Source organism: Sorex araneus, chromosome 11 (assembly GCF_027595985.1).
Source record: "Sorex araneus isolate mSorAra2 chromosome 11, mSorAra2.pri, whole genome shotgun sequence".
Classification (NCBI taxonomy): Eukaryota; Metazoa; Chordata; class Mammalia; order Eulipotyphla; family Soricidae; genus Sorex; species Sorex araneus.
This window is the reverse complement of record NC_073312.1, coordinates 37,562,000-38,085,647: the sequence shown is the minus strand read 5'-3', so window position 1 is coordinate 38,085,647 and position 523,648 is coordinate 37,562,000. Positions and strand designations below refer to the sequence as shown.

Here is a 523,648-nt window from a genome sequence, read left to right as displayed (position 1 = left end):
GTGGAATTAGGGGACAGAGAAAAAATAAAGCTTTTTACCTATTGCCCTCAGGTTGTACAACAGAGGACGTTTGCTTGCTGTGATCTGTCACGTAAGCACACACATCTGACCCTAAGCCCTGGGAGAGCAGGAACCTGGTGTCTAAGTTCATTTCCATGCTCCATGCTCTAGTGAGAGCTCGGGCACTCTTAAAGACCTGCTGTGTGAGCAAATGTTTATTTTCTAACACAGATGCAGCAAAAGATGATCTGTGTAGTCACTATTTTCAAACTCTAAATTTTGGCATAATTTGTCTGTCACATCAGAAAACTGGAGAACAAAACACAAGCCTCTACTCAACCACAAGGTAGAGTTTATAACCTTTTAGTACCCCTATGGGGCTGCTGGTGAGCATACAGGTACCTTTTCCAGAGGCAGATATGGTATGTGGGGAGCCACAGAGCAGGGGAGTTAGGCTAAAGAGAAAGTGACACTGACCTCCTTTGTGGCTCCCCCACAACAGTGCTAGTGACATGGTCATATCTATGAAGACTCAGAAATCTGATTGAACTCCTGCATGGCTCCTGCCCTGCATAGACAGTGAAGGTCCAACCTCCACTCATGTTCCTCCCTTTGTTTTCTATTCTCACAGAAAGAAGGTCAGGAAAAGACAGTGAAACAAAAATATTATTCAAAATTACAATTAAAAAGGGCTTGTGCGATAGCACAGAGGGTAAAGTGTTTGCCTTGCATGTGGCTGACCCAGTTCGATTTTTCATCCCTCTCGGAGAATTTAGCAAGCTACCGAGAGTATTCCGCCTGCACGGCAGAGCCTGGCAAGCTACTGTGGCATATACAATATGCCCAAAACAGTAACAACAAGTCTCACAATGGAGACATTTCTGGTGCCTGCTTGAGCAAATCAATAAACAACAGGACAACAGTGCTACAGTGCTACTATTAAAAACACTGAACTGGAGTGATTACACAGTGCTTAGGGCGTTTGCCTTGCACGCAGCCAACCTGGGTTTAATTCCTCCCTCCCTCTTGGAGAGCCCTGCAAGCTATGAGAGTATCCCGCCTGCATGGCAGAACCTGGCAAGCTATCCATGGTGTATTCAATATACCAAAAACAGTAACAACAAGTCTCACAATGGAGACATTACTGATGCACGCTTGAGTAAATCAATGAACAATGGGTCGACAGTGCAGTGCTACTATTAAAAACACTATGTATACTATTAAAATATACAAATATACTATCAAAATATTATTTAGGAAACATAATAGGGAGAGAGATAAAGAGAGAGAGCCCTGTAAAACAGAAATTACATATCCCAGGTTGAAATGTGGGTGACCCTCCACTCCAAAACTGAATGCAGCATAAAGTAGAGGGAAGAAATTAACACCAGAGTTGAGGGGTCTGGGCACTTCCAGGACTAACTGCATCCATTTATTTTGCAAAACTAGTTTTTATAAGCCATCCTCTCTTCGGACAGAGGAATGGATACAGAGATTTGTTAACAAATTTATTGTGTATATTATAGATTACAAAATGCTAATTAATGATACAAAATGCTCCTGAGAATTGTAAAAGAATCTTTACCAGGGGAAGTCTTTCTCCTTTGCTGTTGTTAAACTTTCTAGAATATGAGCACAACCCTGAGAGACCTTCTTCATTGATTTAAGCCAGATAGAGTTTGAATACTCAGGCACGGAAGGTCTCTTATCTCTCAGATGCCTTCATGGCCGGGAAGTTCAATCTGGTTATTGTCTTCCAATTTATGAGATTTTGGTGCCCTTTATGGGAAATTTCCTTATTCCTCTGTCTCTGACCTTTTAGGAGGTACCTATTTATCTTCAGACCTTGCTGTTAAAGACTCTTTGTTTTAATCTAATTTCTATTTCATTTTCCAAACTGTCCCAGATTAGGGCTTTCTGTGCAAATAAGTGTCTGTTGCTATGCAAGTAAGTGTTTGTTGCTAGAACAGTGTCAAGAAAGAACACTGAGTTTTGGTGGTCTCCATCCATAGCATGGCCTCTTGTTACCATAGAAGCACTTCCTCTCATAAAAGGATTCAGCCTTCAATGCTCCAACTGGTAGCATTCGGAGTCTAATCAGGCATGTGTTCCTGGGAATCTTCTCCAAGGAAGAACCAGCCTTTGCACTTTTTGACTGTGAAAAAGCTGGTGGGAGGCCAGAGCGATAATACAGAATATAGGGTGCTTGCCTGGGTTGAAACCCTCACATCCTATATGGTTTCCGAGCCCGCCAGGAGTGATTCCTGAGGACAGAGCCAGGCATAGCCCCTGAGAATGACCAGTGTGACCCCAAAACAAATGAAAAAGAAATAAACAAACAAAAAGACTGGTGACTGAATAACTCCTTTTCAGTTCATGTCTTGGTTTTATCACTTCAGAAATTCATCTCCAAGAGTTTCCCTACCTTACTATTTCAATCACAGCTGCCTTGCTCTAATTGTTCTAACTTTGAGCAAATGAAGTATATGGGACCCAGCATGAGGGCCACATGCCAAGTAGAGGAAGGACTGATAAACATGAAGACCTCAAAGAAAATGGAGAGTGATTTTTATCTTAAAGACACATTTAAAAAAATTTTTTCCAGCAGATCATGCGACACTGGGATAGCAAAGTGCAGACATGTGAGAAATGACAGTCAGTACTGGTTCCCTAATTGGTTCTACTATATGTTGGAGCAGATCCAAGCTTTTTTAACTTTCATTCATTTAAATCTCTTCCTTTCAATGTTGGCTTGGTTTATAGTATACATATGATCGCATGCATAAGAGTATACACATACATAGCTCAGTTGATTAGAGTGTGGTGTTAATAAAAGTGTATTCTTTGTGAAAAACAAAAAGTATACACATACAGAAAAACAATAGCGGATAGTTTCAGTCATGGATATAAATAACCATGTGAGACCCAAAAGCAGGCTCCTCAGCAGCCATGATATGCTGTAACTAGCATTAAGTTTCAACTAGGCTCAGTTTCTGTTTCCCAGGAGCTGGACTTGCAGTTTCTGGTAAACCCCTAGTTGAGCAATTTGCTAAGATAAGGAATTGGGCGGTGGGGTTTGGCTGGTCATGAAGGGTCACTGTACCCTCCTTAAAAACTATTGCTAGCTGTTAGAAAAGATGAAGTCATGGGGCCGGAGCGATAGCACAGCGGGTAGGGCGTTTGCCTTGCACGCGGCCGACCCGGGTTCGATCCTCGGCATCCCATATGGTCCCCCAAGCACCGCCAGGAGTAATTCCTGAGTGCAAAGCCAGGAGTAACCCCTGAGCATTGCCAGGTGTGACCCAAAAAGCAAAAAAAAAAAAAAAGAAAAGATGAAGTCATGAAATTTGCATGTAAGTGGATCAACATGGAAAGTATCATGTTGAGTGAAATGAGTCAGAAAGAAAGAGATAGACATAGAAAGATCGCACTCATCTGTGGAATATAAAGTAGGAGAGTGGGAAACTAACACCCGAGTAGTAGAGATAAGAACCAGGAGGTCTGCCCCATAGCTTGGAATCTGGCTTCACATGCTGGGCGAAAAGGCAGCTGAGATAGAGAAGGGAACACCTAGTAGAGAATGTTGGGAGGACCCACTCGGGTTGAAAGCTGCGTGCCAAAAGTAGACTATAAACTGAACAAGATGGCCACTCAATACCTCTATTGCCAACTACAACATCCAACAGGAGAGAGAACAAAAGGGAATGCCCTGCTGCAGAGGCAGGGTGGGATGGTGGGGTTTGGGTTGGTGGTGGTGGGAGGGATACTTGGAACATTGGTGGAGGAGAATGGGCACTGGTAGAGGGATGTAAACAAAATGAAAACATGAAAGTTCATAAGTTTGTAACTGTACTTCATGGTGATTCACTAATAAAAATTAAAAAAAAATAACTGTTGCTAACCATTGCCTAATTGCTGACACCATTGTAATAGGGCCAATGCTAAAAATAGACCAGTATATAAATTGTTTCTCAACTCTGAACCCTATATAAACCACTTGTGATTTGGAGTCGGGGTCCTTGTCAAGACTCCACTGCGTTGGATGAGACTTGGACCCTAGCTCGGGCTAGCGCTGGCTTGGGCTATAATAAAGTTTCTTTGCTTTTGCATTATCGTGTGTATACCTGGTCTCTCCGCAATTGGGGATCTGAAACTCAGGCACAACCAGAGAAAATGAACTGGCAAAACACAAGAAATTAATACTAGGTTCTGTGAAAAATATGGTGTTTGAAAATATGATCAGGACTGAGAGGAGCATAGGAAGAATGGAAAGAGGAGGATCACTTTCATGGTGTGATAGCACAAGAACTTAGTAATGGGTATGGTGAGGCTTACACACATGTAGAGGTGTGATGCTGTACTCAGAAATCTTTTAATATTGTAAACCAATGCCTATGCAGTAAAATTTCATTTTAAAAATTATACACATATTGGGGCTGGAGAAATAGCACAGCTGGTAGGGAGTTTGCCTTGTATGTGGCTGAGTTGGGTTTGATTCCCAGCATCCCATATGGTCCCCTGGGCACTGCCAGGAGTAATTCCTGAGTGCAGAGCCAGGAGTAACCCCCGAGCATTGCCAGGTGTGACCCAAAGAGCAAATAAATAAATAAATTAAATAAGAATCATACACATATTCAAGTGTCTACTCAAGAATTTATTTTCATTAATTGGCTAGGGTTACAGAATCTTAGACCATAATTAGAAAAAAGGATTTCTTTAGTAGGAGCCAGGACCCCTAGGTTGGGAGCATTGAGTCCATTAGAAATATATTACATTGTCCGTTTAGTGACAAGACATTTCTCTTTTCAGGTTGATTGGCTCATTGCTGAAATTTTGCAGTCTTGTTATAGATTTCCCCATACTTCAATTTGTCATAACACATAGCGATAGCGTCATTGAGGGAAGAGCAAGGCATAAGAAGGATGGATGCCAGACACATTAGGAGAGCTTCCCTCGGTTGTAATAGTTTTCATTAAAAATATTTTTGTTTGTTTGTTTTAGGACTATACCCAGTGGTGCTCAGGGCTCCTCCTGCCTTTTCACTCAGGAATTACTGCTGTCAGTGTCCAGGGACTATATCAGTGCCAGGGATCAAACCAGGGTCAGTGCATTTGTTACCCCTTGAACTATCCCTCTGGCCCTTATTTTCCATTTGAATTAATTGAGATTTTATTCTTTTCTTATAAGTTTTATTTCCAGGAAATTTTGTTAGTTATTAAAAGATATAAAACATTAGCAATAGTACAGTGGATAGGGCATTTGCCTTGCACACGCCCAACCCGGGTTCGATTCTTCCGTCCCTCTCAGAGAGCCCAGCAAGCTACCAAGAGTATCCTGCCTGCACTGCAGAGCCTGGCAAGCTACCCGTGGCATATTCGTGGCCAAAAACAGTAAAAAGAAGTCTCACAATGGAGATGTTACCGGTGCCTGCTGGAGCAATAAACAATGGGAAGACAATGCTACAGACAGTGCTACTATGAAACATTACTTAAATACCCTTTTATTTTTATTTTTTTTAATTTTTATTTTTTAAAAAATTTTATCACCATGTGGAAAGTTACAGAGTTCTCAGGTTTATGTCTCAGTTATACCGTATTCAAACACCATCCCTTCACCAGTGCCCATATTCCACCACCAAAATCCCCGGTATACCCCCCGCCCCCCACCCCAACTGTATAACTGATGAATTTCACTTTATTTTCTCTTCACCTTGATTACGTTCCATATTTCAACACAAAACTCACTATTGTTGTGGGAGTTATATCCCCAAACAAGATAGCCCTAATAAAGAGGCATTTGATAATTAGTTTTCCATTAAAAGATTGCATGTTTTCAGGTTTTAGAAAAGGTCGCGCGGCACCTCCTCCTTCTGGCCCCCTGGTGTTGCTGGCCCCGATTCGGGTGCGGAGCATTGTCCGGGCCGCGTTGCTCACCAGAATGCCTGCCGCTTCTCTGTGGATTGTGGCAGCAAGATGGCGCCGAGGGTGGGTCGAGGGCGTGACTTCCGGCGGCCGGGACCACTTGGAGTTTTGGGCTGACACCGCCCCACTACAGTGCCCCCCCTGCGGCTTGGATGTGTCCCAGTTTAAATACCCTTTTAACTGAAGTAAAAAGGTTTAAAATTTAATATGAAAATCTCCACAGTTGCAGTTGTTTAAAAATCAAGATTAGAAGCAAGTGAGATGGTACAGCAGGTAAATCACTTGCCTTTCATGCAACCTACCTGGTCCCCTAAGGCTGCCTGGAATGATCCCTGAGCACAGAGCCAGAAGTAAGCCCTAAGCACCACCAGGTATGACACCCCCCCCAAAAAAAAAAAACACAAAAAATCAAGACTAATCAATAAAGTTCTGATGATTAAATTGGCATAAAGTATATGTAGTTATTTTAAAACATATTAAATAATTTACAATCAGTTATTAAAACTGATCACAGGCTTAGAAATTCTTTTTGACTTTTCAGCAAAGGAAAGTTAAGGTCTGATTTTACCCAAATATATTACAGATGTCAAAATTTAATGTATAGCATCTATAACGCTCTATTGGGTTCCAATCAGCTTGAACAGACAAAAAAATTTCTTTCCCTATATTTCATTTCTCACACATTTTTGTATATATGCACCTCCTTATATTAACTGCATTTTCCCAGCTTTAAACTTTCTCAGAGAAAATTGCTTTATTTTTCCTTTCTTTTGTGTCTTTCTGGGACTGGGGACCAGAAGGCCATCAAAGTAGGGTCAGTCACATGTAAGGCAAGTACTTTAACCCCTGTACTATCTCTCTGGTCCTATTTTCTTTTGAAAATTGATGCTCTTTATCCTTCCTTATTCAGGAAAAAATATTTTTCATGTATACAATTTTCTTTCATTAGAAAAATTCTTAAGTCTTAACAAACACTAGAAATCAAGGGAGTTTTTTTTAGCTTTTTGTTAATTTTAAATGACTCTGGAACAATAGTACACCGGGTAATATGCTGCCTTGCACATGGCTGACTGAGGTTCAATATCCAACACTATGCCACATGATGCCCAGTGCACTGCCAGAATTAATTTCTGAGTACAGAGCCAAATAGCAACCCCTGAGCTTCACCAGGTATGGCCCATAAGCTAAAAAATCAATTAATTAAATGGTTCTGTTCTTATTATTTTCTTTCTTTTTAGGTGTTGGGCATTAAACTTAGGATCTCAAATTGCAGGGGAAATGCTCTACCAATGAGCCACATCCTGGGCCCTAGTCTTATTTTTTTCTACATATCTAATTGAACTTTTCATGGTCAAATTACCACAGTCAAAATCTGTGATGTTTATTGTGTACATCTGCAAGATAATTAGTAAGAATATTATTTTCCACAAAATGTTAAAATATTTTAGAGGTTATGCTTTAGTCATATTGCAGCCCAGATAGACAAAAACAAAGTGTTAAAAGGAAATTTTGAGAACACACAATTTAAAGGAAAGTAGTAAAGTCTTACATTGTTACAATTTAGTTTGAAGATTAAGATTAAATTTTTCTTCCTCTTTCATAACACTGATCTCTTTTTCTTCACATTTACAAACAACTAGCATTATTTTGAGACCAAATTCTCTCAACATATTATTTTTCTTTCTGTGCCACTTCTCACCAAATATATTTTTATGTATTTAGTTATTTTTTATTGCTTTTATTTACTTTGTATAGAACATTTAGAATTTTTAACATCCCAAAATCTTAACTTCCTAATTTTAAAATTATAACCAATGTGAAAGAGTGGAACATCAGTATCTTTTATATTAGAACCCTCCCCCTTCTTATTTTCCATGCCAGGGATCAAGCCTAGGCCTCATACTTACAAGGCCAGCACTGTCTATACCCCCCAGCCCCAAGTTAGAAGATTTATATATTAAAAAATTATTTCCATAACATTATGTGGAACATAATGCATTAACGCAAGCAAAACAGAGATTACCCACATTAAACTTGACCCCAATTCAATTCCTGGCATATGGTCCCTTAGGTATTGCAAGGTGCAGCCCTGCCAGGGTGGCATGGGTATCCCTGGCACTGCAGGGCCCAACCAGCACTGCATTCTCTGGACTGCAGAGCCACTGACCCAGTTGACATTTTCCTTTTACTTGGACTTCTGAGAACCTCCCCCAACACAAAAACATCAGAGAACATCAAACACACATACATACAATCAAAACAGAAACATGATACAAGTATTAAAAACCATTTCTCCAAATATAAATGCTCCAAAGAAAATGCAGGTAGAGGGGCTGGAGCAATAGCACAGCAGGTAGGGCATTTGTCTTGCACGAGGCCAACCCGGGTTCGATTCCCAGAATCCCATATGGTCCCCTGAGCACCGCCAGGGGTAATTCCTGAGTGCAGAACCAGGAGTAACCCCTTGCATCGCCAGGTGTTACCCAAAAAGAAAAAAAATATAGGTAGAGATCACAAAATTTTGTTAATTTATCTATCTGGTACCTCAAGTGACTAATGGGTCACAAATGACAAAGAGCCCAAATAGCAAGAACAGAGCTTACTCATGCTCTCTGGCCTCTCAAATGGCTCAGGAGTCTCAATGGTGAAAACAGAGGACTTTTGTTATGCACACCAAGGACTTACCTACCTGTAAACTGGTCAATTATTTCCAAACCCAGACTCTTTTTGTTCCCTCCACACAGCACTTAAGGAAGTTGCACCATGATGAGTAGGAAAAGGAGAAGCTCCAAGACAAATGGGTCTCAGCAGATGCTGATAATCCCTCAAATTTCTCCCATGGTGTTACCTAACCTTGAGGAAGAAAGACAAACCATAGAGAAGACTGCCACCAGTTGTAGTAACATGACTATATAAGACCTGGTGCATCACCCCAGTCAACAGCTCTGACTACCGGGGACCAAGAGAGTTAAACTATCTAAATGAACACAGCTTCTTGTGACTATTACTGAACCCAAGTTTAGGTATTCACGGCCTGAAGGCCAACATTCAAGAGACAAGAATTAGTGTGAGGAAAAACATTGATTAAGATGCCAACAACTTAAGATGATGGCAGACATCATTTTATTCTCAGGTTGTATATTTAGATCTGGTTGGAAAAACAAGTTAGAGAGAAACTATGGACAATGTGTTAGGGCAAGAAAGTAACTTAATAGGCTTCAGAGGATGAATAGGAATCCTATCTTGAGACAATTCAGCAAGCATGTAAGGCTCCATAAATGTCACAGTACAATGCTTTATTTCAGATGCCCTATTCTTCTCTGTACTTTCCTTCCATCAGTTACTTAACTGGTTCTACATCAAACATAAAATGCAAATGGAATTTAGGATTGAGAATTGGGTCAAGAACCAACAAAGTGAGAGCAATAAGAAATACATTGATGAGGAATATGATAGAGTCTCTAATGCTTGCTCACTTACACTTCGAGTCCTGACTAGATGCCAGTTACAGACTCAACCTCAGAGAACACAAAGCTGTCATAGAGAAAGCATCAAGTACTTGTTGATCAATAAATTTAAATATGGACTCATATTCAGTTCTCATCTCAATTTGATTACCCATATTTGGGAATGGGAGGTGAGGAAAGGAAAGAGAGATTAAGAAGTTTATGAGACATACAGTAGAGAAGGGAATAGAGGTATTCTATAATTCTGACTTCGGCAACAAGGTTTTACCCATTTCACTTTTTTCTCTACGAGGCCCAGGGATTCCCAAAAAAGATTCATACTCATATGGCAGCGATGCTGCAGCAATGACCAGGATGGTTGTACCATGCCCAGGATACATGGATGCTTTGGCATCACTGGAGGAACACTGCATGTCTGCATGACTCCAGAGTCATACTGACCCTTATTTCAAAGACAATGTCAATTTTGTTGAATCACAAATCACAAATCAAAGTTCAGATGTAATATACAGCAGCTCAGGAATGCTTGGGAAGTCAACAGACTCTGGAATTTATGTTCCTTTTCTTACACTAAGTCCTCAGCACGGGTCATTCTTAATAAATGTGTTTAGAACATTCCTTAAACTTTAGTAACACTCAGATGTTCCAATTTAAGTCAAACTCACTCCACTTCTCATTATGCAATAAGGATTTCTGAGACTTGTTAAAAGTCAAATTCCTTAACCTCTTGATGCTGGGTTTTTGTTGTTGTTATATTTTTTTGGTTTGGTTTTGATGGTGACACTCTGCAGTCCTCAGGGACTATTCTTGGCTCTGCTCAGAGACCTGGAATAATGTGAAGATATCAGATACTTTGGGGGTGTCAGGAAACAACTAAAGATGATCATTTTCTACTATATATTATATACCAAAAATGAGTCAAACATTCTATATTTGTCCCTCTCCTTCTGACTCATTTAATTCAGCATGATACTCGCCATGTCCATCAACTTATAGGCAAATTTCATTATTTAATTTTTCCTAACAGCTTCATAATATTCCATTGTGCAGATATGCCACAGTGTCTTTATACAGTCGTCTGTTCTTGGGCACTCAGGTTAGTAGAAGCCTAATATCCTTAGCCAGGGAAAACAGGGGTTAGGAGGACTAGACAATGGTTGGAACTAACCACAAGTGTGTTAGGTAGGTAAGATAGAGAAGAGACCAATATGACAATAATAGCTGGGAATGAACACACTGGACAAGATCTGCAGGTTAAAGTAGGTAAAGGGATATTCTTGATGACCTCTCAGTATCAATATTGCAAACTACAATGTCCAAAGAGAGAGAGAGAGAGAGAGAGAGAGAGAGAGTGTAGGAGAGAAGAAAAATGCATGCCATAGAGGCAGGCAGGGGTTGAGGGGGTAAGGGTCTAGCTCACAGTTATTCAATAAAAATGTTAAAAATAAAAAGTAAAACAAAAGATGAGGAAGCTGAGAAAACAGAAATTTCAGACCATACTGCAGGTACTCTGTGTTCTACTGGCCTTGATTTTAAGCCTCTGGTATCCATAGTAAATCGCAAAAAAAAACACCTGCCTGACCTTTGGTCTGCTTTAAGTTTCAGTAGTGAAGCAACACAGGGTTTAGAGTAGAAGGTACACCTCAGATCATCTTTTACAAACCATCTTTGCTCAAAATCTTGTTTGGCAAATCATCAGTATCTATCTGAGGGTGAATTAAAGACGAAGCAATTTTTAGAACAACTGTAGGCCACTGGCTACCTTTTCTGTCTTCAGCAAGCCATTTAGGTTTTATAATAAAGAGACTTACTAAGTTGGAAAAACAATTTAAAAGGAATAAAACTGAGGTGGAAGCACCCAAATGCCCATCAACAAATAAATGAAAAGACAATGAATGTGGTTCAGTGGTAGAGCACTTGCCTTGCATCTGTGAGCGCCTGGGTTCAAATTCCCGATACCACCATACCAAAATCAAGGATAAACAGTATCTTGCATGCGCGCGCACGCACACACACACACACACACACACACACACATAAACACACATAGATACAGGAACATTTTTCAGTCTTAAAAAAGGAAGAAAATTATTTGCTAGTGTTATCGCAAATGGTTAGAACTTTTTGTCCATAGGGTTGTTTTGGGGCCACACCCAATGGTATTCAGGGGTTATTCCTGGGTCTTGCACTCAGAAATTAACTCCTGGCTGTGCTTAGGGGACCATATGGGATGCCAGAGATTGTAGCTGGGCAAATAAATGCACTAACTGCTGTACTATTGTTCTGACCCCTGGAGTACATATTTTATATGCAGGAGTTATTGATTTAATTCTTGCATTTCAGGTTTCCTCAGCACCACTGGGAAAGTGGTGCTAAGTGCCAAGCTAGAAGTTGTTGTAAGTCTGCCAGATGTGGGAAAAACTTAAATTGGTGGCGGGGGTTGGGGGGGAGAAAATTCCAAAATTTGCTACAAAAGTCAGTCACAAGGGACAGAATATTGTTCAATTCTACTGACATGAGGCAACCAACGCACAGAGGCCAAAGGCAGAATGTTGGTTGGTGGTTACCAGGGAAGGAGGCAATGAAGGATTGCTTAATGGGTTAGAATGTCAGTTTGGGAACATAAAAATTTCTAGAGGTGGATGGTGGAGATGATTGCACAAAGTGTGAATATATTTAATGCCACTGAATTTTACACCTTAAAAGGCTATGTGGTTAAATCGTTGTTATGACTACATTAGCACAATGAAAAAGGTGAATAAAATCAGATAAAAACTAAACTCGATGCAGTTACAAGGTTTTTAAAGACAGAGAAGTTGCTCTTCCTAGAACAGCCCAACCACAACTGCATCCCCCTCTTCATTCTTCTAGCTTAAAACTTACATGCTGCAACAGATGATCTTATCTGGATAATAACAGACTTCACATTTTGTTATTTTACCGCTAAGTGTCCACTGCATGTGACTCCATGGGCATCTTTGCAATCTAGAATATTAGAGGAAGCATCATCAATGGAGTTCCCAAATTATGAAAGTGGAGCAAGGTTTGTACAACACTGGGGTGAGCCTCTGCCATTTGACTTTCCCAGAAATCAGAATCTCATCTATTGTTAAAGATGTCTTTTTTTTCTTTTTTAAATTTATTTATTTTATTGAATCACCATGTGGAAAGTTACAAAGTTTTTAGGCTTATGTCTCAGTTATACAATGCTCGAACACCGGTCCCTTCACCAGTGCCCATATTCCACCACCAAAAACCACAGTATACCTCCTACCCCCCACCCCCGCCTGCGTAGCTGATAAATTTCACTTCACTTTCTCTTTACCTTGATTACATTCCATATTTCAACACAAAACTCACTATTGTTATTGGAGTTTCCCCCAAAAAACAGCCCTGCTGACAAGGAAGCATTTGATAATTAGTTTTCCATTGCTGAGAATGAAGAGATATGAAGTCCGCGCTGTTTAGGATTTCTGTATTTTAGTATTTTAGTAATTGAGTCCAGGGAGATTTATGTTAGAAATTGCATCATTTCCCTTTCTGGGGCAGCATGGGGCAATGGCTTAGTTCACAGTAAAGAGACATTGCTGCAAGCAGTTGCTGGTACCAAAAGTAGTCTAGCTGGCCTCCAGATTGTGGTTGATCAGCAGCAGAGCGGCCGCACAAATGTGTGGCCACGCAGGTCGCATCTCGGTGGAGCACGCGCTGGTATCGCCCCCCTAAAGATGTCTTCTATTAAAGGAAAGTACTTCTGTGTTCATACACAGTTGAGTTTCTTTACACTACAGTTGATGTCATCAATAATATTTTCTTGTGGCAACCTTAAATCCTTACAAATTTTTATTTTATAAGAGACATTAAAAAATGTGGCCCACCTCTCTAATAAAATACCTACTGGGAAACAAGGGTTATGGAGGTAACGTTTTCTCCTGGATTATCTGTGTACAAAGTCCTATTCATTCTTCTTTCCATCAGATAGTGTTTCATCATCACCATCACCACCCCCTGCAATGGGTACATGAATTGTTTTGTGCTCTTAAAAAAATGTATGCCTACTCTCTACCCCAGACAATAAAATCAGAATCTCTGGCCATGAATCCAGGCAGCTATATTTGTAGAAAGCTCCATGGGTGAGCCAGAAATTCCACCAAGGGTGAAAACTACTTTTTATCTCTGGATCCCAAGTGTGATGGGAGGGCTTTGAGTATTATCACCACCTCGGGTTCTGGTAGACAGGCAGGCCCCCACTCCAGACCCAGGGGATCAGAACCTTTATTTTAAAAGATTCTCATAGGATTGCAGATACATTTAAGACTCAGAAGTACTGTTTTGAAATAATGGATAGTTCTCAACCCTGGCTGCATATAAGAATCAATCTTACTAATAATTTGTAAACCATGGTGTTTAAAATAAATCTTTTTGGGGCTAGAGCAACAGCACAGTGGGTAGGGCATTTGCCTTGCACGCGGCCAACATGGGTTCAATCCCAGCATCCCATATGGTCCCCCGAGCACTGCCAGGAGTGATTCGTTAGTGAGAGCCAGGAGCATCGCCAGGTGTGACCCCCGCAAAAAAAATTAACTTTTTATAAAGAATTAACCAAGAGATATTTAAATGTATGTTTCCTACCCTAGATATTCTGACTTATATGGTTTTGGGTGGTACCCAAGCATTGTAAATTTCAAAATCTCAAGCATTGAAATTTTAAAAGCTTTCTAGCCAACTTTCAAATAGCTAGCATGAAAATCAGCTAGCTGCAGAGATGCCTCCAGACCCAGAACCAGGCTGAGTCTCATGTCTTGGGCACCCCAGACCAGGGAGGGTGAACCCTCCATCCACCCAAACAGAGCCCTGACAGCCGAAAACCTCCAGAATCCAATTTCTGCCATATTCACGGCCAGACTTCACAGGCTCAAAGGAGCCTCATTCAGGAATGAACCTGTTGAAATCTCAGGTATTCATGTTTCGTGACTGAAATATCTAGGTTCTCACAAAGTTCAGGATAAGCAACCTCTTCCCACCCTTCTCAGGAAGCCTGGTAGTCATGCTCATGAACTGCCTCTAGCGCCATATAAGCTCATTACTCAGCCATGATCCAGAGACTTAAACAAATCTCAGGGGCTGGAGAGATAGCACAGCGGGTAGGGCGTTTGCCTTGCACGCGGCCGACCCGACCCGGGTTCAAATCCCAGCATCCCATATGGTCCCCTGAGCATGGCCAGGGGTAATTCCTGAGTGCAGAGCCAGGAGTAACCCCTGTGCATTGCTGGGTGTGACCCAAAAAAAGCAAAAAAAAAAAAAACAACAAATCTCGAACGAGATTAGCAAGTTTCAGAGAAGCCTCCAGATGCCAAAGTCACCATCCTGTTAAAAATTTAACTCCAGCTGTATCACCCCCAACAAAATTTTAGAATTCTTGGGGTGATATCTCATACTCATACATTGGATGGGATATAATGTAGAAGGTAACCAATCTTGATTAAGAAAATATTAACACATAAGATTTAAATTAACCTGGGAAAACATGTTAGTAATCTCTTATATAAGGGCTAATGGATCCAGGGTGAGATACAACAATCTTTACATATTTTTTCTAAAGAAATCCTTTTTGATGACTTTTAGTGAATTAATCATAACAAGCAATACAAAATAAATCATTTAGGGCCTGCTATTGGAGCAAATTTGGGTGGTGGTTGAGAAATTTTGAAATAATAGTGGTGGGAAGGTGTAATGGTGGTTGAATTGGTGTTGGAATATTGAATGTAACAAATCACTGTGAACAGCTTTATAACAATAAAATAAAATAACTATAATGAAGAAACACTGACATATAAAAGGCACATTGAAATCTCTCATTTTACTCTATTCCTGTATCTCTCTTAACTGCCCTTTTCATATGCATTAAATAACCTTAATTTATCAACACTTTACTACCAGTTACATAAGAAACATTAAACATCCAGTACTTAATCTTAGATAAATCATTCCTGTCTTTAATTATGGTATAGCACTAAGCACTGTATAAAGTCATGAAGGTGGCCAAAATCAAGAGACTGTGCATGAGAGAATTCTGTAATGTAAAGAGGGGTTGTGAAGGAGAACAAGCAAATTCAGATGGTAACCAATGAATATCTTGTTTTAGGTCATCCAGGACTCTAGCTGGTGGTCTAAAGGTGGAGGTTCTGACTTCAGCAATATAGTGAAGAAATAAGATTTATAGAAGTTACAAAAATAAATTTTAGAGAAAGAGTTGTTAAAATGTAAATTGAGGCTTATTTAAAGTATTGAGTTTACTTGAGAAAAAAATAATTCACATTATGGTAACACCAAACCAAGGAGTAGTAAGGAGTGTACTGTAAGTTCAGGAAAGATTTTTATAGAGAAAAGGCAGAAGCAAACGGAAGAAAATGTTAGCTGGTTATAGCTCAAAGTCTACTTGACTAGAGTTAATTGTCTCAGTGTTTGATGTCATCATCTTGAAGTAATTATAGACTTAGATTTGGTTTTACTTTCGTATGTAAAGGAATCACTAAGGTATGTCACATCAGTCTGATGGCTTCCTGGCTTAGTTAGTTTAACAGAGTTAAATGTGAGTGAAAAGTCAAGAGCAGAGGGCTGGAGCAATAGTACAGAGAGTAGAGCATTTGCCTTGTAGGCAGCTGACCTGGGTTCAATCCCCAGCATCCCATATGGTCCCCTGTGCCCCCTACAGTGATTCTTTAGTGCAGAGCCAGAAATCATCCCTAATAACTATGGGGTATAACCCCAAAACAAAAAACAAAAGTCAAGAACAGTAAAGGTCTTAGGCTATATCTTACTACACAGGAGATTCAGTGAACACTGTGGACTGGTCATTTTTAGCTGCATTGCACAAATGTGTAATTAGGACAGAAATGAATGTGTGAAAGAGTTTCAGGAAGATAATAAAACACTAATAAAGATACAGAAACAAAGTGCAATATAAAACTTGTCAGTACTATATGGGTTGGAATTCTTAGACTATGAGGTTAAGAACTTTATTTTCCAGTTGATAAAGGCATCATTAAAGGTCATATAGACATAATTAGCCTGCCGAGCTGATAACTGGTTACTAATTTATTTTATCTGTTTACTTTGGGATGCCTTCTCAGCAGTTCCTGGCATTTTCAAGAAGCCATAGAATGTGCCTGGGATCATTCTGAGGCCCAGAGCATGTCAGATATGCATTCAAGCCATTTGAGGTATCTCCCTGGCTTCTGATACTGGATATTTAGATCAAGAAGTACATTTCTAGGGGCTGGAGCGATAGCACAGTGGGTAGGGCGTTTGCTTTGGGTAGGGCATTTGCCTTGCATGCAGCCAATCCAGGTTTGATTCCCAGCATCCTATATGGTCCCCCAAGCACCGGCAGGAGTAATTCCTGAGTGCATGAGCCAGGAGTAACCCCTGTACATTGCCGGGTGTGACCCAAAAAGCAAAAGAAAAAAAGAAGCGTATTGCTGCTAATGTTGTCATTTGAAGATCAATATGCTAAATAAAAAAATGGATTTGGCATGAGAATTTGCAGAAATATTTACTAACAAAGATGAGATGAGCATATTTATTCTATAACATACATAAAATTAATTGTGAGACAAGGAGGTAATATCGGGGTTAAGACACTGGACATGCATGTGACTGACTCTGTCTCAAATACAAATGGTACCCAAGCAGCACCATGTGTGGCCACGAACCCCAAATTAAATTTAAAAAAATTCCCCTTAAAATTACTTATGAACTGATGCTATTGGAAGTACTGCATTACTAATACAAAAATAGAAAGACAACAAGGACAAATAGATCATAAAGAATATGTATTTATAAATATACATATATTTTTAGATTCTGTGAAATCTGTGTGGAAAGTTTATTCAATTAATGGTATTTGGACATGTTGTAGGCATGTTGTAGGCTTCAACTTTGTTGAAGAAACAAAGTTAAATTCCTATGTTGGTTCCCACAAATGAAATAAATTATAAAAGAATCCAAAAGTCAAAATTTTGTAATAAATAATAAACTAACCACAGAAAATATAGGCACATATCTTATTCTAAATATAAAAGAAATAGATATGAGAGTGGATGGGACCAAGATGACCAGAAATATATCTTAGGGGAGGGCTGGAGTGAGTGCAGTGGGGAGAGCACTTATCTTGCACATGGTTGGAATCCCCAGCACCCTACAATGTTAGAAGTGACCCCTGAGTATAGAGCTAGGAGTAAGCCCTTAGCACTGGGGGTGTGCCCCCAAACAAAAACAAACAAACAAACAAAAATCTTTGGTGGAGGGAAGTTGACAAAGGCTGTAAGACTTGTATTGTAACATCTGAAGACTGAAAACTATTCCGAATAACTTTGTAAATAATGGAGACTTAATTAAAAAAAAAACCTGTACTACCAAAAAACTGGAGTTGAAATCTTCTGTACTTTCATAATGAGCACTGATTCTCTCATATTTAAAATGTTACAGTACATGTTTAAAGAATGTTTAAAGAATCTCCTGCCCCCAAACCAGGCTGTCTTCACTGGGGCCCCTTGGAGGGGGGCAGGTTGAGTCTCCCTCCTCACCCCAAGCAGAACCCTGGCAGCCGAAAACCTCCAGAATCCAGCCACAGCCATACTCAAGGCCACTCTCCACATGCTCGATGTGCCTCACGCATGAAGGAACAGGCAGAGAAACCCAGGTTTGTGGGACCCGCGGCTGAGATCTCCAAGCCTGCTAGAATCAGGACTGGGCCTCCTCCATCCAGATCCCCAGTTTTCCTGTACTTTGGCAGTCACACCCACAAACTTCTCGCCCCTCCCCTCCCCTCCCCGCAAGTGCTGTATAATCTCATCAATGCCCAAGATCCAAAGACTGTAAACTAAAGCTCCTGGAAGAGAGTGATGCAGTATTTCCTGGACCTCTTATACTCTAGCCCACTGATGTACCTAAAGCAGCACACAAGTATGGTTTTGTTTGTTTGTTTGTTTGTTTGTTTTTTTGCTTTTTGGGTCACACCTGGCAATGCATAGGGGTTACTCCTGGCTCTGCACTCAGGAATTACTCCTGGCGATGCTCAGGGGACCATATGGGATGCTGGGAATAGAACCTGGGTCGGCCACGTGCAAGGCAAACACCCTACCTGCTGTGCTATTGCTCCAGCCCCAACAACTATGGTTTTAACATACTTACTTGTATTGTCTTATATACGGGCTTAAATGGTCCCAGAATTAAATACAACAACCTTCACACACTTCCCTCTTATTGTGGTAGGAAGATGCTCATTGGTTGGGTGGGTGTTTGAATATTATCTGTAATAAACTATTGTGAACTACTTTATGAAAATAAAATGTATAAAAATAGCAAAAAATGTAAAAAAATAAACAACAGAGAAATATGATTATTAAAAAATAAAATAAAATGTTTAAAGTACATCCATATAGCTGTACCATATGACAGCCGTACCATAAGCTATCATTTAGTGACCTTGTGTTTTGAATTTGATTAAAATTAAATACTGTCACTGTCACTGTCATCCCGTTGCTCATCAATTTGTTTGAGCGGGCACCAGTAACGTCTCTCATTATGAGACTTATTGTTACTGTTTTTGGCATATACTACTAAAAAAAAAAAAAGAAGAGCTGACAGTGCTCCAACAGTATCATTTCAAAGAATACATAAAACCTGAATTAAATTCAGAAGTTCACATGGGTCCTCCCTGAGAAAATACCCTGGAGGTCCCAGCCACTACCTGTAAGAGGATCCTCCTTGTGGAACACAAGATGTAGCCAATTTCAGAGCTCATTCAGGACCCCAGGGAAAGTAAAGAGGAAGGCCAGCACTGACTGTTCAGATCATGGCACTGAGGAAAGGGAGAGATGAGCCAAAAAACTACACCTGACATAAATCTCCACTCCCACAAAATCTGAGCTGAAGGTAATATATAAATCCAGGGAAATATTTTTTAGCTCTCAGCTGCCCTCTGCAAATGGGGTCTGAATGCTTTTAGAGCAGGAAATAGTTGATAAATAAATTCCACTCTATTTTTAAATACAGGGCAGAAAACCAGTGGGTAGAATAACATGTGTTTCCATCAGACTCGGTAAAAAAAACCCAAACCAAAAAAAAACAATTACAAGTAAAGTCCCCTCTCACCAATACCACAGACCCAAGGCCTTAGACTGAAAGGAGATATTTTGCAGAGAACAAGGAAAACTGGCAGCAGATCTTTCTCACCTACTCTGTTGACAATACAGTTTAATCTGTATAAATTTAGGGTGGGACCACAGGACAGTACCCAGACCAACTAGAGCTCAGTGATGCAGATTGTCAGTGTCAGTAAATGCAAACATATTAACTGAGAATAATGCTGCTTGCAGTTACAGGACTGTCACACTGGCCTGGCCTATTTTAGGGACACAGCTGAGTAAGTAAGCTTGTGTCAACAAGTTCTCAGGAACGTGTAGCTAGTTCCTGACAAGTCACACTGTATAAGTCAAAAATCCCTAGAGGGTTCCACTGCCCACACAATCTCAAAACCACGGGCCCAGACTCACTTTGGTGGACATGAGTGTTTGATAATTGCTCAGAACAGCTTGTGCTAGGCTCTCTACCCTAGTCCAGACATAGCCTATTGAAGAAACAGAAAAATTCACCCTCACCAACGGAAGTGGGGAAAAGCTTCAAAAGGCTTAAAAACCTGCCAGAACTTTTAAAATTGTATGAGGAAAACTTTTTTAGCAATAAGCTTAGTGATGTCCAATAAAATCAAGAAGTCAGTGGAAAAGAAAGTTTGAAAGAAGGCATGAAAAAAACTCCTCTAGGGGGCTGGAGTGATATAGCACAGTGAGTAGGGCATTTGCCTTGCACGCAGCTGACCTGGGTTCGACTCTCAGCATCCCATATGGTCCCCTGAACACTGCCAGGAGTAATTCCTGAATGCAAAGCCAGGAATAACCTCTGGGCATCGCTGGGTGTGGCCCAAAAGAGCAAAAAACAAAACGAAACAAAACAAAAGAACTCCTCTAGGGGCCTGGAGTGTGGCTCAGTGATAGAGTACTTGCCTGGCATGTGTGAGGACCTGGGTTAAATTTCAGGCACCATATGGTTCACCAAGCACTGCTCCAAGCACAAAGCCAGGAGTACCTCCTGAGCACCACTGGATGTTCCTCCAAACCAAGAAAAGCCAAGTAATAAAACAAAAATAAAACTCCTTCCATTCAGAAATGAATGAACTAACTAGTACAGTCTCTGACCTAAAACACACATTAGTGGGACACAACTATCAGAATAGAAGTTGAAACTCAAACCAGTCACCTTGAAAATAAGGTATAAAAATAAAGAAAAAGAGAAAAGAATTTTTTAGAAATCAAAGAAACATGAGAAACAGGCAGAACATTAAGAGGAACATGGTATAACGTAAGGAGAGTGTTAACATTCACACCACAGGAATTCCTAAGTAAAAGAAGAAGGAAGAAAGGGGAATTCCGCTGATGGTAGACAGTAGCTGAGGTTTCCCCCAAGCTAGGGAGAGTCACATGTTCTCCAGTCCAGGAAGACCAACAAACATAGACAAAATAAATCAAGACACAGTATAATTAAAATGACAAGAAGAAAAAAGAGACTCCTTAGAGCAGCAAAAGGAAAGCATAGCTACATGTAAATGAATTCTCACATGATTTTTATCAAATTTCTTAAATGAAACTCTATGAGCGAGAAGAGACTGCACTTGGCTATATCCAAAGGATTATATAACAAAGAATCTCCAACCAGAATCCTTTATCCCTGGCTGGAGAGATAGTACTAGTCTTGCATGGGGCTTACCCTAGTTCTATTTTTTGGCACTATGCAGTTCTTCAAGCAGCACTAGGGGAGACTCTCCAGAATAGGGCTAGGAGTGGGCTCTAAGCACTGTAGGGTGTGGTTCCCAAATGCCCCTCATACATACAGACACACAACACACACACACACACACACACACACACACACACTAACCTTTTATCCTGCCATTTAAGGGAGTGATAAAAAACACTGCAGACAAAAGGACAGTTAAAGGTACTTATGGCAAAAGCTCTGCAAGAACTACAAAATGGTCTGTAAAAGCTAAGAAAACTCCACTCTGGAGCAGAAGGATATAAAAAAAAAAGGATATATATAAAAAACATGAAGTGGAGGAAAGAATGAGAGCAATAAAGGAATGTTCTGAATAACTTGATAATTGCCTGCTTTAAATTTAAGGAGAATAAATTTAGAGATTTAGATGTACACTACGTGGCATCCTCAAAACAGAAACACTTAAAAGAAACTCCCAAGAAGAGGCAATGGGTGGATCACTACAAAAAAAGGTCATTTTGGGGCTGGAGCAATAGAACAGTGGGTAGGGCATTTGCCTTGCACTCAGCTGACCCGGTTTCGATTTCCAGCATCCCATATGGTCCCCCAAGCACCGCCAGGAGTAATTCCTGAGCATATGAAACTGGAGTAACCCCTGTGCATTGCCTGATGTGACCCAAAAAGTCAAAAAATAAAAAGTTCAAGTGGAAAAATAAGGGAAGCAAAAGAATAAAGGTCATATTTGCTGCAGAAACATCCCAGCGTGTACACTTTCAACACTATTACTTAATATAGTATTGGAAATTCTAGCTAGGCAATTAGGGAAGAAGAATTAGTTAAAGTGATTCAAATTAGAAAAGAAGAAGTCAATCTATCACTATTTGCAGATGACATGATAATATACACATGACAATCCTAAATATAGTAAAGTAACAGGCTAGAAAAACAGCACACAAAAATATGTTGTATTTCTATATATAAGCAACAAAATAGAAGAGAAAGAAAGTTTTAAAAAACATGCTTAAAATTGTGCCCAAGATAATATTAAGTATCTAGGAATCAAATTGTCAAAACATGTGAAACACATGTTGAAAAATTTGTCACTATTAAAAGACATATAAAGGACACAAGGAAGTGGAAAAATATTGCATATTTACTGCTTGGAAAAATCAACATTGTTAAAATGACCACCCTACTCAAAACATTGTATAGATTTTATGCAAGCTATATCAAAATTTCTTTCTTTAAGGATATAGAACAAAAGCTACAAAAATTTGTATGAAGCCATAAAACTCCCTGAATAGCAAAGCAATTCTCAGGAAAAATATAAGAAACATAGCAATCCCTGACCTTCAACTATACAATTAGGTGTGATATTAAAATTAAAAGATTAAAAGAGACTCTCAGAACAATGCCATAGAATTGAGAGCCCAGACATAAACTGTCTTTATATATAAGGACAGTTAATTATATATGCTAGGGCATATGTGTTATATATATTATATATTAGGACAGTTAACAACTAGTTGTATTACGTGGAGCAAGAGAAGTATTTTCAGTAAATGGTGCTAGGAAAATTGTTTAGTAACACGAAAAAAGTGAAATTGGGTCCCAATCTCACACCACATACAAAAGTTAATTCAAAACATAAAAGTCTTAGAAAAATATTATTTCCTTGACATTAGTAGAACTGAATCCATAAAATGGATCAAGGAAACATTGAAATTCTCCATGAGATTGAGAAGCAGGGCAGGGATATTGCCAAATCTGCAACTTATAATGTTCATTCAGAGCATGGAGGAGGGGCTGAGTGGAGCAGGGAGGATCCACCTCATGGTTTTTCTACCATCCTAGATCTGTCTCAAGACAATTGAGGTACTCCAGGAGTGGACCCTCAGTGATCTTTCTGTCCCTTGGCCACTTTCTTCCTGTGTATTCCTGAGAGAAGCCCAGGCTATTCCCTTTTGCTGCTTCTACCAAAGGATATATATTTTTTTAATTTAAATTTTATTGAATCACCATGTGGAGGGTTACAAAGTTCTCAGGATTATGTCAGTTATACAGTACTCAAACACCCTTCCCTTCACCCGTGCCCATATTCCATCACCAACCACCCCATTATACCTCCCGCCCCCTCCCGCCCCCCCAGTCCCCGCCCTTGTAAGTGATAAGTTTCACTTCGTTTACGCTTTATCTTGGTTACAGTCCATGTTTCAACACATAACTCACTATTGTTGCTAGGGTTTCCCCCCAAAAAAGAGAAGACAGTCCCACTGTCAAGGAAGCATTTGATGGCTCTCCATTGCTGAGAATGTAGAGATATTAAGTCCCGCTGTTTGTTACATAACTTTTCTATTTTTTTCCCCCCTCGTCCCGCGCCACCGAGATCACGCCTGTTTAGTAATCACCACGCTGCCTGACAAAGGGAAAACAAACCAAAAGAGATGGTTATTTCTCGTCATCAGCCGGCGTGGGGCTCTGGCTTAGTTGATAGTCTGGTAGAATGTCTGCAAGCAGTTTCTGGAACCAAAAGTAATACGCTGGTACCGGCCCCGGCTCAAGATTCCACCAGCGTCCCGCTGTTCCAAGTACATAATAATTTATTCCCTTGTATCCCATTCCCACGCCACCAGGTCCGTGTCAGCTTAATGGACATCATACTATGGTTAACGCCACGCCGAGTTTCTTCCCGAGAAAGAAGGATATTTCTTCTCAGCCGGCGTGGGGATATGGCTTAGTTCAGTCTATAGAGATGGCTACCACTTTGGTGGCCTTCAATATTTCAGCAAAAGACTTACTATTCTTGTTAGGATTTCCCACCAAAGTCCGACCCGTTAAAAGGGAACCATTTCATATTGTTGATGATTAAATGACAATAGGTTGCGCGGCCATGGCAGCGGCCTCGCGGCTTTGAATTTCTGTATAAAGTCCAGGGAAAGTACAGCCAGAAATTACACGTCGCTACAAACTTTAACCCTATTATGGTCCCCCCAAAGTCCAACCCATTACAAAGGAACCATTTCATATTGCTGATGATTAGATGACATTAGGCTGCCTCGGCCGCGCGGTTACCAAAGGATATTTTTAAAATAGAGGATTCTGATCCCTTTGGGACCTCAGACCTAGCAAGGCCTCAGATAACTCTGTCTTTCTAGAGTTGGATGCCAGGTAGATCCTGAAGTGCAGTGATAGCTGAGCTGCCTGGTTTGGAAGGTGCCTTCTGCAAGACCTCCTGGGAGTCTTTGTATTTCCTTTCCTGTAAGCTACCTAGAGTATCTCGCCCGCATGGCAGAGACTGGCAAGCTACCTGTGGCGTATCCGATATGCTAAACACAGTAACAACCCAAGTCTCACAATGGAGATGTTACTGGTGCCTGCTCGAGCAAATCAGTGAGCAATGGGATGACAGTGACAGTGACAGTGACTAATCAGTCCATTCCTCAGGGTCCTTCTGACTGCCAGCTTCTCCCCGCACCTACCCTCGTTCAATGAGCCCAAAGCCCAGTGCCAGGGTGACTCTCTGTACTCATCAGCAATGCCTCCTGTGTGTGTCGAGTTCTTAATAAATGCTCTTATATATTTCTATGCCCATCTTTCCCTTTGGCTGGTCTAACAAACAAGAATTCTAAATACATGCATCCCCTCCTTCCCCCCACCTTCCCAGTGAAGTATGTATGCCAAGCACTCAGTTGGAAAGTCACAGGTTCAAGAAGGGAGGCTTGATACAAACCAGCTGTGTTGCTGGAGTCCATCTCTGAAAACCTAAAGCCCACGCCCTGAACCACGGGATCTCCTGGAGGCTGACACGTCCCACGCAGACTCCTACCCAGTCTCCGGGGACTGAGTGCCACCACCACTCCGCCCCCACTGTCCCCTGCTGTGTTGGCATTCCCCAGCTGTGTTGTGTTTCTGAATTAATACTGTGTGCTTTAAAGTTCATACCTAGGAAACTTTGGTTTAATATATACTTACCACTTTTGTTGTGGCCTTTCTAACAGCAAAGCAAAAACATGCTTACCAAAAGTAATTTATTCCCTGCATATGTAAAATGTTTGAGAATGTTTAGCCTTCCATTTGGATTTTATTTGGAAAACATCTTTCCAGAATATTTATACTTATATTCTCTGACTAAGCCCCAAATCATTTCTTAACTCTTTTCAAGACTTAGGAAAATATTCAATTATATTTTATATAAAAACAAGATACAACATTTTCGTCTAAAAATTTTATTCTCTCCTGTGTGATACTTCTTTATTTGCTTTTGTTTTGGTTTTGTTTTTTGCTCTCTGTTATTTCTGTAATTACTCATACTGAATATGAAAAATGAGAACTTCTGCCTACACTATATTTCATTTGTTCTAAACTCAAATGATTGCATAATTTGTCAGATGAATAACCTTTTAAAAAGTATAACCAATTGAACATACAATATTTACAGATGATAAATTCTTGAAAAGAATACATGTGCTGGGGGGAGCAACATCAATGTCCAGTATTTTCTCTTTCCTAATTTAAATTCCAAGTAATTGTCGTCATGTGCCTATGTATACTGGCTTTAGTAATTCTTTTGCTTTCCTTCTTTTTGCTGTTGTTGTGGAGGGTCATATGCTGAAGGGGGTGGGCATGCTGTGCCTCTGACCTAACCATAGCCTCACATGGGCAAAACATGTGCTCTCACCCCTCTTCCTCTTTTCTTTAAAGAAAGAAGTCACCAAGTAAAAAGCTTCTCTAGTTCCTTAAGTCAAAATACCAAACCTTTGAGCAGGAACCAAATGTAAAGGAAAAATGTTACCTTTAGACCGCAGGCCTCAAATTTGTCAGTATAACATGCATCCACTTGCTAAGACTGAGTTGTTTTGTCAGATTCTTCGCTACAGTATACTTTATCTTGTTTGTGGTATTTTGGGTATTTTTTGTTTTTATTTTTATTTAGTTAGTTTTGGGGCCACACCTGGTGATGTTCAGGGCTTATTACTGTCTCTGCACTCAGGAATTATTCCTGGCAGTGCTCAGGGAACCATATGTAATGCTGGGGATCAAACCCACATCAGCTCTGTGTAAGGCAAGTGCCCTACCTGTTGTACTATCTCTCCAGCCCTGTATGCTTTATATTTAAAACATATTAATTTTCATATTGTTTAGTGTCATCTTAATGGAGATTTATAGTTTTTCAACTATTGCAAATTTCTCTTCATAATCTAATTGAATCATATAATATGTGTAAAGATATTCAAAATGGAATCAGAACATACGGGTAGTGATAAAGAATGTCACAACTGCTGTGGTTAAAGAATACCCTGAGGGGCTGGAGCGATAGCACAGCGGGTAGGGCGTTTGCCTTGCATGCGGCCGACCCGGGTTCAATTCCCAGCATCCCTTATGGTCCCCTGAGCACCACCAGGGGTGATTCCTGAGTGCAGAGTCAGAAGTAATCACTGTGAGTTGCCAGGTGTGACCCAAAAAGCAAAAAAAAAAAAAAAAAAAAAAAAAAACAAAGGAATACCCTGAATTTCATCTGTTACTTTCTTTGATGCATATGATAATCCTGGTGTGTTGTAAGAAAATATAATATGTAAAATTTTGATTTTCTATAGATAAACTGATGAGTGTGATTTTAGTGACAAAATAAGATTTTTCTATTCAAGAGAAAAAAAACCTGTCCAACATTAAAGAATACTAAGGAGATGAGACAAGTGTACTATTTATTCTTGGATGAAATTTGGATCTAAAAGAATACTCGGGGGCTGGAGCGATAGTACAGCGGGTAGGGCATTTGCCTTGCACACGGCCGACCCAGGTTCGAATCCCAGCATCCAATACAGTGCCCCAAGCACTGCCAGGGGTAATTCCTGAGTGCAGAGCCAGGAGTAACCCCTGTGCATCACCGGTGTGACCCAAAAAAAAGCAAAAACAAAAAAGAACACGAGACAAGTGATGAAATCTGAGTGAAGTACATAGGTTTTATAATATTGATTCACCAATATTGAGTTCCTGATTTTGCTTGTACTGCATTTATGTAAAATATAAATATTTGAGTAAATAGGATGAAGGACATAGGGGAGACTGATACTATTTTTGAAACTCTTCTGTAAACCTGAGTAACCATTCAAACTGAAGTGTAATCACTGAAAAATGAAAATGGTTTTAAATATCATAAATGTTTATTAAATAAATCAGTGATATATGATCAACATATTTGCCAAATGAAGTCATATATATTGATTTGGCAAGAATAAAGCAAATGAATAAGACAATACTGGTGTGGAAGCATTTCCTATGGTTGTTCATCTTTGATTAAATTCTCAGTGCAAAATTTGGACTCCTAGGAAGAATTCTGAGAGGAATTCCAATTGAATTTGCCAACAACTTCCAGGCAATGGTGTTGGCTTTTTTAGAAGCTGCAGGAAGAACACCTGCCTTCTGATGTATTGGGGTCAATGCTGAGTCAAAAGAAGTTGAATGCTTAATAAAATAAAATAAAACAAAACAAAAACAAGTGGACCAGAGAGATAGTGCAGAGGTTAAAGTCCTTGGCTTGCATGTAGCTGACCCTGGCTAAATCCCTGCCACTACATATGGTTCCCCGAGCTCAGCCAGGAGTAAGTGGTCTGAGTGCCACTAAAAGTGTAAGCCCTGAGCACTGCTAAATGTGGCAGCAAAGAAATCAAAGCAAGAAATAATGAAAGAAAAGAAGAGATATTTGATGAAATTGAAGATTTTATTTGAGAACCAAAAACCTGAATAATCTCTTAAATGCATTTAACTTCTTCTGAAGAACATGTATCTTTTCTAGCAAAATTCTGTTAGGGACTGTTTAAGTATAAACTGAGATAAACACATGAAAATGCTATATATTTTTTTGCTTTTTGGGTCACATCCGGCTATGAACAGGGGTTACTCCTGGCTCTGCACTCAGGAATTATCCCTGGTGGTGCTCAGGGGACCATATGGGATGCTGGAATTCAAACCCGGGTTGGCCGTGTGCAAGGCAAACACCCTACCCACTGTGCTATCGCTCCAGCCCCTGAAAATGCTATTTAATATCACACAATATCCTCCAGAATCTAAAGAACTGCATCATAATTAAAATTCCAATGCTTGTCACAACTATTTAAAAATTTGTAATATTGTAAGTGGGTATCAGTCAAGTTTTAATATGCTGTATGAGTAGATTTATCTATATTGTCAAGCCGATTATTAAAAGTACTAAAGCTCTCTAATAAGAACACATCCTTTAAAAAATGAATGAAAATGTAAACAACCTATGGGCGAAGTGACAGTAAAGAGAATAAAAGTGAATTCCCAGGAAAAACAGTCAAGATACCATTATTTTAGGGATGGCTGGAAGAACATGAGCTTTTGACAAGAGCAGAGAGATCTTTTCTGGCTCCTTTTCATAAGAAAGGGCCTGACAGCATTAGCAGGGTTGGGCTATGATGCACAGGGACAACCCAGTCAGTGTCTTGTGCCTTAGTAAATTTGCTCACTTTGTTGCTGCAGAAGTCATGTGTGGTGTGTGTGTGTGTGTGTGTGTGTGTGTGTGTCTTTGAATTATTTGATGATTGATGACTGTGCACAAGAATCAAGGCCTACATCACATGCTCCAACCACCCCTTAATAAGGAGGTGATGTCACCTACCACAACCATCCTGTAATAAGGTGGAAGAACCAGGGAGACAGGGCACCAGCGGTTCCTCACCAGCCCTTCCTAGGCCCACCTGCTCCAGTCTTAGCCTGGGTCCACCCTCCCCACACCACAGCCTCAAAGTGTCTATGATTTTAGGCTCCTGCTGATAAACAGAGCAAAGAAATAACTAAGAAAGCTTACAGACTTACTACTGGAATGTTTCCTGCTCCTGCCGAGATTAGGGCTGCAACACAGCTGCTCAAGCCCTTGGCTTGGTTCAGGCCCTCACATAGCCATTTCCATTCCCATCTGTGACCCACAAACAGCAGACACCACCTCTATGTCTGTTTCTGGCTCCCCTGTTTCTCACTTAAACTTGTTCTCAGTTCAGTGCTCCCTTGAATGCTCAGGAATGCTTTGAAGCAGCAAGTTGTTTCAGCACCTCCTCCTCCTCCTCCTCCTCCTCCTCCTCCTCCTACTACTACTACTACTACTACTACTACTACTACTATATGTAGGTGGTATGTTAAGACTTTTCTAGGTGCTGGAAATATCACAATGAACAGAGCAGGGGCAGTAATAATATACAGCAGCTAAGAGGCTACAATGGGGCTAGACCCATATGTACTAATAATACTAGTAATGATAATAATAATGTTAATAATACATAATAGCAAAAAGGTACTTGTGGGGCTAGACCATTAGGATACAAAACTCTAGCTCTGCCACTTAAATGCTGTGCAACTTTAGTTAACCATTTGTGTTTTTTCCCCCTCCAAAAGAAAGGGGAAATAATGATGGGCATAATTCAAGAAGACTTATATGAATTAATATAGATACAATGTGCAGTGCAATTCTAGGCACAAAGTTGTATCACTTGTATCACTTGTCATCTTGTTGATCTTCGATTTGCTCCAGCAGATGCCAGTAACATCTCCATAAGTCCCTGTTGTGTGCTAGTGTAGCCCAATGTCATCTGCTCGCTCCAGGAACACAAAGAGCCTCAAACAGTTTGTTTAGGGTTTTGACGAAGAAGTCTGACCATCTCATAGGTAGGCAGCCACGTTGTCTTTTGACATTCTGGGGAATCCACTCAGTAACAGCTCTAGTCCAGCAGTCGTCTCTAAATTGCATTACGTGTCCGGACCATCTGATTTTTGACGCCTTGGCAAATGAGACAGTGTACCTGATTCTTGATCATCGACAGAGGTCGGAACTCCAGATTCCTTCTCTCACTTGAGTGAAACGTGATACTCCAAGCATAGCTCTTTTGATTCCTCTTTGGAATACCCGAACATCCGGTTTTCATAGGGCCCAGGTCTCTGAGGCGTATGTTAGTGCAGGAAGAACGGTGGAGTCAAAAAGATGTGCCCGGAGCCGGAGGTTTGTCCTCTTAAGCACTTCTTCGACGCTCTTGAAGGCGTTCCATGGTGCTCTCTTCCTCCTGTGCAGTTCAAGTGCCAGGTCGTTTGTCATGTTGAGTTCTCGACCTAGGTACACATAACGACTGCATTCAGAGATGTTCGTTCTATTAAGGGCAAATGGAACATCAGAAACTAGTCCGTTTCTCATGAACATTGTCTTGGTGAGATTCAGCTGTAGTCAGACCTTTTCACACTCACAGTCAAAGTCAGCTAGCATTAGTGTTGCTTCGCTGATATTTGGTGTTATGAGAATGATGTCATCAGCGAAGCAGAGATGGTGTAGTTGCCGACTGTCTATCTTCACTCCCATTCCTTGCCTAGGGCTTCTATGACTGCTTCAGTCTCAGTAGCTTTAAATCAATGAACGTTAGATAGAGCGGCATCTTGAATTCTTTCAAAACCTCAATGAGATTGGTCACTGTGAGGATATGGTCGATTGTACTGGTTTTGGCATATCTAATATGCCACGGGTAGCTTATTAGGCTCTGCCGTGCAGGTGGGATACTCTCAGTAGCTTGCCGGGCTCTCCAAGAGGGATGGAGGCTTTTACGGCAGCCTGCAATCACCATTATAGGTGTTCTGATGGGTCACACCACATTTGAACCCCATCAAATATGGTGCAGTAATGATGGGAAAAGGGTAGGAAGTGTTTATGATGTGTCGTGCATCTGCACCTGGAACATGGCGGCAGTTGTGTAGTGGAGGTTGGCCCCTGAGGAATTTGTATGGTGCTGGCAGGGTGGATCTTATGTCTGTGACCCCTGGGTCATTGGAGATTGGTGGAAGCAGGCAGAGGTTAGGCACAAAGTTAGTACTGCTTATTTACTAGTTATAATTGTCATGGTATGTCTTTTTTAGTTCCCTATTCTCTAAAAATAATCCTTATAGCCTACATATTCCATCATCCAGAAGACAAAATTCACACATCACTATCATTTCCTTCCAATTTGTTTTTAAGTATTTGTACAATTCTAGTGGAGTTGGGGGCTACTCCCTGCACAATGCTCAGAGGTTTCTCCTAGCATTGCTGAAGACCCACGTGGTGCTACAGATTGAACCCAAAGCTTCTGGATGTAAAGCATGTGCTCCAGAACCTTGTACCATCATCCCAAGTCTTCAATAAATTACCTTTTCATGTATTTTTCCTTCCCTTGGGTTAAGCACTGGCAGAGCTCAGGGATCAATCCTGGCAGTGCTCAGGGGCCATATGCGATACGGGGGATTGAGCCAGGGTCAATTGTGTGCAAGGCAAGTGCCATAATCCCTGTACTATCTCTCCACCTTACGATTACTTTAAAGTAAAATAATTTCTCTGAACTATTCATATGAAGCTATTTTACAAATACTAAGAAAGAAAAATTATATGACAATAAAACTCACCTTGGGGCTGGAGCGATAGCACAGCGGGTAGGGCGTTTGCCTTGCACTCGGCCGACCCGGGTTCGAATCCCAGCATCCCATATGGTCCCCTGAGCACGGCCAGGGGTGATTCCTGAGTGCAGAGCCAGGAGTAACCCCTGTGCATCGCCAGGTGTGACCCAAAAAGCAAAAAAAAAAAAAAAAAAAAAACTCACCTCAATTAAGCATTCACTGGATATCACTAAAACCAGTATCCCAGAGAGGGTGCTGAGATAATATGATGGGGGTGACATATTACCCATCAAACCTCAGCTTCACAGATTCACAACCAAGAATCAAAGGGAAAACATTCGCCATATTTACAGGCAATGCTGTTTTTATGACCCATCTGATTTTGCAGTACCACATAAATTCCAGTTGGTAGCACAGAGCTTTGGTATAATTTCAGAAATAGGGCTGTGGTCTAACTCCAGCTTCCTGCCATATCATGGTCAAGGATAAGAAAAACATGTTATTATTATACCTATTATCATGGTGATATCATATTATCCCTGATTTTCTATGGTAAACTTGTTTTCTTGTGGTTTTTCCCACAGAAGCAAACAAGTGATAAAATATTTTCCTCTTCAAGTCTGGGGGACTAGCAATAATGCCAAAATAAAGTTTAGAATTTTACCAATATTATGTTCTTACTAAATTTGTGGTCAAGCATAAAAATACTGAACCAGGTAATTAAGTTCATATTAACAAGGATAATATCTTTTTATTTGTCTTATATTTTACCCCTTCACTGACCTGCACTACCATGTTTGTTGTGATTTCGAACCAAAGCTGGATCAAAGGAATATTATGTCTCAAAAGTGCTCCCTTCGTTATTCCTAGTCACAAAAATGATTCCACTGCATCATAAAGTCAAGACAAAATAGGAATGGGAGAGATACGAATGGCTAAAGGAGGGCAGAAACAAAAAATTCACATCAGGAGTTAAGTTTGTTCAAACAGAAGATACCTGGCAATCTTAGAATTAGTTACTTTCCAACCTAATTAAATGTGAACTATTACTAACAACCAAAATAAGGTAAACACTCTCACAATTACTACTTTGTTCACTTGCCAATGAATTTATTTCAATACATATAACATGCCAGAATTTGAAGTATACTAAGCTAGATGGGAAGTTTATACATTCTGGCTGTAATATTATGACTTAATAAGTGCAGGCACACTATTAAAGCAGCTACTGGCCATAAGGGCTGAAGAGATGGCTCACTCAAACTCTGCAAGCTGAAGTCCTGTGCTGGATCCTTGACCAAATTCAGGTAGCTACCCCTAAAGTACCACGGTAGGGGTAATCCCAGAGCACCACTGGTTGTGGCTCCAAAATGCAGAAACTGGCCAGAATAAAAATGGTCAACATAGCCCTCACATAAACTTAGTGAATCTGAATGCACCATCACTGTCATCCTGTTGCTTTTTGGGCTGTCCGGAGAGGGGTGGAGGAATCAAACTTGGGTTGGCTGCGTGCAAGGCAAACACCCTATATGCTGTGCTATCGCTCCAGCCCCTGAATGCACTAATAATGAATTATTCATGAACTATATTTTGAAACGATATATTCTGATGTATTATTATGAAAAAGAATCAAAATGAAAATAGTGAGCAAAAAAGTTGAGTGCTAAAAAATAACTAGGGGCTGGAGCAATAGCACAGCGGATAGGGCGTTTGCCTTGCACATGGCCGACCTTGGTTCGATTCCCAGCATCCCATATGGTCCCTGAGCAGCGCCGGGGGTGGTTCCTGAGTGCAGAGCCAGGAGTAACCCCTGTGCATTGCCGGGTGTGACCTAAAAAGCAAAAAAAAAAAAAACCTAAAGTGCTGCGAACTTCCCATGGTTCCCTCTGAAGCAGAATTTAAATCTCATGCATAAATATCAATTTGCCTGTAGGGAGCCGCTTTACAAGTCTGGCTCTTATTTCCTAGTAAGATAGCCTGGCTCTTCTGATTCAAACAGAGGCTTGTAGCAAGGTTGCCACTATAGTCGCCATTTGTTTCTCAATAGCCTATGCCTGTAACAAAAGGACATGTCAATCTGTATTTGTATGTGGGTCCAGACACCATTTCCTCCCAGCAGAGAGGTATAAGTATTGTAACTGCCAGTAGAATAAACTCTCTCTTCCTTCTTGCTGCTTTCTGGCTCTGCATCTGTTCATTCGGCTGCGTCCCCTCCTCAGCCCCACAAAGGGTCCTCCCTGCTGGACAGGACGGGACCCCACACCTAATAACAAGGATGTGTCAGGCTTTGCCTTAAGGCACCTTCCTCCTGAAACTCACTCCTTCACTTACAAGTTCACCTCCTGTTTTTTCTTGATAAGAAAAAACAATACAAAATGGTATGGTGCAAAAAAAAAAAATGCTTTGTATTGTGAGATTAGCACCCTGCTCTGGGGAAGGAGAGATGGCCCAATGGACTGAGTGCAGGCTTTACATGAAGACAGGACCTGATCCCTAGCACCACATGGTTCCCTGAGAACTGTCTGGAGCAACCCCAGGCAGAGGCAGAGTACTCCCCAAGCACCACTTGGGTGTGGCCCAAAATCCAACCAACCAACCAAGCAATCAAAAGCCCACTACTCTTATATCATTCTTTTTAAAAAAATTTTTATTTTATTGAATCATTGTGATATATAGTTACAAGGTTTCATGTTTGAGTTACAATTACACAATGCTCAAACACCCATACGTCGACCAGTGCACATTCCCTACCACCAATATCCCCAATATACGCCCACTTTTCCCACCCTCCCACTGCCTCCATGGCAGACAATATTCCCTATACTCTCTCTCTACTTTTGGGCATTATGGTTTGTAATATAGATACTGAGAAGTTATCATGGTTGGTCCTTTATCTACTTTCAGCACACATCTCTCATCCTGAACAATCCCTCCAACCATCATTGACTTAGTGATTCCTTCTTTATCCCAGCTGCCTGATATCATTCTTAATCCCATATAGCACGTAGATGCTTGTTATCTCTGCCACAAAATTTATTTCAATTAAAACAAGGACCAGGCCAGAGAGGTAGTACAATGGGTAAGGATCTTGCCTTACAGCAGCCAATGTGGGTTCAATCCACTCCCCAGCACTATATATGGTCCCATGAGCCTCCACACTCAGAGATCTTTGCACACAGAGCCAGGTTTGACTCCAAGTCCCTACTATGCACATTCTCCCTGCAAAAGAAAGAGTTATGTCTTCATTTTTTTTCTTACTTTTGTTTTTGAGTCGCATCATCTGTCGAACAGGGATCACGTGTAGAGTTCCATGCCTCCTGTGCTGAGCCGCTCGCTGTCTAAAGCGAGATGGTGAGTCGGGTTGAGGAGAGCCGGATTCCTGCTGGGCATCACCAGTTGTTTTGCAAGATTCGGACAGAATGCCTAAGTCTGGGAGCGACGAAGGCTGCACAGATTGGAGGCAAGATGGATCTGATGTTGCCCGAACCCCTCGTGCTCTCCCGAACCCGGCTCACCATCTTGCCTTAGACAACGCGTGGCTCAGCACACGAGGCATGGAACTCTATGCGCATGATCCCTGCTGGAACTCTATGCGTGATTCCTGATGGACATTGCCCGCTGTTTTGCAAGATTCGGAGCAAATGGCATCAGTGGGTCACAGAGAAACTGTGGCGGCGGCTGCAGTGTTGCCGCTTGTCCCAGCTGGGCCGAGTCGCAGCACCATCAGACATAGAGTCATAGCAGCAGTGCATGCAGTGGCTCATCCACTGTGGGATGCTGCCAGCCAACCATCGGGTGACCTGGGACTCAGTGCAGGTGTTCAACCTGGCACAGACCCTCCATGATAAAATCCTGCTCTGCCAGCTACTCAACAACCTCTGGGCTCACTCCATCAACCTCGGGGAGATCAACCTGAGGCCGCAGATGTTCCAGCTGCTGCCCAGAGACACAGGCAGGTGCGTGTTTGTCAGTGTGCAGATTGTTACAAGATGCCGGTCGACCAAAGGTTTATATTCGGTAGACTGGGAACACCTGTAAAGGCGATTAGAGGCAGTCCCCAAAGCCTCCGTCCCTCTCAGATAGCCTGGCAAGCTACCGAAAGTATCCCACCCACACAGCAGAGCCTGGCAAGCTACCTGTGGTGTAGGCAATATGCCAAAAACAGTAACAACGGCGGTCCTCATCCCCCTGACCCTGAAAGAGCCCCCAATACGCCATCGGGTTACACTAGCAAGCGACAGAGATGAATGAAGATGTTACTGGCGGCCCGCTTGAGCAAATAGATGAACAGTGATACAGTGACAGTGATTGTCTGTCCAGAGAAGTTTGGGGAACTTCTATCTGGTTTGGGAAAATTATATCTGGTCAACAGATATAATTCTGGAGCTGGGACCAGTTGGAGAATGGGTGACCAATTCTTTTGCCACCACAATCCTCACCAACTCTAGGCATATCTTGGCAGCTGAAAGTTGATCCAGAGATGTACCTAAGGGCCTAAGGGCAGAGTTTTTGCCTTCGCCCAATCTTCCTCTTTGTTTCATGCACCAATCAAGTCAGAAAGTCTAGCGCATCTTTGTCTGATGTCTCATTCCACCAATAGAGGGCGCACTGTGCAGGCACATAATCTTGCCTAGGTCAGCGTCCCTCCCTGAAGTACTTTCTAAAATAAATCACATTGAATGAAAACAATTTTTCGTTGAAGGTAACCTCTGTGCTGAAAACTGTTCTTAGTGATTCCCTAATATCACATGTCCTCACAGGTAGGTAATTTTTTAGCTTTAAGATACATCTACACAAATAAATGTCAGAAGACACAAAGGACAAATACTGTATACAATTCTGATTACTTGAGTACCTAAGTAGTCACATGGAGAAAACATAATAGTAATTGTTGGAGGTTTGGGGAAGGGGTATTATTATTCATCTTGTAAATAGTTTCAGTTTAGAATGGAAAAATCTGGATATGGATGGGGGTGATGGCTGCATAGCAATGGAAAGACTATGCATATTTAGAACCACTCAATTGTACACTTAATGATGGCTTATATGATGACTAGTAATTTATTACTTAAAAATCAATAAACAAAATAAATATTAGAACCCAGCTCCTAAGCCATATCTTCTGATTCCAAAGTATACGATTGTTTAGGACATATCATAAGACACAATGTCTAAACTCCTCACCCACTACTTGATGCTTCCCTCAGTGTGATTTTGGTCACATTTGGATTTTTTTCCTGTAAATGAAAAATTATTGGTATACTCCATTTTGACATTTTTCATCTTTATGGGGCTGGATGGATAGTACAGTGGGCATGCCTTGCATGTGCCTGACCTAGGTTTGATCTCTAGCATCCCATACGGTCCATATTACTACCAACAGCCAGGAGTTAATTCTTGAGAGCAGAGCCAGGAGTGACTCCAGAACCACACTGGGTGTGACCCAAAAACTAAGAAAAATAAAGAAATTTTCCACCTTCCCACTTGGACTGTGCAATTCCTTTCTTTTACTTTATGGGGTTGCATTCTCTCTCTCTCTCTCTCTCTCTCTCTCTCTCTCTCTCATATGCACACATATATCTCCTGTTCCTCTCTCTTTGTTTTCTCTGTCTCTCTTCTCTCTCATATTTCCTAAATTAAATATTTTATTTTATTAAAAAGAAGCAGAAAAATAAAAATATTTTTATTGGATAAAAGTGATTCCTCCAGGGCCAGAGTGGTAGTACAATGGGTAGGGTTTTTGCCTGGTATGCAGCCGATCTGGCTTCAATCCCCAGCATTCCATATGGTCCCCCAAGCACTGTCAGGAGTAACTCTGAGTGCACAGACAGAAATAACCCCTTAGCATTGCGGGGTGTGACCCCCCCCAGAAAGTCCCACAAAATGAAAAATAAATGAATTAAAAACCTACTTTAAAAGATAAATGTGATTCCTCCAATGAATTTCCCCCTTACAAAAGGAGAGAACTCTTTCCTTGAGCATAGAAGAACTGAAATCCCACTCAATTAAAAATGCCAGCCCCTAATGTAAAAGCTCTTTCAATAACAGAGCACTTGAGAGGCTGGAATGATAGATAGTAGGTGGGCAAGACACTTACCTTGCAGTGGCTGACCCAGGTTCGATCCCTGGCATCCCATATGGTCCCCTGAGGCCGACAGAAGTGATTCCTGAGTGCAGAGCCAGGAGTAATCTCTGAGTACTGCTGAATGTGCCCCCACACTCAAAAATAACTAGACATTTGAGCCTAACATTCTTTTAGTGTACTCTTTTAATTTTAATTTATTTGCAGGAAATATCAGGAGTTCTGACTTGGTACTTTCGGATTGCTCCCAAACTAGGGCCTTGTGCATGCAAAGCATGGGCTTAGCCTATTGAGGTCTCTGTCTCTCTGTCTCTCTTAACATATTCTATCGGTGTTTTATTTTTTAGGAGGGAGGGCTCTCAAGCAGTGCTTAGGAGGCCCAGAGTCCATACTGGCAATTCTCAGCCAATCTGGAAAGATGTTCAATACAAAGGTTGGAGGACGAGGTGCAGTGGATATCCAGCTCATATCTGGTGGTTCGCAGAGAACTAGGAAAAGCTGGCAATCAGAACCAAATTGGGTGCATGCAACACATGCGCACTCTAACCCTTGTACAGTCCCCAGCCTCCTGTATATTTTATTCTACCTGAGATCAATTTATTCAAGCCTAGAATATCTCCTACCTCAGACCTTCAAGACCCTTCAGGTTACATTCTCAAGAAAGAAATTCAGTCTTTAATCAGTCAAGTTGTTGGAATTACAAGGACCTCAGAAAAGACATTTACACTCCTATGTTCACCGCAGAACTATTCACAATAGTCAAAATCTGGAAACAATCCAAGGGTTCAAGCACAGATGACTATATAAAGAAACTGTGGTACAAATACACTGTAGCACTGTCACTGCACTGCCATCCCGTTGTTCATCGATTTGCTCGAGAGGGCACCAGTAACGATTCTATTGTGAGACATTATTACTGTTTTGGGCATATTGAATACGCCACGGGTAGCTTGCCAGGCTCTGCCATGCTGGCAAGATACTCTCAGTAGTTTGACAGGTTCTCCGAGAGGGAGAGGAATCGAACTCTGTTGGCAGAGTGAAAGGCAAATGCCCTACCCGCAGTGTTATCGCTCCAGGCACAAATACACAATGGAATACTATTCAGCTGTAAGATGACACCATGTAATTTGATGATATGTGGGTGGATCTGGAGAGTATCATGCAGAGTAAAGTTAGTCAGAAAAAGAGGAACAAACACAGGTAGAGATTATATTCTCATTCACAGTTTTTTGGTTTTCCTTTTGGTGGGGGCCCACACCTAGCAGATTTTAGGGGATACTGTTGGCTCAATAACTGCTCCTGGTGGTATTCAGGGGACCATATGTAATGTGGAGTGTTTAAACCAGTGTTTTTGCTGCAAACATGTACCCAGTCTATTAAAGTATCTCTTTGGCTTTCTCTTCACAAGTTTTATGGTACCTAAGTCAGAATTTTAAGCAAATTAAAAACAAAACCTGGAAGAGAAAGTCAAGTTTATTAATATTTTGGCTACCTTAAAGAGGCAAAGAGAGTTCAATTTTTACAGTTCTCTATAACTTCCTTTATACTGCCTTATTTTTTTCTGTTTTGGAGACCATTATTCTCATTTTAAACAAGTATTCCAAATGACTTGTAAAGGTGTATTGCTTCTTAAGAACTTACATTTAGGTCTGATTATTTTTTAAAAATTACCTCTAAAGCCTCATGCTATTCATGTACCTTCCAAGTGTGTGGAATTCCCTATCTGTCACATAGTTTGAAGAAATGCCAAGCAAGCAGAGTCACAATACAGAGGGTGGGGCACTGAGCTTACACAAATTCAAACTGGGTTGGATCACCAGCATCACATATGGTCCTCTGAGCACAGAACCAGCAGTAAGCTCTGAGAACTATCCAGTATGATCCCAAACCTACAGATAAATAAAAATTAGAAAATGAACAAGAGGGGCTGGAGCGATAGCACAGCGGGTAGGGTGTTTGCCTTGCACGCAGCCGACCCGGTTTCGATTCCAAGCATCCCATATGGTCCTCTGAGCACCACCAAAAGTTACTGAGTTCATGAGCCAGGACTAACCCCTGAGCGTTGCCGGGTGAGACCTAAAAAGCCAAAAAAAAAAAAGAAAGAAAAGAAAAAGCAAAAGAAAATGAACAAAAAAGTGAGCCCAAAGTCAGTAGCAGAGAAATAATAAAATTTTAGCAGAATCCAATGATATGAATCCAAAAACACAATACAGAAGATCAGTGAAATCAAGATTTTTTTTTGAGAGAATTAATAAGATTGACAAACCTTTGACTAGACACAAACAGATAAAGTGTGATGAATCATATAAAATTGGAAAAGAATTTGCACCAGATAAGTCATAAAAACAAAAGATTATACAATATTACTGTGAACAACTTTATCCCATTAAATTAAGATAATCTAGAAGAAATAGATAATGTCTTAAAGTTTTAAAACCTCCTAAGAATGAATCAGGAGGAAGTAGGCAATCTATTAATAGACCTATTAATATCATGAAAGTTGAGATATTAGTGAAAGACAATTTCCCACCAAAACAAACCCCAGAATTGTACAGTTTTCCTGGGGTGTTCTTTCAAAACTTCAAAGAGGACCCATCTTTCTTAAGCTCTCCCAGAAAGTTAAAGAAGTAAGGATTCTACCAGTTTCTACAAGACCAATATTACCTTGATACCAAATGCAGACAGAAACATCACTAAAAAAAGAAAACTACAGGTCAATGTCACTAATGAATATAGATGCAATTATTCTCAATAAAATCCCAGCTGAGTATATTAAATAGATCATACATCAAAATCAAGTGGGATTTATCTTAGGGATGCAGATGGTTCATTATATTCAAATTAAAGTGATATGTTGCCTTTTTGTTGTTGTTGTTGTTTGAGGGACTCACACCTGGCGGTGCTCAGAGCTTACTCTTAGTGATGCTCAAGGACCATATATGGTGCCAGGGATCAAATATTTGATCACATTTAATAAAGAAACTTTCCATTCAAAAAGCATGCCTTTCAGTTTACAGAAAAATGCAGCTCCTTTACTGATAGTATATTACCACCTTGTGGTCTTTTTGTGTAAGTGCTCAAGATTTATAGTCACATCAGTGAGGATAGGTCTTAGTTAAATCCAGACCTCAGAGCAGAGGGGCCCCCATTCATGCTGTGCAGATTGTAGTGAGAGACACAGGAAGATAATTTGCACTTGGCTATGCTCAGGGGTCACTCCTGTAGGGGTCTGGGAACCATATGGGATGCTGGAGATCCAAGCGTTGTTTGGGCAGTATGCAAGGCAAACACCCTACCTGCTGTTCTATTTGTCCAGCTCCAGTATTGAATTCTTCTAGTACTGCTAGGAATACAGCACTCCTGCACTTTTTAAAAAATCTTCCCCCCCCCATCTTTTAAATTTTTACTTTTTTCTTTTGATCTTTTAAACAATGCACTCCCTGTATTGTTCAGATGCTCTTTCTGGTTCTGCGCTCAGGAATGACCCCAGTAGCTGCTCAGAGAATCAAATAAAGTGTCAGGCATGGGACTGGGGTTGGCTGCTATATACAAAGCAATTTCTTATCTACACATCCTCTCTCCGGCCCACCTTTGGAATTTTTTATTTTTAGTTTTTGGGTCACACCTGGAGATGCACAGGGGTCACTCCTGGCTCGCACTCAGGAATTACCCTTGGTGGTACTCAGAGAACCATATGGGATGCTGGGAATTGAACCCAGGTTGGCCGCGTGCAAGGCAAACGCCCTACCACTATGCTATTACTATAGCCTCTACCTTTGGAATTTTTTAAAATTTTATTTTATTGAATCACCGTGAGATAGTTACAAGCTTTCATGTTTGGTTTACAATCTCATAATGATCAAACACCCACCCCTCCACCAGTGCATATTCCCCACCACCAATATGCCGGGTATACCCCCCCTTTCCCACCCTCCCCTGGCCTCCGTGGCAGACAATATTCCCCATAATCTCTCTCTACTTTTGGGCATTATGGCTTGCAACATAGACACTGAGAGTTCATCATGATTGGTCCATTATCTACTTTCGGCATGCATCTCCCATCCCAATTGGTTCTTCCAGCCATCATTTTTTTAGTGATCCCTTCTCTATTCCATCTGCCTTCTCCCCTCCACTCATGAAGCAGTCTTCCAGCTATGGGGCAATCCCCCTGCCCCTTGTATCTACTGTCCTTGGGTGTCATCCTCATGTGATGCTATTCTATATGCCATAAATGAGTACAGTCCTTCTATGTCTGTCCCTCTTTTTCTGATTCATACCTTTGGAATTTTTAATGCAGCGGTTAACTTGCTGGCGTCTAAAAGTGGTTGTCTAATCCTCCTTAATCTTTCTTTTCCTTTCCTTCACCATTGGCATGGTGCTGGGACTAGTCTCTGGGCTGATAAGGACCCCTGTGATCACTTAGCCTAGAATGTAGCACTGTAGCACTGTTATTGATTTACTCAAGCGGGCACCAGTAATGTCTCCATTGTGAGACTTGTTGTTACTGTTTCTGACATATTGAATATGCCACGGGTAGCTTGCCAGGCTCTGCCATGCGGGAGGGATACTCTTAGTAGCTTGCTGGGCTCTCCAAGAGGGGTGGAGGAATTGAACCCGGGTCGGCCGTGTGCAAGGCAAATGTCCTACCTGCTGTGCTATCGCTCCAGCCAGCCTAGAATACTGTAAGGAAAAGAGCAGTAACACTCAGTATGAAACTCCCTAAAGCCAGCACTTGGAAGGAGGGCAACTTCTAATTACAAATACTGTCAAATTTAATATGACTTCCCCACAAGATATGTATCTAAGGAAGAAAACTGGCAAATTTTAATAATTTGTCCCTGGGAAGCAGGAAGATGAGAAATTTTGGTCTTAACTGAAAAAAAAAAAAACCAATTGTCCCAGCTCAAAAGACTTAGCAGAAGGTGATGTTGGTGGCCCCACTGGTGACTTATATGAAGTGGGGAGGAAAAAAGACAGTCACTTTCTCCCCATCTGCCTCTGCCACCAGGACCCAGGGTTACTGAGTTCTTGTCTCACCTCACAGAAAAGAATTTCAGGAGTAGACAAGCAGTGAAGTAAAACAGATTTTTATTTAGAGGTTTTGAATGGAAGGAGGAAGAGAAAGTGGTAGAGTGGAGTTACATGCTCAAGAGAGAACCCAGGCTTCTCCAAGGGCAGAGAGATTCCCTACACATCCCAGCATTAGGCACGAAGGCATGAAAGTACACATCTCAAGAGGGGTGATGCGGGCGACACATGTGCTCAGGTGCCACATGTGCTCGGCCACATGGGTACAAGCAGCACTTGTGCAGCATATGGATGCACTTGCTTTGTTCAAGGTGGCCTTTATAGAGTTTCTCCAACCTGTTTCCAGGGCGGGGCTTCTACCTAAGTAAAAGTTCATTGCTAAGGAGGTTGCCTGGGGTAGGGGTGGGGGTGGGTGTGAGGTTTGGAGTGGTGATGGTCTTTGTTTTTTTTTTTCCTTTTTGGGTCACACCCAGCAATGCACAGGGGTCACTCCTGGCTCATGCACTCAGGAATCACCCCTGGTGGTGCTCAGGGGACCATATGGGATGCTGGGATTCGAACCCGGGTTGGCTGCATGCAAGGCAAACGCCCTACCCACTGTGCTATCACTCCAGCCCCCAGGTGATGGTCTTTGAAATTCCTTTCCTGGCTTTTGCTTCTACAGGAGTTTCTCTGGGTCTGTTGCTGTAAGGTCTTATCAGGCCTTAGATCCTGTTTTCTACAAGGTGGGCTTTCGCCATCACTGTGCCTTCCCTACATCAAAGGCACTTGAACAAAATATGAAGCAGAGTCCCCAGATAAACTGAGCGCTAGTGGAGAGTACTAATGGGGGGCAAGGTGAACGGAGTTTCACGTATCCGGCTGGGATCAGGTTATTTATAGACTTTGGCCTGTTCCATGAAAACCACGGGCTCAAATCTGAAGGCAATGCCAGGGGTGAAAAGGATTTTCCGCAGGTCCTCCCTCATAGAATTTAACACAAGCATGTCAGAAGCTTGAAGACGGCCGGATGGGTTGAGTCCCCATGCGATTCCCAGCACGCAGATCGGAGGCACAGGGGCTGCGGGCTTCTCCTCGGCCTGCAGCTCCGGGAGCAGCTGCCCCAGGTGGGGTTCCTCTGGGGCATCCCTCCAGGTGTTGCCTCGCCGATGAGGGGCAGATGAGGCACCGAACTCGTAATCCTGGTGCTGTCTTAGAAATCAGACTGACCCTGCTTCTTCAGCAACCCCGTACCAGGGGCTCTCCGGCTTCCCTGACTATCAGCTCCACTCAGGCCTGTGACCACGTCCGGTCACGTGCTCACTCGGTCACGTGAGACCGAGTCACGTGGGCCTCATCCCTCACTCGGGGCGGCGCGGTACAGGGGATCCCAGAGGCCGTGACGGTAAGAGCTGCCGGCCGGGGCCGGGCTCGGGCGGGGTCGCCGCCGCCGCCGCCGCTCGCCGCTCAGCCTCCCTGTCGCCCTTGTCGCTGCAGATGAGCCAGCGCGCTGCGGAGCCGGAGCGGCCGCCCGCGTCGGAGCCCGTGTGGGAGCGGCCCTGGTCGGTGGAGGAGATCCGCAGGAGCAGTCAGAGCTGGTCGCTGGCGGCCGACGCGGGCGTGAGAGGCGGGCCCGGGAGGGGAGGGGAGGGAAGGGAACCGGGCCTCCAGCCCCCCTGCCCCGGGATGCCCCGTAGCCTCCTGTCCGCTGAAGAAGAACGCGCGTCTGCTCTTCCCGGAAACGCCCCCCTGGGCGGCCCGCTGGCCCTGGTCACCTGAATGCCCGCACACGCCGGGTCCGGGCCCGGTTCGGGTTTCCTAGCGCGCTTTCAATCCCCACTTTCTAGCCTGTGAGGCCAGGTGGGCTCCCAGCGTTGCGCGGTCGTAGTGGCACCGTTTGGAAACCCGGTGCTGCACCTGCACGCACCCGGAGGAGGGTGATGATAGAGTTTGAGGGGGCACGGCCTGGAGTTGGGGCTCCTGAGGCCGCGGCCCCAGCCTTCAGAACTGGGTGTCGAAGTCCCAAAAGACTATGATTGTAGGGATCACTTCTGGCAGGGCCCCAGGGTGCCAAGGATCGAACCCTCGTCGCACGCGTGCAATGCAAGCCGTATTACCGTTGCCTGCCCTATTTCTGGCCGCTGGGATTGTTTTTGTTTTTGTTTTGGGGCTCCGCCCTGCGGTGCTCAGAGGCTACTCCGGGCTCAGTGCGCAGGAATTATTCCTGAGCTTGGGGGATCCTATGGGATGCCAGTGATCGAACCTGGATTGTTCGCATGAAAGGATGTACTATTGCTCCGGGTCCCCTGGGATTGTTTAGTTCCAAGATATTTCGTTTTGACTGAAATTACCTTAAACTTGAAAATGAGGAGGAACTGGCGTGTTTACAGTTGAGATTTGGACATACATACAAAAGCATACAAATACAGGTGAGCTTTGTCACCGTTTATATGGGATCCTTAGAGATGGCAAAGAGGATTTTAGACTTCCATCGGGAACAAAAGTTCTGTAGTTACTCAGTGCCTCTGATTACTGTACTGCCAAAAGCAGCTTTTCTTTTATATTCTTTTCTTTTTACATTCCAGTTCACAAGCGTAGTCTCACAAAGGTGAAAGGAGTGTTTTTTATTTTGACACGTAAAGTAGATGCATGTTTTATTTATGCTTTTTTTTTTGTTTTTTAAATAGCTTTTACAGTTTCTACAGGAATTCTCACAGCAGACTATCTCTAGGACCCATGAAATCAAGAAACAAGTGGATGGACTAATTCGGGAAACTAAAGCCACAGATTGTCGCCTGCATAATGTCTTCAATGACTTCCTTATGCTATCTAATACCCAGTTCATTGAGAACGTGAGTTACTTTGTTAAACTTTCAGTCATACAATGTTTCAACACCCATTCCCCCACCTGTATACATTTCCCATCACCAATCTCCCCAATATCCTCTCTACCCCCTCTCCCCCCCTTTCCCCACCACCTGCCTCTATAGCAGGCACTTTTCTTCTTAATCTCTTTCTTTTTTTTTTTTTTTGATTTTTGGGTCACACCTGGCGATGCACAGGGGTTACTCCTGGCTCTTCACTCAGGAATTACTCCTGGCGGTGCTCAGGGGACCATATGGGATGCTGGGATTGGAACCCGGGTCGGCCACGTGCAAGGCAAATGCCCTACCCGCTGTGCTATCGCTCCAGCTCCTCTTCTTAATCTCTTTCAACTTTTGTGCATTATGGTTTGCTTTGTAATACAGATACTGAGAGGCTATCATGTTTGGTCAATCTCCAGCACTCCATATAGTCCCCCAATCCTGCCCTGAGTGATTCCCGAGCGCAGAGCCAGGAGTAGCTTCTGTGCACTGCCAGGAGTGACCCACAAATCTAAAAATAAAAAGAATAAAATCTGCTTGTTGGTCTCATTCTGTATCTTTCTTGTTGGATCCCAGCGCTCAGCTTTTCTCTGAAGTCAGTGCTGCGGCTCTAAACTGGTCAAAGAATTAGAGAATTGGGAGACTTCTTTTGAAGCCTCTGATGAATCTGTACCACAGTGGTATCAATTAGTGTCTCTGTTGACAGGGACATTTTAAACTTGGTTTTCTGAATTCCAGTCTTCTGCTCTTCTCTTTTTTACCTAATTTTTAAAATTTATGTTTTATTAGATTTTGATTTTGTAACAATCTCATTTTGTTTTTGTTTTTGTTTTTATTGGCTGTTTCTGGGCTACACTCAGAGGTGCTGTGGCGAATGGGGGTGACTCTTTCTTGGCCAGTGCTCAGGGTAGCTCTGAGACATGCTTGGTAAGCTGTGCAGTGCTGGGTATCAGATCTGGGCTGCTGACCTTTGAACCATCTCCCTGACCCCCAGGATCTTTTAATTTTGTGTTTTATTTATTAAATAATTTTTACTTTCATTTTATTTCCTGGGTTTTCTCTCTCTGCATCCCTTTTATTTATCCCTTTTATCTCTGCCCATCTAATCTGTAGCCAGCATTCCTCTCTGTGTATGCTTGTTAGTACTGCTAAATTACTACTACGTCAACCTCCACTAAGGCCACATGTTCATTTGCGTGTTAAATGTTCTTTCTATCTGTAGCAGAGCATGATGGTGTTAATAGTATGGGTAATGATTCATTAATAACACTGGAGAAAATATGTATGCTTATAATGCACTTGAGAGTGATTTGGCTTTGTATGTATTTTCTTTAAACCCTGAGGTTTGGAGGTTATATACTACTATTCTGGCTTGAGTGATAGTACTGTGTTTTGTTTGTTTTTTTTTTTTTTTGGTTGTCGTTTGTTTGTTTTTAAATCATTTGGGAAAATGTTCAAAGTCAGGTAGGTTTCTTGGTTTCGGTAATTGGCCCTGAAAGCAGCTGTCAGGTCACATACTGCATTACAGAATTACTGAAGCCAAAGAACAATCAGTACTTTCTAGGGCAAAAGAAATTAGTATGTTTGGTAACAGACCAAAAGGGAACTCTGGGGGGTTCAATTTTTAGTGCTTCATTAATCTGCTAATTTAGGGATTTTGTCCTGCAACCGTAGTGATCTAGTTCATGACTTCTTTATAGCACTTCCTACAATTGCAATTTTATGTTTGTTGATATGTAACTTTCCCACTAGAAGTCAAGTCCTGTTCTTTTGTGAATTTTTATTTATTTATTTATTTTAGCACAAACTTGCTATTTAGAGTCTTGGGGAATATTTGAGTGAACAAATGGTAGAACACATACATTCAAAGGTCTTTCTATAAAAGATTTTTTATAGTCTGTTGGGAAATCCCCAGTCCCTGGTTCCTTTTTCTCCATTCACCTTTGCCTCTTACCTTGTCGTCTTTCCAAATATTCTCCCCCTCCTTTATTTAATCATCATGGTTTATAAAGTTGTTCACAATACAATTGTTATGGACATTCAGTATTCCAGCACCAATCCTAACACCAGTGTAACCTTCTCTCTACTATTGTCCCCGTTTTGCCACCCATCACCCATGCCTGCCCTGCCCCCTTCGCAGGCACAAAATAATTTATATTTACTTTATATGTACAACTTAATGACTCTAGACATACTTCAGTAAAAGAAAATTTGTGAATATTGTTATATCTCATGGGGTCATTAAGTCCTGTCCAAGAATTTACTATGCTGTTTATTGCTAGTTAAGCCTTCTGTGTTATTGTTCACTGAGTTTAGTTGGCTTCTATGTTACTTTCCTATCTGATTTGGTGTGTTTCCTCTAAGATGTCAGTATTGTGGAATTTAAAGATGTCTCATGGCTGTATTTGCTGCAACATGCTCCAGGAACTCCAAGATCTGTAGAACTGGGCCCTGAGTTTACTTGGTGGTGCTGTGGGCTGTGGGTATGGCTTCTGGGGCTTTAGAAATATGGAGAAGGGGGAAGTGAATTGGGGGAAGGCTGCTTGTCCCCACTCTGAGAAGACCCAGGATTTTCAGCCTGAAACCAGTGTGCCTGGAATTTTTGTGTGTTTTGTGTATCTGCAGAGATTAGTTGTGAAGCAGTGGAGTTGGGCTGTTGGCATGACAGCAGCTGTTGGGAATGGGTGCAGTTGCCAGTGCTTCAGCAGGACAGAGACTTGGCTACGCCACACCTGGAGGCACCAGAGTTTTCAGCTGGGAGACCAGAGACCAAATTCAGCTGTGAATTTTTTGCAGCTTGGCTTGCATCTCTTTTGAGATTTAGTCCTGAGTCTGGAAAAAGTTCTTTGAGGGGAAATACCAAAGATATTTACCAGCTCTGGATGTGGCACCCTTATTTTATCATTGTCACTGTCATCCCCTCGATCATCGATTTGCTCGAGCGGGCATCAGTAACGTCTCCATTGTGAGACTTGCTCTTACTGTTTTTGGCATATTGAATATACCACGGGTAGCTTGCAAGGCTCTGCCATGCGGGTGAGATACTCTTGGTAGCTTTTTGGGCTCTCCGAGAGGGGCAGAGGAATCGAACCCAGGTCGGCCGAGCTCAAGGCAAACACCCTACCCGCTGTGCTATCGCTCCAGGCCCCTGATCTTATAATGGTCAAAAAACATGAAGTTGGGGCTGAAGCTATAGTATAGAGGGTAAGCTCTTGCCTTGCATGTGGCCAACTTGGGTTTCATCTCTGGTATCCCATATTGTTCTCTGAGCCCTGCCAAAAGTCATCCTTGACTACAGAGCCAGGAGTAAGCCCTGAGCACTGCCAGATGTGGCCAAGAAACCAAATGATACTGCTTGTTTGCTCTGGTAAAAGTGAAGGGGTTGAGATTATGTTCTGTGTACTGAGTCCTTGTGATACACAGTCCTAATCACTGTAAAGGTCCTGTGCATTTCATCTACTTCCCAGATAGTTTCTTAATGTTACATTTGGTTTTCAGCTACAGACTGCTTCTATCTGATGATGTCCTTTTTATTGACAGGCAGATGAAAAAGTAGGGTTTCATGCTATTTGGGTTTCCATGTGAAGCTTAAATTTTGGGTTAAAAGATCTCTATGTAAATATCCAGGTAGTCCTGGTAGTTGCCATATCTTGAGTCTCAGTTTTAAGGTTTGTTTTTTTTTATAGAAAAGTTAGAAAGAGAAACAAAAAGGGAAGAGAAGCAGCATTATAATTCTAAAACTTTTTGGGATTCATATTTCAGCAGTGTCCTCATTTTGAAATAACTACCAGTTTGATCAGTGTTGCATCTAAATGTTCATATCTGCTATTCATATTCACTGATCCAAGAATTCTATTTTCTTTGGGAGAAGGGAGTTGGCTGCCAAGCAATGCTCTGGGAATCAGAGTTCATTCTTATGATACTCGGCCAGTGAGGTTGCACAGTTTCATTCTGGGTATGGCAGTATGATACTATTTGAGTCAGTCAAATGCCTGACTTCTTTGGTAAGTCATGGGTGAGGTTGGCTTATCTGCTATATATTAAAGGGATAGAGCATATTTATTAAGTATTTTAAGTGGTGAAATGAAAGTAAGTTGCACCATTTCTATTGCTAAAATTCTTAAAATGGGGGCTGGAGAGATAGCACAGCGGGTAGGGCGTTTGCCTTGCACACGGCCAACCTGGGTTCAAATCCCAGCATCCCATATGGTCCCCTGAGCACCGCCAGGGGAAATTCCTGAGTGCAGAGCCAGGAGTAACCCCTGTGTATCGCCAGGTGTGACCCAAAAAAGCAAAAAAAAAAAAAAAAAAAAAAAAACAAATAAAATTCTTAAAACGGTAGATCCTAGTGAATAGGCCCTACCAGTTGACGTTTTCATTAGCCTCACATGCAATGTTGTATTTTGATATTAGGCAAAGTGATAGCTTAAATAAATGGATATGAAAAATGGCATCTGCTGCTTTTATGATCCTTTGGTTGTAGTGGGTTGAACTTTTTTTTTTCATGTTTCCAAGTCATTTTTACTTTTTTTATAATTTAATTTTGGTCAGTTGGTTTCTGAGCCTTTTGTCCCTGATAGAATTCTTTCCCAATTCCTTCTAAAATTGAACAGTTCTTGAGTTGTGATTTATTCCAAGTGATGTTTTGACCATTTAAAAGTAATGTGTTTCCTTTTTCAGCGCGTTTATGATGAAGAAGTGGAAGAGCCAGTACCCAAGGCTGAGACGGAAAAAGCAGAACAGGTATTTGTGTAAAGTCACTTTTCTGTTGCATGTCTGACTTACAGAGCAGAGAAGAGTGTTGAGGATTTGTGATCTGCAGGCAGGGGGTTAGATATTGGGGGAAATGAGACTGAGAGGCAACATTTGAACTTTAATTTATTCTTGAAATTTAGTGTATTAAAAAAAATACACTGGAGTAAGAGTGCATTGGGCAGGGCGCTTGCTTTCCATGTGGTCTGGGTTCAATCTCTGGCACCCTATATGGTCCCTTGAGCCCCGTCAGAAGTGATCCCTGAGTACTGAGCCAGTAGTAAGCCTTGAGCACTGCTGGGTGTGGCCCAAACCTGTCCAAAAAAAAAAAAAACCCAACCCCAAAACATAGATTAGTAGATAAAGTCCCTGAATTCTGTCTTTAGGAGTAGAGCAGGAGTTGGCAGTAGTATTCTTTTATGTTTCAATTTTTTTATGTGTGTGTATAGCTTTAATTTTATTATTTTTTTTGGGTCTCACCCAGTTGTGCTCCTGGCTGTATGCTCAGGATCACTGGTGGTGCTCAGGGGACCATACAGGATGCCGGGGATCAAACCTGGGTTGGCCGCTTGACTTGACTACCCGCTGTACTATTGCCCTGCCCCCAAATGTTGGCAAAGATTTTCTGAAACAAACCAGATAATATTTCAGATTTTGCTGTCACATATATCTACCTCTCTTCTTTTCCCCCTTCCTTTTCCTTTATCTCTACCTTCCTTAACATTGTGAAACCCATTCTTACCATAATCAGGCCCTAGACTCAGCTGCAGCCAGGGAGCTCTGTTTAGTTGTCAAGCCTGTATTTCTCTATCCTTTTCATGACTGCTTTGATTTGAATTCCTACCATCTGAAGAGGACTTATGAGATGAATCCTAAGTATCTTCATTACAGTGTCCAAGCCCCTGTATTTAAGACCTTTCTGGGTGCTGATAACTGTTAGTACATAAGTTATGGACTACAGATCCTAGTAAGATTGGCCCTAGTGGGGCTGGAGTGATAGCACAGTGGGTAGGGCATTTGCCTTGCACGCGACCGACCCGGGTTCAATTCCCAGCATCCCATATGGTCCCCTGAGCACCGCCAGGAGTAATTTCTGAGTGCAGAGCCAGGAGTAACCCCTGTGCATCGCCAGGTGTGACCCAAAAAGGCAAAAAAAAAAAAAAATATTGGCCCTAGTAAGAGTGTTGTTTTGGTAGCCTGGGAGAAACCTTTGTCCTTGAGAGAGTACATTTATGGAAAGGATGACAGGACATACTGCAAGCAACATGGCTGCTTACTAACTTTTGGATGTTTAGATGAGGATGAATTCTTAAAAAATAGCTGGGAGGATGATTAGTTGGCTGGATGAGGAAAGGAGGGCTGGCTGTTAAGGTCACTTTTAACAGAGAATGCCACTGTGCTCAGGTTCAGGGTTGGGGCTTAGCCTGATAGTTTATGAACAATACTTGTGGAAGGTACAGGAAATCAGGCCAAAGGAAGGAAAATAGTGGGGGGTGGGAAAGGCAGAGCGTTCATAAACTGAACTGAGTCATAGAGGGCCAGTGGTTCCTGTCTTTTCTTGCCCTCTGTGGCTTTATGTGTTACAGATGCAAATAGTTTCTTTCAGAGTCTTCTCACATCATAGGGAAAAGCATATATAAGAGGTTCCTAACTTGCTAGCATTCTGGCAGAATTACACTCTTCTTTCTACTCAGGCATAATGAAATATCAATTTATTAGGAGAGAATCTTGAATCAGGTGTGATTTATTTTGAAAATACAAATTGCCTGAGGAATTTAGTACTTTCCCAGTAAATGTTATTTGTAAATTCATTTAGAAGAGGATATTAGAAAGTTTTAAAAAAATAAACAAAATGACCTCTTATTTTTGGCTTTTTCAGCAGTGCTGAGGGAGCCCAGGAACCATACTCAGTGATATTTGGATACTCACGCAAGACAGTTTAAAGTTCAGAGCCTGAGGATACTGTGCTGTGTGGGCACCGGGAGTTCATCTGGTGGAGCTTGGGGCCTCCAGGGCTGCTGTACTTAGCAGTGCTCAGGAGGGCCATATGGGTCTAACAGGGGTCCCTGCAAAAGGGGTCCCTGCCAAGCATACACGTGCAAAGCATACAACTCTGCCCCTCAGCGCTATCTCTCTGGCTCCACAAAAATGTTACTTCATTATTTTATTTTTCATGGTGCTAAGACATTGCTTTTTGAATGCAATAGTATCAAGTTAGGACTTGGCTCAGGTGTAAGGTGGAGTGTTTCCTGGACTTACAAAAAAGCCAGTATAGATTGCACATCGTATTTCCAGAGATTTGTTACAGTGTTATCTGTTTAACTTAAAATCAGGCATACCAGAGTTTTGAAAAAGCAGGCAGCCAAAACAAAGAATAAACTAGAAAGACTTCTGTATTTGAGACAAGAGTATAAAATGCAGGGGTTTTTCCTTTGACCCTCAAAATAGCACCATGGTTCTTTGTATGTAAACTTCTAGAATATTTGTGAGAAGGGGAAATGACAGGACTTATTTTTCATAAGTGAGTTTAGGAGGAAGCTGTCATTGCAAGCTGCTATTGTAGGAATTGGAAATCTGTGTAGTATTTTCATACATTTTGTATTTTATATTTTATATGTTAGGTAGCTGAACCATTACACAGTAGTTGTGCTTTTGTCTTCATAAATGATGAAGCTGGACTTCATATAGTTGGTTGCATGTCCAGAAAGTGACAAACTTGGGATTTAATGTTTTTTCCAATGTCTGTTAAGACATTCAGCAGAATCTCAGTTTGATAGCATTTTTAAATTAAGATGAGCTTGAAATATATCTAGAAAATATTCTTAGTATCTTTTGTTTTGTGGATGGTAGGGGGCTCCATGTGGTGATATCACCACATTGGAGATCGATACTGAACATACTTACTTCTAGGAAAAGACCCGGGAGCAGAAAGAAGTAGATCTAATTCCAAAAGTCCAGGAGGCTGTGAACTATGGTTTACAAGTATTGGACAGTGCATTTGAGCAACTTGATATAAAAGCGGGAAACTCAGATTCTGAAGAAGATGATGCCAATGAGCGGGTGGAACTGATCCTGGAACCAAAGGTAAAGACATTCAGCTAAAATGTTTATTGTTACGCCTGTTACGTTTTGGGTACTTTACTTGGGCATAGAATTATTAAGATTAAATAGGATAAATAAGCCTAAGAGTGGTTGATTTTTGTAGTACTAAAATGTACTTCTTAGGGGAGAAAAATAGGATTAAGTATGCATCAAAACTCAGCAGAATTTTTGTTCACTTGATTAGTTCTTTTGAACTTATTCCTATGAAGTTGGGCCCCTGTCCTTGTTTGGTTACTGCCGGTAAATTATTTGAATTATTTGGTTTTTTGGGGTTTTTTTTGCCATTCCCATTAATGTTAAGTACTTCACAAGAGTGATTTGCTGTGATTCAGCTTATTTTCCTCTGCCTAGGATTTTATTCCTTATGTCAGTCCTTTTTTTTCTTTTTTTGCACTTCTGATTCTAATGTTTCTTTTCGAGTGTTATTTTGTTGTTGTTGTTGTTTTGCTTTTTGGGTCATAACCAGCAGTGCACAGGGGTTACTCCTGGCGCTGTACTCAGGAATTAGTCCTGGCGGTGCTCGGGACACCATATGGGATCCTGGGAATTAAACCCAGGTAGGCCTTGTTCAAGGCAAATGCCCTACCTGCTGTGCTATTGCTCCAGCCCCTTCCAGTGTTTTTTATTTTCCTTTTTTATTATGGTACTTGGTTTTGGATAATCAGATGGAATAATACATTAAATGTAACACTTTATTTCTCAACCTAATTATTTAGTGGTTTATTCCCTTTCTTTATTCTTAGGATCTTTATATCGATCGTCCTTTACCTTATTTGATTGGATCCAAGCTATTCATGGAGCAGGAAGATGTAGGTCTTGGAGAATTGTCTAGTGAAGGTATTATTTTGTACTGAGTATTTTTTTCTAATGAATTTTACATTTTTCCTTAAAACATCTTATTTTTAAATAATTTAAAATATCATATTATGGTTATAGAAAAGAACTCCCTTATATTTTTTCCCAAGTTGATCAAGTGAGTTGACCAAGTGAAAGCTTACTTAGATGTTAGAGGAGAAGGAAAGGAATATGTTCAAGGGAGAAGACAAGCCTGAAAAGAGACATCGGAAGAGACATGTATAAGAGAGAACATGGATTTGAAGAAACAGGCCTTTTAATTCAAGTTTACCAGTTAATATTTTACCACATTTATTTATTAATTTTAATTGAATTACCATGAGATAGTTACAAAACTTTCATATTTGAGTTTCAGTCATACAGTGATTAAACACCCATCCCTCTACCAGTGCACATTTTCTACCACCAATGTCCCCAGTATCTCCTCTCCCTCCCCCCACCCCGCCCCCATCCCACCCCTTTCCCTGCTTCTATGGCAGATAATCTCCCCCATACTCTCTTTCTACTTTGGGGCATTACAGTTTGCAATACACATACCAAGAAGCTATCACATTTGGTCCTTTAACTACTTTTAGCACACATCTCCCACCTAAAATGATCCCTCCAACCATCATTGACTTAGTGATCCCTTCTCTATTCCAGCTACCTTCTCCCCCAACTCATGTGGCAGGCTGCCAACCATGGAGCAATAGTCCTCACCCTGTCTCTACTGTCGTTGGGTGTCAGTCTCATATTATTTTATTTTATATTCCACAAATGAGTGTAGTCATTCTGTGTCTGTCTCTCTGTTTCTGTCTCATTTCACTTAGCATGATACTCTCCATGACCATCCATCCACTTATAAGCAAATTTCATGACTTTATCTTCCCTAACAGCTGTGTAGTATTCCATTGTGTAGATGTATCAAAGTTTCTTTAACCAGTCATCTGTTCTCGGGCACTCAGGTTGTTTCCAGATTCTGGCTACCACCACATTTATTTTATTTTACCTATACACATGTTTTTTTCTCTACAAGTATTTGAGAGACATCATGTGGATACTATGCCTTTTCACTCCTGAATGTTTCTGTTTATGTTTTGTACCAAGGACAGTTCTCTTATATAACAGCATTATAGTTTTAAAAGTTAGGAAACTGGACACTATTACTAATAGTATTAATACTATTAACTAATTTTTAATTATATTCACATTCTGCCAGTTCTAATAATGTCCTTTACAGTTTCTTTTATCCTCTTGTTCAAGATTGAATTGAGGGTTACTCATCACATTTAGTTGTCAGATCTCTCTAGTTTTCTATTAGTCTGATACAAGTTCTCAGTTTCTGCATGCCTCCATCCCCCTTTTTTTTTGAAAAACAAAGCAAAACAAAACAAAACCTTGATATATTTGAGAGTTCAGGGCAATTTGAAGCTATGTAAAATTCCATTTCTCACTATAATAAAGACACTTAATTCTGGTTGAGATAACCATGGTTTTATAATTATCTCTCTCATGCTATTGTATGTTGGTTTTTGATTTTGAGAAGGAACTAAGAATATTTTTAAAAAGGGAAATTGATGGTAACTTTTACCTCTCTTTTAACAGAAGGTTCTGTGGGTAGTGACCGTGGTAGTATTGCAGACAGCGAAGAGGAGAATGAAGAGGAGGTAAGGATTGTTTGGTGTGTCCAGGCCAATGGCTGGCAGGAAAGACAGGCTGTGGTAGCAAACCAAGTAGATAATGTATTCATATATGAGCAATCTATTTTCCTAAGTCTTTTCTTCTAGAAATCATATTCTGAAGTTTTTTCCTCAGACTTGGATTTCTTTTTTGTCTTGAGTACAAAAGTAAAACCCTTTGAATTTCCTTTGCTGTTGCCCTCTCTTCCATCTCACCACCTGAACCTCTTCTTATAAATATATTTTAAGGAGGGAAATTTAGATATTTTGTTGGACTCCTTGCCTGAGATCTTTGAATAATTCTAGGGAAAAGAATACACATTTCAAATGATTTTACCATAAGACCGTCTAAGTTTGAAGGATTCTTTAAAAAAATTTTTTAAATTTTATTTTCATAAAATTGTTCATGATAATTGATTGCATTCAATATTTCAACGCCAATCTCACCACCATTACACCTTCCCATTACCATTATTATTTTTTATTGCTCGTTATGAATAGTATGAGATGTCTATAAGGGTCTATCTCACAGTGATTCAATTAAAAAAAAGTAAAAAGAAAAAGTGTCCCTGAAATTCTAAAATTTTAAATAATTGGGATCTGGAGACGTCTCTGCAGCAAGCTGTTCTGTTCTGAGGTTCTTTTGTGAATCTCTGGATCATGGCCGTTAATATGCTTAAATAGCACCCGGAGGCAGTTCGTGGGTGTGACAACCAGGACCCCAGGAGGGTGGGGAGATGAGAAGGGGCAGCCCGTTCCTGGCTTCTTAAGGTCTGGAGTTTTCAGTCACTGGTCCTGAGTACCTGGGTTTTTCAGCAGATTCATTCTCTTGTGTGGGGGGCTGTGGACGAGCCTGTGAAGATCGGCTTTTTGAAGGATACTTTTTGTTTGTTTGTTTGCTTTGTTTTGGGGTCACACCTGGCGATGCACAGGGTTTACTCCTGGCTCTACACTCAGGAATCACTCCTGGCGGTGCTCGGGGGACCATATGGGATGCTGGGAATCAAACCTGGGTCCGCTGCGTGCAAGGCAAACGCCCTACCTGCTGTGCTATTGCTCCAGCCCCTGTTTTAAGGATTCTTAAGGCATCTGAGGACATTTTATCTTTGCTGCTATCTCTGCCATCTTCATTTTCTAGAACGTAGTCTTGCTCCCTGCTATGAGGTCTCTAAAGTTTATAGGCCCTGACCATGAATAGGTCTGGACTTACTCCTTTAAACGGATGGGATATTGTTATTGCCAAGGGCAGAGACATTTTAAAGTATAATCTTTGTGTCTAAGCTTCTAAAAGCAGATAACATTTTATGCATGCTCATTTCTTCTCTTCCCTCCTGTTTCATAGTCTGTCTTTCCTGTCCTCCTCTTCCTAGTTTTCCAAATACTTCCTAGCCTTCCAAATACTTCTAAGTTTTGGTAGGATATAAGATGTTCTTAAGACAAAAACCACGAAGAACTGTTTTCTTAACTCAAAAAAACTAATAATTGTTAGCTATATTTTTTTGCTTTTAGCTTTCAATGGGATCTGTACCTAGTGGCTGAGAGCAAATAGTAATGTCTCCTTCGTGGGCCGGTGGAATGGTTATCCTACTTAGAGGCACAATAGAGAATGGACTCCAAATGCATCTGCATTAAATTAAAGCCTTAATTAAATATGTAACTTTTACTTTGTATGTATATTTGTTCTTCTTTATGACCAGGCAAAGCATATCCTCTACCAATGAGCAGCTACATCCTTGGTCTCAATTTTTAACTTCATTCCTCCTTTTTTTAATTGAATCACCCTGAGGCACACAATTACAAAGTATTTCGTGATTGAGTTTTAGTCATACAATGTTCCAACACCCAACCAGTGTACATTTCCCATCACCTGTGTCCCCAGTTTCACTCCTGCCGCTCCCCCTGCCCTACAGCCTGCCTGCCTCTCTGACAGACCTCTCTCTCTCTCTCTCTCTCTCTCTCTCTCTCTCTCTCTCTCTCTCTCTCTTCCTCCTTCCTTCCTCTCTCCCTCTTTCCCCCCTCCCTCCTTTCAAGCCTGTGGTTTGCAATACAGGTATTGCAAAAGTTATCATGTATGTCACTTTACCTCCTTTCAGCACTCAAGTTTTTACTTTAAATCTGAAGGTTTGTGAAGATAGTGAAGGAAGATACTAGCAATTGATTTAGATGTTTAAATGAACCACAAGAATTACATTTTAACTGGAACAACTTTTTGGGTATATTGCCAGCTATCTACCTGACGATGTTGCAGATGATTGATAATCAGTATAATGAGGCCAAGTATTGACCTGCCTCAGAGACAAAGATATTAGATCATTTCTGTACATTTGAGTAAAGTCTGTGTTAACAACAAAGCCTTTTTTCCCTCCCTCCTAAAGGAGTCAGATGAAGATTTTGCCAATCATAGCGACAATGATCAAAATCGGGTAAGGTTCACAATTAAACTTTTAATTGTAGCATAGTAGATATATTAAATATAAATACATAAGTAGGTACTAAAATTACTTTTGACTGACTTATGAGAAAGAATTTATGTATATAGTTTTCTTTCATAATTTTAGACTACCTACCCTTAGTGCATATATTTTTGATTTCTGCTTTGGAATTCACTGTGCTTTCTTAGACTGCACTGTCGTAGTACTGTTGTCTGTTGTTCATCAATTTGCTTGAACGGGCACCAGTAATGTCTCCATTGTGAGACTTGTTACTGTTTTTGGCATATCGAATATGCCATGGGTAGCTTGCAGGCTCTGCTGTTTGGGTGGGATACTCTCGGTAGCTTGCCGGGCTCTCCGAGAAGGGCAGAGGAATCAAACCTTAGTTGGTCGTGTGCAAGGCAAACTCCCTACCTGCTGTGCTAATAATTTTTTAAAAACCTCAGTTAGCCCCTCTACAAAAAATAGGTCTGAACCCTCAAGTCCCACAGCCCCTTTCTCCACCAAAATAAATGCCCCCCCAAAGAAAAACAAACCTGAAATAGATACTAAAATAGTAATGATCTGAACCATGATTTTACCTGTCAGCGTCTCTGTATACTTTAAAATATCTATAATTTTATTCCCAAGAGTAAAAAAGTAAATGGGGTGAAGCAGAAATGCAGTTCAGTGCTAGAACTCCTCTCTCCTGTGCTTTCTTAGAAAAAAAAAAATTGGAAAACAAAATTTCCCCAAATTGAGAAAATGTTGGAAAGAAGACTTATTTAAACTGAACTATTGTATATGAATTCTCGACTACTCTTTTAAAATTTAAGATAATGCAGCAATAACATTAATGAACATTTAGTGAATGGAAGTTTCTAGACTTCATTTAGTGAATGGAAGTTTCTAGACTGTTACCACAATTGTAGCACGGTCTTAAGCTTCAAAAGATCTGCTCTTTCCACATTACGTGTATTTGGGTGGCCCTTATCTTTAGTCCTCTGTTTACTGCTTTACTTCTTTCAGTAGAACATGGCCTGGAAATTGTACATATAATGAAATAATTTGAGAAACACCACATTCATTTAACTTCTACTATTAATTGCTGTTAATGTCTTATTGTACCTAACACAGTCAAACTACTTATAGATATGAATATGTAGGAAAAAAATATAGTATTCTTAAGGGTCAGAAGGCTTCAGGAATCCATTGAATGATGCAAGAATGTAGCCACTGGTGTGTGTGTGTTGGGTAGGGGAGGAGGGCAGTTGTAGTTTGTTTACTATTTTCTAGTAACATAAGAATTTATTCATTTATTCATTATATATGTATAATGTATTTAATATACATTATATATACATATCTAATATATACAAATTATATATACATATATATACTATATATATGTTTCCAGGTTTTAAATTTTGAGATACTGCTGCAATCATAAAGGTTTTTTGATTCCGTGACTACTTATTCAGGAATAAGATGAGATAGAATTACTTTAAAGGCTCTTGAAATTGCTGGCTAATGAATCTTCCAAATTATAGAGACTATAAATGATATGTCTATAGTCTTATCATACTAGAATTGATTTTTATAACCATATTGTATGTGCTGTGATACACTGAAATTTCTTTAGTTTGCATTTTAGTTCTCCAGTTGAGAAATACTTTATTCACAAGATTTTCAACTATATCAACTGAAGGACTTAACCTGTTTTTGTTTTGTACTTGTATTTTCCCAGTTGCATTCACAATGATGGCTAGATTTTTATAATTTCAACACATCATTTCTTCTTTAGAGGTTATAAATTTCTATGAAACTTAACAGATTTGTATATTTAGTTTTTCCAGTAATCCAGTATTATGATTGAAAACATTGGTTTAGGGGCCAGAGCCATATTATAATGGGTAGGGCTTTTGCCTTGCACTCGGTCAATTCAGGTTAAATCCCCAGCACTCCATATAGTTCCCTGAGCTTTCTGGGAGTGATCCCTGAGCACCCCTGGGTGTGGCTTAAAAAACAGAAAATAATAAGATAAAAGCATTAATTTAACATTTGCTTGTTTAAAGATAGACCCCAGCTAGCCTCGGAATTCTTAGAATCTAGATAATAAAATGCTGTTAGCATTGTATTTGGTATAGTTAATGATCTAAACAGTTTTTAAAAATTATGCATGCCAGTGGCTTCCTTTGTAAAAGTTAGAATTAACATATAAGGCTAAGTTTGAGCCCTTCAGTTGTAATCTCACAGTCGCCAGGGCAGCTCCTCTTATGATATAGGATTGTATATTTCCAAGTATGGTTTTATTTTTCAGCTTCCTTTCATTTTATCTGTGTTGGATGACTCTCTGGTGGTTAACAGCTTACTCCTCTTACCTAGTAATGCTTTGATTTAAAGTATGACTATTACTTGGTTTACTCATTTCTCAAATATTGAACATTTTCAGTATTTTAGTATTTGAATTGCAGTCTTGCATGGAAAATCATCATGTATATTGTTTTTTTCTAGCAGTATTACTGCTTCCTCAGATTTGCTTCATCATCATTGCTTTTAAAAGCTTACTGTTTTGAAGGAGAAGGCTAAAGTCTAAAGTATCTCTTTTTCAACTTAATAACTAAGAGTTCTAATCTGGTCATTTGTACTCTTAGCACGCTGCACAAATGAGTGATGATGAAGATGATGATGGTTGTGACATTTTTGCTGATTCTGAGAAGGAGGAAGATATCGAAGACATTGAAGAAAACACGAGACTTGTAAGGAACACTGTAGATGTTATTGACAAAGCATTAGAAATTACACTTATGACTCATTTTTAAAATTGTCATTTGTATCTATCTCAAATTTTTGCTTTGAATTTTTATTTGTACTTTTGCACATAATGGTTTAGTATCCCAATTTGCCACAGAAGTAATACTTCTCCAAATGTTACAATTTTATAAATTAGATCATTCAAAATATGTCTAGATCCTAAGTTTTAAGATCCCATAGTCTGCAGCTTTCTGTCTCACCCTCAAAGCCTCTCAGGATAATTCTCTTATCCTGGTCATAGAGAATTAAAGTCAAGTTCAGGAGAAAAAGAAATCAAGAGGATAAATACTTTGAAGGAATACTGTATCCTCTTTCTCAGGTCATCTCTGTTGATCCATATGTTTCAATTTAGGTAAGCCCTGATTTATTAAAGATCAGTGTCTATGCCATTCTTAACTTCACATTTAGGTGACCAACAAGGTAAACTTGACTATGTTACAAAAAATTGTTCTTTTACTGTTTTCTGCCTGTAGAAAAAAAATAGACCTACATCATTTGCTGATGAACTGGCAGCTCGTATCAAAGGGGATACTGCAAGCCATATAGAAGAAGAGCAAATAGGTAAATCCCCAAATGAGTTAACAGGGTTGCAGGGAGGTTGAGGACATCATGCTGGGCTTCACAAAGTGTGGATTTCTCTAATTAATTGCTAAGGTATGGAACAGCATTGTAGAGCTTGTTACCATTTGGTTTATACGGTGATAACAACACTGCAGACTAAAAAGCACATGTCCCCATCAGTAAAGCATTTTTTGTGGAATTTTCAGGAATTGATGCATATTCCAGGATTCCTTGAACATCAAATTCAGAATCCATCACTTAGCATTTGTCTTGTATTTTGACTAAATAATTCTGCATGTGTAACATTCCAGTGATTTAGTAATGGAAAGAAGTCAGAATGATTCTTTGAACAGGAGCAGTCATGGTATTCTGTTTGCCTTAGAAAGAGGTACATGGAGGGTACTACATGCAGTACTGGGTGGAGCTTAGACACAAAGTCCAACGTCTTGCTCTTATCTAAGGAGTTGTGGAGCTGGTGGAGGTACATGTAAAAGAATCAATAGATAAAAACTAAGGTGGGTAGACTGAGTTTGTTAAATCAGAAATAGGGGTCAGAGCAATAGTATAGTGGGTAGGATGTTTGCCTTGCATGCAGCCAACCCAGGTTTGATTCCCATCACCTTGTACAGTTCCCTTCGTACACCCGGAGTAATTCCTGATTGCAGAGCCAGAATTATTACCCATGAGTATTGCTGAGTACGGCCCCCAAACAAACAAAAAAAACCTGAAACATTTCAACTCTCATCCTCAGGAGATGCAAAACCTTGGAAGATGGTGAAAGAGAAAGAGAGGAGAACACCCTCTGATGGTAGGCCCTTTTTCTCAATCAGTTCTTCTGGGATATCATGTAATTCATAAAGTGATGCTGCAAGTGCTGAAAATGAATTCTGCCTTGAGGGTTTCAGACCAAGGGTTTCAGTTCTCAAGTACTTTGTTGCATATTATTAGCAAAACCTTCCAAGTTTGGATCTACTGTAAAAAGAAACCACTTGAATTTGAATTCCAGCCTCAAGATCCTTAAGACTATGAGATGGCTCAACAGGCTAAGTGCATGTGCCGAATGCAGGAGGTCTGGGTTCAACACCTAGTACTCACCCCCAGTTCCACCTTGTACTTCCACTGCTGTCCACCAGCACAGCAGGGAGTATCCTGTGAGCATTTTTCGCTGTGGCTCCAAAACCAATCCTGTTTTTAACTTTTCCTGCACAGCCCTTTTTTTTCTCTTTACTAGATGAAGAAGATAACTTGTTTGCACCTCCCAAGCTGACTGATGAAGATTTCTCACCATTTGGCTCCAAAGGTGGCCTGTTCAGTGGTGGAAAGGGGCTTTTTGATGATGAGGATGATGAGGTGAGTCTGCATGGTTGTCAGAGGTCATAAAGAAGAAAGGAGGAAAAATGGCTCCTAAGTTAGAATTTGCATATACTTTGATATTTTGGAGAGATTTTGAATTAAAAGTCAAGAAGAGAGCATTATCTTGCTGTCATTATTTTAGGTGGGGAGAGGGTATGATAGTAGTAACAATAAATTTCTTACTTTAATCAAGAAAATTGGCTCAACAAAAGTAAACTGTTATCTTCCATTTTTGTGTTTTAATTCCTGGGCACACTTGTATTAAGTTATTTAAGAGTCTGATTTTAACTAGTTATTAAAAGTTATTAAAATAATAATAATATTTCAATAATAAAATAATAATAAAACTTTATTATTGAAAAAATATTTCAATAATAAAATAATAATAAAACTTCAATAATAAAACTAGTTATTGAAGACTAGTTATTTAACTAGTCTTCACTTTGAAGCTAAATTTCTAGCAAAGCAACAAATATGAAGTTTTTCACTTTACAAGCTTCTTCCCTTTACAGTGCCTCAAATGCAGCTACATTTTCCTCTGCTTTTAAATTTTTTTTTTTTGTCTTATTCTGTATTACTACCAGAGTGACCTCTTCAAGGATGCCCCTCCGGACCCGGAAGTTCGAGCACCTGTTAATGAAGGTAAGTGTTTGTTGGGGGCTAACTCAGATTCTGCACAGATTTCTAAAACTGTTTCATTCAAGATTACCCCCTCCCCCAAAGGTTTTCCCAAGCCTTTAACAGGCAGGAAACTCTGATGTTTCCTGCCTTTATCTATTTGGAAGCAATTCATTTTCACTAATTTGTGTCTTGGGAAAACACAAAAGTACCATCTGCAACTCCACATCACAGTTTTATCCGTATTACAAGAGCATAAAAATGTCAAACAGGAAAGTACTCTGGAGTTATGCTGAAAAAAATTTATAATTCCTAGAAAATGTTAAAATTTTGCTCATAAATTGAAGATCAGTAATATCCCAACCTGGTGTATTTCAAAATCCTGAGTTTTATATTTTATTTTATTTAGTTTCAGTTTTTTTTGTTTTTGAACCCCACCCAGCAGTGCTCAGGGCTTAGTCCTGGCTCAGCCTCAGAAGTCACTCCAAACAGTTTAAGGGTCCATATGGACTTCTGGGGACTGAGCCCGCATGCACCTTACCTGCTGTACTATCCCTCCAGTCCTGTTTAGAGTTTTTAAAAACAGAGACAGACGTACAAATGTAATCCCATTACATCTGTGGCTTGAGAATTAGGGTGTCATCATTCTGAGTGACTCAGTTTCCCCAGTCATATGGATTGGGACTTGCTATGCTGCTGGCTGACTTGACTGCCCTGCAGTTCCTGTTTTCCACCTTGGAGATGGGTGTCCTGCCTCGTTTTCCTCACTGATATATCAGATATTTTATTAGGTTTTGTTGTTGTTGTTTTACCCATATCCAGTGGGTATTTTGGGGCTTACTCCTGGCTCTGTGCTCGGGACTCATTCCTTGAGGGACATGAGGTGCTGGGGATTGAACCCAGGTCTACCGCATGTAAGGCAAATGTCCTACCCACTGTATTTTTGCGTTGGCTCCCTCTTTTTTTTTTTTTTTTACTAGTTCATTCTCCCTTTCCCTTCTCAGCCAATACCTTCATTGCCCATTTGTCCAGTCAGTGGGCTTTTCCACGGAATTGCAATGGACTATCTTTGTACAGACACCAATAGAGCAGACTGTGCTCTACAATTTTTAAATGACCCATTTAGGGAAAAAATTAGTTATATAAAGTTTTTCTCTACACTGTTATACCTCTTTGTGCTAATTATGGTGTTTTACTTTCAGGAAGGTGCTTTGATAAGGAGAGTCATTTTCTTTGTTGACATTCTTCTTTTTTTTATTTTTTTATTAGTGAATCACTGTGAGGGTACAGTTACAGATTTATACATTTTTGTGCTCATGTTTCCCCCATACAAAGTTCGAGAATCTATCCCTTCACCAGTGCCCATTCTCCACCACCAGTAAACCCAGCATCCCTCCCACCCTCCCCAGTCCTGTCTCCCCCCCACCCCACATTGCCACTATGACAGGGTATTCCCTTTTGTTCTCTCTCTCTGATTAGGTGTTGTGGTTTGCAATAAAGGTGTTGAGTGGCCATTGTGTTCAGTGTTGACATTCTTCTTTCTTATTTTAGCATCTTCATCCTCCAAACCTGGAAAGAAAATCCCAGCAGGAGCTGTTTCTGTATTTTTAGGTATCATAACTTTTTAAAAAAATTACATATATTTTTTGAATTTCATAACTTTTTGTTCAGAGTAGGGGTAGGGTATTCTTTCAAACAGTGTTGAAGGGTCTCAGGCTACTTCTGGCAATACTTGATTATTCAGGTCTGACAGTGCAGTGCTTAGCTTCAAAGCTTCATTGCTTGGACCTAGCAGTACTGGGGTCATTAGAGCTGCATCTGGCAGAGCTTGGGGGATGATCTGGTGCTGGAATAAAATCCAGAGCCTAATTCACACATAGCCTATATTCTTATCCTTGAACTGTCTCCCTGGCACCCCCAGAGTAGTTATTTTATTTTTATTTTATTTTTTAAAAAATCTTACTTAATTTTAATAAAGTTGTTCACAATAATTTATTACATTTAATATTCCAACACCAATTCTGCCACCATTACTCCTTCTCACCACTATTATTTCAAATTTTCCCAACCACCATCAAGCCTGCCCCAATAGCATGCCCTAAATAATTTATTTTGTATTGCTTATTATGAGTACTGTCATCCCGTTGTTCATCGATTTGTTCAAGCAGGCACTAGTAACATCTCTCATTGAGAGACTTATTGTTACTGTTTTTGTCATATCTGATACACATGGGTAGCTTGCCAGGCTCTGTCGTGCGTGCTCACTACTCTCGATAGCTTGCCAGGCTCTCTGAGAGGGGCGGAGGAATCGAACTTGGGTTGGCCACATGAAAGGCGAATGCCCAACCACTGTGCTATCGCTCCAGCTTATTATGAATAATTTGCTAAAAATGATCAAAAAGTTTTCCTTAAAAGAATGTTTGCAAAGATTGTTGTATCTCACCCTGGAGCAATTAAACCCATATACAAGAGATTATTAACATGTTATTTTAGGTTAAGCCTTGTGTGCTAGTATTTTTTAAATTAAGATTGGTTGCCTTCTACTTTATATCCTATCCAATGTGGTGTGATACTCCTGGTACATCAGTGGTACAGAGTATGAGATATTGCATGGTTGTGTACTCTAGAAATTCTGGAATTTTTTTATTTTTTTTATTTTTTTGCTTTTTGGGTCACACCTGGTGATACACAGGGGTTACTCCTGGCTTTGCACCCAGAAATTACCCCTGGCTGTGCTCAGGGGATCATATGGGATGCTGGGAATCGAAACTGGGTCGGCCATACAGCTAGAGTTAAATTTTTTATTTGATGGTGACTTTGGGGTCTGGAGGCATTTCTGTAGCTTATTTATCTCTTCTGAGATTTATTTATGAGTCTCTTGATCATGGCCAGTTAATGAGCTGATGTGGCAGCAGAAGCAGTTCATGGGCATGACTTCCAGGCTCTCAGATGAACAGGTGGATAGGTGGAGGTTGTCCATCCCAGATTCTTTGAGAGCCTGGAGATTTCAGTCACAAGTCCCACGTACCTAAGTTTTTCAGCAGATTCATTTATGAATTAGGCTCATCTGAACCTGAGCATGATGGTGAGTGGATTCTGGATTTTTCACTGCCAGGGCTCTTTTTGGGTGGGTAGAGGACTCAACTGCACCACTCTGGGGTGCCCCAAGCCTGAGCAGGGTCTGGGGACATCTCTGCAACTTGTTGATCTCTTCTGAGATTTGTTTGTGAGTCTCTCAGAGTAGTTATTTTAAAGACTATAAGCAATGCTTTATAGTCTTGAAGAGCAGGAGTTTCAGACACATCAGGCAGCATATAGGGAGCACTCATTTACTGATGTTTGCTTATGTTCTTTTAGAACCTGTAGCCTTGGAAGTTTGTGTGTGACTAGGTGATTCTACAGCATGGAACATTCCTTAGTAGCAAAGGATGGAGGTTAATTGAGTCCTGTTAATGTGATTTGTGTGGAATGAAACCACAGTTCTTGATGGATGGCTCTGTTTTCTGGAAAGTCAGGAGGCCTGCCCATCCTTGCTCACAGCTTACCATTCACAGGGGATACTGATGTGTTTGGTGGCGTCTCGGCTCCAGCAGCAAAGGAGACCCAGAAGCCCAAGCTGACCACATCAGGGAAAGGCTCTTTCCCCCCAGCACCTGGTGGCCTTTTTGATGATGATGATGACGACGATGACTTCTTTGCAGCTTCCTGCAGCAAGCCTCCGAAGACAGGTACCTGTTAGACTTCTTTTATTTGCGAACTTAGCCAGAAAAAAGAAAATGTTGGCCTAGAAAGAACATATAGCTTCACCCGTTCTGTACCTGGCACCTTTCTGGCAACGTTGTCTCATCTGTAGCCAAACTGTTTTGGTTCTTTGGAAGGCTCTATTTTATGAACCAATCTTTTCTTTCTTTGAAAACTAATTTTTGAGATTATTATCACTTCTGGATAATTGAAATATGTTCTGTAATAAACTGTTAGGGATTTTTAGTGTAGACCTTTGAATTGTAGAGAAAGTTTTAATTACACTTTTTTTCGGAGGAGGGATAGAGGGATGGGTCACACCCAGTAATGCTCAGGACTTATTCCTGGCTCTTTGCTCGGGGACACTCCTGGTGGGCTTTATGTGAGCCAGGGATTGAATCAAGTTGATCTTATTCAAGGCAAGTTCTCTACACTATTTCTCCACCCCCCAGTGACACTTGATGTTTTTAAAAATACAAGATTCTGAGTTCCCAGCTTCTTGCCTCTGGACTTGCCAAAAAGTCCAGGTAACCTTGACTTTCCCTTGTATGGAAGACCCTTCGGTCATTTTGGCACTCTGCTAACTCCTTTCAGTTTAACACCTACATGAATTTCATTTTAATTGACATATTTTACAGTTCCAGAGTCAATGCATTAAGCAGAATTGTTGATGAAATCACTCCTTTTGATCTGTTGTTCTTTATTATTATGGAGGTGGCTATTCTCAGGCTCTTTTGTCAGCCTGAGATTTTATACTGGGAACAAATTCCCTGGTTCGAAGAGATTGCTTTTTGGGTTAGCAAGGCTTGGGTTCAGTGCGTGCTTTTCCCAGATTACACATGGGCTAGCAAAGTTTGGATTCAGTGGGTGCTTTTCCAGAAAAGAAGGGTACATCACTAGGGTGCGCAGTTTCCAGCTGCTGGGATAAAGAGCTTTTTCTCATAAGAACTAGATGATCAGGCTGCATTCAGAAGCAAGCTCTCTGGATGTAGCTCTTTTTTTCATTGGTAGATGTGCAGAGTAGAAAAGAAAAATAATAACCTAGTTCTTTGAGGTCATGCAAATCATCCCCATAATATACTCAGATACGGACTGATTGAAAAGACAGTGAAAAGGAATAGTGTTTCTCATGGCTTGGAAGGGCTATTAGTAAGAGTGCAAACCATTCCTGTAATATACTCAGATGCAGGCCGGTTGAAATGAAGTGAAAAAGAATAGTGCTTTTCAAGGCTTGGAAGGGCTCTTAGTGCATATCACTGAGAACTGGTTTGGAATTACAAGTAAGTTGTGCTGCTTTCTGTCACAGCGGCTGCTCTCCTGGGACATTAATGAACCAGTGTCCTCATTTCAGTGACACATGCCTCGTTCAGTGCAGCAGGGCCCTGTGGTAGTGAAGGTTTGGAAACCACCCAAATATTCATCACTAGAGTAAAATGATGTCCTTTCATTCAAAGAAATTTTGTAACACTGTTAAAAAGAATGAGGTCTATTTGTGTTGTCATGTTGTACTACAGACATTTTATTTTATTTTATTTTAACACAGACATTTTAAATGAAAGAGACAAACTGTAAGACACATTGTTCAAGTTATGTTGTCAATGGTAGTCTTATTTGTTAATAGCTAGAGTTAGTATGTTAATATATCCTTTGGCGAATTATGTGTATCCCAAACTGTTACCAGTAGACATAGTGTTGGGTAGCACTGTAGCACTGTCACTGTCGTTCCGTTGCTCATCGATTTGCTCGAGCGGGCACCAATAATGTCTCCATTGTGAGATTTGTTACTATTTTTGGCATATCAAATATGCCAAGTGTAGCTTGCCAGGCTCTACCGTGCGGGTGGGATACTCTTGGTAGCTTGCCGGGCTCTCTGAGAGCGATGGAATTGCACCGGGGTCGGCCACATGCAAGGTAAATGCCCTACCCGCTGTGCTATTGCTCCAGCCCAATATTTGGGTAGGCGGGTAAAATTATGGGGCAGATTTTAGTATTTTCTTCTATATGTTTCTGTAGAATTTACATTTGGTGGTGGTGGTGGTGGGGTAATGTTGCGTCTGGTGGTTCTGGGGCCCATGAGCTCTATTCCCAGTGGAGCTCAGGATGCTATCTGCTGCCTTGTGGAATAGGTTCATGGCTCTACATATTGGGCTATCTCTATGTAGAATTTATTTGGGATATCTTTGGAGTCAGTCTAAGTGTTTCTAAATGTCAGGTGGTGCTGCTTTTGAAAACATTTTTAATTTTTAAATTAAAAATTTTTTTTTGTTGAATCAACCTGAATTACACAGTTACAAAGCTGTTCATGGTTTGGTTTCAGTCATACAATGTACCAATACCCATCCTTCCAAAAGAGTACATTTCCCACTACCTATGTCCCCAGTTTCCTTCCTCCTCCCCACACCGCCCTCTATGGCAGGTACTTTCCATCATCTCCCTCTCTCTCTCTCTCTCCTTTCTTTTTCCTCTTCTTAATTCATCCCCCATCTTCTTTCTTTCAGTCCTCTTTCCCCTCTTTCCCTGTCTCCTCTCTTTCCCTCTCCCTCTCTCCTGTTTGAATAAATATGTAAACCAGATGGTCAGACCATCTGTCCTGTATTTCATTTGAGCTGCTGTTGTGTTTTGAAAAATTGCCATCTAGTCTACTTAGTACTTCATAATTCTGCAAGAAGTAACAGCACCTTTTCTGTGCTTTTTACAGAAGAATGTGTCTTTTGGGTCAGGGGTTGCACACTCAGCAGTGCTTAGGTCTTATTCTTGGCTCTGTGCTCAGAATCGCTCCTGGCAGGGCTCAGGAGACCGTAAGCGATGTTGGCAGTCGAACTAGAGTTGACTGTGTGCAGAACAAAGTGCCTTGACCCTGTACTCTCTCTCCAGTTCCGAGGAAGGTTTCTTAACATCTGCATTTTGTGGTCTGATTTTTTGACCTTCGGGTAATTTTGTGCTGTGATATCTTTCTAAAGACAAAGTCAAATCCTCTGCCAACATCTTTGATGATGAAGAAAGTGATCTGTTCAACGAAAAAGTAGCAGCTTTGCCAGAACCTACTGTGAATCAGATGGGTGAAAATAAAGCAAGCACAGAGAAAAAGGTGAGCAAGAGAAAAGCTGAAACAGAGGAGGAGTGTGTTGATTTGGGGTATCAGTGATAGCTAATGTGGCACCCAGAGGGAAGTATTTTTTTTTTTTCCGTTGTATAAGTGAAGCACTTTAAACATACAGAAAGTCAAAAGATCACAATGAATTTCTAAGTAAATAACACTTATACTCAGAAATGGTTAGGTTTGCCTTACTCTCAGTAGTTTCATCATCCATTGATGATCTGCTAATCTAGTAGTGGAGTGCAAAAGAATTTCTTCTTTAATGTTTTCATTTCTTCTACTTTGTTGACATTCTCCTAAACATAAGTTTTTCCTGTTTTCTATAGGGAACATGGGTTTTCTGTTCTGTCTATTGTAACCCCTGGGCATTGCTTTGTTTTGTTTTGGTTTTTGATAGTCAAATTAATTTCTGTTTGACGAGTAGGGTGTATCCCCATCGTTCTTCGACTTTTTGTTGGCTGCTGTTACGCCTTTACAGGTGATGTTGCACATTTGATCAGTCCTTCTTGTAAAATGTATACTATACATGCCATAAACTCCTGCTGCTGGCCATGTTGGTTGCAGCTCTCAGAATAAGCCATGCTCCTGTGCTGGCTCCAGCACTCTGTGAGGTAGGCAGGCAGTCCCATCTATCCACCGAACCTACCTTCTGCTATGTAAGTACCACACCCTAGCTGATTGTGCCACTGGAGCCCCTATGCCCTCTGCTTTATCTGGCTTTTCTCTTCTCATAGGGCCCCTCTGGCTGAAATGTCCTTGCTATACTGTCTACCACATTCAGAATTTTATCCTGAGAAACTTACTTTATCAAGGATCTGTTTCTTCTCTCATTCTTTACACCAGTTTTAAAATTCTTCCTCATGGTACTTCTCTTGCTTTAATTCTTTGTATAAACTTGGTACTTGATCCAGGTCCATGGTATCCTTATTCCCCAGGCATGTGGCACCATATCCTAGCTGACAATACATTTTCAGAATAAATGAATGACTGGGCCGGGAAAAAATGGGATACCATTTCTAAATACCTTATTTATTCACTCTCACCTTTTTTTTTTTTTTTTTTTGGTCTCCAACAAAGGTTGCCCTTCCTCCTAGCAAAAATGTCAAACTCTCGGCAGAAACAAAGACCCAAAAAGGTTTATTTTCAGATGAGGAGGATTCTGAGGTAAGAATTTCATTTTAAAAAATTTTTAAGTTGTTTTTCTTAAACTTGTCTGTGGATATGACAGTAGAAACTGGTTTTGAACTAGGACTATAAAGTACCTTAAATTTTTTCTTTGCAAATGATATTTTGTGTGCTTTTAGAGAACAGTGTATATTATAGTTTTTCTGTTGGACTTGAACCTGATGCATTTTCTGGAAGAAATATGCTCTCTTTGGGGTGTTGATCTATAGCGTGGTAAGGTATTGTACTACCATGGAAATCACTACACTGCTTTCTTTTTAGTAGACTCAACTCTTCAATGAAGTATTGCCAATATTTAAAATATGGTTAGGGCATGGAAGACCTTGGATGCCCTGTCTAGTCCTTTCTGTTTAAATCACCCTGTGGGACTCCAAGCAAAGCTGCTGTGTTAGAAACAGCACTTCTCAGCTAATAAACTCATTAAATCTATAATTTGAGCAGTCGACACTGATTCCTTAAAAAAAAGAAAAAAATTAGTCCTGCAGTCTTAGAAACTTTGTGCTTGTCTTATTTAATTGGCTCTTCTGTATGGAGGTTTCTTCCCAAGTGAATAATTGTTCTACTTGATGTTTCTGATTCAGGTGGCTTAGTTTGTAGGACTTTTCTTTCTGTAGTGTACAACATCCCCTAAACATAGGTCAAGTAGAGTATTAAATTCTTAAAATAAATATCACACTAGTATTTGTTCCCAGGAGCTAGGGCTGCAGTTAGGATGCATTCTGATCTGGCATTGAGCCCTGGCACTATATGGTTCCCCCAGCATCACTGGGTGTAGCCCTGGGAGCCCCCAAGCAATGCCAGGGTGGCAAGGCAATTCCCAACACTGCAAGGCTCAGACAGCATGTCATCCCCAGGCCTTGCCATTGAACCACTGACCAGTTGGCTGAAAATTTCCAGTGGGGACCACAGGTCTCCCAAGCACCACTTGAGAGCCGCCCACCAACATATACACAATGTACATATATATATAAATTGCAACTGAATTTTTTAATTATAAAATTAAAATATATATATATAGGGACCAGAGGTATAGTATAGTGGGTAGGGCACTTGCTGTTTATGAGGCCATCCTAGGTTTGATCCCTGGCACCCTATATTGGTGAACCCTGAACATTGCCAGAACTGATCCCTGATTGCAAAGCAAGGAGTAAGCACTAAGCACTGCAGGTGTAGCCCCAATCCAAAAATAGCAACAAGAATTCATATATTTAAAACTATAAATCATATGATTTTTTTATAACTTTAAAATACATTAGTATAAGTTTTATAATAAAATTATATTTGTGTTTATAAAAATATTATCTTTTAAGGGAAGAAAGGAATTGTACTAAAATAGACTCACTGATCCCATAATTTGGGAATCTGGTATCTATTTCCATATCAGTTCATTTAATCTATGGTTATTGGACAGAAAATGGAAATTAATTTTTTAACATGTTAGAGTCAGCCAAGTGGGAGTATAAAAACCTCTCTGGGTTGCAGTGAGACCATTTATCACTACATATTTGTCTATTCCTTTTCATACATAAATGTTTGTTCTTCACACAACTAGGACAGATTCCATTGTGATTCCTCAAGGTTGGCCCAGCTTTCTTCTCTAATAAAGGTGCATGATAACCATCATGCCATAGTTTTGAATGTTCTAGATGGAACTGATACTTTAGAAACCAATATAGTATGTTAACCAGGAACTCTGATCTCGATCCAACAGGATTTGTTTTCCTCTCAAAATGTGAGTAAGCCAAAAGATGTTCCTGTCCTGCCCAGCAAGCTTCCCACGTCCATTTCGCTTTTTGATGATGAAGATGAAGAGGTAAGTATTGTCACTGCAATACACAAGAGTCATCTCTATGGTTAGTAGTGAACTCTTCCTGATTTATTTTATAGCCAGAGGCTCTTTCTTTTTTAATTAATTTTTTTTGGGGGGGCCACACCTTGCAGTGCTCAGTACTTCTAACACTACACTCAGGGATCACTCCTGGTGGGCTTGGGGGACCATATGGGATGCTGAGGATTGAGCCTGGGTCAGTCATGTGTAAGGAAAGTTCTCTACCTGCTAGTTTATCTGAGAGCCAGCCCCTGAGGCTCCTATAAAATAGGACAGGGAAATTGGGCAGGGGTGAATGAAACTATCTCAACATGGCACAGATATTTCAGTCTTCCTTTCAGTGTACTTTTTTTTTTTTTTTTTTTTTTTGCATTCTTAGCTTTACATTAGGCAAGGCTTGGAATTATTGTCCTAGCTCTTTGGGTGAGTTATATAGTGGAAGGCTTCCTTCTGGTGTTGATTTTTTTTGTTTTGTTTTGTTTTGTTTTTAATTTTTATTGAGTCACCATGTGAAAAATTACAAAGCTTTTAGGCATAAGTCTCAGTTTTACAATGCTCAAACAACCATCTCTTCACCAGTGCACATATTCCACCACCAAAAAACCCCACTATGCCTCTCACTCCCCCAGCCCCTCCAGTCCCTCCCACCCCACCTGTGTAACTGATAAATTTCACTTTACTTTCTCTTTACTTTGGTTACATTCAATACTTCAACAAAAAACTCACTATTATTGTTTGAAGTTTCCTCCCTAGAGTCAGACCTGAAGATATATGAGGTTTTGGATTTCTGTATTTTACTAAGTCCAGGGAAATTTGTGGCAGAAATTGGATCATTGCAAGCTTGTACCTCTCATTAGTGGTCCTCATAAGCTGGCGGTCTCTACGCCCTTCCGCCCCCGGCAAGGAAAAGGCGAGAGAGAAAAATCTTTCCCCTCCTGGGCAGACATGGGTCCACAGCTTAGTTCATAGTCTGGAGACATTTCTGCAAGAAGCTGCCAGTACCAAAAGTAGTTTAGCTGGCCTCTGGGATCATTCTCGTGCATCTGTGGAGTGGCTGCACATGTGCGGCACTGGGGTCACATCTTGGCGGAGAGCCTTTTTTTTTTCTTTTTGGGTCACACCCGGCAATGCTTAGGGGTTACTCCTGGCTCTGCACTTAGGAATTACTCCAGTGGTGCCCGGGGGACCATATGGGATGCTGGGAATCGAACCCGGGTTGGCCGCGTGCAAAGCAAACGCCTTACCTGTTGTGCTATCGCTCCAGCTCCTGTTTTGTTTTTGTTTTGTTTTTTGGTTTGGTTTTTCACTGAATTATGTGATACAGACAATTACAAAGCTATTCATGATTGAGTTTCAGTCATACAATGCTCCAGCACCCATCTCTTCACAAGTACATTTCCCACCACCAGTGTCCCCAGTTTCCCTCCCACCACCCCACTATGCCCCACAACCAGCCTCTATGGCAGGCACCTTTATTCCTTCTTGCTCATTCTCTCTCCTTTTGTGCATTATGCTGTGTAATTCAGATACTAAGAGGTCATCATGTTTGTTCAGGATGTTAAGTATTTTCATTGGGAAGGTACAGCTTGAATAGCTTTTCTTTAACTGGGTAGCAGCTTTGGGGTGTGTATGTGACTGCTGGGACTTCTGGAAGTACAGGAAGGTGGGGGAGGAGACCCATCCCAACCCTGAGAAAGCCTGGAAATGTGCCCCAGGTTGTTCAGTCTTGCATGGGTCTGAGATTAACTGCGGCTTTTGATTTCTTCCGAGATTTATTAATTGGTCTCTGAAGCAAGACCGGTAGAAGAACTTACATGATAGTGTTGGAGTTGGTTCCTGTGGGGGGTGACTGCTGAGGCTCCCGGGAATACAGAGAAGTTGGGGGAGGTAGCCCATCCTGAATCCAAGAAATCCTGGAGATATCAGACACAAAACCCACATACCCAAATTTTCAGCAGGTTAATATCTTGGCAAGGTCCATCCTGAGTTGGTGGAGGCCAGTGGGGATATGGTGGTGATTTTGGATTGTGGGAGCAAGTGACTGCCAAGGGTTCTGTTTGGGTGGACACTGGGCTAACCTGACCCCTCTCCATTGTGCCCTGGGTTGTTCAGCATTCCACAGGTCCAGGATAAACTTCAGCTTTTGATCTCTTTGAGATTTATTTATGGGTCTCAGGACCAAGGTGGCTGGTAGAAGAACTTACATGATGGCACTGGAGTTGGTTCATAGGGGTGACTGCGTCAATGGTTTGTTAGTGGAAGATTTTGTAGAGTTTATAGATCATTGTTATATCCAGTGGTCTACAAGAACTTCTTCCAGGAATTAAGAATGATGAGGAAAAATACAAATGCACAAGTTTTTCTTGCTTTCCCCTGGGTAGCGAGAGCAAAATGAGGGAGAGCAATAAGAGGGAAGACCAACTAAACCTTAAACTTAAGCAGTAATGTGAATTAGGGTTTGCATGAGATCCTTGTGTTTATTTTCCTGCTCCACTACTTGCAAACCATGCTCTGGGGCAAATATCTTAAGCTTCGTAAATCTCATGTGGCGTAACAGTGTTATAGGGTTGTTGTGACAGATAAAATAGCCATTGTGTAAACCTTTGCCCTTTGTACGGTGGATGGCAAATAGTGCGTCATAAATGTTAGCTCTTGTTACTAATATTTCTGTTGGAAGTCTATTTGTTGTTCTTATGACCTTTACTACCTTCCCACATTCTTCTTAAAGTCTCTTTTTATCAAATCTTTATATTTCAAGGCTGTTTACCTGCTATAGTGTATCATTAACAGTGTTCTTTTTGGGGTGAACTTTGCACTCCAGGTATCTGATGTTTACTCCTATATCTTTCTAAAAATACATTAGTAGACACTTTTATAGTGTTGCCAAAAATTTATAAATGCATTGAACCTATAAGAATGCATTCTTAATGAGCTATTAGAAGTCGTTCATTTCCTAAATTTGCATTGCCTCTTTAAAGTGAACTGGAAATACAGTGACTCCTGCCTCTGTCACACGTGTTTTTCAGGCTGTAAGAGAGTGAGGAGAACTTCTTGTTTCCTTTTGTCCACTGTTGTTATATCTAATTCATAGGGGTAGGTGAAAGTTGCTGGTGTGGCGGTTGCTGTAATACTTCTGTAGCTCTGGACCCTCCCTTGATAAGCATAGCATGCCTGCCCCTAGGCACACTGGCAGGGGCCAGTCTTGCACTGCTTCTGCACCTTGTACTCACGTTACTGCTTTTCCCAGCTTCTGGTATGTGGATGGAAAATACAGTTAGAAATTCTGGACTGTTGTTGTGGATTATACATAAGAAAGAAGTGAAATTTTCTATCTTTTTGTGTTTTTCTTTTTTCCCTCCCCACAGACAGTAAATATAGTCTGTACTTTATTAAAGACTAACTCTCTTAAGAATTTGACTTGGAAGAATGTCTTGCACGTTTTGTTTCCTATATGTGAAAAATGTCATGCTTTTTTATTACTTTTTTAGGATAACCTTTTTATGGCTACAGCTGCTAAGAAGTCCACATCATCTCTCCCAGCTCAGAGCAAAGAGAAAACAAAACCCTCTGAGGTCCTCCAAAAGAAACCATCTGCTTTATTGTTCAGTAGTGATGAGGAGGTGAGTGGAAAATTCCTTCTAGACAAGGGTAAAAGATTGTCTACTGGGTTTTAAGAGTCATGGATATCCTAAATATTTTCTTTCTGTCTACTTTATATCTGTTAAAATTTAGTCACTAAAAACAATGTTTGAGTAGAATTTTTCCTTGAAAAAAGATGGGGCTGGAGCAATAGCACAGCTAGTAGGGTGTTTGTCTTGCACAAGGCCCACCCAGGTTCGATTCCCAGCATCCCATATGGTCCCCTGAGCACCGCCAGGAGTAATTCCTGAGTGCAGAGCCAAGAGTAACCCCTGTGCATCGCTGGATGTGACCCAAAAAAAAAAAAAAGATATATAACATAGTATATGCTGTATACTACATTACGTTTGCCACATGCTATATAAAATTTGAAAGCATTTTGAAATTTGAAACATCTTTTTAGTGATTGTTCTTCCTATAGTAATTCAACCATTAGTAGATCTTTTTCCTGCCATAGTATTATGGAAAATAAAAATAGAGATGGGGCAACAATACCAGGGTTAAAACCAGGGTTCTGGAGTAATAGTTCTCTTTCTTGGTTAAATTGAATCACTTGGGGAATTTTAAAGAATACTAATATGCTGGTGATTCTGAATTAATTAATTTAAGATATGGCTTAGCCCTGTAATTTTCTGTAACTTTTTTCCCTTGGGATTCTTGTCTGTCATGACTGTGTAGTGTTGTTTTCCTGGAGAAACTTTCCTAGACTAATGTGTGAGATAGTCATGAGGGTGCCCTGTCAAAAAGTGTAGACTTTGATTCATGAAGTCTTGAGGGGGACCTACATAACAAACCATTTGCTTGTGGATCCCACTTTACTATAAATGGCTCTGAATATTAGAAACTAGGGGATCACACTTAGGCAAATACTCAAGAACTCTTTGATGTGAAAGGGTGGACAAACCCACTTGGAGTTCTCTTGAATGCGTTTTAAAGAAGGGTAGATTCAGGCTTGAATCTTACTTATATGCACAGTGCATGAGCTTTATATACTTTTTCCTCAAAGCATACTTTGAGATTTTTAAACTACAGAATACTGTTTTTCTTTAGTATTAGGAATTCTTAAAGTTTTGTATTTATTTAAAAATTTTTTGGTTTATTTTTTGGTAATTTATTTAAAAATGTGATTCCAGGGAAGGCAGGCACTCTACCACTAAGCCACATTCCTTGTACTAGAAGTTTTAAATTGTATTCAAAAATTTTAAATTATTTTGTAGGGGTGGGTGCTATTCTACATACCTAGCAGTACTCGGCCTACTCCTGGCATTACTGGGGAAATTATGGAGTGCTGTACCTGGGCCTCTTGCATGCAAAGCCTGACCTCCAGCCCACTGATATTTTTATAATCATTTTTTAACACCCCTCTCATCCCACAGTAATTGTTTATAAACATCTAAAGAAGACAAGTTTCCTCGTTCTAACATAATATAGAATCTTCGAGGGGAGAATATTGCCAGACCAGACAATGTGGGGTGTGAAGCATGAAAAGTTCCATCAAGTCAAAGAACCCAGATGTCTAGATTTTAGTTCTAAGCAAAGCCTTGGGGAGAAACTTAATTCAATAATGAGCCATGTAGTTTAATATAATAAATGTAAATATGACTTGTCTAGCAAACTTAAGTTTTATTTTAGTCTCTGATTTCTTCATCTTAATTGCCTTTGGATTTTAATTTGCATTTTCTATTTTTAGGACCAATGGAGTATTACTGATTCACAGACCAAGTCAGCACCTGACAACAAATCAAAAGGAGAACTTAGAGACCCTGGGGCCACCAAGGTCCAGGAAGCAAAAACAGTGAAAAAAACCAGCCTCTTTGAGGATAATGATGAAGATGATCTGTTTGCTATTGCTAAAGACAGGTGAGATTGTCCTTGTAAAAAATGAATTCAGTGTTTTTGGTAGTGAAATAAGGTGTTTGATGTCTAACTGTCAGTTCTTGGAGGTGGCTTGCTTTCTGTCTGTTAACTAATAGTATTCAGAAGATAAGTCTGTTAGAGACTGGTTCTCTGCAGAGTTTTTCTTTATCACACCAGTTGCTGGTGACCTTCAGCAGGTCTAGATGATTCTGAACATTAATAGTTGGACCAAAGGCAGCAGGATATGTGGAAGGAGCATGGTATAGCATGTTGCCAAATTAACTATGAATTTAGAATAATTTTCCTCTTAGCATATTTTTTTTTCTCTTGAGAGTTTTAGAAATTCATCTAAATTGTGGATTGTGTCATAAAAACACAATTGAGTCAATATAAGTTCTATACAATGGTGTGATGCTCGGGTTACTCCTGGCTCTGCGCTCAGGAATTTGTCCTAGTGGTGCTTGGGAGACGATATGGTGTTCCAGGGATTGAATCCCAGTGGTCTACTTGCAAGACAAGCGCCCTACCCACTGTACTATCATTCTGTTCCCCAAATTTGCTATTTCTGAGTATTGTCATCACTTCACATGTTACCTTTTCTACATTTAGCCCCTGTTATTTTACCTGTGGATCCATCTTTGGCTTCTGGTTAAGAACATGGTACTGGAACCCATGTCTGGATGTATCTGCGCCTAGCACCTGATACTGGGTTTTTAACCTTGCCTGTTTGTTTTTTAATAACCTTGTGCAAATTACCTAATCTGTGTCTAGGTTTCTTCACCTAGGTTTAATAAAAATCATATGATACTTCTCTTATAGGATTGTTGATAGGATTAAATAAAATCCAAATGTGAAATGTGTACCCCCAAAAAAGGGCCAGAGTGATAGTGTAGCACATAGGGCATTTGCCTTGCATACACCAAACCTGGCAATTCCCAGCACCCCATATAGTTTTTCCCTGCCACCCCCACCCCCTTCCCCAGAGTGATCCCTGGATACAGAGCCAGGAGTAAGCCCAACACTCTATCTATTCCTGACTCCCTATTTCCAGTGCTACACTTGGCTGGGTTTCAAATGCATTTGTACATTTCTGTTCCGTAAAAGGGCCTGATTGGTGTTTGCTCTGGCAGACTTTTATTGACCATCAGTAGTAAATGAGGAAGCAGGTGGAATGTAGTGAGGAGAGTTATGTTTAGTGAGATTTTGACTGTGCTTGCCCACTAAGAGAGTGAATACTAAGAGTGAGCAATGATAAGGGGCTCTATTTTCTGCTGCTTTTGAGTGGCTCTGTGTGGAGGGGATAGGATAGGGTAGGTTTAGCGTCTGAAAATAAGAACAGAAGGACATAGGGGCCTATAAAAAGGTGGGGTTAAGTGTTGAAGGAGGCGCCCTGTTAGCACCTGAAAGCAACCTCCAGAACTAAGCACCCTTGCTTCCTGGTTCTATCTTTGCCACAGGAAGTGATGACAGGGCATACTACCTTTGAGAATGCTCAAGTATTGTGTGCCTTGGTCAGGGTAACAGTGGGGCACCTCTGCAAAGTCAAAGGTATTTATGAGGAGGGCTCTGGGTTCTTCAGCATAAGGCTGAGGCTCAGAGACTCATGAGTGGCTAAGTAGAAATTGCACCCACTTCAAAGGTTTTCCTTGTGTGCTTTTAGCTGTGTAAGATTCATAGATTTTGGCATTTTGGTGTTAGGTATGACCTCGAAGGAATCTCGTATTTTTAAAAATCACTTTTGCCTTTACTTGTTTATTTGTGTAGCCAAAAGAAGTCCCAGAGAGCATCTCTCCTCTTTGAAGATGACGCTGACAGTGGAAGCTCTCTGTTTGGCTCTCCTCCCGCACCAGTTCCTCCTGTAGCAACGGTACTTAAAAAAATTAATTTGGTTTGGGGGCTACACCAAGCAGTGCTTAGGACATATTCCTGGCTCTGTATTCGGGGATCAATTCTAGCAGTGCTTGGGGGACCACATGAAGTGGTGAGGATGGAACCAGGGTCCGGCAGATCAGACAGTGCAAATGCAGTGTCCACTGCATTCTCTCTCAGGTTCCACTTGCATCTCTTTGAAGATTAAGAATATATTCATTATTAAAAGAGTTGGGAAAAGTTAAGTTGTGATTTTTGTTTGGGGGCCATATCCGGCAGTGCTCAGGGTTTATTCCTGGCTGTGTGCTCAGGGATCACTTCTGGAGGCTTGGGGGACCATGTGGGGTGCCGGGAATTGGACTTGGACTTGGTTGCATACAAGGCAAGTGCTCTCCCTGTTGTACTGCTGCTCCAGCCAGATTTTTTGTTTTTGTTTTTTAGGTATGAATAGAAACTTCTACTTTCAAGTAATATACCATAATCCCATGAATTGTGAAGGTCTGGGGAATTTAAGAATTCTTTCCATCTATAGTTATTATGATAGTTAGATAAAACAAAGGCCAAAGATAGATAATCTAACATTGCTGAACACCCCTCACATCTGAATTCTACAGTTTGTAAAAGATAATTGCTGCTAGACAACAGTATGTGATATATATATATATATATATATATATATATATACATATATATATATACACACACTTTTTAAATTTTATTAAATCACTGTGAGATAGTTACAAGCTTTCATGTTTGGGTTATAATCACACAACGAACAAACATCCATCCCACCACCAGTGCACATTCCCCACCGTCAATATCCCAGGTATACCCCCTTTTTCCCACCCTCCCCCTGCCTCCATGGCAGACAATATTCCCCATATTCTCTCTCTACTTTTGGGCATTATGGCTTGCAACACAGACACTGAGAGGTCATCATGTTTGGTCCATTATCTACTTTCGGCACACGTCTCCCATCCCAACTTATTCAGAGGACATATCAGATATTAAACTGATAAGAACAGATACTACACTTGATCTTAGCCAAAAGGCCGAGAAGCGATGAGAGGTATTTTTTTTGTGTAGATAACCCACACCCATTTTTTAAAAATTTATTTTTTAATGAATCACTATGAGATATAGTTACAAAACTTAATTGTGATTGGGTTTAGTCATACAATGTTCCAATACCCATCTCTCCACCAGTGTACATCCCACCACCAGTACCCAGACATTTCCCACATCTCCTATCCAGAGCAATTCTTTGTGACTATCTTTGTCATAGTGGTCCCTTCTCTACCCCAACTGCCCTATACCCCAGCCCTTGAGACAGGCTTCCAACCATGGACCGATCATCCTGGTCCTTGTTTCTACTGCCCTTCGGTGTTAGCCTAGATCATTTAAAAATTTTTTCTTTTTCGACCCATATCATCATACCTGGCAGTGTTTGGGGGATCCTCCCAGCTTGATATTTGGGAGGCTATGTGGTGCCAGGGATTGAGCCCCAGACTTCTACCCCTTTACACTATTGCCACCCACCGCATCCACTCAACCTTCCAACATTTTAAAGTTAAAATACTGTAACTTCTCCAGAAATTAATTTCATTTTGAAAGTAAATTATGTTTAAGAAGTTTTAAAATCATTAGTTTCAGTGACATTTTTCTAGGTTAAAGGAGAATATGGTATATGTTATATGAAGGGAGAGTATGGTGCATTATAAAGTCATGTATTCCATACCCTGATGAACTTGCGTTGAAATCATAGGTAGTTTTCAGTGAGTCTAGCACATTCCACATTTTTTTGTTTGAATCCTTCCAATTTTTCCTTCTTTTGAAACACTTGCATATAAGCATCGTCACTAGCTGATAATGATCTTTTCAAATCGACAGACAGCTGTACGATGGATTTTAGTGTATAGCTGAAAGAAGTAAGTACTGGATAAAGAGATAAGTTAGATTCATATCAGTGAAGCAGTTTATTAAGGAGAACAGAAATATACACACATCACATATGTATATATACATGTATATATATATGTATATATATATATCTGGATGGAGGATGGTTTGGGCCACACCCTGTTGTTCTCAGGACCTACTCCTGTCTCTCTACTCAGTGATCACTTCTGTAGGGCTCGGGGCACCCTATGGGGTACTGGGAATTGAACCCAGATCAACCACGTGGAAGGCAAGTGCTCTAGCCACTGTACTATCACTCCAGCCCCAAAGAGCAAATATATCTTTATTGGTGACTACTAGCTAAGCCTGGCTTGAAAATAAGGATTTGCTTATATAGACAGGAGTAGGATGTAGAAGTATGAAAGCTTACACTGAGTTTAAGGAATAGTGAGGGGCCAAAGCAATAATATGGCTGACAGGGTGTTTGCCTTACACATGGCTAACCCAGGTTTAACCCTGATATTCTATATGGTTCTCCAAGCCTTGCCAGGAGTGATTCTTTGGGCGCCCCCAGTGGCCCCTGCAGGTGGGCCTTGGTAGATGGATCAAGGGTTACAATGAGGCAGCAGTTGATGGCCGCAGTCAGCATTTTCTTAATGCAGACTGTAGGTTTGAGGTGGGAGATGATGTAATGTGGGGGTTATATTTTAGCAAGACACATGGAGCTATATTCTATGACTGAACTCTAAAAGGAGAGATGCCAGTGAGACTCACAGTTGTGTGGGTGGCAGAGGGAAGAATTACTCAAAGGCGGTGTCTGTGGAGTTAACAGACACAAGTTTGAAACATAGATAGACGCATAGAGACATGGTGGCCAAAACTCCAGTGCTAAGCTTGCAAGTCTGAGGAAGTTGTGTTTATTGCTTTTTTTTTCTACTTATGTCACATCCTTAACCTGTGCTGCCACTCAATAGAGGAGACTGTGGTTTTGACTTGTTCTGTACATTATTCTACGCTTTGTGAGTCAGGCACACATTTGTTCTTATTTTAATTTGAGGATGTCATTCATTCTCATGGTAGAAAAAAGAGACTGTCCCTGAAGGACCGCCTTTGCTGTTCAGTGATGAAGAGGAGAAGGAGGCACTGACGGGAGAGCCACCTGTGGCTAAGAAAGATATAAGTACTAAAGACTCACCAGAATTGGGGCGAACTCCTATGGCCGAAGAGTCAGAAAAGGTGAGCTTTTTATCCTCTGTGTGCTTTCTTGTGTTTGTGCCACACCCAGCAGTGCTCAGGCCTTACTTCTGGTTCTGTGCTCAAGGATCACTCCTGGCAGGGCTGTGGGGACGGTATGTGGTACCAGGGATTGAGCACAGGTCAGCTACATACAAGGCAAGCGCCCTACATACTGTACAATTGCTCTAGCCTTTTTGTGTCCTGATGCTTTTTGTCTCTTGAATATTCTTATGAAATACACACCTATGCAACGTTTACATTTGTCTGCCACCAAACATCTGTGTTTTATTTATTTATTTATTTAAAAATTTATTTATTTTTGGGGCTGGAGTGATATCACAGCGGGTAGGGCATTTGCCTTGCACGCGGCTGACCCGGGCTCGAATCCCAGCATCCCATATGGTCCCCTGAGCACCGCCAGGGGTGATTCCTGAGTGCATGAGCCGGGTGTGACCCAAAAAGCAAAAAAAAAAAAAAAAATTTTATTTATTTTATTGAATCACCATGTGGAAAGTTACAAAGTTCTCAGGCTTATGTCTCAGTTATACAATACTCAAACACCCATCCCTTCACCAGTGCCCATATTTCATCCCCCAAAATCCCAGTATACCTCCCAACCCCTGTCCCCCCACCCCCCTGCCTGCGTACTTGGTAAATTTCACTTCATTTTCTCTTTACCTTGGTTACATTCCATATTTCAACACAAAACTCACTATTGTTGGAGTTTCCCCCCAGGAAAGACAGCCCTACTGCCAAGGAAGCATTTGATAATTAGTTTTCCATTGCTGAGAATGGGGAGATACAAAGTCCCGCTGTTTCAAGTACATAAATTTTTTTTTCCTCCTTCCCGTGCCACCAAGTTCGTGCCTGCTTAATAAATAGTCCTCATAATATGGTTGACGCCACGCCACCCGGCAAGAAAAAATGATATTTTCCTTCCTCGGCCGGTGTGGGGCTATGGCTTAGTTCACAGTCTAGGGACATGGCTGTAAGCAGTTTCTAGAACCAAAAGTAGTCTAGATGGCCTCCGGATTCTGGTTGATCAGCAGCAAAGCAGCCACACAAAAGTGTGGCCACCCGGGTCAAATCTCAGTGGAGCGTGTACTGGTATTGGCCCAAGACTGCCCAAGCATCCTGCTGTTCCAAGTACATAGTTTTTGTTTTGTCTTTTTTTCCTTCCCCTTCCTGTGCCACTAAGTTCGTGCCTATTTAATAGACCTCATAATATAGTGGACACCACGCTGCGTTTCTCCCTGAAAAGGGAAAAGAACCGAGAAAGGAGGATATTTCCTCACCTCGTCCAGCGTGGGGCTTTGGCTTAGTTCACAGTCTACAGAAATGGCTGCTACTTTGATTACCTTCAATATTTCAACAAAAAACTCAGTATTATTGTTTGGAGTTTCCCCTCACAGTCAGACCTCCTAAAAAGGAACCGTTTGACATTGCTGACAATTAAAAGATAATTAGGTTTTGGATTTTTGTATGAAGTCCAGGGACAATTCTGCCAGATATTGCATCACTGCAAGCTTTTCCTTCCCTTTTGTGGTGCTCATATGATGGAGAAGCCTGGAGAGAGAAATCTTGCCGCACTGGCACAGCATGGGGCCGTGGCTCAGCTCACAGTCTGGAGGCATTTCTGCGAGCTGCTCGTGTCCAAAGTAGTTCAGTTGCCTCCAGGCTCCTGCTCGAGCAGCAGCAGAGAGACCCGTACCCGCGTGGCGCTGCGTTTAAATATTGGCAGAGGGTGGGTCCGGCAACCCCGCCCCCTGGGATCTCTCGTGCTTCCCTCTGGTACCTCCATTTTGTGTTCTAAAAATGGGCAATCGCCACGTTGTGCCCAAGAAGGAAGAGTTGAGAGAGAGAAATCTTGCCCTGCTGGCGCCGCATGGGGCCGTGGCTCAGCTCACTGTCTGGAGGCATTTCTGCGAGCTGCTCGTTTCCAAAGTAGTTCAGTTGCCTCCGGGCTCGTGCTCGAGCAGCAGCAGAGAGACCTGTGTTTTATTTTTTGAAAAATTTGAGCACACTGTAAAGTTTGAAGAAAAAAAATCTCTGAATCCACCATCAGGGAACCCTTCGATGGGCTCTTGTCGAGGCTCTCTTGGCGTGTGTGCACACACTATATGTGTGCTTGCTGTTGAGCGTTGTCATTGTGTGTCAACTTAGCCTTTTCTCTTTCTGATTTTGCCTTTTCTCTATTTTGCCTTCCTTTCTCCAGTGTGTTCTTTCAAAGTTAACTTCTTCATTTTGGTTTTCTTTCTGCATATCTGCTCTTTTGGAATTGTCCTCCTTTCCGTACTTTCCTGCCACCCTTAATTCCTTCCTAGTACCTACCAGTTCTTGGATTAAAATGGAAATTTTTTAAGAGCTGTATTTTCTGTTTTACATTTACTTAATGTTGGCTATAAATTTGAGCCAAGTGAACTGTATCTGCTAAAACCCCAGCTTCCTCCTAGATGGTCTGTCATCTCCTGAAAGAAGTCTGCTGACTTTTGGTACTGACTACAAAGTTGTACTACTGACTGAATTGGGAATCAAAGATTGCCTTTCACCTCCAAATTACCTCTTTCTTTTTCATCTTTCTTGTATTCTGTGCTTTTTTTTTTTAATTTATTTTATTGAATCACCATGTGGAAAGTTACAAAGTTCTCAGGCTTATGTCTCAGTTATACAATGCTCAAACACCCATCCATTCACCAGTGCCCATATTCCACCACCAAAAACCCCAGTATACTTCCCACCCCCACCCCCCACCCCCATCTGTGTAACTGATAAATTTCACTTATCTCTTTACCTTGATTACATTCCATATTTCAACACAAAACTCACTATTGTTGTTGGAGTTTCAACACAGACTCACTATGTATTCTGTGCTTTAATTACTTAGATTGAAACCTCTCTTAGGACTTTCGTGAACCTACGACATACACTTTTCTCATCGAGGCTCCTTGGATATCTGTGATACAGTGATGCATTTCATATGTACCAGAAGTTGTGTGATGGTCTCTTATTTGCATTGGGGACCTTTTCTGTGTTCCTGTAGTTCTGCAGTTCCTAGTAACCCCAGTCATTGCTCATTCCACACTTGAATTCAAACTACTTGTTGTACTGCTCAGAATAAGCTGGTGCCACTGAGCTTGCTTGAGTATGAGCTACTTGAGAATTGGGGCCAGGTTTGTTTTGCTCACTACTGTCGTAGTTAGCCTATTACTGGCACAGAGCAGGCCTTTTCAAATTACAGTTGTCTTTGAAGCACCATGTATTTTCAGTTTAGCCACTTTGAAATCAGGATACATCTCACAGTCAATGGCACGTTTAATGGGGAACCAATTTCTCTTTCTTGTCAGCCCATAATAGTAGTAGTGATTTTATGAAGAATGAGATCTGACTTGAAATATGGTAATTGCTGAATAAAAAAGTGTTCTACTTTAGAATCGTTTGAGAGACCCTCCTAATTGGATGATTAAATATAAGCCTTTTATAATTTGTTCTGATTTTTGTCAGTTGGGTTTCTTTTTGGTATTTATATATTAAATATTAGGAAGTAGAAGATTCACCCCCAATGATTGGCATATATGTTGTCTCTGTGACTTAGATTGTAGTTTATAGTTAGAATATATAAAACATATCTTAGTAAGAAGGAAAAACCTATGACTTTAAACTGATTAGGAAAGTTATCTTTGACTATGGATTATTTGTACAGGATTCCATTTGGATATCTTTTAAAGAATTCACCTTAGAGTAGTAGAGAGAGCTCAGTGGGGTGGTATGCATGATTCATATATGGAAGACCCAGGTTCTAGGTCTGGTACCACTGCAAGACTGACCCCTGAACATCACTGAAGTAAACCTGGACATTCATAAAATAAACCAGACAATAGAAAGATAATAGTCCTTTAAGAGATACTTTTAAAAGCCTGGTTCTTTATTCCTTGGAAGTAGAAGTGATTTATTAGCTGCTGTGCTCTGAAACATGCAAATGTGGAGCTTGGGAAGTTCTATGATAAAATTTTTATTTCCTTAAGTTTATTTCTTATATATTTTCCTCATTTTCATTTTCAGGAAAGACTTTTTAATGTACCTACTCAAGAGGCAACCAAGCATTCCGATTTATTTTCTTCATCGTCTCCTTTGGAAAAAGGAACCAAAACTAGAACCAAAACTGTTCTTAGCCTATTCGATGAGGAAGAAGATAAAACAGATGATCTAAATAGCATCCAACCTCCAAAGAAAGAAGCAGGAAAGGTGAGCAGAAAGAAATGAAGTTTCAAGTCTTTAGAAGTGTCAAAGAATTTCATTTCATGGTCAGTTTTTGAGTCACAAAGAAATAAGGATTTTAAATAACAGCCGAGAATTGGTAAGGATATAGAGAAACTGGAACCTCCATTCATTTCTGTTGTGAATATAAAATACTGCAGCCAGTTGGTAAAACATTTTGGTATTTCTTCAGATCATTGTTATAGGTAGATACCACAGGACTTAGTAGCTTTACTTAGAGGTAAATCCAAGAGAAATGAAAACATGTTCACATAAAAACTTTAGAGTAATGTACCAACAACATTTTTCACTTAGCCAAAAATATGGAAACAACTCAAATGTTAATTGATATAAAGTAAAATAATGCGTATGTCCATATAATGGAATATTATTTTATTAAAAAAAAGAATCAGTAATACAAGCTATAACGCAGATGAACTTTGAAAACATGCCTGAGTGAAAGAAACCAATGACAAAGACAAAATATATGATTCCATGTATTTGAAATATGCTGAATAGAAAAATAGAATAGAAAAATCCATAGATACAGAGAGTAGATGGTAGTGGGTAATGGGGAGAGACTGCTAATAGACTTTCTTTGTGGGGACTGAGTAATCTAAACCTAGATTGTGGGTGTGTTTGCACAACTGTGGATGTGATAAACATTACTTAGCTATGCATTTTGAGTAGTTGGGCTTATAAAATCCTAATAGAGTTTTTTTTTTTTGATTTTTGGGTCACACCCGGCGATGCACAAGGGTTACTCCTGGCTTTGCACTCAGGAATCACTCCTGGGAGTGTCAGGGGACCAAATGGGATGCTGGGAATCAAACCCAGGTTGGCTGCATGCAAGGCAAATGCCCTACCTGCTGTGCTATTACTCCAGCCCTTAATAGAGATGTTAAAAGGAAAGTTCAGTTTGTGGCCAAAGATTGCCAGCGCTTTTTTGGTAAACCAAATTGTAGGCATATTGATTTCTTCATATTGATTTCTGCAGAAAAGGAAGTTTCATGACTTTTTGGTAACATTATTAGCACAACTATGTTTATGAGAGCTACACCCAGTGTATAGGAATAATTTGCAATCCATTTCTTTCAGTCTTTTAGTGTATATTCAAGCTTCATGCTATGTTGACTTTGTAGTATGATTTTCAGGATTATGAAAATTCTCCCTGTTTTTGTGAAGTGTAACCATCTATTCAGTAATAATAATTACTAGTTCACTTTTGATGTGACATGCTTTGAAGTGGGTTTTAATCTGGGGTTGTGATGCTGGAAGAAATTGAACTTGATATTTTTATGTTAATTAATTGGCAAGTGTGAAGCATTATAGTCTCAAACCAAGTGATGTCAATATTTTCAGTGTGAGATTTGATTCAAATTTGATGAAATTATGTGGAGTCTGAAGGTAGCAGGGATAGCAAGTAGATGGACATCTTAGAAATTTAGCTGGCCTTCCCAGTGCCAGGTCTGAGGGTCCTACTAAGTTAGTGATACATTCATGACAGCTTTATGTAGTCCCTTAGTGTTAACTCTGCTATTTCTTCTTTGTCAAGGAGGTAGAGAGAACTTGTTTTATTTGGTATCTTTATTTTCAAAATATTTCTCCGTACAGAACTGCTGGATTGTTTTGTATATGTTTTGTATAGCTATACACATGTTCTCTATAATTTTGGGTAAATCCATACTATTCTGATGTGTGAAAGTGTCCTTCTCTTTCTGAGTGGCACTTTGACTGTGTCCAGCCTTGAGCCATTGTAAGGAGATGCTTCAGAGGATGTCGGTGTTTTCATCTGTGCACCTGCAGTATGATTTCTTTGAGATAAGTCTGAGACGTCTAAGCCCATACGGATTTTCCATTTTTTCCCTCAGAATCCTGATCCTGATATCCGCCCTAAGAGCACAGGTGTCTTTCAGGATGAAGAGTTGCTTTTCAGTCACAAGCTCCAGAAGGACAATGACCCAGATGTTGACCTTTTTGCCAGTACCAAGAAAACCAGGGTCAGTCTGAAATGGTGACTTTATTAATTGTGTTAGATATTATCTTAGCAGCTCATCTTACTCTAGAAATGTTTTTGTTTTGGATATTGACCTTGAGTGTTTTGTCTGTTGCAGTTGTTGGCGCCAAGTGTCGGGAGCCTGTTTGGGGATGATGACGATGATGATCTTTTTAGTTCTGCCAAGTCCCCATCTTTGGTACCTGTCTTTTGTTCTCAATTCTAGGGTGTGTGGCAAAATCTCTAGGAAAGGAAAATTAATGTTCAGTAATACCAGAGGTTCCCAAACTTATTTGGCTTGGTTTCCAAACTTACTGGCTTACTGCCCTCTTTTCAAAAAAAAAGAAAAAAAGAAAAATCCCATGACTAGTTGCTCCCCTGGAAATTACCTTCCTTATGTGAACAAACGGAAAGCACTCCCCAGTTGCTCCAGAGGCCTCTTTCAGTCCTTGGTCCTGCAATATTGTTTTAACACCTGCTTCCCCCTCTTCCTGGGGGCAGTATTGTCCACAATGGGAAACTGAACTATAAGATTAAGGAAACTACATAGAGAACCGTGATGCTTACTAGTAATTGAGCAGCTAATCGAACGCTGTTGAGATTATTGAATTATACCTATATTATGACCTCAACATAAAAACATCAACAAATGTAGACTTTCTTACTTTGTTATAAATTGTTTGATTTTTTTAAGCTATTTAAAGGGCAGTGCATACAATGCAGTGAATGATAAAATATTGTACTTTTCATTTACAAAAACTTTAAATCTGAGTATTACCCTGTAGTACTCAGGTCACTTTTTTCTTGCTGCTCCAGTAGATTTTATTTGAACCATCTTCTTCTTATAAAATAAAAAGATGCAGTCTTTAGGAAGCTATTTCTGAAATGACACTTTAGATTTAGTTCGATTCTTCTTTGAGAAATGACTTTTAAGACGTAAAATCTAGGGGCTGGAGCAATAGTACAGCATGTAACATTCCTGCCTTGCATGCAGCTGACCTGGGTTCAATCCCCAGCATCCTATATAGTCCCTCAAGCACCACCAGGAGTGCTTCCTGAGTGTCGAGTCAGGAGTGACCCCTAAGCATCACTGAGTGTGACCCGACCCCAAAACAAAACAAAAAATACTTGAAAGTCAGATTTATTTACTATTGTTCTTTAAGATACCAGAGAAGAAGAAAGTGGTGAAAAAAGATCACTCAGTTTCATCTTTAAAGAATCAGAAACATCCTGAGAGCAAAGAAAAAAGCATGTGGAAACCGGAAACACCTCAGGTTAGAATTGATCTGTTTAAGAGTTTTCAAGTCTTTTGTGTTTCAGTACAGATTAACTCGACCATTCAGACCCAAGGTTATTTTTGAGTTCTCTTAATTTGAGGAGCAAATAGTATCCAGGAATCCAGAATCTTTACTTTCTTTACTGAATTTAATTAAAGCTTTATATATGTATCTCTTCTCTCTGCACACCACTAGGAATCTATTTTATTTTTGAACTGTTGATTTGACCAAATTTGATCCCAAGATAGAATTAAATATGGTAGGATGAAGAATTATTTTCCCTCTTGAACTTCCATTTCTTCTTTTGGACTTCCTCAAAATGGCACAATGACATTAAAGTTAAATGTGTAAGTTTCACATGATTTCTTGATTCTCCTCGTTAACTTTTATGCAGTCACTCAGGTCTCCATCCTCAGAGTCTTCTCTATAAAGCTCCTGAGAACACAGGGTTGGAGAGCAAGTTCTGATTCTGGCTCATGGTAGACCCCGGGTGTCTCACTGAATGAGGCCTCTTGATTCTCAACTATGAAGACCAGGCACCAGGCCTAGTGTGTCTCAATGACTTATCCCAGGGGTCAGTTTCTTTCTCCTCAGCCACTCAGCTTTAGGTGGATTCCTGTATGGTCCATCATATTTGCTGTATGAAAGCGGCCTGGTAATACTGCAAACTGCTCAGGTTTTTGGTGCTGTAATACACTATAACTTCTAAGAATCTTATTCATGATGTGTTTCCTTTTATTCCATGTATCTGTAGTCTGACAGCTTTTCTGCTTCTGTAACTGTTAAAGGGGTATATGTCCTGTATTACTAAGGAAATGTTTTGAGGACCCAGGAGAGATTTGAATGCCTTTTGCCATTATAGGTTTTAAGACTATGACAACTTTACTCCACCACAGTTTTATTTATAGGCGTAAGTTATAATTGGAAGATACTTTTCTTTCTATTTCTCTAGTGAAGTTTTAACTGAATGTAATTTCACACAGGACTCGCCAGATCCCGCTCCATTTAAAACCAAAGAGCCATCCTCCCGGATCTGGAAAATACAAGTAATTATTATACCTCTGGAATCTTCATTGCCTGCCTTGTGGCATCTATAAACTTTTTTGGATTTTTACTTGTCAGCTTCTGCCAGGCATTTTCTCATTTCTTCCCCATCCTCTGATTGCTGCTTCTTGTATGCAGTGCCTAACATCTGTTCTGGGAGCCCAGTGGTGGAAACTCTGTTTTTAATTCTAATCTGAGTTTGGGAGAATTCCCTGCATTCCTCTTTCACCTCTCATATCATACGTTGCACATACTGAATCGCTTGTGTGTCACAGTAATAACGATAGGCTGTAGAGTTTGAGAAAACATAGGGGGTAAGTGTGATCTTTCTTCTCTAGGCAAATTTAGCAATTAACCCGGCAGCCTTGCTGCCTGCTGCAGCTCCCCCCCAGATGCCTGGAGTGAAGCCTGTTTTGCCGGAACTGGGTTTTCCTTCGTCTGAACCTGGGAAGATTCACAGTCTGGAAAGTATGCCCACTGTTCCTGAGAGTGGGGAGGTCGGCGTGAGTTTTGATCTTCCAGCTCAGGCAGATACTTTGCACAGTGCAAACAAGGTAATGAAACCATCTTTGCTTGCTGGCTTGCTAATTCAACCAGAGCACCTTGTGTGTTTATCCCTAGAGCATCAGTTACACACAGTAGATTGACCCTCAATTCCCCATTTGAAGGAGGTACTTCATCTTTCTTCAGTTTCCCTGTTACGTTCTGCTTCTTTGACACTTTGCCCTTTTCCCCACGGCCTGCTTTTTTTACTTTTACTTCTGCTCATTAGGTGCAATGCAATTCCACTAACTCCAGGCTTTCCTCATTACAAATGGGTGGTGGTGGAGGTGGGGTCTTTTGAACACAAAGTAGACAGTGGCTTTCCTGTGCTGGCTCCTCACTGTTTGGAGAACATTTGAGCTCTTTGATTTGCTGTTGATGCCTCTTTATATCAATGCTAACCGAAGTCTTCAGCTCCCCCATCAGTTATCCCTCACTGTCCACTAAATTCCAGTTACGCTGGATCCCATTTCCTGATCACACTCTCTGTCTGACCTGCTGCTGCAGGTACTTCACTCTGCTTCCTCTCTCAGGAATGCTCATCAGCAGCCCTGTTCATGCTCCTTGTGTCTGTGCTGTTTTCCCTCTTGCTTTCCTGTCTAGGGCTCAGCTTAGATCCCCTGGAATAATTCCCGGACCATGGTCCCCTCACAGGGTTGCATGAGACTACATGATTGTAAACTTTGGAAGGTTATGCTTTTATTTCAGGAGATTCAATTTCCCTACCCCCTCCTATCCAGTCTCCCTACTCTCGAGAGTACTTGATCTCCACAATTTAGTAAGCCCAGGCACTTATATTTAAGTATTTTCAACCCTATTTTCCTTGTGAAGAATGAAACCTCCTCTCCCACTTGTAAAAATTTATTTGGCTTTGGGACCACACCTGATGGTGCTCAGTGACCACTTCTGACTCTGCTTAGGGAACCATATGTGGTGCCAGAATGGAACCTGGATTGACTGTGTGTGGGCAAGTGCTGTACCACTGTATTATCTTTCCATGCCTTTCCCACTTTTTTATTTGATGTAACATTGATTTACATTATTGTATTTGTTTCAGGAATCCTATCTCATAACTAAAGTGCTAAAATCTCCCTGCATATATTGGGTCTTCTGCCCTTCCCATTCTCCCTTCCTCTCTGGCAGTTTAGGTTCTCTGGTCAAACTCACGGTGGTTTTTTGTTATCTGTTCTCTTGTTTTGTTTTATCCCACATACGACTAAAACCATCCGGTATTTGTCTTTCTCCATCTTAATTCATCCTGCTCTATATCTTACAGTTCCATCCATGTTGATGCACATGTCAGGTATTCCCTGTTTTGTATTGTTGAATAGTATGAGCGGCATTCCATTGTGTATGTATAGCACAGCTTCTTTATCTATTCATCCTTTGTTGGTCACATGGCTTATTTCTTTACCTTGCTAAATAACAGTGTGAAGAAAATTTACATATTTCCTTTCAGATTAGTATTTTTTACATTCTTTGGATAGATACTTAGGAGTGAAATTTCTGGATCATAAAAAAGTCTGTTTTTAACATTGTGAGTGCTCCCAAGATATTGCGTATTTACAAAGAGGCTAAATCAATGTATCTCCCCACCAATAGTGAGCAAAGGTTATTTTTGTTCACAACCTTTGCCTTTTTGACTTTTGGGCCACACTTGGCATGCTAAGGGGTTGCTCTTGGTTCTGATCTTAGGAATTCCTCCTGGTGGGCTCAGAATCGAACTTGGGTTGGTTGTGTGCATTCAAGGCAAACCCTTGCCTAATGTATTATTGCCCCAGCTCCTGTCAACACTTTCTCATCTTTGTGATATAGGCAATTATCACAAAACTTTTTTTCTTTTTGTAGAGAGGGATCCTTTTATTTATGAAATTATTTATGAAATTTCTTTTCATTAGGCAAACACAGTCAAGTAGTTTGCTCATGTAGCTTGTACTGTCTCAAAACGATTTGATTATACATTTTGGAAAATCTTATAGATGTTGCTTTTTTCTAATTACTAATTTTAAGGTTACAATAAGGGTTCTGCCTCTGTTTGCTGTGTAGAACTTTAGAACTTATTTCAGTCCTCAGATTACATATATGCTTGTTCTTCATTTGGATGTGTTTTTTCCTGTAGTGGTAGCACAGAACCCATTGTCTTATACCTGCAAGCATTTTCTGTACCTCTGAGCTTCTTCCCTTCCTACTGTGTGTTTTTTCACCATTCCAGAGCCGCGTCAAGGTGAGAGGGAAGCGCAGACCACAGACCCGTGCGGCACGGCGGTTGGCTGCCCAGGAATCCAGTGAAGCAGAGGATATGAGTGTCTCTAGAGGATCCAGGGCACATTTGTCAGATGATTCCCTATTACCAAATGCCTATCAGCCACAACTTAGGATAGCAGATGGAGAAGACAGCTCTGAAGATGCCGTGGCAGCTGTAACCCCAGCTTGGGCAGGTGGTCAGATGTTTGGAGTAGACAGAAGCTCCTTTGTGAAATCTCAGGGGCAGCCTCTTGAGGATGACCTATTTGATTCTGGTGATATCTTTTCCAAGAGCACTGGATCGCAGTCTACTGGGAGAACAAAAGCAAAGACGAATGTTGCAGATAGTTTAGTCAACCCTCCTGGGGGAAGTAAAGAAAAGAGCCCCATGTTTTCTGCTCTAAGTGAGACAAGCAGTGATGAAGATCTCTTTCAGTCTGTTAAACCAAAGCCAGCAAAGAAAACAGCTCCCTTCCCTCTGCTGGAAGATGAGGATGATCTCTTTAAAGAGCAGAAAAGCAGGAAGACTGAGTCAAAATCCAGCAGTCAACACGATATCTCCAAATCTCAAGATATTTTTGAGGTAAATAGTATTACCGCAGTAAAACCATTGAGTGCATTAAATTTGTTTTGCTTGGTACTTATAATTAGGTCCTCTTACTAATAATTCAAACTTAACTCGGTGGTAGCTTCAAACTTTGTTTCATTAAAGCAATATGTGGCCATAAGTTCTGGTTTTTATTAGAATATTAATAGCCTCCTTGGCATGTCAAGCTCACATACAGAAAGCTGAGTCCATACAACTTGTATGTTTAACTTTTGATTCTTAGGGAAACCAGGCGCTGATTGGAGCTCATGTTGGTTTAGCACAGGTAGTACAGCCTTTGTGGCACTTATTTTGTGTATACTTCTTCATTATCTAGGTAATTGGAGACACAAAGCAATTTAGCATCAGTGCTTTGCATCCTAGAATTCTTGGGCTAGAAAATGAGAAAGACAGGGAATCAAGATTCGTATTTTGAGATTATTTTGCTAAAGGGTTGCACATGCAGCTGCGTTCAGTACTTACTCCTGGTGGGCTCCGGGGCACAGATGGGGTTCAAACTTCAGTTGAACACATGAAAGGCAAACACCCTACCCACTGAACCATATTTTGAATTATTTTTAAGTGTGCTAAAGAAAGCAGCTTCAGGTAATTGGGAGGAGTGGAAAGTGCTCCTTTGGCAGGGAATACCAGGGAAGTCCTGTCTATTACAGTAGCATCTGAGCTGACTTAGAAGAATGTGAAGGATCTGGCTTAGCAGTGTCTGGGAGGAGTGCATTCCAGGCTCATGACTGTTTCAAAACACCTTGGTGATGAGCATGTCTATAACTTTTTTGAAGTGATTAAACTTTTCAAATTTAAAATTGATTTTGCTTACCTTTGGCTTTTCAAGGATGACATATTTGCCACTGAAGCAATTAAACCCTCACAGAGAACAAAAGAGAAGGAAAGAACACTTGAATCCAACTTATTTGATGATAACATTGATATCTTTGCTGACTTAACTGTAAAGCCAAAAGAAAAATCCAAAAAGAAAGTGGAGGCCAAGTCTATATTTGATGATGATATGGGTAAGTTTGATTTTCTACACATGACACAGTCATTACTGTTTCTCCTGCAACAATTGGTTGGCCCTTTCCTGGGTGGTTTTTCCTAGTGGGTTTCTTTTGGCTTGCAATGTAAGTGAACTGGTCTTTCTGGTGAAGCTACCTTTTGGTATGAGGGGTAGTAAGGAATATGAAGAAGTCCAAAAACTGACCTTGAAGTGTAGCTTTTATATTAGTATGCTTCTGATGTTGGGAAAGGAGAATCCGAAGCTCCCTGACAGTCTAAGGAGGGGCTAAGGTTTCTTCCCTGACAGGTTGGGTTGTGGTAGTGACATGACTGGGTCTAACTCAGAGTGGTTTTCAGTCATTCAGACAATGTAGGAGCAGTGGAGGAGAAAAGCGAGGCTGCATAACTCAAACTCTGCTTCTGCTGAGAGCTCTTCAGTGTTTGTAAACATGCCCATTTCCCCTCTGTGGTAGAACATTTGCTTTCCTAATGTGCATGCCCAAAGCCATAAATGTGGGTTTGTGATGCATATCCTGTGCCAGTGGAGAGGACAAGGGCTAAAGCCAAAGATAGGCTTCCTTCTTGCTCCCTGATCTTCCTCATCTACCTTATTCTTAGGATTAACTGGGAAAAACAGGTGCTATAGAGCCACACTCTGTATTCACTGAGCAAGCCAAATGCTGTCTCCACTCCTTCCTGCCACAAAAGGTGCAAGAGACTTTTCTTTCATTAAACTGCCAGCCCCTTACATGCCTATTATAAAAGATTGATACTGTTTGGAAAATGTGAAAAGTAAAAAAAGAACCCCTAGTTGTAACCATTATTGAGATTCAGTGTATATCCTCCTAGACATGATGATCTGTGTTGGTTTATGTAATAATATTCATTTCTAAAATTCAAGTATTTTGTTTCACTATTCTTTTAGTGACTTCATTTCTTCCTATCTTACTGCATTATTTTTAATGGTTGCATGCTATTACTTTGTACTTAATCAGTTAACCTGAGTGATCTAAATTATATATAAACTTTTTCTTTCGTCAATCACAGCTGTCATGTTTAATGTCTGTGTATGCATATCATTGCATGCACATGCTGAAATCCTTACAGGATAATATTACTGAGTGCTGTGAATCCTGAAACAGTCAGTACGATGCAGATGTTGGCACCAAGACTTCAAGTTGTTTCTTCTAAACAAGGACAACTATTTTGCCCTTTCTTTTGAAAAGCCAGTGGGAAAAGATATAGAAATGAATGATATCACAGTAAAGTTAGGGGCTTCAGTGAAGACCATGTATCCTGCCTTTTTTTCCTCTCACAGGTGAACATGCACACCTTCTTTTTCTTTTCATTGAATCACTTTGAGGTAGTTATAGACTTACAAACTTTCATGTTTACACTTCAGTGATACAAAGGTCAAGAACCTATCCCTCTACCAGTGCCTATCTCACCACCATTTTTCCCAGTATTCCTTCCCCCTACTCCCCCTCCCACCTCTGTGGCAGGTACATTCCCTCTTACTCTCTCTGACTCCTTTGGGGTGTTATGGTTTGCAATACAGGTACTAAGCGGCCATCATGTTTGGTTCATAGTCTACTTACAGCATGCATCTACATCCCAAGGGAGCCCTCCAACCATCATTTACTTAATGGTCCCTTCTCTACACCCTTCTCCATCCCAGTTACCTTTTCCCCTAGTATGAGTCTGCCTTCCAAGCTCTGGAGCGATCCTCCTGGCCCTTATCACTGCTGTCCTTAGGTGTTAGTCTCCTAATATGTTACTTTACATTCCACAAATGAGTGCAGTCATCCTATGTCTGTTCTTCTCTTTCTGACTCATTTCACTTAGCACGGTACTGTCCATGTCCATCCACTTATATGCAAATTTCATGATTTCATCTTTTATAACAGCTGCATGGTATTGCATTATGTAGATGTACCAAACTTTCTCTAACCAGTCATCTGTTCTCGGGCACTCGGGTTTTTTCCAGATTCTGGCTATTGTGAATAGTGCTGCAACATGCACACCTTTATTGCTGAGAGAATTGTGCTCAAAAACAACCTATAACTTGTTTGATCATAAAACTTAAGATCAGTTTGTTTTTTTTCTGATACTCATACTGTTTACAGACTTGAGCCTTTGGTGTTTGTGTAAAGGTTTCTTAATAAATACCCATTCCTTGTCTGTTTAGTAACTCTGTCTCTCTTTTTTAAAAGATGATATCTTCTCGCCTGGTGTCCAGTCTAAAACAACCAAAACAAAAAGTCAGTCTTCACAGGCAGCACCCGAAGCAAGCTCTGAACAGAAGGTGTCCAACATATTCGATGATCCCTTAAATGCTTTTGGAGGCCAGTAGAGCATGCAGTGCTATCCCACCTCAACTTACACTGCGTCCTTCAGTTAATGATGCTGTTATGCTCATTGTCTTAACTGAATTATAAAAAGCAAATAATCTGCTAGCTTTTCTCTTATTCAATGTACTCAGTATTTTTCTGCACTGATTTTAGTCATGCTTAATACTGCAAAGCAAAAATAAATGTTTTTCAGTGGTGTTTGTTTTTTAAAGTATATTTTCATTTAATTATTTGCCTTTGGCCATAGTATGAGTCAGAACATGTTAGAGAAGAAACCTGTCTGTGGCTGTATGGGTGGGTAGGGTATTCCAAAGGTAGCAAATGTACAATAGTTGGCTAGAAATTTTTCTTTTTATGGTGGGGAAGACATCTCATCTTCAGTGGCCATGGAGATTCCACCTAGCAGTTATCCAAAGCAGTTGTTGAATCCCACCATTCAGTATAGATTGTACCTAGGGCAATACACATTCAAGACATATAACTGTATATTTGAACCACTCTTTGCCTTCATAAATTTACGTGGATGGGTAAATTTCACCTAGAGAAAAAGATGAGTGATTACAGATTACAAGAGCCTTAGCATTAGGAGAGATTCTACCTCTATTAAGTATAAAGGCAAAGTTTGGCAAACTATGGCCTTTTACTGGGATTTTTAAAAAAATATTTTGATACACATACTCCTTGCTGTGATGTATCCATTTTAAAAACTTATATTTTTAATTGAAGCACCATGAGATATAGTTACAAAGTGATTTATGATTAATTTTCAGTCATACAGTGTTTCACCACCTGTCCCTTCACCATGCACATTTCCTGCCAACAGTGTGTCTCATAGCCTCCCTTGCCTTTTAGGCACTGTAATTTGTAATACTGTTATTGAAAGAGTATCATGCATATCCCTTTACCTTCTTTCAGCACTCAGTTCTTGTCAAGAGTGATCATTTCCAAATACCATTGTCATGGTTGTCCCTTCTCTGTCCTAAGTGCACTCTTCCCCACGACTTATGATAAGCTTCCTACCAGAGACCAGTCCTCCTGACACTCATTACTATTATCTTTGGGTGTTATTCTCATACTATATGTTTTTTATACACTGTAAATGAGTGCAATCATTCTGTCTCTTTGTCTTGGTTCTTATTTTACTCATGCATGATATTCTCCATGTCCATCCATATTTAAGTAAATTTGAGCTGTCATACGTCTGTTAGTTTGCTCTGAGCCCAGTGTGCAGTTTACTCAGCATTTGCTAACACATTTTTCCCCCTTTTGGAGCAATGTAATATACTGATCAGTCTTTATGATTGATTCTAGGGAACTGAGAAAAATAAGAGTAAAAAATAGGTGAATTGCTATTTTGAACGGGGGAGGGAGATTGTGGTTACTAATCCTATGGTAAATGTCCTATTGCTAAGCCCCACCCCAGATACAAGCCTCCTTATTTTATAGATTAGATTAAAATCTGGTTTTGGGGGTTGGAGAGTAGGTGGGTAGGGTGCTCATTGGGGTTAGAAGGCTGTGTTGTTTTGAAACCAGTTGTGCAGTGGAGATCAGCAGGTCGGAACTAGATTTAAAAACCAGGTTTTACTGGGGCTTGAGCGATAGCACAGCGGGTAGGGTGTTTGCCTTGCACGTTCCCAGCATCCCATGAGGGTCCCCTGAACAGCGCCAGGAGTAACTCCTGAGTGCAGAGCCAGGAGTAACCCCTGTGCATCGCCAAGTGTGACCCCCCCCCCCCAAAAAAAAAAACCCAGGTTTTACTTATTTATTTACGGAGGGGGGTGGGCACCTATGTGTGCTCAGGGTTTTCTCCAGGCTGTTTTCAAGGATCACTGCTAGGGGTGCGGAGAGACAGGGAGCCAGCCATATGCGGCCGTGGCACGGATGAAATGGGAATGAGCGCAAGCTTCTTACCCTGGTACTGCCTCCCCTGTCAATTCGACAGCCAAGATGTCCACTCCAATGCATAAGCTGGCTAAATTGTATGAGGAATAAATGCAGAAAACCTAAATTTGATTTCACCTTTGTCTTCCACCCCATATTTCAGATGGAGCGACTGAGACCAGAAACATTAGAAAGCAGTGAGGCACAGAATTGGGATTCTGTTCTGGGCTGGCTGACCCACAAGCCATAGGGGTGCTCCGGCTCTGCAAAGTCCATCAGGTGGTCAGGGCCAGCGACTTTCCACAGCTACCCAGGGCAACATTAAAAAGTGGGCCAGAGCGATAGTACAGCGGGTAGGGCGTTTGCTTTGCACGCGGATGACCTGGGTTCAGTCCCCGGCTTCCCATATGGTCTCCCAATCACCGCCAGGAGTAATTCCTGAGCATCAGTAGGTGTGACCCAAAAAAAGGAAAAAAATAAAGGCTTTTAGAAGGGTCTCTGTGAAAGCGCTCTCCGCACCTTCCTTCAAAAGCCAGCCCCGCCGTTTCCCGCAGGCTGTGCATTGGGTCTTCACGTTGCACGCCTCTGCCCTGGTCAGGCAGCCAGGGTCAGTAATAAAGGGTCAGCATCCGGGCATCTCCTAACCGACACCCACCACCGAACGCTCAGGGAGTCCCGGCTCCCGAGCAACCGCCGGCGTCCTGAGACCAGGCCCCGCCCCACCCCCCGCTGATTGGAGAAGGACGTGAACGCCGGCGAGCGATTGGGTAGCGGTGTCACAAAGGGGCGGGGCGCGGCGCGTCCCCGAAGCGTTGCCGGTCAGTGCCGGCCGCTGCGTCGCTCGCGGGGCCGCCCCTCCCTGTAGGCCTGCGGGCAGGCGAGCGAGTAGAGGCGAAGCCGGTGAGGGCGAGCGGGCGAGCCGGATGGGGAGGGCGCCCGGGGCCGCAGGCCGGTGAGCTGGGCCGCGCTGCTGCCGCTGGACTCCGCGAGCCGGAGAGGAAGCGCCGGCCCCTGGGCGCGGGGGCTCCAGGCCGCGCCCCCATCTGCGCCGCTCGCCGTGCGGGCCCGCCCCCGGCCGCCGCCGCCCAGAGATCGCGCGGCCGTCGCCTTCGCCGAGGAAACAGCCTCCTTGGACTGTCTCTCAGCGAGCGCGACGTTGCGGGTCCCGCCCCGGCCGACGGGTGCTGGTCTCTGAGGCGCGGTGGGAGACGCAGAGCGGCCGACGCGTCTGGGTAGCTGGAGCTTATCCCGACGGAGCATGGGCTGCGCAGGTGACTCAGTCTCTCCCAGCGCCCCGAGCCTTCACGCCCAGGGACTCCGCAGCCCCCCCGGAAAAGGGACCCCAGGCTGCTTAGGGGACTGGTGCATGAGGTAGTGGGGGCCGTAACCCCTCAAGCTTGCATCGAAAACTTAGGGACACTTTCCACGTACTCCTAAGAACAGCTCAGTCAAAGCCAACATTTTCTTCTACTGTTGGGGACCAAGCTTGCAAGATAACGGCTCTCGGGGCGCCGCTTGGGCGAAGCTTTTTTCAAATTGCTGAAATTTGAAAATGGTGCACAGGGTTTTATTATTTTTTTGTTATAGATGTTTGTATACAAAATTGGGCACAATATACTTGTGTAGTTCTACGACTGCCTTGTCTATCTTTAACTTCCCTTTTAGCTTTGGACTTTTTTTAAAAAAACTTTTCAGAAGAGATGTGAGCAATACTTGAGGCATGATTGAGAAATGTGTTTTGATGCTCTTTATAGCCATGGCTTTAATTTCCTGTGTTTTATTAAGGACACTTAGAATATCTTCCTTGTGTCGTGTCTCTTTTGAGTCAATTGTTAACCATCAGTTAACTGATTCATTATTGGCATCATGTCAATTATTTTTTGTATGGATTTCAAAGCATTTTTCTTATGTTTTCTTTTAATATTCTAGACACAAAAATGCTTTTGTATTAAAATTTTCAGAAGCTGTCCATCCTACTTCAAAATATAGCTTCATCTACTCTCATGTATTCTCATGTATTCTCACGTGTTCACCTTTCATGCAAAAAGGAAAGGAGCAAGCCTAGGGCCCACCAGATGAGCAGTTCAAACACCTGTTTGGAGAGTATAGCTGGCACAAAAATTGGCCACTGAGGTGGCATCTCTCCTTTTTAAATTTTTTTTGCCTTTTAAGGAGATCCTATATATAAAAATTTACATCTTAAGTTCCAAATGTAAGTTTTAGTAGGAGCTGTCCAAAGTTCAATTTTGTCATTTATCTGTGCATGAAAATCGCCTTTGTTTTTCTGTTCTATTCCTATTTGTTTGAAATACAGAAAATAAAGATTTTTTTATTGATAAGAATAAAAGCCACACTAAAAAGATACACAAATGATACACAACACACTAAAAAGAACTTCAAAAGATGTGATTTTTTTTAACTTTCAGTTAAAATTCTTGATCACAGTCAGTATAGATAGAAGAGCTTTTTATAAAGAACTAAAACTATTCACATTATTTTGCTAGTTATTTGTGTCAAGGATGTGTAAAAAGATATTTCCATTAAGGTAATAAAAGATTAATACCTCCCTAGGAATTTGTAGCATCTATCCTTCAAGTTTAAGATTCACCTTTACAGTTGATTAATGGAAATTTATCAATTTGATATTCATAGGTTTTATAATTATACACATATACTTTAGTATTTATTTTCTCTTAGTTTAATCTTGGTTGTATATCTATAGTTCTTTTTTAGCTATTGTATGTGTGTAAATATTAATGTCTAACATCCGTTATCAATACTGAGTTCAGTGCAATACTATTATCCTTTGAAAACTCAATAGCTCATTAAAAAGTCCTATTAAAAGAGCCTTTTAAGATGGTCACTAATTCTTTGATTCAGTATGATAAATGTACAATGTCAGATTGGAGAGATAACGCAAGAGTTACCTTGCCAACAGCAGATCATGGTTTGATCCCTGACACACTTAGATTCCTGAGCACTTTTCAGAGTGACCCCTGAGCACTGCTGGGAGTGACCCTAAACTCCCCTTCTGTAAAAGTATGCTTTGTGTAGTTTATATGTTTTATTTTTATTTTTTGTTTTTTGAGTCACAGGGCTTACTCTTGGCTCTGTGTTGAGGGATCACTCCTGGCAGGGTTGGGGGACTGTGATGCTGGGAATTGAACGCGGGTCACCCACATGCAAGGCAAGCACCCTACCTGCTGCACTATCTCTCTAGCCCTATTCTGTGTAGTTTAGAAAGTATAATTTACATATTTCAGAAAAGAATATGTGTACCTTTGTAAAAGAATATGTGTGGCTTCTGGGGGTGGGGAATTTGAACCATACCTGGCAGTGATTAGGGGCTACTCCAGGCTCTATGCTCTGTGGACTATATTGGCTACAGGGAAAGAACCAAGCTGGCCATATTCAAGACTAAAAGCCTTAACCATTGTACTATCTCTTTGGACTTTTTCCTTAAAGTCTTGGAGGCATATACATATGTATTGAGTTTTTAGCTCAAATATCATTAATAATAAAGATTATGTAAGTAACTGCTGAGCTCTGATAATATGCAGAAAAATATTAAAAATATCCTCATTAATAATCTTAGTTTAGTTAGGGCATTGAGTTCAGAGATAAATTAGAAAAGAATTAGACATGATTAAGCACTAAGGTGAATTATGGGACTGCCTAGAGGTAGTTATAGACCAGAGGTTGTTTGGAAAATCTTTATGGGGGAGTGAGACTTTCAGATATATTTGCTTAAAAAGTTATTCTTGTCTTCTAGGTACAAAACTCAAAACATGAACAACAATATATGTTACCAATGTTCAAAGCTGATTTGGCTAGAACTGGAATACAGTTGTCTACAACATATCCCAGAGGATTTAGAAAAGTCAAAGTGATGGATAACAGGAAAGAGCCTCCATTTTTCAATGAAGATAATGTAGGACCATTTTACTACAAACTTCCTTTCTATGATACCATGGAGCTCTTCATTGAAACGTTGACTGGAACATGCTTTGAGCTGAGAGTTTCACCATTTGAAGCTGTTATTTCTGTGAAAGCAAAAATTCAGAGATTAGAAGGTACTATTTTTATTTTTCAGGATATGGCATTAAATTTGTTCGAGTATATCACATAACATTTCTTATGGAGAAAATTTGAAATGTGCAATTAGAAAGAATAGAATATTTAGTCCCCTTACTCAGATTTAGCAGTTACCTACTCATGAACTATCTTGTTTCATTTATTTTCTCAGTACTACTCGATCCACCATTTATTTTTTTTCAGGGCCACATCCAGTGGTGCTTGAGGCTACCTCTGTTTCTGTGTTCAGGGGTGGGTTCTAGCAGTGCTTTGGTGGAGCCGTGCTCTCCTATTGCAGAGCATATGTTCAGCCTGTTGAGTCACCTCCAGACCCTAATATATTATTTTGAAGCAAATCCTTGGAATATTAATGATGTGAAATAACATTTAATTTCATTGAGGTAATTAGTTTTTAAGAGTGTAAATGTTTATATGTTTTACCAGTGATAGGGTTTGAACCCAAAGCCTCACGAGAAATGCTCTCACATTGAGCTACATTCAGCTGTATTTGTTTTAAGGGGTATAATAGCACAGCATAACCACTACCAAAGTGCCAATATCCATCTTTCACTGATGATAGGACTCTTGCCTTCCACTTCTAACTCCTTGCCCTTGGTAACTTCAGTTCTGTCTTAAGTATAAAGGTTTGTTTTTCAGACATTGTCTATTACTCACTTTATTCCTTTATTTTGTGATGGGACATATCTGGGTGTGTGCATTCATGGGTCAAGCCTGACAGTGCTTGGGGATTCAAACCAGGATATAGCCACATACGAGGCAAGTGTCTTAGCCTTTGGCCCGCATGATGCTTGTTTGGTTTTGGTGTTAGGGCCTCACTGATGATCAGGGGCTATTTCTGGACTAAGTGCTCAGGAATGACCTTAAGTAGTACTCAGAGGATCATATGCAGTGCAGGGGATTGAGCCCCAGTGGATTGAATGTAGGGTCAGCTACATGCAGGATGTGACTTTTCTCCTCTTTTTTTTTTTTTTTTGTAAATTGAATCACTGTACCATCCTTAGTTACAAAGTTGTTCATGATTGGATTTCAGTCATACAACATTCCAACACCCAAATTTGCTCCTGTTATCCCCATCTTGGTACTCAGTCATTGTCCAGAGTGATCCTGTCCAAATGTCATTGTCATAGTGGTCTCTTTTCTGTCCTGATGCCTCCCCCCATTCTATTCAGATTATAGGAAAAAAATTTCATCTTATATCTTATTTCTTATTTCTTGTATTCCATTTTGTATACATACTACAACTTTTTGATCCACTCCTCTGTCATAGGGTACTTGAATTATTTCCAGTTACTGGCTATTGTAAATAGTGCTGCACTAAACATAGGTGGAACATATGTTTTCAAATTAGTGCTTTTATGTTGGGATATATACCTAAGTAAAATTGTTGGCTGTATGGTGGTTACATCTCATTTAGATATATTTTTATTAGTAAGTTTAGATATTTAATAAAATAGCTTTGTATCATGTTCTTTTGAAAATTCTATTACATTTTAAACTTTATTTTATAACTTTCCCCTAAGGTATTCCCATCTGTCAGCAGCACTTAATTTGGAATAATATGGAACTTGAAGATGATTATTGCTTGAATGATTACAAGTGAGTGTAATTGCAATTTTGTAGATGCTGTATTTTACAATTCTATACTATAGTGTTTTTGGATCATGAAAAGTTCTGTACCTATATTTTAGCATTGACTCTCAACTTTGAGATGTGTTGGTTTTGTAACCTATGTTGATTAACCTGTGTCTTCTGATTTATTTACCTTTCCTTTATCAAACTCTTTATCCCTGGCCCTTTCATATCTCTCTCGTTTTCTTGCTCCTCTCTTTGAATATTTACCCACTTCTACCAGGCTACATTCTTTTTTTTTTTACATTCTTTTTTTAATACATTTCCACAAGAGTATTGAAATGGAGTATTGCTGTTCACCAAGACTCTCATTTTTCATTATGTTCTCCTGTTACTAAGTGACACTGTGTACACAAGTGTGATCTTTTGTCTTTATGTCTTCCTTTTCTTACATACGTCTTCACTCTTCCAAGTGAAAGCATACTTCTTTACTCTTACAAATGAGATAGATGCAGTGTGGAAAAATGGATACATCACTATAGATTTTAAATTTACCTATTATTATTAAGTAGATATCTTTTTTTCTTAGAACATTGTGTCTTGAGCAATCTTCTTTTCTTCTTAGGGTTTCTTTTTCCTTTAGTACAGAAAGGAGAATAAATTACATAACAGATGTTATTTTTCAGTACTTTTATGTCACATTTAGGATTTACTAAACCTTAAAATTTTTCATTGAAGCATTGTCAATTACAAAGTTAAAAAATTACTCATAATTGAGTCTCAGGTGTGCAGTGTTCCATACTAATTCCTTTTCCAGTGTCACAAAATCTCCTTTATCTTCGTGTTATTTGTATAAGTAATTATGCTAATACTTTACAGTTACAAACAATACTGTCTTTTTTAATATTTAGGGTAAACTGTGTCTGATAAAGCAGTCCATAATTGTGTGTATATATACCACTGACTCCATTGATTGATTTTTGTTTTAACTATCCACAGCATTTCAGAAGGTTGTACCTTGAAGTTGGTATTGGCTATGCGTGGTGGACCTATAAATACTAGAAGAGGTAAGCACATACTATTTGGTAGCATAAATCTCCAAGTCAGCTATAATAGCTTCAAGTTTTAGTTGGATTCTCTTTCTGCTGTTAAGTCTTAGAAGGACCATATTTGTTTCTCTAGGTATTGTTCTGCAAAACGTAGATACACAGAAGCAGGAACAAATATTCTACAAAATCTCAGGATTCCTGTTTTAATCAGGAAGATTTAAAAGTAAATCTCTCCAGTATAGGGAAGAGGAATGAGATGGTATGTTGTTTAGGTTCATACTGGATTTATTACCTTTAAAAGTATTTAAATTTTTAAATTATTTAATTTTTGTTTTTGGGCCTCCCAAGAACTGCTTGGGAGGTCCAGGGACCCCACCAATAATTTTCAGCCAGTAGTACCAATAGTTCAATACAAGGGCCTCAGGATGCAGTGCTGTTCATCCTTGTGGTGCCAAGGATTACCAATTGTGGTGCCAATTCAGTAGTGTTTGGGGAATCATGTGGTGCTTGGAATCCAACCCAGGTCAGGCACATGCCTAACTGCTGAACTGTATCCCGGATCCTATTCCTTTAAAAAATCACATTCCTATTGTAAACAAACTTGTAAATCACTGTGTCAAAATTTAAAAAATTATATCATTTAAAAATAGTCATAAGTGCTGTGGAATAAATAGGGTTATGTTATAGTGATTATGGAAGTCCACAGTATGTTATGAAGATGATTGTGCAAAGACCTAAAAAAGATGTAGAACCGTTTGATTAACAGAAGTATTCTAAATACAGGAAGTGCTGGGAGTATTCACATCCATCCCTTCTCAGTTATATCAAATGAACCTGCAATAACTAGAGGCATCTTTTGACTGTTCAGAATCCTGATTTATGGGCCTCATTATTTGGAAGGGCTTTATATTTGTTCCTAACTGACCCCAAAACTGAAGGTCAAAGATTATTTTGTTCCTGCCTTACTACTTTCACTGTCAAATTGTATCTATCTGTTTATAAATTTGCTTACAAAGTTGGGTTATTAAAATCTTTAATCTGCTACTTTAGGTGAATTTTGTGAGGTGTGTAACTGACTGTTGATAGGTTAGGAAAAACAAATCTAGTGTTAGAGATGGTAAACTAGCATTACTACGGATATTAGGAGCTTTATACTAATTGGACTTAAGACGTTTTCCGATGTGAAATGATTTTTATTTCACTGATTTTGAAGGTAATACAGGAATCCTAAGTGTTTAATGAACAATTTTTTAGTTAGATAAAGTCTTACATTTTATAATGTGAATTTTATTGTATTTTTTTAAGTAAAGGTATATTTGCACATACATATGCACCAAAGATTAAACACAGGACCCTGAAAAACAGCTAAGGGCAATGGTTAGAAGCTTGCCACAAGTATATATGTTTGTGGTGGGGGTGGGGGTAGGGCGAAGGGCTGTTAGAATAAAAAAGGGACCAGTATGACAATAATAGAAATTCTCAGTCTAGACAAGAAGTGAGCATTGAAAGCAGGTAAAGGGATATATATGAGATAGCTTTCAGTATCTGTATTGCAAACCATAATGCTCAAAAGGGAGGAGGAGGAAGGGAGGGAGAGAAAAAGAGAAGAGGTCGAGAGAAATAGAGGCAGGAGAAGAGGGAGAGAGAGAGGGAGAGAGAGGGGGAGAGAGAGGAAGAGAGAGAGGAAGAGAGGGGGGAAGAGAAAGGGGGAGGAAGAGGGGAGAGGAGAGAGGGAAAGAAGTGACTGCCATGGATGCATGCTGGGATGGGGGAGAAAAACTGGGGACTTTGGGGTGGGAAATGTATACCAGTAAAGGGAAAAGTGTTGGAACATTATATGACTGACCCCCTCCTTCATCCAAGAAAAAGGGTCCTTACTGTGTTGACTATAAATCCCAAGCCAATATGATATTTTTGGAAGTTGGCTGCTGTGGTGTATAGTATTGTCTTTAAACCTGAGCATTAGAGCACCTGCTTATTATTCTAAAATTATGTTATAATTATGAGGTAGAGTTTAAGTGCCCGCCCATATATATATGTACAAACATACACACATTACTGTATGTATTTGATATGTGAATATTAATAATTTTTAATGAAAATGAAAGACATCACTACTCTTTAGTGATTAAAACATTATATAATACCTTTTTCCATAATTTACTGACCTTGACTACATTTTAAAACTTTATAACTATAATATATTTTTATATATTAAATTAATAGTTTAATAATTTGAGTCTGGGGAAGAGCACTTGCCTGGCATATAGAAGACTCAAGGTCAATTCCTGGTAGAGCCCAAGATAATAACTTTGACATTATTGAATCATTTTTTAAAATTAAAAACTTAGCTTTATATTTATATCACTGAAAACTAAAAACTATGCATATTGTATTTGAGAATTCATTTTTAAGATGTTTAGTTTTAAACTTATGGCTTAGACAATCCTAAAATTCATATGGAACAACAAACGTCCATGGATAGCTAAAACAATTTTTGGGAAAAAGACGATGGGAGGCATCACCCTCCCCAACCTTAAACTCTACTACAAAGCAGTAACAATTAAAACAGCATGGTACTGGAACAAAGGCAGACCTTCAGACCAATGGAACAAGGTGGAATATCCCTACACCCAACCCCAAATGTATGATCATCTAATCTTTGATAAGGGAGCAAGAGATGTGATGTGGAGCAAGGAAAGCCTCTTTAACAAATGGTGCTGGCACAACTGGACAACCACATGCAAAACAATAAGCTTAGACTTCGACCTGACACCATGCACAAAAGTCAGATCAAAATGGATTAAAGACCTCAACATCAGACCACAAACCATAAGGTACATTGAAGACAAGGTCGGCAAAACCCTCCACGATATTGAAGATAAAGGTATCTTCAAAGATGACATGGAACTAAGCAATCTAGTAGAAACGGAGATCAACAAATGGGACTACATTAAACTAAAAAGCTTCTGCACCGCAAAAGATACAGTGACCAGAATAGAAAGACAATCTACAGAATGGGAAAGGATATTTACACAATACCCATCAGATAAGGGGTTGATATCAAGAGTACATAAAGCACTGGTTGAACTCTACAAGAAGAAAACATAAAACCCCATCAGAAAATTGGGCAAAGAAATGAACAGAAACTTTCCCAAGGAAGAGATACAAATGGCCAAAAGGTACATGAAAAAGTGTTCTACATCACTAATCATCAGGGAGATGCAGATCAAAACAACCATGAGATACCACCTCACACCACAGAGACAAGCGCACATTCAAAAGAACAAAAGCAACCACTGTTGGAGAGGATGTGGGGAGAAAGGGACCCTTCTACACTGCTGGTGGGAATGCCAACTGGTTCAGCCCTTTTGGAAAACAATATGGATTATTTTCAGAAAATTAGAAATTGAGCTCCCATTTGACCCAGCAATACTACTGCTGGGAATATATCCCAGAGAAGCAAAAAAGTATAGTCGAAATGACATCTGCACCTATATGTTCATCGCAGCACTGTTTACAATAGCCAGAATCTGGAAAAAACCCGAATGCCCTAGAACAGACGACTGGCTGAAGAAACTTTGGTACATCTATACAATGGAATACGATGCAGCTGTTAGAAAAAATGAGGCCATGAACTTTGCATATAAGTGGATCAGCATGGAAAGTATCATGCCAAGTGAAATGAGTCAGAAAGAGAGAGACAGACATAGAAAGATTGCACTCATCTGTGGAATATAGAATAACAGAGTAGGAGACTAACACCCAAGACTAGTAGAAATAAGTACCAGGAGGTTGACTCCATGGCTTGAAAGCTGGCCCCACATTCTGGGGAGAAGGCAACTCAGAGAAGGGAACACCAAGTAAAATGTGGTTGGAAGCCATGCGGGGGGAAGGGTGATGCGTGCTGAATGTAGACTAGAGACTGAACACAATGGCCACTCAACATCTTTATTGCAAACCACAACACCTAATTAGAGAGAGAGAACAAAAGGGAATCCCCTGCCACAGTGACAGGGTGGGGTGGGGGGGAGATGGGACTGGGGAGGGTTGGAGGGATGCTGGGTTTATTTGTGGTGGTGATTGGGCACTGGTGAAAGGATGGGTTCTCGAACTTTGTATGAGGGAAACATGAGCACAAAAATGTATAAATCTGTAACTGCACCCTCACGGTGATTCACTTATTAAAAAATAAATTAAAAAAATAAAGTTATGGCTTAGAAAGTACCTTTATCATGCAAATTCTACTGAAATTATTATTGTGCAAGTTACTTTTTTTAGACACAAGGGGGAGGTCACAAAGGTCACAATCAACAGTGTTGGGAGAAGGTGCTATGTGATACTATTGATTGAACCTGGGACCTCTCTAATGTAAGACATGTTCTTTCATTTGAAGCAGATTCCCAGTCCCAATATTTAGCTTTCACTTTATTAATAGATTATTTTGTTTGTTTGGGGGATACATCAGGCAGTGCTCAGGATCTATTCCTGGCTCTGTTCTCAGGAGTGATCCCAGTAATACTCTTGGGGCCATGTACTAGGAATTCAGACTCGTTTGGATAAATGCATTCTAAGTGCCTTCACCCCTCTGTATTATCTCTTCCAGGTGTCAAATATTTAGCTTTTATTTATTTATTTATTTATTTATTTATTTATTTATTTATTCATTTATTTATTTTTGGTTTTTGGGCCATACCTGAAGGTTCTCAGGACTTACTCCTGGCTCTGTACTTAGGGATCACTTATGGTAGGTGTGGGGAATCAAACTTGGGTCAATTGTATGCAAGGCAAACACCCTATCTGCTGTACTATCACTTCAGCCCTTCAATACTTAGCTTTTGAATTTGATATTTCTATTTAGTGCCAGGGATTGACTCTTCACATACCTGTGAAGCATGTGCTCTACTACTGAATTGTATTTCTCACCTCTAAAGTTGGTTTTGAAGTAACTTATCAAAACAGCATGGAAAAAATGATTCAAAGCTACATATAGTAATGATAAAATCGAGTTTTCTGGTTTTTTTTTCAGTTGTTTTTCTTTAGGGGTTACACCTGGTGATGCTCAGGGGCTATGCCTGGCTCTATGCTCAGGTGCCACTCCTGGGAATGCTCGTAACCCTGTGGTACAGGGAATAGATCTGGGCCTCCTGCATGCAAAGCATATGCTCAGTACACTGAATCACTCTGTAGCTTGAATTTTCTGTTTCAAAAAGGTTTGAATATATTCATCCATATATAATCTCTGTCATATTAATAATGCACATTATGCTGGTTTAAGCAAGACTTTAATGTGACTCTGGCAATGATGGTAGCATTTATATTTTTATTTCTTATAAATATAAAATGGAAAGTATGCCATTAACTTAAAATAGGAGCAAGTTTTGTAATAAAAATATCTTAACATTCACATTTTGTGCCCATGAATCAATCAAAACATTAAGATAAGATAAATATTTCTAAAACCTTAATATTTTTATTAGTATTGAATTTAGAAAATGGGGATATCTTTAACATTTTTCTTGTTTCTTTTTTTTGATGATTTTTAGTTGTTTGTTTTTATATTGTCAAATTCAGTTTTTTAATTGATTCACCTTGAGTTACAGTAAACTTTCATGTTTGAGCTTCGGTCATACAGTCATTAAACACCCATCCCTTCACAAGTGCACGTCTTGTTGTCTTGTTTCTTTTAGACTTTAATATTTTGCTATAGCTTCAGACTTTTTAAAGGCATTGTGATTCCTTTAGTACTTGGATACAGTATAATTCTGTTAATAAATAATTTCTACTTAACTCGAAAAACTATCGCCTTTTTGGGGCAACAACACCTTTCCGTACCTTGACATGAGAATGTTTTTGGAAATGACCTACATCCCACATAATCATTTCTTTGGATTCAGAGCTTTTTGAAAATGCATTCTATGTGCCAGCAATCTTTTGAAGCCAGTTCTCACCATAAGAGTATAGTATGTGTCTACAAGTTGAAATATTGCCTGCAGTTTGATTTTGCTTGCATATAATGTTGCCTGAGGACAATTCTGAACCATTGGAATCTACAAGTGTTGGGGAATTTGGAGTGGCTTCAGTCTATGTGCTTTGACTAGATGCTTGAATACACTATTAGATGGATGGGGTCCTAGAAGTAGTATTTTCAGAAACATTTTCAAAGTCCATTATATGTATTGTAGTCTTTGTACACTTAGTGACCATCTTATGTTCTGAGGAATTGTATGCTTCAAATTACTTAATATCATGTCGAGAAGAAGCTTTGGGAATAATCAGCCTTTATGTTAAAACCAGAAAGAGAGGGGTTTACTTCCAATTTCTTACATATGCCTTTCGATTGTGTGTTTATTTTTAAATCTAAAGTATATATGTTGCTTTTTAATTATTTGTTAGAATCAATATTAGCAAATAGAGGAAGCAGAAAGTTTAAAGTGAGAATAGTCATAAATGATTATGTCATAAAATCAATAAAATATTTTAAATCCAATGGTACAGAAAAAAACTTGGTATTTAGTTAAACCCCTGTCTTTGTACATGTGCATTGCATAATAATGTAAATAAAACACCTGTATTTGTATGTAATAATTCATTTCATTTTTATATTAATATGGCATAGGGAATGCTCTATTAACTAAAAAAAGCTTAAAGAATATCAATATGTGTAATTTTACAGAGATATTAAAATTTAGCACACTATGTCCTGTCACTATATTCATAAAATAGAAATTGAAAGCTTGTTTTTCCAACTTTTCCTTTTGTAGTTCCAATGGAAGACCCCCTTAGGGAGATGGCTGAATACATGGATTCCAGTCGAGATGAGGTCTGGGAGAAGACCTCCTGCAACAAACAAGTTACATTTTTGGTATACCGAGAAGGAGATCAATTAAATTTCTTTCGTGTAATAGATAGGGGAGATGGCACGTTAACACCATTATCTGAATCTTTAAGGTAAGTAGGTTTATATTTGTATGTCTCAGAAAAGAAAACCACTGTATGATTTACATGTTCTTCCTCAGATATATAATTTGAAATTGTTCTTCATATAATTGGTACTTACAGAATAATATATAAAATTTATTTATGGAGTAGGATTTTTCATAAAAATATTAGTCACTTTGTGAAAACTCTAAAATAATCTCTGATTACGGTTAGAAAATTCAGTGTTGGGGCTGGAGCAGTAGCGCAGCAGGTAGGGCATTTGCCTTGCACGCAGTGCAGCTGGGTTTAATTCTAAGCATCCCATATAGTCCTCTGAGCACTGCCAGGGATAATTCCTGAGTTCAGAGCCAGGAGTAACCTCTGTGCATTGCCAGGTGTTGCCCAAAAAGCAAAAAGATTACTACTGCTAAAGGATTGAATTGATGGCTTATATGACAAAGTATTACTCATTAAATAATGTACGATAGCACTGTCCTCCTGTTGTTCATTGCTTTGCTTGAGCGGGCACCTGTTTTTTTGTTTTCCATTTTATTGAATCACCGTGAGATAGTTACAAGCTTTCATTTTTGGGTTACAATCTCACAATGATCAAACACCCATGCCTCCACCAGTGCACATTCCCCACCACCGATATCCCGGTATACCCCCGCCTTCCCCACTCTCCCCTTGCCTCTATGGCAGACAACATTCCCCATACTCTCTCTCTACTTTTGGGCATTATGGCTTGCAATACAGACACTGAGAAGTCATCATGTTTGTTCCATTATCTACTTTCGGCATGCATTTCCCATCCCAACTGGTTCCTCTAGCCATTTTATTGCTTGTTATAATACACACTAAAAAAATTACTCTTATATTAATAATTCCCTTTGTCATGGGGGTTGTTGCTTAGATATATGGAATAGCACATGCATTTTTTCTGACCACATTTTTTCACTGCTGTGATCAAACATGATTTAATAAATTCACTGTCAATAAATAATTTCATCCCTTGGTAATAGTAAATAAGCTATTTAGTAACTAATTTGAGTTGCTGTCACATTTTCACTTGTCATTTTTATAAAGAATGTGATGTGATAAGATACTTCATTTTAAATTTTCAAAGTGTTTCTGACTATTGCTACTCTACAAATTTGGAGTATTATGATGTGTCCTTAGTTGTGTGATGTGTAAGTATGCTTTAAATATATCATAGCTATATTTATAGTATTATTTCACAATAAATATTGCCATATTATTGATAAAATAATTTAAAACTATAATACTCAAAGTATGTTCCCTTTATTTTGACATGCTAGGTGTATATAATTAATAAGGACACCATGATTTAGTGATAACTCATGTAACACAAAGAAAACACAATAATGTGATTCTTTGTAAAAGATAAGCTGACTTTAAAGGTTTTCATACTTTTGGGGCTGGAGCGATAGTACAGCAAGTTGGGTGTTTGCTTTGCACGTGGCCGACCCAGGTTTAATCCCCGGCATCCCATATGGTTCTCCAGTCACCGCCAGAAGTAATTCCTGAGTGCAGAGCCAAGGGTAACACCTGAGTATTGCTGGGTATGGCCCCAAAACAAAAATAAATTACTAATAAAATCATTAAAAGTAGTTTTTATACTTTAAAATATGTTCAATGAAAATATTAATTGAGTGTACTTTTTGCATATATATGTATATGTATATTTCTTATAATTGTTCTTCATGGAAGGAAATTAAGGAAAAATTTTTAATGATAGGGAAAAAAGTCAATAATCTCTTTGACTATTCAGTATGATTACAATTAAAATGCCATTTGATATAGCAGATAAATAGTTAAAAATATTGAAAGGAAGGGAACTGAAAATAGAGATCAGTCATTTTTTACATCTTTGTGTGTGGAAAGGTAAACATCTTCATTTAACCATTTTCAGGTATAGTTCATCTTGAGACTTAGGCTTCATGTCTTGTCACTTATCTGAGTACACAAATATAATGCAGCTAAGTCTTGATTTCAGGTGCCTTAGGAAGCAAAGGAAGTAATATAAGAAATAAACTTAGGGAAGGGGCAGAGAGATAGTTCTGGGACCTACATGTAGCCAAGCCTGGTTTCATCCCAGGCACCACATGGTCTCCTGAGCCTTGTTGAGGATAACAATGTTATATGTGCCCAATACAGTAGTCCTTCACAAAAGGATAGCAATGTCACTAAGCACTGTTGTGACTGTTGTGTTAATTTTCTACTTACAGTAATTGTATGCAGTGGCTAGATGTGATCTCACAAGTTGACCACTTGAGACTGAATTGGTGTTGGAAACCAATATCTAGAATCTTTCTCCTGATATGTCTGATTGCTGTGCATGTAGTTAATACATGATTTCATTATCATTTTCACCATGTAAAAGTTAGCAATGATGCTAAACACTCTACTCTGTAATTGAGTGGTGGTTGTATGTGCTAGAGAATTATTATGAATTATGCCCTATTGAGACTATCTTAAATTATTTCCACTTTTTTAGAACCACACAGAAGAGGAAAATTAATTAAACCACATACTTCCTTGCATAGAAACATCTTTAGGTTTCTTATAAGCTAATAAGGAAGAATGACTAATACATTTTACACTAAAATTGTCATTCTTTAAAGATGTTAATCTTATATTTCTCAACTTCTTTATTCACTCATTTAGTCATTGGGTATTATAAAAGCTGAATGAAATTCTAAAGTTTGTGTTTAGCTCAACAGCTATTTGTTGGACATACGCTAAACCTTTTTAAAGGTACTAAGAGTAGAAAAATAAAACCTAGTATCTACTTTCAACTTGAGTTGAGGGGGGAGTAGAATGAACAAGTCAACTCTTGGGTACTTGTATATACATATATATGAGGATAATGTGATAAATTCCATTATATTCAGTCATAAGAATAATTACCTGGGCCGGAGTGATAGTACAGTGGGTTGGGCGTTTGCCCTGGGCCAACCCAGGTTCGATCCCCAGAATTCCATATGGTCCCCCAGCACTGCCAGGAGTAATTTCTGAGTGCAGAGCCAGGATTAACTCCCCTGACCATAGCTGGGTGTGATCCAAAATGCAAAAAAAAAAATAATTACCTTAAAGTATGAATGAATGTCATGGTGATTGAATAGCAATTGAAATATTTTGTATATTTAATACTATGTATCATGACTTGAGTTGGGATTTCTTTTTTCATATTAGAATCTTTTATTCTTGGTGGTTATATTTCCAACATAAAAAAAATATTGCACCATTCTCTGTTGTTTTAGTAACAAAAAATGTTCTAATGGCACTATCTGAATTCCTCCTTTACTGAGAATCCTGTCAGGAATTTAAAAAAAAACTGTATGTCCAAATCAACTTCTTTTTCATTTTGATTAATGGGTATCTCATCAGCTTGTGACTTAAATTGCAAATTATCAGGCATGACTGATAAAATCTAATCAGGAACTTTGTATGAGGCTGGTTCTGTGGGAATGATCAAGCACGTGCCCAAAGACCTGCGTTGATGATATGCTGACTTCAGGAAAGCTCAGCAGTACTAGAATTTCAATAATGCTAGATTATTTATTTGTTTATTTTTATATATTGGGAAATGAAATTTTGAAATACATCTCTCATCCAACTACACTGATAGATTTATTATATTAATTTTAATTGCATCTGTATTTCAATTGCATATAGAACACTTTTAGTCATTGGGTAATATCAAGCACATTTCAATAGTAATTATTTTCTTTGCAGTGGTGGCTCTGTGTATAATTTGTATACTGATGAGGATGAAGAAACCGAGCCTTCTCCCTCTGGGCATCAAATAATTGAAAATTCAATAACTATGAATAAGATGAAGCTGCTGAAGGCAAAGATGGAGAACATGAATCTCAGTAAAAAGGTGAAGCTGTCAGCAGTTGGTCAAGCCTTTTTCTAGGTTATCCTTACAGGGCACACGGCATTGAGGTCTGTTGGTAATTGTGTGGAAAATTCCTATTTATAAAATATTCAAGTTTCTGGCCTCAGTTTTTTATTCATATATTAAAAATAATGAATTGATTGTTAAAGCCAGCAATACATATAATGTGATTATTCTTGAAATAATTTTTAATCCAAAAAAACATCTTAGTTCTTGAGCTAAGAATAATAATATAACCTGATATTAATCTTATAGTCATTATTTTAAAATTCTTTTAATATTTACTTATTAAGGAATTTTTTTGAGTGTTGATAAATAACATGCCTATGCTAAATTGTACTCCTTTTTTTTTTCTTTTTGGGTCACATCCGGCAATGCACAGGGGTCACTCCTGGCTCTGCTTTGCACTCAGGAATTACCCCTGGCAGTACTCAGGGGACCATATAGGATGCTAGGAATCGAACCTGGGTTGGGCACGTGCCAGGCAGACACCTTACCCGCTATGCTCTCTCTCCAGTTCCTAAATTGTACTCCTTGACAGTTTTTTAATGTGATTCCAAATAATTGAATTAATATGCATCCTGTCCAATAGTAAGTGAAACTTATAGTTTTATGCATTTTTATCAGATTTGAATTAGTTAATTTCTTCCCATTTTGTTTGATGTATAATAGCATAATCTTGGGATTTTAATTCACATTTCTCTAATGAAATTGAGCAGCTTTCATATGTTTGTTGGACATTTGGACTTTTTTTTTGGTAACTGCCCTTTGAAATATTTTGTCTGTTTTTCTACTGGATTATATTTTTTTGCAACTTGATTTTCTTGAAATATTTTTAATTTCTAGATTTTTTCTAGATTTGTCTTGCATATATATAGTACCACTTTATTTGCTTTTAACTATATTAATATATCAGTTTATGTAACATACAAATATAATGAAATCTATAGTAATAAGCATCTTGGTGAATTTTTAAATTGATATATATTTAGTGTGGTTACAACTGAAAGTTCTTTCCTAGATTTCCTTAGAAACTTGTATTTCTAAAATCTATTACCATGGGGCCGGAGTAATAGCACGGCAGGTAGGGCATTTGCCTTGCACACGGCCGACCTGGGTTCAATCCCTGGCATCCCATATGGTCCCCCAAGCACTGCCAGGAGTAATTCCTGAGTGCAGAGCCAGGAGCAATCCCTGAGCAATGCTGGGTGTGACCCAGAAAGCAAAAAAAATCTATTACCATGAATTAATTTTTCATGTTCTTAAACTTTTATTAGATGAAATCACATAGAATATAATTTTATGGTCCTAGTTTACTTTATACAACATAATGTTCTTCTGATCAGTCCTTGTTATTGTATGTATCAGGTCTTTTTAACTGCTATATACTGTGATTATTTCCAACTATTGTATGATTGACTACCTCCATTTTTCTCTTTTTTGTATATATTTAAATGTTTCTAGTTTTGGGGTAATGTTAATAAAGCTACTTTGAAGATTATCATGCATCTTATTAGTTAGGTAAAGGTATTCTTTTCTGTGGACCTAGGAATGGACTTACAGATAGGAACTGTATGTATCACTTTAGTTCTGCTAAATAGCTTTGCAAAGTGAATCAGTTTACAATAGGAGTGTAACTCCTGCCCCATCCCAAGCAACCCTTGATATTCTTTATCTTCTTCATTTTAATAATCCTGGAGAATGTTTAGTGTTTTTAATTTTTATTTCTTTCATGAGGAATAATGTTAAGCATTTATACGCAAATCTAATATTATGATTTTTACTTTTGTGTTAGCAGTCTATTTTGGGGGTCTTTCCAGTGGTGTTTGGGGAACCATTTGGTGTCTGGAATCAAACCCTGGCTACAAAAAAAGCAAGCAAGCAATACAGCCCTTTTTGGGTTATCTTCTGGCCCCTTTCCTTCCTATAAAAATACCATTGTTATGACTAAAGGCTACATATACTTTGTTGTGGTTCTTCCCAAGGATCACACACTTTGGATATGATGCCTGCACACATTTGGTACTCTTGGTTGTTGGGGTGTAGGTAGATTGCACACTTTTATTTTTAATTATTAAATCACCATGAGATATGTAGATATATAGTTACAAAGTTGTTCGTGATCAGGTTTCAGTCATACACTGTTCCAACACCTGTCTCTTCACCAGTGTACATTTCCCACCCCAAAGTGAAGTCTCCAGTTACCCTCCTTCCACCCCCCACCCCACCCAGTCTGCCCCTACAGCAGTAACTTTTCTTTTCTTGTGCTTTCTCTCTTGCTCTTTCTCCCTCTTTTCTTTGGGGCATTATGATTTGCAATACAGGTACTGAAAGGTTATCATGTGTATCTGTTTACCTATTCTCAACATTCAACTTTTGTTCAGTGTGATTATTTCCAACTATCATTTCCAACTTCTCTATCCTAACTGCCTTTTCTCCCCTGCCCCACATACATACATTTGTAGTAAGCTTCCAACGGTGGGCTAGTCCTCCAGGCCTTCTTTTCTACTGTTCTTGGGTAGTCTCATACTATGTCTTTTAATATCCCACAAATGAGTGCTATCATTCTGTGACTTTCCCTCTTCTGACTCAATTCACTCAACATGATACTTCCCGTGTCCATTCATTTATAAATAAATTTCATGACTTCATGGTGCTGTGTAATGTTCCAGTGTGTACCATAGTCTGTGTGGTGTTCCAGATGTACCATAGTTTCTTTACCCAGTCGTCTGTTTTCAGGTACTCAGGTTGTTTCCAGATTTCTTGCTGTTGTGAATAGTGAACATTGTGAATATTGTTTGCATACTTTTTATTGTCACCAGAAATCATAAATGATAGTGCTTCTTGGATCATGTTTGGCACTTGTGAGATATGGTCCAGACACTGATGCTTAATGCTTGTAAGAGAGGCACTTTGCTACTTAGTTATTCCTGAGGTACCCATTTCCTTCCTTTTCCTCTTCCCTTCCTTCTAGCATTCCTTCCATTTCCTTCTTTCATTCCTTCCTCTTTCCTTTCTGCCTTCCTGTCTTCCCCTTTTCACTTCCCCATCTCTATCCCTACTCCCTACTTTCCCTCTCTTCCTCTCATACTCTTTACTTCTGCTTGCATCTTTTTTTCCACCATTGCAAAGGCATAGGCTTTGCAATGAGTCTCCCAAGTTGGATTATTTATATTCTTATGTAATTTCAGATCAATTTTATCTGTACTTAGTTTTGGTGATAATATTGGTTATGAATGTTTTTGTTTATTGTTGACCTGCATGATTATTTGCCATATAGCTCATTTAATATTTATGCATTAATCTTTGTAACCTGGAATTCATCACCTTCATTTTTTTTGTTTGCTTTTGGGCCACACATGGTGACGTTCAGGGGTAACTGCTGGATATACACTCAGGAATTACTCCTGGTGATTCTCAGGGGGCCATATGGGATGCTGGGGATAGAACCCAGATGGGCCAAATGGAAGGCAAACATTCTGCCCTCTGTACTCTCTCTCCAGACCGACCTTCATTTTCAAAAGGAATTGGGGCTGCTCCCAATGGTGCTTGGGCATGGATCAAACACGGATCCTACTGGGGAAACCATGTGGTACCAGGGATTGAACTCAAGGCCTCATATATTCTAGACATGTGCTCTATCACTTGAACCGCATCTTTAGCTTCACCTTCATTTTAAAAGAATATCTGAATTCTCTTCAAGAAGAGGATAAAAGGATCTCCAGGAGACAGCATCTATTTTGGCAGGTCATCATTGGCTGTTCTCAGGACTTAACTCCTGGCTCTGTGTTCAGGAATCACTCCTGCTGGTGCTTGGGGACCATATGTGGTGCTGGGGATCAAACCTGTGTTGGCAATATGCAAGACAAGTGTCTTACCCCCTGTTCACTTTCCTTGTTCCCAGCCAGCTTATCTTTCTACGGTCCTTTTGAATCCTTAGCTCTTATAGTTATTGCTTCAGTTAGTTACCACTGAACTATCTAGCTTTTCTTACATTTCTAGGTTCAGAGTGTTGCTAGGTCATCAAGTATTTCATCCCATTTTGACGGTGAATATCATCAGTTCATATCTACAAAAGCTAAGACTTACTATCAAGATTTTAATTATACCCTCCAAATAATGAATTGTTTTATTAATACAAAAGTATAATGTTTTTTATTAATGATACAATTCAGATAATATACTCTTAAGTATTAAACCTTATTAATATTGGTAAACTCTGAGTCATTCCTAGTTTTTTGATAATTTGCTTGAATACTTCAGAGTTAGCATGCAGTGTATTTGTGGCTAAGACCTATTATGACAGAAAAGTAAAAAAGCAAAATCAGCAAAAGGCAGAGGCATTTGGAGTGAAGTTAAGAGTAAATGAGTCACAAGCTTCCTTGAGTTCTCCCCAGTGTAGTCTCATAGAATGTAATTAATTCTTCTCTCAGTAAATTGTGCCAGCATATGTGTAATGTTCTCTTCTAAGGAAACTTAGAGACTGCCAACAGTTTCATTAGAACATGTTCTTATAAGCCTGTTCTGCCTGCTGTGTATACTAAAATTTTAGACTCCCATTAGAAAGCCAGCATGCAGCAGCACAAGCTGTATCATCTGTACCATTTGCAGAAACAGTTGCTGTTATTGAATGTCTCCTCTCAGAGTGCTAAGAACTCTCTAAAATACATGTTTCCAGAGGCTGTCCAAGGGTCAGCCTTGCAAGCAGCCCTTTCAAGGATAATGGCTTAGTACTATTAACTCTTTTCAGCAATATCTCCCTAATCATACATACCTATTAATTTTACTAGGAAAGGTTTTTTGAGACCTAAAGTAAACCAGCAATGCTCTGTATAATATAACCACTAATTTTACCTTCTAGCAAAACTGTCAGTCAGGAAAATAAAATGATTTTTTAAAAATCTCAGAATATTAACTTGAGGAAGACAGCAAACTTTGTTAATAATGAATTTAGGAGCTTAATTTTTGGAAACATTTTAATTTGAAGTAATCAAAATGCCAGTATTACAGTAAATTACATTTTATTAATTGGTTTTTGTTAATGGGTAGAGAAAAAGTGACTGTGCAAAGGAATTATATAGCTATTTATTTATTTTTAGCCTAAGAAAACTGTCAAGGTAAAACCTCGTCCACCAATAACTTCTCGACCTTCTAGTAGTTCCACGTCTGCTGCTCGCCACAGATTGTTAAGGGTTCTCCCTCACATTGGGCAGTCTTGTTTACCTTCTGGAAGTACATATCTACCTGAAACATCTAGGAATACAGTTCCAAGTTTGGTAACCCTTCCCGCTGCTGATAGACCTGTATCATCTATTACTAGTGATTTTCTTAAGGAAGATAACTGGGAGAGTAACACGCTGTCTCACTCCAATAGTAGCATCAAACTACCACCCCAGTTACCCCACATGGAGTTTGAAAATGACAAAAAGCTTGCTGATTCTATTCTCCAGTTTGGATCATCCCTGACTAGGCAGATAAAACACTTTCCAGGAAATTTGTCATCTAACACTGAGAATGAGGCTGTTTTATTTCCAACTTCAGATGAATGTATAGCTCAAGACTCACTTTTACCGGAAGTGGGATCGTTTACTTCATTTACAGAAGGAATAAAAAATGAACAGATCAGTGACTTAGAAGGTACACAGAAGGTAAAACCAGAGTTCTTACTCAATAATGGTGATAAAGGGTTGAAAACTACGGAGCAACAACTTAAACATGTTGCAAGAGTTGTGAGTGGTGAATCGGTAGAGACTACAGTTCTTCACCACCGTGAATTAAGTCCTCACAAAAATAGACTCTTGTCACCGCTTCGCTGTTCTGCATCAATTCATAATTCTCTGGTGAAATCACAGAGACAGCCTAAATGTTTTGAGTCTGGAAACATCCAATCTTCTGCTTCACAAAATGTGCTTCGGTCATTGGACATTAGAAATGTAACTGATTCTTCTCTCTATAGGACTACTCGATTTCGAGCTGTTAAAGTTGACTCACCTGGGAAAAGATCTGATATTATTTCTAAAGTTGAGGCTCGGGATATCACAGAGATGGTTAACAAAGCTTCCAAAGAACCTGTTGGTTGTGTAAATAATATAGGTTTTCTTGCTTCGCTGGCCCGGAGTACAAGCAGAGACGGTTTACAGAGCTCACGTGGTGCAGGAAGGCTTCGGACCTCTGGAATTGGGTTGTCCACCAACCTCCCACATTTTCAAGAAGAAAGTCTTAGGAAAAGTTCCCCCCCAATAGAATCTACAGATTTTTTTTTAGTAAGTATTTGCCTTTCAATATGGTCTGTTAAATTAGCCAGGGATATAGTTCAATGGTAGAACATTTGCCTCACATATATGAGATCCCGTGTTTGATCGTCTGTGAAAATAGAAAAAAATAACTTATGCTCCTACACTAGTCCTTATAGTGATTCAGTGTATTTAAAGTTTTTTGGGGTATTTTAAAATAAATTAGAAGTAGTAACATTGAATTCGTTTCTTGTTTCTCAAGATACATGTATGTAGAAAATCTTTTTGACAGATACATCAAATAATGTCCGGGTTCTAAGCTGAGAACTAATTTGATGTCAATTACCATGCATTTTTAAATGCTTAATATTATTAATATAGTTTCTAGGTAGGAGATTTGAGTAAGCAAATTTTACTCCCTTAAATATTAAGTATAATATTTCTAGACAAAAGAATCAGATTTCAAGTTAATTAAAATTAAATTAATTAAAATAAAATTCCAGTAGCATATTTTTAATAAATACAAATATTTTATAATTTGGTGATCTTTTCTTCTATTCTTCATTAACTTACCTCTTAGATGTTTTGTGCTTTAATTGTAGTCTGCCCGTGGTATTGGAATGAATGGAAATAATGCAGCAACAGGGAAAAGAGTAGGTAAGCTACAGCTGATTTTTAAAAACAATATAAGACTAAGAATTAAATTAGAATGGATAATGTTGAATAAGAGATAAATAGGAAGAACTTTGTGTTATGAGTAGAATAAACATTCCTTAAACTTGTTAAGAGATGATTATGAGAACTGACCTCAAGATAAATCTGGAGAATAAAATTATTAAAATTGAGGTCTCTGTTGTCCAGGAAGACAAGATGGAATGGAGAAATAACATATATTTCCCAAGCACTACTGCTCTCTTTCTCGCCCTAGTACTGTCCACTCTGGAGCAATGTTTATCTTCTGAGTGGGATTTAAGGAAGTAACCAAGAAAGGTGTTAACATCTTGATTCAACATTAATGATGGTAGTAAAAGCTCCTTCTAGTGAAATGGTTATTCCTGAATAAATGAGACAATTTTTAAGACCTTTTTCAAGGCATTGTGTAGAAGAGACTGTGAGACTGTAATTTTATCTTACCAATAACACCTGAAAGTGCACTGGCCATTCATCATTTCCAAGGAAGCCATTACTGTCATCTTTTGTGTTTTAATAACCTTAAACCAGCGATGGGAAATTCATTACCATGCACCATATTTGTAACTCCAGGGTCTTAATGGATAGATTATTTTTTATGATTTTAACATAAGGTTTGTAATTTCTTTTTGGTGCAAAGGATCAAACTCAGGGTCTCATATATGTAATCATGTGCTCTGCTGGTGAGCTAAAGACCATCTCCACCCCAAGTTTTATGTCTTTAAGTCTTTACATTTTGTGTCTTTCAATTCCACCATTTTATAAGACAATGTTTCATCCATCTCTTTGAATCCTTTTTATTGTGGTAAAAATGCAACATAAAAGGTACCATCGTAATCATTTTCAAGTACACAGTTTAGTAACATTAAATGTATTCATACTGTTGGACAACCATCACCACTGTTTATCACACATCTTTTCATCTTTATATATGAAATTCCCATTAAACACTAGCTCCTCATTCTTCCCTCCCTCTAAACCTCCATTTTACCTTCTACCTTTATAATTTTAGTACCCTAAATATATTATGTGTAATCATATGGTATTTCTTTTTAATTGGCTACTTGTCATTATGTACTGATTCACCTATGATGTAGCATATGCAAAAATTTCCATAATTTCAAGCTTGAAAAATATTGGATTGTGTATATATACAACATTTTCTTATGTACCCACTTGTGAATAAAACCTTGTGTTACTTCCACATTTTCTCTCTTCTGAATAATGCTGCTATGGACATAGGTATGCCAATATTTCCTTAAATTCTTGCTTTTAGTTCTTTTGAGTATATACTCAGAAGTGGAATAATACAACTATTATTAAAAAATTTTGAAGACTTTATATGTATAATGTATATAACATGATATATCATATTATGTTACCCTCAGTAGTATACAAGGTTTCTGATTTCTTCATATTTTTAATCAACACTTATTGTTTTCTTGTGTAAATTTAAGACATACACACTAACAGGCTTAAAGTGTTTATGTCATTGTGGTTTTATGTGCACTTTCATGATAATCAGTGATGTTATATTGAGTATTTTTAATATTATTATTTTAAGTATGATGATACGTGCATTTCTTTCTGTTTTTTTTCCAGTCCTACCAAGCAATACTTGGGGCCTGTGTGTCACTCCAGGCAATACATGGCCAATTGGGCCAGATGGTTCACTGCTTGGCCCAGCAAATGATGCTGCTCAGGCCCAGTGGTGGGGGCTACCAGAGCCATACATGGTGGTACTGAGGAGTGTTATGTAGTTCCAGGCATTGAATCTGGGTCCTTGCACATGCATGGCATGTGTCCCTGAGCCCTGAGCTATCCCCCCAGTGCCTATTTGTATATTTTCTTTGAAAAAATAGCTATGCCCAGTTTTTCATATTTTTGAATTTAGTTTTGTTGTTGAGTTTTTTCGGTGTTAAATAAATGTTATTAATATTAATGTTTTATTAAAATATGATTTTATGATTTATAAATATTTTCTGCTATTCTTTAATTACCTTTTTAAATTATTTTTGGGTCACACCTGGTGATGCATAGGGGTTACTACTCCTGGCGGTGCTCAGGGGACCATATGGGGTGCTGGGAATTGAACCTGGGTTGGCCGTGTGCAAGGCAAACGCCCTACCTGCTGTGCTATCGCTCCAGCCCCTAATTACCTTTTTTGTTTGATTTTGGACCACACCTGGCAATGCTCAGGGTTTAGTCCTGGCTCTACATTCTGGGATAATTCTTGGCATGCTGGGGATAGAACCTGGGTCAACTGCTGCAAAGCAAGCAACTTTCCCACTGTACTATTGATCCAGCACCTGTAAATTACCACTTCAACTGCTAAAAGCTTTGTGATGTGCAATAGATTTTAATTTTCATGAAGTTCGTTTGCTATTCTCTCCTTTGTAGTTTCTTCCTTTGTTGTCATATTTAAGAAATTGTTGCCAAATCCAAAGTATACAACCACCTCCCCCACAATTTTTCCCAGATGATTTAGAGTTTGCATATAGGCATTGTTTTTTGGGAGGAAAGGGGCAGGGTAAGAGGCTCACCAGCTATGGATGAAGCTCCCAGTAATCTTTAGCCAGCTGCTCAGTTTCGGTATCTGGGCCTAGCAAAGCAGTGATACTCAGGCTGCACCATCATGGGGCCACCAGAGTCATCTTTGTGTTAGGGGTATGGTTATGTGGTGCTGAGTCTCAAACTCATTGCCTCAAGCATGAAAAGTTTGCACTACAGTCCTTGTCGTCTCTCTGGCTCCTCATTTTGGGCTTTGATAAATTTTATTCTTGGTGTATTGAATAATGTAAGGATCTGATCTTATTTTTTTGTATGTAAATATTCAGTCTTCATGATATTTGTTAAAAAACTGTTCTCTATCTCTCTGTCTCTGTCTCTCTCCCTCCTCCCCTTCCCTCTCTCCTCCCCTCCTTCCCTTCTTCTCTTTTTCCTTCCCTCCCTCCTGCTCTGGGCCACACCAAGCAGGGCTCAGGGCTCAGAGGAGCGAACCTCAGGGTTCAGGGATAGAAACTGGGTCAGCCATGTGCAAGGCAAGCACCCTTCACACTGTACTAACTCTTGTTCTCATGGTACCCTTGTCAAATCATTTGACTATATATGAGGAATTATTTTTGAGTTTTTCTGTTGTGTTCTTTTGTTTATATGTATATCATGTCAGTACCATTATCATCCTAATTACTTTAATAATTATTTTGTGAAGCACACCCAGTAGTGCCTGGGGGATACACCTAGCTTGATACTTGGGGAATTATGCCGTGCCAGGGATCAATACCATACCTACCATGTATAAAATACTGTAACCCTTTGAACAATCTCCTGGGCCCAATATATATACTTTTTAAATTTCTTTTTCTTTGACACATTCAAGTCTGTCTTGTCTTGACTCCATCTCAGTATCTTAGACATTTGTATTGAACTTACCTCTATTCTTTCAGTTCTAATTTAGGTTTTCATGCTTTTTTCTTTTTCATTTATTTATTTGGTTTTGGGGCCATACTTGGTGGTGTTCAGGGCTGAGTCCTGCCTCTGTGCTTAAGGATCTTTTCTGGAAGGGTTTGGGGGACTGTATGGAATGTTGGGAATCAAACCTAGGTTGACTGCAAGCAAGGCAGGTACCCTATCCACTGTACTATCTCTCTAGCCTCAGTACTTTTCTTACTCCTCTTCATTCTTCATTTGTCTAAAATTGCTCCATTCACCAAAGATTACTGTAATGTCAAATCCAGTTGATGCTTTAGGTCTTTTGCCTTGATTATTGGTAGCCCCACATTTCTCTTTTATTGAATATATCTGACATATATCATGTTTATCATACAAACTGTTAGTACATTTATATATTTAATAGTATTAGCATTATAATGATATTTAGTGCCTCTACCACATAATTAATATTTTAGTAATTGAGATAATTTAGATTTAGTCTCATCAAGTTTGGCTATTTCATCATAGTATTATCATTTCACTACCCTTCACCCACCCCCCCAAATTCTGTTGTGTCACATTGGCTTTATATATATGTATATACATATTTTAAACTAACAGCCCTCCATTTATGTTTTTTGGATCACACCCAGTTCTACGGGTTGATTCCTAGCTCTGTGCTCAGGGATCACCTCTTTATTTTTGTTTTTTGCTTTTTGGGTCACACCTGGTGATGCACAGGGGTTACTCCTGGCTCTGCACTCAGGACCCCTGGCAGTGCTCAGGGGACCATATGGGATGCTGGGAATCAAACCCGGGTCTGCCACATGCAAGGCAAATGCCCTACCCTCTGTGCTATTGCTCCAGCCCCAGGGATCACCTCATCTTGTGCAGTTATTTTTAAGGTAAAAATTAAGTTGTTACAATAATATAATTCACCTGCTTCTCTGTCTCTACATATAAAATCTTTCAATTGATTTCATTCAGTTTATGTCATCCACATCTAATGATAACCCCAAATGAAAGTAATGTAACAACTATGGACACTGACTGAATTTCTCTTTATATGTATGTGTGGGGTTTGAGATATAAACTGAGTTGATCTTGAAACACTCGGTATCTTTGGGAAAAAAGTACATATCAGTACCATTATTGTTATGATTATTGTAATTTACTACTTACAAAACTTGGTATTGACCAAAAACTTGAAATTTTGGAAGAATAACTTGTTTGTGGTTTTATTAATTTCTGTTAAAGACATGTTTCACAAAGAATCTAAGGTTGCTCACCACTTTTTTTCGTGGGGAGAGTTGCTGGATCAAATTCAGGACCACCTACATGCAAGGCATGTGGTCTACCCCAGCTCCTTGGTGTGAGAGAACAGTATGTGATTACATTATATATTCTGGGCCTTCTCAGAGGCCTTATGAGTATATTTAATATTAAACAAGCTAGCTTTTGTTTCTCCACTTATCTTTTCATTTTTTGTACTATACATATTTTTGTGTATCTTAAAATATTCATAAAAAAGTATCTCAGAGGAAGAGTATGGCTTTGAATGCATGAAGATCCACCAAATTCAAACCCTAGTACTGAAAAATAAATAACTTTAAAAAATCAAAGGCCATGTACAAAAATAATTCTCAAAATAGAAGTCCCATCAGAAATTTTCTGTGCCAGGAATATGTTTTTATTTTGCTAAATATTTCACATTTACATTTTTGGTGGTTTCTTTGTACAGAAGCTTTAGCATTTTATGTAGTCTTATTGTTATTTAAATACCATACGGTATTGATCATAGTGGTTTTGTAGTATAACTTATGACCAACAAGATACCTTTCCTTCCTTCTCAGGGTTTCTTTGACTATTAAGGGTCTATAATGATTTCATACACATTTTATAAATGTTTGTTCTGTTTCCTTGAAAAATGTCATTGGATCTTGATAGGAATTGCATTGAATTAATGTATCACTTTAAATAACTTGGCCATTTTAATAGTTCCTATTTTTGAAACACTGTTGTTGTTGGGACCACTCTCAGGGGAGAGCACTGGACCTCACCCAGCAATAATTCTTGGGAAATCAAGTGTATGTAGTGAGTGATGGGAATCAAATCCAGGCTTCTCACTGCAAGACATGTGCTATGCCACTAGAGCCACACCCTCCACCCAGTAATATTTATTCTTTCAGTCCATAGCCATAGGGTATATTTTCTTTGTGTTTTATTTTTTTAAAGTGTCATGATTTTTGGTATATAGGCCCTTTCACATCCTTTTAAAGTTTTACTGCAGAGTATTTTATTATGAAATTGGTTTTGCTATTTCTCTTTCCTCTAACTTATTCTTTATGTATATAAATGCAACAGATTTTTTTTTGTGTGCTGATTTTATATCTTACCACTTTACTATATCCATTTATTATTTATATTAGTTTTTTGTAGTCTTTAGGATTTCCTATGTATATTGTGTCATATGAAATAGTGATTGATTTACCCTTTCAATTTTTATTTCTTTAATGTATTTTTATGCCTTGTAATTTAAATTAAAACCATAGTGAAATGCCACTTCATACTTATGAGTGTGGTCTAATCAAACATGTTGGTGAAGGTGTTAGAAAAGGAACTTTCACATTTGCCATTGAGGAATAATTCAGCCTCTCTGAAAGATGATGTAGAGATTTAAAAAAAAAACTAAAAATAGGAGTATGCGATGCAACAGTACAACTTTTAAAACACTTATTAAAAAGACATTTGCACCCCTATATTCATAGCAGCATTATTTAACCTATAACAGTGGTCAAGCCAGGTAAAAAACACTTGTTGACAAATGACTGGATAAATAAATTATGGAATATATGCTCAAAGGAATATAGCTCAGTTATTGAACATGAAATGTTACCTTTTGTGACAACATGAATGCAGCCTGAGGTGACTCTGATAAGTGAAATAAGTCAGAATGCAAAAGACAAATACCGGATGGATTCACTCACACATGGAATACAAAGAACTATAGTGAATCAACTATTACAACACAAGAAAAAAAAATCAGACTGTGAAAATATGGTTCCCAATACAGAGAGGTATGGGAGAGGGAGTTAAGGAAAGGGTAGATAGGGTTGATCAATCTGGTAGTATTGATGAAGATATTTTGTAGTGAACCATAGATTATCAGATATGAAATAGTAACTCTGAAAAAATATAGTATTATAAGACTGATAAATTAATACTACTAATCAAGGCATTCTTTCTCTAAACAGGAGAATGCGCCCATCATCTACCACCTGTGAAAGCCCCTATTCAGGCAAAGAAGAAAACAGCAAAGCATTGTTTTCTTTGTGGAAAGAAAACTGGACTAGCTACTAGCTACGAATGCAGGCAGGTTGGCCAGCTGGAAAAGCTGAGATGCTTTCTTTGTGATGTTCCAGCTTGAATACATATTATAAAATGTCCTTTAAATTAGCTTTTCTGTAATATTATTAAGATGATGGCCAATTAGCCCTCAGTTGAATTTCTAACTGGATGAAGTAAAGAGCAAATAGATTGAGAGTTTCCAAAGTCAAGAGATCCTCTTCTGCTTTTAAAATTAAGACATTTAAACCAATGGGAGAGGGTATTTTCTTTTTCTTTATTATGATAGATACACTTGTTTTATGTTTCAATGTAAGTTGGAAGAATCTTATTCAAGACAGCTTGAAAGAACCCCTCATTCAAGATTCAATTTTAAATCAAAAAAGGGATGAAATTTATAGTTATTGTAATTATATATCTTTATAGTTATATATTATACTTCTTCAAAAAAGATTATTATATATTGCACTTCTGCTTCAATGAGTTTATATTTAAAATACACTAACAAAACATTTTCCATCCATAATTCTTTCATATCATCAACTAATAATCCTTCAGGTATGGTATTTGCCTTTAGGTTGAGACCAAATGTTGAAAATAATTTTGTGTGTGTGTGTTTGTGTAGGAAGGGCCTCCCAAGCTATGCTCAGGGAGACTGGAGGCCTCTCTCAGTGATATTCAGCCAACCAGACTGGGCAGTTCAGTGCTAGAGCCCCTGAAATGCTGGAGGCCACCAAGGTCACTCCAGATGGTGCTTCAAGGGGCAAGATGCTCCAGGACAGGCGTGCGATCTAGCCTTTCCAGCTGTCTCCCCAGCGCCTAGCTACTGCTTTTTAGGTATATTCTTTTCCTATTGAAACAGCCTTTGAATATATGTATTTCACTGCTAGGGATCAAATCCAGAGACTCACACATGCAAGGCATGTGCTTTGCTGCTGAGCTACATCTCCAACCAATTGATAAAAATTCTTTAAAATCCTTTCATAGCATAGTTAGGTTTTATATTATTTAATTTTCTTATGAGATTGAATTTACCAGAAACACAGAATTTTCCTGTTTTATTTGGTATAAGGCAAATAATAGAAATATTTTGAGCTTTTTAAATTTTACTCTTTTATAAAGGTGGTCTGTCACTGTCATCCCGTTGCTCATTGATTTGCTCGAGCGGGCACCAATAACGTCTCCATTGTGAGACTTGCTACTGTTTTTGGCATATTGAATATGCCAGAGGTAGCTTGTCAGGCTCTGCCATGCAGACGAGATACTCTCGGAAGCTTGCCAGGCTCTCCGAGAGGGACAGAGGAATTGAACCCGGGTCAGCTGCGTGCAAGGCAAACGCCCTACTGCTATGCTATCACTCCAGCCCAAAGGTGGTCTGTTCTATTACATAATAGACTATTAGAAACTAATGTTCATGGACAATTTATTCCCTTCAGTGAAAGGGAAATGTCAGCATGGAAATTGTTAGAGAATCAATGAGTTCCTGTAAAGTCAAGCTCTGATCTCTCAAAGAGATAAGCTTCTCACGGAAATGTCACTATTCACATAAACTTCTTGTTGTGCTTTAGATGTGGAAACAACTTCTGTGCATCTCATCGCTATGCAGAAACTCACGGCTGCACCTATGATTACAAGAGTGCAGGGAGGAGATACTTACAGGAGGCAAATCCTGTGGTTAACGCACCCAAACTTCCGAAAATCTAACTCTTGCTCTACATCTAACTGTTCTGCCTGAGGAACTGTATTACAAAAAGAGAAATATTTAGACCGCATTATTTTTGTTCGACTCCTAAAGAGTTCCAAATAACAAAAGCATCGTGTTGTAAAAATGAAAATGTTACTGTATTTGACATCTTTATTATTTGGTGAATCAAACAATTTAAAAATGGTTTTAAAACCTTTATAATGATTTAGCTTTGTTATTGCATGTCTAATGTTAAGTATTTTATATTTGATAGTGCAGTTTTCATAGACAAGCCTTCAGAAGATGCACTTTAATAAGTTAACAATAACTGTGTAGCTAGTTCCACATTTTTAGAAATGAATCGTCATATAATGCCTCTATTCAGACCCACATTTTTGTTTGTCTGGGTGGGCTGGGTGGGGATTTTTCCCCCATATGTGAAAGGTTATTGAGTTTACTACCAAGTTTCTTTTCATCTCAAGCTACTTTTTATAAAAAAAAGAACATTTGGTTCTCCAGTGTAGTTTGAACACAAATATTTTTCAATATTCAGATTTGCATTGAGCTATGTGTCCATTCTATAAAACATCATGTTAATTATAGTTTATATTTCTTAAATGCTACTTCTTGAATGGTAGTTATAAAATAGATGTCCCACTTGTTGCCATTGCATACAGATTCCAACTTTGCACTTTTTGAAAAATGGCTACATTTAAAACAACCTCACAGTTGGTTTATTTTACTTATATGTAGAGTGCTATAACCAGGATAAATTATAATAAATTCAATTTTATTATGTGTTTGATTATTTGGTTATTATTAGTTTTGTAATTCTTAAAAATCTAGTTAATAAATCTGCAATTATGCCTACAAAAATCACTTCCAGAATAAAGGCTTTTAAAGTATAAGGGTCCTCCTGGGACTGGAGAGAGAGTACAGAGGTTATCATGCTTGCCTTGCACATAGCTGACCTGGGTTTGATTCCCAGCATCCCATATGGTCCCCTGAGCACCACCAGGGTAATGTGAATGCAGAACCAGGAGAGTAACCCCTAAGCATTGCTAGGTGTGGTCCCAAAGCAAACCAAAAAAGTGTAAGGGTCCTTCTTTGTCGATGTAATCATATATCATCCAGGCTTCGGGAAAGCTGCTTGTTTCATAGAAGCTTAGTTGATGATGATGCTAACCCCTGATAAATACATATTTGAGAGACAACACAATTAGTCTGTTGAACTCCAACTTGAACAAGTGGGATCTACAAGGGAATCATAAGACTAATTTTGGAGATCGAGGGGGCTCTTTTCTCCATTCGAGGTGGGGAATTGTTCTACTTACTCTACTTTATAAAATATTAAATGTTGAATAGAAAAAGATGCATTCAAACCAGGAGGAAAATACACTTGAGAGAGAAAATAAGAAATTAGTGGGAAAGTAATACAATTAGGGCTTGAAGGCATACTTTTTAAGGGGAGATCCATAGCCAAATGATAAAGTTTTCCATTTGGTCGAGCAGTTCAGTTTTTCCTATGTTAGCAAGATAACATGTACATTTGACATTTAAAATAAATGAATTCTGTTACATGGATAGGCTGCTGAAAAAATGACCATGAACCAGAATGTGACTACTTAGAGCATGCTCGGTGTTGGCTTAATTGACTATGCTTTCTAAATTACCAAGACTATGTTTCAGTCTTAAGTTTCACCAGAGATTTTGGGCATATATGAGTCTTTTACATAATTTTTAAGTCATGTAGAGAACAATTTTATTTAAAAAATAATTATTGGGAGATAGTTACAATCTATATTCTTTTACAAATAAATAATTTTGAGGCCTTGAATTTTCCTTTGCATTATAAGCAATCGGCATGTCATGCATATACTCACTGGTTGAACATCAAACTAATTTCATTGGGCAACTTTAACTATGATAAAGAAGTTTATATTTTGTATAACTAAACGTTTTATGATAACATTAGGATTTTGAATTTATTTTAAACAATCCAGGTTTTTGGGGTTTTTAAAATTTTTTTTTTTTTTATCTCTCCCCATTTTTGTGAACAGGAGAATGCTCCTGGGAATTCTCGGTGCTGGGATTGCCCAGGCTACCCGTGTGGTACCCAGAGGCATCCACACCTGGCAGTCATTGGATTTGCAGGGCTGTAGGCTTCAGTGTTCTTAGAACCACTTGATGCTGGGGATCAAACCAGGGTCAGCTGCATGCAAGGAATGTGCCTTAATTCGCATACTTTCTCTCTGAGCCCCAAATAACATTTTATTTTAGTACAGAAAGTATTGAAATTCTTTAACTTAGAGCTATGTAAAATATTTTAAAGTTTATTTTAGTCAACTTATGGGAAGTTCAAATATTTTATTTTATTTTATTTTGCTTTTTGGGTCACACCCAGTGATGCTCAGGGGTTACTCCTGGCTTTGCCCTCAGGAATTACTCCTGGCGGTGCTTGGGGGACTATATGGGATGCCGGGGATTGAACCTGGGTCGGCTGTATGCAAGGCAAACGCCCTACCCGCTGTGCTATCGCTCCGGCCACGTGTTCAAATATTCTTATTTTAAATTCTTACCAGTGTTGTGACTTGTGCAGGAATATAGTTAGAACAAATATAGGACTTAGCTTTCTGGTTTTGTTTAATATGGCTTTAAGGTCATCATGAGAGAGAACCTAATTTTGTTCCTAGCAGTATTTTTTAAGGTCTAACACCTATTCCACTTCAGGACATAAGATTATTTTAGATGGTATATAGATGAATGTTTTATAATTATTTTAAATGAGTTTTTTCATGTACATGAAATATCATAAAAATATATTTCTAAGTAACTTAAATTGAAATAAAAATAAACTGTAATAACAATAAAATTAGAAAAGACTAAAATTGACAAGCAATGAAACCAAGAATATGTATAAAACTTTTATAGTCCTAAAATAAAGAATGCTAAAAATAAGAAAAACCCCACACCCAAACCCTACAACAATGAGTAGGATATGTAACAGGTACATAAAAAACAATAGAGCTACCAAGAACTGTCACTGTCATCCCGTTGCTCATCGATTTGTTTGAGCGGGCACCAGTAACATCTCTCATTGAGAGACTTACTGTTTTTGGCATATCCAATACGCACAGGTAGCTTGCCAGGCTCTGCCGCGCGGGCTTGGTACTCTCGGTAGCTTGCTGGGCTCTCCGAGAGGGGCGAAGGAATCGAACTTGGGTCGGCCGCGTGAAAGGCGAAGTCTGGAATAATTTTTAAGTACTGGGTTACAACTTAAATTACAAAATGAATATTCATAAATGTATACCTATATAAAGAACTGATTACATTTTAAAATGTAGAAGAGAGAGAGAGAGACAGTGAGTGCATGTAAAAAATCCTTCACCCACTCGAGAGGAGCTGTGAAAATCCCCAACTGCAGGGCTGTGTAAGACCCTACTCAGGCTGTGTAAGCCCCTCACGTGCTCTCGGGGATTACATGTGAAAGGATGTACCTGGGCTCTTTGGGCGGCTCTCTCTCACCACCCGCATTCGGTGCTTTCGAGCCACTTCTCCACTGAACGGCTGTTACCTTGGATGGACGAAGGAAGAACGAGGGCCAAGTTGGTTGCTGATTAGTTGCCGTTTATTCAATGTCTCGTCTCTCCCAGCTCTTTCCAATCTTCTCTCTCTCTCTCTCTAACCACACAATTCTTCCCGCTGTATCCGTCTCCTCTCTATGTCTTTCTCTCTCTCTCTCTGCTGTCTCCATAACTGTCTCCCCTCCTCTCTTTCAGTCAGTCTCTCCATCAATCCAACCATCCAACCATTAATCCATTTCTCCAACAATCCAACAATCCTTTCTTCCTGCAGCCGCTTTTTTATCCTCTCACCATGCCTTCCCAACCACGCCTCCCCATGGGAATCATGATCAAAAATGTTTTTCCAATCTCCCCAATCACCTGCAGCCCACAAGAGCAAAACAGCCTTTAGGTGTGTTTCTCCTCTCCCTAGACCGGCAACTTAATTAGCATCTTCAATTCTCCTAATATTTATCATTCTGTATGGACACAGTAATAGACATTTTTAGGCTTGTAGGGTGACTCTCCTGGGGACATCTCACCACGGACTCAGACTACAGTGCTCAGGCTGGATCAATCATTCTTAACCCCAGCAGGGTCCAAATCTAGGTATTACTTTTGGTTCATGACAGAATTTGTCCAAGCTCTTAACTTACAGGTAAGCATTAGGGCATTTTGGCCAGTCCCATTTCGATGCCAGGGTAGCTCATAGGTCACCGCTTGCCCTGGGTCCATCCAGTCCTTCGTCAGGACCCTGCTTTTGGGGATCTAGGAAGTAAGGGCAACTGAGGCTAAAGTCCAGAGAGCAGATGTCTAGGAGGTAATATCTGGAGTCTATCAACTCCCAAGCCACAGGTTTGTCTTTTTAACTGTCTTCCTGTATCCATACAAAAAGCAGTTGCTCTGAAATAACTAACCATGCAAAGGACATTGAGAAGAGAGAGACAATATTTACCAGTCAGAGTCTGATCAGGAGACAAAGGTAATTGACAGATTGGGGGGCAATCAACAAACAAGTTTCAGCGGCCAGGGAGGAAGGGCAAACCAATGTTATCCTACAAGCGAGCACAAGCATTCAACAGGCTGATACATCCTTGTGCTTGGCATACAGGAGGCCTCAATTTCAATTCTTGGCACTGCCTGGTACCTTGGAGCACTACAAGCACAGAGCTGGATGCAGCCTCTGAGTACTCACGAGTGCATCCCCCACTAAAAACATGGAAGGCAGGGCTGGAGTGATAGCACAGCGGGTAGGGCGTTTGCCTTGCATGAGGCCAACCCAGGTTCAATTTACAACATCCCATATGGTCCCCCGAGCACTGCCGGGGGTAATTCCTGAGTGCATGAGCCAGGAGTAACCCCTGTGCATTGCCAGGTATGACCCAAAAAGCAAAAAATAAAACAAAAACATGGAAGGCATATCATTTATGTAGAGGAATTCTATACTTAGGGATAAGTCCTCAGACCTCACCTAACTATGGCTTCCAACAAGTACAATATGGAATGCGGGGTGGGAAGTAACTTTTCAGTGGAGAAGCATGACAAACACTACTTCAGGTTATCAAGGTCAGTATCTAAAATAGTCTTAACTGAATGTAGTCATATAATTCTTTCTTTTCCACTGAAAAGATAAAGGATACAGTTTTTTTTAGTGCAGTTAGGGAGATGCCCTTAGAGAGGTTTTAGTCCTTTATTCTGCCTTCAAGACCCCTCCCATAAGTAACCTTTGTCACTTTGGGGATCACATGTATTTGATTTGCTGTAATATAAGATGACTTTGGAGGGGGGGTGAATAACATCCAGCCCTGCTCATCAGAGACTACACATGGCATGGTGTTCAGGGGTAATTCCTGGGACCATTTGGTACCAAGGATCTAAACTGGGTCCACACATGAAAAATAAGCACTCCAGACTGGTCCCCAAAGTAGAAATTTTACTATACATGTATTTTTGGTTTTGGGCCACAACAGTCAGTGCTCAAGGCTTACTCTTGGCTCTGTGTTCAGGGATCACTCAGGGTAAACTATCAGGGGCCAGGAATTGAACCCAGGTCAACCGCAAGCATGGCAAACTCTACCTGCTCTAATATTGCTCTGGCCCTATTAAGTGCTATATTTTTATTTTTATTTATTTTCTTTTTGGGTCACACCTGGTGATGCACTCAGGAATTACTCCTGGTGGTGCGCAGGGGATGCTGGGAATCGAACCTGGGTCGGCCACATGCAAGGCAAATGCCCTACCCGCTGTGCTATTGCTCCAGCCCCAAGTGCTATATTTTTAGAATTACTACATTATAAAAGTTGTGTCTTAAAATGAGTACTAATTGAAGACAAAAAATTCACACTCTAAAAATCTTAGAATATGACATTTTAGGCACTAATACTTATAAACTGTTATTAATATTTTGTTAAACAGTCAAATCTGTAATTACCAGAAAATAGTGTGGTATTCTTTATTATAGAGATAGCTGAAGGCAGAAGTATTTGTTACCAAGAAAAAGAAAAACAAATTATATGAAACTTGGGGAAAGAAATCAGGAAATCAAACAAAATAAAATTCAGCAAAATTGCACTTATGAAATATTTCAGCCAATTCATGACATTATTAAAACAAAAATGAAAAGATAACTAATGCATACAAATCTAAAGTATATAAAAATATTAAAATGGTGGTGCCCTAGATATTTTTTGAAACAAGTTTCCATTTAAATAGTTAAAAAAAATTATTAGAGCACTGTGGTTTATAAAGTTATTCAGAGTTGAGTTTTACACAAATAATATTGCAGCGCAGATTTCCCCCACCAGTGTTAACTCCCTCACTAGGTATGACCTGTGGGCCTCCTGAGCACTGCTCAATTAAAAAAATAAGATGTGAGCACCATGGTCAGGAATTATTATCCCTGGTAAGCACTGTTCAAGAACCATACAATCTCTGGTGTGTATTCTGACCAGTAAATGCCCAAGCAACACATCTAAAGGTGTTCAACTTTTTTTTTTTTGCTTTTTGGGTCACACCTGGCGATGCACAGGGGTCACTCCTGGCTCTGCACTCAGGAATCACCCCTGGTGGTGCTCAGGGGACCATATGGGATGCTGGGAATTGAACCCGGGTCTGCTGTCTGCAAGGCAAACGCCCTACCCGATGTGCTATCACTCCAGCCTCCTAAAGGTGTTCAACTTTTAACAAGCACTGTGAGTATGTGTGTTAGTATCTCAACCTGGTGTACAGTTACTGGCAAACAGCACAGCTGAAATGTGTGCAAACCATAACCCACTGTGTGCAATCTCTGGTCACTGTAACAATATCAAGAGGAAAGTGGAAGGAGAATCAAATCTATCTGAATCTGTCTTCCCCATTGGTCATTCAATTAAGGGTGACCTCTCCAGCCAACATTTCCTTCCTATGAGAAGGGATTTGTTAAGGTCTTCTACATTTATAGTTCTTCATCACAACCATTTAAATTAGCATATAAATATTTAAACAAATCTTAACCTCCCCATCTCTTGCCTGCTTTCATTACAGCATAAAAAATAGATCTGGATCCAGAGAGTACAGTGAGCAGGGAGTTTGCCTTGAATGTGACCAACCCAGATTAAAACATTGGGATTCCATATAGTTCCCTGAGGTGTAACCCTGAGAGCAGATCCAGGAGTAATCCCTGATTGCCGGATGTGAAAGTAAAACCACCTGTGGGCAACATTTATAATCTCTATACATTTATCTCTACCACTTTATCTTAATTGCTCAGTTCTCAAGGTTTTAGAGTGCTTTCAACTATCAAATCCAAAGGTCAATTCTTGTCTTATTCAACCTCAATAGCAAATGACACTTTTTTAAAGTTTATTTTATTTTATTTTTAAATTTTATTGATTCACTGTGAGAAATAGTTACAAGATTTCATGTCTGAGTTACAACCATACAATGATCAAACACCCATCCCCATTCCTCCACCAGTGCACATTCCCTATCACCAATATCCCCATTATACCCCCACCTTTCCCACCCTCCCACTGCCTCTATGGTAGACAATATTCCCTGTACTCTCTACTTTTGGGCATTATGGTTTGCAATGCAGATACTGAGAGGTTATAATGTTTGGTCCTTTATCTACTTTCAGCACACATCTCCCATCCCGACTGATTCCTCCAACCATCAGCAAATGACACTCTTTTTTTTTTTTTTTTTTTTCTTTTTGGGTCACACCTGGCGATGCACAGGGGTTACTCCTGGCTCTGCACTCAGGAATTACCCCTGGCGGTGCTCAGGGGACCATATGGGATGCTGGGATTCGAACCCGGGTTGGCCGCGTGCAAGGCAAACGCCCTACCCGCTGTGCTATCACTCCAGCCCAGCAAATGACACTCTTAAGCATTGATTTCTCCCTGAAATATTAACTTAGCTTTTAGAAATTCTCCATTGTGTGTCTCCTACCTCTGGACACGATTAAATTTCCTTTGCTTGTCTTTTGCTTGCCACACCCAGCAATGCTCAAATTTATTTCTGTCTCTGTGGCTCAGGGGAATCATGTGTTGCCAGAGTTTGAGTCAGACACATACTAGTCAAGCTCCTTACGCATCCTACTGTCTCTCCAGCCCTAGTTGTCTTATCTCAAAAAAGGTCAAAATGACTGACTTTTAAATCTACTCATCAACTCTGCTTCAATTAATGTCTTGGGCCAGGGTTTCCAGTTATTTTCAAACTGTAGGCAAGTCTTTGCTCAATTTGAAAAAAATCTATTTGGCACATAGAGATGATACATGGATCTATGCCTTTAATGTAGAAGGTCCCAAGTTTGATCCCTGGCACCAAATGGCCACCTAAGCACAGATAGACGTATTCTGATGGCTTTAAGCTCTGCTGGGTCCTAGAAGTACTGCAATTCTGGGTCCTAATTCCTGGTTGGCCAAGTATTGATGGATGTGATCCTCCCCCAAATGTGTTGAATTGGAAGCTGAAGTTTTACAAAATGGAACTGTATACGAAAGAAGAGAAAAATTATATGGAGAGGGAGGGTGTGAATTTGCTTCTTGAAATACATATATATTTGGTCAGTTTGTGCAATGTATTTTTTTAAATTTTGGGGTCACACCTAGATGGGCTTATTCAGAGCTTTGAGCTCAGGAATCTCTCCTGGTGAAGCATGGGAGATCATATGGGATGCTGGGGATTAAATCCAGGTCAGCCCCATGTAAGGCGAGTGCCTTACCCACTCCACTATCTCTTTGGCTCCTGTGTAGTGTATTTTATATTGCTGTATTTGACTGGTTTAAGGTCAAAAGGTGTGAAATTTACTTCTCTATGATCTCATTCAATCCTGTGACTTTAAATGCAACAGGTCAATTTAGGTCTCTTTTTAAAGATAAATAACAAAAATTACTTCTGAAAAATGATGCTCCTAAAGACTCCCTTGGTAGTCTTCCTTGGGAGAAGAAAGGCACAGAAAGTGCCACAACATCCTTGGGCACAGAAAGGTTCACATCAAGGAAAAACAAAGGGAGTGAAGCTACTTCTTCATTTTTACCATCAAGAAAAAAAAAGAGAGAAAAAGGTACTTGGAATTTGGAAACAAATTCAAAACTGGCTGTACCATACTGTAGTCATGCATCTTAGTAGCTTAGTAGTTCAGGGCTTCTTATGATCCATTTTCAACTGAGAATGTTTTCTTTTTTTTTACAAAGCTGTTCATGATTGGGTTTCAGTCATACAATGAAACAACACCTATCCCTTCACTAGTGTCCATTTCCCACCACCAATCACCCCAGTTTCCCTCTTGCCACTTCCCTCCTCACAGCCTGCCTCTTATGGCAGGTACTTTCCTTCTCACAATATGTTTTTGTTGCTTGCAGTTAAATTCTGGTAAAACTAGAAAGGTTAGAGTCTAGATCTTCAGTGGAGAATCACTTTGACTCTGGCTGGTCACATGACTCAGGCCTAAATTCTTTTTTCCCCTCCACAAACCCTGGTACAGAGCAGATACTTTCACTATGTACACTATGGCAATAGGAAGGCTAATTTGGGGTCGTTATCACCACCAAGGGGAATTGAAATCAATATGCTGCTACAATATCAGCACTCCTGTTGGAGTTGGCACTTGGTCACCCATGAATGATCACCTTACTGGTTGTCTTCATTCAAATGCAGACTTTTTCTCAACGAGGCTTAGTTTCCTTGCTGGCAGTGTTAGCCTCAACTCCAGTCCAAGTGGCAAGGACTTACTTGGGCACAATTGATTTGTCAGCTCCCTTTCCCTGAGGACTCTGACCTCCTCTTCTAGGTGTATGGTTAACATTTATTGAATACGTATTTGTTAGACACTTCAAAGTGCTATATCAACATGCTCATTACTAATTCCATGCTCATTACTAACCTGTCAATAAAATTTTTTCTTTAGAGAAATTAATAGGCTAACAACCGAGGTAGTTACAGTTGAGCCAGGATTCATGCTTGAATTGTCTCCATAAAAACTGGCTAACTCACAATACCCTCTAGATCTGGAAGGCTCTTTCCTACTTCCTACATAAGGCAACTAGGAATCCATATCCTAGCCAGGCTATGTCTAGGTTTTAGCTACTGTACTCTTTAGAGGACAAGTATAAATGTGGAATTGCAAACAAGTAGGAAGCAGTGTGAGGTTTTTAAAAGAATCACCACCAAAAATTTATTCAAAATCAACCACACACGGCCCCCAGCCCCACCCACCCAGCAAAATGGAGCGCTCCAGCCGGCCCCACCCCCCGCCCCTCTGGAGCTCCTGAAGCCCCCCTAATCCCACGTTTTGGCGGTCTGCCACCTCTACACGCTGCCCTAACTCCTGTCTCCCCTCCAGGTATCTCTACGTTTCTGCTCTGCTTCTCCACTAGGTCGGTGGGGGCGTGTCCTCAAAGGGGCGTGGCCTATTTCCCAGCAGGCGGCTGCTAACCTGGCCGCAATTTTTCCCCTTCCCTCCACTGCACACTTAAATCACAACCTGTATAACCTATTTTTTTGAAGAACACCCTGGCCATCTCAATCACTATATGCCAATAGTCCATTAGCCTATCCTAATTTCACAAAAACTGTCAGTGAACACAAGAAGCTACACAAAGCCCTTTAAGAGATCATAGCCTCAAGTCTTCACTAGAGGCCGTACATAAGCTAGGAAGAGCGCCTGAGACTAAGGTACTATTCTAGAAGGGGGGAAAGGCTACCATCATTGACTTAGCTCATCCAGAATCCCCTCTTGCAGCAAGAGGGAATAGTGATAAAGAACCGGAAGATTCCACCTCCATAGGCCCATAACAACATGAAGAAACAGCGAAAATCCACACCACCAAGAGAGAATGAAGAAAAGATCTCAGAAGCCTCAACAGGGGCTACCCACAAATATGATCTCCTCTCAGATAAAGAATTCAGAGACGAAATCGTGAAGATAGTTGACGAACTCAAAGCAACCATGGAACAGACATCCAATAAATTAAGGGAGGATATGAATGCAGCATTGGAATGAACCACCAAGAAAATACAGGAAGAAGTGAGAGCAGAAATTTCAAGGCTATGAACAGAAGTCACACAAATAAAGGAATCAGTAGATGAAATTAAAAAACTCAGCAGGATTTTGTAATAGAAGTATTGAGTGGCCTTCATGTTCGGTCTATAGTCTATTTTTAGTTCACATCTTCCAACCTGAATGGGTCCTCCCAACATCCTCTACTTGGTGTTCCCTTCTCTATCTGAGCTGCCTTTTCCCCCAGCAAAATACCTCTATTGCAAAGTACAATGCCCAAAAGGAAAGAGAACAAAAAGGAATGCCCTGCCGCAGAGGCAGGGTGGGATGGTGGAAGATGGGGTGGGGGTGGTGAGAGGGATACTGGGATCATTGGTGGAGGTGAATGGGCACTGGTGGAGGTATGGGTAAACAATAACTGAGTGAAATATAAACACAAAAATTCATAAGTTGTAACTATACATCACAGTGATTCTCTAATAAAAATTTTTTAAAAAACTCCGTAGGGGTCCTCAAAAGTAGAAGAATGGCTACAGCCGAAGACAGAATCAGTGAGCTTAAAGATGAGCTGCAGAAAGCTTACAGGCAACAACAAATAATGGCAAAAGACCTCAAAATGGCTCTAGGGCGAATCAACATCCTAGGGGATGACCTCAAGGGGAACAACATAAGAATCATTGGAGTACCAGAAACACATGGATCTAATCCCAATGAAAAAAACACAGTTAAAGACATCATTGCTAAGAAATCCCCAAAGCTGGAGAATTCAGGCATCCAGATCCAAGGAGCCAAAAGGGTGCCAGCTAAAAGGAACCCCAACAAAAAATCTCCAAGGCATATCATAGTCAGAATTATGGATACTGTGGATAGAGACACAATACTGCAAGCAGCAAGGTCAAAGAAGGAAATCACATATAAAGGAGCACCCCTTAGATTTACAGCGAACCTATGAGAGGAAACCCTCCAAACCCGAAGACAATGGTGGGATATAGTGAAAAAACTCAATGAAATGAATGCCTCACCAAGAATACTTTATCCAGCTAAACTCTCACTTAAATTCGAAGGAACCATACACTATTTCATGGACAAACAACAGTTCAGGAACTTCATAGACTCAAAAACAAACTTAATAGAAGGACTTAAGGGGCTACTGTAAGATAAGGAAAAACCCTACAAGAACAACAAACCCTACAGAAAGATGGCACAAAATCCCATGACAATAATCTCTCTTAATATCAACAGTCTAAATGCACCAATCAAGCCACCGCTGCCGAGATGTGACCCCGGGGGCCGCACGTGTGTGCGGCTCCTCCGCAGCTGCACCTGCGTGAATCCAAACCCAGCTGAACCAACTACAACATGGACTGCTCTTGCAGATTGTTTCCAGCCAGAGAACTAAGCTGCGACCCCATGCCCGCCCGGGAGGGGAAAGGTATTTCTCTCTCTCGCCTGTCCCTTCCCGAGGATGAAGGGCGTGGGGGCCGCCATATTATGACGACCACAGATGGGGTTTACAAGCTTGCAATGATCGAATATCCAGAAGAAATCTCCCTGGACTTAGTTGTTAAAGTACAGAAATACAAAACCTCATTTCTCTTCACAACAGGTCTGACTCTAGTGGGGTGCTCCTAATAATAATGGTGAGGTTTGTGTTGAAATATTGAATGTAACCAAAGTAAATAGAAAGTAAAGTGAAATTTATCAGTTACAAGGCGGGGGGGTGCGGGGGTGGGCGGGATGAGAGGTATACTGCGGTTTTTTTTTTTCTTGTCTTCGGTGGTGGGATATGGGCACTGGTGAAGGGATGGTTTTTTCAGCATTGTATGACTAAGACTTAAGCCTGAAAGCATTGTAATTTTCCACATGGTGATTCAATAAAATAAAATTAAAAAAAATAAATGCACCAATCAAGAGACACAGAGTGGCAAAGTGGATTCGGAAACTAAACCCAACTTTCTGCTGCCTACAAGAAACACACCTGAACAGTCAGAGCAAACACAGGCTCAAAGTAAAAGGATGGAAAACAATCCTGCAAGCAAACAATTCCCTCAAAAAAGCTGGGGTGGCCATAATAGTGTGCAACAACATAGACTTCAGGCTGAAAAAGATTAGAAGGGACAGCGAAGGTCATTTTCTATTCATCAAGGGATATGTACAGGAAGAAATCACACTCTTAAATGTATATGCAAATAATGAGAGACCAGCTAAATGCTTAAAACAACTCCTAACAGGCTTTAAGGGGGACATCATTAGCACCACAATTGTAGGTGGAGACAAACACTGCCTTATCACCTCTGGATAGATCAACAAGAACAAAATTCAGCAAGGAAACAATGACTCTGAAGGAAGAAATAGAGCGAGAGGGCTAATAGTCCTGTACAGGGCTTTACACCCCCAAAAGAAAGAATACACATTCTTTTCCAGTGCACACGGAACATTCTCCAAAATAGACCACGTGCTGGGTCACAAAACATACCTCAATAGAATTGGGAAGATAGAAATTGTATCAACTATTTTTTCAGACCACAATATGCTGAAGATAGAAGCTAAGCACACACAGACGCGGAACACCAACTCGAACACCTGGAAATTAAAGAACTCATTGTTGAACAAGTCTATTGTTTGTATGTATGTATGTAAAGATGTGTGATCTTTTTGATGAGTTGTTAGATTCTATTTGCTAATATTTTGTTGAGGATCTTTGCATCCATGTAGCTGGTAATTGGTCAACCACATGCAAAAAAATGGGCTTAGACCTCGACCTAACACCTTGCACAAAAGTCAGATCAAAATGCATTAAAGACCTCAACATCAGACCACAATCCATAAGGTACATTGAAAATAAGGTCGTAAAAACCCTCCAAGATATCGAAGCTAAAGGTATCTTCAAAGATGACATGCAACTAAGCAATCAAGTTGAAACAAAGATAAACAAATGGGACTATATTAAACTAAGAAGCTTCTGCACCGCAAAAGACACAGTGACCAGAATACAAAGGCAATCTACAAAATGGGAAAGGATATTCACCCAGTACCCATCTGATAAGGGGTTGATATCAAGGGTAAATAAGGCAATGGTTGGACTCTACAAGAAGAAATCATCCAACTCCATCAAAAAATGGGGTGAAGATATGAACAGAAACTTTCTCAAGAAAGAAATCTGAATGCCCAAAAGGCACATGAAAAAATGCTCTTCATCACTAAGGATCAGGGAGATGCAGATCAAAACAACTATGAGATATCACCTAACACCACAGAGACTGACAAACATCCAAAAGAACAAAAGCAACTGGTATTGGCATGGATGTGGGAAGAAAGGGACACTCCTACACTGCTGGTGAGAATGCCAACTGGTTCAGCCCTTTTGGGAAACAATTGTTTTGGAAAACAATTAGCTCCTCAAAAAATTAGACATTGAGCTCCCATTTGACCCAGCAATACCACTTCTGGGAATATATCCCAGAGAGGCAAAAAGGTATAGTTGAAATGCCATATGCACTTGTATGTTCATTGCAGCACTGTTTACAATAGCCAGAGTCTGAAAAAAAAATCCAAGTGCTCGAGAACAGATGACTGGTTAAAGAAACTTTGGTATATCTACACAATGGAATATTATGCAGCTATCAGAAAACATGAAGTCATGAACTTTGGATATAAGTGGATCAACATGGAAAGTATCATGCTAAGTGAAATGTGTCAGAAAGAGACAGACATAGAAGAATTGCACTCATATGCAGAATATAAAACAACATAATGGGAGACTAACACCCAAGAATAGTAATAAGCACCAGATTTGCTCCATGACTTGGAAGCAGGCCTCACATGCTGGGGGAAGAGGAAGTTCAGATAGAGAAGAGAAACCAAGTAAAGTGTGGTGGGATGACCCTGTCGGGATGGGAGAGTTGTGCTGAAAGCAGACTATATGTTGAACACAATGGCCACCCAATACCTTCATTGCAAACCACAACATGCAAAAGGAGAGAGAGAACAAAAGGGATACCCTCCCACAGAGGTGAGGTGGGGTGGGGGTGGGGGGAAGGAGGGATGCTGGGGTCATCAGTGGAAAATGGGCACTGGTGGAGGGATGGGTACTCAAGCAGTGTATCGCTGAAACACAAGCACGAAAATATGTAAATCTGTATCTGTAACCTCACGGTGATTCATTAATAAAAAAATAAAATATCAACCACACACAATGAATCTAAAGAGTTTCTATCAGAGCTTCTTCTGACTGCATTTATTAGGTAACAAACGGTGGAAAAAGTTTAAGAAGCTCTGATGTAGGCATGGGTTATACCAGTGTAAGATAATAGTCATATCTTTGTTCATTATGGAATAGCTCTTGCCTAAAGCAAATGAAGAAGTCAACCAGGTTGTGGTAGCTAACCTTGCAAACTGTTTTCTAAGGTAAGAGATGGGGAGACCCGGAGCGGCGCACACGAACGGCTCCTCTGCTCCTAAAAGACCATGATCCCAGAGGCCTACTAACTACTTTCGGCACCCAGAAGCTTATTACAGAAATGCTTCTAGACTGTGAACTGAGCTGTGACCCCATGCCACCCGGGAGGGGAAAGGTTTTTCTCTCTTGGTCTTTCCTTTCTGTGGCAGCGGTGGTGGCGGCGGCCGCATGGCAACCGCCATCTTAAAGAGCTCACTAGCCAGAGGTACGAGCTTGCAGTGATGTAACTTCTGGCAGAAATTTCTCTGGACTTAATTACTAAAATACCATAAATCAAAAATCTCAAGACCTCATATACTCTTCATTCTCAGCAATGAAAAACAAATTATCAAATGATGCCTTTTCAGCAGATTTGATGTTGGGGGAAAATTCCAAATAATAATAGTGAGTTTTCTGTTGAAATATTGAATGTAGTCAAAGTATATAGAGAGTAAAGTGAAGATCATTAGCCACACAGTGGGGGTGGGGTGGGGTGGGATGGGACGTATACTGGGGTTCTTGGTGGTGGAACATGTGAACTGGTGAAGGGATGGGGGTTTTATCATTGTATCACAGAGACTTAAACCTGAAAGCTTTGTAACTTTTTTCATGGTGATTCAAAAAAAAAGTAAAAGATGGTACACAAAATTTATCACTATATGTTGTACTTTCAAAAAATGATGCATTCAAGTTTGTTACAAAAAATAGGATATTTTATTGCTTGTGTGTGTGTTGTGTGTATGTGTGTGTGTGTGTGTGTGTGTGTGTGTGTTACTGTGGTGCTGTAAAGCATATACTACCCTAGAGCTACATTCTTGGCCCTGGCCTTGTACTGAGCTAAAGATATTTTGAATTCATTCATTTGACCTTGTCAGTTTGCTTTTAAGTGTACAAAGTGATCAGAATTGCATTGAATAATCAAAATAGCCTGGAAGAATCAATTGTCCAATAGATCAACAAAATCTAAACAACAAAACAATTCTGGAATATTTGCAGGTCATTATCATAATTTATTCATGATTTACTATGAAATAATGTAGACTATTGTTTTTATGACATTTATGACGAACATTTATTTATTTATTTTTGTTTGGACCACACTTGGCAGTGCTCAGGGCCTACTCCTGGCTCTGTGCTCACGGATCACTCCTGGTGGGCTTGGAGGACCATGACGGGGTGCCCTACACCCTGTACTATTGCTCTGACACCTATAATGAACAATTTTGGAGAAACTGGTAATGCCGTAAGCTCCACTTCTGCAAAGTATGATCTAGAAAAACTGAATTTGGAAGAAATAGTCACTGAAAACAACGTAGTAGCTGTTCACGTGACCAAACCTTGAATGCCATTCAAAACCCTATTTAGGTATGTTTGTATTTGCACATACAAAGAATAATTCCTAATGGAACATAATGTAACACGTAATGTAAATTATATCAGAATAGAATATACTTTAAAATAAAAACTGGAAGTACGAATAACATTTCTCTTACACTTTCTATCATGGAGGCTGGAGTGCAGGGTGCTGTGGGCATAACCATTTCAGAAAAGCAACATAAGGGAGTGTTCCTAAGGCAATCACCGCCACACCTTATTCCCCAGCTCTCTCCATTATTTTAGTTTTGGGCCTGGATGCCGTTTCTTTCTGCAACATAATCCCAACAAAATAATTTCCTTCTCCTTCCCAAACGCTAACATGCGGTCAGGCGTGGGGGTCCCTAAAGGACAAAGGTAGGGTGGGTGGGAGTCTCCCGATCTTGTCAGGGTGGGGCCTGAAGCCTCGAACCTTCGCTGTGGCCGAAGCACGAAGGTGCGATGGCAGCGCTGCAGACCCACAGCCGCCTCGCCACCTCCTCCGCCAGCTGCGGCTGCCGCGTCGCTAGGCAACGGCTCCGCCCACCCTCGGGGCGAGCACGTGACGCGCGCATCACGTGACAGCCCAGTTGGCGTTCTCCGGCAGAGCACAGTGGGCAGGCCCGGCGGTGGCCGAGCTGTGGACCGGCTGCGTCCGCGTCTTAGGCATGCTCGGGGCAGGCCGGGGCGGCCCAGCCGCTAGCTCCGCGCCCACCTGAGGTAACTCGCGCTGCCCGGGGACGGGCGGACCCCCACGCAGCGCTCAGCCGCTGCCTTTGGCCGCGGGACCCGGCGGCCCAGCCGGGGCCACGGCGGGGGTGTGGCTGCTGGCGGTGCGCTCCGCGACAGGTGGGCCGGTGCGTCATCCGGGGTCTGGGGGCCGGCGCGGAGCCGGCTGGAAGGCGACAGCAAGGTCGGGCTGTGGGCTCGAGGCTGCCTCTCGGACCGAGCCGGACACCACAGACCGCGCGCGGAGGCCCCGGCTCGCCCCGTGGGAGTCAGTCAGTGCCAGGCCGGGCTGTGAGACGCGGCGAAAGTCCGCCCGCGTCCTCGCCCCCGCCCCCGCCCCCGCCCCGAGAACTCGCCGTGTGGATGAAAAGTCTGAGCCGGGGGCTGCGCGAGCACCGGCCCTGCTGGCGTGTGTGATCTCGAGGGAGACCGCGTGTATTGGACGCTGCCACAGGGAAAGCGGAGGTATATATTCCCCCTCCCCCGCCCCTCTTTTAATTGTTACTTTCCCCCTCCGAAGTCTGTCATCGAGTCCACACGATTTGGATTCTTGTTCATCTGGGTCGAGTTTCCAGTAAAAAGGAATTGGAAGAAGTCATCACGGGTGTAGATTCTGCTTCCTGCAGTCAGTCCACCCCAACCTCACACCCCACTTTACTATAGCGGGACCTTTCTTATTTGGAAGACCAGCGTGTAAGAGAAACTTGGATCTGTGTCACATTCTTCCCACCACCCTCATCCGTCAACCCCTTTTCTCCCCTTCGGCCCCCTCTCTCCATCTTCCCTACTCCCCCACCCACCAGGGGTCTCTGCTTTAGAAGCTCTGTTTCAGAATTGAGGACTCTTAATGGGATCTGGAAGTTGAGCCCTTTGTGTGTCCTCTTGTTTTTTCTTTGATAGTTGTTCAGACGTATGTCGTGCAGCTGGAGAGACAGTATGTGCTTCATAATACAAGGGAAAGGCCAGGAATAAAGAACTTTCTTCTGTCATCTTGCATTCTGTTCCCGGGAGAAGTTGGAGCATAGTTTTTTGTTTTGGGCTTTTTGTTGTTGTTGTTCTTTTTGCTGTTCACATGGTTTGGTTGCTTAGGCACAAAATGGGAGTGGCAGATTCTTTTTTAAAACTAGACTTTTATGAGAGCTACTGAAAAGGATTAGGATGATTTCTTTGAAAATAGGAAAAGTGGAACTAAGCTCTTCAGAGTTATGGAATACAGTGGACATTCTAAATTTTGAGACCCTGAAGCAAGGCAGTTTTGTATTTTCAGAGAACTGAGTTTAGAAGAAAATGTGGCCCTCTTTTCATATAGTGAGTGAACATCAATGTTAGGGAATGTGTATAGATCCTCCAAAAATTTTTGCAGGGGATTTTTTTTTTGCCGGGGGGGGGAAGTTAATAAAAATAGTTTCCTAATTTATTTTTGGAAACTAAGTTGAAACTGACTGTAGTCAGTTTCTGAAACTATAAAGCAAGATTGATAGTAAAAGAGGAAGCCCATAGACTCTAACTGCATCTGCGTTGCTGTTTCTGGGTGATGAGCCAGAGTGGGCATCAACTGGGCTGTGAATGGAACCCAAGGTATCTGATAAAGTACCTTTTTCATTGTGGAGTAGACTCTCTTGTTGGGTCTTTTAATTTAGCAAGTCACTTGCCTTTTTGGTGCCAGCTTCTGTTACCTAGTGAGGAAACTGATTACTGCACCTTTTAAATTTTTTTCTTGGTTGAGGACAGGCATTTTTATTTCTTTTCTATTTTTTGGCCACACCCAACAGTGATCAGGTCTTACTCCTGGCTTTACACTCAGGGATCACCCTTAGTGGGCTCAGGGGACTGTATGGAGGGGCTGGAAATTTAACCCGGGTTGATCTTGTGCAAAGCAAATGCCCACCAATTCCCTGTACTATCCTCTCTGGCTTATTTATCATTTTTCATTCTACATTTTATTCAGATACTGCACCACCATGTAGCTCGTTTTAGGGTTGCCAGAAAAAATACAGACTACCGGTTTTGAATTTCATTGAAATACTGAATAAATTTTTAATATAAATATTGCAGAGGCCATGCCTATATTTAGAGCTTTTGCTTTTCTAATAGCCCTTTGAAAAATTTATGAAATGCTACACATAAAAAACTACGAGATCTACATCTATAAAATTCAAAAATAGAATACCTATGCCATTGAAACCTGAGTGCTCCATCCTGACTGCTGTCTGACTCCCTTGGAACGTGTACTATTTCTTTGTATTTCTTGATAGTCTTGTTCTCTATACATAAATTCGTGTAAAACACTGTTTAATCTAGAATATTTTTGAATTTCATGTAAATGCCACATTATGTGTTTTTTCCCCACTTAGTTTACTGTTTTATTTTTATTTCGCCCCCCGCCACTGTTCTATCCTTGTAGGTGTTTTTCAAGTATAAGGATTTCCAGAGGCAAAAAACCAGGATTCTGCTGTACACAAGTGTACACATTTGTCATTGTACTAGATCTTGTCAAATTTTTTCTATGTGGTTGTACTGTTTTATTTCCCTACCAATAGCATATTAGAGGTTCTGTTGTTTTCCGTCAGTAGAATGCTTCTGCAAAAGAAAATCATAAAACTAATAATAAGATATTACCCAGAGTACTTAGTTACTAAAATACTAAATTATAGAAACCCAAAACTGAGAGGCTGCTAAGTGTGGTCACTCGACCTCATACCTCTTCATCCTCAGCAATGGAAAACAAATTATCTAATGCTTCCTTTTCAGCAGGTCTGACTTTAGGGGAGAGACTGACTCTCCAAACAATAATAGTGAGTTTTGTTGAAATATTGTATGCAATCAAAGTGAAAGTAAAGTGAAATTTATTAGTTACACAGGCGGGGGGGGGCTAAGGGTGGGGGGGCTAGGGGTGTCAGGGGGTTAGGGGTGTGGGGGGGCGGGGTGGAGCTATACTGGGATTCTTGGTGGTGGAATATGAGCACTGGTGAAGGGATGGGTATTCGAGCATTGTATAACTGAGATTTAAACCTGAAAACTTTGTAACTTTCCACATGGTGACTCAATAAAAAATTAAAAAAAAATAAGTTATTACCCAGAGTATCTAGAGAACTCAGATACCTCTATAAAAGGAACTCAATTTGAAAACAAAAAAATTGGTGGTCAGAGACATAGTGCAGTGGGTAGAGGACTTGCCTTGCAGCCAACCTGTATTTGATTCCTGGCATCTTGGATGACTCCCTAAGCACCTCCAGCAATAATTCCTGAGTGCAGAACCAGCAGTAACCCCTTTGCACCCCTGGTGTGACCCACACAACCACACACAAAAAGAAAACAAAAAAGTTTGCTGACTGTATGAATAAGGAACTCAACAATGAATTTTAAAGTTAAAAACTGGGGCCGGAGCGATAGCACAGCGGGTAGGGCGTTTGCCTTGCATGCGGCCGACCAGGGTTCGATCCCCGGCATCCCATATGGTCCCCCAAGCACCGCCAGGAGTAATTCCTGAGTGCAAAGCCAGGAGTAACCCCTGAGCATCGCTGGGTGTGACCCAAAAAGCAAAAAAAAAAAAAAAAAAAAAAAAAAAAAGTTAAAAACTAAAGACTTTGGAAAGTTTTTAGAGATCCTCCTTTTATTTTCTTTTTAAGAATACCAAAGTATATATTTATTAATATACAAGGATACCTGAAATATTATTGAATGAAAAAGTAGACCACAGGGATTTTAGCCTGTATTATCTTAAAGTTTTACCTTTGATTTAGCTCTATGATCTGTTTTATTTTTATTATTTTTAAAACTTTTGCAAAGTTTTTCACAATAATATATTACATTCAATATTCCAACACCAGTCCCATCACCATTACACCTTCCCACCACCATTATTTCGAATTTTCCTAATCACCACCCAACCCTGCACCAAAGGCGGTGTGTGATCTCTTTGAAAAGAACTCCTAGGGTATATGATGTGAGGTATGAGTTTCTAGGTTCATTATTTTCTTTGATGGGCTGGCTGTAGGCACCATTGTATATGACTCCTACAACAATTAAGATATATAATAATTGGGCTGAAGCGATAGTACAGCAGATAGGGCGTTTGCCTTGCACGCGGCTGACCCAGGTTCGAGTCTCACCGACCCATATGGTCCCCTAAGCACCACCAGGAGTAATTCCTGAGTGCAGAGCCAGGAGTAAACCCTGTGCATCGCTGAGTGTGACCCAAAAAGCCAATATATTTATATATAATAATTAGAAAATATGTTTAGAACTTAAATGCTGTTAGTCTGTAATCACTGCCAGCCATACAACCTTATATTATTAGTACTTTGTAGAAGTCGGGGAGCTCCCAAGGGACAAATGGGTCACTCCCAGCAGTACTTGTCCAGTTGCATTGGACAGTTCAATGCAAGAACCAGTTGATATAGGACTGCGTATGTGATATGGTTTTGGGTAGCATTATTAGCTTTAAAGCCCCTTGATTGTTCTCTCTCACTGTATCCTTTTGCCTTCTCACAGACATAACTATTACCTTATGATTTTCTTTTATTATTTTCTTTTTTTTAAAGAGCTTACACATCTGAATGTCCATATTTTTATCTGTGTGCTACTGAACTTAATGCTAGAGTTATTTTATATACACTTTTACTTCTTTATTTAGATAATATTGATGCAGCCAACCTGGGTTCGATTCCTTTGACTCTCTCGGAGAGCCCAGCAAGCTACTGAGAGTATCCCTCCCGCACGGCAGAGCCTGGCAAGCTACCCATGGTATATTCGATATGCCAGAAACAGCAACAATAAGTCTCACAATGGAGACGTTACTGGTGCCCACTCGAGCAAATAGATGAACAACAGGACAACAGTGCTACAGTGACAGTAGCGTTAATATTAACGTTTTAAGCTACAATGTTATTGTATGATACCTACCAGCAAAGTGCCAATATAGGATCCTATACTTCTGTCTCTAAGTTTCTCCTTGTCTTTCTTCTTCCCAGACTGCAGCTCATCCCTTTGGTAAACTCAGTTCTGTTGATGGAGTCTAAGGATTTGTTTTCATCAGCCATTGTTCTCTTGCTTTATTTCTTTATATTTTACATATCAGTGAGCTCATGGATATTTGTCTTTCTCTTGACTTACCACCCCCATCCCATCTCCCCTGCCCCACCTTGCCTCTGCAGCAGGGCATTCCCTTTTGTTCTCTCTCCTCTTGGATGTTGTAGTTTGCAGAAGAGGTATTGAGTGGCCATTATGTTCGGTCTATAGTCTACTTTTGGTAGGCAGCTTTCAACCCAAGTGAGTCTTCCCAACATTCTCTACTAGGTGTTTCCTTCTCTGTCTCTGCTGCCTTTTCCCCCAGCATGTGAGGCCAGTTTCCAAGCTGTGGGGCAGACCTCTTGGTTCTTATCTCTACTACTCTTGGGTGTTAGTGTCCCATTCTGCTACTTTATAATCGACATATGAGTGCGATCTTTCTATGTCTGTATCTTTCTTGCTGACTCATTTCACTCAACATGATACTTTCCATGTTGATCCACTTATATGCAAATTTCATGACTTCATCTTTTCTAAGAGCTGCATAGTATTCCATTGTGTAGATGTAGCAAACTTTCTCTGCTGCCATGCAGTCTGGAGATTCAGTCCTGGAACCTGCATACCTGGGCCTTGGTTGTGGAAGCTCTTGGTCACCAGGACTCCATCTGGCAGGGATCCTCCCATTTTTAATGGGTTTGTTTGCTATTTTCTTGTTGAGTTTTATGAATGCTTTAAATATTTTAGATAGTGTTTCTTTGTCAGATGTATGGTCTTTTATCCTATGTAGTATCAGACTAGAGAATCCCTATTTTTATGTGATTAATCTATTGATGTTTCATTGCTACATTATATATTTGTAATATATATTCCATTACTTGACTTTTGTGGTCTTGAGGAATGATTGAATTATTAGTCTTTTTCCCTCTTAATTGGGTGATAATATGAACATTCTTTGCATGTCTTCTAGTGATGGCATGATATTTTTGAGTACACAATGCATAGTATGCTATGGGCCTTATGATTTGATGTTCAAGCCTCCTGGTGGTGCTTGGGGAATCATATAGTGGTAGGAATTGAAGTCAGGGTCTTGCGTGTGCTAGACATATACTCTATCACATAAACTATCTCCCAGCATCCATATTTCCTTTCTTACCTATCTTTACAAATAACTTAATTGTAGCACTGTAGCACTGTTGTCCCATTGTTCATATATTTGCTCGAGTGGGCACCAGTAACATCTCCATTCGGAGGCCCGTACACCTGGGTTCCTCTGCCAGTTCCTTCATGCGTGAGACACATCCGAGTCTCCTGCCCCCGCACCTGGCTGTCTTCACCAGAGCCCCTCAGAGGGGGATGGGTTGAGTTTCCCTCCCCACCCCAAGCAGAACCCTAGCTGCTGAAAACCTCCAGAACCCATCAACAGCCATGCTAAAGGCCACTCTCCACACACTAGGATGAGCCTCATTCATGAAGGAACCGACAGAGGAACCCAGGTATGTGGGACCCGTGGCTAAGATATCCAAGCCTGCTTGGATTGGGACTGGGCCCCTTCCACCCAGTTTTCCAGTAGCTAGGCAGTCACACCCACAAACTCCCCCCGCAACCGGTGCCGTGTAATCCCATTAATGGCCAAGATCCAGAGACTAAAACGAAGCTGCCAGAAGCATGCAGCTGAATTTACGGCAGTGAGACCTCTTATTGTATAGTTTTCCCTCTTGGAGAACCCTGCAAGCTGCAAAGAGTATCCTGCCCGCATGGCAGAGCCTGGTAAGCTCTCCGTGGCGTATTTGATATGTCAAAAACAGTAACAATGATGGGTCTCATTCTATGACCCTGAAAGAGCCTCCAGTGCGGCACCATTGGGAAGGACGAGTAAAGAGAGGCTGCTAAAATCTCAGGGCTAGGACGAATGGAGACATTACTGGCCCCGCTCGAGCAAATCGATCATCAACTGGATGACAGTGATGCAGTGATACAGTGTTCTATCATATCATCTTTCTCATCAATCTCTGTGTTTTTCTGGAAGCATTTGTTTTAGAGTGTTCCATAATCCTGCCTTTGGATTAGTGTAAACCCGAATTCAGTTGGAAGTGATATGTTTGTGTAGAGTTTTTTTTTTGTGTGTGTGTAGAGTTTTTAACCTGGAAATTTTTATTTTAAAGAAATTAAGAATGGATATTGATGCGATGTTACTACCAACTTCCTGTGTCAGTTGTGTTTCTTTTCCTCTGCATTTTTCGGTCTCCAGAGAAACATCTGTTCTCCCCCTATACTTAGGTTTGGTAATTTTGGCTCTTATTCCTCAAAGTGTATTCCTTGACCAGCCACAATGACATCATCTTGGTGCTTGTTAGAAGTATAGAATCTCAGGCTGTATCACAAACCTACTATGTCAGAATAAAATTATTTGTATGAACTTGAACAGTTTGAAAACATTATGCTGTGTTAATAATTGTGTCAGTAGCAACCATGAAATATTTATATCTGTCATGCCAAATCCATCACAATTTGGATATAACTCTTCCAGCTGTAGCTGTCAACTGGCTTCCAAAGTGTCAGTAGAAAGTAGAGCTGGAGAGTGTCAGTGGATGTTTTAAAGGCCAGACATAGAAGTGGCTGACATTACTTGCCTCATCATATTGACCAGAAATCAATCACTTGACTTCTAATATATTTGCAAGGGAGACTAGAAAATGTAATCTCCTGATTTGTTCAGGAACTGGCCATTCTGGTTGCAAAGTGTTTCGTTCTTCCATGTGTAGACAGACACAATAGTCTCCCTAAGTAGACATCGCCTCCTATTCTGAGTGATGCTCAGGTGTCTCAGTCTGGATCGCACTTCTTTTTCAAGTGAACCAAGGCACACTATGCATGATAAGAGCACAAAGTTGCTAGTAAATGATCCCATTTGAAAGGTGAAGCATAGCATCACTCTTTCAGGGATTCTATAATCTTTGTGGACATACATAGAGGAAAGGTCCCCTTCTTAGAAGTGAGTTTCCTTGAGGAGAAATCCACATCCCTTTTCCTTCATGTACGCAAGTGTACCCAAGGCACATCCCCTAGGAAATTTCATTTTCTATTATGTATTTGGTCATCTCATACATACAGAGTTGATATTGGGAGAATGATCTCCTTGGATTCTGTGAAGTTGGCCTATATGTAGAAGGTTGAACTTCCAGAGATTGTCTTTTAGTTCTGGAAGAGACATTCTAAACCTGGAGTTGTTTTTCTGCTAGTACAGTCTTGAGCAGCTTTGTGTCTATTTGTGTCCAGTCACATTAAGTGCCAATAACCAAATTTAGTCATCAACAGATTTTCTGAGTTATTTCCATTGCTTTAGTGGGAGCATCTCCCCCCCCCACCGACTTTAAAAATCATGGTTTATAAAGTTGTTCATGATGATTTGTTACAGGAATTCTGTACTTCAATAACAGTTTCATCACCACTATCACCTTCCAGAGGGTCTCCACTGTCTCCACTTTCCTAGCCACACCTCAAGCCTCACCCGTTGTAGGCCCACAATAATTTGTTTTGGATTGCTTGTTGCCATTAAATGGCTAATGAAATAATCAAAACATTATTTTTGTAGAAAAAACCTTGTGAAAATTGTGTATCTCATCATGGGAACATTAAGTTCTTATCTGAGGTCGCTCTCGTTGAAAGTTAAACCTTCTGTGTTAATGTTTTTGTTAGTCTACTTTGGTTGGCTTCTGCATTGTATCCCACCCAATCTGGTGTGCACTTCTGGAATTTCAGTGTTGTAGAATTTGCATGCACTCCAGAAAATCCAGAATATTTAACTGGGAAGTTAACTGGGCAGTTAATGTAACTGAGCATGGCTGGCAGGGTCTTCTGGAAGTTTGGGAAGATGGGGGAGGTGTTGCCTACCCTGACTCTGAGAAGACCTGGGATTTTCAGCCACGAAGACCCATGTACTTGGAGTTTTCTGCAGATTAGGTTCTCTGTGCTGCTCAGTTCAGAGGTGTAGAGGTTCAGCCAGAGGCATGATGGCAGCTCTGGGATGTGGGAGCTGCTGCTGGGACTTTGTCTGGGCTGGCCTGCCTCCCTCCAAGATTACCCCAGAGGTCTTAGTCAGGACTGGGTTTTAGAGAGATTCTGGGGCATCATCGTTTAATTCTCTCTCTTATATGAAGTTTCTAAATGCCTACAGAAAGATGACTAAGCAAATTCTACTTGTTTTAGTTTCTTTCATGACCGTTCTCCACTTCTCGTAGCACTCACTGGTTGGCTAGGTGCCTAAGTGACCAGTTATTTAATTTGTAGACTTTTATCTCTGTTTTAGGCAGAAGGTTTCCACTCTGATAACCTGAGGCTCAAGTCCATTGGTATCCTATTTGCATACCAGCTCACTTTATGTCCATATCCATATGCCTTGTGTTTTATGATGTGGCTTTCTGCCTTGCTGAATTAATAACTTTTCATATGTTATGTCTTCCGAATCTTTTTTGCTTGTTTGGATGCTACTCCTCTTTGCTCATTTGAGGTATTATCATTTATAACTTTAAAAAATTAAATGTTCTATTTTGAAATAAACTCTAGGTTCATCTGCAGTTGTAAAATAATTTAGAAGGATGTATTTTACTTTTTCCAAATTTTCTCCTGTGTCATCATTTTTCTAACGTAGGACATCTGGACCATAATATTTTAAGTATTAGATTGTCTAGGGGGAGTACCATCCCACAAGAAACCCCTCTTTGTTTTATATTGCCATTTATAGATATTCTCCCTTTTCCCTCCCCCTCAACGACTGCCTTCTTAACCCTTGGAAACCACTAGTCTGTTCTCACATTTCTAAATTTTGTTCAGCAATGTTATATCATTGGAATCATATACTTTTGGCTAGCTTTTTTTTTTTTAAAGACAGTACAGTTTTAAAAAATTGTCCTGGTTGTTGCATGTCCAGGTAGTTCATTTTTAATTCTTTTTACATTGCTATGTATTATTCTGTTTTCTGGAGGATGTACTATAATTTATTTAACTGATGGACTAGTTAACTAAAATTGTTACAAAAATTTTTGTGCAGACACCATCTTATTTTTATTTTTAATTAAAAATTTTTTAACTTTTTTTTGGTTTTGGGACTACAGCTGGTGGTGCTCAGGGATTACTCCTGTCTCTGCGGTCAGGGATCACTTTTTGTAGGCTTGGGGGAACCATATGGGATGCTGGAGATTGAACCCGGGTCAGCTTCTTGCAAGGCAAATGCCCTACCTCCTGTACTATCGCTCAGTCACCTCAATTTACTTTTAATTGTGGTGTTCATTGGCAGTCATGGACTTTATTTTGGTGCTTACCATAACAGACTGCAGTTCTGCTGCATATGAGGTGCAGCATATTCCATATGAGGTGGTGCTGGAGATTAAACTTTGGGTCTCATACTTGCAAGGTAGACATTCTACTACTAAGCTGTTCCTGGGCGCCCTGTGTAAGGTTTTATATGACTTTATTACCTTAGGATAAATATTATCAAGTGCAGTTGTTAGGTTGTGCGATATATATTTAGTTTTATTTTTTGAAATTGCCAAAATTATTTCCTATAGTGAATATACAGTTTATATTCTTACTGATAATATCAAGGTGATGAAATTTCTTTTGCAGCTTATGGGTGTTGGTGCCATATTTGATTTTTAAATTCAAGTATCTTTGAGTTACATTAATGTGTATATGTATTTATTTAGGAGTACTTTATCGTACCTCTTCAAAAGTAAATTGTTACACCATTCCCAACACCTGTTAAAATCCTTCAACGACCATAGTTGGATCCCTGACACCACCCCCCTGCCCTACTCCCCACCCCAACACCTTGTCTTTTGTGAGTCATGTATTCTTTCCTTCTGGTAACTTCAGTTCTGTTATCCAAATATTAGGGTGAATTTGTTCCCTTACCTTGTTCTTTTTTTGTTTTATTTTGAATGTCCATCATATGAATGAAATCATTCAATATTTGTCTTTCTCTTTCTGATGTATATCATTCCACATTACACCCTCCCACTCACCTTCTTTAGTCACAAATGGCAGCTCTTCTAATTTTTTACAGAGTACTGTTCTGTCATGTATATATGCCACTTCATCTTTATCCATTCATCTGTCCTTGAGCACTTGGGTTTTCCATGTCTTGGGGATTGCAGATAGTGCTGCAATGGACATAGGAAGGCATGTATTCTTTTAGAGTTTGTGCATTCTTCTATAAATACCTGGAGTGGAATTGCTGAATTGTATATGCTGAGTACTCTTAGCATCTTACAAAACCTACATACTGATTTCAAAGAGACTAGACTAGTTCACATTTTCATCAACAATTACAAGTGTTCATTTTTCTCCACAGTCTTTCCAACACTTGTTGTTTGTGGTCTTTGTCATATGGGTCATTATTAGAAATGTGAGGTGATAGTTCACTTTAGTTGTTTTGTATTTCCCTTATGATGGAGTGAGCATTTCTCTCCTAGCCTTTTAATTGTTTCAGTGACTTGATGGGAGGATCACATAGGCTTGGGTATGGCTACACCCACTTGGCTACACTTCTTACTGGGGATTGCACACTTCTATCAAGAGGTTTGCATGTATTTGGTTGTGGCATACTGGAGGTTGTGCTGCCAGAAACCATAGTAGTGGTGCCAGGCATCACACTCAGCAATGTGGGGTTATGCCAGGAATGGAACTGGTGATCTCATGCATGAAAATTAGATATTCTACCACTGAGTCACATATCTTTTTCTTCACAGGAAATGGCACTATTATATGCTAGCAAAGCATTAACATTTTAAAGAGTTATCAAAAGATTTAAGTTTGTTAATTTAGTTGTGATGATGTTATAAATGTTCTTTTTATGTGCCCAGGTAGCATTGGGCATATACTAATGTGGTTAAGGATATTGACTCAATGCTTTCACTATCACCTTGGACCTGGGTTATTCTGACCTTTAGTGGAGGTGGTAAGACATACTTTTTCATCTGGTAGTTGTGATAATTATGACAAGTAAAAACCTGTTGAAGTGAAAAATGTTACTCTCTTGTCATCAAAGTTAAAAAAAAATAGCCATTCTCAAGCTGGAAAGATAACACAGGTGATAAGCACACAGCTGACCCAGTTTGATCCCTGGCATTGCATATTGTTCTCCAAGCACTACCAGGAGTGATCCCTGAACACAGAGCCAGAAGTAAGACCTGTGTACAACTGGGTGTGCCCTCTACCTTACATTTGTACTGTCTTTCCAGCTCTCCTGAATATTAATCAAGCCAGTTATAGTCTCCAGTTTTACAAACTGGAGAAGAAAAAAGTTTGGGCTAGGGAGGGCAAGATAATTTTTTTTAAACTTTTTTATTGAATCACTGTGAGATAGACCCTTACAAAGCTGTTCATGATTGGATTTTAGTCATACAGTATTCCAACACCCATACCGCCACCAGTGTACATATCCCAGCACCAGTGTCCCCAGGTCCCCTCCCATCATCCCACACCCCCCCACACCCCTGCCTGCCTTTTTGGCAGGTGCTTTTCTTCTCTGTCTCTCTCTCTCTTTCTCTCCCTCTCTCTCTCTTTTTCCCTCTCTCCCTCTCTCCCTTTGGGCATTGTGGTTTGCAACATTAAGGTCTCCTCCCATCATCCCACACCCCCCACACCCCTGCCTGCCTTTTTGGCAGGTGCTTTTCTTCTCTCTCTCTCTCTCTCTCTCTCTCTCTCCCTCTCTCTCCCTCTCTCTCTTTCTCTCTCTCTTCCTCTCCCTCTCTCTCTCCCTCTCTCCCTTTGGGCATTGTGGTTTGCAACATTAATACTGAAAGGTTATCAAGAATATCCCTTTGTCTACTTTTAACCCTCAGATTTTGTCCAGCACAATCATTTCCAGCTATTATTGTTATAGCAGTCTCTTCTCTATCTTACCTACCCTTATTCCCCCACACACTGGTGGTTAGTTCCAAACATTGATCAGTCCTTCTAACCCCTGGATATTAGTCTTCTCATATACATATATATATATATATATTACAAATGAATGCAGTCATTCTATATCTATATATGTTAAGTGCTTCTTAACACTAAAAGAATACAAGTCAGGATCAGACTGGCAAATAATGCTTTATAATCAGGTCAAAGTTCTTTAAGCCTCAGCCAGAAATGGTGTTGGATGAATACTCTGATTTTCTCATCTCCTGTGGGTGGAAATCATGGCCTGATAAAATTGTTCAAGTAACCAAGAAATATTGTACTGTAGTATGGTGTTATGGTCACTGACTTTTACTTTTTTATTTTTATAAAGTAGTTCACAATATTTGACTATATTTAATATTTGAACACCAATCCCACCACCACCACACCTTCCCATCACCATATTTGGGATGTTCCCATCCTGAACCCCAACCCCTGCCCCAAAGCAGAACCGAAATAATTCAGTTTGTATTGTTTGTTATGAATAAACTGCTGAAAGTGATCCAAGACAGTTTTCTTAGAGGAAAGTGTGTGAAGATTGTTGTATTTCACCCAAGGGCCATTAAGCCCTTCTATAATATTCTAAGAGCAGTGCACCCTATTTGGTGGGGTTTAAAGTAGAAGGCAATCAATCTTAGTGGAAAAAATATTTTTACACACACACATAAATGTGTATATATAATATATGTACACACACTAGTACACACACTAGGCTCAACCTTCAACAACAGGTCCTGAATTTTAAACACTATTTTATTTAAAAAAATTGTTAAAAATAAGCTTCTTTTTAAAAAAAAATTAGTCACTGTGAATTGCAAACTTATTCACAATAGGTTTTCAGGTGTACAATGTTCCAGCACCAATCCCTTCACAGTGTTCACTTTCCTCCACCATTGCCCCATTTTTCTCTCACTGACCAGTCTGCTTCTATGATTTGCACTTTTTTATAAATGGAATTTCAATTGTGATAGCTTACATGCTCAATTATTTTTATATGTAATATTTTAAACCAAAGTTCAGAATTTCTTAGTTTTGAGAATGTTCCTCTTGTCTCTTAAGTTTGTAATGATTCATCTGGAAAGGCAGCACCATTATTTTCTTCCTTTTGAGTAATCTTTGAGTGCTTTCCACTTCAAGGCTTAAACTGCGAACTGTGAGTCTGGCTTTGTAGGTTCTGTTGCGATACACAGCTGGATTGGTCACTGACCCTATGGGTGCATTGCCAACTTCCCTGGAGATGTTTACCAGTCTGGGCAATTTTGATAATATTATCTCCTCACAGTTTCTGCTACGAAGCAGTCTTTGAAGAACATTATGATGGGGTGGAATGGAGGAACAAGCCCTTGAGGAAAAGGTGTTCTTATTTTTATTGCATTTTAATGCTCTTGGGCCAAGGATATAATTCAACAGTAGAGCCTTGCTTTGCATGCATAAAGCCCTGGGTTCTACCCCAATTATTTCAAACAAATAAACAAAAAACAAAAAGGAAACACAGTAAGGTTATATTATTCTTGTTCCTAATTCCCCAAGGAGAACTTTGGTTGCACAAAAAAACAAACAAACCAGTTTTGCTTTGACAAGGTGGGGGAGGTTTAGGTTGCCTTTCTAAACTGCTTTAGGTCCCCTTTACCCACTGTCTATTCTATACAAGATAAATTTGGATTAGATTCAACTCTATGAATAGATAGTTTATGGCTGGGTTCTCAACCTTAATATAACTGACACGCATTTGGATAATTTTCTGTTGTTGTTTGGACTGTCTGTTCATTGTAAGATATTTAATAGTATTACTCATCTTCTCTTACTAGCACCCCTATGGTTATAGTAACTGAGACTGTTTCCAAGATAATGACATAAGTCCTCTGGATGACAAAATAGCCATTAACTGAGGGATCCTCTTAGCTGGCCTGCTGCTTCCATTGTCATCATCCTATTCCTGTATGGTTTCTCCATACAGCTTTGCCAGCTTTGCTCACCTCCTCCTCCTCCCCTTCATTTGTGTTCTGCTCAGCTAATTGGGTGGAAACTTGCCAAGTGGAAGGTGGAATCAGTGGGGAATAGGGCAGAGCTAGAGTCAGGTGTGGCCTTGGGTGTAGTGGCTGAGGACTGCAACACGCAGATGGGAGTATTTTTGGTGGCAGCTAATGATTAGACTTTAAAAGCAAGTGGTCTTTGTGAGCAAGTGAGCTGACAGTGACACCACTGGTCCTAGCACAACGATAGAGAACAGTCAGGTATGTACCATCTTTATGTCTGCCTCTGGAGCCCAGGCTTTCTAAAGAAAGCCCCAGGGATGTTTTCATTTCAGTGCTTTTTAATTGACAGAAGAGGAATTGTTGATAAACTTGTATATCCAGTTTATATTTCATTTTGGGGTGACTTTTAGTAGCTATAGTCAATAGTTTCTTTTTATGTATGAAACAATGTAGAGAAATTTAAATAGGGAGCAGAAAATGGTTAATGAATGCTACTGGGGGTGGTTCCATGCTCTCAAGAAGTGCTCAGAGTGGTGAAAGGGCCAGGCAGGTTATTGAGTGTTAACACCTGGGCAGGTGGTGCCCTGATGGTGAGAGGTGGGCAAGGAAAAATCGCTCAAATAAGCTTGAGCCAGGGCAGGTACTTATGTATTCCATATGCCAAAAACAGTAACAAGTCTCACAATGGAGATGTTACTGGTGCCCGCTCGAGCAAATTGATGAGAAATGGGATGACAGTGACAGTGACTGTGAGGACTTTGGAAAATCTTCATGAAAATGATGCCTTAGTTTTAGTTTCTGATGGGGGACTAAGGAGTGAGGGGGACCCAAGCCCAGGATGTTCCATGTTTGCTGTCTTAGAAGAGGAGCAGGAAGTTTTCTCTCCTTTGAAGACACCTTGGAAAACTAGACTAGCTCTTGGGATAGAGCTGGGGAACCACAGAGCCTCATCCTCTGACTCAAGCTGTTAGCTGTTATACTTGTCGCTGACAGGGAAGGGACCAGGCAGTGGTGGCTAAAGATTCCTGTAGTGCAGCTCGGCTTTGGCAACTATACTAAATGCTCAGTTTTACATACTTCACTCTCTTAACGCTTATCACATAGCATTTCTCTTTTAAATTACTTGTAATTATGATTATATAATGCATTTTATGGTCACATCCTAATTAACAGCCATTTTCCCTAATATTTACCATGAAACTTATTAAAAAATTACCACTGTAAGTACCCCTTTTTGAATTATCATGGGCACATATTTTAAGTATAGTTTGGGTTCTTCTAGGATGGTGTCATAAACTAACTAGAACCATAGGGTGAGTTGGTGGGGATATTTTTAAGGCTTGATTCATATTATTGAACTATGTTACTAAGTAACTGTTACTAAGGGTTTCAATGTACACTCTCAATAGATTATTGTTGAGTGTCCATCCTTGTTGAGGAATCTTTGCTAATATTGATTACTCTTTAATTTTTATCATTTATTAATTTATTTTATTGAATCACTGTAAGACACATAGTTACAAAGCTGTTCATGATCAGGTTTCAGTCATACACTGATCCAATACCCATCCATCCACCAGTGTACATTTCCAACCACTAATGTCCCCAGTATCCTTCCCACCACCCACTTCCTCATCCTCCTTTTATAGCAGGCACCTCTCTCTCTCTCTCTCTCTCTCTCTCTCTTTCTCTCTCTCTCTCTCTTTTACACACACACACACACACTTTATGGTTTGCAGTACAGATACTGAGAGGCCATCATATTTGGTCCTTTACCCACTTTCAGCATGCTTCTCCCATCTAGAGTGATCACTTCCAACCATCATTATCATAGTAGCCCCTTCTCTATCCCAATTGCCCTCTGCTCCAGTACTTCAGGAAAAAAGCATCTTATTGTTTTCTTACTGGTTTAAATTTGTTGTTTGTTTCTTTAAAGGTTAGCTGTTATTGTGAGTGTTCTTTCATCTTTTAGAGTCTTCCTGCTTCCCCCCATACTTTTCTGTAATGTATTTTCATACAAAAGAAGTAAACTTTTGGTTTAAAACATTTGTCAAAAATGTTTTTCCAGTTTTTGTTATATTTATGTATCAAATGTAACTTTTACTTTTTATATGATTTCAAGTTTAGAGAAAAATATGTAAGATTACAAAAAATTGCCATCTAGTCTTTACTAAAATTTATCAGCTTTTTTTTAAAAATCCATTTTTTCAGTGCATATATAAATATAGTTTGTCTTTGAGTTTAGGTTGTGTTATTCCCTAACAAAGTATTTTCTTATATAACCACGGTAAAATTAATATAGTATTATTTTCTAATTCACAGTCTATTTTGTACTTTCAACAATTATTCCTACAATTTAATTATATTTATATTATAGTTTAATATGACTACAGGAGTGCTAAAGTTTGTGGCATTGATGAACAAAGTTATTGCATCCCATGACCACTGAAGTACCCCTGCCTCTTCTCTGTCTTTATGTCACCTCTGTCTGTTATTGATTTTTCTTACCTCTATTCTATATCTCATACAGAATCTCACTACATTTAATTGTCATTTTTCTTTAGTTTCCTTTGATCTGAGTTGTTTCTTAATAGATCTGTGCTATTCTTGATATAGAAGTTTTATATCTTATTTTTTGACATTAACATTAAAAAGTACTACGGACTAATTATTTTCTAGAATGTCTAAAAGTTATACTTTTTAGACAGGGCCAACACAAAAGCGCATTTTGTATTTCTCAATGTGGTTTACTTGGAGTCACCTGATACTAGTTTGTTCCAGTATTGGTGATAACATCAGACTCTTGGGTAAGTTACTATTTGCCAGATTTTTCCACTGCCAAGATTCTATTATTCCCTCTGAAGTATTGACACTATAACTATTTTGTTCCTCATCAAATTTTCAAACACAGATTTAGCACCCAAAACTGGCTTTCAATGATATATTTTGTTTAGTATTTATGAATTGTCATTCTGCTATGAAGAATTTTTCTTTTTCTTTTTCTTTTTTTTTTTTTGGCTTTTTGGGTCACACCCGGCAATGCACAGGGGTTACTCCTGGGTTTGCACTCAGGAATTACTCCTGGTGGTGCTCAGAGGACCATATGGGATGCTGGGAATCCAACCTGGGTCGACTGCGTGCAAGGCAAATGCCCTGCCCACTGTACTATCATTCCAGCCCCAACAAGAAAAGAAATTTTCTCTTCCCATCTCTTTCTGCCAATTTAAATGCATTAAAACTACATTATGATTCTGTCGCCTATGATTAATGATTCCAGTTGCTTTGATACTAAAATTGCCCATATTTGGTCTGTGAAGAAATTTTAAACCTGGATAACATGTTATTTTTATGTTTCTGCAATTCATTGAGTACTTACATGCTTTCTGGTACAAAAAGGTGCTCTGGGCTCATTTCTAGTACTCTAGCCCCTGAATCTATTTTCCTCCAGGGAATCATATTTCTTTCAGTGTGTAGCAAGATGAAGCATGGTGTCCCTATTGCCACGATTGTATCATTACTTTTCAGTCTTCAGTGTACCAAGCTAGGATGTGTGTGTGTGGGGTATACACACATTATCTCTTTTTAAAATTTGTACGTCCGTGTGTACATATGTATATCATAAATTGTGATTTCACACTGATATTGTCAAAGTCAGTTCAGTTCTATGAGTGTGCTTTATAGTGACCTTATGTTGAATTTTGTCAAATGTTTATGCATCTTATTTATATTCAGAGTACAAAATAATCTATACTTATTTCTAGGTGTTTTATAGTTTTGACCTGAGAACATATTTATGGTCTACATCATATTTTGATTATGTTCTGGGTTAAGATTAATATTTTATATGAATATCCAGTCATATCAGCACCATTTTTCAATAATTCTGCACCCCCACATTGAATTGATTTAGTGCCTCTTTTGATGCTCTTTCACTGTGGGTGGGATTGCTGACTGGTCCAGCCTTTCTGAAAAACAATATGGGCAGTCCTTCAAAAACTAGAATTGAGCTTCCATTATTTGTATATTTTGGATAATACCACTTCTGGTAATATATCCCGAGGATGCAAAAAACCACAGTCGAAATGACATCTGTACCTATATGTTCATTGCAGCACTGTTCACAATAGCCAAAATCTGGAAACAACCCAAGTGCCCTAGAAAAGATAACTGGTTAAAGAACCTTTGGTACATCTACACAATGGAATACTATGCAGCTGTTAGAAGAGATGAAGTCATGAAATTTGCTTATAAATGGACAGACATGGAGAGTATCATGCTAAGTGAAATGAGTCAGAAAGAGAGGGACAGACATAGAAGGACTGCACTCATTTTGGGGTATAGAATAACATCACATGAGGCTGACACCCAAGGACAGTAGATACAAGGGCCAGGAGGATTGCCCCATAGCTGGAAGCCTGCTTCATGAGTGAAGGGGAGAAGACAGAAGGAATAGAGAAGGGATCACAAAGAAAATGATGGCTGGAGGAATCAGTCGGGATGGGAATGGGTGCCAAAAGTAGATAATGGACCAAACATGATGACCTCTCAGTGTCTGTGTTGCAAGCCATAATGCCCAAAAGTAGAGAGAGAGCATGGGGAATATTGTCTGTCATGGAGGCAGGAGGAGGGTGTATACCTGGGATATTGGTGGTGGGGAATGTGCACTGGTGGAGGGATGGGTGTTTGATCATTGTGTGATTGTAACCAAAACATGAAAGCTTGTAACTATCTCACGGTGATTCAATAAAATTACAAAAAAAAAAAAAGAAAATTGATTGTTTAAGTGTGAGGCTCTTTCTGGGCTTTTTATTCTGATCTATTTGTCTGTCCTTAGGCCTGAAACCTACTTTGATCACTGTAGCTTTATAATAAGACTTGAAATTAGGAGGTGTAAGTTCTTTAACTTTGGCTCTTTGAGATCTTTTGCATTTTCATATAAATTTTAGAACTAAATGGAAAACTTCCATTAAAATGCCTGATAATGTGAATGAAATTTTCATATGGGCAGAGCCATTATCATTATAACATTGAGTCTTCCAAATTACAAATACGGTGTATGTCTCCACTTATTTAGATCACTGTATTACTGTTATCCTGTTGTTCATCGATTTGCTCAAGCGGGCACCAGTAACATCTCCATTCATCCCTATTGGATGCTAGTGTACACTAGCAATAGTACTTATTTAGATATTTTAGCATAATTTTATACTTTTCAGCATATGAAGTATGCAGTTCCCAGATGCCATATGATGTGAAGTATCTTTTCAGATGCCCATTTGGCATTGATATATAATTTGAGAGATATCTGTTAATGATTTTTGACTTCAGTTTTGAAATCATGTACCTTTGGTTAAATTTTAAGATGTTAATTGTATATTTTGGATAATAGTGCTTTATCTCATGTCTTTTGTAAAAGTTTTCTCCCAGTTTTTTTCTTTCCTTCTCATTATCTTGATGTATTGATTTTTAAATTTAGAACTAACCTCTAGTTTATATGTCATAAATAAGGACTATCACTTCATATTCTTTGTATAATTTCTGTGAAATTAGTACATTTAAGTAAATATCTAGGTAATGTAGTTTCAGTCTTCCTGAAAGAAATTATGATTTGTGGTAATATTAAGCATTGTGGAATTTAACCAGGAAGTATCTTACCATCTCTTGGCAAAATGCTCGTATTAAGCCTGCTGTGTTATACTTTGATAAGAGTGAATGTTGTATCTAATAAAGAGCAAAGCTTCTCTATGGGGCCAGAGCCATAGTACAGCAGGTCCGGGGTGCTTTCCTGGCATGCCGCCGACCTAGGCTGGATCCCCAGCAGACCGTATCATCCCCTGAGCCCACCAGTACTGAATCTTGAGCATAGAGCAAGGAGTAAGCCCTGAATACAACTGGGTGCCCCCCCCAAAAAAAGATAAACATTTCATTTAATCAAAGAGTAATCATATGTGAAATATTTAAATAAAAGATGAAAATTCAACTTTCTTTTATCCATTTGTTTGTGGGCTGAACCGAGTGTTACTCCATCTACTCCCACCTTCAATTTTTCACGGGGGCAGACCCTACAGTGCTCAGGGCTTACACCTGGCTTTATACTCAGGAATCACTCCTGGCAGTACTCGGGGGACTATAGTGGATGCTGGGGGTCAAACCCAGATTGACTGTGTGCAAGGCAAGTGCCTTCCCTGCTAACTATTGCTTCAGTCCCTGCCTTCATTCTTGTGGGTCACTCTTGACGGTACTTGGTAGGGGGGAACCACATGGTGTTAGGAATTGAACCCGGGCCTCCAGCATGACAAGCTTGTATCGTTTGAGTTTTCTTCTCAGCTCTCAACTACCATTGATGTTTCTTTACCTATTTGCTACCATTTTTGAATGATCTTGACAAGCTCTGTCTTCATAAAAAACAAATTGCTCTGTGTGCAGAAGGAAGAATTGGGAAAGGACTAGCTACTTTTTCTTTCTCCCTTTTCCCTCTTTGCTTCATTTCCATGCCTATTTGAATATATCTAAACATTGTATATTTTATATATGATGCTTTTTTTTTTGCTTTGAAGAAGTACAAATTTAAGTGTTCTTAAAATTTCTTTTGAGTGTTGGGAGACCAGAGAGATGGTACAAGCAAGTGAGACACTTGGGCTGACTGAGGTTCAATCCCTGGCCATTGTATATGGTCCCTCAACCCCTTCAAGAGTAATTTCCAAGCACAGAGCTAGAAGTAATCTTTGAGCACTGCTGGGTGTGGCCACAAAACAAAACACATAACTAAAAACGAAGAGGATGTTGGGCTGGATAAATTGTACTGGGTTTATCCCCAGTACTACATCTGGTCATCCAAACTTTACCAGGAGTGATCCTTGAGCACTGCTGGTGTGCCTTCCCCTTGCCAAAAATATTAATAATAAAAGAAACATCCAAATTAAATGAACTCCCCACCTTCAAAAAATTATTTAGTTTAAGACCACAAGGAATTTGGAACTGAAAGACTATAAGTGTGTGATATAATTCTAGGGAACAGATGCCTTACTGGCTTATTGCATCTCACTGTCTTCATGTTTCTTTTTTTTTTTTTGTCTTCATGTTTCATTTCCCACTTGAAGTCAGAAGTCTTCCTTAACCATCGCCCCTCTCCCCCTTGAATAACTTCGGTGTTAAGGCTTTTTTGGTTAGGCAAGTCTCTCCTCTCCTCTCCTCTCCTCTCCTCCCCTCTCCTCTCCTCTCCTCTCCTCTCCTCTCCTCTCCTCTCCTCTCCTCTCCTCTCCTCCCCTCCCCTCCCCTCCCCTCCCCTCCCCTCCCCTCCCCTCCCCTCCCCTCGGATGGAGTTTGAGCTACACCCAGCAGTGCTCACTTGGGTGTTAAGATTTTTTTTTTGGTTAGGCTACTGTATTTCTTTTTTTTTTGTCAGTGGGATGGAGTGCACCCAACAGTGCTCAGAGCTTAATCCTGCCTCTGTGCTCAGGGATCACTCCTAGTTGTTCTCAGGACAGAAGCAGTGTTGTTTGCATGCAAGTTAGGTCTACAACCATTGTGTTATCTCTCTGGTCCCACCTCATTATCCCCATTTTAAAAAAGAGCTTAGTTTCAAGGATTCTGACCTATTATATCTGTATTCACACACAGGCTCACCGAGTTAACCTTTTCCAGCCTCTGTATCATCTGTCCTTAAATCTGTACCTCTTTTTGTGTGAAGGGGTATGGGAGGGAGAATACTCACGTGATCAGACTTGAGTACCTAACATTTATCTTATGACTGTCATGATGACATATATCACATGTACTCTTCAAAACAGTTTAAAATTATTTTCTTTTGGACTACAGATATAAAATAATGATCCTGTTATGGAAATAATTTTGGTAAATTTCTGTTCCAATTATTGTGACATGAAAACCATAATGAGTTTAATGCACACTTGAAATTTTTTTGTTTCTGGGATTCTAGCCAAGAAGAAAGTGCATATTTCTGGACATGTTCATGGAGGTTTAACTCTCAGGTATTTAATGTTCATGTTTACTGAGATATTTATATTCAAAAAACCCACAATTATCCTAAAATAAATAATTCTTACATGTATAAATTGGTAATATAAAATGATTTTAAAGACCCTTTTATTTATTAAATATTCATTATATTTTGGGCCGGAGAGATAGTATAGTGGGTAGGGTATTGCTTTATGTATACAGCCATCCTGGTTCAATTCCTGACACCTCATAAAGTTCCTTGAGCCCTGCCAAGAGGCCGAGTGATCTCTGAGTGCAGAGCAAGGCATAAGCCCTGAATACTGCCTGGTGTGGCCAAAATTTTATTATTTTGGGTTAGAGATATACCTCACTGGGCTAAGCACATGCTCTGGGAGACCTGGGTTTAGTTATCAGCACCACACGGTCTCTTGAGCACTACTTGGGGTGACCCTTAAACACAGAGCTGGATGTGTGTTTAAATTAAAGTCCATTAATATTGTGTTCTTTAATGCAAAATAAAGTGAAAAATCTAGCATGTTTGTTTATGGAGACACTGTACTGTTTGCAGAACACTTCCCGAATTTGTTACTTGTTCCTTCCCGCCCCCCTTTCCCTTTCTGTTGTGGCGATGACTGGGGGTTGTACACACTTGGTTATAATGCTTACTGGGGTTTGTACAACTGGTTAAATAGCTCATACACTTGTTGTTTGGGTGTTTTCCAGAGGTCATATGATTTTAGTTCTGTTGCTTACACATGTGCTTACCAGAAGTTGTGCTCATCTAGTAGGGCTCATGCACATTCTGGTTGTCATGCTCATTAGTGGTTGCGCTGCTGGCTGTGGTGTTTGTCCATCTTTAATTGCAGTGCTTGCTAGGGAATGTACATTTTAGTTGTGGTGCTGGTACACACCTAACTGTGGGCTGGGCTGGAGATGTCATACTCTTTTGGTTCCAGATAATATAGGTATCAGGATAAGCACCTGGTTTACATGGGTGACCCTTGGGATGGACACACATTTTCATTCTTGCAAGACTGGCACATTTAGCTAATGAGGCATCCCCTGAACCATTGTCATACTTTTCCGTAGCCCTTTATGTAAAAACACAAAGCAAAGGGGCTAAAGAAGCTCTAGTAAATACAGAAACTAAGGAAGGCCTGGGACCAATCTTTATAGCTTCTTGATTTGGAGAGCAAGCTCTGCAGTACAGGGAGGCTTGCTACTGGCCATTTGGATCAGCTCTCAGTAACTGAGGAACTTGAACATGATCGCTGTTTTCTTTGTGTCTCATTTTCCCTATGGATAAATGGAGATAATAGTAGCATCTGATTCATTGGGTTGTGAGGTTTGATCTAGTTTGATCTAATTTGTATGTGTAAAATATGTGAAACTGGCTATAGAGCACTAAAATTTCTGTTACTGCTTGTTCTGGTTCAGAATCACTATCTGTGGAAGTGGATCTTAGACAAGGTTCCCTGACGCTGAATCTTATAATTTTTGTTTTGTTTTGTTTTTGGGTCACACCCGGCGATGCACAGGGGTTACTCCTGGCTCTTCACTCAGGAATTACCCCTGGCAGTGCTCAAGGGACCATATGGGATGCTGGGATTAGAACCCGGGTCGGCCGTGTGCAAGGCAAACGCCCTACCCACTGTGCTATCGCTCCAGCCCCTGAATCTTATAATTTTACAGTGCTCTGTTTCAGATGGTTCATTGAGCTTATGATATGTTTACTGATTTCAAATTTCCAGATGACTGGAACAATGATAAATTTATTAATTATTTTCCTAAAATTTTTGTCCTTAATAATAATAAGGTAATAATGATTACTTTCAAACCCCACTTTTTTCTCTTTAAAGAGTTTACTTCTTGGGATATTTACTTGATTCAAAAAGATAGGGATAGAGACTAGAGAGTTATTGCAGGGGTACAGTACTTGCCATATGTATATGCTGTCCTCTTTGCTGTGATCAGGTTTGATTCCCTGATACCACCAGGAATCATTCCTGAGCACAGGGCCAGGAGTAGCCCTTGAGCACCGCTAGGTGTAGTCCTCCCCCCACTCTCACCAAACTAGAAACAGAATAAAGGGCAGGCATTATAGAAGCATGAATGGGACTTATTAATACTTTGTATCAGATTTTACTATTCTACATATTTTATTTTCTTTAGGTTTCTAAATGTTGTACTTCATGTAGCTTTTGTTTCTTCAAAATGTGTTTAATGTGTTTTATTTGTAATATTGCATAATTGATAAAAAAAAAGAGGCAGTGTTGCAAAAGTGAGTTTCCTTGGAATTCTGCTCCTATTTTTTTTCCTTGGATACTCTTCAACTGCAGTATTACTAGTTTAATGTTACAAACACATTGCTCTGTCTTTTTAAACAAACTTTGACCTCCTCCAACAGCCTGCTGGTCCTAGTGAATAACTGAGAATTTCACACCTGTAGGGAGAGCTGAAAGTGCAACCATTTGTTTCCAATGCACACAGTTCTCTGGTGTTAACATAACAAACCTAATGGCTAGGCTAGCATAGTGGTTGTTATAGGCCATTCTGCTATCAGTTTGTGGCCAACAGCTCCTGTTTCCTGTACTGTAGATTCTCAGAAAATTTATTTGTCCTTCAGAGTCTTTTTGAAAAGTATCTTTAGTTTAGTTTTTGTTCGTGTTCGTGTGTGTGTGTGTGTGTGTGTGTGTGTGTGTGTGTGTATTTCGTATTGGACTCTTGTCAGGCTCTATTGCTTCTATTGCTTTCTGTGGATTTAACCTGAACTTTTGTTTAAGAATGAGTCATCCCCACATCTACCACTGGTGATTCTTGATCTTTATTATAAAAGAATCTTGGGGATATTTGACCCTGATAGTATTCTCTGTCATCTAAAAAAATTCTCTGCTTTTTCTGGAGTTCCTTTGCAGGCTAAGTTGGTAGTTATGCTTTGGAAAAAAGAATGCATAAAGGTTATTTCCAAAAGTAGCTATTGATTTGGTTTTTCTTTCCCAAGATAGAAATATCAGTTAACTTAAGCTAACATATTAAACTAAAAATCTTCTTAATGAAACTTGAAATAATAATTTCCTTACTTCTTGATTTAAAGTGTCGATTAAATTGGCATTGTACTCACAAGCAGCTGGCCTTCATTGTTATGGGGTAGCCAGAGGAGTGGTAAACTACCCTGAATGTCACTATAAAGGACTTTTGTAGACAGTGTTACTTCATTTGAGTTCTCTTATCTGTGAATGTGCCTCTTCTAGCTCCTCTCTTCCATTCAGAGTGATACTGATGTCATATTCCAACCTTTTACTCTTTGTTCGGGGATCCGTATAAATCTTAGACTTCTGTTCTTAGACTTCTGACAACTCTGATTTCCTTTATGAACTAGTGTTATTTTTGTGTGGCATGGTGAGGGGTTGTCACTACCTGTGATGCTCAGGCTTTATTCCTGTTTCTGTGTTCAGGGATCACTCATCACCATGCTTAGAGAACTGCTTGTGGTTCCAGGGATCAAATTTGGTACAGCTTAGCTGTACTTTTTTTTTTTGGGTGGTGGTCACACATGGCAGTATTCTGGGCTTACTCCAGGTTCTATACTCAAGGATCACTACTGATAGGCTCTGGGGACCATATGGGGTACTGGGAAATTGGACCTGCTGTGATTCTTTTGGAAAGTTTTGTGATTTTATTTTTTTTAACTTTTCTGTTAAATTTAAATTATGTTAAATATAATTTTTCCACGTGTGATTTTTGCCTTTTACAGGATTATATTTTGACTTTATGGGTGCAATATCATTTTATATCTAAGAGGACATTAATTTAACTAATTTAAGAAGATACTGAACTTTACTTTTCTAATTTTATTTTCAATATCTATGTTTTTCAGTGCTTTTATTTGGAACTCTTAAGTTGGAGCTCTAAATAAGAAAGACCAAGAGCAGTCTTATGAGATGGGAAAGCACACAAGGATGGTTTACCTGTAGAAGCAAAAAGATGGATAACACTGTACACAACACAAAAATTTTGTAGGCTGACAGTAGGAGCACTGAAACTTTATTTTTAAAAGTGGGAAAACTACTTAAGCACTAAAATTTCTATATTAACGTCGAATATCATACTTTTTAAAGTATCTAGCTACATAAGTTATGTGTCTCTGCATTTTTCTTGGAAAAGAGGGATTTTTGCTTTGTAACTATAAAGGAATATTTATGAATTATACTTGGTCCAGAGAGACAGCACAGGAAGTAGGATGTTTGGCTTTTATGAGTAACCCCAGTTCTATCCCTGGCACGACATATGGTCCCCTGAACATTGCCAAAGGTCACTACTGAGCACAGTGCCAGGAATAGTTCCCAGCACTGCTGGGTGTAGCCCAAGAAACCCCCTCCCACATAAAGAGAGGATGATAATGAAAATATAGGATGGGAAGATGGATGATAGAAGGATGTTCCTCTGATATTCCAAGAGGAAGTCAAAGTGTCTAAGTATAATTCCCAGAGCTGAGATTACTACTCCCTTTTATTGCCAAATATGACTTACTTAATTTTGAGAGGGCTAAAGGGGCAATATTATGAATCAATGGCAGAAAATTGAGGAACTTTCACACAAAAAAATGTTGTTAAAAACAGCCAAAGTGACTGATTTCATCGTCAGGCTCAGGACATGTTTATTTCCTTCATATAAGGAAATCTGTTGTAAAGAAAGAACAACCGATTATCCTCTGGTGTAAAGAAGTCTTTCACTATTTTTGGAATAAGAGGTTTGTTTTATAATCATGGTTAAAAAATACAGTTAGCTTGTGTTTATTATTCTTTTCTGTGTTGTATTGAAGATAATTCTTCCTGCTGTAGATATGCCTCTTCCATAGTTACAAGGACAAAAATGTATTGAAATCTAGCAGTATAAGCCTCCTGAACACTTGGCAGATGCTTCACATTTATGGACAATGTACAGTGCTATCTCCCTTTTGTTAGCCATGTCAGAGTGCTATATTTGTTTACTACCCTCCATTTCTATTGGTGTACAAAGGCCTTTCCAAGGGAAAGTCACATTTTGTTGGAAGTTTGGAAACTAAAAATAGTATGGCATGAATAGCATACTATGACTGGAAGTAGTATTCTCCATTTATTTAGATAAAGTATAAAATAACACAGACTTTCAAAGTCAGTAATTTTGGAATGATAGGCAGACATATTAAAACACAGTGATGAAATAAAGATTATTTATAGGATGCATTATGGTATATTTTTCCCAAAGAGAGAATACTCTGCAAAAAATATTAAAAATAATAAAGAGCATAATAAAAAAGTAGGAAAACCAGAGTTAAATATTCTGTGAGACCTTCAAGAATGTTCTCTTCATGGAAAACACTTGTATATGTTTACCAATAACAAAAACTTGTGACTAAAGTTAAAAATATTTGTGGAATCACTTGAGCTTTTCTCCCTTCCCTTCCCTTCCCTTCCCTTCCCTTCCCTTCCCTTCCCTTCCCTTCCCTTCCCTTCCCTTCCCTTCCCTTCCCTTCCCTTCCCTTCCCTTCCCTCCCCTCCCCTCCCCTCCCCTCCCCTCCCACAATCTTATTGACTTGACATACACTTTAGCATTTTAGCTTGTTAAAAATAATGTCAACAGAACACTGAACTGAGTGTCTTTATTTTTTAGAGTTAGAGATTTTCTGTTCTTTTTCTTTCTCTTTTATTTTTCCCTTCATGTTTATGACTTTTTTGTTTTGTTTTTGGGCCACATCCAGCTTTGCTCAGGACTTACTCCTGCCTTTGCGCTCAGGGATCATTCCTGGCGAGGCTCCGGAGGCCATACAGTTGCTGGGCTCTGAACTTGTGTTGTCTTAAGTGCAAGGCAAGTGCCCTACCCGCTGTACTGTCTTTCTAGCCTCATGTTCATGCATGACTTTAAGTCTAGCCTTGAACCTTTCGTTCTGTTTCTGGTCTCCTTACTTCTATTGCCTTTTTAATTTCCCCTTTATTTACCCCCACACTTTATTTAAACCCCATAGTTTACAAAATGTTAAGGACGATTTGTTACAGGCATTCAAATTTTCAACACCAGTCCCACCACCATTGACTCCTTCCCTCCACCATTGTCTCCATTTTCCCAACCACTTCTCAAGCCTGCCTCCATAGCAGGTCCACAATAATAATTTATTTTATACTGCTTGTTAACCACTAAGTGGATAACAGAATGATAAAAAAAATTTCCTTACCCATAAAATGGCTAAGAGAATGATCAAAAAAGAAAATTTGTGAAATTGTTGTGCCTCACCTACGAATACTAAGTCCTTGTTTGAGGGGTTACTAAGATATTGTTACAAGATAAGCTTCAGTGTTCGACTTTTTTTGCTAGTTGATATTGATAGGCTTCCACATTATACCTCGTCCAGTAGTAGTGGTGGTGTTCTACTACTGGATTGTCAGTGTAGAGTTTCGAGATGTGCATCTGAAACGTTGGCTGCGTGCTCCTGAAAATTCAGTTTGTTTGTTTTTGTTTTTGGGTCACACCTGGTGATGCACAGGGGTTACTCCTGGCTCATGCACTCAGGAATCACTCCTGGCAGTGCTCGGGGGACCATATGGGATGCTGGGAATTGAGCAAAGGCCGCATGCAAAGCAAACGCCCTACCCACTGTACTATTGCTCCAGTCCCCCCCAAAATTCAGTTTTTATCTGGTCAGTTCAGCTGCATTTAAATATTTTACTGCTGAGTTTACATGACAGTAGAGGTGGTTTGTGGATATGACTGCTGGGACTTCTGGAGGTACAGTGAAGTAGGAAGAGGTAGCCCATTCTGATTCTGACACATCACAGAGCTTTCACCACAGGAACCCATGTACCTGAGGTTTCAGCAGGGTTAAGTTCACTATGATGCTCAGTAGTCCTGAGGTGATGTAGTCCACCTGGAGCTCCTGCCTTTTTCTATCTCTCTCTGCTAGTTGTTGCATACAGGCTTCTCATTTTTTTAATTTAACTTTTTGCACTGTGGTTTACTGTAGGGTTTTATTAGTAACACTGTCCCTCCTTTTTAGTACCACCTCCTCTTTCTGGTAGAACACTTCCCTTAGCATAGATGTTGGCTCCCACCCCACCATTCCTATTCCCCAGCCCCCTCAAGTGATATGTTTCTGACTGATACTAGTTCTCATGTTCTTTGTTTCCATTGCCTTTCGGTATTCATTACTTCACCATTATGTATTGTTATATCCTGTATATGAGAGAGATCATTCGGTGTAGGTTTCTCTTTCTAACTTTACTCAGCATGATCCTCTCCATGTACCTTCATTAAACAACAGATTTCATGCAGAACATCTTTTTTTAATGGTTGATTAATATTCCATTGTATATATGTACCATAGTTTCTTTATCTAGTCATCTATTCTTGGACACTTCGGTTGTTTCCCAGTTTGGGCTATTGTGGATAGTGTTGCGAGGAACACCGGGGCTCAAATATCTTCTCTTCATTTTGGGGGGCCCTTGAGGTATTTTCCAAAAAGTGGAATTTCTGGGTCATTTTAATAGAAATTGAATTCCTAGATTTTTTAGGACTGTCCATATTATTTTCCAGTTCCATTTGTTTATCTTTGCTTCTACTTACTTGGTTAAGTGGTGTTATATCTTTGAAGATGCTTTTTGATTCAGTGTCTTGGAGATTTCTGCCTATGTTTTCCTCTTTGTACTTTATGGATTCAGGTCTGATATCAAGGTCTTTAATACATCTTGATTTGTCTTATGTGTATCACATTAGAAAGAGATCTGTGCTATATATTTTATTTTTTTTGTATGTAGCGGAATAGTTTTCTCAGCATGAATTGTTGAAGGGGCTCTCTTGTTCCACATCACATATTTTTCTGCTTTATCAAAGATTAACTGACCATATGTTTCTCATTTTTTATATGAATTGTGCTCCTGATTGGGATTCAACAATTCACAGTAGGCAGGAGCAGGGTGCTGCCTGGTACCCTGTGCTCAGTGCAGCAGGAGACATGCAAACCTGGATCACCATTCTTCAGGAAGAATGTGACTGGGATCTTTATCTTCTAGCTGCTTCTTTGTCCTCTGTATTTGTCCTCAGCATATTGTTGAAATGGGCAAAATATTTCATTTCTCTTGACCATCTGGAAAGCACATAGAAGAACTTGATTGTTAAGCCATGCTGGTTGTCTTTCTAGACCAGACCTTCCTGCCTCTTCCCTTATGAAAAGATTACATTGTCAACTTTGCTTCCCTCACAGTCATGCTGCTAGAGGCCCTAAAGAAATGCCAGAAAGGATTTGAGGTTCCAGTTGTATAAATCTAGTGTGAGACTGAGGCGTAGGAGGATAGAATATAATACAGAGCATACAAACAGGTCTTTGTGAGACAGAGAGAGAAAGAGGGGAATCACTGCTGGTGCCTGAAAAAGCAGGATAGAAAATGTGCCGATGAGAAGAACCCTTACAGTAGTGTACATGGTTTCAGTCTTACTGGATCTCTACCCCATAGTAACCCTGTACACTCAGGCATTATCATAATATATTTTATGGATGAAGAAGCAGCCATTGAAATTTATCAGTTTGTCAAGAGAATATCTGTTTTATTGCTTGTTTGGCTGTTTGTGAGAGTAGCTATACAATTTGACATTCTCTCTCTCTCTCTCTCTCTCTCTCTCTCTCTCCTTTCTTTCTTTCTTTCTTTCTTTCTTTTTTTTTGTTTTTTGTTTTTTTGGGTCACACCTGGCAATGCACAGGGGTTATTCCTGGCTCTGCACTCAGGAATTACCCCCTGGCAGTGCACAGGGTACCATATGGGATGCTGGGAATCGAACCCGGTTTGGCCGCATGCAAGACAAATGCCCTACCCACTGTGCTATTTCTCCAACCCCAGAATGTCGGGGTTTAAAGCTTTCTTTTAATTAAGGATGAATTGAATTGACATAAAGCAGCTATACAGGCCAGGGATATAACCCAGTGGTAGAGCATTTACCTTGCACGTGTGAGGTCCTGGGTTTATCCTTGGCACCAAATAAAATAACTCTAGATATTTGGAAACATTCAGATATATAATTTGCAGATAAATTTTCTTCTATGGAAACATTTTTTGATTATTTTGTTATCATTTAGGGGCAATTAGCAGATCACTACTTCTACCAGGATGAATGCTTGTTTAAGAAAAAACGTTTAAGTTCAAATATACTGTAGGATTACAATGCTATGTTTAAAAACTAAGTAGTTAATCGAAAATTAATACCTGATTTTCCATGTACCTGGTACACTTGCCTCTTTCAGGTGCTCTCATCTTATTATGTGAAAAAAGTTAGATTTTCCCAGAGATACTACTATTTTCCCACTTTTGAAGACCAAGAGTATTTATGTCAAACATTGTAACTTAATCTGAATACAAATCTGAATATAAATACGAAGTGCTGACTTTGTTTTTTTAAATTTAAAAAGTGTTCTAGCTCAGTTTTGTATGACCTTGTCTTCTGATCTTAGCTTGAAGTCAATGGCCCAAAATGACTCTACCACTGGAGACTCTCTGCCATAAAGACGACGACCAGACAGGAGGCTGGGATGAGCATGCCACTGCATCAGATCTCTGCCATTCCGTCCCAGGATGCCACCTCCGTTAGAGTGTACAGAAGTAAGACCAAAGAAAAGGAGAGAGAAGGACAGGTAATGAGAGCATATTCTTAGTTTTATGATTTTTGTTTTAATTAAAAAATGGTTTAGAATTATAAGCTATGGAGCTCAAGATTTTTTCTGATAAGATATTTTTTTAAAAAGTGCTTAGATGAGCACAAAAGAATGCATCTTATAGTAGGTATCTAGGTACTCAGATTTTGGTTTCTGTCTTATATTACCATGACTGTGCATAACTTATCATCATAGGTTAATGCTTCTTTGTTATTTCTGTGAAAAGCACTGAAGAAAAAACAATTTTCTTTTGGATCCTCAGAACATGTTACAAAGGGTAAACTTTTTCTTTTTTTCATTAAATCACCATGAGATACAGTTACAAAGCTTTCATGTTTTGGTTTCAATCATACAATGATCAAACACCGACCCCTCCATCAGTGCACATTCTTCACCACCAGTGTCCCCAGTATCCCCCTTTCCAACCCTCCCCCTGCTCTCTGGCAGACAATTTCCCCTCTACTTTGGGGCATTATGGTTTGTACTACAAGTACTTAAAGGGTTATCACATTTGGTCCTTTATCTACTTTCAGCACACATCTCCCATCCCGAAAGATTCCTCCAACTATCATTGTCTTAGTGATCCCTTCTCTATTCCAGCTGCCTTCTCACCCAGCTCATGAGGTAGGCTTCCAACTATGGGGCAATATTCCTGCCCCTTTTGTCTACTGTTCACAAAGGGTAAACTTACACGAACAAAGCTCTGTAAATGCCTTATAGGTATAGTCTTTGCTGCCTATAAAGATACAGTTAGTGTTATAAGGCCTGTCTCTGCTTATTTATGGTTTATGATCTAGCCTGACAGTTAAATATGTATTAAAGTTAGAGGAATGGAGGACATTGAGGACCACATAATTCCAGTTCAGGGGGGTTAAGGAGAACTTTTTATCCTTAACTCCTGGAATGAACTCCTCATTCCAGCTTAGGGCATCAAGAATAGCTTCTTGTAGAAAGTATTCACATAGAGAACTAGAATAGTTCTTGAATGACCTAGCTCTTCCTAGGAGAAAGAGCCCTTGTTGGAGTAGAGTGTCCCAGTGGAAATATTTCATGCTGAATTTCCAAAGGTTAGTAGTGTAGGATGAGTTTGAAGAGATAAAAGTAGGATAGCTTGAGGCCAAGGAGATAGCCCTGTGATAAATTACAAACCTCATATGTAAAAAACCTTTGGCTTGATCCATTGCACTGCATGGATCCCCGTTGCCAGGCTCCAAGCACTGAGCTTTTAGGTGACATTGCTAAGAGTGACTCCTTTAGAAAAAGAAGGTAAAACAGAAAAGCTTGAACATTAAGGTAGAATTGGATGATTGTGGGACAGTTTAGAAAATTGTGGCACCAAAGTGAGGATGCAAGTAGGAGGAGATGCTGAGACAGGGACTGGAGGTCTCCCTAAGAGTCTTTTTTCCCCCTTTTTATTGATTCACCATGAGGTACAGTAACAGAGCTTTCATGTTTGAGTTTCGATCATACAATCATCAAACACCCATCCCTTCACCAGTGCATGTTTCCCACCACCAAAATCCCCAGTATTATCCCCTCCCCCCCCACCAGTTCCACACTACCCCTGCCTGTGTGGCAGACAATTTGCACAATACTCTTTTTCTCTACTTTGGCAACCTTTGATATTTCAAGCCCAGTCCCACTACCAGTCATACCTGCCGAAAAGGCAATGCTAGACAATGTGTTTTGTATTGCTTGTTATGGATAAAATATAATGTCTATAGGAATTCTAAAATTTTAATAATTAGGGTCTGGAGAGATTGCTGCAGCAAGTTGCTCGGGTAGAGATTCATTTGTGTGTCTCTGGATCATAACCATGTGGGAGTTTATGTACACGGTGATCTTACGTGAATGTCATCTCAGAGTCCCATAGGGCTGGGGAAAGGAGAAGGGCTGACTCCTCCCCATCCCGTGAGGCCTGGCGTTTGCCACCACTGCCACCCATACCTGGAACTTTTCACTGAGTTTTATTTATTTATTTATTTATTTATTTATTTATTTTTTATTGAATCACCATGTTGAAAGTTACAAAGCTTTCAGGCTTAAGTCTCAGTTACATAATGCTCGAACACCCATCCCTTCACCAGTGCATATATTCATATATTCCACCACTGAGAACCACAGTAAACCTCCCCACCCCCCCCGCCCCCCAGCTCCCCACCCCGCCTGTGTAGTTGATAAATTTTACTTTACTTTCTCTTTACTTTGATTACATACAAACGAAAAAACTCACTATTATTGTTTGGAGTTTCCCCCCCAGAGTTGGACCTGCTGGAAAGAAAGCATTTGATAATTTGTTTTACATTGCTGAGAATGAGGAGATATGAGGTCATGTGGCCACAGTAGCGGCTGTGAGGTACTAGATTTCTGTATTTTAGTATTTTAGTGACTAAGTCCAGAGGGCTTTCTGCCAGAGGTTGCATCATTGCTAGCTCATACCTCTCTGCTACTTTATATTCCACATATGAGTGCAATCTTTCTGTGTCTGTCTCTTTCTTTCTGACTCATTTCACTCAACATGATACTTTCCATGTTGATCCACTTATATGCAAATTTCATGACTTCATGCTTTCTAACAGCTGCATAGTATTCCATTGTGTAAATGTACCAAAGTTTTTTTTAGCCAATCATCTGTTCTCGGGCATTTGTTTTTTTCCAGATTCTGGCTATTGTAAACTGTGCTGCGATGAACATACAGGTGCAGATGTCATTTTGACTATACTTTTTTGCTTCTCCGGGGTATATTCCCAGGAGTGGTATTGCTGGGTCAGATGGGAGCTCAATTTCTAATTTTTTGAGAATCGACTATATTGTTTTCCAAAAGGGCTGAACCAGTCAACATTCCCACCAGCAGTGTAGGAGGGTTCCTTTCTCCCCACATCCACGCCAACAGCGGTTGTTTTTGTTCTTTTGGATGCAAGCCATTCTCTGTGGTGTGAGGTGGTATCTCATAGTTGTTTTGATCTGCATCTCCCTGATGATTAGTGATGCAGAGCATTTTTTCATGTGCCTTTTCATATTTCTTCCTTGAGAAAGTTTCTGTTCATTTCTTCGCCCCATTTTTTGATGGGGTTGGATGTTTTCTTTTTGTAGAGGTTAACCAGTACTTTATATACCCTTGATATCAACCCTTTATTGGATGGGTATTGGGTGAATATCCTTTCCCATTCTGTAGATTGCCTTTGAATTCTGGCCACTGTGTCTTTTTCGGTAAGAAGCTTTTTAGTTTAATGTAGTCCCATTTGTTTATCTCTGTTTCTACTTGATTACTTAGTTCCGTGTCATCTTTGAAGATACCTTTAGCTTCAATATCGTGAAAGGTTTTGCTGACCTTGTCTTCAATGTACCTTATGGATTGTGGTCTGATGTTGAGGTCTTTAATCCATTTTGATCTGACTTTTTGCATGGTGTTAGGTCGGTGTCTAAGCCCATTTTTTTTGCATGTGACTGTCCAGTTATGCCAGCACCATTTGTTGAAGAGGCTTTCCTTGTTCCATTTCACATTTCTTGCCCCCTTATCAAGGATCAGGTGATCATATATTTTGGGTTGGATGTAGGGATATTCCACCCTGTTCCATTGATCAGCGGCTCTGCCTTTGTTCCAGTACCATGCTGTTTTAATTGTTACTGCTTTGTAGTAAAGTTTGAAGTTGGGAAGGGTGATGCTTCCCATCGTCTTTTTCCCAAGAATTGCTTTAGCTATTTGTGGGCGTTTATTGTTCCATATGAATTTCAGGAGTGTTTGATCAATTTCTTTGAAGAATTTCATGGGTATCCTTATAGGGATCGCATTTAATCTGTATAGTGCTTTGGGGAGTATTGCCATTTTGACAATGTTAAGTCTTCCTATCCATGAGCAGGGAATATGTTTCCATTTCCTCGTGTCCTCTTTTATTTCATTGAGTAGTGTTTTGTAGTTTTCCTTGTAGAGATCCTTTACTTCCTTAGTTAGGCTGATTCCTAGGTACTTGATCTTCTGGGGCAGAATTGTGAATGATTCTATACCTAGAGAACCCTAAAACCTCCACTAAGAAACTCTAGAAACAATAGACTTGTACATCAAAGTTGCAGGCTATAAAATCGATACCCAAAAATCCATGGCCTTCCTATATGCAAATAGCGAGTCAGAGGAAAGTGACATTAAAAAAAAAAATCCCGTTCACTGAGTTTTAGAACATGGTGGTCGCTGTGTGGCACCTGCCCCCATCTGGAATGGTGTGGTGAAAGTGGCCTATTGCAAAGTCCAGAGCCATCTCTGCAGAAAGTTGCTTGAGTTTGAGATTTGTTTGTGTGTCTTCCCTAAGAGTTTTAGCAACAGCCTGCATAGCTTTGAAAAAAGCTTATGGATTTTTAGGGCCCGAAATGTGGTATCAGGATTGGTACAGAAAGTAAATTTTTTTCCAGTGGATCTGTGTCCTTTTATGCTAGTTTCCTTGGCAAAATGAGTTCAAAACAGAATTTTTGGGTATAATTCTGCTGTGCTTCGGAGAGGAGGAAAGGAAAGAGAGAAGCTCTGCACGGCCATGCCTTCCTTTGGCTTCCTTGCTGCTTTTCTTCCTCCTCTTTCCCCCACTGAAATGTGGTAGCAGGATTGGCATAGAAGGTAATTTTTTTCCAGTGGAGCTTGTGTCCTCTTATCTAGTTTACGTGACACAGTGAGTTCAAAACAGATTTTTTTAAATGTATATTTTAGTTTTTTCTGAACTGCAAGGTAAGATTTACCTTACAGTCACAAATGTTCTTTACATCAGTAACAATTTTTTTTTTAATTTTTAGTTAGTGAATCACCGTGAGGGCACAGTTACAGATTTATACATTTTTGTGCTCATGTTTCCCCCATACAAAGTTTGAGAACCCATCCCTTCACCAGTGCCCATTCTCCACCACCAGTAAACCCAGCGTCCCTCCCACCGTCCCCAGTCCCGGCTCCCCCCACCCCAAACTGCCACTATGGCAGGGTATTCCCTTTCACTCTCTCTCTCTGATTAGGTGTTGTGGTTTGCAATAAAGGTGTTGAGTGGCCATTGTGTTCAGTCTCTAGTCTACATTCGGTACGCGTCACCCCTCCCCTGCATGACCTCCGACCACATTTTACTTGGTGTTCCCTTCTCTGAGTTGCCCAGAATGAGAGACCAGCCTCCAAGCCATGGAGTCAACCTCCTGGTACTTATTTCTACTATTCTTGGGTGTTAGACTCCTAGTCTATTATTCTGTATTCCACAGATGAGTGCAATCTTTCTATGTCTGTCTCTCTCTTTCTGACTCATTTCACTTAGCATGATACTTTCCATGCTGATCCACTTATATGCACTTACATTTTTTTTTAACATTTAATTAAAGGACTGAGATTCTTTAAGTCAAAAGTTTGAAATATGTTATTTAGTGTAGGGTTTTATGCATAAAAAATTTCAACATCAATAACTTAAAAAAATTTAGTCATTGCTTTTGGACCCGGCTGTGGAAGGAGCATGATGGAGGGGCCCGAGGGAGCGCCCTCGGACCCCAAGCAGCCCACTGAACTAATTCCGGCATGGGACCAGAGACCCCACGGCGTGCTGAAGCTGTGGGACCCGGGCATCCCCCAATTCTTTTAACCTGTCTCTCTCTCAACTCCTCCCTCCTGAACACAGCGCAGGGGCCGCGGTTTTCCTGAGCGCAAAACGGAGTCGCCGATTCAGCCAAAACAGGACGTGAGCGCGCTTGCGGGAGTCCCCAGGGGGCGGGGGCGGCGACCCCCGCCCACCGCAGTTAGATACTTAAACCCACCTCCCCCACGTGTGCTTCCTTTTGGACCCGGCTGTGGAAGGAGCATGATGGAGGGGCCCGAGGGAGCGCCCTCGGACCCCAAGCAGCCCACTGAACTAATTCCGGCATGGGACCAGAGACCCCACGGCGTGCTGAAGCTGTGGGACCCGGGCATCCCCCAATTCTTTTAACCTGTCTCTCTCTCAACTCCTCCCTCTTGAGCACAGCGCAGGGGCCGCGGTTTTCCTGAGCGCAAAACGGAGACGCCGAGCCTCTCTCTAGGTTTCTCCATCTTATGAGCACCATAAAAGGGTAAAAGTTTATAGTGATGTTATTTCTGGTTGTACTTTCCCTGGACTTTATACAGAAACCCAAAACCGCGCGGCCGCTGCCGTGGCCGCGCGACTTAATGTCATCTTAGTATGAGCAATATGTAATGGTTCCTTTCTAATGGGGCGGACTTTTGTGGGAGATCCTAATAGTAAGTCTGTTGCTGAAATATTGAAGGCAATCAAAGTGGTAGCCATCTCACTAGACTGAACTAAGCTATATCCCCACGCCGGCTGAGAAGAAATTTTCTTCTTTCTCGGGAAGAAACGCGGTGTGTCATCAACTACAGTGTGATGTCCATTAAGCAAACAGACCTGGTGGCGTGGGAATGGGATATAAGGGGAAAAATTATGTACAAGGAACAGCGGGACGCTGGTGGAATCTCGAGCCGGAGCCGACACCAGCGCAAGACCGTCGGTTCCAGAGACTGCTTGCAGATACTCTACAAGTCTATCAACTAAGCCAGAGCCCCACGCCTGCTGATGACGGGAAATAACCATCCTTTTCGGTTTTTTTTTTCCCTTGTCAGGCAGCGTGGCGATTACTAAAACAGGCGTGAACTCGGTGGCGCGGGGCAAGGGGGAAAAAGAAAAACTATGTAACAAACAGCGGGACTTAATATCTCTATATTCTTAGCAATGGAGAACTATCAAATGCCTCCTTGGCAATAGGACTGCTTTTCTTTTTTGGGGGAAACCCCAACAACGGTAGTGAGTTGTATGTTGAAACATGGAATGTAATCGAAATAAGGCGTAAACGAAGTGAAACATATCATGTGCAAGGGTTGGGACTGGGGAGGTGGGAGGGGGCGGCAGGTATACTGGGGGGGTTGGTGATGGAAGATGGGCACTGGTGAAGTGAAGGGTGTTTGAGAACTGTATAACCGACATAATCCTGAGAACTATGTAACCCTCCACATGGTGATTCAATAAAATTTAAAAAAAAAAAATAAAAAAAAAAATTTAGTCATTGTGGTTTGCAAATTGTTACAGTTTTAGGCATACCGTGTTCCAACTCCAAACCCACCACCTTTCATCAGTGTCCTTCCATCAATGTTCCAAGATTCCCTCTCACCTACTCCAACTCCTTACTAAACTCATTAAAATTTATTTTCTTGTTATAGTTTAGAATATATTTCCAAAGGTTCTTACAGTTTTAATGTATATAGTTACCTTACCTCTAGCAGCACCAAAGTGTCCAAGGCCCCTGGCCAATGCCCCTATATTACCACCATTCTGCCTCCTCTTTCTACCAAGCACCCATTCTTCCTTCCTTGACAATCATTTCTGTAGTACAGGACCAAGATTGTTACCTTCTATTCTCTTGCTTTGCTACTCTGTATATCATATATAAGTGAGAACATCTAGTATTTATACATCAATAACAGTTTTATTTGTTTGACTCTCATGACAGAGAGGGAGCCTTTGCAGTTTTCCAGATTCATATAATCCCAGTGTTAACATGGGGACAATTTTATCTATGCTTATTAAATGCATGATTCTCTTAGTACTCACTCTAAGAGCCTATATGTAGAATTTTAAAAAGAGTTAATGAGTTTCACACAGTAAGCACTATAGCTGATGAAAAAGAAACCAAATATATTCAATTTGGGAGACATTGGGACTACTAGGGAGGTAAAAGGAGTGACGTACAATCTATAAAGGAATTTCAGCTGCTGTTCTTAATGAACTAAATAAATTCTTCTTGATTATTTTTTCCCTTAGTGTTTTTATAAGTATTGATCCCTCGTCTTCTAGATCTTGTTCTGTATTTAGAAACGTAACATGATGGTTATTTCCATTTTTTTAAAAAAAAATCTATTCTTTATAGCTTTTTTGATTTGTTTTGTTTTAAAGAATATCCTGCTTTCTAGTCTAAACAGTTATTGTGCTGTTCTTGATGACTGTCTTTTTCTTGGTGGGGAATTTTAGAATCTTTACATTGTTATCTTTTTTTTAAAAAAATACTTTTAATGTTAGACTCTGTGCTTCAGTTCTCTCAGGGCTTTCTGGTAAAGGTTAAATTATCATGTTCTTTTGGCTATTGTATTTTTCCAGGCTTGTTCCCTTACTACTCTTGTTCTTTGGGATTGACCTTTCCCAAATTATCCTGTTTTTCTGATTCAGCACTGCTGATTTTGCTTATTCTTTTGTCCAGGGAGGATCTTGCTTGACTGTTGCCATCTATATTACTTTGTTTTTGCTTTCCCCGGTTGCTTTTTGGCCCATTTATTACTCCTTATATTTATTGACTCATTTATTACTCACTTATTGACTCATTTATTACTCCTTATATTGTGATTTGTAGTTTATTTTTTCCTCACTTTTTATCTCCGGGAAAACATTAATTCTTTAAACATTAAGTGTGTGTGTGTGTGTGTGTGTGTGTGTGTGTGTGCGCGTAAGTTCCCTTCTATTTCTATTTCCCTTCTATTTCTAGTTTTCTGAAAGTTTTGATCAAAAATGGATCATGGATTTTATAAGTGCTTTACTGTGTCTTGTCAAAAAAATGTTGTACAATATAACTAAAACAATATTCAGTAATAGTGTTAGAGAATAGTTAGAGAATCCACTGTGAGTTGGACTCAATTTTTTTTTTTGGCCAGAAGTGAGCAGATGTTTTAAAAGGAGAATGAGGTGGAGAAGGGGCAAGGAGCAAATGGGGAAGTGAGTGAGTGGAGTGTTAAGCAGAATCAGGGAAGTTAAAATTTACAGAAATAGCAAGGGAGTATGGTTGATGTGGTTAAGCCATGCTGTTAGGATTTGATAACTGTCATTTACTGAAATTAAGCTTCTATCTGTTTCCTACAGAAATTAGGATATATGGGCTTTTGGGGGACTTTATTTATTTATTTATTTATTTTTTGGTGTTGGTCGAAAGAACCAGTTAGTTCTTTTGGGAACTTGGAATTTTATCATATAGATCTTAAGAGATTTGTAGTCCTCATTTTCAGGGCATAACTTTGAAAAATTTGAAACTATAAAAGTAATTGTTCATTCATATCACTTTGTGCAAAGATTTGAATAGTTATGTACCAAGTGTTCTTGCAGTTCTCAGTTTATTGAGATGATAATATTCTTAATTTTATATTTAGTCATAGATCTTCAGAGGAAGAGAATGCAGAGTGTGTGTGAATTGTGTGTGTGTGTATGTGTATGTGTATGTGTGTGATGCATGTCTGTGTCATCTGTAGTAGATGTGTGAAACTGACTATAAATCAGAGATTTTCAGGACCTCCTCCGATTTACTTTAGTAGAAATATATACACAATTAGGAAATCAGTTTATTTACTAGTGCACAAATTTATTACAGATAACAGCCGGATGGAAAAGATAAATGGGGAAACACTCTCTGAAGCTCCTTCCTCTTGAGTATTTAGGGAGGCTTTATTACATGGACATGATTTATTTAGTATTTTCACTCAGTCTCTAATCCTCTTACCACATTCCCACTATCCATGTTGTTTTCCCTAATATAAAGCCCCCATTTTAAGGAGTTTTTCAATTTATTTCCATTAATAGAATATTCGTTACTGTTTTTGGCATATCCAATATGCACGGGTAGCTTGCCAGGCTCTGCCGAGAGGGCTCGATACTCTCTGTAGCTTGACGGGCTCTCCGAGAGGGGTGGAGGAATCGAACCCGGGTTGGCCGCGTGAAAGGCGAAAGCCCAACCGCTGTGCTATCACTCCAAAATAGTAACAATAAGTCTCTCAATGAGAGACGTTACTGGTGCCCGCTAGAACAAATCGATGAGCAACGGGATGACAGTGACAGTGACAATAGAATATTAGATATCTTTATCACCGCCAACACTGAAAGAAATGCCAAGGCTTTGGGGGGAGCTCTGAGCTAGAACTGTGGATGCAGTCAGGTGTCATTTGTTTGTTTGGTATTTGGGCCACACCCAGCTGTGCTCAAGTTTTATTTTGGCTTCCTGCCTGGGGTGACTATTTAGGGTACCAGGTATTCACCTGGGTTTGGCTTACCCTTGTGCTATCTCTCTGGTTACAAGGCCAAGTATGTATGAAAATATGTTTTGGTCACCTGAACATGTTTTATAGGCAATATCTGATTTACGTTCCTATAAATTATAGTAACACACTTTTTATGAGATTTGTTATTGGAGTTGGATCAGAGTGTGATTCTGCACGTTGAGAAATATTACCACATACTATCTGCTCCTTCTTCCTTTCTGAAGAATCAGGAAATTTGGGGGTATAATTCAAATGTGCAAGCCTGAGAGCCAGGGGAGCTAATTGATTATATGTGTCCAAATTTATTCTGAAGCCCAAGAAATCAGGAGCACTGATATCTCAGGGTAGTAGAAGATTGTTGTCCCATCTCAAGCCCAACAAACAGTTCACTGTACCACCACTTCTTTGTGCTAGTCGGGCACTCAGTGAATTGATGGTGCTCATCTGCACTGGTGAATGCTGTCTTCTTTTGACTAAAATACCAATATCTTCTTGAAATACTTTTATAGAGCTTTCTAGCTATTTCTTACATCAGCCAAATTGCTCCTTAACATTAACCACATGGTTGATTATTTTGAAAAGTAATGAACTATACATTTCATATCTAACACTTGATTATGATTATGATGTATTACTTGTTTTATATGTCATAGATTTTGAGTTTTTAGACTTTTTGCCTAGAATTTCTTCATTCTCAAAAGGAGTATTTCTGTACAGTTTACAGTTTACTTTGATTTTAATGCTTTTCTTTCACAAAGAGTATTAAAATAGTAATGGACCTTTTGATTAGAGAGTTCCTTTCTCCTCTTTAGTACTTTATGAGTGTAATAAAATTGGTATTTGTTCCTACCTTAAAGTTTGATAGAATGAAGTGGCAAAGTCATACGGACCTGGAAACATTTTCCCTCTTCTATTCATTGCTACTGTTGTTATCAGGGTCATGACATACTAGGTTGTCATGGTGCTTGCTTATCTACTTGCAGGGGGTTTCACTCATTCTAATAGTAGTGCTCACAGATGTCACTGTGGTACTCAGTGAAGCATCTGAATGCAGTTCTCACACATCTTTTAGTTGCACTCCTCCCCAGGTTGCAAACTTAGTTGTGGTGCTTGCACACTCTGGCTGCAGTACACTGGAGTTGGAACACAGAACTTCAGGGACCATCCTTACTGTATGTAGGTGGCACTTGGCATTGAACTCATGACTTCATGCATGCAGTGCAGTACTCATTCACTCATTCTCCAGACGCTGTAGACATCTTTTGTGAAAAAATTTTAGTTACATTCCCAGTGTTTTTTATTTATTTAATTATTATTATTATTATTGCTTTTTGGGTCACACTCGGCGATGCACAGGGGTTACTCCTGTCTCATGCACTTAGGAGTTACTCCTGGCAGTGCTCAGGGGACCATATGGGATGCTGGGAATTGAATCTGTGCAAGGCAAACGCCCTGCCCGCTGTGCTGTCACTTCAGCCCTATTTTTTAATTGATACAAATTGTCCAGGCTATCTGCTTCTTCTTGAATTAAATTTGATAGGTCATCTTTCATAGAATTGTTAGATTTCAATGTTGAATTTATTAGTGTAAAATGATTTATAATGTTTCTTTATTGTCCACCTGTCTGGAGTGCTATAGCCAATACTTTGGATGGGGTAGCACACACTATAAACAACACAAACTTATTTCATCCAGTTCTGGAGGCAGGAGGTTCCAGGTCAGGGTGATAGCATGGTGGAAGAGTGCCCTCTTATAGATCATAGGCATCTCATTATATCCTCACATGGTCAAAACATTGAGGAATATCTCTCAGGTTCATTTTTTGTAGGGAAAGTGATTAGGCCATACCCAGTGGTGCTCAGGGTATACTGCTGGCCCTGTTCTCAGGGCTCACTCCTCTCAGTGCTTGGGGGACCATATGTGGTCCCAGGGATGAAACCACAGTTGGCCTTATGCAAACAAGTGCTTCACCCCTTGTACTATCTCTTGGGCCCCTTCCTGTGTTATTTTTAAGTGGGCTATTTAATTTCCAAAATTCCGGGACTTTCCAGAGATATTTTTCTTATTATTCTGTAATTTAATTCCATTTATGTATGAACATGATATAAAAACTAGATTATTGAAGGACTTAATGATTAAATAAAGGATTAACTTAAGCTCCTATTTATTTGACTTGTTTCATGGTATAGAATTTAGTTTATTTTTGAAAATGTGCTCTGTGCACTACAGAAGAATGTATTCTGTTATTGTTGAATGAAGTGTTCAGTAAATATAGATCATGTTGAGTTGTTAGTGTCTTTCTAGTTCTATATCCTTGTAGTCTAATTGTATTAGTCTAAACAGTTATATTAAAATTGCTGACTATAGTGGATTTGTCTGTTTTTCTTTAAATTATATAGGTTTTGCTAAATGTATTTAATTCTGTACATAAACTTTTAAGATTGTTCAGTCTCCTTGATAAATTTACTTTATTGTTTTGTGAAAGATTTTCTTTATAGCTGATAATGAGATTCTATACTCTGAAGTCTATTGAAAATAGACATTTCAACTTTTGTTTTTGATTAGTGTTTAATATGGTATCATATTTTAAGTCTTTGTAAAGTATTTGTACCTTTCTATTTATTTATCTATTTATTTATTTGTTTTTGGGTTTGGGGCCATACCTCAGGGATTATTCCTGCCTCTGCAGTAAGGGATCATTCCTGGGAGGGCTGAGGGAACTGTATGTGGTATTCAGGAACGAAACTGGGTTAGCAGCATGCAAGGCAAGTACCCTACCACTGTACTATTGCTCTGGCTCTTATTTGTGTCTTTATATTTAAAGTATTATTTATATAATTAGTGTAAGACTGGGTGTCCCCCCCCTTCTACACTGCTGGTTGGAATGACGACTGGTTTAGCTCTTCTGGAAAACAATATGGATGCTTCTCAAAAAATTAGAAATTGAGCTCCCATTTGACCCAGCAATACCACTACTGGGAATATATCCCAGAGAAGCAAAAAAGTTTAGTCAAAATGACATCTACACTTATATGTTCATCGCAGCACTGTTTACAGTAGCCAGAATCTGGAAAAAAACGAGTGCCCAAGAACAGATGACTTGTTAAAGAAACTCTGGTACATCTATACAATGGAATACTGTGCAGCTGTTAGAAAAAATGAAGTCATGAACTTTGCATATAAGTGGATCAACATGGAAAGTATCATGCTAAGTGAAATGAGTCAGAAAGAGAGAGACAGACATAGAAAGATTGCACTCATCTGTGGAGTATAAAATAACAGAGTAGGAGACTAATATCCAAGAATAGTAGAAATAAGTACCAGTAGGTTAGCTCCACGGCTTGGAAGCTGGTCTCACAGGCTGGGGAAAAAGGCAGCCCAGATAGAGACGGGAAGACCAAGTAAAATGTGGTTGGAGATCCCTCTCGGGAAGGGAGATGCTTGCTGAAAGTAGATAGAGACTGAACACAATGGCCACTCAATACCCCTATTGCAAGCCACAACACCCAATTGAAGAGAGATCAAAAGGGAATACCCTGCCACAGAGGCTGGGTGGGGTGGGGGGGAGATGGGATTGGGGAGTGGGAGGGATACTGGGTTTATTGGTGGTGGAGAATGGGCACTGGTGGAGGGATGTGTTTGCGAACATTGTATGAGGGAAAAACAAGCTCGAAAATGTGTGAATCTGTATCTGTACCCTCATGGTGATTCACTAATTAAAGAATAAAATAAATTAAAAAAAAACTGGCTGTCCCCCCCTAAAGCCCCACCCTCTATCATTGATCTTTATTTAGGCACTTAAACCATTTGTAGTTAATGAGATTGTTGATATGATTAACTTAATTTTTTTTTCTATTTTATTTTCTGTTTTTTCCATATTTTTCTTTTTCAAATATAGAAGTACTGCTACTTATTCAACTATTGATTAAGCTGATTGAATTGGGCATGGACTCCACTATTCCATCTTTTTCTTATTCCCCTTATCACCCCACACATTTTTAAATTTAGCTTATATACATAAAGAACTTAACTGTATCACTGTATCACTGTCATCTCGTTGCTTATCAACTTGCTTAAGTGGGCACCAGTAACATCTCCATTGTGAGACTAATTGTTACTGGTTTTGGCATATCGTGGCACTACAGGTTGCTTGTCACGCTCTGCTATGTGGATGGGATACTCTCGGTAGCTTGCCAGGCTCTTCGAGAGGGACAGAACAATCGAACCCGGGTTGGCCACATGCAAGGCAAAAGCCCTACCTGCTGTATGAACTTAAAATATGTTTACTTCATTTTTCTTCAATTAAAATGTTTACTTCATTTTTCAATCACCTGACTTCATTGACTTTGGCTACTATTAAAGGAGGGCCTTTGTTGGGTAATTTAAAAAAGCATAATTTGTCAATGATCAAGTCTCATTTTTAATTTATTGTTAGTAGAACTTTTGCCTGCATCCCATTTTACCATTTTTGGTTGAAACCTATCTGTAATAGTCACCACTGAAGGAAGAAGTTGTACTTAGAAAACTTCTTTGACTTAAGAGTTCATATTCTTCATGGAATGCAAAACACAGCATGTGTTTCTTTTTATCTTTCTTTTTTCTTTCCGTATTATTCAATATCTTCATTTATTTGTCCTCAAATAGGATTACTAATGTGTATTTTTAAATGTTGGGCAGAGCCTGACAAGCTACCCGTGGCATATTCCATATGCCCAAAACTGTAACGATAGGTCTCATTTCCCTAACCCTGAAAGAGCCTCCAATTGTTGGGAAAGACGAGTTAGGAGAGGCTGCTAAAATCTCAGGGCTGGGAGGAATAGAGACATTACTGGTGCCCGCGCGAGTAAATCGACAAACAACGGGATGACAGTGATACAGTGATTTTTAAATCTTAAATATGTAATTTTTTATTTGGCTGTCAGATTAATGTTTAGAAATATGTACTTCATTTGACAGAATTTATAAATTACTTTCTGTCTCAGAAAGTTGTTTAATCTCATTATTAATAGAGTTCAAGAATCCACCTTGAGCCATAAAATTATTCTTAGTTTGAGCAAAAGGATTTAATACAGGGAATTGACTGCTTACAGAGACATTGAAAGGGCTAGAGAAATGGATCAGGACTAGGTTTCCAAGATCAAATCATTCCCATCATCTGACTCCTCTGAGCTGCTCTACAGAGGTTAGGAGTTGACATGTCAGAATGTTGCTCTACCCAGCTTTGGTGACAAAATTGTTACCTTTACCATGGTTGAAAAGTTACCACTGCTACTACATACTTTGCTTAGAAAGGCAGCTTCTGCATCTGGAACTAAATCACTTATGTCATCATCCAAATGAACAAGGGTAGGTACGCAAGTTGTCTACACGCAAGACAAGCACCTTTCTTGCTTTATTATCTCACCAACCCCTGAACTTGCAATTTTTAAACATACTTATCCCAATTTACTGCCTTTGGTGTAGGTACCATCTTCTGTGAGATCATTTGTACAGCTTCTTGAATTATTCATCTACATTATTGGCAAGGTCCTGTGAGATTACTTTTCTCATACCTAGAAACTAGGATTTCTTTTATGTGTTTACTTTTTCTTTATCCCTGGAATAATTTTTTTTTCAAAACAACTTCCAAGTCATGTTTTTCCTCTCTGGTAATAAAGTCTATCACTCTGTGAAATTTCTGGAAACTAATCTTAGTTTGCTCTAGCACATGCAGAGTATGAAGCATACTTGCTGTTTTAGAATTAAATATGATTAAATGGTTATTATTTTCTGCTTTGTAAGGCTTATTTTCTTTAGAATGAAAAAACAAGTTTATTAAATTTTAATTTTTTAAATTTTTTAAAGGCTAAACATTAAATCAAATTAGTCAGTTTGAACTGCTAAGTTTTCTTTTGCATGTATAGATTATTAATCTTGAATGCAGATAAAATTATGATTTCAAGGTTAATTCTTTCTAGAATGAATATGGTGTGTGTGTGTGTATGTGTGTGTGTGTGTGTGTGTGTGTGTGTGTCTACTGGTGATGGTTGGTGGTGGCCACTGAGGCGTATAATTTCAAGATTATCCATTTGAGAGAGAGTAAGAGAGATCTTTCTGTTTAAAGTATTCTTAGTTAAGAGCCAGCAGTACAGAATCAGTTTTATATGTTAGCAGCTTACCTTTTCACAAGTTGTCCTTTAAGTCTTAGACCGGAATTAGTTTAATGTTTGCTTTTCTAGGGTATAGAGAAGTAAGAATGCTAAGAATGACGTTAGTTGACCTCTGAAATGTTGGTCTAGTGGGATTTTTCTAGATAAGAGTCCATGTGATGTTAATAAATTCAAGAGTCTAGTTTGATTATATAAGTGAAGCATTTGCAGTTTATTTTACTACTCATTTTACTTATTTTACTTAACTACTATTTTACTACTACTCTGCGGGAATTGAGTGAAGTCATGAATTTGTTTGTCTTCATACCACTGCAGTATTTAGTGTTTATGATTTGTCCGTTGTTACTATTTTCTTAGAATTGTACTATGTGAATTAAGCAACAAGGTGATAATTTTTCAAATTCTCTATGAATGAATGTGGAAAACAGAAAACCACCTAAAATTGTGTATTTTGATTTTTTTTTTTTGCTTTGTTTGTTTGGGGGCTACACTCAGTGATTCTCAGGCTACTCTGGGCTTGATGCTTGTGAGCTGCTTCCGGCAATACTTTGTTAACCGTGTGATGCTGAGGATCCAACACTAGCTTCTGGCATGAAAATAATAAATACTGTCCTTTGAATGTATCCCCATCTCCCAGTTTTGTTTTATAATGCAGATATTAAAAGACATGTTATAGTTGGGGGAGTGCTGGAGAGATAGTACAGTGGGTGGGGCACTCGCCTTGCACACAGCCACCCCAGGTTTAATCCCCCAGCACACCATTTGGTCTTTTTGAGCCCCACCAGGAGTAATTTCTGAGTACAATGTAGTAACCCCAGAGTGTTGCAGGTGTGGCCAAAAAAACCCCAAAAGTTATAGTCAGAAGTTTCATGTAATCATTGTTAGTCACTTTCATTTTTGGCGTCATAGAGATGAATCCTTTATTTTATATAAATTAATAAATGTTCCAAAGGAAAATGCTTTAAATCATGGTTATTTTGCATGATATATTTCTGTTTAGTTTTGTCTTAAAAATTCTTTCATCTGGATATAAATGTACTAGTACACATATTTATTCTACTTTTTTGTGCATCAAGTAGATATTAACAAAGTAGATTATTTCCTGGAAAGAATCCTACCCACAACAAGCCTGTAATCTAACTGGGACATGGAAAAGCCATATCCCCAACCACTATGAGTGCTTTGATAGGTATCTCTCTTCCAAGCATTGCAGCCAGAACTTTTTGATCTGTGACTAGTCATGCTTTAGTTTTGTTGATCTCATTTCTGCTTGAGATATATGTGTGCGCTTTTCATTTGAGGACCATACCTTCTTTTTGTTTTTCACTTCTGGAAAATTCACCATCATTATTCCTTAAATATTATTTCTCCACTTTACTTTCTATTTTGGGAATAAGGTTCATTCTGTCTTCTGTCATAATTTTTCTCTGAATACTGAACTGGGTAATCTCTTCAGTGTTCTTTCTCTTCGCTTTACAGTTTCCTCAGATTTAATCTAACCATTGAAATTTTAATTTTGATGCCTATATGTTTTTGTTACATCTCTTTTTATTCCATAATTTCCAACTTGTGTTATATTTTTCCTTCATTTCTCAGAACATGTAACTCATCCTTTTATTTTGGCTTAGGTCTTGTTTAATATTCTGCCTTTAAATTTTGTTCCTACTTATTTTTTTTCTGGCTTTTAAGTTTGACTATATTAAAAATTATCTTTTTTCTGTATTTTCTGTGATATTTTTGTATATGTGGATATGAGTGTTGGTGTTATTTTGAGTGCAGTTCAGAAATTTGTTTCCTCAGTGTACTCTTGAATTGAATGTATATGAATAAAAACAATTCTATTGTAAATGTTACTTAAAACTCTTTACATGGTAATTCATCACATTTTGCAGTAAATATGCTTGATACATCTCCTTGTAGTAAATAGTGATAGACATTGATCTTTATCACTTTGGCTATGGACATTTTTACAACATCTGAATAGATGTAGTTACCACCAAGGATTTATTTAATTAATAAATATACTTAAATTTGCTTTGTATAAGGCTCCATTCTTAATTGTATTCTAAGGGTTTTACAGATATTAATTTCATGAATTCATTTGATCCTCACATGAACAACATGAGGTAGGTATTTTTATTGTGATTCTTCATAGATGAGACATAATAAATGGATGAGTTGTCCAGGGTCCCTGATTAGTGCTGGAATTTGTGGTTGTTAATGGTAGAGTTGGTTTTCACACACAACCTCCACACCCATGCTCTTCACTTGTACTTTGCAGCTTGCTCAGACAGATAATGACTTCTTTTTTTTTTCCCCTTCAAATAGTGCCACTGTAAGAGGTATCTATGGTGGGGTGGGGGACACGAAGTGCCAGGGGTTGGACTCAGTCTTGCACTTGCTATGCATGTGGTCTACCAGTTGAGCTATCTCCCTGACCCAGGTCTCTTATCTCACTCTGCATGTTTCTCCTGATAAGCCTCGCCCAGCTCCACTCCCTTTATGTCTCCATTTCTGCAGCACTTAGTAAGTGTAGCTCAACTAAAATGTTGTTATGTTTGTTCCTTTATGTCTTTATTTTGTGTCATTTGTTTATTCATACTTTAAACAAAGATATATTAATTATCCTTCATATGGTGGATTCTATGTTGAGCTATATTGTGCTGAGGCATTGAGCATAAATGTGTATCCTTTGTGTTATCTAAAGCTCTTGCAGGCTCTATGTTTCTTTGAGTCACCATACTGCAATTGTATTACAGACCCTCATCATCTCTACTGCTGTTAGGATAAATAAATAGTTTAGTGTACAAAGTTCCACGGTCTAGAGAAAGTGGCTCTGATTGAGTCGTGTGTTATTAGGGAAGTTTTTCTGAAAGAAGAGGCCTCCAAAATGAGTCTCAAAAAGTCTGAGTAAGATGAGGATAGAGAAAAGTGTTTAGAAAGTAAGAATAATACAAAGCAAAAATTTCTAGGGAAGAAAAGAAAATATGTTGTCTTCCTTGGGCAGAGAAGGGTACTGGGGAAAAAAAACAACAGCTCAGTGTGCTGAAACTTGAAGTGTGCTGGTCCAAAGCAGAGACAGGTGCAAGTTATCAAGTTGATGCTTATATTGTCACACTGGGCACTGGGAAATCACTGAAGGTTGTAGAACTGGGCATTTCACACTGTTTTAGTTAAGCCACTAGGTGGTTTGGTGAAGGACGTTGTGGAGGAGTGCTTTTGTAAGACTGTTGCTTCAATCTGTGTGACAACCTTCTGTACCAAAGGAGCTGATGTTGGGGGTCAGGGAGGTAAGCAGACACTGTGGTAGTAAACATGAGGCAAGATTAGCCATAGGGCTAGTCACTTACGGCTTGTGGTGATCAGGGTAGATGAAGTTTGGCCTGGAAAGCAGGATGATAACATTGACTTTCATAGACGAAGGGATGATAGGTTATAGGGAAAGATGCCTAGTTTGGTGGTGAACATGCAAGTGTAAGTGCTTGTGAATGATCCCACTGGAGATGCCTGCAATTAGGTTGTGTTCAAATCTCTAGAGAGAAATCTCTCTAAGATAGACATAGATAGCTTAATAGAAGTTGGTAGCATATAGGCAGTAAAGGAGGCAATAGGAGAAGATAAACTTGTCAGTTGCAGTGAATAGCCAGAGAAGAAAAAAGGTTGTAGTACGGAACACTGAGGAAAAGGAGTCATTGTCTTGAATCACCTTCCCAACAGCCCCCCCTCCTTTCCCCCTTTCCAGATGTCTGAGGTGAACATAGCAGCCTGTGCAAACGGGTTCTTTGTTTTTTGCTGCATTTTGGAATACTCTGTATCTTTTCCATTTCATTTTTGCATAGATGATAAAATATTGCCCCTTTTATTGTTTACGCTAGTGCTAACGAAGTGCATTTTATATTTACTTATGAAGAACTTGGTTTAGCACATTCCAGAAGGTTGTCTTTTTTAAACAACTGGGGACTGCTATTGGAGTCAGTAGTATTAAGGCACTGCATGAATCACTAATCATAGTTGCAGTTATTAAAAAAATCTTAATATATTTTGCTTCTTAACTAATACATTTTTTAAAAAGTCCAGTATTTATCTTTCTTTAAAAGAGAATTGTGGTCCAGGAGATGGTGTAGCTGTTAGAGTATGTGAAGGGGGTTTGATCTATGCATAAAATTACCCATCCACCCCCTCCCAGCATCACTTGGTGTAGTTCTGTAGCCATCCTCTAGAATGCTGGGGTGACTCTACAGACCCCAAGTAGCACCACATCCGCAGGCCCTAGTTTTGAACTGCTGGCCCAATTGGCTTGGTATAAGGTAGTTTTGTTGTTGTTGTTTTGCTTGTTTGTTTTGTTTTGGGCCACACGGAGCAGTGCTTAAATGTAACTCCTGGCTCTGCTCTCAGGAATCACTCCTGGTGGTGCTCAGGGGACCATATGAGATGCCAGGGATCGAACCTGGGTGGGCTGTGTGCAAGGTAAGCACTTTACCTGCTGTACTATCTCTCTGGTCCTCGAGCATCACTTAGCTGCCTCCCTAAAAAAATTTCATAAAATCAACAACAGCAGCGAAATTAATTAACAAGGTTAAGCAACTATTGGCTGTTCATAAATTGAATACTGATTCCTTTTTTTTTTCATTTTGGGTCACACCCGGTAATGCATTGGGGTTACTTCTGGCTCTGCACTCAGGAATTACTCCTGGCAGTGCTCAGGGGACCATATGGGATGCTGGGAATTGAACCCGGCTGAGCCGCATGAAAGGCAAATGCATTAGTTCTGGTCCAGTTTTTTTTTTTTTTGCTTGATTGTTTCTGAAAACTATTGCTTTTGTTCTAGTGTAAGGTCCTTTGCTCAGTTCAAAGTATGACTAAGTTCAAAGGAGATGCATATGCATATACTTTTTCTGTATGGACCCCAAACTCAACATTTTATACAGACCAGCAGCATCCACTGTAGGCATTATGTTATAATGTTACTCTTTAGATATTTGATATGCTTTTTGTCTTTTGTTTCAGAACTACTTTTGATTTGGTTCTATCAGTTTTTTTCCCTTAAAGTAGTGTGATTTCTGTTTTAAGATGGTAGAATGAAGTTAAATTTTAAAGTGTCATCCAGTTAGATCTCATTATATTAATAACAAAAAACTGGTAGAAATATGTCAAAGCAGATTAAGAGAAAACAACTAATGGAGAAATGAAAGAGAATTTTGAGGTAGATTATTTGAGTCATAATCCTACAGGGTGCCAAGGTTGTAGGAGAGAAAAGGATAGTGAACAAAATACTGAGAGATCCCTAAAGGCCATGGCAGGAGGGTGAATGGGGAATGACAGGAAAGTTCACATACCCTGAATATATGACAGTTCCATGTTAGTCTTTGGACATCACTGGTATGTCTTGACTGGGAAAGGGAGATGAAAGGTAGAATAGCTAAATCTCAGAACTGGTTATCTCATCAGTAAAATGAGTGTTAGCAGAACATCTGACTGACTGGCACATCAGTAAGTCTCTTTGGAGAACAGTAAGTGGAGGGAGGAGCACATTATGAGCCTTAAGTGATAGGGTTCTTTTTCCCTTATTGTTGGGCTCCATTGGGATGAGTAGTAGGTACTAAGTATTTGGGGGAAAGGAGTCATAAGGAGGAGGTTTTCAAATTTATATGGCTTACTGCCCTACATTAAAAAAATAAATTCACTCAATATACTCAGTTAAATAAGGAAACTTAAGTGAATAAATACAGTGCACCCTCAATTGCATCTGAGGCTATTGCTGCATCTCTGAATTGTTCCAGCACCTCCCCAGGGGCAGGATCACCCACTCTGGGAAACATGACAGGAAGAGAACACCTTTATTAGGAAATAACACCTTGCAGAGATTGAGGAAATAAAGTAATGTTGAGAAGGAAAAGAAAAGCATATGCTTAGAAGAGAGCAGACTTTGACTGCTTGTAGGTAGTCCTAGCCCTGACCAAACTGGTTCCCTTCCTCTTTTTCACAGTTCACCTGCCTTACCCCCGCTCACTTTGTTCACTGAGTGTAGCACTCAGCTTATAATGTAATGAACATAATTTTCCCAAAATTGGACGGAAACACACACAAAGGCTAAAGCATGAGCCAGAGAAGACATGGCCAGGCCCCTGCACACCAAATAAAGTGTAGGTAAAGATGCAATACAAGCATGCAGAAGAAGCATACAATCTTCAAGAAGGAGTAATAATTTCCCATCAAAAGAAGTAGTTAGTTCTCGGCACTCTCTGCCCAGATGAGACCCTGAGTGGCTGCATACAAATAACTCCTCCACTCCTGAAAGACCATGATCCCAAAGGCCCACTAACTACTTTCGGCACCCAGTGACTTCTTGCAGAAATGCCTCTAGACTGTGAACTAAGCTACGGCCCCATGCCATCCCAGGAGGGGAAAGGTTTTTCTCTCTGAGCCTTTACTTTTCTCAGTGGCGTGGCAACCGCCATCTTATGGAGCCCACTAACCGGAGGTATGAGCTTGCAGTGACGTGACTTCTGGCATGAATGTCTCTGGACTTAATTACTAAAATACCAGAAATCCAAAACCGCACAGCTGCTGTCGTAGCTATGCGACCTCATATGCTCTTCATTCTCAGCAATGGACAACAAACTATCAAAATATGCCTTTTCGGCAGGTCTGATTTTTTGGGGGAAAATTCCAAATAATAATAGTGAGTTTTCTGTTGAAATATTGAATGTAATCAAAGTAAAGAGAGAGTAAAGTGAAAATCATAAGCCACACAGGCTGGGGGGGTGGGGAGTGGAATGGGAAGTATACTGGGGTCCTTGGTGGTGGAACATGTGCACTGGTGAAGGGATGGGTGTTTGATCATTGCATGACTGAGACTTAAACCTGAAAGCTTTGTAACTTTTCTCATGGTGATTCAATTAAAAAAAAAAAGTAGTTCTCAAGCTATAAGAACCTGGGTTTCATAAAGCACAGATTCAAAATGATTAAATAAAATAACAGGATGAGATACAAAGTCTGGAAGACACATGAAGAACCAGTCTGCAGGATAGATACATTAGAAGCAGATAAAAACCATTCATAGCAGAAGATTTAGCATAATATCAGAACAAAGGTTAAGATTTTCATATGGGAGTACAGAAGAAAAATAACTTTGAAGATGTTAAGTAAAAGTGATAGGTATGGGATTGGACTTCAGAAGGTGGAGTTGATAGTATGAGTTAGGGCATTTTATTTTTTGAGTTCAATTTCCTCTTGGAATTTGTGATTTGGGTTGCAGAGAATTGACTGGTTTCGCTATCACTCATTTGGAAATGTGTAAGCATTGACAAATTGGTGAAAATGAATGTTCTTATTCTTCCTAGAAGAATACCAATGAAACAAAAGATTTATTTATAGCTTCAGAGACCAAGAAAATCCCCCCTTGAAGCAATTTATTTCCTGGCATTGATGCTGAAAGTGCCCTTCCCCCACCACATGATTTTTGTGTGCTTTGCAAAAAATGCTCAGTTGCTAAATGTAAATAATGACCTGCTGATCTCAGGGTTAGGGTTTTGCTGCCTTTTCTACAACCAAATATACTATGTAGAACAGGCCTTATGGATAAAGAAAAAAAAACACCTTTTTTTTTTTTGCATTGTCAGACATTTGTGGTCAATCATTTACCTTTCCTAATGTAAAAAAAAAAATCAGCAAGTCTGGGAGATAGGTTAAATTGAAAGAAGAGCAAATAGTAACATTTTCTGCCACTGATTAGAAAATGGAACTTTCATTTTTTTCACTTGCTAGAGAGGTTTTAAATCTTTATGTTGCAAATTGCTGTGGAGAGTAGACCATAGAGCAGAAATTGGTTGCTGGAATGGACTTGTCATGAATTATTCATTCACAACCTAGTTCCTTGGAAATCAGCTGGAGGAAGTAGTTAGTCCAGTTTGATCACAGGAGTGAATGCTAAAGGCTCCAACAAGCCCACACAAGCCCAGCTGCAACAATGTGCTTCTGCTGGCTGCTGTAAGCTGCAGCTGCTGTGCAGGCTCAACCCAGGAACATGCTGCTGGGGAGAGCTGCACCCACGACTCACTGATGCATCTTGCTGGAAAATGAAGCTTCAGGTAGGAGAAATGCCCTGTCAGCAGTGGCCGGATTTCTCATTAATTTTAGGCATGCCATTAGACATTGTGGAACAAATAAGAGAACTGGCGTTGTGTAAGGTTGTTGCCTCACTATCGAGATTGCCAGATAGAAAAGCTTAACAGTTTTAATTTCATTTTCAAGGGTGTACTTATTTCTAACAAAACAATTCTTTGAATTTTGGGGATGTATTTATAAGCCAAGCATTTACTTACATTACAGCCAATTCTCCCCTCCATGATATCCTTCTGCTGTTTATGTAAAAATGACTTTTGTTGATATAATATATCCATTTAATTTTAAGTAACGGAAATATGGCTATGGAAAATCCCAAGAAAGAAACTTAGTTTATCTTTTGAATGAACAGAGCTACAGGATTCATTTTCCGTTGTATTTTCTGAAAAAATACCGTTTTAAGAAAACATCTTGGTTCTTACTGCTGGAGCATTTGTTCAGGGAATATGCTTTAACTGCTCATAGGAAAGAAAATGCATAGAAAATGTAACAATACTAGAGGGTCTTTGTTCTGTTTGTTGGCACTGTTTACTATGTGTGAGTCATACCACACGTGTATGTGTGTGTTATGTTGTGCTTTCCCTCATCCAGACATGTAATTTCATTTGGTAGGATGTTTCTGATGTTTCTGATTTCTTTCTCTGATTTCTGATGATTCTGATTTCTTTGTCTGACTGACTTTGTATGTATGTTTCTGTAAACTTTGCTAAAGCTTTGTAATGTTTTTGAGCTACATGTACATAAAATAGAAAAGATGAAGAAATAGAGCATCAGGGGATCTGGCCAAGTTGTATATACTTATTTTATTATGGAATATCAGTCATAGGACCAAGTGATAATTCAGTGGATAGGGTACTTGCCTTGCTTCTGGTCAACCTGGGCTCAATCCCTGGTACCCTATATTGTTCCCTGAGCACTAGCAGAAGTGATCCCTGATAGTAGAGCCAAAAGTAAGTCCTGAGCACTCCTGAGTGCGAATCCAAAATAAAACAACAAAAACTGAATATATTATAGTTTATGTGACTGTAAAAAAATTATAGTATATGTGGCTTGTAGGTGAACAGATATGTCTTGAACGCATGCATTCTGAGCTCTGACACAACCAGAGTAGACCGAGTCTCCTATAAAGTCTTGAGCTTTTTATGGAAGGGATCTTTGTTTTGCTCACTCATTCCCAAGGGCCTAGAACTGTACCTGGCACATAGTGGACGGTCAATAAATCTGTTCCCTGAATGAGTACATTCTGAAGACATTGAATAGTATTTCTTGTAGATTGCTCGCTTATATATACTTGGGGAGGCAGTATTTATTGTATTATAATTTCTGTTATAGCTTTTTATATAAATAACATTCTGATTTGTATTGATAAGAAATTTTCTGCTAACTTCAATGATTTTGTTTATTGGGTGTAAGAAAAGTTTTTAAATGGCAAAATTAAAATATTTTCATGTTATAGTTTGCATAGTTATTTTTTAAAAAATCAATAATACCTTTAATTTTTACTTTTTTGGGGGTTGGGCTACACCTTGGGGCGTTCGGGGACTATATGTGGTGCAGGGAATTGAACTGGGTTCAGCCATCTGCAAGATAAGCTTACAGATGTAATGCCAAACACAACTAGTATCTATACAGTTCTGTTTTTTTCAAAGACTATGTGTGATGTACATATTGGCATTTTTAATTTCTTTAGTCTTCTGATGTAAAATGTATTTTTTAAAAGATGTTCTTGGGAAACATCTCAAGACTTGGAAAGATTCAATATTGGAGGAACAATAAAAATTCTGTCACTTAAAACATTTCTGTGATAGTGCATTTTAATAGAAGTTTATTGAATAGTACACTCTTGGTACAAGTCATAATCTTTCCTTTGTGAAAAAATTTAATTCTAGTTTTCATTTTTTCATGTTAAAATTAAAAAATTTTAGAGATTGTTCTGTTCTTTCTTCTTTTGCATCTTCTTCCTTTATGACTGCTTAGAGCAGGATTAAAACTGTCTTCATTACAGACAGAGTTCAGTTATAGTTGTGCCAAGGAATAGTGTAGATCTAAAGTCTAACATTAGGTTTGTTGGAATTCCATCTTTGTATTTACTAGGCTGGGGAATCTTTGGAAATAATTAAATTATGATTCCTCTGACTCTGGGTTTCTTCATTTTATAAGGAATGAAATGTAATGGAAATGATGCCTTAGACATTCAGCATTCATATGTTAAATGTTAGCTTCATAGCCAATAAACATGAAAAGATGTTCAGTATCATTAGTTACTAGGGAAATACAAATCCAAAACATAATGAAATAACCATTTTGATCTAGCAGAATAGTTATCATCAAACAAGTGTTCGGACATGGAGAAATTGAGGCCCTTTACGTACTGCTGGCTCAAATGTAAAATAATGCATCTGCTGTGGAAAATACTTCACAACTCCTCAATAAATTAAAGATAGAATTATTATATGATCAAGCAATTCGGCATCTAAGTAGATGATGTTCAGAGTTCTAAAAACAGATGTTTGGGAAAACCTTGTACGTGAACTATTCACAATATGTATGTACTTTTTATAATAGCAGAAAGACACAACTCTGGTTAAATAATGAAGATGACTCAGCCTTAAAAGAAAGGAAGATACTGAAACATGTTACAATATCAGTGAAACATGAAAACATACTTAGTGAAAGGAACCCAGATACCAAAGGTCACATTAATTTTTTTTTATTATAAACTTGTGGAATTACAGGGTGTTGGGGACAGTCGCTGGGTGTGACCTCCTGGCTACTGGAAAATGGGAATCTGGGCGGAAGAGGCCCAGTCACGATCCAAGCAGGCTTAGAGGTCTCAGCCCTGGGTCCCCCACACCTGCGTTCCTCTGCCATACCTTCATGTGTGAGACTCATTTGAAAGTGTGGAGAGGGGCCTTGAGCATGGCTGTGGCTAAGGCTCCAGAGGTCTTCAGCCGTGGGAGCTCTGCTCGGGGCTGGGAGGGAAGCTGGAGCCCATCCCCTCCAAGGGTCCCTGGGGAAGATAGCCAGGCACACGGGCCCAAGACTCTCTGTGTCACTCTCTTCCAGGAGCTTGCTTTTATGCCATGCATAAGTAGACATCTTATAAGTACATATCTTTTTTTTAAAATTTTTATTTTATTAAATCACCATGTGGAAGATTACAATGCTTTCAGGCTTAGGTCTCAGTTATACAATGCTGAAACAACCATCCCTTCACCAGTGCCCATATACCACCACCAAAATCAAAAAACAAAAAACAAAAAAAAACACACAGTACACCTCCCATCCCACACCCACACCCCCACCCCCCGCCTTGTAATTGATAAGTTGCATTTTACTTTCTGTTTACTTTGGTTACATTCAATATTTCAACACAAACCTCACTATTGTTGTTAGGAGTACCCCACTAGAAACAGACCTACTGTGAAGACAAATGAGGTCGCGTGGCTGCTACTGCGGCCGCGCGGTATTGAATTTCTGCAATAAGTACATATCTTATAGCCTACTTCTCCCTCTGGGAGAACCAGCAAGCTACCGAGAGTTTCCTGACCACATGGGAGAGCCTGGCAAACTCCCCGTGGCGTATTCATATGCCAAAACCAGTAACAATGCTGGGTCTCATTCCCCTGACCCTGAAAGAGCCTCCAATGCGGCATCGTTGGAAAGGACAAGTAAGTAGAGGCTTCTAAAATCTCAGGGCTAGGATGAATGGAGACGTTACTGAGACTGCTTGAGAAATTCGATGATCAACGGGATGATGATGATGATGATGAAGATGATGATGATGATGATGATGATAAACTTGTGATTTACCAGGTTGTTTATAATACAGTTATTTCAGGCAGTAAATGTTTCGACACAAGTCTACCACCAGTATGCCCTTCCCTCCATCAATGTCCTCTGTTTCCCACCCACTATCCCAGTCTCTCCCTCCTTGCAGGCACAATCATACTTACTTCATATTGTTTGTTACAACACAAAGGCAAATGAAATGATCAAATCTTAGGCCAATAAGAGTCAAGTCATGATAATTGTTATATCTCAGATATGTTACTAAAGTAATTGTCTGAGGGTCTGCTATGCTATTTAGTTCTACTTGAACCTTCTGTGTTTCTTTATAGGCTCATTGAGCTTGGTGGTCTCTTATACAGCTTTCCAATCAGATTTGTTGTGATCCTACTGAGCTGATAGTACTATGCAATTTCGAGGTGTGGCCACATGGATCAGGAGCTATAGATCTGAAACAATTTTCTGGCTTGTCAGTTTGATGAAGTTCAGTTGTGGAGCTGGGTCATTTCTATGTCAGAGGGTATTTATTGGATAGCTGTGGGCAGCTGTGCCTTCAGGCAGAAAGGGGAATTTGCCTGCTTCTACTCCAAGAAGGCCCCAGGGTTCTCAACCTAGACCAGTATATCTGGGGGTGTGATGCTGGGCTCAAAAGGTTGTGCTTTGTATGACTTTATTTATATGAAATACAAAGACAAAAAAAATTAGTGGTTGGATTTTGGGGGTTGGTGATGGCTTGGGAGAGTGGATTATAGGGAGGCTGCTAATAGATATGGATGATGATTCTGTATGATGAAATGCCTTGGAACTAAATAGTGATAATGGTTGCCCAACATGTAAAAGTATACTAAATGTTGGCAGGAGAGATAGCACAGAGGTTAAAATGCTCACTTTGTATGCTACTGACTCTGGTTCAGTCTCTGGCACCACATGTGATCATCCCCTGAGCAAAAGCACCGGCGATTCCTGAGCACAGAGCTAGGATTAGGTCTTGAACATTGTTGGGTGCAGGTCACTCCCTTTCTCCCCTGAGAATGATTAAAATGATGTTTCATATTATGTGTTCTTTTTTTTTTTTTTTGCTTTCTGGGTCACACCTGGCAATTCTTAGGAGTTACTCTTTGCTCTGCCCTCAAGAATTACTCCTGGTGGTGCTTGGGGGACCATATGCGATGCCAGGGATCATACCCAGGTTGGCAGGCTTGCATGCCAAGTGCCCTACCTGCTGTACTATTCCTCTGGTCCCTACTATGTGTGTTTTACCACAAGAAAAAACAAAACAAAAAAAGGTGAATTTACAACAACCAGTCAAGAAGGAGATGATTTTTCAGGAAAGGGCAAAACCATGAGCTTTATGAAAATGCATTGGGAAATTTATTTAGCTCGTGAGGTGTGAGAGAAGTGCAAAGGAAAAGTAAAAGCAGCATCAATTTAAGTAAAGGACTGTGCAGATGAGTTGCAGATGAAAGTTAAACTGGTTTATCTTTAGTTGGGAAGAGTGGAATACAATTACTATCATTCTCATTCAGGACATTGTTTACATATTTATTTGGTATCTACAACTACAAACTTGCAAATACTGATAGTTTTCATTGAAGTTTAACTCTACTTTCCTATAATCTTTCCCTTTCTTGGTTAAAAATACCATCCTTTTGGATTTGGTTTGATTATATATACCCAACATTAGAATTAATTTCTCTTATGGACCTTTTAAAAGTTTGCCGTGCTGAAAGTTCTTACAGAGAACATCAGATTGGGTTTTTAAAAACATTTTTATTTGTGGTTCTTAAATTAGAAAGCCAAGCCAGGAATTTGCTTTTAGATTTCACATGAAGAACCTTTATGAGTTTATCTTTTCTGGGGATCCTCCTAATACTTTTAAGTTCCTTAGTCCACCAGGAAGTGACTCTCCTTATTTGTCTGTAAGGTAGGTAACTTTATAAATCAGCTTTTGAAAATGACTTTAAAGCATAATTCTAACTAGTCAGCTGTAGTTACTAATCGTATCTAATTAGGCTTCATTCTCTTGTGTGACTTTGGTTGTGAAACTGATGTTTTCAGTTTTGGCCTTGTTTTAAAAAGAGATCCTTATTGATCCAATGCAAATGACTATTGTTATAAACATAAAATTATTCATTGAGTCTGCCTATTCTGGGGCCAGAGAGATAGTACAGTGGGAAAGGCTCTTGCCTTGCACATGGCTGACCCAGGTTTAATTCTCAGCACCTTAAATGGTCCCTTGAGCACCACTAGGAGTAATTCCAAACACAGAGCCAGGAGTATGCTCTGCGTATTGCTGGGTGTGCACCAACTTCCCTCCCTACAGAGTTTTCAAATTATGTAGGGCTTAGGCAGGGAGAGAAAGATATTACATACAAGGTTCTCATTTCAGTTTTATAAAAGCAGAGTTTTATAAATTGTGTGTTGTTGGTAGCTTTATAGTAAAGAGTAAAGATTTCTTTATATTTCTAGAAAACAAAACAATTGAATGCCCTCAAAGATATTCCAAATAAGATTCAAAATAAAACTTCAGTTATCCTTCATCAGTTCATTTATCCCTTTAAGATTTATTTGATTCTACTAGAGCTAGAATAGCAGGTGGGTTTTATACCTACTCTTTGATGTGACTTCTGAGAATTCTGATTTAGTCTGTTGGTATGGTCTTAAAGTTATTAAATTATACCATTAAAATGATTACCTAGAAGTACCTAACATAGTTCTTTCCCATGAGGATTCTGACCCACCCCTCTCACCTATAGATAATTGAGAGAGCTTTTAGGGAAGTCTCAGATGAAAACAAACAAACAAATAAATGAAAATATCTATAGATGACAAGAACTTGTAATTTCTGTGATTCATTTGTCATAATTTTTAAGAATGAAAGAGTTGGTGAGATGATTTCAAGAACAATATTTAGCTGATAGACATCTACTTGTTTCTGTCACATAAAGAACAAATAAGATTAATACAAAAAAGTTTTAGAGAAGTAAAACCTAGTAATTAAATCTGTATTTAATAATCAAATGATTATTGTATATAATTTATAAAAGATGAACATAAACTTTATAGAGAAATTACTGAGATAAAACCAATTGGGATATAACTCACTTCATATGGAGAAGATATAAAAATAGACTATAAAACCAAATTCCCGATGGAAAGAAATTTTCTGGCAGTAAAGTAACCAAACAAATTTAGTAAGAGACCAAAGGTTCTTTTCCTTTCAAACAGATGACAAATATTTCAGTCAGGAGATAAGGTAAATAGGATAGCTTTAAGAGAGTATTCTGGTTGGCTTAAAGTAGTTAACATTATTCTGTCATTCAGCCAGTCACTGTTGCAATGAGTAGGGGCAGAGTTCCTGGGGAACAGCAGTTCCCTGCCCAGATCTTTGAGTGATCTCTGGTCCATTCTGTGAACTTTCTAAGGATTACTAAGTGTCAGACTTCAGAGTGTGCCATTCCAGTGTTAAGTGAGAAAAATGAGATCACTAATTCTTCATTTATCTATCTTTTTTTGGTTGTTCTAGTCACTGCTTAGGGAACCAAGAAACCAAGAGTATTCTGTTAATTGGGGCTGGACAGTTTAATGCCAAGACTCAGTGGTCCTGGGGGACACAGGAATCACCCTACTGTTGCTTGGTGGCCACCAGGGCCAAACCAGAAGTACTCAGGACACTAGTTTTACACCTGCTGGTGCTGGGGAATGAGCATGTGTTATACGAAGTATCAATTAAAAATAGGATATTAAAATATTTTGATATATATTCAAAGCAGTGTTATTTAAAGTACATAAAGTGGAAGCAATACAGTTGACGATTGATGGATGAATGAATAAACAAATTGTTACAGTCATGCATTGCTTAACAGTGGGCATATGTTCTGAAATGTGTCATAGATGATTTTGTCACTGTGTAAAAACTGTAGAGTATATTTATATAACCTAGATGGTATAGCCTACTACGTATCTTTGCCGTATAGCCTATTGGATCACTGTTGTATTTGTGGCTCATCAGTGGCCTAAATGTTATCGAGTGATACATGACTATTACATATAATGGGAATATTATTTTTTTATCATTTAGAAAGCAAAGAAATTCTTACATCATGCCATATGGATGAATTTAAGGACATTATGCTAAATTAAAGAAACCAACCACAAAAGACACATAAGTATATATGTATATACATAAAATATATACATAAAATACATAAAATATATATGTACTATATATATATATATATATATATAGAGAGAGAGAGAGAGAGAGAGAGAGAGAGAGAGAGAGAGTGCACATTTGGGCCACTACCAGAGGTCACTTCTAATAGCAAAAGCAGGCAGTTATAACCCTTGAGTACCACTCGGTGTGGTACAAGTTCTCTTCCCCCATCATTTTTTTGTCTTGTTTTGTTTTTGAGCCATAACTGGCAGTGGTTAGGGCTTACTTTTGACTCTGTGCTTAGGGTGCTTGGGGCATCATATGTGGTGCCAAGGATTAAACCAGAGTAAGCTGTGTGCAAAGAAAGTGCCTTAAGCAAGTTCTGTACTATTTCTCCATCCTGAGATTATCATTTTCTTATTTATCTAAGCCTTAAATTCTATGTATTTAGTCTTTCATCATTAGATATGTCACCTGTAATTGTTTTTATTTAATATTTTTGGTTTATGGGCTATACCAGCAGTGCTCGGGGATCACTCCTGGCATGTTCCGGGTACCATATGGGGTGCCAGGAATCAAACCCAGATTGGCTGCCTATAAGGTATGAGCCCTACCCGCTATAGATTATCACTCTGGCCTCACCTGTAGTTGTTCTTAGATGCTGTTTATCAAGTTGAGGAATTTCTGTTCAGATCCTTTTCTCGTTTCATAATAATTACTTTTTGATGGCGTTCTTTGAAGTACAAGCTTTTTATTTTGGTGAAGTTCAGCTAATTTACTAATAGTTAATTTTTTTCCTAATGGTTTTGTTATCATGTCTAAACAGTTTTAAAGCCAAAGTCATGAAGCCATATGCCTGTATTTTATTATAAGAATTATTATATGGTTCTTGTATTTGGTCTGTGATCTCTTTAGAGTTAAATTTTATGCTTGATATGATGAAGGGAATTAGTTTCATGTTTTGAATGTAGATGTCTGGTTTTCCCAACCTCATTTGTTGAAAACATATTATTTCGAATCTGGAGACATAGCTCAGGTGATGGAACACATGCCTGGCATGCACAAGATTTTGAGTTAGATTCCCAGCACTGTATATTTTTTTTACCTCCAGCACCGTGCTGTAAGTCCCTGGTTGCTCCTAGGCCAGAGCATCACACTGTCAGATTCATATTGCTGAGCGTGGCTTTTGTGTCTCTCTCTCTCTTTTTTAAATGTAGGAGTACTGTTATTAAGTCAGCCATTGATTAAGCTGATTGAATTGAGCATGAACTCCACATTACTTTAAAAAATTATTTTAATTGGATATCCATGAGATAGACCATTACAAAGCTGTTCATAATTGGGTTTCAGTCATACAGTGATCCAACACCCATCCCTCCACCAGTGTATACATTTCCCACCACCAGTGTCCCCCATTTTCCTACCTCCATCTCACACCCCTCAACCCCTACCCCCAGCCTCCCTCTATGGGAAGCACTTTCCTTTGTGCTCGCTGTAGGATAACATTGGTTTGCCCTTTCTCCCTGACTGCTGGGAGCTTGTGTGTGTGGATTGCTCCTGAACCTGTCAATTACCTTTGTCTCCTGATCTGACTCTGACTTATAAGTGTCTTTCTCTTTTCCTTAATGTCCTTTGCATGGTTTGTTATTTCAGAGCAATTGCTTTTTGTATGGATACAGGAATACAGTTAAAAAGACAAGCCTGTGGCTTGGGAGTTGATTGACTCCAGGTAATATTAACTGTTACCTCCTGGACATCTGCTCTCTCCACTTAAGCCTCAGTTGCCCTAGATTTCCCAAGGCAGGATCCCGATGAGGGTCTGGGCAAGCGGTGACCTATGAGCTACTCTAGCATCGAAATGGGTCTGGCTAAAGTGTCCCTAATGCTTAAATATAAGTTAAGAGCTTGGTCATGGACAAATTCTGTCATGATCCAAAAGTAGTGACTAGATTTGGACCCTGCTGGGGTTAGGAATGATTGATCCAGCCTGAGGACTATAATCTGAGTCTGTTGTGAGATGTTCCTAGGAGAGTCACCCTACAAGCCTTATTTTTATTACGTTTTATTACTGTGTCCATACAGAATGGTAAATACGATGAAGGAGAATTAAAGATATTAATCAAGTTGCAGGTCTAAGGAGAGGAGGAACACACCTTAAGGACTGTTTTGCCCTTATGGGCTGTAGATGGTTGGGAAAATTGTTAAAACATTTTTGATCATGCTTCCTGTGGGGGGCCATGGCTGGGGAGGCATGGTGAGAGGATATAAAAAGAGCAGCTTTGGGGAGAAAGGGTTATATTGATTAATATTGATTAATTTATTGAAGGTTGCTGAGGGGTGAAAGGAGATTGAAGGAGACAGCAGAGATATGAGAGAGAGAGAGAGAGAGGAGACATATAGAGGGAAGAAAGAATTGCATGGTTAGAGAGAGATAGACATACACACAGAGGGGGTTGGAGAGAGCTGGGAGAGACGAGACATTGAATAAATGGCAACTAATCAGTAACCAGCATGGCCCTTGTTTTTCCTTCATCCGTCCAAGGCAGCAGCTGTCCCTGGTGGAGAAGCGGCTCTGAATGTGGGCAGCGAGAGCCCAAGAACATCCTTTCATGTGTAATTCCCGAACACGTGAGGGGCTTACACAGCCCGAGAGGGGGACTTATACAGCTCCAAGTACAGGTGATTTACACACTCACTCTCTCCTTTTCCTTTTATGCATTATAGTTTGCAATACAGGTGCTAAGAGGCCATGGTGTTTGTTTAGGGTATTCAGTATTTTTATCAGGATGGTAAGACTGGAGTAGATTTTTAATTGTGTGGAAGCTTTGGGGTGTGTATGTGACTGCCAAGGCTTCCAGAAGTACAAGGAGGTGTGTGGGGGAGGTATCCCACCTAACTCCATGAAAGCCTGGAGATTTCAGTCACAAAACCTGCATACTTGAATTTTCAGCAGATTATATCTTGGTGAGGTCCATCCTGAGACAGTGGAGTCAGGCTGGGGTTATGGCGGCGATTTTGGATTGTGGAAGCAAGCGGCTGTGGGGGTCTCTGTTTGGGCAGGGATGCCCCCCTCTGATTTATCCTGGTCTGTTCAGTCATGCGCGGGTCTGAGCTTAACTGTGGCTTTTGATCTCTTTTTAGATTTATTTTTGGGTCTTTGAAGCAAGGCCAGTAGTAGTAGAGCTTACAGGGTGGCACTGGAGTTGGTTCATGCGGGTCACTGCCAGTGCTGCCATGAGTATTGGGAAGTGGGGGGAGGTGGTCCATCCCAACTCTGAGAAAGCCTGGGGATTTCAGTCACAAAACTTGCATACCAGAATTTTCAGCAGATTTTATCTTGGTGAGGTCCATCTGAGATGGTGGAATCAGGCGGGGAGGTATGGCAGCAATTTTGGATTGTAGAAGCAAGTGACTGCTGGGAGCTCTGCTTGAGTGCGCCACCAAGCCAACCTGCCCCCCTCCAATTTACTCCAGTCTGTTTAGTCATGCGCAGGTCAGAGATTAACTGTGGCTTTTGATCTCTCTGGAAATTTATCTATGGGTCTCTGATATCTCAATAAATGAACTTGTATAGCTGAGCGGGAGGTGGTTTGTGGGCATGGCTCCCACATACCTAACTTTTGGCCATTTAATTTCTTGGTAAACTTGGTCCCAATTGTTGGGGTCCAGCAAAGGCAAAGCCACAATGGGCTGTCAGGAGCTGAAGACACCATTAGGCTGCAGATGCACTTGCCCCGCAGGTAGAGGTTGACCTGTTGGTGGCATTGTTCCTCCTTCTGTGCCTCTTGAACATTGCTGGAAGTGACCCCTATAAAAAGTCCAAAATATTATTTATATAATTGTCTTTTAAAAATTGTTTAACCATTAATATGTGGACTGATTTCTGAAATTTTTGCTTTTATTCCATTGATTGGTTTACTCATATACTAATATTAGCACTGTAACACTGTTGTCCCGTTGTTCATCGATTTGCTCCAGCAGGCACCAGTAATGTCTCCATTGTGAGACTTCTTGTTACTGTAATTAAACGTAATTAAACCAGCATATTTAATACCTTTTAAAAAAATTTTGTTGTAAATTTTAAACAAAATTTAAAAAAAAATTTTTTTAAAAAGTTGTACTTTTAAAAAAAATTTTATTAGTGAATCACCGTGGGGTACAGTTGCAAACTTATGAACTTTCATGTTTGTATTTAGTTTACATCCCTCCACCAGTGCCCATTCTCCTCCACCAATGATCCCAGTATCCCTCCCACCACCCCCATCCCAACCCCCACCATCCCATCCTGCCTCTGTGGCAGGGGATTCCCTTTTGTTCTCTCTCCTGTTTGGACGTTGTAGTTTGCAATAGAGGTATTGAGTGGCCATTATGTTCGGTCTATAGTCTACTTTTGGTATGCAGCTTTCAACCTGAGTGGATCCTCCCAGCATTCTCTACTAGCTGTTCCCTTCTCTGTCTTTACTGCCTTTTCCCCCAGCATGTGAGGCCAGTTTCCAAGCTGTGGGGCAGACCTCCTGGTTCTTATCTCTACTACTCTTGGGTGTTAGTGTCCATTCTACTACTTTATAATCCACAGATGAGTGAGATCTTTCTTTGTCTGTCTCTCTTTCTGACTCATTTCACTCAACATGATACTTTTCATGTTGATCCACTTATATGTAAATTTCATGACTTAATGTTTTCTAGCAGCTGCATAGTATTCCATTGTGTAGATGTACCAAAGTTTCTTTAACCAGTCATCTGTTTTTGGGCACTCCGTTTTTTTCCAGATTTTGGCTATTGCAAACAGTGCTGCAATGAACATACAAATGCAGATGTCTCTACTATACCTTTTTGCCTCTCCAGGGTATATTCCCAGGAGTGGTATTGCTGGGTCAAATGGGAGCTCAGTTTCTAATTTTTTGAGAATCGTCCATATTGTTTTCCAAAAGAGCTAAACCAGTCGGCATTCCTACCAGCAGTGAAGGTGAGTCCCTTTCTCCCCACAACCATGCCAACACCAGTTGCTTTTTGTTCTTTTGGATGTGGGCCAGTCTCTGTGGTGTGAGGCGATATCTCATTGTTGTTTTGATCTGCATCTCCCTGATGATTAGTGATAAAGAGCATTTTCTCATGTGCCTCTTAGCCATTCAGATTTCTTCTTTGGGAAAGTTTCTGTTCATTTCATCACCCCATTTTTTGATTGGGTTGGCAGTTTTCTTCTTGTGGAGTTCAACTAGTACCTTGTATATCCTTCATATCAACCCTTTATTGGATGGGTATTGGGTAAATATCCTTTCCCATTCTGTAGACTGTCTTTGTACTTTGGTCACTATTTCTTTTCTTTTCTTTTCTTTTCTTTTCTTTTCTTTTCTTTTCTTTTCTTTTCTTTTCTTTTCTTTTCTTTTCTTTTCTTCTCTTTTCTTTTTTATTGAATCACCATTTGGAAAATAACAATGCTTTCAGGCTTAAGTCTCAGTTATACAATGCTGAAACAACCATCCCTTCACCAGTGCACATATTCCACCACCAAAAAAACCCCCAGTAATACCTCCCATCCCCTCCAGTCCCCTCCCCCTCCCCCCACCCCGCCTGTGTAACTGATAAATTTCACTTTACTTTCTCTTTACTTTGGTTACATTCAGTATTTCAACGAAAAACTCACTATTATTGTTAGGAGTTCCCCACTAGAGTCAGACCTGCTGTGAAGAGAAATGAGGTCAGCCTGCCTAGGCAGGCCCCATGCCTGCCCAGGAGGGGAAAGGTTTTTCTCTCGCGTGTTTTTTTTCCTTGAGGGGGGAAGGGGGACAGGCGTGGCGACTGCCATACTATGAGGACCACAGATGAGAGGTATGAGCCTGTAACAATGGGACGTGAGCGTGCTCTCAGGATCTCCGCTGAGATGTGATCCCGGGGGCTGCACTTGTGCGGCCTCACCGCAGCTGCATGAGCATGATTCCAGAGGTCAGCTAAACTACTTTTGATACTGGCAGCTCCTTGCAAAATGTCTCCAGACTGGTCACTATTTCTTTTCAGGTGCAGAAGCTTCTTATTTTAAGATAGTCCCATTATTTTAAATCTCTGTTTTCACTTGCTTGGCCAGTGGTATGTCATCTTTAAAGATACCGTTCGTTCAATGTCGTGGAGGGTTTTGCTGACCTTGTCTTCAATGTACCCTAGGAATTCTGGTCTGATGTTGAGGTCTTTAATCTATTTTGATCTGACTTTTGTACATGGTGATAGGTGGAGATCTGAGACCATTTTTTTTTTGCATGTAGCTGTCCAGTTTTGGCAGCACAATTTGTTAAAAATGCTTTCCTTGCTCCACTTCACATTTCTTGCTCCCTTATCAAAGATTAGATGTTCATATATTTGGGGTGGTGTGTCAGAATATTCAACCCTGTTCCATTGGTCTGTGGCTCTGCCTTTGTTCCAGTACCATGCTGTTTTAATTACTACCGCTTTGTAGTAGAGTTTGAAGTTGGGGAGATTGATTGCTCCCATTTCCTTTTTCCCAAGAATTGCTTTAGGTATTCATGGGGGGTTATTGTTCCATATGAATTTCACGAGTGCTTGCTCCATTTCTTTGAAGAATGTTAAGAGTATCCTCGGAATCAGCTTAACTAAGTCCTTAACTAAGGACTTGCATAAAGAAAACTACAAAACACTACTTCAGGAAATAAAAGAGGACATGAGGAAATGGAAAGATATCCCCTGCTTATGAATTGGAAGAATTAATATTGTCAAAATGGCAATACTCCCCAAAGCATTGTACAAATTCAATGCATTTCCTACGTTGTACTTTTTTGGGGGGTGGAGCACACCCAGTGATGCTCAGGGCTTATCCTGGCTCTGCACTTAGGAGGCGGTCGAATCCTGGTCAGTTTTGTGCAAGGCAAGCACCTTCCCCATTGTACTATCTCTTTTTTTGCACCACATTATACTATTTTTGAGACCAGTGCAGTTCTGTTCTTTCCAAGGTTATTCTAGTTTTCGCAGGTACTATGTAATTAATGTTAATATTAGCTTGTTAATTGCTTCCCAAAGAGTCAACTTGGGTGTGAATAGGGATTTCCTTAAGACTGTATGTTGATTATAGATTAATTGAGAAGTATTGCCATCCTAACTATACTCTTAACTTTTGTAATTTATCAACATAGGGTGCTCAGTGCTCCTCCACTTGGTTAGGTTTATTTCTTTCAACCTTGTTTTTCAGAGTAAAAATTTTATATCTATTTTGTTAAAGTTGTGTTTTAGGTTTTTTTTCCTTCTAAATTGTATTTCTGAATTGTTTATATAATGTATGTAATAGCAGGGCTGTTGACTTTCACATATTATTCTTAGAATTTTCTATATACAAAATATGTCATCTGTAAGTATAGTCTTTTGTTTTTCCAAAGTTCGTATCTTCCTCCCTACATAAATATTTTGCCTACATTCCTTATCTTAAAGTATGTTCTTCTCCAGTCTTTGACTTTCATTGTTTCTGATGAGAAGTGGACTCTTAATTTTCTTGGAGTTTTCATGTATATGATTAATTATTTTTCTATTGCTTACAAGATTTTCTTTGTCTTTCAGCAGGCTAATTTGATTTCATCATGCTATGATTTTTGTATAGCATTTTGTGTGTGTAGATTAATATTTCCATCCAATTTGGGGAATTCTTAGCCATTATTTCTTGGGTAACTGTCTTTCTCTTTGGCATACTCATTACACATGTGTTTCATTATGTCCCATATTTATCTAGAGGGAAGATAGTGAGAAAGTGTGAATCTGTGCTTGGGTCTACTGTAGCTCAGAACAAAGTTGCAGTATTGTTTGTAGAGATGAATATTTGGTAAGCATTTAGCAGTTTCTGCTAAAGTGTTTGATAATTTTTAACATTTTACTGGTCATAATTTCAGTGTAATTCCCATATGTGGTCTCTTGTTTGAAAACATTGTTTTATAACACTGTGGTTTACCAAGTTGTTCCATAATACTGTTGTTTCAACACCAGTTCCACCACCAATCCTATTACCAGTGTATCCTTCCCTCCACCAATATCCCCAGTTGCCCATCCACCACCCCAGCCTGTCCCCCCTAACCCTTGTAGGCACAATCAAATTTATTTCATATTGGTTCTTACAACACAAAGGCAGATATGATCAAATCTTAGGCCAAGATGAGTCAAATTATGATAATTTTTATGTCTCACAATGTTACTAATGTATTGTCTAAGGGTCTACTGTGCTAATTAGTTCTAGATGAGCCTTCTGTATTACTTTATATTTATTGGTGGACTTTTTTTTAACTTTTATATTGAATCACAGTGAGATAGACCCTTATAAAGCTATTTATGATTAGGTTTCAGTCATACAGTATTCCAATACCCATCCCTCCACCAGTATACTTTTTCCAGCACCAGTGTCCCCAGTTCCCTCCCATGACCCCCATCCTCACCCCCTGCCTGCTTCTATGGCAGGTGTTCGTCTCTGTCTCTGTCTCTGTCTGTCTGTCTGTCTGTCTGTCTGTCTGTCTCTCCCCCCTCTTGGGCATTGGTGGTCTGTTACACAATTTTCCAGTCAGATTTGCTGTGATCCTACTGGGCTGATAGTACTATGAAATTTCGAGGTGTGGCCACGTGGACCAGGAACTGAACAATTTTGTGGTTTTGCCATTTGATGAGGTTCAATTATGGAGCTAGGCCATTTCTATGTCAGCCGAACCATTTGCCTGGGAAGATTTGGTATTATCAAGTTCTTTTGGAGATGTGACATTGGGTTGTCTCTCTGCTGGCAAGATGGCCAAGGTCTCTTGTTTGACTCTTTTATATAGAGTCCTAAAAATTCACTTTGGCAGCTCACATTATTCTCTAGTTAATTCTTTGCCTCTCCTCTTTAGGGTGATTGATTTTATGGTCTCTGTAGTTTTGTTTTCTTGGTTCTTTTCCCAAGGTATGTTCTGTTGAACCTACATGTGAACTTGGCAAAACATCATTGACAGGACTGATTAAATTATGAAATCTCTCTCTCTCTCAACAGAGCTTTTCTTTATCTTATGATTTGGTAACTTCTTACATTAACAGAACATTATTACATTATTTCTCACCCCTTCACATTCATTGTTTCCCAACTTGTATCAGTTTATTTTCTAATTGATTTATTTGTAGCAAGGTAATTGAACACACTTTCTTATCTAATATTATTTACTTTCAAAAATAGTTATAGCTTTTATGAATATCCTGATCCAGGATTTAGAATGAAACTGATGTATTAAAGTGTGATCTGAGTATTAAAACATGGAAGTCATCTGTAAGCTTACTGGAAAAGCAAACTCTCAGCATACCTCTGACCAAACAAATCACAATGTGTGCATGTATTTAGCAAGGTCTGAGTATGATTGAGTGCACAAAAGTTCCAGAAGCACTGGTCAAAGGAAGATAACAAATGAGAAGAGCTGTGTTCTGAAGAACTCTCATGTTTAATGTAGACATCCCTACATACCCTCCCTTATCCCCCAAATGCTCATATAAGATATATGGAAGGCCAGAGAGAAGGTATAGCAAGTAAGGTGCTTGCCTTTCAAGTGGCCAATTTGGGTCCAATCCACAGCACTGCCTATGGTCCCTTGAGCCTGCCAGGAGTGATCTCTGAGCTCAGAGTCAGAAAGAAAACCCTGGGTCAGGAAGAAGTACAACTGGGTATGGCCCCAAAACTGGGGGGGGGGTGCAGAGATAATATGGAGACCAGAGCAAGCCAGGGAAGTATAGATGGCAGCTCCTTTGTGGAAGGCGGGTTCATAGAGTCTTTGTGATTCAAGGATTACAAGATGGCAGAATTCACTAAGTGGAACTGAGTGTATTAAGGATTATATTAAGGTTTTGTGAATGTATCTATTAGGCATTGAAACATAGTTTTGACTTGAAAAAGAATAGACCAGTTTCAGGTATGCCTTATTCCTATACTATACACTGATATATTTGCTAAGCTTTTGTTCTTTTCACTTAGAATGTACCGTTCACTATTTTTTTTTAATCTTGCTTTTTTGTACTCTGCAGACGTGTCTTGTTTTGACTGTAGAAGTACATTTATTATCTCCCTCTTATGTTTTCAGTTTAATTGAAAGTTCCTTTAATTCTCTTGTTAATTTACATTTTTTTAGGGTAAGGACTATTGTTTTGCTCATCTTCGTCAAATTCTCTAATACTTAATAGCTGTCCTAGTACATAGAGGTCTATACTCAGCAGATTCTAACTGCGGAAATGATGATTTGCCAGGGTTGTTATGATCAATACTTGTTCTTTGTACATTTTCATCAAAGAAGGTTTGTACATAATATCTTTTTGGTTTTCTTGCAGAATGAGAAGACTTTGGGACATTCCACAAGTCACTCAAGTAACATTTCTAAGGTAGAGTTTCACTGGAATACATTATTGTTGTTTTTCAGTCCTAAGCCTTGTATTTTGTTCTTTCAATATACAATTGTTTTTGGCATTTAATTATTTTATTTTATTTTTATTTTTTCCCACTTTAAACACTGTGGTTTACAACATTGTTCATGATGATTTATTATAGGCATTCAGTATTCCAACATTAGTCCCACCAAACACTGTCACCTTCCTTCCACCATTGTCTCCAATTTCCCAACCACCCCTCAAACCTGCCCCCCATAGCAGACCTACAATAATTAATTTTATATTGCTTGTTACCACTAATTGGCTAGTGGAATGATAAAAAATATTTCAGTAGAGAAATTTGTGAAAATTGTTGTGTCTCACCATGGAGATAATAAATCTTGTCTAAGGATTTACTAAACTGTTGTTGCAGGTTAAAGCCTTTTTGGTTAATGTTTTTGTTAGTCAGGATTACTTGGCTTCCATGTTATATTTTCATCCAATCTGGTACATTACTACTGGGATGTTAGTATTGTAGAGGTTAGAGATGTCACTACAGAATATTTAATTGGGCAGTCCAACTTGGAGGCATAGCAGCAGCTGTTGGGGTGTGAGTGCGGCTAACTAGCTTTGATAGGGTGGAAACTTGGCCTGATACTTTCCCAAGATTGCCCCTGCGCTCTCAGCCAGGATTGGATATCCGAGAAATTTTTGCAGTTAGTTGATCTCTTTTGAAATATATTTATGAGTCTCTGGAACAAGGCCAGTAGATGATCTTACATGGCAGTGGCAATGGGACATGGGTGTGGCTGCTGGGGTTCCCCGAAGTAGAGAGGTAGGGGAAGTCTCCCATCCCAACTCTGAGAAGGTGTGGAGTTTTCAGCCCCAAACCGCCAGCTACTTGAAATTTTTGTCAGGTTAGCATCTATGTGGAGCTAATAATACAATCGTTGAATGTTTCTTTAATCTGTCCTGGAACCAGTACAATGAGGTATGAGGCTATTGTGCTAGGTTATGTGTTTGTCAAGGGAGAAGTGGCTAATGGGAGAAAAACCCATTTCTTCTGGTAGAAATCATTTACTTTCATATTAAAGAAATCTGAGTCTCCTGAAAGCCTGTCACCTTAATTAGGAATTCACTTTCAGTGGTAGTGACAAACAGTGTAGCTGTCTGATAGCATAATTACGGATATCTATGTCTCCAGTGATATCTTGGAGATAGGTGTCCCAAAGCTGATGTAGTTGCTCAGATGTTTCTAGAGACCAAGGCATTTTGTTTCTTCTATGACATACCTTCTTTAGCATGTTGTCATTTTCTTACTTAGCCCCTTATAGTCTCAGATAGGAACTGGATTTCCAGGTAGGAAAGTCCTGTGGGCTTGACAGGAGAAGAGTGGCAGAGAATAAGGGAAGGCAAGAACTTTCACAGAAGCTGCCTGACTTCTTTTTGCCTCATACTGGTGTACATTAAATCTGAAGACCACCTCCAACTGGATGGGTCTGAGAGAAAAAGAAAACTGAAAAAGCAAACTCTGAGAAAGTGATGAGTGTTGGCCATCCAATAGCCTGGAATAGGCACTGGAGAAACCTGCCAGAAAGCATATCATATACTAGAACTGCGCAGGAATCTTTTAGTGTCTTACTGTAGCTAGCTCACTCAACAGTACTGCTTACTTCAATCCTGGGCCATTCAGATGTGCCCACACTGGCTCCTTAAAGAGATAGAGCTCCCAGTCTATTAGCCAGTGTCATACATATTCTGATAGAGAGATTCAACTAATATAACAGAACCTGCCCTGCTGCTTTGGAATTCCTAAATAATCAGAAATATTAGTCATATTATATGCCATTTTAACTTACGAAGTACTGGGAGACACCCAGTAGGGTTCAGCATTGTGGTTCTGAGCTTTACGTTCAAGACCTACCACCATTTGAGCTATCTCCTTGTCACCCACAGGTACTTTCAAAGACTAATGAAGGTTTGCTACCTGTTGGATCAGAAAGCCAAACATTGGCACACACCTTTTACTAGAAGGGAAAGGCTTTTATTGCATTCCACAGCTCAATAGAGATAATAACAATGCTAGAATCTACCTCCCTGTCCCTTTGTTTACAAAGAGGGGCTTGAAACAAATGGGAAGTGGGTTTCAGGACTAATTGCCTCCTAAAATAAAAAGAACCAGTAACAGTTCTTATATTATTCTGAGAAACTGGGGTGGGGATGGTGGGAAGAGAATTTCTGCTTCTTGTTTCTTCCTGGTAGTTACATTATAAATTTTTAGCCTTACCATTTTACCAGTGTCAGGTAGCCCTGTTTCTGTAGAACTACAGTTTCACCGTCAGCCTACTTACTTATGACAGGGATTGTGTAGTAGGATGTGAGGAATTTATAGTACTGGAGAAATTTTTTTAGGACATTGAACAGAATTGAGGTGTCCCATTTGATAAGTGGGAAAATAAGTCCTAGAATACTAGGAATTAATACTATTATAGTTTTTACAAGAAACAGTATTTGGCTTCTCAAAGAAACATGATTTGGCTTCTCAAAAAGTACAAAAAAGTAGGAAATTATTATAAAACTACAAGGCAAAAGACTACTAAAACTAGAAGTAGGGATTTTTTTATTATTTGTCTTGAAAGAGCAATTTTAAATCTGTTAGTAGCTCACAAAAATATTTGGTAAAGTTTAACTTAGGCTATAGTTAATATTTTTTTTCAATTTATTTTTTCAATTTATTTTTTAGTGAGTCACAGTGAGGGTACAGTTACAGATTCACATCTTTTCGTGCTTGTTTTTCCCTCATGCAATGTTTGAGAGCCTATCCCTCCACCAGTGTCCATTCTTCACCACCAATGAAGCCAGTATTCCTCCCACCCCCCCATCCGATCCCCCCCACCTCACCCTATCTCTGTGGCAGGGCATTCCAGTTTGTTCTCTCTCCTTTTGGGTGTTGTGGTTTGCAACAGGGGCATTGAGTGACCATCGTGTTCAGTCTCTAGTCTATTTTCAGCACGCATCTCCCTCCCTGCACAGCATCTCCAATCACATTTTACTTGGTATTCCCTTCTCTATCTGGGATGACTTTCCACCAACATGTGAGGCCTGCTTCCAAGTTATGGAGCCAACCTCCTGGCATTATATACTACTATTCTTGGGTATTAGTCTCCTACTCTGTTGTTCTATATTCCACAGATGAGTGCAATCTTTTGGTGTCTGTCACTTTCTTTCTAGCTCATTTCACTTAGCATGATACTTTCCATGTTGATCCACTTATATGCAAAGTTCATGACTTCATCCTTTCTAACAGCTGCATAGTATTCCATTGTATAGATGTATCAAAGTTTCTTTAACCAGTCATCTGTTCTCGGGCACTCGGGTTTTTTCCCAGATTCTGGCTATTGTAAACAGTGCCGTGATGAACATATAAGTACAGATGTCATTTCGACTATACTTTTTTGTTTCTCCAGGATGTATTCCCAGAAGTGGTAATCCTGGATCAAATGGGAGCTCAATTTCTAATTGAGAAGCGTCCATATTGTTTTCCAAAGGGGCTGGACCAGTCAGCATTCCCACCAGCAGTGTAGAAGGGTCCCTTTCTCTCCACATCCTCTCCAACAGCGGTTGCTTTTGCTCTTTTGGATGTGTGCCATTCTCTGTGGTGTGAGGTGCTATCTCATGGTAGTTTTGATCTGCATCTCCCTGATGATTAGTGATGCAGAGCATTTGTTCACGTACCTTTTAGGCTGTAGTTAATATTGGAATGTTCAGGAATATTTGATAGTAAGGTCAGTAAGGTCTCAGAGAATCCTGTGGTAGAAGACCAGTTTGACTGGAGTATGATGGATCCATGGCTAGATTTCCTTTATGTTTTACTTATGAATAGTGGGTAGCCAAGAGTACCTGGTAGGACCCAATCCAATTTGGGTGAAGTTGATTTTCTGAGTAGCATTCTCTTTATCCAAATTTGAGTTCCAAATTTGAGTTCAGGGTGGCATTCTCTTTTTCCAAATTTCCCACATATCAAGGAAGGGTACATCCATGGGAAAAAGTAAATTGCTAGAAACAAATAGCTTTTCAAATAGCTGTTAAGATTTCCCCTTAAGGATGGTATAGACTTAATAGAATAAAGATCTTAACACATTGCTTATTTAGTAAACTGTACATAAATTCAGAATTAGGTAGTGTAACATTTTATTTTTATTTTTTTATTTTTTTTAATTTAAATAAAAATTTTTATTTTATTAAATCACCCTGTGGAAGATTACAATGCTTTCAGGCTTAGGTCTCAGTTATACAATGCTGAAACAACCATCCCTTCACCAGTGCCCATATACCACCACCAAAAAAAAAAAAAACCCACACAGTACACCTCCCATCCCGCCCCCCCACCCCCTACCTTGTAACTGATAAGTTTCACTTCACACTCTGTTTACTTTGGTTACATTCAATATTTCAACACAAACCTCATCACTATTGTTGTTAGGAGTACCCCACTAGACTCAGACCTACTGTGAAGACATAAGCTACTGCGGCCGCGCGGTTTTGAATTTCTGTACTTTAACACGAAGTCCAGGGAGATTTTTTCCAGATATTGGATCATTGCAGGCTTGAAAACCCAATCTGTGGTCATCTTAATATGGCGGACACCGCGCCCTTCATCCCCGGAGAGAAAGAGGCAAGAGAGAGAAATACCTTTCCCCTCCTGGGCGGGCACGGGGCCGAGGCTTAGTTCTCAGGCTGGAGACATTCTGTGAGGAGTTGCCCATACCGAAAGAGGTTTTGCTGGGTCTGGATTCATGCTTGTGCAGCTGCGGAGAGGCCGCACACGCGTGTGGCCCCCGGGATCACATCTTGGCGGTGGGAGGTAGTGTAACATTTTAAAAGGTCTGAATTAAAGCCACTTCTAGAAGCCACACTTACCCTAAGCAAGGCAGTTGCAAATTTTTTTCCTAAGCCAGAGTAGTATCATTGTATCATTCCGTTGCTCATCTATTTGCTCGAGCAGGCACCAGTAACGTCTCCATTGTGAGACGCTACAGGTAGCTTGCCAGGCTCTGCCGTGTGGGTGAGATACTCTCGGTAGTTTGCCAGGCTCTCTGAGAGGGGCGGAAGAATCGAACCTGGGTCGGCCGCATGCAAGGCAAACGCCCTACCTGCTGCGCTATTGCTCCATCCCAAACCAGGGTAGTATCTTTAATATTTTAGCTAGGATATGATTTATTTTTTACTATTTTATTGGAGATATGCAATTTCCATTGAATTTGTAAGGATTCTGATGTTTCCTGATTATTTTAGTAACAAAGAAACCTCTGAATCACTGTAGAGAATAGGTCAGTCTGCACCTAGACATGTTATTCTTTAATCTCCTTTATTTTTTATTTTTAAAATTTTTTTATTTCTTGGTTTTGGATTTCTGTATTTTAGTAACTAAGTCCAGGGAAATTTCTTCCAGATATTGGATCATTGCAAGCTTGTAACTCTCATCTGTGGTCCTCATAATATGGCGGTCGCCCCGCCCTTCACCCCCGGCAAGGAAAAAGGCGAGAGAGAAATACCTTTCCCCTCCTGGGCAGGCATGAGGCTTCGGCTTAGTTCTCAGTCTGGAGACATTCTGCAAGGAGCTGCCCATACCAAAAGTAGTTTAGCTGGCCTTTGGAGTCATGCTTGTGCAGCTGCGGAGAGGCTGCACACCTGTGACCCCCAGGATCACATCTCAGTGGCGAGCCTTTAATCTCCTTTAATAACATTTCACTTCAAGCTGTTTTTATGGATTGCCACCTGGCTAGATAGTGGAAAACACCAAGAAATACCTATAGTCTTTTATATCCAGAGGCATGACAATTAACTTCATTTGTTCATTGTATTCAGGGTTGTAGCTGCGAGCTTGTATTTCTTTGATGGTGAGTGGGAATCCTGCCTTAGGGTTATTTATAAGACCTGTCAGTCGCTATATGATGGGACTAAGGAAGTAGTTCTGATTTCATCGAAGGGTGACATCTCTGCTTTGATTTATATGAGTGCTTTGATATATATAGTTAAATATTTATTCATCGGTCACAAACAAAAGGACTAGACTTTTTCTATCCTTATTGCTTATCCGTCTCATTTTGGAAGTCATATATTGGGAGTTCAGTGAGTAAGTTGGATCAATATAAAATACTCATTCATGTGCTCTTAATGTGCATTAGGTTTAAAATAGGAGATGTTGGCACCAAAGTGAAAAGCTGAGTTTTGTGGCTGAGTTTAGTTTATGGATAAGCTTTTTTGACTGCCTTTTCAGCCAGTTTTTTACTTTCAGTGTGACTTGATCTTCTATCCAGGTCAGTGAGTCATAGCTACTTCTGTTATATCCAAATGACATCCAGCAAGGTGAAATTTCCTTGATACGGAATTAGCAAGTCTCTCTTTCCATGCAGCTTCATGAGTATGTATAATCATGAAAGTATGAAAGTTTATATAGATAATAACTTTACTGTTTTCCAAATGTGAGGCTTTTGTGAGAGCTATGAGCTCAGTGTTTTGATCTGATATATCTATGGGAGAGCTTTAGCTTCTAGGGTTTCTGGAGAGTTATTTTGGTATATTTGACTTTTGGGGGGTTTTGGTCCATAAAGCTTCCTCCTGTGAACATAGTCAGCAAGGCTGGTAAACTAGTTAAGTCTTTGTTAGTCATTTGGATAAGTTCATGAATAGGCTCTTCTACTGAGTTGAAGGTTAAAGTAGTGGAATTTAAAGTAGACACTGCATTTAATTTTACATTTGAATTGTCCAGTGAGTTAGACTGATGATTGCTCTATTCCAAAGGGAATTAATGCTTTCCCCTTTTATTCAAAGGATACACAATGTGGTCTGTCTGTCTATCTATCTATCTATCTATCTATCTATCTATCTATCTATCTATCTATCTATCTATCTATCTATATCTATCTATCTATTGATCGATCGATCTATCTATCTTATCTATCTATCTACAATATATAATTCTCTTGTTCTGCTAGGCACCTGTCTGAAAAAAAAATTATTTGGTTTAAAGTGTCTCCCCACTCAAACTAGATGCCCTATTAAGTATGAGAGGGAGTCACCATTGCTTCCTGCTCTTAAAGTGAGAGACCCAGTGCTTCACAAAGAGGAGTAACAGCAGGAGCTGTGAAAGGATTCAAGTATAAAGTGATCATTCAGGCTGACTTCATTAAGCATGATGCCATCTAGTTCTATCCATGTTGCTGCAAATTGTGCATGATTTTGTTATTTCTTAGAGCCACATAATATTTCACTGTGTACATATACTACAACTTCTTGATCCATTCATCTATAGGTGGACATTTGGGTCATTTCCATATCTTGGCTATTTTACTAAGTGCAGCAATGAACAAGAATGTGCATATATCCTTTCAGATTACAGAATGATCTCTCGCATAAGATAAACAGTGAGGCAGCAACAGTATTCCAAAGGGGACATAATGGAGGGACTGACACAATTGAGTTGGAGGGTGGGTGAGAGGGAAGATGGTTGAGAGACAGTAAAGGGAGACGGGTACACTGGTGAAGGGTGTGGCGTCAGAATTACATCCACAAGAAACCATTATGTATAAGATTATTAACAAAAAATATGCTTAAGGGCACTTGCTTTGCATACAGTCAAGCCAGGTTGATCCCTGTCACCCCATAAGGTTCCCCAAAACTCTGCCAGGAGTTATCCCTGAGTGTAGAGCCAAAAGTAAGCACTGAGCACTGCCAGTGTGGCCCCAAAACAAAATGTGATAATTCACAACTTAAAAAGTTTGATACTCTAGTAAAACCAGTTTCTGGAGAGGCTTCTCTTGCTAAATAGAAATCTTATTAGAGGTAGCCACACCATATGTACAATATGTAAAAAATAGTTTAGTTTACAGTGACTGGAGTAAATAAAATTCTATTTTGTTCTTTTGTTTTTGTTATAGTCATCAGGGATATTCAACACCAGTACTACCTATTACAGTCAAATAGACACAAAACATAGACAAAAAACAGTAAAAATAAGCAAGCTCATTAATATATAATTAAAAAAATTTATTGATTCACCATGAGATAGTTATAAACTTTCATGTCTGGGTTACAATCACACAATGATCAAACACCCATCCCTCCACCACCAATATCCCGGGTATACCGCCCCCCCCCCCACTTTTTCACCCTTTTCCTGCCTCCATGGCAGACAATATTCCCCATACTCTCTTTCTACTTTTGGGCATTATGGCTTGCAACACAGACACTGAGAGGTCATCATGTTTTGAAACACTGGTTAAGAACCAGCATGTGACCTAGTTTCTCAAGTGTCAGGACAAAGAAGAGACAAAAAAAGAAAAATTTCAGAGTTCTTCTATCAGACTGGAAACCAGAGACAAAGTTTGTCTAGTTTGTCTATAACCTTTGTAGTTACAACTCTTTGTAATACCTTTATTTCACTAGGACTCTAAGGATATACTAACTTGGACTCTAGGATTCCAATCCAGGACTTAGTCTAGTGTTTCAGACTGGGGGATACCATCCCACCCCATTCAGCAGACGGGCCAGTGAAATGATTTGGAGTGCAGTAGTGGTCTTAGGCACCTTTGTAGATTTCCAGGAGAATTCTGAGCAATTTTTTTTTCTTTTTGGGTCACACCCAGTGATGCACAAGGATTACTCCTGGCTCATGCACTCAGGAATTACCCCTGGTGGTTTTCGGGTGACCATATGGGATGCTGGGAATTGAACCCGGGTCGGCCGCGTGCAAGGCAGACACCCTACCCTCTGTGCTATCACTCCAGCCCCGCATTTTTTTTTTTATGAAAAGGGTGGCAGGCCAAAAAGTTTGGGAACCTCTGATATAGAGCTTCACTTCTTAAACAAGGGGTTACAACCCCAACACTTAAGAAACTAAAGTCTAGGGCAGAGTTTCCTAAATTTTTACACTCCTTATTCCCTTTTGCCAGAAGAATTTAAAGTGATCCCAGGTATATAATAAACATGTTTAATTTGTTAAATAAGTATAAAAATAAAATCATATGACTTGTAATAACATAAAAAATTACTTTAAAGCAAAATTTTAAGGTATGCAACCTCAAGTGGGACTTAAAAAGTGGGGGCCTATAAGAACATTTTGTGTATGTCCTCCCTTTAGGCCTGGGGAGTAGGCATTCTGAGTTGCTCTTTGAAAGCTTTGAGGTTAAATGGAGTAGGGTTACTAGCTATGTGGCTTTGAGGAAGCCACATAACTAGTAAACACATAGCTAGGAAATACTTTGTTTAGATATAACGTCCCATTGAGTAAAATTCAGGTAAGAGTGCAGTTTCAGGGTCGTGGGACTTAAGAATAATATTTATGAGGAACTGTGGGATACTTGAGTAGATAGTAAAGACTGTCAAACCTTATTGAATATAGGGGCTGGAGCAATAGCACAGTGGGTAGGGCGTTTGCCTTGTACCCGGCCAACCCAGTTTCGATTCCCAGCATCCCATATGGTCCCCTGAGCACCACCAGGGGTAATTCCTAAGTGCAGAGTCAGGAGAAACCCCTGTGCATCGCCGGGTGTGGCCCAACAACCAAAAAAAAAAAAAAAAGGAAAAATACCTTATTGAATATAGTAATTTAGGTTTATATAGACTTTTATGGTAGTTATTATTATTATCAAAGACAGACTGTATGATTGGATTGAACTCTGAACTCTTGACTGTTCATGGGGTGACTGTTCCTTTCTTGGTGTTCAGAATTTATTTCCAGTGTTGCACAGGGGACCATGCAGTGCCAGGGATAAAACCTTGTATTTATGCATACAAAATCTGCACTCTACCTCTTTGAGTTATCTCCACAATCCCTGAACTCTGACTTAAATAGGACAATAACTAAGGCATTCCCTCCCTTACTTTTCTCTTTCTTCCTTCATGCTCACATTTTTGAGTGTTCCTTGTGCCAGGTGGTAAACTAGATACTAGCATAAAAAGATAAGAAAGAAACATGATCACAATAACAATCCTGTAGGCATGATAGGCATTTTCCTAAAAAGTGTTTGTAGCTCTGTACTAAAACTCACAGAATCAGGGAAATGTGAAAACCTTATGTCATTCTACCAAGAACAGAACCAAGATTTTGAACTCTCAATTTTAAAACAGGAAATCTTTCATGCTGTACTGGGCCCAGGTAAAAATCTCAGGAGTAATCTGTGCTCTTACAACTTCCCAGTGAACCCATTAATATGAAATTTTGTTGTAGTATGTGTCTGTTTCTAAGAGAACCAGTATAATATAGTTATTCGGGCTTTTGCCAAATAAATGGGGAAGAAAGAAGGCAAATCTGTGAAAGATAACTTGAGAATGAAGTTCCTTATTGCACTAATTATAAAACGAATATATTAAGCTACTTTTAGACCCTGACAGGTAAACTTATCTTTAGTGTAAGACATACTTAAGCAGATACTTCATTGAAGACACATGGAAAGGTCAGATCACTGGTATGTTTTATGCTGTTTGAAATCCTTGTTGTCTTTGTCAAATGTTTTCTGCCAACTCAGCCTTCAGCTGGGTTCAGCATTAGCTTATACTCAAGTTAATCAGTTACCTATAGTCTGCTTGCTTCTACAGTTTACTCTTTACCCCTTACATATGAGGTAAAGGATGAGAACAGGTGAAATGATCTCATAGTGTTCTATCTAGATTTTGTTCGAAAGTGATCCATTGTTTTAGTATTTTTGTTTCCTCTGGGGTTTCATTTTGTTTTACTTTAAAAAGATTTATTGAACCACCATGAGTTACAAAGTTACCAAGTCATTCATAATTAAGTTTCCAGTCAATGTTCCAAAACCAATTCCTTCACCAGTGTCCACTTCCCTCACCACTGTCCTCAGTTACTCTCCTACCCTCCAGCCTGCCTTTATAGTAGGTAGTTGATACCTCCATTCAGCATTCTATTCTCCAGAGTGACTGCTTCCCTTCACCAATGTCATATTGTATCTTTCCCTGACTACTGCCTTTAGTGATTTATTTAAAGAAATATATTTAGAGTGCTAGAGCGATATTTTAGCAGATAGGGCATTTGCCTTGCATATGGCTGACCCTGAATCGATCCCTGGCATCCTTTATGGTTCCCTGAGCACCACCAGGAGTAATTCCTGAATACAGAGCGAGGAGTAACCCCTGAGCATAAGAAATATACTTAGATAAATGTGAGGGGAGACAAAGACCAACACACACACACACACACACACACACACACACACACTGATACACAGAGATACATGCTTAAGAGAGAACATGTGGGGCTGGAGTGACAGTACAGCAGCAGATAGGGCATTTGCCTTGCAGATGCCTGACCTGGTTTTGGTCCCCAACATTCCATATGGTCTCCCGAGCACTGTCACAAGTAATTACTGAGTAAAGAGCCAGGAGTCACCCCTTGCATTGCCAGGTGTGACCTTCCCCCCAACAAAAAAGTGAGAGAGAGATGAAAGAGAGGGAGAGAGAAAGAGAGAAAGAAAGAGAGAAAGAATGAGAAAATGGGCTTCTCCAAAACAGGAAAAGCCTAGCTTTTCATTCGTAAATGGTGGATTGTAACTCCTTTTGGGGTTGACATAAAACTGAACGTGGAAATCATGCAAATTTGACAATAATAAATGTTTCTGAATGCACAAAAGCAGCAGATTATTTTTAAATCAACCATGTAATGAGTCTGAAGTGTTTTCAGTGCTGTTCACCCCTTTTGTATGTATTAGGCAATGAGAAGCCCTGCTTTAAAAAAGATTGGAATTGGGGGCCGGAGCGATAGCACAGCAGGTAGGGCGTTTGCCTTGCACGCGGCCGACCCGGGTTCGATTCCTGGCATCCCATATGGTCCCCCAAGCACCGCCAGGAGTAATTCCTGAGTGCAAAGCCAGGAGTAACCCCTGAGCATCGCTGGATGTGACCCAAAAAGCAAAAAAAAAAAAAAAAAAAAGAAATGTAAGACAAAGGAAAACCCAGTCTGAAGCCTGACTTTAAAAAAAAAAACAAAAAAAAACAAAAAAAAAAGATTGGAATTGTCTAGATAGCTTGAACTGATCTCACTGTCCTAATAAGTTGGCTTTTTTTCCATCTAGCCACTACAGATTGGCCTAAATTTGGGGGTTAGACTTTGTGAAATATTTCGTTTAGATCTTGATAAGCAGGAAGGGCACACAGAAATGAAATTCATATACTCTGCAGGAACCATTTTACTCACCATGGGCGTGAAACCTGGCCCAAGCATGGAGTTGCCTATTATGGTATGGTGGATACCCATAAGGCTTGAAGCACAAATGCCCTCATTCCCTGCAGCCAAGCAGGCTCTAGATGCTGATGGTGGTTTCCTTGTAGAATATTTAAGAGGTCTTCTTGGTTTTATTCAGATACAATGATAATTATATACCTCAGGTTAATTAGATCTTCCTAGATAAAAGTCAAATTGATCATGTTTAATGGGCTGATAAAGTGACAAGTTCTTTCATGTGGCAAGCAAACCTCATTGAATTTGGATATTAACTCCTAGATCTTTTGACTGTTTAGTAAATGATCTTACCATTAGATTGGAATGAGATACAGCAGAATGTCTCAGGTCAGTAAATACAGTCTAATAAGGCCACATACATTTTTGCGGTGGTCTTGACAAAGATATCTTCTCTGTGTCTCTGCTACATAGTTGACGAGTGAGTTACTAAAAGCTTGTAGAGTAAGGCAAAATGTGCTTTTCTTAATTTATGTGAAGTGTAGAAAACAACTATCTTAAAGCAAGACCCCCATTTTTCTGTGGCAGGAACTAGTGAATTGAAGGGGCATGGAGTGATGACAGCCTGCTTCATTGAAGACACTACATAGCCTCACTTTGAGTTTTGAGGATGCACTATGGACAGTGTTTTGGGATTTTACTCCCCATTTACAAAGTTTGACCATACTATTTATATGTATTTTTCTTTCTGGCTGGTTATTGTTTTTGGCCCAACTTTTAGTTTTTATATTTTGGTTGTGAGTCTCCTGAAATGTGGGGAGCAATAGTAAAAATGTTACATAATCATATGAAGACATTATTATTTGACTTTTCCAGTTATCCTCTTACAGGTGCATATTGGTATTTCTAGAAGCTAGGTGGCATGCAAGATATTATCTCCTCTCTGACACTAATGGCACAGGTGTGGGTAGTCTTGTGTCTAAACATTTCCAATATATAAATCATTGATGTAACTCACATGACTATGAACTATTTGGGATCCTCAGTAAAAAGTGTAAAGGAATCCTGAGACCAGTGAGTTTGAGAATTTTTGTTTTCATTTATGATTAATGGAGCAATAGTGCTATGGGTAGAGCATTGGCCTTGCATGCAGCTGACCCGGGTTCAATTCCTCCGTCCCTCTTGGAGAGCCCAGCAAGCTGCCGAGAATATCTCGCCCGCATGGCAGAGCCTGGCAAGCTACCCGTGACGTATTTGATATGCCAAAAACAGTAACAACAAGTCTCACAATGGATACGTTACTGGTGCCCGCTCGAGCAAATCAATGAGCAACAGGATGACAGTGACAGTGACAATTATGATTAATAGACATAATTGCTCCTTTAATATTATTAATAAACAAGTGTACTTGTCTGTTCAGTAAGCATTTGTGTGTACCAGGTTCTTGCTAGATAAACAGGAACCACTTCTAAGGTAACTTTCTATTCCAGAGATATTATTTTACATACCTTTGTCAGTACTATGAAAGAAATGAAGAGGGTAGAAGGACAATAAATAATAGGTATAACCCCCCAAGCTCCATTATTTTTAGTTTCGGGCCACATCTAGCAGTACTCAAGATTTACTTCTGTTTCTGAGCTCAGGACTCACTCCTAGTGGGGCTCAAAGGCTATACTCAGTTTCTGGGGGTCGAACCTAGGTCGGCTGTTTGTAAGGCAGGTGCTATTATTATCTATCCCCTAAAAAAATGTTTGAGGACAAAACTGAGAGCTAACCACTCACTCCTTCTGGAGTGAGTCATAGGAGCAGGAAAGTGTGGAGTATTGGATGATTACCAACATATGAAATAACAGAAATGGGGGCCAGGCTTGGGCCTTCAGGTTTAGGGGGAGGATTCTTGCATGCTTTAGGTGACTCACTTTATGTATTACCATCTAACTCACTTGACATTAAAGGAGAAACCTTCATACTAGTTAACTTCCTGGTCATCTTTCCTGCCTCATATTCCCATTGGTCACATTCTTCCAAGTTTGTAGGTTGACTGCCCAGATGACTACCCTAGTAAATAGATTTTTTGTCCCAAGTGTGGACGCTGGTAACCTCTGTTGGAATGAGGGCATTTCCTAGGAGAGACCTACAGTTTATATTGCAGGTTGATAGTTGGTAGACCATAGAGAAGCTTTACCTTTTGGTGGTAGAGCTATTCTTTAAATAGTTCTATGACACCTCTGTAATTTCTTTTTGATCCTTGTACAACTGTGGATTGTTGACTCAATTTTTAAATGATTAAACTCTTGCTCAGGGAAGTGGTATGATCAGAGGAGTGGCCTCAGAATACAAAACAAGGACTTTGGAGTCCAAAGTCATTGCTTTTTGCCTCTACTCTAGAATTTTCTCCAGAGAGAATACTTTCTTGGTTGTTAGAAAAGGTAAATATAAACAGTTGAATATAATAACTAAGGGTCCCTTTGAGTGGTAAATAATTGTGAAGCAGTCTTTTCACTATTACTTTAGGTGATTTTTGATCTCTACATAGTCACTCTTTAGTTCTGGGAGATATGAAATCATATTTGCTTAAGACTCATAATCTTTTATTTTTCTTTTTGGGTCATACCCAGCAATGCTCAGGGGTTACTTCTGGCTCATGCACTCAGGAATTACTCCTGGTGGTGCTCAGGGGACCATATGGGATGCTGGGAATCGAACCTGGGTCGGCCGCATGCAAGGCAAATGCCCTACTCACTGTGCTATTGCTCCAGCCTCAAGACTCATTATCTTCTATGTAAATTTTCATAAAAACAAATTGTATTTGCAATCTCCTTACCTTATAATATGAAGACATGCTTTGGAAGGTTGAGAACTACTGCCTTGTCTCTATAATATATGCTTTACATTGTGCTGGGGACATAGTACGATTCACATTATTCTCACTTTCTCTTGGAAGCCCAAGAAAAGAATTTGTTAACATTTCCTGCCAGGCTATGCTGAGAGTCATTTATACTGGAAATCATCTTAGAATAGAATAGGCTGTATTATACATATACTGCTATGAATATATTGCATATATTATCTACTTTCATGATCATTTAATCAATTGCCATTGTGAAAGCTTATTCTTGATACAGCTCTTATCAAGTGAGAGTCAATACATACTTATCAGTATGGCCAAAAAACTGGCCTCTCTTCTTTAATTTTAGCTCATTTTGGAGTTGAATACAACTAGATGTTTATTTATAGAAACCAGAAACACTCATCCAAAGTTATTTTCACAGAGAAGCTTATGTGCTAAGCAGAAAGTTTGCTGAAATGCAATCTCAGTCTGTACATTGTCTAAACACCAAGTGAGATTTTATTTGGCTTTATTATATGAAGTCAGATCTGCTGTGCTGGCAGTCAGGAACAGATTGCTGTCTCTTGGTTCTGGATTGGGAAGGCTGTATATTTAGTAACCTCCTGAGCAGGAAGGGAATATATATGGTGGTCCAGTAAGCAGAATTTCTAAATGACCCTCCAAGGATGTTCCACCGTAAGGCCCAGAACCTGTGGCTGTACTGAGTTAGTGCAGGTAAGCTGTTGTTGCTGACAACCAAAGATTGAGAAGCAGGAGGTGACAGACAAAATGTTCCAGCTCAATAAAATATCAGAAATCCAACTTCAAAAGAGCTCATAGAGTCTTCATTCTCAGCAATGAAAAGAAATTATTAAATGATGCCTTTTCAGCAGGCCTGATTGTTGGGGGAAAATTCCAAACAATAATAGTGAGTTCTCTATTGAAATATTGAATGTATTCAAAGTATAGAGAGAATAAAGTGAAGATCATTAGCTACTTAGGTGGAGGGTGGGTGGGAGGGGCGTATATTGGGGTTCTTGGTGGTGGAACATGTGCACTGGTGAAGGGATGGGGGCTTAATCATTATATGACTGAGACTTAAACCTGAAAGCTTTGTATTTTTTTCACGGTGATTCAATAAAATAAAAATTTAAAAAAATGTTCCAGCTCAAGCAAGGTGTTATTGGAAGTGAAGTGAAGTTGAGTTGCAAGCTCCCAGGCAGCAATGAAGAGGTCCTGAGCGGGATACTTGCAGGGCAGAGAGTGCCCTCCCTTCTTCATACTTCTCTTTCTTTTTTTTAAGGTAATAAGGTTTTTTAAAAAAAATTATTGAATTACTGTGAGATAGTTACAAGCTTTTATGTTTAGGTTACAATCACACAATGACCAAACACCCATCCCTCCACCAGTGCACATTCCCCACCACCAATATCCCCGGTATACTCCCCTTTTCCCACCCTCCCCCTGCCTCCATGGCAGACAATATTCCCCATACTCTCTCTCTACTTTTGGGCATTATGGGTTGTAGCACAGACACTGAGAGGTCATCATGTTTGGTTCATTATCTACTTTTGGCACACATCTCCCAACCTGACTGATTCCTCCAGCCATCATTTTCTTTGTGATGAAAGAAAATGATGTCTTTCTTTCCTACTCTATTCCATCTGCCTTCTCCCCTCCGCTCATGAAGCAGGCTTCCAGCTATGGGGCAATCCTCCTGGCCCTTGTATCTACTGTCCTTGGGTGTCAGCCTCATGTGATGTTATTATGTACTCCACAAATGAGTGCAGTCCTTCTATGTCTGTCTCTCTCTTTATGACTCATTTCATTTAGCATGATACTCTCCATGTTTTTTCCATTTATAAGCAAATTTCATAACTTTATCTCTTCCCAACAGCTGCATAGTATTCCATTGTGTAGATGTGCCAAAGTTTCTTTAACCAGTCATCTGTTCTAAGGCACTTGGGTTGTTTCCATATTTTGGTTATTGTGAACAGTGCTGCAAAGAACATATAGGTACAGATGTCATTTTGACCGTGCTTTTTTGCATCCTTGGGATATATTACCAGAAGTGATTTTGTAGGGTCATATGGAAGCTCAATTTCTAGTTTTTTGAAGGATTGTCCATATTGTTTTCCAGAAAGGCTGGACCAGTCAGCATTCCCACCAACAGTGAAAGAGCGTCCCTTTTTCCCCACATCCACACCAGCACTGGTTCCTTTTGTTCTTTTGAATGTGTGCCATTCTCTGGTGTGGATGATTGTTCTTTTGTTATTAACAATTATCTCGTTGTTCTTTTGATTTGTATCTCCCTGATAACTAGTGATGTGGAGCATTTTTTCCATGTGCCTTTTTACCATTTGTATTTCTTTTTTGAGGAAACTTCTGTTCATTTCTTCACCCCATTTTTTGATGGGGTTGGAGGTCTTTTTCTTGTACAATTCTGCTGGTGTCTTGTATATCCTGGATATTAATCCTTTATCAGATGGGTATTGGGTAAATATTCTTTCCCATTCTGTGGGCTCTTTCTGTATTTTGGTCACTGTTTCTTTTGAAGTTCAGAAGCTTCTTAGTTTGATGTAGTCCCATTTGTTTATGTTTGCTTCCACTTGCAGGGTCAGTGCTGTTTCATCCTTAAAGATGCTTTTAGCTTCAATGCCATGGAGAGTTCTGCCTACATTTTCCACTATGTACTTTATAGATTCATGTCTGATATTGAGGTCTTTAATCCACTTTGATCTGACTTTTGTGCCTGGCATTAGACAGAGGTCCTTCATACTTTTCTAACTAAGGAGGGGAACCAGCTCCCTACCCACTAAGTCTTTTCATTAAGCTTAGGTGGGACCAGTCTCTTTGATCATTAAGGAGAAGCTTTCTTATATTTCGGGGTTATTGCCATGTTCAGGCAGACAGATTGTTAAGACGGCAGTCACCTGGCTATTAGGCCCAGCCTATTCCCTTCTCCGGGCACCCCCGTGAAACGCCACCTACTTCTCTTTTTTCTCTGTTTCCTATTTCAGTGTCACTTCCATCTTGTGTCAGCTGTGAATGGAATAACAACAGATACCTTTCTCTGGGTGGCAGCTAAGACTTCAGAGATTGGAAGCAAGAGAAGGGTTGAAGATGGGGAGAAGGATACGGGACTGCAAGCAGTTTCACTGACAGTCAGCTAGGAGATTGGGTTTTCCATCTAAGGCTGCCGACAACCTGAATGAGGGGATTTGTATTCTTTCCCAGACCTTCCAGAAAAGAGGACACTGAATAGTCATCTATCATGCTATGTATCAGATGACAGATTTGTATAGTACTAAGCAGTAGGTCTGTGTTGTTACATAGTAGTGGGAATCTAACACAGGGAGCAAGTGCTGCACTTGGGGTACAGCTGAGAGAAACCATTCTTTCTTGGGAGTGTGGGAGCCGTCTACTTCTGGATGCTCTGCTTAAATGCAACATGTGCTCTTCATTTAACCATCTTTACCCCTTTCTTTTTCTTGTTTTGGTACTTTGTATTTTTATAGAAATAATTTTGTAGAGTGTGATGTCTTCCAAATTATTTTGATTATGACTTATTTCACTTTACTATAGTTTGTAGTACTGAGGACCTCTCAAAGGTGGGGTCTACATCACACAGATCTTCATGATCTGCTTGCTGGATATCCAGGCTGATTCCACATCTTAGCTATTATACTGAGTGCTGGGGCTGGAGTGATAGTTCAGTAGGTAGGGCATTTGCCTTGCACGGGGCTGACCCAGGTTCAATCCCTAGCATCCCAGCATTCCATATGGTCCTCCAAGCACCACCAGGAGTAATTCCTGAGTGCAGAGCTAGGAGTGAACCCTGAGTATCGCTGGGTGTGACCCAAAAAGCGATAGATAGATAGATAGATAGATAGATAGATAGATAGATAGATAGATAGATAGATAGACAGACAGAGTGCTCTATGGTGAATAATGGTATGGGTATAATGGTATGGGGGTTTCGTGTGTCCTACCACTGAATTATATACTAGCCCCTTAATTATGAGCTTTTATAATAGCGTTTACATTGAAACTCAGTTCACTCACAAAGACTTAATTCTTATATCTGATACTACCCTGCCCCTCCTCCCCGTACCCCTCCTCCCCCACTGGCCTACCCTCTTGATAGGCACCTTTCTAAGTTTGGTTGTTAAAGTTTGGGTCTTTTGATTTTATTGTTGTTGACTCTGTGGTTTGGATATTTGGCTCTATATTTCCTTAACACCATGGATGTACTTGACTCCCCTGACCTGGCCCCTGTTGCTTCTCATTTGTCTCTTCTCCCTCTCCCCTCCACTCATTCTTTCCTTCTCAGTTCTATATTCTGGGGCAAAGGTTGATCAGGGCATCCCCCATTTAAAATATTTCATTACCTCATCAAGTTATTGTAAATGCCACATGTAAGTAATACCATCCTATGTTTATTTTTCTTCTTCTGGCTTACTTCACTTAACATGATGTCTTCCAGTTCCATCCATGTTTCTGTGAGTTGCATGATTTCACCATTCCTTACAGCTTTGTAATATTCCATTGTGTGTGTGTATACACACAGACATACTACGTCTTCATTATCTACTTATCTGTCATTGGACATCCAGGTTGATTCCAAATATTAGCTATTGTATTGAGTGTTGTGGTGAATAATGGTATTGTTATACATATGTTCTTTTGAATAAATGTTTTTCTGTCTTGGGGATAGATACCCAAAAGGCAGAATTGTTGGGCCATATGGCAGTTCTGGTTTACGGAGTGTCCTCCATACTATTTTCCATAGGTGTTGAACCACACAACATTCCCACTGGCAGTGCATGAGGGTTTCTTTTTCACCACATCCCCATCAACAAAGACTGTTCCCAGTATTTTTGATATGTGTCATTCTCATTGGTGTGAGGTGATATCTCATTGTTGTCTTGATTTGGATTTCCCAAATAAGTGATGATGAGCATTTTCTCATGTTTAAAAATGTATGTCATGAGCCACTGATCAGTTTATTGATTTTCCCAGTGTTGGGAAATCCTGTGTTGTGCTGCCAGAGTTGACCTTACTCCTTATAATGACATGTTATCTAAGAAAAAGAATTCATTTTGCGCCAGAGAGACACCTGGATTTGCTCTCTGGCACTGCATATTTTTCCCTGAGCCCAGGCAGGAATGACCCTTAAGTGCAGAATCAGAAGTAAGTCTTGAGCCCTGCTGGATGTTTTTACCCCTCATAGTTCCCCCAAAACAAGAGAATTCATTTTGTAAATTGCCTATTAATGATAAATATGGTGTCATGGTTGGACATGGTCTCCATGAAAATTTTTCTCTTGCCCAGCTTCCCTTCCGTGTTTCATAAGGAAATACTCTGAGGAATCAAAAGTACTTATTGCTCTACTGGTAACATGTGTAGAGCACATAGCATGATTCCCTTCTGTTTGCTTCCTCCATTTACTGATTACTGGACATGATGAGATTTCCCTTCTTCAGTGACTTTAATGGTCTTATTTTCTATTGAAACTACTGGCTTAATCAATCCAGTATTGAGTCAACCAGTCAGATGCTTCCATAAGCATGTAATTCAAAACTCTTTGTGTGAGGGTGGATTCCCACAAGATGAATTACTGGGACAAAGTCATGTGCATTTCTTATTCTGTGGAATTTTTGAAATTGCCATCTTATAGAGGTTTGATGTAGCAAGAACAGTTTGCTTGCTACATCAGTAAGCTTATTTTCTCCTAATTTTTGCCAGCTCAAGATTTTTGTGGTCAGTGATAATATATTTTCTGTAACTTTAATTTGTAGTTTTGTGACCTACTTTTTCTGCATTATTGTGAGAAAAGTTATGCATCAATTTGATTTAATTGGAGATCAGTTGTCAATATGCTTCTTTACCTGACTTTTCTACAAATTTTCCTCAAATTTCTCAAGGCTTAAAAACAAATAAACCAAACCAGACCATTTCTTGTGGCCCTGCACCTGTTGATGTAGATAAGATGGGCAAATTTACTTTTGTTTGGAGTCTAAGACCCCAGCTATTTAAAACAATTTTGCTGGTAAATGAAAAGAAGTCCTTATGGAAATTTGTAACAGAGAAGGAAAGAGATGGAGGAGAGGGAGGTTGGGAAGAAACCTAGTGGGAAGAAGTTATAGAACAAAGTGAAGCAAAGAGAAAGTAGGAAGGTAATGACTGGTGGCCTGGAGTGAAAGTAAAATTGCCAAGTTCCTGTCACTAGACATCCACTTGAATCTATTATGATAGCCCTTCTAGAACAGTGAGTTCTCTCAAAAAGAAACAGAGAATGGGGAAATGTCAGCTTCCACCAAGGATATTTGGAAACTTTTCTTTTCCTTACATGTTTTGGCAGCCTTAATAAAATTATTTAAAACAGAGAGTCTGATAAGAAAGACAGTTACTGAGTGTCTTGAGTACAGCAAGACAAATTATTTAAAAATATTTGTAATTCCTAACATAAAATCAATGAGAATTTAAGACTTGATAGCATCCAGAGGTTTCTTTTGGCGTAATAGATCACAACATAGTAATAAGAAGGCTTTTAATACATTTTTTTTAATATAGTGAGATTGCTTTACATTCCTGGTAGGGCTCAGGGAACCATATTCTGTGCTGAGGATTCAAATCTGAATTGATCTAGTGCAAGGCAAGTGCCTTTCTTACTGTGCTCTCTCTCCAGCCCCTAAAGGCTTGAGTTTGTTTTCTTGATCCATTTGAATTCCCCCATTGTGTACATTTACTACTTTTATCAGTAAAATTTCGAGTTCTTTGTGGTCTGATCCTTGTGGGAGGGGAGAGAGTGTTCTCTTTAGTGCTGTGTGGCATGGCTTCTTCTTTTCCCTCAAGTCTCCTACTGCCCATGACCTCCCATATGCCACCCTGCACGCTGCTCTTTGGAAGAGCTGAAGAGTCTAGTGCTTGAGGACACTCAAGATCACTCTAGAAGAAGGGATTGTGAGGCCCTTGACTTTTCCAAATGGAAGTCAGAACTGTATTCACTGCCGCTATAAGGCTTCAGTTTATCATTGCTGTTGTTAGAACTGCCTAAGTGTGTTTACTTTACTCAGATTGATATAAAAGCAATTTAAGATTTTTAAATTTATTGATAAGGTGCTTTGGTGATTATTCTACCTGGGAATGGTGATTGGCCCATGCATTTAGGGTTTTTGCTGTTACTGAAGTCAGCCAGAAAATACATTGTTTGGCATGTATTTATATCAAACACCTCTAAGTAAAGTTTCAAAATTTTCTTGAAAACTCTTGATCTAGTAAGAAGAGATATTTTCAGTTACTGGGAAGCATGTTGAGGTTTGGGCATCACCTACTGAGACTTTCTTATATATTTTTTGGAGATTGGGGTAGGAAAATATAAGATGGTGAGACTGTGCCTGTTGCTCAAGAAACAGAGAGAAGAAGCTTGGAACTATCCTGTTGTCTTTTAGGCTTGATGCTCTACTACAAGTTCATACAGACTGGATGTGAGTTCTCTGTAATAGACCCCAAATAGGAAATACATGGTGAAATGATCACGCTGTATATATAAACAGACTGATTTCTCTCTCAGGCTTTATTCTGCTCTCTCTTCTCTCTGTTCTCTTTTCCAGGAGCCCAACCTAAGCATACAATAATGTGGCTACCCCAGGTATCTTTCTTTTTATGACCTGGATCACTTGAAGTTTAGAAGAAGAGGAAGAGGCCACATTCTCATGATTTTAGTGTCCTGACACTTGTCTCAGAACACTGGCCCTGGGAGGTCCTCATTCTTCAGATAAGATCTCACTGTTCCTCCTTCTCTCTCTCTCTCTCTCTCTCTCTCTCTCTCTCTCTCTCTCTCTTTTGGTGTCAAGAGGGTTGTACCCTTAAGACTGCAGAGAGAGCGATGGCTCAGAAGTTCCCTCTCTTAACCAGGAGAGCAGTATGTCCTTCCATCTCTGCTGTGGGGAGGGACTTTGTGCATCTTTATTTGGAGCAACTAAGCTCAAGCCAGCAATGTGGAGAAAGGAGAACCGACCTCATAGTCCAGAGGGGGACAGAGCTTGTAAGGTCTCCTTGAGGAGTGTGATGGCTCTACCCAATGGCCAGCTTATGTGATACAATTTTGGCCTTGCCTAGAGTGGAACATAGGCTGTTCTCTGGCTGGGCCAAGACAGAGGAGGTCATGGGATGGGGCCTGAAATGGCTGCCTGGGAGTTGGGCACAGGAGATAGGAGAGAAGGGTGGCTTGTGCAATAGAAATGGAACATAATCTCTATGTGATTCCTGAGAAATTTCCTTCCTCCCATTTTGTTTTAAGAAAAATTGTAACAAAGTATACCATATTTTGAGGATACCATTTTTGTGACTTCAAATAAATTTAAACTTTAGATTCTTAAGAACTTCCACATGAGTTGCTTTTTTCTTTTTGGTTTTGCGCTTGTTTCTTGTTTTTACTTCAGGCATGGTGATTCACAAGGACTACTCTTCACTTTGAGATCTGAGATCAGTGTTCAGTCCCAACAGCAATGGGGAACCATGCAGTGTTAGGGACCAGGCCTGGGCCCCCATGTGTACAGCACACTATCTATTTCAGCTATTTGCCATCTTTGACCAAGATTGCTTTTAAAGAAAGTATTCCCTGCATTTGTTTGCTCATTCAGTTAGAAAATAAAAGCAGACTCTGGTGACTGAGAAGTTGTGCTGATTGAATAAAAGCTGCATAGTTTTAGCCATACAGTTGTGGATAATAACATGTAACTTCTTAGACCAAGTTTCTTTAGAATGAGTTGGATTAAAATGATATTTAAGCCCTGTACTTGAAAGGAAAGTAAGAACTGTATAATGAACACCACAATTAGAGTTATGGGTGGTGCATTTGCTGAAGAAGGTCCAGGGAGCATTTCTGGGCAGTGATACTGCCTGTCCTGGTGGCCCCATAGCTGTAGTGCTAGGATGAGTCTACACCCTTGGAGTGGCACCTAGCAAGAGATTGTGCTCGGCCTCAATGATGTAGTTGGGGACCTTCGTGTGGCTCTTCCAGTCAAGGAGATTGGGTTAAGGGGCACAGGAGGACTAGGAGGTTAGGAAGTGATGGGGGCTTACTTTTCACAGCAGACTGATAGCATTGTTTGCATGTAGCTGTTTAGATTGTGTGAAACAGGTTTACTCAGGCTTACTATCCAAAGGAAGGACAGTAACATGTATTTGAACATGCCTGTGGCTTTGAGAATCATGGGAATAAAGAAACAGGAGTCTGCAGAAGGCCTAACAAGGACCCAGTGGAGGGTGGGTCTGGATGCTAGGGGTGGATTTGCATCCTTAACCCTGCTGGACTGCCAGTGTTTATTCTTTTTTTTTCCATTCATTTTTCTTTCATTGTGGTTCTTCCTAACACCCCTTACATCTTTTACCTCATTTTGGCTTGTTCAAGAGTCCCTGCTCTATCTCATGACCTCTCAACCACATGTTAAGTTGTTTCTCATATGCATGAAGTTAAATAGTTTCTCATATGTATGAAGAGCTCTGCCAGGGCCACAAGGTTCTGAGGTTAGAAAGAGCTCCACCAGTCTTGATTAGGATTATCCCCAGGAACCAAGTTAAAGAGTCCTAGCTGGGGAAAAATGGCTGAAGTGATGTTACCTCACACTGCTTTTGTCTTTGAATACACCCCACACCCTAGCTTCACTGTGGATTGTGACCTCAATGTAGGGGTGCTGAAAAATTGTTAACAGTGAAAGATTCCTGAAAGTGCAATAACCAAATAATGAATCCTAGGTGTTTCTGGCAGCACTCACTCATTGCATTTCTCTGGAAAGAAAGGGTAATAAATAGAAAAAGGTTTTACTTTTGTTAGTTTGGGGGCCACATCTGGTGGTGCTCAGGGGTTACTCCCAGTTCTGTGCTTGGGGGCCACTCCTGATAGTGCTCCTGGGCATTGACCTGGGCCTCCTGCATGCAAAGCATATGCTCAGTCAGTTGAACTATCTCTGTGGTCTGAGTGGAAAAGCTCAAGATGCCCTATCTGTAGCACTTGTCTGTGTGTCTGATGTATAAGTTATTTAATATAGAAATAAACCACTTCTGGATCTGCAGGAGATTATTGGTGCTATTCCAGTCTCAGGCTACACTTGACTACATATACGAAAGAGTAGTGTTTGATTAGTTTGTTTTAGGTTCATAGGGAGCTAATATATGTGGCTCACTGAGCAGTATGAAATGATAGGCATTCTTAGGTGCTCCACTCCTTGCTTGCCATTCAGAGGGTTCATGGGTCCCTTAACTCTATCTTGAAAACTGACTGGGATGTGTTGTTGCAGGTTGGGGGTCCTTCATTGGCATCTGCTCCAGTGTCTGCCTTCTCTCGTACTTCTGTCACGCCATCCAATCAGGACATCTGCAGGTAACAATCTGCTTCAGATGCTATGATGGTTCATGTGCTTCCTAGAAATGAGCAGTCATGTCTCTGGGATCTCAATTTTCCATTTGCTTGGTCAGTATGCCTTTGCTGTAAGCGGTTACCCAGTTTTATGTGCTGTTTTCTCACCAAGTTACCATGCAAGTTTCATTTCTTCACTTAAATGTCTATTCTCTTAACATTGTTTTTACTTTCTGTGCTTTTATTCCACTGTCCTCTGCATGCAGTTCCAGTGGAGTGTTTTCTGAGTGTTGTCAACACAGTCCTGTGCAGTCTGCTGTTGTCTTGAAAGCTCCTCAATGCCAGAGTTCTCTGACACCAGGGCTCACTGTGACAGTTATCTGTAAAGACACGTTACAGGCATCAAAGAGCAATTCCTGTGGTTCAGAATGGGTTCAGGCCTTGAAGCCTGCTAAGAATTCCAAAGACAGAAGAGCCCTAAAGATCTCAAGGTCTCTAAACGACGTGGGTGAGAAGGTCCAGGACACTTTAGGGAGTTTTGACTATGTGGAAAGAACTTGCTCTGAGGGCAAGCTGATCCTCCCTCAGGACCCATGTCTCAGAATTAGCAGGTTCCATCACAAAGACAGAAGAACCTTGAATCGCAAACCTCTGAGCAGTTCCAAATATTCTTGTGTTTCATCCCTTTCTGCCAACCGTTCAGCTGCCTCAGCGGTGGAAGCTGGCAAAGGGGACATGCATGTCCCACTCTTGGAAGAGAAGGCAGACGGCGAGGTGGCATCCAGAAGCCGGCGGCTGCTTCGGTACCTGTTGTCACTCTCACACAGCTCCAGTACCAGCAGCCTACACAGGTTCCATGAGCTAGAAAGCTGCGCGGCTCACCTGCATGCTGCCAAGTCCTCCAGTGGTCTAGCGGGCAGCATGGGGTTCTGCTCTGATGAAATGGGAGATGACGACGTCTTTGAAGACAGCACATCTACAAAATTGAAGATTCAGGCTATGCGTGCACCCCTGTGCTCAGTGGAGAAGGACAGTGACCTGGATTGTCCTTCTCCCCTCTCAGAAAAGCACCCCCCCATCTCTCCAGGGTCCACATCAGGGGATGCCTGCAGGTTGGTTTGCCAAGAACCACTGTACTGGCCATATCTGCTCCCCACACCTAAATTGCCTCACCTTGCTTTATTTACTAAGCGGAATTTCAGGAAAGTGAAGTAAGAGGCAGCTGTAGACAATCATTGGTTAATAGTTTTCTCCAGAAGAATGGAGTCTTTTATTTACAAAAATCAAATTTTATGACATTTGGGCCTAAGGTAGTTACATTGATTCTAAAGAGAAGGAGCTGCACATAATAAAGGCCACTGTGATTCTTCTCATTAAAAAATTAGGTATTTTATATAAAGAAGGCAAAGATAAAAATAGTATGTCCATTTTTTCATCCTAATGTTACAGATTTTAAGCACTGGCTGCTTCTGCTCCTCCAGCCATATTTTTGCCCCTTGCTCCACCTGGAATACACTGTGTGTGGAAGAGGCCATTCTTCAGCAGCTTGTTCCTGCCCTCTTTCACTTGGATGCAGCCACTTCTACCTTAGGCCCCAATTCCATTTCCTACCTTTTTTAACCTTTGTGCAACATCCTTGTCTGGCCTTCAACTCTTTCAGGATTCATATTTTTTGTCATTGGCTTAAGCCTTCCCCATTTTAACTTCTCCATAGTTGCCCCTTAGGTCCAGCTGTTATTGCTTCAAATAATTGGATCAGAACTCCCTCTCACAAATGCAAATAGCTGAGAGCCTGGCCAAGGCCAGAGCCCCGTCCCTTTCAGGACACCAAAGCACACAGGTGTCCCTGTGTGCTTTCCAGCTGCTGGGAAAGACCTTTCTGTTTCTCAAAAACCTATCAAGTTTCTTGAGGTTAGTAATGACAACCTGACACACTTAGGAATAATGAATGATTAAAATTTTCACTTATTGCTATTAGTTGTCCTTGTAAAACAAAGAAATTATAACATGTTGTAGTGGTTTGTTTTATTTTTAGGTCCAGGGAAGGTATTGTGACTTTTTTTCTGTTTACTCCTTGAAATGGAATGGAAATGTGTAGTTGTGCATAAAGACAAGGGCAGTGGTTATAGCTAAAATGCAAATTTCCTCATCTTTTAAAGCCACTGGTCCTTTTTGGAAGGTAGAATTTTAGTTTTTATATATATATATATATATTTACAGTGATTTTCCCTTCATTAGAATCTTATAATCTGAAAAGTGCCTTGCGATTAAGTTCTTAACTCTTACCATGAATGACTGCCTTGTCATTTCTTGTATCATTTTTCCCTCTCTGATGCCAAATGCCATCCAGAATTTCCATGTTGGTGCGGTAAGCTAGAAAGTTTTAGTTTTTAGTCATTGTTCTCATTTGTGTTTGTTTGTTTTTCTGCTGGTAGACATTTCTGTGGTGTTTCTGAAAGATTTTCTTTTGTGGGAGAGGGGTCGACCTTCCATGAAGAACCTTCCCTGTCTTGTGACCCTCCTCACAATGACTCACGTTCCTTTCGATATAGGATCTGTCACTGTGAAGGGGATGAAGAGAGCCCTCTGATCACCCCCTGCCACTGCACAGGGAGTCTCCACTTTGTGCATCAGTCCTGCCTGCAGCAATGGATCAAGAGCTCTGACACGCGTTGCTGTGAGCTCTGCAAGTACGAGTTCATCATGGAGACCAAGCTGAAACCTTTGAGAAAAGTATGTGGAATGATGCCCCATGAAGGGCTTTAGCCTCATTGAAATGAGTGCCCCTGGAAGAGCAAGCACCTTGGATCCATTGAAGCTCCAGCTTGCTTATGTTTGTTTCTTTAAGAAGTGAGGGCTGGTGTGTATGTTCACTTTGTGGAGAAGCCTGTTTCTGGTACTGATTTCCATGCCCCTCTCCTCAGGGACTCTTTGTTCCTGACCATGTAGTCATGTTTTTGTCCTTTTTTTTTTCCCCATTCAGACTAAATCTGCTTGCTTATCTCTGTTAGTCATTTGGCCCTTGACCACAGGCAGCTTTATAATATCTAGATCAGCATTAAACTTTGCATATGTACTAACTTTTCATGCTTAATCTTTAATATTAGGGGCTTATGTTAGAGATTAGTTGTATACCCCTAGCACAAAACACAAGGTAATGTAGCAAATTTATTAGTAGGTATTTACAATAAGTATTTGCTGGATTCAGGTTGGGGGTACAAGGAAAAGGAAAGGAATGACGGGCACACAAAAGTCAGCTCTTGTCAGGTACCATATTGCAGCTTCCTCTGAGGAGAGCTTTGTTCGGTCCTCACTTCCCATATAAACATTGACAGGGTAGCATGATGTAAACAATGACTATGAAACATGTGTCTGTATGCCCAGAACACAATCTTTTGTTTGCACTAGTAGCACTGTAGCACTGTCGTCCCTTTGTTCCATCGATTTGCTTGAGCAGGCACCAGTAACGTCTCCATTGTGAGACTTGTTGTTACTGTTTTTGGCATATCGAATATGCCAGGGGTAGCTTGCCAGGCTCTGCCGTACCGGTGAGATACTCTCGGTAGCTTGCCGGGCTCTCCGAGAGGGAGTTTGCACTAGTAAGCAGCTATTTTCTTTATCTCAAAACTTTAAAGTTAGATGCAAGAAGAATCACAAAATTAGCTTATAGTATAGCACATGACAAGGCATCTTAAATACATCAAGTTAGGTGATGGTAGAGCATCCCTGATCTTCAGAGAAGGAAGGGGTCATTGGGCTTGGGCAGAGTGTGTTGTAGGAAATAATGGGACATCAGTGAGTCTCAAGCATGAGATCAAATGATGATATGGTATAAAAACCATTGGCATCAGACATTAAAAAAGAGAGACAGGTACAAACTACTTCAGAAGTTTCTCCTCATTGATGCCTTATAATTTATTGGGTGCCCACTCCATGCTGATCTCTCAAGTAAGCCTTCTGGCACTTTACCTGTGTAAATAATCCATAGGACTCTTATTTCAGCTTCTCCTCCTATAGAGCCATCTGGAAAGAGTCTGTGATGAGAGCTGGCAGAGGATGTTCAGAGTGTTTACACTTTATTCTTTTTCTCTACCTTTATGTGTTTTCTTCTGTTTCGGAAACCAGTAAATGAAAAAGAAATCTGGCTATTTGGAATAAATTAATGAGTTCCTAAAGGAGATGGGCCTGGCAGAGACTGCTTATACCAGGAACTCTTAGCATCGATTTCAAGCTGTTGCTGCCAATGTAGCAGAGGATCAAAGAGTGAGCGCCTCCTGCCATCACCTTCACGATGTAGTGTGACCCATCTGCTAGTGTGTTGTGGCATCATCAACCCTTTTTTTTGCCTTGCTCATGCCAGTCAGCAAGTCAGGGGCACTTAAAATGTATCACCTGAATCTTGGGCCAATATGCTGTTTCCATTAATACTAGAATAATAGAATTCTTTATCAATCCATTTGATGTTTGCTTACAAGAATAAGCAGATAAGGGTATTACTGGTGGTGGTTCATAGCTCATCTTGGTTCCAGCTGCGTTTCATTGCATTGAAAGTTGACTGTCAGCTGAATACCGGTGCCTGGTACCTAGTTGAAGCCAAATGGTTTCAAGAGATTGATTGTGGATGTTTGAGGGAAATCATCTAGTTGGAAAAGGGGAAGGGTGGGGAGAGCCACTTATATCCATTTATAACACTTTCACTTCCATTGTAGCCCTTATGTCTGAGAGCCTGGGCTGATTCATGTTTTGCATGTTGTCTTTCCAGTGGGAGAAGTTGCAGATGACAGCCAGTGAGCGAAGGAAGATCATGTGCTCAGTGACATTCCATATTATTGCCATCACCTGTGTGGTCTGGTCCTTATATGTGCTCATCGACCGCACAGCTGAGGAAATCAAGCAGGGGCAGGCAACAGGTACGTGCTCAGAATGAAAGGATGAGTTCAGCACAGAGGTCCTGGATGACACATTAGGGTCTCATGATGGGAGCCTTATTCCCCATTGAAGGTGCGAGCCAAACCTCAAATGTCTGGGTTTCTAGAGCAAGGCACCAATTATGAGGTACCAACCACTCTTTTTGGATGTTTCTGTTAGCATAGTACTTGTTGGGGGTTGGGGAGACCCAAAGCAGTCAAAGCTTCAACAGTGAGAATATTCACAAACTCCCTCCTGGAAAAGCCGGTTCAACGATAGTGTACTCCTTTTGAAGGAAGAGTTGATGAGTTAAGAATCTGTTGGTTATGGGAAGTTCAGCCACTGCTTTATTTACTTCAGATCTTAAATACCATCTACTGACAAGCTAACTAGGATGTTTCTCTTTCAGGAATCCTGGAGTGGCCCTTTTGGACTAAATTGGTGGTTGTGGCCATTGGCTTTACTGGAGGACTTCTTTTTATGTACGTTCAGTGCAAAGTATACGTGCAATTATGGAAGAGACTTAAGGCTTATAATAGAGTAATCTATGTTCAAAACTGCCCAGAAACAAGCAAAAAGAATATTTTTGAAAAATCTGCACTAACAGAGCCCAACATTGAAAATAAAGATGGACGTGGAATCTGTCATTCAGACACAAACTCTTCTTGTTGCACAGAACCTGAAGACACTGGAGCAGAAATTGTTCACGTCTGATTGTGTGGAGGATATAGTTTTCACGGACATCTGTGAACAGCTGAAGGAAATTGTTTACTGCCAATTGTGTACTTTTTCTTATGTTCTTGAATAGCATAGACTGGGCAGGCAACTAGTTTCAATGGCTTCTCTTTTTCTAAATCCTCCTTAGTGAATCCTCTGGAAAGCCTTCACATTGGCTGTGCCCAGTTGGTTGGGTTCCACCCCTGCAAGTGTCTGGGAAGAGAAGGTGGAATATCCACTGCCAGGACACCATGATGGGATGCTGCCTGACTGGGTATTTGCTTTTGGTTTTGAACAGAATGAAAACATTAACGTGCCAGGGGATGGCAGGAGCAGGGTGGTACCAGGCCCTGATGTGCTGCCTCTTCCAGTTGGCAGCCATCCCTCCCTACTGTAGAGATGAGTGTTTGGGAGTCTAGCCATTATGAGAGATTTCCCTCCGTACTCAGGAGAGCCTGGGGAAATGCGCTCCTCCTGCCAATGCTGCCACTGCCATTTCTCATGAGAAGATGGGCTGTGGTGCTCTCTATATGGTGGCAATTATTCACTAAGCAAACAGCACTTTATAAAAAGAGAGTCTTTATTTTGTAATATGTGTGTCCAGTGGGATTGACATGGAAAAGAACGTCTCATTTAGAAACCTTCCCGTCATTACCCCAATTATTAACTTTATGTTATAATGGATCTAAAGCCCTTTTTGCCTTATATATTCTAAGAAATGTGATATAGGCTCTGTTAATAAAAGGGACTTATGACTATAAAGCAGGATAAACAGGTCTGATACTTTTTCATAAATATTTTATGGGAATTAGTGGATGCCAAATGGCAAATTGAACATAATTCCTATGGATTTGAGCCTGTTTTATGACGTATCTTTATGTCATAGGCTTGCCCCAAATGTTTTTTTTTCAGCACTGAAAAGTTCAGGGTTTATGAGATCTACACAAAAGGAAGTGAGTAAATATAATAAAACTCAATATTTAAGAGCTATTTCTTTTCAAGTAAAACCTCTCTGCTTTGGCTTCACATTGAATAATAAGCCCTGGTGCAGAAGATTATACAGCAAGAGCTGTGAGCACCTGCCACCTTAGCCAGCTTCTCTCCCTGGGAGACTCCTGGAAAACTTCCTGGAACACAGAAGCAGCTTGGCTGGATCTGGGACAGTGGCCAGGGGTGAGCAGTAATTGCCTTGGTGCACTGTCGCTGCCTCCTGCCACACCCTCGCCCTATGATCGCCTTAACTAGATGGAACAGACAATCCTGTAGAGGCCCCTGCCCCTTGTGATCAGTCTGTTCTGTCATCAGGGACTATGACAGGATGGTCATCTCCAAGACCATTTTCATAAAACAAGACCAAAATCATTGCTATCAAATGGCGTTTGTCCCTCGAAAAGTTTGATTAAAATTCTGTTTTATTTGCCTGGCTTCATGAAAGTTTTTTAGAGTCAACTCCAGGAAAACAAGCTAGGAGGGTCTGAACTGTGATAAGAGTATGCACAGATACTCATCTCTCTAGGCAACTCCATCTGCAGAACCTCCTCTGGAGGGTGAAATGTTTAGGGATTGTGGGGAGCAGGGGTCTGACCTCAGTCCTCTGACCCTTAGGTGCCTCATACTGAGAGAATACAGCAAACAAAGGATGATTCCTCTACCTTTCAAAGTGGATGCCTGTGGTTTGGTTTGAATGCCAGGCAGAGACTAGGCTGAAGGGCTTCTTGACTCCAGGGTGGCTTTGCCCTGCCATCTCCTCCCACACAAAAGTCTGGCATACAGGAGTAGTGGATCTGGACTAAAGAACTGCTCTGCCATGACCTTCCTCTGGCTGGGCACGTACAGTCTTGTCACAGCCAACCTCTGAAACTAGGTCAGCCTACTGTCTATGTCTCCCAGGCCACTTCCATTTGGTGCCTGTGTTCACTGTGCCCCAAAGTGCAATTACCTACACCCCTTCTCAGCCTGATGAAACCAGGCAGCTACAGACTGTCCACTCAGGGGAGCTGAACCTTGGGGTATTCTACCTGTACACCCTAGCAGCTTCTCAGGCAAGGCTTCTTATCCCTTCCACTCTGACACTGGTGAGTGGTCAAGTGAATGAAGCCTGGGATAGATTTTAGGAGGGGACTGTTCCACTATCCCCCTCAGTAGGACCCCTTGTGCTGAATACTGAGACTTCTATAGAGAGAAAAGTAACCTTAGGTAGGAACTGCCCATGGGTACCTGCCCGTTGTGGCTGGTGCCCCCTGTGGCATAGGTACTTTGATAATCCTAATACTTGTGTTACTCCCATGCCTAGCCAGATTCTCATGTGAAGTCCTTGCCTTTCATCTCAGCCTGTACCCCCACCACCCACCACCACCCTATGCCCAGCTCCTAAATACTTGCTTGCTCCTGTGTAGTCTGTCTCCACATCCTTCCTTCCTTCCCTCCCCTAGAATGGCAGACAGCTACCCTCTTCTCTTTCTCTTTTCTTGAAGTTTCTAGCTGAGCGCCTGGGACTCCTGTCTTAGTCTAGCTGCAATCTCTTCCCACAGATGGTAACCATGGCTCACTAAACCCCTGGCAAGATTGTGTTGCACTGCCATCTAGTGGGACTGCCGATCTGTCGGGTGCTTCTTTAGTCTGCCACCTTGCTCTCTAGATTCTTTAGGTCTTTCTCCCAGTTTCCCCTCATTTTGTATCTGATTTTAGTGGGAGGGTGACACTTGGATAAGCCTGTAGAAATTTTGGCTTAACTTTCAGGTCTCAGGACCAGGAGGTGGTACTTGTAGGCCAGGCCTGGGCGAGAGGTGTTACTCGCAAGCCCTCTCTGATTTTGTCTCTAACCCCAATACTAAATACAACTCCAGGGATCCTGCCTTTGATTGCCGGCAGTCATTTGCCTTCTGTGCACAAGCTTAAGGATTTTCTGGAAGCTTTGTCAAAGGTCTCTTCTTACTTCAAGCCTCTAATGTCTCTTCCTCTTTCGCTTCAGTCTCATTTCCAGTCTTACAGTTTCCAAGTGTGCAGGTGCGCCTTACCTGACTGCAGACCTCCATGCCCCTCCAGTCGGGCCAGTTTGAGATCTTCAGGGAAGGCCTGTGCCGGTTGGGGCAACTGCTGCTGCTGCTGCCTGGTGGTAGGATGCAGGGCTGGGGGAAGCCTGAGAACAGGCACCGGGGACTGGCGTGGTGCAAATACACTTTGGAAATTCTTTCCCTTTGGGTCTGATCTGAAATATGCAGCTTCCATCGCTAGTCCAAGAGATTACCAAAACAGGGAAAGAAAAAAGGATTTATCTTGAGAAGTAATTAACTTGTGCAGCTCATCACCCTATTTAGATGCAATGTTTATTGAAAGGTGATTGTTAATAAAAAACCAAATTTACACTGGCACGTGTGGTGTAGTTTCTAAAAGGCACTTCACATTTGAAGATTTTCTTAGACAGTTTCTAGTTATCTAAATGTCTAGTTTTTTATCCTTTTGTGTATGTTCACTGTTTCTCAGTATTACCACTTGAAATAATTCTCTGTATAGTGGGGGTTGTTTGTGATCTACCTGGGGGTGTCTAATTGCAGCAATAAAGCCTTTCTTTAAAAAGGAGATTTTCCATGAAAGCGTTTTCCTGCAGGGGCTGGGAAACATTGGTCCGAACTCCTTTTCAACTCTCTCACACTGGCCCTGCAGACCAGATGGCTCCATAAACTCTAGCTTACTTAAACTGAGAGTAGCGACTCCTTATGGGGGCCACTTAGCTGAACATAGGTTTCTTGAAAAGTTTGGCAATAGAATATGATTTCTGAATGTGCAGTAAATTTTTTAAAAAATAATTTAAAAATGAGCCACATAACAAATTAGCGGTGTTACTGACCGTGATTGCCCCTGTTGCATTTCTCAGGGCAAAAGGGGTTCAAGAATGGAACATGTGTTTTAAGAAGCCGTGGTCTAGATAGAGGAAGACATGACTACAGACAGCAGAAGCTACTAAGGCCTGTGGTGGAAGGAGGGAGGAGTGCCAGAGCACCCCTGAACACAAGTTCTCAGCCATTGTCTAGAGGCAGTGGTGAGATGGATCAAGCTGAGAGAGGAGTTCGCTCCTGTCACTGTTCGAGGGGAAGATGCCTGCTCGGTAGCCTGGTGAGTTTCATGAGTTTAAAGAGACACTCGATGATGTACTGCTGTCGATAGGCTCAAGGCTTTGCTTCCCTCAGGCCTTTCTTTCCTAGACACCCACCGCAAACTGATGAGCTGTATGGCACCACATGACATACTGCTAGGATACTTCATTCCCCTCTTAGTGGGGTGGTCAGCTCCTGTTGGAAGTAAGGTGTCATTGCTGTATGACCTTGCCTATTCATTTACACAGTCAGCTGATTTCCTGCTGCCATGGCAAGGATGATTAGTTTGGGTAGATCATGGCGCTGCAAGGCCTTAAGTAGTGCTTATATACTTTATAGAAAACGGCTTCCCAGCCCTTGGAATATGTGAATGGCATCCCTGGAAGAGTGTGCAGAGCTTATGTGCTGTCAAGGTTGTGACCAAGCTCTTCCCCAGGGCTTGTCCTTTGTCTCAGCCTCTGCAGGGCTTGTGACTGGATACCTGCCACATCTTGTGTGGCTGGGCTGAAAGACCCAAGAGGAATGGCTCAAATTAGACCGAAATGTGAAAACTCCAAGACACATTATGCTCAGAATGAGAAAAACCAAAGTCAGAGAAAGAATATTGAAAGGAGCAAGAAAAATTCCCAAAAAAGGAATTTATATACAAAGAAAAGGTTTTTGCTTTCTTTGTATATGAATTCCTTTTTTGGAATTTATATGAAGGCAGAACCCACCTAATTCACGTAGTCTCAAATGAGACTTTACAAGCCAGAAGAGAATGGTGGGATATAGTATAAAAACCCATGAAATGAACACTTCACCAAGAATACTAGGATCCAAGAATCCAGCTAGATTTTCATTCATTTTGAAGGAACAGTACAGAGCTTCAGGGACAGACCACACTTAGAGAATTTGTAAGTGAAACTAGTTTTGCAAGAATTGTTAAAGGAGCTTCTTTAAGGGACTGGACACTTCACAGCATGTGGCATTGAGTATGACACCCAAGGCGTTTAAGAAAGGTATGTTTACCCTAGCTTGCTAAGGGCTTTTATACATTTTCATTGCCCGATTTCCCACTCCAACGCAGTTATGTGGATCAGTTCTCCCATTATATTGCCTTTGGCCTTTTGTTGCTGTCTCGATGTGTATAAGCCCCACATGTGATAGAGATCATTCTGTATTTGATTTTTCCTTCTGACCAACTTCACTTAGCGTGATATCCTCTTGTTCCATCCATATGACTACAAATTGCATGATTTTCTTCTTTCTTATAATTCTTGGAGCTGCATAGTATTCCTCTGTGTGTGTTGTGTGTGTGTGTGTTTGTGTGTGTATGTGTGTATCAACTTCTTTATCTATAGTTGGGCATTTGGGTTGTTTCCAGATCATGGCTACTGATTTCTTTTTTCTCTTAATCCATAGAGATTTTTGTTTTGTTTTTGTGCCACACCTGGTGATGCTCAGGGCTTACTTGTGGCTCTGCATTTAGGAATTACTCTTGATAGACTCGGGGAACTGTAAGAAATGCCAGGGATTGAACCTAGGTTGACTACGTGCAAGGCAAGCACCCTGCCCACTGCACTGTCACTCCAGCCTCTCTACAGAGATTTTTTTCTTTTCTTTTTATTTCTTTTTCATTTTTTGTAATGGATCCCCGTGAGGTGCAGTTACAGACTTATAAACTTTTGTGGTTATGTTTTAGTCATACAATGCTCAGTAACGATCCCTCCACCAGTGCCCATTCTCCACTCTACAGAGATTTTCTTTTTTTAACAGAAGTATTTTTTTAAATAATTCCATTAGTCACTTTGTTATAACAGCAATATTTTGTGCCTTCTAAGAGGGCAGGCTTGGGGGGTGGATGAAAAGCAAAACAGTGGTGGAGGGAAGGTCACACTGGTGGTGGGAGATTTTTATTTTGATCTTTTACTTATTAATGCAGACAGTTATGCAATATCTATATTTTCTAATATAAAGCCAAGATACCCTTTATTTGGATAAAATACTTATAATTTTATAAGGCTATTCAGATTTTCCCCTTAAAATTTTCTTAATTTTTTTAACTTTTACTAGATTTTACATTTGTAGGATTTACCTACTTCATGTAAGTTTTTATGTGTTAGCACAAAATTACTAAAAAATTTGTATACCACTAAAAAGGAAATTTCTCTTTATCAGCTTAATCATTGATTTACAATTGGGTGTAATTTCAGATTAGCTCTATTCATCTATGTGTGTGTAGGTGTCACCACTTCCCCAACAGCAACCACAAAATAACATCTTTCCTATATTTGAGATAAAAAAAATTTAAGGGAAAAAGAAGCAATAAGGGAACAACATTAAGGGAAAAAGAAACAATAAGGCAACAGTAAATTGTCACTCATCAGAAATGAAGATTTACTTAGCATACATGGGGGCTTGGGAGAAGTCCTGGGACGCTGGTGGAGGGAATAGTGATGAGGGAATACTGATGAGAGGGAATACTGATGAATCTGATGTTGAAATGATGTTTTCATGAGAAGTGTGATTAACAATATTGTAAATCTTGGTGCCACAATAAAAATGAATAAAAATTGCATGTTAAATATAAAGAAAGGGAAGGATCTTTCTAGGCAGAGGAGGGGAAAGCAGTGCCATGCCACCTGGGGACAAGGAGCTGTTGGATAGATGTAATAAAATTTTTTTTTGGCTTGGGGGATGGTCTATAAGCTAATTAAGGTTATTGGAAAGTTTGAGATGGGAGATACGTTTAAAATAAGCTTTATTTTTTTGACACTCCTTTTTTATTCAATGGGAATTTACAGGGCATCTATATGCAAAAAATAGGACCAAGCATAAATAGAGTAGAAAATAACTGTTCTGTGTCCCCAACAAGAATAGGCCTCTTATCAGTTATCCTGGTTTGCTGTTGCCCCCAGTTATGGAAAAGCTGAGCCAGGCAGAGGGCAGGAAGTACATAGTCCTCACCAGAGAGCCAGGGGCCCATGCACTGTTCACACATGTTGATCCAAGTGTATGGTTCATTCACCACTGGAGATAAACAAGAAAACACACCAAAGTTTAGCTGTAAGGTAGCTGGTTAGCCAGGGACCTGCGGCAGTAGTCCAGGAATCTCGGGGGACATCTAGAGGAGTCGCTGCCAGGCGGCCTGACCAGGAACATGCCCACCAGCACAGGTGGGAGTTTGGATGCTGAGCCAGCCTTGAGCAGTCAGCCATACAAGAGACTTACTCAGATGGCCACACTGTTGGGAATCCGGTCTGGAGACAAGTAATAATAGGGTAGCTTCTTGTTCTTGTTGCGCTCGGCAATCACACTGACTATGGCATCAAGATTCTTGCGGAATCGGGCCATGGCCTCCTTCACAGGCTTCTCGATGAAATGCTCCTCTGGGTACATGCCTAGAAACAGCTGAGGGTCCAGACATGGATGGACAGGTTAAGCCACGATGGGGTCATGGAAATGGACAGATGTTTCCATGTGTCCCCAGTTTCCCTTCCCCCGAGACTGCCCTTTGGGAGGCGCAGAAAGGAGCTGGTGCTCATCTGCCCATCTCCACCCTCTGCCACTAGCTGATGATATCCAGAAAGTACTCCTAGGCCATGACCTTGCACTTAGGTGAGAAAAATAACTGTCCCACTGAATGGCAGCTACAGTACATGTGATGAAGATAATTAGTGTGATGAGTGTGGAGGCTGCTGGGTGGTCCTGACAGTTTGGTGGGCATGTAGAATCCTGCTCAGGGCCATGACTCATGTCTTCCTCTCTGGGCTTCAGGTAGCAAGAGCATAGCACCGGCTGTCTCTCTAGCCCAGCATAGCCACAGATTCTATGTAAACACACGTCTGCAAATCAAAACAAGGCTTTTTTTTCTTACATATTTTTTGTCATATCTGGCAGTGCTCAGGGCTTACTCCTGGCTCTGTGCTCAGGGATCATTCCTGACAGGGCTCAGAGGACCATATGAGGTACTGTGGATTGAACTTGGTTTAACCACATGCAAGTCAAAAGATCTGGGGCTGGTTGAGCTGACCCAGTGATTCCATGCAACACTGAGCTCACAGTGGTGTGTCTCTGACACACCCATTGTAGATATTGGATTAGACCAGGTGTATGCACGGGAATCACTGGAAGAATACTCAGGAAACAGTTACCTTTGAGGTGCAGGGAGAATCCCACCTGGAAGAGGCTGGTCAATAGCTGGGCCAAGGCATGCACCCTTGCTGGGAATGTTACCAGCCGCAGAGTCTCCTGCACTTTTCTGTACCATCCATCCTGAGCTCCATCCGAGCTCAGGCCTACGGACCTTGTGGGGCCTCCCAGCCTTGGAAATCAGGATGTCTGGCTGGCAGCCTGAGCCCTGAATCCCAAAACCCTGAGTTTGGGGAATGGGCCTAATCTGGGATGATCTTCCCTTCAGAAAGGGTAGGAAGGCCACCCCCTCACCTCGTTTTCCTGGAACTGGCTCAGTGCCCACACCGCACCCAGATGCCAACAGGAGCGGCCTCGGTCTGGTAGAGTGTCCACGATCTGCTCGATGGTCACCACACCCTTCGCTGTTGGTGGTGGGGCCCTCATGGTCGGCGGAGCATTGGGGATCCAGGAGCACCAGTCATACTGTGGGGACAGTCACGATGCAGTGGGTCACTGTTCCACCAGTGACCAGCTGTGCTGCCACCTGTCAGGCCAGGCTAGACTGGCCACAGTTCCCCTTCTCCTCTGCTTGGCGCAAAGTATCCAAGCTGCAAACCCCAACCCCTCCAGGAAGACCAGGAAGGGGGATGACTCACCTCTACTCCTCTGCAGGGGTCAGGGTGACCTTTGGTCCCCACCCGTCCCACTGCAGGATTCACCTGCCCTTGCTCACCTGACCAAAGTTCACTGCGGCGTGCTGGGCTGAGGCCGTGAAGATCACCACAGTCAGGTACTCAGATAGCTTCTCCCTGGTCTTGATGGACTTGGGGAAGCCTGAGGCAGAGTTGTGGACTAGCTGAGACCCAGCGCTGCACAAGATCCCAAACAGGCAGACCCCTATCCTGGGGCTCCACCATACAAGTACCGCACTGCAGTGTAGCACTGTCGTCCTGATGTTCATTGATTTGCTCGAGCGGGCACCAGTAACGTCTCTATTGTGAGACTTGTTGTTACTGTTTTTGGCATATCGAATATGCCACGGGTAGCTTGCCAGGCTCTGCCATGTGGGCGGGATACTCTCGGTAGCTTGCTGGGCTCTCCGAGAGGGACGGAGGAATCGAACCTGGGTTGGCCGCATGTAAGGCAAATGCCCTAGCTGCTGATACAAGTACTAGAGGCTTCAAATATGAGCAAGACATACCAGGGCCAGCAGCTTGGCCAGTGGGCTGAACTTTTGAATCATGGGCTGTAGGAAGTCCCCTGAGGGATTCTGGTGGGTCTCTGGCACCATCCCTGCATGCTCAGGCAGATGCCACGAGACAAGGGAAGTTGCCCAAGGGAAGTCAGCGGTGCAGAGCAGAGCAGGAGCAGAGGGGCAGTCCCTACCTGAGGCCTTCCTGCCCCGCATGCCGTATACGTAAACATCCTTCAGGAAATCCTGCAGCTCCTGGTCCTCCACCACCACCTGGTCACTCTCGTAGTAGATATTTATCACCTCGGTCGTGAACCTGGCTCAGGGTGATGCAGCCAGGGATGCAGAACAGGACTTTGTGTAGTGCCCCATCAGTGACCCTGTCAGTCCTTAATATCCAGACTCAGTCTGCACCCCCGTCCCTACATGGTATAACCCCCCACAATCCCTGACATCCTGGTCTTTCATCACTGCCCTAAGGAGGCAATGGACCAAGTTTAGCCCAGCTAACGACTGCTGAGGCCCCTGATGTCCATCAAGGGCTCCATGTCCACCCCAGAGCAGCCCTGGCAGCCCCTGTGTGTACTCACTTCCGGATGGCCTCCCACACCAGAAGCCCGTCATCCCGGTAGAAGTAGTAGGGAATGTCCTCTGTGCTGTCCATGCCCCGGGCCTTGATGGCCTCAGGGAAGCACAGTGAGGTGTAGGTCAGGTCCTGCACGGCCCTCTGTACCATCTGCACGTGTCCTCCGCCCCCTGTGGCATTGGCCTGGAGACGGGGGAGTCACAGGGACCTGTGAGCCGAAGTGTATCCCCCACACCAACCTTTTCGTCTGGAGCTCCCCGGGAGAAAGTGAAAGGGTGCAACCTGTGTTCTGTGAGGTGGGATTAGAGGGAGGGTTCACTCAGACCACCAAGGACCCCCGGTGAGGAGGTTCTAGGGAGCAGTGGCTCAGGGCAATGAGGGTGCAAGGGTGAAGGCAGGGACCACTGGCTAGTCACCCTCTGCTGGGGTCTGGGGAGGCTTGAGAGGTACCTGAGGAGCAGGCCAGCCTGGCCCATGGCTGAGCTATGCCCCCATGCAAGGGCGCAGAATCTGCAGAAGGGAACCTGGGAGCTGGGGTGCTAGACAGGGGGGTCCAGGATGGTTGTTTCACCCAGGCCGGACCTAGCTCTGTTGTTCCTTCTACTTTCTAATTGGACAGTTGGGAAATGATGGTCCCTGTGAAGGACAAGAGTCCGGATCTTGCTGTGACAAGGTCCTGTCTCCCCTTTCAACCTGGCAAAGCCTATTTACAATGCCAGTCTAGGAGCCTGAGGCCGTACCCTGGCTTGATACCTGATATCATGGTCATACCAGGGTCATAACCTCCCCTAATACCTAATACTATAGTCATTAATACTCAAATCATTTGAATTTCTGGATCTACTTTGGTCTGAGACTCCCGCCCCTGTTTGGTCAAGTAGATGAGATAATGCATTTCCTTTTCAGTTTCAGCTGGGTTGACATGGTCATTTGCAATACAAACAAGTGGCCAACCATGGCAGCCTAGCCAGCTCTCACAGGAGGAAGGACAGGAGCAAGGGCCTGGGCGGGCTGCCATGAGGATCTGTTTACAATGGGGATGACATGCTGGGATGTGGGGTGTGGGGTTCTAGGGTTCTGCTGTTGGGGAGAGTGATGGAGGGTGAGAGGCTCCGAGGGAAGGGGAACAGGGTGGGTGGACGGACACAGGACCCTAGTTCATGAAAGGCGAGAGGGGATGGGTGAGGAGGAGGAAGTGGTGGTGAGCAGCCGTGAGGAGAGGCTGGTGGAAGGGGCTGGCCTCCAGCCCTTCCCAGACCTCCAGCCCTCAGAGCCAGGTCTCTAACAGGAAACCCTGACCAGCTGGGGGCAGAGGCTGCTAAGGTTCCAAGGCCTGGGCTTCCCCCAGAGCCCCACTCACTTTATCGAAGAGGCCGTACTCGCAGATGAGTTGCTCGCGGGCCTTGGTGTTGATGGCGATGGTGAAGCGCACGTGCGCAACCAGGAGCTTGGGAGGGAGGAGGGGACGGGCTCAGAGAAGGCCTGGCCAGCCCAGGTGCCCCCAGGCCTCTCATCACCAGCCCTGTTGGGGCATTGTGGAGGGTGCCGTGTTGCCAGAACTCAGTGGGGCATAGTGACATGCTGATCTTGGCTTCGGGGTAGGGACCGGCGGCCTTTGGGACGTGACCTTCGGGATCCCCAAGAGATCTCCATGCTGGGTCAGCAGCACTGATAGTGATCAGAGTGGCAATAGTGCTGGCATGGAGCGGAAGGATGCAAGAGGCAGCTTGAAGCTTCTGAATGTATGACTTTGATCCTGACTCTGCTCCCCCAACCTATGCTGCCTGTTGGAGTCAAGGAGGAGACGAGGGCACCGGGCATTGAGCCTACAGTGATGCCAGCAGTCAGTGCAGATAGGGCTGAGGAAGAGATAGGCAAAGACACTGAGGACTGCCACTAGAGCCAAGACAAGGATCACACTGAGCTCATATGCCTTCTCAAGCTCTGCCATCCAGGAAAACAGTGCTGCTGCATCTCCCCAGAGGTGGGGGGTAGGAAGCTTCTTCCCCCAATCCAGATGCTCTCCCCCACTCCAATGAGGTTTGCTCTACCTTGAAAATGGGGTGCACGGCAGGCAGCTGGCGGTACATGGCAATGCCGAAAACTTCGGATACCAGATGTGTGCGCAGGAGGTGGGTGATGGTTTGATGGACGTGGAAGTCACTGGAACGCACCCAGATTTTGGCCAGAAGCCAGTCATATTTTGCATCCGATGGGAGAAAGATTGGGTTCTCTTCTCCTGGCTCTTGGTTGAGCTGATGCAAGGAAGAAAGAAAAGACATTGCTATCTTTCGCGCCAGCCTTGGCTGTGGGAGAACCTGGCTTTTCAGAAAATTTCAGAAGCATCCACATTTCTTAAATAGTGACTTTAAGTCATGAGAGGATAATGGAGTAGGGCAGAGAGGCCATCCCAGGATGTCTACTTCCTGTGCCAACTACTTCACGTTCAACCTGGACGGCTTCTGGAACCTTTCCGAGTGTGTCCATGTCACCATTTGTAAGAGGCGACAGTACTAACTTACAGAGTTATTTGGGGAAATGGTGGATGTGGCATGAAAAAAATTGTAGGGAACAGGGATACTAAATGTTCTTTCTGTCCCTTGCTGACAGTCCTCCCCGGGGTGAGCTCTAAAAAAATTTAGTGGACTTTTTTTTTCCTGTCTCACTGGCAGCTCTTCAGCTTTCTGCACCCTCCTGGGTGATTTGGGGCAGAGCTGCATGTCCTCAGCATCCAAGAAATAGGCAGGCCCAGGAAGCCTACCTGGATGGCAATGGGAACAATCTTGTTGGCCAGATTCTTGTACAGCAGGCAGATGGGTGCGGCCAGGAACTGCATTGTGCAGGGGTCTGTTTTATTAGCATCGATACCGTCCAGCAGCTGAAAATCCACGATGAAAATGTTCCCTTGCTGCAGGAGACAGGAGGACATGTGTGTTCAGATTAGTTCCAGTTAGAGACAGAGCCAGCGAAAATGAAGTGGCTGGAAAGGCCCCTGGTATCTCAGCAGAATCTAGCATAATAGTTCTTTGGTCTTGTCATTCAAAGGCTGAGTTATGTAAGAGTTTTCATAGGATGTGGGAGCTTGGGGAGGGGCTTTTTCCTTAAAAAGGGGCAAGGGCAGTGGCCTATTCTGCATTTGTTCCATCTGAGACCTGGTCTAACACTCTTGAGAGGTGTTGAAAGACCACACAGAGTGTCTAATTAAAAAGCAGACAGCTTAGGGCTGGAGCCATAATTCAGTGAATAGGGCATTTGCCTTGCACGTGGCCGACCCAGGTTTGATCCCTGGTATTCCATCTGGTCCCCTGAGCACCACCAGGAGTAATTCCTGTGTGCAGAGCTGAGGGGTAACCCCTGAGCATAGCTGGATGTTACCCCAAAAGAAAAACCAAAAAAAATAAAAAAAGTAGACAGCTTAGATGAAGTAGACGAGAGAAGTCAAGTGCCAAGAAGTGACACTGTGGGACTCTCTCAGAAAGTTGTGGGTCTGGGTATCAGAGTGTCAGCATCATGACAGGGGCCACCCTTGGGAGGAGAGATGGAAGGATTTTAGGAGTGGGAGGGCCTGCAAGAGGAAGGGGCTGCGGGGCTGGAGTCCTGAGGGTTGAGGGGGGCTCTTATGGACAGAGGGGTCATAAGACTGGCATGTTCTCTGTTCTGGTCTGAAGCTGGTGGTACACAGGAGCCACTGGTAAAAAAGTCACTGAATTTGTGAATGCTCCCAATTCATCCTCTTTCCTGTAGTCATTACACTTCACCCCCAAAATGCATGTGCTAGGGATTGGGGAACTAGAAACCTGCTCCTACCAGACTACACTCGAGTCCTCCAGAGGGACCTGGAGCTGCAAGGGACCAAACACTGAAGAATTAGGGCAGAGGCAGCAGAGATAGAGAAGGGAACACCTAGTAGAGAATGTTGGGAGGACCTACTCGGGTTGAAAGCTGCGTACCAAAAGTAGACTATAGACCGAACATGATGGCCACTCAATACCTCTATTGCAAACTACAACATCCAACAGGAGAGAACAAAAGGGAATGTCCTGCCGCAGAGGCAGGGTGGGGCGGTGGGAGTTGGGGTGGGGATGGTGGAAGGATATTGGGAACATTGGTGGAAGAGAATGGGCACTGGTGGAGGGATGTAAACCAAAAGGAAACATGAAAGTTCATAAGTTTGTAACTGTACCTCACGGTGATTCACTGATAAAAATTTAAAAAAATATATACAAAAATAAACAAAATATAGTATTGTGAAAAAAAAGCATTGGGGCAGAAGATGAGAAGTGCTTCTTCCATAGCTGCTTGCCTATCCTTCCTTCCTTCCTTCCTTCCTTCCTTCCTTCCTTCCTTCCTTCCTTCCTTCCTTCCTCCCTCCCTCCCTCCCTCCCTCCCTCCCTCCCTCCCTCCCTCCCTCCCTCCCTCCCTCCCTCCCTTCCTTCCTTCCTTCCTTCCTTCCTTCCTTCCTTCCTTCCTTCCTTCCTTCCTTCCTTCCTTCCTTCCTTCCTTCCTTCCTTCCTTCCTTCCTTCCTTCCTTCATTCCTTCCTTCCCGCCCTTCCACCCTCCCTCCCTCCTTCCCTCTTCACTAACATTGCATTCACCACCAGTGTCCTTTCTTCCATCAATGCTCCAAGGACTCCTCCCATCCCCTACCCCAGGTAAGCTCAGTTCTGTAAACCTTTAACCATTTGTTATACCCTTACTATGCTTCTTTACATCCCACAAATAAGAGATCATTCTGTATCCGCCCCTCTTCTCTGACTGACTTCACTCAGTATAATACCCTCCACTTCTATTCACATACTGGTAAGTTACATGATTTCATCTTTTCTTGTAGTTGAGTAGAAAGCAGTTCATTTTAAAACAAGTAATGGAGGACCCCTCTGTCCATAAGAGCATAAAATATATGCTGGGAGGATATTGTGTGGTTCCTATGTCAGAGAAGGATGAAGAGGAGCTCAGTAGATTTGTACTTCAACACCATAAAGGATTGTAACTTTGTTACCTAAGCTATGATAAAAATTTGAAAAACAAAACAAAACAAAACAAAAACTCAAGGAAGATGCATTTTCACAACTCTGCCAACAGAGGGCGCACTGTAACCAATTTACAGACGCTTTATGAGCCCAGCTGGTTTTTAAAGCTCTGATTTGATCCGGTTTGAAGTTTAAACCCCGAGGTCACTGAATGAATGATAAAGTATCCAGAGATTAAATCTACAGAGAAACACTGCTGTGTACAAGTGGTCTCCTAAATCAGGAATATTTGGTGTGAGGGCTGGGAGGAACACCCGTAAATGGGAACTGATCAGCCCTCTGTGGGTGAGGCTGTAGGCAAGGTGGGAAAACAAGATGGAAAGAGTAGAAAACACCAGACCCCTGGGCAGGTGGTGGGCCTGGCTCTATGGGGATGGGGACACTGATGAGTTTTCCTTTGTCTCTAGCAAGGAAGTTCCTGGCGCCAAGTGCATCAGATCACAGAGGAGGTGGTTTGTACCCCTGGTGGCCCAAGATTAGGTTAGTCATGTCATTCTGAGAACTGACCTTGCAATGGAGGGACAAAAGGACTGGAGAGAGGAGATTGGGTGGAAGCAGATGTTACCGACATTACTTATTTATTTTTTCATGTTCATTTATGTTCAGGGCTTACTTCTGACTCTATACTCAGGGGATCATATGGGTGCTGAGGATAGAACCAGGGTCGGCTACATGTAAGGTGAACATCCTATCTGCTGTGCTATCCAACATTTCTAATTAGAAAGTCAAACATTCAGTCCAGTCCCCTGCCATGCTCCAGCCCCCCTTCGCCTTTATTTTGTCTGATACAAGGTTTGCTTGTTTTTCCAGGGTCCTTACCTTTTATAAGGCAAAGTGGCCCTCATATAATTGGTCCCTTTCTGGTCAGACTCTTTGTAATGTTAATACTGACCTTGAAAATATTTATAGTTTGCTCCTAAACACCATGGAGAAATGCCACCCTCAATTCCTCCTCCTCTGTTGGAAATAACATTTTCATAAGGGTAGAGTATACTTTATTTATTATATTTTATTCAATTTCAGATGGAAATCCAGATAAGCCTGGAAATAGTGGCCTGGGAACCACTGAACACTGACTAGCAAGAAGTGGTTTCTGCCCAGTTTGATGCTGCCGTCTGAGCCCAGCCTTTGCCTTGGCTTCCATTCCTGGCCAACCAGGTCTTACCTCAACCTCCTGTTCTAGGGTGAGCTGCCGCTCCAGACTGCACTCCACCATTTCTGTGGTCACAGGAAGCTTCTTGGGCAGCTCTGTGCAGCGCTGGATCAGCACGGGGTTGCAGCCATTCAGGAACTGGTAGCCAAACATGAGGTCTTCCTGCCAGTGATTCATGACCCGTTCTATAGCGAGAGAATTGCAGCTCAGCCAGAGCTGGAGTAGAGGCAGCCCAGATCATGGTCTTCCTGATCCTAGCCAAGGCTATTTGTGCTGGCTTCCCTCTCACAGGCTGACCATTAGCTGACCTGCCATGTCCAAGGGCTTGTCTCCTTGCCCATCACTGGATCAGGCCATGGTTCTGCCCTTTCCTTTCTGGACAGACCCTTAGAGTTCAGAAATTCCCTGGGCTTCTCCTCTCCCAAGAACAAAGAAACAAAGGAGATTGCTTTAAGTTGGGAAAAAAAATCTTCTGCATAGCAGAGAAAAAGGCAACTGATGAGTTAGATAAAATATTTGCAATCTATATATATGCTAAAGGATTGATCTATAAAATAGATCAAAGGGAAAAACCAAAAGTACTTCAATAACTCAATTACAAACTGAGAAAAGATCTTGAACTGATGTTTCTCCAAAGAAGAGAAATAAGTGGATCGGTAGGTATATGAAAAAATACTCAATGTCACTAATCAACAGGCGAAAGCAAACCCAAACCACAGTGAGATATAATCTCACACCTGTTAGAATGACTGTTATTAAAAAAAGAAAGCCCAAACAAAAGAGAAGTGTTGGCAAGGATGTGGGGAAACATAAGGGGACCCTTATGCCTTGGTGGCAATGCAAAATATGCAGTCGCTATGGAAAACAACATGGAAGTTCCTTAAAAGATTTAAATATAACAACCACTACGATTCAGCAGTTCCACTTGTGGGTACACATTCATTTAAAAGAACTAACAACAAAAAACAGAAGATGGGATTCTATCCAGCCTTCAAAAGAGAACTTTGGGGTCGAAGATATGACTTAGGGGGTAGAAACACTTGCCTAGCATGTGCGAGGCTTGAGTTAAATCAGTGGCACAACCTCAAAGCATGTCCAGAGTACTACTACCCTGCCAGGTCAGAGAATCAGTGGGTGTGGGCTCTGAACTCTTAAAGCACCACTAGATGTGGCCCCTATTTATTTTATTTGGGGAGCTGGACTCCCAAGCAGTGCTCACAGGCCCTGTGACTGTTTGCAGAACTAGCTGGAACTTCCACATGAGCCCTTGAGTATGCAGCCTTGCCACATGGTACTACCAGAAGCATCCTGGCAGTGCTTGGGGGCCTTTAGGCCGGTACCTGACAGTTTCAGGGGAACTGTTCGGTGCCAGTGATGGAACTGGGATCAGTTTCCTGCCAAGCATGTGCATTAAACCGTGTGCTATCTTCCTGGCCCCTGTGACCCCATTTAAGCAAAAAGGAAATGCTTTGATGCAAGCATAAGTTCAGTTCTTCCTTTGCTCTGTGTGACTGCCCCAAACAGCCTGGAGCTGTTGTGCATAGAGAAATAGGAGGACACTTTCTTCTTGATTCCACTGAATGTGAAGTGTCTGAAGTAGATACAGTCACAGCAGATTGGTAATTACTAGGGGCTGGGGAGGGGCAGAGGGAAGTTTCTTATCAGGGAGCATAAAGTTTCAGTTAGGCAAGATGAAAAAGTTCTGTTTAGGATATGGCTCAATGGTACAGTATATGGTCACATGTGTAGGGCCTGAGATGAACCCTGGTACCAGAAAAAAATAAACCCCTATAGATCTACTGCTTAATATTACACCTATAGAAGAAGAATGGAAAGAAAAGAACTCTTGATCTTGGCCCCAGGACGAGGGAGGAGCAAGCAGGGGTGATGGTGGAGGTGGAGGGTGGGGAGTTGGGTGGGGTGGTTGGAGTGCAGGGCAGATACATTGATTTCATTCCTCATCTTGTTCTTTCACCTTTTCTCTGCCCTTCCTGGAAATTGTGATGCTATTGCTCTTGCAAACACATCCTAGTCTAAAGGACCCCAATGTTGCTTTGATGAAGATGCTTAAAAAATAAGTTAACTTCTGCCTTTGCTCTGTGTGGAAGTATTGCAAATGATTGCGGTAGCCACAAAAGATTCTGATGACTTTGAGACTTTTGATAATGAGATGAGGTGGAGGGGACTCAACCACGACCATATCAAGACAAGGAACTGTGGTTTTGAGAGTGATCACAGCAAAGCAAAATTCATGAGATGAGGGGGTCCTAGTGTGGGTGAAGAGGGCTGGGTAGTTGGGCTGAGGGGGGTGGGGCAGAGCTTTCCAGCCCCAAGGCAAACTCTGGCAGAAAAATCATTGCCCTTTTCCCCAGCACCATCACTTACCAGAAATAGTATTGCTGATCTTGACGAAGATCTTCTCAAAGTCAGCAAAATCATTCCAGGAAGATTGGAACATATGCATGAAGCGGTTGATGAACAGGTTCTCCATCCTGCAAGCCAGGGCACAGTGTCACCCCTCACTCAGGCCTCCTCCTCTGCTCAGTCCCATCAAACTGGCCTCGGACCTTGAGACACCCTATGGCAGCTCCATAGAGCAGCTGGTTGGCTGGTGGCACCAGGAGAGAAGCCAGCACCCATGGCTGCTGATCTCCACCTGCACCTTGTCTGGGAGAGGCTGACCACTCCTGCCAAGAGCCGCCTCGGGGGTCAAATCCCTTTCACGCATGTTATTCTCCATGAGTTCATTCAACCATCAAATACTTAATAAGAAAAGAATGGCTAGGTGGTTTTTGGCCACAACTGTTGGTGCTCTGAGTTTTCTCAACTTTGGGATGGGTGGTATGAGCAGATTCATTGAGATTAATCCTCATTTACTTTCTGTCTAAACCTGACTCTGTGCCAAAATGCTTATTCCCCAGGAGAGCAGAGTAACACAGAACCAGAGCTTGATAAAAAAAAAAAACAAAGAAACAAATAATAAGAGAAAAACTACAGGGGCTGGAGCAATAGCACAGCGGGTAGGGTGTTTGCCTTGCACACGGCGACCCAGGTTCAATTCCCAGCATCCCATATAGTTCCCCGAGCACTGCCATGAGTAATTCCTGAGTGCAGAGCCAGGAGTAACCCCTGAGCATCTCCTGGTGTGACCCTAAAAGCAAAAAAAAAAAAATGCAGCCTGCAGACAACAGGCCTGAGAGCTCAGCAGCCTGGGTAAAACCCAGGCTTCCTAAAGGAGGCAGGTGTAGGAGGGGTAGAGGAACTGGGAAGAGGACATTAGGCTGCACAGCCCAGCCAGGCCCAGGCCAGAGGTCTGGGAATCTGGGCTGGGCCCAGACAGCATTTGTTTGAGTGTCCCTGAGTGTATGAGGCTGAATCCTGTTGTCCGCTCAGGCCCACACTCTGAAGGCACACGGCGTCTTTGGTCAGCCCTGTGCATGTGGGGTTCCCTTGTTCTGCAGTGCCCTATGCCCACTTTCTTCTCCTCCTAATCAAGAGGACTGAGTGGATCTGGGGCTGTCCCGGAGTGGCCCACTCTTCCTGCGACCTCCGCTCCCACCCTGCTCCCCCAGACCTGGGGGCCCTAGTTAGCTCCGTAGTGCTGACATGAAGGATAAGGTTGTTTGTCTGCGTGGATCCCGGGCTGTGCCTTCAGCCCCAGGAGGGCGGCAGCATCACTCCACTCTGAGCATCGCGAGCATCGCACGTTGCAGGGATACAGGGATACAGGCCCCATGGAAGGCTGCCGGTGCCCGGGGTGTGGACCCTGTGAGATGCTTCTTTGGGTGCTGCGCTTCCTGCCCATCAACTTCCTCCCCTGGAGGCAGCCATACCCCGAGAGGGTGGTGCCCACCCCGCACCCACTCCAGGACACTGTCCTCAAGAAGGTGGGAAGGTGTGAGCCAGCGTCAAGGAGAGAGGCTCAGAGAGAGACTCTTCAGTCACCCTGGCCCCAGCGGAACCACAGCCCTGAGCTTCCGGTGTGTTGTCAGGTTGACTCTGTCTGGGGATACTCAGCGCACCCTCCTCCTGGGGAGCACTCTGGAAGGCCTGAAGCCCTGTTCGGCGGGAGAGCTTGGCAGAGACGTGGGAGAGCTGAGTTCCTCCAGCACTTGCAGACTGCGCCTCAGTTCAGCCTCTCTTCTCCTGGGTGCTGAGTTTCTGGGACCCTGAGAAGCCCCCTGAGATCTTTAAGCTGATAATCTCCATGAGTTGGCCTCACTCTCTGCCTGCAGGTTATTAAGAGGCTGGAAGCCCTGGAAGCTTCTGGAATGCAGACTGGATGTTGCTGATGCACACAGTGGGCTCCACTTCCCTTGGAGCTGGGATGCATCCAGTCCCTAGAGGTATCTTCCCTGTCGCTCCAGCCCCTTTCAGGGCGTGGAGAGTGTTCACAATGCTGGCCATGCTGGGACTGTCATTGCCAGGCAGGTCACTGGCTTGGAAATGCACCAGATAAGCTCCTCCTCCCTCCCCATTTTTTTAAGCTTCATAAAATTTATTTTTATTTTTTTTTCCTCCCTCTCCATTTAAAAATAAAATTTAAGTGGCCATCATGTTCTGTCTATAGTCTACCTTCAGCATACATCTCCCATCCTGAGTGGGCTCTCCAAGCTCCCTTTACTTGGTGGTTCCTTCTCTATCTGAGCTGCCTTTTCCCCCTGCACATGAGGCAGGCTTCCAAGCCATGGAGCAATCCTCCTGGTCCTTATCTCAACCGTCCTTGGGTGTTAGTCTCCCATTCTGCACAAATGAGTGCAGTCCTTCTATGCCTATCCCTCTCTTTCTGACTCATTTCATTTAAGCACGAAAGTTTGTAAGTCTGGAACTGTACCTCATGGTGATTCATTAAAAAATTTTTTTAAAAATAATAAAATAAAATTTAAACTTTTTATTATTCATCCTTTTTTGGTCTTTTCTCCCCAGTGGTGCTCAAGGAGTCCAGGCACCAATCCTGGTAACACTCCGCCAACAGGGTGTGGGTCAGTGTTAGGGCCAGAGGGTGCAGTGCTGCTCGGGCCTTGTAGTGGGGATGATCACCAGGGCCACCCCAGCAGTGCTTGGAGAGCCTCCAGAGTCACACCCGGCAATGCCCGGGAGGCCCTGTGGTGCTGGCACACTCAAGGCTCTTGCCGTTCAGCGAGCTCCTTGGTGGCTTTGTGATAGTTCTAAATTATAATTTAACTGTAATTCCTTTTCTACTCTTCCTTTTATCTGTTGTTGCAAAGACTAGGATTCACACATTCTGGCTATGGTGTGCCAGAGTTGGACACTTTGTGGCACAGGGGTCCCAAACTACTGGCTTCCGTCAGATTGGCATAGGTGGGCAATGCCAGGGATCAATCTCAAGCTCTCGTGATTGCAGTCAGGCAAGATAGGCACCTTTGCTATGAGGCCATCTTGAGTTCTGAGGACCTTATTTTCAGACAGGTTTTGTTACTGTTTTGGAAATTGAGGTAATATTGGTTTACATCATTATGAAGTGTCAGAGGTGTTTTTTGATACCTCATCAAGATAAGTTGTCATGCTATAGCCCCATCAAAGTGCCAGAATCTATCCAACCACAGTTTTCTGGGCTCTGCTCTCAACTTCTCCCCCACACCCCACCACAAAAGGCAGCCTCCTTTCATTGCCCAAATCCAATGATAAATTGTGGACTGGTTTTATTTCCTCTCTTGAGATGCTTCTTTACATCACACATGTGATGAGAGGCCCCCCTCCTTCCCTCCCTCTCTTCTCTCTCCCCACCTCTCTCTCAACTTGCTGAGCTTCTTCCAGCTGTGATATTCCTTCCTCAGCAGCGGCTCCACTATTGCCCTGTCAGCTGAGCATTCTGAGACAGCAACCTTAAGCTAGAGTGCTCTTCCCTGCCACCTCTGGTCTCTAGGGTGGGAGAAGGACTTATTTCTGGGAGAGCCAAGGCCTGGGACCTTGGAGCCCCAAGGAGGCCCAGCAGTGAATGATGCCAGAAAGAGGTCCTGGGCCTGGGGTGACCCAGGGTCCCATTTGGCCTCCCACTGAGGAATCCTGTGGCGAAGTGGGCGTGAGTCACGGCCCCGCATGGGTCATACCCTCCCATCTGAATCCGTAGACTTCAGAGCTGGAGGTTGGCTCTGAAATCAGGTAGGTGTGGCCGACTTCAGAGGAAGCCACAGATCCAGGAAGTGCCCTTGTAGGAAAATATTTGCATGACTGTGCTGGCAAAATATTGCCATAAATTTACAGGTGGGACATAGGGATTTCAAAGGTCTGTGGAGGGTCCTGGCTCACTCGGGGTCACACAACACAGCCAGGTAACATGGGCAGAGCCAGGTAAAAGGCAGGATTTAGCCAAGCAGGACCTTGCCCTGAGCAGCTTGCCCTGCACCCAGGAGAAGTGGGCGCTCTGCTTTGCTCTGTTTCCCCTGCCTCTTGCTTCCAATAACTTCTTCATTTCCATTTCTGTTGGGCACTTTGGGGTGGGTGACCAAAGTTCACAGGGAGGGCTGGCCTGGTTCCAGGCAGAGCAGGTGGCTTGGAGAAAAGGAATGATCAGCCAGAGCTTCCCAGAAGGGACACTGAAGCCAGGCAGCCTGCAGCGGGGGTCCCATGAGAAGGGTGTTCTCTGTGCCTGGCTCTTAGCTTCCTCCCACAGAGTTGAGTCTGCTCACGGGCACTATAGCCTGGTTCCCATGTGAGAGGTCAGACTGGGAGCTGCAAGGTCACTCATCATAGACCCGGAAGCACTGAGTGGGCTGTCAGGCCCAGGTGGGCTTCAGATCTTCATCACCTCCAGGAGGGCCCAGGTCACTGGGTCTCTCCATCTCAGTCTATAAACTGGGATCTGATCTCAAGAATTTTGAGTGTGGGAAGCCCACCACAAGAGGAGAGAGGGCAACTGAGGGGGCTGCCAGTTGGCATCAAGCATAAGGGTCTTGATCTAAAGTCAGCCTCGTTGTTCCCTAGTTGTGTGGTCTTGGGTGTCTCTCTAGCCTTGTTGGATGTTTCTTCCATTTGAGAAATGGGCACAATGATTTCCCTGCCTCACAGGGTGGCCTGGTGTACAGAATGAGCCCTACCAACATCAGGCACTAGCACTAGGCTTACCACATGCGGCTTATATTTATCTGTCTATAGCCTGAGCTGCTCTGGGGTAGGGCCAGGGGCAAATCCAGTCTGTAACACTTAAGTTTGTCCTCTTCTCTCTTCCCTAAGGAATTTCTGTCAAACCATCCAACCCTTTCTCCCTTTACCTCCATTCACTGGAGAATCTTCACCAAGGCCTCTTCTTTCTTCTTTGTCCTCTGCCCCAGGTAAGTGCTCTTGTCCAGTGACTTCAGAGTTTTCGCAGTTGAAGGGCCTGGTTTGACCCCAACTTCCTGATCTCTCTGTAACATCTGACAGCCAGGTCATCTTCTGTTTTCTTGGCATTAAAATGCCAGCGTTCTTGGACCTCATCTCTGCTTCAAGCCTTTGTGGTGCTGCCTGCCCCTTGCCCACTCCCTGCCTTGCAACCTTTGCTCCACCTCCCTTTAGTCACCTCTCCCTCGTTCTCCCAGGCCGCCAGAGTCCAGGGCCTTGACTGCCATCTCCTCCCCTTCTTCAATCAGCGGGGTGAACTCAACTGCATTCAAGGACCAGGGTGGAGATCTTCTCTTAGACTGCTTGTTCTTCCCTGAAGTCGCCCCGACAGTTATTTCTCCTCTGCTTTCAGTTTACCCATGTCCTTTCCTAAGGAATAGTAACCACATGCTGTGGTGAGGGGCTAGCCACAGCTCATTGTCCAATAGATGGCGACCTTGGAGCTAGGATCACTTTCCATTAATCTTCAGGCCCTGCTCCTTGGGAGCACAGGGAGCACTAAAGGAGGAGCTGCTGATATTCTTCTTGGGGTCTGGCCTGTGAGGGTGGAGGGAGCTGAGAAGAGGTGACTGTGTGATGGGTCTGTACCTGAGAAGGCAGCTCTGGGACAATCTTTCCTGATCTCAGGAATGAGGGGAAAAAAACAATCCTCCGAAGCACCAGCGTACAAATACTGAAGGGAAGTCACCCCCTATGTGGCCAGTGTCATTGTAGGGACATGTCATAAATGGCAGTTAAATTCCAGAACAATTCCAGCCACAAAATCATCAGCCTCTAAGGGTTGATAATTAACTGTCCCAAGGACCCTGATTTGATCCCTGGCACTGCTGGCCCTCTAGGGCTTCTAGAAGCAACACGTAAGCACAGAGGAAGCTATGGTCCTGAGCACCACCAGGGGTGGCCTAATCTTCCCCCTAAACTCAGGCATTACCCAGATCTCCTGAATCCCAAACCCTGGAGGTTGGTTCAGGGATGCAGATCCTAACCAGAACTCTGGGCATTCAGAAACCATATACCGCCTTCTCATCATAACATACTAAAACACATCCTAAAGGATATTTCTATTTTCTGTATATGTGATATTTATCTATTGTATGTTTCTTTAATATACACTAGTCCACTGCTGAAGAAGATGCAGTTTTCCAAATTAGACTACAAAGCAAACCATTTTTCAGGGAAACATGACTATGCCTTCATCTTAACCTCTTGGTTCCTCCAGGATTCTGAGGGCCCATCCTCAGCCTCACCAGGCAGCTTCTGTCCCTTCCTCCACTACGATGCTGCCCACTTCTTGACTCCCCAGGTCTTCTCTCGGTGCCTCTCTCAGGAGCCCACATTTCCCCCACTATGGTGTCCTTTGAAGAAGCTGCTTTCCATCTAATTTTGTCCAACTTCAAACATGCAGTAAGGGAGTCTGTCTGTGGAGAAGGGCATAGCGGTGGGGGTGATTGCAACTACACACCCTTGTCTGACTCTCTGACTTTCCCAGGTCTCTTTTCTGCTGTCCATCTTTTTTTTTTTTTTTTGCTTTTTGGGTCACACCCGGCGATGCACAGGAGTTACTCCTGGCTCTGCACTCAGGAATCACCCCTGGCAGTGCTCAGGGGACCATATGGGACGCTGGGATTCGAACCCGGGTCAGCCGCGTGCAAGGCAAACGCCCTACCCGCTGTGCTATTCCTCCAGCCCCTCTGCTGTCCATCTAAGGGTTGGTCTCACGGCCCATTGAATGCTCCCTACAACGCCCCCCCCCCCCCACCTCTTCCCGGACCTGGTCCTCAGAAGCTGTTCTCAAACTCAACAGGCCTGCAGACTGAACTTACTTGCTCCTGGGCAGATCTTTTTGCAGCTTTGTCCCTTCTCACCTCTGGCCTGCTGAAAACTTAGGACTCTTTGGAGTTAGAAAAAGCTAAAACAGGGCCTCCAGAGATAGTGCAGGGTGCTGGCCATGGTTTAAGCCCACGCACTGCAAATGTTCCCCAGATCACACCCCAGGCCAAGTGTGATCCCTAAGCACAGAGCCAGGATTAAGCCTGAGCATTGCCAGGTGTGGCCCAAGAGCCACCCCTCTACCCACCCAACATGGGGAAAGCTAAAACAGATAGTACTGAGGACTATAGTTTGGAGGTAGTGACAATCTCTCCCTGGAAGAAGACATGTTCTTACATTTTTTAGTTTTTCCAGCTCTGTTTGGGCCTGACAGAGCCTTAGGACCACTTCTGAACTGACAAGGACCTCAGACCCCTGACAGGACACTCTCAGTGAACAGAGACTGCAGTGGAGTCCTCCTTCACCTCAATTATCCTTCTCATCATTACATTCTAAAACATACCCTAAAGGATATTTCTCTTTTCTGTACATGCGATATTTATCTATTGTATGTTCCTTAAATATACATTCATCTTCTCCCCACCCCACAGGCAAAAATGCATGAACTACCTGAGAAATTACCAAAATCCATATAAACTGTTATATCACCTTAGTTCTGTTGGGCATCGAACCAGACCCCTGTATCTCTCTTTGAAACTTGCTCTCTAACCTGCGTTGGTAAACAGCACACCCAAATTTAAGTAGTTTCCTTGCCAAGAAATCCTTTCTTTTCTTTTCTTCCCCCACCTTTTTGGTGGGGGGTAGGGCAGGGGGTGGGCTTGCTGTGAACACCTCTTGCTGTGTTCAGGGCTTACTCCTGGTTCTGAGCTCAGGGATCACTAAGTATGCTTGAGGGACCATCTATGTTGCTGGGCACCAACCCTGGGTCAGCCATGTGTAAAGCTGGTGCCTTATCCACTGTACTGTTGCTCCAGCCACAAGCCTTTCTTTCCTGTGCTTTCATTTTAATTATTAATTAATTAATTAATTAACTCTGATCAAGTCAAGACAGAGCCTTAGCAACACTTTTGTTCTAGTAACGATTCAAACCACTGACCCCAGACAGTATCAGTCAAGAGGGACTGCAGCGGAGCCCTTCCTGCCCTCAGTTACCCTCCTCCCCATTACAATCCTCACCCCGTTTTCCTTAGCTTCCCCTTTCAATGGCCACGCCAACAAGCCAGAGGCACAATGTCATGATCGTCTTGGGTTCTCCCCATTAGCCTCTCCTTAGAGTGACCTGACCTCCCACAGGATCTCCTCTGCCCAGACCATGTGCTACTGTATTTCCTACTCTTCAGTGTCCTGTCCGCATTCAGCAACTTCCACACCTCGGGGGTCTTTCATCTCATTCCTAGAAGCTTCCAGTGCAAACCTGGACAGTGTGGTCTGATTCCTCTCACAGACCCTCAGCTATCATTGAACACTGCAAATCCAGACTCTGAGTGGTGCCTGGTGGCTTGTGGCAGCAATTTCGATGCTGCCTTCCCAGGAAGACATGTATGGGAGGGTGGAAAGACATCTATGGGAAGGTGGGGTGACCCTATGGGCCTGGGCAGAACAGTGCCCCTTCAAGGATCTGCCTGTACCAAATATCCTTTGATGAGAAACTCACAGTGGTCAGGCAGGAATACCTGGTCCGGTGTGAAGTGTCACCTTGGTCACTTCTGCCAGAACACAGTCATGTTTCTCCACTGACCCACTAACCCACTATGCCGAGAAGGAAGCTCTTTCTCAATGTCCTTTTTTTTTTCTTGGGTCACACCCGGCGATGCACAGGGGTTATTATTGGCTCTGCACTCAGGAATTACCCCTGGCAGTGCTCAGGGGACCATATGAAATGCTGGGAATCGAACCTGGGTCTGCCGCGCGCAAGGCAAACGTCCTACCCGCTGTGCTATCACTCCAGCCCCCTCTCAATGTCCTTTGAAAAGGACTTTCTCTTCTCAGACCCACTCACCTCCCTCGATCAAGTTTCAGGCCGCTAATGAGTGAGAGGTGAGCCAATACCAAAGCTTCTCCTTTGAGGCCACCTGGAAATTTCACAGCTCACTGGGTTTTGTGAGCAGGCTCAGCCATGTCAGACCTTTGTCTGTGTTACTTCACACTTGTATTTGCCTGGCCAGCAGCAAGACCAGCGTGGGTGTCCACCTCTGTGAAGGTTTTCCCAGAAGGAAGACACTCAGAGTGCCATCTCAGGACACAGAAGGGTGGGAACTGGCACTCAACAGGTGTGACGTGCTGGAGAAGTGAGATCTGGCCGCCCTGAGTTCATTGCCAAAAATGGTTGAAGATTAATATTGACTTTAGAGAGAATGTTTTCTGCACAGGGATGACATATGTGGTCCCATTTATTTTTTACCACAACTCTTAAGAGGTGATGGGGAGCAGCTGTGCTTTCAGTTTTGTATATGAAGACACTGAAGCTCAGAGAAGTTAGTTTGTATTCTTAAGAACATCTCTCCTCAGCTTAGAGCCTTTCTACCTTATGTCCCTCATCAGTCTGGGTTAAGTCCCTCTAAGATGATGAAACCCAGCTCCCTTTGTTCAGGCTGTCCCATCTACTATCTTTTCTTTGGGATCTAACACACTTCAGTTCCCTGTGCTAATGGCAAGGGTGTCAGCTGTCTACCCTAGCACTGGTGTTCTAGGAGTTGCTGAGGGCTTCTCTCAGGATGTTTTTGCCCAATGCCTGTCCAATAGTGTGCTCCTTATGGGGCCAAGAGCTATAGGAAATATGGTGAAAGGGAGTACGTGGTTGCTGGACGGGTGATGGTCTGTATGGCAGGTACTGGGGAGCACAGAGGAATAGATCTCACTCAGGCTCAAGGGTTTTGAGGAGCTTCTGGGAGAAGGATCATCTTATCCAACTTCTAAAAATGATAAGTTGGACTCCTCAGGTAAAGAAAGGGCCTCTGAGACAGAGGGAATAGTGCTGACTATGGCAAGGGGGCATGGAGATGCCCTGAGAACCAGCTCTGATGACACGTGGCTGATGTGTCTCTGCTGGTGGAGGCAAGAGGAAGGTTGGAGCATGGCACCTGGACAAAGGCTCTTGCATACAGCTTGAACAATCACGGAAAGACTGTGGATATGGGAAATTATGGAATTATTTTTGCATCTGAAGAAGATACCCACAGCCAACTATAGAAAGCACGCCCACCCAGTGAAAGCATAAGTGTTAATCCCTTATTCATGGGGACAAGTTCGTGTCTGACACGAGAGCATTCCTTATGGATCTCGACTGTGAGGCTGTGTGTGTTCTTCTAAGTTGGCCACAGAAGAGAGGTTTTGGCCTAGGCATGGGTGTGTGACCACCACAACCACACTGATTCAGACTCCAGAAATATGACCAACTGAAGCACCTTCTTAAGGGGAAAAGGTATGCAACTACAGATGCTGTCCCTCCAAAAATAACTGGGACAGTGGTTGTCCATGCTGTGTGTCTATCTCCTGGATAGTCTACCTGAGTAAGGACTTCACTTTGGAGACTTTCCTGGTTATGGAAACTTCCCAGCACCGGGAGATACTAAAATTACTCAAAGCATTCTGAGTCTGATCAGATTTCAGAACTATAGATTAAGATTTTCCAGATTTGCATGAGACTTACATGTCCAGGTACAGAATCAAAGGTCCTACATTCGAAGTATGCACTCTACAACTGAGTTAAATGTGATCTACTTTTTAATATTTATTTAGGCACCTTGATTTATAATAGTGTTAATATCAATGTTTTTGACAAACACCTAATGTTCAATAGGTTCTAAAATCACCATCATCATCATCATCATCAGCAGCAGCAGCAGCAGCAGCATCCTGTTGATCATCTATTTTCTCGAGTGGTCTCAGTAATGTCTCTAGCACTGAGATTTTAGAAGCCTCTCTTTACTTGTCCTTCCCAGTGGTGTCGCTTTGGAGGCTCTTTCAGGGTCAGGGGAATGAGACCCATCACTGTTACTGACTTTGGCATATGAATACGCCATGGGGAGCTTGCCAGGCTCTCCCAAGCGGGCAGAAAACTCTTGGTAGCTTGCCAGGTTCTCTGAGAGAGAGAACTGAGTTCTGTGCTCTTTTGTGATTGTATTTCACATATTTTAGAGTCTAACCTGGCCTAGCCTATTTTCTAAAATATGTAGAATAATTCAGTCACAAAAGAGCACAGAACTCAGTTCTCTACCATTTATTAACAGAGGCCCTGGGACAAGGTACTTGTTCAGATTCCTTAACTACAAATGGGGCTAATAACTGTACCTACTTCGTGGGGCTGCTCTGATAGACAGATGGTGCATGCTAGGGACCTGTATGGGTCATTCTTATCACTACAAAGATTTACCATTTAGGTAAGTTGTCTGCATCTTGATAGCCTGGATACTGTGTACACTTGAACTGGCCTCAGAGAGAATGAGAAATTTAAGTAATGACTTCCACTAGAGCTGGAAATATAGCCCATATTTGCAATTGGTGTCTTTCAAGTTTTGACTTAGTTTGGATACAGGTTACTTGTGATAATGCATCTATTTTAAGATCAAGATGATCATAAGCATCGTAGAAGAGTTGCTTGAGTAGCACCCCCCTCCAACCAGCCCTAATCCCCAAACAAGGAAAGGAGTGAGGGTCCTTTCCTGGGCTCTGGTCACTAAAGGGACTGCCCATCAGTCATTAATGCTTTTAAACTTACGCTTTAGAGTAGTTAAGAACAAAGTCCACTCCCTTTTCACTATCAAACTGGATATCACGGGGTAACTCCTTGTGACATTTGGCATCAATGCTCAAGGGGAAGCCTGGGTTCCACTCCATCCATCTGAGAATGAAAGGGGAGAAGAAAATTGGGTTAAAAGCTTGGTCTTTCGGTCAATGCCCTCAATCTGATGACAGTGTGTAAATCTGAGGCTGTCCCCATCATCAAGTCAACACACTGTAACTAAGGATGTATACAGTAGGATCCTGGACTCTTCCAAGGTTTAGACGCAACAAGCTTTGCTGTGCCTTGAGCATCATGGTGAGAAGCCCGAGGTCTCCTAATTTGGGATTGGGCTTATATCAAAGGCAGAGCTAAGCAACAGTGTGTAAAGGGGAGTGGAAAAGGAAGCTTCAAAAGATCTGATTTATCTGGGTCAATATTCAGTGGGCAATATCTCTCTCAGCACAGGTTTGCCATGCTGATCACTTGAGGAAGTAGCTGGAACTGTCTAACTTAGACATGCAAAAATCCCACAGCCTGGTCACTGGTCCCAGTATGGATGTGGTGGTTGGGGGGAAGGCCACCTTCCCAGTAGAGTACACAGGAAAGTAGGTACTGGAAAGGACCTCCTGCCAACAGCAGATTTAGAAGTTGTTATAATTAAAAGAGCATCTCCCTCCCCTACAAGGTCATGCATTCTTTTGAGCCAGAATGTTCAGGTCTCGTAGTATCACAGAACCTCTCAGTTTTTCATGGTTGTAATTTTACAAAAACTCTCAGTTTCCTATTGACCAATAAGACCCTCGTAAGAAACTTAAGGGTTCAACAGGAAAGTGGCTCTGAACACTTTTCCAGCAAACACTTTTTGAAGGGTCTATTGGTCTTAGCTGTCGATTAGATAGCTATCATTGTTCCTGTCAACTGAAATATTACTAGACCTGATTCCCTCTGCCACTGAAGTTCGAGGACTTTCATTAATTTTAAGAGCTCAGTTGAACTGATTTTTTTCTATATGTGATCACTTGGACACAAGTAGGATGCATGTGCCTACCAATGACTTCCTTTGTTTTGAAGTGTAGATTTTACTTGGAGAGGTGTGCTGTATATTTTCTCAGCCCAGAAAAAGTTGATCCACACCACAAGAGGGTGTTTTAGGTAGAAATGTCCCACCTTGGCCTCCTAGTGCACAGGGACAGAGTATTTGTTAGCTGCTGTCTTGCTACTGAGATCTAAAACCAAAAACCAATTTCTTCCCTGGTGGGTGCTATTGCCTGAGACTGCTGACTCACTGATAAACAGGCAAAGAAAAAAAAAAATCACACTCTATTGAGGAAGACTTAGTTGAAAGATAAGAAGGAAGCAGGAGGAAGAAGAAAGTAGAAGAAAAAGATCTTTAGGAGTTTCAGAATAAAAGAAAACTAAAAACAGAAGGACTCTCTGCAACCACGAAACATGATGCTGAATTGAAAATTGAATAGAGAAATGAAAGAAGAGAACATCTAGCTGGTTTCTTGGGAGGGAAAAAAAGTTCATCCAGTAAGTCATTAAGTAACTATAGTATGCCAGGCACTGCTTAGTGCTCAAAGGAAGGCAATGTAGCACAAAAGTGCAAGAAATCCCACAAGGAAATGCAAGTCATCGATGAAAAAAATGTTACTCATAAAAACTGGAGACAGAGGTTTAATTTTCAGAGTATAGAGCTTCACTGGGGAGGAGAGAAACATAAAAAAGTGAAAAAGTAAATCAAATAAATAAGAGAAAAACTTCTGTAAACAGAAATGTTTTCTAAGAAAATATGAGGTATAAAAGATACATGAAAAGGCATGCCTAGATATATACTGATTCATTACAAAGTATCAACGAGGTATAGTATAGTATAGTATAGTATAGTATAGTATAGTATAGTATAGTATAGTATAGTATAGTAGGTAGGCACTTGGCCTTCTTTGCAATCTACCCATATGGTCCCTTGAGCCCTGCCAGGAGTGATCCCTGAGTGCAGAGCCAGGAGCAATTCCTGAACACACTAGGTATGGCCCAAAAAATGAAAAGAAAAAAAAACGCCAAATATTGATGAAAGAGGAAATAAGTGAAGTGTGCTTTCATGTGTGGTTGTGTGTGTGTGTGTGTGTGTGTGTGCCTGCATGCATGCGGGCACACACACACACTACTGTATAAGTGTGATGAGGGAGGTGAGGAAGGTAGGAGTGAAAGATAAGAGATAGCGAGAGAGAGCAAGAGAGAGACTTAGAAGCTTCTGGAAAAAGAAAACAATCTTTAGATTTATCATTTGCCACACAGACAATGAAGAGATAGTGTAATTTACACACTTGAAAAGAAAAAGATGAACATCTAAGTCTTATTGGTAAATTGGCAAAGAGCAGGAAATTTTTTTTTTCTCTTAGGGTCACATCGGCGATACACAGGGGTTATTTCTGGCTCTGCACTCAGGAATTACCCCTGGCGGTGCTCAGGGGACCATATGGAAGGCTGGGAATTGAACCTGGGTCGGCCGCGTGCAAGGCAAACGCCCTACTCACTGTGCTATTGCTCTAGCCCGAAGAGCAGGAAAATTTTAAGGGACGGAGTAGGACAGAAGCAGAGAGTCAGTTATCCTGTCATCTACAGTCTCTCTCCCAGGAAATTAATTGAACAAGTTTAGCCAGCAAAGATGTAGGTAGAATGAACCAAAAGGTTTCTAAATATAGTAAAGTGTGTTCATTAGAAAATAATTTTTTTAAAAAATCAATAATTTTCTGAAATATCAAACTCCAGAAACAATGTTAATCTTTACTATAATTACTTGCTTTGGGAATTCTAGCCATATAATCAGAAAAAAATTATCAGTGATGCAAGTAGTAGAAAATAAGAGGCAAAACTAACATCATTTAGACAATCTGATAGAATAATGAAGTAACTAAAATGATTCACACAGACACACAACAATGATTAGAGATAACAAGAGTTTAGTAAGGAGTTAATACAGGTAAGCATTTTTTTTTCTCATCTACTTGTTTATATTTGAGAAGATTCCATGTCATGGAATCTGTGAAAGATTCCATGACAGTTAAACATTTTTAAAATAAGTAAGTAATTTAAATTTATTTCAGAAACATTTATTTACCAAAAAATCCTAGTTTGAACTTTAAACACCCTGATTGCAGTGTATGAATTTATTAGAAAGATGAAAGACCTACACTAAGAAGATGAGGAGCTGGAGTGCTAGCACAGTGGGTAGGGCATTTGCCTTGTATGCAGCCGACCCGGGTTTGATTCCCAGCATCCCATATGTCTCCTGAGCACCCCTGGGGTAGATCTTGAGTGCAGAACCAGGAGTAACCCCTGTGCATTGCCTGTGCATAACCCCTGTGCAAAAGCAAAAAAAAAAAAACCACCAAAAAACTAAGAAGATGAGAAATTGCATTGAAGGACCTTATGCAAGATAGAGATGGGTGTAATACAGTGTTCTTGTCTGGAAATATTGAATAGCAGTAAGTTGCTGCCATATAACATATCGTATATGTAATTCAAAACAATTCTCATCATGCAATTTCAAAAGAGATACCATAATGAGAAATGGCTAAGGATGAAAAAAAATAAGATATTATTCATACACATTAGATTGACAAGAATGAAAATGTCTCAAGTTATGAAAATACATAGGAAATAGCTGCTAGGGTGAAAAGTTGCAATCAATCTAGAATATGATCTAGAAAATGTAACAGGTGGTCTGCATCTGCAGAAGCTGACTTTCAGGACTCTTTCCTAGAATAACAAATAACCAACTTTTTTTTTCCCTTTTGGGTAACATCTGGTGGTGCTCAGGGGTTACTCCTGGCTCTGCACTCAGGAATTACTCCTGGCGGTGCTCAGGGGACCATACGGGATGCTGGGAATCGAACCCAGGTCAGCTGCGTGCAAGGCAAACGTCCTACCCGCTGTGCTATCACTCCAGCCCTGAATAATCTTCTTAAGAGAGCAAAGACAAAGATAATAAGATAGTACCAGAGTTAGGCACTTGCGTGCATTTGGCTCATCCAAGTTTGAATCCCCAGCATCACATATGGTCTAGTCCCTGAGCATTGCTGGGTGTTGCCTAACTTCTCTCCCTCTCACCCCCTTAACCCCACCCCAACACACAAGAGGGAGTATATGAGGAAGCTCATTATGACATGTTCGTAACAGCTATAAATTAAAAACAGCCAAAAAAATAAATACCACTTTCACAACCAAAGCAGGAGAGTGGGTGTTAATGGTGCTTTAGTCATGCAGGAGCCAGAAAGATACGACAGCTTCAATACAGCTTCAATGTGGAGCATATAGCAGGTGCAAGGCCTCAAGTTTAATCCCCTGCTCCACATGACCTTCTTAGCATTCTAGATGTGGCCCAGGAAGTGCTCAGCACCTCCAGCCAAGGCCCTGGTGGCCCCTGAACATACCATAGGAGTGACTTATAAAAATTTAAGAACAAAAATGTGCTGTATAGAAGCTGAAATAATGGAGACCACCAAATCATGTCAACTTGTTGCTTTTCAATACTGAATATGGTGGGAAAGAACAAGATTAAGAAATCTTGTTAAGAATCAGAATTAAGAAAGATTAAACCAAACACATTAAAAGCCACTAGACTAGATATAGCTTTGTGGTAACTGTAGTCATCACAGTGAGAGGACCTATGTTGACTGACTTAGTGAAAAGGAACAGCTGGACTCATAGGACTTTTGATATATTGGTCTATTCTTAGTCATTGCTTTATTTCTAAATGCTGATGAAATCTGAGAGTTTCATGTGAAAGAGGAACTCCAAGAATATGCAGATGGCACAAAGACCAGAGCTCTGTGCTGGAAAGGAAGTAGAGGAAGCGGTCGAAAAAAGATGAATAAGTGGAAGAAGAAAAAAAAAAGAAAAAAGGCCATTACATCTAAATAGAGGAAACACTTGATGGAAAATCTCTCTCCTATTCCTTAACTCTGGCCTGACCCCAGCCCTCTAACAGACACACCATGAACCCAGTCTCCTGGCAAAAGGAGTGTTTCCCAATGGTGCTCCTGAGAGCACTGTCTCTGCTAGAGTCACAAATAACATTCTCTATAGAAACATGAAGTTAAAAAAACCATCTTCCACTGCTGGTGGGACTTTCCATGGTCCAACTCCTATGGAAAATAGTAAGGAGAATTCTCAGTAAACTCAGAATTGAGCTGCCATATGACCGAGCAATTTCACTTTGGGTATCTATCCCCAGGACAGAAAAAATATTCATTGAAAAGGATGTATGCACACCAGTATTCACTGTGACACTTATATAATAGCTGAGATTTGGAATCAACCTAGATGTGCAATGACAGAGAAATGGATCATGAAGATGTGGTATGTCTACACAATGGACTATCACAAAGCTGCGAGGAACAATAAAATCAAACTCGTGGCTCCCAAGTACAGGGAGAAGGAAAGAAATAGAGTGAAGGGGAGGGGTAGAAGAGACAGATGAGAAGCAGTAGGGGCAGGGGTCAAGGGAATTCAGATATATTGGTGGTGTTAAGAAATAATAGGGGGCTGGAGCGATAAAACAGCAGGTAGGCGTTTGCCTTGCACTTGGCCAACCCAGGTTAGATTCCCAGCATCCCATATGGTCCCCTGAGCACTGCCAGAAGTAATTCCTGAGTGCAGAGCCAGGAGTAACCCCTGAGCAATGCTGGGTGTGACCCAAAAAGAAAAAAAAAACAGAAACAATAGAGCTAAATATCCAGACCACAGAGTCAACAACCCTGAAATCATGACACCCAAACCTTAACAATTGAACTTAAAAAAGGCGCTTGTCAAGATGGCAGGCTGGGGGTGAGGGTGGGATGTAGGAGTGGGGACGTGGGAACACTAGTGGAGGGAAGTTAACACTGGTGGTAAGATCGGTGCTGGAATGTTGTATGTCTAACACTCAACTATGAAAACCTGTGAATTACACTGCTTTAAGAAAAAGCCCAGCTTCCATTACCTCAGACTTCTCGGAATCTTCAGTGCTTATACACATGTGAAGGGAACAAATTAGCAGTTTCCCAAACTTGCTTCTACCTACGGGGCTATTCCTGGGGAGAAAGTTTGGTGACTGAGGCTCGAGGGCAGGACTTCTTAAACTTTATCCATGTGTGACCCCTTTTTGCCTGAGAAATTTTTACATTACCCTGAACATATAGATGTAAAAATAGTTATACAAATAAAACATTACTGATAAAAAATGATAATATATATTCATTTATTTGGGGGAGGTGGTAATCCTGGTGATTCTCAGGGTATTATCCTGGCTCTGTGTTTAGGAATTATCTTTGGAGCTCAGCAGATCACATTCAATGCCAGAAATCAAAGTGGGATTGGCTGTATCACATTTATTATTATTATTATTTTGCTTTTTGGGTTACACCCAGCAATGCTCAGGGGTTACTCCTGGCTCTGCACTCAGGAATTACTCCTGGCGGTGCTCAGGGGACCATATAGGATGCTGGGAATCGAACCCGGGTCAGCCGTGTGCGAGGCAAATGCCCTACCCTCTGTGCTATCGCTCCAGCCCTCACATATTTATTTTAAAGCACATTTCATCTCAATGGTTGATTGTTAGCATAGGGAAAGATAATTGAATGGCTTATTGATTTTCTATTCAGAGACCTTGCTGATTTATTAGTTTTAATGTGTGTGTGTGTGTGTGTGTGTGTGTGTGAGAGAGAGAGAGAGAGAGAGAGAGAGAGAGAGAGAGAGAGAGAGAGAATCCTTAGACTTTAATTTCCAACTTCCTTTCTTCTGGTCTAATTTCCCTGGCTAGAATCTCAGTACAAGTATTGAATAGAAATGGAAAAAGTTGATCTCTTTTCAATTCCTAGATTTTAGGAGAAAAACATGAAGTTTCCCTCACTAAGTATGATAAGAGCCTCCTCCTACCCACCCCCAGATAGTTAGGATACACCAGACTTTCCATAAAACTGATGACAGATCCCTCCCCCAGCCCCAGAAAGCAGCATCCAAGAAAAGCGGAGTCATTCTAGGGAGGGGGTACTGCCTACCTTAAAGTAGGGAGTTTAATAGCTCACCCTGCCAATCTGGTCAGTTTTAGGGACCCTCTTGTAGTCCTTATCTGACCATGAATGTCTGATATGATGGCTGTGAGATCAGTCATTTTCCCTTCATAGCCCTGTAACTGGTATCTCATTAGTTTATTTATTTGATGTTTGGAATCAAATACAGGACCTTATACATACTGAGCTACATCCCTGGCTCCTCTGCTGGCCTTGATTAGGATAGCCAACACGGCCAGCTTAGTATTTTTGAGAACATCAGCTAACTGGACCTAGAACTACCTACATGTTGCTTCTATCTCTGAGCATCTTGTCTTTAAGGATTTTGTTATCTTACCCTAGTGTTCTACCTGGGCATCCACTTAATTCTGTTTTGTTTGGTTTTTGTTTGAGGGTGCATATTCAGTGGTGCTCAGGACTTACTTCTGACTCTGCTCTCAGGGATCACTCTTAGTGGGCTCAGGGGACCATGTGGGGTGCCAGGGATTGAACCCGGTTGGATGCATATAAGGTAAATGCTCTACCCACTGTACTATTGCTCAGGTTCCTCTATTTCTTCATCCCCCAATCTGATCTTCACTATCTGAGTCATTTTACCTAATCATCCTCTAAGTTTCTTCTCTAGTAGGATTTTGAGATGTCTGAATTTTTTCTTTCAAGTGAAAGAAGAGATCCTTCAGTTTTCCTTTGTTCTAGCTTACTTCCTTGTTCAGCAATCTAATGGTGTATGTAGTTCCTCTGATAGACTCTCTTAATCTTTGTCTTTAGCTCCAGCATTTGCTTCTTTATAAGATCTTCTGCTGTTTCAGTATAATCATTTCTAGCTCAAGGTCTCTCCCTTGGCTGTAACAGCTCCTCCATGACTCCAGGGGATGCAGCTTTAACAACTTAAACATCCCTGTTAAGAAGTTTGCACATGCAGCTGCCCAGATGCTCCTTACTCTTTTCTTCAAATTCTTTCCGGCACAAAAGGCTTTGTTCAAGGTCTCAAATCTTGGTCCTTCTGGTCTCCCTTTGGCTTCATTTCCTTCACAGCTCCTCAATGGCCTCCATTTCTGCATTATGTTGGTTTCTGTTATAGTCTGGATTCTTGATTTGCATGCACATACCACTGTTCTTAGCCACCTGGCACTGAAGCTGTCAATGAAAATTCCCACACGTGGGTTTCATGGACTGACATTGTCTTCCCATGAGTGTTCTCCCATTAAATTTCATGGAGGTGCTCTCCCTCCTTGTCCTTATGCTGCAGTAGTACCAGCAGGAACACTTTCTCTGAGGTGGACTCCATGAGCATTTTAGCACTCCTTTTCCCTCCAGAAACCTTTGGGAGTCCACTCTGCAGGGACTGTTCCTTCAGCAGATTTGGTAGGGTGTGGCTGGTAACTCCAGCTTCTGAGGAAGAGCTCAGCTTCTGAAGAAGTTCTTTTGGTCTCCTCAGGATGTTGATGTCCTTCTCAGTCATTATTTCTTGGCCTTCAACTTGATGATCTTCAAAGTCATGGTCTGTTTGACAGCAGCAGCTCCACCCATCTGCACTTTCCTAGAGGGAACTCCTGCAAGGGTCATAAACTTCTCTTTTCTGACTTGCTCAATGTTGTGCTTCACTCTGTGTTCTCATACTCAGACTCAGGCAGCTGGTGGATCATCTCTTCGAGCTTCTCTAGAAACCTTTGGTCCATCCGTTCTCGCCCTTCTTCGTCTTGAGCTAAGATTGATCTAATCTCAGACTTGAGCTCATCAACCACATCCATTGGATTCTATGAATCTTCTTATTGTAATTGGTCATTTTATAGTAACCCGAGTTATCATTTGTGATAGAACAGTCGCTTTTGAGATCAGCTTTTCTGAAGATGGTGGCATGACCTCCATGTCAATGACAGATTTTCCCACTTGCTTCCCACATATAGGGCAGAAGATTCTATAATGGCATTTAAGGTATCTTGTTTACATCCAGACATGCCACTGCCCAGTCACAGTTTTCTTTCATATCATGTTTATGTTTCACCACAGTCACACTGGATGTGTCCTCAAGACCATTTTATGCATGAGACTTTTTTTTTTCTCTTTTTGTCACACTTGATTGTGCTCAGAGATTAGTCTTGGCACTTGCTCAGGGATCATTTTGGTAGTACTTATGGAAAGCTAAGCAATTCCAGGGATCAAACTGGCGTTGGCTATATGTATACAAGTGTTTTAATTCCTGTACTATCTCTCTAGCCCCAGAATTTGTCAGTTTCATCTTAGTTATTTGAATTTGCTGACATACAATCATTTCTAGTTATTCCTTTTTATTCATTTTAATTTCTCTGAGGTTCCTTTTATTCATTTTCATTTCTTGATGCCCTCTTTTACTTCTAATTTAATAAACTGAACCCTCCCCTTTCTATTTGTATGTTAACTAACAATTTGTCAGTTTTATTGTAGGTTATATATCCCCTTCTTATTCAAATTATATGTGTTTTGACTTTTTAGGCCATCCCCAGCAATGCTTGGGTGCTACTCCTGGAGGTACTCAGGAGGCTAGCTGGGGACTGGACTGGAGTTGGCTGTATATAAAGAAATTCCTTTAATTTCTATACTCTCTGGCACTCTATCAAAATTATTATAAAAAGACTGAATTATAATAAACAGTAAGGGATAATCCCTATAAAAGGAGGTGGGAGAATGTTAAAGTAGATTCAAAATTTGCTGCTCTTTTCCTCCTAAATGATAGTACATTTATTCTCAAGTTTTTCCACACTCTCTCTTGACTCTCTCTGTTGGAGTGTGCACAGGGGAGTTTGAAGATTGAGGAGTATCACAGAGCTTGGTCATGTGATATTGGCTTGGTCATCACTCATCAGCAATGGTGGGACATAGCTGTGGGAAGGGATGTTTTAGATTATAGTAGAATAGAAGAAACCTTGGCCTTCTTAGTCTGATGTAAAAACTCACCGATATTGTTTTTGCCTTGTTTCCAGTTCTTTACGTCTGTGCTGCTTCAGAGTGTGAATTTGGTCATCACGGGCCAATTTTGCTGTAAAAAAGGACAAGTATGAGAAGAGCATAAAAACGGATAATGGCTATGTCAAAAAGTCAGATACCCCTCAGACAGCCTGACTATGCCAAGCACAGTTATATAAATTCTTTCATTTAGCCAACGATGATCTTTCATGGGTTTTTCTATAGAGGTCATTCTCACTAGTGTGAGGTAATATCTCAATTTCATTTTGATGTGCATTTTTCTAATAATAAGTAACACTGACAATTTTCTCATATACGTGTTGGCCATCTGTATATTTTCTTTGGCGAATGTCCATTTGGCTCTTTCCCCCAGTATTTGATGGGGTTGTCTGCTTCTTGTTGAGTTTTGTGAGCACTTGTTTATCTTGAAAATTTGCCCTTGTCAAATGTATGATGTGTGAATATTTTCTACCATTTGTTAGGACTTCTTTCTTGTTCTGGTTATAATTTATTTTGCAGTGCAGAAGCTTTTTATTTTTTTTGATACAATCCTACTTGTTTAATTTTGCTTTTGTTTTTGTTTTTCTAGAGTCAAAACACTCATGATAACATAAGTAATAAAATGGGGGTGTTTTTCTTATGTTTTATTTGATATGTTTTATGGCTTTGTATTAATTCATCCACTTAAAACATTTGTCTTTGGGGTTGAGAGATAGTGCAGTGGATAAGGCACTTGCTTTGCATGCTGCCAACAAGGATTCAATTGCCTGTACCACATATGATCCTTCAAGCCCACAAAAAAATGATCCTTGGGAATAGAGCCAGAAGTAAGCTCTGAGAACATCTGGGTATGATCCCAAATAAATAAAAACATCTGTTTTTCACTGTTGTTTTTTCTTTTCTTTTTGGGTCACACCTGGTGATGCACAGGGGTTACTCCTGGCTCTGCACTCAGGAATTACTCTGGTGGTGCTTAGAGGACTATATGGGATGCTGAGAATCAAACCCGGGTTGGCCACGTGCAAGGCAAATACCTGCTGTGTTATCGCTCTAACCCCCACTTTACTGTTTGTGAGAACATTTCTGCAAATTACACATCAGGCAAAGGCTAATATCCAAGATTTATAAAGCATTTTCAAAGTGCAACATAAAAACCCAACCCCATGAAAAAATGGGAGAGGAGATGACAGTCATTTACCCAAAGACGACATCAAGATGGCCAACAGTCACATGAAAACCTTTTCATCATCACTGATTATCAGGGAAATGCAAACTAAATGGCAATGAGAAATCACCTTATGGTGAAATGTGAAACAGGCTGGAAACAATTAAGTGTTGGTGGGAATGTGGTAAAAAAAAAAAACTACAAATAATTATTGGTGGCTATAATAACCTCTCAGAAAATGTTTTTGAGATTCCTGAGTGCATTATCAATAGGTCAAACTTCCATTTGACCTTATGATTCTACCCCATTGAAACCTAGGAATGTATCCAAATAATACAAAATTAATTATTAATGAAAAAGACATATATATGGACTAGTGAGATAGTATAGTGGGTAGGGCGCTTGCCTTACATGTAGTTGACCTGGGTTTGATCCGTGGTACCCCATATGGTCCCCTGAGCACTGCTGGGAGTAATTTATGAGTGCAGAGCCAGGAGTAACCATAAAGCATTGCCAGGTGTGCCCTTCCCCACTCCAAAAAAAGAAAAAAGACATACTGGGTCAGAGTGATAGTACAGCAGGTAAGGTGTTTGCCTTATATGTGGTCAACTTAGGTTTGACCCCCTGAATTCCATATGGTCATCTGAACCCACCAGGACTCATCCCTGAGTGCAGAGCCAGGAGTAGGCCCTGAGCACTGCCTGGTAAGCACTCCCCCTAAAAAACACTCAAACAAAAGACATACATACACCAGTACTTATTGCAGCACTATTTATAATAACTAAGATCTAGATTGTGGTATATAGACACAATGGAATGCTATTTACTTATGGAGAGAGATGAAATTTTGCAGTATGCTGAAACTTAGGTGGAACTGGAGGGCATCATGTTGAATAAAGTCGAAGATAAAAGAGAAATGTCAGATGATCTTGCTAATGTTTAGAGGATAAACAAAGAAATAGATTATATAGTGCTCAATAGAAAAAAATACCACGTGATCTTGTCTGCTCCTCTCGGACAGCCAAGCTACCGAGAGTATCTCGTATGGCAGAGCCTGGCAAGCTTACCCATGTTGTATTCAATATGCCAACAGCAGTAACCGCCAGTCTCACAATGGAGACGTTACTAGTGCCCACTTGAGCAAATCAATGAGCAATGGGATGACAGTGACAATGATCTTGTTCATATATGGAGAATAAACAAAGAAAGGGATTAGACAATACCCAATGAAAACAAAATGTCAGACATGATCAATAGAACTGAGAATGAGGTACCGGCCCTGCTCTCCACCGAGATGTAACCCTGGAGGCTGCACGTGTGCGGCCTCTCCACAGCTGCACGAGCATGATTCCAGAGGCCACCTAAACTACTTTTGGTACCGGCAGCTTCTTGCAGAAATGTCTCTAGACTGTGAACTAAGCCATGGCCTCATGCCTGCCCAGAAGGGAAGAGGGTTTTTCTCTCTTGCCTTTTTCTTGCGGGGCGGGCGGGGGGAGGGGGAAGGGCGTGGCAACTGCCATCTTACGAGCACCACTAATGAGAGGTACAAGCTTGCAATGATCTAATTTCTGGCAGAAATTTCCCTGGACTTAGTTACTAAAATACAGAAATCCAAAACCGCGTGGTCACAATTGCGGCTGCACGACCTCATATCTCTTCATTCTCAGCAGTGGAAAATAAATTATCAAATGCTTCCTTTTCAGCAGGTCTGATTTTAGGGGGGGAAACTCCAAACAATAATAGTGAGTTTTTTGTTGAAATATTGAATGTAACCAAAGTAAAGAGAAAGTTAAGTGAAATTTATCAGTTACATAGGCGGGGGTGGGGGGTGGGGGGATGGGAGGTATACTGGGTTTTTTTTGGTGGTGGAATATGTGCACTGGTGAAGGGATGGTTATTTGAGCATTGCATAACTGAGACTTAAGCTTGAAAGCTTTGTAATTTTCCACATAATGATTCAATAAAAAATATAAATTAAAAAAAAAGAATTGAGAATGAGAAGAGAAAGGAGGAGGAAACTAAAAAAAATGTTGGGGGAGATTATGAAACAATGACAGTGGTGGGGGCATTGGTATAGTACTCTGAGACTTGGATAATTTCAATATTCTTGGAAGCTATGTTACTTCAATACTTATATTTTATTTTAAAATATGAAAATAAAAATGAAATGATTAAGGTGATAGTGCATGATTATTGCAAACAAAAACAAGTTTTTAATCAATTTCGAGTTTAACTTTTGTGCACTGTATGATAGTGGTTCAATTTCATTCTTTTGCATGTGGCTAGTTTTTCATTGACTGAAGAGGTTTTCCTTCCTCCAACTATCTTCTTGACTTCTTTGTTGGAAATTAACTGTATATGTGAGTTTATTTCTGAGTTCTCAAGTCATTTCATTTGTTAGTGTATGATATTATTCCAATGCCAAACTGTTTCTGCTTATAATATAATTAAAACATTATAGTTTAAAGTCAGAAATATGGTGTCTCCCATCTTTTTTCCCTCATAATTGATTTAGTTATTTGGGGGTATTTTTGGGTTTCATAAACTCTTTAGTAGTATTTATAGGATTTCCATGAAATGTTAATGGGACTTTCATTGGTATTGAATTGACTCTTTAGGTAGAATGATTATTTTAGAAATATTATTTTTTAAATTTTTTCCAATCCAGGATCACGTAATATTTCTCTATATCTTTGTGTCTTCTGTTTCTTGTAATTGTGACTTACAATTTTTGATGTATAAGTCTTTCACTTCCTTTGTTGACTACTAGGTACATGGGTTTGGGGATGGTGGAGATACAACTGTAAATTAGGATTTAATTTCTTTTATTTTTCTAGTTCATTGTTTGTATATAGAAATATAACAGAATATTTTAGCTTACTATTTTACTATAATGATTTATGATTTCTAATAGTGTACATAGCCTTTAGAGTTTTCTGGTTATATAATCCATGCTATCTTCAAATAGTGATAATTTAATTTCTTTTCCAATTTAAATTTCTTTAATTTCTTTGAGCAACATACTTTTGCTCAATGTAGCCTTATGATTTTTTGTATGATGTCTGTTGTACCTTCTTTTCTTTCATTTCTGATCCCATTTACCCAAGTTTCCTTTCTTTTTGTAGGTCTAGTTAACATTTTGTTAATATTGTCTATTTTTCCAAGAACCAACTCAGTTTCATTGATATTTTATATTCTTTTAATTTAATCTCATTTATTTCTGCTCTAATTTTATTACATCCTTCCATCTACTGACTTTGGATTTCACTTCTTGTCACTTTCTGTTCATTTATTTCAGTTTCTTAAATGTGAGTTTAGAGTATTTGAGATTTTGTTTATTTGTTTCTTAATGTAAGCCTCTATATACCAACTTCCCCTCAGTATTGCTTCTACTGTGTCACATATTTTCTGATAGTTTGTCTTCATTCTTGTTTTTCTTTTATTATCTCATTGACCCATGTAGTTTTCAATTTTTAGATATCTGAATTTTTCCTAGCTTGCATGCTTGGAAAATTTTTCCTTTCAAGCTAGGAAAAATACAAATATCTGAATATTAAGCAACATGTTATTGAAAACTGTCAGGTCAATGAGATAATTAAAAAGTATACATGCAGCCTCAGATCCTGAGATTTGAGAGAAATGAAACTTTTTTTCCTGTCTCTTTTTCCCCTACCCTTCTTTATTGCTGTGCTCTGACACTATGATTCTTTATCTCTGTAGTACAACATCCCTGCATTTATTTCAAAGGCTATTGAAACAGTTAAAAACCTGAGTAACAAGAGAATAATCTCATTTATATTAAGTTTTCAAGTGCAGGGCAAAAACTAGACCACAGATCCAGTGTGTTTGAGGTACTCTGTAGATTCCTATCGCCTGGGAACCAGTTGTGTAAAACAATTACCAGATAAATTACTTTCCAGCATTTTCCATTGGCAAATAAACTTCGTATTCTGAGTCTTTTCCTTTACTCATATATAGAATTCTTCCCTCTTTTCCTATTTTCTAGCAATAATTTATGAATGACAGTATTAAGTTTTCTTTATTCAGTGGAGCAGCAGAGCCTGGCAAGCTACCTGTGGTGTATTCGATATGCCCAAAACAGTAACAAGTCTCACAATGGAGACGTTACTGGTGCCCGCTTGAGCAAATCAATGAACAACGGGATGACAGTGTCAGTGACAGTGCTACATATATATGGAATACATATACATATACATGGGATATATATATAATACATACTGTGTATATTATATATAAACATGCTATTTGCGCACACTATACACACATATGCCATTCTGGCCGAGATCAGCCTAGCACAGCTTGGCAGTGCATGGGGGATGGGTGGTAGTGCTTAAGGTGCTTGGGGGTTACCAAAGCTATGTCTTCCTTTCCTTCTTTTCTTCCATTCCTACCTCTCTACTCTTCCACTCTATTCTTTTCCTTTGGTTGGAAGAGAAGGAATGAGAAGTTAAGTGTGTTTGCTTTCTTAATACAGTGTTAAGGATCAAAATCAGGGTTTTGCACATGGAAATTATGTGCTCTATCATCAAGTGATAGCTCATCCTGCAATTTGGTTTAAGTCAAATTTCATGTCAGAAACAACAGGGTGTTGTCTTTTATTATTATTATTATTATTTTTGCTTTTTTGGGTCACACCTGGCGATGCACAGGGGTTACTCCTGGCTCTGCATTCAGGAATTACTCCTGGCAGTACTGGGGGGATCATATGGGATGCTGGAAATTGAACCCAGGTCAGCTGCATGCAAGGCAAACGCCCTACCCATGTGCTATCGCTCCAGCCCCAAGGTGTTGTCTTTAAGAATACCAGGTAAAGAAGGTTTTTTTTCTCTTTTGTTTTCAGTTTTCTTTCTAACAAGAGCAAATCATCATTTTCCTTTGACCTCCCCTGCTAATCTTTTGTGAGGAACAAAGAACTAGTATCAAAGACAGCCTGTCAAAAGGAAGTACTATATGTTATCGCTGTGCAGCTGTCTTCTCATTAGTCTGGAGGGTAAATGACATCTGAAGATTTATCATTCCAGATTTTGAATTTGGCTGGAGATCCATGCTTTGAAATAAGATAGAATTTATTTCAGCATGACTTTGACTGTTATACACTAAGAAGCTTGAGTGCAAGGAGGAGTTGAGGTGTGGGGGGGGCGGGGTGGGGAGGGCTAGGGGAAATAAGGAGGAGGGAAGAGAGAGCAGGAGAGAGGAAGAGAGAGAGATCTTAGCTGATCTCTGTCATCTGCTTCTCTTTCCTCCTTCACATCAGATAAGCTTCATGTCTCTTACTGTGTATGACCTCATGGGAAAGCAACAGAACGGGCTCTGCATTTTGGAGGGTTTGACTTCAGGGGAAAATATATGTTCTCTTTTAGCAAAAAGTTCATTTACCAAAACAGATTCACTCAATGACTACCTGGATTGCTCATGGTTGTCATTGGGGAATGTTCCTGTTCAATTCCTTCCTTCCTAGTTCCTTCCTTGTATAAGCCCCCCTGGGCCCCAAACCATGCATAGTTTGGGTCTGGTGTCTGTGAATATGTAAATAAATACTATGGCTTTGATACCTGAAAGCTGTTCAGTTATCTGGGGATATGGCCCCTGCTATTGGTCACTAGGGACCCTATGCCCTCTGAAAGAAATGGACCATAAACTTCCTCAGTGGACTATATTGCAGAAAGGACATAGCTGGGTATGTTCCCTGGAGCTTCTTATTTCACCTTCTAGCCTGGTGTTTATTAGTCCCTGAAAGAGATCGCCATTCCAGAGGTGCAGGGTGCTCAATCATGATGGCATTGTATCATCCCTACAAATATAGTTCTTTGAAGAAGGAAGGCTTATGGGTCCCTTAGTTTCTAAGAAGCCAGGGAGGAGAAAAGGCTAGAGCCACTCACCTTTTCCATCTCTCAAGATGATCTCACCATCACCAGTGATCCAGCGATAGCAAGGAAACTCAATGTAATCTCCATAGGGTGTCTTCAGCGTGATGTACTTCAGGTACCAGTCATCATGGATCCAGTACTTGCGCTTTTCAACCTTGATCAGCTGGATGTCACCCAATTCTTCATCCACTGTCACATCATAAGAATCAACCTGTGAAGGAGAAAAGCAAGTAGATCAAGTAAGACTCTAGATTTTTCTTGGGCTGTTTTTATCACCCCTTAGTTTATTTAGTCAAGATGTCTGCTGAATGCCTGCCCTCAAAAAGACTGGGCTCCGAGCTGGGTGACAGTGACGAAAGGTCCTGAGCCCTGCCGTGATGGAGATGAAAATACAGCGAGTAAAAAATAGAACTGCAGGGAGAGGAAACTTCGGTGTCTGCATATGGTTTGTGCTGAAGGAGAGGAGACTGAGGAGTCCCCCTGCCCTGATTTCTACAACGTTCTAACTATAGGTCCTCTTCATCTGTCCCCCACTCACACTAGGGAAGCACGGGGGCTGGCAATCTTCCCCTACATGACAAGAGGGGACAAAATGAACCTCATGATAAGGGCAACTCTTCCCAGTTACAAAGGCCTTGCTTACCAGTGCCATAGGTGCCCACAGCAACTTTGGGAGAAGGGGAAGTTCTGGCCTGTGCCATGGATGAAGACAGGGAGGCTCAATGCACCCTACATCAGTTATTTGGTAGATCATTTGGTAGAAATGGATTCCAATCCAGACCTTGCCATCACAGCTGTTTTATCTCCTTCTTTGGGGCAAGTAACCAAGTGAAAATAGGCAGGCTCAGATGCAAGCAAAATCACAGATTTGTCCTTTACACCCTTGCAGATCACTGAGCCATGATGCTGTAACACAGACAAGGATTTGTTATGTCTGTGGCATAGAGGTGGGCGAGGCTGAAATTGCTGCTCAAAGATGCTACCTCAGGCATGTGGCACTGCCTCCTCACCCTCCCATCATGGTTCCAGGACCCAGCTGCATGGTTGGGGAGGCTCCTGATTGCAGGAGATGGGCAGGCAGGCAAGCAATGTGCCTGGGTGATCTGTGTGTTTCAGCTCTCCAGGGAAGAACAGGAAGGAAGGATTCAGGCTCAGATATGGCATTGGTATTCCAAAGATCAGAACATTTGGGAAGCAAGCCTTGAACTTGATGCTCCTGCCCCTATCTTGTAGGCATTTTATAGGGGATTTCACTAATATATGACATTTGGTGGGTAGGGTGCAAGAAGAACCTGCAGTTCTCTGTGACAGTCAAGTACATGATGGAGAAAGATACTCAGCCTGCACATAACCACAAGGGTATGTCTCTATTAAAATATGTTTCCTGAAAGTTGCCAGAATAAACCTTTGAGTGGACTCTATAAGAAGAATGGGAAGTTAGATATATCTTCAGTAAAACTCTTGGCTTTGAGCACAGCTTGCAGCTTGCATGCAGTGGTTGTTGATGTGGTCACAGCAGAAACCTTCCTCTATGCCTGTGGTTTGGGGGCCTTGGAATGATGCTGTTGTAAGATCACAGAGCCAGGCCCATACAGGCATGCAAGTACACGGGAACTGCCAGAATGCTGTCTTGCAGGGCAGAAGAACCCACTGACTTTTCCAGAAGAGCAGAACCTGCAGGTGGACCCATGATTAGTGAGTCCTCATGCAGAGACCTCTCTGTACCACAGAGCCCTCAGTCCTGGGAGGAACAAATGGGCTCCAGGTTGAGAGTTGGCCAGGGATCCCAGTGAGAGATGGGGTAACCTGAGGATCTGGGAGAGGAAAGGGAGAGGAAAGGAAGGAAGTAGCTCTTGTTGAGTAGTTTCTGAAATGAAGAAAGAAAGTAGGACCCTGCGTCGAAGCATGATTGGGCCAGGGCAGGAAGGTTCTCTTGGGGTAAGAGGTCCAAAGTCCATTTGGAGAAACAAAGCAAGGATTGGATGGCCCAAGAAGAATACTTGCAGGGCCCAGTTCCAGTCTGGGTTCCATCTCCCCCGGGGATCTGCAGAGACCTCAGTTCTCTCCTAGAGTCAAAGACTCCCACCGAGATTCGGGGAGAAGCGTGAAGGTCAAAGGAGCCTGGCCTCAGGTAGCATGGCAACCTAGAGGGCCCTACACTCACATTCTAGGGCCAAAGTGAAGACTATATTTTATCTTGTCAGATTATTTCTTACACCGAGACCTTCTTCATCTATCAAGAGAAGGTAATTCCTAGCTTACAGGACCTTTGTTAAATCCAAATGGCATGCTCTGGAAAGATACTCCTTTCTCCGAAGGCCAGAGCCAGATCTGTCCACCAGAACCACTGGTCAACTGTCTTTGTCTCCTAGAGTTGGGGGGAGAGTGACAGGGCAGCAGGCCCTGCACTGTGTGTGAGCAGCTCTGAGCCAGTGTGGGCTATCCCATAGTGGTCGGTCTCTGACTACACATACCAAATTGAGCAGCTCTAAGTACAAACTTATATATATATATACTTTTTGGGTCACACCTGGCAATGCACAGGGGTTACTCCTGGCTCTGCACTCAGGAATTACTTTTGGCGGTGCTCAGGGGACCATATGGGATGCTGGGAATCGAACCCGGGTTGGTTGCGTGCAAGGCAAACGCCCTATCCACTGTGCTATTGCTTCAGCCCCTCTAAGTACAAACTTCTTGATTCAAACATTTTGGCTCAAAAATTGGAGGGAATTTGTGGGATGGTAAAACGGGGGCCATGAGTTGCAAAGACTACAAAAGCTATTTCAGTGATAGGTGGTACAGGCTGAGCCACAGGAAGCCAGTCAGCATGCGGTGAGCCTCAGTCTGGGCCAGTGCCAGCTGTTCCAGGGGAAGTGGCTTTCCTATGGCTCTGAGTTGGCTGGGGGTAAAGAGGTGTGTGTATGTGTGTGTGTGTGTGTGTGTGTGTGTGTGTGTGTGTGTGGTGCCATGAAGACTGGGGTGTGTGAGATGAGGATGACCATTCTTTTTTTTTGGGGGGGGGCGGCACTCATGGTACTGTGCAGGGACTATGCAGAGCTCAGGATCAAACTTGGGACTTCCACATGCAAAACCTGTGCTCTGGTCCTATGTGCAATCTTCTTGGCCTAAGCTGTGCCATTATAAACGTAAGAGGTATCCTGAATGCCTACCATGGACACTCTCAAAGAGAAGGGAGTCTGACATCTTGGATCCAAAGAAGAGGGAAGGAATACTAAGGAAGCCTCTCTGAGACTGTAAATTTCCAGAGGGACAGTTGCTCTGAGAGTGACTCTTTAGCCTACATGTAGAGTAGGCAATCACAGAAGAATGGATCCGTCCCCTTCCCTATGCTCCTCCCGCAGTGTCTGGTGGAGGGCCCGGGGTTCTCCCTCGGTAAAATGCCTGGCTGGCATCATCTGATGAGGTGTCTGGCAAGTGAAGCAGGGCAGATCTGGTGCTGTGGGGTGCAAAACAAGGCCTGAGGGGCTTAGTTTCACCCAACACAGGAGATCTTAAGGATAAAATTTGATGACCATGGTTTTGGCACCCAGAGACTATCAGAGAGTCGTATGAGGATAGGGAAAGGCCTGAAGGAAGATCTCAGGGTCCCACATGTCAAACGGGAAAGCCAGGTTTTAGGAATGCACATAATGCTACAAGGTAAGAGAGCTGTGGAAAGATATGGAAAAGCTTCCTAAAAGTAGGTTATATACTACCAAGTAGGCAGGTCTTGGTGTTGGGGGATTTCAAATGAGGTGAGTGGGAGAGGCTGGAGAGATAGCACAGTGGGTAGGGTGTTTACCTTGCATGCGGCTGACCTGGGTTCAATTCCTCCGCCCCTGTCGGAGAGCCCGGTAAGTTACCGAGAGTATCTCTCCCACACGGCAGAGTCTGGCAAGCTACCCATGGCATATCCGATATGCCAAAAACAGTAACAAGTCTCACATGGAGATGTTACTAGTGCCTGCTCGAGCAAATCGTTGAGCAACGGGATGACAAAATGGGAGGAGGGGGAATTGAGAAACTGAGATTTGTCAGGTGGGGGGGGCTCTGGGATCATGAACTTTAGTTCCATGGGGAGAGACATGTGACTAGTCAAACATGCGATTCACTGGCTTCATTTCACAGAAGTGCCAGTCTGCTGATTGCTCTTGTTGCTCTCAACTCTTTATTGGATCTACGGGTTTAAAGCTTTGAGTGATTCAGGAAATGGTAAGTAGACCAGTTTTCATTTGATCTTTTAATCTGCATTTTAAGAAAATGGTCTGATTTTCTTTTAAGAAAATCTCTTCACAGATTCCTGACATTGCTGAGACAGAGACTGCTCTATATGCAAAGAGAGAGGAAAGTTGCACCAGGGTACTGCCTGGGCTGCCCATTTTGGAAGGAAAAGAGATAAGAATGGGGAGAGGGAGGAGAGAACAGACTGAGGAGCAGAGAGAGAGAACAAGGGAGGTAAAGGATGAACAAGAGAAGGACTAGGGCAGTGAGAGGAATCAAAGAGGAAGTGGTGGGGAGATTGAAGGAGCCAGGAATGGGGGCTACAGGGGTCAAAGCCAAAGGGAGAGACTGGAGCAGAATAAAGAAATGGGAACACTGGGCCACTGTAGGTAAAATGGAGTAGAAGGAGAAGGAAGTCAGGGACAACTGGGGGATAGAATGTGAGGGTCACAGTAGAAGTATCTTAATATATCAGAGGCATTCTAGAAAAAATATTTCATAAGTGCATCATAATTGATATGGATATGCTTAATAAGTATATATGGTAGTAAGATTTGTTTACATTTATTAAATATATTTAGGGACAATTTTTTTAACTCTCATCAATATATATGCACCAGAGGACGGGGAAGCAAAGTTTGTAAAGTATTTACAAATAGACTTGAGGAAATCCATCAATGACAGCACAGTAGGGGCAGGGGAGAGTTCAATACTTCACTCTCATCATTGGACATACCAACCAAGCAAAACATTAATAAAGAAACAATAGCCCTAAATGAGGAACCGGAAGAACTGGGTCTAATAAACATTTTCAGGACCCCTGCAACTTAGGGACAATATATTAAGTACCACTCCATGATATTTAAAAGCTGTCATGAAATGAAAATGGGTCAAGAAAGACTTCTCAGGAAATTTCAGATTTGTTAAGGTCATCCAATCCAACTTGAATTTCTTTAAATTGACAAATCAACTTGCTAAACTAACTAGTTCTGGGCTAGACTCCGGGCCATTCTGGTTTTCCCAAGATGATAGTGAGAAACAAATTAAGCTGTGATGATTTACAGGAGAATCTTATCTGCACAGGGCTCTGAATTTCAGTCCTGCCCCCAAATTTCTATGCAGAACTCTGGCTAGAATAACCAGTACTTTGCAGCTCAGTTTATTGAGAAAAGAAAGAAATAGACTTGTCTATTATTTGGTTAAAGTGTGCAAGGGGGTATGCCCTCCCAATAGCATAATTGACTGAATGGAAAAAACATCTGGCTGCTAGAAGTAGTCCTATTGTTTTTAACCTCAGTTGTGACACTGTCTCAAGTAAAATGAGATGTACTTTTCTTCACAGAAATGATTTCCTCCCAGGTTGCTTTTACCTTGAAGACATAACTGACTGGAGAATGAGGAAATGAATCTGGGCTGTGCAAGACCATCAACAGGAACTTTCTCAAAAGCTAATTTTTTTTTGAGAGCCCTTTGGAGCCAGTATGCCCTCTGCCCCCAACCCCAATGGAAATATGACATGCAAAATCCTACTGAAATTTGCTTTCAGATTTGTTACTGAGGTATTAAATCACAAGGTTATTTGAATGAGTTCTCGGGACAGGGAAGACAGGACAAAAGGTGGGAAATAATGAGCAGAACAGCACTATCACCCTTCCAATACCCCACTATAGCCATACCACCATGTTACTTCTGGGGCACGGAAGGCGGGAGGATTAGGCTCACCTGGGAAGGTTGGGGGGAAGTTCACCAGGGGTGTCATGTGATGTACAGATGTGTATCGTTTCTAGAGGTAAACAAGCTCACTGCTCTCCTACTTAGTGGAAGTGGAAGTGATTTGTGCCCTGTCTTCCTCCCCAAGGTGTTGTGGGAATCCACAGAAGAATGAAAATAAATGAATATGTTTCAGAAGTGGTAAAGGGTGTCATGAATATGCTTTAGAAGTGGTGAAGGGTGTCACCAGCCCAATGAATGACTCATTATTCCTGCTGCACCACCACCATCCACCAGTTCCTCATGGAGAAAACAAACAATTAGAGCTATTCTGACACTTTATACCTGTAGCACTGTTGTAGCACTGTCATCCCATTGTTCATCGATTTGCTCAAAACCGGCACCAGTAACATCTCCATTGTGAGACTTGTTGCCTTGTTGCTATTGTTTTTGGCATATCGAATACACCACGGGTAGCTTGCCAGGCTCTGCTGTTAGCTTACCAGGCTCTGCCGTACTTTATACTTAAGTCTTCTTAAAAGGCGTTCAAGCCTATTTAACATATTGAATTTATAGATTCTAAACAAAACAGGCTTATAGCAAGATTCTGAGATTCCTGGGTAGTAATGAAGCTAATTATGAGGTTGAAATCTGGAGTGGACTATAATTTGTTTTCTCTAGATTCTATTGTCCTATAGAAATACCACTGCATGAATTTTATCTAAGAGATATCCTACTGAGCATACAAAATTGACATTTTCTGGCCATTCTCCTATGTACAATTATTTTATTTCAAGTAAATAGTTGCTTAAGTGGTGAGGAGACTGGTTTTAGAAGTCTAAATCCACTTTTTCAAAAATGGTATACCATGTCCAAGAGGTATATGAAAAAATGCAGTGCTCTGCATCACTTATTGCTAGGAAAATGCAAATCAAAATAACAGTATCCTCTCATGCCAGAGAGACTGGCACATGCTGCAAGAACAATAATGATCAGACAATGCAGGGATATCAAGAAAAAGAAGCCCCCATTCACTCCTGTTGGGACTTTTGACTATTCAACCTCTTTGGAAAACAATACAGACACTTCTTTAAAAAACTAAGGATTGAGTTTCCATACAACTCAACAATTCCACTTCTTGGCATCCAGAATATGAGAACTGGTCTACAGAATTGAACTTACCATGGCGGAATAATGGGGAGGGGGAATGGATGGGGGGCACACAGATAATGGAGGGAAATGTGCGCTCTGGGGAATGGTGTGGTCTTAGAATGTTGCATATATGAAACCCCATTATTGAAATCATGTTGCCTCAAATACAATATTTTTAAAAAGAATTTCTTGGGTCTAGTGAAGAAACTGCTGATGGGAAAAGGGAACAAAGAATTCTTAGACACCTGCAGTACATCCAGACATTGGAACTGTTACTCTCCAAGAACTTCCTATATGCTCACCATTGGGCTGGGCATGTCACTCAGTGCTCTGTGAGATGAGAATTGAGTCCTGCCATGCTCCCAGAGAAGCCCTGCGGCTGGAATTCATGTGCTGGTCAGCATTAAAAGACATTAATAATGTGACCTGTGCGCAGCCTCATAACCCAGCTGGAGTAAACATCGGCTTGCTCTAGTCCCCGAATTTCCGTAGCTCCAGCATCTCTAGGGAATGAAGGAAACTTCTTCTTCTTCCTCCACTGTGGCACACACTGCAGTGGAAGTTTTCGTTGGTGTACACTCTGTCAGAGCCAGTCTCTACCCTCCAGGTTTGCAACAATCTTTTGGGTTCTCTTGTTCTTTCCCATTAAGTTCCTGTGGTGGCCTGGTTTATGAATGAGCTGCCCAGGGCAGAGATGATTTTAGTGCCACACTGCACCATCTGGGCCAGGGCGTACCTAGGACTATGGGACGAATCCTTCCATTTCACGTTTGAGGAAACTGAGGCTCCTTGTGGAGACAGAGAGAGCTATGGAACTCATGCTCTGCATCCCCCTAGACCTACACTTCCCTCCCACAGCTTGCAGCTGCTCCCAGGTGCCAACTGTGGTTCTCTGGAGGGCAAGGACCCAGAAATTCCATCTAGTGGGACCCCCTCCCCAGAGACCTATGGAAAGATTCTTGCGAAGTCGGGTGCAAGAAACCGAGCCACAGACCCTGACCAGTTAAGGGGTCTCTCTAGATGCCTATCTGTCAAATGGGAAGCAAACCGCGCAGAGAGGAAGAGCTCTGCCATGCATAGCGCCAAGCTGAATCCCCAAGCCCCTAGTCCATCAGAGGGGGTCCAGGACGAAAACTCTGTCTGGGCTCTAATGACTCAGTGTCCCCAGCCCATCCCGGCCGCAAGCCCTCACCGCTCCACGCTCGAAATCATTGTAGAAGGGCTTGTCCAGCAGGTGCTTCTCGCTGCAGCCCGCAGAGCCCACGAGGCTAAGGTAGATGTAGTCGTCGGTGCCGGCGAACCACTGGCTGCCGGTGGCTACGGTCACGGTGTAGGAGGGCATGGTGGCTGGCGGCGTGGGCCACTCGTGCTGGGAGACTCTCGGAGACTGCTTCCCTCCCACTTTCTTGGCTGGCACAAGAAAAGCCGCTTCCTCCCTCGGCTCGGCCCTGCCCCGCCCCCGCCCCGCCCCCCAGCCGCGGGGCGAGCTGACCTTCACCCCTTATGCAGGGTAGGGATCACCCTCTCCCGCATCTCTCACCTGGGTGTCTCATTTAAGCTGGAGGGGAGCCTCAGGGCGGTTTTTCTCTCCACCTATTCTCTCAGCAGTGCATTCTTGGTTTCCGCTTTCTAGCCACATCTTCCTTAGGTGCCAGGCTCAGACTAGGCTCTAGGAGAGGACACTCCTCCTCCCCCGCACCATCCCTCCGAAACAAAGAGGGCATCTTTGTTTCAAGCTTTCCGAGAGTTTCCAGTGTAAGGAGGAGCCTGTGAATTGTCTGTGTGCTGCGGTGAATCCCTCTGGCCTGGCAAGCAAGGCAAGAGCAGTCCATCTGGGAAGTCAGGAAGGCTTCCTGAAAGAGGCGGTGGAGGGGCTCACCTAGCGATGCTCAGGATTTATTCCTGGCTCTGCACACAGGAATTGCTCTTGGCGGTGCTCTAGGGACCATATAGTATACTGAGGACCGAACAACAGTTGGAGGGCAAGGCAACTGCCTTGCTGGTTGTATCATCTCCCAAGTCCCAGTGTGTTCCTGAGAAGACAAGGACTGAATGAAAGTGTTACTAGGGAGCTGGGTGTTTGGGGGCGAGGAGTTAGCTGGTCTGCAGAAAGCTCATGGACTAGAACAAGGCAGGAAGTCCTAGGGAGAAGAAAGGAACCCGGCAACAAGAGTCTCCAGGGGTTAGAGCGCCTACCTTAGGACAAGTGGAGTAAAGAGCTTTTGAATTGTGTCCCCAGGCCCCTGAAACTAAGACAGCTTAACGCTTCCTACACTGGACAGTAGCACAGCGGTAGAGTGTCAGCCTTTCATATGGACGACCCGTGTTCGATTCCTCCGCCCCTCTCGGAGAGCCAGGCAAGCTACAGAGAGTATCGTGCCGCACGGCAGAGCCTGGCAAGCTACCTGTGGCATATTTGATATGCCAAAAACAGTAACAGTAAGTCTCTCAATGAGAGACGTTACTGGTGCCCGCTCGAACAACTCCATGAGCAACAGGATGACGGTGATACAGTGATACACTCGACAGAAGCTTCCCAGCTGCTGAAACTTAAGTCTCTGTTGGCCAACGCCTCCCCAACACCTCAGTTCCACCATTGCCCTCCCTTCCAATTGGGTCTGGCTTTGGTAGTGTTTCAAAGCTGTGCTGTACACTCCTGAGCACAGACAAAGAGGCGAGTTTCCCAGTTTGGGCAACTGGCTCTACTGTTCTTGGAGACACATCCTGTTACCCTCTGTGCCTGGCAGGACCACTGCTGTGGGCAGAGATGCTACCTGCTGTAACACCTCATAGGTGGAGATTAGATCAGATTTCAGTGGTTACTGTCACTGTCATCCTGTTGCTCATTGATTTGCTTGAGTGGGCACCAGTAAAGTCTCCATTGTGAGACTTGTTACTGTTTTTGGCATATCGAATACACCACAGATAGATTGCTAGGCTTTGCCATGGTGGAGGGATACTCTTGGTAGCTTGCTGGGCTCTCTGAGAGGGGGAGATTTCAGTGGTACTGGTAGGTATTTAAGGGATTTTCTGGGAATCAGATTGTATGATAAGAAGGCTCTGGGCACAGTTGAGAAGGAATGAATGAAGATAGCACAAAGTGGGACCCATCCCTGCCAGGCAACATACGAACATATGTGCTCCGGGAAATCCTAGAGAAGCATGAAGGATCTCTATGGAATTGTTCTTAGAATTAAAGATGAAGTGGCTATTCTTTTTCTTAAAAAATGAAATAAAAATATTTCTCATGGAAAGACTGAATTATGATTGTAAGGAACTTAGAAAATATAAAAATGACGAGGGGCCTAAGAGATCCTTGACCTATTTCAAAAACTATCATATTAACTTACATCATTGAGGTGTAAGTGTCCAGAAATTTTGGTTAGATACCCTTTAACTACATTATTTGCAAATACCTTATTTTGTAGGTTGTTTTTCCACTTCAAAGACTTTATTTCTTGAATCACTGTGAATTACAAAGATACAAAATTATTGACACTTGAATTTTAGACATGTCATATTCCAAAACCAATCTCTTTACCAGGATCCACTTCCACCTCTGTCCCTAATTTCCCTCCCGCTCCCCAGTCTGATTCCATGACAGGCACTTTTTTCTTTTTGTGGATATCATTTTACCTCTTTTCAGCACCCAGTCTTGGTCCAGAATGACCACTTCCCTCTATCTTCATTCTAACTAGCTGCCGATTCTCTGATCAGCTTATGTCCCCCATTAGTGACAAGCTTCTCACTAAAAACCAGTTCTCCTGCTCTTCTTTCCAATTGCCTTTGGATTATGATAAGCATATTTTAAATTCGTATATCTTCTTTTGGGGTGTGTCTGTTATTTTCTTCGTTCATTAAAACTGTCAGATTATATTTTACTTATTTTTTTGTTTTGAGTTGTATAAGCTCCTTACAACCTTTGCTAGAAAAATCTTATGAAATATGTAGTTTTCAAATGCTCCTGTTGTGTGTTTGCCTTCTCATTTTGTTTATTATTGTTGTTGTTGTTGTTGTGCTTGTTTTTAGTTTGATATAGTTCCACTTGCTTATTTTTGGTTTTGGTATTATGTCTCCAAGTGATTGGCAATTCTCAATTTTTTCTAATAGAGTTTTATAGTTTTGGGTCTTACATTTAAGTCTTTAATATATTTTGAATTGATGATTTTTGGTATATGATAAGGGATCTAATTTAATTCTTTTGCTGGTAAATAATTTTCCAATTATTAATTGAAGAGACTGGTATTTTTCCATAGAGTGTTTGGTGTGGCACTCTTGTCATAATAAGTTGAGTGTGTATTTACATAAATGTATATGAGTTTATTTCTGAACTCTTTCTTCTTTTTCTTTGTTTTTTTTTGTTTCTTACTATACTGTTTTTGTCACTATACTTTTTTGTAATATATTTGAACTTAACAAAATTTTTTTTAATGTAGTGCCTCCATTTTTGTTATCTTCTATTTAAATATCTTTTATTTGATTGAAGAACTGTGATTTGCAAAGTTATTGATAGCTGAGTTTTAGGCAAATATTTCAACACCAATCCCCCACCAGTGTCAGCTTCCTTCTACCAGTATTCCTATACTCCATCCACCCCCCCCCCCTCCTGCCTCTGTGACAGGCACATTACAAACTTTGGTGGTTGCAGCTTAGATCTCATGTTTTCAGTGTTGCTGTGTCTGTGCTTTGGATATGTAGCTATCCCACTCTCCCACATCACCATTACAAGCAGAGACCTGACTCCTGTTCTCCATTATTTCTCTTTCCCATCTTCTTCCTTCTCCCCTTGATTTCTTTCCTTCTCTCTCTCTCCTTCCTAAACTCAGGGACCAAGGGTAATCTATATAACTCCCAATCTCCTTTACAACATCAAATTTCCTCATCTAGTATTCTATATACCACAGATAAGTGAGGTCATCCTGTGTTTATGTTTCTTCTTCTGGCTTACTTCACTCAACTTGATATCATCCAGCTCCAACCAGGTTACATGATTTCATTTTCCCTTGTAGCTGCATAGTATTCCATTTTGTATATATGCCATATCTTTATAATCCATTCACCTGTCACTGGACACCTAGATTGATTCTATATCTCAGCAATTGTACTAAGTGCAGCAACGAATAATGGCATACATACCCTTTATGAATGAATGTTTTTCTGTCATTTTAAATGACTAAAAGTGGAATTGCTGAGTCTTATGGCAACTCCATTCTAAGTTTGCTGAGGGCTCTCCATACTGTTTTCCACATAGGTTGAACTAGACAATATTCCCACCATCAGTAGTAGTCCTTTTCACCTATCCCTGCCAGCAGATTGTTACTACTATTTTTGCTTTGTGTATTCTCACTGGTGTCAGATATCTCATTGTTGTTGTTTTGTCCATATTTGTTATTTTTTGAGGATTGTTTGGAAATTCAGGGTCAGTTGTGGTTCCAGATAAGTATTGGTATTGCTTTTCCTATATCTTTGAAAATGTCAATTAGAATTTCAATAGCAACTTCATTGAATCTATAGGTGGCTTTGTATATTATGAACATTTTCAGAATATTAATTTTTCTAGTCCTAAGCACAGGATATTTATCATTTATTTGTTTATTTAATTTTGGGGGGAGGGACACACACCAGGTGGTGCTCTTGGTTTACTCTTGGCTGTGTGCACAGGTATCACTCCTGACGGGTTCAGGGAACCATATGGGCTGCTTAGATCGAATCTGGGTCATCTGTGTGCAAGACAAATGTCTTTCCTCATGTATTATCATTCCAACTCAAGGATGTATATTTATTTTTATCTTCAATTTTGTTCATCAATAGCCTGTAGTTTACAGAGTATTGGTCTTTAATCTTTTTAGATTAAAGAATCTAAATATTTTACCCATTTTATTTACTGTAAATGAAATTGTATGACTATTTTCATTTTTAGATTGTTTATTTTTGATGAAATAAAATATTTGAAGTATATATATTAATTTTTATCCTATATATTTGTCAAACTGCTTCACTAGCAATAATTTTACTAACAGTATTATAATTTCTGTGTATTTTATGCAAGATTATATCATGTGAGAATGGAGTTTTACTTCGTATTCTGCTATCTGTATTTGTTTTCCTATTTATTTATTTATTTATTTATTTATTTTCTATCCTAATTATCTTGACTAGAACCTTTAGTACAGATTGAATAAAAGCAGGTCTCTTTTTCTTATTTCTAATTTAAAGGGTAAATATTCAGCGTTTCATCACTGGATGTAATATTAGTTATGGATTATATGCATAGGTGCCCTTTACCAAATTAAGTTTCTTTTATTTCTCTTAATATTTAGTGTTTTTGTTATGAAAGGATTGGAGTTTATTAGGGGCTCTTTCTCAGCACTAATTGAGATATGGTATTCTCTCATGTTTTGTTAGTATGAAATATTACTTTAGTTTTATATGTCAAGCTAGACTTGAAATTTTAGATAAATTTTGTTTATGGTACAGTTCATATTGCTTATTTTGCACGTGACTGACCCGGGTTCGATTCCTCTGCCCCTTTCAGAGAGCCCGGTAAAACTACCGAGAGTATCTTGCCGGCATGGCAGAGCCTGGCAAGCTACCCGTGGCATATCCGATATGCCAAAAACAGTAACAAGAAGTCTCACAATGGAAACATTACTGGTGCCCGCTCAAGCAAATCAATTAGCAATGGGATGACAGTGACAGCGACATACTGCTTTTTTATGTTACCAGATTCAGTGCTACTGTTTTGCTGAGAACATTTGTGCTGCATTTATGAGAGATAACTTATCATTCTTTTCTTTTTTGTTATTGTGAAGGTCACAATGTAGTGATGCTGGGTGGGGATCCAGGTGCTTGGGTGGGGTGATGATGTCCAGAGCCACATCTCTTGTACCACAGGGTTTGGGGATTGAACCCAGGGCCTCACAAATAAAGGCATGTGTTATACCTTTTGAACAATATACCCAATTCCTTTAGTCTTTTTTCATGTCTTTTTTCTGGTTTGTGTCTTTTAGTTTTTTGATTTTTTTAAGTCTTTTTATTTTAAGGATCTTGTATCAGTGTAACTCTGTAGCACTGTGGGACTGTAATCCCATTGTTCATCGATTTTCTCTAGCGGGCACCAGTAACGTCTCCATTGTGAGACTTGTTGTTACTGTTTTTGGCATATTGAATATGCCACGGGTAGCTTGCCAGGCTCTGCTGTGTGTGTGTGGGATACTCTCAGTAGCTTGCTGGAGGAATTGAACCCGGGCAGGCCAAGTGCAAGGCTAATGCCCTGCCCTCTGTGCTGTATTTTATGAAGGTGAAAGGCAAACCTGGTAGGGTTCCTGAGGAAGCAGAGGATGGCATCTTTGCCTCATTTCCTCCTTTGACATTTCCCATGAGGGGGATCGGGCCTCAGTGTTTATACCTCTTAGTAAGGCGAGAACACAGGATCATAAAATCAGGGTAACACAAGATCCATAAAATTAAGAAGTTTTTCTTCACATCTCTATATTTTTTGAATTGTAAATTGTTAACAAAGATTTTCGTTTGTCTTTTTTTTTAATTTTATTCTTTTATTGAATCACCATGTGGAAAGTTACAAAGCTTTCAGGTTTAAGTCTCAGTTATACAATGCTCAAACACCCTTGTTTATTTTGCATTTTTTTTTGATATTTAATCTCTTTTGAGTTAATTTTGGTACATGGTGTAATATTTGTCAGAATTTGTTATTTTACATTAGAGTTACAGTTTTCCCATGACTATTTGTTGAAAGGGTTTTTACTTTTCCATTGTAAGGTCTTAGAACACTTGTTGAAAATTATGCATGCATGAATGTAAACTTACTGTGCATGCCTTGTATTCTTTTTGTTTTTATTACAAAAGTATTACATTGTTTTGGTTTCTATAGCTTTATAATGAGTTTTAAGTTGAAAAACTGTGATAACTATAGTTTTTTATCTTTTTACAGTCACTTTACAATTTAAGATTGTCATTCTAAATATAATTCAGTATAAATTCCTTATTTTAGAAAAACTATCGATATTTATTCATTTTTATTTTTTAACTGTATCACTGTGAGATACACAGTCACAAAGTTGTTCTTGATTGGGTTTCAGCCATACAAAACATTATAATATCTTAAAGCAGTAATTATATTGGACCTTACATTGTTTTGAACTGTACTGAATGTTAATAGAGACACCGGTTAATCTTCAACTCCAAAACATAATATTAATTTATTAATTTATTCGTTTGACCTTCCATATATCCTGAGGATGCTCCTGAGGCCACTTCTGGTGATACTTAATTCAATCAGGTCAACAGTTTAATGTTTAACTGCTACTAAAGTAGTCCATTAAGCTACTCAGGCTACTCTGCTAGTTCCAGAGACCAATTCCAGCAGTTCCTGGTGATAATCAGGGTCCATACGATGTCAGTGAATGAACTAGGGTCATGCAGATGCATACACCCTAACCACTGTAGCATCTTCTAAGCCCAATATGAGATAAATTCATTATTTGTATTTCTAAAACCTCATCATACTTATGTAGTTTTCACATATAAGTCTTTTGTCACTTAGGTTAAATTTTTACAAAGTATTTTATTCTTTTTTGATACTATTATAGGTAGAATAATTTTCTTCATTTTTCCATTTGAGTTTGTTCATTGTTAGTGTATAAGTATGCATCAGAACTTCTGTGTTGATTTTGTATTTTACAGTGCTGAATCAAGTTGTTCAAAAATGTGGGGACTGAAATATTTAGGGTTTTCTACATGCAAATTTATGCTATGAACAGATATAATTTATTTTACTTCTACCCTTCCATTTGTTTATTTTTTCCAAATTATTTTGCTTTCATTTTTAGTTTTTGTTCTTTTGAGTTTTGATGCCACATCAGCTGTGCTCAGGGTTTATTGCAATTTCCTGGTGTGTGACAAATTATTTTCTTTCTTGCTGTTTTCAACATTTTGTCTTTGTCTTTCAACATTTTAAAACATGATGCAATTAGGTATGGGTTTATCTGCTTCTTCAATAAGCACTTTTTAAAGCTTTGTGGAAGCATAGATTAATGTTTTTGTCAATTTAGGCATCTTCAGTTATTATTCCTTGAATATATTTCTTGTACATTCTTCTCTCCTAGTACTCCCATTAGATGTATACTATAGGTATGCGTAAGGTTTTTGTGTTGCTCTGAAACTTTTTCTTTTATTTATTTTTAATTATTTTATGTTTTCTATTTCTCAGATTTTACAATCTTGGGCCATACCTACTGCACTCAGGGCTTAGTCCCAACTCTGTGCTTAAGGATTTCTCCTGGTAGGGCTCAGGAGACCATATTGGGTACCAGGGATCGAACCTGGATTGGTTGCAGGTCTTGAGGTTCTTTGATGATTTTTTCTATTACCTGAAGTCTTCTCTTGATTCTCTTTAGTGAAAATTTTATTTTGGTGATTAAACTTTTTCAAAAATATTTATTGAGATTCTTTGATCTGGATATTGTACTTAAAGATTTCAGAATTTTGGGGCTGGAACGATAACACAACAGGTAGGGCATTTGCCTTGCACTCGGACGAACCGGGTTTGATTCCCAGCATCCAATATGGTCCCCCAAGCACCGTCAGGAGTAATTCCTGAGTGCATGAGCCAGGAGTAACCCCTGTGCATCGCTGGGTGTGACCCCCCCAAAAATTCAGAATTTTTATTTCTTGATTGTTGACATATCTTCTATGTTTTTTTCTAGTCCTTTAATTAAACTAACATGTAGGAAATATAGTTCTTTAATTCTTTAGTTCTAATTATTGTGGATTACTCTCAATTTAGGGGCTACCATGATTGTGTTTTTTTCCCCTAAGGTTCATGCAGTTCTGAGGATCAAATGCAGAGCTTTTCATATTGCACAGCTACACCCTATGTCTTAACCCATATCCCCAGACATTTAATTGACTTGTAGCACTGTAACACTGTCGTCCTGCTGTTCATCAATTTGCTCGAGCAGGCACTAGTAACGTCTCCATTGTGAGACTTGTTACTGTTTTTGGCATATCCAATACGCCACCGGGAGGTTGCCAGGCTCTGCTGAGCTGGTGGGATACTCTGATACTCTCGGTAGCTTGCCAGGCTCTCCGAGAGGGACAAAGGAATCGAACCCCGGTCGGCCGCCTGCAAGGCGAACGCCCTACCCGCTGTGCTATCACTCCTTCCAATTATCATAATACCTTCTTTTTTTCCCTCTACTACTATTCTTAGAACAAAACCCTCGATAGGTGTTATAAAAAAAATAACTTGTACAGGGCCAAAGAGATGGTACAGTGGGTAAGATGCTTGCCTTACATTCAGCCAATTCAGTTTTGATTCCTAGGGTCTCATATGGTCCCCTGAGCACTTTCAGGAGTGATTCCCGAATGCAGAGACAGGAATAACCCCTGAGCATCGCTGGGTGTGTCCTCCCTGCAATAAAATAATTTGGACTATAGCCTAGACAAGTTGATAGTAGTCATATTAAGTTCTTTACAGAAAGGTCTATATTTTTTGATATCTATGAAATTTTAGCATACTTTCTTCTCTTGATCTAGACTTCCAACCTTATTCTCTGTTTCCCTGCTATTCTTCTTCTTCAAGAATCTGCCCAAACATAGCTGTCTTTCAAGTGAAGTAAAAGAAAGGGTATCTTTCATTTATTTGTGTTTTAAATTCCTTTGTCAGTATTCTACTTTCAGTACAGATATTTCATGTCCTTTGCTAAATTTTTCCTAAGTAGTTTATTATTTTTAAGTATAGTAAATTAAATTGTTTTCCCACTTTCATTATCAGATTGCTTTTGAACAACTTCACTTCTTCAGGCAGTTAGTTACATCTTTCTGAGTAACTTCTACCTTTGATTGTGCCCAAATTTCAACATTTCTCATTTTGTCCTATTAGTATTTGCTTCTGTTTCTGTTCCTCACCATAGTTTAAAATACTTGAGGGTACAGCTATATCCTTGAAAATAGATACCTGATACTTTTATTTATTCTTTTTTTACAAAAAAATTTGTTAGAGAATCACTGTGATGTACAGTTACAAACTTATGAACTTTTGTTTTTTATTTTTCACTCATACAGTGATTGTTTACCCATCCCTCCACCATTGCCCATTCACCTCCACCAATGATACCAGTATCCCTCTCACCACCCCCGCTCAATCCCCAAGCACCCCAACCTGCCTCTGTGGCAAGGCATTCCCTTTTGTTCTCTCTCCTTTTGGGTGTTGTAGTTTGCAAGAGAGGTGTTGAGTGATACCTGATACTTTTAATTACTAAGGAACCTATAACTCTAGGAAAGCAGATTCTGAGAAAGATTTTTGTGATTGATAATGCAGATAGGTGATGTGATCTAACTCAAGAGAGCAGCTCTAACTTCCTTCTAGTGAATCTCATGATTCCTTGACTCACCAAAATGAGCTTGTTATATTATGTACTTAAAGAAAGTTCCTTAGCCACTTTGCCCATTCATGACAAGTATGACCCTCTATTAGGGTAGCATGGTCCTGGTGCCTTGAAGACCAGAGAAGTGACTATAAACAAGTCTTAGTAGTAGTTATTTTCCTCTGGTGGATGTTTTGTAAGGTTACATCTTCTATTAGCCACCTTGAAAAATTTATATCCCTTTCATTTTTCTTCTCCCCTTTTGCATTAAATTTTTTTTCTTTTGGTTTTTGGGCCACACCTGGCAGTGCTCTGAGCTCACTACTTGCTGGCTTGGGGGCCCTTACAGGGTATAAGGTAAAGTTTTACCTGCTGTATTATCTCTCGGTCCCTTTTTGGTATTTTAATCAAAATTAAACTTAAAAACATTACTAAGCACTAAAAACAAACACCCCAATCTACTTGGAATTTATCAAGTGAGGAGAGAGAGAGAGAGAGAGAGAGAGAGAGAGAGAGAGAGAGAGAGAGAGAGAGAGAGAGAGAGAAGAGTGAGCTATCACCATTATGTCTTCTCCCGAACCTTGGATAGATGACTACATAATTCTAGTCGGCTTTCCTTTGAAACAGACATTATTGCTCTTGCCAGTACCACTGCAGTTTAATATTCATTCATCCCACCCTAAGAACAATAAGAGAGAAAAAAGAATACATTTTAAGAAATCTTGTATCTTTGTAAGGATCCTATTGAAAGGATAATAATGGAATTTCCATTGCAGGTGTGTTTATGCTTAGAGCTCTTAAATGAACACCCTACCTTCTTTCCCCTATCCTGCTTTCAGAAGACCAGACTTGCCAGTTAACCCACCTCTGCCCCTTCAACACTGTGACATTTTAAGAGGGACAGGGTGCCTTACACTACCTTGTATTCTAATACCCATGTAGGTTTATCCTCCGTGACTCAATTCAACCACTCTTTTTCAGTTTAGAAGATAAAAATAAAGAGTACTTCTCCCATTGTGTCTTCTTGACTAAATAATTTAAAGTCCAGGTAGGACAAGATTACACTACACTTGTTATATTTTATATTTGTGTTTTTGTTTTCAAAAGGGAGAGACATTCTCACATACAACTAAAACTCATCTAACATTTTTCATTCCAAGATTAAATCATGACAGAGATTTTTCTGAGAACCAATTAAGTGGGTATAAGAAAAATAAATCACAGAAAGGTGTTTGAGCACTGTCATCTCTCCTCAGAGGCTTGTCCTCACCCATGACTAAACAGGGCACTGTTTTCTCTCTTCATACTGCATGAGCTGGTCATTGAACTCATCACTTCCTGCCACTCTCGTGTGTTTTCTTGGTTATTGTTGGTGTCTCCCTATGAAGACTAAGAACAGTGAGATCTTGGTTTTGTTCGCTTTCACATGTGATCCCCTCAATGAGACTTTGTGGTGGCACCGAGGCGTAGAAAAAAGGGGAACTTATAATTTTCTAGACATTCCGTGCAAAGAAATTTTACATTACTTTCATTTCTTTTCACAACATCCTCAGGAAGCAAGTCATTACTCAATTTTACAGAGAAGGAAACCCACATCAAACATCTTCTGAATGGCCCCATGCTTCTAATATGTTAGGAATACAATATATAATGCATAGAAAAAGAGAAAAACACAGGCTTAGAAATTTCGAAAGTCATTTAGAAAAAAATTTAGAAAGTTACTTAGAAAGAAAAGGACAAGTAAAATGCTCCAGTATTAGTAATAAACCAATATCCGAAAGTCAAATATGTCAAATATGTCAAATATGTCTGTTCTGTTAACTTTTCATCTTTTTGTTATTGTTTATAAAAGTTTGGGAAGTTATGAGTTATTTCAAATACCATAATCCTAATTCAGGCTAGTGGTAACTTCTTTTTGCAATAAAATTCTTTCCGAAATGTTATCAGTCTTTATTTGCTAGATCAGACTCATACCAATAGCCACATGCACATTTCATTGAGACACGGCTATAGCCTAGACTTAATTCTGAATATCTTGAATGAATCAAGTTTTCTATCCTAAAAAACTTGACCAAATGTAATACTTCATGGGTCTATAGTCAAGCTGCCCTGAATGTACTCAATCTCATCTGAAATTATTTTTGCGGTGACTCCTCATTTTAGAGTTTAATAAAGTGTCATATCTTCTCCTTACCAAGGCACTTTTCATAGACTTTATTGCTAAATTTCATATTTTCACTTTATGCAAATGAGAAGTTGTTTCAACTCTCAACACTACAAAATCTGGAATTTCTGTGTTCCCTTATTCCTTTTCATACTACAAAAAACCCAGTCAATTATTTTCTATGCCAATTTCTTTCTCCAATGGTTTGCATGATGTCCCAACAAAAACAAACAAACAAAAAGAAGTCCCGCTTTTAAGTCTTTTTCCCTAATTCTACACTGAAAGCACAAAAATACTTAGTGCATTATTTGCCTTCCAAATTATCATTAGCAGCATTGTCAAGGAGATTTTTCCATTACACAATGGGGGTTGTCATTCTAATCCAATAGTTTTCTCACTAATTACCACTAGGATAGATTCCTCATATTTCAATGTATGTTGTTCTTGCTAAGTTAGCATTCTATTTTTAGTTATGATACTGATATTAGTTTTAATATATAGCATAACTGTCTTCTTGTATCCATACAAAAGGGACATTGCTCTGAATTAATTATGAAAAGGACTTAAGGAGAAGAGTAAAACAATATTTACAAGTCAACAGAGCACAACGAAAGAGGTTACAAGTAAACACAGAGGAATTGGAGCACTGTGATGCGACTAACTCAATAAACCTAAGCTCCCTGCAGCAAGGCAGAAAGGACAAACCAGTGTTATCCTACAATGATTTCTGCTTAATTAAAATTGTCTTTTAATTAGGATCTTCGTGGCTTTGTTTTTATATAATTACCCCCTATTTTCATTATCTCCTTTCTCTCTTGAACATCATTTCAACATTCCTTCTTTCACTTTTTAGTTAAAAATCACACACCTTTTTCTTTGATGAGTGGTTTCACAGAGTTTATGTTTCCTTTAAAACTTTCTTGGATCAATACCTTTCTTTTTCTCAGTAGGGCGTTTGCCTTGCATGAGGCTGACCTGGGTTCGATTCCTTTGTCCCTCTCAGAGAGCCTGGTAAGCTACCAAGAGTATCCCGCCAGCACGGCAGAGCCTGGCAAGCTACCCATGGCGTATTCAATATGCCAAAATAGCAACAACAAGTCTCACAATGGAGATGTTACTGGTGCCCACTCGAGTAAATTGAACAAGAGGATGACAGTGCTATAATTTTATATTTTGTAATGCCTCTGTCTTCTTTCAGTATTAAGGCAATGGAAGTCTTATAAGAGCCATTGGAAATACTCCCAGTTTCTTCAATTTTCTGGAAGAGTTTGAGAAGTATACGTACTAGGTTCTCTTGAAGGTGACAGACTCTTTACTGAATCCATCTAAATCAGAGTTTTTGTTTGGGGATATTTTTAAAATCAATTTTTCATTTTTTTTGTTAATAATTAGTCTATTCAGTTTTTATCTTTCCTCCCGCTTCAGTCTTGATAGGTGGAATCCTTGAGGAAAGGAGGTGCCTAGACTGGAGATGGTTGTGACATTGGAATTTTGTGTATGGAAAACCACCAATAATAGAACTTTCATCAATTAAAATAAATTAAAAATAAAATAAAGCTGGAGCTGTTTGAAGTATCTTTTAAAAAGAAGCCTTATTAATTCTCCACTCAATCTAGGCTGTCTTAATCAGTCAACAATTTTGCACTTAATGACAGTTAAGGATGTTTTCTTATTGACAGATATGTAGCTTGTACTTTGAATGCCAACCATTGTAGAACAACAAGTGTGTGCAAATAGGTGCAAATTGGGGGAAGAAGAAATAAAATATTGCTAAGCCTCTTTTGTGTATGCGCTAGGAAGTGTGACAGTGAGAATTCTTATTATAAATAGGTCTTAAAGAAGTGAAGAGACATGCCAAAGTCAAACCACCACTAGCTTTCAGGGCTGGAATTTGGATCTGTATAATGGGCTTTGGAGTCTTGAATTTAGAAAGAGTTCAGAAGGAATGATAATTTCTATGCATGAAGTCGGAGAAGCTTAACTGAAGGTAGATCTTAGTGAAAGATTAGAGTGAGAAATATGGAAAAGAGAAGGGAAGAGGTTTGGTAAAGGAGCCAAGGTGTGGGAGGGCCAGGGGCCCAGCTCCATTGGTAGGATTGGTAGGAGTGTTTTATACAGGGCAGCTTCAGGACATTTGTTACATCCCTCAAATTGTTGAAAGAAGGCATTCTCTAAAAATGCAAGCTTCTTGTTTAACCCACGCAAGCTGTCTATGTATGTGAGCATATTATTCTGAGCACTGAATCTGTGTCTGTCACTGTCATTATATTCTGTGAGCTGAAAGTGACATTTTGGCCTTGTTCTCTGCTCAGTCTAATTTTCTAATTTCACTTTTACATCCATTTGGGTCAGAATTCTGAACAGTTCTTTGTATGAACACCACTGACGGCCAAGAACCCAGAAAAGAGGCACTTAATTTAATTGCTCCTTCAGGGTCCACTTAGGGTAATAGCTGTGAATATCTCTTCCAAGTGTGTCCCACAGGCAGTGACAAACTTTGCCTCAGATGAGTCACAAATACTTGGCAAAATCAGTTATAATAGGGGAAGAAAGCCTTCATCCAGTCTAGATTGATCTCTTTCTAGATTGCATGCTGCTTCCGTGTTGCCAAGTTTGCAACCTAAGTTTTGGTTACAAAGACAGGACAACTATAAAGTTCATTTGATTCATAATGGCGAAATAAGTTTTTGAAGGTAATTTGAAATATTATGAAGATGGCTCATTATATTATGATATAAAGGGATGAGAAAAATTATGCTTTCAATTCTTTGTCTTCTCAATTTGATGATTAAATTTGTATATATATCTATATATCTTATTTTTGCTTAACTGGCTTAGAGACAGTAATGTTTGTGGATTTCTCACTATGTATTCAAGCTGTTTGATAGCAAATAAAATATAAAACAAAAAATATCCAAAAATTTGGTTAACGATTTAAGAATTACATTACATATCTCACTCACAATAAATGACAAACTATAAATATAAGTGTTCTTGGTTCATTTTTATTCTTGAATTTTTTTTGGTATTTGATGATACTGGATTTAGGGGTGAGGATGTGGCACTAACAAATAACAGAAAAAAATTTCAGTGAAGAAATAACAAAGGCACCCCTTTAAAAAATTTGAATCACAGGGAGATACACAGTTACAAAGTTGTTTATAAGAGTCATACAATGTTCCAACACCTGTCACCAGTGTACATTTCTCACCACCAGTGTTTCCAGTTTCCCTCTACTCCCCACCAGCTCTTCCCCACCCTCCTCTATGGCAGGCACTGTCCTTCTGTCTGTCTGTCTCTTTCTATCTCTTTCCTTTGGGCATTATGATTAAAATACCAAAGCCCTTTGACTAGAAGCTAATTTATCACAAGTGCTTTGTATGGCTAAGTAAGTTGCTTTTAAAAATAAACTTATTTTTTTTATAAGGGCTAAGTTATCTCCAAAGTGTCTTTCAGATTTAAACCTGTACATATGAACTTTATGATTTCTAGTTTTCTGTATTTGAAATATGTTTATAGTAGGATTATTTACTTCCATCTCTAGTAGGACATCAGATTAATTATATAATGTCTATAAAAATTGAATGCCTTTAGAGATAAAAATAATACAATCTTCCACTGTTGCTTAAATACTGTAAGTCATTAATTGCAATTCATTTGTGAAATTTTCAACATTATGAACAAGAATATGTGAATAATAACTAAATAGTAACTTTACTGAAGGTAAATTGTCTTTCAGAAAAATTCAAACTCTTGATATGAGAAACTCAACGAAATCAACTTTGAAATTTCAAGGATTCTGTGATATTTCTATACAAGATTAAATAATTCAAGATTCTATTTCATTTTTCTCTGAAATTTGAGTGTCAAAGAATCTGGTACGTATGGAAAATTACTGCTGCTTAAATGTCCTAGCCTCTTGCATATGGGTGAATATATTGTCTAAATTATTTAAATTTGGCAATTGGTACTTGAAGTGTTTTTCTTTTTCATGTATATTTTTAAAATAACCTGTTGGTATTTGTTGAGAATTAAAGGCAGTGCCTTATGAACCTCGGGAGAGAAAATTTTTGGTTGTTTTCAAAAGAAGAAATGACTGGCTGAGGTCCAACAAAGAGTTTATGGACTTTTGGAAGAAAATGTCTTGTGCTCTGATTCAATCTTCACATTACCTGAGGAGACTTTCCATCTGCTCTGGAATTACACGGAGGGTATTATATGGAGGCTAATTTGTTCCCCAAATGTTAATTGGTGTATTGGCCATTTCTTGGTGCTAGTTAAAACTTCCTAGTTAAGGGGCTGGAGCGATGGCACAGCAGATAGGGTGTTTGCCATGCACATGGCTGACCCGGGTTCGGTTCCCAGCATCCCATATGGTCCCCTGAGCACCGAAAGGAGTAATTCCTGAGTGCAGAGCCAGGAGTAACCCCTGTGCATTGCTGGGTGTGACCTGCAAAATAAAAACAAAAACAAAACAAAAAAACTTCCTAGTTAAAACTTCCATTTTGTTGTAGTTTATTTTTCTGTCCTCATCCTGGAGCCAAGTTTAGAGAATGGTTAGATTAAAGGTTTCCTTCATAGTAATTCTTCAGTAATGTAATGTGCTATGATAGATTTGTGTACTACTGTTCCAGCGCTTGGTAAAGTTTTCTCTCCGTCTGGGTATGACCACAGCACTGTGAATCTCTGGTTTGTGGATTGGAAGTAATGTATCAGCACTGAACAGATTCTACACTAATAGGGCCTCTTACTCTGAATAAGAATTTCATGCTTATCTTGTTAAAGAACAGCTTTTGCCAAATGGTCTTATGATACTATTTTAGGTGATTCATGTTCATTTTGTGTAAAAACTTGGATTCTCCAGTCATAAATGCTCATTCATGTTTGACAAAAGAGGGTTCTGAAGGTGAGTATATTCCTTTAATGAAGTGTTTTACTGATATTTACTAAAAATTCAAAAAAAGGATAAAGCAAAAATGCACCATGCTTATTTTATCTTCAGTAGTACATAATGTATACTCTCTTGACAATATCATGTACTCCATTTCAGATTAAACTTTTGCTTATTCTAGTATGCTTATTCATACCAATTTTAGCATTACTATTAACTTGTACAGTTAAGTGTATATCTATTTCATGCCAGGCATGGGACGGTGCCAACAGGGAGGTCTAGAGAAGAATGTGGCAATATGACAGCTTAGATGTGATAGTTTGCTACTGTGAATGTGAAGTATTATGTAAAATTTTCTAATATGAAGTCAGCACTGATTCTGGAAGGGCAACACAAGTGAGAGTAATTTTTTTTACTTTACAAAATAATCTTTGCACAGGGATTTTTAACACTTACTGGAACCTTAGTCAGCATCAGGTTTTTCTAACTTTTTCAAGTTAGAATTATAAAGGGTGAATCATTGATTTAGTTTGCAAGTATTCGAGGTTTAATGATGGTTTGATCAGTTAAATTGGACACTTGTACTGATTTTGTTGATTGTTTATGCCCTTTACCTACTGTCATTTTGCTGTGTTTATTTTAATAAATGCTAGAGTCACTATATATTATTTTTCTTCCCATAGCAGGTATGAATGAAACATAGTCTCAGTCTTCTTTAGCACCATCTTTTCTTTATCTCTATAGCACTGAAATCACATGAAGCTGAGGGTGCAGATTCACCTGATAGTGTCATCTCATCCTGAGGACCATGAGTAATCAAACTCTGGTAACAGAATTTATTCTGCAGGGCTTTTCAGAACATCCAGAATACCGTGTACTCTTATTCAGCTGTTTCCTATCCCTCTACTCTGTGGCTATGACAGGTAATATCCTCATTATTTTGGCCATTAGCTTCAACCCTGGGCTCCACACCCCCATGTACTTTTTCCTCTTCAACTTGGCTACTATGGATGTTATCTGCACGACCTCTATCATGCCCAAAGCCCTGGAAGGTCTGGTGTCAGAGGAGAGCTCTATATCCTATGGGGGCTGCATGGCTCAGCTCTATTTTCTCACTTGGTCTGCATCTTCTGAGCTGCTCCTCCTCACTGTCATGGCCTATGATCGGTACGCAGCTATCTGCCACCCCCTGCATTATAGCACCATGATGAGTAAGTCATTCTGTAGTGTGTTAGCCACAGGTGTATGGGTGCTCTGTGCCTTCAACACAGCCATTCACACTGGGTTGATGTTACGCTTGAATTTCTGTGGCCCCAATGTCATTACCCATTTCTTTTGTGAGGTTCCTCCCTTGTTACTTCTATCTTGTAGTTCCACGTATGTGAACAGTGTCATGATTGTCCTAGCTGATGCCTTCTATGGCATACTGAACTTCCTGATGACTATTGTGTCCTATGGTTTCATCATCTCCAGCATCCTAAAGATGCGAACTGCAGAGGGGAAGAAGAAAGCCTTCTCTACCTGCTCTTCCCACCTCATTGTGGTGTGCATGTATTATACAGCTGTCTTTTATGCGTACATAAGCCCTGTCTCCAGCTATAATGCAGAGAAGAGCAAGTTGGCTGGTGTGTTGTATACCATGTTGAGTCCTACTCTCAACCCCCTCATCTATACTTTGAGAAACAAGGAGGTCAAAGCAGCACTCAGGAAGCTTTTCCCCTCCTTCAGGAGCTAGCTCATGTCTTAAGACGCTCTTCAGGAAACTGCAGTTTTAGTTGGAATTGATCTCTCTGTATATATCTGATAAGTTAAATTTTGATGGGGAAGGCAAACTGAGTTTCTTCTTCCATTCCAGTAGAACAAGTAAATGAGTTTGGAATTGAGATGCCCTGAAGCTTATTGGTGAAAGGCTTGTGATTGATGCCAGCATTTGACTTCTGGAGTATTCTGGTCTTTCCCCCTAGGCAAAAAATGCTAAACTGGCAAAGAAAACCCTTTTGAAGGAAGTGTTCTGATGCTTTATTTACAGTTGCATGATAACATTGTAAATCTGTTCTTTTGTATGTACATTTCTCAAACTATATATCTTGAAATTACATCTAGAATTTTAGTAGTAGACCTGTAAGGAGTTCCGTGGGATGTATGGATCTTACAGAACTTGGGGGACTTCCAAACTGAAGAATTGCTTCAGGTGATAAGTGACCTGAAGAAACCTCTACTTTTGTTATCTTACCTCAAGTATTTGCTTTTGTGCCAGTTACACTCAGAATTGTTTCTGAGTTGAAAGTAAACTTTGATTCTATTTTATGCTTTTCTTCTTGCTAATGCTCAAGATAAAATGTATTATTAGGGATAATAATTCATTTTAATCATTTTATAGACAATGAACTGTACATATTTAATGCATTAATTTGATGAGTCTGTCAAAATGTAATTACCACTTTGTATTGAATATAGAATTTTCAACTTAAAAAGCTGACACTTGGACTATGCATTTCAAAAATTTTAAGGTTTCTCATCCCTTTTTACTTTGTTCTCAGTTCATGAGGATCTGACCTACCTCATTGACCTGGTATGGGGAAAACGGCTGTTATTTAGCTTTAAAAGTTTCTATGTTATTATAAGAAACAACACTATATTCAATTGTTTCAGAATAAAACTGAATGAACAAATCTTCCATGTCTAATGAAAACAGGTCTTGAGCTTGTGTTCTGTGCCGTTAGAGATTGCACTGAAAAACAATTCCTTTTTGTCATAATCCATTAAAGATGACAAAGCAAGATGAGAATGTTAGGACTGAATTAAAACACACAATGTTACTATTATATACGAAAGCTGAGAGCCGAGTTTGATATTGACTTATAAGAGAAGAATTGCCCACTGCTTTCCATTCAGTATTGTCATATAATTTATCAGAAGCACCTTGATTTGAGGATTGAAATTCAGGAATTTTATAAACCATATAGACTTTCTGTGACAGTGGCACATGAGGTGATATGTATTTAATTTTATCTTCTAGAATTTTATCTAATAAAATTCTTGTGCCCAAGTAGAAAGTCGAAGTCCTCCTTAGTAACTAAGACATTTCAATGAAGAAGACTTTGAAAACTACCTTTCAATATGATGACATATATTTTCTAACATGTCATAAAGAAAATTTTTAAGTTTTCCATTTTTGTTCTTTGTAGTTTTTATACTTTATATATTTTATTGGATGAGATCAAAGTCAGTTTTTCAGAGTACCCAACCTATTTGAGTCCAAGGTTTGTATAAACAAAACAGGGCAATAAATTTTAGAGATGCAGATTAGATTGAGTGAGAGAACTGAAAACAAGGTCATGTGTTACGTAAATTTAAGATATTACTATTGATGAATGGTTACCAAGGACAGGATCAGCAAGGGAAGCCTGGGTGTCACAACCTAACTGATGTTGCTTCTGAGGCTATCTAGAAAGGATAAGGCAGGTAAGTGTGATTGGAGTCATACAGAAAGGAGTAATTGGAGAAACTGTAGGTTCTGCTTTCTTAAAATCTAGTAGAAACAACTGAAGCAAAAAATCTGGAAACCATTCCAGTGGTACCTGACATAAAGCAGACCATGTTTATTTCAGGAAGTCTTTAGTTCATGAGTGACAACATTCTTGATTAGGGAAGACTAAATAAAGGAGTTACCTGATGGAGATACTGATGGAGATGGATCATTTTTTCCTTATTCCTAAATTCTTTCCTAGATCCACAAAGTCCTTCATTCAGGCCCAACACTCCATCCTCTACCCCCTTCAAATTCAAACAGGCCAGCATTAGGTTTTGTTGTTGTTGGTTTTTTTTTCTTTTTGGGTCACACCTGATGATTCACAGGGCTTACTCCTGCCGTGCTATCGCTGCAGCCCCCGGTGTTAGGTTTTAGACAACTTTTCTTTCCTCCTTTTTTATTTATATACCATAGACAAATGAGATGATCTGGTATTTGTTCTTGTTCCTATGGCATATTTTAATTAACATGATTCTCTTCGGTTCCATCACAGGTTCAGCAAATTGCAAAGTTTCATCTTTTTTTATATCTACACAATATTTCATTGTTTCTATATACCACAACTCTCTTATCTGAAAACTTTTTAGGGTTTAATCCTGCATAATTCTTTAGGGACTAATAGTAGTTATGTGTATATCAAACATTGCATCTTTCCACCATGTGGAGTTTACCATAGTCAGATTAATTATTTACTATGAAGATCATCACCATGGGCTAATGGAGTTGTTTTAAGTGTTTAGTTATTACAATTAAAGCTTGAAAACATTTACATACAACTTTCTGTTGGGATATAGGTTTTCATTTCTCCGGGATAAATACTCAGAGAATAATTACTGGTTTGATGATAGCTCCAAAATGAACATTTTTTTGTTCCCTCCCCCATGTTAAAATTTTTAAGAAATTGTCAAATACTTTTTAGGAGTGGCTTCAATGTGTAAGAGATCCAGTATATTCAGCCCTCTAATGGCATTGTCCTATATTTTTTTAGTCATGTTGATAGGTGTACATTGTATATCACTGTATTATTTATTTTTAAATTGAAGTTATGTAGATTATACTCTTGTGTGTTATTTTGGAGTTCATACCTCATCCAGCGTATGTTACTATACTATAACACACCCACCATCAACATACCAATAACCCTTCACCACAGGACATTGGGCCTCTTGCACTTTCTTTTTTAACTTCATACATTATATATAGATAGCAACATTAAATATGTTCAGGCTGTTATGGTGGTAGATTATGTAACATTTAAAGTAAGTTTTTAAAGACATCATAATGAGTTTTGTTTTTCGTTTGATTTATTAACATATCCTTTAATTTTTTTCTAGCCAGAAGTTCCTAAACTTATTTGGTTTACCACTCAGTTTTAAGAGAAAAGGTTACTTAGCACAGCACCTATAGATCTGCCTTCTTTAAACAAACTAATAGACCCTACAGTTGCTGCCAATACTAAAACTTTTTCTGCATCATATTCCTCCCCCGGAAAGCAATATTGCAACTTCAGAGAACACTAAATTCTAGATTATGCATACTTACTTTGATAATCTGATTTTTTAGTTTTAGGACTAAAGGCTAATAATTTGTTTTGTTTTCTGCTTATTTTTTATTTTTCTGTCTTCACATAGGCTACTATACCATTATATTTTCATTTTGACTTATCTATATTCTGTACAGTGTATCTCTTTGTATAACTGTTTTAGTAGTTTTTTCTAGATAATCACTCAGGCCCCCTAAAAAATATTTATTATCACAACACTATAATTTACCAAGTTGTTCACAATACAGTTGTTTTAGGCATTAAATGTTCCAACATCAACCTCATCACCTGTACAACCTTCCCTCCACCAATGTCCTTGTTTCCCCATTCACCACTCTAGCTGGCCCTTGCAGGCATAAACAAATTTACCTCATATTGTTTATTATAAAACAAAGGCAAATGGAATTCTCAAAAATTAGGTCAATAAGAGTCAGTGTTATTATTGTTACATCTAACAAGGTGCATTAAAATCATTATCTGACATTCAAAAGAACAAAAGCGACCAGTGCTGGCGTGGATGTGGGGAAAAAGGGACACTCTTTCACTGTTGGTTGGAATGCCAACTGGTCCAGCTTTCCTGGAAAACAATTTGGACAGTCCTTCAAAAACTAGAAATTGAGCTTTCATATGACCCTGAAATACCACTTCTGGGAATATACCCTGAGGATGCAAAAAACACAATAGAAATGACATTTGTACCTATATATTCATTGCAGCACTGTTCACAATAACCCAAATCTGAAAGTGCCCTAGAACAGATGACTGGTTAAAGAAACGTTGGTACATCTACACAATGGAATACTATGCAGCTTTTAGGAGAGATGAAGTCATGAAATTTTCCTAGAAAATGGATAGACATGGAAAGTATCATGCTAAGTGAAATGATCCAGAAAGAGAGAGACAGACATAGAAGGACTGCACTGATTTTTGGATTATAGAATAACATCACATGAGGCTGACACCCAAGGACAGTAGATACAAGGGCAGGAGGAATGCCCCATAGCTGGAAGCCTGCTTCATGAGTGGAAGGGAGAAGGCAGATGGAATAGAGAAGGGATCACTAAGAAAATGATGGCTGGAGGAATCAGTCAGGATGGGAGATGTGTGCTGAAAATAAATAATGGACCAAACATGATGGCCTCTCAGTGCCTGTGCTGCAAGCCATAATGCCCAAGAGTAGAGAGAGAGTATGGGAAATATTGTCTGCCATGGAGGCAGGGGGAGGGTGGAAAAGGGGGGTATACCGGGGATATTGGTGGTGGGGAATGTGCACTGATGGAGGGATGGGTGTTTGATCATTATGTGATTGTAACCCAAACATAAAAGCTTGTAACTATATCATGGTGATTCAATAAAATTAAAAAAAATAATAAAGTCATTGTCTGAAAATATACAGTGCTGCTTAGTGCTAATTGAGCCTTCTGAGTTACTGTACAGGCTTGTTGAACTTGACTGCATTCTATAGAACTTTCTGTTGAAATTTGCTGTGACCCCACTGGGCTGACAGTACTATGAAATTTGAAGGTATCATATGCAGCAGTCCAGTCCAGAACTATACTTCTGGTACAATTTGGTGGCTTGGCAGTTTGATGAGGTTCAGTTGTAGAGCTGGGCCCTTTCTATGGGTATGAATGCAGGTTGTATGCCTTCAGGTAAGAGGGGAATTTGCTTGCCCTCACTCTGAGGAGGTCCCAGAGTTCTCAGCCAGGACCAGTCTACTCAAAATATGAGCACTTTGGATATTGTATTTTGACTTTTTTAGACCAGTGTATTACAAAGTAAGTGATGTCATCCTCTAGGGAATACTGGAATGATGGTGAGGAGTGGGTGGTTTGCAGTGATAACATTGAGTATAGATGGATGGTGCTAAGTAACTTATTTTCTGAGAAGGAATGGTAAGCCAAATAAGCTTGAGAAGCTCTGCAGCATTTAACCTTTTTAAAATTTCACCTAGCATTTTTGACACTTCTCTGGCTTTTTACTTCTGACTTCTTACTGCCAGGTGGGTTCAGTTTGACTTTTCAGTTTCACATTATGCAGTTTGGACTTTAGCAACTCTGGGAGGATTAATTCTACTCACCTCTGATTATTTTCATGGGAATCAACTAAAAAATTAGGAACTCCATATTATATTTGCATATATAATGAAAGAGTGACTACAATATTTGTGCTATAATTTTATATTTTTAGCAATGCCAATTAGCAGCCACTGGGGATTCTAGAGGGACATTGATCTCTAGATGGTTTTATTATATCTTCTAATGAGTTCTGGTGTATCTAGGGTCTGCCACTGGTCCTGGTGGATTCTGATTAGTATCAGGAGACAGGCCAATGCTACCTATATGATGGAGAAAATTATTTCATTTCATCTTTGCTAAGGACATATGTGTTCTCTAAAATATGATGAATCAGGGGAGTAATAATATATTTATTTGTTCTGGAATGCATTTTATAGGATATTGTGTACAAGAGATCCATTTGAGTGAAGAGGCTATTGTCTTCCATCAGGAAGTATTGCTCGAACCAAATATTCAGGATCTTCTATTGGGGTTGACTTTGGCAGAAGTAGGTGGGGAGTTTGGGGAACTTGGGGTCTTCAATGAGGCTGTGAAAAATTTTTGGAATTATAAGTGAACTCATGAACTTGCTTTCATATTCCAGTAGAACACTGGGGATTCCATGTTGCTGTTTTGAATTTCCCAGGATTTTACTGAGCACAGTTGCAATGAAGCTATGTTTATACCCGTTTTAGGAAGCTTTGGAGTCATATGAAGAAGGATATTTAGTAGATGTGATGCACATGTTTAACTTTGCGCTAGGGCAAATTACGGTCTTCTAAAATGCAAGGGTTTCTTTTTTTCTGTTTTCTGTCAGTAACTACCTAGTCCAACATCTTGACTTTTTAGAAGAGTGAAAGAGCAGGGGACTATTCTTTGATTCCTGTAAGCTTCACAAGGGTGAGTAAATAATCTTTGTGTGATTGGATTATCTTGCCTTCATTTATTGTGAACTGAGGCAGTTTGTTACTTTTCAAGCTATTCTCATATACTGGAAGGACTGGAAGTTGGCCAAATAGAAATTAATTCAGAGATCTAAAATTAACAGTAATTGACCAGAATTTCAAAGGTTCACATAAGAAGAGTTTATGGATCTAAAGGGTATATTATATTATTTTATTTAGCTACATAATAGGAGAGAAAATGAGTCAAAAAATTCCTTAAAGTAAAGGCTTGAAATTTCCTGTACTCAGGCTTCCATTCTCTAAGGATACGGAATGAAAGAACTAGAAGATAAGGCCACTTAGCATGGAACAAAGTGAAAATTTACCTCTTTAATGAGCTACTTTCAAGTTCCTGGGAATTGCTTGCGCTTGTCTCTGACAGTATGATTATAGCCCAACTGCTACTCTTTTTTATTGTAATTCACTTTTGAGGGTTGCTTCTATGGCCACAAAATTTTTCTACAAATGATCCTATGACTTCACATACAGATGATAAGATGACAAATGACCTCATGGGGAGACAGAAAGAGAGAGAGAGAGAGAGAGAGAGAGAGACAGAGAGAAAGAGAGAGAGGAGAGAGAGAGAGGAGCGAGCGAGCACTTGTTTGCATGGACATGCTTATATGTGATTCTACCTGCATGCATATGCTTGGGATGACAGATTTTATGTCATTATTTAAAAGTCAATTATTACAGTTTAGATCACATATTTACAATAGTGTTATATTTATGATTCTGATGTTAGGTAAAGTTACCTAACTTTATCACCATCAAAATGCCTAAGACCTTTCACCAAATGTCTGTTACTTCAGCATAATTGTTTTCAGTCTTACTGTTTTTGTTTTGCAGTATTTATTTTATGTATGAATGATATAGGTGATATACCTTATCAATAGTTTATTGTATGATAATATATAATTAAAATATGCTTTTTTCTTGACAATAGATAATAAAAATGACTAAAATTTTATAATGCATTATTTTAGAAACTCATAACCACATGGAAAATTCTTAATTTTAGGGATTTTGAGCTGCTTTTACTATTTGTATCTAAAGATACAAATCACTTACTCATACTTAATAAAAGAGCAAATAGATGGAATATTTAGTTCACAAATCTAGTCACCAAGGTGTGCTTTATATATTTAACAAAACCATTTTTTCATTCCTCAGTCATGACACTCCACAAAAAAGCACAAAGTTGATTGAAGAAATAGAAAACTCAGTGATGGAAGATATAAGAAATAGGACAGCAGTCCAGGAATTCATCCTGGAGGGATTTCCTGCTGTCCAACATCTGGGGAAGATTCTCTTCCTGGTGCATCTGCTGGCATATATGGCCTCTATCATGGGAAACACGCTCATAATTACTGTGACTTGTGTTGACCATCGCCTACAGACACCCATGTATTTTTTCCTTAGCAGTTTCTCCTTTTTAGAGTGTTGTTTCATAACCACTGTCATCCCTAAATTGTTGGTCATATTTGTATCAGGGAGTCAAACAATTTCTTTTGCTGCCTGCTTCACACAGGCTTTTGTCTTTCTTTTCCTGGGGGTAACTATTTTCTTCCTTATGGCTGTATTATCCCTAGATCGGTATCTTGCCATTTGTAAACCTCTGTACTATCCAACCATCATGAGCCCAAGAAAGTGCGTTCTTTTGGTCATTTCCTGCGTGGTTTTGGGATTCTTTCTCATGATAATTCCAATTTTAATTCTTAATTCCGCATCCTTCTGTGGCCCCCATGTTATCCCTCATTTTTTTTGTGACTTTGGCCCCCTAATCCATCTGTCCTGCTCTGACACCCGATATATTGAAATGCTGTCATTTGGCCTTGCTGTGTTTATCCTTTTGACATCCCTCAGTACAACTATACTTTCATATAGCAACATCGTAGTCACAATCATTCGTCTCCCATCAGCCAAGGAGAGACAGAAAGCCTTCTCTACTTGCTCATCTCACCTCATTGTTCTCTCACTGATGTATGGCAGCTGTGTCTTTATTTATGTAAAACCAAAGCAAACAAACAGGGTGTACTACAACAGGGAGGCTGCCCTTGTGAATACCGTGGTGACTCCACTATTGAACCCTGTCATCTATACTCTGAGGAATAAGCAGGTCCACCAGGCCTTGAGGGACATTTTGTCAAGGGTAAGGTTGCAAAAATAGAACCACAGACCCAAGGGGAGTGCACCTTCCCTATCAAAAGCAATCTCCCTCCTATTTGTTTGTGAAACACACATAGATTGAAAGCATTAGTTATGCATATTTATTTTTAGAATGGGGCTAATTTATTTTACAATCGAGTATATTCATTATTTGAAGACATTAATATTCTTTTTATATAGAAATGGCAGTATCTCCTTGAATCTTCTTTTTTACTACTGTTAGATAATGGAATTCAACAAACTTTAATGAAGAACTTCATATACTTGATTTTGTTTGATACATGTAGAATTTTAAAGCTGGGAAGTTGTTTCAACAATCCACTTGTGGTAAGTGCAATGAATGGAGAATGAAATTTACAAGTATTATTGGTTCAAGGATTGATGCAATGTGGTGATTATAGTGAATTATGAAGTCTATATAATTTAAAATATTAAAACTACTGAAGATGACAATACAATTATTTTTAATGTTGGGTACTCAACTATTAAAAGAACACAAATCTTTATAATTCTAATTCTTACTATGATGTAAACAAAAACATAGTTGAATGAAAGTTCCCCTTTCCTTTATTGGTTTGCCAGATTGATTTCAGTATCAAAGGCCTGAGGATGAAGAACCCTAGGAAGAGCAGAGACTCTAAGTTTTAGAATCAGAATTGAGTAGTTACCTACTACAGAAAATTTAAGGAATTGGGGATTTCTTTGGAATGATTTACAAAACAATAACCCCTGGGTGTTCATTGTTAGTATTAATGTGAAATAACAATAGGTAGAAATTACTGTTTCATCTAATATGACATCTGGCCATATTGAAACAGAAATATAAATTGAGATGGCATAGATGGATGCTTTTGCAACTTTGATTTTCAAGATTTTGGTAGGAAACCATGGATTTGGAGAAAAATTCTGTGAAAAATATCCTGGAAGCTGAAGATTCTTGTCATGGCTACTTAATGACTATTCCCATGCTTCCATATTACTGCATTAGTCTGTCATTGCAAGTATGATTAATTACTGTATTGTGGAAACTTAGTCACATAATTATGTAATAATTGAAGAATAGGTTACTCAACTCACATATTTTTATCCAAACTATGCATACATGGCTATTTCTATATATTTTGGGGAGGTATTTGGGTCACCTCAGGGGGCTCAGGGGGCTTACTCTTAGTTCTGTTCTCAGGGATCACTCTTGGTGGTGCTGAGGTAAGCAGTGTTGGGGATCAAACTGGGATTGGCCTGTGGTGAGGCAAGAACCCATCAGTGAACTTTTATGTATTTAATTTTTAAAATAATTTAAATAAAGATCTATTATTTACAAGGTTATTGATGAGGTTACAATATTACAACACCAGGGCCAACTTACCTCTATCAGTGTTCCTAGGCTCCCTCCACCCCATCCCCTGCCTGTCACCTTGACAAGCACATTTCAAAGTTTGATGTTTGTAATTTAGGTCTGTTGTTTCCAATATTGTTGAGTCTGTGTTTTGGATATTTGGTTATACTACTCTCCCACAACAATGGTATACCTGACCCATGGTCCCCAAATATTTTCCTTTATTATATATCATTCTTCCTCCCCCTATCCCCTTGATTTCTTTCCATCTCTATTCTTCTCCTACCTATACTCTGGAGTCAAAGGTGATTTAGGCATCTGCTTTTTACTGCATTACATTTTCTTATCTTCCATATATTTATCGATTAGACTTGTCTCTTTACTGATTTTTGGAACATTCCCTTTGCTCAAGGTTTTACATTGTTGATATTTTTTCCCACAGTGATTATTGAATTGTGTGGTATTGAAAGCAGACCTCTTCATAGCAGTGGATGTGGTTGTAAGAAACTGATAACAGCAGCTGGACTGCAGCTGGACTGAGGGAATATAGAAGGGAGGGGAAATATTTGAGGGAGGGAAGGTTTTTGGTGATCCTCAGTGTACAGGATATTGAAAGGATTCAGTGCTGAATCTGAGCACATATGCCACTTTTAATACCCAACATGCACTAAAAATAATACAAATCAATGATGAAAAGACAAAACAAATGAAATAACAGGCATAGGTTCTGAATAGATATTTTGCAAAGAATATGTAGATAAGAAGAAAGATGACCAAGAGAAACAAGAAAAATGCTCAACATCATTATCAGGAAAATACAAAACAAATCCCACAATGCAATGTCATCTCAATTTTTGTTAGGATAGCCATTATAAAGAAAAACCTGAAAGGTTAGGAGTTTTGGTGAGGGTGATGAGAATGTAAAGTGATTTATTCACTCTGTGAAATAATGTTGAGGTTCCTTAAAAAGCTAAAATAAAACTGCCATATGATTTTAAAAAGCCACTTGCATATGTGTGTATGTGTGTGTATATACACATATATTTTCAAAAGAATTGGAGATAAGACCTCAGAGATATCTGTACTTCCATATTTATTGCATTAATCACAAATAAAGAAGATATAGAGCAACCTATATCCACTGATAAATAAATTTTTAAGATGTGGTATGAGTGGTGGGGGTGATGGGAGGGAAACTGGAGACACTGTTGCTGCAAAATGTACACTGGTGGAGGAATGGGTGTTGAAACACTGTATGATTGAAACAATCATAAACAGCTTTGTGAGGACCTATCTCACAGTGATTCAATTAAATCACTGTATCACTGTCAGCTTGTTGCTCATCAATTTACTCAAGTGGGCACCAGTAACGTCTCCATTGTAAGACTTGTCACTGTTTTTGGCATATCGAATACGCCACTGGTAGCTTGCCAGGCTCTGCCATGTGGGTGGGATACACTCGGTAGCTTTCTGGGCTCTTCGAGAGGCACAAAGAAATTGAACCCGGGTTGGCCCCGTGCAAGGCAAAAGCCCTACCCGCTGTGCTATCGCTCCAGCCCAATTAAAAATCATTAAAAAATAAATAAAATTTAAAAAATTTATACAGCAAAAAAGGTATTGAGTTAGCTATAAAAATTGTAGTATGGACTAGGATGTCACTCAGCATCAAAGCACATGCCTTACATGTATGAGATTCTGGATTTGTTCCTTAGCAAAAAAAAGTGTTATAATAAAATATTAAGCTTTATAAAATGGAAATCCTGCTGTTTGCACAACACGAATAGCCCCAGAGAACATTATACTAGGCAAAACAAGCAGATGCAGGAAGATAATACTACATGGTTTCACTTTGATAAGAATTTAAAGTAGTCAAACTCTCAAGGATCAGAGAGTAAAATACAGTTGGAAACCAAATAATATTGGTTAAAGCATACAAATTGTCAAAGTATCACACCATAGTCACAGTAAAGTAAAAACACTTTGAAGAGTATATAGTTGTACCCCTATAAAATGCACAATATTCTGATACCTCTATTTAAAAAATTAATCCCCAAAGTTTCATAACTGCAGAATGAATAAATTGTGGAGGCTCACTGAACTGTAAAATGCCTATTGCTACAATTCTACCTATTACAGTTAAAATTTCATTGAGGGAAGATATTATGTTAAGTGATCTTTCCACGAAACAAAACAAAGTGGTTGGAGGTAATCATTTCTAAGACCTTAAACTTATTGTGGTGATAGATTCATGACTGTATAATTATCTATAATCTCATCAAATTGCATAAATTAAAATGTATATCTACTTGCCCATCAGCCGTACTCCAATGAAGTGGATTTACAAAAACATTTTTTGAGTCAAAATAATACTCATTGGATAAAAATTTTATTGTAGGATATCAGTAAATATTAGAAATTAAGGATGAAAATAACAAATTTAGAGGCACAATTATAGAAACTTTACAAAATAAACAAAAAGAAAAATAGAATTTACCTCAAATTGAAAAGAGCACCAATAAAATGCAGAGCATCATTAAATAATGTTATATTTACATATGACAGTATTATATTTCTGAAAGTGAAATATATGTGGATGATTATGACAAAGATTAAGAAAATAATAATAATAATATCCCTCCAAGTTTCTTGAAAGTATAATCAAAATAACTTAGTAAAACCTAAGTACTAGAAATATGTAAAAACTTACCTGAGGTTTATATTAATACAATTGGTGAAAAAAGTGATAAATGGAAAATATTTCAGGCAGCTACAACTGGGCTTGCTCTTTACATCAGTGCACATGTATCCTGTATATGTATCTTGCTTGCTTATTTATGTTTCTTTGTTCGTTTGCATGCTCTTTCAAGCTCATGTTTCTTCTTTAAAATATATTCCTTTCCTTAACTCCCCTGGAATATTTCTAAGTGAGTTCTGTTCAATTAAAAAATATCATGCTAAACACACACACACACACACACACACACACACACAGAGCAGCCAGAACTTAAAAACAAACAAACAAAAAGACACAAAAGAACAAAGATAAAGCTAACAGTTTCTCTTTGGAAATAAGCGAATAGCACAATATATTTAAAGAACCCTTAAAAACAATATGTCAGTTTAGAATCATGTAACAGAAATATTCTTCCAAAAATTAAGGGAGATGGGCTGGAGAAATAGTACAGGGGTTATACAGCTTTCCTTGCATGAGACTGACCCTGGCTTGATACCTGGCACAATATATGGCCCCCTGAGTATCAACAGGAGTGATCCTGGAGCCAGAAGTAAGGCCTGAACACCCTGAACACTGCTGTGTGTGAACCACACCAACCTCACAAAATATTAAAATATACCAAAGACAAAGGAATTTATCACCAGTAAACTTAAAGTATACTAATTAGTATATCAGCAATATGCCAGATGGTAATATGGGTCTATAAAAAGAGTGATAAACTCTAGATTTAGTAAACACATGGATAGCTTTCTTTTTAAAATGATTTAAATTTATTGAAATTTAATTGACTCAACCAAAATAGTAACAATACGCTGTAGAATATATAACATTATAGGGAAAATTATGAAAATATTATAAAGTTTGGAGGAGAGTAGAATGAAAATATAATTTTTAAAAAAATTATGTAACATGGCAAAATATAACTTGAATAAGACAACATGTATAAAATGTATAATATAATCCATAAATCAAAATAATAACCCCTAAAAGAGATGAAAGATTTTATTGCCTCCCCCTGCTGGTTCTAGGGAGAAAAACATAAAATGAATCATCGCAATGTGATAGCAGGAAATTGTAGGGCTGTTGTATATTTTTATCAGGGTGTAATATCACATGTTTAAATATGACAAAATCTATGGTTAATAGAATACCAATGTTACCTCAATAAAACTGATTATAGTGAAATATTAAAAATGGTTAATTCAAAAGAAGACAGGAAAAGAGAAAATAAGAAATGAGCAGAGTGGAGAAATACAGGAAACATTAAGATGGAAGCGTGAACCCGAGCTATAATAATCACGTTAAATGTAAATGGACTAAAAATACCAGTAAAAAGAGTTCGTTTTTGTCTCATAAAGACCAACTGTGTGCTGGTAAGAATAATGCTTATATTAGAATAACATTTCAATTTATAAGATCATCTAAACTCCAAGAAGACCCCAAACACAAGAAAATTTGTGTATCTACAATAAGGATAAATAATAGTTATCTCACAGGATTTTTATGCAGGGACTATTGCAAGTGGAGTGCAACCGAGCTATTCTTCGAGCCAGAGGAGAGTCCACTCCTAGTGACACTTGGACTGATGGTTCGGTTAGGTGGATGATATCTCCAGAGACTTCGGAGAGGATATGGAGGTGTTTGTCGCTGGTAGACCCTTCTGGAACATTCTCTGCACTGAGCCTGGTGGGGTTTCTGTGCTTCACTATTATGATTGTTATGTTCTGAGCATTACGCATGAGTTTCTGGCTCTGTAGTTCCTAAGGTCTCACCTGGCATCCCCCCCTTTGGCTTCAGACCCAGTGTTTGGAATTTTAGTTTATCAGAGTCCAGACAACCTTGGCTCTCAGCTTTTGTCCTGAGTTTAAGGCTTTGCAGAGTACAGGTGGGGAGTGTACAACTTTCATAATTGTCTCGTGTCATTGAGTCTAAGAAGCCTTGGCCTGGTAAGTAGTAATACAGAATGTATTCATCCCAGAATGTCAGAGATGGCAATAGTTATTATATGCTTCTGAGTCTTTTCCTGTTTTTTACCTTTCTGCCCCTCACCCAGGTTTCTGCTGAGCACTTTACTGGCTTTCTGACTAGGCTTTGTCCTCTTGGAGAGCTGAAAGCCTCTGCTTTTATTGCTATTTTTCAGCCCAGGCTATGGGCTTTTGCAATCAGCCCTGTGTGGGGGCTACCACCTCTTTTCAATTTCTTTGCCTCCTTCAGTCCAGTGACTTCACGTTTGGTAACTCACTTAGTTGCTGCTGTTCCTCTGCAGACTCTGTTATTTTTCTTTCTCCTATTTTGTATCTTGTATATTTTATGCTTTCCCTTATTACTGTCATTCCATTTCTGTCCCTGTGTTACTATTTATCACCTTGCTACAAGCTAATGTTCCTTTTCCCTCTTACTTTCTTATAGAATAACTCCTTTGAACATTGATGTGTAGCAAGTCTAGTGTGGTAAACTAATTAGCATTTGTTTTCTTGAAAAAGTTTTATTTCCCCACCACATTTGAATGACAATTTTTGTCTTGCCTGACAAAATGATCTTTATGATAGTGAAGAATTATCTCAGGCAATAGTGATATTTTTACAGTGAGTAGGCGTTGCACACAGCCAACCCAGGTTCGATTCCTGGCTTCCCATATGGTCCCTGGAGACCACCAGGAGTGATCCCTGAGTGCAGAATCAAGGTGCTTAGTACTGTCAGGTGTGGATCCAAAACAAAACAGACAAGATAAAAAGACTTATTTGGCAATTTTTAATAGTATGAAAGAAAATGTTACTCTTTTTTCTAGTCCATAGGGTCTTTCCTATGAAGTCAGAAAAAAACCTGATAGAGGTATCTTTGTTACGTTTTTTTCCTAAGCATTATTCACAGTACTTTATTTCTTAGTATTATTCAATATCTTCATTATCTTTTACTTTTGATAACAGTGACATAGTTCATTCAAATAGTTACTCTGTATTAAAATTGGGATGTTGCTCAGTCTTCTAGACATCTTTCGTTCTTTCATTAGGTTTGGGAAGTTCTAAACGGTTTTGTCATTGAATGTTATTTCTGCTCTCTTCTCTATTTATGGCACAACAATTACTGATTATTGCACTTCCCTTGCATCCTTGCATTGATTCCTCCGTCCCTCTGGAAGAGCCCAGCAAGCTACTGAGAGTATCCCGCCTGCATGGCAGAGCCTGGCAAGCTGCCAGTGGTGTATTCAATATGCCAAAAACAGTAACAACAAGTCTCACAATGGAGACGTTACTGGTGCCTGCTTGAGCAAATCTATGAGCAATGGAATGACAGTGATACAGTGAATGTAGTCAGATATTGCTAATATATTGGTTTTATTTTTTCTAATGCTTGTTTCTTTATCCTCTTCCATTTGAATCATTGATATAATTTTATATTTAATTTTAATATTCTTCTCTCCATTATACTGAGCTTACCTGTTATGCTTTATAACATAGCCAAAAATATATGTTTGAAATTTTTTAAAATATTATTCTTTTGTGCAGCACTTCTTGTGTCTTATGTTTTTCTTATATCTGGAACTTCTATATGTTTGGTTGACATTTTGTAATTTTGTTAAGTTTTGTCATGGTGTCTCTCCTCCATTCTTTGTAGTACCTTCTCCAATTATGTTTTTGAGTTTATCCTCTGGATATTGCCATTTTCATTTTCGTTGTCATACTGAGAAATTTCATCTTAACCCTTACAGAGTTTGCCTGCAAAGTTGCATTCTTATCTATGTTAGCTTCTCTCTTTTCCTGCAGGTGGTGCTGTGACGTTGGTGTTGGACTTGTCCTTTGTTTCTAAGGTTCTGAAATTAGCAAAATGCAAGGGTTGCACTTTAAGGAGATAGAAAAACTAAGTAGGTAAGTCACTGTGTTGTCTGACACTGTGGTGGCGGTGGTTGTGGCACAGTCCAGGAGGGTCTAAGCTGCACATTGCCTTCTCTGATCACTCTAATACCAGGTTCTCCCAACCATTTGTTACATTGTCTCTACCTTTGGGCCTCAGTCACATAACTGCCCTTTTCCCTGATGGAGCAGGAAGGAAACTTAGTAGGTACAACTGCCATTAAATTAAACCAAAAAATTCAGTTTTGTTTCATTTTTGTCCCAGAACTAAAATTGCTAGAAGCACAGTTACCCGTAAGGACTACTACAGTTCCTTCTCCTGCTGGATCAGGTCTGATTATAATGAGAGCTGGCATGCACTATGCTTCTTAGGGATATCTTCCTAAATTGATCCAGTTCCTACAATTCTGTGCCTCATTAAAATCACACACCTTCATATAAATAGATGCAGGTGTCTCAGCCAAACCAATGTGAAGAGGAGGTTTCTCTGTGAGATATAGCTGAGTTCTGATTGTGTTTTGTTTGTTTGTTTGTTATTTTGCTCTTTGGGTCACACCCAGCGATGCACAGGGGTTACTCCTGGCTCATGCACTCAGAAATTACTCCTGGCGGTGCTCTCGGATATGGGATGCTGGGAATTGAACCCAGGTCGGCCACATGCAAGGCAAACGACCTACCCACTGTGCTATCACTCCAGCTCCCTGGTTGATTTTTAACAGTGAGATTGGCTTGGCAGTATCTATTTTGCTTTTTTTTTTCTTATCATATTTTTTGTACTTCTAATTTTGTTTATGTATTGTTTTCCTAATTTAATTTAGTTGCCTGTGTATTATGGTAGTTCATTAAACTTCTTTAGGAGAATTGATCTAAATTCTTTGTCAGCTTATCAATAACTTTTTAAAGGATTTCTTTGATTAAGTATATAATTTGTAAGTGAATTACTGATAGCTCTAAACAATAATAGATAGCAATATAATAATAGTAGGGTACATAGCAGCATAGATAGCAATATAATAATAGGGTACTTCAACATCCAACTTTTGTCAGTGGCTATATAAACTATACAGAAAGTCAACATAAGTAAAAAATCATACATGACACCAAATGTACATTTAACAGATTTAAAAATACTCTACCCATAAGCAACAGAAAATGTATTATTCTAAAGTGTTCATGGAGCATTATACAGAAAAGATCTGTGGTAGGTCATAAGAGAAGTCTTAATGAGCTTAATTAGATCAATATTATGCCAAGAATCTTTTCTCATCACCATTATCTAATACTGGATATTAAAACTAAAAGAACTGTAAAGGATATAAATAAATAGAAATAAAACACTCTCCTCAACTGAGAACATCATGGAAAATAAAAAGCCTTGAAACAAATGCAATGAAACTACGACAAATCAAAATATACAAATTATACTGAGGTCAGAAAAGAAGTTTTGAAAGGCAAAGGCAAAGGTCATAGCAATAATTGCATTTATTAAATAAATATCTCAAATTATCTAAGTTCACTCTTCAAGAAACTACAAAATAAGAAAAATATAAGTTCAAAATTAGCATAGGAATGGAATCAACCTTTTCCAGAAAGATAATACAGGGATAAGGTGCTTTGTGGCTACCTGTATTGGAACAAATGGTCCCCTGAGCACAACCAGGAGTAATCCCTAACCTAAGCACAGACTCAAGAGTAAGCCCTGAGCACCACCAGATATAGCCCCTAAATAAACAGAAATTAAAAAACAACAAAAAAGGAAACAATGAAGATAAGAGCTGAAATAAAAGAAACAGACTGGAAATTTATAAATCATTAACTAAATGAAGAACAAACTTTTATGAAGAAAAGCACAATTGACATTTAGCCAATGTAAGAGGAAAGGAAAAATAAAATCCCTAAAAGAAAAAAATACAAAGTATGAAACAAATAAATGGGGCTTTATCAAACTAAAAATATACATTGCAAAAGAAACATTAGTCAAAGGAAAGGCAACTGATTAATGAAAGAAAATATTTAGAAATAATATATCAGCTATATATTTGTTTATCTGATATAGCACTTCAAAAATGGTTAATACATATAAATATATATAAATTTATATATGAATATACAAAGAACATACAATTTAAAGACTGAAAATATATTTAAAATAAAAAAGCTAAATAGAGATTTTTTTTTCAAAGAAGACATACAAATGGACAGCTGGTACATGAAAATATACTCAATGAAAAAAAACAAAAACAACAACAACAACAAAATGCTTTTACTTTCTCTGAAAAGAAAAAAAAGAAAACATACTCAATATCACTAATCATGAAGGAAATACAAATTAAAGCCTCAATTAGATAGCACCATGCATTTAATTGAGTGTTTTATGCAAGACAAAAAAATAGAAATGTTGATATCACACAGAGAAAAAAATCTGTGTTGTTAGTGAATTCTTTTTTTTTTTTTTTTTTTTTTTGCTTTTTGGGTCACACCCAGCAATGCTCAGGGGTTACTCCTGGCTTTGCACTCGGGAATTACTTCTGGCAGTGCTTGGGGGACCATATGGGATGCTGGGGATTGAACCCAGGTCGGCCGCATGCAAGGCAAAGCCCTACCCGCTATGCTATCGCTCCGGCCCCCTGTTAGTGAATTCTTAACATGATAAATGTATGCAACTATTTATAAATACAATAAATTTGACCAGGATCTCAGGCTGGCTGCTGAGACCCCAACAAACCTAGGTCGGCCGTGGGCAAGCAAACGCCCTACCCGCTGGGCTATCGCTCCAGCCCCTACACGTTCAACCTTATAAAGAAAAGAACAATAAAAAGGAATAGGAAAAAATGTTGGGATAAGCTATCAAATTGATAGTGATGAGGATTTCAAACATATCCCCAAAACTAAATAATTAAATATACTAACTATCTACCGAGTTTGTACATCAAAACAACATCAATAAAGTTACAATTAATAAGTTACTATTGGAAGTATTTTTATGTAGAATTGACTGAAGGGATTTTTTTTCTCATTAAAATGTTCTACTATATTAGAATTAGATGCATCAATCTCCACATCATAGATTGCCCCACATTGTGTGCTATGTCTGGATGGTAAAGACTGTTTTGAAGCATAAATTCAATTTTAGATTTGTTTCTCTATTTATCAAGTCTTTTTTTAAAGTATGGCCTATCTCAAAGTAATAGAAAATATATTTGATTAGTGTACATATTTAAAATTTATTGCCAAGTTCTAACTAAACTGTTAGGGAGCTTATACTCCTTAGAAGTTTGACCATCTTCATTTTATTTCCACGAATGCTGAATATCAGCGACTTTAATATGCATTTTGTAAAATGCACTTTAGATTATCTAACCTGACTTTAGATTAAAATGCAAATAAAAATTGTGTTGAGGGGCTGGAGCGATAGTGCAGTGGGTAGGCCGTTGGCCTTGCAAGCGGCCAACCTGAGTTTGATTCCCGGCATCCCATATGGTCCCTCAAGAACTGCCAGGAGTAATTCCTGAGTGCAAAGCCAGGAGTAACCCCTGAGCATCGCTGGATATGACCCAAAAAGAAAAAAAATGTATTGATATTTTAGAGATATTCTAAAGAGAAAATAAACATATTTCTCTTCTAGGAACAGAAACTAAAAGTACACAAAGACTAGGAATTAAGATAATGAAAATGTGGTTTACAAATAGATTATCAGTCAGAAGATAATCTTGTACTTGATAAGACAAGTCTACTTGAAAAAAAAAGTTTGCTCTCTTAAAAATATTTTCATTTGTAATGTAAAGTTTCTGAAGAAATAATCAAAGTCTATCACTTTGAACCCTTGGAACATAAGATGCAAATGTGAAACAAATAGTTTCAGCAGTGGAGATGGCATAAAGTGACTGCCAATTTAGGCAAGTTAGGAGAGGCCAATTTTATAGTGTCAAAATAAAAACAAGACTTGGAGATGAATATATGTAGTATATACAGATGAGTTTTTTTGTTTTCTTGCTTTGTGTCACACTCAAAGATGCTGAAGGCTCACTTCTGGTGGACTTGGGGGACCCTAAGTGGTACTGGGGATCAAACCCAGATAGACTGTATGTTAGGAAGACACCTTATCTGATGTACTATCTCTCTGGGCCTGAGATTATTTTTTTAATACATTATAACTGAAACCTATATTAGATGTTATCATTCCTCTGAAATAACAGCGTTTCCATAATAACAACTTTAATACAAGAAACATGATAATGCATATGGATTTGAGGAATAGCTTGTAGAATAGATCATTTAGAAAAATAGACCATTGGCTAGTTTTTGGAATGTGTGGTTTGAGAATCATTCAAGACTGCAAACAGAAGAGAGACACAAGCCACAGAGATGCCTTGAACCCCAAAGTCACTATTCAGTTAAAAATTTAACTCCAACTCAATCATCGTTTTGAAAACTTTAATATGCCACTGATGTACCAAGAGTAGCACACTGCATTTGATAGTGTATAAAGTAGAAGACAACCAATCTTGATAAAAAATTAATAATAAGTACTAGCACACACCTGCAACAACATGTTAGTAATCTCTTATACAAGGGCTTAATGGTTCCAAGGTAAGATACAACAATTTTCACACTTTCCTCTAAGGAAACCTATTTGGATCATTTTTAGCAGGTTATTCATAATAAGCAACACAAAATAAATTATTTAGGATCTACCTGTGGGGCAGGCTTGGGTCGTGGTGGGAAATTTCAAAATAATGGTGGGGGAAGGTGTAATGGTGGTGGGACTGGTGTTGGAATATTGAATGTAATAAATTATTGTGAACAACTTTATAAACATAAAATAAAAATAAAGTTATAGTGATCAAAACTGCATGGTACTGAAATATAGAAAAAAATCTCCCCCTGGGGGACCCCATATGATTCCTCCAAAAGAAAAAATAAAGACTGCAAACAATTCTGTTTCTTTTTGAACATAGAAATGGTGTACATATATATTACTAAAAAAAGTTTCAAGAACAGCAATTTAAAGCACATTTGATAAAAACACAAGCATTTCAAGGTTAAAAATATTATGATCCATTATTTCCTTGGCTAGTAAGCAATGGAAAGCAAATTTAGAGATTAGTATTATTTTCCTAATTTATTTCCTAACCATAACACAATATATAATTCTTTATCATTTAAATTATTCAAATTCTTTTCAAATAGTGTTGGTGCTATTAAATCATGTTTATTACAATAGAGGAATGACACAAGGTATAAACTATTGGATAGTTAAAGCACGTAGTTGATATCAGGAGGAATAAAATTATACTAAATGGATTTACAGTTCAAATTGTTTATCATTAATATGTGTATATTTTTGAGAAGATATATGCATACCAAGGCCAAATACTGCCCTACGGAGACTCTATGCATCGAGATTTCTATTTTTCTGGGAAGATGTAACAGAGTTCAAGTGAAGTCTGATGCGACTCTTCAGTAGAAATTCCGTAAACTGTTACCTTAACTGCACTGAAGACGAATTGTTCTTTGAAGGCTTTGCTCCAATGTTGTGCAAAATTTTATTATGATATTTTTATTCTGCACATTTTCTCCCGTAGAGCTTGGTGTACCTGCTTGTTCCTTAGTGTGTAGATGACAGGGTTCAGCAGTGGAGTCACCACTGTGTTCACGAGGGCAGCCTCCCTGTTGGATTCCAGCCTATTTGTTTGCTTTGGTTTCACATGGATAAAAGCACAACTGCCATACATCAGGGAAAGAACAATGAGGTGAGATGAACAGGTGGAGAAAGCTTTTTGTCTCTCCTTGGCTGATGGGAGACGAATGATTGTGACCACTATGTTGCTGTAAGCGATGATGGTTATAATGAGGGATGTCGAAAAGAGAATCAAACCAAGAACAAAAGTCATGGTTTCAACAGATCTGGTGTCAGAACAAGAGAGATGAATCAGGGGGGCCATGTCACAGAAGAAATGAGGAATGACATGGGGACCACAGAAAGATAATTGGGAGACCTTCACTACCACAACAGTAATGACACTAAAGCCTAAAGTAAAGCAGGTAGTAATGAGGAAGAGACAAGTCTTCATGTTCATGATAGTTGGGTAGTGCAGAGGCTTGCAGATGGCCACATACCTATCCAGAGACATCAATGACAAAAGAATGAAACCAGATGCTCCCATAGACACAAATACAAAGAACTGTATAAAACAGGCAACAAAGGAAATTGTTTGTCTTCCTAAAAGATAGATGACCAGCAATTTTGGAATTACAGTAGTTGTACAACAACACTCAATGAAGGAGAAAACGCTGATTAAAAAGTACATTGGTGTGTGGAGCCTGGAGTCAATACAGGTGATGGTGATTATGACCGCATTGCCTGCCATGGATGCCAGGTATGCCAACAGGTGCACCAGGAAGAGAACCTTTCCCAGATGCTGGACAGCAGGAAACCCCTCCAAGATGAATTCTTGGACAGTCGTCTCATTCCCCATTTCCATGGGCATCTCTTTCCACAGTAGTCTTTCCTGCTTACACTATAATAATATCACAGTGTTTACAAATATTTTAGAGACACATAAAATTAGGTAATTTAATGACTCAAGAAAGTATTAAAGTAGATTTCAAATTAGGACAATGAGATGTTTCTCATTAAAGAGGATATGAGCTCAATATTAGGTGAATACTCTGTTCTAACTTCTGAGAGATGGATCATATTTGGAAAGTTTATCTTTTCGAACTTCAGTTTCACACTTTACAAAATGAAGATGGTATCTTCCCACTAACATCCTTATGAAAATTAAAGCATAAAATTCACTAAACCTGTGACTTCAATGTCCTATGCATTACTCAAATTTTAGTTTTGATATTATAGTGATAAGAATATTCTTGAATACATCTGATCAGTAGATAAAATTATTGATATTTGTATATATATGATTTTTTGGCTTTTTAATGGTCTAAATATATAAATAGCAACAATGATATATTTTGTATACCTCCTTCAAAGTATAAAATACAGTTTATACTTAATCATTTGGTGATAAATTTATCAATGTTTGCCTCTATGCTAATATTCATTATGAGTATGTATCTAAATCAAAAACAATCCTTTGACCCAATAAGTGAAACTTAGAGATTTCTAGAAATGTAAAATCACATACTTTGTACTTTAGTGGAATCTATGAATCCAAAGACCTTTGATTCTAAGCACTGTAACAAAATAATTAAAGATTAGAATAATTCAGGGGAACTGAATACTAGGGGTGTGACTCAGTAGTGGGACTTACATCTCATATGTGAGGATTGAGGTTGAGTTCTAGCGTGGAAAAATATAAATATAGTAAAAGTGGATTGTTACTCTTTCAACCAAAGTGAAACTTTAAACATACATTTTTCTCTCATATTTTCTATATTAATAAATTTTTGATCTATGAAATGACATCACTTAGTAGAGGATCAAATTTAGCAAGTTTTACAGAAGATAGATAAATACCAGAGGTATTGGGGATGCTCAAGACAAGGAGCAATTAATAAATCAAGGATTTACCTCACTCTTGCAAGCTTCCATGCTGATTAGTAGGAGAGATGGAAAGATATTGTCACCAGACATTCACTCATACATCAAAGCTCAATGTATATTCTTATCATTGTTCTATCAGTAATGACTTCTTTAATCCTAGCATCTCAATAATAATTGAATGTCTACAGGATGGGTGTGTCTCTATTACTAAAATCCCTTTGGCCATGTTTTCTCATGTGATGCTCATGCAATCAAAGTGCTCACCTCTAAGTGGCACTGACCAAGGGCAGCCTAAAGGAAGTTCAACTTCTGTTCAACTTGATAGTAGTAGGTTATCCAAGTTACTGCAACCCCTGACCCAGGGACAAAAGGAGCCTCCTAATTAGAGCAGGGATTCCATTCCGTGAAGCAATTCTATTCCAGGAAATGACAAGTTGCTCTGGGGTCAGGGGAGAGAAAAGTAGAAGGTTCATTGTCTCGTTCTGTTGTCCCACGTCCATATTACCAGTGTTCCTGGTTGAGAAAGCTCCGATGCATAGAATTCTTTATATATCACAAGGTTTTACAAAAGCTTTGATTATTGCAGTACCAAAAAAAAAAAAGCATAGAAAACAGAATAACTACACCTCTCTCTTCTCTGAATTTTTTTACAGTTTTCATAAATGGGCTGATATTTGTCTTCTTTAGTGGGTAAAAGCCTAACTTAAAATGCAATATTGAGGGCCACTTATTACCAGTTAATGGGGTCAGATAGTTTCTTCTGAGTCCAGTACAGAGAACTGTTCAAATGAGAATCCCTCTGTTTTCTAAGTCATTTATATTTTGTGCTTTTTTTAAACAGAGAAAACATTGGTTTCCAAGATGTTTTAGGGGTATGTTATGATGCCACACCCTCCACCAAAGTGCCCATGTCCCTTCACTACAGTCCCTACACTCTTTCGTGACTTACTTTCTCCTGAAGTACTCCATTGTTTTGAGTGTATATATTTCAAAGTATCCTTTTCTGCAATAGCATCCTCATTCACATTCTCACATTTTCTAAGGATAAAAACATATCTTTGTTCTACTGAATCAAATGAAATATTTCAGATATTCAGATCTAATACCTGTGATAAATTTCCAGCAAATAATTTTTGATCACCATGCAGCAGTTACCCAGATTAATAAGCAGAAAGCTTAGAGCTCCTAAGTACCACAAAATCATATAGGAACTGAGACGGAGAACAGATAATTAAAGCTTGATTGGTGCCCCTGGGGATAGCTAATTGGTCACTTTGAGATACCAGCACAATCTTTACAGTTTCTTTCCATAGTGTGTTACAACATTGTTTCCCAGATGTCCATGCTGTTCTCTGCCAAGAATTTTGGGGATTATAAAACTTAAAATTCTCAAGGGTTTCTAAAGTTCCACTTTGAATGTTGCTACTGATATAGGTAAAGGTTTTAAACTAAGAATTTCTATTTGAGATGTGCTCATGAAAGTCAGAGATAGAGGATAAAAGTGTAGATTTTATTATGAAAAAAGATGATACCTCCTGACTTTGTCACACTTTTGAAAGAGATACTGTTTTATGAGGAAAGAGAACATGGCTTTCTCTCATCTGTTCTTCCTGCTTCTGGTAACATTTGGAATATATTTCTAGAATATTTAATTCTAGAGAATATTTCTGTTCCTTTATCAATCTCCTTGAAAAATCTGAAAATGAATATTTTTTTCCTCTTTAGGGAGGAAAGGGGAATGTAACAGAATTTGTAAGTCACCTTCAAGAAGGTCAGATACTCTTTTTAAAAGAATATGAGAAGTGGACCTTTCAGGTTCATCTTGAATGGTATTATATTGTATGTGGAGACACTTCCCACAGTAACCACTGTTCCCGAAGTCTATTTCTGGGCTGTTGAGGAAGATTTGGCCACGGTAGCCTTTGATTTTCCATAATTGCGATTCAGAAGTGTAAGTCCCAAAGTGTGTTCATAGGCAATTCTGAGGGCCTATGCTATCTTTATGGAAATCTGTTTCCTCACCAATGTGATCTTTTCTGTGTGTGTGTATGTGGTGGGGCAGGGAGGTGGTGTGGGGAATGGACCATCTATATGGGATTTGTCCTTGGATATCCTATTCTGACTCATTGATCTGAGAGTCTGTCCTTATTCCAGTACCACACTATTTGATCACCATGGCTTTATAGTATAGTATAGTACAATTTTTTTTTTTACAGTTACAGATCCATACATCTTTGTGCTCATGCTTCCCCCATACAAAGTTCAATAACCCATCCCTTCACCAGTGCCCATTCTCCACCACCCGTAAACCCAACATCCCTCCCCCCCTCCCCAGACCCGTCTCCCCCCACCCCACCCTGCCACTGTGGCAGGGAATTCCCTCTTGTTCTCTCTCTCTGATTAGGTGTTGTGGTTTGCAATAGAGGTGTTGAGTGGCCATTGTGTTCAGTCTCTAGTCTGTATTCCACCCGCCTCACCCTTCCCCCACATGTCCTCCAACCACATTTTACTTGGTGGTCCCTTCCCTGAGTTACCCAGAATGAGAGACCAGCCTCCAAGCCATGGAAATATTCTCCTGGTACTTATTTCTACTATTCTTGGGCGTTAGTATTATAGTCTATTATTCTATATTCCACAGATGAGTGCAATCTTTCTATGTCTGTCTCTCTCTGACTCATTTCACTTAGCATGATACTTTCCATGTTGATCCACTTATATGCAAACGTCATGACCTCATTTTTTCTAACAGCTGCATAGTATTCCATTGTATAGATGTACCAGAGTTTCTTCAACCAGTCATCTGTTCTAGGGCACTCGGGTTTTTTCCAGATTCTGGCTATTGTAAACAGTGCTGCAGTGAACATATAAGTGCATATGTCACTTCGACTAGTATAGTACAATTTTAAGTTAGGTAATGAGATGACTCCCACTTCCTTATTGTTTAATAAAGTTTTGGCTATTAAGGGTCTTTTATGAATCCACACAAATTTTATAATTTTTTAATTATATCATGTTTCAGTACAGAGTTACAAAGCTGCTCATGGTCGGGCTTCAGTCTTAACAGTGTTCCAACACCCAACCCTCCACCAGTGTGCATTTCCCACCAACAATGTTCCCAGTTTCCTTCCTGCCACCATCCCCCCAATCTGTCTCTATGGCAGACACTTTCTATCTCTCTGTCTGTCTGTCTCTCTCTCTCTCTCTCTCTCTCTCTCTCTCTCTCTATCTCCCTCTCTCCCCTCTCTTACCTTTTGGGCATTATGGTTTACAATAAAAATACTGAGAGATTATCATATTTGTTCCTTTACCTATTTTCAGTATGCTGTTCTTATTCAGAGCAATCATTTCCAACTACCTTTGTCATAGTGGTCCCTTCTGTTTCCCAACTTCCTTCTCCCCCAACACTTGAAGCAAGTTTCCAATCATGGAACAATCCTCCTGGCCCATGTTTCTACTGTCCTTCAGTATTACTCTCATATTATGTTTTTTTTTAATCCCACAAGAGAGTCCAATCATTCTATGTCTATCCCTCTCCTTCTGACTCATTTCACTCATCATGATACTCTTCATGTACATTCATTTATAAGCAAATTTTCTAACTAGATGCTTACTGTTCCATTGTGTAGATGTATCATAGTTTCTTTAACCAGTATTCTGTTCTCAGGCACTTAGGTTGTTTCCAGATTCTGGCTATTGTGAATAGTGTGCAATGAATATAGAAGTGCAGAGAGCATTTCTGTTGTGTGTACGAAATTTATAATTTTCTGTTCTATATCCTTAAAAAATGTTGTCTGAGTTTGGATAGGTATTGCATTGAATCTATATAGTAGTTTAGAGAGGATGGTCATTTGACAGTGTTGATTCTTCTAATCTATGAGCACAAAAGGCTTTTTCATTCCCTAAGGTCTTCAATTTCTTTTTTTCTTATTTAATTTTATTTTATTTTATTAAATCACCGTGTGGAAGATTACAATGCTTTCGGGCTTAGGTCTCAGTTATACAATGCTGAAGAAACCATCCCTTCACCAGTGCCCATATACCACCAAAAAAAAAAAAACCCACACAGTACACCTCCCATCCCGCCCCCCCACCCCCTACCTTGTAACTGATAAGTTTCATTTTACATTCTGTTTACTTTGGTTACATTCAATATTTCAACACAAACCTCACTATTGTTGTTAGGAGTACCCCACTAGATTCAGACCTACTGTGAAGACAAATAAGGTCGCGCGGCCACGGTAGCAGCCGCGCGGTTTTGAATTTCTGTACTTTAACAAGAAGTCCAAGGAGATTTCTTCCAGATATTAGATAATTGCAGGCTTGAAAACCCAATCTGTGGTCGTCTTAATATGGCGGACACCGCGCCCTTCATCCCTGGAGAGAAAGAGGCGAGAGAGAGAAATACCTTTCCCCTCCCGGGCGGGCACAGGGCCAAGGCTTAGTTCTCAGGCTGGAGACATTCTGCGAGGAGTTGCTCACACCAAAAGAGGTTTTGCTGGGTCTGGATTCATGCTTGTACAGCTGCGGAGGGGCCGCACATGCGTGCGGCCCCCGGGATCACATCTCGGTGGTGGTCTAAGGTCTTCAATTTCTTTTCTGTTTTGAAGTATAGGTCATGGTATAGGTCTCTCGTGTCTTTTGTTTAGTTGATTCTTAGGTATTTGATATTTTTGAACACTATTTTAAAAGGGATAGACTCTGGTCTTTCTCCTCTAATTCATTGTTTGCACATAGGAATGCAACTGATTTCTGTGTATTGACTTTGTAGTCGGCCCTTTTACTGTATTGCTTTATTGTTTCTAGAAGCTTTTATTGGACTCTTTAGTCTATTCAATGTGCATCATTATGTAATCTACAAATATATTTTATTTGCTCTTCTAATTTTGACCCTTTGATTTCTATTTCTTGCCTGATTGCTGTTGAACTTCTAATAGTATGTTGAATAAGAGTGAAGACAGTGGAACCTTTGCTTTGTGACTGATATCAGCTGGAATGCTTTCAGTTTTTCACCATTAAGAATAATATTGACTATGACTTTTTTTATTGATCACTGTTACTATCTTTAGCAAGGCTTCTTCCATCCCAGTTTTCTTGAGATTTTAAAAAATTTTATCATGAAAGTGTGTTGGATCTTGTCAAAAGCTTTCTCTGCAAAAATTGATATGATAATTAGATTTTTTATCTTTTAAAAAATGATACGGTGTATTATGTTAATTGATTTGCATATTCATATATGGAACAATATCCATATATTTGACATGCAAATCAATTAACATAATACACCATATCATTTTTTTCTTTATTTATTTTTAATTAGTGAATCACCGTGAGGGTACAGTTACAGATTTACTTATCTTTGTGCTCTTGTTTCCCTCATACAAAGTTCGAGAACCCATCCTTTCACCAGTGCCCATTCTCCACCACCAGTAAACCCAGCATCCCTCCTACCCTCCCCAATCCCATCTCTCCCCACCCCACCCTGCCACTGTGGCAGGGTATTCCCTTTTGTTCTCTCTCTCTAATTAGGTGTTGTGGTTCACAATAAAGGTGTTGAGTGGCCACTGTGTTCAGTCTCTAGTCTACATTCAGCCCCCATCACCCTTCCCCCCATGGCCTCCGACCGCATTATACTTGGTGATCCCTTCTCTGAGTTGCCCTCTCCCCAGAATGTGAGGCCAGCCTCCAAGCCATGGAGTCAGCCTCCTGGTACTTATTTCTACTAGTCTTGGGTGTTAGTCTCCTACTCTGTTCTTCTATATTCCACAGATGAGTGCAATCATTCTATGTCTGTCTCTCTCTTTCTGACTCATTTCACTTAGCATGATACTTTCCATGCTGATCCATTTATATGCAAAATTCATGACCTCCTTTTTTCTAACAGCTGCATAGTATTCCATTGTATAGATGTACCAAAGTTTCTTCAACCAGTCATCTGTTCTAGGGCACTCGGGTTTTTTCCAGATTCTGGCTATTGTAAACAGTGTTCCGATGAACATATAAGTGCAGATGTCATTTCGACTATACCTTTTTGCTTCTCTGGGATATATTCCCAGCAGTGGTATTGCTGGGTCAAATGGGAGCTTAATTTCTAATTTTTTGAGAGTCGTCCATATTGTTTTCCAGAAGGGCTGAACCAGCAGTGTAGAAGGGTCCCTTTCTCCCCACATCCTCTCCAACAGAGGTTGCTTTTGTTCTTTTGGATGTGTGCTAGTCTCTGTGGTGTGAGGGGGTATCTCATGGTTGTTTTGATCTGCATCTCCCTGATGATTAGTGACGTAGAGCACTTTTTCATGTACCTTTTGGCCATTCGTATCTCTTCCTTGGGAAAGTTTCTGTTCATTTCTTTGCCCCATTTTCTGATGGGGTTGGATGTTTTCTTCTTGTAGAGTTCAACTAGTGCTTTATATACCATTGATATTAACCTCTTATCTGATGGGTATTGTGTAAATATCCTTTCCCATTCTGTAGATAGTCTTTGTATTCTGGTCACTGTATCTTTTGTGGTGCAGAAGCTTTTTAGTTTAATGTAGTCCCATTTGTTGATCTCTGTTTCCACTTGGTTGGCCAGTTGCGTGTCATCTTTGAAGATACCTTTATCTTCAATATCATGGAGGGTTTTGCCGACCTTGTCTTCAATGTACCTTATGGTTTGTGGTCTGATGTTGAGGTCTTTAATACATTTTGATCTGACTTTTGTGTATGGTGTCAGGTTGAGGTCTAAGCCCATTCTTTTCATGTGGTTGTCCAGTTGTGCCAGCACCATTTGTTAAAGAGACTTTCCTTGCTCCACTTCACAAAGTGCTCCCTTATCAAAGATTAGATGATCATACATTTGGGGTTGTGTGTAGGGATATTCCACCCTGTTCCATTGGTCTGCGGGTCTGCCTTTTTTCCAGTACCATGCTGTTTTAATTGTTACCGCTTTGTAGTAAAGTTTAAGGTTGGGGAGGGTGATGCCTCCCATCTTCTTTTTCCCAAGAATTGTTTTAGCTATCCGTGGACGTGGACGTTTGTTGCTTCATATGAATTTTAGGATTGCTTGATCCGTTTCTTTGACGAATGTCATGGGTATCCTTATAGGGATCGCGTTGAATCTGTATAATGCTTTGGGAAGTATTGCCATTTTGACAATATTGATTCTCCCTATGCATGAGCAAGGTATATGTTTCCATTTCCTCATATCCTCTTTTATTTCATGGAGTAGTGTTTTATAGTTTTCTTTGTAGAGGTCCTTTACTTCCTTGGTTAAGCTGATTCCGAGGTATTTGATTTTCTGGGGTACGATTGTGAATGGGATTGCTTTTTTCATGTCCCTTTCCTCTGCCTCATTGTTTGTATATAGGAAGCCATGGATTTTTGGGTATTGATTTTGTAACCTGCAACTTTACTGTATAAGTCTATTGTTTCTAAGAGTTTCTTAGTAGAGGCTTTGGGCTTCTCTAGATATAGTATCATATCATCTGCAATAGTGAGAGTTTGATTTTTTCCTTCCCTATCTGGATGCCCTTAATCTCTTTTTCTTGTCTAACAGCTATCAGAAGTACTTCCAGTACTATATTGAAGAGAAGTGAAATACACCATATCATTTTTTAAAAGATAAAAAATCTAATTATCGGGGCTGGAGAGATAGCACAGCGGGTAGGGCGTTTGCCTTGCACGCGGCCGACCCGGGTTCAAATCCCAGCATCCCATATGGTCCCCTGAGCACCGCCAGGGGTAATTCCTGAGTGCAGAGCCAGGAGTAACCCCTGTGCACCGCCAGGTGTGACCCAAAAAGCAAAAAAAAAATAAAAAATTTAAAAAAAATCTAATTATCATATCAAAAACAGTAACAATAAGTCTCTCAATGAGAGACGTTACTGGTGCCCGCTGCAACAAATAGATGAGCAATAGGATGACAGTGACAGTGACAGACAGTGATTTTCATATATTGAACTATCATTGCAGCCCTGATGAATCCCATTTGATCATGTATGATTTTTTTGTGTGTGTTGTTGGATTTGGTTTGCTAAGATTTTATAGAGGATTTTGTTTTTTGCTTTTTGTTTGTTTGGTTTTGGACACTGTAGGATAACATTTGTTTGTCCTTTCTCCCTGATTGCAGGGAGTTTATGTCTATTGGGTTACACCCATCACAGTGCTCCTGAGACACACCCATTCTTCTGTGTTTATTGGAAAATAGTTCTAAACATTTTAGGTTTAACATTGGTGTGGCCTTTCTCCCTTGCCACAGGCAGCTTAGGTTTGTTGGGTTACACCCATCACAGTGCTCCCGAGGTACTCCCATTCATCTATGTTTATTTGTAATTTCTTCTCTGTGCTCTGCTTCCCAAACCGGTCAATCACCTTTATTCCCAAACCAGACTATATTGTCTTGTAAGGTCAGATCCTTTCAAGGACTCTGGAATTGTATTTGTATGTGAAGTATTGTTTTTCTCTTGTTCTTATGTCCTGTGCATAGTTACTTTAGAGCAACGTCCTTTTTGTATAGATACGGGAAGACAGTTAAGGCTATGCTTTTGTAACTTGGGAGTTAATTGATTCCAAATAGTATTCACTCCTGAGCATATGTTTTCTTGACTTAAGCCTCAGTTGCCCTTAGTTCCTAGTACCCCCAAAGCAGGGTACCGACGAGGGACTGGATGGACTCAGGGCAAGCTGTGAGCTACTCTGGCATTGAAATGGGCCAGGTCAAGTGCCATAATACTAAACTATAAGTTAAGAGCATGGTCATGGACAAAGTCTGTCATGATCCAAGAGTAACAACTGGACTAGGACCCTACTAGGGTAAGGAAAGCCTAATCTAGCATGAGCACTTTAGTCTGAGATCTATAGTGAGATGTCCCCAGGAGAGCCATCCTATAAGCTTAATGTATTTCTTACTGTGTCCATACAAAATGACTTATATTAAGAAGTAGAATTGGAGCCGGAGTGATAGCACAGCGGGTAGGGCGTTTGCCTTGCACGCGGCCGACCCGGGTTCGATCCCCGGCATCCCATATGGTCCCCCAAGCACCGCCAGGAGTAATTCCTGAGTGCAAAGCCAGGAATAACCCCTGAGCATCGCTGGGTGTGACCCAAAAAGCAAAAAAAAAAAAAAGAAGTAGAATTAAGATGAATATTTAAATGATTGTTGGACTAAGGGAAGGCGAAATGCACCCCTAGATGGTATTTTGCTCTTAGGCGGGTCATCTTGCTGGGTGAGAATTTGTCTTAGAAGAAATTCTAAGACAGAAATTGAGAAATCTAAGAAATTGAGGGAAGGACTTTATATCTGTTGATTGTATGACCACACCTATGCGTAACTGCTACCTCAACCCCTCATGATTTGGGATATAATTAATACTGTAAGAGTGGGCAGGGGGAGAAGGATCAAGGAGAATTGAGGAAGATGGAGGAGAATGGGGGAGAATCCAACAGGAGGAATTGAGGAAGATTGGAGGGAGAATCTGGGAGAATCAAGGAGAATTGGTGGAGGAGAATCAGAAGAGAATGGAGATGAGATTGGAATAAACTGCAACTGACACCAACCAGCCTGGCTCTTGTTTCCACCTTCATCTGCCCATTGCCATCAGCCATCCAGGGTGGAGAAGACCACTGAATGCAGGCAGTGAGAGAGAGTCATGAGTTTCTTTTACTTTCTTTTTTTTTTTTTTTGCTTTTTGGGTCACACCCAGGGTTGTACAGGGGTTATTCTTGGCTCATGCTCTCAAGAATTACTCCTGGCGGTGCTCTGAGGACCATATGGGATTCTGGGAATCAAACCCGGGTTAGCCGAGTGCAAGGCAAATGACAGAGAGACAGAGAGAGAGAAGAAAAGTGCTTGCCACAGACAGAGGCAGGTAGAGGGGGAGGAGAGTAACTGGGGACATTGATGGATTGGTGGTGGAAAATGTACAAATTGCAAACTCATTTATTGTAGCTTTTTCTTAAACCAGTGTTTAACTTTTCCAATAGTTGATAATTTATTTTAATCCTCTTTATCTCTATACATGATTCAACAGTATTAGCATTATTTACCAAAAATTTGAATAATTTAAATGACATAATATTACGTACTGTTTTGTAGTTAGGGAAAAATTATGAAAATAGCACTAATTTCTTCATGCCTAACCCATTTAAATAATGATTATAATATTCTTAACCTTATTGGACTATACCCAGACCAACTGAAAGTATTATTATTTTATTTAGTTATGGGCCATACCTGGAGGTTCTCAGAGCTTACTCCTGACTTTGAGCTCAGGGGTCATTCTTGGCAAGGCTGAGGTGACCATTTGGGTTGCAGAAGATTTAACCCAGGTAACTGCATGCAAGGCAAGTGCCCTTCCGCTGTACTATATTGCTCCATCCTCAAAATGGAGAACTTTATTTATTTTTTTCCTATTTAACTGTCTTTTTTATTTATTGATTTTTTAAAAAATTTTTTATTGAGTCACCATATGGAAAGTTACAAAGTTTTCAGGTTTAAATCTCAGTTATACAATGCTCGAATACCCATCCCTTCACCAGTGCTCATATTTCACCACCAAGAGTCCCAGTATAGCTCCTCCCCGCCCCCCCACACGCCTAACCCCCCCACGCCCCTAGCCCCCCCACCCTTAGCCTCCCCCCGCCTGTGTAACTAATAAATTTCACTTTACTTTCACTTTGATTGCATACAATATTTCAACAAAACTCACTATTATTGTTTGGAGAGTCTCTCCCCTAAAGTCAGACCTGCTGAAAAGGAAGCATTAGATAATTTGTTTTCCATTGCTGAGGATGAAGAAGTATGAGGTCCAGTGACCACACTTAGCGGCCTCTCAGTTTTGGGTTTCTGTATTTTAGTAACTAAGTCCAGAGAGATATCTGCCAGAAGTTGCATCATTGTCAACTTGTACTTCTCAGTTACATTATATTCCACATATGAGTGCAATCTTTCTATGTCTGTCTCTTTCTTTCTGACTCATTTCACTCAACATGATACTTTCCATGTTGATCCATTTATATGCAAATTTCATGACTTCATGTTTTCTGACAGCTACATAGTATTCCATTGTGTAGATGTACCAGAGTTTCTTTAACCAGTCATCTGTTCTGGGGCACTCTGGTTTTTTCCAGATTCTGGCTATTGTAAACAGTGCTGCAATGAACATAGAAATACATATGCCATCTCTACTATACCGTTTTGCCTCTCCGGGATAAATTTCCAGGAGTGGTATTGCTGGGTCAAATGGAAGCTCAATTTCTAATTTTTTGTGAATCGTCCATATTGTTTTCCAAAAGGGCTGAACCAGTCGGCATTCCCACCAGCAGTGAAGAAGAGTCCCTTTCTCCCCTCATCCACGCCAACACTGGTTGCTTTTGTTTTTTGGGATGTGGGCCAGTCTCTGTGGTGTGAGATGATATCTCATGGTTGTTTTGATCTGCATTTCCCTGATGATTAGTGATGTGGAACATTTTCTCATGTGCCTCTGAGCCATTCGGATTTCTTCTTTAGGAAAGCTTCTGTTCATTTCATCACCCCATTTTTTGATCGGGTTGGCAGTTTTCTTCTTGGGGAGTTCAACCAGTGCATTGTATATCCTTGTTATCAACCCTTTATCGGATGGGTACTGCATAAATATCCTTTCCCATTCTGTAGATTGTCTTTGTACTTTGGTCACTGTTTCTCTTGAGGTGCAGAAGCTTCTTAGTTTGAGATAGTCCCATTCATTTATCTCTGTTTTCACTTGCTTGGCCAGTGGCGTGTCAGCTTTGAAGACCCAATATCTTCAATGTTGTGGAGGGTTTTTCCGACCTTGTCTTCAATGTATCTTATGGTTTGTGGTCTGATGTTGAGGTCCTTAATCCATTTTGATCTGACTTTTGTACATGGTGATAGGTGGAGGTCTAAGCCCATTTTTTTTGCATGTAGCTGTCCAGTTTTGCCAGCACAATTTGTAAACATGCTTTCCTTGCTCCACTTCGCCTTTTTGCTCCCTTATCAAAGATTAGATGGTCATATATTTGGGAGGATGTGTCAGAGTATTCAACCCTGTTCCATTGGTCTGCCGCTCTGCCTTTGTTCCAGTACCAAGCTGTTTTAATGACTACCGCTTTGTAGTAGAGTTGGAAGTTGGGGAGGTTGATTCCTCCCAAAATGGAGAACTTTAAATAAAGTTATTAAAGTAACTGGATAATAAAAATATATGCTTCATGTGTAAAGAATTATAAATTAACATTTATGTGTACCATGTTATGTTCACCTCTAAAAGTCTAGTTTTCATCTTTCACTATACAATTGGTCTCTCCCTTTAGCCATTTTATGCACCTGCGTTGCTGGAAGGGAGTATTTATTCCACATTTGCATATTAGTTTTCAAGAATTCTAAGTGGTGGACCCTAGGTTATTTCCTTAGATACTTAATTACAAATAAAAAAAATTTTGAACAAAACCAAAATGTTTCTAGTAGACTAGTGTTGTCAAATATAAGATTATCTTCTGACTGATAATCTTATAATCTTAAAATAAGAATTTTTATAATGTAAGTCTCAGTATTTTTTTCCAGCAGATAAAAATATCTATCTTTAGAGGAAATATATCTGAATCAGTAACCAATTTTTTCTTTCATTTGCTTTGCTCTGAGATTAGATATTCATAACTAAATTTTATAAAATGCATATTAAAGAAGCTGAGATTGAGCAGTCACGAGAATAAACTGAAGAACATGGTTAAATTACTGAAAAGAGTGCAAAGGCCTCAATAGGTTTAGTCAGAACTAGATAATAAATTTAGATACATATAGTAATCAACTATTTTTTTTATTTGTGATAGACCACACTTGAAAGAAGATCTTGGCAAACAGAGAAATCATGCCAGAAATCTAAAATTGAATTTTTGCATCCAGGAAGTCTTTATCATCCATACATGGTACACAGTGAGGAGCAATTTACGATATGGAGATTGATGTATTGAATTCTGGTATGATAGAATATTTTATTGAGAAAAATCCCTTCAGTCAATTCTACATAAAATATATTTCTAACCAATATACTTTATAACTTTATTGGTATTACTTTGACAAAAAATAGATGTTTAACATATATCAGTTATTCGGTGTGAGGATCAGTTTGAAACCTTCAATACCATAAATTTATCTGTTACATTCAAATTGGTGTAAGGTGATATATCATTGTGGTATTAATTTATATTTTCCTGGTGATTAGAAATATTATTTAGTTTCATGTTCCTGCTATCCATTTGTGTCTTCTTTGAAAAATTATGTTCAGTTCTCTAAACGTTATTTTGTTTTTGAAATGCAGTTATTTGTATATTTTAGATATTAACCATTTATAAAATATGTGATTTTCAAATATTTTTATTCCATACTTGCCATTTACTTTTGTTAATATTTCTTTGTGAAAGAAAGTTTTCTTAGTTTAAGAAAACCCCTTTTATTTTTTTTTTGTTGCAAGTTCTTTTGATGTCATATAAAAAATTTGTTGCTATGGCTAAGCTCAAGACTTTCCTCTTTTTTATGTCTAGAATTTTTCTAGTTGCAGGTAAATATTTTAAAATCTTTTATCCATTTTAGCCTACTTTTAAAAGAGGAATTTAAAAAATTAACCATTGCATTTTTCTCTCCGGGAAAATAGTTTTCCTCTATCAATTATTAGACTTATTTTTTGTTGAATATTATTGGATGTCTGGTAAAGTATTGACATATATGGGGTAATTTCTAGGCTTTCAACTAAGTTCCATGGGTCTATATGCCTTTTTTTTTGACAAGTACATAGTGTTTTAATTATATTTATAATTTGAAATCAGGTAGTATGCGACCTTCAGGTTTTTGTCTTTCATAGGATTGCTTTGATCCTTTTCATAGAATTAGGATCTTTGATTATTCTACACAGATCTAAAGACTGTTTTTTCTATTCCTATAAAAAGTGGTAATAATTTTTATAGAGCATGGCAACAGGCTCCAGAGCAGATAAGATCTGTTCCTGCATAGCAGATAAGACCTGTCCCTGCATAGGGACCCACTAGGGCGTGTCTGGGCTCGTTTTACAAGCACCATGTATCCAGCCTTGAGTCTCACCCAATCCCTTAGGAATTGTCACCTACACATAGCAAGTCATTCCTAACTTCAGCATCTAGTCCTATTTGGGATTGGGCCAGGGCAATGCAGAGATGAAAAGGGGATAGGTCAATAATGCTAAACTCTATGTGATTGGACCATCCTCTTAAGCTGAGAACCTCTATAAAATATATGTGTATTTGTCAATAAAGTGAATGGCCATAGGCTGTCTCCTGGAGTGGGTTCTCCATCATCCTTCACCCCACATCTGCCGGGACCTGGTGTGCAAAGTGTCTGGGCACGTTGGGGAAAAACTGTTCCCCAACAAATTTTTATATGAATTATACTAAATACCTAGATATCTTAAGCAATATGTACACTTAATAATATTAATTATTATGATACATAAATGTGAGATATTTCCATTCTTACACACCTTAATTTCTATCATTAATGTCTTAATTATTACATTTATAAATGAGTGAAGTTTGAAATACTCTTGTGGGCATGAGGGTCGTAAGTTAGGATGGGAAGATTAGGAAAATAGTTGAGGGCAAAAGTGTTAGCCACAGAGCAGGTGGGGGAAGGGACTGTGGGTGGGAGGGAAACTGGGACACTGGTGGATGGTCAGGGATAGTAGTGAAGGGATTGGTGTTGAAATATTTATGCCTGGAACTCAATCATGAGTATTTCTGTAACTCATGGTGATTCAATTTTGAAAATTACTATTGAGAATAGCATTGTTTACCTCTTTTCTTCTTCAGATATTTCATTGTTATTGTACCAAGTAACAGGAAAATAGCAATAGCACAGCAGGTAGAGCATTTGACTTGCATGTGGCCGACCCAGGTTTGATTCCTCCGCCCCTCTAGGAGAACCCGGCAAGCTACTGAGAGTATCCTGCCTGCACAGCAGAGCCTGGGAAGCTACCTTTGGCGTATTCGATATGCCAAAAAACCAGTAACAACGAGTCTCACGATGGAGACATTACTGGTGCCCACTCTAGCAAATTGATGAGCAACGGGATGACAGTGACAGTGACAGTGACATAGACTAGAAGAATTAACATTGTCAAAATAAGCATCCTACCCAAAGCATTATACAGATTATTGCAATTTCTATTAAATCCTGAGTATATTCTTCAAAGAGAAAGGACAAACTCTACTAAAATTTGTACATAATCATAAAACTTTCCAAAGAGCCAAAGCAATTCTGAGGGGGAAAAGAAGCAGGAAAGTATTTTATTTCCTGGCTTATAAAACTATAGTAATCAAAACCATATGATACTAGCATAAAGATATTTTTTCAGGCCAATGGAAAAAAACAGCTCAGAGATAAACCCTAAGATCTATTGACAGTTAATATATGCACAGAGGCTGAGTGCATTCTGAAGTGAGGCAAGGAAAGTATCTTCAGCAAATGGAGTTGGGCAAACTACATAGTCACATGGGAAAAAAAGAAATTTAATTTAAACACAGCAGCACTTATAATTTTATTAAAGGTTAATTAAAAACCTTGATATTCAACCAAAATTGCTACAATTCCTTGAGGAAAATATAGATAGAATTTGGATTGCACTGCACTGTCATCCAGTTGTATATTGATTTGCTTGAGCGGGCACCAGTTACATCTCCATTGTGAGACTTGTTGTATTCAATGGTTTTATTTTATTGTCAAAGATAATAAAAATAAATAGAATTACATCTAATATCTAACTAAAAAGGTTTTATATGCAAAAAAATTTGGCTAAGTAGAAAGACACACTAAATAACAAGAAGAACATTTTCACACAGTAGATCAGATTAGTAGTATACAAGATGCATAAAAAAAACTCATAGATTTCTAAAACAACAATCCCATTTAAAAATAGGTAGAGGATAACTAGATTTTCCCTGGAAAAGACTTGTGGTAAGCCAGTAAGCATATGAAAAGTGTTCACCATCATTTGTTATAAGGGAAATAAAATAAAAAAGACAGTGATATCTCATTTCACATCAGTGAGAATGACATATGTTAAAATGACTGGACATAATCAATGTTGATGTGGATGTGGGGTTAAAATTAAACTCCCTTTCACTGTTGGTGGGGATGGCATCTGGTTTGATTGTTATAGAAAATAGTAGCACTGTAGCACTGTGGCACATTTCTCCCGTAGTTCATCGATTTGCTCAAGTGGGTACCAATAACTTCTCCATTGTGAGACTTGTTGTTACTGTTTTTGGCATATCAAATACGCCACGGGTAGTTTGCCAGGCTCTGCCGTGTGGGCGGGATACTCTCAGTAGATTGCCTGGCTCTCTGAGAGGGACAGAGGAATCAACCCCGGGTTGGCCTAGTGCTAGGCAAACACCCCACCCGCTGTGCTATTGCTCCAGCCCAATTGTAGTACATAGAGAAACAAAACCAAGGAATAGACATTGTTGAATGAGATAAACATTTGGCCTTTGCAAAACAGATTACCAAGCAATGGGAGGATTGTGGAGAAGAAAGATAGACTAGAAATGATACAAAGACAGTGTTGGAGGGTGCTGATTATGTAGAGTGAGGTAACTGTGGACAAAACCACAATGTAACCAGTATTGTAAACATGGTATTCAGTCCATCTCTAGATATTTCTTCTGATTTTGGGAAGTGTAGTCTTTGCTTATTTTTCTGCTCTGGTCTTGATTTTTTCAGCATGTTTTTCATATAATGTTTATATCATATAGTATGCAGTCTATCATAACATGTTAGTTTGTGTGACATTCTTCACTATTAAGGCTATATCTAACTTTCAAGGCCACGTATTAGCCAATATAGTAGAAAGCTTATTTCATAAAATGTCTTTATGCTTAACAAGGATTTAGGTTAAAAAACAAAATAAATGGTTTTGTGTTTTAGAGAAATTTCTGCTGAAATGAAAGTGTATAAAAGACATACATTTCTATTCTGGAAAGAACAGTTTTGTTCTTCGCATGCAAAAATAAAGGTTTGAGATTTTATTGCTCAAAGAATCAGAATATAACCAATTGTTGGAAGTATTTTTTTCATAATGGAAAAAGTTGACTTGTTTAAATTAATTTGACTAGTGATATAAAGTCAATATATCGCTTTAAAAAGATTTTGGGGGCTGGAGATAGCAGATAGGGCGTGTGCCAACCTGGGTAATTCCTGAATGTAATGCCAGGAGTAACCCCTGTGCATTGTTGGGTGTGACCCAAAAAACAAACAAACAAACAAAAAGGCTTGAGTTTTTTGGAATAAAATTTACAGATGTAGAATACGTGCATATTTCCATGATGTACACACAAGTTATGTAAGAAATTTAGAATAATAAACAATCATAATTCAACATTATTAATCTGAATTACTGGATCTAGCATTAATAGTTTATAATATTGGGGCTGGAGTGATAGCACAGCGGGTGGGGCGTTTGCGTTGCACGCAGCCGACCCAGGTTTGAATCCCAGCATCCCATATGGTCCCCTGAGCACAGCCAGGGGTGGTTCCTGAGTGCACAGCCAGGAGTAATCCCTGTGCATCGCCAGGTATGACCCAAAAAGCAAAAAAAAAATAGTTTATAATATTAAGGCATAGTTCAGTTGTGGGATGCTGTACTTATTCACCCTCCTTAGCAGTAGGCCAGAGACCAAAAAACAATTCTAGTTTTTTGTCCAATGTGGAAATATTAGAGTTTGTGTAATTAGCTAGTGTTTAAAACAAATAATTAGAGGTATATCTGATGGGAAAGTTATAGCTAAATCTAAAGGATACTACAATTTTAGTTTGTTAAATATGGAATATTAGCCCCCAAATTATGGCTATTTTGAAAATTTACTTCAAAACACCCACTGTGAATAATTTTTTATCATTTCAATTATGTGTACTTTGGTAAAGTTATTCTGCTGAGCTATATATATACAGAGAGAGAGAAAATGAAAAAAATTGCTATTTTCATAGAATTCCATTGTAATAAAATGCTTTCTATTAAAGATAAGAGTAAAATTCAGTAAAGAATTTAGCAAATAAAATTACTGTAAAAAATAAGATTATTTAGGCAAAAAATTACACATATCATATTAAAACACAACATTGAAAAAATCAAAGACTTTCTGCCATAGAGATTGACAGGTTTCCAAGAGACTCTCCACTAGGAATTTCATGGATGACTTCATTAGTGAATTAAAGGCAAGTAGTTCTTTGAAGAATTCCTCACCAAGGCCATGTAATATCTTTATCTTGATATTTTCATTCTGCCCATTTTTTCCCTCAGAGCTTGGTGGACCTGCTTGTTCCGTAGAGTGTAGACGACAGGGTTCAGCAGTGGAGTCACCACTGTGTTCACAAGGGCAGCCTCCCTGTTGGATTCCAGCCTGTTTGTTTGCTTTGGTTTCACATAGATAAAGAAACAACTGCCATACATCAGAGAGAGGACAATGAGGTGAGATGAACAGGTGGAGAAAGCTTTCTGTCTCTCCTTGGCTGATGGGAGACGAATGATTGTCACTACTATGTTGCTGTATGCGATGACGGTTATGATGAAGGATGTCAAAAGGATACTTGAGGTAAGGACAAATGTTATCTTTTCAACAGATCTGGTGTCAGAGCAGGAGAGATGGATCAGGGGGCCGATGTCACAGAAGAAATGAGGAATGACATGGGGACCACAGAAGGTTAACTGAGAAATCTTCACCACCATGCCAGTGATAGTAATAAAGCTTACAGTAAAGCAGGAAACGATCAAGAGGGCACAATTTTTCAAGTTCATGATAGTTGGGTAATGCAGAGGCCTGCAAATGGCCATGTACCGGTCCAGAGACATCACTGCCATGAGGATGAAACCTGCTGCTCCCAGAAAGGCAAAGACAAAGGCTTGTATGAAACAAGCAACAAAGGAAATTGTTTGTCTCCCTAAAAGAAAGATGACCAGCAATTTTGGAATTACAGTACTTGTGAAACAACATTCCATGAAGGAGAAAATGCTGAGGAAAAAGTACATTGGTGTCTGGAGTCTGGAATCAACGCAAGTGATGGTGACAATGACCGCATTGCCTGCCATGGATGCCAGGTATGCCAGCAGATGCACCAGGAAGAGAACCTTTCCCAGGTGCTGGACAGCAGGAAACCCCTCCAAAGTGAATTCTTGGACAGTTGTCTCATTCCCCATTTCCACGGATGTCTTTGTCTGCAGTAGATAGCCTGCTGTCCTGAACCTACACAAGGAGATGACAGCAAGCACAGAGATTTTAGGGGAACACAATGTCAGGCTAACTGATTACCCGTTCAGGTGGTGAGACAGAGAGCAAAATGGTCCAGGCAAGTTGGTTATTGAATCAGATGGATCTGGGTCCAATAAGAGTTCATTACTGAGTTTTATCCATGAGAGATGACTCATCAAAATTAATTTGGAAAATTTATTTACCTTTGTGAACTTTGTTTTCACTGGATAAAATAAAAGTGGCAGTATCTCTATGTTTTTTGTGATAATTAAGATAAAGTATGTTAATCACATGGCATAGACATCATTGTTATACATTCCTCAATGTTTAAATATAAGATAATCATTAGTAGACCTTTAATATAGTGTTATTTATGTAAAGGATAAATGATGTTTGTGTATTAAAATGATTTTGTGTTTTGTATTAAACTATGTTTCAAAATAAACTAAATAGTAATATTGGAATGTTTATTTTTATTTTTTTTGCTTTTTGGGTCACACCCAGCGATGCACAGGGGGTACTCCTGTATTTACTCCTGTATCTACACTCAGGAATTACTCCTGGTGGTGCTCAGGGGACCATAGGAGATGCTGGGAATTGAACCCAGTTCGGCCACATGCAAGGCAAACGCCCCACCCGCTGTGCTGTCACTCCAGCCCCGGTAATATTTACTTTTAATAGTACCTTTAAGTATGCAAAAACTCTGTAGTTTAAATCGCCATTTCCAATTTTGAAGACTGTTATGATATTTGGTGCTCTGCTATTCACTAAACTCGGCATTGTTATTTTTCTCCATTAAAAATTATGTCTTTGGGTTACTTCCACCTCATCCTTGAACATAAAGATACTTTAAGGTTAATGATGTTCAGAGAAGCTAGCATATATAGTTGAGCTGAGCAGATTAAGTATACTTATCCAAATACCAAAATCCTGATGTTTTCCAATGCTATAACAAAATATTTTAAACCTGTACTTGATGATCCTTAGTCAATGAACTTACCAAGAATTCTCACACAAATTTTAAGGAGAGTTGAACTTCAGGTTTTCTTTCCTTCAGTTTATAGCATTTATGTCTTAGTCTTCTAGGAAGGATGTGGTCCTGATTCATAATATTCTTTATTACAAACACTGCCAAACATCATGTAATTTGATTATATTTGTAACTGCAGGATTTATGTTAACCTCTCTAGGTTCCATATTCACATGAAGAAGGACTGAGTGTGGCAGTAGCTCAGAAGATACAGCACACTCAGGAAGAACATTCTGAGAACTTCAACCTGCATCCTCATTGTTACACAAAAATCAGTGAAGTTTCTCCTACTCCCTTTCCCACAATAAACCTCTTTGACAATGCTGTTTGGCTCTAACATGTCAACTAAATAAAGGTAAGATGGTGTTTGGCTCTAGCATCCCAAATTAGACATGAAAATAGCAGAATGTGTTTTCCCACCATCCTCCAAGGTCCATATCTCATAAGTGCCATTCATGCAATTAAACTGATCACTTCTGAAATGCACAGTCCATGGGGAAGTCTAAAAAACCTCTGTTACAATTGTCAATAATATGTCATCCAAATGACCATGGTACCTAATTAAAAATATCCATATATTCAGAATTTCTCCACACTGAGAGTTGGGGGAACTGAAAGGATTATTCGTCCTGCATATCTGCATATATTCTCTTCTAAAAATTAATCACTAGAACAAGTTTGAAGAAAAAGGGAAATAAACTCATTTGTCACAGCTTCTTGTTCTACAAAAGGAATATATGTGTTTCTAATTATCCATTCTTGACTAAACAAAACACCGTTTAGAGCCACTGCAATGTTCCATATCACGGAACTTCTTGGAAGCCTTGCTCACTAAAAAACCCAGATAGGGGTAAAGAAAATGAACCACATTTTTCACTGCCCCCAATTCTGGGTGAGAATTTAATTCTGAGTTACTCAGGTTTCTGATAAAAGGACTGACCCTCCCTCCTTCAGTGGTTAAAAGTCCAATTTAATATGCATTGTTACCCTCTATCTATGCCTAGAAACTTCGTAGTCTAGCCTTGGAAGATGGACAGAGAAATATTCTTGTGCCAAGTGCTCCATTGGTTTGGGTGCATCTGCTCCATGCCTTCACCTTTCCATGTGGAGTAATACCCATCTGCCACACTGCATTAACATCAAGAAGCTCTTGTAGCTCTGATGACTCCATAAAGCTCTCTTATATGATTGTGTTCGCCACCAAGCATGTTATACTCATGCAGTGAACTGGAGTACAGCACTCCCAAAGCTCATTAGATACTGAAGGAACAGCGAGAAACTAAAGTTGGGCTTGTTCTCCTGGGGTGGGGAAAAGCTAATTAGGCATCACTTGGAGCAAGAGATACTGATACATACCTTACATTTATCTTTCCATTATTTGTGATCACACTCATTCCCAGATGTCCACACAGGTTTTTTTGGGTGCCCAGAATTTACAAGGAAAATACATGACTTAATTTCCCAAGAGTTTCTAAAATCTCAGTTTTGATGTTGCTACTAATTCTAGGTAAAAGTTTGAACTAAATTTTTCTATCCGAAGATCCAGAGCTGCTGTTCGTGAAACAGACTCTCTGCTCCTAAAGACTATGATCCCAGAGGTCTTCTAACCCATTTTGGCACCCAGAGCGGCTTCTTACAGAAATGCATCTAGACTGTGAACTGAGCTAAAATATCAGAAATCCAAAACCTGAGCTCATAGAGTCTTCATTCTCAGCAATGAAAAGAAATTATCAAATGATGCCTTCTCAGCAGGTCTGATTGTTGGGGGAAAATTCCAAACAATAATAGTAAGTTCCCTATTGAAATATTGAATGTATTCAAAGTATAGAGAATAAAATGAAGATCATTAGCTATTTAGGTGGGGGCTGGGCTGGAGGGGCGTATATTGGGGTTCTTGGTGGTGGAACATGTGCACTGGTGAAGGGATGGGGTTTCAAATATTATATGACTGAGACTTATACCTGAAATCTTTTGTATTTTTTTCACGGTGATTCAATACAATAAAATAAAATTAAAAAAAATTTTCTATCCATGATATGTGTACTGTGGCAAGACCTACAGTTTGCAAGATGAGGTTTTATTAATAGAATAGTGGATATAGCCCTGACATTCCTTAGGCTTTGGGAAAGATAGTAGTTTCCGAGGATGGAGCTTAGAGAGATCATCTTTCTTCAATCATTCTTTATGCCTCTTCTAATGCTGTTTTTACTGGAGATATATGCCTGAAGAAAATTTATGTGTAGCTCTCTATCTCCCCACAAAATGGGGACACACTTTCTTCCTCTGCAAGGAAGAAAAGAGAATGCAAAGTGATTCATGTGCCACCTCTAACCTGGTGAGCACTCTTTCTTATCTATAATTTTTCAGACCTCTTAGGTAGTGCTCCAGGGGTTCAGGGCCTACTGGAGTGACTGATCGGTCATTCCTTCAGTGCTCTGGCCCACAGTGCTTGGAGACCATGCAGTGCTGGAGACCAGAAGCAGATATTTGCAAAAACACAAGTGTACCTGGCCCCAACCCTTGACCTCTCTTTGAAAAAAATTTGGAAAATAAACTGGATATATATCTCTGCTATGCAGCACTTACCTTGCATATATGGGGTCGAGGGGTCAATAATCCCACCAAGAAGAATCTGAGAAATGCATTCTCAGATCATTTACCGATGCAGTGAGAGGAAAGTGCTACCACTGGTAGCAAACCCTGTCCTGAAACCTGCTTCTCCTCCTGGGAGGCTCAGTCAAAACCTGGGCTTCATGGTTATATTCTCACTGTGCAAAGGGAGGATAAAGAATAACTGGAGATGAATAAAAAGAGTCTATCCAGATTAAAGCCCATATTAAATCTCTTTTGTGGGCTATTATGATTGTGGGACAAAGGAAGAGTAGACGATAACTTGGTTTAATGGAAAAGATTGACAAGGGGACACTTGACCAGAAATGGGGTGAATTAATTATGCCATGCATCTACACGCTACCTATCTGAATACAAGGTTCTGTCCCAATGGGAAAACTGCAGCACTGTTCTGTTATCCAAGAATGGAGACATCCATGACATCGGCAACTATTGCCCAATCTGCCTATTGCCTGTTGTCTACAAGTTGTTCACTCGAGTCATCCTGAATAGAATAGGCAGAACACTAGACAAATGACAACCATGCAAGCAAGCTGGGTTCTGAAAAGGATTCAGCATGATCTACCATATCCACACGGTGACCAAGCTCATTGAAGTTTTGCAAGAGTTCAAGATGCCGCTCTGTCTAACGTTCATCGATTTAAAGAAAGCCTTTGATTCTGTTGAGACTGAAGTGGTCATCGAAGCCCTAGCCAAACAGGGTGTTCAAACTCAGTACATCAGAATCCTCCATGAGCTGTATTATGGATTCACCACCAGGATCTCACCATTCTACAAGGAAGTGATCTTCGATGTAAAGAGAGGGGCTCAGCAGGGTGATACCATTTCACCGAAACTTTTCAGTGCCACCCTCGAGAATGTCATGCAACAACTGGAATGGGAAGGAATGGGAGTGAAGATAGACAGTTGGCAACTACACCACCTCCGCTTTGCTGATGACATCGTTCTCATAACACCAAACATTAGCTAAGCGGCACAAATGCTGGCGACTTCGACCGCAAGTGTGGAAAGGTTGGACTACAGATGAATCTCAGTAAAACATTGTTTATGAAAAATGAACTAGTCCCTGATGTTCCATTTGCTCTCAATGGAACAAACATCTTTGAATGCAGCAACTATGTGTACCTGGGCCAAGAACTCAACATGAGGAATGACTTGGCACCAGAACTGCGCAGAAGGAAGAGAGCAGTGTGGGACACCTTCAAAAGCATCGAAGAAGTGGTTAAGAGGACAAAGAACCTCTGGCTCTGGGCACAGCTTTTTGACTCCACTGTTCTTCCTGCACTAACATATGCCTCAGAGACCTGGGCACTACACAAACAGGATGAGAACGCTATTTGGGTATCCCAAAGAGGAATTGAAAGAACTATCTCACGGTGATTCAATAAAATTGAAAAAAAAAAAAAGAAAACTATGCTTGGAGTATCATGTTTCACTCAAGTGAGAGAAGGAATCTGAGGTCAGACCTCCATCGATGATCAAGAATTAGGGACATTGTCTCGTTTGCCAACGCATCGAAAATCAGATGGGCCAGACACATAATGTGATTTAGAGATGACTGCTGGACTAGAGCTCTTACCTACTGGATTCCATGGACGTCAAAAGGCCGAGTGGCCACCCACCTACAAGATGGTCAGACCTCTTTGTAAAAACCCTGAACGAATGGTTTGAGGCTTTTCATGTTCCTGGAGCAAGCAGATACCGTTGGGCTACACTAGCACATGACAGGGATGAATGGAGACGTTACTGGTGCCCCCTCGGGCAAATCAAAGATCAACGGGATGATAAGTGATACAAGTGAAGTGATCTACCATAGGGCAATGTCATGCTATAAATTATACAAATATGTTTTCCTCTTTTTCCCTTTCTCCTCATTGTCTTTGTCATTCTTTAATCTCCAATATTTATGATACTGTGATATTTGATTTTTCTCATAATTTTTTATTATTCCTTATTCTTGAAAATTTAGTTAGAGTAACAAAGGAGAGTTTTTATAGGTACATTTATTATTTCTTGAATTTATAGGGAAAAAGTATTTATCAGAATGGAGCAATAGCACAGTGGGTAGGGCATTTGCCTTGTACGTGGCCGACCCTGGTTCGATTCTTCCGTCCCTTTTGGAAAGCCTGGCAAGCTACCGAGAGTATCCCACCCACACCAAAGCCTGGCAAGCTACCTGTGGTGTATTTGATATGCCAAAAACAATAACAACAAATCTCACAATGGAGACGTTACTGCTGCCCGCTTGAGCAAATCGATGAACAATGGGATGACAGGGCTACAGTGCTAGAGTGCTAAAGTAATTATCAGTGTGTGATGTTTCCTTTGAACAATAGTACTGTTTTGTACCCTGTCCATGAAATGATCAGATTATACCAATACTCGGGGTTTGGAGCATAAAAATATTGTGGTCTAAAATGATCCATTCATAGAATGGTTTTAAGCTATAGTATTATAGCCTTAAATGTGAAAGGCAAACTATGGTATAAGGAAAGGCAAATCCCTTCACCTATATTATTGTGGAAAAGGACTATAGGATGATAATTTGAACAGGAAGTGGTATTGAAGTGGGAGAACTATAAGCATGCTGGACTCTAGATGAGCTGGTGCTTCTGTAATACCAACAATACTCTGAGGTGCCTCCTCATAAAACTTCTCTTTAGATCATATGATAACCCCCTTTCCCACATTTGTAACATCATATTGGCATTTGTGACTTACTGCACTACTGAGACAAGTACTAAATACAAACTTTAAAACACATAAGGAGCTTTTGTAAGAGCATTAATATGTGTAGGCTCATTATTTCCCCAGATTATGTAACTCAAATCTCATTTTTTTAAAAATTTTATTTTATTGAATCACCATGTGGAAAATTACAATGCTTTCAGGCTTAAGTCTTAGTCATACAGTGCTGAAAAAAACCATCCTTTCACCAGTGCCCATATCCCACCACCGAAGACAAAAAAAAAAAAACACAATACACTTCCCATCCCACCCATCCCCGCACCCTCCCGCCTTGTAACTGATAAATTTCACTTTACTTTCTATTTACTTTGGTTACGTTCAATATTTCAACACAAACCTCAGCATTATTATTAGGAGCACCCAACTAGAGTCAGACCTGTTGTGAAGAGAAATGAGGTCGCACTGCTGCTACTGTGCGTTTTGTATTTCTGTACTTTAACAACTAAGTCCAGGGAGATTTCTTCCGGATATTCGATCATTGCAAGCTTGTAAACCCCATCTGTGGTCGTCATAATATGGCAGTCCCCACGCCCTTCATCCCTGGGAAGAGACAGGCGAGAGAGAGAAATACCTTTCCCCTCCCGGGCAGGCATGGGGTCGCAGCTTAGTTCTCTGGCAGGAAACAATCTGTTAGGAGTAGTCCAGGTTGTAGTTGGTTCAGCTGGGTCTGGATTCACGCGGGTGCAGCTGCGGAGGAGCCGCACACGCGTGCGGTCCCTGGGGTCACATCTCGGCAGTGGTCTCAAATCTCATTTTTAAAATTTTCCCTAACTTGATCATGATCATGATCACCATAACATGATCATAAGATCATATGAATTGACATATGGTCTGAAATCATAGAATGTAAATAGATATGCTATGATATGCTATGAAATCATAGCATGTAAGTAGATACTTTCTTTTAATCAGTTATTTAAGAAAGCATTTCATTGTTTGTGGCAAGGCAGAATCCATATGCAGATTCATGGGATATTTCTATATTTTCCTTGACTTTGTGAGATGAAATTGGAGTGGAAAGAGATTGTTTAGAAAGATAGCATACACACTTAGAGTTCCTTACAAATACTGTTGAGAGCCATGCTACTAATTCTCAATGGAAAAGCAAAGGATACAGACAGTGCTCAGACCTGCCTCGACAGCCCAGTGTGTATACCCAAAAGATACAAAATTCAGTAGTGGGCTCTGACAAGTGTCTCCTCAGAGGAGCTCATGTATCTTCCTTTGTCATTCAGGATGAATCTGAAAGGCCCACTTCTCAGATTCTTATACAAAGGGGTTTTGATCTTCTTAAATAAGACACACAGAACTCTTAACATTTCTTTTCTTGGTGGGCTGGTGGCTCTGCAGCTGCGGCAGTGACTCCTCTCCCAGACCATGAGCAGCTTCAGCAGCGAGGAATGCGCTGCATCCCTCTCACTTGAGTACTGCCTCTTCTTCAAAAAATGAGACAAACAGAAACAGAAACACTCTCAGACAGTTTCTATGAGGCACATATCACCCTCATACCACAACCAAACAGAGACACCACAAAAAAAAGAAAACTACAGACCAACATCTCTGATGAACATGGATGCGAAGATCCTCAACAAAATATTAATGAATAGAATCCAGCAACTCATCAAAAAGATCATACACCACGACCAAGTGGGATTCATCCTGGGGATGCAAGGATGGTTCAACATTCAGAAGTCAATCAACATAACCCACCATATCAACAAAAGACAAGATAAAAACCATATGGTCATATCAATAGATGCACAGAAAGCATTTGACAAGATCCAGCACCTGTTCATGATAAAAACGCTCACCAAAATGGGCATAGAAGGGAACTTCCTCAATATAGTCAAAGCCATCTACCACAAGCCTATAGCAGACATTATCCTCAATGGGGAAAAACTAAGGGCCTTCCCTCTAAGATCAGGGACAAGGCAAGGATGCCCACTCTCACCACTTCTGTTCAATATAGTACTGGAAGTACTTACAATAGCGATTAGGCAAGAAAAAGACATCTGGGCTTCCAGATAAGAAAGGAAGAAATCAAGCTCTCACTATTCACAGATGATATGATATTATATTTATAGAACCCCAAAGCCTCTACCAAGAAACTCCTCAAAACAATACACTCGTATAGTAAAGTCACAGGCTATAAAATCAATACCCAAAAGTCCATGGCTTTTCAATATACAAATAATGAGAGAGAAGAAAGTGATATGAAAAAAAGCAACCCCGTTCACAATCATGCCTCAGAAAATCAAGTACCTCAGAATCAACTTAACTAAGGAGGTGAAGGACCTGTATAGAGAAAATTACAAAATGCTACTTCACGAGGTAAAAGAGGACACGAGGAAATGGAAGCACATCCCCTGTTCATGGATTGGGAGAATTAACATTGTCAAAGTGGCAATACTACCCAAAGCATTATACAGATTCAATGCGATCCCTATAAGGATACTCATGACATTCTTCAAGGAAGTGGACCAAAAACTTCTAAAATTCATATGGAACAACAAACCCCCATGAATAACTAACGCAATTTTGGGGAAAAGGAAGATGGGGGGGCATCAGCTTCCCCAACCTCAAGCTCTACTACAAAGCGGTAATAATTAAAACTGCATGGTACTGGAACAAAGGCAGAGCAGTAGACCAATGGAATAGGTTAGAATACCCTTACACACAACCTCAAATATATGATAATCTAATCTTTGATAAGGGAACAAGAAAAGTGGAGCAAAGAAATCCTCTTTAACAAATGGTGCTGGCAACACTGGACAGCTACATGCAAAAAATGGGCTCAGACTTATACCTAACACCATGCACAAAAGTCAGATCAAAATGGATTAAAGACCTCAACATCAGACCAGAATCCATAAGGCACACTGAAGACAAGGTTGACAAAACCCTCTATGACATTGAAACTACAGGTATCTTCAAAGAGGACTTGCCACTGACCAGGCAAGTAGAAACAGATAAACAAATAGGACTATCTGAAACTGAGAAGCTTCTGTACCTCAAAAGATACAACGACCAGAATACAAAGACAGTCTACAGAATGGGAAAGGAAATTCACCCAATACCCATCGGATAAGGGGTTGATATCAAGGATTTACAAGGCACTGGTTATACTTCACAAGAAGAAAACATCCAACCCCATGAGAAAATGGGGCAATGAAATAAACAGAAACTTTCTCAAGGAAGAAATACGAATGGCTAAAAGACACATGAAAAAATGCTCCTCATCACTAATCATCAGGGAGATGCAGATCAAAACAACAATGAGATACCATCTCATACCACAGAGACTGGCCCACATCCAAAAGAACAAAAGTGACCAGTATTGGCATGGATGTGGGGAGGAAGGGACTCTCCTTCACTGCTGGTGGGAATGCCGACTGGTTCAGCCCTTTTGGAAAACAGTATGGACGCTTCTCAAAAAATTAGAAATTGAGCTCCCATTTGACCCAGCAGTACCACTTCTGGAAATATATCCCAGAGATGCAAAAAAGTATAGTAAAAGTGACATCTGCACCTTTAATATGTTCTTTGCAGCACTGTTTACAATAGCCAGAATCTGGAAAAAACTTGAGTGCCTGAGAACAGATGACTGGCTAAAGAAACTTAGGCACATTTACACAATGGAATACTATGCAGCTGTTAGAAAAGATGAAGTCATAAAATTTGCATATAGGTGGATCAACATGGAAAGTATCATGTTAAGTGAAATGAGTCAGAAAGAGAGGGACAAACATAGAAAGATTGCACTCATTTGTGAAATATAAAGTAACAGAATCGGAGACTAACACCCAAGAATAGTAGAGATAAGTATCAAGAGGAGTACTCCACAGCTTGGAAGCTGACCTCACACACTAGGTGAAGAAGCAGTTCTGATAGAGAAGGGATCACCAAGCAAAAGTGCTAGGCGAGCCTACTAGGGATGGGAGATACAGGCTGAAAATAGACTATAGACCGAACAAGAAGCCTACTTAATCCCTCTGTAGCAAACCACAACACCCAAAAAGAGAGAGAGAGCAAATGGGAATGCCCTGCCACAGGATGGGGTTAAGGGGACAGGGTGGGGGTGGTGGGAGGGATGCTGGGACCATTGGTGGTGGAAAATGTGCACTGCTGGAGGGATGGACACTTGATCATTGTATGACTGAAACATAAGCATGAAAACCTGTAAGTCTGTAACTTTGTGTCACGGTGATTCACTAATAAAATAAAATTAAATAAAAAAAATAAAGTTGCAAAAGCAAACTAAAAAAAAAGAGAGACAGGGGGCCGGAGCAATAGCACAGCGGGTAGGGTGTTTGCCTTGCACGTGGACGATCTGGGTTCGATCCCCGGCATCCAATATGGTCCCCCAAGCACGCCAGGAGTAATTCCTGAGTGCAAAGCCAGGAGTAACCCCTGAGCATAGCTTTTTTTGGGTCAAGTGTGACCCAAAAAAAGCAAAAAAAAAAGAAAGAAATTTAAAAAGAGAGACAAACAGGAATAAATAAATAAATAAACATGCACATATATACTTATCCATTTCATGATATTTCCATTTATGCTGATAAGAATGTGTTCCATATGGTCATGGAGTTACCACGCTGGACTAATGCAAAGATGGAGATATGCTACAAAGAGTCTTTTAAATCTAATTAAATGAGACATAAAAAAGTAAAGCTGTATTTTCTGGCAAATTTATTCCTTTCTAAGGGATACATTTGGAACCATGGGGCCATCCGCAGACTTGAGAAGACCCAGGACACAATGACAAACACACTGGCTGTTGTGATGTGAAATTGGAAACAGGGTATGTGACAAAGATGAAATCATCTTAGTGAAAGATCTTGACATATTCTCTATGATCAATGAAGGGGAAACTGACTGGAAGGTCATTGCCACTAATGTGGATGATTCAGATGCTGACAATTTTAATGAGATTAATTGATATCAAGTGGCTGAAGCCTGGCAACCTGGAAGTGACAGCGTACTGGTTTAGAAGGTACAAGGTTCCTGATGGAAAACCAGAGAACCATTTTGCTTTCATTGTGGACTTAAAAGGACTAAGTAAATGATTATTGGAGGGCTTGCTGAAAGTAAACTATGGACCAAATATGATGGCTGCTTAATACCTGTATTGTAAACTATAACACCAAGAAGGAGGGAGAGAGAGTAGAGGGAATATGCCTGCCACAGAGGCGATGGGGGCAGGGAGGGAAGAGGTGGAGGTGGTGGGAAGGATACTGGAAACACTGGTAATGGAGAATGGGCAAGGGTGGGTACTGGAACATTTTATGACCGAAATGTAATCATGCAAGCTTGTAAGTCTATAACAGTATCTCAAGGTGATTCATTAAAATAAAAACAAATAAATAAATAAAAATGAGTAGACTAAAGCACACAAAAAAATAAGGAGTTTACAACTGATGTTATTGAAAGGATGTAGGACCATTGAATAGCATTAATCACCAAGAAAACTGATGGGAAAGGGATCAGTTGCAGGAACATGACAGTGTGTGAGCCCCTTCAAGTGTGGTCCTGTTACTGTCAAAGCCATGGTGGACACTTTATTACTACCACGCGAAACTGCCTGCCAAGAACCAACAGATGTGCAAAAGTGGTTCCATCACCAGAAAAACTAAGAAAATGTCTTGAAATGCAAGATGAAATTCCTGAATCCTATTCATCTGGAAGTATTAGAAAAGTAGTTTTCCAGAGCTTTAAAAAGTTTCACAGAACTAAGTAAAGCAAATTATGCTATGACCAATCCAAGATAATTGGAATTTTATCCATCTAAAAGCATTTATTTCATATCTTCAACTAAGAGAACTTTTATTATGTGCTTAAATAGCAAAGTGGTTGTAATTTAGAGGTCAGTTGTGGATAAATGTGCAATATAAGTACATTTTGGATGCTTATGTTTCTCCCATGTTAGGAAATGAAATTGCATTCCTGAAAAAAGATTTCTTCTCTTCCCTAAAGACACAAAAAAGTAAAAAAAATCTTTCCCAAAAGCATAACAAAAGTCAGGGGAGTACCATCATTTTTTCACGATAAAAGCTACTTTTAACTTCTCTCTCTGGCTTATATAAACACTTCACACATAGAAAATCATAGTCTAAAATTTTATAACCAGTAGCAACATTCAAAGTGCAAATCTTTGAGAAATTAATCATATAATCTTTTCAAGATTTCTTGGCATGAACATCTGGGAAACAGTGTTACAACAGAATATGGAAAGATCAATGTAAAGGTTGGGCTAGTATTTCAACAGTGACCAATTAGTAATACCCATGGCACCAGTCCTACTTTTACCCCTCCTCTGTTCCTTAATACGTTTGCAATATTTAGGAGTTCTGGGCTCTCTGCTCACTGCCTGGTACTTTCTGCTTGGTGATCAAAAATAATTTGTGGGAAATTTATCACAGGTCTCAGATCTGAGTATCTGAAATTTTCACTTGATCCAATAGAACAAGGATGCCTCTCTGTCTTTAAAAAAAAAGGTGAGGATATGATGAAGGATAATTAGACAAAAAAAAAGATACCTTGTGTTATATGCACCCAAGGCTGTAGTGATCATGGGCACTTTTGTAGAGGATGTTCTATAGTAAAGTTGTACCCCTAAAACATCTAAGCATTTGGAAAACATTCCTTTCTCTTTTAATAACTGCACACATGAAAGAATAAGGCTTTGTCTAATCAGCTTCCTGGAATGGTCTCAGGAGAAATGATATGATCCTGTTATCTGGTTAAGAAGTGGCCCTCAATATTGCATGTTTGGGTGTGCTCCAATAAGGGAGACAGAGCCAGCCATCCCTTTTATGACAGTCTGAAAATATCCAGAAAGGAGGGGGGAAATATGATTACTCTATTCTCTCTGCTTTTTTCTGGTACTTCAATAATCTAGCTTCCATGGAACCTTGTGGTGTAAAGAATTCTATACTCCAGGACTTCATCAACCAGGAACACTGACAATATGACAAGCCTTCTACTCTTCTCTTCCCTCATCCCAGAGCAAGTTCTCATTTCCTGCAATAGAATTGGTACAAGGAGTGGGATCTCTACCCCTCATAAAGTGTCTTCTTGTGTCCCTAGATCAGGGGTTGCAGTAACTTGGATAATCTACTCCTATCAAGTTGAACAGAAGCCAAGGTCCCTTCAAGCTGTCCTTGGGCAGTGTCACTTAAAGGTAAGCACTTTGATTGCATAAGCAGCCGGAGAGAACTTGGTCAAAGGGATTTTAGTAGTATCGATACACTATATCCTGTAGACATTCAATTCTTATTATTGAGATACTAGAATTTAAAAAGTCATTACTGATGTAACAATCACAAGAATATATATTGAGTATTGATAAATGAAGGAATGGATGCTAACAAGAATCTTTTTATCTTTCCTAGAATGAGCATGACACTTGCAAGAGCAGAATAAATCCTTGATTTACTAGTTTTTCCATGTTTGAACATCTCAAATATTTCTGTTCTCCATCTTTCTTCTATAAAACCTGCTAAATTTGATTATTTGGGTCTTAAAACAATTTAGTCTTTCATACCTTAATTTCTTTTCTTCTAAATTTTCTTCAGTCACTGAGCTTCCTTCTGTTCTTTAATTTTTTTAAAACTTTTTATTAGTGAATCACCATGAGGTACAGTTACAGACTTACAAACTTCCATGCTTGCATTTCAGTCATACAATGATCGAGTACCCATCCCCCCACCAGTGCCCATTTTCCACCACCAATGGTACCAGCATCCCTCCCACCACCCCCACCTCACCTCTGTGGCAGGGTATTTCCTTTTCTCTCTCTCCTTTGGGTGTTGTGGTTTGCAGTAGAGGTATTAAGTGGCCATCATGTTCAGTCATAGTCTACTTTCGGCATGCATCTCCCATTCCGAGCGGGCCCAAAGGAGGAAAATTTCTACCCTATTGGGGTTAATGTGTAGTGAGGAACTGAATTATTTTCTTCTTGTCACTGGATTAGAATTAATTTTTTTACATCTCTTGATATATGTATGAGATGTTAAATTCAGATCTAGCTTGCTTTCATAGACCAAAGTTTTTGTTTATACTGAATTTTAGTGTAAGGAGTCCTGGAATAATGAAGCATTTTGAATAAAGGTTCAAAACAGTGGGGGAAAGTTTTCTGTAAAAGAAAAAGATCAGATGATAAAATATTTCTTGCATCTATTTAATTCTTTTATTGTTGTATAAAGGGATGGAAGAATAGCACAGCAGGTAGGGCGTGGGCCTTGCATGTGGCCAACCCAGGTTTGATTCCTCTTTCCCTCTTGGCAAGCCCGGCAAGCTACTGAGAGTATCCCACCCACACGGCAGAGCCTGGCAAGCTCCGTGTGGTGTATTTGATATGCCAAAAACAGTAAGGACAAGTCTCACGATGGAGACGTTACTGGTGCCTTCTCGAGCGAAAATTTGATAATTTACTAAGTGAATACAATGTCAGAGAGAAAATAAGATAGCCATGATCTTTCATTTATGATTAAAAACTTACTAACTGCGTATTTTCCAATTTTATCTATATATTCAATCCATGCTGGAAACTATCTTAGGGCTTTACACATATAATGAAAGAGCTATTACTGAGCCTTCTTCATCTCCCCCGGATTTGTTCTTTTTGCCCCCTTTTGGGTCACCCTCAGTGGTGGTCAGGATTTGCTTTTGACTATTTGCTCAGGATTATCTTCTGGTAGTGTGCAAGGGACCATATTTCGTGCTGGGAATTGATCCCGGCTCTTGTGCATGCAAAGCAAGCACTTACCCATTATATTATCACTCCAGTTCTGCCCTAGAGTCATTCTAATTTGAAAATATTTTGTCACAGTACTTATAAACAACTAAGTATTTGGATTGAGACATTGGAATAAATTCCAAGTTAAGTGATTCTGCCTTTATGGAATCACCAAACTTCAACATTCCTAGAGAAGAACAGATGCAACATGGAGTACATACATACTCATTTTTATTATTGTGGAGTCTAATGGAAATACAAAATTTCAGTGACTAGAATAGTATCTAGAGTATCAAATCCTCAATAGGTATTGCTAATGATGAAGATTATGAATACGATGTTATTAAATATATTAAAATACATGTACAAAGCATTGTTACAAATTTATAACATTTTAAATATATGGTTGTGTTTGTAAATTGATGATACTGTAAAATGCAAAATCTCATAGAATTGCAAGTATAGCTATATTCTCTTGGCTGATTATTATGCAAGTAATTCAGCTGATAATTGTGTATTTAAGAGTACAAAGGCAAAGAGAGAATACAAAGGGTAAGACCCTTTCCTTTCTAGTTTTATCCTTGGCACCATATATGGTTCCATGAACTGTTGGGAGTCATCCCTGAGAACAGAGGCAGGAGTAAACTCTGAGCACAGTCAAGTGTGCCCCAATAACCACTGCTGCCACAAAGTATTTTTAGAATAATAATATTAAGATACAAGTTTTAGTAGCACATAGGAAACATCGACATCTCACTGAGAGGAAATTAAATGTTTTATATTAATTTCCATACAAACATTAATAGATATACTTTCATTCTTCATTCTGTAAAGTGTGAACTGAAGTTCACAAAAGTAAATGTTCCAAATACAGCCTCCCTCCCAGGAGTTAGAGGATTTGGGGCTGCATCGATAGCACAGCGGGTAGGGTATTTGCCTTGCACGTGGCCAACCCGGGTTTGATTCCAGCATTCCATATGGTCCCCTAAGCACTGCCGGGGGTAATTCAGTGCAGGAATGACCTCTGTGCATTGCTGAGTGTGATCTAAAAAGCAAAAAATATATAGAGAGAGAACAAAGGATTAAACTAATATAGAGCAAAGTTTCCTTTGATTAAGAACCACTTAGCTATACCACTTTGAAATTAGTATTATCACCTTGTTAAGTTATCAGAAACCTTATTATATGGATCTCTAAAATACTTGTGATCACAGTGATACTTTTATTGTAGAATAAGAAGGCTATATACTGTGGAAAAAGCTCGTGGAAATGAGGAATGAGACAACTGTCCAAGAATTCACTTTGGAGGGGTTTCCTGCTGTCCAGCATCTGGGAAAGGTTCTCTTCCTGGTGCACCTGCTGGCATACCTGGCATCCATGGCAGGCAATGCGGTCATAATCACCATCACTTGTGTTGATTCCAGACTCCACACACCAATGTATTTTCTACTCAGTGTTTTCTCCTTTCTTGAGTGTTGCTGCACAAGTACTGTTATTCCAAAGTTGATGGTAATCTATCTTTTAGGGAGACAAACAATTTCCTTTGTTGCCTGTTTCACACAAGCTTTTGTCTTTGTATCTCTGGGAGCAGCAGGTTTCCTCCTCATGGCAGTGATGTCTCTGGACCGGTACATGGCTATTTGCAGGCCTCTTCATTACCCAACTATCATGAACTTGAAGACTTGTCTTTTAATGGCCGCTGCCTGCATTTCTTTAGGCTTTACCCTTATTGCTGGTCTGGTGGTGAAGATTTCACAGTTATCTTTCTGTGGACCCCATGTCATCACTCATTTCTTTTGTGACCTTGGCCCTCTGATTCATCTTTCCTGTTCTGACACCAGATCTGTTGAAATCATGACCTTTGTTCTTGCCTTGTGTATCCTTCTGACATCTCTCATCATAACTATCATCGCTTATAGCAACATAGTAGTCACAATCATTCGTCTTCCATCAGCCAAGGAGAGACAGAAAGCTTTCTCCACCTGTTCATCTCACCTCATTGTCCTCTCTCTGATGTATGGTAGCTGTGTCTTTATCTATGTGAAACCAAAGCAAACAAACAAGGTGGAATCCAACAGGGAGGCTGCTCTTGTGGCCACAGTGGTAACTCCTCTGCTGAACCCTGTCATCTACACTCTGCGGAACAAGCAGGTCCACCAGGCTCTGAGAGAGAAAATATGCACAGTGAAAATGTCACGATAAAACATTCAGCTGCCTTTAGAGTGGCTACAGAGAACTATGTGTCTTCAATTCAGCTTATGAAACTGTCCAGAATTCCTAGTGAGAAGCCTCTAGAAGATATCACTTGACTTAAGATGCAGCAAAACAGAAATCTCAGAGAGATACAAAGAGAGAGAGAAATAGAGTGAGACAGACAGACAGAATGGGGCAGAGACAGAGAGACACAGAGAGACTGTGAGAAAAAATTGCTTGCCATAGAGACAGGTGGACTGGGGGAGGAGGGGAAACTGGTGACATTGGTTGATTGGTGGTGGAAAATGTACACTGGTGAATGGATAGGTGTTGGAAGATTATATAACTGAACGATTGTAACTATATCTCTCTGTGATTCAATTAAAAGAGCATAAATATCAATTTTCAATGACTTTTCAAGACCATGGTTTACCTTGTTTCACAAAATTATCTTCTAAATTTGACTTAAATACATCAGCACATAAGTTTATTAAAGGTTAATTAAAAACCTTGATATTAGATCTACTTTGTTAAAATACCATGAGGAAAATATAGATAGAATGTGGTATAAATATTAAATCTTAGAGATATATTCAGTGATTTTATTTTATTGTCAAAGATAATAAAAATAAACAGAGCTACATATGATTAAAAACGTTTTACATGCACAAGAAACTTTGGCTAATATACAAAGATATACTAAATAATTGGAAGAATATTTTCACATGATGTGTCAGATAAAGGAATAGTATACAGCATGCATAAAGAACTGACAGATTTTTTTCTTTTTGACATATTTTTTCTTTTATTTATTGAATGACCGTGAGATAGTTACAAGATTTTATGTTTGAGTTACAATCACACAATGATCAAACATCCATCCCTCCACCAGTGCACATTCCCCACCACCAATATCTTCAGAATACCCACCCCTTTCCCACCCTTTCACTACCTCCATGGCAGACAATATTCCCCATACTCTCTTTCTACTTTTGGGCATCATGGTTTTCAATACTGATACTGAGAGGTTATCATGTTTGGTCCATCATCTATGACAATATTCCCCATATTCTCTCTCTACTTCTGGGCATTATGTTTAGCAATACAGATACTGAGAAGTTATCAGTATCTACTTTCAGCACACATCTCCCCTCCCGACCTAATCCTCCTACCATCATTTTCTTAGTGATCCCTTCTTTATTCCAGCTGCCTTCTCCCCTCTGCTAATAAGGCAGGTTTCCAACTATGGAGAAATTTTCCTGGCCCTTGTATCTATGTCCTTGGGTGTGAGTCTCATGTTATGTTATTTTATACTCCACAAATTACTGCAGTACTTATATATCTGTCCCTCTCTTTCTGACTCATTTTACATAGCATGATACTCCCCATGTCTATCAACTTACAAGCAAATTTCATGACTTCATCCTCTCCTAACAACTGCACAGTATTCCATTGTGTTGATGTACCAAATTAACCAGTTAACCAGTCATCTGTTCTAGGGCACTTGAGTTGTTTCCAGATTTTGGCTATTGTGAACAGTGTTGCAATGAACAAATAGGTACAGATGTAATTATTACTGTGCTTTTTTTCGCCATCAGGATATTACAGAAGTGGTATTGTGAGGTCATATGGAAGCTCAATTTCTATTTTTTGAAGCACTGTCCATATTGTTTTCCAGAAAGTCTGGACCAGTCGGCATTCCCACCAACAGTGAAAGAGCATCCCTTTTCCCCCACATCCATGCCAGTGGTTGCTTTTGTTCTTTCGAATGTGTGCCAGTCTCTGTGGTGTGAGATGATATCTCATTGTTGTTTTGATTTGCATCTCCCTGATGATTAGTGATGTGGAGCATTTTTTCATGTGCCGTTTGGCCATTTGTATTTCTTTTTTGTGGAAGCTTCTGTTCATTTCTTCTCCCTATTTAAAAAAATTTATTTTATTGAATCACCGTGACAAAAGTTACAAAGCTTTCAGGTTTAAATCTCAGTCATATAATGATCAAACCCCCATCTCTTCACCAGTGTACCTGTTCCCCCACCAAGAACCCCAACATACCCCTCTCCCATCCCCCCACACCTGAGTGGCCAATGATCTTCACTTTATTCTCTCTATACTTTGGATACGTTCAATATTTCAACAGAAAACTTATTATTATTATTTGGATTTTCCCCCCAATAATCAAACCTGCTGAAAAGGCTTCATTTGATAGTTTATTTTCCATTGCTGAGAACAAAGATTATAGGAGCTCGCACGGCCGCTATTGCGGCCACACGGCTTTGGATTTCTGTTGTTTTAGCTCAGCTCACAGTCTAGATGCATTTCTTTAAGTCTCTGGGTGCCAAAATGGGTTAGTAGACCTCCTGGATCATAGTCTTTAAGGAGCAGAGGGGCCGGCCGTGTCGTGCGCGGCTGTTCCGGATCTCATCTGGGCCAAGGGTGTGCCTATAACACCCCCATCCCATGATCTCACGACAAGCAAGTACTTCTGGGTTGTGAGTCTTAGAAGATGGCGGACGCCACGTGGGCGCTGCTGCTCCTGTTGCAGCTATCATCCCCTTAGAAAGAAAGCGTTGGGAGAGAGAATCCTTTCCCCTCCCCAAGCAGCTTGTGGTCATAGCTCAGCTCACAGTCTAGATGCTTTTCTATAAGTCTCTGGGTGCCAAAATGGGTTAGTAGACCTCCTGGGTCATAGTCTTTAAGGAGCAGAGGGGCCGGCCGTGTCGTGCGCGGCTGCTCCCTCTTCTCCCTATTTTTTGATGGGGTTGGAGGTTTTCTTTCCTTGTATAATTCTACTAGTGTCTTGTATATCCTGGATATTAATCCCTTATCAGATGGGTATAGGGTAAATATTCTTTCCCATTCTATGGGCTCTCTCTCTGTATCTTGGTCACTGTTTCTTTTGAAGTGCAGAAGCTTCTTAGTTTGATGTAGTCCCATTTGTTTATGTTTGTTTGCACTTGCTTGGTCAGTGGTGATTCATCCTTAAAGATACTTTTAGATTCAATGTCAGGGAGGATTCTGCCTACATTTTCCTTTATGTACCTTATGGATTCATGTCTGGTATTGAAGTCTTTAATCCACTTTGATCTGACTTTTGTGTCTGGCATTAGATAGATGTCAGAGTTCATTGTTTTTGCAGTAGCTATCCAGCTTTCCGAACACCACTTGTTGAAGAGGCTTTCCTTGTTCCACTTCACATTTCTTGCTCCTTTGTGAAAGATTAAATGGTCATATATTTGGGGGTCTGTGACAGACTATTCAACTGTGTTCCATTGGTCTGCAGGTATGTTTCTAGCCCAATATAATGTTGTTTTAATTACTACTGCTTTGTAGTACAGTTTGAAGTTGGCAAAGGTGGTGCCACCCATTTTCTTTTTCCCAAGGATTGCTTTAGTTATTCATGGGGATTTATTGTTTCATATGAATTTCAGGTGTGTTTTGTCTATTTCTTTGAGAAATGTCATGGGTATCCTGATAGGAACCGCATTAAACTTGTATAGTGCTTTGGGCAGTATTTCCATTTTGATAATGTTAGTCCTCCCTATCCATGAGCAGGGGATGTGTCTCCATTTCTTAGTGTCCTCTTTTATTTCTTGATGTAGTGTTTTGTAATTTTCCTTGTACAGGTCTTTTATCTCTTTGGTTAAGCTGATTCAAGGTACTTGATTTTCTTTTTTGGGGGGTGGGGATTTTTGGTTCACACCCAGCGATACTCAGGGGTTACTCCTGGCTCTGCACTCAGGAATTACTCTTGGCGGTGCTGGGGGACCATACGGGATCTGGGGGTCAAACCCAGGTAGACCGTGTGCAAGGCAAACGCCCTACCCGCTGTGCTATCTCTCCAGCCCGATTTTTCCAAGGTACCATTGTTAACGGTATTATTTTTTTTTAATGTCTCTTCTCTTTCCTTATTTGTATATAAGAAAGCCATGGACTTTTGGGTGTTGATTTTGAAGCCTGCCACTTTATTATACAGACCTATTGTTTCTAGGAGCTTTTCTGTAGTCTTTAGGGTTTTCTAAGTATAGTATCATATTGTCTGCAAATAGTGATAGTTTGACCTTTTCCTTTCCTATCTGTCACTGTCATCGCATTGCTCATTGATTTGTTCGAGTGGGCACCAGTAACGTCTCTCATTGAGGGACTTATTGTTACTGTTTTTCACATATACAATACACACGGGTAGCTTGCCAGGCTCTGCTGCAAGGGCTCCATACTCTCAGCAGCTTGCTGGGCTCTCCGAGAGGGGCGGAGGAATCCAACACGGGTTGGCAGCGTGAATGGCGAAAGCCCAACCACTGTGCTATCGCTCCAGCCCTTCCTATCTGTATGTCCTTGATTTCTTTTTCTTGCCGAACAGCTATTGCCAGTATTTCCAGTACTATATTGGATGTGGTGAATAGGAGTGGTGAAAGTGGGCAAACTTGTCTTATACCCAATCTTAGAGGAAAGACTTTTAGTTTTTCCTCATTGGAACAATGCTTGCTTTGGACTTGTGGTAGATGCTTTGACTATATTGAGGAAAGTTCCTTTGATGCCCATTTTGTTGAGTGTTTTCAATCATAAAAGCGTGCTGGATCTTGTCAAATGCATTCTCTGTATCTATTGATATGATAATATAGTTTTTATTATTTCTTTTATTGATCACTGTATCACTGTCACTGTATCACTGTCATCCTGTTGATCATTGATTTGCTCAAGTGGGCCCAGTAACGTCTCCATTCATCCTCGCCCTGAGATTTTAGTAGCCTCTCTTTACTTGTCCTTCCCAATGGTACTGCACTAGAGGCTTTTCAGGGTCAGGGAATGAGAGCCAGCATTGTTACTGTATTTGGCATATGAATACGCTACGGGGAGCTTGCCAGGCTCTCCCCCGTACAGGCAGTAAACTCTCAGTAGCTTGCCAGGTTTTCCAAGAAAGAGAGCTAAGCTATCAGACGTCGTGCAGCCGCAATGCTGGTTGTTTCTGGATGTTGGTTGTTGATCCAATTACATGGTCCCAGGAGCAGTTTCTGGGTGTAACTGCCTAGTTACTGGAAATGGGGAATCTGGGGGAAGAGGCCCAGTCCTGATTCAAGCAGCCTTGGAGATCTTGGCCCTGAGTCCTGCACACCTAGGTTCCTCTGCCAGTTCCTTCATGTGTGAGGCTCATCCAAATGTGTGGAGAATGCCCTTGAGTATGGCTGTGGCTGGGTTCTGGAGGTTTTCAACTGCAGGGGTCAGGGCTGGAAACTCAAAAAATTCAAAAAAACTCAAAAAAACTTTAAAATCTTTTATTGATATGATGAATTATGTTGATTGACTTGCGAATGTTAAACCATCCTTGCATACCTGGAATGAATCCTATTTGGTCATGGTGTATGATCTTTATGATGACTTGTTGGATTCTATTTGTTAATATTTTGTTGAAGATCTTTGTGTCTGTGTTCATCAGGGATATTGGCCTGTTATTTTCTTTCTTTGGGGTATCTCTGTCTGCTTTGGGTATCAGGGTGATATTTGCTTCCTAGAAACTGTTTGGAAGTGTTTCTGATACTTCAGTTTCCTGGAAAAGCTTAAAGAGAATTAAAGGGAGTAAGTCTTTTTTTTAAAGATTTGCCAGAATTCACTAGTGAATCCATCTGGGCCAGGACTTTTGTGCTTGGGGAAAATTTTTATTACCATTTCAATTTCCTTGATGGTGATAGGTCTGTTCAGGTATTCCTGGTCTTCTGAGTTCAGCCTAGGGAAGCTATAGGAATCCAGGAATTTATCCATTTCCTCAAAGTTTTCTTGTTTAGTGGCATAAAGCTTTTCAAAGTAATCCCTCAGGATCTTTTGAATTTCTGTAGTTTCTGTTGTGATGTCCCCATTTCATTTCTGATTCGGTTTACTAGGTTTTATTTTCTGTCCCTTTCTTTGTGAGTCTTGCTAGATGTTTATTGATCTTTATTTTCTCTAAGAAACAACTCTTGGTTTCATTGATCTTTCAGATTGTTTCTTGGTTTCTCCTTTGAGTTTTATTATTTCCTTCCTCCTGTTCGGATTGGGCTCCTTTTTTTGGTCATTCTCCAAGATCTTAAGCATTACTAATTTGGCTCGCTCTTCCTTTCTGAGGATTGCTTGTAGAGCTTAAACTTTCCTCTTAACACAGCATTTGCTGTGTCAGAACTGACAGATTTTTTACAAAAACAATTATATTCAAAAATAGGGAGAGGAGATGTTCCCTGGAAAGGACATGTGACCAGCCGGTAATATGAAAAGTGCTTACCATCATTTGTTATAAGGGAAATGAAAATCAAAAAGACAATATCTTGGCTCATGTAAGTGAGAATGGCATACATTAAAAAATTGGAAATAACAAATGTTGACGTGGATGTGGTTAAATTTTAACCCCCTTTCCCTGTTGGTGGTGATGACATCTGGTGTGATTGTTATGGAAAACAGCATGAAGATTTGTTTAAAGTGTAAGAATAAAGTTTCCACATAACCTTATGACCCACATCTTGACACTAATCTCAATAATACAAAAACACTAACTCAAAAAGTTATATACACACCTATGTTTATTGAAGCGCTAAGTTTTCAGGCCAGAATATGAAACCAAAATATTCAAGGACAGATGAATAGATAAAAAGGTTGTGGCATGGAGTCAAAGTGATAGTACAATGGGTAGAGCTCTTGCCTTGGACGCAGCCAAGTTGGGTTAGGTACTGGGCATCTAATATTGTCCCCCAAACCTCACCAAGAATAATCCCTGAGCACAAAGCCAGGAGTAACCCCTGAGATGCCAAGTGTGACTTCCAAACAAAGTAAAAGAAGTTGTATATGAATACTCAATGGAGTGCTACAGTTCTGTAATAAAAGACAAAATTTTACAATTTGCAAGAACTGGAGGGCATCATGTGAAGTAAAATGTCAGAGGGGAAGAGCAATTATTGGATGATCTCACTCATCTGAGGGACATAGAGAAGCAAAACCAGGGAGTAGACATTATTGAATGAGATAAACACTCGGCCTTGACAAAACAGATTACCAAATAGTAAGAGCATTGTGGATTAGAAAGATAGAGTAGGAATGATACAAAGGCAATGTTGGAGGGGGATGGTTGTGAAGAGTGAGTTCACTGTGTACAAAACCATAATGGAACCACTATTGTAAACATGGTATCCAGTGAATGGTCCATCTCTAGATATTTCTTCTCCTGAATTTTGGGAGTAGTCTCTCTGCCTACTTTTCTACTCTGGTGTTGGTTTTTCCACCATCTTTTCCATATGTTTACATAGTGTAAAAAGTAGTCTATCATAACAGTTAGTTTGTGTGACATTGTTCACTATTAAGGTTAAATCTAAACTCCAAAGCCAAGTATAAGCCAATCATAGTAGAGATCTTATTTTATAAAATGTCTTTATGATTAATTTCAGGGTTTGGTTCAAAAAAACATCATAAGTGGCCTTATGTTTTAGAGAAATTTCCACTGAAATAGAAATATATAAAAGATATGCATTTCTATTCTGGAAAAAACAGTTTTGTTCTTTGCACACAGAAATGAAGGTTTGAGATTTTTGTTGTTAAAAGAATCAGAATAAAACCAATTGTTGGCAGTATTTGTTTCATAGTGGAAAAATTTGACTTGTTTAAATGAATTTGACTAGTGATATAAAGTCAATATATCACCTTAGAAAGCTTGATTTTTTGGAATTAAATTTACAAATGTAGAATACGTGCTCCATTTTAAGATGTACACACATAATCTGTAAGAAATTTAGAATAATAACCAATCATAATTCAATATTATTAATCTGAATGACTGGAGCTAGTATCAATCGGTTATAAAATTAAGGCATAGTTCAGTTGTGGGATGCTGTGCTTATTCACCCTCCTTAGCAGTAGGCCAGAGACCAAAAAACAATTCTAGTTTTTTACAACATGGAAATATTATATGCTTGTGTAACTAGCTAGTGTTTAAAACAAATAATTGGAGGCATATCTGGTAGAAAAGTTATAGCCAAAGAATATTACAGCCTTAGTTGGTTAAATATGGAATGTGAACCCCCAAGTTGCTGCTATTTTGATAACTTATTTTGAAACACCACCAAGAATGAATTTTTTATTATTTCAACTATGTGCACTTTGGTAAAGTTATTCTGCTGAACTATATATATGGAAAGTGAAAATGAAAAAAAAGTTACTATTTTCGTAGTACTCCATTGTAATAAAACGGTTCATATTAAAGATAAGAGTAAAATTCTGTAAAGAATTTAGCAAATAAAATTCCTGTCAAAAATAAGAATACTTAGGCAAGAAAATTACACATATAATGTTAAAATATGACATTGAAAAACTCAGAGGCTTTTTGCCATAGAAATCAAGAAAGATCTTCAAGAGACTCTTCACAAGAAATTTCTTGGAGGAATTGATTAGCGAAATGAAGACAAATAGTTCTCTGCAGCAATGCACACCAAGCCCATGTAATATTTTTATCTTGAAATTTTCATTCTGCCCATTTTCTCCCTTAGAGCTTGGTGGACCTGCTTGTTCCGCAGAGTGTAGATAACAGGGTTCAGCAGTGGAGTCACCACTGTGTTCACAAGGGCAGCCTCCCTGTTGGATTCCAGCCTGTTTGTTTGCTTTGGTTTCACATAGATAAAGAAACAACTGCCATACATCAGAGAGAGGACAATGAGGTGAGATGAACAGGTGGAGAAAGCTTTCTGTCTCTCCTTGGCTGATGGGAGACGAATGATTGTCACTACTATGTTGCTGTATGCGATGACGGTTATGATGAAGGATATCAAAAGGATACTCGAGATAAGGAAAAATGTCATCTTTTCAACAGATCTGGTGTCAGAGCAGGAGAGATGGATCAGGGGGCCGATGTCACAGAAGAAATGAGGAATGACATGGGGACCACAGAAGGTTAACTGAGAAATCTTCACCACCATGCCAGTGATAGTAATAAAGCTTACAGTAAAGCAGGAAATGATCAAGAGGGCACAATTTTTCAAGTTCATGATAGTTGGGTAATGCAGAGGCCTGCAAATGGCCATGTACCGGTCCAGAGACATCACTGCCATGAGGATGAAACCTGCTGCTCCCAGAAAGGCAAAGACAAAGGCTTGTATGAAACAGGCAACAAAGGAAATTGTTTGTCTTCCCAAAAGAAAGATGACCAGCAATTTTGGAATTACAGTACTTGTGAAGCAGCATTCAAAGAAGGAGAAAATGCTGAGGAAAAAGTACATTGGTGTCTGGAGTCTGGAGTCAGCGCAAGTGATGGTGACAATGACCGCATTGCCTGCCATGGATGCCAGGTATGCCAGCAGATGCACCAGGAAGAGAACCTTTCCCAGGTGCTGGACAGCAGGAAACCCCTCCAAAGTGAATTCTTGGACAGTTGTCTCATTCTCCATTTCCATGGATGTCTTTGTCTGCAGTAGATAGCCTGCTGTCCTGAACCTACACAAGGAGAACCTGAACCTACAGCAAGCACAAAGATTTTAGGGGAACACAATGTCAGGTTAACTGATTACCCATTCAGGTGGTGAGACAGAGAGCAAAATAGTCTAGGCAAGTTGGTTATTGAACCCAATGTATCTGGGTCCAAAAAGAGTTCATTACTGAGTTTTATCCATGAGAGATGACTCATGTAAATAAATTTGGAAAATTGATTTACCTCTGTGAACTTTGTTTTCACTGGTAAAATAAAAGGGGCAGTATCTATGTTTTTTGTGTTAATTAAGATCATGAATGTTACTCATGTGTCATAGACAGTATTTTTACATATTCCTCAATGTATAAATATAAGATAATCATTAGTAGACCTTTTATATAGTGTGATTTGCATAAAGGATAGTTGATTATAATTTATCATTATAAAATGCTATTTTTATTATTATTTTTATTACAAAATGATTTTGTTTTTAAGATTAAACTATGTTTCAAAATAAATAGAAAATAATGGTAGTATTGCCTTTTAATATTACCTTTAAATATGAAAAAACTAGAGTTCAAATCACCATCACCATTTGTTCAAGACTTTTATGATATTTGATACTCTGCTATTCACTAAAACTCAGCATTATTATTGTTCTCCATTTAAAATTATGTCTTTGGGTTTCTTTCACCTTATCCTTGAACATAAAGCTACATTAAGTTTAATGATGTCCAGAGAAGCTAGCATATATTGTTGATCTGAATAGATTAAGTATATCTACCCAAATCCCAAAATACTGGTGCTTTCAAATGGTATAACAAAGTATTTTAAACCTGTATTTGATGACATTTAATCAATGAACCAAGATTCTCACACAAATTTTAAGGAGAGTTGAGCTTCAGGTTTTCTGTCCTTTAGTCAATAACATTTATGTCTCAGTCTTCTAGGAATCATGTGGTCCTGATTCATAATATTCTTTATTACAAACACCACTAAACCTCATGTAATTTGATTATATTTGTAATTGTAGGATTTATGTTAACCTCTCTAGGTTCCATATCCACATAAAGAAAGACTGAGTGTGGCAGTAGTTCAGAAGATGCAGCACACTCAGGAAGAACGTTCTGGGAACTTGAAATCTGTATCCTCACTATTACACAAAACTCAGTGAAGTTTCTCTTACTCTTTTTTAAAAAAAATTTATTGAATCACTGTGAGATAGTTACAAGCTTTTATGTTTGTGTTACAATCCCACAATGATCAAACACCCGTACCTCCACCAGTGCACATTCCCCACCACCAATATCTCCGATAGACCCCCACTTTCCCACCGACCCCCTGCCTCCATGGCAGACAATATTCCCCATACTCTCTCTTTACCTTTGGGCATTATGGCTTGCAACACAGACACTGAGAGGTCATCATGTTTGGTCCATTATCTACTTTTGGCATGCATCTCCCATCTCGACTGATTCCTCCAGCCATCATTTTCTTAGTGATCCCTTCTCTATTCCATTTGCTTTCTCCCCTCCGCTTATGAAGCAGTCTTCCAGCTATGGGGTAATCCTCCTGGCTCTTGTATTGACTGTCACCTTCAGTACACCCCTTTGAGAATGGTGTTTGACTCTAACATGTCAACTAAATGAATGTGTAATGGTGTTTGGCTCTAGCATCTTAAATTAGACACAAAAGTAGCAGAATGTGTTTTTCTACTATCCTACCAAAGGCCATGTCTCATAAGTGCTATTCATGCAACTAAACTGGTCACTTCTGAAATGCACAGCCCATAGGGCAGTCTAAAAACCTCTGTTACAATTGTCAATAATATGTCATCTAAATGACTATGATCCCTGATTCAAAATATCTCCATATATTTGGAACATCCACGCATATTCTCCACAGAGTGAGTTGGGAAACCTGCAAGGAATATTCTTCCTGCATATATTCTCTTCTAAAAATCAATCACAAAAACAAGTTTGAAGAAAAAGGGAAATAAACTCATTTGTCACAGCTTCATGTTCCACAATAGGAAATAGGTGTGTTTCTAATAATCCATTCTTGACTGACAAACCACTATTTTTAGCTCCCAGAATGTTACATATCATGGAACTTCTTGGAAGCCTTGCTCACTAAAATATCCATAAAGGGCAATGACAATGAACTGCATCTTCACTGCCCCCAGATTCTGGATGAGAATTTAATACTGAGTTACTCAGTTTTCTAACAAAGGTCTGACCCTCCCTCCTTCAGTGATTAAAGGTCCAGTTTAAAATGCATCATTACCCTCTATCTATGTCAAGAAAATTCTTAATCTAGCCTTGGGACATGTGCAGAGAAATTTTCTTCTTCCAAGTGCTCCATTGTTTTGGGTGCATCTGCTCCAAAATACCTCCTACTGCACTATGCTTCTTCAGCACACCCTCACCTTTCCATGTGGAGTAATACCCTTCTGCCACACTGCATCAACATCAAGAAGCTCTTGTAGGTCTGATGACTCCATGAAGCTTTCCATACGATTGTGTTCACCACCAAGCATGTTATACTCATGCAGTGAACAGGAGGACAGGACTCCCAAAGCTCATTAGATGCTGAAAGAATAGGGACAGAAAATACAGTTGGGCTTGTTCTCTTGGGGTGGGAGAAAGCTAATTAGTCACCACTTTGAGCAAGAGATACTGGTACATACCTTACATTTATCTTTCCATTGTTTGTGATGACACCGGCTCCCAGATGTCCACACAGGGTTTTTTTGCCAAGAATTTTCAAAGAAAATACATGACTTAGTTTCCCAAGGGTTTCTAAAATCCCAGTTTGGATGTTGCTACTGATTCTAGGTAAAAGTTCAGACTAAACGTTCTATGCATGCTGTGTATACTGAGGCAAGACACTGAGGTTGAAGTATGAGATTTTATTAATAGAATAGTGGATATAGACCTGATTTTCATAAGGCTTTGGGAAGTAGTAGTTTCTGAGGAAGGAGCTTGGAGAAATCATCCTTCTCCTTCAACCATCCTTCATGCCTCTCCTAATGCTGTTTTCACTGGAGAGCTATGCCTGAAGAAAATTTATGTGCAACCCCCTATCTCCCCACAAAAGGGGGACACACTTTCTTCCTCTGAAAGGAAGAAAAGAGAATGCAAAGTGATTCGTATGCCATTTCTAACCTGGTGAGCACTCTTTATGATCTATACTTTTTCAGGCCTCTTAAGCAGTGCTCCAGGGGCTTAGGGACTACTTGAGTGACTGATCAGTCATTCCTTCAGTGCTCTGGCCCAGCAGTGCTGGGGCTACCAGGATGACTCTTTCGGTGCTTGGAGACCAGGCGGTGCTGGAGATCAGAAGCAAATCTTTTCAAATACACAGTATGTGTCCCTGAGCACTGCTGGGCTAGGTCCTCTTTGACCTCTCTTTGAAAAGAATTTGGAAAATGAACTGGATATACATCTCTGCTATACAGCACTTACTTGCATATATGGGGTTGAGGGTTCAGTAATCCCACCAAGAAGAATCTGAGAAATGCATTCTCAGATCATTTCTACATGCAGTGAGAGCAAAGTGCTACCACCGGTAGCAAACCCTGGTCCTGAAACCTGCTTCTCCTCCTGGAAAGCTCAGTCAGAACCTGGTCTTCATGGTTATATTCTCACTGTATAATGGGAGAATAAAGAATAACTGAAGATGAATAAAAAGAGTCTATACAGGTGCAAGGCAAGCTTCATACATATGGTACTATCACTCTGACCCTAAAATGTGTTTTTAGAGTCACACTATTATCCCAAGGAATGTACTTTAGAAAAGACTTTTGTAGAGTGATTTGCTGTTTCATATTTGTCTGGTGTGGTTTTATTTGCAAGTTTATGTCTCAAGGTTTTTTTAAAAAAATCATGTTCTAGATAAAGAGTGAGTGCCTGACACTGATGGGAGCTAATAGTGCAGTAGGTAAGAAAGGTGCTTGCTTTATACATACTGACCCAGGTATGGTACCCAGCACCATATATGATTTTACTAGCTTGCCAGGAGTGTTCTCTGAGCACAGAGAAAGGAGTAAGCCTGAGCACTGCTGAGTTAGGCCCTAAAACAACAACAAAAAAATTATTCCTAAAGGTAATTTTTCCAGGTAGCTATCTTATAGCCTAGTTCTCCTCTCGGAAAACCTGGCAAGCAACTGAGAGTTTCCTGCCCACATGGGAGAGCCTGGCAAGCTCCCCGTGGTGTATTCATATGCCAAAACTAGTAACAATGATGGGTCTCATTCCCCTGACCCTGAAAGAGCCTCCAATGTGGCACCGTTGGGAAGGACAAGTAAAGTGAGGCTTCTAAAATCTCAGGGCTAGGACGAATGGCGATGTTACTGAGACTGCACGAGAAAATCGATGATCAATGGGATGATGACGATGAAGATGAATAAAAAGAATCTATACAGATTAAAGCATGCATTAAATCTCTTTTGTGTTGGAGCTTTATTCAGGACTATTATGATTGGGAAAAAGGAAGAACAATGGACTCTAACCTGGTATAATGGAAAAGATTGACAAGGGGACACTTGAACAGAAGTGGGGTGAATTAATTATACCATGAATCTACCATAGGGAGTGTCATGATATAAATTGTCCAAATGTGTTTTCATTTTTTTCCTTTTTCCTTTTTACTTATTGTCTTTTTTATTCTTTAGTACCCAATATTTATGATACTTTGATATTTTATTTTTCTTATAATTTTTTATAATTCTTTTTTCTTTGAGAATTAAGTCAGAGTATACATATATCATTATTTGAGTTTGTAGGGAGAAAGCAATCATCAATGTGTGATTTCTTCCTTTGAACTATAGTATTGTTTTGCACCATGTCCCTGAAATGACTAGATTATACCAATACTCAGGGTCTAAAATGGTATGTGCATAGAATGGTTTTAAGCTACAGTATTAAAGCCAGCCTTAAGTATGAAATGCTAACTATGGTATAAGGAAAGACAAATCCTTTCACCTATGTTATTATTGAAAAGGGTTAAAGGATGATATTTTGAACAAGAAGTGGTGTTGAAGTGGGAGAACTATAAGCAGGCAGGACTCCAGATGAGAATGATGCTTCTGTACTACCAACAATATTTTGAGATACTACCTCTCATTCAGAGTGTCTCTTGCCTGCACGCCTGGCTGTCTTCCCCGGGGCCCCTTGGAGGGGATGGGCTCCAGCTTCCCTCCCCGTCTTGAGCAGAGCTCCCGGCAGCTGAAGACCACTGGAACCTAGCCACAGCTATGCTCAAGGCCCCTCTCCACACGTTCAGACAAGCCTCACACATGAAGGTACCAGCAGAAGAACCTAGGTGTGTGCAATCCCATCAATGACCAACATCCAGAGACTTAAAAGTAAGCTCCTAGAAGAGCACGGCAAAGCAGCTGCACGATATCTTACACCTTACTTCTCCCTCTGGGAGAAACTAGCAAACTACTGAGAGTTTCCTGCCCACATGGGACAGCCTAGCAAGGTTCCCATGGTGTATTCATATGCTAAAGCCAGTAACAGGTGATTCTCATTCCCCTGACTCTGAAAGAGCCTCCAATGCAGCATTGTTGGGAAGACCGAGTGGAGAGAGGCTTCTAAAATCTCAGGGTTAGGACGAATGGAGAGGTTACTGAGCCCCCTCGAAAAAATCGACGGTCAACGGGATTTTGTGATTTGTGATGATTTGTGACTACCTCTCATAGACTTTCCATAAAAACATGCCAGTCAAAGTGGTAGGCTGGGAGAGGGGCCTATGAGAGGAAACTTGGAAACATTGTTGGAGGAAGACGCTAGCGGTGAGATTGGTATATGACATTATATGTCTAAAAATCAACTATCAATAAATTTGTAAATCATGGCTCTTAAGGTAAAAATATTTAAATATATACCAGTAATTACAGTGGGGTTAGAACATAACAGTTCTTATTCAGAATGCTCATCAATATCATATAAACTCTCCATAACTCAGAAATATCTATTCATTTAAGTTTTTAAGCATATTGAGACCAGGATTAAGATTGTATCATAAGGAGATTTATTTTTCTTTAAAATGATTTTATTATTTTGGAAATATTATATTACATCAGTTTCAGGTGTACATTGATGAAACGCAAGATGCTTATTTATTATATCAACTTCATCACTAAAAATCCAATTCTATACTTCATTAAATAATTGTTCCTTTCTTCTGATTATTCAGTCCCTTTTTTTCCTCTTCTGGTTACCACTAATTGGCCTTTACTTTCATTTTTATTCAAGCATGGAAAAATGAAATCTATTTTTTCATTTTTTCTTATACCTTACAGAATGACTAAGTTGAATTGAATAGGTATATATCTGTGGATCTTAAAAATCAAGTTCTTCTGTAAGTTTTTGAATACTTATGAATTTTTCAATAGGATTTCTTGAGTACCCAAGAAGCCCTTCCAAAAAAAAAGTAAGTAAAAGGAAACATGTTTGAAAGAAGAGAAAAACTCAAAATTCTTATGATAATACATTTACAACTTATTGTTTGATAGAAATTTACTGTTATCAAAGGGAAAAGAGGAAAGATGTGTGACAGAAAGCAAAAACAAATTTATACAACCTCCTGTAGGAAATGTGATCTTTTGGCTAGGCTTGAGGTAACATTCACCAAATAGTAATATAGCAGTGTATCATGAAATTAGTTTCAAGGATTCTGAGATTCAGTAAACTGGATTGATTAATTTCCACATAAACACCGAGGATATATGAGTAATTCAAAATGTTGTATAAGAGTAGGGGAGACATTGAGGTTTTTGATTAATTAGACATTTTGTTTAGGAATAGGGGAGGTATTCCTTTAGCACATGACTTAAACACAGAAATTAATTTTCTCACTGTTTTGGAGGCCATAAATCCAAATATAATGTTGTTCTAAGGTTCATATCTGTGCATATTTACCTCCCTGGCTTGAAGATGTCTGCCCATCCTCCACCCCCAGTCTGTCTCTATGACAGGTACTTTCCTTCTCTCTCTCTCTCTCTCACTCTCTCTCTCACTCTCATTGTTTCCTTGTGTTTATTATGGTTTGCAATATCCATGCTGAGAGGTCGTCATGTTTGTTCCTTTACCTACTTTTAGCATGCAATCCTTATCCAGAGTGATCATTTCCAACTATCTTTGTCATAGCTGTCTCTTCTCTAACCCAAATGCCTTTCTCCCCGCACTTGAAGTAAATTTCCAATTTGGACCAGTCTTCCTGGCCCTTGTCCTTGAATATCAGTCTCATATTATATATATTTTCACATCCCACAAATGAGTGCAATCATTCTCTGCCCCTTTCCTTCTGACTCATTTTACTCAACATGATATTCTCCATGTTCATCCATTTATGAGCAAATTTAATGACTTGATTTTTCCTAACAGCTGCATAGTATTCCATTGTGTAGATATAGCATAGCTTCTTTATCCAGTTGTCTATTTTTAGGCGCTCAGGTTGTTTCCAGAATTGTGAATAGAACTGCAATGAACATAGAAGTACAGGTGGTGTTTCTGCTATGGAATGATAAAGTCTGTGATAAATTCGTGCACAACATGGATCTTGAGTACTGCCAGTCCCACAAATTGGCTATCATCCACACCTGATGCCTTCTCAGCACGGTAGTTGATCTCCACTGCCCCATCCCTCAGGAAGCCACACACTGACTGGAGTAAGGAATTGCTCTTTGCAGGAAAGGAAAAGTCAGTCCTAGGCCTTACCCAGGGTCTCCAGGTTCTTGTTTTTTCTCACAGAAAGGAATTTCAGGAGTAGAGAGCACTGAAGTAAAACCAGATTTTATTTGGAGGCTCTTTGGAAGGGGAAGGAGGGAGCGCAAAGGAAGAGTGAGTAACATGCTCAAAGAGAACATGGGCTTCTCCAATGATGGAGAGTGCATATCTCAAGAGGAGAGATACAGGTGACACATGTGCTTGGGCACCACATATGTTTGCCATGTGGGCTCAAGTAGCACATGTGCTCCAGCACCGTATATGTGCACTTCCTTTGTTCAAGGTGGCTTTTATAGGGGTTTTTCCAAGGTGGAAAAAACTTTGGAAATGTTTTTTTCCAAGGATTTCCACATGGGGCTTTCTAGTAACAGTCCATTGTGAGGATGGTTGCCAAGGGGGTTGGTTAGGAGTGGTAGATGGCCTTTGAAATTCCTTTCTTCATGCTCAGAGGGGGTTCCATCTTTCTTTGAGTCTTTTGGCACCAGGTAGAGGTTTTACCAGGCCTTCGTTCCTGTGCTTACAAGGTGCATCCTGACAGCCTTAGAACCAGGTGGTTTTAGTACTCCATAGGAATTCCATAGCCATGGGGGCCCCTTTTCAATATCAATGCTTGCCTACATCACCAGTACTAATTGCTCTTGTTCTTTTCAGTGTATAACATTCTCTGTGTTATGAGATGATGTTTTGTTGTTTTGATTTGCAATTCCCTGATGATTAGCATTTCAGACCATTTTTTATGTGTCTTTTGGCCACTTGTATTTTTTCTTTGAGGAAGTTTCTGTTCATTTCTTCTTCCCATTTTTTAAAGGAGTTGGCTGCTTTTTTCTTGAAAAGTTCTGCCAGTGCCTTATTTAGTATAGTACTAGAAGCACCTGCTATGGCCATTAGACAAGAAAAAGATATCAAGGGCATACAGATAGAAAAGGAAGATGTCAACCTTTCACTATTTGAAGATGACATGAGGCCAATCTTAGAAAATCCCCATGAATATACCAAAAAAAGCTCCTAGAAACAATAGATTTGTATAGTAGAGTGGCTGGTTACAAAATCAATACCGCAAAGTCTATGGCTTTCCAATGTATAAATAATGAAAAAGAAGAGATAGATATCAGAAAAACAATCCCATTCACAATCATGCCTGAGAAAATCAAGTACTTTGGAATCAATTTAACTAAAGAGGTGAATGACCTATACAAAGAAAACTACAAAACACCACTTAAAGAAATAAAAAAAGGACACAAGGAAATGGAAAGACATCCCTAGCTCATGGATCAGATGGATCAGGAGGATTAACATTGTCAAAATGACAATACTTACGAATGCATTACACAGATTAAATGCAGTCCCAAAAGGATATCCATCTTTTCAAAGAGATAGATATCTTTTTCAAAGAGATAGACAAAACACTCCTAAAATTCTTATGGAACAATGAACCCCAATGAATAACTAAAGCATTCCTTGCGAAAAAGAAGATGGGAGGCATCACCTTACCAACTTCAAACTGTAATACAAAGCTGTAGTAGATTTAAAAAGCATGGTATTGGATTCAAACAGACCCAGACATTAATGAAACAGAGTTGAATATTCTGACACTGACCCCCAAAAGATCACTTAATCTTTGATACAGGAGCAAAAATATGAAATGGAGCAAGGAAAGCCTTTTCAAGAAGTGGTACTGGGAAAACTGGACAGTTACATGCAAAAAAAAATAAAGAAGAAAGAGGAGGAGGAGGAGGAGAAGGAAGAGAAGGAGGAGGAGGAAAAGGAGGAGAAGGAGAAGGAGAAGAAGAAATTTAGACCTCTTTCTAATGCAAGGCACAAAAATCAGATCAAAATGGATTAAAGACCTCCATATCAGACTTGAATCTTTAAGGTACATAAAAAAATTATGAAAGAACCTTCTGTGACATTGAAGCTAAAAGCATCTTCAAAGATGATATACTGCTGATCAAGCAAGTGGAAGCAGAGATAAATGGGATTACATTAATTTAAGAGGCATCTCCACCTCAAAAGGAACAGTGATCAAGATACAAAGACAGCTGACAGACTATAAATATTGTTTACTCAGGGAGTGGGGGAAGGATGGGGAGGGGGTGTTGGGAGGGATACTGGGAACTTTGGTGCTGGGGAATGGGCACTGGTGGAGGGATGGGTGTTTGATCATTGCATGACTGAAATGTAAGCACAACAGTTTGTAAGTCTGTAACTGTACCTCATGGTAATTCATTAAAACATTTTTAAAAAGTTTAAAAATTGTTTACCCAGTACCCATCAGAGAAGCGTTTAAAATGCAAGAGATTTTTACAGAGTCTAGCCACATCTTGGAATTTCAGTAAACTAACAAATATACAGAAGCCAAAAATCAGTTAACTTAACAATCTATCAATTAACATAAAACCAAAAATAAGCTAATCAAACAAGAACTAAAATGCGGGTAGTTAAACAGAGACAAGTGGTTGAGTGGTTAACAAACAAAGAGTTAAATGGTTAAGTGGTTAAACAAAGAGTAAAGTAGTTAGAGAAGAAAGGTGATAGTTCAAAGAATAAGAATATCTTAACAAAGAATATGATAGATAACATCAATTAGACACTCAAGCAATCAATTGACTGGTGCAAGACAAAAAGGAAAAGAAAATTGTTAGCTACTTTAAGTAAAATAGTTTCACTTCAAAGATCCACAGATATCCACCTATTCAATTGAACTTAGTCATTCTGTAGTGGATATTTTTTTAGGGAAAAAGGTTTAATTTTTCCATTCATAAACAAAAAGAAAGTGAAGACCAATCAATGGTTACCAAAGAAGAAGGAGAAAAGGGATTGAATAATCAAACAATTGAATAATCAAACATAGGTATTGAATAATCAAACAATATATAAATCTCAAGATACATATTTTGAGAAGGATATATATATACATATAGTGTATATATATATATATATATATATATCATATGGGTTGCCTTTCCCTCCCCACACCAAGCAGAGCCTTGACAGTTGAAGGTCTCTGGAACCCAGCTACAGCCATGCTCAAGGCCATGCTCCACACATTTGGATGAGCCTCACGCATGAATGGACTGGCAGAAGAACCCAGGTGTGCGGGACCCAGGGCTGAGATCTTCAAGCCTGCTAGGATTAGGATTAGGCCTTCTCCACCAAGACCCCCCATTTTCCAGTAGCTTGGCAGCCACACCCAGAGATTGCCCCTGGCACCTTGTAATTCCACCAATGGCCAAAATCTAGAGACTGTAAGACCAAACTCGAGGAGGCTTGGTCTAATACCGTTGTTCTCCCTCTTGGAGAACCTGACAAGCTACCAAGAGTCTATTGCCCACACGGGAGAGCCTTGCAAGGTCCTCCAGGGTGTATTCATATCCCAAATATAGTAAAAGAGATATACATACCTCTCAGAGAGCCCGGCAAGGTACTGAGAGTATCCTGCCCGTATGGCAGAGCCTGGCAAGCTTCCCATGGTGTATTCGATATGCCCAAAACAGTAATAACAGGTCTCATTCCCCTGACCCTGAAAAGCTTCCAATCATTGGAAAAACGAGTAAGGAGAGGCTGCTAAAATCTCAGGGCTGAGTATAATAGAGACATTACTGTTGCCTGCTCGAGTAAATCAATGAACAATGGGATGACAATGACAGTGATCCTTCTCTCTTAATATGCTAAGTGGAGGGATTTGCCTTTCCTGACACTATAGTTATCCTTTAAGACTTAACGTTATAATACTGAAACTTAAAAACATTCTATGAGCAGACCATTTTAGACCACAATATTTTTTATGATCCAAACCCTGAGTATTGGTATAACCTGAGCATTTCAGTGACAAGGTGAAAAAACAGTACTATTATTCAAAAAAGTCACACATTGATAATTACTTTATCACTGCAACTTTAAATAATGATAAATGTCACTTTATCAATACTCTCCTTTGTTACTCTGACTAAATGCTCAAAGAATAAGGAATAATAAAAAATTATGGGAAAAATCAAATGTCAAAGTATCATAAATATTGGAGATTAAAAAATGACAAAGACAATCAGGAGAAAAGGAAAAAGAGGAAAACACATTTGGACTATTTATATCATGACACTGCCCTATATATCAGCACCTCCATGACTTTGCAAGGAATGCCGAGAGTGGGAAAGCCACAGACACCTGTCTTTGGAAACTCTCAAGCTCATTCGCCAACGTGGCTTGGCATGAGCCTCAGGAAATCACAAGCTAACATCCAAGCTTTCAAAGCTGTTCAGAGAAGTGTTAAAGGAATACCTCAAAGAGAGAAGAGCAGCAGTGTTGGCCAATGCGGCAGAAGCTGGGAAAAGTATTTGCAAATCTCGCCAGACCTTCGCCAACTACAAGACCAAGATGACTGCCCGCTGATGTCCTGATGGATCTATCACATCTTCCAGAAGAGCAATGGAGAGGATTATTCAGACTTCTACTCAGATCTCTTCAATAGCCATGTCCATCTGCTCACATACCAAATTCCGCAGGATGGATATGTCGTTCCCAACGTTCTCCCTTCCGAAATCTGACACACCATTTCATCAGTAAAGATGCATACAGTTCCCGCTCTAGACAAGGTCAGAACTGAACACCTGAAGAATCTGCTGCCAGTACTTGTTAATACAGTGACTCAGCTCTTAACACTCTACCTGTCCGAATGCAAGTTTCCATCCCAATGGAAAACCAGCAGGACTGTTCTGTTGTACAGAAAGGAGATCTTCATATCATTGGCAACTATCGCCCAATCTGCATGTTGTCTGTCATCTAGAAATTTTTCACTCAAGTCATCCTGAATAGAATAGGCAGAATGCTAGACAAAGAACAAACATGTGAGCGAGCAAGGTTCCAAAAAGGATTCAGCACGATTGACCATATCCACACGATGACCAAGCTCATTGAAGTTGCATGAGAGTTCAAGATGCTGCTCTGTCTAACGTTCATGGATTTAAAGAAGGACTTTGGTTCTGTTGAGACTGAAGCGGTCATCAAAGCCCTAGCCAAACAGGGCATTCAAACTCAGTACATCAGGATCCTCCATGAGTTATATTACAGATTCACCACGAGGACCTCACGATTCTACAAGGAAGTGATCATCGACGTAAAGAGAGGGGTTCGAGGGTGATACTCGAAAACTCTTCAGTGCCATCCTCAAGAACGTCATGTGATGACTGGAATGGGAAGGAATAGGAGTGAAGATAGACGGCTGGCAACTACACCACCTCCACTTCACTGATGACATCGTTCTTATAAAACCAAACATTAGCCAAGCGGCACAAATGGCTGACTTAGACTGTGAGTATGGAAAGGTTGTACTGAAGCTGAATCTCACCAAGACATTGCTCATGAAAAACAAACTAGTCCCTGACATTCCATTTGCTCTCAGCGGAAAGAACATCTCTGAATGCAGCAGCTATGTGTACCTGGGTCGAGAACTCAACATGAGGAACGACTTGGTGCCAGAACTGCACAGGAAGAAGAGAGCAGCGTGGAACACTTTCAAGAGCATCGAAGAGGTGGTTAAGCTCTGGGCACATCTTTTCTACTCCACCATTCCTCCTCCACTAACATATGCCTCAGAGACCTGGGCTCTACGCAAACAGGTACGCTTTTTGGGAGAACGCCATTTGGGTGTCCCAAAGAGGATTTGAAAGAGCTATGCTTGGAATATCACATTTCACTCAAGTGAGAGAAGGAATCCAGAGTTCCGACCTCCATTGATGATCAAGAATCAGGGATGCTGTCTCCTCTGCCAAGGTGTGGAAAATCACATGGGCCAGACATGTAATGTGATTTAGAGATGACCACTAGACTAGAGCTGTTACTAACTGGATTCCATGGGACGTCAAAATACTGTGTGGCTGCTCACCTACAAGATGGCCAGACTTCTTCATCAAAATCCTGAAAAAACGGTTTGAGGCTGTTAATGTTCCTGGAGCAAGCAGATACCATTGGGCTACACTAGCAAGCTACAGGGATGAATGGAGACATTACTGATGCCCGCTCAAGAAAATCGAAGATCAACAGGATGAAAAGTGATACGAGTGATATCATGACACTGCCCTGTGGTAGATGCATAGTATAATTAACTCATCCCATTTCTGGTCAAGTGTCCACTTGTTAATCTTTTCCATTATACCAGGTTTGAGTCCACTCTTCTTCCTTTGTTCCACAATCATAATATGGATATTATTCTGTATAGACTCTATTTATTTATCTCAGTTATTCTTATTTTCCCTTTATCAGTGAGAATATAATCATGAAGCCCAGGTTTTGACTGAGGCTCCCAGAAGGAAAAGCAGGTTTCAGGACCAGTAGATGCTACACATGGTAGTATTTTCCTCCCACTGTATCTGGAAATAATCTGAGAAAGCATTTCTCAGATTCTTCTTGGTGGGATTACTGAACCCTCAACCCCATATGTGCAAGGTAAGTGCTGTATAGCAGAGACATAAACCCAGTTTATTTCCCAAATTTAGGTCAAGGATTGAGGCCAGGGACACAGGCTGTGCATTTGTGAAGATCTGCTTCTGATCTCCAGCACTGCCTGCTTTCCAAGCACCACAAGAGTCATTCTGGTAGCCCCAGCACTGCTGGGCCAGAGCACCAAAGGAATGACTTATATCAGTCACTCCAGTAGTTCATGAGTCCCTGAGCACTGCTGAGGAGGCCTGAAAAAGTAAAGATCAGAAAGAGTGCTCACCAGAATAGAGGTGGCATATGAATGACTTTTCATTCTCTTTTCTTCCTCAAAGAGGAAGAAAGTGTGTCCCCCTTTTGTGGGGAGATTGGGAGTTGCACAAAAATTTTCTTCAGGCATAGCTCTGCAGTGAAATCAGCATTAGGAGAAGGCATGAAGGATGGTAAAAGGAGAAGGATAATTTCTCTAAGCTACTCCTTCAGAAACTACTGTTTTTCCCAGAGCCTAATGAAAATCAGGGCAATTCCCACTAATCCATAAATAAAATCTCATCTTTCAACCTCAGTGTCTTGCCTCAGTATACACAGCATGCATTGAACAGTTTAGTCTGAACTTTTACATAGAATGAGTAGCAACAACCAAACTGGGATTTTAGAAACCCTTGGGAAATTAAGTCGTGTATTTACTTTGAAAATTCTTGGCAAAAAAACCCTGTGTGGACATCTGGGAGCTGGTGTCATCACAAACAATGGAAAGATAAATGTAAGGTATGTACCAGTATCTCTTGCTCAAAGTGATGACTAATTAGCTTTCCCACACCCCAGGAGAATAAGCCCAGATTTACTTTATGTCCCGTTTTTTTTTTTCAGCATCTAATGTGATTTGAGAGTCCTGTACTCCTGTTCACTTGGTTGGTGATGAACACAGACTTATGGGAAAACTTCATGAAGTCATCAGACCTAAAAGAGCTTCTTGCTGTTGAATCAGTGTGGCAGAAGGGTATTACTCCACATGGAAAGGTGAGAGGTCCAAGAAGGGGGGACAGAGGCACATGCTGATGCCCAACATTGCTTTGGCTACCAAGATGACTCTCATGATGCTTTGTGGCTCATGCGGTGCTGGAGATCAGTAGCTGATCTTTGCAAATACATATAATGCAGTGGGAGATATTTTGGAGCTGATGTACCCAAAAGAATGGGACACTTAGCAGAAGAAAACATGTCTGCACATCTCCTAAGGCCAGAGAGGTAGAGGGTAATGCTGCATACTACAGTGGGCAATACCCACAGAAGAAGGGAGGGTCAGATCTTTTATTAGAAATCTTAGTAACTCAGAATTACATTTTCATTCAGAATTGGGGGCAGTGAAAATGTGGTTCATTGTCTTTTCCCCTTTCTGGGGTGTTGGGTGAGCAAGACTTCCAAGAAGAGCCCTGATATGTAATATTCTATGATCCATAAACACTGTTTTGTCAGTCAAGAAGTCATAATTAGAAATGCATATATCCCCTATTATGGAGAAAGCTGTGACAAATGAGTTTATTTCCCTTTTTCTTCAAAGCTTTGTTAGTTATTAATTTTTGGAAGAGAATTTTGCAGGAAGGGTAATCCTTGCAGGCCCTCCCACTCAGTATGTGGAGATATTCTGAATCAGGGACCATGATCATTTGGAGAACATAGTATTGACATTTTGAACAGGGGTTTTCAGACTGCCCCATGGGCTGTTCATTTCAGAAATGACCAGATTACTTGCATTAATGGCACTTATGAGACATGGTTCTTGGTAGGATAGTGGTAGAAACATATTCTGCTAACATGTCTAATTTGGGATGCTAGAGCCAAACACCATTGTACATTCACTTAGTATTGACAATTTAGAACCAAAAACTATTTTCAAAGAAGTGCTTTACTCTTTCAGCCTCTCTATTGCAAACCATAATGCCTAATTACAATGGTGGAAGGATGGGTGTTTGAACATTATATGACTGAAATCCAGTCATTAAAAGCTTTGCAATGCTCTAAAAACTGATTTTAAAAAGAAAAGTGGTTTACTGAGAAGAAAAGCATAGGGGAAAGTATAGGTACATTGATTTTTTGTGTAATAGGGAGCATGCAGGTGCCAAGTTCCCAGAATGTTCTTGCTGAGTGTGCTAAATCATCTAAACTACTGCCACACTCAGTCTCTCTCCATATGAGCATGGAGCCTAGAGGCCTTAAAGTAAATCATGCAATTACAAGTTCAGTCAAATTATACATGGTTTGGGAGAATTTGTAATAAAGAATATCATCAATCAGGACCAGATCATTCCTTAGGACACTAATACATAAATTGTGTTTAACTGAAGGTTGTAACACTGTCATCCCGTTGTTCATCAATTTCCTCAAGTGGGCACCAGTAATGTCTCCATTGTGAGACTTGTTACTGTTTTTGGCATAACGAATACGCCACATGTAGCTTGCCAGGCTCTGCTGTACCAGCGGGATACACCGAGAGGGATACAGGATCAAAACTGGGTTGGCTGCGTGCAATGCAAACTCCCTACCACTGTTCTATCGCTCCAGCCCAACTGAAGGATAGAAAGTCTAAAGTTCAGCTCTCCCTAAAATTCATAGGAGAATTTTTGGTAAGTTCATTGACTATATGTCATCAAATACGGTTTAAAATATTTTGTTATAGCATTTGAAAACACTTGGACTTGGGGATTTGGGTAGATATACTTAATCTACTTAGTCCCAACTATATACCATTGTTTTTCTGAAAATCTATAAACCACCTTAGTATTTCTTCCTGCTGAAGGATGAGGTGGAAGCAAAAAAACAAATTTTTGAAGAACAATAGTAAGGCTGAGTTTCAGTGTCCAGCAGAGTATCCAACACCATAAAAGTCCGTAATAAGTGGTGATGATTTGAAAAATGAATTTTTGAATTTTTAAAGGTAATATTAAAAGGCAATATTACCAATGTTGCTAAGTAGTTCAGTTGGTTTTTAAACTTAGTTTAGTGTAAAACAAATCATTTTATAGTACACAAACATTAATTATCCTTTATGCAGATAATACTACTAATGACTATCTTACAGTTTTACACTGAGGAAAATATAAAAAATATAAAAATTATGTTTCATGTTACATGATTTATGTAAATTATCAGACAAAAACATAGAGATACTGCCCTTTTTATTTTACCCAGTAAAGACAAAGTTCACAAAGATAAATTAAATTTCCATACTAATTTCGATGAGTCATCACTCATGGATAGAACTCAGTCATGAACTCTTTTTGGACCCAGATACATTGGGTTCAATAACCAACTTGCCTGGACCGTTTTGCTCTCTGTCTCACCACCTGAATGGGTAATCAGTTAACCTAACATTTTGTTCCCCTAAAATTTCTGTGCTTGCTGTCATCTCCTTATGTAGGTTTAGGACAGCAGGCTATCTACTGCAGACAAAGACATCCATGGAAATGGAGAATGAGACGACTGTCCAAGAATTCACTTTGGAGGGGTTTCCTGCTGTCCAGCACCTGGGAAAGGTTCTCTTCCTGGTGCATCTGCTGGCATACCTGGCATCCATGGCAGGCAATGCGGTCATAATCACCATCACTTGCGCTGACTCCAGACTCCAGACACCAATGTACTTTTTCCTCAGCATTTTCTCCTTCCTTGAATGCTGCTTCACAAGTACTGTAATTCCGAAATTGCTGGTCATCTTTCTTTTAGGGAGACAAACAATTTCCTTTGTTGCCTGTTTCATACAAGCCTTTTTCATTGTTTTTCTGGGAGCATCAGGTTTCATCCTCATGGCAGTGATGTCTCTGGACCGGTACATGGCCATTTGCAGGCCTCTGCACTACCCAACTATCATGAACTTGAAAAATTGTGCCCTCCTGATCATTTCCTGCTTTACCTTAGCTTTTACTTTTGTCACTGGCCTGGTGGTGAAGGTGTCTCAGTTATCCTTCTGTGGTCCCTCTCTCATCCCTCATTTCTTCTGTGACATTGGCCCCCTGATACACCTCTCTTGTTCCAACACAAGATCTGTTGAAAGCATAGCATTTGTTCTAGCCTTGTGTGTCCTTTTTACATCCCTTACCATAATTGTCATTGCATATAGCAACATAGTAGTGACAATCATTCGTCTCCCATCAGCCAAGGAGAGACAGAAAGCTTTCTCCACTTGTTCATCTCACCTCATTGTCCTCTCTCTGATGTATGGCAGTTGTATCTTTATCTATGTGAAACCAAAGCAAACAAACAGGCTGGAATCCAACAGGGAGGCTGCCCTTGTGAACACAGTGGTGACTCCACTGCTGAACCCTGTCATCTACACTCTGCGGAACAAGCAGGTCCACCAAGCTCTCAGGGAGAAAGTGGGCAGAATGAAAATGTCAAGATAAAAATATTACATGGCCTTGCTGTGCATTGCTTCAGAGAACTACATGCTTTCATTTCTCTAATAAAGTCATTTAAGAAATTTCTTGTGAAGAATCTCTTGCAGACCTATCTTGATCTCCATGAAGGAAAGTCTCTGACTTTTTTAATGTCCCATTTTAACATGATATGTGCAATTTTCTTGCCTAAACATTCTACTCATTCAGTTTATTTTAATTGCAAATTAAAAAATTTTTATTGAATCTCAGTGAAATACCCATTTACAAGGTTGTTCATGAGTGGGTTTCAATTACATAGTGTTCCAGCATCCATCCCTTCCCCAGTGTACATTTCCCACCACCAATGTCCCCATTTTCCCTGCTCCCTGCATCTGTTGTAGCTCTTTTATCCTTCCTTCCTTCCTTCCTTCCTTCCTTCCTTCCTTCCTTCCTTCCTTCCTTCCTTCCTTCCTTCCTTCCTTCCTTCCTTCCTTCCTACCTTCCCTCCTTCCTTCCCTCCTTCCTTCCCTCCTTCCTTCCCTCCTTCCTTCCTTCCTTCCTTCCTTCCTTCCTTCCTTCCTTCCTTCCTTCCTTCCTTCCTTCCTTCCTTCCTTCCTTCCTTCTTTCTTTCTCTCTCTTTCTTACTTTCTTTCTTTTATTTTCTTTCTTCCTCCCTCCTTTTCTCCCTCCCTTCCTCCATCCCTTTCTCCCTCCCTCCCTCCCTCCCTCCCTTCCTTCCTTCCTCCCTTCCTTCCTTCCTTCCTTCCTTCCTTCCTTCCTTCCTTCCTTCCTTCCTTCCTTCCTTCCTTCCTTCCTTCCTTCCTTCCTTCCTTCCTCTACCTCTTTAATTGAAAACTTTTTACAGAACTGTAGTCTTACCTTTAATGTAAACCATTTCATTAAAATGATATACATCGAAACATAGTAATTTAAACTTTTTTAAATTTTATTTTCTTTGTCTATATACATGATTAAGCAGATTAACTTTACCAAAGTCATGAAAATTATGATAATAAAAATTTTATTCATGGACGGTTTTCTTTTGAAATAAATTATGTTAATAGCAGCACTTGAGGCCCACATTCCATATTTAACCAACCAACTTTGTAGTATAATTGGCCTTATATTTTATCAGCTCTTCCACTTATGATTTGCTTTATACACTGACTAGTTACACAAACATACAATATTTCCATGTTGTAAAAAAAACTCAAAAGCTTTTTTGGAGTCTAGACTTCTCCTAAGGATGGTTAGTTGTCCCACAAAAGATAAATGCTCTTAACTTCTTAAAATATTAGTGCTAGTTCCAGTTATTCAGATTAATAATGTTACTTATAATTGGTTATTATTCTAAATTTTCTATAAAATGTGTGTACATCATTAAATGGGAGCACTTATTCTACATTTTAAAATTTTATTCTGAAAAATCAAACTTCTTAAAGCTATATATTAACTTTATATCACTCAGCAAATTAAATTAAACAAGTCAAACTCTTTTTTTTAAACAATTAAACATATATTGCCAACAATTGGTTATATTCTGACTGATAGCCTATTGGGCTGGAGCGATAGCACAGCAGGTAGGGCATTATCCTTGCACGCAGCCAATCCAGGTTCGATTCCTCCGCTCCTCTTGGAGAGCCTGGCAAGCTACCAAGAGGATCTCGCCCGCATGGCAGAGCCTGGCAAGCTACCCGTGGCCTATTCGATATGCCAAAAACAGTAACAGCAAGTCTCACATGGAGATCTTACTGGTACCTGCTCGAGCAAATCGGTGAGCAACGGAATGACAGTGACAGTGACAGTCATAACCTATTGGAGTAAATGAAGTCTCAAACCTTGGTTTTTGCATGCTTTTTGTTTTTCTTTTCAGAATAGAAGAGTATATCTTTTATACACTTCTATTTCAGCAGAAATTTCTCTAAAATATAACATCATTTATTATGTTTTTTTACTCAAATCCTGAAGTTAAGCATAATGACATTTATGAAATAAGCTCTCTACTATGATTGGCTAATATTTGGCCTTGAAGGTTAGACCTAACCTTAATAGTGAAGAATGTCAGACAAAATTAACATGTTATGGCAGACTACATATTAAGTGATGTAATCATTATATGAAAAAGATGCTGGAAAAACCAACACCCGAGTAGAAAAGTAGGCAGAGAGATTATACTCCCCAAAATCAGGAGAAGAAATATCTAGAGATGGACCATTCACTGGATACCATGATTACAATAGTGGTTACATTATGGTTTTGTACACAGTGAACTCACTCTTCACAACCAGCACCCTCCAACATTATCTTTGTAACATTTCTCATCTATCTTTCCACTTCACAGTGCTCCTACTACTTGGTAATCTGTTCTGCCAAGGGTGTTTATCTCATTCAATAATGTCTATTCCCTGGTTTTGTTTCTCTATGTACAGATGAGTGAGATCATCCAATAATTGCACTTCTCCTTCTGAGATTTCACTTTACACGATGCTCTCCTGTTCTTGTAAACTGCAAAATTTCATCTTTTATTGTGGACCTGTAGCACTCCATTTAGTATACATACCAAAACTCTTAAAAATGTGTTTTTTGGGGGTGGGGGGTCACACTTGGCATCTCAGAGGTTACTCCAGGCTCTGTGCTCAGGGATCATTCTTGGTGAGATTTCGGGGACCATATTAGATGCCTAGTACCTAACTCAACTTGGCAGCATGCAAGGCAAGAGAAGAGCCCTACCCACTGTACTATCACTTTGGTCCCATACCACAACTTTTTTTTATCTATCCATCTGTCTTTGGATATTTGGTTTTATATCCTGGCCAGAAAACTTGGTGCTTCAATAAACATAGGTGTGTATATAACTTTTTGAGTTAGTGTTTTTGTGTTATTGAGATTATTGTCAAGATGTGGGTCAGAAGGTTATGTGGAAGCTTTATTCTTATACTTTAAACAAATATTCATGCTGTTTTCCAATTCAATTAAAATTTAATTTAGAAAGCAGAAAATAAATTTATACAGCCTCCTATATGAATTGTGGTCTTTTGGCTGGGCTTGAGATAACATTCACCAAACGGTAATAAAGCAGTTAAAGTAGTTTCAAGGATTCTGAGATTCAGTAAACTGAATTGATTCATTTCTACGTAAACACTGAGGATATCTGAGAAAATAGACATATAGAAATAGGGGAGACATGAGGTTATTTGAGTAATTAGATGTTTTGTATAGGAATAGGGGAAGTATTCCTTTAACACATGACTTAAACAACAAAAATTAATTTCTCACTGATTTGGAGGCAACAAATACAAATTTAAGGCTGTCCATAATTATCTCCCCGGTTTGCAGATGTCTGCTTTTTCACTGTGTATATATATAAGATCAATTCTTTGAGGGCACAAATTCCTGGTATATTTCCCTCTTATGGAAATATCGATAATATTTTTTAGATCTTTACTAAGTCAGTTTTTGTCTTAGTACCAAAATATTTACTGCTTTGACAACTATATGTACCCAACATTACAGCAACATGCAATTTACCATCCTAAGATATTCCCTTGTCTCACCTATTTGTCTTTTCCCCCTTACACGCCAGTCTCTGTGCCTTAGATATCTTATCTGTCTTTTCTCTCCTTTTTCCTTTCCCTTCATTTGTTTTCCTTTTAAAATTTTTCCTCTTTATTTTCCTCTCTTTCTTCTTTCTTTATTTTCCTCTCTCTCTCTCTCTCTCTCTCTCTCTCTGTCTCTCTCTCTCTCTCTCTCTCTCTCTCTCTCTCTCTCTCTCTCTCTCTCTCTCTCTTTTGGTCTTTGGGTCACACCCAGCGAAGCACAGGGGTAATCCTGGTTCTGCACTCAGGAATTACTCCAGGTGGTGCTCGGGGAACAAAAGGGATGCTGGGAATTGAACCCAGATAGGCTGCATGCATGGTAAATGTCCTACCCGCTGTGCTGTCACTCTAGCCCCCTCAATTCCTAGTTATTAGGAAGTTGTCAATATTGTTTTCCCAAACAGCCTTAACCAATCAATATTCCCAAAAGTCTCGTCCATAACTCCCGCTCCCGCCTCCCTCCCCCCACCCCCGACCCCCACTCTGCATCCATGCCAACAGTTGTTTTTATTCTTTGGGATGAATGTCAGTGAATGTCAGTCTCTTTGATGTGGAGTTGATATCTCATTGTTGTTTTGGTTTGCATTTCCCTGATGATTAGTGATAGAGAGCATTGTTTTCATGTGTGCCTTTTAGCCATGAAATATCTTCTGTGAGAAACTTTCTTGTATCTCTTCTCTCCATTTTTTGATGAAGTTGGATTTTTTTTTTTTTTGCTTTTTGGGTCACACCCGGTGATGCACAGTGGTTACTCCTGGCTTTGCACTCAGGAATTACTCCTGGCGGTGCTCAGGGGACCATATGGGATGCTGGGATTCGAACCCGGGTCGGCCATGTGCAAGGCAAACACCCTACCCACTGTGCTATCGCTCCAGCCCCGAAGTTGGATATTTTTTCCTTGTAAAGTTCTATATGCATCATATATCTTGGATATCAACCCTTTATTGAAGTGATAGGCAAATAATTTCTCCCCATCTGCATACTGTCATTGTATTCTGAATTTTGTTCTCTTTAAGGTGAAAAAGTTTCTTAATTAACTAAAATCCGCATGATCAAAGGAGATTACTTCCAAAGGTGTGTCCTTAAGATTAGAGCTTCCGGACCCAGCCTGCTCCACGGCCCTGAGCACCCCGCGTTTCCCTCCCCTCCGGACTGCCCGCCGAGTGGCCAGCATGCCGACCCCAGCCCGTTGACCACTGCCAGGTTGTGGGAAAGGGGCGTGGCATAATCGTCAGGGGCGTGGCCTAAGAAAAGTGGGCGTGGCCTCATCACCGGTGGCCAAAGCTCACACGGCGGCACATAGTTTCCTCAACATCCTATCCAAGACTAACATCCTAGCTATTCCCAAGCAGTAGGACAATAAAACACAAGACTTCACATAAGAATTGAAGGAAACATCTCAGTAGGAGACCAGGTTCTACAAACGGCAAGTAAAAAGGCAACCACTATTAACTGAGCCTATCCACAATCCTTTTTTGCAACAAAAGGGAACAGGGATACTCATCTTCAAGGGCCCTCTTTCATACCACAACAACAACATGAAGAAACAGCGAAAATCCCCAGTGCAAGCAGAGGACGATCAAAGGAGTCCAGAAACCTCAATGGGCGTTTCCTACAAACTTGACCTCTCTGAGAAAGAATTCAGAGTTGAAATCCTCAACATGTTCAATGAACTCAATGCAAAGATGGACAACTTCAAGGAAGACCTGGCGGAAACAATACAACAGACAGCCGACAAAATACGGGAAGAAATGAGAGCAGAAATAAAAAACCTTCAAAAAGAAATGAAGGATTCGGTACATGAAATCAAAAACTCTCTGGCTGCCCTCAACAATAGGATGACTGCAGCCGAAGACAGAATCAGTATGTTGAAGATGAGCTGCAAGAGGCCTACAGGCAACAACAAACCATGGCAAGAGACCTCAAAATAGCTCTAGCCAGAATCAGAGTCCTAAGGGGATGATTTCAAGAGGAACAACATTAGAATCATTGGACTACAAGAACCACAGGGAACCAACCCCAACGAAAAAGACACAGTCAAACAAATCATTGCGGAAAACTTCCCACAGCTGGACAATGCGGGCATCCAGATTCAAGGCTCCCGAAGAGTGCCAGCTAAAAGAGATCCTAATAGAAAAACCCCAAGACATATCATAGTTACAATGATGGACAGCATTCAGAGAGACACAATACTGCAAGCAGCAAGGTCCAAGAAGGAAATTGCATACAAAGGAGCACCCCTTAGACTCACAGCAGATCTATAAGAGGAAACCCTCCAAGCTCAAAGGCAATGGTGGGATATAGTGAAAAAACTCAATGAAATCAACGCTTCACCAAGAATACTTTATCCGGCTAAACTCTCATTCAAACTAAAAGGAATCATATACTACTATGGGGATAAACAACAGCTCAGGAACTTCATAGACTCAAAACCAAACCTAAAAGAAGCACTAAAGGGGCTGTTGTAAGACAAGAAGAACCCCTATAAGCACAACAAACCCTTGCACAAAGATGGCACAAAATCCCATAACAATAATCTCCCTTAATGTCAATGGTCTGAATTCACCAATTAAGAGACACAGACTGGCAAAATGGATTCAAAGACTGAACCCAACATTCTGCTGCCTGCAAGAAACACATCTGAATAGCCAGAACAAACACAGACTCAAAGTCAAAGGATGGAAAACAATACTGCAAGCAAACAACTCCCTCAAGAAAGCTGGGCTGGCTTTACTAGTATCGGACAACATAGACTTCAGGTTGAAAAAGATTAGAAGCGATAGTGAAGGCCACTTTTTATTAATCACGGGATGTGTACATCAGGAAGAAATCACACTCCTAAATGTCTACGCACCCAATGAGGGACCATCTAAATACCTACAACAGCTGCTAAGAGACCTTAAGAAGGACATCTCGAGCAACACAATAGTAGTTGGAGACTTCAACACCGCACTGTCCCCTCTGGACAGGTCAAGATTAAAACTCACCAAGGAAATACTGGCTTTGAAGGAAGAAATAGAAGAGAGAGGGCTAATAGATCTATACAGGGCTTTATATCCCCCCCAAAAGGAATACACATTCTTTTCCAGTGCACATGGAACATTTTCCAGAATAGAACATGCGCTGGGCCACACAGCATACCTCAACAGAATCAAAAAGATAGACATTGTACCAGCTATCTTTTCAGACCATGATGCACTGAAGATAAAACTTAATCGTGGACAGATGCAGAAAACCAAATCAAACACCTGGAAATTAAATAGCTCGATATTGAACAATGAGTGGGTCAGGAAGGAAATCAAGGAAGAAATCAAAAGGTACCTAGAAACAAATGAGAATGAAGACACGAGCTACCAGAACCTGTGGGACACAGCTAAAGCCGTTTTAAGGGGAAAATTTATAAATCTGCAAGCATATCTCAGGAAGGAAGAAAGGGCCCACATAAATAACTTGACTTCACAGCTCAAGACCTTAGAAAAGGACCAACAAAAGGAGCCCAAACCAGGCAGAAGGAAAGAGATAATAAAGCTTAGAGCAGAAATTAACGACATGGAAACCCAAAAGACAATCCGAAAAATCAATGAAACCAAGAGCTGGTTCTTCGAGAAAATAAACAAGATTGATAAACCACTAGCAAGACTCACAAAAAAAGAGAGAGAGAACCCTTATAAGCCGAATCAGAAATGAAAAGGGGGACATCACAACAGAAACCAATGAAATTCAAAAGATCATCAGAGACTACTTTGAAAATCTCTATGCCACGAAATAAGAGAACCTAGAAGAAATGGATAAATTCCTCGACTCCTATAATCTCACAAGGCTGAACCAAGAAGACCTGGAGTACCTGAATAGTACAATTGACATCAAGGAAATTGAAATGGTAGTCAAAAGTCTTCCCAAAAACAAAAGCCCTGGTCCAGACGGATTCACTAGCGAGTTCTTCCAAACATTTAAAGAGGACCTTTTGCCAGTCCTTCTCAAGATTTTCCAGGAAATTGAAGAAACAGAAACCCTCCCAAACAGTTTCTATGAGGCTCCTATCTCCCTAATACCAAAAGCAAACAAAGACACCACAAAAAAGAAAACTACAGGCCAATATCCCTGATGAACACAGATGCGAAGATCCTCAACAAAATATTAGCAAATAGAATTCAACAACTCATCAAAAAGATCATACACCACGACCAAGTGGGATTCATCCCGGGGATGCAAGGATGGTTTAACATCCAGAAATCAATCAACATAATCCATCATATCAACAAAAGAAAAGATAAAAATCATATAATCATATCAATTGATGCAGAGCAAGCATTTGACAAGATCCAGCATCCGTTTATGATGAAAACACTCGCCAAAATGGGTATAGAAGGGACCTTCCTCAATATAGTCAAAGTCATTTATCACAAGCCTATGGCAAGCATTGTCCTCAATGGGGAAAAACTAAGAGCCTTCCCTCTGAGAACAGGGACAAGACAAGGATGCCCACTCTCTCCACTTCTGTTCAATATAGTGCTGGAAGTACTTGCAATAGCGATTAGGCAAGAAAAAGATATTAAGGGCATTCAGGTAGGAAAGGAAGAAATCAAGCTCTCACTATTCGCAGATGATATGATACTGTGCCTAGAGAACCCTAAAACCTCTACCAAGAAACTCCTAGAAACAATAGAGTCGTATACTAAAGTTGCAGGCTATAGAATCAATACCAAAAAGTCCATGTCTTTCCTATATGCAAATAATGAGAGAGAAGAAAGTGACCTGAGAAAAGCAATCCCGTTCACAATTGCACCTCAAATAATCAAGTACCTCGGAATCAGCTTAACAAAGGAGGTAAAGGACTTGTATAATGAAAACTATAAAACACTACTTCAGGAAATAAGAGAGGACATGAGGAAATGGAAAGACATCCCCTGCTCATGGATTGGAAGAATTAATATTATCAAAATGGCAATTCTCCCCAAAGCATTGTACAAATTCAATGCGATCCCTATAGGGATACCCTTGACATTCTTCAAAGAAATGGAACAAGCGCTCCTGAAATTCATATGGAACAAAAAGTCCCCACGAATAGCTAAAGCAATCCTTGGGAAAAAGAAAATGGGAGGAATCAACCTCCCCAACTTCCAACTCTACTACAAAGTGGTAGTCATTAAAACAGCATGGACAAAGGCAGAGCTGCAGACCAATGGAATAGGGTTGAATACTCTGACATACACCCCCAGATATATGATCATCTAATCTATGACAAGGGAGCAAGAAATGTGAAGTGGAGCAAGGAAAGCATGTTTAACAAATTGTGCTGGCAAAACTGGACAGCTACATGCAAAAAAAATGAGCTTAGACCTTCATCTATCACCATGTACAAAAAATCAGATCAAAATGGATTAAAGACCTCAACATCAGACCAGAATCCCTAAGGTACATTGAAGATAAGGTCGGCAAAACCCTCCACGACATTGAAGCCAAAGGTATCTTCAAAGCTGAAACGCCACCGGCCAAGCAAGTGAAAACAGAGATAAATAAATGGGACTATCTCAAACTAAGAAGCTTCTGCGCCTCAAGAGAAACAGTGACCAAAGTACAAAGACAATCTACAGAATGGGAAAGGATATTTACGCAGTACCCATCCGATAAAGGGTTGATATCAAGGATACACAATGCACTGGTTGAACTCCACAAGAAGAAAACTGCCAACCCGATCAAAAAATGGGGTGATGAAATGAACAGAACCTTTTCCAAAGAAGAAATCTGAATGGCTGAGAGGCACATGAGAAAATGTTCAACATCACTAATCATCAGGAAGATGCAGATCAAAACAACAATGAGATATCATCTCACACCACAGAGACTGGCCCACATCCCAAAAAACAAAATCAACCGGTGTTGGCATGGATGTGGGGAGAAAGGGACTCTCCTTCACTGCTGGTGGGAATGCCGACTGGTTCAGCCCTTTTGGAAAACAATATGGACGATTCTCAAAAAGTTAGAAATTGAGCTCCCATTTGACCCAGCAATACCACTCCTGGGAATATATCCCGGAGAGGCAAAAAGGTATGGTAGAGATGACATCTGCATTTCCATGTTCATTGCCGCTCTGTTTACAATAGCCACAATATGGAAAAAACCAGAGTGCCCAATAACTGATGATTGGCTAAAGAAACTCTGGTATATTTACACAATGGAATACTACGTAGCTGTCAGAAAACATGAAGTCATGAAATTTGCATATAAATGGATCAACATGGAAAGTATCATGCTGAGTGAAATGAGTCAGAAAGAAAGTGACAGACATAGAAAGATCGCACTCATATGTGGAATATAAAGTAGCTGAGAGGTACAAGCTTACAATGTTGTGATTCCTGGCAGACATTTCTCTGGACTTAGTTTCTAAAATACTAAAATACAGAAATCCAAAACTATGCTGATGCTAGTGCGGCCTCCTGACCTCATATCTCTTCATTCTCAGCAATGGAAAACAAATTACCAAATGCTTTCTTTTCAGCAGATCGACTTTAGAGGGGAGAAACTCCAAATCAATAATAGTGAATTTTTTTGTTGAAATATTGAATGTAATCAAAGTAAAGTGAAAGTAAATGTGGGGTGGGGGGCTGGGGAGGTGGGGAGAAGGGGGGAGGTATACCGTAATTCTTGGTGGTGGAATATGTGCACTGGTGAAGGGATGGGTGTTTGAGCATTGTATAACTGAGACTTTAACCTGAAAGCTTTGTAACTTTCCACATGGTGAATCAATAAAAGAATTTAAAAAAAAGATTTAGAGCAGACCCGTCTAATGAGACCCTCCAGGCTTGAGTACATCCCTCCCCCAGTGCCCGTTCTCCACTGATGACCCCATCATCCTTCCCACACCCCCACCTCATTCCCGCCCCCCCCCACCTCGCCTCTGCGGCAAGGCATTCCCTTTTGTTCTCTCTCTCCTTTTGGGTGTTGTGGTAAGCAATGGAGTTATTGGATGGCCATCATGTTCGGTCTATACTCTGCTTAGAGCATGCCTCTCCCATCCCAAGCAGGTCATCGCACCACATGTTACTTGGTGTTCCCTTCTCTATCTGAACTGCCTTTCCCCCCAGCATGGGAGGCCGGCTTCCAAGCCATGGAGCAAATCTGGTACTTATTTCTGCTATTCTTGGGTGTTAGTCTCCCATTCTGTTGTTTTATATTCCGCAGATGAGTTCAATTCTTCTATGTCTGTCTCTCTCTTTCTGCCTCATTTCACTTAGCATGATACTTTCCATGTTGATCCACTTATATGCAAAGTTCATGACTTCGTCTTTTCTGACAGCTGCATAGTATTCCATTGTGTAGATGTACCAAAGTTTCTTTAACAAGTCATCTGTTCTCGGGCACTGAGATTTTTCCCAGATTTTGGATATTGTAAACAGTGCTGCGATGAACATGCAAGTGCAGATGTCATTTAGACTGTATCTTTCTGCCTCTCTGGGATATATTTCCAGAAGTCGTATTGCTGGGTCAAATGGGAAGGCAGCTTTGGAACAGAGCACCAAGATATTACAGGAAGAAATGAGAGCAGAAATTTTAAAGTTACGAACAGAAGTTACACAATTAAAGGAATCGGTAGATGAAATAAAAAACTCTGTAGGAGCCCTCAACAGTAGAATGGCTACAGCTGAAGACAGAATCCGTGAGCCCGAAGATGAGCTGCAGAAAGCACATAGGCAACAACAAATAATGGCAAAATATCTCAAAATGGCTTTAGGGCAAATCGAGTCCTAGGGTTTGACCTCAAGAGGAACATAAGAGTCATTGGAGTACCAGAAGCACAGGGAACTAATTCCAATGAAAAAACCACAGTTAAAGACATCATTGCTAAGAAATTCCCAGAGCTAGAGAATGCGGGCATCCAGATCCAAGGGGCCAGAAGGGATGCCAGCTAAAAGGGATCCCGACTTACAGAAACTTTCTTTTTTTTCTTTTTTTTTTCTTTTATTGAATCACCATGTGGAAAGTTACAAAGGTTTCAGTTTTAAGTATCAGTTATACAATGCTCGAACACCCATCCCTTCACCAGTGCACATATTCCACCACCAAGAATCACAGTGTAGCTCCACCCTGCCCCCCCACATCCCCAGCGCCCCACCTGTGTAACCGATAAATTTCACTTTACTTTCGCTTTACTTTGATAACATTCAATATTTCAACACAAAACTCACTATTATTGTTTGGAGTTTCTCCCCCCCTAAAGTCGGACTTGTTCAAAAGGAAGCATTTGATAATTTGTTTTCCATTGCTGAGAATGAAACCATATGAGGTCGAATGGCCGCACTAGCGGCTGCACGGTTTTGTATTTCTGTATTTTAGCATTTTAGTAACTAAGTCCAGAGAAATCTCTGCCAGACATTGCATCATTGCAAACTTGTACTTATCAGCTATTTTATATTTCACATATGAGTGCAATCTTTCTATGTCTGTCTCTTTCTTTCTGACTCATTTCACTCAGCATGATACTTTCCATGTTGATCCACTTATATGCAAATTTCATGACTTCATGCTTTCTGACGGCTACATAGTATTCCATTGTGTAGATGTACCAGAGTTTCTTTAGCCAGCCATCTGATTTTGGGCACTCTGTTTTTTTCCAGATTGTGGCTATTGTAAACAGTGCTGCAATGAACATGGAAATGCAGATGTCATCTCTGCTACACCTTTTTTGCCTCTCTGGGATATATTCCCAGGAGTGGTATTGCTGGGTCAAATGGAAGCTCAATTTCTAACTTTTTGAGAATCGTCCATATTGTTTTCCAAAAGGGCTGAACCAGTCGGCATTCCCACCAGCAGTGAAGGAGAGTCCCTTTCTCCCCACATCCACACCAACACTGGTTGATTTTGTTTTTTGGGATGTGGGCCAGTCTTTGTGGTATGAGATGATATTGTTGTTTTGATCTGCATCTCCCTGATGATTAGTGATGTTGAACATTTTCTCATGTGCCTCTCAGCCATTCACATTTCTTCTTTAGGAAAGTTTCTGTTCATTTCATCACCCCATTTTTTGATCGGGTTGGCAGTTTTCTTCTTGTGGAGTTCAACCAGTGCATTGTGTATCCTTGATATCAACCCTTTATCGGATGGGTACTGCGTAAATATCCTTTCCCATTCTGTAGATTGTCTTTGTACTTTGGTCACTGTTTCTCTTGAGGTGCAGAAGCTTCTTAGTTTGAGATAGTCCCATTTATTTATCTCTGTTTTCACTTGCTTGGCCAGTGGCGTGTCAGCTTTGAAGATACCATTGCCTTCAATGTCGTGGAGGGTTTTGCCGACCTTATCTTCAATGTACCTTAGGGATTCTGGTCTGATGTTGAGGTCTTTAATCCATTTTGATCTGACTTTTGTACATGGTGACAGGTGGAGGTCTAAGCCCATTTTTTTGCATGTAGCTGTCCAGTTTTGCCAGCACAATTTGTTATACATGCTTTCCTTGCTCCACTTCACATTTCTTGATCCCTTATCAAAGATTAGATGATCATATATTTGAGGGGATGTGTCAGAGTGTTCAACCCTGTTCCATTGGTATGCAGCTCTTCCTTTGTTCCAGTACCATTCGACTTACAGCAACTTTATAAGAAAAACTAAAGGGGCTTCTTTATGGCAATGAAAATCTGACAAGCACTCTAAATTTCTACAGAAAAATGGCACTAAAGTCCATGCCAATAATTTCACACAATGTCAAGGGTCTAAATGCACTAATTAAGGAACACAGAGTGAGAGGACGGATTAGAAAATTGATTCCAACATTCTGCTGCTGGTAAGAAAAACATTTGAATGGTCAGAGAGAACAGAGACTCTAAGTCTAAGGTTGGAAGACAACTCTTCAAGCAAACAACACCTTCTAAAAGGCCAATGTAGCCTTATTAATATCAGACAGCACAGACTTTAGGCTCCTGAAGTTCAAGAGAAAAAGGGTCATTTTTTAATGATCAAGGGATATATGCATGAAGAAGAAATCATATTCCTAGACATATGCACAAAGGACAAGAAAAATATTTAAAACAACTGCCAATAGTGTTATAGGCTAGGCAACCCAAAGATGACCCACAAATCAGAATTTTGTTTCAAACTGAGGAGCCTTTATTAGCTGGCCAGTAACTGCTCTCTCTCTCAAGCCTATCCTGAATGAGAGAAGCAGCCCTGAGTGTAAAATGCAAGGGTTCTTTTTTCCTTTGTCTGGATTTTCTTGTTGTTGTTTTAATTATTGAATCACTGTGAGGTACACAGTTACAAAGCTGTTCATGATTAGGTTTCAGTCATACAATGTTTCAAGAAACACTCTTCACCAGTGTACATTTCCTACCACCAATATCTCCAGTTTCCCCTCCTACCCCCCACCCCTAGCCTGTCTCTATGGCAGGTATTTCCTTCTCTTTCTCTCTCTCACTCTCTCTCTATGTTTCCTTTTGTTCATTATGGTTTGCAATACCCATGCTGAGAGGTTATCATGTTTGTTCCTTTACCCACTTTCAGTATACAGTCCTTATCCAGAGTGATCATTTCCAACTATCTTGACATAGTTGTCTCTTCTTTATCCCAATTGCCTTCTTTTCAGCACTTGAAGTAGACGTCCAATCTCGGACCAGTCCTTCTGGCCCTTGTCTCTATTGTCCTTAATTATTAGTCTCATATTATACATATTTTTCATATTCCACAGAGCACATTCTCTGTCCCTTTCCTTCTGACTCATTTGACTCAACATGATATTCTCCATGTTCATCCATTTATAAGCAAATGCCATGACTTCATTTTTCCTAAAAGCTGCATAGTATTCCATTGAGTAGATGTAGCATAGCTTCTTTATCCACTTGTCTATTCTCAGGCACTCAAGTTGTTTCCAGATTCTGGTTGTTGGGAATAGTGTTGCAATGAACATAGAAGTGCAGATGATGTCTCTGCTATGGAATGATAATTCTGTGATAAGTTCCTGCACAACAAGGACCTTGCGTCCTGCCAGTCCCACGAGATGGCTATCAAGCCACAACTGATGGCTTCTCAGCAAGATAGTTGATCTCCACTGCCAAATTTCTCAGAAAGCCACAGACTCAGGCTGGAGTGAAGAATTGTTCTTTGCAGTAAAGAAAATTCAGTCCTAGACCTTACCCAGAGTCTCAGGTCTTTGTTTTTTCTCACAGAAAGGAATTTCAGGAGTAGAGAACATTGAAGTAAAACCAGATTTTATTTGCAGGGTTTTTGGAAGGGGAAGGAGGGAGAGCAAAGGAAGAGTGAGTAACATGGTCAAAAGAAAACACGGGCTTCTCCAATGATGAAGAGAGTCTCAGTACACATCTCAAGAGGTGACACATGTGTTTGGGCACCACATATACTTGCCATATAGGCTGAAGTAGCACATGTGCTCAGGCAGCATATATGTGCACTCCCTTTGTTCAAGGTGGCTTTTATAGGTTTTTTTGCAAGGTGCCCACATGGGGTTCTTTAGTAACAGTCCATTGTTAGGATGATTGCAAAGGGGGTTTGTTAGTAGTGGTAGATGGCCTTTGAAATTCCTTTCTTCATGCTCAGAGGGGTTTCCATTCTTCTTTGGGTCTTTTAGCACCAGGTAGACGTCTTATCAGTCCTTAGTTCCTGTGCTTACAAGGTGTGTCCTATGACCAGGTGGTTTTACTACTCCCTAGGAATTCCATAGCCATGGGGGCCCCTTTTCTATATAAATGCTTGCCTACATCATCACCAGCACTAATTGCTCTTGTTCTCTTTAGTGTATGCCATTCTCTGTGTTATGAGATGATATTTTGTTGTTTTGATTTGCAATTCCCTGATGATTAGCATTTCAGACCATTTTTTAATGTGTCTTTTGGCCACTTGTATTTCTTCTTTGAGGAAGTTTCTGTTCCTTTCTTCTCCTCATTTTTTAAAGAGAGCCTCTTGCCTGCTTGCCTTGCTGTCTTCTGCGGAGCCCCTCGAAGGGGATGGGCTCCAGCTTCCCTTCCCTCCCCGAGCAGAGCTCCAGGCAGCTGTAGACCACTGGAACCCAGCCACAGCCATGCTCAAGGCTGCTCTCCACACATTCAGACAGCCTCACACATGAAGGTCTGACAGAGAAACCCAGGTGTGTGTAATCCCATCAACGACCAACATCCAAGACTTAAAAGCAAGCTCCCAGAAGTGGGCACGCGATATCTTATAACCACCTTTTCCCTCTGGGTTAAAATCGCAAGCTACTGAGAGCTTCCTGCCCACATGGGACAATCTCACAAGCTTCCCATTGTGTATCTATATGCCAAAGCCAGTAACCAGATGAATCTCATTTCCCTCACCCTGAAAGAGCCTCCAATGCAGCATCGTTCGGAAGGCCGAGAAGAGAGAGGCTTCTATAATCTCAGGGATAGGATGAATGTAGAGGTTACTGAGACCGGATCACTAGAGCCATTCAACAATCAATGGGATTTCGTGACCGTGATCGTGATTTTTTAAAAGGGTTGGCTGTTTTTTTCTTGAAAAGTTCTGCCAGTGCCTTACTTAGTATAGTACCAGAAGCACTTGCCATGGCCATTAGACAAGAAAAAGATATCATGGGCATACAGATAGAAAACAAGATGTCAAGCTTTCACTATTTGAAGATGATATGAGGCTAATTTTAGAAAGTCCCCAAGAATCTACGAAAAAAAGCGCTCTTAAAAACAATAGATTTATATAGTAGAGTGGCAGGTTACAAAATCAATACCCCAAAGTTCATGACTTTCCAATATATAAATAATGAAAAAGAAGAGATGGATATCAGAAAAACAATCTCATTCAATCAAACAATCATGCCTCAGAAAACCAAGTACCTTGGAATCAGTTTAACTAAAGAGGTGAATGATATATACAAAAAAATACTACAAAACACCACTTAAAAAAATAAAAGAGGACAGAAGAAAGTTGAAACACACCCCCAGCTAATGGATCAGGAGGATAAACATTGTCAAAATTCCAATGCTCACAAATGCATTACACCAATTAAATGCAGTCCCAAAAGGATATCCATGACATTTTTCAAAGAGATAGATAAAACACTAAATTTTTTTTAATTAATTAATTTATTTTTAATTTTTTTTTGAATCACCGTGAGATAGTTACAAGCTTTCATGTTTGGGTTACAATCTCACAATGATCAAGCACCCATACCTCCACCAGTTCACATTCCCCACCACCAATATCCCGGGTATCCCCCCCCTTTCCCACCCTTCCCCTGCCTCCATTGCAGACAATATTCGCCATACTCTCTACTTTTGGTCATTATGTTTTGCAACACAGAATGAAAGGTCATCGTGTTTGGTCCATTATCTACTTTTGGCATACATCTCCCATCCCAACTGGTTCCTCCAGCCATCATTTTCTTAGTAATCCCTTCTCTATTCCATCTGCTTTCTCCCCTCCGCTCATGAAGCAGTCTTCCAGCTCTGGGGCAATCCCTGTGGCCCTTGTATCTACTGTCCTTGGGTGTCAGCCTCATGTAATGTTATTCTATACTCCACAGATGAGTGCAGTCCTTCTATATCTGTCCCTCTCTTTCTGACTCATTTCACTTACATGATACTCTCCATGTCTATTCATTTATAAGCAAATTTCATGACTTCATCTCTCCTGACAGCTGCATAGTATTCCATTGAAACACTCCTAAAATTCTTATGCAACAATGAACCCCAATGAATAACTAAAGTAATCCTTGAGAAAAAGAAGATGGGAGGCATCATCTTCCCAACTATAAACTGTAATACAAACTTGTAGCAATTAAAACAGCATGGTATTAAATTAATAGAGACCCAGATGTTAATCAAACAGAGTTGAATGTTCTGACACCGACCCTCAAAATGTTGCTTAATCTTTGATACAGAAGCAAAAAATATGAAATGGAGAAAGGAAAGCCTTTTCAAGAAGTGGTACTGGGAAAACTGGACAGTTACTTGCAAAAGATATAGAAGAAGAAGAAGAAAATGGAGAAGGAGGAGGAGAAGGAGGAGAAGGAGGAGGAGGAAGAGGAGGAAGAGGAGGAAGAGAAAGAGGAGAAACATAAGGATAAGGAGGATAAGAAGAAATTAAGACCTCTTTCTAATGCCAGGCACAAAAGTCAGATCAAAATGGATGAAATACCTCAATATCAGACCTGAATCTTAAGGTACATAGAACAAATTGTGAAAGAACCCTCCATGACATTAAAGCTTTTGCATCTTCAAAGATGAAATACTGCTGATCAAGTAAGTAGAAGCAGAGATTAAAGGGACAACATTAAATTAAGAAGCATCTCCACCTCAAAAGAAACAGTGACCAAGATACAAAGACAGCTGACAGACTATAAAAATTGTTTAATCAGGGGTGGGGGAAGGAATAGCGTGGGAGTGTTGGGAGGGATACTGGGAACTTTGGTGGTGGGGTATGGGCACTGGTGGAGGGATGGGTGTTTGATCATTGTATGACTGAAACGTAAGCACAAAAGTTTGTAAGTGTGTAACAGTACCTCATGGTGATTCATTAAAATTTTTTTTAAAAATTAAAAAATTGTTAGCACAGCGGGTAGGGTGATTGCCCTGCATGTCGCCGACTGGTGTTTGATTCCTCTATCCCTCTCGGAAAGCCCAGCAAGCTACTGAGAGTATCTCACCCACACAGCAGAGCCTGGCAAGCTCCCTGTGGCGTATTCAGTATGCCAAGAACAGTAACAAGTCTCACAATGGAGATGTTACTGGTGCCCGCTAAAGCAAATCAATGAGCAACAGAATGACAGTGATACAGTGATACAGTTTACCCCATACCCATCAGAGAAGGGTTTAAAATGCAACAGTTTTTTTGCAGAGTCTAGCCACATCTTGGAATTGCAGTAAACTAACAAATATACAGAAGCCAAAAATCAGTTAACTTAACAATCCATCGATTAACATAGAAACCAAAAATAAGGTAGTCAAAGAAGAACTAAAATGCAAGTAGTTAAACAAAGAGACAAGTGTTTGAATGGTTAACAAACAAAGACTTAAATGGCTACATGGTTAAACAAAGAGTAAAGTAGTTAGAGAAGGAACATGATAGTTCAAAGAGTAAGAATATCTTAACAAAGGACATCAATAAGACACTCAAGCAATCGATTGATTGGTGGAAGACAAATGGAAAAGAAGATGGTTAGCTTTGTTAAGTAAAATAATTTCACTTCGAAGATTCACAGATATTCACCTATTCAATTGAACTTAGTCATTCTGTAGTGGATATTCATTTAGGGAAAAAAGGTTTAATTTTTCCATTCATAAACCAAAAGAAAGTAAAGACCAACCAATGGTTACCAGAGAAGAAGGAGAAAAGGGGTTAAATAATCAAACAATGGAACAATTATTTTATAGTGTAGAGACTTAGATTTTTATTGATGAACTTTGGCATGCTTTTACGGAAAGGTCATGAGGCACTTTTAATACCTCAAAGTTTTGATTAGAGAAACTTCTCTCTCATCTAGAGTTCAGCCTGCTTACAGTTCTCTCGATTTCCTGTTCAAATTATCACCCTATAACCTTCTCTTTTAATATGCTAAGTGGGATTTGCGTTTCCTTAGACTATAGTTATCCTTTAAGACTTAAGGTTATAATACTGAAACTTAAAAACATTCTATGAGAAGATCATTTTTTTAATTTTTATTTTTCATTATTATGATTTTTAATTTTTTATTAAATCACCATGTGAAAAGCTATAAGGCTTTCAGGATAAGTCTCAGTCATACAATGATCAGACACCTATCCCTTCACCAATGCACAAGTTCCAGCACCATGAACCCCAGGATACCTTCCATCCCACCCCCATCCCCTGCCCCTGTGGCTGATTATTTTCACTTTACTTTCTCTTTACTTTGATTACATTCAATATTTCAACAGAAAACTCACTATCATTATTTGGAATTTTACTCCCCAAATCAGACCTGCCAAAAAGGCAACATTTGATCATTTGTTTTCCATTGCTGAGAATGAAGAGCATATGCGTTGCGCGGCTGCAACAGCGGCTGCGCAGTTTTGGATTTCTGGTATTAAATAGTTTTTAGTAACTAAGTCAAGAGAAATTTCGAGCAGACCATTTTACACCACAATATATTTTATGATACAAACCTGAGTATTGGTATAACCTGATAATTTCAGGGACAAGGTGAAAAAACAGTACTATTATTCAAAAAAAGTCAAACATTGATAATTACTTTATCCCTGCAACATTAAATAATGATAAATGTCTCTTATGAATACTCTCCTTTGTTACTCTGACTAAATTCTCAAAGAATAAGGATTAATAAAAAATTATGACAAAAATTAAATGTCAAAGTATCATAAATTTTGGAGATTATAGAATGACAAAGAAAGCGAGGAGTAAAGGAAAAAGAAGAAAAACATTTGGACAATTTATATTATAACACTGCCCTATGGTAGATGCATGGTATAATTAATTCACCCCATTTCTGGTCAAGTGTCCACTTGTTAATCTTTTCCATTATACCAGGTTTGAGTCCACTCTTCTTCCTTTGTTCCACAATCATAATATGGACATTGATTTGTATAGACTCTACTTATTCATCTCAGTTATTCTTATTTTCCCTTTATACAGTGAGAATATAATCATGAAGCCCAGGTTTTGACAGAGCCTCCCAGGAGGAAAAGCAGGTTGCAGGACCAGTAGTTGCTACACATGGTAGTATTTTCCTTCCACTGTATCTGGAAATATTCTGAGAAAGCATTTTTCAGATTCTTCTTGGTGGGATTTCTGAACTCACAACCCCATATGTGCAAGGTAAGTGCTGTATAGCAGAGACATATACCCAGCTTGTTTCCCAAATTCTTCTTAAGGAGAGGTCAAGGGTTAAGGCCAGGGACACAGGCTGTGCATTTGCAAAGATCTGCTTCTGATCTCCAGCACTGCCTGCTCTCCAAGCACCACAAGAGTCATTCTGGTAGACCCAGCACTGCTGGGCCAGAGCACCAAAGGAATGACTTATATCAGTCACTCCAGTAGTCCCTGAGCCCTGAAGCATAGCTTAAGAGGCCCGAAAAAATATAAATCAGAAGGAGTGCTCACCAGGGTAGAGGTGGCAAATGAATCACTTTGCATTCTCTTTTCTTCCTCGCAGAGGATGAAAGTCTGTCCCCCTTTTGTGGGGAGATAGAGTAGCACATAAATTTTCTTCAGGAATAGCTCTCCAGTGAAATCAGCATTAGGAGAAGGTATGAAGAATGATTGAAGGAGAAGGATGATTGCTCCAAGCTCCTTACTCAGAAACTATTATCTTTCCCATAGCCTAATGTAAATCAGGGATATTCCCATAATTCTGTTAATAAAATACCATCTTTCAACCTCTGGATCTTGCCTCAGTATACACATCATGCATAAAAAATTTTAGCCTGAACTTTTATCTAGAATCTGTAGCAACATCCAAACTGGGATTTTAGAAACCCTTGGGAAATTAAGTCACGTATTTTCTTTGAAATTCTTGGCAAAAATCCCTGTGTGGACATCTGGGAGCCAGTGTCATCACAAACAATGGAAGATAAATGTAACGTATGTACCAGTATCTCTTGCTCAAAGTGATGATTAATTAGCTTTCCGCCACCCCAGGAGAACAAGCCCAACTTTACTTTATGTCCCTGTTTTTTCAGCATCTAATGTGTTTTGAGAGTCCTGTACTTCTGTTCACTGCATGAGTATAATGAGCTTGGTGATGAACACAGTCCTATGGGAAAACTTCATAAAGTCATCAGACCTAAAAGAGCTTCTTGATGTTGATGCAGTGTGGCAGAAGGGTATTACTCCACATGGAAAGGTGAGAGGGTCAAGAGTGGGGGGCAGTGGCACATGCTGATGCCCAACATTGCTTTGGCTACCAGGACGACTCTCGTGATGCTTTGTGGCTCACACCACGCCGGAAATCAGTAGCTGATCTTTGCAAATACATATAATGCAGTGGGAGATATTTTGGAGCTGATGTACCCAAAAGAATGGGACACTTGGCAGAAGAAAATTGTCTGCACATCTCCTGAGGCCAGAGAGGTAGAGGGTAATGCTGCATACTACAGTGGGCATTACCCACTGAAGGAGGGAGGGTCAGACCTTTTATTAGAAATCTGAGTAACTCAGAATTACATTTTCATCCAGAATTGGGGGCAATGAAATTGTGGTTCATTTTCTTTTTCCCTTTCTGGGTTGTGTGGCGAGCAAGACTTCCAAGAAGTGCTCTGATATGTAACATTCTATGAGCTATAAACACTGTTTTGTCAGTCAAGAAGTCAGAACTAGAAATGCATATATTCCCTTTTGTGGAGCAAGCTGTGACAAATGAGTTTATTTCCCTTTTTCTTCAAAGCTTTGTTAGTGATTAATTTGTAGAAGAGAATTTTGCAGGAAGGGTAATCCTTGCAGGCCCACCCACTCACTACGTGGAGATATTCTGAATCAGGGACCATGATCATTTGGAGAACATAGTATTGACAATTGGAACAGGGGTTTTCAGACTGCCCCATGGACTGTTCATTTCAGAAATGACCAGATTACTTGCATTAATGGCACTCGTGAGACATGGCTCTTGGTAGGATAGTGGTAGAAACATATTCTTCTATTTTCATGTGTAATTTGGGATGCTAGAGCCAAACACCATTGTACATTCACTTAGTATTGACAATTTAGAACCAAAAACTATTTTCAAAGAAGTGTTTTACTCTTTCAGCCTCTCTATTGCAAACCATAATGCCTAATTACACTGGTGGGTGTTTGAACATTTTATGACTAAAATCCAGTCATGAACAGCAATGCCCTAAAACATTTTTTTTTAAAAAGGTGGCTTACTGAGGAGAAAAGTATAGGAGAAATGTCACTGATTTTTTGGGTAATAGGGAACATGCAGGTGCCAAGTTCCCAGAATGTTCTTGCTGAGTGTGCTAAATCACCTAAACTACTGCCACACTCAGTCTCTCTCCATATGAGCATGGAGCCTAGAGGTTTTAAAGTAAATCATGCAATTACAAGTTCAGTCAAATTATACATGGTTTGGGAGAATTTGTAATAAAGAATATCATCAATCAGGACCAGATCATTTCTTAGGACAAAGTACATAAATTGTGTTTAACTGAAGTTTGTAACACTGTCGTCTCATTGATCATCGATTTCCTCAAGTGGGCACCAGTAATGTCTCCATTGTGAGACTTGTTACTGTTTTTGGCATTGAATACACCACATGTAGCTTGCCTTGCTCTGCTGTGCCATCGGGATACTCCGAGAGGGATACAGGAATAAAAACTGGGTTGGCTGCATGCAATGCAAACTCCCTACCACTGTGCGATAGCTTTAGCCCAACTGAAGGGTGGAAAGCCTAAAGTTCAGCTCTCCCTAAAATTTATAGGAGAATTCTTGGTAAGTTCATTGACTAGATGTCATCAAATACGGTTTAAAATATTTTGTTATAGCATTTGAAAACACTAGGACTTGGGGATTTGGGTAGATATACTTAATCTACTTAGTCCCAACTATATGACATTGTTTTTCTGAAAATCTATAAACCACGTTAATATTTCTTCATGCTTAAGGATCAGGTGGAAGCAAAAATATTTTTATGGATAACAAAAATAATGCTGAGTTTCAGTGGTCAGCAGAGTATCCAACATCATAAAAGTCCTCAACAAATGGTGATGATTTGAAAAATGATTTTTTGCATTTTTAAAGGTAATATTAAAAGGCAGTATTACCAATATTGCTAAGTAGTTAGTTTATTTTGAAACTAAGTTTAATATAAAACAATATTATTTTATAATATACAAAAATCAATTATGCTTTATGTAGATCACACTACTAATGATTATCTTATAGTTTTACACTGAGGAAAATATAAAAATTATGTTCATGCCACGTGTGTAACATGATTTAGCTTAATTGTCAGAAAAAAACATAGCGATACTTTCCCTTTTATTTTACCCAGTGAAGACAAAGTTCACAAAGGTAAATTAAGTTTCTATACTAATTTTGATGAGTCATCTCTCATGGATAGAACTCAGTAATGAACTCATTTTGGACCCAGATCCATCGGATTCAATAATCAACTTGCTTGGATCATTTTGCTCTCTGTCTCACCACCTGAACGGGTAATCAGTTAACCTGACATTGTGTTCCCCTAAAATCTCTGTGCTTCCTGTCATCTCCTTGTGTAGGTTCAGGACAGCAGGCTATCTACTGAAGACAGAGATATCCATGGAAATGGGAAATGAGACGACTGTCCAAGAATTCACTTTGGAGGGGTTTCCTGCTGTCCAGCACCTGGGAAAGGTTCTCTTCCTGGTGCATCTGCTGGCATACCTGGCATCCATGGCAGGCAATGCGGTCATTGTCACCATCACTTGCGCTGACTCCAGACTCCAGACACCAATGTACTTTTTCCTCAGCATTTTCTCCTTCTTTGAATGCTGCTTCACAAGTACTGTAATTCCGAAATTGCTGGTCATCTTTCTTTTGGGAAGACAAACAATTTCCTTTGTTGCCTGTTTCATACAAGCCTTTGTCATTGTTTTTCTGGGAGCATCAGGTTTCATCCTCATGGCAGTGATGTCTCTGGACCGGTACATGGCCATTTGCAGGCCTCTGCATTACCCAACTATCATGAACTTGAAAAATTGTGCCCTCCTGATCATTTCCTGCTTTATCTTAGGTTTTATTTTTGTCACTGGCCTGGTGGTGAAGGTGTCTCAGTTATCCTTCTGTGGTCCCTCTCTCATCCCTCATTTCTTCTGTGACATTGGCCCCCTGATCCATCTCTCGTGCTCCAACACAAGATCTGTTGAAATAATTTCATTTGTTCTTGCCTTGTGTGTCCTTTTGACATCCCTCACCATAACCATCATCGCATACAGCAACATAGTAGTGACAATCATTCGTCTCCCATCAGCCAAGGAGAGACAGAAAGCTTTCTCCACCTGTTCATCTCACCTCATTGTCCTCTCTCTGATGTATGGCAGTTGTATCTTTATCTATGTGAAACCAAAGCAAACAAACAGGCTGGAATCCAACAGGGAGGCTGCCCTTGTGAACACAGTGGTGACTCCACTGCTGAACCCTATCATCTACACTCTGCGGAACAAACAGGTCCACCAAGCTCTGAGGGAGAAAATGGGCAGAATGAAAATGTCAAAATAAAAATATTACGTGGCCTTGCTGTGCATTGCTTCAGAGAACTACTGGCCTTCAATCCACTAATGAAGTCCTCCATGAAATTCCTAGTGGAGAGTCTCTTGGAGACCTGTCTTGATCACCATGGCAGAAAGTCTCTGACTTTTTCAATGTCCCATTTTAACATGATATGTGTAATTTTCTTGCCTAAACATTCTACTTTTTCAGTTTATTTTAATTGCAAATTAAAAAATTTTTATTGAATCTCAGTGAAATATCCAGTTACAAGGTTGTTCATGAGTGGGTTTCAGTTACATAGTGTTCCAACACCCATCCCTTTCCCAGTGTACATTTCCCACCACCAATGCCCCCCGTTTCCTTTCTCCCTGCCTCTGTTGCAGCAATTTTATTCTCTTTTTCTTTCTTTCTTTCTTTCTTTCTTTCTTTCTTTCTTTCTTTCTTTCTTTCTTTCTTTCTTTCTTTCTTTCTTTCTTTCTTTCTTTCTTTCTTCCTTCCTTCCTTCCTTCCTTCCTTCCTTCCTTCCTTCCTTCCTTCCTTCCTTCCTTCCTTTCTTTCTTTCTTTCTTTCTTTCCTTCCTTCCTTCCTTCCTTCCTTCCTTCCTTCCTTCCTTCCTTCCTTCCTTCCTTCCTTCCTTCCTTCCTTCCTTTCTCTATCTCTTTAATTGAAAAATTCTTTACAGTCTTATAGTCTTACCTCTAATGTAAAAAATTTCATTAAAATTATATACATTGAAATGTAGTAATTTAAACTGTTTTAAATTTTATTTTCTCGGTCTACATTCATGATTAAGCAGATTAACTTTAACAAAGTGTTTTAAAATTAAGATGATAAAAAATTTATTCAAGGGTGGGTCGTTATGAAATAAATTATGTAAATAGCAGCAACTTTGGGTTCCACATTCCATATTTAACCAACAAACTTTGTAGTATCCTTAGCCTTAGATTATATCAGCTGTTCCACTTATTATTTGCTTTGAACACTAACTAATTACACAAACATACAATATTTCCATGTTGGAAAAAAACTAGAAAGGTTTTTTGGAGTCTAGACTTCTCCTAAGGAGGGTTAATTGTCCCACAACTGATAAATGCTATTAATTTCTGAAATATTAGTGCTAGTTCCAGTTATTCAGATTAACAATATGACTGATAATTGTATTGGTTATTATTCTAAATTTTCCATAGAACATGTGTACATCATTGAAAGGGAGCACTTATTCTACATTTTAAATTTTTATTCTGAAAAATCAAGCTTTTTAAAGCTATATATTAACTTTATATCACTAGGAAAATTAAACAAGTCAAACTCTTTTTGTTAACAATTAAGTATATATTGCCAACAATTGATTATATTCTGACTGATAGCTTATTGGAGTAAATGAAGTATCAAACCTTAGTTTTTGCATGCTTTTTCTTTTTCTTTCCAGAATAAAAGTATATCTTTTATAAAGTTCTATTTCAGCAGAAATTCCTCTAAAATATAACACCATTTATTATGTTTTTAAAGCCAAATCCTGAAGTTAAGCATAATGTCACTGTCACTGTCATTGTCATTCTGTTGCTCATCGATTTGCTCAAGCGGGCACCGGTAATGTCTCCAGTGTCAGACTTGCTGTTACTGTTTTTGGCATAATGAATATGCCACAGGTAGCTTGCCAGGCTCTGTTGTTCGGGCGAGATACTTTCGGTAGCTTGCCGAGCTCTCCGAGAGGGGCAGAGGAATCGAACCTGGGTCGGTGTCATGCAAGGCAAATGCCCTACCTGCTGTGCTATCACTCCAGCTAAGCATAATGACATTTATGAATTAACCTCTCTACTATGATGGGCCAATATTTGGCCTTGAAGGTTAGATTCCGGACCTCATATCTCTTCATTCTCAGCAATGGAAAACAAATTACCAAATGCTTTCTTTTCAGCAGATCAACTTTAGGGGGGAGAAACTCCAAATCAATAATAGTGAATTTTTTTATTGAAATATTGAATGTAATCAAAATAAAGTGAAATTTACCAGTTACACATGCGGGGTGGGGGGCTGGGGAGGTGGGGGGAAGGGGGGAGGTATATTATGATTCTTGGTGGTGGAATATGTGCACTGGTGAAGGGACGGGTGTTTAAGCATTGTATAACTGAGACTTAAACCTGAAAGCTTTGTAACTTTCCACATGGTGAACTAATAAAAGAAAGAAAGAAAAAAGAAAAAAAAAGAAAAAAAATAGTGAAGAATTTCACTCAAAATTAACATGTTATGGCAGACTACATATTAAATGATGTAATCATTATATGAAAAAGGTGCTGGAAAAACCAACACCAGAGTAGAAAAGTAGGCAGAGAAACTATACTTCTCAAAATCAGGAGAAGAAATATCTGGAGATGGACCATTCACTGGATACTATGTTTACAATAGTGGTTACATTATGGTTTTGTAAACAGTTAACTCACTCTTCACAACCTAGCACCCTCCAACATTATCTTTGTATCATTTCTAATCTATCTTTCCACTCCACAATGGTTCTACTACTTGGTAATCTGTTTTGCCAGGGACAAGTGTTTATCTCACTCAATAATGTCTATTCCTTGGTTTTGTTTCTTTATGTACTACAGAGATATATGTACTGAAGAGTCTCTTGCCCCTGCACCTGACTGTCCTCACCGGGGCCCCTCAGAGGGGGTGGGTTGACTTTCTTTCCCCACACTGAGCAGAGCCCCCGCAGCCAAAGACCTCTGGAACCCAGCCACAGTCATGCTCAAGACCCCTCTCCACAAGTTCAGACAAGCCTCACGCATGAAGGAACTAGCAGAGGAACGCAGGTATGTGGGACCCGGGGCTGAGCTCTCCAAGCCTGCTTGGATCGGGAGTAGGCCTCTTCTGCCCAGATCACCCATTTTCCAGTAGCTAGGCAGTCACACTCAGAAACTGCCCCCAGCACAGTGTAATCCCATCAACGGCCAACATCCAGAGACTATAAAACTAAGCTCTTGGAAGGTTATAGCCTAGTTCTCCCTCTTGGAGAACCTGGCAAGCTACCAAGAGTTTCCTGCCCACATAGGAGAGCCTAGAAAACTCCGTGTGGCGTATTCAATATGCCAAAAACAGTAACAATGATGGATCTTATTCCCCTGACCTTGAAAAAGCCTCCAATGCAGCATTGTTGGGAAGGACCAGTAATGAGAGGCTTCTAAAATGTCAGGGCTAGGACGAATGGAGACGTTACTGAGATGGCTCAAGAAAATCAATGACCAACGGGATGATGATAATGATGTACTACAGATGAGTGACATCACACAATAATTGCACTTCTCCTTCTAACATTTCACTTTTACACGATGCCCTCCAGTTCTTGTAACCTGTAAAAATTCATCTTTTATTGTGGACCTGTAGCACTCCATTTAGTATCCATACCAAAATTTTTAAAAATTTGTTTGGAGGTCACACTTGGCATCTCAGGGGTTACTCTTGGCTCTGTGCTCAGGGATCATTCTTGGTGAGTTTTGGGGGACCATATTAGATGCCCAGTACCTAACACAACTTGGCAGCATGCGAAGCAAGAGCCCTATCCACTGTACTATCATTTTGGTCTCATAACACAACTTTTTAAATCTATACATCTGTCCTTGGATATTTTGCTTTCACATCCTGGCCAGAAAATTTGGTGCTTCAATAAACATAGGTGTGTATATAACTTTTTGAGTTAGTGTTTTTGTATTATTGAGATTACTGCCAAGGTCTCAAGGTTATGTGGAAGCTTTATTTTTACACTTTAAACAAATTTTCATGCTGTTTTCCATAACAGTCAAACCAGATATCATCCCCGCCAACAGTGAAAGAGGGTTAAAATTTAACCACATCCAAGTCAACATTTATTATTTCCAGTCTTTTAATGTATGCCATTCTCACTGATATGAGCCAAAATATCATTGTCTTTTTGATTTTTCTCTTCTAACAAATGATGGTGAACACTTTTCATAAGATTACTGGCTGATCACATGTCCTTTCCAGGGAACATCTATTCATCTCCTCTCTCTATTTTTGGATAGGATTGTTGTTGTTAAAGTTTGTGAGTGCCTTATGCATCTTGTTTACTATTCCTTTATCTGATATACTGTCTGAAAATATTATCTTCCATTATTTAGTGTGTCTTTCTAGCTTAGCCAAATTTTCTTTTGCATGTAAGACCTTTTTAATTAGATTTAGTTCTGTTTATTGGTATTATCTTTGCCAATAAAATAAAATCATTGAAGACATCTCTAAAATTTGATAACTATAATAAAAATTCTATCTATATTTTTCTCAAGGTATTTTAGCAACTTAAGTCTAATATAAAGGTTTTTAGTTAATTTTTAATAAACTTTTATATGTGTTTCTGTATTTAGGTTTAATTTCTTTCTTACTTTTTTGTGGGCTGGAGCGATAGCACAGCAGTTGGCGTTCACTTTTCATGCGGTTGACCTGAGATCGATTCCTCTGCCCCTCTTGGAGAGCCCGGCATGCTACCGAGAGTATCAAGCCCGCACGGCAGAGCCTGGCAAGCTACCCATGTGTATTGGATATGCCGAAAACAGTAACAATAAGTCTCTCAATGAGAGACGTTACTGGTGCCCACTCAAACAAATTGATGAGCAACAGGATGACAGTGACAGTGACTTTTTGTATTTTTTTCAATGTGACTATCTAGTTTTCCCAACTCCATTTGTTGAAGAGACTTTCTTTGCTCCACCTCATGTACTCAGCCTCTTTGTCATATATTAAATGTGAATAAATCTGAGGGTTTATCTCTGGGCTATCTTATTTCATTGGTCTGAAAATTTTATCTTTGACATCCACATGGTTTTGATTACTATAGCTTTATACTACATTGTAAGTCAGAAAATGTAATACTTTCCAGCTTCTTTTCTCCCTCAGTATTGTTGGCTATTTGAAAAGTTTTATGATTACATACAAATTTTAGTAGAATTCATCAGAAGCCACCCCCATCTCTGTTCACTCAGAGAATCAGACACACATATCACATGTCTACCAGCCCTGCACTGTGACAAGGTCCACTCATGGTGGAAGGACATCCAAGGAATATTTTTTACTGGAACAAGACAACGGCCTCTTGCCCCTCCCCACCCCATCTTGAAATCAATGTACTTACATATGTGCATTGTGTTACCTGCCTGTTTAGTCCTGGGAGTTCCAGAAAAATGATGATTGGAAACTCAGTCCTTGCAAAATGTGCAACAGGATATTAAGTAGATAGGTATGTGAGGGAATTTATGCTTTTTGGGTCACACCTGGAGATGCACAGGGGTTATTCCTGGTCTGCACTCAGGAATGACTCTTGGTGGTGCTCAGGGGACCATATGGGATGCTGGGAATCGATCCCGGGTCGGCCACGTGCAAGGTGTTTGCCCTACGCACTGTGCTATCGCCCCAGCCCCGGTATGTGAGGAAATTTATGAATGGCTTCCAGAAATGTGAATTAACATTTACACAAACACCTAAAAATATGTTAGGCACCCAGAAAGGGGAAGATAAAATAGAAATTAAAATGTCCCCTACAGGCCCCAAATTAGGAACTGTAGTGCCCAGCATAATGACTAAATATATGACACATTGAACCTTTAGCAAAGAATAAGGCACAGAAGGACATTGTGGTGTTTGTTAAATATAAAACAGAAGGTTGCTCTCATAAGACAAATTAGAACCTGGAATCACTGGTGGGGAAAGAGTTGGTTACAGCTTAATGAGAAAGAATGTTGGGACACAGATATCCTGAAAGCCTTAAAAAGCATCCTAGAATATGGAACAAAAAATATTATTGAAAATATAGTTAATATAAACCAATGTCTAATGAATTGTGCTAATTTGACACAACTTATGAGTTGTATTTGTGAACCCTGCATGCATATACTTGAGCAACTTATTTTTAATTCTGTGCAACCACAACAAGCAAGACAGAAAAGTTCTTGCTGAATCTTCTGCTGCGATGAAGTCATAAGTTAGATGCATACATAGACAATGAATATAAATACAGACACAAAATGGAATAAAGCAGAGATTTCCTTCAGCATCTGAAAAATCTGGTTTGGCGACTCCACCAGCCCACATTCAGGGGTCCTGAACATTTGCTACTGCTGGACTATGGCTCTGGCATTGTAACAGGAACCTAAAGTTAAGGTCTCTCTTCCTTTTCCTTTTGGCTTGGTGGATAGGGTCCTGTCAAGTGTGCTGCAGACCCCCCGGAGTAATGAGTCACTGGTTAAGGTGTACAGGTAATCATGGGATATAGGGAATCTAAAGAAAGAAGTCTATTCCTTGAATGGAAACATATCCCCTGCTCATGGATAGGGAGAATCAATGTCGTCAAAATGGCAATACTCCCCAAAGAATTATACAGATTCAACGCGATCCCTATAAGTATACCCATGACATTCTTCAAAAAAATGGATCGACCAATCCTAAAATTCATATGGAACAACAAACGCCCACGGATAGCTAAAACAATTCTTGGGGAAAAGACGATGGGAGGCATCACCCTCCCCAACCTCAAACTTTACTACAAAGCAGTAACAATTAAAACAGCGTGGTACTGGAACAAAGGCAGAGCCGTAGACCAATGGAACAGGGTGGAATATCCCTACACACAACCCCAAATGTATGATCATCTAATCTTTGATAAGGGAGCAAGAGATGTGTGAAGTGGAGCAAGGAAAGCCTCTTTAACAAATGGTGCTGGCACAACTGGACAACCACATGCAAAAAAATGGGCTTAGAACTCGACCTGACACCATGCACAAAAGTCAGATCAAAATGGATTAAAGACCTCAACATTAGACCACAAACCATAAGGTACATTGAGACAAGGTCGGCAAAACCCTCCACGATATTGAAGATAAAGGTATCTTCAAAGGTGACACGGAACTAAGCAATCTAGTAAAAACAGAGATCAACAAATGGGACTACATTAAACTAAAAAGCTTCTGCACTGCAAAAGATACAGTGACCAGAATACAAAGACTATCCACAAAATGGGAAAGGATATTTACACAATACCCATCAGATAAGGGGTTGATACCAATGGTATATAAAGCACTGGTTGAACTCTACAAGAAGAAAACATCCAACCCCATCAAAAAATGGGGCAAAGAAATGAACAGAAACTTTACCAAGGAAGAAATACGAATGGGCCAAAAGGCACATGAAAAATTGCTCTACATCACTAATCATCAGAGAGATGCAGATGAAAACAACCATGAGATACCACCTCACACCACAGAGACTAGCACACATCCAAAAGAACAAAAGCAACCTCTGTTGGAGAGGATGTGGGGAGAAAGGGACCCTTCTACACTGCTGGTGGTAATGCCGACTGGTTCAGCCCTCCTGGAAAACAATATGGACGATTCACAAAAAATTAGATATTGAGCTCCCATTTGACCCAGCAATACCACTGCTGGGAATATATCCCAGAGAGGCAAAAAAGTATAATCGAAATGACATCTGCACATGTATGTTCATCGCAGCACTGTTTACAATAGCCAAAATCTGGACAAAACCCGAATGCCCTAGAACAGATGACTGGTTGAAGAAACTTTGGTACATCTATACAATGGAATACTATGCAGCTGTTAGAAAAAAGGAGGTCATGAATTTTGTATTTAAGTGGATCGGCATGAGAAGTTTCATGCTAAGTGAAATGACTCAGAAAGAGAGAGACAGACATAGAAAGATTGCACTCATCTATGGCATATAGAATAACAGAGTGGGAGACTAACACCCAAGAATTGTAGAAATAAGTACTAGGAGGTTGACTCCATGGCTTGGAGGCTGGCCTCACATTCTGGGGAAAGGGCAACTCAGAGAAGGGATCACCAACTATAATGTAGTCGAAGGCCATGCGGGGGAAGGGAGTTGTGGGCTGAATGAGGGCTAGAGACTGAGCACAGTGGCCACTCAACACCTTTATTGCAAACCTCAACAGCTAATTAGAGAGAGAGAACAGAAGGCAATGCCCTGCCACAGTGGCAGGGTGGGATGGGGGGAGATGGGATTGGGGAGGGTGGGAGGGATGCTGGGTTTACTGGTGGTGGAGAATGGGCACTGGTGAAGGGATGGGTTCCCGAACTTTGTATGAGGGAAGCATAAGCACAAAAGTGTATAAATCTGTAACTGTACCCTCACGGTGGTTCACTAATTAAAAATAAATAAATTTAAAAAATATATATACCGAGGATGCAAAAAAAAAAGAAGTCTATTGCTTGATATTACTAAACACATGCTTAAAGTGAGGGGAGTATAGGTATCCACTAAACAACTGAAGGAGTTTTTTGAGTTTGTTCAATCCTGTAGCTCTCGGTTCTCCGAGGAAGGGACCCTGAATTTACAGACTTGGGTAGAATTAGGTCAGGAAATGAAGATATATTATGAAGAAAATGGGTTCTCAGAGAATGTCTTAGTTTTTGCCTTTTCTTTATGGAATCTCATTAAAGATTCCCTAGATCCCACACATAAGGCTTTATGCTTTGCACAAGAAACCAGTATGTCAGAATAAACGCCTATAATAAAGAAACAAGGGAAAGGAAAAAAGGGTGAATATATGACATTTAAACCTGAGAAACATAACCAAGCTGTGAATGAGTCAAACTCTTCAGAGAAAGAGTTATCAGACCAAGATCAGGTAGATTTTAAGGTTGAGGCAGCCAAATATCACAGTGAAGAGTTGTCACCTCCATTCCCACCTTTCCTATTCCGACCAAAAAATTTTGGAACCCTCCCAATAGTCCAGAATTCCCACTTATACCCATGTCTGATAAGAAAATTCTAACTCTCTGTCTCAGAACTAGGAAAGTTTAAAAAAAATGGTGGTAACATCTGACCACCTTAGGCTTACAACAACTAGTCATAGTTTATTTTGTCAGGTTCATATTATCAAAAGTGTTCTCTTGACCCATTTGAAAAAAGCAGGAAACAGGCTGATCAAGCTTGGGAAGGAGGGGGGTTGGACAGGAATCCCAAACAGCCAACATGGCATAAATTTGCCCTGGGGACTGCCCCTTCTTTTCTCAGTCTGTCAGTTTCCACCCTGCCTTCTTAAAGGGTCAGATCTATGGATCAACTGTAAACGTGTGCATATGTAGAAGTGGTGTTTATAGTCAATTTGTTGTCTGTCTCTCTGTGCAGAACACTCGAATGCTAGAGCCAGATTGAAATCAGAAGAGAAATCCTTAGACCTGGGCAAGCACACCATCACAAATGGCCACAGAGATATGCAGTTCAGTAATTTTAAAAGTTTAGATGTTTTCCAACCCCATCAAAAAAAGGGGCGAAGAAATGAACAGAAACTTTTCCAAGGAAGAGATACGAATGGCCAAAAGGCACATGAAAAAGTGCTCTGCATCACTAATCATCAGAGAGATGCAGATGAAAACAACCACGAGATACCACCTCACACCACAGAGACTAGCACACATCCAAAAGAACAAAAGCAACCACTGTTGGAGAGGATGTGGGGAGACAGGGACCCTTCTACACTGATGGTGGGAATGCCGACTAGTTCAGCCCTTTTGGAAAACAATATGGACGATTCTCAAAAAACTAGAGGTTGAGCTCCCATTTGACCCAGCAATACCACTGCTGGGAATATATCCCAGAGGAGTAAAAAAGTATAGTCGAAATGACATCTGCACTTATATGTTCATTGCAGCACTGTTTACAATAGCCAGAATCTGGAAAAAACCCGAGTGCCCTAGAACAGATGACTGGTTGAAGAAACTTTGGTACATCTATACAATGGAATTCTATGCAGCTGTTAGAAAAAATGAGGTCATGAAGTTTGCATATAAGTGGATCAGCCTGGAAAGTATCATGCTAAGTGAAATGAGTCAGAAAGAGACAGACAGACATAAAAAGATTGCACTCATCTGTGGAATATAGAATAATAGACTAGGAGTCTAACACCCAAGAATAGTAGAAATAAGTACCAGGAGGTTGACTCCATTCCTTGGAGGCTGGTCTCTCATTGGGCAACTCAGAGAAGGGAACACCAAGTAAAATGTGGTCGGAGGTCATGCGGGGGAAGGGTGATGCGTGCCGAATGTAGACTAGAGACTGAACACAATGGCCGCTCAACACCTTTATTGCAAACCACAACACCTAATCAGAGAGAGAGAACAAAAGGGAATACCCTGCCATTGTGGCAGTGTGGGGTGGGGGGAGATGGGACTGGGGAGGGTGGGAGGGATGCTGGGTTTACTGGTGGTAGAGAATGGGCACTGGTGAAGGGATGGGTTCTCGAACTTTGTATGGGGGAAACATGAGCACAAAAATGTATAAATCTGTAACTGTACCCTCACGGTGATTCACTAATTAAAAATAAATAAATTATAAAAAATAATAATAAAAATAAAACGATTGACCAATAATTACTAATTTCTCACTTTCATAGATTCCCAAATACTAACACCACTTAGAAGACATGTTAAAACATAGACTATTTGGTGCCACCCCAAAGTACTTGATTCTGTAAAATAAGAAGTCATCAAGTATGTATTGCTACAGGTTTAGGGACAGCATCTCAAAAATATTTTTTATTCCTCTGATATTATTACTATTCTTTTCCATTAAGAGAAAATTAGTCTTTCAGGCATAATGTTAAGAGAAATATACCTGAGAGTCTAATAAAATGTCTTACAATAGGAAGAGGCTAGGATTTAAGCATGTTAAATGCTTAAAGAAAATGCTAAAGAAAATTAGTCTTTCAGGGATAATGGTAAGAGAAATAGAGCTGAGAGTCTAATAAAATGTCTTACAATAGGAAGAGGGTAGGATTTAAGCATGTTAATATGGTGAGAAACAGTAGGTTTGAAGTGAGGACTATTAGAATTGAGGTATTTAAGGAAATAAAGGTAAAATAATTAAGAGTAGAGGGATAGAAAAAAATAAGAACTTTTATTGTCTTTTTGTTTGTTTCAACTGACTCTGATGGCCATGAGCAAAGGTGACTTCATTTCTAGTTAGTGGTAATTGTGGTAGAACTGCAATGGAATTCTCTAGAGCTACATAGGTTCTTCATCAACCTTGAATATCACAAATATGAAACTATCACACAGAATTTCTCTCTGCACACTTGGGCTTAAAATAGAATTTATTTCTTAGAGTACTGGTCATTCCAGTGGGGATAAATTATCAAATAATTAATTCTTCAGGGAGTATGCTGCCAATGTTTAGTTTAAATTGCAAATGTTTCCTATGTAACTTACATGCCTATGGGAAATCATAAAAATTGTGTCTTCATTATTTTGCTGATGTATTAAGTAATTAACGAGGAAAGTAGTTTCCAAGCATTGTCCACAAAAACATCAGTAAATCTATTTTTAACTTATTACTGGGCAGGACAATTGAAGTTAAAATCTATAAGGCAAGAAAAAAATGATTTAATAACACTGTGACTGAGTATTTGGCTTTGATTAAAGAACAAAAATGATTCAAAACTAGAAGATGCTAAAAACAGGTGATCCAAGATTAGATGTAAGTGGTGTGCAGAAATAAATGAATGTTTCAGGGAAGTTGGAGAAACATTTTCATTTTTCTCTCATAACTACTGAATACAGTTGTGAAACACAATGTAAGGAGAAACTAGTAGATATCTATGATAAGTCAATGGTAGAAGGAGGATTGAAATGAAACAGAATGTAAAATATCACAAAGCTGAGAAAATACCATATTGAAATACTATGCACTTTATAGCCTCATCTCTTTTTCCAAGAGACAGTTGCAATTAAAAAAAAAAGTGAGCAGCATAGAGCAAAATCTAGTAGTGAAGATATAAGGAAGTGGAATATATTGGTCTAGATTATGATAAGAGTACAAAAGAAATGTAACACTGTAGCACTTTCATCCCATTGTTCATCGATTTGTCGAGCAGGCACCAGTAATGTCTCCATTGTGAGACTTGTTGTTACTATTTTTGGCATATCCAATACATCACGGGTAGCTTGCCAGGCTCTGCTGTGTGGGTGGGATACTCTCGGTAGCTTGCCAGGCTCTCCAAGAGGGACAGAGGAATCAAACCTGGGTTGGCTGCATGCAAGGCAAACGCCCTACCCGCTGTGGTGTCGCTTCAGTCCATCAATGAGCATTACTCTAAAATTTTGTAACTTCATATTTTATTAGGGAATCTCATATGTTCTAAAAGTTAAGAACTAAATAAAATTAAAAAGTCCAAATATATTCCCACACTGTTCATGAGTATATATAATCCTAAGTATAGAAAATACATTGAGGACTGATTTACAAAAGATGTTTCTCGAACACTGTGATTACCTCTGGATAAAGCACATGTGAGGCAGATCTTATTAACTATTCGGGACTTTGAAACGTGAGCTGACATTGCAATTCAATCACATCTGTAGATGTCAGAAAGCTTATAGCCTAAACCTAGTCTGGTCATTTTCTTCCCAACATCAATATATCAATATTCTCCAAATAATTTTGTACAAGGATCACAGAAATGCAGGTCAGCAGTGTTTAGGGGCCACCAGAGTCATAACAAGCAGTCTTGGGATGTGTGGGCAGGCAGTGCTGAGGATCAAACTAGGGCCTTGCACATGATAGGCATGTAATCTGTCACTTGAGATATACACCCAGCCTACCTCTCCAAAACCTTTTTAAATAATGAAGCCTAAGGAAACTCATTTAAACATTATTTATTATACTTGGGTCAGGCTCTTTGGAAGAGCCTGGCAAGCCCCCTGTGGCGTATTCGATATGCCAAGTACAGTAACAATAATAGGTCTCATTCCCCTGATCCTGAATAGAGCCTCCAATCATTTGGGAAAATGAGTAAGGAGAGACTGCTAAAATCTCAGGGCTGGGATGAATGAAGACGTTACTGGCGGCTGCTTGAGTTAATTGATGAACAAAGGGATGACAGTGATACTTGGGTCAGAGTTTAACAATGCTGTTGACTTGTATAGTTTTGATATACATAGTTCTAACATGCTAACTCAGTTCAAAATTTTTGATGCATTATTAACCAGGAGTTTCTCAATTTTCAACAAGAACAACAGACATCACCACTTATCTGACACAGACATTGAGATAATCTGATCAAAACTCTAAAGCATTTGCTCTATCAATAAATTGTAAGTACTCGTATAAAGTTAGTTAAAAAAGTCAAAGCCAGAAAATGTATGCAAAGAAGAATCAAATGGAAATATTAGGACTGAAATATGAATTAACTGAAATAACACAATTTACTAAGCTGAAATATATAATGGTAATAGCATGAAATTGTTGAATTTTTTAAAAAAGTAAATAGAAATCAATAAACCAGAAAAGTAAACATAAAATTATTTAAAACTGGACAGAGTCTCGGTGTCCTGCAGGATAATATAAAATATTATCTTGTTATTAGCATCTTGGAAATGCAGAAAGAGCTCTGATACTGAAAAATGCATAAAAGATTTTTAAAGCTTCCTGTTTAATAAAATCATTAAATTAAGAAGCTGAGAAAACTCTTAATAAGATAAAGCTAAAGTAATTTAATGGTAAGATAAAGCATAATCAAAATCTTGAATATCAAACTTAAAAAATATTGACATCATCCCAAAATGTAATTTCACCTATAAAGGAAACATATTGAATGATTGAAAATTTCTAAACAGAAACTGTAGAAAGAAGTACTATATTTTACAGTTGTATAAAGAACTGTGAACTTTATGTTGAATACAAAGGACCCTTAGGGTAGGTAGAAGGTGAAATGAATGTATTCTCAGATAAAGAAAAACGAAGAATTTGTTATAGCAGATCCAGTCTGGGAATTGGAAAAGAAAGTTCTTCAAACAGAAAATAAATAATAAAAGATAAATCAGGGAAAATAAGAAAATTAGTAAATATTGTGATACCTACAATAAGCTATTCTTTTGAATTCTTCTTTAAAATTTATTTTATGGTTGAAAGAAAAAAGAATCATACTGTCTGAAGGGGGATTTCAATACATATGAACCTGAGATATAGTGCATCTATAACAAAGTGGATTGATTCTAATTATACTGTGAAAATTACATAACTTGTGTGATCTATTTTAATCCATACAGTAAAAGGCATGCTGTTGCTGGAACAATACTACAGTGGGGAGGGCACTTGCGTGCACGAGTAGGGCCAGTTGCATCCTGGCCGTCTATTTGGTCTCCTGCGGCCACCAGAAATTATCCCTTGAGTGCAGAGTCAGGAGTAAATCCTAAGCACTGCCGAATGTAGCCCCAAAACAAAATCCAAAATCCATACTTGGGTACAGCGGGTTTGGTCACTTTCCTTGCATGTGGTCAACCCAGGTTCCATTCATGGCACCACATAGAGTCCCCTCAGCATTACCAGAATTGACCCCTGAGCACAGAGCCACAAGTAAGTCCTGAGTACAACCAAGTGAGGACCCCCAAAAACTACAATAAGAACAACAACAAAATCTTTTTCAATTTAAACATGGTTTTAAAAATTTCAAATAACTCAAATAAGACCTTTTTGTTTTTGGTAAAATGAAGGTCCATCAAGTTAAGGTTTGCAGATAAAATAATAGCTTAAAGAGAAGAGTATCGTGTGTTACAACCTTTGAACTGACACCATGCATATTTATTTTTTGTTTTGTGTTTTTGGTTTTTTAATTTGATTTTTTTATTGAATCACCATGAGATACAGTTACAAAGATTTCATGATTGAGTTTCAGTCATACAGTGTTCTAACACACATCCCTCCACCAGTGTACCTTTTCCACCACCAATATCCCCAGAATCTCTCTCACCATCCCCACCCCCACCTCTATGGCAGATGCTTTCCTTCTTACCCTCTCTCTACTTTTGGGCATTATGATTTGCAATACAGAATCTGAAAGGCCATCATGTTTGGTCCTTTTTTCACTTTCAGTACACATCTCCCATCCCGAGTGACCTCTTCAACCATCATAGTCTTAGTGGTCCCTTCTCTATCCCAGTTGCCTTCTCCCCTTACACTTGAGGCAGGCTTCCAACCGTGGACCAATTCTCCTGGACAAATCCACCTGTCCTTGGGTGTTGGTCTCATACTATGTTATTTTATATCCCAAATAAGTGCAGTCATTCTGTGTCTGTCCCTCTCCTAACTTATTTCACTTAGCATGATACTCCCCATACCCATCAATTTGGAAGCAAATTTCATGATTTTGTTTTTTTTGTTCTAACAGCTGCTAGTGTTCCATTGTGTAAATGCATCATAGATTCTTTAACCAGTCATCTGTTCTCAGGCACTCGGGTTGTTTCCAGACTCAGGCTACTGTGAACAGTGACACCATGCATATTTAAAGCAATAACTTAGAGATGGAAAAAATTACAAGAGTTGTTGGAATATAATGTGGAATACCACTCAAAAGAGGTCAGGGTTCAAGCAATTCCCCTCTTTCCTTTTCTTTACAGTGTAGAAACTTATTAGGGAAGATAAAATCTCCCAGTGTGTGTTGAGCAGAACATTACTGTCTATTGTACATAGAAAGAGAAGAGACAAGTCAGGTGGCTAAAAGACATTCTTTTTTCTGCCTTGGTGACACACTACAGCAACCAGATTTGTTTATCCAATATTATTTCCCTGAAAAAGAAGCAGAACCTTTGGAGTAATATTTACTCTGTGGTTCAGAAAAATGTCAAAGCATGTTCTGTGGATTCACTGATTCAAAAAAAAAAGTTAGTTTGCTTTCAATATAAGATAAAGAGAAGTTCCCAAAAAGGAGGATCTAAAAACAGAAGATTAAGTATGTTTCTTTAGAACAAGTTAAGCCTGTGAAACGTCAAATGTTCATAAAACTCTTAAGCAACAATACTTAATATTAAATGATATTTTAATATCTAAAAGATAAGTGTAATAGGATTAAAACAAATATGTTTACATCATAAACCATCAGAATTTTATTGAATATATTTTCATAATTATGAGTGAATTAAAAGTGTTTTATGTAAGAATATGTGTATATTATCTAAATAAATGAGAAAGAATTGGTATGTTCAAAGTAAAAACATATAATCTCAAGGCAAAGTCAGAAAATATGCTTTAATACCACCATATAGAATGTTTAAACATAGTGTTTGAGATGGCTTAAGATGTTTCCAAAGGAAAATTTCCTATAAGGAACTTCTGCTAATTAAATGTGAAGTTAAATATTATTTAAATAAATTGACTTTTGAGTAGACATGACTTATTAAGAGTTCTAATAAGCCTAATTACTAAATTTGTAAATTTAAAATAATTTCTGTAAGAATTAAATTAAATTATTGAAACTTACAGATAATTATAACTCTTTTTTCTTATGTTCTTCCTTTAACTCCTTTACTTTTCTTCCTCTCTTTCTTCTCCTTCCCTCCCTTCTTTGCTTCACTCCTTTCTTATATCTGTCCATCCCTTACTCAGTTGTTGGGAATGGCACTATTTGTCCACTTTGCAAAGAACACATCAGTAATATGAAGGAGCCCCCTTTTTTAGGCAAATGATGATTAGAGCTGTAAACTTCCAACAGCAGCCTCCTAAAGAATAGCTCCACAACCTCATCTCCCCAGGACTACTCTGGTTTCCATTTTTCTCAAGACTTAGTGATTCGACATTTTTTCCATTTTTCTTTAATTTTCTTTAGTATTCCAAGTTTGTTTAAATAGTTTGATTCATAAGAAATTAACTAAAATAAATATTTGTTTATTGATTGGTTGGCTTTACCAAATTTCACTTCATTTGATAGATGACATTTACGACCAGAGTGGAAAATTATTTTCATAACTCATGTGACAACAGAATTGAATCTACAATTCAGAATGAATCACTCCATCTCAGATACTTTCTTTTACATCATATTGCCTTTTATCCTCAATATCCCCACTTCTCTCTCCTGACCTAGATGCTTACAATACAATTAGTCTCTGATAACATTCAGCCTTTCTGTTTTTTGTTTTTGCTTTTATCTGGTTTCAAGATGATATCTGGAAATGGTTTGATAGCTCATTTGTTAACATGGTTTGGCGTGAGCCTCAGGCAACCACAAGCTAACATCTTAGCTTGAAAATCTGTGCAGAGAAGTGATAAAGGAAGACTTCAAAGAGAGAAGAGCAGCAGTGTTGGCTGATGTGGCAGAAGCCGAAAAAAGTATTCACAATGCTCGCCTGTCCTTCGCCAACTATAAGACCAAGATGACTGTCTTCCGACATCCTGATGGATCTATCAAGGCAATTGAGAGGATTATTCACGACTTCTACTCAGGTCTCTTTGACAGCCATGTCTACTTGCCCACATACCAAATTCCGCAGGATGGGTATGTCATTCCCAACATCCTCCCTTCTGAAATCTGACATGCCATTTCCTTGGTAAAGATGCATACAGCACCCAGTCCAGACAAGGTCAGACCCAAACACCTGAAGAATCTGCCACCAGTACTCATCAATACATTGGCTTGGCTCTTCACAGGCTACCTGTCTGAATGCAAGGTTCTGTCCCAGTGGAGAACCAGCAGGACTGTTCTGTTGTACAAGAAGGGAGACATCCACAACATCGGCAACTATCGCCCAATCTGCCTGCTGTCTGTCGTCTATAAGTTGTTCACTTGTGTCGTCCTGAATAGAATAGGCAGAACACTAGATGAAGGACAATCATGGGAGCAAGCCAGGTTCCGAAAAGGATTCAGCAAGATCGGTCATATCCACATGGTGACCAAACTCATTGAAGTTTCATGAGAGTTCAAGATGCCGCTCTGTCTAACATTCATCGACTTAAAGAAGGCCTTTGATTCTGTTGAGACTGAAGCGGTCATCGAAGCCCTGGCCAAACAGGGCATTCAAACTCAGTACATCAGGATCCTCCATGAGCTGTATTACAGATTCACCACCAGGATCTCACCATTCTACAAGGAAGTGATCATTGACGTAAAAAGAGAGGGGTTCGGCAGGATGATACCATTTCACCAAAACTCTTCAGTGTTACCCTCAAGAATATCATGCAATGACTGGAATGGAAGGAATGAGAATGAAGATAGACGGTTGGTAACTACACCGTCTCCGCTTCGCTGATGATATTGTTCTCATAATGCCAAACATTAGCCAAGCAGCACAAATGCTGGCCAACTTTGACTGCGAGTGTGGAAATGTCAGACTGCAGCTGAACCTCAACAAGACGATGCTCATGAAAAATGAACTAGTCCCTGATGTTCCATTTGCTCTCAATGGAACAAACATCTCTGAATGCAGCTGCTATGTGTATGTGGGTCGAGAACTCAACATGAGGAATGACTTGGCACCAGAACTGCTCAGGAGGAAGAGAGCAGCATGGAAAGCCTTCAAGAGCATCGAAGAAGTGGTTAAGAGACTGAAGGATCTCCGGCTCCGGGCACATCTTTTCGATTTCACCGTTCTTCCTGCACTAATATATGCCCCAGAGACCTGGGCCCTATGCAAACAGGATGAGAACGCTATTCAGGTATCCCAAAGAAGAATTGAAAGAGCTATGCTAGTAGTATCACATCTCACTCAAGTGAGAGAAGGAATCTGGAGTTCCGACCTCCATCGACAGTCAAGAATCAGGGATGCTGTCTCGTTTGTCAAGACATCAAGAATCAGATGGGCCGGATATGTAATGCAACTCAGAGATGACCTCTGGACTAGAGCTGTTACCAACTGCATTCCACAGGACGTCAAAAGACCAACAAGATGGTCAGACTTCGTCAAAACCCTGAATGAACGGTTTCAGGCACTTTCTGTCCCTGAAGCAAGCAGATATCATTGGGCTACAGTAGTACGTGACAGGGACAAATGGAGATGTTACTGGCACCCACTCGAGCAAATCGAAGATCAACAGGAAGACAAGTGATATAAGTGATACAAGCTGGAGGTGGTCAGGGGTTACTGAGCTTTGTGCTCAGGGATCACGACAGGAAGGTAATAGGGTTCCAACTGGGGTCTGCTATAAGATAAGCACTATTTAGTGCTACTCAGGCCCTACTCAGCATTTTATAAATAGAGGAAAGCAAATATATCAGAGAAAAGATAAATGAAACAAAAATACCAGATTAGATGATTTCCTGAATACGGTGTTATTTGTGACTTATTACCCATCTGACAAAGCACCTAGGCATTGCTCTTCTCTGTGCCTCTGTAATGTTCCCAATCTCTACTTCAAAGTATGTCAGGTAAGGAAAGGTACAAGACAAGTATAAACAAACTTTCAAGGAGATGACTAGAGAAGGACTAAACAAAAAGAGGATTATAAATAAAGCTATGATTTGTTTAGTGAACTCACTAGATTATTTCTTTTCTTTTTCTATCAAGTTAAAGAAAGGAACTTAGTTATTCCCCTACTATATTTCTTTGTATCCCACATATATGAAAGAGAGATCATTCTTGCCTGTCCCTCTTCTCTGAATAGCTTCATTCAGCATGAGGCTCTCCAGATTCGTCAATGTAACAGTAAATTGCATAATTTTGTTGCAGGCAGAAAGATGGAGTGAGGGGTGCCTGGAAATGTATGTTGGGGAAAATGTGTTTAGAACCCAAACCAGGCCTGATACATGGAGACCTTGACAAAAAAGAGTTCATCCTAGGAGCCTAGGAAAGCCAATAAGATACAGAATTCCAAGCCCAAGTATGAATGGATCCCCGAAAGGAGAATGCATGGACAAAGAATGGGACTCAAGTCAATGGGACTCAATGGACCAGGAGCGGGTATGATGCCACCAGCAGGTCAATCTGTACCTGTTGGGTGAGTGCATCAGCAACCTGATGGTGCCTTCAGACTTCCTGATATCCCAAAATTGATGTTGTGCCTTTGGCCAGACCCCCACAACTTGGGACCAAGTTTACCAAGAAATGAAAAGGCCAAAAGTTAGGTATATGGGAGCCACAACCACAAACCACCTCCGACTCAGCTATACAAGTTCATTTATTGACCTTATTTTAGAGACCCTAGATCAAAAGCTGCAGTTAGGGCCGGTGGCACGGCATGCCTTGGTTGAGTGGGCATGCCCTACAGGACATATGCCAATAGTTTGTTTCTCTGGGAAAGATGGATACAGGGCCATGATCCAGAGACACACAGAAGAATCTCTAAACTGAGCAGCTCACTGCAGAGATTTCTCCAGACCATAATTATCTAAAATTTTAAAATTCCAGGAGCACACAGTAGCTCTCATGGCCACGCAACATCTTATGCTATTCATAACAAGCAATGCAAAAGAGAATATAGGGGAGATTGTCTGTCATAGAGGCAGGGGGAGGGGTGGGATAGGGGTGTTTGGAGGGGATATTGGGGACCTTAGTGCTGGAAGATGTGCACTGGTGGAGGGTTGGGTGATCATTGTATGACTGAAACTCAAATAGGAAAGCTTTGTAACTGTATCTCACAGTGATTAAAAATATAATTTAAAAGTTTTAAAAATCACTGTCACTGTCATCGCGTTCTTCGTTGATTTACTCTAGCGGGCACCAGTAATGTCTATTACACTCGGCCCTGAGATTTTAGCAGCCTTTTCTTACTCGTCTTTCCCAACGGTTGGAGGCTCTTTCGGGGTCAGGGTAATGAGACCAATTGTTACTGTTTTGGCATATTGAATATGCCATGGGTAACTTGCCAGGCTCTGCCGTGTGGGCAGGATACTCTAAGTAGTTTACCGGGCTCTCCGAGAGGTATGTGTATATATTTTACTGTATTTTTGATATGAATACGCCATAGGGAGCTTGCCAGGCTCTCCCATTCGGGCAATAGACTCTTGGTAGCTTGTCAGGTTCTCCAATAGGGAGAACAAGGCTATTAGATGTCTGGCTGTGGCTGGGTTCCAGAGGTCTTCAACTGTCAAGGCTCTGCTAGGGGCGGGGAGGGAAACGCAACCTGTCCCCTCTGAGGGGCCCCGATGAAGACAACCAGGTGTGGGGGGTAAGAGAATCTGAGTCTCTCTCTTCTGGGAGCTTGGTTTTTTAGTCTCTGGATGTTGGTTGTTGATGGGATTACACAACACTGGCGGCAGTTTCTGGGTGTGACTGCCCAGCTACTGGAAAATGGGGGATCTAGGTGAAAGAGGCCCAGTCCTGATTCAAGCAGCCTTGGAGATCTCGGCCCCGGGTCCCGCACACCTGGGTTTCTCTGCCAGTCCCTTCATGCGTAAGGCTCATCCAAACGTGTGGAGAGTGGCCTTGAGCATGGCTATGGCTCAAAAAAAATTTTTTTAATTTTAAAAATAATAAAATTAAACATACTGAATAAAAAAGAGTAATGTAGAGTTCATTACCAATTCAATCAGCTTAATCAATGACTGAATAAATAGCAGTAATCTTACATTAAATAAAAAATGAATGGACCGGGAAAAGCCCCATTAAATCCCGCTGTTTTAACTTCAGTGCTCCCCCCACCCACCCACACCCACACACACACACACACACACACACACACACACACACACACACACACACACACACTAACTTCTCCTTGTGTAAAGAAGTGGGGACAAAGGCAGTTATAGAAAAATATCTGTACTTAACCTTCACCCAAATGCTATGCCAGACTTTTTCCTTTTGGAGAAGCCCATGTTATCTCTTAAGCACATCTCTTTATCTAGTTTTCTCCTTCCCTCTATTTCTCCAATAACCTTAATTTACTTCACTATTCATCTCTTCTTGAAATTCTGTTCTGTGAGGTTTAGGCAGCAGACACTAAAAGCCTGGAAAAGATTTGGGACTGACTTTCTTTTCCTGCGAAGAACAATCCTCACTCCAGACTGAGCCCACTACTCCCCGAGAAATCAGGTAGCAGGGACCATATTTCACTTGTGCAGAACAAGTGGACTTCAGGTGCAGCTTAATGGCTGCATTGTGTGATGTGGGTGTCCCAGGTTATGCAGGGACTCATTGCAGAATTTCATCAGTCCTAAATATCCCAGGCACCTCTCTGGGTGACAAAGGTAGGTAGAGCTAAAGAGGTGGTAGATTTCCTTCTCAGCAACAATTTCTTCAGTCTCTTCTGAAAGTCAAGTAGTGTTTTATTGTGTATATGCAACATACTTTCTTTATCCAGTCTTCTGTTGTAAGACACTTAGGATGTCTGTATGCCCAAAGACAACTTAAACTGGAAATTGGTCTTCAGTAGGAAGCTTACAATATGAGGGGAAAGAGATGGGTAGGAATAGGATGGGGTAGGGGAGACTGGAAAATTGGCGAAGGGAAGTGTACACGCCAGTGGAAGGTGTAGTGCTGGAATGTTTTATATTAGAAACCCTACCATTAACAGTATTGCAAACCATGGGGACTAAAATAAAATAAAGTATTTTTAAAAGGAACTTAGGGAATACGAAAATAATATAAAGGCTTAAGTCCATAATTTGCACCACATGGGGCATCCCTGAATACTTCCAGAAGTGACTACAAGTACCATGTCAAGAATATACCCTGAGTTGCTGGGGTGGCTTCAAAACCAAAAATTAAAATAATTTGTTCTCTTGTGTGCTGTAAGCTATGTATTTTCAAAATTATAGTATAAATTGAAACAATGAGCTATTCAGGTAATTTAATTTAAAACATGCTTATGTCTTTAAAGGGACTGGAGCGATAGCACAGTGGATCGGGCGTTTGTCTTGCATGCTGGTCGACCTGGGTTCGATTCCTCTGCCCCTCTCAGAGAGCCCAGCAAGCTACCGAGAGTATCTCGTCCACACGGCAGAGCCTGGCAAGCTACCCATGGCGTATTTGCTATGTCAAAAACAGTAACAAGTCTCACAATGGAGACGCTACTGGTGCCCGCTCAAGCAAATCAATGAGCAACGGGATGACAGTGACAGTGACAGTGATCATACCTTTAAAGATATTTTACATAATTCCAACTAACTATGTAGTGTGGTTTTCATTTTCAACATTTTAAAGGTAGTATTTTTCACATTTATTTTTTATTTACTTAAAGCACTGTGATTCACAAAGTTATTCATAGTTTGAGTTTTAGACATAGAATATTGCAGCGCCAATCCCACCACCAGTGCCAATTTCTCTCCACCAATGTTCCCAGGTTCCCTCGCATATCTCCTCCCCTTTCCCCAAACCTGCCCTCTTGACAGGGACCTTGCTAAGTTCAGTTGTTAAACTTGGGGTCTCCAATGGGTCAGAATAAAATATTGGGTCAGAATAGAATATCCAAGAATAAACTCGAATATGTATGGTCAGCTAATTATTGATAAAAGAGTTAAGAGCATGAACTGGAATAAAGATAGTCTTTGCAACAAATGGTATAGGGAGAATTGAGTAACCATATGTAAAAAATAAATGATGGATCCGTATCTCACACCTTACACAAAAGCCAACTCAAAGTGGAACAAAGACCTTGAGATCAGGCATAAATCTATAAAGTACATTGAAGAAATATAAGCAGAATGCTCCAAGTTCTAGGCCTCAAAGGAGTCTTCAATGATACAATGTCATTGGCAAAGGCTACAGAATCAAAACTAAAAAATGAGACTCCATCAAACTTAAAAGTTTCTGTCTGATAGAAACCAAATCATGAACAACTTTCTAACTATGTAGTTCATGGTGGTTTTAACTTTTAAAGAAAAGTTTCTGTATGACAGAATAAACATGGGATAAAACTAAAGGACAGCTAAGAAAATATTCTCACAGATACAGGATTGATACCCAAGATCTACAAAGTACTCACAAAGATCAACAACAACAACAAAATCTTAAAAACCCCACCAAATAATTGGGAGACAAAATGAACAGACACTTCTCTGAGGAAATCCAATGAATGGGCAACAGTCACATGAAAAAACAAAAACACTCATCATCACTTATTATTAGGAAAATCTAACCCAAGATGACAATGAGATATCATCTTACACTAGTGAGACCGGCATATATAAAAAATCCTGGGAGCAATCTCTGAGGTGAAAAGGAACCCTCATCCATTGCTGATGGGAATGTCATCTGGTCCAAACCCTATGAAAAAGTATACTTTACGATAAACTCAGTAAACTCAGAATTCATCTCCTATATGACTCAGCAATTCCACTTTGGGGTATCTACCCTCAGGACAAAAAAAAAGCATTCATTCGGGGCTGGAGCAATAGCACAGTGGGTAGGGCATTTGCCTTGCACGCGGCTGACCTGGGTTCTATTTCCAGCATCCCATATGGTCCTCTGAGCATCGCCAGGTGTGACCCAAAAAGCAAAAAAAAAAAAAAAAAAGTATTAATTCAAAACAATGTCTGAGCACCATTATTCATATTCACTGCAGCACTGAGAACAATAGTTATGATTTGGAATCAACCTGGCTGTCCAATGACAGACCATGAAGTTGTGGCATATATACATAATGGCTATGTAGTTACATAGCTGTAAGGAATGATGAAATCAAGCAATTTGCTGCAACATGGATAGAATTGGAAAACATATGTTAAATGTAGTAAGTCAGAATAAGGATAAACACAGAATGATTTCTCTTATTACGTGGTATTTAGAATAACTTGACGAGAAAATGGAATGTTTTAAAGGGAGGGGGGTGGTGCCCAGATTAACCTTGTACCCAGAGTATAGGGAGAAGGAAAGAAAGAGTGGAGGAGAGGGGGAGAAGAAAGAGATGAGAAGGAATGGGGGCCAGGTCAGAGGAATAAGGTACTAGGGTAGTATTTTTTAAGGAAAATACAGGTTTGAATACCAAAGAACCCAAATATTCCCCCCACTCCACCACGCCCCAATTAGATGTTGTTTGCTGCCATCTAGCGTCTATTCTGTATAATGTAAAGAAATGTAAGAAGCACATCATTCTAGACATTAAAGCCCAGAATGACTGGGTATTTTCTATTAACTTTGTACACCCAGGGTCCTCTTTTGGTTGGAAGAATTCTGAATTGAGCCCAAGAACACAATCTACAGATTTGCATCTATAGGTATAATTAACCTCCTCAGTAATACCTACTAAACATGTTTCTGTGCATTGTAAAATGCAAAGCAAACCCCTGAAAACTTGAAATTTGTAATGATAGTTTGAATTTGAAATGATAGTTCAAGAAAAATACCATAAAGTATCATGTAAAGTAATTTAATATTGAAGATCTAGTATATGAATACACATACATGTTTATATTTTGGACAAATATCTTATAGTAAGAAATCCATATAGTGAGAAGGACCATGTGTAGTACTGGGGATGGAAGTAGGGTCTGCTACATGCAAGACACGCACATTCAACTCCAAAATAGTTCTTGTATCCCAATTACAGATTCTAACATTTTATATTCCCACAAACAATTCTGAATTTGACTGGTTCTCTGTAGCTTTGACAATAGAACCTTCTGTTTAATAAGAAGTATCAGATCCTTGTACGTTTCGCTCATTTGTCGTTGTCATATTGTTGTTTCAGTTAACATATGGCTAGCAAAAGAGAAATCACACCAATAATCTTACTAGAGAAAACTGAATCGAGGTAAAATTGGAAAACTAACCAGGACATAAAAGAAGCTTAATGTAACATAGAGATACTAAGTTTAATTAGCTCTAGTAAACTTCATATTTGGAACATATGGGTTTCCCTCAGTTTTCCAATTGAACCAAATTTTTCCCCATGACTGTTTGCCTCTAAGTCATAACAGTATTTACTCTCTAGTTTACTTAAAAATTGGCATTTGGCCTTTTATTCCCACTTAGTGGAAAGGTTGCTTATCTACTGAAGAATATATATCATGGCAAAGAAAATACACAAAAAGATATTAACAACAGAGTTCATATATATTAATGTAAAATCTCTCATATTCTGATGCTAATAACTAAATTACACTACTAACAAAATTCCATGATTTAGTGGATATACATTCCAGAATTTATTCCAACACATTACCAAGTATATAGGCCAAAGGAGGAAAAAAATCAGTTAACATTTCAAAAAATAACTATAAAAGTTTACTTTTGGTTATATTTTTTGAAAGATAATTATTCTAGGCAACAAAACTACTTAGTTTTACTTAAAAGGATGAATCTAAAAATTTGTTTTCTACAGTTTTTGTCTCTTATGCTCAAGTTAAAATGAAATATTATTATGATGATTGATTGCACTTTGTAACTTCTTTTTTTTTTTTTGCTTTTTGGGTCACACCCAGCGATGCTCAGGGGTTACTCCTGGCTTTGTACTCAGAAATTACTCCTGGCGGTGCTTGGGGGACCATATGGGATGCCGGGGATCAAACCCAGGTCGGCCGCGTGCAAGGCAAACGCCCTACCCACTGTGCTATCGCTCCGGCCCCATCACTTTGTAACTTCTTACTAGCACCTTTTCTGAGTTAAAGTCCTTTATTTTAATAACCACTCAGCTCCATGCTGTTTATAATTTGCTATTACTCAGTGATGTATCAGTGATGTATACAGTGCACCTTTTATTCTTAAATTTTTGTACATTTTATCCCCTCCCAAGCTATATATATCTTCAAGGCAGGAATAGTGTTCTATATTCTTATGTAAGTGCAGCACCTAAACAGTCACCATTAATACTTTATCAGGGTCAGAGAGAGAGAGGCAGAGTACAGGGTGTTAAGTTGTTTGTCTTATCAGTGGTCTGTGGCCAACCTTGGTTTGATCCCTGGCACTACATATGGTTTTCTGAGTACCTCCCAGGAGTGATCCCTGAGTAAAGAGTCAGGAGTAATCTCTGAGCACTGCTTGATGTAGCCCAGAAACAAAAAACAAAAACCAAATACTTTATCAGGGGATTGTTGGACATTGAATTGAAATAAGTGCTAATGCTTTCTCATTTACTATAAATCCTTTCTCTGCACTTGATACCAATTGTCACTTTTATTGATCATTTTGACTACTTTTTTCTATTAAAACTTTTTTCAATTTAATAATTCTCAATATTTATTCTCCTAAAATATTTTTCCTGTAATGTTTCAACTGTAAATATTGTTGAAGAAATAATATGCAACTGTCATTCCGTTGTTCATTGATTTACTCTAGTGGGCACCAGTAATGTCTCTATTACACTCAGCCCTGAGATTTTAGCAGCATTTCCTTACTTGTCTTTCCCAATGATTGGAGGCTCTTTCAGGGTCAAGAGAATGAGACCTATCATTACTGTTTTTGGCATATAGAATACACCAAGGGTAGCTTGCCCTGGGGACAGGATACTCTTGGTAGCTTGCCGGGTTCTCTGAGAGGTATGTATAAATCTTTTACTGTATTTGAGATATGAAAACGCCATGGGGAGCTTGCAAGGCTCTTCTGTGGGGGCAGTAGACTCTTGGTAGCTTGTCAGGTTCTCCAAGAGGGAGACTAAGGCTATTAGGTTCTGGGAGTTTGGTCTTGTAGTCTCTGGCCATTGGTGGGATTACAAGGCGCTGGGGGGGGGGGGTGCAGTTTGTGGGTGTGGCTGCCAAGTTACTGGAAAAGGGGGGTCTGGGTGGAGAAGGCCCAGTCTCTATCCGAGCAGGCTTGGAGATCTCAGCCCCAGGTCCCTTCATGTGTGAGGCTCATCCGAACGTGTTGGAGAGTGGCCTTGAGCATGGCTGTGACTGGGTTCTGGAAGTCTTCAACTGTCAAGGCTCTGGTTGGGGTGGGGAGGGAAAGGCAACCCGTTCCCTCCGAGGGGATATGCAAATATGCAATATGCAAATGTATCAACTAATATAATCAAAGTCCTATTCATCAGTAGAAATAGCCTTTTCATTACTGAAGGAGACCAACAATGTGTGAATTTGAGGAAGGGTTCAGGGAAGGAGGCAGGTGGTTGATGATAGGACAGGAATGTGGTGATACTGATGGTGGTTGTAGGGAAGTACTAGGGATACTGGGTTACGTACCAATTGCTAAAGCAATGAAAATCTTTCAAAGTTTCAACAAATGACTTTATAAACCAATATTCTCTTAGTTTTTCCTGCCTTTTTAGATGTTTTTAGGCAACTCCAAGTGAAGTGTACATCCAATAGAAACCTTGATACACTGTATCCATGAAGATGGTCACTACTGTCTACCCATCTAAAGCTATCATAGACTCAGAAATACTTGTTTCAGTCTTCTTTTTCTTCCCCTTCTTTACAACCCTTTCTTTTATAAATGCTAGTCATGATTTAAAGGATTCATCCTTCATACAGTTTTAAGCATCAAGAAAACAACAAGGGAGGAGTCATTGAATAAAATAAAGAACATTTTATACTAAAATACAGAAATCCAAAACTGTGCTGCTGCTAGTGCGGCCTCCTGACCTCATATCTCTTCATTCTCAGCAATGGAAAACAAATTACCAAATGCTTTCTTTTCAGCAGATCAACTTTAGGGGGGAGAAACTCCAAATCAATAATAGTGAATTTTTTGTTGAAATATTGAATGTAATCAAAGTGAAGTGAAAGTAAAGTGAAATTTACCAGTTACACATGCGGGGTGGGGGGCTGGGGAGGTGGGGGGAAGGGGGAGGTATACCGTGATTCTTGGTGGTGGAATATGTGCACTGGTGAAGGGATGGGTGTTTGAGCATTGTATAACTGAGACTTAAACCTGAAAGCTTTGTAACTTTCCACATGGTGATTCAATAAAAGAATTTAAAAAAAATAAAGAAAGAACATTTTAGTATGCAATTTTGTGACTTTGCTCATCTTTCTGGTCTCACATTGGTTGGTAAGGAGACCCAGCCAGTAGAGGGCAGCAAGACCGTTTTACTTATGTGCACCTCTGGGTTGAATTCTGCTACCACGGTAAGCCAAGTGTGGAACTATCATCAATAACAGAACTGACCAGACTTTTAGTATCAGCACAAACAAAAAGATTTCACCATGTTCTTCCTACCTGTTAGCAAGCATAAGGGAGTACTTTATTTCTTCCCAGGATACCATACCATTTACTTTTATTGAGGCTTTAAGGGAAACCATAGATTAAGATTTGTAAAATCATCCTTGGAGTAGGAATCAAACAACTAAGGCACACATGTGAAACAGAAACCTGCCGTTTACAACTTTGATTCTCAATTTGATTCTCGGGAGGTATTAAGGGAGAGCCCCTATCCAATAGAGGACTGGGGTCCTTATAAGACACAGCACAAGACATGCTCTCTACCCTCACTTCTCCTGACTTCCCCACCCTACATGTGATAAGGTTGATGACTGGAAGTCAAGAGTTCTTATGGAGTGTCATATCTTGATAGGATATTTTCTTAGACTTCTTAAGCTACCCTCATATATTGCGTACTAACACAACTAACACAACTAAGTAAAGCAACTGGCACACAGATATTTCATGAAATTCCTTAAATCTTCTAGTCATGTACAATGAAAACCTCCATGAACAGATTTTTTTCCTCTTGCTTGCATGCCTGATCTGTTATGAGTGAGTCTTTCCATTCTGTCATCAAGCTATCTTACTTACGGTTGTTCCACAACCCTGTTTTAATTATTTTGTCATACTTGGACTATTCTAAGTAGCCTTTTCACTTTTAGTAACACTGAGAGGTCTTCTTGGAGAAAATTTCTCCAAATTACCAATTTAACATCTTTCCCTGAAACTTCATTGACATTTAACTTTATGATTTTTTTAGTATATGTGCTGCCAAAGCAAGCTTGACTTTACAATTTTTGATGAGATGCAATTGCTTGGCAGCAAAGTTGATATGAAAAAATATGTGTGTTACAGTTTTCAAAATTCTTAAAATTCTTCAGGTCTCATCTTAGTAGGAAAGCATAAACTTTGGGGGTTATTTAAAAGACAGAAATGATCTACTGGTTATACATTATATGTATGCATTTTAGTTCATTTTAGTTCAAAAATCCAGTCACTAACAAATAATCATGAAATTTAGGGTAGAATAAGCAGCCTGAAATGACTCCTCAGCATGACAACCTCTGAGTTATTCAAGTTTGATGCAGTTTTAAATATTATTACATTCATTTTATTCACTACTTTATTGCTTCATTCAATAAGTCTAATGTGAACCATAGCACTGTAGCACTCTCCCCCCGTTGTTCATCGATTTGCTCAAGCGGGTACCAGTAATGTCTCCATTGTGAGATTTGTTGTTACTGTTTTTGGCATATAGAATACGCCATGGGTAGCCTGTCAGGCTCTGCCGTGCAGGCAGGATACTCTCAGTAGCTTGCTGGGCTCTCTGAGAGTGATGGAGGAATCGAACCCCAGGTTGGACAAGTGCAAGGCAAACACCCTACCCACTGTGCTATAGCTCCAGCCAATGTGAACCATACCTAATTAAAAAAAAAAAGAGTTAAGCAATGGGCAAGGACCTTTAAGGGACAAGGAAGGTTGAAGAGGGATAGAGATGGCAGGGGCCATAAAATTTTCAGGTGATATTCTACTAGCATGTTGAGTACTTTGAAGAATTAACTTTTTACCTCTTTCTCTAACCTTCCTTCTGCACTCTCCTGTTGGCTCTCTTCAAAACTTTTAATTGAGTAATCATCTATGCCAGGAACTCAGTCTGTGAAAGGGAAAGTGAGATAGCAAAATGAATGATCACAGTTCAATTTAATGAAGGATCAAGGCTTGCTTCCTTAGAAGAGTATAAGCAAACAGTACAGGGCAGTTTGGAGTTTCTGTAGTTCAGTGTGTGACAGAGTAGAAGAAGAAAAGACTTGGGCCTGGGGAAAAAATGAAGTGAATGAAGCCCTATAGTAGATCCACCTAATCAGTTGGGTCTTTTCTGTTTTTTCCCTTTTTTTTACTTTATTATTATTATTATTAATTATTTTGCATCTCTGAGATATATTCCCAGGAGTGGTATTGATGGGTTATATAAAAGCTCAATTTCTAGTTTTTGGAGGAATGTCCAAATTGTTTTCCCAAAAGACTGGACCAGTCAGCATTCCCACCAGCAATAAATGAGAGTCTCTTTCTCCCCATATCTGCACCAGCACTTGTTGCTCTTGCTCTTATTGGTGTGTGCCAGTTTCTTTGCTGTAAGATGATACCTCATTGTTTTGATTTGCATCTCCCTGATGATTAGCAATGTAGAGCATTTTTTCATGTGCCTTTTGGCCATTTGAATTTCTTAATTTTTTTTAATTTTTTATTGTGGAAAGTTACAAAGTTACAAAGTTTTCAGGTTTAAATCTCAGTTATACAATGCTCGAATACCCATCCCTTCACCAGTGCTCATATTCCACCACCAAGAATCCCAGTATAGCTCCACCCCGCCCCCTCACACCCCAAACCCCGCCACGCCCCTAGCCCCCCCACCCTAAGCCCCCCCCGCCTGTGTAACTAATAAATTTCACTTTGATTGCATACAATATTTCAACAAAACTCACTATTATTGTTTGGAGAGTCTCTCCCCTAAAGTCAGACCTGCTGAAAAGGAAGCATTAGATAATTTGTTTTCCATTGCTGAGGATGAAGAAGTATGAGGTCGAGGTCACTCGACCTCATACTTCTTTTATTTTTTATTTTTATTTTTTAATTAATTTATTTATTTTTAATTAGTGAATCACCGTGAGGGTACAGTTACAGATTTATACACTTTTGTGCTTATGCTTCCCTCATACAAAGTTCGGGAACCCATCCCTTCACCAGTGCCCATTCTCTACCACCAGTAAACCCAGCATCCCTCCCACCCTCCCCAATCCCATCTCCCCCCACCCCACCCTGCCACTGTGGCAGGGCATTCCCTTCTGTTCTCTCTCTCTCTAATTAGCTGTTGAGGTTTGCAATAAAGGTGTTGAGTGGCCACTGTGCTCAGTCTCTAGCCCTCATTCAGCCCGCAACTCCCTTCCCCCCGCATGGCCTTCGACTACATTATAGTTGGTGATCCCTTCTCTGAGTTGCCCTTTCCCCAGAATGTGAGGCCAGCCTCCAAGCCATGGAGTCAACCTCCTGGTACTTATTTCTACAATTCTTGGGTGTTAGTCTCCCTATCCACAGAATGGGAAAGGATATTTACACAATACCCATCAGATAAGGGGTTGATATCAATGGTATATAAAGCACTGGTTGAACTCTACAAGAAGAAAACATCCAACCTCATCAAAAAATGGGGCAAAGAAATGAACAGAAACTTTACCAAGGAAGAAATACGAATGGCCAAAAGGCACATGAAAAATTGCTCTACATCACTAATCATCAGAGAGATGCAGATGAAAACAACCACGAGATACCACCTCACACCACAGAGACTAGCACACATCCAAAAGAACAAAAGCAACCACTGTTGGAGAGGATGTGGGGAGAATGGGACACTCCTACACTGCTGGTGGGAATGCCAACTGGTTCAGCCCTTCTGGAAAACAATATGGACGATTCTCAAAAAATTAGATATTGAGCTGCCATTTGACCCAGCAATACCACTGCTGGGAATATATCCCAGAAAGGCAAAAAAGTATAATCAAAACGACATCTGCACATGTATGTTCATTGCAGCACTGTTTACAATAGCCAGAATCTGGAAAAAACCCGAATGCCCTAGAACGGTTGACTGGTTGAGGAAACTTTGGTACATCTATACAATGGAATACTATGCAGCTGTTAGAAAAAAGGAGGTCATGAATTTTGTATTTAAGTGTATCGGCATGAAAAGTTTCATGCTGAGTGAAATGAGTCAGAAAGAGAGAGACAGACGTAGAAAGATTACACTCTTCTGTTTTTTCCCTTTAGCCTCTTGTGTTAATCAGTTGTGGCTGGAGCAATAGCACAGCGGGTAGGGTGTTTGCCTTGCACATGGCCAACCCAAGGTTTGATTCCTCAATTCCTTTTCGGAGAGCCCGGCAAGCTACCGAGATTATCTCCCCCGAATGGCAGAGTATGGCAAGCTGCCCGTGGCGTATTTGGTATGCTAAAAACAGTAACAAGTCTCACAATGGAGATGTTATTGGTGCCCGCTCGAGCAAATCGATGAGCAACAAGATGACCGTGACAGTGACAGTCTCTTGTGTTATTTCTCAGTGGATCATCACCTTCAAATGATGCTCCAAAAATCTCCATGTATCCCATCTAATCAAACTGTTTTAACATTAACGTTGATACTTAAGGTTCATTCAGCATTGGTTCCCACAAATCTGTTGGCTGAAAGTCAAGGGTCAACTTAAGTGTTATTTGCTGTTGTTCCTGAGCAGATTTTCTGTGCATCGCAGCTTCCATGTGGATTCAACTTGGCCCGTTCCCTTTTTCCATAAGCTTTCTCCCGAAACACAGTCACAGATGGAGTCTTTACAGCCTTAAGAATCAAGTCCAAGTGGAGCAAATTGCTAAACACTTTCTAGTATCTATTGCAAAATTGAGGTGGTATAACAGTGCCTGATTATGGGCATGGCAACTTCTGCTGAAAATCATTTAACCTCTTTTTTTTTTTTTTTGCTTTTTGGGTCACACCCAGCGATGCTCAGGGGTTACTCCTGGCTTTGCACTCAGGAATTACTCCTGGCGGTGCTTGGAGGACCATATGGGATGCCGGGGATCGAACCCGGGTCTGCCGTGTGAAAGGCAAACGCCCTACCCGCTGTGCTATCGCTCCGGCTCCGGCCCCCTCATTTAACCTCTTAGATAAGCAGGTGCATATCAGTGTTTAACACTCACTCTCATGGGTTTACTCATTTATGACTGAAGGTTTTGTTTCCTTTATATTCCTAGAATATAAAGATCTTTATTTCCCTTCCCAAACAGAGGTGCATTCCCCCAGTTTAGTGGCAACTATACTGCAAGTTTTTCATCTGCTTCAGTATGATTTTAAAAGCAGCCTTTCTTCTGATCTTTTTACAAGTTGTCAGTGCTCGACAAAATTATTTTTCTTCAGCAAAATAAAAAGCACTTTGTTTCCTCAGTATGTGAAGCACTGTGCTTGTGACTATGCATTTATTTTAAGGGGTACTACCAATAATAAAATCATAAATTGGGGATAGAGAAACAGTACAGGAATTAAGGCACTTGCCTCGCCTACAGCTGTCCCTGGTTCTATTCCTGACATCACGTAGTGTCCTCTGAGCACCAGTAGGAGTGATTAGCGTGATCCCTGATCACAGAGTCAGGAGTAAGCCCAACCCCACCTCTGCTCTTGACCAATTAAGATTTTAAATTTTCTATTATTAACATATTAGGTTAATATCTCCTCCACCTCAACCCCAAGTTTTAACACAATGAAACTTAAAGTTTATAGGAGTGAAATTTCTGTCACTGACAATTTCAGATTTGATTCAATAGTTTATCTGTTTCTGGGCTGGAGTGATAGCACAGTGGTTGGGCATTCGCTTTTCACGCGGCCGACCCGAGTTCGATTCCTCCGCCCCTCTCGGAGAGCCCGGCAAGCTACCAAGAGTATCAAGCCCACGCGGCAGATCTGTGTATTGAATATGCCAAAAACAGTAACAATAAGTCTCTCAATGAGAGCCGTTACTGGTGCCTGCTTGAACAAATTGATGAGCAATGGGATGACAGTGACAGTGATTAATTATATCAGTGAATCATAAAAAATATCTTAGGCTCCATGCTAAGTGCTCTACATATATTTTGCACAATTGCCTCCACATCTTAACCATAGGTAAGTTCTCTAATAAAGGACAAAAATTCAAACTGGCCAATAGTTACCTAAGTTTATTTCAGGGATCAAAGTATTCATCTTCAATAGGGGTTGGAGAGATAGTACGGTGGGTAAGGTGCTTGCCTGGCACTAGGCCGACCTGGGTTTGCTCCCTGGCACCCTATATGGTCCAGGAGGAATCTCTGATTGCAGTTAGGAGTAAGCCTTGAGTACCACCAGGTGTGGCTTTAAAACCTCCCCTGCCCGCCCCCTCCCCAACACCACTGAAAAAACAAAGTATTCATCATTAATCCTGCCCACCTTTATCAAATTCTCACATGGATTCTGTATCTTAGACACCACTTTACATTGTTTCATTATAACCCCCAGCAAAGGCTATAGCACTGATACTCGTATGTCATCTGGGAGTTTGTCACTAATTTAATTTTCTAGCAACAGCCGGAACTTATGAAATAAACAACTCTGGGGGTAGAGAGAGAAGTCTAGTTTAATAAATCCTCCAGTTAATTCTGGTGCACATTGAAATTGAAAGCCACAAAACCAGAGGTCCTTCCTTACTAGTTCAGCATTGGATTTAAAAAAAAATCTGACTACACATTTAACCTATGCCCATTTAAAGCTAAGGCTGTCTCAATCATTTTTACTTAACCACATGAATTAACTGAATAAGTGAATGTGTGGACACCACGTATTTTTATCAACCTATTTATTCATCACTGTAGAGTAGGAATTTCCAACAATTATGAAAAACAACCTTGGAGTTCCTGCCCTCACCCTTTATTTAAACATTATCTAAGACTCTGGTCAGAAGTCTTGTCTGCTTGTCTAACTCGAAAGGATTCAGAATTTGATATGTGAGTTATTATGAAAGTTCAGAATATTAAGGGGTATTGTATTTTCGTATGAGATTATTTGTATTTTGGCTTTGGGAACACACCTGGTGGTGCTGAGAGCTTACTTCTGGCTCTGAGCTCAGAGGTTACTCCTGGCAGGCTCAGCCAAACAACAGGGGTAGAGGTGATCAAACTGGGTCAGCTATAGGTGAGGTGAGTGCCTTACCCATTGTACTCTCTCTAGCCCCTCATTTGAGATTTTCATAGAGCATAGTGCCTACCAGGTTCACATTCCACTACTACTCAATTCCTAAAGTGGAATATCTTCCATTAATTTAAAGCAGTATGACTTTTTTTAGCTGTACATAATATGGGCTTACATAACTGCCATGGAGGAATACCATAAAACTTCAGTGATCTATATATGCTTTTGTCTTGGGGTTCTAAGAAATGCAAAGAGAAAACTGGAAATACATTAAAATTTGAAAAGTATTTGCTTTATCTTTATAGCGAACATGAAAATCTTCCAGATAAAAATGTAAACTATAAAATCTAATAGTATACTTGGTTGTTGCTCTTTTACAGGAACTTATTATTGTTGCCAAAACAAATTAGTTAAATCTAAGAAATTTAAATTTTTTAAGTTAAAATACATTGCTCTGTAAGGTTACTATAGACACAAATCTACTATAATACTACTGGCACATCTCCTAAATGGTCCCGTAGTCACACTCCTGCAAGAAAGTAACTGGCTGTAAGACATCACTTCCTAAGCAAAGGTCCAATGTTTTGAAAATCTAAGAAGGATCACCTCATTCTCACAAAACTTTATAGGTAAAGCCACTGTCAACAAGGCCATCTTCTAATACTGTACTCAAATACACGGGACAGGAAGAAGACAAGAGCTCAAGTCTAACAAAACAGGCAGGATAAGTGAGCTTCCCAAAAAGTGTTGTATGTTGACTAAATCAGTCCATTTCTCAGGATTAAAATAAAGACAAGATAGTATGCAAAATATTTTATTTTTTAATTTTTATGAATAACTATCATTGATAAAGCATGAATTGGTATGATTACAAAAGATACAAAATCAGAAGAACGTTAGCATTCAATATAAACTAAAACCTGAGTTTTACTAAAAGCTGACCAGAATGCCTGACACATGGCACTGTTCTGCTAGAAGCATGTTTGCTAGACTGTCAAAAATTCATTAACTCAGAAAAAAATTAACTCCTATTTCAAAGGAGCTACAATGCACTGAAAGCTGGCTAAATATATGATTATGCTGCTGACAAACATTTAAGATAAGCAAGGTTATCATAAAGGCTCAAAGGGAAAGGCAGGGAGACAAGTAAATTCATAACAAGCAAGCTGAGATTATTTCGGGAAAATAAAACTCATTCAGAGATCTAAAATGTTAGCTCAATTTGTCAAATGAGAGAATTCAGAGGAATTGGGATGAAGTAACATAAATTCATGCCAACTTCTGGAAACAAATCAACACCACCACAAGGAACAGCATTAGCAGATATAGACACAGTCTAATTCATTTCTCACTTTGGCTTCTAGATTCTCTTTGTGGAAAAACAAAACAAAACAAGGGAATGCTACTTCTTTAATACCTTCCATAAGCAAAAGTCAAGAAACAGGAAAATTAACATATTAATGGGCTCTAAAAACAAAGTACATTTTAATAGACTCTAGAGTCACATTCATAAACCAATGATTAATGTACTACAAAATTTGGCAAACATAATTTTTTTCATATGTTGCAGTCCTCCATTAATGGAAATTCTCTTCTTAATTACTTCTTCCACAGAAAGTCCTAAAACCAAGCAGTTGTTAGAATTCTTGTACTCAAAACACGTGTCATCAACATGATTGTTTTTGTCAAAATGAAGCAGGGAGTAATTTCAAATAAGGTGGAAGGTCTTACATACTTTCAAATGTATTTTGTTTTTGTATCCCATGTTACAGAAGAAGAAATGAGGACAGCTCATGTCATTTACTTCAGGCCAAAGTCACTAAATTCCCAATGTTTCCATGCTCAAAAAGAATATGGTGTTTAAGTGATCTATCATGTCTCCAGTTCTAAAAGAGAGCTACTTTTTTTTCCCCCCCCTTAAAAGTGAGCTGAAATAGTACTTTCAGCGTAGACGACTTTTTCTTCCTTTAGCAGCCTTCCAGGATACTAAGTGAGTTTTTGCCCTAATATTTTTCCCCCGGCTTTTGCGAGGCTTCTCTTCTTTGTGCACCTTCATGTGCTGCCTCAGATGAGAACTCTGGCTGAAGCATTTGCCACATTCAGTGCACTGGTAGGGTTTCTCTCCTGTGTGGGTTCTCTGATGCTGAATAAGATGGGAACTCTGGCTGAAACATCTGCCACATTCATCACACTGATAAGGTTTTTCCCCAGTATGAATTCTCTGGTGCTGAATGAGATTTGAACTTTGTTTAAAACTTTCTCCACACTCATCACATTTATAGGGCTTTTCCCCAGTATGGATCCTACGGTGCTGAATGAGATTAGAACTCTGAAAAAAACTTTTCCCACAATCAGCACATTTATGAGATTTCTTTCCAGTATGGATCTTCTGGTGCTGAAAAAGAGTTGAACTCTGACTGAAACTTTTTTCACATTCAAGACATTTATAAGGCTTCTCATCCAGGCTTCTTCTAAATCTACTCAAGCTTGAATCAAACCGAACAGTCACTCCCCATTTTTGTCGCTGTTGGCGGCCTGTTTTGCGCTGGTTATCATAAGCTTTTCCTTGACTTGAGTTCCGAGAAATACCTCCCTTAGGTTTTTCTAGCCGCATGGTGAAGAGTCAAATGTATTCTAAGAGAGCCTACTTTCTTCTGAATAAATTGTTCACTTCCTCAAATCAACAGTTCAGAATTTCTGTACAGAGAAACAAAAAATTATAGATGGTTTGTTATTCAACTTTGTAATACTTTATCAAATCATCAAAACCAAAACGGCATCCTGTTTAAACTAAAAATTTATTTATTCGGTTTGGGGTCACACCCCTCGATGCTTAGAGGTTACTCCCTACTCTGCACTCAGGAATTATTCCTGATAGTGCTAGTGAGGCCAGATGGGGATGCTAGTGATCAAAACTGGGTCAGCTGCATACAAGACATGTGCCCTACCAACGGTACTGTCAGTAAGCCCCTAAATTAAACATTTAGCCAAATATCCAAGAACAGATTACTGGATAAACTATGGTACATATATACATCAAATACTTACTTGGCTTTAAGATGAAATCATGAAATTTGCTACTACTGCATGGATCTGGAGAGTATCATACTGAGTGAAATTAAGTCAGGAGAGTGACAGATATAGAATGATTTCTCTCATGTGAGATATAAAGAAACACAGGAAGAAAATAACAATTACCCAAAAGAAACAGAAATCAAGAACTGGTCTTCAGTTGTAAGATTGCCACAGGAAAGGGACAGGGGCTTGGGGACACTGGGACAATGGTGGAATGAAGCAAACACGCTTAATAAATAGTGTGGTTTGGAATATTTTATGCATAAAACCAACCTTACCATTAACAGGATACTAGAAGGCAATTTAAAAATATGTATATTCAACTACATATGAAAACAAAGACAATCCCGAGGAGAAAATAAAGTAATTCCAAATTTTAATAACGTGAATTTAAATTTCACAAATAAATATAACCAACTTAAAAAATGAATTTGTCTTAGGAGTTTTGCTTGAAGGGAAAGGATTAGAGAAAAGGAAAGTAGTAACATGAAATATAATTCTTATAACGATTATCAAATGAGTATGTACTTTTAAGGGATTAAAAAGGAGAGACAATACTTTAGGGGTACTAGACAAAATAACTAAAAGAATAAATCAGATCTGGGAGAAAACTCAGAGATGAATGTAAACAGTACAGACTAAATAATCTTAACAGTTTATGTGTTGGCATTTTTTTTTTCTTTTTTAAGCACATTATTAAGGCACTGCAGCTTTACGGTAGATCGCTGCATTTTAATGCTAAGGAACAGCAGACACGCAGTGAGCTTGGCTTTAGCCTTGTTCCACTGCCCTGCAGCCTGAGCGCAGGGACAGTGCAGCAGAACTAAAGTGATGTATCCACATCTGCCCAAACCAAGCCCCGCAGTGGTCTTGGGCGGCGCGCGGGGCTCTGCTGAGCTCCCGGGCTGAGGTGGGGTGCGGGGTTATGAAGGTGAACGTGAGCGCTCACGGGGCCCCCAGTAACCAGCCTCTGCTCCAGTTTCCTCTCATACAATACTGGGGAGACAAGAAAGCCCCTACACCGTGCAGGGGTTGGAAGTCTCCAAGGGTCAGGGTTTGCAAGGAGACCCGTGTACCACGCCAGCGGCCACGTCAAGGATGCAGCGCCAGGAGGGGCGCGCCCGTCTCTGACCCCCGACCCGCTGGGGGTGCCCTGGGGGGGCCTCGGCGCTCGACTCGGCCGCCACCAGCCTCTTCCCGTGGACCCGGCCCGCCCCTGCTCCCTCGGCCGCCGCCCCCAGCTGGCTCCGCGACGGGCCCCGCGTCCGCGCCGCCTCACTCCAGTCAGCTTGCGCCCGTCCGGCCAGAGTTAGGGCCACGCGCCCGGGCCCACTCACCGCGCCGACCGGCCGCTGCCCGCGCGCGCTCGCTCGCTCCCTCGCTCCTCGCGCCGCCGGAAGTGTGGGCCGCGCGGCTCGCAAGCGCTGCCGCGGCCGCTCTAGGACCGCGGAGGAGCGGTCCTCTATGGTCCTGGGCCCCCTGGAAAGAAAGGGAAGTGGTTGGTTTCCACCGGGTAACGGTCGTTTCCCCACCCCCTCGCCCATCCTTTGGAAAGGAGCCCGACTTCAACTCCCCGAGCGGGGAGCGAGGGCCGGCGGACCCTGACACACCGCAGCGTGCGTGCGGGCTTGTGAAATGCCAAAGAGCAACCTGCTTTCACAGATGAGAGGAACTTCGAGAGGAACTGAGAGGAACTCTGGGGAAGGCTAAGCTGTGCCTGTTTCCCCCTCCCCCTACCAAGTGAACCGGCTTATTTAATTATCCTCAAAAATGCCCGCGCAGGATGGGAATGAGCAGGCTCATTTAACAGATGGGGAAAGCACAGAGAAATTTGCTCAGTTCATACCCCGACTTGAACTGACTGGTCTCGGTCTGAAGCAGATCTCTTCATCTCTAAAGCGTCATAATTATCAACCACACTCTCGACCCCCTCTTCTTTTTAGTAGTGATCTCCCCTCTTTCTCCTGCCTCACAGGCTTCTCCTTCTCCTGGGTACCCCGCCCACCTGGGGAACTTTTCCAGTGGATATTGAAGCCTGCAGCCCTATGCGCCGACAGCCCCTCATTGGTAACTGCAGTCAGACTCGGTGATGCAAATATCTTATTAGTATAATAATATTTTTGCTTACTGAATGATTATTCTGTGTTAGCGACTGTTTGAAGCATTTGTAATATTCACTCAATATACCTGCAGTTTGTTCCTCAGCACTTGCTGTGTCCTTTGATCTTACCAACCACCTCACTGCTGCCGTGTGGCTCTCAGTGCTCCTAACAAACAACTCCACAGCTCATGGATGTTGACTTTACAAGTGACTAGAGTTGGTCAACTACCTGTGAGCGACACAAGTGAAATCACCTCCCAGAAGAAACTTGAGTTCATTGATTCAGCTGTCATTCTCTTCTTTCCCTATCCTCCAGAAAGAACATGTCCTCAATAGAGCCTGTTCCTCTAGCCTAGAACCCCTGCGAAGACGAGAAACAGAGACACATACATCCATCTGCAGCCGCCTTCAGTCACAAAAAAATGTGTGAAAGATAAATAATTGCTTTTGTAACCACTGAGATTTTTATTAATGCTGTTGCAAAACTAATGATACATATCCCATAACACTGAGTTCAAATTGTTATTATCCTCATTTTACACAGAAAAATGAGGCAAATAATTTGCCCGAGGTCACACATACATAAGTAGTAGAACTAGTCTTTGAAGCTAGACAGCCTGGATCTGTAGACTATACTCTTAACCTCTCTATATATCGGTAGTTCTAAAATGGAATTTTTGGTTATTTTAAAGTAAAGTTACATTTTTAAAATGGTTCATGATAGTTCAAAACAAAGCAGAAAGAGGGCATACATGGACAATAAGGGCAGCAACATAGAATAATGCCATCAAATACCATGTCCTCCTAAAAGCACACCTTCCTAAGGAAATTGAGTCAAGACAACCTGTCTTGGATCTGCATTTGGCCACCTTGGAAAGGAGGTCAGCCATAGGGGTGACTCGAGTGCAATAACAAAAGTGATTCATATGCTACAGAAGGCTCCTGAACAATGGTTTGATCCACCAAGCCTTTGCTTTCTGTTTCTTTTGGGTTCTCTGGGAAAGGAAACTCTGGGAATTCTCACTGCTTGGTGTACAGCAAAGACCTCTGTTAAAATTCCTGCCACTCATTAGCAGAGCTCCACCTCTCGGACAATGATTCTTGGGGTGGGTCAGCACCTGGCTTTTTCCATGACTTGTGGGGTCCAGTATGGGGTGTGAATTTGCTCATTTTTATACTTGGAATAGTTTGGCTCTGACTGTACTTCCTGCCTAATCAGAGCTAAAGAACTGGGGGGCAGGGAGGTTGCTGCCCACAGGGCACATGACAAGGATATCCCCCTGCTCCTCTGCAGCTGTTCAGCTGCCCAGCTTCCACCCATATCTCCACATTGTCCATTGCCAACGCTTTCACAAATCACTGGATCATAAGCATAATAAGCCTCTTGCTTTGTTTCTCTGGGCTAAAGGGCCAGATGTATCCTGGGTAAATGCAAGATTTTATTTTGACAGGGGGAAGATCTTAAATTCATTATCTGTAAACAATCCAAGTAGTAGCATATGGTTATCACCACCGGAAAAACAAGTTGTTTTTTGATTCCTTCTGATAGTTTGTTCTGGGAAAAATAATCCTGTTTTCCCTGAGCTATCCTTCTTTTGCAATCATGTTGATTTCATCCTGTGTTTATTATTTTCTCTGATTCCTGCAGCCTGGCTCAGAAAAACAGTTTTGATTTAGGAGGGATATCTTCTCAAGGGAAGGTTCACTTTATCTTTGGACCCATTTAATACCTGAGATACCAGTTAGTGAAGAAGCCTATGAGAAATATCATGTGCTCTGTAGAGAAAATAAGACAAAGCTGTCAAATAAGACTGCAGGAAACCACAGAGACTTGCAGAGAAGGGCTGAAACACAGTGTTTTAGGAAACCACAAGGCCTAACAGAAAACCTTAAAAGATAGTGTTCTGGTGAGTTGAACTAGCTTTTTAAATTGTCACTGTAGAACACATTGTCAATGAAAAGGTTTTAACCCCTAAGATGTCTGAAGAAGTATATAATTTTTGCTGGCATTTTTTTCTTACCTTTCATATTCAAGAGTTAGTTTTGAGAATTTTTCAAATGTGTTACTCAACAGGATAAGTTTAATTTTTATTTATTTTTGTTTTTTTTTTTTTTGGAGGGGGTCACACCTGGCAATGCTCAGGGTCTATTCCTGGGTCTGTCACTTTCATTGTCACTGTCATCCTGTTGTTCATCGATTTGCTCAGTGGACACCAGCAACATCTCCATTGTGAGACTTGTTACTGTTTTTGGCATATCGAATATGTGACGGGTAGCTCTGACAGGTTCTGCCAGCAGGCAGAATACTCTCAGTAGCTTGCGTGCTCTCCAAGAGGGATGGAGGACTCGAACCTGGGTCGGCTGCATGCAAGGCACACTGTGATATCACTCCAGCTCTGAGATAAGGCCAATAAATAAGCTTATATAGCTGAGCCAAAGGTGGTTCGTGGGCATGGCTCCCACATACCTAACTTTTGGCTGTTTGATTTCTTGGTAAACTTGGTAAGCTTGGTAACCCCATGTTGTTGGGGTCCGGCCAAAGGCGCAGCAGCAATTTTGGGATGTCAGGAAGCCTGAAGACACCATCATAATACCCCCGAGTCAACTATTTTTAAGCAAGCTCATTATCTTCTCTTCCTATTCCTTTTTTAAAACCAGTGTTATGTTAGTACCAATTTTGTCAGAATATTTCTTATTCCTGGGTCTGCACTCAGGAATTACTCCTGGTGGTGCTCGGGGGACCATGTGGGACAGGACACGTTTTAAATGAAATGTAATAACAGCAAAAACAGTGAAAAATGTATTAACAAGTGTTTTGAGAAGGAGGATCGAATCAGAGGGCTTCCCATGTGCCAGTTCCTGTCCTACTGCTGGATTTGTAGGCTGGATTGGTAGTGTCTCTGCCTTGAAAACCAGACACATTATTGTAGCTGACTCCAGCTCAGCCCTAGGTTCCCTTCAGAACAATCGTCTTTGCTCTGCTGGTCCCCTTCTGAGTATCTGACTTATATTTACTTATTTATGCTGAGCATACATTGGACCATGGTATTGTCTTTGTGACTCCAGGACTGAGCACAGACTTGGCACAGGGCAGTTGCTCATTTACTATGAAACTATGGAAGTCTGTTGTTTATGTAGGGAGGGAAGTAAAGTGGCTAGAGAGTTCTGTTTGATTCCATTTCCACCTTCTCCTAGGCCCTGATGCCATGCCACCCTGTACCTTCCCTGGAAGAATTTAGGATTTCTTAGGTTCATCTAGTGTCAGAATTTTGCATCCAGGGTAGCTTTGACCCTTATCATTCAAGCTGCCCAGATGTCCTCATAGCAGTGCCCAATATTCACCCATCCTCAGGCCCCACATAATACCCAGGACATACATGGACAGAGAGTTCTTTTGGTGCCAAGAGAGTGGTCTGTGACTCACCTTGAAATCCTTTGCTAAACTCTGTCACACATTATGTAGGACAAGAGTCTCAGAGATTAGGGAGTCAGGCTGGATGCATGAAAGAAAAAGAAAGCCTGGTTCTCATGCCTTCAATTTAGCACAACTTTATTAAGCACCTAAGAAACTATGTTGCCAAAGAGACACTGTACCTCTAGGCATATCTTTGCGACCATAGATCTAGGCTGGGAAAATCCTAGTGTGACGCTTTCCTTGAAAAGTGGGTTCACATTGCATGGCATTGACGCCCCAAAGTCATGGTCTGGAAGGCACTGTCAGGAGCCACAGCATGAAGCAGAGATGGAGTCTTTCTATATTTGGATGCCTTCATGAGTCTTCCCTTTAAGTACTGATCCAAATATAGACTCTGATGGGAGAAGAATTTGTTCTTCAGTTTGCTTTAGATTGGACAAACACTTCCAATGACCAATGTAAACTTGCATAGTTTCTCAACTTTGTGTGCATCCTGGAACTGCCCCATCAGCTGAAAAATCCAAATTGTTCAGTATCTGACCTCAGGGAATTTGAAGTTTGTTTTCCTTAAAATGTCATTTCTCTTCACCACAGCCTCTTTAATGGGAAGTATTGAAAGAGAAGAAAAGAAAACTAGGGCCAGAGTGATAAGCAGTTAAGGCCCTTGCCTCGAAAGAGCTGACCCAGGTTTGATCTCTGACATCCCATATGGTCCCGTGAGCCTGCTAGGAGAGATTTCTGAGTGAAGATCTAGGAGTAACCCCCCAAACACCACTGTGTGTGGCTCTAAAAACCAAACAAAAATAAAAGGATATAAGATGCAAGATAAGAGATATGAGGCACCCCCATAGAGGTATCCACGGGATGCCACTGTGATGGAGGCAACTGAGCAATAACTTTCTAAGCTGTGACCAGGCAGCTCCTGAGCATCCCTGAATTCTCATTCACATAGAGAGGCATCCTCGCAATTCCAAGTGGATCACTTCCTTTGATTAACCAGATCAATAGGTTTCTGAGAGAGAATGTGAAGGACTCCTTACACGATTTCCTTAGGTTTCACAGAGGAAGCTAAGAGTGGTCCAGAGAGAAGAGGGGATGCATACTGGAATGCCTGCTTTTTCCAGCAAGTTTTGCTCCCGAAGACAGACAAGGAGTTTCTATGTATGATGCAGACAGTGACTTGTGGTTTTGCAGAAGCTCTGTGCACAACGCTGGAAAAACAGATGGATCCCATACTCTACGGACTCAGTCTGGTACTTCTTTTATGAGCAGCAGAAGTGTGGTACAAACAGAACTGGTCCTGCCAACTAGCAGTGTCATAACTTCAGAGCATGTCATAATTTCAGAGCTGCTCGCTAACTAGCAGACCTCACCTTGCAGGTTCCTGTTTCCTTGGGTCTGGGTCTCTATCCTGTGAGTGCTCTCCTTGGGGACAAGCACAAGAAGCAAGAGTCTCAAAATACTTATACAGGCAGACACATGGGGCTACATTCCTCATCCAGTGGCCTTTGGTCAATGTCATCAGTCAGTGTTGGCCACAACACTTAGTGTCCATTTGCTGCTGGGGGTTTCAGAGGAGGTGGGCACTGACTGGGCTACTTGGCCTCCACCAGCTGCTCCAGTCGCTGCAGCATTGTCAGACGTAGGGCTTGGAACCTGGGGGGAGACATGGTCAAGAGAATTCACTGACAGTGAAGGTGACAGGACAGGGAAGCAGAGTAAGGGTGGGAAGAGGTGCTGGTCCAGGAGACCCATAACTCCAGACTAGCTGATTAGTGGCTGGGTAAGGAAAGGGAGGGTCGACACCTGAGAGGCCATTGGCTCTCTAACACAGATAAAAACAGTAGTAAAGCAAAAAGACTGCAAACTTTGAAGCAGAAAGCTGAATTTTCTATTTAAAAGACTCTGGACAAGAGCATGCTGGAGAAGACAGGGTAGCAGATCAAGGGTTAGGAATCAACTGTTCAAGGTTTCCTCTGCAATAATCCATGTTGCTATCTTCCTCAACCTGGGCCTTTCTGAATCCTGAATGGACTGACTAGGTAACCCTTCAGGTCTCTTGAAGCTCTCAAATCCTGTAGTGATGCTGCTGACCATGCATTAGACTGTTGCCTCTGATTGGAGTCTATATTCACTACTCATGGTGGGAGGGGGCTTGAATTCAGGGATATAAGGGGACTGATGTTAGTCTGTGGCTTTCTAAGAACATTCAGCCGGACCCTAGAGCCTGAACCAACCTTCTAACTATAGGCCCTCTCAGTGAGCTCCCTTGTTTCCATCCTAAGAGGGCCTCCAGCTGAGCACCCTTCCTGTGCTCCCCATCCCTTTTGTGATTCACCCTGCAAGGGAGAGAGAGATCCCTGGGATATGTGTCTTGGCTAATATCACAGCTGGGCTCTGACGTAAGTGTCCCCAGTAGCTTGCAGATGATACCTGCTCACCTTGCCATCAAACTGATTGCCTGCAGCTGTACGCAGCTGGCGTGAGGAGTTCCCCCAAGCATGAAGGGCACAGACCACAGGCAGAAAGTGTACTGAGCAAACCCTTTCCACCAGAGCTGTGCAGATAAGCCAGACTCACAACCTTGATCCAGCCCCCACAATGCTTGGGCCTAACTCTCCTGCCCAGCAGTCACTTGTGCCCCTCCCTTGCTCCAAGGAGCTGAAACTTTCAGGCTGTCAGCTTGGAGTCAGTACTGAGCAAGGGGTAGGGGGTGCAGAGGGCAGTGCTGGGGAGCCAGAGTTAGCTGGTCTCCCAGGCCTCTGCCAGGGCCTCTGGTACTCTGGAGGGAGAGAAATCTCCCAGCCCCCGCCCTGGATGCTCTGCCCTGCACATATGTCCTGCTGTCCAGGACCCACGACTGGCTCTGTAAGTGCTGCTTACTTCATGGTCAGTTTGATTATTTCTCTTTCCTCCTCTTCTTTTAATTTTTCAACAAAACTGTCCAGCACCGGCATTTCAAATTTAATGTACTGAGCGACCTAGAAAATCCAAGAACATTTTAATGTGTTTTAATTAGAAGCCCAAAACGTAGTCTCTTTCCCTCATGGCTTCCACTGTGGCCAATCAGCAGTCTCCTGTCATTGTATGTGGCTGACCCTCTTCCCACCCCCACCCCCCCAACACTGCTCTGTGTATGTCCTCAGATGGGAGAAGGGAGTGGTTTCTGACACAAAGGAATGGTTCAAATGAATGTTAGGAAAAGACTTCAATAGTGTGTACAGTCTCGGTAGATATTCTCAGGATTCTAGGGAGGGAGTGGTGGAATGGTCATTGTTTTTCTAACAATTGAGTGAAACTATACTGCCAGTGAATGGCCTCAAGGATACAGCATTACAGGGTATTGTCCTTGAGCCTACATCCTATATCCAGGTCTTTTCCTTGAAAACTAGAGAGTTTGGGGATTTGGGGGAGTTTATCTTTTGCTGGGACTCAGGCTGTAGTAAGATTTAGACTCTGTTCCATAGATTTACTTAAGGAACCGTTGTGTCTTTTAAGACAATAAAAACAAAACACATTCCAATAAAGCAAAAGATTCTACATGCCTGAAGGGGAAAGCAGTGATTGGCTTTTAAGGACCGACTTCCGGTTTGCCTCTAAGTCAGCTGAAGGAGCAGGTGACTGCGGACAGAGGAGGGCTAGAAGCACTGCTGGACTGGGCTTGGGGACCCTTTAAGGCAGTCATTTGGCACTTAGAGACATCTTGTGAGGAAGCTCAGGCAAAAGTCACATTCAGAACCTTCAGGAATGCCCCCTTCCCTTTCCCCAACTCAAGATCAGGTCTTTTCTGAACCTCAGCCCCAAACTCACATCATGTGGGACTTCCTCGCCTAAGTCAGCTTCCATCAGGAAAATCTTAGCGATCTTTTCACATGGCCCCTGCAGAATTCTGGCAATCAGTGGGAACTCACAGTCCTTTAATTTTGTCCGTTCTGAAAAAGAAGGGGTTTTATAAAATTCACCAGGCATTAGGATGGTCCCTCTTTGGTTCAGGACATGAATGTGACAGAAGATGAATCTCTGGGGCAGGTCAGAGAACTTCCCCTGAGAGGTCTCATGATTCAGCAAATGCTCCTATTGGAGAGGAGCAATTGCTGCAGGAGCAGAAGGAAGGGGAGAGTATGCATGGGGACACCAGGCAGCCAGAATGAGCCAGAGACCACTGCCCAGAGAGTGTTGGCTCTGCAGTGCTGACTCTCACTGAGGAGGGGCTTCAGCTCCACCTAGATCTGACAAGCACCTTGCCCCACCTACTTGAGGGAGTGATGGGAGCTTATCATGTGTTCTGGGAGGGTTTCTGAATGAAATGACAGTGGTATGGGGGTTTGGACTGGAAAGAGGATTTTATGGTGGGGACACAACATATCCCTAGGTCATGCACAGGCTAACAGGCTCTAAAAGAAAGAAGCAAGGTCACTATAAAAATGAAAGAGAGACTTTCATTTTTATGATCCCGAGAAACGCAGATACTTACCCCCAGACTCATGAACGATGTAAAGTGCAAACTCACTAGGGCCGTTTTCTACCTAAATAGGTAGTAATAGGAAGTCAAACCACTGCTTTTCAAGGGGACAGAAAATGATCCTGGCAGTAACCTCACCCCTAATGCCTTATACACAAGTCCCTAAGACCTTTCCCCCTCTCTACTTAAAGTCTGAGAGACATCAGCTTAGCAGGAGAAACCTTCCTCAGGAGCCACCTTCCCCCAAGCCCCCCACCCAATCAAAACAGCAAACCATCAGCATAAGGGCAAAGTCATTTAGCCAGACTCACTCGAAATTTGTTCAGTAGCAGGGTGAGCACATGCAGGGTCGTCATGGTGCTGTTGACCCTCACATTGGTCACGGACCCATAGGCAGGAGTAAACACGGATGTCTGTATAGGGAATGTGGGTAGTTAAGAGAAGGGCCCAGGGGGCTGGAGCAATAGCACAGCAGGTAGGACGTTTGCCTTGCATGTGGCCAACCCGGGTTCAATTCCCAGCATCCCAAACGGTTCCCTGTGCAACGTTGGGGTAATTCTGAGTGCAGAGCCAGGAGTAACCCTTGTGCATCTGCTGGGTGTGACCCAGAAAGCAAAAAAAAAAAAAAAAAAAAAAAAACCCTCAAAAAAACACAGCAGGGCCCAGAGGCCAGAGGGCTGGGCAGCCTGGCAGCCAAAAAACACAGCAGGGCCCAGAGGCCAGAGGGCTGGGCAGCCTGGCAGCCAGATGAAGCTGAGCAAGCTGAGGCTTCAGATGAACTTGGGCTCTGGAGACACCTGTCCAGTCAAAGTCACAAAAGCCTTGCCTAGGTCTAAGTAAACGTAAGGAGTTAATATTTCATATCTGTCTTCCCCAAAACTGAAGCAAGTGTCATGTCTAGATCTTAGATTCCATCCTGGAATCTAATTTACAAGGGGTGGGGAAAACCTATCATTCTCTCTCTCTCTCTCTCTCTCTCTCTCTCTCTCTCTCTCTCTCTCTCTCTCAAATTACCAAAGGTTTTTTGATTTTAAGACTCCAAATTCTCATCTATGTCTACTCCCTTCATTCTTTCAGCAGGTTCAGTTCAGACTACATCCCTATCTAGATTTTTCCCTTCAAGTTTTGACCTTTTCCACTCATTATCTGTGGTCCAGTGAAACACTCTTTGGAAAATCTTGCAACTTTAACTTGTGCTGGACCATTTGTATTAGCATACAGTGCCAGGTTCCTGAAACAGAACAAGAATTAGGAGGATAATATTAAGCTAGGCTTTTTGTTATGTGTAAAATGTGAAACACCATCTTATTGCACAATTCTAGTGAAAAGTACCTGAAAATTTCCCATAACTTAAACAATACCATCCACAGATCCTGTTATTCTGTGAACATGTGATGTGTTGATTCTTGTCCAAGAACTTCAACTCTATGCTCCAACCACATGGCTTCTTTATAGTTAGGGGGAACCATTAAGTTCATGTATGTATATTGCCTTATAGAGACCTATTTTTTCCATGATATATCCTGAATAAGACCTGAGGTGTAATAAGACCTAAATAAGAATACTAGCCAGGGAGGAAACCTGCTAAGCACTTTATGAATAATCTTTTATTTGTTCTTCACAAAATCCCTTTGAAATGCTTGGCTCAAATTCCCCTTTATTAGGAAAGTCACAAAAGCTTGAGGAGGTTAAATAGTTTTTCAGGGTCCCATATCTCTATGGCGAGAGATCCAGAACCCAGTATTTATCATCATTGCACTAGGATCCCTTGCATGTACTAGGCATCTCCTCTCCCCAGGTGAAAGCCTCCTTGCCTTTCAAATGAAACTGTTATTTTCACATGACTCCTGTATAATCTCAAGTACATGTTTCCCAGAGTATAACGAGGACTTGGGGTACATGGGGAATTTGGTCCAATGTTACAGCTATTGACCAAGTTCCAGAGCCAAACTCATACCTGGACCTGTTTTCTCCATTTTGAGACACAGAACTCTGGGCCGAGACTCTGGGTTAGACATAAAGTCAGAACCAGGTTTTCAATTCCCAAGCAATATGGAATAAATAGAGGAATCATGATTATATTATGGACAAAACAGGTATTGTGAAAAAGACACTGTTAATGTTTCTCTTATCTGAAGTCTTTTCTCAAGACATTACCAATCAGCGACTAGGAATAAAGGTTTTTAATTGCCTTCCCTTGTCTAATCACAGTATTTTCTCTATAGAACACATGTTCTATAGAGACAGAGTAAAGCAATGGGAGCTTTTGCACTGAGTTTTACCTTGTCTGGAAAGCAAATCAACACTATTATGCATGAACACAGTTTTGGAAAATAGTTGAGTTAAGTAACAAATGCTAAGAACTGAATAACGTTAGGAAGTCAATTCTAGGAATTGTTTTTCTTTAATTGTTGCTCATGACTCAATAACTTTGGCACCTGATTTCTAAGGATGATATCCATTCCAAATCTGCAGTGCAAGATGTGAGATGAAGAAGTCTCTGCTCACCCAGAAAATATGAGCTAACTATTAAATATGCCTAAGAAATCTAGTTCATGTACTGAGTGGCAGACAATTTGCCCTGGAAGAATGGGTCTCCAGTCCACAAGGAAATCTGTTTCTAGGAAGAAAAGCTGTTCAACCTAGACATAAACTGGTGTGTCCAGTGTCAGACTGGCTGGGTGAGGAGTCCTTCTTGGCCCTTCTTGGCAGGGTAGCTATAGTGGAACTGAGCGCACCCACTGTTCAGTTCTGCTCCCCTCAAAGGCTTCAAAGTGCTCAGATATTGACACTTCCTTGTCACATTTGCACTACCTGAATTAAGATTTGTGCCAGATACTCATGCCTCTTAGAGAAAAATGACTCCTAAAAGGGAGTGGTGTAAAAAAAAAAAGGCAAACTTCTCCAGGTATGGAGCAAAAGATTCTTACTTTAAGGAATGTAGAACTAGAAATAGACTAAATCCATAAAAAAGAACTTTTATGTAAAAATTCCTTCAACATTTTACATAATCCTTCAAACTAGATTATCAATATGTATTCTAATATTAGCATTTGTTTGAACAAGGATGCACAAATCTCAGGTTCCCTGGTACAACTAAACCGTCCTTAATCTTTAGTCAACTGAGACCTGTGCCCTTCACTCTCAGGAAGCTCTACTGTCAAACAGTCTTGGATTTTCCTGGATTTAACAAACACTGTAGCTCATTCATTCTTGAAAACCTAGCAAGGACAAAACCAGGGTGGAGGGTGGGAAACCTGGGGTTTTTTGGGGGGTGTGTGTTTAAAGCAAGGACCTTTCAGCTTGCCTTGCTGAATTTTTCTTCTCATGGTCTGAAGTGTACTGACAGCAACTTGTTCGGTTTCTGGCTGGCCTAACCTGTGCTCCTGCTCTTCAGCTCTGACACTAAGATCTCCTTCTGCTTTGTCCCCTCCATAGCCATGAGTCACTGCCTGTCAGGAGAGGCAGCTGCTTAAACTGGAAACTTCTTGCTTCTATTTCCTAGCACTTCAGGAAGTGGCCCCATTTACAGGACACTCCATCCAGAGCCTCACCCTCACTGCCACTCAGACCATTTATAGTAACAACCAACTTCTTCTTTTACAGTTTCATTTGCTTTTGGACTGATGTCATCTGGGAAGGAGATCTTTTCCTGAGGTCAGTACAATACATACTTGGACAAAAGGCTGAGTGCTGGGAATCAGGAGCGGTACATGTTTACATGTTCTCTGGGAGACAGAAGCCCATGCTGCTGGGCACACTTCAACCTAGTGGGCTTAAACACCTGCCAAGACTGACTGCAAGATATATACGATGTTTTCATGAGACAATTGATGCAACTTAGGTAGAAACATCATAGAAAAGGCTCTTGGTCTTGCCCCAAATCCACATGACTTATGAGAATGGACTGGCAGTAGATGTCTGGTGGGGAACTAAAGCAGGTTTCTGGGCCACGAATTAGAACATTATTTTGATTGATTTTGGTTGTGACCCTTCTCCTGAGCCTATTTCTCCAGCAGGTCATAGAGATGACCATACTCACACAAGTGAGTGGTGACGTGGTGAGGATGAATTCTGACATGCATATTGTGAGGACTGGTCTACGAAAGACCCAATAAATCATTCCTACACCTAGGGCTGGTGCCTGGGGGCTCAGTTTCTGGGTGAGGGAGAGAGGGAGGTTGGGTGTTACCTTATGGTTATAAAAGTGCCCATTGATGGAGAACCGGTGCCTCCGGATCCTCTGGGCCTCGCTGGGTGCACGGCACCTGGGCCTCCTCTGGATCACACAGCCTGCATCGCTTTTGGTCCGCATCAGCTGTGGGGTCTCGTCTTCTTCCAGGGGTTCTGCAGCAGGAAATGGATGAGAATGCCATGCATAGGCAGGTCACAGTGACTGAAAATTGCCTTGGTCCCACTTAGCAATCTGGGCTGCTGAGAGAGCAACACTACTCTCTGAATGGCCCCTATAGGGTCCAGCTTGGGCTTTGCAGCAGGAAATGTGACCTAGAGAAAGGGGAGCCTGAAACACCATGTCACATGGCCATATGCTTCTGGAGCTCTAACTCAGAGTCCCCCAGGGCAGGTTTCTGGCAGAGAACAGAGCCCTGATCTCTGATGCTTACTTTAGGACTATAGACATTGGTTGAATAAGAGGGAAGGGTACAAAGACAGACAATGAGGAATCTCACGGTATCAGAAGGAGGAACAGACAAGGGCACCATAGCCTCTGCTGATATCCAACGTGTGAGGCATCACTAAGTGGCCTGTTCAAAGTCTCCTATTGAAGAGATATTTGCATGGGTTGCTACTGAAAACAATGGAAGTCCTCTGGTGACTCTGCATACTTTTCTTCAGAGATGGTACTCATGAAATAAGTCCCGTTTCTGTGACCCTAATATTGTGAGACAGGAACCTGCTGGCAGCTGTCACTTACCTGAGCTATCTCTGGAACCCTCCGCTCTGTGCTCAGGCCGAGTGCTTGGTTCCTGGGCAGTGATGCTGTCATCCTGAAGAGGAGGCTCCTTTCTGTAAAGAGACAATCAGGGTGCTCCAGGGGCTGCTGGCTGGTAGGGAAAAGTTATTCACAGGGCCTCGGGGACACGGGATGTAGAGGGAGCAGGGTGCGCCAGCAGGAGCCTGGGTTGCACTAAGAGAATCAATGAATATATTTAAAGAAAAAGAAACTTGGGGCTAGAGTGATAGTACAGTGCATAAGGTGCTTGTCTTACATGCTGCTGACACAGACTGGATCCCTGGCATCCCCACCACCAGGAGTGATTTCTGAGTACAGACCCAGAAGTAACCCCAGAAGCATCACCGACTGTGCCCCCACCCAAAAAGAAAATTCTAAAAGAAAAACAAAGGGTAGCATAGTCTAGTCTACTGGGAGGGAAGGAGTGTCTCGCAGACCTTTGTCCTGGTCTGAGGTTCAGGAACACACAGTCACACTGAGTTTCCCTGACATCAGGTTGAAGCAGGCATGCATCTGTGGCTGCGAGTGCCTAGGGGTGTCCCTCAGTCCTCCACAGTGTCAGCACTGACAACCTCTAGGGGCCTCTGGACAGAGCAGAGTCCGAGTCAAAACAGTGGCAGGAGAGGGTCTTCAGTGGAAGGGAGTGAGGAAAGCAGAGGAGCCAAGCTCCTGCAGAGACTCTTGGAGGGCAGAACTGTGTGACTGCCCCTGTGGCCACTTGACCCTGGGACTAGAAACCTCAGCCACCGTCAGCCCCTCTGCTGTGCTTCTCTGCACCTTATACTTCAAGTCTATGATGCTCAAATTCAAAGAAGCAAGCAGGAACATCCCAGAACAACCAGGTGACCTCAGGACAGCAACTTTCCTCCAATATTTGAAGGGGAACATGTTCTGAATTTCTGTAACTTAGGAGGATTATGTGCAGAAGCAAGCAAAATTTAGAAGGTAATTTGTGTAGATGGTGGAGGGTAAAAGAAGCCAGATGAACCACAGACAGGTATGACAATCATTTCATCATGATTAACCCATTCTTCTGATCCGAAAATGAATCTTCTATTAAATGTTGGTAAATAGATGGAAAAACTTCAGGTATGTAAATATAAGCATGGCCACGGGAAACTAAATGTGCCTCCTTTAATTTACTCATGTATTTTCAGTGCTGGAACTCAAACACAGAACCTCCTACATGTGAGCTATGAAGTCGACCATAGCGATATATCCCAGCCCCAATTTATGTGCATTTTTGACACAGAATAGAGAACCAAGAACTTTCTTCAGGCAGGAGGTGACAAAGTCATTGTCTAAAAATTCCTTCCTGGGGTGAGGCTGCTTCCATGGACTGAGGCCATCAGAGGTGATGGGATAAAGCTGGGTTGGGCTTCATGCTCAAGCCTCTCATGGGAGCTGGTGTGATTTAGCACCCCCCCGCACACCTGCACACTCCCCAAATAGTTATGTGGGGTCAAATGGGAGCTACAGAGGCCCCCAGCACTCACATGGGGCAGCTGGGCTGTCCAGGCATCCAGGAAGCTGAGGACAGATGCACGCGCTCCTTGTCATCCTGTATCTGGAGCCGGATGGGTCGTCTCAGTCCCCAGGAGATGTTGAGGAGACCCTCGATGATTAGAGCCCCTTCTTCCTGTAAAATCCCACAGTGATCAGCCTTTTCTTTCAGCCCAGCTGCCCCCAGGGATCACTGCCCATCTTCCCTGAGTTCCTGCAGGACCCAGGCCCTTGTCTGTGGGACCCCAGACACTCACACCTGCAAGGACGCTCTCTTCCCTGGTGTCCTGTCTTCCTCTTGGGGAATCCTTGTGGGCACAAGGCCATTGTGCTGACCCCAGGAAGCCTGAGGTGTGCCTTTCCATGCTCAGCCCACCCACTCCTGGCCCGAGGGCACAGAGTGGCCAATTGGGTGGTCCACAGGAAGCCGGATGCTGTCCAGCAGGCACGTCCACACAGTGGGGAGGAAATTCTGATCAGAAATGCGTGGCTGGGCTCACACACCAGGAAGGACAAAGCAAAACACTCTTCTTTCCCCTCGAGGCCCAGAAAGGGAGGCCTCCCAGGTCACCAAGTCTTACTGGGGATGGCCTGAAGGTGCTGGATTTCCCACTTCTGCTGTGTGGGAGCTGCTCCTCGGAGCTACACAGGCTCGCCCTTCATAACACAGAGTTCCCGCGAACAGGCTGACCCCAGCTCTGTGTTTCCAACTGGCATTATGCCATAAAGGTTATTTTGCTTTTCAAACTACCTGTGATATTGCCACCACCTACCACTGGTGCACACACAAGTCAAATAGCAATGACAGACCCCTTCCATGCCCCCTACTTTCCTTGCTGTTGAGCCTTTAGGACCTCATCAACCAAGTCCTCCAGAGTCACCCTTAGGCCTCTGTCACTCACTCCCTTCATGTCCTGATTCCATTTCTCTGACTTTGTCAGGCTTCTCTCTCCCTGTGGCCACTACTAGGCTCTCTGATCTCTCAGCCTAATCACATGCAGGCACTGCAATCCTGCTACTTAGCATCTTCAAAGCACTTTCCAGAAAACTTCCCAGCCTCAGCCTTTTCCAGTGCCACCATTTTTCTATGGTCATGTGCCTACTCTGCCCTGATACTAGTCCTTGACATGAAACAATGAACCAAAAACACCAGTTTCCCACTGCTATCTCCAGCACCATTTTAGGTACACATTTTTGTCCTCAGCAGCCAAATACCTAAAATCATAGAAAAATTTGTGGGAATTTTTTTTTACCTATAGCAATGCTTCCTTACAGGCAATGCAGTAATGAGTTTTGGGCCAGTTATTGTTAAAAATAAACTGCGATCTTTAGGGTTAAAAAAAAAAAGCAATACATCAGAGTTATTCTCTGTTCAAGGTTATCAAAATTAAACATAGTTTCCTGGAATGACCTTGCACTATTTGCTTTAAAATAATTTAAAAAAATAGATCAATTTTTGATAACCCTGATAACACCTGAGCTTAGATATATAACAAAGCTTCTCCATCAAGGAAAGACTAGATTCAATTCATTGGCTTTAAAAGGTGCAGGAGGACAGTAAGAAAACCTGATATAGGGTGATTCTTGGCCCCTGTTATATGTCAGCACCCCGATGGAGAGAGCCCTGACCACACTGGGCTTATTTCCAGAGACTCACTGCTGTATAGCCCCATGTGGGCCATGGGTGGGGAGAGATGAAGCAGAATCAGTTGTGAGGGACTTGGGGCACCACTTAATGCTCCAGAGAGAGGAAGAGAGGACCCAGTGAGGCAGCGCAGGGAGACAGGGCACTGAGGCTGAATCTTCAATGACAACTACCAAAAGAGGGCTCTGGTGGGACACTGCAGTGAAAAAGGAGGCGGGAAGTACTGCCCTGGGGCTGGGATGAGGACTCTGGGCAGTGGTGCTGTCTCTGAGGTCATAGATCAGCTGTGTGGGAAACCAGCTACCCTGATGTGAGTCAGGCTGTTCTGTCCCCAACCTTCTCCCTCTATAGTTCTACCTGTCCCCCTCAACTCAGCCCCATAGGAATGCCAGCTGGAGGTCCAAGCAGAGGGCAACCTTCACCCACTATTGGAAGTACTTACAGGTGGAGCAGGGTGAGAAGCTGAGAGCTGGGGCCACACAATATCACAAGCCTTGGGGAAGGTCTTTGGGAACCTCTAAGCCTATGTCCAGTCAGTCCTCCTCAGGCCAAACCCTGGCTAATGTGCTGACTGCTAGTAAACTCAAGGAGAGCTGGAAAAGTTTCCACACAAGAATCTACAGAAGAGTTCTCAAGTGAGGGAGTGCCATGCCCAGATGAAATACTGCCCATCGGGCTTAAACAGCCTTACTGACCCTTCTTCATTCCATGAGCAATACCTCTTGAGAATGAAGAGATTGGAGTCTCTGGCCCTTCCTGCCTGCCGGGAGTCTGGTGTTTGCTGGACAGTCGGTTCTCAGGCAAGGCTGCTGTCCCAGTGTCTGCCTGACACCCCTGCCTGTGGGCACAAGACAGGTATGTTCCAGGTTCCAGGTGAGGCTGTGACTGGACGAATGACCCAATGCCTTGTCAGAAGTACGTGGTGCTGGCTCTGTACTGAGACCTTTGTCATGGTTACCAACTCATCCTCAGCTGCCTTTTGTGCTGGCACAGTCCCCTCTGGCACTGACAGTGGCTGCCCAACACTACCCAGGTGTTCCATTAGTTGTCTCTTTCAGCCACTTGGTGTAAAGTGGCTACGTCAGACCTTCAAACTGGAAGCCAGCCAACTGCACCCTTGCTTGATCCCTCCTGTCCAGTTGTACCCTTGCTGAACCCTTGCCCCGTCCTCTGTTCTCTGGGAGGAAACCCCAGAGTTCATGTCGAGGCCCACCCCTGAGTATGCCCGGCACACACCTGTAAGGGGCTTTGCGCCGTCTTCCCCCTCCACTGGGGATGCTCAAGTCCACTTGCTCTGGTCTCTACACATTGCCCATAGCCCATCCCAGGGAAACCCTGCAGGACACTCTTATTTGTGCCTTGGCTGCTGGGCTGTTTCCAGCACCTCACTCGTGGCTGTCTCCCTCACTAGGAAGCAAACTCCAGGGACAATGGCTATTTGCTGCTGTGCCCTCTGTGCTAAGGGTCATCACTGGCACACTGGAGCACCAATAGCACTTGGTGAACAATTGCACAAACACATTCTCACGTGGGAAGCACAGTAGCTGGGAAGGAGCAAGACCAGGACCCTGTGGGTGGTCCTGGGTCCCAGTGGCCATGACTTGCCTGAGAGTGGCCATCCCCTCCTAACCCTCCCTCTGCCCCCACCCAGCCAAACAGTCCTTTTCCTGGCTGTGCTTGGCTTCCATTGCTATCTCCGGGAAGGAGCCTCATAGAAACTGAACCTGGACTCTGCCAGAAGGAACACTAGGACAGAGTGTCCCCAGGTGGCAGGGCACTGATGTCATGTATAGTGGGAAGTGCTTCCCCGTGGTGGTGGTGATGGTGGCAGATTCCCTAGGGCTGCCTGTGGAAGCCCAGTGGCACTCCCAGTCTTTCCCTCCGGGTGACCTGAGGTGGCCAGGAGCTGTGTGTGCCCCTCCCCCTCACTTTGTGTAAACATTCCCAGAGCTGCAGGAGCAAACACACTCCAGCCTGGCAGCTGGGCCAGGCCCCGCCCACCAAGCTGTTTTCCTCTGAGATCCTTCCTGAGCACTGCTATTTCGGGCCTCGTGACAATAACGGATGGCTGGTGGAAGGATATAAAAGCAGCTGCCAGGCAGCGTGGCTGGCCACACAGTTCTGGCCAGAGAGCTGCAGCACACTGCCCTCAGCACTCCAACCTCGAGACTTCCATCCTTCTACTGAGCTCCCCTTTCATCCAGCTTCCCAACAACTCCAGAACCCCACAGACACAGGTAAGTGAGCCACTGCTTTATGTTTTAAAATTAAATGCAAAGACTGTTTATGTCCGAGGGCTGTTCTCAGCCTGAGACTTAAGCAATCTCACAGGGACTAGATGCCAGGGAGGCAGTGAATGCCAGGTAGGGGGAGAATGCTGATGCAGCGATTTCAACTGTGGAAGGCTTTGTATTCCTAATGGGGTCCACATGATGTTTCCTTCCATGTGTTGCTCTGAACACCCTGTAAGCAACTGCAAGCCCATTGAATGGATGAGTGAGTGGAAACTTGGATAGGTGAGCCTGCCAAAGTCTCAAGACCTGGAGGTGGCAGAGAGTAGCCCTGAACCCAGATTTTCTGTTCTCAATCTATTGGACTGGGTTCTCTTACGTGTACGGGTTCTTAAGCACAGTGTGTGTGTGTGTGTGTGTGTGTGTGTGTGTGTGTGTGTGTGTGTGTGTGTGTGTAGTGGGGGCACTTCAATATCAGCAGGAAGAGGTCAGGAGACCAAGCCTGTGCTAGAGAATGATTCCAAACGACTCTCAGGCACACAGTTCCCACAAGTCCGGTGAGGCAAGGACACAGAGGATGCCAGGATGCCAGGAAGACACTGAGCCCTTGTATTCTTTGCACCCACAGGGTACTGCTTCTTTCCTGCGGACAGTCATGAGGTCCCGACTCCTGCTTTCTGTGGCCCACCTGCCCACCATTCGGGAAACCTTGGAGGAGCCACTCGCCATGGGCTCTGGTCTGGAGCCCCCTGCCTCTCCCAGCCTGGATGACTATGTGCGGTCCATCTGTCAGCTGGCACAGCCCACCTCAGTGCTGGAGGAGGCAGGAGCCCGGGCCCGGCCCCGAAGACCCCTCCGAGTGGGAGGCCTCGAGAAGTGCTGCCCCACAGGGTCCCTCCAGGATATCACTGCCCACTTCAGTGGCCAGCAGCCCGCACCACCCAAGGCCTCCACCACAGATCCCCTGGACTGGCTTTTTGGGGAGTCCCAGGAAAAGCAACCAAGTAGGAGGGAGATGCTGAGGAGGACTGGCTCTCCCGCTGACTCTTGGGGTCCTCACAGCCAGATGGACAGTGGCAAAGCACGGGGAAGCCCCCGAGGGAGGCTCTGTGAGGCCAGGGCACCTGAGAATTCTCTGGCTAGAGCATCCAGGGATGGCTACCGGAACACCCGAGCTTCCAGGCTCCCTGGCCGGGCTCTGGCCTCCCCGTGTGGCTCTCAGCCCAACGGCATCCTCAGAACTCTGTATTTGCACCTCCCTGTGATCCACGAACTCTGACCCCGCCCCAATAAAGATTCTGTAAAGAGCACATGGGTTAGAGCACATGGGTCTGTGTTGTCTTCTTACCCGCCCCCCAGAGGGAAGCGTGGCCCTACGAGGGCTGCCACTTTGGCAAACCACAGAGAGTTCTGACACTGAACAGTGACCATGGCCTGGCTCGTGTTGGGGTATTAGTGCTCCCAGGAGCACTTCCCCATCCGTTCAGACCATGCTGTGGGCTAAGCATCGAATGTTTCTGACCCTCAGAGTTCTCAGGGGCAAAATGGGAATAATCAATGGGAACAGCTGCTGAGGCTGTCTGACATGTAAATGGGCTCCCCCTCATCCCTCCCTACACATCACAGGTAATGTGTGTCCTGGAATCACTGTTATGTGGTGGTACCTTGGGGTCAGGGACAAGGCTAAGGGCTAGGATGGGCGGGGGTGGGGGGGATGGCGGGCTCAGGCCTCAGCAGTTTCAGAGTGCGGGTCCTCTCCTAAATCAGCCTCTTGGCTCCTACCCAGAACTCATGTTCCCTGAGCTTCCGGAGAAAGCATGAGGTCTTAGCAAATGCACCTGCTGTATTTGGGACACCAGGGGGGCACCTCAGTGTTGCCAACTCGCCAGTCCTCTGGTGTCATTGGGATCATTTTCCAATGCTGAGGGACAAGAGAAAACTTGTTCTAGCTTGGCCACAAGGGGCTTAAAAGTCTAGGACAGGTGGTCTCTACCCATCTCAGCCTGTCTCTCTGTCCTCTCAGCTATGGGACCAAGTTCAGAATCCTGTTCCCAGGAAATTACAGGGATTCCACTAGATCAGGGATTTACAGAGGAATCATGGAGAGGATCATCTTCCTCCGAGAACAGCTGTGACTTTAGAGAGTGAGGCCTGTCCCTTGCACTGGCTGACCCTGGACAGGGCAGAAGAGACGGAAAGGAACATGGGGTTGAGGCTACAGTAGGCTCACTTGCCTGCTTCAGTTTCTTCTACCTTTTTATTCTGTGTGTTCTCTCTCTGTCTCTCTCTCCACCCATCTCTCCTCTCTTTTTTCTCTTTCTCTTCCTTAATTTGGGGGGTGCGCTATTTTAATTGCTTTATCTACTGAACATGTTTATCTGTTCTCTTCTATGTCTATTTTGTTGGGAGACAGAATACAAATCATGCATTGAAAAGTTTCCAGATAGGTGACTTACTCAGTTTTCTGATGTATAAAATGAGTACAACACCTGTCCACCTCATCCCGCAGGGGTTGAGAAAGCTGAACAGATAATCTTGGAGATGCGGTTGTAAAGCACCAATACAAGCTTTTGTAGCTATTATAACCTGCCATGTGTGTGGTTAGCTCAACTCATAGGCTGTGTCCTTGACTAAGACATGCGGGCAGCCTTTATCCAGAAGAACCTTAGGAGGTGGTAGGAAGAAGCTACCTAGTGGGCTCCTGGGTGGTGTTCTGGGCCTAGACTTAGGGCAGCAACACTAGAGTCAGACGATGCTATTTGTATCCTCTGAAAGTGACCTCCTTCCCCTATACACACACATACACACACACACAATTCTGCCAAGTAACTGAAAAGAGGGTTGAGGCAAGGACTTCTGATAGAATTCCAGGCTCTGGGTAGAACAGGATCTCTCAATGGGAAGTCATCCTGGTGTGGGGGGTCCCAAAAACAGTCTCATTCACTGTGGGGTCAGGGAGGAACACAACACTTCACCCAGAAAGTGTTGCAGGGAAGCACTTCAGGATGTCCACAGACCAGACTAGCATCCCCCAGGAGCCAGGGCTCTATCAACTGCCCTTCACTCCTGCCTTCAGGAAGAGCGATGATGGTTAATGGGGGAGAGCCCTGCCTTTCTGCCTCTAGGAGAACACAGAGACCTCAGGCTGGATTTGCTTCCTGCACTTCAGGCCTTGAACTGAGGAAGGAGACCACAGTGATATAAGTGCAGAGTCATCAGGGGAGTTTCAGCGTATGAAGCACCAGTCAGGGTGAAATGTGAGTCTTTAGAGGTGCTCCACATAATGGGGACAGAGGGGATATGAGGGTCCTTCCACCTCTCTCTCTCACACACACAGTTTATCAGTGACATTTTAGTTACCAACTGGAATATCCAGGTGACCAACAAACCCGGTTAATCACATTGCTAACTTTAACAGGCATATTGCTCCAAATTTCTTGCACTTTTCAGAGGCATAAAAGTCAAATTCTCACAGCTTCTTTAGAACAAGGGGAATAAAAGTCCCTGTTGTTTAACTTCCATGCTGCTGGGGTTTTCTAGAATGTTTCTTTCCCTTTCTGGGGTACCCACTTCTCCATCACACAGAAACAGACCAGTTTGGGGGCTTTCCCCACTTCTCCATCACACACAAATACAGGACCAGGTTGAGGTCTTATTCCATATAAGTCATCCATTACCCCAGTCTTATTCCCCATATAGCTGTTCTTATAGAGGGTACTGTCTTGGAGAAATTCCAAGCTCTTCCAAGACTAAACTCAGACTAGCTGTTTGCCATTTTCTGAATCCCCTGAAGGCCCTGTTAAAAGACAATCTCTAATCTGAGGATGAGGAGTTTGTAAGTAGGCAAGGAGGGGGCTGGCAATCTACCTTTCTAACCAACTTCTAGATGACATGGAAGTTGATGATCTTAGATCAATCCATGACTGGTGCAGAGTGAACTAAAGAATAACCCTATGCACACTATAGGTCTACAGTCCAAGAACCTGATGTCTTGATTATCTCCAAGAGTCAAAATATCAGCACAGTGGATCTCAGAACTCCTTGCCACATGCCCTTTGCTTGCACCTGCTGGTTAGTCAACCAACACCTATGCACAGTTCTGTACTCAGCCTGTCCTGGAGGTCATTTCGCCTCAACTCAAGTTAGATAAGAGAACTGAAAGTAGGATCACAGCAGAAAGGAGCTAGGTCAGGGTAAGTTGGTATCAGAGAGGTCTCTGCAGAGGAGAGGGCATGAACAGAGAAGTCCAGACCTGGGAGAGGGTGGGGAATAAGAAGTTTTGGGCTAGTCCCAAAACTCTGAGCAGAAGGGGCAGGTCAAGGGGAACTGGAGGGTTATGCTTGTGCCACTCCAAGTCCATCAGAAGTCCCAAATTGATCAGAGGCTAGCAGTCTCCTTCCAACATCCTGTGACACACCTGAGCTGGCTGCCAGCACCTCAGGCAGATGGATGGGTGCGAGATACTCTTCTCCTGCCACTGACTTATGACTCCCAGCTGCCAAGAACATCAGGGATTTGCTTCTTGACTTAAACTATAAAAGGATGGTGGCTGCTGGAATACTAACAGATGGAAAGGTTTAGTTAGCAGTGGCTTCCGCCTAGATTCAGCTTCCGTGGGCCAATCGGTACTGAACTGTGCATCTTTTACTCCACAGAAGAAGGGGACCTGGGACAGATGCTGATGTTCCAATCTCAGTCTTGGAAAGTCCCTTAAATAAAACCTTATTTGGGTTATACTCTGCAATTGACCTTAAAATAAGTGGAACTAGAGCCAGGGGGTGTCCAACCCACCAGTCAAAGTTCCCCAGTGAAATGTCTAGAGGTTCTAGAAGTTGGCAAGACGAGGCTTCCACTCTATCTGCCTCTGAGTGGCTCCTTGCATCTGCTGGAGGCTCCCTGGAGTCCAATGGTATCCGAAGGCTGTGTCTGAGCTATAGACATATTTTATTTACCTACATGAAAGTTTGAGATTTGAAGAGTCCCACAGGAAGTTGCACTTACCTATATTTTTTTGGTATATCAGAAAAGCTCTGGCTTTACCGAGCCCACACTCCGGCACGGCGGCAGTGGGTGTGAGCTGATGTGCAGCAGCCAGCTCAGGTGGCTCAGCGCTTTCCTGTGCCTCCACACGCCCCTCCTGCCTCTCAAGGTCAGGCCCCCTGGCCTGTGAACTCTCCTCCACAGGTTTTCCTCTGATGTTTATTCTGACCGGCAAGCACAGAAGCTGTTTTCCCTCCTCTATGGTGCCCACAAACTCAAGTGTGCCCCATTCTAAGATCCTTATCTGTGTGGTGAGATGTGCAGAGGAAGGAATGGGCCAGGCAGTCTCCGAGTTTAAGCAGCAATGCCTCAGCAGTGCACCGAGACAAAAGTCCCAGGTGAAGGAGGAGAGCCCACTGGGCCTTTTTCACCTGTGCTGAAACCTCTCAGGGATTCATTTCCCTTCACCTGATCTGTAGGACCCTCAGAGAAAAGATTCTGGCTCAGCTCAGCCAATGAGTGACAGGGTAACCATGTAATCCGCTGTCTAATAACTGGAGTCACTTCTGAGAGTGAAGGGGAAAGCCAGTGATCCTGGAGTAACAGTTCTAAGCAAGGATGATTCACGGATCCACGGGGACCCCCTGAATTAAGAACAGAACTGGCCTCACCTCTCGGTGTCTCAGCTGGAAGCTTCTGCCCTCGTGGTAGCAGTTGTAGGTTTTTAGCAGGCTTAAGAGCTCTGACCTAAAAAAAAGGTGAACACACACATACACATTCTAGGAGTGCAATGGGGCAGTGGGCCAGGCACCTACTCTCCTGACCTCAGTCACATCTGAAAAATGGGCCCATTAATACACATCAAAATCTGTTGAGATATTTTTGCACACGAAATCTGTTGAGAGCAAGCCAAGAGAGATGTACCCTTTAGTCTTCTAGATGGTTTTGCTTTTCAGCCCTCCTGGAAGGGGTAGGGGTGAGGCCCAAAAAAGGAAGTGAAACTCAGAATAGCACTCAAATTTCACAAATCTGTACACAGTAGAGTGTTTGCATACTCTCACTATTATAATAAAACTTTCCAACTTTACTCATGAGTCACTTCCTCTGGATAAATCCCTGGCTTGGGATATATTGGCATTTGAATGACCTCATATTCGTTTCCACAATGGCCTAGGGGCACTGTTGTAGGGGTACCCTGAGGAGAGTCAGCCTCTTCCCCATCCTGACTTTACAGATAAGGGGTGAAGGTGACAATAGAAGCAGGAAGATCCCAGAGGCCCGAGGGAGAGCACTGTGTCTCAAATAAAGGGGCAGTCAGGGTTTGTGCATAGGCTGGGTGTGGCAGAAAGTTGAGGACTGTTCCCTGCACCTGAGTTGAGCTCTGCAGAGCAGCACAGTCCAATAGGTAGGAAGTGGCAGGCACACGTGTAGTTCCGGAGCTCCTAGTTGTCATGTTACAAAGGAAAATCAAATGGGCGTAATTTGCTGTAGAAACATATTTTTTAAAATATATTATCTAGTATATCTAGATGGAATTACCCAGTAGATTTAAAGTATGATCCTGTCAACATACATTCAACATAGAGATTACTAACATGGTCTTTCTCATTATTTTAGGGGTAAGAAAAGCGGGTCTTTTAGAGTAAGTACTCCTGCTTAACCATGCTCATGTGTGACTTGGTCCCACCAGGCTCTCTTTTCTGGACAGTGCTGCTCTAGAACCTCCCTAGGTATTTCCTTTATCTTCACCCCAGCGACGCTGGCAGGGGCTGGGCCATCTCCCTGAGCACACTGTGATGTGCTCACCCAACTGTGACAGGGGAATGATGGTAATTGATAGGGAAGTAATTTACTTAACAAAGCAGGATCTGTTGGTGTCACATGTGTGTGAAATGCTGACATTTAAATTATTAGGAGATATTTATGTAAAATTAATTATGTCATAAGCATTATGACTTTTCCACATTCTCTTTTATCTTGCAGCATCGCTCTCGGACAACACAAATAGGGAAAGTGATGCTATGGGCAGCCTTGTGAAGTGATACAATGGAATCCCTTTGTCTTCTCAGGGTTTCTATCAGGGGGACCCCATATGACAAAAGCTAGACCACAAGGAGTCGACCTGTCTTCAGGGTGTCAGAAAGGAACTGACCCAGATTTAGAAAATATTTTCTAAATATTTCTATATTTAGAAATACAGGACTCAAAAAATATGATGAAATGAAAAAAGTTCTTTTGTTTAATGTGGGAATGAGTTTAGAAAAGATTGCTAATTAATTCTTTAGAATGAGATAAAATAAATAAAGCACTGTCTGTCTGTAAGCACTGTCTTCCCATTGTTCATCGATTTGCTCAAGCGGGAACCAGTAATGTCTCCTTTGTGAGACCTGTTGTTACTGTTTTTGGCATATAGAATATGCCACGGGGAGCTTTCCAGGCTCTGCCGTGTGGACGGGATACTCTTGGTAGCTTGCTGGGCTCTCCCAGAGGGGTGGAGGAATCAAACCCGAGTAGGCCATGTGCAAGGCAAACACCCTGCCCACTGTGCTATCGCTCCAGCCCAAAATAAATAAAATAAAAATTAAATTATAAACCAATGTCATACAAACTCTTGATCTTGAGTTATAAAACTGAGATCACCAGGCAATGGGGGGAGAAGGGAGGAATGAAAAAGTGGCCAAGAAGTGACATAAGGACAGTGGCAGAATGACTTGATCACTTTGGTTCTCACAATAACTCTTTATATCAAAACCATAAACATTAATACAATTATAGCATGTTAACTGAACTATAATTCAAAAAATAAGTCTACTGAACCAGAACACCATTGCCATAATTGTACTTTTAAAATAAGTTTTCTCAAGTTTTAGTTCTCCCTGAACTTGTTGATTCAATAACATAGTACAGTCTGGTATTTAAATAAATTAAATGCCAGCCCTATAGAATCTGAGCAAGCATTGTGATGCTTTCCTGTTTTTGTAAATCCAAGGTGGAAACAACATCCCAAAGAGATTCTTAAGACTCCAAAAAAATAGTGTTCTGAGTGGGGAAGTGTCTCAAGTGGTAGAGCACAGGCGTTGTGTGTGTGCAGCCCTGGGTTGAATTCCTGGGTAGCCCCAAGAACTGCCTGGTCAAGCCCCTGGCAGCAGTAACAAAAAAAGTTCCTCGTCATTAGCTGCAGACCAGATACACTTTCATGGTGAAGCAGAGTCCAGGCTGCTCCTAAAGCACCCACAGAGGGAAGTGGCCACAGAGGTGGCTGGCACGAAGACACCTGTACACAAAGGCTTACTTCAGAATGAATTTGCTGTCACTGATGGGCACGTGAGAACTGGGTGGACAGTCTTCCTTCATCTTGTGGTCTTGTCTGTGGACATGAAAGTCACCTGCTGGGAAGATGAAACAGACATTTGAGCCTAGAAGAGCTCAGGTCTGGGCAGGGGCCAAGAACCTTGGCTCAGAGGTTAGAAGCCTTGGCCTCACTTCACACCTACTGACACTCTCACTCTCATCTCCTATTTCTCAGCACGCTGGCCCCAAACCCTACATAGGGTCCTGAGTCATGACTGAAGGGTCAGACTCAGCTGCTTTAAAGGGGTGGTACATGTAGCATGTCAGCTGAGTGCCCCCTGGTGGAACACATCAGAACTACTGCGTCAGCCTTACAAACCTTATCAGCTCAGGAATCAGGATCAATCTTCTGGATGTTTCAGACCTACTTGACAGGAACAGGGCACCTGGGAAACTGGTTTACTCCTCCACTATTTCTCCACACTTCTGCCTGCCTGGGCCATCTCTGATAGGGATGTATAAACTAGCACCTTGCTCAGTGAATCTCAGAGACTGGGCTGCATAGTTCTATGGCTCGTTTTATTTACTCTTTACTAAAATATTATAAGAAAAGTATTTTCCTCTCCTCATTTTGTGGATGATAAAACAGAGAAAATTGGGGCATAAATTAAGTACTTTGCTCTGGAATTCCAAAGAATAAGTTCTGCTTCAATACAAGCATTTAGACCCAGGATTCTTGGTTAACCCCTTCTCAATACCAATCTCCCTTTTATGGACTAAAATAGTTTTATTTAGGGAATATATGAGAAAGAGACAGAGAATGTGAGCTTCTTCAGAACCCCACAGAGTGAAAGGAAGAGATGCAAGTGATCCCAGAACAGGGGTGCGCCTCTACACTAATCTTAAACAGCAACTTTACCAGACTCCTTCTTCCTCCTATCAATGCAGTGGGGTTGTCTCTCTGCTACAGGTTTGCTAGTAGATTCACAGGTTCATTTTTTTTCTCTTCCCATATACAAGTTGAAAGGTTTGGGTGGTGATCTCTCAAATCACAGCTAGATTTCATCTACTAACACCTTAGTGATGCTGTGGGCATCTCTAGCAGGTCCCTATTTCTCCTCATGAGATTCCACCAAGTTTTTTTTCTCCTTATGGCCTCCCCTGGGGCTGTCAGTGCCACAACTTCACACACGTACTCTAGTCTTAGCCATGCCTCTATCCCAAAAGTCGTGGTTAGGAATCTGAGAGGTTCACTGGGAGGTGACACAAGCAGGACACAGTCTCTCCTCCATACGGTGGAGGTGAGCTCTTTTGCAAAACCCAACATCTATTCATTCATGCGCTCCTGGCTCAGTCCTGTCTCCTCAGCCTGTGTCTGTACCAGTGTCACTGGGAAGTCAATGTCAGGCTTGGCTGCTGTCTTACTAGTGTCACACAGAGTGCTCTGTCTCCTGTCTTTCTGGGAACTGCCTCTGACTACTTTCACATACCTCCTCTGCTTGTGTGACGACTCCCACATATAAGATCTGCCTGACTCTGTGTGGGCATCACCCCAAAGGAGTGTCTGACTCCAGAGGTGGGGGAAATGACTAGCATGGAGATGGGGAATCGGTTGAGGCAGGTGACATCGCAGGGACCTCAGAATCATTTTCCACATACCTTGCTTCTGCCTTGGTCTAGTGTGGGGCAGATACTGGCTTGCAGAGGCCTCCAGGTGCCCCTGCCAGGCTGGTCTCTAAGCATACGCAGCATCACATCTAGTCCCCACTGCTGGGGCACAAGGAAGGGGTGGGTGCTCATGGGGCCTGGAATAGGGCACCTCAGCTGCCTTCTTCTCTGCTAGGCAACAAGGATTGCAAAACAGGGTTTCAGTTCCTCAGCATGTTGGCTTTCCCATGCAAATAGCGATCTGCTGGGCTCCTTCTCTGGATAGTTCCTCAAAGGCCTCCTGCAAAGAGCTGGCTTCACTCCCAGGGCAAGCAAGACCATGCTTCTGAGTTCTCCCTTAGTGCAGAGAGAACTGTAGGTGCAGGGTGCCATTCTCTCGGTCTTAACAGTTCATTCTAAGAAGGGCTGGATTTGCCTAGAAATAGGAGCAGGTGATTTTTTTCCTTCATCTTTTGCTGTACTACCCTCCTTTTGTCCCAGCCTTCCTGAGCTGCTCACAACTCCCTTGAATTATTTTTTATGCTTGAGATTTTACAGTGCTACCTTCTGTCCAGAAGCCGGCATCCTTCTACTCTCTATCTAATGTATTTGATTTGTGAGCTACAGCAGGAACCCTGGTCACAGCAGCCTTCTTCAGCCAGTACCAGGACTTTCCCCCTACCCTTGCCCCAGCACCTGGTCCTGGCTCCCCAAATGCTGAGCCTGCCTCCTCTTATCCTCCTACCTCCTCCTTCCCCATTACTCCTGAAAAAGGGTACAATTAGCATTGCTTTCGTGTTTCAGCACCAATTTCCAGCATCAAGACTTGAGGTTCATACATGGCTATTCAATGGCAACAATATCAAATTTACAAGGCTCTCCAAAATAAACTTTTCCAGATTTTTTTCCCACTGTCATAAAACATGTAAAAGTGTCCCTGGGAATGGGAATAGTGGAGAGACACTGAGATGGAGTCCATGGGAAATTGGGGGGGACACATTCTTCCTTTAGAGGCACAGCTCTTGTGCGAAGTCATGAGAAACTAGGAAGCTGAATTTTCATGGGTTCTATTTCGCTGGCTAAAGTCGAGCACAAGGGGGGAGAGAGGCAGTGCCACTGAAATGAATGCATGAGGGCATCCATTCTCCAGCTCCCTGCAGCTGTGGGAACATACAACCAGCTCTGCAGATACAAGTGTTCGTGTCATTCCCAGGTCCGTGCACTGAAAGTAGCCTGTGGCCCTACGGCATTCCCATCTCCTATCGTGGTGACTCAGAAACATATATGTTGTCTCATTTAGTGTGGCTCATAATGGGCCCCAGGGGTTTTTGATTGTCTCTGTGCATCCGTGTCTCCTGCCAATTCACATGGCTGTGGACTGGGAGAGAGAGAGAAACAAACCCTTGCTGTGAGTAGTTGCTGCAGTTTCAGGAATGTGTTTCAGTGGCACAACCTGTGTTGCCTTAGACTAGCTTGATGAGTGCTGCCAATAATGCAGTTAAAATGGATGATTAGCAGTGAAAAATAAAATGAAGTCAGACAAAATTTGCTTGCAAGAGATGAGCCCTTAGAGGGGCTCCAGTTTGTGATATTTTTTATCTTAGTTCATGAAACTTTCATTCTCCCACCATATATATCTGTTTTGTTCTGTGCTATAGGAACTGTGACAAGTGGCGTTCTCTATACATCAAGCAGCACTTCATTATTAATAGAAAGTGGTTTCAGTCCAGAGCTGCTGAACCCATGTGGTGTCAGTTGTAAGCGACTCCTCTCAGAGCTTTAATTTTCCCAGCTACAATGAAAATACTGAAAATCAATGGGTGAGATGATTTCTCAAATGTAGGTAGGACCTTTTGTTCAAACCAGACAAAAAGGGCTACTCCGGTTTGCCCTGAGCTGGGTGGTGGGGCCCCACGGTCTGTTTCCCAGATTTCAGATGATATTATTTTCAGAGCACCATGCTGACTGACACTAGAGATCTACTCTGCATTGGCTTTTAGGAGTTCTTTGCCCTTAGGAGCCCCCTTATTTAAAAGATATGATCAACCATGTCCAGATGGAACTGGAGGGCATCTACTGGGGTAGGGAACTGGAAGGAAAATGAAGGATGACTCTAGTAGCTGATAAAAAAAAGTAAAGGGAGAAAGAAAAGGGCAGTTCATAGGTGCAGACAACTTAGCTTGGATGAGACAGAGTTGCCAACTTGCTGGTCTGGGTCCTGAGCTTTCTGGGGTAGGGGGTCTCAGCCCTATAGAAAACCAATCCTATTTTCAAGAAATCAAATCTTTTGGGAACTCATGTTTACCATCTGTGTGACTCTCAGCAAGTCAGGTAGTGGTGGTTCTCATATGTCCGGCCCCTCCAGCCCAGGTAGGCAATATCTGTCTCCCTGAGCACCAGCCCTGAGCTCTGAGAGATACTCATAGAATCCCATGCCAATTCTCAGCATCCTGTAATGCTGTCTCCTTTACTTAATACTGAAAGGATTTGCATATTTGTGATACTCCTGGTGTCTTTTAAGTTCTATGGTTATTAGTCATGTGAGAAGGGAGAGAAGAACAGAGACAGACAGGGTGAGAGGGGGGAGAGAGTGAGAGAGAAAGAGAGGGAGGGAGGGAGGGAGGGAGGGAGGGAGGGAGGGAGGGAAAGAGGGAGGGAGAGAGAGGGAGTGTGAGAGAACACATTCCTTTGATAAAGCAGAAATTCTTGTGTATTAGGAAGATTTTAGAGACTTTCTATTGGGACATTTTTCAGTCTTTTATTAAAATATAATGTTTAAATAAAACCCTAGGCAGAAGCCTAGCACACAAACAGATGAAAGTAAGGCACAGCCTGAAAACCAGAGTGACAGATGCAGCTGGGCAGCCCTGGCCCGTGCTCTGGGGAGCCTAGCCCTCTTTGTCCTGCCCTGTTCCCCTCCCCCAGGCCCCAGGGCCCAGGGCTCAAGTCTCTATGCTTGTTTTTCCGGGGCTGGGGGAGGCTCTGGCCCTGATCAGGGGCTCAGCTGCAGTAAGGGTTCCCCACTCCCTAGGGAAAGGGCCCCAAGGCTGAGTGCCAGCCCTGGTTACCTGTCCCCAGTGAACAGACAGGGAATTGTTTTCACTTTCCACTTGGCTGGTGGCTGCTTGGAGGGGCTGCTGAGCACAGCCTGTGTTGCAGTCTGCCCTGCTATTGTCCCTGGCCTTTAGTTTGGGACAAAGGACGCTAAATCCTTTCAACTGCTAGGCTTGGCTGATTTCTTCTCTTTTGTAGTCACGAGGCAGGCTACCACAGAGACAGCTCATGGCTCTTGGGTCCCCACTGCAGCCCAATACCTGTTGACCAAGAGCAAAAGGAGTCAGAAAAGGCTGACGGATGCATCTTCAAAGAGTGCCAGGGAGTGAACTGCAAGCCTTTATCTCAGGAGTATGTGGGATTGATGTTGTAGCCTGATGAAGCCCTCTCTTGTATAAATTGCTGTCAGAAATAGAAAGGAGCTTCTACTACTTGGCAAAAGGTGTCCAACTTAAGACTTTCTGATGTCAGTGAAATCTGAGAGCTTGGTAATCTGTGTTCTAACACTTCTTCATAAAATACAACTTGCACTTAGGTAAAGCAGGTGAAGAAAATGATGTAGGAAGTAAGAGCAGAGGGGTGGGGGCATACCTGGACATCGGAGTTTCTGAGTAACTGGTAGCTACAGGGGTGACTGTCATGCACTCCTGGGAAGCCTAAGTTCTTGCTCTGCAGCCTGTGCCTGTAACTTTTAAATGTTATGCAGGGCCAGCAGGAAGGCACTGAAGACAATGATCCTTTCAAGGGGCTTTCCCCACACCTGTCAACCAGCAAATGGTAGAAGCTTGACCAGCAGAGAAGCTGCAGTGCCTGCTGGTCCCAGCTGCCTCTGCGAGAAGATCTGGCTGGACAGGCTGCCCCCTCCACAGTGCACTTATTTTTTTTGCAGATGCTGGGATGCGATGCGGATGGAGGCAGTGACTCAGCAGTTGTAATTACCACACCCCCTGTGAGTGCTATCCTCCCTCTCTTACTATCACCTTTCTCTGACTCAACCACACCCCTGCATCAGTCCTGATGTCCAGGAAGACACTGTGAATCATCTAGATGGAAATGCCACCTTTGCTGGGCTGAACCTTCCCTGAACTACCTTCCTGGGTTCAGCGCAGCCCCCAACTCACCATCACTGTGTGCCACCCCAGGGTTCTGGACTCCCATCACAGGTCTCAGTTCCATCTGAGTTCATTTCAGCTGCCAGGCCCCCTAGCACCACTGTCCTTCCTCTGCATGTACACAGGCCAGTCTTCCTCTCGGCTGCCTGCCAGCCACACTGTAAAGGCAGTAGCTCACCCAGACTCCGGTGGTCACTTGAAGGCTCTGTCCTTGCTTTTAGAGTACTGGAACTTAGGTCTAGAAAGCCCTTTTCAGGCAGCTGAGATAGAGAAGGGGACACCAAGTAGAGGATGCTGGGATGACCCATTAGGGTTGAAAGACGCATGCCGAAAGTATACCATAGACTGAACATGAAGGCCACTCAATACCTCTACTGCAAACTACAACACCCAAAAGGAGAGAGAACAAAAGGGAATGCCCTGCTGCAGAGGCAGGGTAGGGTGGTGGGGGATGGGGGGGTGGTGGTGGGAGGAGTACTGGGAACATTGATGGAGGAAAATGGGCACTGGTGAAGAGATGGGTAAACGATCACTGTTGACTGAAATGCAAACATGAAAGTTCATAAGTTTGTAACTATACCTCACAGCGATTCACTAATAAAAAAAATAAAATTAAAATAAACAAAAATTTTTTTAAAAAGCCTGTTTCAGTCCTTCCACCCCCTACTCCTTTTATAAACATACCCCACTACCTAGTAGGACTCTCACTTCCCAAACCAGCTCAGATCTTGCCCCCAGGAAGAGGGAATCTCTAAAATCAGGAATCCTCTCAGTTGTGTTTACTTGCGGGGATGTGTTCTTAGGTACTCACAATGACCACTGGTCAATTTCCAAGTTGCGTTGGGGTGGGGGAGATGGCCAGCAGTGCTCCACGGGGAGCAAGGGCTGTACTGGGGCCCTCCAGGCTGGGTTGTGCCACCTGTGCTACTCGCAGTGCCCTGAACAGATGTTTACTTCAGGAGCAGCAGCTGGGAGCCAGCTTCCATGTGATGATGAATGACAGAAACTTCCGGAGTACTTTGGGGGCTTGTGATAGCTAACACCGTTCTCCACTGAAAGCTGCCCGTGTGTACATGAGTACACAAACATGCTCACATGTACACGGAATCCTCACACTTTCACAGGGGGATGCCTATTAATCACCAGGAAGCCCTCTAATGTACCCTTGAACTCCCCCCCCACACCAGATTAAGACTTCTACAGAAACTGGCATAGGAGATAAAGGGGCATCAAACTTGGCATGTGACTTCAGCATGATGCACCATCTCTCAGGCATCAATTCAGAACTGACCAGAATCTTCACGGCTCTTGCCAGCCCTGTGGCTTTGAGCCTGCATGTTGCTCTTGCCCCCAGTGCAAGGCAGGGGAAGAGAGAAGGGTCTCTAAATCTTTGTCTCAGCTGTGCATCCTGGGGAAGGAGGTCAGAAAGTCATAAAGAAGAGTGAGCATTTACAAAATTCTCCTTTAACCGGAGTGGGAACGGAACTAAGACAGAAGCCTCAGGAGGGAGGTGCAGTCACTTCCTATTTTATGCTTATTTATTTATTTTTGCAGAGCCTAGGGATTAAATGAACCCAGGGCCCCACTCAGGCGAAGCAAGTAAGTGCTCGATCACAGAGCTATTTTAATTTGCTTTAAAACTTCAAAATATTTCCTTGAGTATATTCTATGAGGGGTGAAACAGCCAGCTTCAGTGAGGCTCTGAGTTTAAAGCTCTGCTCTGCCACCCTTCGTTTTCATGGTCTCGTGGTCCGTGAACCTCAGGTTTCTTAGAAATTGAGTCACTCTTTGAAGGTGAATTGGGAGAAATGTCGGATGGGTGTCAGTGCTCATAAATAGAAGTTCCTCTTACAGGTCCCAGAAAAAATCCGGGCTCTGGAGACAGCAGGGCTCCTGGGACTTCACGCGAGCCTCATGCAGGCCTAGCCGTGAGCTGGGACAGATGGCTGATTCACTTTCAAAACTGAAGCCCCGGTCTCCAGGGTGCTCTCTGGCAGACCTGCTAGTCACCCCTTTGAGGCCTTGCACTGACAAGATCTAACCTTCGACACAGATGCCTATGCTCTGTTCATGTTCTTTGTGGCATGTCCTTGTCCAGTCCACCCGGATCCAAGAGCTTCTTCACTCTGTTGACCTCCAAGCCACCTCCTGGCGTCTGGGGGTGGGGTGGGGGGGATCCAGCCCTCTCTCCCTGATTTCACTCTCATACTCTCATCTGAAGACTCTACTTACTCAAGTCTTGAATTGCCAGTACGACCATGAGTGTGGTGGGGAAAGCACAGCAGAGAGAAATAGGAAAAGAATGGACGAGAGCTGACTTAACATGAACAGTCCTGAAACACATCCCTCTGACTACCAAGCAGCAATATTCTGACCTAAGTTTAACGTGTTCAATCTTCTCTTTTCTTTCTTCCTCTTCTCTCCTTCCCCTTCCTCTCTTCTCCTTTTCCCAGCCCCCTCCCTGGTGGCAGCAGCTCAGGAACTACACAAGGGAGCTGGAGGCAGACAAAGCAGCACTCACTTGCTAATGACACCAATTTGCTTAGAATGTTGTCAATTTTTAAAATTTTACTTTTTATCATGTGGTTTGTACTCCTGGCTCATGCACTCAGGAATTACTCCTTGTCAGTGCTTGGGGGACTATATGGAATGCTGAGAATCGAACCCACCCGAGTGGCCGCGTGCAAGGCAAACGCCCTACCCACTGTGCTATAGATCCAGACCCTGGTGTGCTTTCTTAAGAAATCATAGACTCAGCAACAGTCACTTATTCCTAGCTCTATGTTCAGGGATCATATGTGGTGCTGTGGACTGAACTGGGGCCAGCCACATGCAAGGCAAGTGCTTTAACCCTGTACTATATCTCCAGCCTCAAGACAACAAATATTGACTATACTGTTGGCTATTACACTACAGAGGTTCCAGAGGTTCTCCTGTGTCAGTAAAACCACTTAGCTTGATAATAGCCTAACTTGGGATCCAATTCCAGAACCCCAGCCTTTATTTGTTGTGATCTTACTCAAGTTCTCTGCTAAATGAGGTCACCCATGTTGTCCTTCCAGTATTTAAAGAAATCACTGGCCCGGCACTGATTCTGGTGTGAGAGGAGTCTCCCTCCTCCCATTCCCGCCTTGTTCCCTAGGGCTGGGGCTGTGTCAGATTAATTAAACCACCGAAGCATCTCCAGGAGGTGGGGAGAGAGCAGGCTGACAGTCAGGAGCATGGGCAAGAGCAGAATGAGCCTTGAAATCAGTGGGCAAAATTCATGAGACAACAGAGCTAGGGTTCAGATTTCTGATTCCATCACTGACTCCTCTGGGAAAACCTGGTCCCTTCCATAACACTGTAACTCCCTTATCTCTTCTGAACCGGAGTATAATGGAAGATCAGGTGGCTTATTATGCTGAAGTCCTTAGCACAGATCCCGGAACAAGGAAAATAATTCCTTTATAAATAGCAAGGGTGAGACAACCCCCTCCTATAATTTATTTAATTATTTGCCCCGATTTTCCACCTACGAAAGCTGAGTGCCCTGGCAAAGGCTCTTTGAGCTTCTTTCCACAACTCTGAGACCAAAGCTTCTGGAACACGGACTGAGATGAACGACTAGGTGGGCAGTGGTGTCTGTACCCTGGAGCCATGCTCACCTGTCCTACTCAGCTTTACCCCAGCCCCCGCCCCCTTAAGGGCCTTCCCCTGGGAGGAGGTGCCTGGCTCAGTGCCCACTCTCAGCATAGTGCCTGAGGCCCTGGCAGCGCCTGGCAGGCAGGGGGAGGGGACCAGTTCTGGGCAGCTGAAGCCACCAGTGCCTGGCCTCCAGAATTCAAAGTCTGAGGCGGTCTCGGGATGGTAAAGTGGTGGGCCAGTGCCCCGAGGCCGCCCCCGAACTCTCAGCCCGCGCAGCACTCACCGTTCACTCATTGCGCCGCCCCAAGCTGCTGTTGCTGCAGTGCCCTCGCTGGCACGGGTGCTGCGTTCGCCAGCGCCTCCCGCGCCGGCCTCCAGGGCTCCGCTGGTCGGGCCCGCCCCGCCCCGCCCTTCGTCCCTCGCGGGCCAATAGTGTGGCCCATCCGTCCCTCTCGCCCCTCCCCTGGAACGCCCCCCACCCACGCCAGCCAATGGTGTCACCTCGTTCTGCCGGGCCCTCCCTGCCCCGCCCCCGGCGTTTGAAGGAGTGTCTGCGCTGCAAGGTGCTGGAGAAGTGGCCGGGCAGCTTCTGGACCTTAGGCCTTGGCATGTACCCGGACCACCAATAGGGAGCCCGGGAATGAGCTGAGGAAGCAGACCCCTGGCGCTGCCAGCAGAGTCCGAGCCGCGGGCTAAGGTCCTTGTAGGTGATGCGGACCTCTGGCTTCCAACAAAGGCTGCCGCAGGGACAATGCAATGAGGGTCCGAGTCACGGGGAGGACTTTATCTACGAAGCCAGATCTTTTGCTCAAGGCTCACCTGAGTGCATTCCGGCTGTTTGCTTGTTGTGGACTCTCAGGTCCACTGCACTGAATTTTTTTTTTTTAAATCAGATGGGATGATTGAAAAATAAACTTCCCTCCCAATTACTGCCTTTTTTGACGAGGATTTGACTGCCTAGAGGCAACCAGAATGATCACTGGCCTTTAAAAAACTGCAAATAATTTATTGCTTCTGAGTGAGGGGTTGGGGCAGGGGCGAGGGCGGGTGTCATGGAACCAGTTGCAATTTCTCTTTTATCTCATCATCTCTAGTCCTGACCTGGGACCTCCTCTCCATCTACTGAGACATGAGTCATTTTAGCTTCATTCACTTGGTGGTTCCCTATCATTTAAGAGTAAAATGATCATTCTGGCACCTGACAGCAGATGAAGATCTTTTAGGAAAATGCAGAAGTAAACCCAGTCTGGGTTTTGAATCTATGGGCCCCTGAGTCCCACTTGAGAGAAGCTGTTTTAGGTCTACTAGGTTTGGGGTTAAGAGATTTGTGACTGTCATTGCTTTCTGTGAGACCTTTGCATACTGCCACTCCTCTGTGCCTCAGTTTCCCTATATGAAAAATTAAAGGGGCTAAATATAATTAGTCCAGGGATCCTTCAACTCTGTCTCTGATGAATCCCAGGAGATAAGTCCATCCTCTGCTGGCCCAGAGGATT

General features: G+C 40.6%; 15 protein-coding genes and 2 pseudogenes across 31 annotated transcripts; 10 read left to right on the top strand and 7 right to left on the bottom strand.

Moving 5' to 3' along the window:
• Window positions 1-44,084: 44,084 nt before the first annotated feature.
• Window positions 44,085-99,573, top strand: WASHC2A (WASH complex subunit 2A). 4 transcript variants are annotated; one of them, XM_055119115.1, is made up of 31 exons: window positions 44,085-44,136; window positions 44,229-44,351; window positions 45,419-45,583; window positions 50,276-50,338; window positions 53,258-53,431; window positions 54,193-54,286; window positions 55,889-55,950; window positions 58,338-58,385; window positions 61,028-61,132; window positions 61,661-61,748; window positions 62,500-62,556; window positions 62,980-63,098; window positions 63,686-63,743; window positions 65,271-65,330; window positions 67,274-67,447; window positions 70,421-70,548; window positions 71,635-71,721; window positions 73,454-73,555; window positions 77,059-77,190; window positions 78,900-79,069; window positions 80,831-80,933; window positions 83,915-84,070; window positions 88,130-88,312; window positions 90,196-90,324; window positions 90,439-90,519; window positions 91,484-91,594; window positions 92,581-92,643; window positions 92,980-93,195; window positions 95,397-96,011; window positions 96,865-97,042; window positions 99,239-99,573. In XM_055119115.1, exons 2-31 carry the CDS (start codon window positions 44,229-44,231, stop codon window positions 99,376-99,378), a joined length of 3,984 nt encoding a protein of 1,327 aa, XP_054975090.1. In that variant the 5' UTR covers window positions 44,085-44,136; the 3' UTR covers window positions 99,379-99,573. The 4 variants fall into 4 exon arrangements, with proteins under 4 accessions (XP_054975090.1, XP_054975091.1, XP_054975092.1 ...); XM_055119116.1 differs by lacking the exon at window positions 92,581-92,643; XM_055119117.1 differs by lacking the exons at window positions 92,581-92,643; window positions 92,980-93,195.
• On the bottom strand, window positions 81,863-81,999 carry LOC129399527 (U2 spliceosomal RNA; annotated as a pseudogene).
• A 2,820-nt stretch (window positions 99,574-102,393) lies between the features above and the next one.
• ZFAND4 (zinc finger AN1-type containing 4) lies at window positions 102,394-134,998 on the top strand. 4 transcript variants are annotated; one of them, XM_012932516.2, is made up of 10 exons: window positions 102,394-102,528; window positions 105,030-105,330; window positions 106,873-106,948; window positions 107,921-107,988; window positions 114,735-114,921; window positions 118,651-118,798; window positions 123,916-125,079; window positions 125,652-125,706; window positions 132,426-132,543; window positions 134,085-134,998. In XM_012932516.2, exons 2-10 carry the CDS (start codon window positions 105,060-105,062, stop codon window positions 134,218-134,220), a joined length of 2,223 nt encoding a protein of 740 aa, XP_012787970.2. In that variant the 5' UTR covers window positions 102,394-102,528; window positions 105,030-105,059; the 3' UTR covers window positions 134,221-134,998. The 4 variants fall into 4 exon arrangements, 3 of the variants coding, with proteins under 3 accessions (XP_012787970.2, XP_054975509.1, XP_054975508.1); XR_008627074.1 differs by lacking the exon at window positions 125,652-125,706 and having other exon boundaries at window positions 134,085-134,221; XM_055119533.1 differs by lacking the exon at window positions 105,030-105,330 and having other exon boundaries at window positions 102,465-102,528.
• A 16,643-nt stretch (window positions 134,999-151,641) lies between these two features.
• MARCHF8 (membrane associated ring-CH-type finger 8) lies at window positions 151,642-261,329 on the top strand. 3 transcript variants are annotated; one of them, XM_012932513.2, is made up of 8 exons: window positions 151,642-152,231; window positions 184,131-184,310; window positions 226,918-226,968; window positions 252,281-252,363; window positions 252,606-253,451; window positions 254,892-255,072; window positions 257,102-257,249; window positions 257,657-261,329. In XM_012932513.2, the coding sequence occupies exons 2-8, from the start codon at window positions 184,209-184,211 to the stop codon at window positions 257,959-257,961; spliced, it is 1,716 nt and encodes a 571-aa protein (XP_012787967.1). In that variant the 5' UTR covers window positions 151,642-152,231; window positions 184,131-184,208; the 3' UTR covers window positions 257,962-261,329. The 3 variants fall into 3 exon arrangements, with proteins under 3 accessions (XP_012787967.1, XP_004607441.1, XP_054975019.1); XM_055119044.1 differs by having other exon boundaries at window positions 151,645-151,757; XM_004607384.2 differs by lacking the exon at window positions 252,606-253,451.
• A 3,942-nt stretch (window positions 261,330-265,271) lies between these two features.
• On the bottom strand, window positions 265,272-313,506 carry ALOX5 (arachidonate 5-lipoxygenase). 4 transcript variants are annotated; one of them, XM_004607381.2, is made up of 14 exons: window positions 313,357-313,506; window positions 305,094-305,292; window positions 298,020-298,101; window positions 288,025-288,147; window positions 276,522-276,628; window positions 274,149-274,321; window positions 270,714-270,860; window positions 270,004-270,207; window positions 269,313-269,399; window positions 267,957-268,135; window positions 267,561-267,682; window positions 266,908-267,008; window positions 266,487-266,657; window positions 265,272-265,451 (listed from the first exon to the last, which is right to left on the bottom strand). In XM_004607381.2, exons 1-14 carry the CDS (start codon window positions 313,504-313,506, stop codon window positions 265,272-265,274), a joined length of 2,025 nt encoding a protein of 674 aa, XP_004607438.1. The 4 variants fall into 4 exon arrangements, with proteins under 4 accessions (XP_004607438.1, XP_054975371.1, XP_004607439.1 ...); XM_055119396.1 differs by having other exon boundaries at window positions 267,957-268,048; XM_004607382.2 differs by having other exon boundaries at window positions 267,957-268,039.
• Window positions 313,507-331,362: 17,856 nt separating this feature from the next.
• On the top strand, window positions 331,363-332,341 carry LOC101551028 (olfactory receptor 13A1). The gene is given in 2 exon segments (XM_012932523.2): window positions 331,363-331,406; window positions 331,408-332,341. Coding segments are annotated over 2 exon segments (978 nt in total).
• A 7,437-nt stretch (window positions 332,342-339,778) lies between these two features.
• On the top strand, window positions 339,779-340,852 carry LOC101547952 (olfactory receptor 6C75-like). Its single transcript, XM_004607538.2, has one exon. It carries the CDS (start codon window positions 339,779-339,781, stop codon window positions 340,850-340,852), a length of 1,074 nt encoding a protein of 357 aa, XP_004607595.2.
• Window positions 340,853-354,321: 13,469 nt separating this feature from the next.
• Window positions 354,322-355,272, bottom strand: LOC101550759 (olfactory receptor 6C74-like). The gene has a single exon (XM_004607380.3). The coding sequence runs from the start codon at window positions 355,261-355,263 to the stop codon at window positions 354,322-354,324; it is 942 nt and encodes a 313-aa protein (XP_004607437.1). The 5' UTR covers window positions 355,264-355,272.
• Window positions 355,273-374,533: 19,261 nt separating this feature from the next.
• On the bottom strand, window positions 374,534-375,466 carry LOC101550497 (olfactory receptor 6M1-like). The gene has a single exon (XM_004607379.2). It carries the CDS (start codon window positions 375,464-375,466, stop codon window positions 374,534-374,536), a length of 933 nt encoding a protein of 310 aa, XP_004607436.2.
• Window positions 375,467-383,304: 7,838 nt separating this feature from the next.
• Window positions 383,305-387,560, top strand: LOC101550230 (inorganic pyrophosphatase-like; annotated as a pseudogene).
• Window positions 387,561-391,915: 4,355 nt separating this feature from the next.
• On the top strand, window positions 391,916-392,866 carry LOC101547679 (olfactory receptor 6C74-like). Its single transcript, XM_012932524.2, has one exon. It carries the CDS (start codon window positions 391,934-391,936, stop codon window positions 392,864-392,866), a length of 933 nt encoding a protein of 310 aa, XP_012787978.2. The 5' UTR covers window positions 391,916-391,933.
• Window positions 392,867-401,316: 8,450 nt separating this feature from the next.
• Window positions 401,317-402,255, bottom strand: LOC101549974 (olfactory receptor 6C75-like). The gene has a single exon (XM_004607378.3). The coding sequence runs from the start codon at window positions 402,253-402,255 to the stop codon at window positions 401,317-401,319; it is 939 nt and encodes a 312-aa protein (XP_004607435.2).
• A 17,637-nt stretch (window positions 402,256-419,892) lies between these two features.
• On the top strand, window positions 419,893-420,831 carry LOC101549719 (olfactory receptor 6C75-like). The gene has a single exon (XM_004607377.2). The coding sequence runs from the start codon at window positions 419,893-419,895 to the stop codon at window positions 420,829-420,831; it is 939 nt and encodes a 312-aa protein (XP_004607434.2).
• A 23,774-nt stretch (window positions 420,832-444,605) lies between these two features.
• On the top strand, window positions 444,606-445,547 carry LOC101547410 (olfactory receptor 6C75-like). Its single transcript, XM_012932526.2, has one exon. It carries the CDS (start codon window positions 444,609-444,611, stop codon window positions 445,545-445,547), a length of 939 nt encoding a protein of 312 aa, XP_012787980.1. The 5' UTR covers window positions 444,606-444,608.
• A 36,285-nt stretch (window positions 445,548-481,832) lies between these two features.
• ZNF22 (zinc finger protein 22) lies at window positions 481,833-485,971 on the bottom strand. 3 transcript variants are annotated; one of them, XM_055118996.1, is made up of 3 exons: window positions 485,956-485,971; window positions 485,447-485,588; window positions 481,833-483,731 (listed from the first exon to the last, which is right to left on the bottom strand). In XM_055118996.1, the coding sequence occupies exon 3, from the start codon at window positions 483,646-483,648 to the stop codon at window positions 482,977-482,979; it is 672 nt and encodes a 223-aa protein (XP_054974971.1). In that variant the 5' UTR covers window positions 483,649-483,731; window positions 485,447-485,588; window positions 485,956-485,971; the 3' UTR covers window positions 481,833-482,976. The 3 variants fall into 3 exon arrangements, with proteins under 3 accessions (XP_054974971.1, XP_054974968.1, XP_054974969.1); XM_055118993.1 differs by lacking the exon at window positions 485,956-485,971 and adding an exon at window positions 485,674-485,689; XM_055118994.1 differs by lacking the exon at window positions 485,956-485,971 and having other exon boundaries at window positions 485,447-485,616.
• Window positions 485,972-489,743: 3,772 nt separating this feature from the next.
• Window positions 489,744-522,547, bottom strand: RASSF4 (Ras association domain family member 4). 4 transcript variants are annotated; one of them, XM_055119478.1, is made up of 11 exons: window positions 522,436-522,547; window positions 512,714-512,810; window positions 510,093-510,168; window positions 500,559-500,701; window positions 499,024-499,115; window positions 498,280-498,434; window positions 494,399-494,500; window positions 494,100-494,151; window positions 493,436-493,557; window positions 492,509-492,606; window positions 489,744-491,281 (listed from the first exon to the last, which is right to left on the bottom strand). In XM_055119478.1, the coding sequence occupies exons 2-11, from the start codon at window positions 512,773-512,775 to the stop codon at window positions 491,221-491,223; spliced, it is 963 nt and encodes a 320-aa protein (XP_054975453.1). In that variant the 5' UTR covers window positions 512,776-512,810; window positions 522,436-522,547; the 3' UTR covers window positions 489,744-491,220. The 4 variants fall into 4 exon arrangements, with proteins under 4 accessions (XP_054975453.1, XP_004607433.2, XP_054975455.1 ...); XM_004607376.2 differs by having other exon boundaries at window positions 512,714-512,807; window positions 522,436-522,544; XM_055119480.1 differs by lacking the exon at window positions 492,509-492,606.
• On the top strand, window positions 504,283-505,729 carry DEPP1 (DEPP autophagy regulator 1). The gene is made up of 2 exons (XM_004607375.2): window positions 504,283-504,447; window positions 505,070-505,729. The coding sequence occupies exon 2, from the start codon at window positions 505,097-505,099 to the stop codon at window positions 505,718-505,720; it is 624 nt and encodes a 207-aa protein (XP_004607432.2). The 5' UTR covers window positions 504,283-504,447; window positions 505,070-505,096; the 3' UTR covers window positions 505,721-505,729.
• Window positions 522,548-523,648: the final 1,101 nt, after the last annotated feature.

What these genes read in the sequence shown, in the direction of transcription:
- WASHC2A (XM_055119115.1), top strand. Translation starts at nt 44,229, where the DNA reads ATGAGCCAGCGCGCTGCGGAGCCGGAGCGGCCGCCCGCGTCGGAGCCC. An exon ending in TATAGAAGAAGAGCAAATAG is followed by an intron (nt 61,749 to 62,499) that starts GTAAATCCCCAA and finishes TCTCATCCTCAG; the next exon opens with GAGATGCAAAACCTTGGAAG. An exon ending in AATCTCAAGATATTTTTGAG is followed by an intron (nt 96,012 to 96,864) that starts GTAAATAGTATT and finishes TGGCTTTTCAAG; the next exon opens with GATGACATATTTGCCACTGA.
- ZFAND4 (XM_012932516.2), top strand. Translation starts at nt 105,060, where the DNA reads ATGTTACCAATGTTCAAAGCTGATTTGGCTAGAACTGGAATACAGTTG. An exon ending in AGCAACAGGGAAAAGAGTAG is followed by an intron (nt 125,707 to 132,425) that starts GTAAGCTACAGC and finishes TTCTCTAAACAG; the next exon opens with GAGAATGCGCCCATCATCTA. An exon ending in GCTACTAGCTACGAATGCAG is followed by an intron (nt 132,544 to 134,084) that starts GCAGGTTGGCCA and finishes GTTGTGCTTTAG; the next exon opens with ATGTGGAAACAACTTCTGTG.
- MARCHF8 (XM_012932513.2), top strand. Translation starts at nt 184,209, where the DNA reads ATGAGCATGCCACTGCATCAGATCTCTGCCATTCCGTCCCAGGATGCC. An exon ending in TCCAATCAGGACATCTGCAG is followed by an intron (nt 252,364 to 252,605) that starts GTAACAATCTGC and finishes CTCTGCATGCAG; the next exon opens with TTCCAGTGGAGTGTTTTCTG. An exon ending in AGCTGAAACCTTTGAGAAAA is followed by an intron (nt 255,073 to 257,101) that starts GTATGTGGAATG and finishes TTGTCTTTCCAG; the next exon opens with TGGGAGAAGTTGCAGATGAC.
- ALOX5 (XM_004607381.2), bottom strand. Translation starts at nt 313,506, where the DNA reads ATGCCCTCCTACACCGTGACCGTAGCCACCGGCAGCCAGTGGTTCGCC. An exon ending in CCGTGCACCCCATTTTCAAG is followed by an intron (nt 269,400 to 270,003) that starts GTAGAGCAAACC and finishes CTCCCTCCCAAG; the next exon opens with CTCCTGGTTGCGCACGTGCG. An exon ending in AGTACGGCCTCTTCGATAAA is followed by an intron (nt 268,136 to 269,312) that starts GTGAGTGGGGCT and finishes CCCCGTCTCCAG; the next exon opens with GCCAATGCCACAGGGGGCGG.
- LOC101547952 (XM_004607538.2), top strand. Translation starts at nt 339,779, where the DNA reads ATGGAATATTTAGTTCACAAATCTAGTCACCAAGGTGTGCTTTATATA.
- LOC101550759 (XM_004607380.3), bottom strand. Translation starts at nt 355,263, where the DNA reads ATGCCCATGGAAATGGGGAATGAGACGACTGTCCAAGAATTCATCTTG.
- LOC101550497 (XM_004607379.2), bottom strand. Translation starts at nt 375,466, where the DNA reads ATGGGGAATGAGACAACTGTCCAAGAATTCACTTTGGAGGGGTTTCCT.
- LOC101547679 (XM_012932524.2), top strand. Translation starts at nt 391,934, where the DNA reads ATGAGGAATGAGACAACTGTCCAAGAATTCACTTTGGAGGGGTTTCCT.
- LOC101549974 (XM_004607378.3), bottom strand. Translation starts at nt 402,255, where the DNA reads ATGGAAATGGAGAATGAGACAACTGTCCAAGAATTCACTTTGGAGGGG.
- LOC101549719 (XM_004607377.2), top strand. Translation starts at nt 419,893, where the DNA reads ATGGAAATGGAGAATGAGACGACTGTCCAAGAATTCACTTTGGAGGGG.
- LOC101547410 (XM_012932526.2), top strand. Translation starts at nt 444,609, where the DNA reads ATGGAAATGGGAAATGAGACGACTGTCCAAGAATTCACTTTGGAGGGG.
- ZNF22 (XM_055118996.1), bottom strand. Translation starts at nt 483,648, where the DNA reads ATGCGGCTAGAAAAACCTAAGGGAGGTATTTCTCGGAACTCAAGTCAA.
- DEPP1 (XM_004607375.2), top strand. Translation starts at nt 505,097, where the DNA reads ATGAGGTCCCGACTCCTGCTTTCTGTGGCCCACCTGCCCACCATTCGG.
- RASSF4 (XM_055119478.1), bottom strand. Translation starts at nt 512,775, where the DNA reads ATGAAGGAAGACTGTCCACCCAGTTCTCACGTGCCCATCAGTGACAGC. An exon ending in GACAGCAAATTCATTCTGAA is followed by an intron (nt 510,169 to 512,713) that starts GTAAGCCTTTGT and finishes CCTTTTTTTTAG; the next exon opens with GTCAGAGCTCTTAAGCCTGC. An exon ending in GGACAGCCCAGCTGCCCCAT is followed by an intron (nt 499,116 to 500,558) that starts GTGAGTGCTGGG and finishes GTCTCTTTACAG; the next exon opens with AAAGGAGCCTCCTCTTCAGG.